The sequence below is a fragment of the Saimiri boliviensis genome, chromosome 1 (genome assembly GCF_048565385.1).
Source record: "Saimiri boliviensis isolate mSaiBol1 chromosome 1, mSaiBol1.pri, whole genome shotgun sequence".
Classification (NCBI taxonomy): Eukaryota; Metazoa; Chordata; class Mammalia; order Primates; family Cebidae; genus Saimiri; species Saimiri boliviensis.
This window is the reverse complement of record NC_133449.1, coordinates 23,505,279-23,979,173: the sequence shown is the minus strand read 5'-3', so window position 1 is coordinate 23,979,173 and position 473,895 is coordinate 23,505,279. Positions and strand designations below refer to the sequence as shown.

At 42.0% G+C, this 473,895-nt stretch overlaps 9 protein-coding genes, 1 long non-coding RNA gene, 3 other non-coding genes and 1 pseudogene across 23 annotated transcripts; 9 read left to right on the top strand and 5 right to left on the bottom strand.

Annotated features, from left to right (window-relative positions):
- The first annotated feature begins 126,400 nt into the window (after positions 1-126,400).
- Positions 126,401-293,978, top strand: ITSN2 (intersectin 2). 7 transcript variants are annotated; one of them, XM_074394697.1, is made up of 40 exons: positions 126,401-126,446; positions 161,778-161,841; positions 176,903-176,995; positions 179,059-179,122; positions 180,266-180,429; positions 182,231-182,434; positions 182,550-182,646; positions 184,136-184,275; positions 189,276-189,339; positions 190,724-190,861; positions 191,578-191,663; positions 192,665-192,927; positions 193,988-194,137; positions 196,088-196,228; positions 197,793-197,880; positions 205,773-205,912; positions 207,255-207,335; positions 222,918-223,054; positions 226,885-227,021; positions 228,019-228,116; positions 236,987-237,168; positions 237,482-237,626; positions 240,328-240,533; positions 243,475-243,539; positions 245,385-245,551; positions 248,565-248,610; positions 248,700-248,821; positions 250,572-250,668; positions 251,133-251,324; positions 276,084-276,205; positions 278,873-278,979; positions 280,174-280,357; positions 284,060-284,158; positions 285,852-286,019; positions 286,787-287,002; positions 287,585-287,706; positions 288,454-288,536; positions 291,234-291,317; positions 292,131-292,304; positions 293,067-293,978. In XM_074394697.1, the coding sequence occupies exons 2-40, from the start codon at positions 161,811-161,813 to the stop codon at positions 293,222-293,224; spliced, it is 5,055 nt and encodes a 1,684-aa protein (XP_074250798.1). In that variant the 5' UTR covers positions 126,401-126,446; positions 161,778-161,810; the 3' UTR covers positions 293,225-293,978. The 7 variants fall into 7 exon arrangements, with proteins under 7 accessions (XP_074250798.1, XP_074250788.1, XP_074250804.1 ...); XM_074394687.1 differs by lacking the exon at positions 126,401-126,446 and adding an exon at positions 126,690-126,928; XM_010345774.3 differs by lacking the exon at positions 126,401-126,446 and adding an exon at positions 127,218-127,392.
- Positions 224,987-225,106, top strand: LOC120362260 (small Cajal body-specific RNA 21). Its single transcript, XR_005578217.1, has one exon.
- A 2,135-nt stretch (positions 293,979-296,113) lies between the features above and the next one.
- Positions 296,114-321,420, bottom strand: FAM228A (family with sequence similarity 228 member A). Its single transcript, XM_074394742.1, has 6 exons — positions 321,087-321,420; positions 318,792-318,860; positions 313,306-313,393; positions 313,033-313,186; positions 306,056-306,197; positions 296,114-296,376 (listed from the first exon to the last, which is right to left on the bottom strand). Exons 1-6 carry the CDS (start codon positions 321,177-321,179, stop codon positions 296,212-296,214), a joined length of 711 nt encoding a protein of 236 aa, XP_074250843.1. The 5' UTR covers positions 321,180-321,420; the 3' UTR covers positions 296,114-296,211.
- Positions 321,421-322,104: 684 nt separating this feature from the next.
- FAM228B (family with sequence similarity 228 member B) lies at positions 322,105-371,400 on the bottom strand. 3 transcript variants are annotated; one of them, XM_074394723.1, is made up of 11 exons: positions 370,509-371,400; positions 360,972-361,040; positions 358,782-358,973; positions 357,747-357,827; positions 354,790-354,807; positions 350,973-351,060; positions 350,722-350,878; positions 335,113-335,220; positions 332,713-332,856; positions 329,480-329,536; positions 322,105-327,617 (listed from the first exon to the last, which is right to left on the bottom strand). In XM_074394723.1, exons 1-11 carry the CDS (start codon positions 370,605-370,607, stop codon positions 327,611-327,613), a joined length of 1,020 nt encoding a protein of 339 aa, XP_074250824.1. In that variant the 5' UTR covers positions 370,608-371,400; the 3' UTR covers positions 322,105-327,610. The 3 variants fall into 3 exon arrangements, with proteins under 3 accessions (XP_074250824.1, XP_074250833.1, XP_039330113.1); XM_074394732.1 differs by lacking the exon at positions 329,480-329,536 and having other exon boundaries at positions 370,509-371,383; XM_039474179.2 differs by lacking the exon at positions 354,790-354,807 and having other exon boundaries at positions 370,509-371,380.
- A 970-nt stretch (positions 371,401-372,370) lies between these two features.
- PFN4 (profilin family member 4) lies at positions 372,371-382,291 on the top strand. Its single transcript, XM_003935251.4, has 4 exons — positions 372,371-372,535; positions 374,326-374,463; positions 376,027-376,132; positions 380,573-382,291. Exons 1-4 carry the CDS (start codon positions 372,419-372,421, stop codon positions 380,599-380,601), a joined length of 390 nt encoding a protein of 129 aa, XP_003935300.1. The 5' UTR covers positions 372,371-372,418; the 3' UTR covers positions 380,602-382,291.
- LOC120366037 (uncharacterized) lies at positions 374,461-417,201 on the bottom strand. Its single transcript, XR_012516573.1, has 5 exons — positions 417,079-417,201; positions 412,636-412,715; positions 403,818-403,912; positions 384,357-384,490; positions 374,461-376,106 (listed from the first exon to the last, which is right to left on the bottom strand). It is a non-coding gene; the product is annotated as an uncharacterized LOC120366037 (long non-coding RNA).
- Positions 390,958-398,176, top strand: LOC101037079 (quinone oxidoreductase PIG3-like). The gene is made up of 6 exons (XM_003935250.4): positions 390,958-391,048; positions 391,460-391,602; positions 393,358-393,625; positions 394,606-394,818; positions 397,244-397,440; positions 397,931-398,176. Exons 1-6 carry the CDS (start codon positions 391,039-391,041, stop codon positions 398,108-398,110), a joined length of 1,011 nt encoding a protein of 336 aa, XP_003935299.2. The 5' UTR covers positions 390,958-391,038; the 3' UTR covers positions 398,111-398,176.
- Positions 402,625-403,075, top strand: LOC141583719 (large ribosomal subunit protein mL50 pseudogene; annotated as a pseudogene).
- Positions 408,820-416,522, top strand: TP53I3 (tumor protein p53 inducible protein 3). The gene is made up of 6 exons (XM_003935248.4): positions 408,820-409,103; positions 409,465-409,607; positions 410,695-410,962; positions 412,560-412,772; positions 413,973-414,169; positions 415,948-416,522. Exons 2-6 carry the CDS (start codon positions 409,470-409,472, stop codon positions 416,128-416,130), a joined length of 999 nt encoding a protein of 332 aa, XP_003935297.1. The 5' UTR covers positions 408,820-409,103; positions 409,465-409,469; the 3' UTR covers positions 416,131-416,522.
- A 52-nt stretch (positions 417,202-417,253) lies between the features above and the next one.
- On the top strand, positions 417,254-427,316 carry SF3B6 (splicing factor 3b subunit 6). The gene is made up of 4 exons (XM_003935247.4): positions 417,254-417,510; positions 419,480-419,598; positions 426,066-426,204; positions 426,373-427,316. The coding sequence occupies exons 1-4, from the start codon at positions 417,481-417,483 to the stop codon at positions 426,460-426,462; spliced, it is 378 nt and encodes a 125-aa protein (XP_003935296.1). The 5' UTR covers positions 417,254-417,480; the 3' UTR covers positions 426,463-427,316.
- A 2,870-nt stretch (positions 427,317-430,186) lies between these two features.
- On the bottom strand, positions 430,187-443,631 carry FKBP1B (FKBP prolyl isomerase 1B). Of its 2 annotated transcripts, none has more exons than XM_010345770.3 (4): positions 443,434-443,631; positions 439,660-439,707; positions 432,559-432,671; positions 430,187-430,839 (listed from the first exon to the last, which is right to left on the bottom strand). In XM_010345770.3, exons 1-4 carry the CDS (start codon positions 443,468-443,470, stop codon positions 430,795-430,797), a joined length of 243 nt encoding a protein of 80 aa, XP_010344072.1. In that variant the 5' UTR covers positions 443,471-443,631; the 3' UTR covers positions 430,187-430,794. The 2 variants fall into 2 exon arrangements, with proteins under 2 accessions (XP_010344072.1, XP_003935294.1); XM_003935245.4 differs by having other exon boundaries at positions 430,187-430,794.
- A 91-nt stretch (positions 443,632-443,722) lies between these two features.
- On the top strand, positions 443,723-464,640 carry WDCP (WD repeat and coiled coil containing). 2 transcript variants are annotated; one of them, XM_074394676.1, is made up of 4 exons: positions 443,723-443,764; positions 452,324-454,159; positions 460,937-461,054; positions 462,851-464,640. In XM_074394676.1, the coding sequence occupies exons 2-4, from the start codon at positions 452,342-452,344 to the stop codon at positions 463,078-463,080; spliced, it is 2,166 nt and encodes a 721-aa protein (XP_074250777.1). In that variant the 5' UTR covers positions 443,723-443,764; positions 452,324-452,341; the 3' UTR covers positions 463,081-464,640. The 2 variants fall into 2 exon arrangements, with proteins under 2 accessions (XP_074250777.1, XP_003935295.2); XM_003935246.4 differs by lacking the exon at positions 443,723-443,764 and adding an exon at positions 445,832-445,966.
- Positions 447,352-447,455, bottom strand: LOC120362171 (U6 spliceosomal RNA). Its single transcript, XR_005578148.1, has one exon. It is a non-coding gene; the product is annotated as a U6 spliceosomal RNA (small nuclear RNA).
- On the top strand, positions 461,948-462,056 carry LOC120362038 (U6 spliceosomal RNA). The gene has a single exon (XR_005578042.1). It is a non-coding gene; the product is annotated as a U6 spliceosomal RNA (small nuclear RNA).
- Positions 464,641-473,895: the final 9,255 nt, after the last annotated feature.

The window sequence follows — 473,895 nt, the reverse complement described above, 5'->3', positions numbered from 1 at the left end:
GAGAAACAGGATCTAGCAAGGCAGCTGCTACATGGGTGAGAGCTCATGGGGGTGCCCACTAGTGCCCTCTGAAGAGTCCCCAGGCAGGCCTTTCTAAAGGGATCCTTTCTGGGAAACCCTTGGACAGCTCCTGGAGGGCTGGCCATTGCCTGGTCAAACCTCTGCACTCCCATAACACCACCGAGCTGCAGACGGCACCAGGTTCAAGCCGGTGGTGGTGGAACCTTCTGGGTGGCTATGTGGTGAGACAGGCTCACTCTCTCGGCTTGGTAGGAGATGAGGGGACACACCCCTCTTTCCCTCTCACCTTCCAGGGGCTATCCAAATTCTGCCACTTAGGCAGAGGGAAGACATGAGAAACCAGAAAGGGGAAATTCCCAGCTACACTTCCTGAATCCCAAAGGCAAGCTGGCAAGCCTCAAGCTTTCAAATATAGGAATCAGAGATTCACTCAGGCAATCATTCAATAAACATTTATTAAAAGCCACTATGGGCCAAGCATTATTCTAAGCATTGGGGGTGCAGTGGAAAATTTCTGTCCTCAAAAGTTTACATTGCAGAAGAAAAAGATACATAACTAAACAAGTAAATAAATGAGGGCAGTTTTTATGTAAGTAGAACATATAAAGTACAAACACTAATGCCAAAATAATTCAATGTATTAATCACTCTGATTCATGCCCAGAATTTCTCTTCAGTACCCAGCTTAATAAAATCTAAGAATATTCTTCAGTTCAATTTAACAAACTGATGCCTACTTCCTACAGTGGGCTCAAAAACTCTAACGACAGAAAAGAGGCTCCCTGCTTTCCAGACACTCATCTTCTGATATGGAAGTTGAATGCATTCAACTAATCACCATAGTCAGTGGTTGTACTACATGTCTTCATTCAGGGAGGGGAGATGTATGTACTTCCATTCAGGGAGCCAGCATGAGCCAAGGATAAGCTCAGCACATCCTGGATCCACAAGCTCAGACCCTGCACCTAGCTTCTCATTCAATGCATATGTATAGCTATGATTCTAAGAAAGAGTTGATTTCACCCCTCATCTCTTCCACACTGCCTAACCTCTTCTTGCCTCCTTCTTCCCTAACTACTCTTCCTCCTGGAGCTGTAAGAGACTTTGCTATCTCCTTGTGTTCCTATCGTTCCTAGGGTCAGGAGACAGTGGTGACATTCTCTTGGTGCTTTCCTCATCTAATTGGACTGAGTTCCCCACATCTACAAACTCCTAAGGCTGGAAAGAATTCTCGCTACAACATACTCATGTTACAGATCAAATAGTTGAGGCCCAGAGAAATTAAGTGACTTACCCGAGGTCAAATGGTTAGTTAGTTGCTTCCTATAGGAGGCATTTTCCTGGAGTGAGTCTAGAGAAAGTTTTCAGGGACAGAGTTTCACAGATGCAAAGGATTTTGCTTGCCTGCTGCTCCCTGTTAGCATAGAAATGAAGAGGAACCCTCAGTTAACCAAATACAGGTAATGCACAGAGCACTAAGATCACCTGGCCACCTGGAGATGTAGGGGTAGGAGCAGGATTACTAGTGGTCAGGAAGTGAGTGGGCAGTGAGCAGTCAAGGCTGACTCCCTTGTGAAGTCTGTTGATGAGGAGAGAAGATGGTAATCCAGAACTTAAATGAAGAAAAGAGGATTCTTATTACAGAAATGCAAATCAGAACCACAATGAGATACTATCTCACACTAGTTAGAATGACTATTATTAAAAAGTCAAAAACAACAGATGCTAGAGAGGTTGCAGAGAAAAGGGAATGCTTCTACATCGTTGGTGGGAGTGAAAATTAGTTCAACCATTGTGGAAAGCAGTGTGGTGATTCCTCAAAGAGCTAAAAACAGAACTACCATTCAACCCAGCAATCCCATTACTGGGTATATTCCCAAAGGAATACTAATCCTTCTACCATAAAGACAGATGGACACATATGTTCGCCAAAGCACTATTCACAACAGCAAGGACATGGAATCAACCTAATTGCCCATTAATGGCAGAATGGATAAAGAATATGTAGTATGAATACACTGTGGAATACTATACAGCCATGAAAAGGAATAAGATCATATCCTTTGCAGGAACATGGATGGAGGTAGGCCCCATTATCCATAGCAAATTAATGCAGGAACAAGAAACCAAATACCACGTGTTCTCACTTAGAAGTGGGAACTAAGTGATGAGAATACGTGGACGCAAAGAGGGGAACGACACACACTGGGGTCTACTTGAGGGTAGAGGGTAGGGGGATGGAGAGGATCGGAAAAAATAACTATTGGTTGCTAGGCTTAGTACCTAAGTGATAAAATAATCTGTACAACAAACCCCCACGACACAAGTTGACCTATATAACAAACCTGCACATGTACCCTGAACCTAAGATAAAAGTTAGAAAAAAAAAGTAAAGAAGATTATCATTTCAGGAAAAAGGAGACAAACTTGTTGGTGGGTAGAGGGGAAAGATCATTTATTAGAAAATATTTGAAAAAAAAAAAAAAAGAAAAACAACAACAACAACAAAAAAGAAAATATTTGAAGTTGGCCAGGCACAATGGCTCACGCCTGTAATCCCAGCACTTTGGGAGGCTGAGATGGGCAGACTACCTGAGGTCAGGAGTTGGAAACCAATCTGACCAACATGACGAAACCCCATCTCTACTAAAAATAAAAAATTAGCTGGGCATGGTGGGGCACGCCTGTAATCCCAGCAACTCTGGAGGCTGAGGCAGGAGAATCACTTGAATCTGGGAGGCAGAGGTTGCGGTGAGCCGAGATTGCACCACTGCACTCCAGCCTGGGTAACAAGAGGAAAAGCACGTCTCAAAACAACAACAACAACAACAAGTTGAGAGACCAGGCGCGGTGATTCATACCTGTAATCCCAGCACTTTGGGAAGCCAAGGTGGGTGAATTACCTGAGGTCAGAGGTCAGGAGTTCAAGACCAGCCTGGCCAACATGGTGACACTTCATCTCTACTAAAAGTAAAAAAAATAGCCAGGCGTGGTGGCAGGTGCCTGTCATACCAGCTATTCAAGAGGCTGCTGCAAAAGAATCACTTGAACCTGGAAGGTGGAGGCTGCGGTCAGCTGAGATCCCACCACTGCACTCCAGCCTGGGCAACAGAATGAGACTCTGTTTCACAAAAAAAAGAAAAAAGAAAAAGAAAAGAAAGGAAAGGAAAAGATTGAAGTTGAAAGAGAGGAAAAAATGGACGAAACAAGGTGTAGGAGGTAAGATTAAAGCCACAAGCGGGGACATGACTTCTTGGGTTATTCTGCCGTTAACTATCGACTTGACACTAAACTCCAAGAGGACAAGGACCACATCAGGTTTTGCTCAGCGTGTGTCATCCAGTACTTGGCACATAGTAGGAACTCTTTTGGAAAAGTAAATAAATGAACAAATGATAAGGGAACCTTCCAGTGCCTTACTTATGCACTCAGCAAAATTTTAAGTCCAAATTAAAGAAGGGGAAAAGAAAGGCAAGAAGGAGATTGAAATATAAAACAGATGCCTGCTTTGGCCTCTCTGGCCGATATACTGGATGACATCCAAGAAACCAAGACAAATTGTCAGCAGTCACTGGCACAGAGAGAAACTGACAGTTCTGGTGACTTCAGTGCTGATGTTAATTGGAACTGTACACTACAGCATAAAGTTATTCATCATCCTGAGTTTTAAATGCCAAATGAAATGTATCATGTACATCTTTATGTGAATAGCAGAGTAGCTGGTGCCCTTGATAGAAATGTAACAAAACAAATAGAGAAATTATACATATATACGGAGGGGATATTCAAAATTTTTAACAATGGGTATGACTCAGAAGCCGACCAACAGACCAACCCTAAGCCACCAGCAAGGCTGCACCTGTCCATGCTGACTATCAGGACTGCACATGCTGTTGCTTATACTGATGCTCAGAAACCTACAGTGCTCAGTTTCTAAAAGGCTCTTTTGCTGAATGGAAGAGAGTGTTCAAAGCATTGTTGCATGCTACAGAAGCAAACTCTTCCTCACGAATTCTTAGCCTGATGCTTCTCTGTCCAGTAGAGCAAGGCCTTACTCACTGTTCCTTCAACTTTGTCCTCCAGACTTCAGCAAACCATCATACTGGCCGCTTGCCTTGATATCTGTCATCCTTGACTCATCTAGTTTGTGAACCGGCAGCACCTGTATGAGACCTGCCCTTCCTTAATTCATGTGCCAATTACCTCCACTAGCCTGCAACCATCCCCAATATTCTGCCACCCACTCTCGTCATGTCTCTAACAAGAGGTTCCCAACAAGACTTAATCATCGAAAATAGTCAAAGAAAATTTTATGACATTGAGGACTGATGGTAGAAAACTTCGCTTCCAGAAGTTGCAGACTGATAATTATACTAGGAGATAAGCATGTAATCCCTTGAGCACCGAGGGATCTGTGGGAGGATTTGCAGAGTGCTTCAAGAGCAGGTCTTAAAAGGTGGTGAGGATTCAGAAAAGAAGGGAAGAGGTAGGGGGCACTCCTAGAAGAGAGCACGGTGTAAACAAAAGCAGAGGGTTGGAGATGCTTCATTTTCTATGAACGAGAGAGTACATACTTGTTCTGGGTGGAGAGGCCTGTTCGTGTAAAGCAAGTGCCCTGCGTTTTGGAGGGGTTTGAATGCCAGCCTTAGGTCTCCGGACATGATCCATGTTGTAACTCCCGTACTCTTCCAGGCTGGATCTGGGAGCTGAGGCAGGATAAGAAGTCAGGAAAGATGGACACATGGGATCGCAAAGTGTAGGGTGGGGGAGATCAAGAGACAGCAAACTGGGGCATGACTAGAATCAAGATAAACTAATCAGAGAGGCAGAACTAGTTATGAGGTAACCAGACTGACTTGGAGGTACTGGGGCAGAGCAGGCTTTGAAACGGAAGTGGCGAGCAGCACTGGCAGCAACTCCCTAAGGCCCCAGAATGCAGCACAGAGCTTTCTAAAAGCCTTGTCTGGGACAGGGAGGGGGCCATCAAGAGAATGGAAGCATTTTGGACAATATTTAGATGGCACGGGGTCATCATTCTGAAGGTTGTTGACCAGAAGCCAACAGAATGGTATTTTAGAAAAATGAATTAAGTAGCACTGTAGGAACAAAGTTAGAAAGGATATCAAAACATGATTTGTTTTTTCTTTTTTTGAGCTGGAGTTTCACTCTTGTTGCCCAAGCCAGAGTGCAATGGTGCTATCTCAGCTCACGGCAACCCGGGTAACAAGAGGAAATCTATGTCTCAAAAAAAAAAAAAAAAAGATTGAAGTTGGGAGACTTGAACCTCTGTCTCCGAAGTTCAAGCGATTCTGCTGCCTCAGTCTCCCGAGTAGCTGGGATTACAGGCATGCACCACCATGCCCAGCTAATTTTTGTATTTTTAGTAGAAACGGGGTTTTACCATGTTAGCCAGGCTGGTCTCGAACTCCTGATCTCAGATGATCTGCCCACCTCGGCCTCCCAAAGTGCTGAGATTACAGGCATGAGCTACCGCACCCAGCGCCATGATTTTTAAAGTTACAAAAATCACTTCGAAAACACCAAGTTTGACTTTTCTTTGCTCACCAGAATACCTAACAGGCAGTTCATAGTTAATAAATGTTCAATGTGAAATGAATGCCCCCTGGAAAATAATTGCTTTTGTTCTTACATTAAGAATATCTCCTAGAATAAAGTAATACATTAATATTGTGGTTTATACATCAAATTTCTGTGACTTTGGCCAATATGAGTCACTTCTTTGCAACCTGATAATTCTTGGATGAACTAAAACTTAGCAGGTTGAAGATCTGATGCTGGATTATATTGGTTGAAAGCAATAAAAATAGGTTCTTGCAACACTGCAAAAATTAATTTATTGAAAGGCTATAGGACAGGTCAGAGAATAAAAAGATTTGTTGGATAATTTGGCCTCAAGAGGCCAGACCCAAAGAAGCTTCAAGGATCATAGCAGAGGGGACTTGTAACTGTCTTTCTATGGTACTGTTATCAGATAATGTAGCTTCATCACCTTCCATGTCGGTGTTTCAGCTGGTTTCAGCAACCAGCTTGAAATTTACATTCCCGGGGGAAAAACTGTTATCGGCCAAACAAAGATCAAACATCAACCTCTATGTTGGAAGTTGGAAGTAGACATAAGGGTTTGTTACTGACAAACTTGTCAAAACCACATATTGGGATGTCCAGGGGCAGCCCCCAAGGAAGGAATTCTAGGCAGACAAAAAATAATTGATATGCATTCTGGGCATTTTCATTTACGTATTTACCCTTGAAGAAGGATGAACAGGTGATTGGACAAGATGCTGCATAAGGGCCTTTCTACCTCTGAGAAGTCTACACATTAGAATTGACATTTATCATTCCAGAGACCAAATCCTGCAGATAAAGATGAATTCGTGGACTGTGGTGCTTATCTACACGGGTCTCATTTCCTAGAAGTTTTCAATATTTTTTCAATATGTCTGCATGATCTGGTGATATAAATTTTTCTAATTACAGCATAAAATAATATGGAATGTAGAATAGATACCAAAAAATACACAGATCATAAGTACTCACCTCAAAGAACTGTCACAAAGTAAAGGATATGTGTAATCAGAACCCAGATTGAGAAATAAAATCTAACCAGCAACCCAGAACATCTCCCTGATGCCCTCTCCCCCTCACTTCACCCAACAAAAGTAACTGCTAAACTAACTTCTGTCTCCATCAATGAGTTTTGCCTGGTTTGGGGTTTTATATAAATTGAATCATATATTTTGTGCTCTTTTGTGTCTGGTTTCTTTCATTCAACGTTATGTTTTATGAGATTCACCTGTGATACTACAAGTCATTTGTTCTTTCTCTTTCCTGTATGTGGTACTTCGTTTTATGAGTACACTGCTGTTTATCCACTGTTGATGAACATTCTTTCCTGTTTTTTGTTTGTTGGTTGGTTTTGTTTTGTTTTGTTTGTGATGGAGTTTCGCTCTTGGTACCCAGGCTGGAGTGTAATGGCGCGATCTCGGCTCACCACAACCTCCGTCTCCTGGGTTCAAGCAATTCTCTTGCCTCTGCCTCCCGAGTAGCTGGGACTACAGGCGTGCACCACCATGCCCAGCTAATTTTTGTATTTTTTTTTAGTAAAGACGGGGTTTCACCGTGTTGACCAGGATGGTCTCGATCTCTTGACCTTGTGATCCACCTGCCTCAGCCTCCCAAAGTGCTGGGATTATAGGCATGAGCCACCGCGCCCAGCCTCTTTCCTGTTTTTGACTATTACTAATAGTGCTGCTATGAACATTCTGATACATGTCTTTTTGTGAATATATCCACTAATTTCTGCTGGGTATATACCAAGGAGTGGAATTGCTAGTTCAAAGAGTATGTGTTATATAAGTTCAGAGTTAATAGGTAGTACAAACAATTATCCAAAGTAGTTGTACAGATTTATGTTTTTATTTATTTGTTTATTTAATTTTTTTGAGACAGAGGCATTCTCTGTCACCCAGGCTGGAGAGCAGTGGCATGATCTTGGCTTACTGCAATCTCTGCCTCCTGGGTTTAAGCCATTCTCCCGCCTCAGCTGCCTGAGTAGCTGGGAGTACAGGCGCATGCTACCACACCCAGCTAATTGTGTGTGTGTGTGTGTGTGTGTGTGTGTGTGTGTGTGTGTGTGTATTTTTAGTAGAGGCAGGGTTTTGCCGTGTTGGCCAGGCTGGTCTTGAACTCCTGACCTCAACTGATCCACCCACCTCAGCCTTCCAAAGTGCTGGGACTACAGGTGTGAGCCACCGCATCCGGCCCAGATTTATGTTTCTAATAGCAGTGTGTACAAGTTCCATTTACTCCACATCCTTACAATTCATTTTAACCAGTCTGGTAGGTGTGCAATCTCATCGTGACGTTAATTTAGATTCCTCAGATGACTCATGAAGTGGATCATCTTTTCATATGTTGATGGGCCATTTGAAATACTCCTTTTTTGAGTTGCCTGTCAAAATCTTTTGCCCATCTTCTGACTGTGTTGTCTCTTTTTATTATTGATCTATAGGGTTCTTTATATATTCTGGACACAAATCCTTTTTGGGATATATATATTACATATATCTTCTCCCACCATGTGGTTTTCACTCTCTTTTTTTTTTTTTTTCTCTTTTTGTTTGGTTTTCACTCTCTTAATCTTACCATTTGATGATCTTAAGTTCTTAATGTTTTTCATTTTGTCAGCTTTTCCTTTTTTCTTTTCTTTCTTTCTTTTTTTTTTTCTTTTCTTTTTTCTTTTTTGGCAGGATCTTGCTCTGTTGCCCAGGCTGGAGTACAGTGACATAATCATAGCTCCCTGCAGCCTCAAACTTCTTGGCTCAAGCTATCCTCCTGCTTCAGCCTCCCAAGTAGCTGGGACTATAGGCATGCACCACCACATCCAGCTAATTTTAAATTTTTTTGTAGAGATGGGGGTCTTACTATGTTGCCCAGCCTGGGCTCAAACAATCCTCCCACCTGAGCCTCCCAGTGTTCTGGGATTACAAGCATGAGCCATCACACCCAGCCCAGCTTTTCCTTTAGGCTTAGTGCTTTTAGTGCACTGTTTGAAAAATCTTTGACAGATAAATTGTAGTAATTGGAAAAATAATATAAGTTCATACAAAACTAAAATTAAATTAAGAACAAAAAACATGGCATTCATTAACTTCAAGAAAAAAAATCAAACTAGAAACAAGACATAATTTCAGTATACCACTCGGTTCAACTGTGAAAATTATTTACACAATTATCATAATACAATCCTTGACTACTGATTTATCCAAAAATTGTGATAACTTTTGAGGTCTCTGTGAGGGCCCAATCAGTAACAACAATCTTCCTAACCTGAGTTCTAAACAAATGGAGAAATAATGCAAAAGAGTGGCAGAGAGAGGTTAAATGTCACTTTTATTATAATGGATTGGAGGCCAAGTTGCAGAGTGTAGCATCAAGTGTTTTTGCAAAGTGGGATGGTTAAGGCAAGACCAGACGTGGATAGGATCAACCCCTCAGTCATGGGCCAGGCTGGATCAAGGTGGGCCTTCTCACATGGGTTCATCATGGTGCCCACGCAGTCAGCAGGAGCCCCTTTCAGACAGCAGATGATTGACATCCAACGAGATTTTCAAGGGAGTAGTTTAGTTTAAAAAGGAAGAAACTTTACGTATGATTCTGGTAAAATGAAAATCACTCTAGGCAGGTATTCATGTAGGAGTATTTCTTTGTTTCAGCTTTTATTTTAGATACAAGGGGTACATGCACAGGGTTGTTACATGGGTGTATTGCACTCAGATAGGAGCATAGTACCTGATAGGTAGTTTTGAACTCACACCCCACTCCCTCCCTTCCCCCTCTAGGTGCCTGCAGTGTTTATTCCTCCCATGTTCATGTCCATTTGTGCTCAATGTTAAGCTCCCACTCATAAGTGAGAACATGCAGTATTTGGTTTTTGATTCCTGCATTAATTTGCTTAGGATTATAGCCACCAGCTCCATCTATGCTGTTGCAAAGCACATAATCTCATTATTTTTTCTGACTGCATAGTATTCCACGGAGTATCTCTACCACGTTTTCTTTATCCAGCTCACCACTGATGGGCCCCTAGGTTGATCCCATGCCTTTACTATATATTAAATGTGGCAATGTACATATAAGTATGTGTCTTTTTGGTATACTGATCTATTTTAGGAGTATATTTTAATTAAGATGTAGCTAATGCTATGCAAAATAAACTAAGTTTACGATGCCTCAACCACAATATAAATTGAGTTATTGATCATGTAACAGGCCAAGTCATGTGTTCCTTATCAGTGGAGGCATCTCTGGCATTTTCCACACTTGACTTCCAAGGTTGCACTAGTCCTCTCAGCATACAGAAACATAGGAGGGAGTTTCTTATGGGCCAGGCCTAGAATTGCCACTCATTTCCTCTTACGTTTGATGGGCTAGCAACCTAACTGCAAGGGAAGTTGGGAAATGTAGTCTAGCCATGAGTCCAGGAAAAAGAGCGGACTACAAATTTTGGTGAACAGTTGTTGGTCTCTGCCACTGGATATAAGGCTCATGTGGGCAGCACCTTTTTTGTTCCTTGTTGCTTCTTGTGACTGACTCATAAATATTTGTGGAATAAATAATGTAGTGGAAGGAACATGAGCTTTGAAACCAAAAAGACCTGAATCCTAACCCAAGCTCTACCACTTTCTAATTGTATGAATTTAGACAAGTTACTTAAATTTCTCAAGCCTCCGTTTGCCATGTATAATGGAGATGAAAATATATTTGTGATCTGCTTCCCAGGGCATCCCAGCCTGGTGTGAGAATAGGTAGTGGTTCAGATTATGCCAACAAACATAATAATAGTGGCTGGCCCAGTGGTTCATGCCTGTAATCCCAGAAATTTGGGATTCCAAGGCAGGAGGATTGCTTGAGCCCGGGAGTTCAAGATCAGCCTGGGCAACACAGTGAGACCAGTCTCTACAAAAAATTTAAAAATTAGCTGGGCCTGGTGGCATGCATCTGTAGTCCCAGCTACTTGGGAGGCTGAGGCAGGAAGATTGCTTGAGTCCAGAAGTTCAAGACCAGCCTGGGGAACATAGCAAGTACCTGTCTCTATTATTTTTTTAATGTTTTTAAAAAGTTATCATTTCCCTGGTCCTGCTTCTTCCCCACTATTTGTGAAATAGGCCTTTGATTTCCTCCCAAATCATTCTGGGAGTGAGAAAGGGCATTTAACATGGAAATAGTAGTTGTCTCATGTGTACTCTGTCACCAGGCTGGAGTGCAGTGGCGTGATCTCAACTCACTGCAATCTCTCCCTCCCGGGTTCAAGTGATTCTCTTGCCTCAGCCTCCCAAGTAGCTGGCATTACAGGCACACACCACCACACCCAGCTAATTTTTTTTGTGTGTGTGTTTTTAGTAGAGACAGAGTTTCTGTTGGCCAGGATGGTCTTGATCTCCCGACTTTGTGATCCACCTGCCTCGGCTTCCCAAAGTGCTGGATTACAGGTGTGAGCCCCTGCACCTGGCCTCTTCTTTTTTTTAATGTATTCTTTTTTTTTTTTTTTTTTGACAGAGTCTTGCTTTGTTGCCAGGTGCCAAGCTGGAGTGCAGTGGTGTGATCTCAGCTCACTGTGACCTCCGCCTCCTGGGTTCAAGCAATTATCCTGCCTCAGCCTCCCAAGTAGTTGGGACTGGGACTATAGGCACGTGCCATCATGCCCAGCTAATGTTTTGTATTTTAGTAGAGATGGGGTTTCACCATGTTGGCCAGGATGGTCTCGATCTCTTGACCTTGTGATCCACCCACCTTGGCCTCCCAAAGTGCTGGGATTACAGGCATGAGCCACCTGGCCCAGCCCTGTTTAATGTATTCTTAAAGCACTATATTTGTCCAAGCAGCCAATAGAGTCTGTATTTCCCTCTGGCAGCCAATAGAGTCTGTATTTCCCTCTGTCTTCTGCCTCTGGCACCCTGGAGTGAAGTCTGTGGCCAGATGGTCAAGGCTTGGGCTGAGGCTGCGTGTTCCCAATGCCTTCATGCTCCCAGATCACTGCGTGCTCTCGGTACCTTCCAGAGCCCCATGGCTCTGCCACGTATGCTGCCCAGCAAGGGTGCTTCAGGTCATACTATCTCACCTTAATAGCTTTCAAGTGAAGTGGCTTTGTTTGTTTGCTTCTATTCTTTTATTCAATCTCACTAGACTAAGGCAGAAATCCCCAGAGCAGAGCCAGCATATAATGTTAGTGACAAGCAGCTTACATTATTCATGACATCCCTCCCTCTTTCACCCAAATTTGCCCCATTGTCCTTAGAATGAGCTCTCTCTCTGGACTCATTTCCTTTCCCTAAGAGAAAGCCATAGGTAATCACCCTTTGTAAAATGAGTTATTTTGCATATATGAAAAGAGAATCTGCTGTTTGAAGGAATCCCATGATAGTTCCTCATATAAAGTAAGAGTTCACTTCATGAAGTAGTCACTCCCATTTGTGAAATGGATGGATTGGTTGATTGCGCAATGTATCACTTGTGTAGACCTGTATTGTCATCTACCAGGACTCTGTACATTAAAATAGAGATGATGTTGAACCTGAAGTTCAACTAGAGATAATCCATTTTCTATCTTCTCTTCCAAGTACATCTTCTTGAATAAGTTCCCTGGAGATGTCACACATCACCTTCCAAAAGTAACCAAAAAATGAATGACTGAAGAAAGAGTGGGTCCCAGACTTAGGGCCATCTGGTGCGAAAAGGTGAGCTAAGCAAGTCACTTTCCTTCTCTCAGGGTTTAAAAAGACTAAGAAAAAAACAAAGCAGTGGTGGCTGAAATCGAAAGGATTCAAATTGCCAACCAAAGTTCAAGAGACAAGAAGCAATGATAATGCAGAGGAAGCTGCCAAGAGACAGAGGAAATGAATCTGTATAAAGAAGCAGAATACAGGAGCTGTGGGATCAGGATCTAGGAAAAAAGATGAGAGAGGAACTCTTAGAAAGGCTTTACTTTAAAAGCAGTTTAAGTGGAAGGCCGGCAACAGAAGCCAGTGGCAAAGTATGTTGATGGGTGGGTGGGTGGAGGTGACAAGAGAATATCACTGCTTGGGATTTCAAGATACTGAGGGGAATGTGAACCATCCTGTATGGGAGGATGAGGTCTCGAGTATGTAGAGAAAATACGACTTTGTTTCCCCGTGAGCCAGGTAAGCTAAGAACTGGAACCTGCATTTACAATGGGGTGTAAAATTGACCTGATAGAACTAAAAACCACATGATAAACTATTCATGAAACAAGCTTTTAATGAGTTGTTAGATTAATTTAGGTTTAAACAATGGAACTATGTACCTGCAATTTACCAACTTTGCTAAGATTTCCACATACTCTAGCAAACTGGCTTTGCAATCTCACTCATTGTCCATGTAAGTAGGAATAAAAGAAAGAAATACAGCAGAGACCCTAAAGAAAATAAAAAGCAAACTATGTCTGCACTCTTAAGGACACGGTCAACTCTTCTAAAAATGCTTGTTTTTTGATAATCTTAAAAATCTTACCCTCTCCCAAGATTCTGACATTATCACCTATCACCTCAGGGCAATTTTTTTCAAACTGTAGGTCATGACATCAATTTGGATGGTCATGACCAGCATTTTTTAAAAAGAACAGTATGTACTGTTTTTTAAAAAAAAGATGTTTTGGTTGTTTTAATCACACACACACACACACACACACACACACACACACACACACAATGTGTATTGAGTTAACATGTAAAATGTATTTCTTACTGTGGTTCACAATAAAAATGTTAGAAAAATATTTCCCTCTCTGTGGCCTCTCTATTGACATTATTTTATTTTCTGCATATGTCCAGTTTTACTTTTTTTTTTTTTTTTTTTTGAGGCAGAATCTTGCTCTGTCCCCCCAGGCTGGAGTGCAGTGTCACAGTCTTGGCTCACCGCAACCTCTGCCTCCCAGGTTTAAGCAATTCTCCTGCCTCAGCCTCCCGAGTAGCTGGGATTGCAGATACCTGCCACCATGCCTGGCTAATTTTTGTATTTTTAGTAGAGATGGGGTTTCGCCTTGTTGGCCAGGCTGGTCTCAAACTCCTGACCTTCAGGCGATCCTCCCGCCTCGGATCTCCACTCCCAAAGTGCTGAGATCACAAGCATGGGCCACTGTGCCCTGCCCTGACTAACTTTTTTGTTTCTAATTTTTTGCAGAGACAGAATCTCACTTTGTTGCCCAGGTTCAGTTTTACTTTATTTAGTTCACATGATGAAAACAAAATGCCTCATTTATTTTTCAAATATTAAAAAATATCTTCTAGTTCCAGCATGGTGGCTCATGCCTGTAATCCCAGCCCTTTGGGAGACTGAGCAGGCAGATGACCTGAGGTCAGGAGTTTGAGACCAGCCTTGGCCAAAATGGTGAAATTCTGTCTCTATTAAAAATGCAAAAATAGCTAGACATGGTGGTGGACGCCTGTAATCCCAGCTACTCAGGAGGCTGGGGCAGAAGAATCACTTGAACCCAAGAGGCAGAGGTTGCAGTGAACTGAGATCACACCACTGCACTCCAGCCTGGGCAACAGAGCGAGACTGTCTTAAAAAAAAAAAAGATCCATATATATACATATGTATTTTTTAAGATGGAGTTAAAAAACCAAATATAAATTATATATAATATAATGTACATATTATATATATATATATATATATATATATAAAATACTTTGAAAAAACATCTTAAGTCCTAGAATGCAAATTTTTTTTTTTTGAAATAGAGTTAAGCTCTTGTTGCCCAGGCTAGAGTGCAATGACACGATCTCAGCTCCCTGCAACCTTTGCCTCCTGGGTTCATGTGATTCTCCTGTCTCAGCCTCCCGAGTAGCTGGGATTACAGGCACCTGCCACTATATCCAGCTAATTTTTGTATTTTTATTAGAGATGGGGTTTTGTCGTGTTGGCCAGAGTGGTCTCGAGCTCCTGACCTGGTGATCCGCCCACCTTGGCTTCCCACATTGCTGAGATTACAGGCATGAGCCACTGCGCCTGGCCCTAGAATGTATATTCTATCCTCTCCCCTGCACCTGAGAATTCTTATATTTCCCCTAAGCGTCAAGCGTCCCCCTGGTTGAGAATCACTGGATGAAGGTATAGGGAACCCTTGTCTTTTGAATTACAGTAGCAGCATCAATTCTATAAACCTTCTGTTTTGAGTTTTTGCTGACCTTCTTTCTTCATATTATTTCCAGAAAGAATGTAGAGGTCAGTGGGCCCCCAAGAATCTTACAAACGGATATTTAGGTTCTGTGAATTCTCAGGCTGATTATTCAGGTTAAAAGGTTGCCATTATCTGTAAGCTACTATTGCAGAAATGTTAATATTTGAGGAGAGAATATTAAAAATTTTAAATAGTTGGTCAGCATGGCTACTGAACATTCCGAATGAATGCTGACCATCAACAACCAAAGATACCTTCTACCTGAAGGTCACTTAACAAGGGAAGAAAAGCGGAGGATTAAATTCCTAGTCCTCTCCCAAACAATGCTCATGAATTTTGATAAGACACCCCAGAGCAAGTTAGAATTGGCCAGTGTTAAATGGTAATGGTGGCTGGCTGTGGTGGCTCACACCTGTAATTCCAATACTTTGGGAGGCCAAGGCGGGTGGATCACTTGAGGCCAGGAGTTTAAGACCAGTCTGGCCAAAATGGTGAAACCCCATCTCTACTAAAAATATAAAAATTAGCCAGGCAAGGTGGTGCACGCCTGTGGTCTCAGCTACTCGGAAGGCTGAGGCACGAGAACTGTTTGAACCCAGGAAGCAGAGGCTGCAGTGAACAAAGACTGCACCTCTGCACTCCAGCCTGCGCAACAGAGTGAGACTCTGTTTCAAAAAAAAAAAAAAAGGGAACAATGAAGATTAAACTTTTTTTTTTTTAAATATTGAAGCTATTTTTTTTTTTTTTGAGACGGAGTTTCGCTCTTGTTACCCAGGCTGGAGTGCAATGGCGCGATCTCGGCTCACCGCAACCTCCGCCTCCTGGGTTCAGGCAATTCTCCTGCCTCAGCCTCCTGAGTAGCTGGGATTACAGGCACGCGCCACCATGCCCAGCTAATTTTTTGTATTTTTAGTAGAGACGGGGTTTCACCACGTTGACCAGGATGGTCTCGATCTCTTGACCTTGTGATCCACCTGCCTCGGCCTCCCAAAGTGCTGGGATTACAGGCTTGAGCCACCACGCCCGGCCTGAAGCTATTTTTTTTTTAAGTAACCAGGCATGGTGTGGAAGAAGCCATACCTAGGAGTGAAATGGGGAAAGGTCTTAAAAACAAACAAACAAAAAAACCCTGACTACAAGAAGAAGGAGGTAAAGTAGGTTTTTTGAAAAGGCATTAACGACTCTAGGGGAGAATGGAAGAGAAAAGCAAGAAAAGGCTCAGCAGAGACAAGAAAATGGAATGAAAATCATATTAGATTAGCTCAAGTCTGGAAAAATAAGGTAGGCATAAGAATACCCAGGATGCCTTCAATGGAAAGAACATATTGAAGGACTGAGCCAAGATAACTGCCTGAACTTTCCTCCTGGACAGGCAAGTACACAGGGAACCATACTTGCTTTAGGGATCTGAGAGCCAGGAGTAGTCTCAGAGATGAGGCACGACTGGCTCATGGGCTGTAATTGATGGAGCCAAGGGAAAGACAGCACCCACGGGCAAAGCCGGGCGCATGGCACGGAGTCCCACTGAAGTGTCAGGCCAAAGGATCTAGGAAAAGCAGCAGAAATAACCAGGTGCTGGGCAGTGGAGCAGGAACTGGAGCTCCCAGGACAGGACAAGCAATTTAGATGACAGGTGGGAGGCAGAGCCTCAGGGTTTCCCAGGGCACTGGAGTATCATCACAGAGGAATTTTATGGAGCTGTTTAGGGAGCTAAGCTGGTTTTATATAAATGCAATGGAGCCAATCCCTGAACCTCAGTGAGAAATAATAGCCATGGCGAGAATAACAACAGCAATAATAGTAGCTGCTCTATACTCACTGCAGCCCTTGGTTTAAATCTTGGTTCAATCATTCACTGGTGGGCCTATTTAGCAAGTTCTTTGACCTCCCCCAGCTTCAGTTTTCTCCCCTTTTAAAACACAGGTCATGAGAAGGACCGTCTTCCTGGATGATTACTTCCATTCCCATGGCGTTAAGAATCTATGTGTTGGCAACTCTCAAATTCGTTTCTCCAGTTCAAATCTCTCCTCTGAGTTTCAGACCTCTGCATCCAAACATGATTCCAATTTAACAACGGCAAAATGAAATTATTTAGATTCTCTGGACCCTGGCCTTCCTCTCCGTCAATTGCACTATCAGCTGCTCAATGTGGTGTCCTTGACCCCTCCTTCTCCTTGACTCCCAGTATCCAATTCAGTGAATCCTAAAATAAAATCCAAAATCATTTCCACGGCTATGGACAATTCTACTGAAGTCCATCCATTCTTGCCCCAAAATGAACCTGGGATGGCCGTAAAAATGCAGGAGACCCTCGTAATGAAGGCCTCTATCTCTTCTGCATTTCTCTGTTCACCACTTTCTCTTCTCTGCTCCCAACTGCTGCTTCCCGTCATTCTTTCCAGGTTTTTTTTTTTGCTTTTCTTTAAATTGTTCTTAGAGATGAGTTCTTACTCTGTCACTCAAGCTGGAGTGCAGAGGAGCACTCTGTCACGGCCATCGTGGTTCACTGCGGCCTCAGCCTCCAGGATTCAGGTGATGCTCCCACCTCAACCTCCCGAGCTGGGACTACAGGCACACACCACCACACCCAGCTACGTTTTTGTATTTTTAGTAGAGACAACATTTCACCATGTTGCCCAGGCTGGTCTTGAACTCCTGGGCTCAACCCATTTGCCCACCTCAGTTTCCCAAATTCCTAGAATTGCAGGCATGAGCCACCGCGCCCAGCCCTGTCCAGGTTTTCTAAGCCCTGTTTGGTTTTGGTTTTTTCTCAGTTCTCTAAAGACATCCTGGCATTTTGTATCTGTTTGGAATGTGCATCACTGGTTCCACCTCAGTCCTCCCCTTCAGAAAAGGTTCTTTCACGTTCCCACCAGCCCCAACACCCAACGACCTTGAGTAAGAAACTCTCAAATTCACTTAAGCTTTAGTAAAATGTAGTCGTGCACAGAACTGTGTAAGGTGAAACAGAGTCGGGAAGCAGAGAAAACCAAGCACTTTAGAGAGAGTGTGTGTTTTAGTAGAAACATCCAAACTGAAAGGCATGGCTTCGTATGGAAAAGTGTTCGCCTTCTGAGCTGTGGCAGGTTGGAAGGATTTGAGATCAAGCTGCAGATCTGGGATGAGGCTGCAGGCTGCGGATGAGCCGGGAACCAGGCGGGCTGGGGTTCTGTGTACTCACTCTGCTCCTCTCTCATGGCAGCTGCCTCACCCTGCTCTCTTCCCCTTCCTACTCAGAGTAAAACCACAATCCGCAGCCGAACAGTTGGGTTATCAGCCAGCAGTGCATTTCCATGGAGTAGAGCTGTCCCCATAAACAGTAGAATGATAAAGAATTCATCCTCAGGCATTTTTACCCTGATCCATCTAATTTGAGGTTCATATCTAAACCAAAAATATTCAGGAAGCTGAAAAGCATTGTATGTGATAAGGATGATCTGTATTGAGGAGAATAGGGAGTGGGGACAGATGCCTAAGATTGTTAGAGCAGGTTAAGAAAAACATGCTTTCCTTCCCTCCTGGAAGACGGAATAAGATATCAGTTTAGGAAGATGTCTTTCATGGAGGAAAATGGTTAAAGCCTCATTTCAAATGCAGCTTCCAGGGAGAAATCCTTGCACACCTGCTCTTTTTCTAAGCCCTCTAGGGTAGCTGGGACCTGTGCATTTTGCTCACCTTACTATCTCCACCAAATAACAGTGAAGGCACTTAGTAGACACTCATTAAATACTTGTATACATGTAACCTCTCTGGCACCCAATGCCCTAATTTCTTCCTGCCTTTTGCATTTTATAATTAAAAAAAAAAAAACAAAAGAAAACTATTTCAATCCTTAGAACTTGAGCTGCCCACTCAAAATAACCTGGGTAGCCTGGCAAGACAGGGGGACAGAGGTCTCAAATGAGGTGCACAGGATATCAAAACTAACTACACATAGAGTCTATCATTCTTCAAATTCAAGCGCCATTCCATGGCCACGCTATTAAAGGAAGAATGCTGAAGAAGGCATTGCTTTTCCATCCTATAGAGGAAACTGAGGCAGAAGGAGTAACTTGCTCAGATTCTCTCAGTTTGGAATATGAGGTCCAGAAGTCTGTCAGAGTTTTGGAAACAGCCTGAGCAGACTAGGGTTCTGCCACTTATCTGCCATTTAGAAATAACGTGGGCAATATTTGCAATCTCTGTGGGCCTACTTCTGTAACAAGGAATAATGATAGGATTATTCTATCCTGAGCACTGAATTAAAATAGGATGATACTTGGGCCAATCACGGTGGCTCACACCTGTAATCCCAGCACTTTGAGAGGCTGAAGTGGGTGGATCACTTGAGTCTAGGAGTTCAAAAACAACCTGGGCAATATGGTGAAACCCGTTTCTACAAAATACACAAAATATTAGGCCGGGAGCAGTGGCTCATGCCTGTAATCCCAGCACTTTGGGAGTCTGAGGCGGGTGGATCACCTGAGGTCAAGACCAGCCTGGCTAACATGACAAAACTTCATCTCTACTAAAAATACAAAAAAAATTAGCTGGATGTGGTGGCACATGCCTATAATCCCAGCTACTCCTGACGCTGAGGCAGGAGAATCGCTTGAACCCAGGAGGCGGAGGTTGCAGTGAGCCGACATTTCACCATTGCACTCCAGCATGAGTGACAGAGTGAGACTCTGTCTAAAAAAAATAAAAAAAAAATTAGCTGGGGATGGTGGCGTGCACCTGTAGTTCCAGCTTCTTGGAAGGCTGAGGTGGAAGGATCATTTGAGCCCAGGAGTTCAAGGCTGCAGTGAGCTATGGTTGCACCACTGCACTCCAGCCTGGACAAGAGAGTGAGACCCTGTCTCAAAAAAATTAAAAAATAATAAAAATAAAAAGGTGATACAGGAAAGTGTGTGCTAATTAGATAAACACAAACAACAGTTTCCTTCTGCTACCGCCAGAGAGTGGAAACAGCAGATACAATTTTGTGAAGATAATAAAACTTTGCTGATTATTTTTAAAAATCAATCTGAAAATAAAGATTCTATGCATAATAAACCAGTATTTCTAGAACTTTAATTAAAAAGGCGTTCTGACAATGTTAATTCTTGTGCCTGGCATATATATTATCTGATACACACATGCATGCGTGTGCACACACACACCTTTCCTTCCTCATTAACCAGTTTGAACAGTCAGCCTGCAGGCGGGAGCAGACAGGGACCCAGGAAGCCAGGGTGAAGAAGCTCCTAAATCAGATGGGTTCTGAGACAGTTTTCCCCTTCCCTCAGGCTGAGATATTCTGCCATCTGTTTTGATTAAACCTTTCAAAATTCAACTTGTGTTTTTCCTTCCATTCCTTTGAAATCTCCTTTAATTCAACAGTCTTTAGGCTTTCTTCTTTCCCTTAACCACCATCTGGTGCTTCTATTTAAAAAAAAGAAAGAAAGAAAGAAAAGAAAACACATACAACAAACACTTTGAGTTCCTTGGAAGAAAGGTATAATGATGAGGATAATTTATTCCCATAGTGAGGCCCATTACTATTTCCATGGCAACAGACTGTGATGTTCTGAACATGGGACTTTGTGATCATCACAAGAACAGAATGGCAAAAGGCCCTGTTCAGACTCTTTGTCCTTATGGATTCTTTGAGTAATCACCCTTGGTGGCTTCCAATTGCCTACAGAATTAAGTGCAAAGGCCTTAGGGTGGCATTCAAGGCCCTTCTAAATCTGGTCCAGTCATTCCGGGCTCACCGTCTGCCAATCCCGGGGCACATGGTACTCTGGCATTCTCTTACAACTTACTGTGTCCTGGACGAATCACAAGCTCTCACCCCTCCACTCCTTTGCCTCTCCTTACAATGCCCTTCCTCAACTTCCCTATTTGTTTTACTTTTTTTAACCTAATGAAAACCTTCTCATTCTAAAGATTTAGCATAAATGCCATTTTCTCTATGGACTCTTCCGTGGCTCACCCAGGCAACAGCAATAACTCTTTTCTGTGCTGCAGGCATTTTGCTCAAACAAGTATAATGACATGCAATGTCTGGTATCATAGTTATGCTCATATCTCCTTCATTTGAATTTGAATTATTTCTCTCAATATCCATGCCTGTTTCATTTTTGTCAAACATCTCGATTACTTCACATGATTTCTCAAAACATCCTGGGGGGATAGGTGGGCAGGTTTCTAATCTCCATGTTACTGTTACAACACCAAAGTCTAAAAATGTCAGAGATGGGGCCACGTGCGGTGGCTCACGTCTATAATCTCAACACTTTGGGAAGCTGAGGCTGGTGGATCACTTGAGGTCAGGAGACCAGCCTGGCCAACATGGTGAGACCCCAACTCTACCAAAAAATACAAAAATTAGCCAGGCATGGTGGTGCACACCTATAATCCCAGCTGCTCGGGAGGTTAAGGCAAGAGAATCGCTTGAGCCCAGGAGGTAGAGGTTGCAGTGAGCCGAGATCATGCCACTGCACTCCAGTCTGGGCAACAGAGGGAGACCCTGTCTCAAAAAAAAAAAAAAAAAAGTCAGAGATGGGCAGTAAGTGACAGAGCCAGAATTCTATGACAGAATGCGAAGAATGTGGACTTTAGAGTCAGGCATTTGGGGGCCCAACTTACGTTACCTCTCTAATCTTCCATTTTTTCACCTGTAAAATTAAGATTAAACAAAATCATAGGTGTAAACATGCTTGGCACTTCATAATATTCAAATAATACTAGTTTTCTTCTTTTCCCTCCAGGTCTACTTTCTAGCACCAACTAGAAACAAAAGACATTTTTCATTCCATTTTTGTTTTCCAAATTTTTATATGATGCCAAACTCAGATGAACAAGCAAATGAATGTCTTCTGCATGTTCCAGAGAAAAATTTTGTCTTAATTCCCTTATCTGTAATCAAGTTTAAAAGAGAAGCTACCCGGCAGAGTTGTAAAAATTAAAAGAAGCAACACGTGAATGAGTGGAGCTCTTAGCACAGTGTTTGGTACATAGGAAGCACTCAGGATGTTTGCAGTTACGTTACGATCATCATCATCTTCATCATCATGATCATGATTATGATCATTATTGTTTGTGTGACAGAACAACAGACCCAGTGAGAATTACAAAAATTACTGAGACAGTCTCACAACTCTGTCTTCAGGCTTCTTGTTCTACAGCTTGCCTCTGGGCTGCAGGCATCTATGTAGTCATTTACCTCGTCAAGATTATACACTTTAGACACGGCTTCTGAGCCTTATCTTGTCATTCTTTCTGTTGGGTGGACCTAAAACAAAACTTTGCAGAAGAGAAGCCTTCAGTAAAATTTGGTCAAAAGAATGCTGTCTATTTCTCCAAAAATGAGCACAAATACTGAAATAAGCCTCAAGAGCCTCTGGTTTCTTATCACCAAGACACTAATCTTCACCAGTGGCATATTGGCTAGGAGAATGATATTCATGAACACTGTGGATGTTCACGTATATGTTCAATAATCTACTGTCTGCAGATTATTGAACAGCACAGTGCTTTTGAATACTTGAGGTATTTCCATGTGTAGCTTGTTTGCATAAGCTTTCTCCATAGGACACAGACAATTCCAGATTAGGAAACAGACTCTGCTCCTGATCTCCAGGGTACAGGCAACAGGGTCTTAAGAGACCCACGGAAAACATGTCAACCAGGTGTCAAGCACAGCCTCAGATGGGTGATCTAGTGGTGGCATCACTTTGACATTTATTCAGCAAATATTTATGGAGTATCTCTTTCATGGGGGCACTGATTGTGACTCACTACACACTTTGAGAGTTGAGCTAAGTGAGACCATAAAATCTTGTTTAGCCACCTGAACGCCCCACCCCCATCAAACCAACCACCTAGTGAGAAAGGACATTCTTACTTTCAGATTAGGGATGTGTGTCTCAGAGTTTAAGATACTTGTTCCAGTAACACCCACTTAATAATAGAGGAAGGGTTTACATTTAAACCAAAGTCTCTAAGACACCAGAGCTCACATACTCTGGTGCATTCCCAGCACCCAAGATCACTTGCAGATTCCCCAAGATGCATCGCTGATGATGACACCCCAGTGACAGGTGCTGGCCCATCTGTCTCCTTTCTTGCTGTCCATCATGTTAGAGTTAGGGTGGAGGTTAGATTTGCTGGTTTCACCTCTGGCCATCACTTACATTATGGCCTCTTGTCTGTGCCTTTTTGGAACAGGCAAGGCCCACAACACTCAGGGTATAAAGGGTCACAGGGAGGGGGCTTGTGGTGTATCCTTTAGTATCTTCCTTTTTAGAAGCCCCCTCCCTTTTTTATTTTCCTTTTTATTTTTTTATTTTTTGTTGCAGCCGGGGGGTGGGGGCACTGATTGTGACTCACTACACACTTTGAGAGCTTCTGACTCATCCCAGCTTTGGTGTTCTTCCAGCTCTGCTCAGTACACCGGGGTGTCCTTCCCCAGCTGCCTGGGATCGGCCAGACCCGTTCAGATGTGCTTGGTTCAGCCCTAAATGACACCAAGGTTCATTAGTAAATTAGACACACACACAAGAATCAAAAACTCCCCAGCAACCAACAGGGCTCAGGCAAGTTTTGGACTGTGTTGAAGCCAAGATTAATGTGCAATACCATTAGAATTAATGAACTGCTCTGCATTCCAGCATGTAGTTTACATTTACATTGGTCATACTGATAGTTGACAGTTTATTTTTTCAGCTTAAAAACTTACAAAAGTTAACTATAAATATTAAGTATTGATAGTGGGAAGTTAAAAGTTAACCACAATTTTTAAAAAGCTAACTGTAACTTAAGACAAAAAAGTTTTCTTTAGCCAATATTTTAGACAGCTGTATAATAAAATATCCTTCTCTACTTTGAGAATTTGTAAGAGATCACATTTATCAAAAGCTAAGAAACAAGCTTGAATTTAGCTGCTTAAATAATTATCCTTTTGGCTGTTTCCATATAGTAAATTACAGGTATTTTTTCAAGTACATGACGGGCTCCAAGTTCATTTAATTGTTCCTGATTGTTATTTTTATCTCTATGCAATCATTCTATTTCAAAAAAGAATTTTGTATTTGGTAGAATTTTGGCATTATACTGTCCTCTCTCCCATGGTCCTGTTCTGCTTCAATCTCCAACAGAGCTCTCTCCCATTAATTTATTGTCAGGAGTGTTTTGTCCCATTCTCTGACAATTTGCTTACTCTAATTGTAAAACTTTTTCTTTTTCTTTTCTTTTTTTTGAGAGGAAGTTTTGCTCTGTCGCCCAGGCTGGAGTGCAGTGGTGCGATCCTTCCGGGTTCAAGCAATTCTCCTGCCTCAGCCTCCGGAGTAGCTGGGACTACAGGCGCACACCACCAGGCCCGTCTGTGTTTTTAGTAGAGATGGGGTTTCACCATGTTGGCCAGGATGGTGTCGATCTCTTGACCTTGTTCACTGCTCCTATGCAGGATACTCCCTACAGGATGAGAGGTTGGGATTTGTTGTTGTTGTTGTTGTTGTTGTTTTGAGACAAAATCTTGCTCTTGTAGCCCAGGCTGGAGTGCAGCGGCGCAATCTCAGCTCACTGCAACCTCCGCCTCCCGGGTTCAAGTGACTCTCATGCCTCAGCCTCCCAAGTAGCTGAAATTACAGGCGTGAGCCACCAACCCCAACCAAAACTTCCATTTCTAGCATTTATCATCTTCTAGGAGGCAGTCTTAATATAAGTATCAAAAATGCTCTCATCCTGGTGGGTGCGGTGGCTCACACCTGTAATCTCAGCACTTTGGGAGGCCAAGGTGGACGGATCACTTGAGTACAGGAGTTTGAGACCAGCCTGGCCAATATAGTGAAATCCCCATCTCCACTAAAAGTACAAATATTAGCTGGGCTGGGTTGCGTGCGCCTGTAAGCCCAGCTACTCGGGAGGCTGAGGCATGAGAGTCTCTTGAACTCAGGAGATGGAGGTTGCAGTGAGCCAAGATCATGCCACTGCATTCCAGCCTGGGTGACAGGAGCAAGATTCTGTCTCAAAAAAAAAAAAGCTCTCATCCTGTAGTGAGTATCCGGTAGAGCAGCAATGAACAACTTCCTTTCTGGGGAAAGTTGGCTTTCTCTCCATTTTTCAGAACAGATGTTTGTATGTTTTGATGAACCTTCATCCCAACTCCCCTCAGACTTCTTTTCTTTGGGTTTTGATACCATGCTTCTTGTTTTCTACCTGATCTGACACCTTAAACTTTGTCTTTTGTACCTTTGAAATGCTTATTTGCAAATACATGATTATAGGCTGGAACTAGGGTTTTTGTTACCTCCCTACTCCACATCTTTAAAATGTTTCCTAGTAATGTGTGTTCCGCAAGAAATAAAACTGAGCTATGGTTCTGCAGAAACTTGATAATGTTCTCCCTGGAGGGCTCCTCATTCCTCAGCCTTCTGGGGACCCGCCATGCGATCTTCCCTCACGAGGTGGGCCCTCAGCATGTACGTTTAAGATGTACTTGGAACCAGCGAGTTTGGTAGGACAAAGGATGTTTTAAGGATTTAAAGAGAAAAGGAGCCGCCTGCATTGAACTCAGTCTCGTGCCGAAATTCTTGCTGTCTCTGCTACTGACACCGCATGTGTTCTGGCTTTCGGCAGGATTGTTCTCCCTGGCTTTGCTCTGAAACGTAAAGCCCCATTGCCCATTGCAAGTTTTAATGAAAAGCAGCTCATAAGCAAGTTACGTAACCTAATTGTAATCCAGGGATCAGCTTGGTTATATTATTTAAAGAAATAGCATCCATTTTCCGTGACCTGATTTAGAAAAGAAACCCAGGGAAGGAAAAAAAAAATACCCAGTTCAGCATTTGGCGTCCTGTGCTCATTCTAATGAGAATGCTGGTAAATAATTCAAAAACAATGACTTTTAAGAACATTAAACCCAACTTAGCACAGGGTTCTATCTCTAAGCGCTAAAGCTGCTTAAAGCAAATTATAAATGATTATAAAATATGGAGCTTATTTTGGCAGAAAATTTGGTCATTTAAAAAGTTTATTTCCTCATCAATCAACACATATAGAATAATGACTAGATACAAGATGAGGAATGCTGAAATGCATGGTCTCTGCTTTTAGGAAGCCTGAAATCTGGCTCAGGTTAATAATAATGTCTCAACATTGGTTCATTATTCGGAACAAATGTGCTGTAGTAATGCAAGGTGTTAACAGTCGGGGAAGTGGTGGTGGTAGGGGGTGTTATAGGAACTCTGTCCTATCTTTGCCACTTTTCTGAAAATCTAAAAGTATTCTAAAATTAAAAGTTTATTTTTAAAAATCTGGTTAGGGATACACTTGGGTATACAAATAGAAACACATCCATCCTTGTTGCCTGGTTTATAGAAATAAAACCAGGCCTGCATAATAGGCAGCTTCCTAAATGGTATGATTGTTTTATGAACTTCGGAAGCACGAAACTGGATTAATCACAGTTCTGATTCATGTTAATAGTGTGTCATGAATCAAGGGCTATGACTGGCCCGTTGGTTTTTACATAAACCTCGTTTCATTTATTTACATTGTGTTATAATAATACAATAAACCACTCATAACCCCACCTCTTAACCCAAAAGCAAAAAACTCTCCATCACTTACATTGACCTACCTGTTCCACCCATACCAGTCCCCAACATTCTTCTCAGTAGTAACTATTCTCTTACATTTTGTTTTTATCATACTTTGCTCTTCTTTATATTTTATTACACGTGTGTGTAATATAAACAATATGCTAGTTTTGTTTTGAATGTATTAGATTATATGTCTTCTAGGACTTGTTATTTTGGCTCAATACTATATCACTGAGTTTAATCAATAATGCTGTAATCATACTCTATTCATTTTTACCATTGTGTAACATTGGCAGGAATGTACCACAATTTATTTAACCATTTTTATCAGTGGTTTAATAAATTGCTGCTATTACCAACAGATTGTGCCATGAACAATTTTTATGTGTGTTCTGGTAAACACATGCTAATGTTCTCATTGAACTAGAGATTTACAAGATTTAACAATCTTAAAACTGCATAAGAATTAAAGCGTGACAGTACACTTACAGAAATTATGTGAAGCATGTCCGGGGAAGATCATATAATACAAATTCTTCATGACTGAAGCAAAGGAAAATATGAATTATACACTAATTTCACATCAGTTAGGATTTGATTTATCTATAACATAAAACCCAAATTAATCATTCCTTAAACATATATGTTGCTCTCATGTAAAACATCTAGAGATGAAAAGTCTAAGTCCAGTTTGGCAAGGTCCACAGAATTGTCATGGATTCAGGCCTCCTGCAGCTTTTCAGTTTGCCATCCCTAGGGTGTGACTTTTATTCTTCTGGTCCAAAAGGGTTGCTCAACTTCAAGTCATTATATCTGGCTTCCCGTCAGCAAGAAGGAGAAAAGAAAGGAAGGAGAATGCATCTTGCATTCAAGGACGCTTTCCCCAAATTGCACATGACATTTCTAATTGCATCCTATTAACCAGAAGGTGAACACATGGTTCTTGCTAGTTTCGAGGGAGGCTGGAAAATGTAGTCTTTATTCTGATCATCTTGTATTCACCTAAAAATTAAGGGTCCTGCTACTAAAACAAATGAGAAAACAGACCTTGAAAACAGTTAATAGTCTCAGAGAATTATCATAGCTAAACTGAAAGCAGAAAAGAAACCAACCCATTAAGGTCTTATGGTGAGAAGTAGAAAGAAAAACTAAACACTGATCATATGACCACCCACTGATGACCAGTGTTAACTTGTTGAGATGTCTTTTTCGACTTTTTCATCCGTATAAAAAACTACATATGTCTCCAGTATAGCCATAATTTTACCTATATCTATATCAAAATATTCACACGTATTAGTCTGTTTTCAAGCTGATAATAAAGATATATGCAAGACTGGGTAATTTATACAGGAAAGAGTTTAATGGACTTACAGTTCTACATGGCTGGGGATGCCTCACAATTATGACTGAAGGCAAGGAGGAGCAAGTCATGCCTTAATGGATGGCAGCAGGCAAAGAGAGAGTCTGTGCAGAGAAACTCCCATTTTTAAATCCGTCAGATCTTGTGAGACTTATTCACTATCTGGGAACAGCAGGGAAAAGACTTGCCCCCATGATTCAATTACTTCCCACCACGGTTCCTCCCACAATATGTGGAAATTCAAGACGAGATTTGGGTGGGGACACAGCCAAACCATGTCACCAGGCATTATTTTTAAAGGGAAAATTTAAATTAGTGCCAGGAGCCAAAGAGAAAGATGGCGGGGTTGTTTTCCTCCCTCCTTAAATTCTTAACAAACTTCATGGGAAATGCAACATGGGAGCAACTAGAGAAAAGAGGAAAATGTGATCCATAATTGAATGCTGATATTCCTCAGGGGTGCCAAATTCAAAATATTAATAGCTTGAGCTGCATACAGGATGCTCTGGAATAAAGATTTAGAGGTGAATTTAAAAGAAAATAATTAGCCATCCCAGAAAACTACAGGCATGTCTTCAATGGGAATGGTAGAAAACTTTGTGGAAAAATTGTGGGCACAAGAACTTTGGAGAAAGCCGGACTAATGGGGTTTTCCAAATCATAGGCTAAAAAGCGTTCCAAGCGTCTATAACTATTTACACCTAAGCACGCCTTACCAAAAGAGCACATGCTAGGCTCTTTGTTCTCTGTTTAAAAGTCTCCTAGACAGTGAACCAACATGGCATATGACCTTTTGTTAAGCAGAAGGACTATGACACAGAGCTGCAAATTCACTCAACAAACACTTACTAGGACTGACTACAGGTCAGGTACTTGAGTGCAAAAAAGAACATGCCATGGTCCCCATCTTCATGGTACAGTAAGGCAGACAGGTTATCTGTAAAGATGAATTGCCCCATTACGGTGGCTCATGCCTGTAAATGTAGCACTTTGGGAGGCTGAAGTGGGTGGATCTCTTGAGCCCGGGAGTTGGAGACCAGCCTGCGCAACATGATGAAACCCCATCTCTTAAAAAAAAGCAAGAAGATGAATTGATGTTTACTATGTGCCAGACACTGTACTGAGCCCTTTACGTGCATTGTCTGATTTAGCATTTGTGACAATCTATTCTTACCCTCATTTGCCAGATAAAGAAAATGAAGCTTATAGGCCAGGTAATTTGATTGAGGTCACAGAGCTAGTAAGCGGCAGAGCTAAGAATCTATGTCATATCTGTCTGACTTCAGAGCCACTGCTCTGGTCCACTGAGCTAAACTCTCTTACAGCCCAAGTAGTCAGTGCTATAATAGAAGTTTGTACAAAATTCTGAAGGAACACAGACAAAGCATCAAATATCTGCCAGCGGAACACTTGTACAGTAGTGTCTTCGCCTGTTGAAGAGGCTATAACAAAATACTATACACTGAGTGACTTTATAAGTAACAGAAATGTATTGCTCACAATTCTGGAGGCTGGGAAGTCCAGGATCAAGGTGATAGCAGATTTTACATCTGACGAGAGCCCACCTTCTCACAGAAAGGCCATCTTCTCGGCTGGGCACAGTGGCTTATGCCTGTAATCCCAGCACTTTGGGAAGCCAAGGTGGGCAGATCACCTGAGGTCAGGAGTTTGAGAGCAGACTGACCAACATGGTGAAACCTGTTTCTACTAAAAATACAAAAATTAGTCAAGTGTGGTGGCACGCACCTGTAATCCCAGCTACTCAGGAGGCTGAAGCAGGAGAATCACTTGAACTCAGGAGGCGAAGGTTGCAATAAGCTGAGATTGCATCACTGCACTCCAGCCTGGGCAACAGAGCGAGACTTTGTCTCAAAAAACAAAACAAAACAAAACAAAAAACAAAGGCATCTTCTTGTTGTAACCTCACATGGCAGAAGGGGTGGGGATCTCTCTGGAGCCTTTTTCATAAGGGTATTAATTCCACTCATGAGCATTCTGCCCTCGTGACTTAAGGCCCTGCCTCCAAATACCCTCACATTGGGTATGAGGTTTCAAAATATGAATTCTGGAATGGGGGGGTGCACATAAACATTCAAACCACACAAAGTAGCATAAAAATAAGAAAATATGAAGTCTAAATATAATGTCAGTAAGTATTAAAATAAAGATCAATGCAAACATTGATAAATGAATAGAAAAGATAAGATTTCTTCCCCAGAGCCTATTAAGCATGGATTTTCTAAGTAGTCTTTCTTATTGTTTTTGGCTACACTGTTTGATTCTATATTACCTAATGCCTTTATCTCTGTTTTAGTAGTTATTCATCTATTATTGACACCTTCACTTTTTATCAAGCTGTTTTCTCTCTCCCTCCTTTATTTATTTATTTATTTATTTTTTGAGATGACATCTCATTATGTCACCCAAACTTGAGTGCAGTGGCACAATCTTGGCTCATTCCAGCCTTGACCTCATAGGCTTAAGTGATCCTCCTGCCTCAGCCTCCCAAGGAGCTGAGACTATAGGCGTGTTACCACACCAGCTAATTTTTTCTTTTTTGGTATTTTATGTAGAGACAGGGCTTTGCTATGTCACCTAAGCAGGTCTTGAACTCATGGGCTCAGGCAATCTGCTCACCATGGCCTCCCAAAGTGCTGGGATTACAGGCATGAGGCACGATGCCCAGTCTCAAGTTGTTTTCTCCATATGAGCTGCTTCTATATAATCATCAGCTAATAGAAAACAAAATGAACCATGTGTGATCCCTTTTAGAAAATCACTGACTAGGGTACATTCTAGCATACTTGGAACGTAGTACATGCTTGAGTTGAAGTGATATCCATTTATTTAAAATTGATTCAGAGTAGTACATATGGGAGATCAGCAGAGAATATCCAACATATGGAAAATTGGAGTTTACAAAGAATAAAAACAAAGCATTAAACCAGAACCAATATCTAAAATTATAATTATCTAATAAAAATGTCTAGAAATAAAAGAATACCTGAATGTACCCACTGAAAGGAAGACACAGAGTTGAGGATGAAGACTAGGCAAGGTCCAGATCATGCAAGTCCTTGTAGGCCACTGTGAGAAACTGAAACCTCAATCTAAATGCAATACAAATCCTTTAGAGGACTTCAATCAGAAGCACCAGCCTGGGCAATAAGGTGAGACCTCAATCTCTAAAAATTAAAAATAAAAAAAGTAGCCAGGCACAGTGGCTTGTCTTGAAGTCCCATTACTAGGGAAGATGAGGCAGGGGGATTGCTTGATCCCAGGAGTTCAAGGTGAGGCTGCCTGGGTGATAGAGATTTTATCTCTTAAAAAAAAAAAAAAAAAAAAAAAAAGGAAGCACCATTGTTTACACAAAATAGAGAAGTAGAAATGTGTGTGACTTGAAAAAAAAACTAAATATGCGAATGAAGAAATGGTTTTATTTCACAACACAAGGCCTTCCACTTCCACTTTAATTATGGTAATAGAGAATTGCCCACAGTCCTTCCATTTGTCAACATTCTCTCCATAAAGAGACTAACCTTATGCAAACTTTTTGGCATGAAATTGTTGGGGACTAAGAACAGCAAGCAATTTGAGGATTAAAGATATAAAATTAGCACTGGAATTGTTGAGATAAGCCTGGTTTATCCTGGCCAATGATAGGCATGGGAAATGGCTTGGTAATCAGAAACTAGTTGTCAAGTTAGAACAAGAGGTCTAAAATTATAACTCAGGATTGGGGATGAGAGGGTGTGAGGAGGAAAATTCAGAAAACAAAGCTCAGGAGAAGGCCAGAACACTTTACATTGAGCATATCCTGGGAAATCAAAGGGAAAAAGTCTATTAAGAGGAAGGGCAGTAGAAATGAGATCAGAGAAAAAAACAATCAGAAAGATCAAAGAAAATTTCGTGCTTTCTGTCCAAACCTGTACCTTAATGGATAGAGAAATATTAGGGGCTTCCCTGTCAAATATTTCATTTTAACTTCACTGTTTATCTTATCTGTCTCTATCTTTTTTTTAATTCTTAAGTTTTCATCCTCTGTGCTCAAATCATATGTAATTTTCTTCAAGATTAAAACATTTATATGGATCGTTTTGGTTTAGACAACATGGGATATTAAGCTAATGTGAACTAACTCTCACTATAAGTATACTAAAATGCTTTATAAAATAATATGAAACTTTAATTACATAGTCGAGATAGAGAGAAAGAAAGAAAAAAAGAAAAAAAATGGAAACCACAAATGCCAAAAACAAAGAGTGAACCAAATTAGTGCAGTAAATCCAATTATGTCATAGTAAACTGGAAAAGTAGATATTGGATCTTAGGGCTGGAAGTTGGTGATAAAACAGTCACACAGGGGCAAAAAACCACAGGGCTACAGACTTGACAAGGTGTTGGAACTGGGATTCTGCTTAAGTCTTGCTTAGCTCTTGTTAAGTCCATGATGAAAAAATTTAAAAAATTATCCCAATGGTCCACAAAAGTTACAAAGTAGCTCTGTACCTGATATGAAATGAATAACGTCTCCAACAGGGGAAAAACCCCAGACTGACCAAATGAGGAAGTTGGGTCCATATGTTTCATGCCTCTAAAGTATAGAAATCCCCAAACTGGTCCAGGATCTGTAAAATTTCTTAAGCCCTGGAAAGAGGAAACATTAAAACAGAGTGAAACTCACAGTTGGGGGCACTAAGATGAAGGAAAAAGAACATCTTTTTCAAAAGTTCATAAAATACAAAAGAGATGAATCAGTGAACCAGCATGAGGGAATGCTCATATGCACGACAATGGGAGGAATTCGTATCCTAAGAACTAGCCATAACAGCAAATCGGAAGGAGACTACTTACTAACTGAAATATCTATTTAGGTAACAATTATTAAGGAGTTGACATCAAACGAATAGCTCATAAAAGGAAAAATTGATAAATTGGATCCCATCAAAATTTAAAACTTCTAAAACTTCTGCTCTGTAACTTCTGTGAGGGTGATTAAAAGATAAGCCATAGACTGGAAGAAAATATTTGCAAACCATGTGTCCAACAAAGTATTTGTATCTAGAACATGCAGGAACTCTCCAAACGCAACAGTAAAAAAAAAAAAAAAAGAGAGAAAAAGAAAAAGAAATAAAATAAAAATCCAATTTTAAAATGGGCCAAAGATATGAACATGTATTTCATTTGAAAATAAATAGAGGGCTGGGTGCGGTGGCTCACGCCTATAATACCAGCACTTTGGGAGGCCAAGGCAGGCAGATCACTTGTGGTCAGAAGTTCAACACCAGCCTAGCTAAAATGGTGAAACTCCATCTCTACTAAAAATACAAATATTAGCTGGGCGTGTTGGTACATACCTGTAGTCCCAGCTAGTTGGGAGGCTAAGGTGGGAGAATAGCTTGAACCCAGGAGGCAGAGGTTGCAGTGGGCTGAGATGGTGCCACTGCACTCCAGCCTGGGCAACAGAGTGAGACTCTGTCTCTAAATATATAAATAAGTGGAGTAAATTATTGCTACATAGAACTTGAATGGATCTCTAGGGAATTATGCTGACTAAAAAAGCTAATCTCCATAGGTTATATGCTGTATTATTCCACTCACATAACATTCTTGAAATAATGGCTGGGCATGGTAGCTCACGCCTATAATCCCAGAACTCTGGGATGCTGAGGTGGGTGGATCACCTGAGGTCAGGAGTTCGAGACCAGCCTGGCCAACATGGAGAAACACTTTCTCTACTAAAAATGCAAAAAAAATTAACCGGGCATGGTGGCACCTGCCTATAATCCCAGTTCCTTAGGAGACTGAGGTAGGAGAATTGCTTAAACCTGGGAGGTAGAGGTTACAGTGAGCTGAGATTGCGCCATTGCACTCCAGCCTAGGCAACAAGAGTGAATCTCCATTTCAAAAAAAAAAAAAGAAAGTTACAAAAACAGAGAACAGATTAGTGATTGCCAAGGGTTGAGGATAAAGTGGAAGCATGAGGCAAGTGCTTAAGGATCCAAAGGGGAAGCATGTGGAGCCTTGTGGTGATAGAACAGTTCTGTATCTTGATTGTGGTGGTGGTTACACAAAGACATACGTGTGGCCGAGCACGGTGGCTCGCCTTTGGGAGGTAAAGGCGGGTCTTGAACCCAAGAGCCCAGGAGTTTGAGACTAGCCAGGGCAACATGGTGAAACCCTGTCTCTACAAAAAGCACAAAAAAATTAGCCAGGTGTGGTGGCATGCACCTGTAGTCCTGGCTACTCAGGAGGCTAAGGCAGGAGAATTGCTTGAACTGGGGAAGGTTGAGGCTACAGTGAACCGTGATCATGCCACAGCACTCCAGCCTAAGTGACAGAGTGAGACGTGTCTCAAAAAAAAGAAAAAAAAAAAACCAAAAAACTCCCAAAGGTATACATGCAATAAAATTTCTTAAAACTGCATGCACATGCACACACATAAACATGCTTATAAAACTGGTGAAGTATGAATTAAATAAATGATTAAAGAAATGTAAGGAAAAAAGAATCCATACTGAAAAAAACCTAGGCAGATTTTTAAAAATACATATATAATTTTAAGAAATAACAATGACAGTCACTGAAATGAAAAGTTTCAAACAACAAGTTAAGCAGCAGGTTAGACATAGCTGAAGAGAGAATTTCTTAACCAAAGAACAGATTTGAATAAATCACAGATAATCCAGTACAAAGGAATTAAAGGGAATGTTAATGTACGCGAAAAGTTATGAGAAATACAGGACATAATCAGAAAATACTGTTGACCTCTAATAGGAGTTCCTGAAGGAGAAGATAGAGAGCTAGGCAATGTTTAAAGAAATAATAGATCAAATTTCCATATTTGTAAAAAAGATCTAAGTCCTTACATTGAAGGAACAAGCTGAAAAACACACACAAATAATGGTAAAACTACAGAATATCGGAGATAAGGTCTCAAAAGCAACCAAAGACAAAAGACATATGACCACAAAATAATAACTATTAGACTGACAACAGATTTCTCAGCAGCAGCAATAGCATCTCAAAGACTTGATGATCTCTTCAAAGAACTAAGAGAATATAACTATTTAAGCTACAATCATATTCATAACTAAAGTATCTTTTAAAATAAGGCTCAAATGAGAATATTTTCAGGGAAATTAAAAATGTTTATTATTCACAGGGCATCACTGGAGATCTATGAAAATTAATGAAAATTGTTTCTTCCTGGAGTACCAGAAGAAAAATTTAAAACAAAAATGATGAAGTGAGATGCAAAAAAAAAAAAAAAAGTTAAGAGATAAATGGGTAAACATGTAAACTAAATCTGTACACATCTTAATTGTAAAAACAACGGTAATAATGTTGAAAAGCAATTTGGGGTTAGAAACAATGGAAATTATAGAAACATCAGAAATTATTGATTGGTAAGTAAAATACCAATCCAGAATAACATATCAAATGGGAAATAGGGGAGATCAAATTTAAAGAATATAAGGGCATAGTGGCTCATGCCTGTAATCCTGGCACTTTGAGAGGCTGAGGTGGGCAGATCACTTGAGGTCAGGAGTTTGAGAACAGCCTGACCAACCGGCTTGGTCTATCAAGAGGATAGAACTCTTGAGTAACTTTAAGCATTGTTAAGGCAAATGTACATGTTAAATATTAACAATAGCAAAAAAGCCTCTAAAAATATAGATATAGAATATGTAACTTCTGAGTCAACAAAGAAGAAAAGAGGACTTAAAAGAATCAAAACAAGCCGGGTGTGGTGGCTCACACGTGTAATCCCAGCACTTTGGGAGGCCAACGTGGGAGGATCACAAGGTCAGGAGTTCAAGACCAGACTGGCCAACATGGTGAAACCCCATTTCTACTAAAAAATACAAAAATTAGCTGGGCGTGGTGGCTTGTGCCTGTAATCTCAGCTACTTGGGAGGCTGAGGTAGGAGAATTGCTTGAACTGGGACCTGGGAGGTGGAGGTTGCAATGAGCCAAGATCGTGCCACTGCACTCCAGCCTGGGCTACAGAGCAAGGCTCCACCTCAAAAAAAAAAAAAAAAAAAAAAAAAAAAAGGAATTAAAACAATAGACAACAGGAAAAGAGAAAAAGAGAAGCAAACAATGAGTCTGGCAAACAGAAAATACAAAATAACTTGCTAAAATTAATACCAAGTATATCAGTGATCAAAGTAAAAGAAGAGAGATTATTTCTGCCTATTAAAAGTATACAGGCTGAGCAGGGTGGCTCATGCCTGTAATCACAGCACTTTGGGAGGCCAAGGTAGGAGTATTGTTTGAGCTCAGAATTTGAGGCCAGCATGTGTAACATAGTGAGATCCCATCTCTACAAAAAAATTTAGCCAGGTGTGGTGGCATATGCTTGTGGTCCTAACTACTCAGGAGACTGAGATGGGAGGATCACTGGAGCCCAGGAAGTCAAAGTTGCAGTGAGCTATGATTGCACCACTGCACTCCAGCCTGGGTAGCAAAGCGAGACTTTGTCTTGACAAAAACATAGTCTACAATAATCAGATTAAATTAAAAAAAATAATGCCCTGCCATTTAGTGATGATAGCAAAGCGATGAAAAAAATGAGGAAAATACATATCTCTTAAAAATCAGATATGCCAATATTATTATTAACAGAGAAAACATTAAAGAAAAGATATTACTTGTGGAAAGAGTATTATTACATAATAATAATATAAAGAAAGTGGCGGAGAATTGCTTGAGCCCAGGTGGTCAAGGCTATGGTGAGCCGTGACTGCTCCGGGGCACTCCAGCCTGTGTGACAGACTGAGACCCCATCTTAAAATAAAATAAAAAATAAATAAAAAAAAAAGGAACAGTGAAATTTTGGAAATGTTTTTAAATTCAGGGAAAAAAAGAGAAGTCTGCTATCCCGACTTCCATTTAACTTTGCACTGGAGATCAGCACAAGAATCAAACAAGATGGGTCAGATTAGAACCACAGAAATGAAACTATCATAGCACATTAATCATAACTGTTTTTAGATTCCCCGTCTGATAATTCCAACATCTCTGCCATATCCAAATTCTGGTTTCCATGCTTCCTCTCTTCAAACTGTGTTTTTGCATCTTAGCATGTCTTGTAATTTTTGTTGTAAACCAGACGTGATATTGATTAAAAGGAACTGAAGTGGACGGCCCTTTCATGCGAGGTTTCATGTTGATCTAGTTGGGAGTTAGGCTTTATTTTCTGTTTGCTGCAGCTGTAGGCGTCAGAGGCTAGCATTTCCTCTGGTGTCTTTGTTTCTCCCTCCCTTGTTGGCTTTAGGTTTTCCCTAGAGACTTTTTTTTTTTTTTTTTGAGACGGAGTTTCACTCTTGTTACCCAGGCTGGAGTGCAATGGCGCGATCTCGGCTCACCGCAACCTCCGCCTCCTGGGCTCAGGCAATTCTCCTGCCTCAGCCTCCTGAGTAGCTGGGATTACAGGCACGTGCCACCATGCCCAACTAATTTTTTGCACTTTTAGTAGAGACGGGGTTTCACCATGTTGACCAGGATGGTCTCGATCTCTCGACCTCGTGATCCACCCGCCTCGGCCTCCCAAAGTGCTGGGATTACAGGCTTGAGCCACCGCGCCCGGCGAGACTTCTTAAGTAGTGTCTAAGGCATGCCATTCGTTCAGCTGTATTCCCGTTACCTTACAGGAGCCTTGATGTATTGGGAAGGCGTTGGAAGAAGGGATAGGTTTTATAGACCTAGGATTAGGTCTCGGACTTTAAGTGAGTCTGTGCCCCGTGTCCTGACCCTCATAATTTCTTCTCAGCTTTGTTTTCTTTTAATTCCCTCGTTAAGTGACACAAGAAGGCTAGAGGGGCCAGAATTGAGGATTTCCCCTCCTTCAGGTTAGTCAGTCTCTGCTAAAACCCCAGTCAGCTAGGCTCTGCTAAAACATTTTCTCTTGAGGGCTGGCCTTGTGAAGGAGAATAGAATGTTCTAAGAATATTTCGAAAGGGTTACTTTGCTCCTCTCCCTGCCAGAAGCACAGGGGATTCATCTTCAGTGTTCACCATGAGACTGTGGAGGGCTCCTGGAAGTAAAGCTCACAAAAGCGTGGGACCCCACCAAGACTGAACCTTCCTGGAGTTTTCAACTCTCAAGTGTGTCCATGCTGAGCCTCCAACAACTCAGATGAAGCAGTAAAAATCACTGGTGAAACTTACTACATCTCAGCTCTTGAGTAGATGTTTTATTATTTTAAATTTTATTTTACTTATTGTTATTTAATGATAAACTATTATAATTTATTATCTTTATTATTTATAATTTATTATAAATAAATTAAATAGAGATGGGGTCTCAGTATGTTGACCAGGCTGGTTTCAAACTCCTGGCCTTAAGTGATCCTCCCATTTCAGCCTCGCAAATTGTTGGGATTACAGGCGTGAGCCACCGCGCCTGGCCTCTTGAGTACATGTCTTTTTAATATTTAATGTTCTGTGTAATGAAATGGGAAAGACACAGAAAGCACTTTTGCACACCAAGGACTGATGGTTTTTCTCGCAAAGAGAAGTGCTAGTGCATTGTTTCGGGCTATGAGCTGAACTAGCCACTTTTTCCCGGAACTCCATTTTTACTTGAAAGAAAGACTGACAAACTATAGTTATTCAGACTTGAGAATTTGGCAGGCATTTTTCTCAAAAAAATGAACAAAATGAGCCTGTCACTTCAAGGAAAGCGACTTGACTGCATCTGTTGCCAATGATAAATTTTGAGCTTTCAAGCAAAAATTAGATTTTTGGAAAACTTATGTCCACTACCATGAACTTGATGGTTTCCCAATTTTTAAAAACCTTTATGATTAAATCAGTGGTGCTTTAAGTAAATGTGGGTTTTTGATACTATAGAATAAAATCTGTCAACATTTGTAAGACATGTATAATTCAGTGAACCAATAGTTTCTAAATGACCAAGAAAGATCAATAGGTTTTAATATAATAGAGTATAAGAAATACGTTGATACAATTTCAGTTTCCAACATTGCAACTAATCTTTAAGAAACTATTATTTGCTAACTTTTGATTTAGTTTTTTTTTTTATAAAGAATATCCCAAATTATAGAGGCTATTCGAATACTATTCTTTCACAACTGCATATCTGTGTGAGGCCTGTGTTTCTTCATATACTTTAACCAGAAAACATGTTGCAACACATTGAAGGCAGAGGCAGATATGAGACTTTCAGCTGACTTCTATTAAGCCAGACATGAAAGAGATTTACAAAAACATAAAATAATGCCCCTCTTCACATTAATTTTCTTGGTTTGGCAAAATATAGTTATTTTTCATTAAAAAGCATGTTATTTGTGTTAAAATATGATGGGTTTATGATTTTTTAATGAAATAATAAATAAATATTTTCAAATTTCTCAGTTTTAACTTTGAACACTATAAATATCAATGGATATAATCCATGTCAACAGAAGCTACCTGGAGTCCTTAAGAATTTTAACAGCATAAAACGATCCCAAAAGCAAAACTTTTGAGAATGATTTCCATAGAGAAAAAAAATCTCCCACATCCTCCAAGAGAATCATGCAAAACTATTCATTGCAACAATGTTTGTGATTACCCCCCAAATTAAATTAATGTCTGTCAATAACAGTATGGATGAATACCTTTTGATATAGTCATATAACAAAATATATTTTTAAAGTTAAAAATGAATGTGCTAGGTTTACATGTATTGACTGGGAGCAGTGGCTCACACCTGTAATCCCAGCATGTTAGGCAGCGAAGGTGGGAGGATAACCTGAGGTCAGGAGTTCAAGACTAGCCTAGCCAACATGGCAAAACCTTGTCTCTACTAAAAATATAAAAATTAGCCAGGCATGGTGGCATGAGGCTGTAGTCCCAGCTACTCATGAGGCTGAGGCAGGAGAATTGCTTGAACCCAGGAGGCGGAGGTTGCAGTGAGCTGAGATTGTGTCACTGCACTCCAGCCTGAGCAACAGAGCATGACTCTTTCTCAAAAAAATAAATAAATAAATAAATTTTCAAAGATTTACATGTATTAATGAGGCTGATTCTGAAACATGGTGAGGGAAATAAAAACACTTTGCAAAAGAGAGGTACAAAATGATACCACTTATATTTCAAAAACTGAGAGGAAGAGACCATTGTTTACAGATGCATCAGTATGGAGTAAATATATAGGCCAGGTATGGTAGCTCACACCTGTAATCCCAGCACTTTGGGAGGCTGAGGTGGGCTGATCATGAGCTCAGGAGATCAAGACCATCCTGGCCAACACAGTGAAACCCCATCTCTACTAAAAATACAAAAATTAGCTGGGTGTGGTGGCACGCGCCTGTGGTCCCAACTACTCAGGAGGCTGAGGCAGGAGAATTGCTTGAACCCAGGAGGCGGAAGTTGCAGTGAGCCGAGATTGTGCTAGCCTGGTGACAGAGGGAGTCTTCATCTCGAAAAAAAAAAAAAAAAAAAAAGGAATATAAACCCCTGGTTGTGGTTTACATAGAAAAATACCTACTAACCTCAGGATGGGAATGGGGAGTGGGGCCAGGGGAAGGAAGGTAGGTTCTAATCTATACGCAAATTATTTAGAAAAAGTTGTGAAGTAAATGTGACACAAAGTTAACATTTGCTGATCTGGGGCCTTAGGTAAGGTTTCCGTTCATAGGAAATATTCCAGTATGAACATGTACTTATTTTTAAATGCCTCTGTGCATTTGCTCTCAGTGAGTAAAGAAAAGTTCAACTGGCTGTTTCCTGATGGAATCCATTTTCTCCACCCAGGGCTGGACCGCCAGCTGCCCTGCTTTTTGCCGGCTGCTTGCTGACCCTAATAGATGGCTTGGGATATTTGAAGGGTAATGTCTTTTCAGTCTGCAAAGCTCTTGATCCTGGGTTCTCAGTCATGGTTGCAAAGGAAATTCTCCCTCAGATTTCTTACAGAACTCCTGCAGCTGTCAGGCAGGGCAAGAAGCCAAAATACCCAGGGAACAACTTGAGCAGGCATCAGCATAGTTCCCGCTCAGAGCAGGAGTCCCAACACAAAGTATCCTGTTCCTGTTTCTTTTCCTTTTGAAGCCAGAGAGCGAGCCTTTGATTTGTGTGGTGATGATTATCATGTAGCCTGCTGGGTGTACTGGGCTCCGGGAGTGGAGCTGAGAGGCACCTAATTCCCCCAGCGCTCCCTGGAGCCTTTTGAGCCCTACTCAATAACTTCAGAGTCGAGCTGAGATTGTCTTTTTGCCTTTAAATTCATACGTTCAGCCCAGAGGCCACTCGGCTTCCCAGTATTTTCATTAAGAATCCCTTCAGCAGTCATTTTCAGACTTCATAGCCTCTGATAAGGAGGAAAGAGCTTGCCATGCTGGCTTTGTTTCTGTTTGAAGAGCGCATCCCCAAAGGAATTCTCTGTGTCCCAGATTCAACACAGCTGTTAATTAGAGCTGAGAACACTTGGTTGACCCCTGTGTGGCTAATTGCTAGAATTGAGAAGCGTCTCTAAGGGCCTCCCATGATAACAACTGAAAATTGTACTGAGCCTCACCTAACGCTTCTGGATCCAGTTCAGGACGGAAAGCAATAGGCTCCCTGCGGTTCCTGGCACGGGAGAGATGGCTCTGTGCTGAAGGAGCAGTATTAAGGATTCTCTTCAGTGATTAAAACACCCACATTTCACTTTGGATGTGCGACTTGAGGCGGTGAGCGCCGAAGGGCTGACGGGAGAGCTCCTCACCCAGCAGTGGCGCCGGCGCGGCCTACCTCGGAGGGCCGCAGCTGCTCCCCTGACGTCGAGGTCTGATGCCAGCCCTGCCACCACCTCACCCCCGCTTCAGTGGGCCGGAGAGTGAGCCAACTCCTGTCGGGAGACCCCAGACCAGCCTCTGAGGTGCGGCGTCAGGCAACCATTCTGTCACCTCGCCCTTAAAATGAGAAAAACGCCTAAAAATCACCCAGCTCCCTGCCCGGCCCACAAAGGTGGCACCACCTCCCTGTCCCGTTTGCTCTGTGGACAGAGAACAGTAGAAACAGGCAGAAACAGAAAGGGGGGCTGACAGAGAGGACCAGAGCTGGGTCTAGGCGGGAAAGGAGAGGGGGTGAAGAAGAAAGGCCTGAAAATGAACTCTAGAAGTCAGAAAGACTGCCAGAGGGACAGTAGTCAGCAGAAGAAAAAGGGGACCATGGCACAGAGAGAGGAGGAGGTGTGAAGGATGGGAGAGGACTGGATGAGGCCAGCCAAAGAGAGTGACAAGAGAAGCAGCTCTTCCTCGTTTCTCCCCAGGTCCTGGGGAGAGAGAAAATAGCAAAGCTGATGGTGAGTGTTTTGGCCTTCTCAGCCAAGAGGCCCAGATAGTTTAGTGCTCTGGCTGACTCCACCCCCTAGGCCTGGCCTACGGAAGGTGACCTGGAGCCAGCAGTGTAAGGAGAGACTTGTGATCCCTTTTCCAGGGGAGTTTCAAACTCTGGGTCCAATTCCAGGGAGGAATAGTAACAGAAAAGCAACCCAGAGTCAGTCTGGGCCAAGGCCAGGTTGGGGAAAGACCCAAAGGAAGCTGGAGGAAAAGGAATCAACTTCACTGTCTCCTAGACCGTAGACTGGCTATGGAGGGTACCTTGCTCCAAGGACAGTTGGGAACCTCACAGATCTTGAGTCTCTAACTGAACCTTTTAGACCCCCCTCCTTCTAACAGACACTTCTCACTCACAAACATACACAGAGGGTCCTGGGAGGGCTCAGCCTATGTTGAGCAAGGGTAGGGGGAAAACAGACACAGTGAGCATGGCTGCTGTCTGCAGGCAATGCCTTGGAGAAAAAAGTCAAATACAGGCTGGGCATAGTGGCTCACACCTGTAATCCCAATGATTTAGGAAGATCGCTTGAGCTCAGGAATTTGAGACCAGTCTGGGCAACATAGCCAGATCCCATCTGTACGAAATGCAAAATAAGAAAAAATTAGCCAGGCATGGTGGCATGCATTTGTAGTCCCAGCTCCTCGGGGGGCTGAGGCAGGAGGATCATTTGAGCCCAGGAGTTCGAGGCTGCAGGGAGCTAGGATCATGCCACTGCACTCCAGTCTGAGCGACAGAGCAAGACTCTGTCTCTTTAATAAAAGTTGAATACACAGGAAATCACAGTGTGCAACACAGAAGAGCATCAAATGATTAGCTACATGATGTAGTGCAGGCTCAAAGTCTGTAGGGACTGGAAGGTGGGCCGATGAGGACTGGAGTAGTCGGGGACTTTGTGGAGGAGGTGGGACTTGAGGATCAGCGAAAACTTCCAGGGTCTTCAAAGTGAGACGTGCTTTGCTTGGGTAAAATGATGCAGCTGATCTCACTTGGCTGGAAGGCTCGTGGTAGGAATGAGAAGTCATGGTCCTTTATTGCTGTAACTGTACATGCAGCTTTATATTTTGAGACTTTTATGTAAGTTTTCATAATTGCTCCTTAGAAGCCTTCTAAGAAAAAATTTTTACTTTCAGAATTAGAAAATCGCTTAGATTTTATACCATCCAGGCTCCCCACACTACATTTAATAAAATAAATCTCAAGGGTCAAGGGACTAACTCAAGGTTACACAGTTAGCAAGTGCCAGGACTGTGAGTCAGGTCTTATTATTCTACTCTAACAGACTTTCCAAAACTGGATAGATGCAGTTTTGTTTTCATTTATAGGGAATTGCTTTCTAAAATAGAGACCTACATGAAAAAGAGTAACTTTATATGTTTTTTGTTGTTGTTGTTGTTTGTTTGTTTGTTTTTGAGATGGAGTCTCACTCTGTTGCCCAAGCTGGAGTGCAGTGGCGCTATCTCAGCTCACTGCAACCTCTGCCTCCCGGATTCAAGTGATTCTTTTGCCTCAGCCTCCTGAGTAGCTGGGACTACAGGCATGGTACCACCACTCCCAGCTAATTTTTGTGTTTTTAGTAGACACTGGGTGTCACCATATTGGCCAGGATGGTCTCGAACTCCTGACCTCATGATCCACCTGCCTCGGCCTCCCAAAGTGCTGGGACTACAGATCTGAGCCACTGTGCCTGGCCTGTTTTGTTTCCTTACAATAAAAGAAATATATAATTCTCTTTTTTTTCCCCCTCTAACATGGATCTTAGGAAACAAGAAATAGATAATTCTCATAGAAAGCTTAGAAAACATAGATAAACCAAAAACTAAAATCATCCATTATCACCATAATCACAGCATTTAGTTCATACGCTTTTATATTAAATAAAGAGATGGGGTCTTGCTATGTTGCCCAGGCTGGATTCAAACTCCTGGGCTGTGCTCAGCTTCCTGAGTAGCTCGGACTACAGGCATACAACACTGCACCCAGCGCTAGGCTTTTAAAAAATCATTCAAAGTTTATATTATTTTCAGTTGACCCTTACATACAAGTAGCTTTATCAGGAGCAAATGTCTCTGGTACCTTTAAAGGAGAGGCATTTTAGGCAGGACAATGTGGTAGGAAGAACATAAGATCTGGAAGCCAAAGATCTAGGATCAAGTTCTGGTTCAATCATTACTAGCTGTGTGATCTTTCATCAGTCAGTGAACTTCCCTGGGTTTTGCTTCTTCATTTGCAAAATTCTGGGGGTTTAGTGATTCACTTAGCTGTCTGTTCTGTGTCTGGACTTCAAAAATCAAACATTGTAAACTTGGAACAATTAGGGCCGGGCATGGTGGCTCACGCCTGTAATCCTAGCACTTTGGGAGACAGAGGCGAGTGGATCACTTGAGGTCAGGAGTTCGAGACCAACCTGGCCAACATAGTGAAATCCAGTCTCTACTAAAAACACAGAAATTAGCCAGACGTGTTGACCCACACCTGTAATCCCAGCTACTCGGGAGGCTGAGGCAGAAGAATTGCTTGAACCCGGGGGGCTGAGGTTGCAATAAGCCAAGGTCACATTATTGCACTCCAGCCTGGGCAAGAGCAAGAGTCCGTCTCAAAAAAAAAAAGAAAAAAAACTTGGAACAGTTAATTAAAACAAAACAAAACAATATGTGATGTTTTTAAAGGAATGTAACAGCATGTTAAAATAGGGCTTTTCCTTTCTCAGTTTTGGCTGAGGCTCCAAAGCTGAGAACAATAGGTTTCAGCTCCCCCTCTGCATCTGAAGTGAGGTACAAGACTGTCTAGGCAGGACTTGCACAGAGAGTGGCCTCATGCCAGTTCTGCCATGAGTGGACCTTCACCAATCTCCAGGCTTTCTAAGAGAAGGGATGGAGAGGCTGCCTTCTGATATCACTGGAAAAAATTCTTCAGTAGAAGGCTGGTGGGTGGCAATAGAGCAAAGCCACGGGTCCCAGAAGGAACTTGCCACACTTGCAGAAACAGGGGAAGTTTGTACCAGGTGGACATGAGACAAAAAGCTGGGCTTGGGTCATCTTGCAGCCCCTATCTAAGAGGACCTTTTGGATGATTCCAACACAAGAAACACTATACAGGGCAGTCAACTGGTATTCAAGTCATAAAGGGGAGAATGGAAGAGCTTAGCTGGGCTGGGCACGGTGGCTCACGCCTGTAATCCCAGCATTTTGGGAGGCCAATGCAGGCAGATCACCTGAGGCTGGAAGTTCGAGACCAGCCTAGCCAACATGGAGAAACCCCATCTCTACTAAAAATACAAAATTAGCCAGGTGTGGTGGTGGGTGCCTGTAATCCCAGCTACTCGGAAGGCTAAGGCAGGAAAATCACTTGAACCCAGGAAGTGAAGGTTGTGGTGAGCCGAGATCATGCCGTTGCACTCCAGCCTGGGCAGTAAGACTGAAACTCCACCTCAAAAAAAAAAAAAAAAAAGAGCTTAGCTAAAATGGGCACTGTCCAAGCCAAGGGAATACTTAGTAGGAGGGCCAAAGGAGGAACAAATTCTCAAAAACACCTCACTAGAGACATACCCATTAGATCTGCTACTCACTGAGGGTGCTGTGATTACAGCTATAAGAGCTGCTCAGGGCCTGGCCTCTGTTTCTCTTCAATCCCCTCTCTCCTGGGCACAGCTAATGCCAGAGCAGGTAAAACAAAAAGAAGAAAATGACTGGAACTCCCTTCTTCCCTGTATGCTTGCAAGTCTAAGTTTGCTCACACTAGTGAAAGGGAGACCTTGCATTTGGGTAAGAAATTAACACTGTGATATTAGATTGGACTGAACTTTTCAATACCTGATGATAAACAGAAACCATGGGTAGGGGCTGGATGCAGTGGCTCTCACCTATAATCTCAGCACTTTGGGAGGCTGAGGTGGGCAGATCACTTGGGCCCAAGAGTTGGAGACCAGCCTGGGTAAAATGAGGAAACCCTGTCTTTACAAAAAAAAAAAAAAAAAGTACAAAAATTACTGGGTGTGGTGGTGCACACCTGTGGTCCCAGCTACTTGGGAGGTTGAGGTGGGAGGCTCACCTGAGCCCAGGAGGTCAAGGTTACAGTGAGCTGTGATTGTACCACTGCACTCCAGCCTGCATGACGGAGTGAGACCCTATATCAAAAGAAAAAACCATGGATGGGTAGGGAGGAAAGATTTGAGAGAGGGACAGTCTTTTTTGTGCTACTGTAACAGAATACCTGAAACTGAGTAATTAATAATGAGTAGATATTTATTTCTTACAGTTCTGGAGGCTAGGAAGTCCAAGGGGCCCACACTGATCAAATAACTGTCTTTCTTTCTTCTGGTTTTTTTTTTTTTTTTTTGAGACAGGGTCTTGCTCTGTTGCCCAGGCTGGAGTGCAGTGGTGCAATAACAGCTCACTGTAGCCTTGACCTCCTGGACTCAAGCAATTCTGCCACCTCAGCCTCCAGAGTAGCTTGGACTACAAGCACATGCCACCACACTCAGCTAAATTTGTTTTATTTTTTGTAGAGATGAGGTCTCACTATGTTGCCCAGGCTGCTCTCAAACTCCTGCACTGAGAGATCCTCCCATCTCATCCTTCCAAAGTGCTGGGATTACAGGTGTGAACCAACACATCCAGCCTAGCAGGGACCTTCTTGCTGCATCATCCCATGGCAAAAGGTGGACGGTAAGACAGTATGAACTCATGCATGCAAGAGAGGAAGAGAGGGAAGGAGGGAGATAGGAGAGGGCAGAGGGCTGCAATCATCCCTTTATCAGGGACCAACTCTGGCAGTAACAAACCTGCTCCCTCAGTAATGACCTTCATCCATCCATGAGAACAGAGCCCTCATGACCTAATCACTGCTTAAAGGTCCCATCTCTCAATACCATTGCATTGGGGATTACATTTCCAACATGTGAATTTCAGGGGACACATTCAAACCACAGCACTGTTATAAGATAGGACAAGTGCTTTCTGTTTGAGCCATCCCAAGTCCATTTTGCTTAATATACTGGTTACAGGGGAATAACTTTGGGGAGATGGGGAAGGATTGATTGCAAACAGGAGAGACTGGAGTCGATTGCAGATGGGAGAGACTGAAGTCTATTGTCTAGATATTAGACAATGAGGCACTGTGGGCTGAGGCTATTCCTGAGGTAAACCTGGCAGGAATTAATGACTGCTTAGATGTGGAATGGAAGAACGATGGATGACTCATTTGAGCTTTTAAAGTTTCTAGCTGGATAGTCTGAAAGATGGCGACTTGATGGATAGCAATGCCACATTCTACAGCTCAATATGTGTTCTATAGAGACAACACGCTTAGGTCAACGATGCTGCATTTTTTGAACTCTTCAACTGAGTTTCTTTGGAGCCAATGGCTTCTGAGCCAATTCATGAGTCATAGAAAAGAATCAATCTCATTACTTTTTATTTCTTCAGTTTTTCATTTAGTCTATCACTTAGCAAGCTTTTGTGAAATGTTCCCTATGCATTATGATGCACTGTGTTAGTCACTGCAGAGAAAAATCAGCAGGACACAGGGTCAGTCCTCAAGGAGCTCAGCCTACTCCAGTTAAATATTGGGGCAACCATGGTTTTTGTGGCCTTATCCCCCTTTAACTCTTTTATGTCACTGTTCTTCATGTAAAAAAGCAGAGTCTCTTGTACATTGGTATAGACCATCTTAAGTCCATGACCTTATCACATTTTGTCTGAGTTATTTTAGGTCCTGCAGAACTTAGGTTGTTATGACAACATGGCCCAGAAATTTGATCTCTGTCCAAATTTGTACTTTCTAAATGTAAGCAGACCCTCAAAATCAGTCTAAAAATCACTGGCACAAAATGTACCCAAACAGGCCCATACAAATGTGTTCTCTCTGCTTGTCTCTCACTATACCTCTAATGAGCGTGCACACACACACCCCCACTCTTAACACTTATACCAGTCAGATTCCATTCAATCTGATAACAATACATATCTAGTATTCAGAATATCAAAGTTTTATACTAAATCCTCTAGGGAATATGAAAAACTAAAAACATTGTTCTTTCCTTCCAGAGGCCCACAACTTTGTAGAAAAAATACATTTATATGTGATGCAAAGTAAGTAATGAAGTGATGTAATAAAAGAATAAGCCAATTAACAAGGAAGAAAATCTACAATAACCTCTTATACTTAAGTTGCTTATTTTTGAGGTCTCAGGGGCAGAGATCTGAGTTCATAATACTCTCGTGTGTTCAACAAACATTCTCATAGCACCTATTTTGTGGCAGGCACCTTACTTGGCCATAAGAATATGTGACTTTTTTTTTTTTTTTTTTTAAGAGACAGTGCTTCATTCTGTTACCCAACCTGGAGTACAATGGCCCGACCTTAGCTCACTGCAACCTCTGCGTCCTAGGTTAAAGCTATTCTACTGTCTCAGCCTCATGAGTAGCTGGGATTACAGGCATGTGCCATCTTGCCTGGGTAATTTTGTATTTTTTTTTTTTTAGTAGAGACGGGGTTTCACCATGTTGGCCAGGATGGTCTGGAACTCCTCATCTCAAGTCATCTACATGCCTCAGCCTCTCAAAGTGCTGGGATTACAGGCGTGAGCCACTGTGCCCTGTGAGAATATGTGACTTTTATTTAAATTGGGGATACAGTCATTAAACAAGCAAATATCTGATAGTGGTGACAGTGGAAAAATTTAAAACAGGATGGTGAGATAGCAAGTCCTTAGATGGTTCTTTGGTGTGGGTGGTCAGAGGAAAGTTCTCTAAGGATGTGACATTTAAGTAAGACCTATGCAACAGGAAGGAGCCCACTTTGAGAAGGAAGACCAGAAGGACGAGCATCTCAGACAAATGGAGCAGTACCCCCAGCAAGAATGCTCTGTGCACACTGGAGAAACTAAAAGAAGCCAGGAGTGCCTGGAACACTGCAGGCAAAATGGAGAGAGTAGGATGAGATGAGACTGGCTAGGTGGGCGGTGATCAGGTAATGTAAGGCTAGAAGGCTAGATTTGAAAATAATATAAAGTTTGACTGGTCCTTAAGCACATTATACACACACACACACACACACACACACACACACAATGTGGACATGCATGCATGTACACACACACACACACACACACACACACACACAGTTCCAAAAATGTTTCAAGCTTTGGCAGAACTGCTGGAATCTATGACTACTTTGGAAAAAATAACATTCATTTGGATCAAGCTTAAAAACTCATTACTTTATATCCACATCTAATACTTCATTTGACAAGGAAAATCTAAAGAACAAAAGGATATTTGCAAACTGTACATGAGCTCTAAGTTTTATCAATGGTATCACTCAACAGAGTGTAGGAAAAGTCATGGCCAGGGTCCCCAAAGAACAATTTAAAAACAAGAAACCCCATGATAGCAAGCAGAATGGGTGAAACAATTCCCACCCTGAGCGGGTGAGGAATGGCAGTTTTTGCTCTGCTTCTTGTTAGGCTGGAGGTGTTTGTTTGCTACATTCTCAACACTGGTTCTGGACAGGCTCCTCTCCTATTTTATATTGCCATTTTCCCAGACTCCACTGCTGTTGGCCTCCTCTCTAGCATGTTTGGAATATGTCCTCAGAGGCAGGTATTTATCTTTGATAGATATGTGGGTTATGTTCCACGAATCTGATTTTAATGATACTGTTCTATGATCTTGTTCTATGTCTTATTTATTCACTGCATACTATGATTTATAGTTCATCCATGTTGCTCTCTAGATCTATAATTCATCACTTCTAATTGCTACAGAGTGTTCTGTGATAAGGACGCTTCATATTTTAGTTATTCATTTTCCTAAAGATGGATACTAGCTTGACACTCACCGCACTCTTTTTCTTTTTTTTTTTTTTTGAGACAGAGTCTTGCTCTGTCACCCAGGCTGGAGAGTAGTGGTGCAATCTTGGCTCACTACAACTTTTGCCTCCCAGGTTCAAGCGATTCTCCTGCCTCAGCCTCCAGAATAGCTGGGACTACAGGTGTGCATCACTATGCCCACCTAGTTTTTATATTTTTAGTAGAGATGGGGTTTCACCATGTTAACCAAGCTGGTCTTGAACTCCTGGCCTCAAGTGACCCACCCGCTTTGGACTCCCAAAGTGCTGGTATTACAGGAGTGACCCACCATGCCCGGCCAATACACACTTTCTGTATGCAATGAACATCCTCATAAAGGTGAACTTTGGAGCCTGAGGTGAGCTTCTTTTGGGAGTTGCAGGGCCAACAAGACTCCTGTCACTCAGCTTCCCTGGGGGAAGGTTTGATTGCTGTCCCAAATGAATGCACTAGTCCATGTGCCCATTATATTTTCGCAAATGATTTCTACAGAATAAGTAGAAATTTGGTGGGACATTTGGTGGCAATATTCAAGGTCAAACATGTGCAAGGCTCAGAACCAAAATCCAAGTCTTCCCTTTTAGTTCTACAGCTTTTTCCATTGGGAAAATGCCTTTCTGAGGAAGCTGACATTTACCTACATGGATATTCATAAACACAGATGCAAAGTTTAGTTGAATTACTCTTTAAAGAGTATAATTGTCCTTCTCTGCCCTCATTCCATGATTATTGATTGAAATGCAGCTACAGGAAACACAAGATTTTTTTCTTCATGAGGTCAAGGTTTTATTTCCTTTCATCATTAAAGCACCTGTTCTTTTTTTTTTTTTTTTTTTTTTGAGACCAAGTTTTGCTCTTGTTGCCCAGGCTGGAGTGCAATGGGGCAATCTTGGCTCACCACAACTTCTGCCTCCCAGGTTCAAGGGATTCTTCTCCATCATCCTCCCAAGCAGCTGGGATTACAGGCATGCCCCACCATGCCTGGCTAATTTTGCTTTTTTTTTTTTTTTTTTTTTTTTTAGGAGAGACGGGGTTTCTGCATGTTGGCCAGGCTGGTCTCGAACTCCTGACCTCATGATCCACCTGCCCTGGCCTCTCAAAGTGCTGGGACTACAAGCGTGAGCCACCATGCCCAGCTTAAGAACCTGTTCTAAGCAAGTATGTGCTAAGAATAAGTTACTTCCTTTCCATGAAGGAACTTACCATCCAATTTCCTTTCATAGCACAGTCCACATTAATACAGATAGCAGATTTTGTAAAAATTCTTCTGTAGGTTCGTTTTCTTGTATCTGCATCCCATCACTTCAGAATCACTCAAAAGTGACAGCTATAGCTGGTTCCTATTCTCTGTTTCCAGAGACTACAAAAACCCTCAAACTTCAGGTCATTCAGGAAGACATTTTCAAGGCTGGTGGACAGCGCCCAATATGTATGTAGCGCAGTGAGTTTGTTGAGAGGACAGTGCTTTCTGAGCAGGTATGACAGAACCAAAAACTGAGTCCATTTTAGCTACAGTTGGTTGTGCCCTTGGGTCTGAAAATTACTTTCCTAGACATGTGGTTCCCAGATGAAAGCCATGCTGTGATTTGATTTTTTAATGCAAAAAAAAAAAATTCTCTAGCAGAAAATTCATCACCAACATGTTAAGGAATTTGATAACTAAAAATAATCTCTTCATACAGTGCATTAACGTGGTGTGCAGATTCAGGAAAAGGATGAACCCACTGGGGAGTCTGTATGAAAGGGAATGATGGCCAGGTGCAGTGGCTCACACCTGTAATCCCAGTGCTTTGGGAGGCCAAGGGATCATTAGGTCAGGAGTTCGAGATCAGCCTGGCCAACATGGTGAAACCCCATCTCTACTAAAAATATAAAAAATTGGTCAAATGTGGTGACGGGCACCTATAATCCTAGCTACTTGGGAGGCTAAGGCAGGAGAATCACTTAAACTCGGGAGGTGGAGGTTGCAGTGAGCCAAGATTGTACCACTGAACTCTAGCCTAGGCGACAGAGTGAGACTCTGTCTCAAAAAAAGAAAGAAAAAGAAAAAAGAAAGGGAAGGACATCAACAATGAAATAAGGCGGCTTTTGACTTGGTTGGCATCAAGAGGCTGTCCAAAATGACGAAACAGTATTTGAATTGATTAAATAACAGGTGATTACAAATATAGATACTAACCTTCGAATCAAATTAATTCCCTAAAGGCAAGTTACAAGTCAGGGAGAGCTCCACATCAGATATTCTCAGCATCTTTTGATTCTGTGTTGGAATCTGTACTTGACAGTCAACTTCATATACAATTAGATGGAGCCCTCTCTTCCTTCTCAGAAAATGGTTCCAGTTCCTGGAGAAAAAAAAAAAAAAAAAAAAAAAAAAAAACACGTTGTTGTTTCAAAAGTAGAAAAGCATTAAAGCCAGGAATTATCATGGGGCAGGCAGGTAGCATGAGTAATGTTGGGTAAAGGTTGAAAACACTGACGCATTTCAACACTGAGTCTCTAAGCCCAAGGCCATTCATTATTAAGGCTCTAGGGACTTGGGACCAAATTTAGTCTGCATTTACGTTTTTGCTTTTGTTCTTGTATTAGCTCTGATGTGTGGGCTTTTGGCTTTGGCTTTTCTGTGTCCTGGGAGAGGCATGAAGTCTCTAGTTAGCCCTAGTACCCCCACGCCCAGTTGTCTTATATCCCCACATGGTGGTTAATTTTATGTGCCAACTTGGGTGGGCCATGGTGCTCAGATATTTTGTCAAACATTCTTCTGGATGTTTTATGTGCAGATGTTTTTTGAATGAGATTAACATTTAAGTCCATGAACTTTGGCCAGCCATGATGGCTGATACCTGTAATCCCAGCACTATGGGAGGCCAAAGCAGGCAGATCACTTGAGGTCAGGAGTTCAAGACCAGCCTGGCCAACATGATGAAACCCCATCTGTACTAAAAGTACAAATATTGTCTGGGTGTGGTGACAGAAACCTGTAATCTCAGCCACCCAGGAGGGTGAGACAGGAGAATTGCTTGAACTTGAGTCAAGCAATTGCAGTGAGCCAAGATTGCACCACTGCACTTCAGCCTGGGAGACAGAGTTAGACTCCATCTCAAAAAAAAAAAAAAAAAAAAAAAAGAGAGAGAGAGAGAAAGAGAGAGAGAGCGCAGGAAAGGGCCAGAGAGAGGAAAAGAAGAGATGAAAAGGCTTCCATCCCATTGATCTTTCCCTTGATTGTCTAGCTTAGCACTGTCCAGTAGAAATAGAATGTAAGCCATATATATAATTTTTAATTCCCTAATATCACATTAAAAAGGCATAAACATAATAGAGAAAATTAATGTTAATAATGCATTTTATTAATCAGTTTTATTTAACCTAATATATTTAAAATATTTTCATTTCAAAACATGGCACCAGCCACATTTCAAGTGCCCAATAGCTACACCTAGGTAGTGAGTGGGCACCATACTGAACAGCACAAGTCAATATCCCAGAACCCATTTCCTAAAGCCCCCGGGCCTCCCAGCACCCTGCTCTCTGATCACAGCTTCCTATCACATTTCCCTCCACGATCCAGGGTTTTCCTGCCATACACACTCAACTCTCCAAACCACATAGGAGAAATCTCATTGGCCTTTTTCATCTTATTTTTTTCTCCGGCCCTAAACCAATATCTGACCTTCTGCAATGTACTTCATTTCACCTGCTCTGGTGACAGGCAGTGAGATCGTTTTTCCTCTTTCCCTGTTTCATCTTTTTATGTCTGGCATTGGGCATACAGCCTAGCACATGTAACTGCTTCACAGGTAGGTGGCTTTGGGGCACTTGAACAGGAGGAAGGTTCAGAAGACCCGGTGAGGGTAAAATCATGAAGATCAGGCTATCTATACCAGGTACTTTTATGAGCTACGTCTTCGCCTTTGGGATAAGGCTCAAAGCCTTCAGGCTTCCTCCCTTGAGCTGGCTTCCCATGGGCAATGGTCAGGCCAACTGCATGACACAGAGCTGCCCACACATCCAGACTCAACAACATCTGAGGAACCCAACTGGATTGACTTCAGGCAGAAGAGACTAGCCAACTGTGAGGCCTGAGCTGAGACTCAGGCAGGAATACCTACTGGGAATTGGCCCAGGGAGGGAGCCACACAGCTCTCTGAGTGAAGAGTGTTCTGTGCAGCAGGGGGATGCATTTCTGCAGCTGGAGGAGTAGCTTGTGGTTTAGAGGGAACATCATCCTGGATATGGCCATGGCAGCAGCCATCTTACCAGGCCAGTTCTACACTGTGGTTCTGAGAGTTGCTACTGGAAGTTCAGCCGAGAGCCTGTTCTTCCAGCCCTTCCAATGCTTATATAAGCTACTTAATTAATCCTTTTCTGCCCAAGCTAGTTAGTATAAACTTTATTGTTGAAACTAAGAATCTGACCCAATGTAATTGATTATAGTATCAGTCCTTAGGGTTTTCCTTTATGTTAAGTGCTTTTATATCTCTGTTATCTGAAGCAAGGCTCTGGGGAAATGGGCATGCTTACCAATGGGAATATAAATCGGTAAAATTTCTAGAAAGGCATGTTGGTCAAATATATTTAAATTATAAAGGCACTTACCCTTTTAACCAGTATTCCAGTATATGCAAGTTATATACTTGCATATATAGAAGCTGAGTTACGTACAATTGCAGCATTGTTTGTGAGAACAAAATAGTTTAAATCACCTGAAAGCAACAAGAAGAATAAGAAACCTTATCTTGATGCAATGACTAAGCTGCTTTTACCTGGAACCTGAATATATCTGAAGGAAGGCTGTCTTCTAGGATGATAATCCAATTAGGATAAGAAGGAGATCCAAACCAATAGCTAGAGATTGCATATCGCAGGCCGAGCTGGCAGGATTCAGACTGCTCCAACAAGTGGATACTCTGGAATGTAAAACCAAAATACCTGGCTTAGAACAAGCTTTTGTACAGGCCAGTTATTGCGGCTCCCTCGGACCCATTTGAGACCACGAAGGGGCAGGGGCAGCAGGGTGAAAAAAGAATCTTGGCACAGTGACACAGGGTGGAGGGACAGCTATCAGTCATAAGCAGCCCTGCAGACGCTAACCTTTCTCTGCAGAGGAGCAAAGGCTAGACCAGCTCACACAAGCACACATACGAATCCCTGCTGGGATCATGGGGGCTCGGGCAGAGGTTTGGCAAACTGCTCTGATGCCTTCCCACAGCAGAGGCTGTCCCACAGCAGGGGCTCTAGGAGACACTATTCATGTTGTATTCCACGTTAATGGCGCCCCCTGGAGAGAAGACAATTTGGATGTTGTCCATTGGAAATAGTGTGGGTCAACCCTGCAGGAACCTCATTCAAAGGTGAGAAGCAACTAAAAGAGAAACAATACACAAATCTTTAGGAAAATACAAGAAGGAGAAAGGAGGAAATCAATAGGGAAATAATTGGCAGGTAAAGAACACAGAAACATCTTGCCCCCAAACTGGTGAAAACCATGACTAAATACAGTAGTCCCCTGCCCTTTATCCACAGAGATACGTTCCAAGACCCCCAGTGAATGTCTAAAACCACATTTAGTACCAAACCTCATATGTACTATGGTTTTTTTTTCGTATGCATGCCTTTTTTTTTTTGAGACAGAGTCTCACTCTGTCACCCAGGCTGGAGTGCAGTGGCGTGATCTCGGCCCACTGCAGCCTCCACCTCCTGGGTTCAAGCGATTCTGCCTCAGTCTCCTGAGTAGCTGGAACTACAGGCACACACCACCATGCCTGGCTAATTTTTGCATTTTTAGTAGGGACGGGATTTCGCCATGTTGGCCAGGCTGGTCTCAAATACCTGGGCTCAAGTGATCTGCTCACCTCAGCCTCTCAAAGTGCTGGAATTACAGCTGTGAGCCACCGTGCCCAGCCCCCTATATGTGTATATCTATGATAAAGTTTAATTTCTAAATTAGGCACAGTAAGGCTGGGCTAGTGGCTCACACCTGTAATCCCAGCACTTTGGGAGGTCAAAGTGGGAGAATCACCAGAGCTCAGGAGTTCCAGACCAGCCTGGGCAACATAGTGAGACTTTGCCTCTACAAAAAGTAGTAATATTTGCCGACATTGTGTTGCATGCCTATAATTGTAGCTGCTTGGGAAGCTGAGGTGGGAGGAACACCTGAGCCTGGGAGGTTGAGGCCATAGTAAGCCATGATGGAGCCTCTGCACAAGACCCCATCTCAAAAAACAATTATCTTCATAAAAAATTAGGCACAGTAAGAAATTAATGACAATAACCAGTAATAAAACAGGACAATTTAAATAACATAATATAATAAAAGTTATGTGTGCTTGTGAAAATGCTGACAAAAAGAAAAAAGAAGTTATGTGAATATAATTTCTCTCTCTGTACTATACCTATTTTTGGACCTTGGTAACTGAAATAGAGAAAAGTAAAACCATGGATAAGGGAGACTACCATAAATCTCCATAAACTCTAGGAACTAAAGTAAAAATAATCTCTATATAACAAGAACTCAAAGCAGAGATACAAGAGTTCAAGGACAAAAATGACAAAGCAACTGAAGATGAAAAATGAGCTGACACTAATGTTTTCTTTGAAGTAGAATTACATAAAGTCTTAGATATATAGCCTGGTGGATTTTTTTTTAGATAACCTCACCTATGTAACTACCACTCTGCTACAGATATTAAACATTCTCCACACCCAAGAAGACTCCCTCCTGACCCCTCCCAGTCAAAAGTAATTGCTGTTTTGATCTCTATCATCCACCATAAATTAGTTTTGCCTACTGCTGAATGTTCTATAAATGAAAACATATAGTAGATACTCTTATATGTCTAGGTTCTTTCATTTTACATTATGCCTGTGAGAGTCATCTACTTAGTTGTGGATAGCAGTAGCTCATTCTTTTTCAGTATTATGTAGTATTCCATTATATGACTATGCCATGATATATTTACGCATGAATATTTGAGTTGTTTCCATTTTTAAGTGTTATGAATAAAGCTTCAATGAACATTCTTGTGCCTGTCTTTTGGTGAATATAAGCATTTTTTAAAATCAGGAATATACAAAGGAGTGGAATTTTTAGGTTATAGAGAATATGTATATTTCACTTTGGCACTATTAAAAAGTTTTCCAACATGGCTATACCAGTTTAAATCAGGAACGCATGCTCCATGTCTTTGCCTCCACTTGGTTTTCCTTTTAGTTTCAGCCATTCTGAGGACAGTGCCTCAGTGGCTTTTTCACTTACATTTCCTTGATGCTTTGAACCTTTTCATGTGTTTATTTATTGTGAGGTATGAGTTCAAGTCTTAGCCCAGTTTTTATTGGATTGTTTGTCTTGCTTACTGATGTGGAGTTCTTTATATATTCTGGATAGGAGTCCTTTGTCGGATATGTAAATACAAATATTTTCTTCCCATCTGTGTCTTGCCCTTCACTCAAATTATGTCTTTTGATGAAAAGAAGTTGTTCATTTTAATCAGGTCCAACTTATCAATAACTCTATTTTGTATTTGGTAATTTGTTCTCCCCATTTAAGAAGCTGTTGCTTACCTCAAAGTCATGAAAATATTCTCCCACTTTTACATTTAGTTTTATGATCCATATCAAATTAATGTCGATGTATGGAGGGATGCAGGAGTCAAGGTCCATTTTCTTTTCTATATGGGTAGCCAGTTAGCCTAGCACCACTGTTGGAAATCACATGTAAGCCAGGCATGGTAGTGTAGGTGTCCCAGCTACTTCAGAGGATGGGAGCCCAGAACTTTAGCGCCAGCTTGGGCAACACAGTAAAAACTTCCTTCCTTCTTTCTTTCTTTCTTTCTTCTTTCTTTCTTTTCTTTTTTCTTTCTCTTTCTTTCCTTCCTTCCTTCTTTCTTTCTTTCTTTCTCTTTGATGAAGTTTTGCTCTGTTGCCCAGTCTGGAGTGCAGTGGCACAATCTCAGCTCACTGCAACCTCTGCCTCCTGAGTTAAAGCAATTCTCATGTCTCCAGCTCCCAAGTAGCTGGCACTACAGGCGCATGCCACCATACCCAGCCAATTTTTGTATTTTTAGTAGAGATGGGGCTTTCACCATGTTGACCAGGCTGGCCTTGAACTCCTGACCTCAAGTGATCCACCTGCTTTGGCCTCCCAAAGTGCTGGGATTACAGGCATGAGCCCCATCTCTTTTTAAAAAAGAGAGAAAGAGAGAGAGACAAAAAGAAAATAATATCTTTTCCCACTGAATTGCATTGAAATCTTGTTATAAATCAGGAGTCTGTACCTGTGTATGTCCCTTTAGCCCAGAGAGTGGACCATCTCAGTTAAGTATTTTGTTGTCTTCCTACGTTTCCTCTCCTTCCTTCCATGTCCTTTCTGTCCTGGCTCCTGGCGAAAGTTCCTAAGAGACAGGATCTACCTGGGAGGGAGTCTGAGGAAGGAAGGGTGACAGTGAAAAAAAGAACAGCAGTTGACCCCTCCCATCTTTCCTGGATCACAGCCTCTCACCTGGATCAACAGCCCCCAGCTGAAGGAAGGGAGAAGGTTAATCACGAGTTTCAGTCTTGTATGTGACCTAAAAGGATTGTAAGGATTTTTATTACCAAAGAGTGACCAGAGATGTGATGGAAATGCTTGAGTTTTCATCCAGAAGGGAAGGCAAGGGCTTCCTTCATTGAACGGCTTTAAAGGGGAAGTAAGAGATAAAAATAAAGCTGCTTCTATAGTCACAAAGCACAAGTCCTGCCTGTTCAATGAGCCAGTTACACACAAAAAAATCAGTTAAGCCACAGTAAATTCCAAGACCCAAATTTAGTATGTGAATTTTTTCATTATTTTTCACTCTAATTATTGCTTATTATTAATGATTAGGACAATCTATTAATAGACATTACATGTAGAGACTGATCAAGGTGTGTGCAGACATCAAGAGAAGGAATAAAACGCTATAAATATGTATGACTTCTATCAATTATCCATGCTTGAAGTAAGTCATATATAATGAGAGAGTATAGGAAATGTTTAATATCAAGAATAGGCTCATTAAAAATCAAAGCCAGTGATCACTACTCACCTGGTTCAAGCTCATAAAGAATGACTTAATTATACCCTTACATCCATTATTCCACATGTAAGAAGGAGGCCTGAGTCACTCTTCTCTATTTCCACCCCAGCCCCAGCATCTCTCCTAGGTTTCAGTAACTTTATCCAAGTAAACCAACTAAAATTTTCTATATCCTGCTTTTTGGTTCACACGCTGTCTTCTGCTGTATTGGAGGCCAAATAACATTTTTTTTTTTAGATGGAGTTTCACTCTTGTTCCCAAGGCTGGAGTACAATAGCACTATCTCGGCTCATCACAACCTCCGCCTCCTGGATTCTAGCGATTCTCCTGCCTCAGCCTTGGGAGTAGCAGGGATTACAGGCATGTGCCAACACGGTCAGCTAATTTTGTATCTTTAGTAGAGATGAGGTTTCTCCATGTTGGTTAGGCTGGTCTCGAACTCCCAACCTCAGATCCACCTGCCTTGGCCTCCCAAAGTGCTGAGATTATAGGCGTGAGCCACCACGCCCGGCCCAAATAACGTATTTTTTTACTTCTCCATGTCATGTATAGAAAAGATAATGTTTTATTTTCTTAAGTCCCAACTCTTCTCCTTTGCATTCTAAGATGTAGATATCACTGCTGAAGATAGATCTGAAGATAGATCACCCAAACTGAGACCTTATTCTTTATTTTAATGTGATGTAATAATCTGGGAAAGTTATGGCAGGAAGGAAGCACAGAGAGATGACTTTTCAACTTTCCATGTGCCTGCAATGAACCAGGGGATGTTTAGACATTTTAATTAGAGAAACCCAATTGGTTCTATTACCTGTAATAAACTTGTAATAATAACATTCACTTGTAATCCTTAAAGGTTATCCAAAAACCACATCGTTGATTGCACAGATCCATTCCTTTGTTTCAGAACAGTAGTATACACTTGCTTTTTTTTTTTTTTTGCAAAGCATGACAACCATCTAAGCCAAATCTCATTTTGAAGTGGCACTTTGCATGTGCAGTGTTCTCCCAATGGTTGAAAGGTCTATGTATTTGTTGTGGAGGGAATACAATTCTTTGATGTTTCTATGAACATCAAGTTTCCCAGATTTTTACAATTCATATCACAGACAAGGGCAAATTTCCCAGTCTATTGAGAGTCCTTACAAATGAAGACCAATCCACAGTAGAAAACGGGCCAAAAAAAAAAAAAAGTATGGAGAGTTCCCAGAAAAGGAAATAAAGGAAATATAAGCAGCTCTTTTCTTTCTTTCTTTTCTTTTTCTTTCTTTTTTTTTTTTGATATGGCATTTCATTCTTGTTGCCCAGACCAGAGTGCAATGGCACAATCTCGGCTTACCGCAACCTTCCAGGTTCAAGTGATTCTCCTGCCTCAGCCTCCCAAATAGCTGGGACGACAGGCATCTGCTACCATGCCCGGTGAATATTTTGTATTTTTAGTAGAGATGGGGTTTCACCAGGTTGGTCAGGCTGGTCTCGAACTTCTGACCTCAGGTGATCCATCCCCGTTGGCCTCCCAAAGTGCTGGGGTTCCAGGCATGAGTCACCACACCCAGCCATAAGCAGATCTTATATGAATGAAAAGATGTACAGCTTCATCCTAAGAGAAATCAGATTGTAAATGATGCAATTCCACTTTACCTGCAGATTGGTAAGATCAAAAAGTTTGATGACACATCTAAATTGGCAAGACTGTAGAAAAGCAGGTATGCATGCATTGCTAGTGGGACTGAACACTGATACAACTTCTCAAGAGAGCAATTCGCAACATCCGTCAAAATTACAATAGAATATATCCATGCCAGGCTAGGATCACAAGTAATCCTAGCACTTTGGGAGGCCAAGGTGGGTGGATCACTTGAGGTCAGGAGTTTCAGACCAGCCTGGCCAATATAGTGAAACCCGTCTCTACTAAAAATACAAAAATTAGCCAGGCATGGTGGCGCATGCCTATAATCTGAGCTACTCAGGAGGCTGAGGCAGGAGAATCACTTAAATCTGGGAGGCAGAGGTTGCAATGAGCAAAGATTGCACCACTGCACTCCAGCCTGGGTGACAGAGGGAGACTCTATCTCAAAAAAAAAAAAAAAAAAAAATTACAAATAGAATATATATGTTTGTTAAAGGTTACAGAATTGTACAGTAAAAAAGGATAAATACTGTGTAAATTATACTCAATTTTTTAGTGACAAAATTAATTAGTGTCTTCAAAATAAATTCCATATTGACTTTAAAGATAATGAGAGGAAAGGATGAAGTTGATCTATACTAACTGGTATCCAATAAACTCTAAGATATATTAATTAAAAACTCAAAGTGCAGAATAGTATGTGTAACATATACCTTTTAAGCAAAGGCAAATGATGACATATACTTATTCATATATATATATATGTTTATATATGCATATCTCTAGAAGTACACATATAAACAGTGGTTACCTCCAGGGAGGGAGCCTGTAAGCTGAAGAGTAAGAGGACTTTTTACTGTATGTGTGTATGTATGTGTGTGTGAGTGTGTGTGTGTATATATATACACATATATACACACTCACACACACTTCTGTTTGGATTTTTTTCCCATGATAGGCATTATTTTTTTGAGTTTAATAAAACCTAGGCCAGGCGTGGTGGCTCACACCTGTAATCTCAGCACTTCAGGAGGCCAAGGCTGGTGGATTGCCTGAAGTCAGGAGTTCAAGACCAGCCTGGACCACAAGTTAAAACCCGGTCTCTACTAAAATACAAAATTAGTTGGGTGTGGTGGTGCATGCCTGTAATCCCAGCTACTTGGGAGGCAGAGGCAGGAGAATCACTTGAACCCGGAAGACAGAGGTTGCAGTGAGCCGAGATCAGGCCACTGCACTCCAGCCTGGGTAACAGTAACAGAGCGAGACTCTGTCTTAAAACAAAAACAAAAACAAACAAACAAAAACAGCCTGGTGCTATGGCTCTTGCCTGTAATCCCAGCACTTTGGGAGGGCTGAGGGTGGACAGATCACAGGGTCAGGAGATTGAGACCATTCTGGTCAACATGGTGAAACCCTATCTGTACTAAAACACAAAAAAAATTAGCTTGGCATCGTGGCGCACACCTGTAGTCCCAGCTACTTGGGAGGCTGAGGCAGGGGAATCGCTTGAACCTGGGAGGCAGAGGTTGCAGTGAGCCAAGATCCTGCCACTGTACTCTGACCTGGGCAGCAGAGCTAGACTCTGTCTCAAAAAAAAAAAAACAAAAAAAATTAGCCAAGTGCATGGTACACACCTGTAGTCTCAGCTACTTGAGAGACAGAGGCAGGAGAATTGTTCGAGCCCAGGAGTTAGAGGCTGCAATGAGCTATAATTGTGCTACGGCATTCCAGCCTGGGTGACAGAATGAGATCCTGTCTCTTAAATAAGTAAATAAATACATCAACTGACCATCAGGTTTCCCTGATGTAGTAGTGCTGTGATACAACACGGAGGTGCTCACTTAGGATGACAGTCTTTTTTTTTTTTTTTTTTGAGACAGAGACTCGCTTGTCCCCCAGGCCAGAGTGCAGTGGCATGATCTTGGCTCACCATAAACTCTGTCTCCCAGGTTCAAGCAATTCTTCTGCCTCAGCTTCCCAAATAGCTGGGATTACAGGCGCATACCAGCATACACGGCTAATTTTAGAAAGAAAGATAGGCTGGGCACAGTGGCTCACGCCTGTAATCCCAGCATTTTGGGAGGCCAACATGGACAGATCATGAGATCAGCAGTTCGAGACCAGCCAGACTTACTTTTTACTGCATATATATTTTTACTGCATACACACACACACACGCACACACACACATACTTTTATTCTGTTTGGATTTTTTCCCCATGATAGGCATGAGGGCCACTTCGCCCAGCCAATAATCTTTCTTTAGCATAATCAACATGCCCTTTACCACCGTAAAGAAGCAGAGTTTGACTTACAGTCTCAATTGTGCATGAAAATAAATGGCCTGTTTTTAGGGATAAGCAGGTGTATAGACTGGCTGGCCACCTGTCTTACAATGGCATCATCATAGCCAATCACAAAAGATTTCTCACCCTTTGACAAGGATGTGGCCACCTGAGGTGGAGTGTGGCAAAGGTCACCACGGAGAAGGCTGGAGGCACTGACTTAGGAACAAAGCCTTTCTGAAATGGACAATGTCTTCACAGTATTCTCTAATTCCAGGCACAAATGGCCCTCAGCCAAACCCAGAGATTGCAGTCACATAGCCAGGTCAGTCTACCGTAACTGTTTCCCAGGAGGATGCCCATCTTAGTCCATGTTGTGCTGCTATAAGGGAATACCAGAGACTAGGCAACTTATAAAGAAAAGAAATTTATGATTCCCAGTTCTGAAGGCTGGGGAGTCCGATACCAAGGTGTCGGCGTCTTGCAGGGGCCTTCTTGCTGTGTCAGCCCATGACAGAAGGCGAGAGGGGGAGAGAGAGATGCTTAAACAAAACGGGAAATTTACTTGATTATGTAACCGAAAACTTCAGAAATAGGGCTTGCTGCTATCTTGGCTTAAAGACTGAAACGTATCACAAGGGTCTGCTTCTCTCTCTTTCTCTTTCTGCCTGTCTCTCTGTCTCTCTCTCTCAGCTCTGTTCTCAGGCTGGTTCCCACTCAAGATGTCAAGGTGGCTGTGGCAACTCTGTGGAAGCCTCATTCATGGCCAATAAAAAGAAATGATACTTTTGCTAGGAATGCAAGCTTTGGATTGATTTAGATCAGAAGCTCTGTGCCTGAGCCAAGGGTGAAGCCCCAGCCAAAGCAGCCCCACTAGGGAGGCAGAGATAGGGATTTCCACAGAAGGATGGCTGCCTGGTGGGCAGTGGAGAGAACAGCTGTCAGTAAACAGCTGTAGCCTAAGATAATTGGCGTGCAACAGATATCCAGTAGGAATGAGGATCTGCCAAGAACAAAAAGTACACTGAAAGAAAGAGGGTAGAATATAGATGTTTATACCCATCACTTGACATTAATATTTTAAATTAAAGAAGTCAATATTTCTGAACTTGATATACAATTTCAAAAAGAAAGAATAATTAATGTTTCTGGATGATATGCAATTTCAAAAAGAAAGAATAATTGCTTTATTCTTTGAAACTTAAAAAAAAACCTTCATAAAATTGGCTGTAAAAAGAAAATTTTATCCTGGGAATTACTGCAGAGATGATTTCTCTCATCTAAAAGCACGAAGAAATAAAAGACAATGATGGAAATCAGCTACTGACAGTTCGAGATGGAATGTCTAATTTGAAAATGATTTCTTCTTTTCCATGTAAGGCTCTTCTGTAATATGTAAATTGGAGGTGATTCGTACAACTCATGTCGTGGTAAAATAACAGCTAGAGTAAGAAGTTTGGGTTAGAAGCAGAGTGACTTTTTAAAAATAGTTTTACTGTCAGTTTCTATACTCATCAAACTTTTAATGGCAAGACATTTAGTACAAGAATTCTTCTAAATCACTGCAGAGAATTAATCATTACCATGAGGAAAAAAAAAAACCAGTTTCTGAAGAGGTGACGTCCTGCCCTTAGACAAAGGGCCTGGTGGATTTTGCATATAATGTCTCCTGAGCATCTCCGGCAGGTGCTATTGGCAGCCTACCCGATGGCTATTCTTCACTTCTTTCTCACCTAAAAAATTAAACACATGAATAAAAGCCCTATTTTGATCAGGCAACCGTGTGCCCAGCTTCAGGTTCTACGTAAATCGTGGTTCTAATTTTTCTTTTGTCAGTCTAGCGATGAACATGTGATTACGTTCTGAGGGAAGAAGTCTCCTGGGAGCCCCAATTTCAATTCTTGCTTAGGGGGACTTAGAGAAAGCCTTTTTGCTCCAGTCTCCTTCCCGACTGCTTAAACGTGGCCCTTTGAGGATGTAATGTTTAGAGCAGCTGCTCCATCTTGTGGTCAGAAAAGGAAAGCCATGGGGCCCTCAAATCTGTGCCCAGCCCATCTATCCCAGGGATTGCAGACATTTTGCTAAGTGCCATATTATGGGTCACATGGGTTGAGCCACTTTGAGTTGGATATTCTGTTGCTTTCACCCAAGTCATTCCTACATGATATAGCTCCTCCTCAAATTTCTGATCTGTGGTTGCCCTACTAAATACCATATCCTGGCTGGGCATGGTGGCTCACGCCTGTAATCCACTTTGGGGGGCTGATGCGGGCAGATCACTTGAGGTCAGGAGTTCAAGACCAGCCTGGCCAACATGGTGAAACCCCATCTCTACTAAAAATACAAAAATAGCTGAGGCAAGAGAATCGCTTGAACCCGAGAGATGGAGGTTGCCGTGAGCCGAGATTGTGCCACTGCACTCAGGCCTGGGCGACAGAGTGAAACTCCATCTGAAAAAGTAAAAATAATACCACAGACTAACTTTGGAGGTTATATATTTGCCTTGCAAAGGCTAAAACAAAAATCCATCCTTAAAGAACAACTATTTCTTAAACTATCCTATTCATTTAAATTTGAGCTAGTGGGTTTTTTTTTTTTTTTTTAACAAAAGTATCAAGCCAGATTCTTTTAATCCTTTCCGTCAGAAAGCCATTAAATAAATGTATTAGTAAGATAACATCCCCGCACAGCTGACACCTGTCCTCCTGCTTCAACTATGACAATCGGTGAAATCTGAGGAGGAAAGTGTTGAGCTCATGATAAAGAACTTTGGCGGGAAGTCATGCAAAGACACAGCAGGCTGCTCCTGAGGGCAGAGGGTGGCCTTTCCACGAGAGGCGTCCACTCGAGAACAGCCCGGCAGGGCTTTGTGAAGGAAGTTTAAATATCACAGAAAATCCAACCAGGCCATCTTTAAGGTTTCCCTCAACTCTAAGATTTAAGGATTGCATGTTTTTGTATCTCAATTCTTCAAACTGGAAAACAAACATCTTTTGTGCTTAATTTTACAAAACCGTTTTTTGTGTTTTAGGAGTTTCTTGTTTTGTTGTTTTGTTGTTGTTGTTGTTGTTTTGAGACTGAGTCTTGCTCCGTCACCCAGGCTGGATCCAGTGCTGTGGTGCAATCCTGCCTCACTGCAACCTCCACTTCCTGGGTTCAAGCAATTCTTGTGCCTCAGCCTCCCAAGTGGCTGGGATTACAGGTGTGCGTCACCACATCTGGCTAATTTTTGTTTGTTTGTTTTTTTTAATAGAGATGAGATTTCACCATGTTGGCCAGGCTGGTGTTGAATTCCTGACCTCAAGTGATCTGCCTGCCTCGGCCTTCCAAAGTTATGGGATTACACGCATGAGCCACTGCACCCAGCCTGCAAAACTGTTTTCAATGCCATCTACTCTCCTCAAATATTTGATACATACAACATGTTTTTTTTCCTTCTAACTCAGAGGTCCCTAACCCCCAGGTCATGGACCGGTAAATGGCATATTATGGAACATATGGGTTGAGCCACTTTTAGTTGGATATTCTGTCGCTTTTAACCAAAGTCATTCCTACATGACATAGCTTCTCTTCAAATGTCTGATCTGTGGTTGCCATAAAAAATACCACACACTAACTTTGGAAGCTATATGTTTGCCTAGCAAAGCCTAAAACAAAGGATCAACTTTCAAAAATCCATCCTTGGAGATGGATTTGCCATCTCTGCCTCCTGTCAGATCAGTGGTGGCATTAGATTCTCACAGGAGCACAAACCCTGATTGTGATCTGCACAAGCAAGGGAGCTAGCTAGGTTGCGGCCTCCTTATGAGAATCTAATGCCTGATGGTCTGAGGTGGATCAGTTTCACCTCGAAACTATCCCCTACCCTCCCACCCCCGATCCATGGAAAAATCGTGTTCCAAAAACTGGCCTTGGGTGCTAAAAAGGTTTGGGACCACTGTTCTAACTGCCTACTCCCCATCCTTAATATCATGTAACCCAAATTCTATACCCATTTTCGTACTAAAAGTATTCTTAGTTTATTAATGACTTTGAAAATTCAAGCCAACTCCAACACATTTTTCATAATTTATCCTCCTTGAACTCTCTGCTACATCTAAGACTATTTTCCAACTCCTGCTTGAAACTCTATCCTTCCTTCCATGACATTCTAGACACTTGTTTTGTTTTGATTGTTTATCTTAGTCTTTATCAAAATATAACTGAAGCTGAATGAAGTGGCTTATGCCTGTAATCCCAGCACTTTGGGAGAATGAAGTGGAAAGATCCCTTGAGCCCAGGAGTTTGAGACTAGCCCAGGAAACATAGTGAGACTCCATCTATCTATCTATCTATCTATCTATCTATCTATCTATCTATGTGTGTGTATATATATATATATATATATATGTATATATACATATATACATATATATATATATTTTTTTTTTAATTAGCTGGGCCTGCTGGTACACACCTGTGGTTCCAGCTTCTTGGGAGGCTGAGGTGGGAGGATCTCTTGAGCCCATGAGGTTGAGGCAGCAGTGAGCCATGATCACACCACTGCACTCTAGCCTGGGCTACAGAGCAAGACCCTGTCTCAAAAAATAATAATAATGATTAAATTAAAATAAAACATATAACTGAATCATCTGGGGAACATTTAAAAATTACACACGTCTGACCGGGCATGGTGGCTCACGCCTGGAATCCCAGCACTTTGGGAGGCTGAAGTGGGAGAATCACCTGAGGTCAGGAGTTAGGAGACCAGCCTGACCAGCATGGTAAACCCCATCTCTATTAAAAATACAAAAATTAGCCAGATGTGGTGGTGCATGCCTGTAATCCCAGCTACTAGGAAGGCTGAGGTAGGAGAATCACTTGAACCAGGAGGCAGAGATTGCGGTGAGCCAAGACAGTGCCACTGCACTCCAGCTTGGGTGACAGACTGAGGCCCTGTCTCAAAAAAAAAAAAAAATTACATACATCTAAACTCCAATCCAAGAATTCTGATTCAGTGCGTCAAGTGTGGGGTGCCTTTGGCCAAACACCCTATGTTTTTAGGGTATACATTCCTCCTAATCCCTTCTTTCATCAATTCTGCTTGTGAACAGGGAAAAAGTGGGTCATAGCTGTTGGTTAGGCTGCCAAGATCTGTTCAATATTAAACAATTAAATTTGGATTTGAAACTAATGAGGAAGAAAGACTCATGTGTTATTAAAGAATGACCAGAGGGACTTGCTTCTCAAGTAGGAAAAAAATCCACTAACCATAAAGGATTACATTAAAATTAATAACTTCTATCCATCACAAAACATCATGAAGAAGGTAAGAAGGTAAGCCACAGAATGGGAAATTATATTTATATCAAATTTTTTTTTTTCGAGATGGAGTTTTGCTCCTGTTGTCCAGACTGGAGTGTAATGGCGTGATCTTGGCTCACTGCAACCTCTGCGTCCTGGGTTCAAGCGATTCTCCTGTTTCAGCCTCCCGTGTAACTGGGATTACAGGCACCTGCCGCCACACCCAGCTAATTTTTGTATTTTTAGTAGAGATGGGGTTTCACCACTTTGGCAGTGATCCACCTGCCCCAGCCTCCTAAAGTGCTGGGATTACAGGCATGAGCCACCGCACCTGGCCATAAGTAGATTTATGAATGAAAAGATGCTCAGCTTCATCCTAAGAGAAATGAAATTGTAGATGACGCAATTTCCCCTTTTACTTGCAGATTGCTAAGATCAACAAGTGTGTGCCACCACGCTTGCCTAATTTTCGTATCTTTTTGTAGAGATGGGGTTTCACCATGTTGCCTAGGCTGGTCTCAGACTCTTGGGCCCAAGTGTTCTGCCTCCCTCGGCCTCCCAAAGTGCTGGATGACAGGCATGAGTCACCATGCCTGGCCTATTCCGTAACTTTTCGAGGAAGCATAGACACAATGGACACAATGAGAGCTGGATTTCAGTGTTGCCTTTTTTGTTAATCTGTTGCATGGTTTAGGGCTAACTCCCTCAATTTTGACTCTCCATTTTGTGAAAATAAGTTACAATTAACCCCTCCCCCCAGTCTCTCTCTCTCTTCTTTTCTGAGGCAGGGTCTTGTGTCTCACCCAGGCAGGAGTGCAGTGGCACCATCATGGTTCATTGTAACCTCCATCTCCTGGGCTCTAGCCATCCTCTTGCCTCATTTTAAAATTTTCTGTAGAGGTGGGGTCTCACTGTGTTGTGCAAGCTGGTCATGAACTCCTGGGCTCAAGTGATCTTCCTGTCTCGGCCTCCCAAAATGCTGCGATTACAGCTGTGAGTCACCGTACCAGGATCCCCTTTTTTTTTAAAGGAAATTAATTGACTAAAGGAAAATATTAAGGCTGGGCACGGTGGCTCACACCTGTAATCCCAGCACTTTGGGAGGCCGAGGTGGGCAGATCACGAGATCAGGGGTTTGAAACCAGCCTGATCAACATGGTGAAACCCTCGTCTCTATTAAAATAAATAAATTAATTAAATAAAAAGAAAATATTAAAGGAAAAAACATAAATCACTTAGTCCTGAAAGAACTGTGCTATCCTCCAAAATGTCAGTCTGTGCTGAAAAAGATAAAAGTATAACCTAATAACAAAAATAATTTTGGTCAGATGAAGTCAAGATCTCAACTAAAAATAAATTTAACAATGTCTTGTATCAGTCATAGGTGACTTATTTTTCTTTGAGCTCTCTTGTTATTTATTTATTTATTTACTTTTAAGACAGAGTCTCACTGTGTCGTCCAGGCTGGAGTGCAGTGATGCAATCTTGGCTCACTGCAACCTCTGCCTCCCGGGTTCAAGTGATTCTCCTGCCTCAGCCTCCTGAGTAGCTGGGATTACAGGTGCCTGCCACCATGGCCAGCTAATTTGTGTATTTTTAGTAGAGACAGAGTTTCACCATGTTGGTCAGGCTGGTCTTGAACTCCTTGATGATCTGCCTCCTCAAGATCATCTTGAACTCGATGATCTGCCTGCCTCAGTCTCCCAAAGTGCTGAGATTACAGCCATGAGCCACCACGTCTGGCCTCTTTGAGCTCTCTTTTTACTCAAGATGAAAAAGTGTCCTGGCATGGAGGTTCATGTGGGTAATGCCAAGACTTTGGGAGGCTAAAGCAGGCAGATCACTTGAGGCCAGGAGTTTGAGACCAGCCTAGCCAACATGGCGAAAACCCATCTTTGCCAAAAATACAAAAATGAGCCAGATGTGATGTCATGCCCCTGTAGTCCCAGCTACTCCAGAGGCTGAGGCAGGAGAATCACATGAATCCAGGAGGTGAAGGTTACAGTGAGCCAAGATGGTTCCACCGCACTCCAGCCTGGGCAACAGAGTGAGACTCTGTCTCAAAAAAAAAAAAGAAAAGAAAAAATAATGACTCCGCTGGGCATGGTGGAATGCACCTATAGTCCCAGCTATTGAGGAGGCTGAAGCAGGAGAATCATTTGAACCCAGGAGTCCAAGTCCAGCCTGGGCAACAGAGTGAGACCCTGTCTCTAAAAAAAAAAAAGTAAATAATAATTCCCTTGCCATCAAAAATTTTTAACAAGAGATGTTTTCCCCGTGTGAATACTAAACTTTTAAATTTGTATGAATGCCAGAGATTATAAACCATGTTTTAGGTAAGTGTGGGAAGTTTAAAACAGGGTTACTGTAAGAGACGGCATTGTTAATACGTTAACTAGGGAGACAGCATTGTTAATGCATTAACCAGGACTAGACTACGTTATGTTGCAGTGACAATCTCCCATATTGGTTTAACCTGTTTCAGTTTATTTTTCACTCACACAAAGTTGGTTGCAGGTACTGTGGCCCTCCCAGACAGCTCCCTTCCAAGTAGGAGTCATCCAGGCCAGGTCATTTCCTCTTCTGGTTATGCCAGCTCTGCATTTGTCCTCCGCTGTCACTGCTGCAGGAAAAGAGAAAGGCATCAAGAACGAACCTGCTCTTCTCTTTGTGCTTTGTCCCAGAAGTGACACATGTCACTTCCACTCACGGCTCATTTGTCAAAACGAGTCGCATAGGCCCTCCTAACTGCATGGGAACTGGGGAGTGTGGGGAGCACATGGATATTCAACGACTAATAAATTACAATAAATTATATCGCTCCAGCTGTAACTGAACTTAAAATGAACTCCTTGAAGTTTTCCAACTAAAAGTTATTTCCAAAACAATATAAAACCATGGTGTGATCACCAATATTGGAAGAAGCAGACCTTATGCCATCTCCCTGCTACAGTGGTTAATTTTTTAAGAGGTTCTGATAGCTTCAAAACATAAAACACAGCATGGAACATCTCTTCTTCTTCGACAGCTTCCTTACATTTAAAAGGAAGGAATTAGATTGAATGATTTCTAATGTCACTTAAGAGCCCTTGAAGTTATTGTTTAACTACCAAAAACATTTTTTTAAATAGAAATTTTTTTTCAGGATTCTGGGTTTTTAAATCCAAACTGTATTTATGCACTAGAAGTTTCAGTCTCTTGAAAAAAGCATTTGATACGTGAGCTGGGGATGTGGGCAAATTTTATGCACCTACTTTATATCACAAGAATTTCTCAAACTCCTGGCCTCAAACGATCCTCACGCTTCAGCCTTCCAAAGAATTACAGGCATGGGTCACCACACCCAGCCCCATCGCATAGGATTTCTATCCAAGGATCTTTTATGTTTTAGGCAATGTAAGTTAAAGAATGGAAGCACTATTCCTTGGGTAAAATGGCAGGGTGTAAGCTCAGTTTATTTAAAAATTAACATGTGCTTCCCTCATTAAAGCTTTGCTCTAAACTTCTAACTTTGTGTGAGTTTTAGTGAGAGAGAATTTTAGTAAATTGGTTAGTAATGTTTCCTGTGTTCTGTGTTCAATCTCTGGTAAAAGACTGAGAAACAAGTGGTAATAATCTCTAATCTTGTGGTTGCAGAATTATATCCTACAGGGTCTAACTGGGTAACATAAATAATGTGGGAGTTGTGGAGATCATCAAGAATAGGAAAAGCTGGCCGGATGCAGTGGCTCACACCTGTAATCCCAGCACTTTAAGAGAGGCCAAGGTGGGAGGATCACTGGAGGTCAGGAGTTTGAGACCACCCTGGACAACATGACGAAACCCCATCTCTACCAAAAATACAAAAATTAGCGAGGTGTGGTGTTGCCTGTAGTCCCAAGTGCTGGGAGGCTGAGGCAGGAGGATTGCTTGAACCCGGGAGGTGGAGGTTGCAGTGAGCCAACACCGTGCCACTGCACTACATCCTGGGAGGCAGAGCGAGACTCTGTCTCAGAAAAACAGAAACAAATCACTGTGAAGTCCAAAGGATACAGACTTGGTGGGTCCCTGTCTGTAATCTCTGCTCCACATTTTCTTTTTTTCCCTTTTTTTTTCCATTTTTGAGACGTTGTCTTGCTGTGTCGCCCAGGCTGGAGTGCAGCAGCGTGAACTTGGCTCACTGTAACCTCTGCCTCCTGAGTTCAAGCAATTCTCCTGCCTCAGCAATTTTTGTATTTTTAGTAGAGATAGGGGTTTTGCCATGTTGGCCAGGCTGGTCTTGAATTCCTGACCTCAAGTGATCTTCCTGTTCGGCCTCCCGAAGTGCTGGGATTACAGGCATGAGCCTGGTCTGCTATACATTTTCTTTTCTTTCTTTTCTTTTTTTTTTTTTTTTTTTGAGAAAGAAAAAAAGAATAATAAGAAAAAGAATAAAGAAAAGGAAGAAAGAGGAAGAGGGAGAGAGAATGGGGGTATTGCTTTATTGCCCGGGCTAGAATGCAGCCTAAATATGGGTATGCCTATAATTGTGCTTAATAATGGAGACATGAAAGAAAATGAGGGAAGAGAATAACAAACGAGGAGCCAACCAACATTTCGTTTAAACTTCTAAGTTGATATGATGTGGTACTGCCAAGAGTGTATATTTTGTGTATTTAAAGTGGAGAGTTCTATAAATGTTAATTACATTTACTTGTTCCAGATCTGAGTTCAAGTCCTGGATATCGTTAATTTTCTGTCTCATTGATCTGTCTAATATTAATGTTGAAGTCTCCCACTATTATTGTGTGGGAGTCTAAGTCTCTTAATTAGTCTTGTATGTCTGCGTATTCCTGTATTGGGTGTGTATATATTTAGGATCTTTAACTCTTCTTGTTGTTGCATTGATCCTTTTATCATTATTTAATGTCCTTCTTTGCTTCTTTTGATTTTGTTGCTTTAACGACTATTTTATCAGAGGCAAAAATTGTAACTTCTGCTTTTTATTTATTTATTTTAGCTCTCTGTTTGGTTGGTAAATCTTTCTCCATCCCTTGTTTTGAGTCTTTGTGTATCCTTGAATGTGCGATGGGTCTGGATGCAGCATACTGATGGGTTTTAGTTTTTTAATCCAAATTGCTTGTCTGTCTTTGGATTGGGGGATTTAGTCAATTTAAATTTAGAATTAATAATGATATATGTGAGTTTAATACTGCCATTTAATATTAGCTGGCTATTTTGCCCATTAGTTGATGTAAATTCTTCATTATATTGATGCTGTTTACTTTTTGGTATTTTTTAGAAAGGCTGATACTGTTTGTTCCTTTCTATGTGTAGTGGTTCTTTCAGAAGCTCTTGTAAAGCAGGCCTGGTGGTGATGAAATCTCTGAGTGCTTGCTTATTCACAAAAAACTTTATTTTTCCTTCACTTACGAAGCTTAGTTTGGCTGGATGTGAAATTCTGGGTTGAAAGTTCTTTTTTTTAAGGATGTTGAATATTGGTCCCCACTCTCTTCTGGCTTGTAGGGTTTCTGCTGAGAGATCTGCTGTAAGTCTGATAGGCTTCCCTTTGTGGGTAACCTGACCTTTCTCTCTGGCTGCCCTTAGTATTTTCTCCTTCATTTCAACCCTGGTGAATCTGACGATTATGTGCCTTAGGGTTGCTCTACTTGAGGAATATCTTTGTGGTGTTCTCTGTATTACCTGGAGTTGAATATTATCCTGCCTTACTAGGTTGGGAAAATTTTCCTGAATAATGTCCTGAAGCGCATTTTCCAGCTTGGATTCATTCTCTTCATCACATTCAGGTACACCTATCAAGCGTAGATTAGGTCTTTTCACATAGTCCCATATTTCTTGGAGACTTTGCTCGTTCCTTTTTATCCTTTTTTCTCTAATCTTGTCTTCTCGTTTTATTTCATTGAGTTTGTCTTCGACCTCTGATATCCTTTCTTCTGCTTGATCAATTCGGCTGTTAAAACTTGTGCATACTGCATAGCCAAGTCAATTCTAAGCAAAAAGAACAAAGCAGGAGGCATCACACTACCGGACTTCAAACTATATTACAAGGCTACAGTAATCAAAACAGCATGGTACTGGTACCAAAACAGAGATATAGACCAATGGAACAGAACAGAGGCTTCACAGGAAATACAACATACCCACAACCACCTGATCTTCGACAAACCTGACAAAAACAAGCAATGGGGAAAGGACTCCCTGTTTAATAAATGGTGTTGGGAAAACTGGCTAGCCATGTGCAGAAAGCAGAAACTGGACCCCTTCCTGACACCTTACACCAAAATTAACTCCAGATGGATTAAAGACTTAAACATCAGACCTAACACCATAAAAACCCTAGAAGAAAATCTAGGCAAAACCATTCAGGACATAGGTGTAGGCAAGGACTTCATGACCAAAACGCCAAAAGCAATGGCAACAAAAGCCAAAATAGACAAATGGGACCTAATCAAACTCCACAGCTTCTGCACGGCAAAAGAAACAGTCAGTAGAGTGAATCGGCAACCAACAGAATGGGAAAAAATTTTTGCAGTCTACCCATCTGACAAGGGGCTGATATCCAGAATTTACAAAGAACTAAAGCAGATCTACAAGAAAAAAACAAACAAGCCCATTCAAAAATGGGCGAAGGATATGAACAGATACTTTACAAAAGAAGACATACAGGAGGCCAACAAACATATGAAAAAATGCTCATCATCACTGGTCATCAGAGAAATGCAAATCAAAACCACATTGAGATACCATCTCACACCAGTTAGAATGGCGATCATTAAAAAATCTGGAAACAACAGATGCTGGAGAGGATGTGGAGAAATAGGAACACTTTTACACTGTTGGTGGGAATGTAAATTAATTCAACCATTGTGGAAGACAGTGTGGCGATTCCTCAAGGACCTAAAAATAGAAATCCCATTTGACCCAGCAATCCCATTACTGGGTATATATCCAAAGGATTATAAATCATTCTACTACAAGGACACGTGCACACGAATGTTCATTGCAGCACTGTTTACAATAGCAAAGACCTGGAACCAACCCAAATGCCCAACGTTGATAGACTGGATAGGGAAAATGTGGTACATATACACCATGGAATATTACGCAGCCATCAAAAACGATGAGTTCACGTCCTTTGTAGGGACATGGATGAACCTGGAAACCATCATTCTCAGCAAACTGACACAAGAGCAGAAAATCAAACACCGTATATTCTCACTCATAGGTGGGTGTTGAACAATGAGAACACATGGACACAGGGAGGGGAACACTACACACTGGGGTCCGTTGGGGGGAAATGGGGGAGGGACAGGGGGTGGGGAGGTGGGAAGAGATAGCATGGGGAGAAATGACAGATACAGGTGAGGGGACGGAAGACAGCAAACCACACTGCCATGTGTGTACCTATGCAACAATCTTGCATGTTCTTCACATGTACCCCAAAACCTAAAATGCAATTTAAAAAAAAAAAAAAAAAAACTTGTGCATACTTCACGTAGTTCCCGTGTTGTGTTTTTCAGCTTCATCAATTCACTTATTTTCCTCTCTAAATTGTGTATTCTTGTTAACATTTCGTCAAACCTTTTTTCAAAGTTCTTAGTTTCTTTGTATTGGGTTAAAACAAGTTCTTTTAATTCACAGAAGTTTCTTATTATCCACATTTTGAAGCCTGCTTCTGTAATTGGAACACACTCGTTCTCCATCAAGCCTTGTTCCGTTGCTGATGAGGAACTGTGATCCCCTGCTGAGGGAGAGGCGTTCTGATCTTGGGTATTCTCAGCCTTTTTTGGCTGTTTTCTTCCCTTCATTGTAGATTTATCCATCTGTGGTCTTTATAATTACCGTCTTTGTAATTGGGTTTCTGAGTGGACGTCCGACTTACTGATTCTCAGCGCTGAAATCTGAGCAACCCACTGCGGCGACTAAATCAGCAGCGTTAAGATTGATGGTGCTTTTCTGACTCTGCACCAAGAACCGACGCTCCGAGGCGCCGACAAAACCACCTCGCTGGTCACAAGAGTCGCGCTGGCGACCCGTGGGCCTCCTCCACTGGGAATCTCCTGGTGCATGAGCAACAAGAATTCATGTGAAGGTGTGGCGTCCTCTCGTTCTTTGCGCTTTCACTGGGAGCTACAATCCCGAGCTGCTAGTGATGAGCCATCTTGGATCTCTCTCTGCTATACATTTTCTAAGGCATTTTGCAAAACACATTTCCGGTAAGTGTTGCTAGGGCAGCTTTGGAAAAGAAACTGGTGGCACAGAGCTCCTAGAAAAGAACCCATAGGGAATGGGGAGTTGAGAAGTGAGGAGATGATGAGAGAAAAGGTAGGAGAATTACTGGGTATATGCCCAAAGAAAGGTAAATTGTTCCTCCGTAAAGATACATGCACATGTATATTCATTGTAGCACTATGCACAATTGTTTAGACATGGAATGCCATTGAACCTAAGTGCCCAACAACAGTAGACTGCATATATATACCATGGAATACTACACAGCCATTAAAAAGAATGAGATCAGGTGGAGCGTGGTGGTTCATACCTGTAATCCCAGCACTTTAGGAGGACAAGGCAGGGAGATCACCTGAGGTCAGGAGTTCAAGAACAGCCTGGCCAACATAGCGAAACCCCCCCATCTCTACAAAAATACAAAAAAAAAATTAGCTGGGCATGATGGTGGGTGCCTGTACTCCCAGCTACTTGGGAGGCTGAGGCAGAATTGCTTGAACCCGGGAGGCAGAGGTTGCAATGAGTCAAGATTGTGCCACTGTACTCCAGCCTGGGTGACAGAGCAAGACTCCATCGGAAAAAAAAAAAAAAGGAGTGAGATCATGTTCTTTGCAGCAACATGGATGAAGCTGGAGGCCATAAGCAAAGGAATGCGAAACAGAAAATCAAGTACCACGTGTTCTCACTCAGAAATGGGAGCAAAACACTGAGTACACACGGACACATAGAGAGGAACAACTGACACTGGGGCCTGCTTGAGGGTGGAGGGTGGGAGGAGGATGAGGATCGAAAAACTACCTACCAGGTATTAGGCGTATTACCTGGGTGACATAATCGATACACCAAACCCCCACCCCGTGACATGAAATTTACCTATATAACAAACCTGCAAATGAACGCCTGAACCTAAAATAAAAGATTTTTTAATGAAAAGAAAAGGTAGGAGAGAGGGAAAGGGTGGTTAAGAATAAGGGAGCGAAGAAGGGAAGGGGGGTGATAGCTGAGAATGGAAGCGACAAGGGTGTGCTGGGGGAGGTGGAAGCCTCTGGCTTTCCTCCTACTCTTTCCTTCCCACTTTCAGCCAAGTAAGTTCTTCCTTATGCTCAATGAGAGAGAGAAACTAGGAAAGCGAAGGCTGCTGGCTAGATGAAAGTGAAAATTAAAACAGCAACGAGGCTCTCTGAGAAGTCAAGGACTGAAAATAAAAGGGGCAAAGATGAAAAACAATAGTAACAGCTAGTATCTAGGAGCACTGAGCACATACCAGGCAATGTTCTAAGAGTTTTCCACATATCTGTACTCGTTTCAACTTCACAACCACTGTTTAGTCAGGAATTTGACCTCCAAAGTGAGGTCTGGCCTTTCGTCCTAGTTCAAGGAGGTCATTTCTAGACCCTTGAGTCATTTTGTTTTGTTTTGTTTTTTGTTTTTTTGAGACTGGCTGTCACTCTGTTGCCCAGGCTGGAATGCAGTAGTGTGACCTCAGCTCACTGCAACCTCCACCTCTCAGATACTAATGATCCTCCACCTCACCTTCCTGAGTAGCTGGGACTACAGGCTCATGCCACCATGCTCAGCTAATGTTGTTACTTTTTGTACAAATGGGGTTTCACTGTGTCACCCAGGCTGATCTCAAACTCCTGGACTCAAGATCTGCCTGCCTTGGCCTCCCAAAGTGCTGGGATTACAGGCATGAGCCACTGCACTTGGCCAACTCTTGAGATTTTCCAGGTACGAGAATGAATAACAAATCATTTTTCAGGTATGAGAATGGTTTGTTATTCATTCTCGTACCTGGAAAATCTCAAGTACCTTGGACCACACCTGATGGTTATCAGTTAACAAGGCCGTTCATAGTGACCTTACAAGATAGTTTATGTTAACCAGATGATTCAAGGCGGGAATGGCCATGACAGAAGACTAAGTAATTAGAAGACTGTGGCTTTGGGCCACGTCACATCAGCCTGACTTCCCGGGAGGGGAGGGAGACTGGGAGTTGCGTTTGACAATTAAATCAATTGTGCCTGTGTTATGAAGCCCTAATAAAAATTCTAAACACAAGAGCTGGGTGAGTTTCCTTCTCAGTATGGCGCCCTTCATTGTTGGGAGGGGAACACAGCCTGAGGATGACAGCGGTTCTGAATTTGGAGCCCTGCCAGACCTCGTCATATGCATTTTCTTCCTCTTGCTGGTCCTAATTTGTATCTGTTACCTGTAATAAATGCGACAGTGAGTATAATTGCTCTCTGAGTGCGGTTAGTCTTTTTAGCAAATTATCAAACCTGAGGGTAGTCACCGGAACCTCTAGATTTGTAGCCCGTTGGTGTGTACTGAGGGTAGTGTTGGGGCCTTTCAAACTTGCAGCTGGTGTTTGAAGAGCAGTCTTTGAGGGACTGTGCCCTCTGACTGTGCAGTTTGCTCAACTCCTCTGCAAGCATTATAAGAGATTTTTATGAGGAGGGAATAGATGCAAATAGGTTAGGTAATTTGCCTGAAGTCATACAGCTCGTCAGTGGAAAAGCCAGGATTCAGACACAGGCATTTGCAACCATCACATGATTAAAGCGGCTACATTATCTGGATAAATACCCAGGGTTCATCATCTCATGCCAAGAAAAGTTAGGTCACAAATGCACATAAGGAGTTTAGGAGCAGCGGTTTAAAAGGTAAAAGAAAGAGAAAACAGTTCTCTCTTTAGTGAGAGGGGACTTCAGAGAAGAAAAGGCTGGCAGTGGATGTGCCAGATTTTATAGTCAGGCTTGAGGAGGCGGTGTCTGATTTACATAGGGCTCACAGATTGGTTTGATCAGGTATGACATTTACATAGCGCTAGGGGAAGGCTGGCAGCCCCACCCTAATCCTGCTATGCAAATAAACGTTCCCCGTGGCCAGTGCCATCTTGTCTGCTCCTTACCGTGCATGTGGCTATCAGAGACGGGAAGATGGAGCTGCCATCTTGAACATGATTGGCATAACTGCCAGCATCTGTGTCTGCAGCTCAGTTTTACAGGCTGCTCTTTGTTAGAAAGGAAAATGATTTGGGACTGCTTTTCATTAAAAGGAAACCCTTACCAAGGACTTCTGTACCCTCACTATCTGCCTAAGTAATTTCTTCTTAACTCCTGTATCAATATTACTGCTTGATCAACTTATGCAGTAAGGAAAAATACCTAACTTAGCTATTCCACAATGTATACACATATCAAAACATCATGGTGTACATTATACATATGTATAATTATTACTTGTCAATTAAACATGTTTTAAAAGAATACCTAATAAAAGTTCAGGTTTGTTTAGAACTGTTTTTCAAATATCCTGTGGCTTACAGTATGAAATCCTGTGTTTTACATGACCACTCATTATACATAACCCCTCCCCCCCACACACCCCTGAAATAAAAATATGATACATACTGATATTTTCTATTCCCAATTACTTGTATTTTCAAAATGCTAGAAAACTACCAAATTTATTTCCTATCCACTTAAGAATTTTGCACAACAATGTGGTGTACAGTAAACCACATTTAGAAATGCTGGTTTAGAAAGTTGCTTTAAAATGGTACTTTCCAATTATGCCTTTAAGTAGGAATAATCTGGGGAATTTTTCAAGAAAATATCCAAAGCCCAAGTTCTACCAACAGAGATTTTGACTCATTTAATCTAGGATGGGAGTTGGGCAACAACATTTTATGTTTTTAAAGTCTCTGAGTGACTCTAATGGGCAGCCAGGAGCAAAGAGCCACTATTTAACAATATTATCTGCTTCGATATGTCAAGCAGATGTTTTAAAGAATACAGACATTCTTTTGTTTAAAAGTGAAAGCACATGAAGAAAATACATGGCCGAAACTAGTGCCTGGAATCTCTTGCAGCTCATCTTCACTGGCTGTGTTATCTGTAGTATCATTTTGCCCAAACTGCAAGGGCAATTTTTTGAGCAGTCAAAAATAAACGTGAGAACTAACTTTGTAACGTTAAAGACATCTAGTAACATTTCAGTGACTTTTCTTTTCACTTGAAAGTAATTTCATTAATTAAGCAGATAAATACTACGTATATAAAATATAAAATATAATATACATTCCAGACAAGGGGATTAAAAAGCATAGATACCTGTGTATGTATCACTCAGTTAAGAAAATAAAGTTATGACCTGACATTCATATGACTAAAAAAAAAAAAAAAGAAAAGGAATATTATCATCTGTGTGGCACTCTTTGTTCTAATTTCCTTTGTTTATTAGAAATAAACCCAAGGCCCGGGGTGGTGGCTCACGCCTGTAATTCCAGCACTTTGGGAGGCAGACACAGGCAGATTGTCTGAGCTTAGGAGTTCAAGACCAGCCTGGACAACATGGTGAAAACCTGTCTCTACAAAAAAATACAAAAATTACCCAGCATGGTGGTGCACACCTGTAGTCCTGAAACATTAGCGGCAAGAAGCAAACGTCTCGAACACCAAATGGAGGAAGTGGCTTTTCATTCTGCCGGGAACTGCGGTGAGGGGGCTCAGCCTCATTCACCGAGCTCTCCCAGAAGCAGCTTCTTTCCCCTTTTATAGGCTTGCAACGTAAAGGGGAAACTGAAGTGAAACTATGTTCATTGGCTGGACGTCCGACCTTACAATCTTTTGGCTTCATTGATTTGCTAGTTCATATGCAGTGCAAGCAGGACAGGCAGAGAGGGGGCTTACAGAGCCAAGACAAAGGTAGCAGTAAATTATTAGTTGGCAGAGGTGTTTCCAGGAGGGAGCCTGAGCGGTGTAGACGTGGGGGCGTGACTCAGTGCCAGGCTTCAGCCCTGTAGGGATAACATTCATTTGCAACTCTTTCAAGGCTTACAGATAGCAGAGATGCTGGGAACCAGGAACCGGAAAAGGAGTCATTTTCCCAGTCTTTGGTATTTTGTTTCTTTTCTTTACCCTCCTTCCCATCCGAGGGGAGTACAAGGAGGTGGAGGCTGCGAAGCAAGAGGAGGGGAGGGGGTTTCCCCTCTCGTCCCAGCTACTCAGGAAGCTGAGAGGTTGGAGGATCGCTGGAGCCTGGGAGGTGGAGGTTGCAGTGAGCTGAGATCCTGCCAGTGCACTCCAGCCCGGGTAAAGAAATAAACCCTATCCTAAATTTTGTGTTATCTTGCAATTCTTAGAGGTTTAACAAGTTTATATACTTACATTGTTCAGTTTTGCATCTTTTAGATTTTAATTTAATGGAATCATATTCCATGTATTGTGTGACTTGCAGTTTCTTCATTCAAAAAATTCAAAATTATATTCCTGAGATTCATCCATGTTGTTGTAACGGCTTTATTTTCACTGTTGTATATGACTCCATTCTGTGGATCTGCTGCAATCTATCCATTCCATTGCTGATGGGCATTTGTGCTGCTTTTAATGTGATGCTATCATAAATTGTACAGCTCTGATCGGATTGGTCCATGTTCCCTCATGCACGTGTTTGAGGGTTTCTTTAGGACTCATACCTAGAAGTAGGAACATTCGGTTATATGACACACACCTCTTCAACTTTACTAGCCAATGTCAAATTATTTTTCAAAGTTATTGTGTCACTCACCAGCAGAGAATTAGGATTTTCATTGTTCCACATTGCCAACACTCAATGTTACCAGATTTTATTTTTGCCAGCCTGGCGAGTGTAAAATTGTATCTCAAGGTATCATTTCCTAGTGGTTACTGAGGTCGAGTATCTTTCCCTGTATTTATTGTCTCATTGGGTTTTCTCTTCTGTAAAGTGCCTATTCTAGTCTTTGCCCTTTTGTCTCTTGGGTTTTCATTTTCATAACTACTTATATATCAACCTATCACATTCTTGTAAAGCAAAATATGCCACAGTAAGATGATCCTCAAATATAAGTCCTCCCCCCAAAGTAATTCATATGGAATTCCATAAATTTTTTTTTTTTTAGACAGAGTTTTGCTCTTGTTACCCAGGCTGGAGTGCAATGGCGTGATCTTGGCTCACCGCAACCTCTGCCTCCTGGGTTCAAGCAACTCTTCTGCCTCAGCCTCCCGAGTAGCTGGGACTACAGGCATGTGCCTCCATGCCCGGCTAATTTTTGTATTATTAGTAGAGACGGGGTTTCACCAAATTGACCAGGCTGCTCTGGAACTCCTGACTTCGTGATCCACCTGCCTCAGCCTCCCAAAGTGCTGGGATTATAGGCATGAGCCACCGCCCCTGGCCTAAAAGGCAGTTTTTTCCCTAAAGCTAATAACTTTTATTATCTATTTATTCAATTATTTATAATACATTGCTCCCCCTTGTTCCAAAATAAAAGAATTTGAGTCACCCTATCAAAATAAATACAGTATCAAATGAATGGAATAAAAGACAAGTGAAAACCTAAGGGTAAAACAAAGGAAGTCTAAAATTCACTTACAGCATAGACAATACTGGGCACAATGGCTCACACCTGTCATCCCAGCACTTTGGGAGGCTGAGGCAGGAAGATCACTTGAGCCCAGGAGTTTGAGACCAGCCTGGACAACATAGTGAGACCCCCATCTCTATCAAAATAATGTTTTTTTTTAATTAGCTGGGTGTGGTGGTGCATTCCTGTAGTCCCAGCTACTTGGGGGGGCTCAGGCAGGAGGATCACTTGAGCCTGAGAGGTTGAGGCTGCAGTGACCCCTGATCACACCACTGCACTCCAGCCTGGGTGACAGAGCAAGACTGTGTCTCAATTAAAAACAAAACACACACGAACTATCCAAACATACATACAAACTGTAAGATCCTCTCTACCCTCTGGAAATACAGTGCAAATTTGGCAGCCAGCTCAAAGAAAGAAGCCAAGTTGGTTGCGTGTCCACAGCATTCATAAAAAACAGAAGTGTAGGAGAAAATATTTTCTGATTCTGTGAATTGAGAAAAATTTCTTCCAGTGTAAAAAAGCACACCCATTGTGGGTACAGGGAGAGTGTGAAATGTCAACAGCGTTGGAGCCAGCAGCTTCAGCTGTGACAAGAAATAGCATCCATCCGGCAGCGTGTGGTGGCTCACACTGTAATCCCAGCACTTTGGGAGGTCAAGGCAGGAGTATTGCTTGAGGGCAGGAGTTCAAGACCAGCCTGGCTAACCTGGCAAAACCCTGTCTCTACTAGAAATACAAAAAAAATATTAGCCAAGCATTTTTGTGTGTGTGTGTATTTTTAGTAAAAAAAAAAAAAAAAAAAAAAAAAATGCACTCCTATAGTCTCAGCTACTCAAGAGGCTGAGACAGGAGAATTGCTTGAACCTGGGAGGTGGAGATTGCAGTGAACCCAGACGGTGCCGCTGCACTCCAGTCTGGGCAACAGAGCAAGACGCCGTCTCCAAAGAAATAAAAAAAAAGAAAGAAAAGAAAAAGGAAGTAGCATCGCTAGCACAAACATCAACAATTTGGCCCCAAGTACCCACAGCCTTCAGACAAATCAGCGAGAACCAACAGCAGACAGGGATGTGGCCTTCAACTGGCCTCTCAAGAAAGAAGAACAAGATCAGAAACTTCAAGGCTGTCAAAAGACGAAAGTCACACAACATTGGTGAGTTACTGCTTATGTTGCTGGAACACCAGGGGTGCGGTCTAGGTCCTGCTGCTCGTGGCACAGAAAGCCAATCACTGAGATGCCGAGTACTGCCAAGGATGCAGGCTTTAACCTGGTACTGCAGCAAAGGAGAAGGCAGCGCAATCTCAAATCCATCTCCCTGACAGACTAAAACTAGGGGTTTATATAGGAGGGAAGAAATGCAACCATGTGCAAGAAAACTGGAAGTAGGGAGGAGCAGGGGAGCAATCATGATGAATGAGGGGTCCAGCATCTCATTGTCAGGATGTGGTGATCGGGTGAGTTTCAGTTCTTTGGTACTTTTTTTTTTTTTTTTTTTTTTTTTTGACAGGCCTGAAGGTTCTTTCCTGAGGAAGGAACTCAGATAAAATACACCTGTAATCCCAGCACTTTGGGAGGCCAAGGCGGGCTGATCTCCTGAGCTCAGCAGTTTGAGACCAGCCTGGGCAACAACAGCGAAAACCCATCTCTACCAAAAAAAAAAAAAAAAAAAAAAGTACAAAAACTAGCCAGGAGTTTCGGCATGCGCCTATAGTCCTTCCCAGCTACTTGGGAGGCTGAAGTGGGATGACGGCTTGAGCCCAGGAGGCAGAGGTTGTAGTGAGCTGAGATCATGCCACTGCACTCCAGCCTGGCAGCCTGGGTGACAGAACCAGGCCCTGTCTCAAACAACAACAACAACAACAACAACAACAAATGCCCAGAAAATACATAGAATTCTACCCCTGTGATCCTTATCCCTAAATTTCCAAACTTCTTAAACTTTAAACTTCCTTAGAACTTGAAAAAGAACTTTAAACTTTTAAAAACTGTTTTCGGCTACGTCTTCTTGTTTTACTTCCATGCATCTAAATGATGTGTGTACATGGCCATTTCCTTTCCTTATTTTTATTTACTTATTTATTTTAGTTTTAGCTATTACCTGTTGACCTGCCGTTATGCTAAATGAAGATCTGGCTTTCTTAAATCACCTTCCTTCAATATACTCACTCACATAACACTTCCTCATTCCCGTCTTCCCAAATTAGTTACACTGGTTTTTTAAACTTATTATTATTATTATTTTTTTTTGAGACGGAGTCTCACTCTGTCCTCCAGGCTGGAGTGCAGTGGCGCAATCTCGGCTCACTGTAACCTCTGCCTGCCGGGTTCAAGCGATTCTCCTGCCTCATCCTCCCAAGTAGCTGGGACTGCGAGAGACACCATGCCAGGCTGATTTTTCTACTTTTAGTAGAGAGGTGTTCTTGCCCTGCTGGCCAAGCTGGTCTCAAACTCCTGACCTCATGATCCCCCCACCTCAGCCTCCCAAAGTGCTGGGATTACAGGTGTGAGCCACCACGCCCAGCCAACTCTGGCATTTTTTGAAAACAAACATTTATTATTTCTTTCTTTCTTTCTTTCTTTCTTTCTTTTTTTTTTGAGACAGAGTCTTGCTCTGTTGCCAGGCACCAGGCTGGAGTGCAGTGGCGCGATCTTGGTTCACTGCAACCTCTGCCTCCCAGGTTCAAGCAATTCTCCTGCTTCAGCCTCCCTAGTAGCTGGGACTACAGGCAGGCACCACCACGCCCAGCTAATTTTTGTATTTTTTAGTAGAGAAGGGGTTTCACTATTTTGGCCAGGATGGTCTCGATCTCTTGACCTCGTGATCTACCCACCTCGGTATCCCAGAGTGTTGGGATTACAGGCATGAGCCACCGCACCCAGCCCATTTATTATTTCTGTCCTGATAATTAACCCCTATTATTCTCAGCTGTGATCATGTGTACTGGAACATTTCTTTCTCAAATAACTTTGTTTTCTTTCTAGTATTGTTAATTGCCTTGTTTTGTGTGTTGCTTCCTTGCTTAATTTTCTATGTCAAAATCACTAATTCATCCCCAAACTATTCAATAGTACTAAACATCTTTTCTGAAAATATTCAAATACATGGGCTATTTGGTAAGCTTTGTTTTCTCCCTGGAACCATCATCCCTCTTGGAGCCCTTTGCTTCCGTTCCCTTCTCTATAGCGGTCGCTCACCAGACCTGCTACTCAGCTGTCATTCTGAGACTCCTCACCAACATCCTGGGAATTCTGTTCTCCTTGGTTAAGTAGTGGATATTCTGCTTCTTGGATCCAGTGTTTCTCTCTTTGTTGGCTTCTTCCTCTTTTTCACAGAACACATCATTTAGTGCTCCCTGAGAAAAGCATCATTATGCTACCTATACTTGCCTAGGTATAGAATTTGAGATTAAAAGTAGTTTTTACGGCCGGGCGCAGTGGCTCACGCCTGTAATCCCAGCACTTTGGGAGGTGGAGGTGGGCAGATCACCTGAGGTCGGGAGTTGGAGACCAGCCTGACCAACATGGAGAAGCCCCATCTCTACTAAAATTACAAAACTAGTTGGGTGTGGTGGCGAATGCCTGTAATCCCAGCTACTTGGGAGGCTGAGGCAGGAGAATTGCTTGAACCCAGGAGGCAGAGGTTGCAGTGAGTTGAGATTGTACCATTGCACTCTAGCCTGGGCAACAAGAGCAAAACTACGTCTCAAAAATAAATAAATAAATAAATAAATAAAGTCATTTTTTTCAAGGCACTGCTCCATTTTTCAAAAATGCTCACTACTCCACTGTTTTGTTTTCTTGTCTGTTTTGCTTCTCCTTCCTTCGAGTTCTTGTTACAGTTTGTATATTAGGTATTGGTTGTCTTAAGGCTTTTACTTTTTTCTATTTTTTTGAGATGGAGTCTCACTCTGTTGCCCAGGCAGGAATGCATAATTGGATCTCGGCTCACTGCAACCTCCGCCCCGTAGGTTCAAGTGATTCTCCTGCCTCCACCTCCTGAGTAGCTGGGATTATAGGTGTGTGACACCATGCCCAGCTAATTTTTGTATTTTTAGTAGAGATGGGGTTTCACCTTGTTGGCCAGGCTGCTCTCAAACTCCTGACCCCAAGTGATCCACCTGCTTTGGCCTCCCAAAGTTCTGGGATTACAGGCATGAGTCGCCAGGCCCAGCCTTTATTTTATTTATGATATTATTTTTGAGATGGGATCTTACTCTATGGCACAGGCTGGAGTGCAGTGGTGTGATCTTGGCTCACTGCAGCCTTCACTTCCCAGGCTCAAGAAATCCTCCACCTCAGCCTCCCAAGTAGCTGGGACTACAAGTGAGGGCGCCACACCAGGCTAATTTTCTTTCCTTTTTTTTTTTTTTTTTTTTTTTGTAGAAATGAGGTGTCCCTATGTTGCCCAGGCTGGTCACTCCTGGGCTTAAGGAGGTCGATCTGCCTGCCCACTTCAACCTCCCAAAGTGCTGAGATTACAGGCGTGCACCACCATGCCGGGCCCAGGACTTTTTCAAATATCCAGTGGTCTTTTATTGTCTATTTAATATTTTTAAATAAAGCGCTAACATATTGATCATAAGATTTAAATATATGTGCTGGACTTTTGATTGGTGAGCGTCATTATAGACTAAGATTGAAATCACGTGTTTAGATTTTCTGTTGGGCTATCACTTTCTCCAGAGACAAAACTTTAAGTCTTCTGGTAGGTGAGTGGGTGGAGGTAGAACCATCAGCATTCTGGCTTTCAGCTTTCTTGGAATTAAGAAACCCAAGAGAGTGGGTGCAGGGTTACCACTTACTCTATGGCAGGCGTCCCCAAACTACGGCCTGCGGGCCGCATGTGGCCCCCTGAGGCCATTTATCCGGCTCCCCGCCGCACTTCAGGAAGGGGCACCTCTTTCATTGGTGGTCAGTGAGAGGAGCACAGTATGTGGCGGCCCTCCAACGGTCTGAGGGACAGTGAACTGGCCCCTTGTGTAAAAAGTCTGGGGACGCCTGCTCTATGGACTTGATCTTACTCTCACTCTATGCTTTGGTGCTTCTGTTACACCTTTCACTGTGCTTGTGCCCCAGCTGGGAGCAATCTTTTCAATTTCTTCATAGACTAAACCTCCAGTCTCCTGCTTTGGGCATGGGGGAGAAATTAGTATATTACATCAAAGAAAGTAGAGTCAGCTGGGCACGGTGGCTCACACTTGTAATCCCAGCACTTTGGGAGGCAGAGGTGGGCAGATCACCTGAGGTCAGGAGTTTGAGACCAGCCTGGCCAACATGGTGAAACCTCTTCTCTACTAAAGATACAAAAATTAGCCAGGAAGGGTGGCACGTGCCTGTAATCCCAGCTACTCCAAAGGCTGAGGCAGGAGAATTGCTTGAACCCAGGAGGCAGAGTTTGCAGTGAGCAGAGATCGTGCCCCTGCACTCCAGCCTGGGCACAGAACCAGACTCTGTCTCAAAAATGAAAAAAAGAAAAAAAAAAAGTAGAGTCAAATACCTCTGCAAAGATAGTGGAGAAAAGGATATTCAATAATTAAACACGTCAAATTGAGCATATGACACTTATTTCTGTTGCTTCCAGAAACTCTGCTAAAATGAGAATAAAATTTTTGCAATGAATAAACATAGCAAAGGGGGAACGTGAACAGCAACATAGCAGTTAGAGTTCTGGCAGGAAACAGATTGGCATGCTCAAAGCAGAAGTGAAGAAAATTTAATGAGGAAACTATTTCCAGAGGTGTGGGCAGGATTAAGAGAACAAGAAGAGACGCTAAAGCACCCAGGCACTTGCAACATTGGGAAGCTGTCACCATCCCTAGGCCTGAAGGGGCAGGTGGAAAGAATAATTACTACAACCTGGCAAGAACTCTAGGCAGAGGAGAAAGTCACCCTATGGGAGCCATGGAGTTAGAAGTTTTCTGCCACAACCAAAACTGCGGCCTTCCAGGGAGGAAGCGTGTAGAAGGGGGCGTGGCAATGGGAATAAACACTCTTCCATCTACAATTCTATCCCCTCCCACTCTGCAGTCTTCTTCCAGTAACTCCAATTAGCTGACTCTAACTGGATGCCAAAAATCAAGGGAGTCCACGTCCATAGGTGTTATCTTCTCAGGATACGGAGTGGGGCAGAAGAATATGGAGAATGGATATGGAGGGACAAAACAGAACGAACACAGGCACAGATAAGAGATGTCAACAGATTTCTGGAAGATAGAAATTGGATGAACATGTTACTCGAATTATGAAAGCTTAAAACCTAAAGAATATGCTAATGAGAAGAAAGCTGATATCGCCAGAGAATCCTGGAAATGCTCAGAATTTGGAGGCACCAGGTACATCTAAAGGCAGAAATTCATGTTACAGATGAAAAGAGACGGATTCATTGAAAAACATTACATGGCTCACTTGGACCCCTAGAACTCCATTTTTCTTTTCTTCTATTTTTCTTTTTTGAGACAGAGTCTCACTCTGTTACCCAGGATAGAGTGAGGTGGCACAATCTCGGCTCATTGCAACCTCTGCCTCCTGGGTTCAAGCGATTCTCCTGCCTCAGCCTCCTGCATAGCTGGGATTACAGGCATGCACCATCACACCCGGATAATTTTTTTATATTTTTGGTAAAGAGGGATTTCGCCATGTTCCCCAGGCTGGTCTCACACTCCTGACCTCAGGAGATCCACCTGCCTCAGCCTCTCAAAGTGCTGGGATTACAGGTGTGAGTCACAAGGCCTGGCCAGAGCTCCTTTTTCAAAGACAGATGGACCCTCTTTTCCACTCCAACAGAAGACTGGGTGTTAAGAAACTTACAGCACCTGGACACAGGGATACCAGGCCCAGCTGAAGGCAATAGAAATTATCAGTATTCAGAAGGGTATCACCATTATATTGGTAAGTTTAAGGTTGAACTAGTAGTTACTACACAGAAAACTACTAAAACAACCCACAGGGCAATTATATTAATTCTAATATGAATAAAAATTTATCTTATCAGTATTATATTACTTGGCTCAACATTGAGCAAGTGTTATACATGAGATAATATGAACAGTGTAAATATTGATATAAACAAAAATGTACCACAGATATATTGGGAGTATGAAGAGAGGGAAGGAGGTTTTAAGTGTGCTAAATTTGGTGACTCCATAATAGAACATCAATAGATAACATATAAATAAAAATATGAGAGGTCAAACATGGTAGTTCATGCCTGTAATCCCAGCACTTTGGGAGGCCGATGCAGGAGGATCACTTGAGCCCAGGAGTTAGAAACCAGCCTGTTCAACATAGTGAGACCCTGTCTTTACAAAAGAAAACTTAAAAATTAGCCAGGCGTAGTGGTGCACACCTGCAGTCCCAGCTACTCAGGAGGCCGAGGTGGGAAGCAAGGCTGCAGTGAACTCTGACTAGGCCACTGCCCTCCAGCCTGTGCAACAGAGAGAGATCTTGTCTCAAACAAAAAAAAAAGTGTGTGTGGATATATTTGAATATACATATATATACGTACATATGAAAAGTATGTGTGTATATCTGTATATATGAATATTTTTAGAAATTTATATTTTTTTTTGAGGAAGAGTCTTGCTCTTTCACCCAGGCTGGAATGCAGTGGTGCAATCTCGGCCTGCTGCAACCTCCACCTCCTGGGTTCAAGCAATTCCCCTGCCTCAGCCTCCCGAGTAGCTGGGATTACAGGTGCATGCCACCATGCCCAGCTTTTTGTATTTTTGTAGAGACAGGGTTTCACCATGTTGGCCAGGATGGTCTTGATCTCTCGACCTGGAGATCCACCCGCCTTGGCCTCCCAAAGTGCTGGGATTACAGGCATGAGCCACCGCGCCCAACCTAGAAATATTTTTAGAAATGTAGATGTAAACAGAAGAAACGGCTGCAAGAATTAGAAATTGTTCTTCTTGGGGGGCAGGTTTCAGGATGGAAGTGGTGATATAGTGTTCCACTATTGTCATTACAAGCCTTTTCATTGTGTTAGACTTTTTCAAATTTTATATATATATATATATATATATATATATATATATATACATATATATACATATACATATATATATCACTTTGACAAAAATTATTATTATTATTATCATTATTTAGAGACAGGGTCTGGCCTAGGTGCAATGGCATGATCATGGCTCACTGCAGCCTCGACCTCCTAGGCTCAAGGGATCCTCCTCCCTGAGCCTCCCAAGTAGCTGCAATCACAGGTGCATGTCACCATATCCAGCTAATTTATTATTTTTTTGTAGAGATTATGTCTCTCTACATTGCCCAGGCTGGTCTCAAACCCCTGGGCCCAAGAGATTTTCCTGCCTCACTTCTCAAAGTGCTGGGATTATAGGCATGAACCACTGCACCCAAAAGGCAAAACTAAAATTAACATTTAAACAAAACAAGAAAGGGATATATGTTTTGCCTACTTAAAACAACAAACAAACAAACCCTTTTGGAGAAATAGAACAGAATCCAAAGCTTCTACAACATGTCTTTTACAAAAGCCAAGGTACAATCTGAACTTACTAGACATAAAAACGAAATGTGACCCCCATGCTTAAGAGGTTGACACTGAGATGCCTCAAATGTTGAATTATAACAAAAACTTTAAAGCAGCTGTTAAAATTGTGCCAAACAGAGTACATATATAGGGAAACACTGCTCATAATTATTGAAAGAAAGAAAGTGATCAAGATGTGATCAAGAAAGTGATCAAGAAAGTGATCAAGATGGCTGATCACTAACAGCTCGGGATTGTAGCCCCCACTGAAAGCGCAAAGAATGAGAGGACGCCACACCTTCACATGAATTCTTGTTGCTCACGCACCAGGAGATTCCCAGCGGAGGAGCCCCACGGGTCGCCAGCGCGACTCTTGTGACCGGCGAGGCAGTTTTGCCGGCGCCTTGGAGCGACAGTTCTTGGTGCAGAGTCGGAAAAGCACCATCAATCTTAACGCCGCTGATTTGGTCGGTGCAGTGGGTTGCTCAGATTTCGGCGCTGAGAATCAGTAAGTCGGACGTCCACTCAGAAACCTAATTACAAAGACGGTGAATTCAAAGACCACAGATGGATAAATTTATAACGAAGGGAGGAAAACGGCCAAAAAAGGCTGAGAATACCCAAGATCAGAACGCCTCTCCCTCAGCAGGGGATCACAGTTCCTCATCAGCAACGGAACAAGGCTTGATGGAGAACGAGTGTGTTCCAATTACAGAAGCAGGCTTCAAAATGTGGATAATGAGAAACTTCTGTGAATTAAAAGAACTTGTTTTAACCCAATACAAAGAAACTAAGAACTTTGAAAAAAGGTTTGACGAAATGTTAACAAGAATACACAATTTAGAGAGGAATATAAGTGAATTGACGGAGCTGAAAAACACAATAGGAGAACTTCGTGAAGTATGCACAAGTTTTAACAGCCGAATTGATCAAGCAGAAGAAAGGATATCAGAGGTCGAAGACAAACTCAATGAAATAAAACAAGAAGACAAGATTAGAGAAAAAAGGATAAGAAGGAACAAGCAAAGTCTCCAAGAAATATGGGACTATGTGAAAAGACCTAATCTACGCTTGATAGGTGTACCTGAATGTGACGAAGAGAATGAATCCAAGCTGGAAAATGCGCTTCAGGACATTATTCAGGAAAATTTTCCCAGCCTAGTAAGGCAGGATAATATTCAACTCCAGGTAATACAGAGAACACCACAGAGATATTCCTCAAGAAGAGCAACTCCAAGGCACATAATCGTCAGATTCACCAGGGTTGAAATGAAGGAGAAAATACTAAGGGCAGCCAGAGAGAAAGGTCAGGTTACCCACAAAGGGAAGCCTATCAGACTTACAGCAGATCTCTCAGCAGAAACCCTACAAGCCAGAAGAGAGTGGGGGCCAATATTCAACATCCTTAGAGAAAAGAACTTTCAACCCAGAATTTCACATCTAGCCAAACTAAGCTTCACAAGTGAAGGAAAAATAAAGTTTTTTGTGAATAAGCAAGCACTCAGAGATTTCATCACCACCAGGCCTGCTTTACAAGAGCTTCTGAAAGAACCACTACACATATGAAAGGAACAAACAGTATCAGCCTTTCTAAAAAAATTATCAAAAAGAGCATCAATATAATGAAGAATTTACATCAACTAATGGACAAAATAGCCAGCTAATGGCAGTATTAAACTCACATATATTATTATTAATTCTAAATTTAAATTGACTAAATCCCCCAATCCAAAGACAGGCAATTTGAATAAAAAACTAAAACCCATCAGTATGCTGCATCCAGATCCATCTCACATTCAAGGATACACAAAGACTCCAAACAAGGGATGGAGAAAGATTTACCAACCAAACAGAGAGCTAAAATAAATAAATAAAAAGCAGAAGTTACAATTAAGCAACAAAGATCAAAAGAAGCAAAGAAGGACATTATATAATGATAAAAGGATCAATGCAACAACAAGAAGAGCTAAAGATCCTAAATATATACGCACCCAATACAGGAATACGCAGACATACAAGACTTATAAAGAGACTTAGACTCCCACATAATAATAGTGGGAGACTTCAACATTAATATTAGATAGATCAATGAGACAGAAAATTAACAACGATATTCAGGACTTGAACTCAGATCTGGAACAAGTAAATGTAATTAACATTTATAGAACTCTCCATTTTAAATATACAAAATATACACTCTTATCAGTACCACATCATATCAACTTAGAAGTTTAAAAGAAATCTTGGTTGGCTCCTCGTTTGTTATTCTCTTCCCTCATTTTCTTTCATGTCTCCATTATTAAGGACAATTATAGGCATACCCATATTTAGACTGCATTCTAGCCCGGGCAATAAAGCAATACCCCCATCCTCTCTCCCTCTTCCTCTTTCTCTTTCTTCCTCTGCTTTAAAAAAAAAAAAAAAAAAAAAGACACATGCACGTGAATGTTCACTATAGCACTATTCCTAATAGCAAAGACATGGACTCGACCTAAATGCCCATCAGTGATAGACTGGATTTAAAAATATATATAGTATTATATACCATGAACACTATGCAGCCATGAAAAGAACAAGATCATGTCCTTTGCAGGGATGTGGATGGAGCTGGAGGCCATTATCCTTAGCAAACTAACGCAGGAACAGAAAACCAAATGCCACATGTTCTCACTTGTAAGTGGGAGCTAAATGATGAGAACACATGGACACAAAGAGGGGAGCAACACACACTGAGGCTTTTTGGAGGGTGGAGGGTGGGAGGAGGGAGAGGATTAGGAAAAATAACTAATGGGTACTAAGCGTAATATCTGGATAATGAAATAATCTGGACAACAAAAAAAAAAAAAAAAAAAGAAAACCTCTCAGTTAAATAATTCCTGTGGGGAGGGCCGAATGATTCACCCAGGGATTGAGTTGATAGATCTCGGCGTCTAGAAAACCAAGGCACTGAAAAAAAAAAAAAAAAGAAGAAGAAAATACAAGCAGAGAAATAAAAACTATAAGAACCAAATGTAAATTATCGAATCGAAAAGTTTAATATCTGAAATTTAAAGATTTACTGGACAGGCTTAGGAACAGACTGAAGATGACAGGGGAAAGAAGAAAACTTGATGAGAAATCAATAAAATTACTCAATCTAAGTAACAGAGAGAAAATGGATGGGAGAGGGCAAGAATGAATAGACTCTAAGGGAAACTGAGGGGAAATAGCAGAAGATCTAAAATATGTGTAATTAGAGTCTCAGAAGCAAAGAAGAGAAAATGGGACAGAAAATATTTTTGAAGAAATAGAAGTTGAAATTTTCCAAATAGGTTGAAAGATAAATTTATGAAGATGCTAAGCAACCCTCTCCCCACCAAAAAAAAAAAAAAAGAAAAAAAGAAAAGAAAGAAAGAAAATGAAGAAAACCATACCTGCATATGGTATAGTCAAAATGCTGAAAACCAAAGATAAAGAGAAAATCTTGAAAGCCAGAGAAAGCACCTCACTACATTCAGGGAATGATGATACAAATGAATGCTGTTTCTCCTTATAAATAACAGACATCAGAAGACAGTGAAACAATATCTTTAAGTATAGGAAGAAAAAAAAGTTAATCCAGAATTCTACAGCTCAAAACATCCTTTAAGAATGTAGGCAGCTGGGTGCGGTGGCTCACGCCTATAATCCCAGCACTTTGGGAGGCTGAGGCAGTTGGATCACCTGAGGTCAGGAATTTGAGACCAGCCTGGCCAACATAGTGAAACCTCATCTCTATTAAAAATATAAACATTAGTGGGGGTGGTGAGCACCTATAATCCCAGATACTAGGGAGGCTGAGACAGGAGAATCACTTGAACCCAGGAGGCAGAGATTTCAGTGAGCTGAGATAGTATCACTGCACTCCAGCCTGGGCGACAGAGCGAGACTACATCTCAAAAAAAAAAAAAGAATGAAGGCAAAATGAAAAGGTGACTAACATCACTAATCATTAGGGGATTTCAAATCAAAACTGCAGTGAGATACCACTTCACACCATTAGGATGGCTTCTATAAACAAAACAAAAACTCCAGGGCTGGACACAGTGGCTCATGCCTGTGATACTAGCACTTTGGGAGACTGTAGCAGGCAGATCCCTTGAGCTCAGAAGTTCAAGACCAGCTTGAACAACATGGCTGAACTCCGTCTCATTTTTAAAATTATATAAATAAATAAATAAACTCCAGAAAATAGCAAGTATTGTCAAGAATGTGGAGAAATTGAATCCTTGTGTGCTGTTGGTGGGAATGTGAAATGGTGAAGCAGCTACAGAAAACAGTATGGTGGTTCCTCAAATATTAAAAATGGGCCCAGGCATAATGGCTCATGCCTGTAATGCCAACACTTTGGGAGGCCGAGGTGGGCCGATCACTTGAGGTCAGGAATTCAAGTACAGCCTGGCCAATGTGACAAAACTCCATTTCTACCAAAAATATAAAAATTAGCTGGGCACATGCCTGTAGTCCCAGCTACTTGGGAGGCTGAGGCACAAAAATTGCTAGAACCCAGGAGGTGGAGGTTACAGTGAGCCAAGATCATGCCACTGCACTCCAGCCTTGGCTGTAGCTCTAGACTCCATCTAAAAAAAATAAAAAAATAAAAAAATAAATTAGGCTGGACACGCTGGCTCACTCCTGTAATCCCAGCACTTTGGGAGGCTGAGGCAGGTGGATCACAAGGTCAGGAGTTCAAGACCGGCCTAGCCAAGATGGTGAAACCCCTTCTCTACTAAAAATACAAAAATTAGCTGCCGTGGTGGCACATACCTGTAATCCCAGCTACTCAGGAGGCTGAAGCAGAGAACTGTTTAAACCCAGGAGGTGGAGGCTGCAGTGAGCTGAGATCTCATCACTGCACTGCAGCCTGGGTGACAGAGCGAGACTCCAACTCAAAAAATAATAATAATAATTTGCACATGATTCATCAATTTCACTTTTGGGTATATTCTCAAAAGAATTAAAGTAGAGTCTTGAAGAGATATTTTTACACCCATGTTTGTGGCAGCATTATTCACAATAGCTCAAAGGTGGAAGCAACCCAAGTATTCAGTAATAGGTAAATGGATAAGGAAAATGCTACGTATACATCAAATGGAATATTATTCAGCCTTTAAAAAGAAGGAAATTCTGACACATGCTACCACACAGGTTAAGTCTGAAGACATTGTGCCAAGTAAATTAAGCCAGTCACAAAAAGACAAATACCATCTGCTTCCATTCGTATGAGGTACGTAGCATAGCCAAATTCTTAGAAAGTAGAATCATGGTTGCCAGGAGCTGGTGGGAAGAGAAATGAGTTATTGTTTAATGGATATAGAGTTTTTGCAAGACGAAAAGAGTTCTGGGGATGGATGGTGGTAATAGTGAAACTGCCTTTGCAAAATTACGGTAGTATGAGAAATCCAACATGGCTGACTCCATTTTGCTTTTAGCCTCACAGGCTGGCTGTCTTTGCTTATTCCTGGGTGTAGAATTGTAGGCCAAGCTAACTTTGGGAGATATTTAGTTTATAGCTTAAATGATAGTAGCCCTTCCTCCAACCAAACTAAACCTCCCTTTTAAAACTAATGATAGCCCACCAAGTTAGAAGGATAAGAGGGGCCTGAATTCTGCTAAGATGTGTACGTAGTTAAATGATTACCAGCTATTACTCCAAGGTCATGAGATGAGCAACATCCTCAATTACTCCTGTAAATGTCATCACTATTGTAGAACTTAAGATTGGCCTTTTGAGATATCTTTTCAGGCTTTTGCATTTCTTTTTTCTTTTTCTTTTCTTTGAGACAGAGTAGCACTCTGTCACCCAGGCTGGAGTGTAGTGGTGCAATCTCGGCTCACTGCAACCTCCACCTCCTGGGCTCAAGTGATTCTTTGTGTCTCAGCCTCCTGAGTAGTTGGGATTACAGGCATGCATCACTGTGCCCAGCTAATTTTTGTATTTTTAGTAGAGATGGGGTTTTTGCCATGTTGGGCTGGTCTTGAACTCCTGACCACAAGTGCTCCTTCTGCCTTGGACTCCCAAAGTGCGGGAATTACAGGTGTGAGCCACCCCACCTGACCAGGCTTTTGCATTTCTGACTACTGGATGGCCCCACCCAGACCAGCGATGCCTCTGGTGGTCCTCCTCGAGAAGCCGACTCATCACACCAGGACTGTACTGTTGTCCACACCATATGATTGCATCCCCAACCAATCAGCATGCCCCTTCCCTAGCTCCCTGCTCACCAAACTGTTCTTGAAAAACCCTGGCCTCTGAGACTTCTGGGAGATTTATTTGACTAATAACTCCGTCTCCCTCACGGCATGGCTAGCCTTGCATCAATTAAGTGCTTTCTTTACTGCAATGCCATGGTCTCAGTGGATTAATTTTGTCTGTGCAGCAGGCAGGAAGAACCCATTGGGTGATTATAGTGTTTGCCCAGTAGTCAGAATGTCCTTAATGCTACTAAAAATACAGAAATTAGCTGGTTGTGGTGGTGGGTGCCTGTAATCCCAGCTACTTGGGAGGCTGAGACAGGAGAATCACTTGAACCTTGGAGGGAGAGTTTGTAGCAAGCTGAGATCACACCCCTGCACTCCAGCCTGGACAGTGGAGTGAGATGCCATCTCAAAAACCAAAACAAAAACCTACTGAAGTGCATACTTTAAAACGGTTAAGATAATAAATTTTATGTTTGTGTATTTTACCAAAATAAAAACACTGAGGAAAAGAATAAAGGGAAATTAAGACATTTCCAGATGAACCAAAGCTAAGAGAATTCATCACCAGCAGACCTACATAGGAATAGAAATGGAAGTAGTAATGAACAGAGTTTTGAGGGATTTATAGATAAATAATTAATAGAGATATAGAAAAAAGATCAGGCTGGGCATGGTGGCCCACTCCTGTAATTCCAGCACTTTGGGAGGTGGAGGCAGGCAGATCAGTTGAGGCTGGGGGTTCAAGACTGTGGCCCAGGCTGCAGCCTTGACCTCCTGGGCTTAGATGATCCTTCTGCCTCAGCTAGCCAAGCAGCTGGGACCACAGGCACGTGCCACCATGCCCAGCTAATCTTTGTATTTAATTTTTATATTTTTTATAGAGATGGGATTTTGCCATGTTGCCCAGGCTGGTCTTGAACTCCTACAAGCAATCCATCCACCTCAGCCCCCAAAGTGCTGGGGTTGCAGGTGTGAGCCACTCTGCTCGGCCCTAAGACACATTCTAAGGCCCAGTTTGAGCTGATCCGAAAAGAGCAGCAAACGTCTTCCATGAACAACAGTGCTAAATAAAACTTCTAGCCAGGTACAGTGAGCTTAAGAGCCCTTGGGCCTTAAGGGAATATCAGCAATAGCTCGGCATACTCCCCGTGGGCCTGCAGTAGTAGTGGCCGCTGGGTGAGCCTCCTCTGTCTGTGGAAAGGGCAGGGAAGAGATAGCAAGACGGTGTCTCATGGTTTGACAGCCAGCTCAGCTGCAGTGCAACAGAACACCAGGTAGGCTTCTAAGGATTTTTATTCCAGGTCCTGGCTCTTGGATGACACCGCTGGAGCTGTCCAGGGCCTGGGGGAACTCGCTTTCCTGGAGGGGAGGACATAGGCCTGGACTTGTCACCTGGTGATTGTAGAACTCAAGGGCCTTGAGCGAACACAGGCGGCAGCCAAGTCGTAGTTACAGTGGGTCTTGGGTGAGACCCAGTTCTGTGCTGGCTTCAGGACCGACCCAGCGTAGTCCTAGTGGTGGTGGCCACAGGGGTGCTTGTGTCACCCCATCCTCAGCTCCAGGTGGCTCAGAGCAGAGAGAGAAAGAGAGACCTCCTGGGCTTAAGTGATCCTCCCACCTTAGCCTCCCAAGTAGCTGGGACTATAGGCACACGACACCAAATCCAGCTAATTGTGTTTTTTTTTTTTTTTTGTAGGGACAAGGTCTCACTACGTTGCCTAGGCTGGTCTGGAGCTCCGGGGCTCAAGAGATCCTTCTGCCTTGGTCTCCCAAACTGCAAGGATTATAGGCATGAAACACTGCACCCAGCCCCAAAATAATTTCATTGTACATTTAAAAATAACTAAAAGAGGCAGGGCATGGTGGCTCATGCCTGTAATCCCAGCACTTTGGGAGGCCAAGTCAGGAAGATGGCTTGAGGTCAGGAGTTTGAGACCAGCCTGGCCAATGTGGCAAAACCCCATCTTTACTAAAAATACAAAAGTTAGTCGGGTGTGGTGCCGCATGCCAGTGATCCCAGCTACTCGAGAGACTGAGGCATGAGAATCACCTGAACCCAGGAGGCAGAGGTTGCAGAGAGCTGAGGAATGTGCCACACTGCACTTCAGCCTGGGCGGCACAGTGGGACTCCATCTCAAAAAATAAAAAATAAAAACTAAAAAACTATAATTGGATCATTTGTAACACAAAGGATAAATGCTTGAGGTGATTAATACTTCATTTACCCTGATGTGATTATTTTGCATTGCATGCCTGTATCATAACATCTCTTGTAGGCCGGGCTCAGTGGCTCATGCCTATAATCCCAGCACTTTGGGAGGCCGAGGTGGGCGGATCACTTGAGGCCAGTCTGGCCAACATGGCAAAACCCTGTCTCTACTAAAAATACAAAAATTAGCCAGTGTCGTGGCGCCGCCTGTAGTCCCAGCTGCTTGGGAGGCAGAGGTTGCAGTAAGCCAAGATCAGGCCACTGCACTCCAGCCTGGGCAACAGAGTGAGGCTCTGTCTTAAAAAAAAGAAAAAGAAAATCTCATGTAACCCATAAATATATACACCTACTTTGTACCCTTCTCAAGTAGGCTATAGCAGTGGTTCTCAAACTTTAATGTGCGTAAGAATTGCCTCACCTCCAGGAATTCCAATTCAGAAGGTTGTGGGGTGGGGCCCAGATTTCTTCATTTTAAGCAAACTCTTCAGGATATTTTTATGCAGGTGGTCCACTTGGAAAAATACTTGGGTTGTACTGGATAGAATGTCCTGACCTAGTTCTCCAGCTCCCTGGGTATTACATCAAAGGAACACTTGTAAAGGGACAGAGCTACCGATTTCGTGAGTCCCAAGTGGAGAACAAGCAGAGACTGAAAAATCAACTGTATGAAGGTGCAGACAAGACATTTCTGGTACCCTGCAAAGCTCCCTGGAGAGAGAATGCAAAACCCTTGCTTTCCTGACTTTAATGGTAAAACAACAGCGACAACCATCCCCCCACGCCGCAACCCCCACCCTCCCCGTCTTCCCGGCCCCATCAACTCACTTTGCCAGGAAGTGCAGATGCACCCTATAACCTCTAGGGGGAGCACAAGGATTTCCTCACACAAATGCCTTTGCAGTGCGGGAGAGGGGTGGGAATATATACACGACACCCGTCAAGGAGACAGACTTTGGGACTTAATCATCGCTAAGACTGAAGTTTAGCAAGAATAGAAGGAGCTAAGAGATTGGAAGCATTTGCTCACGCATGGAATGTCGTTTCTTGCTGTTTCCTATTTAAATCTTTGGATTTGGCCAGACGCGGTGGCTCACGCTTGAAATGCCAGCACCTTGGGAGGCTGAGGCCCGCAGATCACTTAAGGTCAGGAGTTCAAGACCAGCTTGGCCAAAATGGCAAAACCCCGCCTGTACCAAAAATACAAAAATTAGCGGGGCATGGCAGCACCTGCCTGTAATCCCAGCTACTCGGGAGGCTGAGGCAGGAGGATGACTTGAACCCAGGAAGTGGAGGTTGCAGTGAGCCCAGATCACACCACTGCACTCCAGCCTGGGCAACAAAAAGAGACTCTGTCTCTAAATACATAAATAAGATTAAATAAATCTTTGGATTTTAAAAAGTGGTTCTCCAGCCGAACGCAGTGGTTGACGCCTGTAATCCCAGCACTTTGGGAGGCAGAGGCAGTCAGATCACCTGAGGTCAGGAGTTCAAGACCAGCCTGGCCTACATGGTGAAACCGTCTCTACAAAAGTACAAAAATTCACTGGATGTGGTGGCGTGTGCCTGTAATCCCAGCTACTCAGGAGGCTGTGGTGGGAGAATCGCTTGAACCCAGGAGGCGGAGGTTACAGTTAGCTGAGATCGTGCTATTGCACTCCAGCCTGCTGACACAGCGAGACTCTGCCTAAAATAAAAATAAAAATAAAAATAAAAATAAAGTGGTTCTGTGAGGTAGCTTGGGATTTTGTCAGAGCTGTTAAAGAAAAAATTATTCTGACATGTGGGGTTTTTTTGTTTTGTTTTTTTTGTTTGAGACAGAGTCTTGCTCTGTCACCAGGTGCCAGGCTGGAGTGCAGTGATGCCGTATCTCAACTCATCACAACCTCTGCCTCCCGGGTTCAAGTGATTCTCCTGCCTCAGCCTCCCAAGTTGCTGGGACTACAGGCGCCCGCCACCATGCCCAGCTAATTTTTGTATTTTTAGTAGAGACAGAGTTTCACCATGTTGGCCAGGATGGTCTCAATCTCTTGACCTCGTGATCTGCCTCCTACCGCCTTCCAAAGTGCTAGGATTACAGGCATGAGCCACCACGCCCGGCCTCAGACATGTGTTAAAGGACGGTAAGACCGACTTTATTCTGGGGAACTGCTACACTGGATTCTTGCAGTCGTGGAGAGAGATTGGGTTCAACCCCTAATCCAACAAGCACAAGTGGGAATTTTAGCCAAGGAACACAGTGAGGGGGTCAGTGGATGAAAAATTACTGAGAGGAGATAGGAGGATTCTTGCTAAACCGACTTAATAGGATTCTTGCTAAAGGCAAGCCAAAGACTTAGACACTGTGGGTGGAGGATGAAGAATCCAGCTATCAGGGGTGTGAGGGTCTCTCTACACTGACTGAGCAGGATTCTTGCTGAAACTGGGCTATGCAGGCCCAGCAAAGGGAGGGGCAAGGCCGAGGCTGAGCCTAGTGCAGAGGAGCATCAGGGGAGTCCGGCTAAAGTTTAGCCAAGGAGAAACTCTTAGTCAGGGTTTGTGGATAAAGGGCTCTTTTTCTCTTGGTTTCCCTTTCCATTCTTTTTGTCACCCTTCCTAGGGTAAAATCAAAGTGTGACCCTGAGGGCAAAGTACCTGGGAGGTCTACTTTTTACCCAGGCCTTGATCTTGAAGTCCTGCCTGGCTTAGCAGAGGATCAGAGAGGCAATGGGGCCATTTCCAGCCTGCAAAACAGTAACTAATCTTCTTCTTCTCCCTTTATATATATTTTCTCAAAGATCTAGTGGGTCGACCACCTAGGTGGCTGTTGGAGTATTTGGGGATCCAGGATCGAAAGTTCCTCTTTCACACACACAACTAACTTTGATGATACAGCATTTGACTGAAATAGTAAACACAGACACACACATACAAGTACACACACACAAGTGCACACACACATACGCATTATGATTTAGAAAGTATCTAAATATTAAAGAGCCTTTGCTTTTCTAGATGTAGAAAATAGATTAAATATTAGGTCTACATTTTTTTTTTTTTTTTTTTTTTTGAGTCAGAGTCTCGCTCTGTTGCCCAGGCTGGAGTGCAGTGGCACGATCTTGGCTCACTGCAACCTCCGGGGTTCAAGCAGTTCTCCTGCCTCAGCCTCCCAAGTAGCTGGGATTCCAGACATATGCCACCATGCCCTGATAATTTTTGTGTTTTTAGTAGAGATGAGGTTTTACCATGTTGGCCAGGGTAGTCTCGAACCCCTGTCCTCAGGTGATCCACCTGCCTTGGCCTCCCAAAGTGCTGGGATTAAAGGCATGAGCCACCATGCCCAGCTAATAATATGCCTAAATTTAATCTAAGACTCCCTAGAATGTGTCACAAAAAGGCAAAAATTGAATAATCTACAGAACAATCCAAGCATTAAGACGGCCCTGTCCTTTTTCTACCCAGGGTACAAGCAGAGAAGGCCTGGGATGTGCCAGGCACTATGCCTGGTAGCTCCTCACTTGAAATAAACTTACAAAAGAGATCGTATGCCCCCTTTAAAGATGAGGAAAAGGCTTAGAAAAGCTAAATTGTCCAACGTAAAACTGCTGGAGAGGCAGAATCAGGAGTTTAACTAGGATCTGGCCATAGAATCTTGTTAAAAGTATTTCTAAAGCCAGGTGCAGTGGCTCACACTTGTAATCCCAGCACTTTCGGAGGCCAAGGCAGGTGGATCATCTGAGGTTGGGAGTTCAAGACCAGCCTGACCAACATGGAGAAACCCCATCACAAAAAAAAAAAAATTATTTCAATCATTTTAAAGTAATATAGTTTAAACTGAAATGGTATCATAATACATGCTTTGTAACCTAGTGTTTCCAAATAATATGCCATGAACAATCTCATAACCTTCAAAGTCATCTTTTTAAAATAATGATTTTTAGGCCTGGTGCGGTGGCTCACGCCTGTAATCCCAGCACTTTGGGAGGCTGAGGCAGGTGGATCATCTGAGGTTGGGAGTTCAAGACCAGCCTGACCAACATGGAGAAACTCCATCACTTAAAAAAAAAAAATTATTTCTATCATTTTAAAGTAATATACTTTAAACTGAAATGGCATCATAATACATGCTTTGTAACCTAGTGTTTCCAAATAATATGTCATGAACAATCTCATTACCTTCAAAGTCATCTTTTTAAAATAATGATTTTTAGACCTTTTTTAGGCCTGATGCGGTGGCTTACACCTGTAATCCCAGCACTTCGGGAGGCCAAGACAGACAGACCACCTGAAGTCATGAGTTCGAGACCAGCCTGACCAACATGGAGAATCCCAGTCTCTACTAAAAATGCAAAATTAGGCTGGGCGCGGTGGCTCAAGCCTGTAATCCCAGCACTTTGGGAGGCCGAGGCGGGTGGATCACGAGGTCGAGAGATCGAGACCAACCTGGTCAACATGGTGAAACCCCGTCTCTACTAAAAATACAAAAAATTAGCTGGGCATGGTGGCGCATGCCTATAATCCCAGCTACTCAGGAGGCTGAGGCAGGAGAATTGCCTGAATCCAGGAGGCGGAGGTTGCAGTGAGCCGAGATCGCGCCATTGCACTCCAGCCTGGGTAACAAGAGCGAAACTCCGTCTCAAAAAAAATAAAAAAATAAAAAAATAAAAATAAAAATAAAAATGCAAAATTAGCCGGGTGTGGTGGCACATGCCTGTATCTCAGTTACTTGGGAGGCTGAGGCAGGAGACTTGCTTGAACACAGGAGGTGGAGGTTTTGATGAGCCAAGATCATGCCATTGCTCTCCAGCCTAGGAACAAGAGTAAAACTCCATCTCAAATAAATAAATAAAATAATGATTTTTATACTTCTAGGAAAAGATAACAGCTTAAGAAGACATGGTTGGGGCCAGTCACAGTGGCTCACACCTGTAATCCCAGCACTCTGGGAGACCGAGGGAGGCAGAACATGAGGTCAAGAGATTGAGACTATCCTGGCCAACATAGTGAAATCCCATCTCTACCAAAATACAAAAATTAGCTGGGCATGGTGGTGTGTGCCTGTAGTCCCAGCTGCTCGGGAGACTTAGGCAGGAGAATTGTTTGAACCCGGGAGGCAGAGGTTGCAGCGAGCTGAGATCAGGCCACTGCACTCCAGCCTGGTGCCTGTCGACAGAGCAAGACTCTTGTCTCAAAAAAAAAAAAAAAAGAAAAGAAAAAAGAAGAAGACATGGTTGATTCCTCTCCCTACCAATTCCAAAAAAATGAAAAGACTAAAGATGAAAAGTAAGAAAAACTTTTCATCAACACTGAACATAGAGAAGTATACAAATATCAGACACTTTGAGGAATTTTGCCACACTTAGGGCAGATGGTATCCAATTAAAGAATACACAGGTGGGCCAGGCCTGGTGGCTCACGCCTGTAATCCCCACACTTTGGGAGGCTGAGGCAAGTGAATCACCTGAGGACAGGAGTTTAAGATCAGCCTGACAACATGGTGTAACCCTGACTCTACTGGAAAAAAAAAAAAAAAATAGCGTGCATGGTGGCCTGGGCTCGAGGCTGAGGCAGAAGAATCGCTTGAACCGGGAGGCGGAGGTTACAGTGAGCTGAGATTGCACCATTTTGCAGCCTGGGCAACAAGAGCAAAACTCTGTCTTGAAAAAAAAAAAAGAAGAATACACAGATAGAATTGTCAGATTTAGCAAATAAAAATATAGAACATCCAGTTACACTTGAATTCAGATCATTTTTATACTAAAAATTATTTATTCTATTGTCCCATGCAATATTTGTTGTTGATCTAAAACCGAAATTAAACTGGGCACTTTACTCCAGAGCCATTCATGGCTTTCCTGAAGGAACTGCAAGACCTGGAAGGAATGAGAGAAGGAAGAAAGGAAGGAAGGAAAAGAGGAGGGAGGGAGATGCTGAAGTTCAGGTTTGGAGGGATGAGGCTGGACTTGGAGAAGGAAAGGGAGGCTGACTACAAAGCTGAATCTGGAGTTAGAATTAGTTTCTGAGGATCCTATGGGTTGTAGTGGCCCTGAGCTCCAGGGATGTAAAGTGATACTGTTTTTGTTGTTGTTGTTTTTGGGACAGAGTCTTGCTCTGTTGCCCAGGGTGGAGTGCAGTGACATGATCTCGGCTCACTGCAACCTCTGCTTCCCAGGTTCAAGTGATTCTCTGCCTCAGCCTCTTGAGTATCTGGGACTACAGGCGTACATCACCATGCCTGGCTACATTTTTTTTTTTTTTTTTTTTGTACTTTTAGTAGAGATGGGGTTTTGCCATGTTGGCCAGGCTGGTCCTGAACTCCTGACCTCAAGTGATCTGCCCACCTCGGCCTCCCAAAAAGCTGGGATTATAGGCGTGAGCCACTGCATCCAGCCAATGTCAGGTGATAGTAAGTTGCAGGCAGTCTAGAGTGGAAAAATGGGCCCTCTTGAACACAATTTGGCTATATATCAAAATATATAAAATATGCACAAACTTTGACCTAGCAAGATCTTGTTTAGGAATTTATTCTACAGAACTAATAAATGTGTTATTTAAAGTGTTGTGTATAATAACAAAAAATGGATACAATTTAATGATTAACAAGAAAAGAATGTTTAAGTTATGGTACATCCATATTGAGGAATACTATGCAGTCATTAAAAATTATTTTGACCAGGTGCAGTGGCTCATGCCTGTAATCCCAGAACTTTGGAAGGCTGAGGTGGGCGAATCATGAGGTCAAGAGATCGAGACCATCCTGGCCAACATAATGAAACCCCTTCTCTACTAAAAATACAAAAATTAGCTAGGCATGGTGGTGCCCGCCTATAGTCCCAGCTACTAGGAAGGATGAGGCAGGAGAACCACTTGAACCCAGGAGGTGGAGGTTGCAGTGAGCCAAGATCATGCCATTGCACTCCAGCCTGGCAACAGAGCGAGATTGTGTCTTAAAAAAAAAAAAAAAAAAAAAAATGTCAGGAGGCTGAGGTGGGTAGATCACTTGAGCTCAGGAGTTCAAGATCAACCTGGCCAACATGTGAAACCCTATCTCTACTAAAATTATAAAAAATGATCCTGGCATGGTGGCAGACTGCTGTAATCCCAGCTTCTCAGGAGGCTAAGGCACAAGAATTGCTTGAACCTGAGAGGCAGAGGTTGCAGTGAGCCAAGGTCAAGCCACTACACTCAGACTTGGGTGATGGAGTGAGACTCTGTCTCAAAAAAAAATTATATATTATTTTTATTGACATAGAAAAATTTTCAATGTATATGTAAGTAAAAAAAGGGCAAGCTACAAAACTGCATTATGGTAAAATTCTGTTTGAGTAAGAATATATGTATATTCAAATACATACGCATTTGTACACATATAAAAATATCTGAAAGGGTATATATCAAAATGTTAACAATGGTTTTCTCTAATAAAATTATGTATGGCTATGTTTTCTTTTTACTTATAATTTTTCTTAAAAATATGTATTACGTGAGTAAAATTTTTTTTTGAGACAGTCTCATTCCATCAGCTAGGCTGGAGTTTGCAGTGGCGTGATCTTGGCTGACTGCAATCTCTGCCTCCCAGGTTCAAGTGATTCTCCTGCCTCAGCCTCCTGAGTAGCTGGAACCTACAGGCACACGCCACCATGCCCGACTAGTTTTTGTATTTGTGTGTGTGTGTGTGTGTGTGTGTGTGTGTGTGTGTGTGTGTGTGTGTTTTAAGATAGGGTTTCACCCTCTTGATCAGGCTGGTCTTGAACTTCTGACCTTGTGAGCCACCCGCCTCTGCTTCCCAAAGTTCTGGGATTATAGGCATGAGCCACTGCACCCGGCCAATTTTTATATTTTTAGTAGAGACAGAGTTTCCCCATGTTGGCCAGGCTGGGCTCAAACTCCTGGGCTCAAGTGATCCACCCTCCCCAGCCTCTCAAAGTGCTGGAATTACAGACGTGAGCCACTGTGCCCGGCTTCCCTGAGTAAATTTTTTTAGGTTAAAAAAAAATCTCTGAGGCCGGGTGCGGTGGCTCAAGACTGTAATCCCAGCACTTTGGGAGGCCGAGGCGGGTGGATCACGAGGTCGAGAGATCGAGACCGTCCTGGTCAACATGGTGAAACCCCGTCTCTACTAAAAATACAAAAAATTAGCTGGGCATGGTGGCACGTGCCTGTAATCCCAACTACTCAGGAGGCTGAGGCAGGAGAATTGCTTGAACCCAGGAGGCGGAGGTTGCGGTGAGCCGAGATCGCACCATTGCACTCCAGCCTGGGTAACAAGAGTGAAACTCCGTCTCAAAAAAAAAAAAAAAAAAAAAAATCTCTGGTGATCCTATGCTTTTGATTAGTTATAAAATAAGATTGCAATTATAAAATGGGCTTTACTTTTAAGGATGTCTAGTTCAGATAAATGAACACTGAGCTTCTACTGGGAACAGGCCATGTGCTGCAAGCTGGGGAGAGATGACTTGCACACACACCCTGCCCTCCCAAGAGTCTAAAGGCCACATTGCTTGCTGATGTTCCTTGGCTCTCTGCCTTGCTGGCTTCAAAACCCCATTTTGTCAGCCCACTTGAGATCATCTCTCATGTTAACCAAACTCACAGGGCCTGGGGAACAAACAGGGACAATGTGTTAATTGGTACTAAGAATTATCATAGTCACACAGGCCAGAGTAGTCCTCTTAGCATGACCAGCATATGTTTTCCCTATGAGGTGACCTACACAGAGAACCAACCTATAATTAGGATGTTGCTTGCTCAGCCTGGAATCATACCAGTGGCAGGTAGTCACTTAAAAGTTTGATGGAACCCCGCTAAAATAAACAGGTAGTATCCCCTCAATAAACATAGTCTTGCCAATGGAACCATAAATACCACAGTTTGAGATTTTCGCTTTCCAGGAAAGTGGTTGGATGGCATAAGGATATAGAAAAAAAATAATGTTGGGTGCAGTGGCTCATAGCTGTAATCTCAGCACTTTGGCAGGCCAATCACCTGAGGTCAAGAGTTCAAGACGAGTCTGGTCAACTTGGCGAAACCTGTCTCTACTAAAAAATACAAAAATTAGTTGGGTGCGGTGGTAGGTTCCTGTAATCCCAGCTACTTCAGAGACTGAGGCTGAGAATCACTTGAACCCAGGAGGCAGAGACTGCAGTGAGCCGAGATCATGCCACTGCACTTCAGCCTGGGTGACACAGCGATACCTTGTCTAAAAAAAAAAAAAAAAAAGGATATAGAAAAAAATCAAATTTGGTTTTTCCTACTCCAATAACACGGAATACTTCTGTGACCCCAGATGTATGAGGAGTTTTCCCATGCACACCAAGCAATTAATTCTACAGCTCGTTCTCCTGCAGATACCAGCTGTGTTTTTTCTAATTCAATTCAATTCTGACACTATCTATCTGGAGACAGAATCAGATCCCACAGGCTGAGGGCTCAGTCTTGTAAGACTTCCTCCCACTCAGATGCCAGTCACAGATTCAGACCTCTGGAACATCTGAACAACTGGCCATAACGGAGTTCTCATGACCTCTTCTTGGATTCAAATAATTTGCTAGAGCAGCTCACAGAACTCAGGGAAACCCTTTACTTAGGTTTACCCATTTATTATAAAGGATATTACAAAGGATACAGATGGCAGCCCGATAGAAGAGATGCAAAGGGCATAGGGGGCACAGAGCTTCCATGCCCTCTCTGGACGTGCTGCTCTCCAGGAACCTGTTCAGCTATCTGGAAGCTCCCCAAACTCAGTCCCTTTGGGTTTTTATGGAGGCTTCATTACATAGGCGTAATTGATTCAATCATTGGCCATTGGTGATCAGCTCAATCTTTAGCCCCTGCTGATGTTCTCTGACACTAGGGGATGGGGCCTGAAGTCCCCTTCCTCTAATCATGGCTTGGTCTTTTAGGTGACCAGGGCCCAACCTGAAGCTACCTACCTAATGACTGTCAGTCACCAGTCATCGCATTAGCATACAACAGACACTCTTATCACTCCAGAGATTCCAAGGGTTTTAGGAACTTCATGTCAGAAAACTGGGACAAAGACCAAAATGTATATTTCACCATAACACAAATGTACACTGCCAAAATTTATTACTTTTTGATTTTGTAAGGACAAGATCTCACTCTGCAGCCCAGGCTGGAGTGCAGCAGTAGAATACAGCTCCCTGTAAACTTGAACTCAAACTCTTGGGCTCAAGCAATTCTCCCACCTCAGCCTCCCAGGTAGCTGGGACTACAGGTGCATGCCACCATGCCCACATATTTATTTATTTATTTATTTATTTTCATAGACATGGTGTCTCACTGTGTTGCCATGGCTGGTCTAGAACTCCTGGATTCAAGGGATCTTTCCACTTCAGTCTCCCAAAGTGCTGGGAAGATCTTAGTGATTCTACTTTTATAACTGCCCAGGCTAACAAACTTGTTTCCTTCAGAGTGCACTTTTAATAAAGTCACAGTTTGCTCTGATCTGGAGCTGGAGTCATTCTGTTTCTTTTTTTTCTTTTGAGATGGAATCTCACTCTGTCGCTCAGGCTGGAGTGCCATGGCGTGATCTTAGCTCACTGCAACCTCTGCCTCCTGGGTTCAAGCAATTCTCCTGCCTCAGCTTTCCGAGTAGCTGGGATTAGAGGCACCCACTACCATGCCCGGCTAATTTTTGTATTTTTAGTAGAGATGAAGTTTCACTATGTTGGCCAGGCTGGTTTCAAATTCCTGACCTCAGGTGATCCGTCTACCTTGGCCTCCCAAAGTGCTGGGATTACAGGTGTGAGCCACCACACCTGGCCCATTCTGATTCTTTAAAGCAATTTTTGTCTATTTTTCTCTGCAATTTTTTTATTCAGGTAGTTTAACACTGAACATGATCTTATTTTCTTAATTTCCCATTCTAAAAGGGATTTTTTTTTTTTTTTTTTTTGTGACACTTGAATACAGTGGTGACATCTCAGCTCTCTGCAACCTCTGCCTCTCAGGCTGAAGCTATCCTCCTTTCTCAGCCTTCCGAGTATCTGGGACTACAGAAATGTGCCATCATGCCAGGCTAATTTTTGTATTGTTTGCAGAGACAGGGTTTTGCCATGTTGCCTGAGCTAATCTTGAACTTCTGAGCTCAAGCAATCTGTTTATCTTGGCTTCCCAAAGTGCTGGGTTACAAGGTGTGAGCCACCATACTCAGTACAACAAACATATATTAAATGCAGTTTTTAAAAATTAGGAAAAAAATTCCAAATCAGGAAGAGGAGGTGGGATAATAAAATTCAGTGGCAGTAGACGGGCACGGTGGCTCATGCCTGTAATCCCAGCACTTTGAGAGGCTGAGGCGGGTGGATCAAGAGATCAAGAACATCCTGGTCAACATGGTGAAACCCCGTCTCTACCAAAAATACAAAAATTAGCTGGGCATGATGGTGCATGCTTGTAGTCCCAGCTACTTGGGAGGCTAAGGCAGGAGAATTGCTTGAACCCAGGAGGCGGAGGTTGTGGTGAGCCAAGATCTCACCATTGCACTCCAGCCTGGGTAACAAGAGTGAACCCCTCCCCCCCAAAAAAAAATTTGGTGGCAGTTTGGTGAAGAAGTTGGGAACAACCACGTAAGGTCTTCTACAACTGCTTACTTGCTCCGAAGTCAGGATCAAACTTGGGCAAAATTCTCATGCACAAATATAAAACTAAGCCCCTTTCATGCAAATTGGAAGATAACTGCACAGCTCTCTCCCTTGAGGTGGTCACAACGTGGTTGAGCCTTGGATGTAGCTTCCCCGGTTGCCACTTTACCTGCCTAGAATTTTCATGGTAGGAACCTAAGTCTGCACAGTCTACTCAACATTCTGGGTTCTGAAGAACACCCAAAAAGGGGTGTTGCAGAAGGTACACCCAAAAAGGAAAGTAAGCACATTCTCCTGGGCCTGGCCAACCAAGGGCAGGCCTTGAACGTACCTGTCTGCACATGTGCATACACACACACATACACAATTATTTAGATACAATTTCACATTTTTCTAAAAAATGTATTGAAATAGTTATCAAGCAATTTTTTAATTTTTGTTTTTGGGGTTTGAGACCAAGTCTTGTTCTGTGGCCCAAGCTGGAATGCAGTGGCATGATCATGACCCACTGCAACCTTGAATTTCTGGGCTCATGCCAACCTCCTGCCTCAGCCTCCCAAGTAGCTGAGACTACAGGCACATACCACCACACCTGGGTAAGTTATTTCATGTTTTGCTTTTTATTTAATTTCATACATGGGTGCTTTAGTGTTCAGGGGTTCTAGACACTTAATCCAATCTTAGTGATACTACTTCCAGTATTTTTACAACTTGTTTTTTTGTTTTTGAAACAGGGTTTTGCTCTGTCATTCAGGCTAGAGTACAGTAGTGTGATCACTGCTCACTGCAACCTCCGCCTCCTGGGCTCAAACCATCCTCCTACCTCAGCCTCCCAGGTAGCTGGGACTACAGGTACATGCCACCATGTCCAGCTAATATTTTTGCTTTTTGTAGTGATTTTTGCTTTTTGTAGTGTAGGGGTTTTACCATGTTGTCCAGGCTGGCCTTGAACTCCTGGGCTCAAGTGATCCACCTGCCTCGGCCTCCCAAAGTGCTGGGGATTATAGGTGTGAACCACTGTGCATAACCAGCCTTTTACAGTTTTTCTTTTTTCTTTTCTTTTCTTTTTTTTTTTGTTTGAGACAGAGTCTTGCTCTGTCACCCAAGCTATAGTGCAAAGGCTCGATCTCCACTCACTGCAAGCTCCACCTCCGGGATTCAAGTGATTCTCCTGCCTCAGCCTCTCATGTAGCTGGGACTTGAGGCATGTACCACCAAGCCCAGCTAATTTTTGTATTTTTAGTAGAGACTGGATTTCACCGTGTTAGCCAAAATGCTCTCAAACTCCTGACCTCATGCTCTGCCTGCCTCGGCCACCCTAAGTGCTAGGACATTACAGATGTGAGCCACCGTGCCCGGCCTAGCTTTTCAATTAGAATCACATGATGTTCATGTTCATCAGACATTTTATATTTGTGTATTCTAAATTTCAACATGTCTCAGCCATGGAATACATTCCTGACTCATTCTAAGAAGCTATGAAAAGCTTTCATCAGACACCAAAATAGCTCTTAGAGTTAATTATACTTAGAGACGGGGTTTTGTGCCAAACACTGAATACCCAACCATTAATTATTATTTTCTAAATATTGAGAGTGTAGTATAAGCTGATAAGTACATGTCAAAACCTGGTCCCTGCCCCAAGGCTTAATGTATAAACGACAAAACCTAATCCATTTAGACTACACACTACATCAAATTAAAAGTAAGGCTAACTTGAAAGGCACAAAGTTCAAGGTCCTTTCTTTTTCTTTTTCTTTTCTTTCTTTCTTTTTTTTTTTTTTTTTTGAGATGGAGCCTCGTTCTATCCCCAGGCTGGAGTGCAGTATCTCAATCTCTGCTCACTGCAACCTCAGTCTCCCAGGTTCAAGAAATTCGCCTGCCTTAGCCTTCCAAGTAGCTGGAATTAAAGGCAGGTGCCACCACGCCCAGCTAATTTTTGTATTTTTTTTAGTAGAGACGGGGTTTCATCATGTTGGCCAAGCTGGTCTTGAACTTCTGACCTCATTATCCACCCATCTTGGCCTCCCAGAGTTCTGGGATTACAGGCGTGAGCCACCGTGCCTGGCCAATTTTTGTTTTTTTTCGTAGAGACAGGGTTTCGCCATTTGACCAGGCTGATCTTGAACTCCTGAGCTCAAGCAATCCACCTGCCTCTGCCCCACAAAGCGCTGGGATTGCAGGCATAAGCCACCACACTGATGAAATTAAAAGCAAGGGCAAAGATACTACTCTGTATCATATAGAATAGTTTTGCTGCCTTAAAAGTTATCTGCCAGGCTGGCCGGCTGGAATGGCTTACGCCTGTAATCCTAGCACTTTGGGAGGCAGAGGCGGGTGGATCACCTGAGGTCAAAAGTTGGAGATCAGCCTGGCCAACATGGTGAAACCCCTGTCTCTACTAAAAATACAAAAATTAGCCAAGTGTGGTGGCAGATGCCTGTAATCTCAGATATTTGAGAGCCTGAGGTGAGAGGATCACTTGAACACCAGAGGCGGAGGTTGCAGTAAGCCAAGATCATGCCACCTCACTCCAGCCTTTGTGACAGAGCAATACTCCATCTCAAAAAAAAAAAGAGGGGGACCGGGCGCGGTGGCTCACGCCTGTAATCCCAGCACTTTGGGAGGCCGAGGCAGGCGGATCACGAGGTCGGGAGTTCAAGACCAGCCTGTCCAATATGGTGAAACCCCATCTCTACTAAAAATGCAAAAATTAGCTGGGCATGGTGGCAGGCACCGATAATCCCAGCTACTTGGGAGGCTGAGTCAGAAGAATCACTTGAACCAGGGAGGTAGAGGTTACAGTCAGCAGAGATGGGGCCACTGCACTCTAGTCTGGGTGACAGAGTGAGACTCCGTGTCAAAAAAAAAAAAAAAAAAAAAAAAAAGTGGTCTGCCAGGCTCGATGGCTCATGCCTGTAATCCTAGCACTTTGGGAGGCTGGCAGTAGGTTTGCTAGAGTGTAGGAGTTTTAGACCAACCTGGGCAACACAGGTAGACTCCTGTCTCTACAGAAAAAAAAAAAAAAAAAAAAATGTTAGCCAGGCATGGTGTCACTCACCTGCAGTCCCAGCTACTTGGGAGGCTGAGGTGAGGGAGAAGCACTTGAATGTGGGAGGTTGAGGCTGCAGTGAGCACGATCTCATCACTGTGCTTGACGCTGGGTGACAGAATGAGATGCTGTCTCAAAAAAAAATTATCTGTGCTCCACTATACATCCCACCCTCTCTCTACTGAGAAAACGAAGCACAAGTGCAGAGGTGAGAGACAGAGGGTCCCTGGACAGTGTTCAGTCCCTAATTCCATTTTGCCTGGCCCCACTCCTGTCCTTGGTGACACTGGCACACTCCTCTTACTTTGTATATAATTAATCCTTTTTTTGCTTAAGCCCTTTGAGTTGATCCCTGTTATTTGCATCTTAACTGGTACAAATGCCTGGTTATTTACATACAAAATTAGGAGTTTTATGTTTCCCTACACAAAGACATAAAAAAAAGCACCTACTCAAATTATTGAAATGGGAAGTGAGGTTTATTCCTTTTTGAAACACATGAAAAAAAATCTCACCACAGTGAGCCTTTGGCTTAAGGAAGCTTTGTTCAGTAGATTTCACTGAAGGAGCTGTTCTTTGCAAGGCTTTGATCACTATCTTTGCCCAGAATAACTTTATTTTGAATGTATCAAAAGCCTTAGAAAACATTGAACTGAAAATCATAAAAATAGAGATTTTTATTATATTTGAAGAGTTCTATTGCCTAGAACATTCTATTACACAACGAAAATAAACTGGGCCTCTCCCAGAATACCACCACTAGCTTTTGTTTAAACAGGTCATACGAAGTAGTAATAGATAACTTTTACAGAGAAGTGCTATTAGTGCTTGTATCTTAGAAAAAAAAGAAACTAGACAGAACTTGGAAAAGAACCTCCTGACTATTCTCATCTTGTAAGAGAATCTTAAAAATCTCTTCAAGGACTCCAGAGAATTAACCTTGCTGAAATGTAGATGGCATTATCTTATGTCATAATATTTATTTTTTTTTCAGCATCCAATGACATTTAGTGAACATTTAATGGAGCCACGCACCATGCTGCTATCTTGTTTACTGCTATATCCTCTTTGCTCAGCATAATCTTCGGCATATGAAAGGCACACAATAAATATTTTTGACAGATAAATGAATAACAAAAGATAAATAAGACTCAACCCATGTTTTCTGGTAAGCAAATAACAAAACAACTTGTGCGATGAGACAATAAGTAAATGATTTTAAAACAACCGTCTTTTGAATATCTTATATAAAAAATTTATATGAATTGATAAAATAAGAAAACCATAAAACATAAATGGACAGTGTCTTGATCTGTTCAGGCTGATATAACAGAATGCCATAAATTGCATAGCTTATAAACAACAGAAATTTTTTTCTCACAGTTTTGGAGCCTGGGAAGTCCAAGATCATGGCACAAGCAAATTCAGTGTCTGCTGCTGGCCTACTTTCTGTTTCACAGTTGGTGCCTTCTAGCTGTGTCTTCACATGGTGGCTGGGGAAGGTAGTCTCTTTTAAAGGCCACCCATCCTATTTGTGATTAGGTGACCTAATTACCTCTCAAGGCCCTCACCTCCTAATATTATCACCTAGAAGGTTAGGATTTCAACATATGAATTTTGGGGGAACACAATATTGACATCATATAAGATGGAGAATGTGAATAGTTCACAGAAGAAAATAATTTTATCAAGAAAATTATTGATCAGATGCAGTGGCTCATGTCTGACATTCCAGCACTTTGGGGGGCTGAGGCAGCCCGATCACATGAGCCCCAGGATTTGGAGACCAGCCTGGGCAACATGGCAAACCCTATCTCTACAAAAAACACACACACAAAAATTAGCCAAGCATGGTGGTACACACCTTTTGTCCCAGCTACTTGGGAGGCAGAGGTGGTAGGATCGCCTGAGCGTGGGGAGGTCGGGGCTGCAGTGAGCTGTGATTGCACCACTGCACTCTAGCCTGGGTGACAATGAGACCTTGTTCCCTCCAAAAAAGTAAATTTATGGCCAGGTACAGTATCACATGGCTGCAATCCCAGCACTTTGGGAGGCCAAGCCAGGTGGATCACAAGGTCAGGAATTTAAGACCAGCCTGGTTAGCATAGTGAAACCCCGTCTTCACTAAAAATGTAAAAAAATTAGCCAGGCATGGTGGCATGTGCCTGTAATCCAGCTACTCGGACGGCTGAGGCAGGAGAATTGCTTGAATCCCGGAGGTGGAGGTTACAGTGAGCTGAAATGGCACCACTGCACTCCAGTCTGGGGCAACAGAGAGACTGTCTCAAAAAAAAAAGTAATTTTATCACTTATTAATTAATAAAAGAAATAAAAATGTTCACCATCAGTAATGATCAAAGAAAAATAAATTAAATTGAAAAGTCATTTTGTCTAGTAATTTAAATTTTACATGGAGATGAAATGTAGTTTTGAGGCCTGTGTAGTGGAACTTGGAAGCTCTTACACTATTATGGCAGATTAAATTAATATATATTTATAGAAACTATCAATAAAATTAATATATATTTATAGAAACTATCAATAATCATTTTCATATACTAATTAAGTTTCCGAGAATTAATCCTAAGGATAGACACCAAAAAAAGAAAAAACAATCCATATGAAAATGTTTATTGTGAAATGTTTATTATTTATGTATGTTTGATGTGTAGAAATGAAATGTTTGTTACTTATAACAAAAAATTAGAGTCAGCCAATATTAGGAGACTCATGAAGTGAATTATGGTACTCTATTCGATGCATAGTATGCAGGTTTATAAGAATATGGAAATATAGGCGGGGCACGGTGGCTAAAGCCTGTAATCCCAGCACTTTGGTAGGCCCAGATGGGAGGATCGCTTGAGCTCAGGAGTTTCAGACCACACTAGGCAACACAGCCAGACTCATCTTTACAAAAAATACAAAAATTAGCTGGGCATGGTGGCACATGCCTGTAGTCCCAGTTTCTTGGGAGGGTGAGATGGGAGGACAGCTTGAGCCTGGGAGGTCAAGGATGTAGTGAATCATGATTGTGCCACCGCACTCTAGCCTGGGTACAAAGCAAGATCCTGTCTCAAAAAAAAAAAAAAAAAAAAAGAAAAAGAAAAAGAAAGAAAGAAAGAAGGAAAAAGAAAGAAAGAAAAGAAACTCTCAAGAATCAAAATACAAAGAATTTAGAAAAATATACTATTATGGAAAATGCTTATGACATCATGTTAAATGAAAAAAAGCTGGAAACAAAATTACATTACACTATGATAACAGTAAAATAATGTGTATCTGTATAAACAAGTCCCAGAAGAAAAATAAAAGAAGTTTGGTTGTAATGGTGTGACTGCATTATTTAGAATCTAGATGTAATTTTAAACTTCTTTAGAATTATTGATGTAATGTTTTCTGGGTAATAAAAGGAAAAATAAAAACAATCTCAACAACTTTTAAAAATACCAAAACTTATTAAGTACATATATCAGGATGAAAATAAACAAATAAAACAGATGTATGACATTGACACAGAAGTTTTTTTTTTTTTGAGACGGAGTCTTGCTCTGTCACCAGGCTGGAGTGCAGTGGCCCAATCTCGGCTCACTGCAACCTCTGCCTCCTGTGTTCAAGTGATTCTTCCACCTCAGCCTCCTGAGTACTGGGACTATAGGCGCATGCCACCATGCCCGGCTAATTTTTTTCGTATTTTTAGTAGAGACGGGGTTTCACCGTGTTGGCCAGGATGGTCTTGATCTCTTGAGCTCGTGATCCACCCGCCTCGGCCTCCCAAAGTGCTGGGATTACAGGCGTGAGCCACCGCACCTGGCTGACACAAAAGTATTAGTTAAATGCTTTTTGAGTAAAACGAGATAATAAACAACCTCATTTATGTCTGAGGTTGCAAATTTTTTAATTTGAAAAATCAGACCGGCCGGGCACAGTGGCTCACACCTGTAGTCCTAGCACTTTAGGAGGCTGAGGTGGGTGGATCACCTGAGGTCAGGAGTTCAAGAAAAATCAGACCTTGGCAATGACTTGCACAATAGACTGTAAGTAACTCCCACATGCTTAGCGTTCTAATATTGGAACACTAGGCATAAATGGGTTTTCATAGACAATTTCTTTTTTCCTTTCAAAAATTAATAATTATGGGTACACAATAGTTGTATATATTTATGGGATGCCCCTCCCGACTACCCTCCCCAGCCTCTAGTAACCATCATTCTACTCTCTATCTACAAGAGTTCAATTGCTGAATTTTTAGCTCTCATATATGAATGAGAACATGTGAGATTAGATAATCTCTTAAATACGATTTAGTCTGAAATTTAAAAACATTTCTCCTCCTACAAATGAGTAAATTTTAGGAAGACTATTTCAAAGTACAGTGAAAATTCTGTCATTTCAAAAAGGACTTTATGCAATATTGCACAAAAGAAGCCAGATATAAATAGGTATACAGTTGGTTCTCCATATCCATGGGTTCTGCATGTATGGATTCGACCAACGGTGGATTGAAAAAAATGTGGACTGAGGAAAAAAAAGTGTCTGAACTGAACATGTAGAACACATACAGACTTTTTCCCCTCATCGTTATTCCCTAAATAATAAAGCATAACAACTATTTACATAGTATTTACCTTGTACTAGATATTATAAGTAATCTAGACATAATTTAAAGTATACAAGAGGGGCCAGGCACGGTGGCTCACGCCTGTAATCCCAGAACTTTGGGAGGCCAAGGCGGGTTGATCATGAGGTCAAGCAATCGAGACTGTTCTGGCCAACATGGTGAAACCCTGTCTCTACTAAAAATACAAAAATTAGCTGGGCGTGGTGGTGTGCTCCTATAGTCCCAGGTACTGGGGAGGCTTGGGCAGGAGAATCGCTTGAACCCATTGTGGGGGGGTGGAGGTTGCAGTGAGCCTAGATCTTGCCACTGCACCCCAGCTTGGCAACAGAGTGAGACTCCATCTCAAAAAAAGTATACAAGAGGATGTGGGTTATATGTAAATACTACACCATTTTAAACAAGGGACTTGAGCATCCATGGATTTTGGCATCCACAGTGAATCTTGGAACCAATCCCCTGGGGATACCAAGAGTTGACCGTATACTCTATGATTTTACTTATATAAAAATCCAGGAACTGGCAAACTTATGATGTGTGCACTTTACCAACTGCAAATTATATCTTAATAAAGAAGAAAAAATGGTCTGTAATCAGACATAATTATTTTGCAGAATTGAAAATCAGACATTAAGAAAATGTTATTTTTCTTAAACTGCTTATTTGGAATGTAATGAAGCTTTTCTAAGTATGCCAAATAATCTGACCTTACTTTGGGTCAATGTGGGTGGTCATGAATGGCAAGATGCTCATTTAATGAGTTATTAAGTCTCACATTGGTTAGACTGAGTGTATATTTTTAAGGCCACTGCTGCCCATTCCTCTTCTAATGACCAGGTGAATTACTTTTTCTTAAGAGTGATGTTATTTATATGACTGATTCTTAAAGGAATTTAAGAAAAAAAAAGACCATATAAGTCACACCCTGGAAATCTATGGCCAACATAGAGAATTCAGGGTCCTATTTACCTTTGGAGAAACTACAAATTCCAGGAGCATCACACAGTGTGTTTGAGTGTAAGTTGGTACTTGATCTAATATTTGTATCTTCATATTTTTGGTAACTGTTCTGCTAAGATGAAATTTTGAAAGTTCTCACTCATGTACATTTATTTAATACAAAAATTATTCACCAGCGGTAGTACATTGAGTGGAAGTATTATAGAGAAGAAAGAGCATGTACTTTATAGCCATAAAAATCAGGAATCAGATTCTAGCTCTTCCACTTCCTAAATATGTGACTCCGGAAACATTATTCAATTTCTCTAAATTTTAGTTTCTTTGCCCATTAAATGAAGGTGAATAATACCTGCCATAAAGTGTTATCATAAGGATTGAAGATAATACATGAGTGAGTGCTTGGCACATTCAGCAAACAATAGTGATGGTGATTAAATGTAAGAACTGGATGCTAGCCATTTTTGATACTTACGGCTGAATGGCTTTGTTCAAGTAACACAATCTCTCCAATAAGCAGGTTTCTCTATTTATAAAAATAGCCAGTTGGGAGTGGCAACTCATGCCTATAATCCCAGCACTGAGAGTCTAAGAAAGGAGGATCACTTGAGCCCAGGAGTTTGAGACCAGCCTGGGTAACAAATTGCCACCCCTGTCTCTACAAAAAATAAAAAATTCACTGGGTGTGTTGGTACACACCTATAGTCCCAGCTATTAGGGAGTCTAAGGCAGGAGGATCACTTGAGCCTGGAAGATTCCGGCTGCAGTCAGCTGTAACTGTGCTGCTGTACTCCAGCCTGGGCCAAAGAGTGAGACCCTACCTCAAAACAAATAAATAAATAGACTGGGCATGGCTGGCTTACGCCTGTAATCCCAGCACCTTGGGACACCCAAGCGGGAGGATCACAAGGTCAGGAGATCCAGACCTTCCTGGCTAACACAGTGAAATCCCATCTCTACTAAAAATACAAAAATTTAGCTGGGTGTGGTGACATGCACTTGTAGTCCCAGCTACTAGGGAGGCTGAGGCAGGAGAATCACTTGAACCCGGGAAGTGCAGGTTGCAGTGAGCCGAGATTGTGCCACCGTAGTCGAGCCTGGGTAACAGAGGGAGACTCCATCTCAATAAATAAATAAATATAAAATAAATAAACAAATCCATCTCAATAAATAAATAAATAAGTCCAGGCACAGTGGCTCATGCTTGTAAATCCAGCACTTTGGGAGGCCCAGACGGGTGAATCACCTGAGGTCAGGAGTTTAAGACCAGCCTGGCCAATATGGTGAAACCTCCTCTCTACTAAAAAATACAAAAATAAATATAAATAAATAGATAAATAAATGCCAAAACTATCCTGTTGAGTAATGACTTCTGAGGTTAATTTCCAAGAGCTTACTTTCTGTTCTTTTTTTTTTTTTTTAAGACGGGGTTTCACCATTTTGGTCAGGCTGGTCTTGAACTCCCGACCTCAGGTGATCTGCCTGCCTTGGCCTCCAAAGTGCTTGGATTACAGGTGTGAGCCACCACGCCCGGCCACTTTTTGTTCTTTCTTGCTCTCCTTCATGGTTCTACTGAATTAAACACCCTTAAACTATAGGCACAAGAAAAGGAAAAAAACATATCCACTCTATACATGCCACAAAAGAAGCAAAAACAGAAATGGAAATAGCACCAAGCACCCAAATCCTAATCTCCATCTGAGCCCCAAGGCAGAAAACTCTCCTGATCTGGCCATTCCTCCCTAGGGCAGACGAGGATGTTAACCAGCTTGAGGATGCAGGGCCCCACTTTGGGTAGGGTTTTCATAGCTCAAAGTCTTAGATGTTCATCTTGCTTTCATGAGGGAAGTTTAAGACAGGGCAAGTGTCATGCATATCATTTAAACAATCAAAATGTGGCCTCACATTTGCCTGTGGTTTACCCTTGTAGATTGTTCTGCCCCTGGCATTAGACTAAGGGTAGCTATTCCATTTCTATCTCCCTAGGGCCGGGGTAGGGGCAGTTAAGCAGTTACCTTTCTTCAATTTCGTTGGCTCAAGGGCTGGGCATAGTGGCTCACCTCTGTAACCCCTGCACTTTGGGAGGCCACAGTGGAACATTTCATTGGCTCAAGACATTCTCTTACTCAAGGAGAAGAAAATGTCAATACTAGAAAAAAATAAAAGAGCCTGGCCAGACTGGACCAAGCAGTACAAAATGATCTGATCCACTGTATATTTTAAATTCAAACACTGTTGCTATCTAAACCCAGAAGAGCATGGCCTGTGTTTCTCTGAAGAAGGAAAAGAAAATCACAACTAGGCCTGGGAAAAAGTCTCCAAACACAAAGCAAAAGTCTGATTTTACCTCTCTTTCTTCATAACAACCAAAGTGAGACAATCACAAATAGCACTTTACCCTAATTCCCAGGATTGTTATAAGGATTAAATGAAATAACGAAAGTATTCTGCCAAGTGCAAAATGCTACATTAATATTAGTTAGGTTATTATAAGAAGAGAACTGGTATCACTCCAGGTTTGTGTGCAGACAGCAACAATGAAATAAGCAGACAGCTGGGCATATCTGCCAGACAGGAAGCATTTCTGATTCTTGAACACAGACTGGATTCCCTTTCGCTGAGCTACACCTGCCAGACTGGAAGCCCCTGGTGCTTTGGTAATGAATGAACACGTCCTGTCCAGGGCCTTTAGGGCCTCGCCCAGTCTGGCCTCTGACTCCACCCTGCAGTGCTGGCCTAAGGCCAAGTCTGGGCTAATTTCCCCCTTCAGTTTGCTTGGTACTGCCTTTCCGGTACTATCAGGCCTCAAGCCAGAGTCTCAAGTTATGCACAACACAAGTGGCCCAATAATGAGAGCACCCCTTCCTTCCATGCCAGGGCTGGGAATTTCCCTTCCCTCCTTTTTCCCCTGAAGTCACTCCTATTTCCACTTCTCTGCTTTTCTTCTGCCCTGGACTCCAGACCCTTCTGGAGTTGTGGGGGTCTGTGAGGTCAAGAAGCTAAGAAAAGATCCAAGGACCAAATTTGTCCCATTGACCATTCCTGTGAATTGAGTCTCCATTGATTCTCACCAGTGCTAATTCCTTGCTAAGTCCTTGTTTCTAGTCACTGGAACATGGCAGGGTCTTTAAAAAATTATTAATTAATTTAAAAATACATAACTCATATCTACTGCTGTTCACATGGAACTCTTCTCCACTTTGGTCTTCAAAGTTCCTGTCTGAATATTTGCTACCACCGCCAAGATCTGCCCCTGCAGTGGTTCCACCCGGGGCCCATGCCCCAGGTGGCAAAGCTCAGGACCAAGTGTCTGCGGGGCTGGGAGCTGGGGTTTGGGAGAAAATGGGGAATGACAAGATCTGCTCAATTTCTTTCCTCCCCCTCCCTCTGCTTCTCCGGTGTCACCCATTTTCAAGGTTAGTTTGTTTGGCAGGTGGGAAATGCTATCATAGGGAAACTCTGATCCTCAGGAAAGAATGAAAAGCATAGAAATGATAAATATCTTGATAAATCAAGACTATTTTTGTTGCCTGTATCTTATTAATTTCTTTATAAATTATTTAAAACCAAAGTTACAGCATTGTCTTGGAGGTAAAAGTATAACATAAAATATGAGCTCCAGGTTCTCACAGTTTTCCTACTCTATATGATAATGTATTTATCTTATGGGATGCTTGGAATCTGGAACTGCGCTTCTCCCTATTCCAGGCTCTTCTTACACTGCAGGCTTGTTTTGAGGGTAAACATGGTAGAAATGGGGTAAAGAATGGAATCTTTGAAAACCAACATGAGCGAGATTGATAGAGCATAAGATATATATGGTTGAGGAGAAGGATCAATAATACGTGGAAAAGGAAACAGATCACAACTAAATGCTCCCAGGGTAAAAGCTAGGTTACCAGGAACAAGTCTAAGAATCTTGCCCAGACTGTGGCAGAACTAGGGGAAGAGCAATGTAACATGGTAAGACTTAGTTCCTCTAGGTATTTGATTTCCAGCTGGTGTCAGAGGTAAACAAAAGGTGGTGGGATTTGGGGAATACTAAGCAGGAAATGTACAGATACACTTCCAAGGTCACCCTATGAGAAGAGGAAGTCAAGGAACTGGGATGGTGATTGCATCACCTAAGTGAATCATGAATACTAAAGACACTAAGGATGATGAAGGCCCTGGGTGGAGAGTACTGGCTGCTTTACGCACAGAAATTCTTGATGAATATATTGAGTGCCCTGGAAGATGGTAAATGAAGAGGATTGAGGATGGGTGTAATTAGTGTTATAAGCCTCACAGGCCAAGAGGCTTTTGCATGTGAGTGGAAAACCAGGATCTAGAAGCAGTTTGAGGAATAAGGAAAATATTTCTTCAGCCACTTCCAAGGTCTGTGCTTCCCTCCTGTATTCCATTCTTTATGTTGTTGAATAGAACTACCATTATATTACCCCAAAACCCGAGAACCCTTTACTCTTTCTTCTCTCTCATTACTTATATCCAATCACCAAATGCTTAATATTGCCCAAATTTATCCCTGGATTACACAGGGTGGGAGGTATGTGTGACAGAGAGGATAGATAACTGGCGGTGCTTATATTTTGGGCTATGGTAGAGTAGGACAAGATGGACAAACTGGCCTCAAAGCTCTGAAGGAACCCTGGGATAGTTGTTTTAGTGCTTGGGATACTGTAGTCATGTATTCAGAACCCTGAAAGCTAACCACCAGAGGTGGTTAGCTTTTTGGTTTATTTTAGAGGGGCTTGAAAATTTTTTAAATTTATTATTCCTTTATAAGCATCTCTTTCTACAAATTCCATTTGTGTCCTGTCGAGATTTGGCACCTCCTTTAGAAGGAAAGAGGACTCAGGGTGAATTGCACCTGGTTTAGAACCCCAAAACACAAATGACATTGGTCAAAGGATGGGAGAAAAATGAAGACTGGCTATTTGCCTAACAGGAATAAAAAATAGGTTTTACCTCTCAGGCCAACTCTCTGGAGCACTATGTTGAAAAGGATTCTGGGGCCTTGACTCTCAAATATGGGCCCCCAAAGGGGGTATCAGTTAACTTGTGAGGTCTGCAATGGGAATGAGGCCATGTGCTGAAGATTGCTATCCTTGGCCTGGGTGGTTTGTTTGCAGATGAGGACAGATTGGTTGGACCCCAGCAAGTGAGGGGCCTCCTAGACTGATACAAGGATCAGGCCTCTCTGTGTCACTGAAGCTCAGGACCTGTCTGTCAGGTCTCAGTCAGGTTTTAATCAAAGAGTTAGGAAAAACACTGAGTGTGAGGGCGGGAAAAGCCTGTTTATCATCATCGATGTTTGCTAAATTCCTCGTGAGCTGGCTGACCAGTTCAGATAGGCCTGGGTTTGCAGCCATCTCACCTTCACCTGCCTCAACAGGTAAGGAACGAGAAGATGCCATGGAGCCATTTGATCTGGCTCAAGAAATTATCTTACTCAAGGAGAAAATGTCAATACTAGAAAGAAATAAAAAAGCCTGGCCAGACTGGACCAAGCAATACAAAACGATCTGATCCACTGTATATTTTAAAATTCAGACACTGTTGCTATCTAAACCCAGAAGAGCATGGCCTGTGTTTCTCTAACAAAGAAGATCAAATCATGGGGATATGAGTTTTGGATGCTGGACCAGCCCTCACCCTGCTTCTAAAAGCCAAAGAAATCTTGGGTCTTGGCTAGGTGTGGTGGCTCACGCCTGTAATCCCAGCACTTTGGGAGGCTGAGGCAGGCAGATCACAAGGTCATAAGATCGAGACCAGCCTGGCCAACATGGTGAAACACCGTCTCTACTAGAAATCCAAAAATTAGCCAGGGGTGGTGGCGCGTGCCTGTAATCCCAGCTACTTGGAAGGCTGAGGCAGAGAGAATTGCTTGAACTCAGGAGGCAGAGGTTGCTCCAGGGAAGGAAGGAGGGAAGGAGGGAGGGAGGGAGGAGGAAGAAAGGAAGGATGGCAACTTGGATCTTACATTCCAGAATCTTGAGTCTTACATTTGGTTACGATGCATTTAGTTGTGATCTGTTTTCTTTTCCACGTATTAGGAAACACTAACTCCTCCCTCACCCCAATCAAAAGAAAGCCTTTCCCTTAAAGGAGAGCCTGGTGAAGGGCAAGACCAGGACTGGGAGGGGAGAAAGAAAGAGACAAATTCTGAGTTTGAGCTAAAACCGTTCCTTGGCTATGGGGTGGGGAGGAAAGTTGAGCTTTGGTGCGCTGTGCTCTCTGGGGACAGTCTTCCTGCTGCTCGTGGGAGTGTGAATAGGATACAGGGTGCTCGGGGAGGAGGGCGAGGGTTAGTAAATGGATGACCCTCAGATATGGGGAAGTCCTCCAGGTCCCTGAGAAGGGTTCAAGAGGTAACAGACATCAACCTCCTTCCCACTTTCCACCCCCCAATTCCCAGAGAATTCGTGCCCCCAGATCAGTGGAGCAGATTTCGGCGAGTGGGAAGGTTCCAGGGAGAGCCCCCTGTGGGGTGCTACAGGGATGTGCCAGGCACTGCTTGGCACTTTCCAAAACCCCGGGGTCCGTCGTGGCAGGAAAAGCACCACCCAAGCTCGGCATGTCACCTCGGGGAGGAGGAGCCAGGTGGGTCTCCGCAGCCCCAGGAAGGGCTGCCAGGGCTGGGGCTTCGGGGCTTCCCCGAGGGCAGGGAGCAGCACTTTCGACCCTAGCGATTCGGCGCCGATCTTCAAGGTTCAGTGCTCTAGAACTCTGGGGACGAGAAGCCACGCCCGGGCGGTTTCGGGCTCCCAAGGGTGGGGAGTCGGTGCCCGGCAGCGGGCGGGCCGTCTGCTGCCCGGCCCGGCGCCTACCTCCCCGCCCCCCGGCTTCCTGCGGAGGCCGCGGCCGCCATGTTGTTGTGGGGCTGAGGCGGCGCCCGCGGAGCCCAAGCGGCCGTGACAGGCTACGCAACAGGTTCGCTGGCGGCGGCCTGACGACCAAGCCGGCGGCAGCGGCGGCGACGGCGGCAGAGCAGGGTCTCCCGGCGCCTGCCTGCTCCCAGGCTGCTGGTGCTGAGGAGCGCGGAGCCGCGCTGTGACGTGCGGGAGGCGCGGCGAGGGCGCCAGGTGGGTGAAGCCGTTCGCGGGGCTGCCGCAAGGCGCAGGGCAGGTGCGGGCGCTGCGCCCGCCGCCCCGAGGCTCCGCGGATTGGGCTGAGGCGGCTGCGCGCTCCGCACGACGGGGACGGGTCCTCGGGAGCACGAGCGGCCCCCGAGCTAGGCCCCTGGCGGGCTCGGCCGCGCCGGGCGGAAGCCTCCGGCCCCGGGTTCCTTCCCTGGCCGCCGGGCCGGGGCGGACGCCGAGGGGGCCTGGGCTGGGCTTCCCCTTCCTTGCGGCCGAACCCCGGCCCCCGGTCGCGGCCTCATCTGGCAGGTGGCGGACGCCTGCGAGGGTCGGGGGCGGCGTGGCCCCTCGCTTTCGGGGTGCGAGCGGGAGAGAGCTCTGGGGGCACCCGCATGCCTCCTCGGGGACCCATTTCATTTCCGCGGAGTTGGTTTCCCTTGCTGGCAAGGGTTGGTGCGGAATGTCAGGTGAGCCGCATCCCGGTGCGTCAAAGTAGCCCGAGTCACGAGAGGCCGGTGGGCGGATGCTTGGCGTCCACCGCTCGCGTTCCGCCGGAGTTGGAAATGTTAAAATGGACCTTCAGCGACATTGACTTCCAGGGTATACAGGAAGCACCGAGAGATAGAATTTCTCAGGACAGATAAAGTTTACCGCTTTTTTGTTTGTTTGTTTTAAAGACGTCTGCATGTGCATAGTGAATGGGTAAACCGAGGCTGAAACTGCAGATGGCTTTGCATTCTGTAGAAAGATAAACCATTGGGATTTATTAATTATGCGTTTTGTCGCTCCAGAATTACCAATGGCAAGTGTGCTTTATTTGAAACTTGTGTTAATAATGAAATAGGAATATTTTTTGATAGAGCCAGCCCCTTTATTATAGGAATTAGGGTTAGCACAGAAATGACTTGCTTTGCTTCATGCTTGTAGTTTGTTTCACTGGTGTTTGCTTGCTTACTCAGAAATAGGCAAGGTGTGACTTGAAATTTTGTGTTGTTAGTCAGCTCAGTTCAGGTAGCATAAGCTCTTGGAGGTTAAAGCTTCTTAAGCGTTTCGAAAAATTAATTGCCTCTCTCCCTGTGCTAGTTTGCTATATTGTTAATCAGTGATAAAACCCAAAACCTACCTAGAAACATCAGATAAAACATTTACATGAATTAATAATGACATCCCTCAAAATTTAAAGATACTGACAACTCTGATGTGTTCACCTTTAGGTTTTTTGGGCTGTGCCTGTGACGCTCTTGTAATTTAAAAAGTAAAGTGGATGTATTTTATGTTTTTGAAACGTGGAAAAATGTGCATTGCTGTTGTTTTGATGTCGTATTAATAAGCAGTTGAAAAGCTTGCATTTTTTCACCCTTCCATGCATTGATAACTATTCCCTGTGCTCACCTTTATAATAATGAAAGGTAAACTCGTCGGAGAAAACTTGACCTGTACACTACTATTGAGCAGGGAGGTACCACTGTTCAGTACATCTCAAGGCTAAAATCTTGATCTCTCCTGAATATGAGGGGGAGTGTTAGACATGTTCTGGGGATTGGATTAATAGTGTTACAAAATTTGTATTTTCACAAAAATAGCATGTACCCCAAGCATCACCCAAACTCAGTAGCTTTCAGTAAGCTTTTCTTTTTTCTTTCTTATTTTAATTATTTCACCTTATATAGTCAGTATAGCTTTTTTTAAAAGTAGAAAATTCCTTATGTAACCTTAGGATTTTTAGTTTTAATGTATTGTAGAGTTTCACAAATTTCCATCTTTAATAAGGCAAGAGGATCACATATTGGCCGTATCCTTTAACTATACTTTCTTCAGTATTAAAATACGTTTACCATGGTTGTCATTTATCAAGAATGTAACTGCATGTTAGACTCTGTGCTGAGTGTTTTACATAATCATTTAAAGCTTACTAAGACCCTAGGAGTAATTATTATTCTCTCATCAAAAAGGTAAGTGAAATGTAACCCGAAGTTTAACTGACAACTCTAGGTCTCTGAGCTAGTAAGTACAATAGCCAGGTTTCAAGCCAAGATCCTTTTAACTTCAGCACCTGTGCCTTATCTGGTATAGTCATCTTGGTTCATAACTTTTAAAAATAGTTATATGGGCCTGGTGCAGTGGCTCATACCTGTAATCCCAGCGCTTTGGGAGGCCAACGTGAGTGGATCACAAGGTCAGGAGTTCGAGACCAGCCTGGCCAATATGGTGAAACCCCCGTCTCTACTTAAAAAAAAAAAAAAAATTGCAAAAAATTAGCTGGGCATGGTGGCGCACCCCTGTAGTCCCAGCTATTCAGAAGGCTAAGGCGGGAGAATCACTTGAACCCTGAAGGTAGAGGTAGCAATGAGCTGAGATCATACCACTGCACCCCAGCCTGGGCAACAGAGTGAGTGAGACTCTGTCTCAAAAAAGAAAAATAAAAGTTACATGGTTCAGTAAAAAATACGCATTAGTAAATGAGTGAGAGTACATATTAGTACTCCATTAAGTAGCATTTTTATGTATTAAATTTACTTGTAAAACGTTTATATTAACAAGTTCCAGAAATGATTCAGAATAAATGAATTACATTACCAAAAATGTGATATATTTATTACCATCTCACAGTGCATTTTCTTTTTCTTTTTTTGGATTCTAGTTTTTTTAGTTTCCTTATTTATGGAAAAAAATTTTTGGAAAAACGATTTTTGAAGAAAGGTAGACTTGGGTGCTGATTTTATTTTATTTCTTCTAAAAAAAATATAGGGGCTACATGTACAGAACGTGCAGGTTTGTTACATAGGTGTATGTGTGCCATGGTGGTTTGCTGCACCTATTGACCCATCCTCTAAGTTCCCACCCTGAGACAGGCCCTGGTGTGTGTTGTTCCTCCCCTCACTTCCTACCCTGAAACAGGTCTTGGTGTGTGTTGTTCCCCTCTCTGTGTTCATGTGTTCTCAATGTTCAACTCCCACTTATGAATGAGAACATGAGGTGTTTGGTTTTCTGTTCACGTGTTAGTTTGTTGAGGATAATGGCTTCCAGCTTCATACATGTCCCTGCAAAGGACATGATTGTATTCCTTTTTTATGGCTGCCTAGTATTCCATGGTGTATATGTATCACATGTTCTTCATCCAGTTTATCATTGATGGGCATTTGGGTTAGTTTCATGTGTTTGCTATTGTAAACAGTCCTGCAATAAACCTACGTGTGAATTGTGTCTTTATAGTAGAATGACTTATATTCCTTTGGATATATACTTAGTAATGAGATTGTTGGGTCAAATGGTATTTCTGGTTCTAGATCCTTGAAGAATCACCATACTGTCTTCCACAATGGTTGAACCAATTTACATTCCCACCAACAGTGTTACAATGTTCTATTTTGCCACAGCCTCACCAGCAGCTATTGTTGCTTGACTTTTTAATAATCACCATTCTGACTGGTGTGAGATGGTTATCTCTCATTGTGGTTTTGATTTGCATTTCTGTGATGATCGGTGATGTTGAGCTTTTTTTCATATGTTTGTTGGCCGTGAAAATGTCTTCTTTTGAGAAGTGTCTGTTTATATCCTTTGCCCACTTTTTGGTGGGGTTTTTTTTTTCTTGTAATATGTTTAAGTTCCTTGTGAATTCTGGATATTAGACCTTTGTCAGATGGGTAGATAGAAAAATTTTTCTCCTGTTCTGTAGGTTGCCTGTTCACTCTGATGATAGTTTCTTTTGCTGCGCAGAAGCTTTTTAGTTTAATTAGGTCCCATTTGTCAATTTTGGCTTTTGCTGCAATTGCTTTTGGTGTTTTTGTCGTGATGTCTTTGCCCATGCCTGTGTCCTGAATGGTACTGCCTATGTTTTCTTCTAGGGTTTTATGGTTTTGGATTTTACATTTAAGTTTTTAATTCATCTCGAATTAATTTTTCTATAGTGTGTAAGGAAGGGGTCCAGTTTCAGTTTTCTGCATGTGGCTATTCTGTTTTCCCAACACCATTTACAGAATAGGAGATCCTTTCCCCGTTGTTTTTTTTGTCAGGTTTGTCGAAGATCAGATGGTTGTAGAGGTGTGATGTTATTTCTGAGGTCTCTGTTCTGTTCCATAGGTCCATTGGCCTATATGTCTGTTTTGGTTACTGTGTGCTGATTGTTAAAGACAGGATTCCAAGTATGAAGTAGAAAAATAAGAATGTTTATAATTAATTCTGTGAGTGGATAGATCTAAAGTTGAAGGTACATCAGAAATACTGTATTTTTTACTTGAGTTCATTTTTTTTGATTTTGCAACATCTTACAACTGTAGAGCACAGACACTAATGTTAGAGTTCTCTTGGGTAAAGTGTGAATATAAGCATTCTTGAGGAGGAGAAACTAAACTGGTCTTAAAGGATATGAGAGCAAAGAGGAAGTGGGAGAAGAAGGGAGGAAACGGAACAGAAATAGGACAGTTAATAGATCAAGAATTATGTATTTTCACAGCTCCAAGAGAGCAGCATATTTCATTTGCAGAATGTATAGTATTGTTTCGAGAGGTTCACTCAAAATATAATTTCATAGCTACATCAGGACATTAAATGATTTATTTACTTGTGGAGCCAGCAGAGGATTATGATAGACATTTAGTGGATTGGGGGACTATTACCAGATGCTGAACACTCGTTTTATTTAACCAACTGTTTCATGTTCTTTGGATCATTTTCTTCATGAATGCATATTCATTTTAGATAAATTTTATATGGTTGTAATAAAAATTTCATTTATTTTTATCATAACTATAGAGGATAAGAGTATAGCCTCTGAAGTTAGACCTCTTGCTACCAGCTCTGACACCAAATAACTATATGATCTTGGGTAAGTTACTTAATTCTCTTCAGCTTCTGTTTCCTCATCTGTAAAATGAGGATATTACCTAGCTCCTACTATTGTTATATGTAACATACAAAAGTGCTTAGCACAGTGACTTCTGCTTAGTGTAAGCGCCTAATGTTACCCGTTATTTTAATTTGCTTCAGTGAGAAATTTGAAACTAACCTACCATAGTCCTTATTTTGGTCTTTGTTTTACCCAGTGACTGGAAAGTAAATTAGCCTTTTTGCCCTTAATTTTGAATCTTACTATGAGAATAATCTATGTAAGAAGGCTGGAAAGTAGGGTAGAACAGACCCACAATCCCATTGGGTTCAATTTCCAAATTTGTTTTTAACGTTCCCAAGGGGCCTATGAAGCTGTTTAGTGAGGCCTCCTTTAAAGTGTGATTTATCTTGGGCGAGCCCTACAGTTGGTGATAGCCCTGGGCCTGAGACCCTTCCAGGATGGGGGTGGTGATGGTATCAGTGATAACAAGGTAACCATGATAACTTGTAATGATTTGTAGTGTACTGCCTGGCACTTAGTAAATATTGATGATTGATGGCTGCTGTTTAAATTTTCATAATGATAAGTATGCACATTTATATAAAAATGTAAGTTTTAAGTTGTAAGAACATAAGCAGTTTCCATGTTATTACGTGATCTCACTGAACTTGATCACAAAATAGCTTTATTGAGATTTAATTCACGTATCATATGAATTTGATTTTAAGTGGAAGCATGATACTTAGCATATTCCTTTATTTTTGGACATTCGTTTTGTAGTTTTTTTTCAATAATTACTAATGCTGCCAATCTTTGTAATTAAAGCATTTCCCACATTTACTATTATTTTCTTATGACAGATTCTCAGAAGTGAAATTATTGATTTATAGGATAGGAATGTTGGTAGGAGTCTTGATATATGTTTTCAGAGTGCCTTCTGAAGAGTTATAACAGTATGCACTCCCATGAACTATGCCTGCAAGCACCCAGTTTCGTTCACCTTTGCTAGCCCTGGGTATTGACCAGTGTTTTGTTTTTGAGAGGCTCTGTTGCCCAGGCTGGAGTGCAGTGGCAGGATCTCAGTTTATTGCCATCTCTGCTCATTGAAGCCTCCTTCTCCTGGGCTCAAGCCATCCTCCTACCTGAGCCTCCCATTGGGACCAACTAATTTTTTTGTAGTTTTTATTGAGACCATGTTTCCCAGGCTGGTCTCCACCTCCTGAACTCAAACGATTCACCCCACCTCAGCCTCCCAGAGTGCTGGGATTACAGGCGTGAACCACTGTGCCTAGCCTCGTTTTCTTAATTATTAATGATGTTAACATTTATTAGCTACTTTTATTTCTTCTTTCATAGATTATTAGAGGTCTTAGTGTTTTCGTTATCTATTTTAATAGCCCTGTGTACTTTAAAACTATTAACTGCTGATCATGTTATGATTTTTCCTCATTTGTTTACCTTTTAAGTTTATTTTCAAAGAAGTTTTAAATATTTATTATATAGATTATATAGAATTTGTTTATTCTTTTCTTGTATGGCTTCAAAACTTAAAAGTTGTCTTTGTTTCAAAGAGGTGGTATTTTACTTGAAAGTGAAGTGTCTATCTGAAATTTTTTTCCTCTGTACTTTTAATTCATGTCAAGTAAATAGTTTTGCTGTAATATTTAGTCTTGATATGAGACAGATGACTATGGGCTAAATAGTTAGCTCCCCTCAGCACCTCTTATATGAATACAGGCTGAGTCACAAGCTATTCTTAGGTGTTTTTATTTCCCTTTGTGTGGGTGAATTGTTTTGTTCAGAGTTGTTGACTATTCTTTGAAAATTGGTTTAATTTAAATTTTCAATAGAATTTGAGTACTAACCACTTCAGTATTAGTTTACTATTCCTGTTCTTTTATGCCTCCTGGCTTATTGATTGATTCTTTGAAGGCTAACCTCAACATTTATAAAAATCCGAGCTTATAATTTGGGCTTAAAAATCTAAAGAAGCCGAGCATGGTAGCTCATGCCTGTAATCCTAGCACTTTGGGAGGCTGAGGTGGATGGATCACCTGAGGTCAGGAGTTCAAGACCAGCCTGGCCAACATGTCAAAAGCCTGTCTCTACTAAAAACACAAAAATTAGCCTGGAATGGCAGTGGGAGCCTGTAAATCCCAGCTACTCGGGAGGCTGAGGCAGGAGAATTGCTTGAACCTAGGAGGCGGAGGTTGCAGTGAGCTGAGATCACACCATTGTACTCTAGCCTGGGCAACAAGAATGAAACTCCAGCTTAAAAAAAAAAAAATCTAAACTGAAGTTGCTAAACTGCAGAACTAGAATTAAGAACTAAGTTTGTATAGAGAAATTATCTTTGAGGCTTTTAGGTCTTAATGCTTTGTATATTTGGGACCTAAGCCTCTAGAAATTATAGTAACTTTTTTCTCAAAAAAGTTAAAGTGAGAAAAACATGTCCTTTTATTAATAATTGGAACAACACTAATTTGTTTCAGTAAAACAAATTAATGATTCTAATGAAAATAATGTTGAAATAATTGTAATCATCGTCATTTACGGGCATCTTCTATGTGCCAGATGTTTTCTAGACGTGATATCTAAGCCTTAAAATAACCTGGCATTTAGGTACAATTACAGTAGTACTTGCTTAGCTGCCAGGAATACATTCCAAAACCTCTAGGGGAGGCCTGAAACCGTGGATAATACAGAACCCTATATACACTAACACTGTTTTTTCCTGTGTATACACACTTATGATAAAGTTTAATTTATAAATTAGGCACAGTACGAGATTAATAATAACTAATAATAAAATTGAACAATTATAATAATATACTGTTAACAATTTCAGAGAGAGGAGACTTGTTCTTACGGTAGGCCTTAGCAACCTCAGCATACAAATTTTTCCTTTCCGTATTAAGTTGAGAACTTTTCGCCTTTTCACTTAAAGGAAGTGGCCTCTCCTTGGCATATCCGAATTACCAGCATCACTACCCTTGCACTTTGGGGTCATTATTAAGAAAATAAGGGTTACTTGAACACAAGCACTGTGATACTGTGACAGTTGATCTGATAACTGAGACAGCTGCTACATGACTGATGGGCAGGCAGCATAGACACAGTGGATAACCTGCACAAAGGTATCCCTGGACAAAGGGAAGACTTTTGTCCTGGTTGGGACGGAGGAGGGCAATACAAGATTTTACCATGCTACTCAGGATGGTGCACAATTAAAAATTTATGAGTTTTTTATTTCTGGAATTTTCCATTTTATATTTTGAGACCACAGGTAACTGAAACTTCAGAAAGTGAAACTGCAGATAAGGGGGTCTACTGTATCCACATTACTAGGTTAGGAAATTGAAGCTATGTCATGTGGAAGTCCACAAAGATAGGAAGTACTCGCATTGGGATTCAAACTCAAGTTGTTGGGTGTGTTTGTCTTCTGTGCAGTTGAAAGAATGCTAACCCATGCTTATTTTATTATTATTATTTTTTTTAGACAAAGTCTTGCTCTGTCACCCAGACAGGAGTGGAGTGGCATGGGTCACTGCATTCTTTGCCTCCCAGGTTCAAGCGATTCTCCTGCCTCAGCTCCTGGAGTAGCTGGGATTACAGGTGTCCACCACCATGCCCAGCTAAGTTTTATATTTTTAGTAGAGATGAGGTTTCACTATGTTGGCCAAGCTGATCTTGAACTCCGGACCTCGTGATCCACCCACATCAGCCTCCCAAAGTGCTGAGTTTACAGGCGTGAGCCACCACTCCCAGCCTAACCTGTGCTTATTAAGTAATATTTTAGTACCTACCATACGGCTTACTGCTGGGCACTAGGTATATGAAGTTGAAGAGCCATTCAGAGGAGCTCATGGTCTAATAGAAGTAGGGCAGGCATGGAAACAAAAGTAACAATGCTAGCTGGTATGTAGTTTCATGAGATAATACAAGACAAAATGGGATGGTGGCAAAGGAAGCTATCATTAGTGGAAGTGTCACTCAGAAGGTAGGTAGTTCCACAGGTGTAGAGAGAGGGGGCATGGGAATAAAATCAAATGGAGGTGCAGGTGGGGAGATATTTCAGCTCTGGAAAGGTAGGTAGAAGAGAGAGCCTAAAACACCTTATATGCCATGTGAATGGATTTTTAAAAACCAGCTCTGTTGTGACATATATTATAAAATTCACCCTTTTGAAGTTTATAGTTCAGTGTTTTTAGTATATTCACAGACTTGTGCAACCAGTTTCACTATCTAATTTTAGAACATTTTCATCATTCTTAAAATAACCTCCTATACCCAATGGCAGTCACTTTCCATTTCCCTCAGCACCCCTAGCTCTAGGTAGCTACTAGTTTACTTTCTGTGTCTATAAAATTGCCTATACTAGACATTTCATGTAAATGGAATTATACAATATATGGTCTTTTGTGACTCACTTCTTTTACTTACCATAATGTTTTCAGGATTCATCAATGTTATAGTATGGATCAGTACTTTATTCCTTTTTATGTCAGTTATACCACATTTTGTTTATTCTTTCATCTGTAGTTGATGGACATTTGTTTCCACTTGGTTGCTTCCACTTTTTGGCTGTTATGAATAATGCTGCTGTGAGAATTTGTGTACAGGTTTTGGGACATATGTTTTCATTTATCTTGGACTCATACTTAGGGGTAGAATTGCTGACTTACATGGTAACCTATGTGTAACATTTTGAGGAACTTCTGAATTGTTTTTCAAAGCAGTTGATCTATTTTATATTCCCACCAGCAATGTATGTGAGTTCCAGTTTAGGAGGTTAATTTTATACTGTTGGTGAGCCATTACTCAGAGTCACAGTGGAAACATTGTTGAAAATGATTAGCTTAAGCTGGGCGCAGTGGCTCACACCTGTAATCCCAGCACATTAGGAGGCTGAGGCGGGTGGATCTCCTGAGGTCAGGAGTTTGAGATCAGCCTGGTCAACATGGTGAAACCTCATCTCTACCAAAAATACAAGAAATTAGTTGAGCATGATGGTGGGCACCTGTAATCCCAGCTACTTGTGAGGCTGAGGCAGGAGAATTGCTTGAACCTGGGATGTGGAGGTTGCAGTGAGCTGAGATTGTGCCGTTGCACTCCAGCCTGGGCAACCAGAGTGAAACTACATCTCAAAAAAAAAAAAAGAAAGAAAAAGAAAATTACTGGCTTAGATTAATGCTTCCTCAATATGGTCTAAGACACACACTAGATCAGAAGCTTTTCCTAAGGGATAATGAACCAGAAGTACAAAATGTCTCCTCATTTCTCAGGGGCTATTATTATTCCATTCCCATAACCTCTGATACATATTAGAATGGGCTACCTACTAATAATCTGAGTTAATAATTGCTGAAACTTAGTATTCACAAACTAAAATTAGTGAGTTTCTAGAGCTTACTGAGGGCTCTAATTTAGTTTTCTTCTAAGAAATCTGTCAGCTATACCATGCTTTGGCAGCACTAGAAAATTAGTACGATGCATGCTCACATTCAGATAGATACTGTTTTCACTGCATCAGTGGTGTTGTCTCAAATTGGCTGTGGCTCCAATTGCTGTTATTCTTGGATTAATCTAACTGTAGAATTAATGTTACATTTACGTTTTTGTGGACGATTTTGGTCTTCTGTACTTGTACATTGCTATAGTTCTTCATTAGAGAGTTATTTGTGTACTAGAAAATGGGAGGAGGTGAGTAGGTTGGATCTCTTGTCCTACTTAGGTGGGCGATGGTTAGATTGGTTTGGGAATGAGACTGCTCTCTGTCTATGGAGTAGCCATTCTTTTATTCCTTTAAAAAAATAGTTTGGGAATGAATGGATTACATAATTGGAAGGGTCTTTCCCACTTCATTATCTTAAAACATTTTTTTAAGAATGAGGATTTGTGTATGTTATCATTAAACATTTAAGCTGTGGGATATATGAATCCTCTGAAAGTCTACAGTTGGCTTTGAAGGTGTGAAACCTTTGGAATTACGTGCCAGATTCTGTGCCTTTGTGTTTTTCCAGGGAGAACAACCATGGGTTTTATCAGATTAAAAAAAAGAAGTCATGACCACCCAAATTAAAGAATTCAGGTTGATGAAAAGAATTTGTAAATTTGTGGTTTGGAATATTTGGGGGAAGTGAGACCTTGCTTTGGTTAGGTGTTGCTGTCAGTGAAGGATGTTTTCTGGGTATGCTATTGGTTTTAGTGTAACAAATTCCATGTTAGAATATCTCTTTTTTATTTTTTGCTGGTAATTTTTTTTCCTGTTAGATTTTGGAATTTGCTTTAAAAAAAAAAATCCTTGTTGCATATTGATGATGGTGATTGTTGTTGTAGAGACGGAGTCTCACTATGTTGCTTAGGCTGGTCTCAAACTCCTGAGCTCAAGTGATCATCCTGCCTTGGCCTCCCAAAGTGCTGGGATTACAGGTGTGAGCCACTGCAACAAGCCCAAATTTATTATTATTTTATGTTTGCTTTCTTGGATGACTCTTTTGATGTGATATTAAAAAGTGCTGTTTTTGCGCAGTGATAGTATGCTTTATTTGTAGTAATGGAAGTATATTGTTAATTAAAAAAAAAAACACTTCAAATTGGCTTGATAGTGTAGAAAAATGGACGAATGCTTTTCTGCCCATTAGCTGCTACTTTGAATTTCTTTACTCTCCTGTTAGTGTTTTGGTTGAGATCTGAAACTACCAATCACAGATAGAAGTTATTCACATGCAGGCCCTTATGGGGTATGGCATCAGTTTCGAAGCCAGGCTCTTTCTGCCTCTGCAGTAGGGTGTGTTCATAGGAGTGTACTTTTCGTCTGTAGTTTTTAGCACTGGATGTAGCATGGCTGGATATGAGATGAAATGGTAATTTCAGTTAAATGCTTTTAGTAAAAGAGACATGTTACTCATTATCATTTATAATAGACTAAAAAATAGACAAGGCTGGCCGGGTACAGTGGCTCACATCTGTAATCCTAGCACTTTGGGAGGCTGAGGCGGGCAGATCACTTGAGGTCAGGAGTTCGAGACCAGTCTGGCCAGCATGGTGAAATGTCATCTCTACTAAAAATGCAAAAAATTAGTCGAGCATGGTGGCGGGTACCTGTAATCCCAGCTACTTGTGAGGCTGAGGCAGCAGAATCGCTTGAACTTGGGAGGCGGAGGTTGCTGTGAGCTGAGATCGTGCCACTGCACTCCAGCCTGGGCAACACAGTAAGACTCCATCTCAAAACAAAACAAAAAACAAAAACAAAGGCAAGGCTCTAAGTGCTTGGCTGTTGGGTTATAAAATGACACTGCTGATACAGATATGAATTGAAATTGATAGTATTAGGTCAGGTGCAGTGGCTCACGCCTGTAATCCTAGAACTTTGGGAGGCTGAGGCAAGTGAATCACCTGAGGTCAGGAGTTCGAGACCAGCCTGGCCAACATGGTGAAACTAAAAATACAAAAATTAGCCAGGTGTGGTGGCAGGTGTCCATAAAGCCATCTACCTGGAAGACTGAGGCAGGAGAATCGCTTGATCCTGGGAGGCTGAGGTTGCAGTGAGCCAAGATCATGCCACTGCACTCCAGCCAGGGTAACAGTGAGACTCTGTCTCAAAAAAAAAAAAAAAAAAGAAAACAAAAGAAAAGAAATTCATAGTATTTGAAAAACTAGTTGTAAGTTTAACACAGACTTCTCTTTACTGAAGAGTAGTATTTGTTTTTTACTTTTACTTTTTATTTATTTTTATAGATATAAGGTCTCACTGTTATCCAGCTGGAGTTCAATTGCATGTTTATAGCTCACCGTAACTTTGAACTCTTGGGCTCAAGTGATCCTCCTACCTCAGTCTCCTGAGTAGCTAGGACTGCAGATGCACACCAACCATCACACCCAGCTAATTTTAAAATTATTTGTAGAGATGGGGTCTCACTGTGTTCCCAGGCTGGTCTTGGACTCCCAGCTTCAAACAATTCTCCTGCATTGGCCTCCCAAAACACTAGGATTGCAAGCATTAGCCACCATGTTTAGCCTTAATTGTTTTTAATTGCTTAACATTTTGGTGTATGGTTCATATAAGATTAAAAAAAGAAAAATCCAAATTTGCATTCATAGTCTGTACAGTTTGTATTTTAGTTTAGTTTAGTTTTCGAGATGGAGTTTTTGCTCTTGTTGCGAAGGGTAGAGTGCAATGGTGTGATCTCAGGTCACGGAAACCTCTGCCTCCTGGGTTCAAGTGATTCTCCTGCCTCAGCCTCCTGAATAGCTGGGATTACAGGCATGTGCCACCATGCCTGGCTAGTTTTGTATTTTTAGAGAGACGGGGGTTTCTCCATATTGGTCAGGCTGGTCTTGAACTCCCAGCCTCAGGTGATCTGCCCGCCTTGGCCTCCCAGAGTGCTAGGATTACAGGTATGAGCCACCATGCCTGGCCTTCAATTGTATTTTTTTAAAATTTATGTTATATAATAAACATTTTAAATTTCTTATAGATTTGAAATTGTTTAAAGGTAAATATTCTGAGTGAATATAACTTAAATTTTTGCTTCTTTCTTTATTTTTAGATAAATTAGCTTATTTATATTTTTTCTAATATTGATAAAATTGTACTATGCATCCTTGCAATCTATTTTCCTTCTTTAGATTATTTTCTCAAGATAAATTTCTGTATGGGTCAAGTGGATATTTTGTTCTTAATGAATGTGGCCAAAATTAGAGGCACATGTTTACTCTACCTGTCCTCCTCTACTTCTGGAGGTATTTGCCTTTTATAAAATTGATAGACTTTATTATTTTTTGAACAGTTTTAAATTTACAGGAAAATGGAGCAGATAGAATGAGTTCCCGTATATCCCTTTATGCACCCCATATAGTTTCCCCTATTATTAATATCTTATATCAGTATGGTACATTTGTTAGAAATAATGAACCAATATTGATTTATTATTAACTGAAGTCTGTGCATTATTTCAGTTTCCTCAGTGTTTACTTAACGTCCTTGTTCTGTTCCAAGTTGCCACATTTCATTTAGCTGTCATGACTCCTTAGACTCCTCTTGGTTGTGACAGTTCCTTAGACTTTCCTTGTTTTTGATGACTTTTTTTTGACAGTTTTGAGACGTTACTGGACAGATACTGTAGGAGAGATATAAATATATTGTAGGTGTATTGGAATTTGATGATTTGTCATGCTTGGACCAAGTTAATGAATTTTTAGGAGGACAATCACAAAGGCAAAATGCTACTTTCATTTTATCAAGAGCACATACTGTCTGTATGCTTATGACTGTTGATGTTGACCTTAATCACCTGGCTGAGGTAGGATTTGTCAAGTTTTTTTCTCTCTGTAGTTAATCCCTCGCCCTCCTTTTCGTGCTGTACTTGACCTTTTTTTTTTTTTTTTTTTTTTTTTTTTTTTAGACAGAGTCGTCCTCTGTCGCTGGCACCAGGCTGGAGTGCAGTGGCGCGATCTTGGCTCACTGAAACCTCAGCCTCCTGGGTTCAAGCAATTCTCCTGCCTCAGCCTCCCAAGTAGCTGGGACTAACAGGTGCACACCACCATGCCCAGCTAAATTTTGTATTGTTTTTTTTTTTCAGTAGAGTCGGGGTTTCACCATGTTGGCCAGGATGGTCTTGATCTGTTGACCTTGTGATCTGCCCGCCTCAGCTTCCCAAAGTGCTGGGATTACAGGCGTGAGCCACTGCGCCCGGCCTGTTCTCTATCCTTCTGCTTTTCCATCTTTATAGGCTGGGATACAGTCTTAGGGATCATAGAGATAAGTAGGTAGACACTGCTAGATATTGCAAGTGGTGATGGTAAAAGGGTAGAGCAAACACTCTGGACTCATTTCTTCACTCCAAGGTAAAATCCACGTAGATCAAATATCTACATAAAACCCCTAAATCATAGAGCTACTAGAATAAAGTATAGGACAATTTTCTGGTATAAGACTCTGTATGACACAAGCCTTTCTTTGTATGACAAGACACTCACTAATCATATAGGAAAGATTGATAAATTTAAATTGGTATAATAAAAGATAACCTAAAATTAAAAGGCAAACAAGCTAGATTAAAAGCATTTATAGGATATGTTATAGGTAAAAGCTTACTATCTATTACTATATCTATTATTATAATGCATAGAAAAAGATCTGTGGTTACAGGTCATGTTGTTAACGTTGGGTATTTTAAGAGACTGATCGGGAAGGATGGTCAAAGGAAATTTGCTTTATTTGTATGTTTTAAGTTTTTTATAATGAGAATATAAATATATTACATGTATATTAAAAAATAAATTTTGACCTATCTATCCTGTTGAATGTTATGTAGAATTAAAAAGAATATAGTATTTCTGATGGGTATTATCTTAGAAGAAGGTTAGGACACTGTAAAATACATATGGGTATATATACATTTATACAATATGTAAAAATAGGCTGTGAGAATGTATGTCATGGCTAATACGGTTATCTCGGAAATGGTACTGTGGGTGGGGTAATAAAGAGTGACTGTCATGTTTTGTTCTTCATAATTGTACATTATTTGAAGCCTTTGCTTTTGAATTATTTGTACAATAAAAATTGTAGGGAAACAAAAGGCTGAAATGGGGGAAATATGCATTCTCACATATAAAGATGCTATAGAACTATCCCATACAGTACGCTTTAGCAACATGTAGTTAATCAGCACTTGAAATGCGGCTAGTTCGATATTGAGAAGTACTCTAAGTGTGTAATAAGTGTAAAATCTGGAGTTTGAAGACTTAGTACAAAAATGTAAAATGTTTTAAGAATTTTTATACTGATCATATATTGAGATAATATTTAGATATAAGCTAAATAAAATATATTAACAAGGATTTTACCTGTTTGTTTTTACTTTTTATTTTTTTATTTTTGAGATGGAGTCTGTTATCCAGGTTAGAGTGCACTGGTGTGATCTGGGCTCACTGCAACCTCTGCTGCCTCCCAGGTTTAAGCAATTCTCCTGCCTTAGCCTCCCAAGTAGCTGGGATTACAGGTACCGGCCACCACACCCAGCTAATTTTTATATTTTTAGTAGAGATGGGGTTTTACCATGTTGGCTAGGCTGGTCTTGAACTCCTGACCTCAAGTGATCCACTCACCTCGAAGCCTCCCAAAATGTTGGGATTATAGGCATGAGCCACTGCACCTGGCATATTTTTACTTTTTAAAATGTGGCTACTAGAACATTTAAAATTATAAATGTAGTTTGTGTTGTATTTCCATTGAACAGCATGCTATAGAAAATGGGCAAAATAGGCTATGCCTGTAATCTCAGCACTTTGGGAGACCAAGGCGGGTGGATCATTGGAGGCCAGGAGTTCTAGACCAGCCTGACCAACATGGTGAAACCTTATCTCTACTAAAAATACAAAATTGGCCAGGTGTGGTTGTGCATGCCTGTATCCCAGCTGCTTGGGAGGCTGAGGCAGGAGAATTGCTTGAACCCGGGAGGTGGAGGTTGTGGTGAGCCTAAACTGCGCCACTGCACTACCGCCTGGGCGACAGAGTGAAACTCCATCTCCAAAAAAAAAAAAAAAAAAAAAAAGAGGCAAAATAATGAATAGGTAATTCATAGGAGAAATATACATGATAGATATATGAAAGATGGTGAGTTACCTAATCAGATAAATGAAATTTTTAAAAAATTGCCATTCAAGTTGGCAAAGTATAAAATAATTGTTTATACCAGATATTGGCAAGATTATACAGAAACAAGTATGTTTATACCCCAATGGGAATATAAAATGATACTATTAATAAATTTTTGGAAAGCAACTTGATACCCAGTAATTCTCCTTCTGGAAGTATTGTCCTACCTAAATACTCAGTATATACATGACGATGTTCAAAGTAGTATGATTTGTTAAGCAAAAAACTGGAAACCATCTTAATGTCCACCAATGGAAGATAGCTAAAATTCTGGTACATCCATATAATAAAATGCTGCACACCTATTTAAAAGGATATGATTGATGTACTATATATTGCTATTGAAGGATATCTATAATATGTATAATAAAAAATATACTGTTAATTGACTAGCATAATTTTATTTGGGTTTGAAAAATAACATGTTTGTTTATAATGCATGAAATAAATCTGGAAAAACAAATACCAAACTGTTAACTGTGGTGGTCAGGACTGGGTCTTCAGGTTCCCACTCCTCCCCTGTCTGTACTGCCTGCTCAGATTTTTTGTTTTTGAGATTTTTGTGGAGCATGTGCTTACAAATAACATTTGTTTGGAGAGGAAAGCTTAATTAAGGGAAATAATGTTTGTGCAAAATTGCTTAAAGGAAATGGAGTATATTACTGGTATAAGTACTCTAAAATGTCTTTCTGAATTAAGTCAGAGTTACAGGGTTGTGTCTGTAACCCCCATCTTATTGGTATTATGCTATCAGCCTGTATTGAGAGACATTATAGGTAAAGTCCAGTTTAGGCTCTTTGGTAAAATCTACTAAAATTACAATGTTCATATGCTGTAATATGCTACTTCCACTTCTAGAATTTATTTTTGGAAGCACATATCTGTCCACAGACCTATATTTACATACATGTATGAAGAATGTTTATTGTAGCATTGTGGTTATGAAAAGTTGGTAACATGAAAAAAGCAGAACAATGAAGTATATTTCATTTTTGTAAAAGTGGGATTTGTTAATGTATAAATAGGAAATATCTGGAGCAATCTATTCAAAATGGCTAATGATTATTTTCTTGGTAATCAACTTTCACTTTCTGTTATACTTTTTTAAACGTTTAATTTTTCCGGTTGTTTCAAGGATCTTGTGCTAATTGACATTTGTATCAGCTAGGCGTTAACATAGTACTTATTTTTTTTTTTATCTGTTGTATGATTCCTTGCATTGTTATTAGCCTTTTTTTTTTTTTTTTTTTTTTTTTTTTTGAGATGGGGTCTCACTCAGTCACCCAGGCTGGAGTACAGTGGCACAATCTTGACTTACTGCAGCCTCCACCTCACAGCCTCAAGCAATCCTCCTTTCACAACCTTCTGAGTAGTTAGAACCACAGGCTCATGCCACCATTGCTGGCTAATTTTTTTGTATTTTTGGTAGAGACAGGGTTTTGCCATGTTGCCCAGGCTTGTCTCGAACTTCTGAGCTGAAGGTGATCCACCTGCCTTGGCCTCCCAAGGGCTAGGATTACAGGCATGAGCCACTGTGCCAGGCCAGCTGTTCACTGTTTCATGTGAATAAGTATCCTATTTTTCCAGTCCACTAGTTACTCTGCTTTTGCTTGCACTGTAACCTCGGCTTAGAATGTTTTCCTTCACATTCATTCATTTTAACAAATGTTTTGATGTGTAGAGCCTAAGCTAATTTGAATGCAAGTTGAAATGCACATATCTGGTTGAGTTATGGGAACTGATTTGCATGTGTCTTTCTCTTTTTTGGCTTAAAGAGGAGAGAAATTTTTGCTTAGACGCTTGAGGGCCCAGGAGATCAAGTAGTCCATCTGTAACTCTGCCCTTTGGACTGTTGTCTGAGCCTAAAGAAGAGAGACAAAGAAAGCTTGCCTTGGGAGGCTGAAGTGGGAGGATCACTTGAGCTCAGGAGTTCGAGACCAGCCTGGGCAACACAGGGAGATCGCACCTCTATACAAAATTTTAAAAAATCAGCTGGGTTTGGCAGTATGCTCCTGTGGTCCCAGCCACTTGAAAAGCTGAGGTAGGAGAATCACTTGAGCCTGGGAGGATGAGGCTGCAGTGAGCCATGATTATGCCACCGCATTCCAGCCTGGACAACATTAACTATCTCAAAAAGGTATATATCTAAAAAAGAAAAGAAAAATTGTAAAAAAAAAATCTGTACTTTCTCAATTGCTCTTTCTTTTGCATCTAAATTTATATATGCTTTCGTTCATTCTTATTGCCCTTCCTGAATTTTTTTATTCTCAGAGCCAGAAATATCTGTCCCAGGTTCCAGCTTCGTGTTCTAGAGCTGTCTACTACTTCTTTTTCTGGCCCTAACTTGGGTTAGGTAACTTCTCTTCCATCTCCTTTTTGTAAGTTAAATCTTTCTTTCTTTTTTTTTGTATAAAAATAGTTTTGTTCTTTCACCTAAGAAGTAAAGCCTTATCATAAGTCTGCCTTCCTTTCCTTAATCATATCTTTTCTCCTATTTATTTATTTATTTATTTTGAGATGGAGTTTCACTCTCGTTGCCCAGGCTGGAGTGCAGTGTGCAATTGGCTCACCGCATCCTCCGCCTCCCAGGTTCAAGCAACTCTCCTGCCTCAGCCTCCTGAGTAGCTAGGATTACAGGCATGTGCCACCGCACCTGGCTAATTTTATATTTTTTAGTACAGACAGGTTTCTCCATTTTGATCAGGCTGGTCTCAAAACTTCTGACCTCAGGTGATCTGCCCACTTTGGCCTCCCAGAGTGCTGGGATTACAGGTGTGAGCCACCCCACCCAGCCTCTCCTATTTATTTTTTGGGAGGAAATCTTGCTCTGTTGTCTGGAGGACAGTGTGACTATTCTTGTTTCTTTCCTTATACATTATTTCCCTGGATAGTGTCATTCACTATCTTGACAAGTGCTATCTTGGCTCCCTGTAACCTCCACTTCCCAGGTTCAAGCTATTATTCTCCTGCCTCACAGGCGCTACCCACCATGCCTGACTAATTTTTGTACTTTTAATAGAGATAGGGTTTCACCATGTTGACCAGACTGGTCTCCTGACTTCAAGCGATCTGCCTGCCCTGGCCTTGCAAAGTGCTGGGATTATAGGCATGTGCCACCACGCCCTGGCTCTTACCCTTACTTTAACACATTTATTGTCTAATCTACTTCAATTTGGATTTTATACCATAACTGTACTAGAACTGCACTTACTCCAGATTGCTAACACTAATAGCTGAGTCTTAACTTCTGTGATATAACCATTTTCTCCTTGAAACTCTTAACTCTGTATCCTGATTCTTTTGTTTCTGAACCTCTGTTTCTCACTTTTTTTTTTTTTTTTTTTTTTTTTTTTGAGGTGGAGTCTTACTTTGTCACCCAGGCTGGAGTGCAGTGCATGATTTCGGCTCACCGCAACCTCCAGCTCCCAAATTCAAGCCATTCTTCTGCCTCAGCCTCCCTAGTAGCTGCAATTACAGGCACACGCCACCATGCCCAGCTAATTTTTGTATTTTTAGTAGAGATGGGGTTTCACCGTGTTGGCCAGGCTGGTCTTGAACTCTTGACCTTGTGATCCATCTGTGTCGGCCTCCCAAAGTGCTGGGATTACAGGTGTGAGCCACCAGGCCCAGTGTGACTATTCTTGTTTCTTTTCTTATATATTGTTTCCCTGGATAGTGTCATTCACCCACGTGATAACAATTATTCCCAATCCCTAATGACTACCAAATCTGGGTTTCTAAATAGAGTTTTTTACTATCTCTTAGACACTTCCATCTAGATGTCTTTGTGGTTATATCAGATTAGATATGCTCAAAATTGAACATTTTGTTCATCCCCCAAATCTGACATCTAGATTCCTACTTTCTTAGAGCTTCTGTCTTGATTAATATTACTGCTCTATAGTACCCAAGATAGAAACTCATCTGTGATCCTTGTCTTTCATCTTCCACATTTAGCTGATCAGAAAATCCTGTCTATTCTACCTTTGAAGTACCTCTTCTCCATTGCTCGAGTTCAAATTCTCACTGCCTGGACGATGACAGTCACTTCCTGATTGGTGTGTTTGTCTCAAGACTCAAAAATCCAGTTTGTTCCTATACTGCTTGTCAAAATTGTCTTCCTCTCCTATTAAAAGACCGGTCTTCTTACATATTTTTTTTACTGTGCTTTCCCTGGATAATGTAATTCACTGACATTACAAATATTCCCAATCTCTGATAACTACCAAATCTGGGTCTCTAACTAGAATGTATTCTGTGTGTGTGTGTGTGCGTGTGTGTGTGTGTGTGTGTGCGCGTGTGTGTGTGTGTGTATGTTTTCTTTTTTGAGAACACAGGATCTATAATGACACAACTTATACACCAAATGCTGAACAAAAGAGACACAATGGGCTACATAATTCCATTCATATGAAGTTCCTTAACAGACAGGACTTATCTATGGTGTTAGAAGTTGGGATCATGTTTCCCAACTCCCTTCCAGCTTCTGGTGCGACAGAGGCTGGAAGGGAGCATGGGGGGACTTTGGAGAACTGTGATGATTTTGACTTTTTGATTTCTTTCATCTTGGTGCTGGGTAAACAAGTACATTCAACTTTTTTTTTTTTTTTGACGGAGTTCAGTTTTGTTGCTCAGACTGGAGTGTAGTGGCGTGATCTCGGCTCACTGCAATCTCCACCTCCTGGGTTTAAGCCATTCTCCTGCCTCAGCTTCCCGAGTAGCTGGGACTAAAAGCGCATGCCACCATGCCTGGCTAATTTTTGTATTTTTACTAGAGATGGGGTTCCAACATGTTAGCCTAGCTGGTCTCAAACTCCTGACCTCAGGTAATCCGCCTGCCTCAGCCTCCCAAAATGCTGGGATTATAGGCATGAGCCACTGTGCCCTGCCAAGTACATTCAACTTAATACTGTGTTTTCAATACTGGCTCTCCATGACTTACACAGTGATGTCCAAGATCAATAGCATGACTTACTGTTTTTCTTAAATTGTGTGATCTTGGTTACTTACTTTATCTCTTTGGCTTCTATTTGTTATTTTACATTATTTGTTTTAGAGACACTGTCTCACTTTGTCACCCAAGCTGGAGTGCAGTGGTGCAATTATAGCTCATTGTAACCTTGACCCCTGTGCTCAAATGATCCTTTCGTCTCAGCCTCCTGAGTAGCTAGAACTACAGGTTTGTGCCACCATGCCCACCTAATTTTTTAATTTTTTGTAGAGAAAGAGTTTCCCTGTGTTGTCCAGGCTAGTCTTGAGCTCCTGGGCTCAAGTCATCCTCCCACTTTGGCCTCCTGAAGTGCCAGGATTGCAGGCCTGAGCCATGAACCACAACTGACCTATTTAGTTGTTTCTGAAATGAAGAGTATGGAATTCAATATGTTGTAATTTATCTCTTAAAAAATCATATGAAATCTTAATGGAGACGTCTCAATATATAACACAGAAGCAGAGCTACTCTCTTTGAAGTTGGTATCCCTTTTAACCTTCGCCCTTTCCTCCCTACGCCACCTTTGTTGTACCTCTTTTAAACTTTTAGAACTCCAAAGAGCATAATTTGAAGACTCCTGGGTTTCTAAAGGTCTCTTTTAATTCTTTCTTTTGAGACAAAGTCTCACTCTGTTGTCCAGGCTGGAGTGCAGTGGCACAATCTCAGGTCACTGCAACCTTTGCCTCCCAATTTCAAGCAATCTTCCCACCTCAGCCTCCTAAGTAGCTGGGACTACAGGTATGGACCACCACACCTAGCTAATTTTTGTATTTTTTTGTAGAGATGGGGTTTTGTTGTGTTGCCCAGGACTCAAACAATCTACCTGCCTTGGCCTCCTAAAGTGCTGGGATTATGGTTATGAGCCATCACACTTGGCCTCTTGTATCTCTTGAGATGAAGTGACTTCTTTGAAATTATATCACTCTCAAATCACACAGTTTTTGAATAGGAGTGGTTTTGTAGTTATATTGGCTCTTGTGCTTTCCTTCTTTTAACTAGTCCTTCTCTCAGGTTCAGAAACTTCCTTTCTTTATAACAGAGCCTGTCTGCACACTGTACAATGTCATTCACTCCAAGGACACTTGGAGTTCACTCAGTTTGCCACTGATCTCATTTTAGATAATTCTTACACAAATATTACCTCCTTGATTACATGTACCTTACTTTGATTTACCTCTTAAGTAGTGTTTGTTTTGTTTTCTGAGTTCTTATGATATTCCCCAAATCCCTTTATTATTATTTTTGTAAAGATGGGGATCTTGCCATGTTGTCTGGGCTGGTTTTGAACTCCTGGCCTCATCAATCCTCCTTCCAACAACTTGGTCTCTTGAGTTATTGGAATTATAGCTGTGAGCCACTGCACCTGGCCAAATCCCTTTATTATAATAACCATTCATGTTTGATGAATAAATGAATGGTAGAATGAAAGAATGAATGCTTAGGTGGGGAATATATGTATTCTGTAAATTTCATCTTACTGCAGAAACTATAAAGTAGTAGGTAATTTTGCTCCAGTCCTTCTCGTGTTGATGAAAAGGACCAAACCCTCTAAAATATTTGAAGAGATTTATTCCGAACCAAATATGAGTGACAAGACCTGTGATACAACCTTCAGGAGGTCCTGAGAACATGTGCCTAAGGTGGTTGGGGTACAGCTTGTTTTTATTCATTTTAGGGAGACGAGAGACTTCAATCAAATACATTTAAGAAATACATTGGTTCTGTCCAGGAAGGTGGGACAATTTGAAGAGGGAGTGGGCTTCCAGTTTATAGGTAGATTTAAAAATTTTCTGGTTGACAATTGGTTGAGTTTATCTGAAGACCTGGGATCAATAGAAAGCAAAAAAACTGGGTTACAGTCATAAGAAGTTATAAAGACCAAAGTGTTTTTTTTTTTCTTTTCTTTTTTTTTGTTTTTTGAGATGGAGTCTCACTTTGTTGCCCAGTCTGGAGTGCAGTGGCATGATCTTGGCTCACTGCAACCTCTGCCCCCCGAGTTCAAGCAATTATCCTGTCTCAGCCTCCCGAGTAGCTGGGACTACAGGTACATGCCACCACGCCTGGCTAATTTTTTTGTATTTTTAGTAGGACGGGGTTTCACTCTGTTAACCAGGATGGTCTTAATCTCCTGAGCTTGTGATTCACCCGCCTTGGCCTCCCAAAGTGCTGGGATTACAGGCGTGAGATGAAGCCTCTGAGTAGCAGGCTTGTGAGAGGATAGATTGTAAATGCTTCTTATCAGACTAAGTTTGTGTTGATGTTAATGCCAAGAGAGGTTTAATGAGGCATGTTTGATCCCCACTTCCCATCATGGCCTGAACCAGCCTCAGATTAAACTTTTAACAGTGCCCTGGACAAGAAGGAAGTCCATCAGATGGTTGGGGGGCCTTAGAATTTTATCTTTGGTTTATATTCATATGGAAGAACTGACCTTGGTCTCCTTGGGAACTAAATGAGGCAGGAACATTTCTCTCAACTAATCAGTAAGTATAGTTTGAAAGTTGGCTGTGTGCACCTAGTACATGCTGGGAGTGGCAGAGGCACTCGAGAAAGTTTTATAAAATATGCCTGAAGGAAGCTGGCCGCAGTGGTGCGCACCTGTAGTCCCAGCTACTCGGGAGGCTGAGGTGGCAGGAGGATCTCTTGAGCTCAGGAGTTTGAGTCCAGGCTGGGTAATGTAGTAAGACCATGTCTCTTAAAAGAAAAAAATAAAAATAAAAAAAAAGGCCAGGTGTGGTGGCTCACGCCTATAATCTGAGCACTTTGGGAGACTGAGGTAGGCAGATCACAAGGTCAGGAATTTGAGACCAGCCTGGCATGGTTAAACCCTGTCTGTACTAAAAATACAAAAAATTAGCTGGGCATGGTGATGTGCACCTGTAATCCCAGCTACTCGGGAGGCTGAGGCAGGAGAATCACTTGAACCCAGGAGGCGGAGGTTGCAGTGAGCCGAGATCATGCCACTGCACTCCAGCCTGGGCTATAGATCGAGACTGTGTCCCCCCAACCCCACCTCCAAACAGACACACACACACACATACACACAGCACACACACACACACACACACACACACTGCAGGAAATTGATGATTGTGCTTTTGAATGTCAGACTATTAGTCAAATTTATTTAATAAAAATGATTCAAAATATTGAATCATGAAGTAATGACAAAAACCGAGCTGCCTTCCTCACTCTCAATAAAAAATATTCAGAATTCAATGGAAAATAAATCTTTCCTTAAAAGTATATTCAAAAGAAAGAAAAGCTAAGTTGCAGGAGAGCCATGTTACACAACTCTGATTTCTGCAGGGTTTAATGGAAGTAGGTTGGAGCCTGTTCTGCTTCCTGTTGGTTTCTTTTCTGTATATTCATTTCATCATTGCTTCTTCCTGCTTGCCTTATTCACTTCTTTTTTTGGTGTCTCAACCATATTATTTACCCAATTCATTTGTTCAGCAAGTATTTATCAAGTGTTTTCTCTGGAAGATCTGGTTTAGAAACGAGGCAATAAAAATGGTCTCTGCCCAGGACATGTGAAATAGGCAATGGTGAAATTGAAATACAGTGTGATAAGTGAGTTTATTGTGGTGTAAACAAGTGCGTGGACACATAGGAGATAGTGACTAACTGTCTGGGAGGATAGAAGTCTTTCAAAGAAAAGATAACATTTGAATTGGGAATTGAAGAATGAGAAGAAAGTATGATGACCATGACAAAGGGAGCAACTCTTTGTGAAGGAGTAGAGGAGAGAAAAAAAGTCACTGTTCTAAAACAGGTTGGTATACTTAGGACTTATGAAAATGGAAGGTGCTTAGAAAATGTGATAAAGTATGAGCTACTGAAGAGGGTCATATTTCATATTAAGAAGTTTGGACTTGTAATCATTGGAAGATTTTCTAAGCAGGAAAGGGACATTAATGAGTGCTTTACAAAAAAACTAGTAGCTCTGTGGAAGGGTCTGAGGCAAGAATATTTATTTAGCTTGTATTCATACTGTACAATTAGTAAATATCCCAGGTGATATGAGTGGGCAAGTTGGAAAACTTTTAAAAACAGAGCACTGGGCCAGGCTCAGTGGCTCATGCCTGTAATCCCAGCACTTTGGGAGGCTGAGGTGGGTGGATCACCTGAGGTCAGGAGTTCCGAGACCAGCCTGGGCAATGTGGAGAAACCCCATCTCTGCTAAAAATACAAAAATTAGCTGGGCATAGTGGCAGACCCTGTAATCCCAGCTACTCGGGAGGCTGAGGCATGAGAATCACTTGAACTCGAGAGGCGGAAGTTGCAGTGAGCCAAGATCACACTACTGCAGTCCAGCCTGGGGAATAGAGCAAGACTCTGTCTCAGGGGGGAAAAAAAGGAAAAAAAAAAAAGCACTAGAAGTCTGGGCACAGTGGCTTGTAATCCCAGCACTTTGGGAGGCCAAGGTGGGGAGGTGCACTTGAGCCCAGGAGTTGGAGACCAGTCTGGGAAATGTAGTGAGGTCTCATCTCTACAAAAAAAATTAAAAAATTAGCCTACCATGGTTAAAAAAATTAAAAAATTAGCCTAGCCTAGTAGTTCCAGCTACGCAGGAGGCTGAGGTGGGCAGATCACTTGAGCCCAGGTGGTAGAGATTTCAGTAAGCCGAGATAGCGCCGCTGCATTCCAGCGTGCATGGCAGAGTGATACCCTGTCTTAAAGCAACCAGAGCACTGGACATGTACATCAGAGATGTGGTTTCTGAGACCTTTGCTACTAACTTGTGATCTTTTATGAGTCTCTAGTTTTCCCATCTTGAAAATTGAGGGTTTTAGACTAAATAGTAACTGTAATTCTTTTTTTTTTTTTTTGAGACAGAGTTTTGCTCTTGTTGCCTAGGCTGCTGGAGTGCAGTGGCGCAATCTCAGCTCACCGCAACCTCTTCCTCCTGGGTTCAAGTGATTCTCTTGCCTCAGCCTCCCAAGTAGTTGGTATTACAGGCATGTGCCACCACGCCTGGCTAATTTTAGTATTTTTAGTAGAGGCAGGGTTTCTCCATGTTGGTCAGGCTGGTCTTGAACTGCTGACCTCAGGTGATCCGCCCACCTTAGCCACCCAAAGTACTGGGATTACAGGCGTGAGCCACCTCTTCTGGCCATGTAATTCTTTCTGTAACTGTGCTTCTTAACAAACAAAAACCTCAACCTTGGTCATGCAGGGTGGCTCACGCCTGTAATCCCAGCACTTTGGGAAGTTGAGATGAGCAGATCACCTGAGGTCAGGAGTTGGAGACCAGCCTGGCCAACATGGCGAAACCCCATCTCTACTAAAAATAAAAAAAGTAGCCAGGTGTGGTGGTGTGCGCTTGTAGTCCCAGCTACTTGGGAGGCTGAGGCAGGAGAATTGCTTGAACCCAGGAGGTGAAGATTGCAATGAGCCGAGATTGTGCCATTTCACTCCAGGCTGGGCGACAGAACAAGACTTTGTCTCAAAAACAAAACAGAACCCTCAAGCTTAATTAAGTGACTTTTCACTTACAGTGGCTATGACTTTTTTTTTTTTTTTCTGAGTCTTACTGACCCTTTGTAAAAGAAGGATTTCCTGCTTTTGTTCTAGCATTTCTACTTTTTTCTGTCTTAGTGTGAATATGTTTTCTACATTGTCTGAAGTACGTTTGGCAGTTACTGCAAATTGCATCTGAATCATATTAAATTGGAGCAGTGTTCTTTGCCTTATGCCTGCTATTTACTCAATATATTTTCTTGGTTTCTACAAAGGTAACAATGCTAGTTCTCCGTTAATTTTTAATGAGCAGGAAAATCGTATGAATATTCTAAAAACCATATATAATTAGCAGTGTTCCAAATATATGATGACTGCAAATTTGCCGAAATTGCCTGTCACTACATGTCATCATCCCCTGTGGAGTAGAAAGGGGCGTGTTTGTTGGATGCTGACTTCAGTTGCACTTACCTGAAACAGGCACCAGTCATATACCTGGGAGATGCTAGTTACCCTTTTTTTCCTTTCAGAGAGTTATACCAAGAGATAAGACACAATTTTCACTCCCTAATTAATGTATGTGATTGATGCTGTCCCATGTGTTGGGAGTCATCTCTGGCTTTTCTGCTACTGGGCAAATGTGCTAACATTAAGTTGTCCTGCTGTTTGCAGCAACCTGTGACACATTATCTCTATTTAAGAGAGGAAGAGGCAGATAAAGCCCATGGGAAGTTCGTAGGCTTTAGAATTAGATAGGCTTGGGATTGCATTCTGGCTTCATGACATACTGATTCTGGGCAAGTAATTTAACCTCTTCAGTTTCTTCTGTGAAATGAGTACAGTATCATCTGCCTTGCAGGGATATTGTGAGAGAAGTATCAGTATTATCAAAGATGCCTAGGAGTACCTGACACCTGGTAGATAAGTCTACAAGCTTCTCAGTGTCTGAAGCTTCTTGTGAAGAACCTGAAACATACTAGATTTGCAGTGAATAGCATGACACAGTACATCTACTGTGATAAACAGAAGTGAATTAATGATAAACAATACATGTTAACTTATTAATTGGTTTTTGAAAAATGTAAAAGTTTTTGGTATCTGTTGCATTTTCAGAATTTCAATTATAATTATTATTCAAATACTACTCTGCAAATAGACCAGTAGAATTGTTAAGCATTAGGTAATTATTCCACAATGGGGCAGAGACAATATAAATGTAACAGTTTTTTTTTGTGTGTGGGAAACGGAGTTTTGCTCTTGTTGCCCAGGCTGGAGTGCAATGGTGCGATCTTGCCTCGCTGCAACCTCCACCTTCTGGGTTCAAGTGATTCTCCTGCCTCAGCCTCCGAAGTAGCTGGGATAACAGGCATGTGCCACCACGACCACCTAATTTTGTATTTTTAGTAAAAACAGGGTTTCTCCATGTTGGTCAGGCAGGTCTCGAACTCCTGACCTCAGGTGATCTGCCCGCCTCAGCCTTCTAAAGTGCTCGGATTACAGGCATGGGATTTCAGGTATGTTATTTAAAACATAACCAAAATGATATGTTTTAAAAGGTTATTGGTGCCAACAAAATATAGTACCGTATTTAGATATTACCACAGTTAATCAGCTGTTACATACAACATAAATGTTACATATATTATGGTACCTATATGCATGGGTGGCTAAATTCCACATACCAGATTATAAACATTTTGTAATACTAGTACCTTCAGCTTTATCCAAGGGATTTGTCCTTATTGCCAGTAATATTATTAATATTTGGTTCATTCTCAGGCTTTATTTCAGAATTATGCCTGTGATTATTGAGCATCTACTATTTGACATTCTTTTTTGTTTCTTTCCAAGCTAAACTATATTCAGCTTTATTAAAGATAATTTCCATAAACATGACATTTCAGGCAGGACATGGGCAGATAATCATTAACAGTATACAACTAACTTTCTTTCTTTCTCTCTCTCTCCTTCTTCCTTCCTTTCTTTTCTTTCTTTGTTTCCCTTCCCATCTCTTCCTCTTCCCTTCCTCTTCTCTTCCCTTCCCTTCTCTTCCTCTTCCCTTCCTCTTCCTCTTCCCTTCCTCTTTGCTTCGCTTCTCGTTTCTCGCTTCTCTCTTCTCTCTCCTCTTTTTTTTTTTGTTTTTGAGACGGAGTTTCGCTCTTGTTACCCAGGCTGGAGTGCAATGGCGCGATCTCGGCTCACCGCAACCTCCGCCTCCTGGGTTCAGGCAATTCTCCTGCCTCAGCCTCCTGAGTAGCTGGGATTATAGGCACGTGCCACCATGCCCAGCTAATTTTTTGTATTTTTAGTAGAGACGGGGTTTCACCATGTTGACCAGGATGGTCTCGATCTCTCGACCTCGTGATCCACCCGCCTCGGCCTCCCAAAGTGCTGGGATTACAGGCTTGAGCCACCGCGCCCGGCCTCTCTTCTCTTTTGAAATGGAGTTTTTGCTCTTGTTACCCAGTCTGGAGTGCAATAGCGCGATGTTGTCTCACTCTAGTCTTCACCTCCTGGGTTCAAGTGATTTTTCTCCCTCAGCCTCTCGAGTAGCTGGGAGCCACCATGCCCAGCTAATTTTGTATTTTTAGTAGAGACAGGGTTTTACCATGTTGGCCAGGCTGGTCTCCAACTCCTGACCTCAGGTGATCTGCCAGCCTCGGCCTCACAGAGTGCTGGGATTACAGGTGTGAGCCACCGCACCTGGCCGCAGCAACTTTCAAACTTGCTTCTTCAGTAGACTACCAAAAATCAGAAAGCCACTCTAAAATCCAATGATGCTCTGAACAGGGAACATTTAGAGTGAGGATTGACATTTCACATTTAGCATATTGTTTAACTAACACCTTTTCACCAGCCGACCCTGACTTTCAGGAAGTGAAATGAAAATGGCAGAATTTATCTGAATACCCACAATCTAGGAATGGAACCATCGCTCTTTTGATAGGTGCCATCTCAGTGGCATCACTGGAAAGTCCAGACTGCTCGACACACTGGTGATTGGGGGTCAGGTTCCAACAGATGTCTGAGTTTAAGGGTGTTAAGTCTATGGTGAAAGATGGAAAGGGAAGAGAGGACATAAAGACGAATTTGTTTTTCCATACCCTAAGGCTTTTGTGCCAAGGTGGTCATGTGTGTCAAAGTCAGGGAATCCCTCCTCCTGGGAGCCAAGAGGAAGGAAGTCTCTCAAAACTAGAAGGGAAAGGTGTTTTCCCAACATTAGTCCAGCTTTGGACTAATTCTTTTAGTGACATATGGCCCTTCCCCCAAAATCAACAATGAAATGTTCTTTCTGTATGCTAACAACATAGCTTAAAAAAAAAAAAAAAGGAGGCCAGGTGCAGTGGCCCACATCTGTAATCCCAGCACTTTGGGAGGCCAAGACAGGCGGATTACCTGAGGTCAGGAGTTGGAGACCAGCCTGGCTAACATGGTGAAACCCCATTTCTACTAAAAATACAAAAAAATTAGCTGGGTGTGATGGCACGTGCCTGTAATTCCCAGCTACTTGGGAGGCTGAGACAGGAGAATTGCTTGAAGCCAGGAGGCGGAGGTTGTGGTGAGCCAAGATCCTGCCATTGCACTCCAGCTTGGGCAAGAAGAGTGAAACTAAGTCTTAGGGGAAAAAAAGGAAAATATTCTGCATTTTTATAAAACCTGATTTAAAAATACTATTTCAAATTGTACAGTCATCAGAAGTACACAGTTATAAAAAGTGTATACACTACACTTGGCATCTCCAGCATTTTCAGCTTTCTGTGCCTGGTCTGTTTTGGCATCTCCATTTTCTGCAGGGTTATTCCCCTCCTTGCCAGCATCAGCTTTTTCCTTTTTCCCTTTGGTACCTTTCTCCCTTCTTTACAGGAGCCATTATAGGCTTGGGCTCTGGCTTTGGAGGAGCAGGTTTAGCAGACAACCTCATGGATCTTCCCTGTGGTTCATCCTTCACCTTGGCATTATCTCCTTTAGCATCCCCTCCAGCCTTTCTCTTGGGTGTGGTGGTGGCCAGGGGCTGGGCTCAGGATGTAGCAGCGTGCAGGCTTTGGTCAGTCTGGGTTTGTTCTCACCTCTTCTTAAATGGGTATCTGTTTGGCATTCCTTTGTATTCACAGAATACGTGATGACCCACAAATGGTTCTAGACCAATAGATGATTTGTAAGTTTTAGACCTAGATCTAACTGATTAGGCCTTGTGTCTGTGGGATCCTGTTCCTCATTGGTCTTTCTGTTGTTAGAGTCATCTTTAGTAATTCACATGCTATTATGCAGTTATAAAATGCATTATTTGCAGTGGTGAATTTTCTCCCACGTTTTAAAATGGTCTCAGCCACAGAAAACTAATAAACAAGGGCCCTTGCTACTACATATCTGGTAAGTAGATAGTTTGCTTTCAGGCATATAGCTTATTTTGTTTTAACATTACTTATGATTTAAAATTGAGGAAGTAAAAATATTATATTTGTTTGCAGTATTTCTGTATTTGAGGAAGTTGTAGTCATAACTTGATTTATGGGACTTCCTTCTATGTTCATTTTTAAAGCTAGCTATATCACAGTTCACCAGCTCTCACAAACTATAATTCTGGGAGTCATTTCTGATTACTTTTGTTCCATAATCCCTCATATTCAAAGAGTCACAGAGTTCTGCTTGTTTTGAGCCCTTTACTGCTTTTCCAGTTTGTTCCATCTTCTCTGTCCCTGCTGCCACGGTCCTAGATCAGGTGCCAGCTGTTGTTCTCATCTCTGTCCTGGTTGATCTTCCTGCTTTAGTCTTGTCCTTATTCTTTACAATTCTTTGTCTGTCTAAAGTGAAATCTATTGGTGTCACTCTTTAAAACCTTTCAAAATTCCTGTCAGCTCCAGTTTCAAGTCCAAGGTTCTTAACATTATAATTATAACTAATTCTTACTCATCTTTTAAGACTCAACACAGTACCTCCTTTTGGAGTTCCTGACCATCCCACCATGGTTTTGGCATTTTTCTGTATAGTAAGCAACTTCAATACCTAGAGCTTACCTTCTGAGAAAGGAATGAAGAAACCCCACTTGGACAAGGATGAAATTTCCTCCTTCCCAGGAAGAGTAGAGTGACAGCTGAAATCTAAGTGTGATAACAGTTTTAAAGCTTCATTGCAGTAAAGCTTATTAATATCTAAAGAAATAATGTTCACTCTGAGAGAGAGGATGGTATATAGTAGCAACATATAGCAAGAAGCAGAAAAGCTGGGAGTCCAGAGTAAAACCGACGGTGGCATTCAAAGCACTGTTGGAGGTTTACCCCTCCCTATCGCCCAGGCCTGGCTTATCTTTGTGTAGGCACATGTATCAGACTGTCGGTGCTCGATGCCATTTACCATCCTAATCACAATTAGCTGCCTTTGCTCACTACATAATGATCGGGTTAAAACTTCATAGATTGGCCGGGCGCGGTGGCTCAAGCCTGTAATCCCAGCACTTTGGGAGGCCGAGGCGGGTGGATCACGAGGTCAAGAGATCAAGACCATCCTGGTCAGCAAGGTGAAACCTCGTCTCTACTAAAAATACAAAAAGTTAGCTGGGCATGGTGGTGCGTGCCTGTAATCCCAGCTACTCAGGAGGCTGAGACAGGAGAATTGCCTGAACCCAGGAGGCGGAGGTTGCGGTGAGCCGAGATCGCGCCATTGCACTCCAGCCTGGGTAACAAGAGCGAAACTCCGCCTCAAAAAAAAAAAAAAAACTTCATAGATTAAATAGTTTGCTCTATAGGAAGAAAATCTCGTCATTTCTCATAAATAAATGAATTGGATTTATATGCCGGTTTTTTGTGAGGTACTTTTGGTGGTTATACTGATTGTCATATTTCTGAGTCATCAAGGCTGGGGACTAGATCCTTGAGCACACTAAATTCACTAAGATAATGGTATCCAGTAACAGTTCTTGGCAGCTTGTTAGCCAGCTTCTCTGGTGAGAAACTTTGACCACATGTGTATACCACTTCATGCCTTCTTTGTTTAAATGGCTGTGCAAATATTTTTCTTAGGCTTCCAGAAATACTAATATTTAAATGATTTGGATAAATAGATGACATGTAGTGTGATCTTTTAATATACTAGTGTTTTCCTGCAATAGTATAATCCATGGCTTTAATTACTAAGTGCATTGCTATACATTTGATAGGCCTTCACTTCCTAACTGATCCTACTCTCGTGGAACAGGCTGGGCATGGTGGCTCACGCCTGTAATCCCGGCACTTTGGGGAGCTGAGGCGAGTAGATCATTTGAGCTCAGGAGTTAGCCTGGCTAACATGGTGAAACCGTGTTTCTACTAAAACAAACAAACAAAAATTAGCCGGGCATGGTGACGTGTGCCTGTAGACCCAGCTTTTCAGGAGGCTGAGGCAGGACAATTGCTTGAACCTGGGAGGTGAGGTTGCAGTGAGCAGAGATCGTGCCACTGCACTTCAGCTTGGGCGACAGAGGGAGAGTCCGTCTCCAGGAAAAATTAAAACATTACAAAAGAGCTGCAAAAAGATTCATGGAACAAATTTTGAATTTATTGACAGCTGAATAATGAATTCAGGGTTCAAAATGATTCTGTACTCTCCTTTTCTGGATGTTTGCAAAATAGTAGCCATTTGTTGAATACCCTATGTAGCAGGTGGTTTGGTTTACTGGATTATGTTTAAAATTATTTCTGCAGAGTATTTTTATAGATGAGTAATCTCAGTCTCAAAACAGGTTAAATAACTTTTCAATGGTCAGTCTCAAAACAGGTTAAATAACTTTTCCATGGTTACAGCTGGGAGAATAGCAGAGCTGGGTTTGAACCCAGAGCTGTGAATTTCCAAAGTCCCTTCTCTTACTAGTATAGAGTGCTTGCCTAGCCCCTTTAGTTATGTTATATGTCTATTTTAATAATTATGTGTGTGTTTTTATTTTGAATATTTTTCTTGTTTGGGAGTTTTTAAAAAATAATAGTGTGGGCTGGGTACAGTGGCTCATGCCTGTAATGTGAGTACTTTGGGAGGCTGAGGCAGGTGGGTCACTTGAGGCCAGGAGTTCAAGACTGTTCTGGTCAACATGGCAAAACTCCATCTCTACTAAAAACACAAAAATTGGCCAGGCATGGTAGAGCATTCCTGTAGTCCCAGCTACTCAAGTGGCTAAGGCATGAGAATTGCTTGAACCCAGGAGACAGAGGTTGCAGTGAGCTGAGATTGCACCACTGCACTCCAGTCTGGGTGACAGAGTGAGACTCTGTCTCAAGAAAAGAAAAAAAAAAGTATGGATTTTCATGTTGTTATTATTATTTTTTTTTTTGAGATGTAGTCTTGCACTGCTGCCCAGGTGGTAGTGCAGTGGCGCCATCTCAGCTCACTGTAATCTCTGCCTCCTGGGTTCAAGCAATTCTCCTGCCTCAGCCTCCTGAGTAGCTAGGACTGTAGGCTGTGCCACCACGCTCAGCTAATTTTTTTGAATTTTTAGTAGAGGTGGGGTTTCACCATGTTGGCTAGGGTGATCTCGATTTCCTGACCTTGTGGTCCACCTGCCTTGGCCTCCCAAAGTGCTGGGATTACAGGCGTGAGCCATCATGCCTGGCCTCATGTTGTTCTTATATACTTAATTTATACAGTTGATTTATTTTCTTCTTTCCCAAATTAATTTCTACAAGAGTTGGTTCATGCCAAGGGTTTCTTTATTCAGTATCTGCTAGTAAATATGTGACTGTTTTTTAAATTAAGACAGCATGATTACCCTACAAAATCTCTTACCCTTCCTCAAATGTAAATTCTGCCTGCAGAAGCTCTGCACTGTTTTCTGTTGGAAGTGTGAGCTGAAGGGGACAGACATTCCTACTGCTTAGTGAGTGCAGTAAGCTGTGATCTGCCCTTGTTGTATTACCAACGGCATAATGTTTTTATGTTGCAGATGGCTGAGAGCTAGCAAGGAAAACTCAGGACCATGATGGCTCAGTTTCCCACAGCTATGAATGGTAAGCAGCTTTGTACTTGTGGCAAGATGAGATTATGGAATTTTTGTTTTGGTAGAGGTATAAAATATTCATGTAGATAATTTTCCTTAAGCTTATAAATACAAAACTTGAAGTATTCTTGTTGGAAATATTTTGAAACACTGTGTATATCTTCTTTAAGAATATTATGTCGTAAATCCCATGGCTATAATCTGGAATGTGTGTTTGCCATTGAGCAGTTAGGAATAACTGAAAGGTATATTGTGTTTTATGCATAAAACTGAGTCCAGGCCATACCACTCTGAACATGCCTTGTTTTCATCTGATCAAGCTAAGCAGGGTCGGTCATGGTTTGTACTTGGATGGGAGACAGCCTGGGAAAAGGTGGTGGAGGCTTTTGAAAAAAGAAAAAAAAAAACTGGATGACAAAAAGCAGAGTGCTATAAGGTGAATATTAAAGGTATTTTGCTAGCGTAAGATGATTGTAAACTCATGAAGCCAATAATTTAGTAATATTTAAGATTACATTTTTCCTTTAGATAAGATAATGTATGCTTGCATTCATAATTGTTTAATACGAAACATTTTAAAAGGAAGTGCTGGCTGGGTGCAATGGCTCATGCCTATAATTCCAGCACTTTGTGAGGCTGAGGGAGGCAGATCACTTGAGGGTCAGGAGTTGGAGACCAGCCTGGTCAACATGGTGAAAACCCTTCTCTACTAAAAATACAAAAATTTGCTGAGTGTGGTGGCAGGCACCTCTAATCCCAGCTACTTGGAAAGCTGAGGCAGGAGAATCACTTGAACTCAGAGGCAGAGGTTGCACTGAGCCAAGACAGTGCCACTACATTACAACCTGGGAAACAAAGTGAGATTCCATCTCAAAAGAAAAAGAAAAAAGAAAATGCTTAGATAATTTCAATAATGAAAAATTTTTAAAGTTTTGTTCTTACTGTAGTTTTAATTCTTTTCCCAAATACGAATTAACTACCCTTAATTGTTATTTACTGTGTTTGCCATTTATAATTAATTGAAAAAAAAATGCATTGTATTTTTAAATTGCTAAAGAAATCTAGATACTGAGTTCTTAATTTGTGGTAAATTGTATTAGCTAATTGTAGATAAATATCAGGAAATAGAGAATAAACAATAATTCTTTATCATTTAAATTGAAAACAGTAATATTAAAGAGCATTAAAAAAAGAAGAAGGCAACATGGTGAAACCCCGTCTCTACTAAAAATACAAAAAATTAGCTGGGCATGGTGGCACGTGCCTGTAATCCCAGCTACTCAGGAGGCTGAGGCAGGAGACTTGCCTGAACCCAGGAGGCGGAGGTTGCGGTGAGCCTAGATCGCGCCATTGCACTCCAGCCTGGGCAACAAGAGCGAAACTCCGTCTCAAAAAAAAAAAAAAAAGAAGGAGGGTTGGGAGGCTGAGGCAGGCAGATCATGAGGTCAGGAGTTCAAGACCAGCCTGACCAACATGGTGAAACCTCTTCTCTACTAAAAATACACAAAATATTAGCTAGGTGTGGTGGTGTGCACCTATAATCCCAGCTACTCAGGAGGCTGAGGCAGGAGAATCACTTGAACCCAGGAGGCGGACGTTGCAGTGAGCCAAGATGAAGCCTTTGTACTCTAACATGGGTGACAGGCAAGACTCCATCTTAAAAAAATAAAAATAAAGAAAGGGAGGGAAGAAACACCATCTGCACAAAGCAATTCTGTTTTGATATTACCATGTGGTGTTAATCAGTTTTCTTAAAACTTGTTTTCAGACATAGGGCCAAATTATTACATTGTTAATAAAGAAAATACATGTTGTATATCTAAAGTTTTAGAAAAGTCTTAGAGAAGTGAATTATTTGTATAAAAAGTAGAATCAAATTCTAATATGTGGTAAGATCCTGTGGGTCATTTATGGATAGACTTGAGGTAAAGATTTTGTTGTTTCACATTTTACCTTTTCAGAATCTTATTATTTAAGGATTAATGTGAGTATTGCTCCTATTGGGAAAATGATGTGGGATTATAAAGATTGATGCCACAGATAATTTTTAATAATTTAATAATTTTTCTGTAATGAGTGATACCTGTAAGTTTAAAATTAGGGCAATAATTGTAGTAGTAACATGATCTACTCAAGTTTGAGGATTTTTATGCCCCATACAAAGGAATTTGCTTTGAACAGTTGAATTGTAAACTTCAACCAACATGTTAATCAGGTTTATAAGCAAAATTAACATAAAACAGTACAGTCCCAGTCCTTCTTTATTCTGCTTCTTCCATTCCATAAACATTTGTTTATCTACTTTGCAGCTCATTGCATTATATATAAGAGATGACATTGAGAACAAATGAAATATTCAACAACAGAAGAATGATTATGTGAATAAACATCCAAAATTTTGGAAAATTCATTTAGAAGTGGTTTACAGGCATAGAGATAGTAATTTTTTTAAACTTCTGGAGAATTAATTGCAAATGTAGACTGTGGTATACCTTCCTACTTAGAAGATTGAAGGTAACTTAGACATATCTAATTGAAGTTCAGTTCAAGGTTTAAGATGTTACTGAAAGCAGCATTCATGTATAGTATGCTACTTTGTAATATAGTATAGTAGTTTACAAAACTTTGTTCCTCATGGATTGTTAAATTTTTTTGATGGCCATTGCTATTGGGACTTGTCTATAAGTATGCCTGTGTGTGAATGTGTGTGTATATATATGTGTGTGCATATATATATGTATATATATATATGTGCATATATATATATGTGTGTATATATATGTAAAAACAGAAATGACACTACTTACTGGATGAGCCCTAGCCTATAGTAAATATTCTGTAAATGTAAAATGTTTCTTCTTCATTGACTATGAGAGCTTGTTTGAAAGAGCTGGCAGGTAAGATGAGAATAAGCAACAGAAATGTTGATGAGAATCCCATATTTTCAATATCAGTAATGAGTTGGGGGAAGCAGATAGAATTTTAATATTTTCTAACATTACTATTAGACATTGTAAAACGTTGTTACCTTTTTAGGGAAATATTAGACCTCAACCCCCAAACTTAGATTTTTCTGCCTCTTTGGTAAGGCTTACAGATAAATATAAACAGGATTGGGAGGTTTTTATTGAAGTTCAAAGTAACAAACTTTTGCCTCTTCAAGGGGTTCTGTTAGTTGATATATTCTAAATAAGAAAGCCAGGGTTGAATTAACTATTTTAAAATTGGCTTTGAATTACATGTATTGGCCAGTTTTCTAATTTCAGTGTTTTGTTTGTTTGTTTTGAGACAGAGTCTCCACTCTGCTGCCCAAGTTGGACTGTAGTGGTACGAACACAGCTCACTGTGGGCTTGACTTCCTAGATTCAAGCAATCCTCCTGCCTCTGCCTTCTGAGTAGCTGGGACCACAGGCATGAGCTACCACACCCAGCTAATTTTTACATTTTTGTAGAGATGGAGTCTCACTATGTTGCCCAGGCTGATTTTGAATTCCTGGGCTCAAGTAGTCCTCCCACCATAGCCTCCCAAAGTGCTTAGGTTGTAGCCATGAACCACCATGCCTGATTAGTGTTATCTTTTTGTTCCTAGAAAATTCTTAGTACGTTAATAATTTATGTTTTAATCTGATTAATTTTTTTTTTTTTTTTTTTTTTTGAGACGGAGTCTTGCTCTATTGCCCAGGGTGGATTGCAGTGACACGATCTCCGCTCACTGCAACCTCTGCCTCCCGGGTTCAAGTAATTGTTCTGCCTCAGACCAAGTAGCTGGGAGTACAGGCGCACGCCAGTACTCTCAGCTAATTTTTGTATTTTTAGTAGAGATGGGGTTTCATCATATTAGCCAGGCTGGTCTCGAACTCCTGACCTCGTGATCTGCCCATCTTGGCCTCCCAAAGTGCTGGGATTACAGCTGTGAGCCACCAGGCCTGGCCTAATCTGATTAACTTTTTAAAAGGTTTTTTGAATGCTACTTAAAAATTATTATAATGCTTTAGAGAACATTTTTATTCTCTAGGTTAACACTAATCCTAATAATATATAATCATGATTGTTGTGTGTGATTTTCTTGGCTGGTGGAGTCTCTTAAATATTAGTCTGTGAATTCCTTAAAATTTTTTTTTTTTTTTGAGACAGGGTCTTGCTCTGTCACCCAGGCTGGAGTGCAGTGGCATGAAGGTTGCTCACTGCAGTCTCAACCTCCCAGGCTCAAGAAATTCCTTTTGCGTCAGCCTCCAGAGTAACTGGGACTACAAACATGTGCCACCATGACTAACTACTTAAAACAATTTTTGTTTTTAGAGATGGGGTTCTCACTATGTTGCGCAGGCTGGTCTCAGACTCCTGGGCTCAGGTTCTCCTCCCGCTTCAGCCTCCCAAGTGGTTCATTTTATTCATCTTTTTACTCCATAAATGCTTATTGAATGAATGAATATGAAGGTGTCAAGATTACTGGTTGGAGACATGAGGAACTAAGCAGTAAACATAAACAGGTTGAGTTAGCCCCTGTGAAAACATGTAGCCAAGGAAATGTGAGGAGGTATTAATATATATAAGAAAGCATCATACTGTGATGAGCATTGGTGCAGCGATTTTGATGCAGCAGAACTCTCTTTTGTCTTAGGCTAACAGTAGTCTGTCACTGCCTGGGGTTATATACTCATGTATGGTAGAGCAGCTTTTAAGCCTTCCTAATCAAACTCTTCAGACTTAAAATAGTCTTAAGGTTTCTAACTAAAGAGCCTAGTTTTAGGCTATTACCTGAGAAATATTTGAATGCTCTGACTTTTTAAAAATTAATATTGTTCCCTGGGATTGGATTGAGTAAGGAAACTAATTTACTGAGCACTCTTCATATGGCAGGCATGAATTAGATGCTTTATATTTTTGTTTTTAGTTTATTTTAAAATTGGGCTTATTGGGGGTATAATTCACTCTTTTAAAGACAGTTTGATGAGTTTCTAAAACTATGTATAGTCATATAAATTGGGATATAAAACATATGCATCACCTAAAAAGTTCCCTGTACCCCTATACCTCCACCCTTAGCCACGTATTATTGGCATCCACTAATCAAATTTCTGTCCTTATAGTTCTGCCTTTTCCAGAATGTCAAATAAATGGAATATACAATATGTAGCCTTTGGTGTCTGGCTTCTGTCACTTAGCAAAATACTTTTGTGATTCATTCATAACGTTGCATGCATTTCTCCTGTTTACCACTGAGTGGTAATCCATTGTATAAATGTGTACCACAATTTCTTTATCTGTTCAGGTGCAGAACATTTGGGTTATTTACAGGTTTTAGTGATTATGACGAAATCTGCTATAACCATCAGAGAACAGGTTTTTATGTGAAAATAGGTCTTCATTTCTCTTGGGTATTTACCCGGCAGTCTTTTGTTAATACTCAAGAGTCTGTTGTTGGGTCATGTGAAAATGTATATTTAACTTCATAAGAAATTGCCTGTTTTCCAAAGTGACTATCACATTTGCTTTCCCACCAGCATATATGAATTGCAGTTATTTGACATCCTTATCAGTACTCGGTAGTGTTAGTTGTTTTTGTTTGTTTGTTTTAATCTTCAGACACGCTAATAGGCATATAGTGATACTTTTTGTGGTTTTAATTTACATTTCCCTGATGATCAGTGATATTGAGCATCTTGTCACATGTTTATTCGCCATCTGAATATCTTTGATGTGTCCGTTCAAATCTTTTGTTCCTTTCTTTGTGGTGAAGGGGGGGATTATTTTCTAATTATTGAGTTGAATAGTTCTGTATATATACTGACTTATATTTATTGGATATGTTTTGCAAATATTTTCTCTCAGTCTGTAGTTTGTCTTTGCCTTTTCTTTTTTCTTTTTTTTTTTTTTTGAGTTGGAGTTTCACTCTTGTTACCCAGGCTGGAGTGCAATGGCACGATCTCGGCTCAGCACAACCTCTGCCTCCTGGGTTCAGGCAATTCTCCTGCCTCAGTCTCCTGATTAGCTGGGATTACAGGCACGCACCACCGTGCCCAGCTACTTTTTTGTATTTTTAGTAGAGACGGGGTTTTACCATGTTGACCAGGATGGTCTTGATCTCTTGACCTCGTGATCCACCCGCCTCGGCCTCCCAAAGTGCTGGGATTACAGGCATGAGCCACCGTGCCCGGCCCTGTCTTTTCCTTTCTTGAGTGTCTTAAGAGAGTGGAAATTTTAGATAAAAGTTCAGTTTGTCAGAACATTTGAATAATTTTTGCCTTTTGTGTTCTAAAAAGTCACTGCATAATCCAAAGTCACAGGCATTTTCTTCTATGTTTTCTTCAAGAAGTTTTATCATATCTAGTTCTGTGATTCATTTAGAGTTAATTTGTGTGTATAGTACAAGGTTGAGGTTCTTCTGTTGTTTTTTTTTTTATATGGATGTCCAGTTCTTTCAGCACCACTTGATGAAAGGACTGTTTTCCACATTTAATTATCTTCACATCTTGTTGGAAATCGATGGAAAATATATTTGTGAGTGTATTTGTTTTTAATTACCAGCAAGGCGAATAGTTTAAGACTCTTAATTAAGCCTGAGTAGATTCCTGTCTTACCTTCAACACTTAACCAATTTTGTTACCTCGGGAAAATTATTTAATATCTCTGTACCACTGTTTCCTTCTCTGAAAAACAGTAATAGCAGTAGTTACCTCATGGGACTCTTGTGAGACTTACTTGAAGCAATGCATGTAAAGCTCTTAGAAAAGTACAGGACACATGGTGAGTTTCATTAAGTGTTAGCTATAATGGAGGGTTGTTACATGTAATCTTTACAACAGGCCTGTGGAGTTAGATAATATTTCTAGTTTATAGAGGTGGCATCTGAAGTACAGAGAACATGAGTATCTTACCCATGTATATTGGGACATAGTATGGTGCAGAGTTCAGCATGCAGGCTCTGGAGTCAGGCTACCCAGGTTCTAATCTCAGCTCTGTCACTTACTGTATGACCTTGAGCAAGTTACTTTACCATCATGGGTATTCGGTTTCCTTAACCTATAAAATGAGAATAATAATAGTACTTTAATTTATAGGTTAATGCTGGGGGCTCAGTGAGTTACTGCATATAAAGTCACTGACATATAGTCTGGGTACAATAAAGGTGAGCTGCTTCCATCATTGTCATCTTTTGTTGTTGTCATTTTTGTTGCTTTTAAAATCAGCACCATTTTTCTGAAGTCATATAGTAGAAAATCAGTTCTTTGGCTATACTGCTTGCCTTCCTAGTCACAGGAATCCTGACAGGTTTATTTATTTATTTTCTGATAAACAGATAAACTAAGTAGGATTTTTACTACATATGTGGTATTTCTTTATTTAGAAAGTGTGTAGGTTTAGCTATTTTAGGTTCTTAGTTCTTCAGTACATCTGTTTCTTTATTTTTAACTATCATAAAACTCCTCTTTAAGAGAGGATATTTATAGATTTTTTTAAAACCCAGTCATTTAGGACTAAGAATAATTCGTTGAAGTCATATTAGTGTGAAAGATTATAGTGAGCTCCTACTTATCAGTGATATACGTTCCTCGAAAAATTGTCTTTGTAAAGCAGATTTTTATACAATACAAACAGGAATTATGTATGAGTTTATATACCTGAACATATTTGGTTCCTTATTGGCAGAAATGGAATAAACTGAAAAGATAGTCAGAAGTATAGATGGTTATTAGTCATGTTGAATGTGTAGAGCTTTACAAAAACCTCCTCAGAGAGCTGGTATAATCACATGGGAAGAGTGGAGAACAAAAAGCTAATCCCAAGCTCAGGAAGAAACCCCTGTATTTGCAATGCAGACATCCTCAAAGAGTTTGGAACAAAAGATATCAATCCTTTTCTTTAGAAGATGTACAGAAACATGAGAAACTCATGGAGAATTGTCTCCCAAGAGTTTTTCTCCCTTGTTTCTTCATAGTCTTGACTTCTAGAAAATTTTTTCATGAGTATACATACCACTAAGTTGGCTACTCTGATTGATCTGACAAAACGGGCTGGGACTAAGTCTGTTTGATTTATTTTATGCAGCATTTAGTTAAGGCTAATCAACTCCAAGTAGCTGGTTGGTCTCAGCAACTGCAGTGTTCTCAGGTGTGCTCTGCAGGGTCCCAGCTAAACAAATTCCATAAATCATCAGTGTCGCCTTTAGAAAGCCAGATGGCTTTCTCCTTAATAAACAGTGGTTGTGTGTGTGTTTTTTTTTTTTTGAGACAGGGTCTTGTTCTGTCACTGAGACAATGGTGCAATCACTGCTCACTGCAGGATTGATCTCCTGGGCTCAAGCAATCCTTCCACTTCAGCCTCCTGAGTAGCTGTGATTATAGGTGTGAGCCACTACCCCTGGCTAATTTTTTAAGTGTTTTGTAGAGATGGGGTCTCACTAGGTTGCCACGGCTGACTCCTGAACTCGAGATCCTCCTGCCTCAGACTCCCAAAGTACTAGGATTACAAGCGTGCACCACTGTGTCCGGCCTCTCCTTAAGTTTTATTTTAACTTTTCTACCTGGCCTGAATCAGTAATCTGGGTACAGCAGGTTGTATTCATAATTGCACTCACTTTACCTTGGCCTGCAAAAAATAAAATATAGACTAAATCTCTTAACAACCCTGGCCAGAGTCAAGGCTGACCTGAATACCTTCCAGGGCTGAGGAAGTGTTTTTTTAAACACTTGAAAATCTCATCATGTACATTACTGTGTTTTGGAGGGAGGCAAGTTAACGGATGGTTTCCAGAGAAGAAGTAGAATATCAATGGTGCACATGGGTTATGCTTGGAAAGAAAATGTTTATAGTTATCCACCCCCCACAACCCTGCCGTGGGATCTACATCAGAAGAAGATCACAGGCTGATAGTGCCTCTAACATAGCCTCCTGGATGACTGGCAAGTCTGAGGGTTTCCTGTGGAGTTTGAGTAATTGAGTCTAGTCCTTGTTTTTGGAGGGATTGCCTGAATTAGTCCCACTTGTTCTGTTTGTCCTTACCACCAGCTGTGTGGAATTCATTCATTACTGAGGTTGAGGGTGGGGAAGACCTCTGGAAGTGTGTGGACAGGAGATGCATTTGCTGGGGTCATTCCTGATGTTCCTGATAAACTCTTGATAAGGCTCCTGATGGGTGATGGCAGACTCACAAGGTGCTTCCAACAGTTTAGGAGAGCCTACACCAAGGCATTTTTCTTGGAGAAGAAGGCCACTGGGGCAGTTCTACAAGAGAAAAGATCGTTAATCCCTCTCAATGTCGTACCTCAATGTCTTGGGATCTAAGGCTTTTCTTCCTCAGCTGCCTACTTGTTTCTCTCTACTGCCATTAAACCTGGGTGTCTCATTTCAGTAGCCATAACTTTACCATTTCTTAGTGACCCGGAAGAGTTAGATGTAAGAGGGACATTTTCATAAACTTTAACCAGAATTAACTTTGAATCCTCTAGATCCATGGTCCCCAACCTTTTTGGCACCAGCAACCAGTTTCATGAAAGACAATTTTTCTGCAGATTTGGGGTAGGTTGGTGGGGGTGGGTGGTTTTAGGATGAAATTGTTACACCTCAGATCATCAGGCGTTAGATTCTCATAAGGAGCATGCAACCCAGATCCCTCACACGCACAGCTCACAATAGGGTTTGTGCTTCTGTGAGAATCTAATGCTGCCACTGATCTGACAGGAGGCGCTGCTCAGGTGGTAATGCTTGCTTGCCCACTGCTCACCTCCTTCTGTGCTGCCAGGTTCCCAACAGGCCACAGACCAGTACCAGTCTGCAGCCCAGGGGTTGGGGATTCCTGCTGTAGATCCTCTGTTACCTGAGTGGCCCAGTTGGAGGGTTTATGAACCAAGCCTCCCTGTTGTTGCTGTTAGGTGATAGAAAGATGCATCATATCCGGGAGTGGTCAGAGTAGAATCCTGAATTTTCACAATAGGTCTGTGTATCTCCTGTGATCTCCCACCCCTTAGCCCTGATCTTTAGCCAGGAAGCAGTGAATAGGCAATGAATCCCTTCTGGGGACAGCTATAGTCAGTGACCACACTATCTTACTTTAAAATATGTGGACCAGGAAGAGGTGATGGAAGTAGAATCACACTCTCAGTGCATTGTTGAATGGCTTTATGATAAAAATGTGTCCATGTCAGAATGCATGTGGTCCAGAGAGCCAGAAACATGGCACAGATTATGGAAGGTCAAAGCAGGAGGCTCACTTGAGCCCAGAAGTTTGAGACCAGCCTTGGCAACATAGTGAGATCCCCATCTCTATAAAATATGCAAACATTAGACCATGCTGCCTCTCGCTAGCCAAGCTCCAGCCAAAGGAAAAAGGGAGTAAGTAAGAAGGTCTCTATACTATGGTTCGTACAAAACCAACTGCTCGTAAATTGACTGGTGATAAAGCACGTGGGAAGCAACTGGCTATAAAAGCCACTCCCAAGAGTGCACCCTCTCCTGGAGGGGTGAAGAAACCTCATTTTTACAGGCCTGGTACTGTGGCACTCTGTGAAATTAGACATTATCAGAAGTCCACTGAACTTCTGATTCACTAACTTCCCTTCCAGGGTCTGGTGTGAGAAATTGCTCAGGACTTTAAAACAGATCTGTGCTTTCAGAGCGCAGCTATCGGTGCTTTGCAGGAGGCAAGTGAGGCCTATCTGGTTGGCCTTTTTGAAGATACCAACCTATGTGCTCTACACCTGCCAGACATGTAACAGTTATGCGAGAAAACATCCAGCTAGCATGCTGCATATGTGGAGAACATGGTTAAGAATCCACAATGATGGGAAACATTTCATTCTAAAAAAAAAAAAAAGTTCTTTTTTCTTCTTCCTGTTATTGGTAGTTCCGAATGTTAGATTTTTTTTCCCATTGGGTCAAAAGGTACCTAAGTATGATCGTAAGTGGAAAAATAAGGGACAGAAATCAGGTATTGGCAGTTTTTCCATTTTTATTTGTGTGTCAATTTTTAATAAAATGTGGAGACGTTTTAAAGCATGAATGCAAGTTAAAATGTTTCAGTGACAAGTTTCAGCGGTTCAGCTTTGTGATAATTATAAATAAACTTGTTAAATTTTTCTGGACAATGCCAACATTTGGATTTTTTATTAAACAAGTAAATTTCTCATTGATGGCAACTAAATGGTGTTTGTAGCACGTTTATCATATAGTAGATTCCATCCATTCACAGTACTTTTCTGAGTTGTCCTACATGTTTTTAATATTGTCTGTCTTCTGTGCTGTTCCTGTAAATTTGCTGTTAAAATACATTAAACTAAAAAAAAAAATTACACAAATTAGCCAGGTGTGGTGACACATGCCTGTAGTCCCAGCTACTCAGGAGGCTGAGGTGGGAAAATCACGTGAGCCTGGGATGTCAAGCCTGCAGTAAGCCAAGGGTCACTGCACTCCAGCCTGGGCAACAGAGCAAGACCCTGTCTCAAAATTAAATTAAAAAAAAACAACAAAGGAAACATGACACAGATTAGTTTCAAGGGTCATAACAGTGTGGGCAACGTGGGCTGATTGGTAACCTAAAAAAGTATCAACGGGAATGTTTTAATGGGAGGGACTATGCATAGGTGGGCGGAAGGTATAGGAGAAATGTTTGTACCTCCTGCTCAATCTTGCTGTGAACCTAAAACTGCTCTAAAAAGTCTATGTAAAAAACAAACAAAAATTGTCAATAGTTTCAGGCACCATTGATAGCTTGAGAAAGAGGGAACAAAGGTCCAATATAGCCAATCTGTCAAGAGCCAAAAGGAACAATGCCACCTGCAATGAGACCTCCCCCATCCCCAAGTCACAAGTTTGGCATGCAGTGGTATCCTCTATATTAGTCATGCGTGATTTCAGTATAAATCAGAGGCTGGGCCTTTACTGTAGGTGTCTACATAGGTGACCCAGACAATTCAGTTAGCAGCTGCAATTTGTTTTCAATTTGTAGCCCCAGGAGGGTGTCTTTAATCTGTCAGTTTGTAATTTTCCAAGTGGCAAAGCAAACAGCTGGGTCATTGGCAGCAGCCCAAGAATACAGGTTCTGCCCATGTCTTTTAGTTAAGCATAACTACCTGAGGCTGAACAGCCACTGCAGGCCAGTGAACACCAGCAACTTGCAGCTTCTCTGATCTGAGGCTTCACTGATCCAGTAGCTTTACTGTAGGCAGTGGAGTGTGCATAAAGGTTTTCCTCAGAGGGATAGCTGCCACTTTTTTTTTTTTTTTTTGGAGACCAAGTTTTGCTCTTGTCGCCCAGGCTGGTGTGCAATGGCATGAACTTGGCTCACTGCAACCTCCGCCTCCCGGGTTCAAGCGATTATCCTACCTCAACCTCCTGAGTTGCTGGCGCTTGCCACCATACTCATCTAATTTTTTTTTTTTTTTGTATTTTTAGTAGAGATGGGGTTTCACCATGTTGGCCAGGCTAGTCTCAAATTCCTGACCTAAGGTGATCTGCCCACCTCAGCCTCCCAAAGTACTGGGATTACAGGCGGGAGCCACTGCACCCTGCCGCTGCCACTTTTTAATGTAAAGCCAAAATGCTGTTGGGGCCAGCTCTACTCTTTCTGTCACTCAAATATTAAATACTGTCATAAAATGTATCTGTATCTTCTTGGATATACCATTTCTAGTTCACAAGCAAGGCTTTTCAGGTTATTCCCACCTTGCTGTGGAATTCAAGTTGACCCTTCCCAAAATGGGACTCTCAGGCCAGAGAATCACTAGGCCTCCATGGGTCAAGCCTTCTGATCCCAAAGAGTATCTCTATGTGGAGGCTACTTCCTTTTGCCAGAGGCTCTGATTGGTACAATCGTCAGTCACAGAGCCTTGTGCTGTCTTCACTACCCAGGGTTTAATTCTGTTGGAGTTTACCAGCCATCCCTGCTGGTAGAAGTGTTAATTTAGCCAGTAGTTATATACCAAAGTTAATGTCTCTGTTTTGACAAATGTACTATGATTGTGTAAGCTATTAACAGTAGAAATTGGGTGAAGGGTATATAGGAGCCGTGTACTATCTTTACAAATTTTCTGTAAATCTGTAATTATTCCAGATTAAAAGCTTATTTAAAAACTACCAAATGGGCCGGGTGCGGTGGCTCACGCCTGTAATCCCAGCACTTTGGGAGGCCAAGGCGGGCGGATCATGAGGTCAAGAGATCGAGACCATCCTGGCCAAGATGATGAAACCCCGTCTCTACTAAAAAATACAAAAATTAGCTGGGTGTGGTGGCACGCGCCTGTAGTCCCAGCTACTTGGGAGGCTGAGGCAGGAGAACTGCTTGAACCTGTGAGGCAGAGGTTTCAGTGAGCCAGGATCGCGCCACAGCACTCCAGCCTGGCACCTGGTGACAGAGTGAGACTCTTGTCTCCAAAAACAAACAAACAAAAACTACCAAATGGCTCTCTATAACTTCCAGGGTCAGACTCTCGAGGATGGCATTTAAGACCTTTTTACAGTTAATCCCACCCTACCTGTTTACTATTATTACTAATAATAACTCTGGTTATTAATCTACTCAGTGTACTTACAGCAGCTCACACATGCCTTGACTTCTCATGCTGCCCTTATTTTGTGACATTTTCTTATCCCTCCTCTTCACGTGGTAAAATTCAAAGCAAGCTTCAAGGCTCTGCCTCAGTGTTACCTTTCCTGTCATCTCATCCTTGGTGCTTCTAACTCAGAATTGGCATAGCTTTTTTGGTATCTGTATGAGTCTGTTTTCACGCTGCTGGGAAGAACTGCCTGAGACTGGGTAATTTATAAAGAAAAGGGTTTGCTCTTTTTTTTTTTGTTTGTTTGTTTGTTTGTTTGTTTGTGAGGCGGAGTTTCGCTCGTTACCCAGGCTGGAGTGCAATGGAGCGATCTCGGCTCACCGCAACCTCTGCCTCCCGGGTTCAGGCAATTCTCCTACCTCAGCCTCCTGAGCAGCCGGGATCACAGGCACGCGCCACCATGCCCAGCTAATTTTTTGTATTTTTAGTGGAGACGGGGTTTCACCTCGTTGACCAGGATGGTCTCGATCTCTTGACCTCGTGATCCACCTGCCTCGGCCTCCCAAAGTGCTGGGATTACAGGCTTGAGCCACCATGCCCGGCCAAGAAAAGGGTTTGACTGACTCACAGTTCCACATGGCTGGAGGAGCCTCAGGAAACTTAATCAAGGTGGAAGGTGAAGAGGAAGCAACAGTGTCTTACATGGCAGCAGGAGGGAGAGAAGAAGCAAGGGGGGGAAGTGCCACACTTTAAAACCATCAGCTATTGTGAGAACTCACTCACTATCACAAGAACAGCAAAAGAAAAACCCACCCCCATGATTCAGTTATCTTCCACCAGTCCTCTCCTCTGACATGGGGGGATTACAATTCATGATGAAGTTCTGGTGGGGACACACAGTTAAACCATGTCAGTATATGTTTCTGCTTAGGATTCTTCACAGGTTAATACTATAAGTGCTGTTAGTTGTTTTCTAGAGCATGAATTCCTTGAGGATAGAAATATTTTCTTCATATTTTTATTGGCAGTATTTAGCTTGATGCCCATTTCCAGTGAGTGTTACACAGCACGTGTTCAGTAGACGTTAATTGAGTGAATGAATGAAAAGCCTTAGGGCTGTGCTGTGGTTATGATAGAGCTCTATTCTTTGTGTCACTCAAATATTAAATACTGTCATAAGATGGACACTTATGGGCCGGGCGCGGTGGCTCACGCCTATAATCCCAGCACTTTGGGAGGCCGAGGCCGGTGGATCACGAGGTTAAGAGATCGAGACCATCCTGGCCAACATGGTGAAACCCCGTCTCTACTAAAAATACAAAAAATTAGCTGGGCATGGTGGCATGTGCCTGTAATCCCAGCTACTCAGGAGGCTGAGGCAGGAGAATCACCTGAACCCAGGAGGCGGAGGTTGCGGTGAGCCGAGATCGCGCCATTGCACTCCAGCCTGGGTAACGAGAGTGAAACTCCATCTCAAAAAAAAAAAAAAAGACACTTGTGATTTGCATTTACATTTTAGAATTGTATTTTGAGCATTCTCATGTATACACCATAGTTCTTTGTCTTCCACTTATGTTTCAGGAGGGCCAAACATGTGGGCTATTACCTCTGAAGAACGTACTAAGCATGACAGGCAGTTTGATAACCTCAAACCTTCAGGAGGTTACATAACAGGTTTGTGTTTATGATTTGTTTTATTTTATTTGTGAATTATGCTCCTTATGTGATATCTAAGAATTAGTTTTAATTTGACTGCCATCAAATTTGTGTTAATAAATGATAAAATTCCAATGAGGATTCTAGAAATTAAAGAAATGCTAACTTTCTTATTTTTCCTGGAACTGTCTTAATTTGTTGTTTAGAATTTGGCATATGGAAGATTTTTCCTGAATCCTAAATGATAGTCAAGAATTTCTGTGCAATTGTCTAGTTTCACATTTTAACATTGTATCTAGAAAGTTTTCAGTTCATTAATTCAAGATTCATTTCATGGAAAATAATCTAGAGTTTTTTTCTGGATTCTGTTTTCCTAATGCTGGCTCTCTGTGTTTGAGACTATATCAAGCACTGATTGTTGATGCTAGCTCTTGTTTTGCAGAAAGACCATGAGAGCCAAAATGGGATTAATTTAGGTGTGCCTTTCAAATTTTTTTTCTATTAAACTTTTCTGTGTCAGAGAGTAGCTTAGTGTTTTACATACAATAATAGTAACTATGAGAACAATGATATTTATTGAATTTTTTCTATATACCAGATGCTAAGTGCGTTGTTTTATTTAACCTTCACAGCAACCCTATAAAGTAGGTACTGTTGTTGTCTATGTTTACAGATAGTGAAACTGAGACTTAAGAGATGTTATGTAACTGCCTAAGGTTACAAAGATGGTTAGTGTTAATCTGGGCTTTGAAACCATTCAAGCCTGACTTTAGAATCCATCTACTTAACCATGTTATTTGTACTGCTATGATAGTAATTACCTTACCTGGTATCAGGATTTGATTACCCTGCTTTCAAGCTAATAACTTTGTCTGCTACTGGTGGGAGACCCAAGATTCCTGAGGCAGAGACAAAGAACCTTATGACCAACCAACAAAATGAGCATTGGCATCTTTCTGTTTCCTTTAGTGTTTCTAAGTCCCACAGAGACAATGTAGAGAGCCCAGAAGAATGCTGCACATGCTATGGTTGTGTTATAGGAGAGGAACACTGAATTTAGGGAACCCACCCTTTTGTAGCAAACAATAAAGCAAGTTTGTCCCTTGTCTCAGTGAGAGACATTACCTAATTCCATAAGATTGCTCAATACGGCGGGGCATGGTGGCTCACACCTGTAATCCCAGCACTTTGGGAGGCCGAAGCGGGTGGATCACGAGGTCAGGAGATCGAGACCATCCTGGCTAACACAGTGAAACCCCATCTCTACTAAAAATACAAACAATTAGCCGAGCATGGTGGCATGTGTCTGTAGTCCTAGCTACTCGGAAGGCTAAGGCAGGGGAATTGCTTGAACCCTGGAGGTGGAGGTTGCAGTGAGCCAAGATCACACCACTGCACTCCAGCCTGGGCTATAGAGCGAGACTCCGTCTCAAAAAAAAAAAAGCACAAAAACAAACAAAAAAGATTGCTTATCACAAACCCAGCTCTGAGAAATGACCCAGGCAGGGAGCAGTTAGGGTCTTACATTATTGGCATACACAGCGGGACACATAGGAGTGTGAAGAAACTCATGGAGGACTGTCTCTCCTAACACCTGGTACTTTTTACATTGAACTCTTTTAGGGATTAGTGTTTTTAAATATAAATTTTACTAAGTGCAAATATTTTTAAGGAAGACCCCAATTGTGAAAAAACTAAGGTGAATAATGTAATCTTTTGTCACTGATTAATATACAGTAAAAGTGCAGATGTGATTTGTTTTAAAATTATCTGTCTTGCTGGGTGCGATGGCTCACGTCTGTAATCCTAGCACTTTGGGAGGCCGAGGTGGGTGGATCACCTGAGGTCAGGAGTTCAAGACCAGCCTGGCTATTATGGAGAAACCCCATCTTTAAAAAAAAAAAAAATTATGTCTTATTAAAGTAATGTAAGTAATTTTATATTTGCATTTCTCTTTCATTTAGTGATTGGTATTAAAATTATAATAAATCATTAACATATACCCATTATTCTTATTCAGAAGCATTGGAATAATTTCATTTACTAATGCGCTGCTTGGGTTTTGTTTTTATTACTTTCAGGTGATCAAGCACGTAATTTTTTCTTGCAATCAGGTCTGCCGGCCGCTGTTTTAGCTGAAATATGGTAAAGTGTTTTCTTTTGTAGATGAACCTAGTTTTCTGATAATATGTTGTTTTTTATAATGAAGTGTTAACGTAAAATTGTTTTGAGTTGCATTCTATTGGTTATTAAGACTATTTCTGCCAGGTACGATGGCTCACTATAATCCCAGCACTTTGGAAGTCTGAGGCAGGAGGATTTCTTGAGGCCAGGAGTTTGAGACTAGCCTGAGCAACATAGTAAGAACCCTGTCTCTACAGAAAATTGAAAAAAAATTAGCCAGCTATGGTGGCCCACACCCCTAGCCCCAGCTACTAAGGTACGCCGTGGTGGAAGGATCACTTGAGCCCAGGAATTCAGTGCTGCAGTGAACTATGATTGTGTCACTGCACCCCAGCCTAGATGACAGAATGAGACTCTGTCTCTTAAAGAAAAGTATTTCTTTAGTTTTTTGGAAAATAAATTTTATTGAACAAATGAGTGAAAATAATTTGGGTTTAGTTCTCTAGGACAAATTTCTGATTTCATTAGAATTTCTAAGGAAAGATATTTACATTATCACTGAGAAAAATTTCCTTATAATTTGGCAGAATCTAAAAATCCTCTTTCTGTTATTTTGTGGTTTCATTTATTTCATAATCTGTAAAGCTCAAATCACTCCTCCCTTTCCCTGCTCCTTCTTTAAAGAAACTATTCTCTATAATATTTGTTTTTTTAAAAAACATTTACAGTACGTAACAACCCTGACCCCATCTTTCCACTTGGAATATTCTCCTGCCTGACAGAGTATGAGCACATAGCAAGTATTCAATAAATATTTGGACAAATGAATAAATTAAATTTATAAGTATTATACTCTTGAATTTTTTTCTACCTAAACTGGTGGAATTCAGTCCAAAGTTCTCTAGATTCTATATAGATAGGCAGTGTTTTATTAGTTGTTATCTCTGGTCAGTATTTCTTAATGTGTAGGTTTTATCTTTTTGTTATTAGACATATTTTACATATTACATGTTATATGTATTTTATATATATATATGTTTTAAATTTAGTGATGATGTACACATGAATGCTGTATCATTGTTTTTACTTTGTCAACCCCCAAAATAACATTAGTTTTCCCACCACTACCCCACATACCAATTTACCTACCTCATGCCGCTTTAGGGCTTTATCAGACCTAAACAAGGATGGGAAGATGGATCAGCAAGAGTTCTCCATAGCTATGAAACTCATCAAACTGAAGCTTCAAGGCCAACAGTTGCCTGTGGTTCTCCCTCCTATTATGAAGCAACCCCCTTTGTTTTCTCCATTAATTTCTGCTCGTTTTGGTATGTATATATTAACTTAAATACCAGTATTTGCTACTTAAATTTTATCCCTAGGCATATTTGAGTATTAGAAAAAGATTTGTTAGCACAAAATGACAATCCTGAGATTTCAAGTTAATTTTCATGTTAGAAATAATAAATATCAAATTCACTGTAACAGGTAGGGTGTCCATGTGTTCGGGTTTTCTAGGGACACTTCTGGTTTATTATGCCTTTTTTCCTGGCATCTGATCCAGTTAATGTCTCCTTTTACAACTCATAGTTGGGTGATAAATTATATGGTCTCCCTAGTTATAGCCAATACCAAATACTATTCTTGGTTTCCTCTTTCTCTATATATGAGTAATATAGAAAAAAATTTGAGCAGTTTTAAACTCAAATGAAATGGTTTGATTTGGGAGGTAATTTAAAATTTTATGTAAGTTGAAATTTTCTTTTTTTTTTTTTGAGACAGTGTCTTGCTGTGTTACCCAGGCTGGAGTGCAGTGGCATGAGCTTGGTTCACTGCAACCTCTGCCTCCCAGGTTCAAGCAATTCTCCTGGCTCAGCCTCCAGAGGGGCTGGGACTACAGGCGCGCACTATCATGCCCAGCTAATTTTTGTATTGTTTTGTAGAGACAGGATTTCACCATGTTGACCAGAATGGTCTCGATCTCTTGACCTCGTGATCTGCCCGCCTCAGCCTCCCAAAGTGCTGGGATTGTAGGTGTGAGCCACTGCACCTGGCCGAATTTTTTAAAAATGTTTTATTAGCCAGCTAAATTTAGGGCCAAAAGTTGCAGACTTTGGGCTAATACGTTTACATATTCATCAGTAATAACCAGTTCGTGTGTTTTCTGTTAATTTTAATTAGACAGTTTCTTATATGTGAGAAGCACTCATTTTGAATGGAACGTTCAATTAGGTATGTCTGTATATCTAAAACATGTTCCTTCACTACAGATCTTAGAACACAGAATTCTAGAGCTGGTTATGGGTGTGTGTGCTTGTAGTTCTGGCCTCTTGGGAGGCTATGCGTAGGATTGCTTGAATCCAGGAGTTTGAGGTTGTAGTGTGCTCTGATCACACCTGTGAATAGCCACTTCATTCTAGTCTGGGCGACATAGTGAGACCCCCATCTCAAACAACAAACTCCACAAAATTATTTCACTGTTGTAATGAACTCTTGATATAAATATCAAATCATTGTGTGACCATATTTATATGTTAGTATTCTGCAGTTAATACATGAATAAAAGTCATCACTTTGTTCCTTTTTAAAGATTTGTCCTTGAATTCATAGCAATGTTGCAAGAAAAGTCAAATATGTTTCACACTTTTTTGCAAATAATGCATGTGCACACATGAATCTCAGAAAGTATCTACTGCTTAGAACCTTTTTGTTTGGGGGGAGTGTGTGTATGTGTGTGTGTGTGTGTGTATTAGTCAAGTAACTTAGTAGCACTGTGTTTATTATCCCTTTACAAAAAACCTCATTCGATCTGGTAATATATTCTTTCCTTGAGGATACTCATATTCCATTGGAAAAGGCTGCTTAGTTTTATTCATGATGAGAGAGAATATTTAACTTTTAATAGGTATTTTCTAAGTTCATACAGATCAGAATATTAATATTAAGAGCAGCAGTTTATCTCCCTCACTGCTGGGCCAAAGCAGTGAATTTTTAAAGGATAATTTCTCTGTGGTGTTTCCGTAAACATAAGAGTTTGCCCACTGTACTGTAAACTGTTTGTTTTTGTTTTTGCATGTGTTTTATAATTGATTTCCTAACACTGGAAGAAATGTTTTCTTTTGACATTAGGAATGGGAAGCATGCCCAATCTGTCCATTCCTCAGCCATTGCCTCCAGCCGCACCTATACCATCATTGTCTTCTGCGACTTCAGGGACCAGCCTTCCTCCCTTAATGATGCCCACTCCCCTAGTGCCTTCTGTTAGCACATCTTCATTACCAAATGGAACCGCCAGTCTCATTCAGCCTTTATCCATTCCTTTTTCTTCTTCAAGTGAGTACTTTGTTTCTAATGAGTCATTATTTCATGTAAAGAAAGAAACTATTATATTTATGTTTGAACAGATAAAAATTTCTTTCATACTTTTCCTTCTTTTTTTCTTTTTTAGCATTGCCTCATGGGTCATCTTACAGTCTGATGATGGGAGGATTTGGAGGTGCTAGTATACAGAAAGCCCAGTCTCTGATTGATTTAGGATCTAGTAGGTATGAATACCTAACTTTGATAACTTGTTACGCTTTCAATAAGAAGTCTTTATTTAACAAATGATTTTTTTTTTTTTTTGAAATGGAGTCTTGTTCTGTCCCCCAGGCTGGAGTGCAGTGGCATAATCTTGGCTCACTGCAACCTCCGCCTCCCGGGTTCAAACGATTCTTCTGCCTCCACCTCTGGAGAAGCTGAGATTACAGGCATCTGCCACAACACCCAGCTATATTTTTGTATTTTTAGTAGAGATGGGGTTTCACCGTCTTGGCCAGGCTGGTCTTGAACTCCTGACTTCGTAATCCACCTGCCTTGGCTTCCCAAAGTGCTGGGATTACAGGTGTGAGCCACCATACGCAGCCAACAAATCATTTTTTTTAAAAAGCTTTGAGCTTATCTAAGTTTTGCTTTATAATACCAAAGTACAAATACTTAAGGTAAATTTACTATTTACAACTCACATAAAATAAAGAATTATTGTCTGTGACATTTTATTTCTGAAAAAATATTTCATATAAACTAAAAATATTCTGCTATATTTTAATTAGCCAATTTTTTTTGCCCAAAGCTGTGTACTTTTCCTTTAAAAAATCTATACATTTCCCAAGATGTCTCACACTCATTGTACATTGTTGATTTCTTTCTTGAGCAGGTTCTACTAATTGGATATCTTTTAAATTTTACAAAGCACAAATGCATCAGTGTTCCTTACATTAATCATCCTTCATATAAATCACTATTATACTCTTCAGGGCAGTGTCGGGAGAGTGTTACATTTGACCCGGAAGAACAACATTCATATCCCAGCTTGAACACTCACTGATTCTGTGACCTTGTTTTTTTTTAACATCAGTGAGCCATAGTTTACCAGTCTAAAAGATGGAGACGGTAATATATTTTAAGTTTGTTGGGAGGAATATTTGTAAAGGTCTTAGTACATTATAAGGCCTGGGACATAGTAGGTTCTTTATATGTAGTAGTTTCGTGGAGTTCTATGCTTCTTGTGGTATTTGCGTGATAATTGCTTAAAATTTAAAAGAAATGTAAAATGCAAAAGCAGTCACCATTATAGTATAAAACAGCAGTCTTCAACCTTTTTGGCTCCAGAGACTGGTTTTATGGAAGACAGTTTTTTCACAGACTTGAAGGGGCAGATGGTTTTAGGATGAAACTATTACATCTCAGATCATCAGGCATTAGATTCTCAAAGGCAGCATGCAGCCTAGGTCCCTCGCATGTGCTGTTCACAATAGGGTTCACACTCCAGTGAGGATCTAATGCTACTGCTCATCAGACAGGAGCTAGAGCTCAGGTGGTAGTGCTCACTCACCTGCCACTCACCCACTCCTGTCCAGCCCGGTTCTTAACAGGTCTGTGGCTTGGGAGTTCGGGACCCCTGGTATATAAGATTCCTAATGCCTTGGTCTGACAAAGTTTAATTAAATCTATTTTATTTAGTAACATAAAAATTTTAAATAAATTTTTTTATAGCTCAACTTCCTCGACTGCTTCACTCTCAGGGAACTCACCCAAGACTGGGACCTCAGAGTGGGCAGTTCCTCAGCCTTCAAGATTAAAATATCGGCAAAAATTCAATAGTCTTGACAAAAGCATGAGTGGATATCTCTCAGGTAAGCAGCATACAGTGCCGAAGAGCATGATAAGGAGCCTTTTACATGGACTTCCATTAAAGAACTCTTCATTTGAATTTATATTGTGTAGCTCATCTGACATTTTAACATCCAAAAATTTAGCCGGCATTTGATAAATACAAATACCTTAAGTTGTATAAGGATTTAAAGATCGATTCAACTTGATTACTTTCTTCAAAGTTTTTACTCAAGTCAGGCACTCAGATAAACCCCCAACTTTTTGGCAAAAGACCTGTTCCTTAAGAAGATCAAACCTCATCCTGTACGGTTTGCAGTGAATGGAGAGCCCTGGGTCACAAGGGAGAATGTGTAGAACTTAGCCTGAGCTCGCTTTTCCTGAGAATCCTCCTCTGCATTCGGCTTTTTCTCTGCTTGCCCTTACTATTATAAAACCTCAGGTGAGCACTGCTCACCGTTTTAACGCTTTAACCCAAATGTGACTGTAAAACTTGGCTTTAGTTTGCTATAAAACATTTGAGTCCAGGCTAGAACATCATTCCAAACTACTAATTGAGAACCGTGAAGAAGACATAAATAGAGGGTAATAGGCAAGTAGAGTTCCTACCTTCTAACTTTCCCACTCCTTCACTCAGCAAGAAATTATGATTTAGGACCGAGTAAAATAAGTGTTCAAAAATAATAGACCTTTTAGTGCTAAGGAGCATAGAGTGGGAGATATTAAAGATGAAGAGTTCAGATGAGGTATCTTACAGGAAGGGAGCATTTAAGCTCCATAAAAATGTTAGGATTTGGACAGATTGAATGTGAGGGCATTTGATGGTGACAAGAAATTAAGAGGGAAAAGTACATGGCCTATTTGGAGAATGAAAGTATGAAATAGGAGTCTAGGGTCTGTAGTTGTGCAGAGAGGCAAGGGAAAGGAAGTAAGACTTTTGGAATTGATTGGACAAGCAAAAATATACAGTATTTTATTTAAAGATACATACCTATGTGATAACTATTTTTTAAAGCAAGAGAATTATACATACAAAATTCAGGGTAGTGGTTACCTCTTGTAGAGGCATGGGGATAAAGTTAAGGAACACAGATCAATTCAAGGCATTTAGTAGTAATCTAGTTCTTAAGATGGGTGGTAGGTTCATAGGTGACTTATACTTCTTAGCTTATATATACACTTTATATTTTTACATGTATTTCATGTTACATAACTAAGATTTTCTGTAATTTTATCAAATTACATGAAACAAAGTGCTTTTTTGACACACTTTTTTTTTTTACATTTTAATGTCTCTAAAATTAGAATGTGTGCTACAATTAGTGATGTCTTAGCACCATGTCATAGTTTTATTAGCTTTTTTTACATAAAATGATAGTATGTCTTATAGCCAGTGGAATCTTAGATTCTGTGAAATATGGTATTAAACTATACTAGAGATTAATGTAAAGTCATAATTGCTATTCTTTGAAAAAATGAACTTCTTTGTATCCTACATTTTGCATTTTAAAAGTTTCTTTTGGCCAGGTGTGGTGGCTCACAACTATAATCCCGGCATTTTAGGCGGCTGAGGCAGGCAGATCATGAGGTCAGGAGATAGAGACCATCCTGGCCAACATGGTGAAACCCCATCTGTACTAAAAATACAAAAATTAGCTGGGCTTGGTGGCGCGTGCCTGTAACTTCCAGCTACTTGGGAGGCTGAGGCAGGAGAATCACTTGAACCCAGGAGGCGGCGGTTATAGTTAGCCAAGATTGCATAACTGCACTCCAGCCTGGCAACAGAGCTAGACTCTGTCTCAGAAAAAAAGTTTCTTTTTGCTAAGCACAGTGACATGTACCTGTAGTCTCAGCTACTTGGGAGGCTGTGGCAGGAGGATTGCTTGCGCCCAGGAGATCAGCCTGGGCAACACAGTGAGACCCACATCTGTATAATAAAAAGAAGTTACTTGTTTTCAACTGAAACAAAGTTGACGAAAAAGACATGTACCAAAACATTCACATCCTAAATGTTGCATCAACAGGAGAATAGATAAATGATGGTATATCTACGTAATGGAATACTTTAAAGAATAAAACCAAATGAACTGCTCATACATGCAACAACATAAGTGAACTTCACAGATATTGTATTGAATGAAAGCAGCCCCAAAGGATCATACTATTTAACCTATTTATATGAGACTGAAGAACAGGAAACTTAATTGATGATAGAAATCAGAATTATGTGGTTACTATATGGGGAAGAGGCCATGTACAAACCTTCTGAGGAGCTGGAAACATTCTGCATCTTGATATGGGTGGTGAGTGTATGTGTATATACCTGTTTAAAAATTCATTAGGCAGGCCAGGTGCAGTGGCTCATACCTGTAATTCCAACACTTTGGGAGGCCGAGGTGGGCGGATCATTTGAAGTCAGGAGTTTGAGACCAGCCTGGTCACCATGGTGAAACCCCGTCTCTACTAAAAATACAAAAATTAGCCAGGCATGGTGGTGGTCACCTGTAAACCCAGCTACTTGGGAGGCTGAGGAGGAGAATTGTTTGAGCCTGGGAGGCAGAGGTTGCAGTGAGCTGAGATCATGCCACTTCATTCCAGCCTGGGTGACAGAGCAAGATTCAGTCTAAAAAAAAAAAAAAAAATTCATTAGGCAGCACACTCAAGATTAGTGCACTTTATATAACTACTGTAAATGTAACAGTATAAACAGGGTGATTTTGCATTTGGATATGATGGGCAGTGAATGGGGAGCCAACTGTAGGGAAATGATCCCTAATGTAACTTAATTAGTATATGCCACATTGTACAAATGTTGTGTATTGTAGTGTTTTTAGAGAAAAGAATGTCATCATTATTCTGAGACCTACAAGAATAAAGCTATATATCTGCAGGTAAATACAAGGTTTTCTGTAAAAAGAATAGTTTCTGCTGGTGTCCTGAAGCTGAGCATAAGCCCCAGAAATATGAGGATGAGGCTAACCTGGGCTTACATGTTTGTTTTGTTCAGTGAATATAGCAGTTAGTGGTCTCTTTTTGTTTGTTTGTTTTTTATTTTTGAGATGGAGTCTTGCTCTGTCACCCAGGCTGGAGTGCAGTGGCGCGATCTTGGCTCACTGCAGCCTCTGCCTCCTGGGTTCCAGTGATTCTGCTGCTTCAGACTCCTGTGTAGCTGGGATTACAGGTGCACACCACCACGCCTGGATACTTTTTGTATTTTTTTAGTAGAGATGGGGTTTCGCCGTGTTGGCCAGGCCAGTCTCGAATTCCTGACCTCAGGCGATCTGCCCACCTCGGTCTCTCAAAGTGCTGGAATTACAGGCATGAGCCACTGTGCCCGGCTGGTGGTATGTGTTTTTCTTTTTTCCTCCTCTTCCCGCTAAATACAGCTTTTTTTAAAAAAACAATTTTTTTTGAGACAGAGTCTCACTCTGTCTCCAGGTGCCAGGCTGGAGTGCAGTGGTGCGACCTTGGCTCACTGCAACATCTGCCTCCTGGGTTCAAGCAATTCTCCTGCCTCAGCCTCCCAAATAGCTGGGACTACAGTCACGTGCCACCATACCCAGCTAATTTTTGTATTTTAGTAGAGATGGGGTTTTACTATGTTGTCCAGGATGGTCTTGATCTCTTGACCTTGTGATCTGGCCACCTCAGCCTCCCAAAGTGCTGGGATTACGGGTGTGAGCCACCCCACCTGGCCCCTAAACATAGTTTTAAAAAATTTATTTAAATTAAATTATTGATTTAACTGTTTCCTGAATCACATCCTTTCTGAGCACTCTCTTAGGCACAGGAATAAAGAGAGGAGGAAGACATGATTCATACCTTTGAAGAGCCCATAGTATATAGTTCATGTAATCAAGATGTTTGGTTGCTTGTTTAAAAGTGCTGTGATTAATATAGATGAGAAAGTGACTAAACTCCAAGGATATAAGAGTGAATGTTTCATAGAAGAGAAGACATTTCAGCCAGATCTTAGAGGATAGACTATACAGTAAAGAATGGAGGGTATGGTATTCTAAGCAGAGGATATAGGATATCCAGAGGTTTAGCAGACTAAAAGCATACATGTTCAAATGAGCTTTCCTTAGTGAGAAAGGTACTCTGCTGGCTCTCGATGGCCCTTTGTATTACTCAGACTTTGCCTCACACATATAAAGCCCTCCACGAGTATGATTTTCAACCATTTACATTCCTTCCCCTTCTCTTTCCTATTTGCTCTATTGCCTGATGCTAAGGGATCTAAGTATCTAAGGGAAATAGTCTTCCATCTCTCTTATTTAGAAGGATCTTCCTTTTAACACAAAGACCTCCTCAAACCGAAATCTGAGGATTAATTAGTAGGGCAAGGCTGCATGTGCTAGTATTTTTATGTGATTTCTATTAAATGGCCAGATTAAAAGAATAGAATGGAAATGTTTTAAAAGTTATATAATATAAACATTCAGCTGCATATTACAATACATGGTTGCTTTGATTATCAGCGCCTATGTTGAAAGCCTAGTGGGACAATAAATCTAGCTGCATTTGGCTGGCTTTTGTTGTAGTTGGAGCTGTTGCTGAGGAAACGTTGGCAGATGTAATCTCTTATGTGAGAGTTGTTTTGGACAGGCCTTGACTCTGGCTGAACCCAGAATAGCACCTGACTCTTCTGGTACTCACGACTCAGTCACTTAGGAGTGGGAAGTGCTGCACCTGCTGGGAGTACAAGAGGGCCCAGATCTTGGCCTCTAATACTCTGTGTGCCTGATGTCTTGTTCTTTCACATCAGCCACTGGTGTGTATTATTATCTTGCTGAAAAGACATGGGAGAGCACTTGATTTCACTAATTCTAGATTTAAAATTCCTTAGGGCAGTGACTGATTACTACTGAATGCTTAGTACCTAGCACATGGTGAAAATATTTTGATGTTAAAAGTTCCCAGGATACCCTAGTAGCATTGTTATTTTACAAATACAGCTATTTCAGTTTGCATAATTTTGAAAAGGCTAAAGAATTATTTTATGGTTTTCTCACTTAATCAGGTTTTCAAGCTAGAAATGCCCTTCTTCAGTCAAATCTTTCTCAAACTCAGCTAGCTACCATTTGGTAAGTTTGTCCCTTAATTAGATTTACTTAATTTAACTATGCATTAATGAAACTGTATCTCCCCTATTATAAGAAAGATACATTTCATTTCTGTGAAAGTGTTTGACTCAAAGACACTCTCTAAAAGCAGTCATTTGAAAGTTAATGTTAAGCTTGGACACAAATGCAGTTGTGCAAGAAGTTATTGTACACTTAAGCTACACCAAATTTATAAAAAATGCTTTCTTCAACAATAGATTAATCTTAGCATACTATAACTTTTAACTTTGTAATCCTTGTAATTTAAAAAAAATTTTTGACTCTTGTAATAACACTTAGCTTAAAACACAAATACATTGTACAGAAAGATATTCTATTCTTTAAGCTCTTTTATTTTTAAAATTTATTTATTTTTACTTTTTAAACTTTTTATTAAAAATGGAGACACAAACACACCCATTAGCTTAGGCCTACACAGGGTCAAGATCATCAATATCACTGTCTTCTAGCTCTACATCTTGTTTCACTGGAAGGTGTTCAGGGGTAAGAACACGCATGGAGCCATTGTTTCCTATGACAACAATGCCTTCTTCTGGAATTTCTCCTGACAGACCTGCTTGAGGCTGCCTTACAGTTAACTTTTTTCTACTAAATAGAAGGAGTGTACTCTAAAGTAACAATAAAAAGTATAGTATAGTAAATAATCCAGTAACATATTAATAGATTTATTGTTGTTGTATTGTTTATTGTTATTGAGTGTTACGTACTGTACATAATCGTATATCGTGTGCTTTTCTACAGCTGGCAGTGTAGTATGTTTGTTCACACTAGCATCACCACAAATACATAGGTAATGCATTGCATTATGCCAGCTACAGTGTCCTTAGGTGAGAGGAATTTTTCAGCTCCATTATAATCTTGTGGGACCACCATTATAAATGCAGTCCATTGTTGACTGATACGTCATTATGCAGTCCATGGCTATATTTTACAAGAAAAAACTACTGTTTTCTTTTATGTAATCCCTTCTATGGAGAATCAGAGAATATCTCGTTTTTAGTATGTAGGTAATTGTGATTTGGTAGGTGAATTAACCGTGGAGTAAGATACTTTCTCAGAAGGAATAGTTAGTTCCCTTTCTTTTCAAAGTTTCTTTCCTCTCTTATGTCATGAAAATTAAGGGTAAAAATTAACTCACTGTTGAATGTACATAATTACATATGTACGTATTTACTATGTACATTCAATAGTGAGTTATGTAAATGTACATATTTACATTTGACTAAAATGAGTGTACCCAGCAGTTTTACTATCATTATTTTAAAAATAAAAAATTGAACTTTTGTGGCAGTATTTTACTCCAAATAGACTATTTCTAAGTTGTGAATTTTAACGTTTACTTTAGGACTCTAGCTGACATTGATGGTGATGGACAGCTAAAAGCAGAAGAGTTTATCCTTGCAATGCACCTCACTGACATGGCCAAAGCTGGACAGCCGTTACCACTGACTTTACCTCCTGAGCTTGTCCCTCCGTCTTTCAGGCGAGTGTTCCTGGAGGTGGGGTGCTATAGTTTTTGATAACTTGGCAGATGTGATTTAGAAGAGAGTTAAATATTTGCACTGCTATTGATTTTAGTATTCAATGAGTTAAACTGGAAAGGAGTACGTAATAGTAGGTGTGGGCCAGGCATGGCAGCTTACACCTGTAATCATAACACTTTGGGAGGCCGAAGTGGGAGGATGACATGAGGCCAGGAGTTCAGGACCATCCTGGACAACATAGTGAGACCCTGTCTCAACAAAAATAAAAATAACCAGATGTGGTGGTGTGTGCCTGTAGTCCTAGCTACTTGGGAAGCTGGAACAGGAGGATCACTAGACCATAGGAGTTTGAGGCTGCAGTGAGTTGTGATTATGCCACAGTATTCTATCCTGGGGAGCAGAGCAATATTCTGCTTCAAAAAAAATAAAGGAGGGGGGGGGGGTGTTTTCATCATGTTATGCTAAAGGAAGCTATTGACTAAAGAGATAAAGAAACACTTGCCCAAGAACAAAAATTAGCTGAACCATGATTCGAATCCAGATTTCTCTGTCTTGACTATCCATATCCTGCTATATATTGTAACAACAAACCAAACTGTTTTAAATATCTTTATATTTTCAGTATCAAATTGCTTTAATCACTGGTAGTCTATATAATCTAGTCTGAAAATGTCCAGACTACATGATGCTAACTTTGTTGTTTGCTTTTTTTTAGAGGAGGAAAGCAAATTGATTCCATTAATGGAACTCTGCCATCATATCAGAAAATGAAAGAAGAGGAACCTCAGAAGAAATTACCAGGTGTCATTGAGTGTCAAAGTTGTATATTTATACTGAGTTCTTAAATTCTACCTCTAAATGTAACTGATATTTAGAATTTTTATGTTTTTAATATTTTATGTGCTATATGAGAAAATATTTGATAGATGGGATGGATTTTAATATTGATAAAATTAAGATGGTCAAAATGAGAAGAGTTTGAAGGAAGAAAAGACAATATATGTATTTGACAGGGTTGTAGACATCTGAGTTTAAAGTATTTCTCCCACTGTAGGCTGAGTTATTAGAGCAAACTTTGTAATGAAATCTTTACCTTTAAAAAAAGTTTAAATACTGGTTGAAAGAATACATTTGTAGTTGTTCTAATATATTAGAAAGTTAATGACATCAAACCCAATGTATAACTACACAACTTTGATCATCCTTGAAGAAAACTGAGGAAAAAAGTTGAAAAAGTTTTTTCTTTTTCTTTGTTTTTTGAGAGAGAGTTTCGCTCTCATTACCTAGGCTGGAGTGCAATGGTGCGATCTCAGCTCACTGCAACCTGTCCCTCCTGGGTTCAAGTGACTCTCTTATCTCAGCCTCCTGAGTAGCTGGAATTACAGGTGCCCACCACTACACCTGGCTAATTTTTGATATTTTTAGCAGAGATGGGGTTTCACCATGTTGGCCAGGCTAGTCTTGAGCTTCTGACCTTGTGATCTGCCTGCCTTGGCCTCTCGAAGTGCTGGGATTACAGGCGTGAGCCACCGTTCCTGACCGAAAAGATATTTTTATTGGCAAGTTTATGAAAATAGTTCTCCTGAATGGATTCAAACCTAAAAATTTGTTTTTCTAAAAATGAATGTCCTTGAAGAATGTAGATATTTTTCCATTTATTATTTGAGTTAAAATTATCCTTAGGAGAAGTATTCAAATACTAATAGCACTCAAACAATCAGAAGGCATGAGTATGTTGAAACCAGAGTACAGGTTCTGTAGGCTCTTAATGTGTGCAGATGCTGATGGCATACCTTGTTCAGTTACTTTTGAGGACAAACGGAAAGCCAACTATGAACGAGGGAACATGGAGCTGGAGAAGCGACGCCAAGCTTTGATGGAGCAGCAGCAGAGGGAGGCAGAACGTAAAGCCCAGAAAGAAAAGGAAGAGTGGGAACGGAAACAGAGAGAATTACAAGAACAAGAATGGAAGAAACAACTTGAATTAGAAAAACGCTTGGAGAAGCAGCGGGAATTGGAGAGACAACGAGAGGAAGAAAGGAGAAAAGAGATAGAAAGACGAGAGGTTATTTTTAAGTATTTTTACTTCTTAAGAAAATCATTACATTTAATCAGTGACTGTATTTCATTTGATAAAAAAATCTTTTTGAATTTTTTTAGCCTTTTGCTCTGCATCATTTCATTCTTATCCTATACAAATCTGATTCTTCCTTCCCTTGAGGAGGGAAAGAGAGTTTTTGCACATAAGGAGTTTTTAGAACTGGTAAGTGGTAAAGAAAACATCCTCAGCAGATGAGATCTCAATCAAAGGAGGATTGACTGCAGAGCTAAGTTGAGTGAGGAGGTAAGGTTAGTTAGCCAGCTGAGCAAGTCGTTAGATGAAAGCAAGTTTAGGATCCAGATTAAGAGTCCAGGGAATTGGAGAGACAGAAAGATGAGAGTGGGGCGTTGAAAGTCTCTCTAGAGTGGAATCAAGAGGATGGGCTTGTACAGGTCTTTGGGATAGTGTTGCTGGAGAAGAAGGGTCCCTAGGAGGACTAGCTGTGTTTTAAAGGGCCAGGGATGGAGCACAGTAAGTTATTGTGCACTGAAATAATGTAAATAGATATTTTTCCCCCGATATCAGAATAGAGGGGTAATTATTCGTGTTAATATTTATGAAGTCATCCTTTAACTTATTAAGAAAAAAATGGCTCTAACAAAAGGGTGGTCTTCCAACCTGGATAACATGAAGAATCCCCGTCTCTACAAAAAAATACAAAAATTAGCCAGGTGTTGTGGCTTGTGCCTGTAATCCCAACTACTTGGGGAGCTGAGGCAGGAGAATCACTTGAGCCCAGGTGGCAGAGGTTGCAGTGAGCCAAGATGGTGCCACTGCACTACAGTCTGGGTGAAAGAGTGAGACGCTGTCTAGAAAAAAAAAGGTATGATCAGAAAAATCCAATAGATGAAGCCACATTTTTGAAAATCTTTAGGCCCATTAATAAAACTGGATTTGCCTAGCTATCCTTAGGCACTATAGCCACTAAGTGCTAATCTCTGCCTAACTTTTATTTTTGTCTTCCCAGTTTTTGAATCATGCAAAATTTTTAGTTTAAAAGTTAACTTCGATTCCTTTTTTTCAGGCAGCAAAACAGGAACTTGAACGACAGCGTCGCTTAGAATGGGAGAGAATTCGACGACAGGAGCTTCTCAATCAAAAGAATAGAGAACAAGAAGAAATTGTCAGGTTAAACTCTAAAAAGAAGAGTCTTCATCTTGAGTTGGAAGCACTGGTACGGCTAAAGTTTTAAGTGAAGTTTCTCTGAATGATGCTAGGGCTACCTGTTGAGAAATGTAATTATGGGCTGGGTGTGGTGGCTCACACCTGTAATCCTAGCACTTCAGGAGGCCAAGGCAGGCAGATCAACTGAGGTCAGGAGTTTGAAATCAGCCTGGTCAACATGGTGAAACCCTGCCTCTACTAAAAAAAAAAATGCAAAAAAAGTATCCAGCCATGGTGGGTAGTGGCAGGTACCTGTAATTGTAGCTGCTTGGGAGGCTGAGGCAGGAGAATCACTTGAACCCAGGAGGTGGAGGTTGCAGTGAGCCAAGATCATGCCACTGCACTCCAGGCTGAGTGACAGAGGAGACTCCATCTCAAAAAAAAGAAAAAGAAAAATGTAATTGTGTTTTAAAATCTCTCATGAATTAGTTATGTCTTAATGTGATGAAATAGTCACATTTTCATAGAAAACAGCCTATACAATATAGTTTACTGAAAAAAGGATAATGACTTAAAATGCTGAGGATTATGTTGTAGCATCAGTTCAGATGCTGATGAACTGTGTACCCTTGGGCAAGACATTTCTCTTCTCTGTGCCTCACTTTTCCCTTGTATGAAATAAAGAGTTGTGTTAGTTCAGTGATTCTGTTTTCAGATTGGTCTCTGGAAGATGGTCTGAGGAGGACTAAGCAGAGGCAAGAGAGGGAAAGCTCAGGCAGCAGAGCAGTGATCTTCTCTCCCCAACTCTTGCCACACTTCACAACAGAGAGGCTTGACATTTATGTGCTTTATTTTTCTTGGGGTTTCACTCAAGATTTGCTTGGGAAAAAAAGGATTCTACTATTAAAAAGACAACTGATTTAAAACTGCTGACCTAAATAATCTCTTAGAATTCTAGCTCTGAGGATTATAGTTCTTAGCTAGTACTGGCCACTAAGCAGTTTTTACACATCAGATGTTAGAGGGTCAAGTTGTTAAAAGACTTTGTTTGAAATACATGGTGAGAAGATATAAAAGATCTGGCACTATTCTGCCACAACCCTAGAATCCCATGAGCCTAACCTGATCATATACTAGGGTTTTGCAAAAATGCCTGCCTAGTCCTGTAGTAGAGCCAGATTTATATCTTATGTGATTACAGTATAACATTTTATTTGGTTGATGACTTACTTTAAAAATATGTTTAAGACCTTAGACTGAGTGCATTTATCTCTGATGCCTTTTGTGTTCAGATTTTCACGTCTTATAAGGACACCAGTTAGATTGGATTAGGGTCCACCCATATGACTTTGTTTAACCTTAATCATCTCTTTAAAGATCCTGTCTCCAAATATCACATTCTGAGGTACTGGGGCTTAGGACTTTAATGTATGAATTTTGGGGGACATAGTTTAGCCCATAAGCCCCCATGTCACCCTTCTTCTTAGGCCCCATTGAGAATCTCTGCTTTTTGGTTTGATTTCTTTGCAGAAGAGGAAAAAAGGAGAATAATATTATATAGAACAGAACTGTTTCCAAAACATTCCTCCTGGGCACTGTTTAATTAGAGGAAATTAGATGGCAATATTTAGGTTAGAAATAGAAGTTCAGAGAAGGTAATACTAGGTATCACATGCAAATATTTATTCCTCCTCATTATTCTTTGAGAGTGTCTCTGATATTGTTAATTAATATTGTCTAATTAATGCTGAATTCAGAAAAAAATTCAATGTGGTATGTTTCTGCTTTCCCATGCTAACATATGGGCTCTTGCACTCTGAGAATGCTGTGTTTCCTGCTAATAACTTGAGTTAACAGACACAACTCTGAAACACATTCCACCTGGTTTTAGGCATTTATTTGAGACTGAATATGAATAGTAACTAAGATTTTAAAATTTAGCTAAAAATATTATTCTCCTAATAGAAACATTTCCTATTAGCATTTTATGTTACTGTATATTTATATGATCTTCCTATAGAATGGCAAACATCAGCAGATCTCAGGCAAACTTCAGGATGTCCGACTCAAAAAGCAAACTCAAAAGACAGAGCTGGAAGTTCTGGATAAGCAGTGTGACCTGGAAATTACGGAAATCAAGCAACTTCTACAGGAACTTCAGGTAAGTCCTTCACTGCTAAATTCTTCTTAAACATGTGCAATTAACAGTTCTTCTAACAGAGTTTTGTTTTGGGGGTCAGGAACCGTTGAGTCTGTGATAGACTTGTGATATAAATACACACAATCATGTATCAACATCAGTAAAGTCCATAGACCTGCTAAAACTCTGCTATACATCAGGTTAAGTTTTGCTTAATATATATGTGTATGTAGACATTTATTACTCTGAGTTTTAACTCTTTTAACAATGTTTATGCATTTCTTAGTTCATTACTTCTGCTATAACAAAAGACCTTAGACTGAGTAATTTACAAACAGAAATTTATTACTCATAGTTCTAGAGACTGAGAAGTCCAAGATCAAGATGCTAGCAGTTTCAGTGTCTGATGAGGGCTTGCTGTCTACTTTAAAACTAGTGCCTTCTTACTGCGTCTTTACATGCAGAAAGGGTAAGGCAGTCCCTTCAACTTCTTTTCTAAGGACAGCCTTCCCATTCATCAGTGTGGAGCCTCCGAAAGCCCCGCTTCTTAATAGTATTGCATTGAGAGTTAGGTTCCAACATATGAATGTTGGAGAGATACCAACATCAGACCATAACATACATTAAAATAAGGTTATTGTTACTTCTTTTAGGAAATTTTGACTTAAAATTATTCTTTTTAAAATTATGATGAGAACTTGAATATGTCCCTTGGGGTCCTGGTAATTCTCTTCTTTACTTGTATGGTAGGATCTGCTTCAATAATAATTATTTGCAGAACAGGGCTGGGGAAGCATTCTGCATCTCTAGAGTTCTCTTACCCAGTTTCTCTTACTGCACTGACTGGCAATTAATCAGTCATTTTGCATTGTTACAGCAGAGATAAACAGAAGCCAAAAATATTTTCTATTTGATTCAAACTTGCTTTTCTAGTTTTTAGTCCCTCTTTTTTTTTCTCTGTCACCCAGGCTTGAGTGCAGTGGCATGCTCTTGGTTCATTGCAACTTCTGCCTCCCAGGCTCAAGTGATTCTCCTGCCTCACTCTCCTGAGTAGCTGGGATTACAGGCACCCACCACCACGCCTGGCTAATTTTTTGCATTTTCAGTCACCATGTTGACGGCTGGTCTCGAACTTCTGGCCTCAAGTGATCCACCCACCTCGGCCTCCCAAAGTGCTGAGATTACAGGCATGAGCCACTGCACCCAGCTTTTAGTCCCTCTTTGATATACGCATATTGATCCTGGAGTGTCATGGCATGCTTACACACACCATCTAGTGCAGGTCTGCTGTCATTCATCAGTAAGCTGAAAATTGTAAGCTTCTAGACACACTCCATTTACAAAGGCCTTCTTCCCTACCTTTTAATTTCAGCCAGTCACTCAAAATTGATTTTGGCTCAGATATTTCTTTTTAAAATCATGCATAATTCCATCCTAGTCGATTCTAAGTTGTAAGCAGTTTATAGCTATGTATTATTTCTATAATAAGTTTCAAAGATGAGTAAATCCTGTTTTGAAGTTTTCAAAAAAATTCTTGGACAATATTATAACATTTTAATCAGGTACTGTTTTTTCTTTTTATAAGGAATATCAGAATAAGCTTATCTATCTGGTACCTGAGAAGCAATTATTAAATGAAAGAATTAAAAACATGCAGTTCAGTAACACACCTGGTAAGTCTCTAAGGTTTGTCTGATTACTTTTATTCTTCTCTGAATGACTGTATCAGTCACATTGTTACATTTTTAAAGTTAAAAAAAGTATTCCGTTATAAATAACACCTTTTGCCTGTAAGTTTAAAATTTCAAAATAATGTGAAAAATACCATCCCATATGTTAGAGCATTGTTTTTGTTTTTTGGTTTTTTTTTGAGATAGAGTTTGCTCTTGTTGCCCAGGCTGGAATGCAGTGGTGTGATCTTGGCTCACCACAACCTTGGCCTTCCAGGTTCAAGCAATTCTCCTGCCTCAGCCTCCAGAGCAGCTGGGATTATAGGGATGTGCCACCATGCCCAGCTAATTTTGTATTTTTAGTAGAGAAGGGGTTTCTCCATGTTGGTCAGGCTGGTACTCCCAACCTCAGGTGATCCATGCACCGCAGCTTCCCAAAGTGCTTAGATTACAGGCATGAGTCCCCATGCTTGACTGGATGTTAGAGCATTGTTTAGGAATAAGAAGTAGATGATAATATTTTTATTTATATAACTGAAATATCAATCAAATAAAATGTTAAACTATAAGGTCTAAATTTGGCTCTAACGCAGGACTACGTGTATATTTTGAAAAGTCCTGCACTGATTTTAAAGAACTGTTCAGGAGGAGGCTTTATACTCTGGGGCTGCACCTGGGATTCTAGGGTGTTAGCATGCAGCAATCATAGGCTTTAATAGGATGGTGTGCCCTACCCAGACCTTTGCATTCTGTAACTCTGCTTCATACAAAGAATTTTACCATCTTGGCCCTCTGACATCTGTGGAGCAAAACATTCTAAGATAATTTGTGGGATTGTAACTTTTTTTTTTTTTTTTGGCTCAGGTCTCAAAGAGAAAAAAAATTCTCTATATTGGATATCATGCCAATAAAAGCATATCAGAAACAAGATTTATTTAAAGAAAAGTAAATCTGCAGATGTGTTACAGCTGACTAAAGTATCCTGAATTTCACTCATTGAGTCTGTCATGTCAGTTATTCCATTGTATGTCTCGTTATTATACTTTTGGCTGTTTAGGAGGTTCAATAAATAGTATCCCTTTCTTTGCCCAAGTTCTGAACAAATTAAGAAATAAGGCAAAGGAGCAAGACATATGAGAGACCAAATCACCGCCTTATTATTGATGAAGCTGATTTTAGACAGCATGGTCTTATCTGTGGGTGGTATAGTTGTACCTATAAAACATAAAACATTGGATGCATGAACAAAGTAGAATGGAGGTTTCCTGTGGGCAGTTTAGTCTCTAGAGCACAAGGGCTAGGTGGAGTCTGGGTTGTATATTCCTATGTCCTTATCTTGAGCTCACCAGTTAGTGAAAGGAAGGAAAGAAGCTGGGATTGTTGGGCTAATGCGGGGCCCTTCATGTGGAGGAAATATCAGAAATAAAGTTCACTCTTGTGAACTATTTTTATTGTGTCTCCTCCCTTCCACTGATGTGGTCTGTCCATTTCTCTGCTCAGTGTTCCTTACACTTGATTCTTTTCTGTTCAAAGTATATTAGCCCCGACCTCATGCCTACACAGGCATTCCAGAGGCAGGGTGAGCCAACCCACCTGATCTGTGCAGTGGCAGAAATATATCTTCAGTATTGTTGTTATTGTTGTCATTATTCCTATTTGAATTGTGAATAAAATGTAGAAAATGTCTTATTGAGGAGCTGATGGGACTGTTCTTTCTCTGTGGAGTGTAATCCAGTTCAGCTTTTATTTATTTAGCCATAGTCCAAGTCAAAATAGGAAGCTTTTATGTAGGATTTGAAAAGTACCTTGTATCCCTTAGATTCCTCTCACCATTGCCATTTAAGATTACCAACCATGTGCCAAGCACTGAGTCAGTTTTGATACATTCTTTCCTTTAATCTTTACAATAACCCCGTGGTGTAGTTATTATTCCCATTGTGCAGCTCAGGAAAACTGAGGTTCAGAGAGATTAAGTAGTTACCCAGGATGGTATAGTCGTAGTACTCAAATTTATATCTGACTGTAAAGCCCACTATACTACCATGTTGTCTCTTTGTCTTATCTTCCAGTTACGCAACATAGTGCTCATGTATATATCTTCAAATTTGGTATTAAGACAATGCATTATTAGTGATATACACTGTTTTGAATAAAGAAGAAATATGCAGCTATAACACTTTGCTGATAGACATGAAAGATTCCTGAATAGGCTGGGCACAGTGGCTCTTGCCTGTAATCCCAGGACTTTAGGATGCTGAGGTGGGCAGATCACTTGAAGTTAGGAGTTTGAGACCAGCTTGGCTAACATGGTGAAAACCCATCACTACTAAAAATACAAAGTAGCTATGGTCCCAGCTACTTGAGAGGGCTAAAGGCATGAGAATCACTTGAACATGGGAGGCAGAGGTTGGAGTGAGCCTAGATGGTGCCACTGCACTTCGGCCTGGGCAATAGAGTGAGACTGTCTCAAAAACAAACAAACAAAAAGATTCCTGAATAACTAGAGACATTTATGTTCCTAAATGAACTAGCTTAATATTATACTTTACTATATACATCAATACTGTATCAGGTCTCTTCTAATTCATATATTCAGTTCTTTTTGGGTTTTTTTAAAATGAAACACTGCAAGATAACTGACAAATTCACCTAGAAAGTAAATTGTTCAAGATTAGGCAAAACTGAGAAAAACTTTGGTAGAGGGGAGGAGACTAATGCTATCAGGTATCAAAACATAAGATATGAAAGAGTGCCTAAAATAGTATGTTATTGATCAGAAATAGAAAAATAGAACAATGGAATAGAATAAGAGTCTAGAAAATAGCCCATGCATATATGTCAACTTAGGATAAGATCAAATTGGCCCTTAACGTCAGTGGGGAAAGGATGGGCTTTCAGTAAGTGATTTGGGAGACAGTTGATTATCTGAAAAGTTGCAGGGGAGCTTTTTACCACTCTCTATGTACAGAACTAAATTCTAGGTAAATTAGGAGGCTAAACATAACAACTTAAGAAAAAATATTTTGAAACAGGAAAATATTTTTATAATCTTGGTGTGAGGGAAGTCTCTTTAAACAATGGCCGGGCGTGGTGGCTCAAGCCTGTAATCCCAGCACTTTGGGAGGCCGAGGCGGGTGGATCACAAGGTCAAGAGATCGAGACCATCCTGGTCAACATGGTGAAACCCCGTCTCTACTAAAAAATACAAAAAAAATTAGCTGGGCATGGTGGTGCGTGCCTATAATCCCAGCTACTCAGGAGGCTGAGGCAGGAGAATTGCCTGAACCCAGGAGGCGGAGGTTGCGGTGAGCCGAGATCGCGCCATTGCACTCCAGCCTGGGTAACAAGAGCGAAACTCCGTCTCAAAAAAAAAAAACAAAAAACAATATATGAGTCATAAAGAAAAATATTTACAGATTTGATGTTTTAAAAATGAAAATGCCGTAATGAAAGACAGCATAAACACTAAAAATTTTGAGATACATGTAATACGAGAATTTAGAACTTCAGGCGGGGTGCAGTGGCTCATGCCTGTTATCCCAGCACTTTGAGAGGCCAAGAGGGGAGATCACAAGGTAAAGAGATTGATACCATCCTGGCCAACATGGTGAAACCCCGTCTCTACTAAAAATAGAAAAATTAGCTGGGAGTGGTGGCATGCACATGTAGTCCCAGCTGCTCGGGATGCAGGAGTTTGAACTCCTGCCTTGAACCCAGAAGGCAGAGAGTGCAGTGAGCTGAGACTGCAGTGAGCTGAGATCGCACCACTGTACTTCATCCTGAAGACAGAGCAATACTCCATCTCAAAAAAAAAAAAAAAATGACGAATTTAGAGCTTCTGCAAATCAAAAAATTAAGGCAACCAAATAGAAAAATAAAGGCAAAGGATTAGACTTGACAGTTCAAGACTATGGCCAGAAACATAAATAAATGTTTCTTTGACTTCACTGGTTATCAAGAAAATACAAATTAAAATAACAATTAGGTTTCTTTTTTGCCATTTAGCGAAAATGAAAAAAGATTGATAATATCCAGTGTAGATGAGAGTTTACAGAAACAGGTACTGTTGATTTCGTAAGTTGGTGCAGCTTTTTGGAATAATAGTTTGGTGATTTCTATCAAAATTTAAAGTGTACCTTAACAGAATTAAAGATAAAAATCTAAGAACCACATGATCATCTCAGTAAATAACAGAATGAGTATTGGACAAAGTTTAACATCCTATCATGCTAAAAACTCTCAAAAAATAGATATAGAAGGAAATTTCTTCAACATAATAAAGGCAGTTTGTGAAAAGCTCACAGCTATCATAATCAATGGGAAACTGAAGGCTTTTCATCTAACACAGAGTGTCCAATCTTTTGGCTTCCCTGTGTCACATTGGAAGAAGAGTTGGCTTGGGCCACACATAAAATTCACTAACACTGATGATAGCTGATGAGTGCTTTAAAAAAAAAACAAAAAACAACAACAAAAAAACTCTCCTAATGTTTTTAAAAAGTTTATGAATTTGTGTTGGGCTACATTGAAAGCCATCCTGGGCTGCATGCGGCCTGTGGCCTGTAGGTTGGATAAGCTTTTATCTAAGATCTGGTACGAGGTAGGGATATGCTCTTTCACCACTTCTGTTCAACATAATACTGGAAGTACTAACAAGACTACTCAGACAAGAAAAAGAAATAAAAGACATTCAAATTGTAAAAGAAGTAGTATAATTATCCCTGTTTGCAGATGACAGGATCCTACGTGTTGAAAACTCTAGACTCCACAGTGAAACTTAGAACTAATAAATGAATTAAGTTGTAGGATACAAAATCGACATACAAAAATCAGTTGCATTCTTTTACACCAATAACAATCTATTCAACAAAGAAGTAAAAAATACAATATCATTCATGACAGCATCAAAAATAATTAAATACTTAGGAATAAATTTGACCAAGGAGGGGAAAGATCTGTAACTGAAAACTGTAGAACATTGATGGAAGAAATTGAAAAAGAGATAAACAAATGGAAAGATAATCCATGTTCATGTATTGGAAGAATTAATATTTTAAAAATATCTGTACTATCCAAAGCAGTATACAGATTCAACACAATCCCTATCAAAATTCCAATAGCGTTTTCATAGAAGTAGAAAAAGCAATTCTAAAATGTATATGGAATTACACAAGACTCCAAATAGGTAATGCAATCTTGAGAAAGAAAAACAAAGTTGGATGCATCACACTGCCTGTTTGCAAATACTATAAAGCCATAGTAATCAGAACAGTATGTTACTGGCATAAAAAAGACATAGGGACAACATGGATGAACCTGCAGGATATTACGTTAAGTGAAATAAGCCAGGCATAGAAAGACAAATACAGCATGATTTGATTTATTTGTAGAGTGTATATATTCATAAAAGTAGAGAGTAGGTGGCTACTAGAGCTGGTGGAGGAGAAAGGGATTGCTGAGGTGTTGCTCAAAGGATACAGCATTTCAGTTAGATAGGACGAATAAGTTCAAGAAATCTATTGTGCAACCTGGTGACTGTAGTTAGTAACAGTGCATTATATTCTTGAAAGTTGCTAAGAGAATAGATTTTTAAGTGTTCTCACCACAAAAATGGCACAAAAAAGGGAATACATACAGTATGTGAGGAAATGCATATGTTGATTAGCTTTTACAATATATACATGTTTCAAAACAACATGCATGCTATATATACAGTTTTTTTGTCGATTCGAAAAGACATATAGACTTACGGAATAGAATAGAGAGCCCAGATGACATAATGCATATATGAAATATATACATTTCATAATGTATACATATTTCAGAACAACATGCTTCTAATATATATACAATTTTTTATCAATTACAAGACATATAGACTTATGAAATAGAATAGAGAGCCCAGAAATAAGCCCAAGTATATATGGTCAATTAATTTTTGACAAGGGCACCAAGAAGACACAATGGGGAAAGGATAGCCACTTCAGTAAGTGGTATTGGGGAAATTGGATACCCACCTGCAAAAGAATGAAATTGGACTCTTATACCATACTCAAAAATCAGCTCTGAACTCCTAGAAGAAAACATAGAAGCTCCTTGACATTGGCCTTGGCAATGATTTTTTTGGATATTACACCAAAAGCTCAGGAAACAAAAATAAACAGGTGGACTACATCAAACTAAAAAGCTTCTGCACAGTAAAGGAGACAATCAGCAAGATGAAAAGGCAGTCAATGGAATGGGAGAAAATATTTGTGAGCCATATATGATAAGGGTTAATATCCAAAATATAAGGAATATATATAACTCAGTACCGAAAAACAAGAAGCCCAGTTTCAAAATGGGCAAAGGACCTGAGTAGACATTTCTCCAAAGAAGACATAACAATGTTACATAAGTATTTTAAAGGGTACTCAACATTATTAATCATCAGGGAGATGCAAGTCTGAACCACATTGAAATATTATATTACCTCACACCTGTTAGGATGGCTGTTATCAAAAAGATCAGAGATAGTGAGTGGTAGTGAGGATATGGGGACAAGGGAACCTGTGTACACTGTTGGAGGAATGTAAATTGTTATAGCTGTTATGGAAAACAGTAGGAAGGTTTCTAAAAAAATTAAGATAGAACTCTTGTATTATCCAGCAGTCTCACTTCTGGATATATATTCAAAGGAAACAAAATTATTAACTCAAAGAGATATTTGCACTCCCTTATGCTAAATGCAGTAAGTCAGTTACAGAAAGACAAATATTACATGATCTCAACATATAAAATCTAAAAGGTTGAATTACTGTGCAGAAACTGAGAATAGGAGACTGGTTACCAGTGGTCATGGGGAGGGAAAAATGGGTAGATGTTGGTCAGTGGGTAGACCAACATCTAACCATGCCAATCAGAAAGGTAGTAATATAAATTATGCAGTAGCCAGAATGTAGACTACCGTGGAGCAGTTTAAAAGAATGAACTAGATCTGTTTGTCCTGATTGATACCTTATTAAATTAAAAAAACAAGTTGCACAGCAATGTAGACAATATGATTCTATTAAAACCCGTGATGAGGGCTTGCAGGATGTAAAAAAGAAAAAAAGAAAGAAAACCCATGGAAATAGAAGTTGAATACGTATGCATCTAAATGAAAATGCCTAAAAGGGGAATGAACTTGAAGTTGAGATGGAGGTCTTTTAATTTTTTACTCTATATGTTTCATTTTATTTAAATTTTATACTTCTTTTAAAAATATTACAAAGTTAAACATAGACATTTAAACAGATAATATTGCTATTTTAATTTATTGTAATGTATTCTGCATTATATATTTCCATCTGGTTTCTCTGTCCCTGCATGAATATGTAAAAAAAGATAATATAAAATGAAACCTTCTGTTCTTACCTCCTAAAATAATGTTACTAAATAATCCAGTTAGTAATATTTATTGAATCTTTGCTGTGACTATTTTTCTGTTGTTAGGAGCACTAAGAATAAATGGAAAGCTACTTTATAACTTCTATTAATTATTAACTGTGGGCCAGAGTATGCAATGACTTTATATTCATCACCTCATTTAATGTAGTATAATGCTCACTGAATAGATGAAAAGACTGAGGATTCAATTGGTGAAGCATCTTTCTTAAAGTGGAATTTCACTTCAGGTCCTAGTCCTTTTGAATGCGGAACCAAGGCTTATGGCTGTTTCCTCTGACACTCTTTCCAGCAAATAATCTGGAAAGTGGAAATAATAACTGAATGTTTTCTTTTCTACTGGTTTACATTGTGTGTATACATCCTTTGTATTGATCTAGTTGCACCAATTTGACCAAACAGTAAATGGCATGCTGGTAATGGCATGTGAACTTCTATGAAATGTAAACTGTCTGATATTTGTTTTTCAGATTCAGGGATCAGTTTACTTCATAAAAAATCATTAGAAAAGGAAGAATTATGCCAAAGACTTAAAGAACAATTAGATGCTCTTGAGAAAGAAACTGCATCTAAGCTATCAGAAATGGATTCTTTTAACAATCAACTAAAGGTATTTATTTTTGATACTATTTATTTTTAGGTAACTGCCTTCTTACCTTCATTATTTTGATTTAATAGAATAAATAACCAAAGCTATTATTATATGTATTACATTTTTATAATTTATAATTTCAACTGTATCAGAATTTTTTTCATACTTTATCACAGTTTCCAGTTTTTGACAACTATGTGCTGTTTGTATTGGCATCTATACATTTCCAGAACAATTGCCTTTGTCAGTACTACAGAACTGATCTCAGCCAACGTGATCCTTGGCAATTTCCAAAAATGGGAAAAATGGAAAATAGTTCAGATGGTAGAGGCTCTTATAACACACTTTTTTTCTTGTTATAGTGTAATTTAATTAATCTTTGTTAAATAATGCAATAATTATTGAAATCTAGAACAGAATCTGGCACTATAAACTTTACATGAAAAGCAGGTTCATGATTCATTGTTTGCTGCTGTGACAGAGAAGATGTCTAAAACATAGACTGTCTGCTTATCATTCACCCCAGTATTCATTGTATACTGAAGCCATACCTATGAAAGAAACTAAAAACCAGATTAATGGCGTAGAACGTAAATTTGGGAATAGTCTCAGTTTTTCCTTTGCTAACAATATAAAGTTCCCAGAGCATAAAGTATTTTCTGTAAGAAATAAAGCTTTTCATAAAGCTTTTCTGTAAGAAACCTGTCTCTTTATATGACTTTTATCATGCTGACTTATTTAGAATAACATTAACACTAAATGTAGAGTAAACAGCATGCCAAAGAAAGGACAACATGGTGGCTTCAGGTAAGGAAGGGGAATTTGAGGTGAACAGTGTTAATAATACGCTTTACACAAGCATATATTCAGTAGAAAAAACTTGATAGAAAACCAAAAATTTGTCATAGCTGGTTAGACAAGCCAGCCAACTTATCTTCCCTATATTATTTCTTTTTTTTAAAAAAAAAAAAAAAAAAAAAAAAAAAAAAAAAAAACCTGTACATAGCTGGGTGCGGTGGCTCACACCTGTAATCCCAGCACTTTGGGAGACCAAGGCGGGCAGATCACAAGGTCAAGAGATCGAGACCATCCTGACCAACATGGTGAAACCCCATCTCCACTAAAAATATAAAAATTAACTGAGCATGGTGGCACGTGCCAGTAGTCCCAGCTACTTGGGAGACTGAGGCAGGAGAATCGCTTGAACCCAGGAGGTGGAGGTTGCCGTGAGCCGAGATTGCGCCACTACACTCCAGCCTGGCAACAGAGCGAATCTCCGTCTCAAAAAAAAAAGAAAAAGAAAAAGAAAGAAAAAATCTGTACATAGTTTAATTGGCTTTTTATCTGCCTTATCTTACAGTGTGGGAATATGGATGACTCTGTTCTTCAGTGCCTTTTGTCTCTGCTAAGCTGTCTCAACAACCTCTTCCTCTTACTTAAGGTTATTTTCTAATATCTAGCTTCTTTTCTTTGAGTTACTTTACTGTTTTATTTTTTTAAAACTATACTATTCTTTGCCTTTATCTGAGTATCTTTGTTTGAAGTAACATATACAATATAAACCTTTCTCTTTCTGCTTGCTTGAATATCCTTCTGCTATCTAACTGCCTGAGTCTAATGCCAGAAATTAGTAAAATTGCCCACAGTGACCTTTCTCAAAAGACGCCCAAGATACTTAGAAATATAGCCTGGTTCCTTAGAAATATAGCGTGGTTCCTTTACAACATCCCTGTGAGTGAGTTGACTGATGAGCTGATTACTAAGTTAATTCAAAGGAAAATGTGAAATTAAATAACTTACCCATATACTGAAAATCATTGTTTAAAATAAAAATAATTTCTGAAATCTAGGACAAGTTTATGTCATATATGTACCAGGCTGCTTCCTAATAGTGTTATAAAGAAAATTTTAAAGAACTAATAATTCAGGGCCAACTTTAGTCAGGCCTAGTTACCAGGCCTCATATTTAAACATGCTTGCACATCAGATAAAAACGTTTAAATTATTTATATAAATAACTAGTTTCCTTTGCCATGTATAACATACAGATTATTTACTATAGTCAATACATTTGTATTTTAATAGACCTTAAAGAAATGTGCTTTATATTTACTGCTTGCTGATCGTAGTAGATTTTGACTACACATTCTACTTAGTACTAAAGTGGATGGTGGCAATAGGGCAGTTGCCTGTATGCATATATATTCCACAGTGAAGACAGAAACATGATAAGTAGAGCTCATTTGTTACCCAAGCAAAGGTAGGGCAAATTGGAAAGATGGTAGCAGCAGAGGAGCCATATTTTAGTCTTTATGGTTATGGCATGAATGACCAGATTATATGATTTTTGGAACTTTTGCTATGGATTGCATAGAAAATAAACTTAAGTTTCTTCGTCTGTAAAATGAAGTTTAATGATGATTTGTGGACTGTTCTCATTTATATGGTCTGATTCTTTCAGTTAGCATTTGATTCTCCACAGGCCAGCACTTATTCTTGTCCCTTGTTTTACTTTCTTCCTTCTGCTTCCTGCCTTCCAGACTTACACTGCTTATTGATACTTTCATCAGAGCAATTTAGGAAACTAAAAGGATAGGAAATCTATATGGTCAGAGGAGTCAGGAGACTGTGTTGTCACAGAAAGCAAGAAAAGAGGTCTTCTGTGGTCACTGGAAAATGATACAGAGTTAATTAGTTAACATAGTACTGGAAAACATCAGTTGGGCACAGTGACTCGGGCCTGTAATCCCAGCACTTTGGGAGGTGAGGTGGGTAGATCACTTGATGTCAGGAGTTCGAGATCAGTCTGACTGACATGGTGAAACCCTGTCTCTACTAAAAGTACCAAAAATTAGCCGAGTGTAGTAGCAGGTGCCTGTAATCCCAGCTACTCAGGAGGCTGAGACAGGAGAATCGTTTGAACTCGGGAGGCGGAGGTTGCAGTGAGCTGAGATCTAGCCATTGCACTCTGGCCTGGTGAACAAGAATGCAGCTCTGTCTTAAAACAAAGAAAGAAACATATCCATTAAATTTGTCAACAAGGAGACTTTTGAAGACCTTGCTAAAAGTGCCATTTCACTTGAGTGATAAGCAGAAGCTGGATTGCGGTGGATCAGGACTGAGTGGGAGTTAAGGAAGGGTTGAGTAGCAACAACTCTTAGAATGAAAAGAGCGTGGGGGTCAAAGGAAAACTTTTTTTTTTTTTTTTTTTTTTTTTTTTTGGTTTAAGAAAGACTTGAAGGAAATAGTAAAGAGAAAAGAAAGGAGGAGGCAGGGGAGAAAAGAGAGAGATTGAGTTTGAATCTAAAGTGGAGGTAATTGATGAAGCAAAGTCCCTGAAGAAGCAGATTAAGACAGAATGGAGAGCACAGATAAAAGGATTATATAAAAAGAATACTTTCAGTGTAACATATGGGGAAAAGATGGATATTAATGTAGTTAAATTTGTTAGTAGAGAGTAGAAAGTTGACAGTGAAATGGGAAAGGTTCCCTTGTCCCCATTGCAGGGCATGTGATGGGGGTGTGGCTCACTTCTTCAGTGCCCTGAGGCTCAAACCTCTAGGGCAGCATACAGATGGGCAGGCTGTGGCACTCTGACCCCACAGCAGTGTCTGAGGGTGAATGAATGTTTACAGCTGAAGCCCCAGTGGGAGTGTGTCACAGGGTCTTCTTTTAGTTTGCCATCTATAGGTGGTTTGTGTTACTCAGCTCAATTAGACCCCCTTCCTTATCATAAGGACAGAGGAATTTCTGTATTCTGGGGTTTCTTGGCTTGGTATACTAGAATAATTGGATCACACATGGGCTTGGAGAATGAGTGCAAGGTTTTATTGAGTAGAAGTAGCTCTCAGCAGATGGAGGAGCCAGAGGGAGATGGTTTTGTCCTGGAGTCGGCCCACAACTTGACACTTCTTTTGACTCTCTGGCCAAAATGGCCTGCTTGCCTTGCCTGCGCCTGTTGACATGCTCTTCCACCAGCGTGCTCTTCCACCAGCGTGCTCTTGACGACCAGCTGCTTGTGTCTTCCGCCGATGTGTTCCTCACAACATTCAGCAGCTTGTGTCTCTGCCTTGCTAGGGTCTTAGGTTTTTATAGGCTCAGGATGGGGGTGTGGCAGGCCAGGGTGGTCTTGGAAGATGCAGCAATTAGGTGTGAAGGCAGGAGTGCCTGTTCTCACCTAGGTCTGTGGGTACAGGCCTGAGGGTGAAGCCCTAGCCAGGGACCCACCTTTCTCTACCCAGTACATCCTGGCCCCCTCCCGTATTGACAGCTTCAAGACTTAAAATCAGAAGTAAGTTGGACCATAAGAAAGAATCTTCCCAGGTAGTGGAGGACATAACATAACTTAGGCCAGAAGAAGAGAGGTGGAGATGCAGGACGTTTCATTGATTTTTTTTTTTTTTTTTTTTTGGAGATGGAAAGATGAGAGAGCTGGAGTCTGACGACTTAATGAGGCAAGGTTTATAACTGGTAGTGAGGAGAATGAATGGAAGATGGGGAAGTTTCAGGAGAAAAGTAGGCATGAAATAGACATCTCAGTGTAGGTATGCAAGTTAAGTAAAGGAAAACCTAAGTGTGATGAGCAATGTTGAATGCCTATTTGAAGTTGGAGGTGATATATTTAAATTGAAAGCAGTATGCCTAGTGGTATGATTTTTCTTCATCAGTGTTTAGCTGTTTAGGTGTAAGCACAGAGAAAGCGGATGAAATAGGTTCATGGGTTCATACAGGTTTGGAGTTTTAATAGACATGCACCCAGAGAGAGGGACAAAAGAGTTACAGATCTTGACAAAAAGCATTGTGAGAACTCTGAAATATGAACTAAACATGAAGGATGTGAAGAGAGGAAGTGATGTTAATAAAGAAAGAGAATGATTGGAGTCAACAGAATGGTCTCAGTGAGGTTGAAAACCTATTGATGGTCGGGCGCGATGGCCCACACCTGTAATCCCTGCACTTTGGGAGGCTGAAGCCGGTCGATCACCTGAGGTCAGGAGTTTGAGATCAGCCTGGCCAACATGATGAAACCCCGTCTCTACTAAAAATACAAAAATTAGCTGTAATCCCAGCTACTCAGGAGGCTGAGTCAGGAGAATCGCTTGAACCCAGGAGGCAGAGGTTGCAGTGAGCCGAGATCATGCCATTGCACTCCAGCCTGGGCAACAAGAGCAAAACTGCATCTCAAACAAAACAAGACAAAACAAAAACCATATTGATATAGATGTACCGGGTATAAAAAACGTTCAGAGGGTAAGAACTTATGCTTAAAGAATAGGATATTTGGTCAATGATAGTTCTGTTTCTGATTATAGTAAGACTCAGGGTGTAATAATAGAAATTATGGATTAAGTAGAGTTAAATAGGTCATTGGTGAAGAGATCAGCCTCAGAGGTGAAGTTTTGATTACATCATCTATGTGGATGTCAAAAACTTAGAGAATAGTGAGGTGAGTGAATGACTAGGTGACTAATAAGATGACAATAAAAAGGAAGGAGAGAATGATATTGCTGGGTGGTAGGAGCCCCAGAAAAGCATGGAGTTGGTAAGAATGAGGGGGAAATAACCAGCTGGAAGTGGCAGTGAAGAATGAAGAAAATACTATAGTTGTCCTCTGACCCTGATGTAAATGGAGTATATGATAATAAACTGAGAGGACTAGTAGGAAAAGTAGTATCCTGAGGGATCAGCCAAGAAAGCAAAGAGGTAAGAAGATTTGTAGCTATGTGAGAGTTTCCTGATCACGTAGAGGAAGTTACAGGAGAGTGAAGAGTTTTGAAGAGAGAATGAGTAGAGGATTGGGTCAGATTAAGGGATAAATAGCACGGTCGAGATAAGAATTCAAGGGATAAGGAATGAGAAGAAAGGCTAGGTCTTTTCAGTAGATGAGATGGAACTGGTCCTGATGGTCTTGGAGGCGGACAGACAGTTCTAATGCTGTGGTCATTTGTGACAGTAGGGCACCTGGGGTGATCGCTCCTGTAGGCTGCTTGTAGTGACAACAAAAAGTAAAATATTTAAAATTATTTATCTTAGAATGTTGTGTTTTACTGGTACCTGCAATATGCATGTACAGAATCAATAATAATTTTTCCTTTTTTGGTCAAGTTACACCAAGACAAAAAAGGCCAGTGGATTCAAAAGTGAGACATTGACAGGCCATTAAGGAAATTCCCGGGCCAGGCGCGGTGGCTCATGCCTGTAATCCCAGCACTTTGGGAGGCTGAGGCGGGTGGATCACGAGGTCAAGAGATCAAGACCATCCTGGTCAACATGGTGAAACCCCGTCTCTACCAAAAATTCAAAAAATTAGCTGGGCATGGTGGCGCATGCCTGTAATCCCAGCTACTCAGGAGGCTGAGGCAGGAGAATTGCCTGAACCCAGGAGGCGGAGGTTGTGGTGAGTCGCAATTGTGCCATTGCACTCCAGCCTGGGTAACGAGAGCGAAACTCCGTCTCAAAAAAAAAGAAAATTCACACATCTGGTTGGGCACAGTGGCTCACACCTATAATCCCAGCACTTTGGGAGGCCAAGGTGGGTGGATCACATGAGGTTAGGAGTTTGAGACCAGCCTGGCCAACACAGTGAAACCTCGTCTCTACTAAAAATACAAAAAATTAGCCAGGCATGATGGTGGGTACCTGTAGTGCCAGCTGCTTGGGAGGCTGAGGCAGGAGAATAGCTTGAATCTGGGAGGCAGAGGTTGCAGTGAGCCAACATTGCACCACTGCACTCCAGCCTGGGTGACAAAGCGAGACTTCGTCTCAAAAAAAAAAAAAAAAAAAAAAAAAAATTCACACATTTTTTAACAGTGAAGTACAATGAAAAATGTACTGGCTTAGGAATCTTAAAAAGTGAGGTCTGGTCTTATGCATGCCACTTGCCAGTTATGTAACTGTTTGTCATTTACCCTCCAAACTTTGTTTTCTTCCTTTTCAAAACAAGCTGACATAACTGCCTGTCTTCTTTGCCCAGAGTCTTACAATTAAATGAGATGGCATATAGATGGAAATGCTTTGTAAACTCTTAGATGTTAGACAAATGTTTTTGTTATTCTTCTTAAGAAAGGGGTTGTCAGAATCTCCAAAATACCTTAATGTGTTGTAAAGTCACCACTGTTGTCTTGAGATAATGATTGGGGAAATGCTTGTCCATAGTGGGAAAGTAGAATCTGTTAATGGTAGAATTGTGATTTCCTTCAAGGAGTTAGGTCTTAACCCTATGCTTCCAAGGATCTGGGGTAATCTACATTAGTAATACTCCTCCAGGTGGCAGGGTGAGGTTTTGATTTATTCAGAGGACAATAAGGCTACTAAATTGGGGAGAAGGAACTGCTAGTGTTTTGGATTACAAATAAAAACTTGAATGGGCAATGTATTAGATGTTAGAGAAAACATTTCCCAAATCTATAATATTATAAAGATTGAGGAAGTATTTCTTTCCTTCTTTCAGAGAATTTCAGGACCGCCTTTTTCTCCAAGGTAGGATATAATAATATAAGGTGTGGCCTTAAGAGCTCCCTGGAGGGATGGGATACAAATATTGGTATCTAAAACAGAGCCTCCTAACCATTTTTATGCCACGGACTTGTCAACAATTTGATGAAGTCCCTGGACCTGTTCTCAAAATAATATTTAAAATTCATAAAATGAAATTTATAGGATAATTTTAAAAATCAATTGAGAGTCATTAAATTTTTTTTTTTTTGAGACGGAGTTTCACTCTTGTTACCCAGGCTGGAGTGCAATGGCGCGATCTCGGCTCACCGCAACCTCCGCCTCCTGGGTTCAGGCAATTCTCCTGACTCAGCCTCCTGAGTAGCTGAGATTACAGGCACGCACCACCATGCCCAGCTAATTTTTTGTATTTTTAGTAGAGACGGAGTTTCACCACTTTGACCAGGATGGTCTCGATCTCTTGACCTTGTGATCCACCCGCCTCGGCCTCCCAAAGTGCTGGGATTACAGGCTTGAGCCACCGCGCCCGGCGCAAGAGTCATTAAATATTTTTAAAAAGAAATTCGTGATATAGTAATACATGTTCTTCTATATTAATGAAATAATAAGATGTAGTATCAGATATAATAATACCATCATTTTGAAGTCAAAATGTATGTGATGTACATACATAATGAGTTATCTAATATACCAAGAAATATCTGATTTCTGTTGGTAAAAAAATATCACAAGTGTAGCTAATAGGACTGGTTTGTTGCTTAGATTTGGAATTGAAGAAAATGCTGTATTTCAGATAGAAGATAGAAGTTAATGAAAGTAAAGATTAATTTTGTTTCTGTCCAAGTTCATGGACCTCTGAATTCTATTAAAAAAATAATAATAAAAACCTTGGAAGTTCTCTGGCCCTCAGAATAAGACATGCTGCTCTCTAGAGTGAAGGCAAGATGATTGGATTTGCTGGTTTTCTTGTCTGTTTCTATCAATTATGGAGATTGATATGATTAAATCTTCTACTTTGATCATGGATTTGTCTTTGCTTCTTTTCATTTCATTATTTTTTTTTCTTTATAGATTTTGAAGCTGTATTACTAAGTGCATACACATTTAGAATTGTTAATAGCTTCCTGGTGGGTGGACCCTTTATCATATGTTCCTCTAGAAATGTATCTTGCCTTAAAGCCTACTTTTTCTTATATTAGTTTACACCAGATTTATTTTTGGTAGCATAGCATGGTATATTTTTTTCCATCCTCTTAAAACCTGTTTGTGTCTTTTCATCCAAATTGTATTTTTTAAATAACATACAGTTGGATCTTTAAAATGAAGTCTATCTTTGTGTTTCTTTTTTTTTTTTTTTTTTTTTGAGACGGAGTTTCGCTCTTGTTACCCAGGCTGGAGTGCAATGGCGCAATCTCGGCTCCCCGCAACCTCCGCCTCCTGGGTTCAGGCAATTCTCCTGCCTCAGCCTCCTGAGTAGCTGGGATTACAGGCACGTGCCACCATGCCCAGCTAATTTTTTGTATTTTTAGTAGACACGGGGTTTCACCGTGTTGACCAGGATGGTCTCGATCTCCTGACCTCATGATCCACCCGCCTTGGCCTCCCAAAGTGCTGGGATTACAGGCTTGAGCCACCGCGCCCGGCCTATCTTTGTGTTTCAAATTGGAATATTTAGTCTGTTTATCTTTAGTGTAATTACAGACATTTGAAATTTAATCTACCAATTTTTCTTTTTTTCTTTTTTTTTTTTTTTGAGATGGAATCTTGCTCTGTTGCCAGCCTGGAGTGCAGTGGTGCATTCTCGGCTTACTTCAACTTCCGTATCCTGGGTTTAAGTGATTCTCCTGCCTCAGCCTCCTGAGTAGCTGGGACTACAGACACGCACCACCATGCCCAGCTAATTTTTGTATTTTTAGTAGAGATGGGGTTTCACCATGTTGGCCAGGATGGTCTTGATCTCTTGACCTAGTGATCCACCCACCTTGGCCTCCCAAAGTGCTGAGCCAGTTTGGGAGGCATGAGCCACCACACCCAGCCTAATCTACCATTTTTCTCTGTTATCTGTCTCACCTGTTTTATGTTCCTTTCTCTTTCCTTTCTTGTCACTTTTTGATTTTTTTTTTTAAATGGAGTCTCACTCTGCACCCGGGCTGGAGTTCACTGGTGCTCTTTCAGCTAGGTTCAAGTGATTCTCCTGTCCCAGCCTGCCAAGTAGCTGGGACTACAGGCACGAGCCACAACACCCTGCTAATTTTTTGAGTTTTTAGTAGAGAGGGGTTTCCCCATGTTGGCCAGGCTGATCTTGAACTCCTGACTTTAGGTGATTCACCCACCTCGGCCTCCCAAAGTGCTGGGATTACAGGCATGAGCCACTATGCCTGGCCCATGTATTTTGTTTGTTCGTTTGTCTTTGTTTTGTTTTTAAGATGGAATCTTGCTCTTGTCACCCAGGCTGGAGTACAATGGTGCGATCTTGACTCACTGCAACCTCTGCTTCCCAGGTTTAAGTGATTCTCCTGCCTCAGCCTCCCAAGTAGCTGGGATTACAGGTGCCTGACACCACACCCAGATAATTTTTGTATTTTTTGTAGAGGTGGGGTTTCACCATGTTCACCAGGCTGGTCTCGAACTCCAGACCTCAGGTGATCCACCCACCTCCACCTCCCGAAGTGCAGGGATTTCAGGCATGAGCCACTGTGGCTGGCCTGATCGTGTATGTTTTTTTAAACTCAATTTTTTTTCTTCTTTGTTGGCTTCTTATACCTTCTTTTACTTTTCTGTTGGTGGGCATGCTAGAAATTACGATATGCAGCCTTGGTTTATTTAAGTCTAATATAGATTAGTAATTTTACTACTTACCAAATACTGCAGAGACGTTGGATACTTTAACTCCATGTATTGCCATATGCCTCTTACATTTGTGCTATTCATGTCATATATTTTAAACTCTGTAATCCATTATTAACGTTTCATTCTGTCAGTGTTCATTTAGATGTACCCATGTATTTATTTATCAAGATTTCCATTGATCCTTATTCCTTCCTGTATGTCCATGCTTCATCTGGGAGTTTTTCCATCTGCCTGAAGAATGTCCGTTAGTGTTTAGTGTATTTCCTTTAAAGCCGGTATTAGTGATGAGTTCTTCCTATTTTTGTTTTTCTGAAAATGTCTTTATTGCACTTTTATTTTTGAAGAGTATTTTCAGTGGTTATAGAATTATAGAATGATTTCCTCTCTGTACTTTGAACATGTCATTGCATTGTTTTTTGACTTTCATGTTTTCATATTATGAAATCAGCTGTCATCTTTAAGGTAATTTAACCTTTTTTTCCTCTGGCTGCTTTTGAGCATCTTTTTATCTCTTTCAGTAGTTTTACTATGATGTGCCAAGGGCTCTTCTTGGCTCTACTTGAATCTGTAACTTGATGTTACTGGTTACTTGGTAAAGTTCTTGGCTGATATCTATTCAAACATTGCTTCTCGGCATTTGTTTTTCTCCTCTCCTTCTGGGACTCAGTACAGATATGTCAGACCTTTTCACTCTGTTTGGTGTACACCTTGTGTTCTGTTCTGTGTTTTCTGTCCTTTTGTATCTCTGTGCTTCAGTCTAGATATTTTCACTTTGAGTTCAATATTTCTCCCTTTAGTTATGACTAGTCTGCTTTTAAACTCATCTCTTGAGTTCTTAATTTCTGTTCTGTTTTTTAGTTCTTGAGTTTTCATTTTATTCCTTTTTATAGCTTCTAGCTCTTTGCTAAAATTCTCTATCTTGTTATCTGATATCTTGAACATTTTGATCACTTTTGTTTTAAAGTTCTTATCTGGTAATTATTATCTGTACAACCGTTTCTAGTGTATGTTTTTTCTCTTACTTATTGATCATATGGTTTTGACTTCTGGCATACTCAGTAATTTTTTTATTATAGACTTTTTGCATGAAAAATTAAAGAGATATTTTGACACTCCAAATGAGATTTTTCTCTAGAGAGAATTTCCTTTTGCTTCTGGCAAGCAGTGTGGGGCAGACTGCTCTATTTCTTGTTCACCCCTAATCCTTGTGGCCTTAGGTCTAAAAACCTAGAGTGTTACCAGGACCCTTCTTCCTGAATTCCAGCCTCTTAACACAGCTGGAAACTCTGCTCTGCTTCTTATGCCCTCAGCCATGATTTACCAGTGGGCAAATGCATACAAGGAGATGTGGTACTGAATGTCACTATTACCTCTCTTGAACTTCCCTTCTCTCCAGCCTCTTGACTTTCCTAGGCCTCACTGCCTTGATAGCACTCCAATACCTATAAACAAGGGGTTTTCACATTTTTTCAGCTTTTGTAATTCTTGGCAGGAGGGCTGTTCTAAGAAATTAGTTTACCGTCACTAGGGCGGAGATTCCAGTTACTAGATTTTTTCTGTTCTGTATCTGCCCAAGGAGGAAGCCCCATTTCAAAGATTCAAGGCTTCAAATCAAACCTCCTTAGAAGATTACTGAAAATAGGAGTTATGGTTTGAATTCTTGCTCAGCAAGGGATTCTGTAGCATTCTATCCTCATTATCTTAGCATATATATTTTTTGTTTTTTCTGTAACTGAACATGGGGAAATAATCCCATGGAGAATCATCAGTCCTATATCTTTTCATTGGGATTTCATCATTCTGGCCTTACTTTCTAGTTCTCAGTTACTCTGAACATTTCTTATAAAACTGAGTTTTAAGATGGCTCGTTGAATTCAGGAGCCATATGGAGGGAGGTGATCTCTCTTGTTTTTTGGTTTTGTTTTCTTTTTTTTTTAGCAGGCTCTGAGAGAATGGTCACACTGAGGTTACTGGTTAGTCTTCTCACTGAGACTAATGTTGCCTGCTGTTTGCTTATTTAAAATGCTGCTTTATCCTTCTTGCCTGTTAGTCACCTCCTATTAGAGTAGAAATGAAATACTATTTGTTTTAAATTCATTTGAATCACTTAATTTTTTTTCTAGCTAATAAAGATATTTTAATAATTTAGTTATTTAATCTGATTTAAGTGAAAGTTAACAGATTTGTAGAATCCGTGGTATAGGATTGAACGGCATCATGGAGATAGTTCAAAACTGCATGACTTCAGGCAAGTCACTTAATCTTCTGAGCCTCAGTAATAGTCATAATATCTATTTTACAGGATTGTTGTAAAGGTCAAATGTAGGCGTTCTATGTAAAAATACTTTAGAGTGCTACAAAGATGTTCAATTTGAAGTTAAGTAACTTGCCCAAGATCACTCAAGCTAGTAAGTAGAAGAGCTGAAATTCAACCCAAGTAGTGAGGGTAATAACCTTAAATGGTTATATTAGGGGAAAAAAGGATGAAAATATATAAGCTAGCCGGGCGCGGTGGCTCAAGCCTGTAATCCCAGCACTTTGGGAGGCCGAGGCGGGTGGATCACGAGGTCGAGAGATCGAGACCATCCTGGTCAACATGGTGAAACCCCGTCTCTACTAAAAATACAAAAAATTAGCTGGGCGTGGTGGTGCGTGCCTGTAATCCCAGCTACTCAGGAGACTGAGGCAGGAGAATTGCCTGAACCCAGGAGGCGGAGGTTGCGGTGAGCTGAGATCGCGCCATTGCACTCCAGCCTGGGTAACAAGAGCGAAACTCCGTCTCAAAAAAAAAAAAAAAAAAAAGAAGAAAATGTATAAGCTAAATGTTCAACTTAAGATAGGAAAAAGATAGCATATTAAACCAAAGAAAGTGAGGGAAATTAGTGAAACAGACATTTAATACGGAGTATCAAGAAAGCCAACGTTTGATTCTTTTAAAGATTAATAAAATTAACAAACCTTTGGCAAAACTGATTTTAAAAAGAAAGCACAAATAAGAACTAGTGTAAAGGCGATATAACTATTTTACAAATGTTAAAAGATGATAATTTGACAAAATTTTGCACACAAATATAAAAACTTAAATGAACAAGTTAGTTTTCCAAACTGACTAAAAAATGTCTAGATAGTTCTGTTGTCATTAAGCATTTTAATGCTGTAGTTTAAAATCTTCCCTAAAAGAGAATCCAAACCCAGAGTTTTTACTGAAGCAGCAAGTAATTCCACTGTTAGACAACTGTTTCAAAATACAGAAAAAGAGGGAATACTTCCTGCTTATTATGTGAAGCTATCATGAGCATTTCAAAACCTGATAAGAACAGTATCAGAAAGGATAATTATAGGCCAATTTAACAAAGAGGCAAAAAAATCGAAGCAATACTAAAAAGCTGAATGCAGAAATGTATGCACACACACACACATACATATACACACACACACATGTATGTGTATATACACACACACGTGTAAAAACATAACGCATCATGACCAACTTGGATTTGCCTCAACCATACAAAGGTGATTTAATATACAGAAAAGTGTAATGTAATTTACTATATAAACAGACTAAAGGACAAAAATATTATGCTTTTATTAGATACGGGAAAGGTATCTGATAAAATTTAATATCCATTCATGAATTTAAAAGTAAAACTTATTGGCAAACTAGTAATAGAAGTTCCTTAACGTGAAAGAGATAATCTGTCATTCTATTAAGATTGCAAACAACTTGGTCGGGTGCAGTGGCTCCCTCTTTGGGAGGCTGTTTGCCTGAGCTCAGGAGTTCACGACCAGCCTGAGGCAGGAGAATTGCTTGAATCCAGGAGGCAGAGGTTACAGGGAGCTGAGATCATCCCATTGCACTCCAGCCTGGATGACAGAGGGAGACTCCATATTTAAAAAAAAAAAAAAAAAAAAAAAATTGAGAACAATTCTTAATGAATTCTGATTGGTTTATTTTTTTCTCGCTTAACTATTATGTGTAACAAGGACCTCCTGGAAGTAGTGACTTAACCCAGAATAGGTCTAAGGTTAGGAATTTTTAGATCACTGTAATCAGAGAGAAGAAATACTTGGCAAGCTTTGTGGTGCTCTTCAAATCTTACTAATTTGCATAGACTGTTGTTTATGCATTTTTCACTTGTCCAATAAATACTTATTAAATATCCATATTGTACTAGGCTCTCTGTTGGCTGGAGATACCTTGATGAAAGACAGTCCTATTGTCAAGAAACTCACTGTAGTGGAGGAGGCAGTCATAACAGTTGGAAGACACTATGATAGAGGAATATACAGATGGCACGAGGAAGCTCATTAACTCTGACACTGGAGGGAATGTGGTTAGTAAGGAATTAGAGCACTGTCTTAAAGGACAAGTTGGAGGGCTGAGCCGGCAGCCTTGTTGAGATCAGACATTAATTTGGTTCCTTTTTACTCTCCTTTTAAAACTTAGTACTCTACTCATTTATGTCTTTATCCAATAATAATAGCTAATGTCTATTGAGAACCTATGTGCTCTGCACTATAATAAGCACATTATATGTATTAACTCATCCTCACAGCAACTCTGTGAGGCATGTATCATAACAAGCTTGCCCAACCCACAGCCCGCAGGCCACATGTGGCCCAGGACAGCTTTGAATGCAGCCCCACACAAATTTGTGAACTTGCTTAAAACATTATGAGATTTTTTTTGCAATTTTATGTATGTATGTATGTATGTATGTATGTATGTATGTATAGCTCATCAGCTATTGTTAGTGTATTTTACATGTGGCACAAGGCAATTCTTTACATATGGGTCAGGGAAGCCAAAAGATTGGGCACTCTTACACTGTGATTAACCTCATTTTACTGATGAGGAAACTATAAAATAACTTTCCTAAGGTTATACAGCTAGTATACAGAGCTTGAGTCAAGCCTTGTTAGTCTTATTTCAATCCCATGCTCTTTATCACTAAACCACCTTGCTTCTCCATAGATTGTAACCACTCTATTCTTCTGCTTTTCAACAGAATTTAGAGAAAGGTACAACAAATAAAACCCTAGAAGCTGAGAGCTGTGGAAGATTTGCTATAAAAGCAGTATTTGCATTATTATTTGCATTATTAAGTTGTAAATGTTTTGCTTAGGCATGTTGGACATAGTCTCTGGACACCATGCTGTACTCAGATTGAATCTACCATTTTAATCAAGTGAAAGGTTTACCTATAAAATAGTTATCTCTGAAAAGAAATGGAGTTTGGAGTTTTGTTATTGTGTATAGGTTGATACCAAAAAAACATTTTTTACCAGAACATTCTGCCCAAATATTGTCTAGCTCCTGCTTTTGCCAGGAAGTTTCTTTTGATTATTCTAAGTTTCTCACCCCCATTTTTTTCCTCCAGCCTCCTTTTTCTACTCTCTTATTCAGGATTCTGTAGATTCCAAATGAAAGAAATCTAGTTAAAAATGGTTAAGCTAATGAGTGGTTATTAGAAGAATCCTAAGACTACCAGCTGAATCCATGGAAGGGCTGCTGGACAGGGGCAGTTCCTAGGTCTCCAAGCCATGATATTGAACATTCAGTTTCTGTAGTGTAGGTTCTGTCCACGTCAGTCTCTAATCTTTACTTCCTTTTTTTCCTGAGTTGATTTTATTCCTATCTCCAGGTCTTATTTGATTGTGAGGCAGCTCCAGTTTTACTTTATCCCAGTTTAATGAGCTCAAGAAAGAAAGGTTTCTTTCTCCCCACTTCAGTGTATCTGAATCCCAGGAAAGTGTTCTGGGCTGGCCTGGATGATGCTTATGTCCTTTGAACCAGTCATTTCTGAGCAGGGAAGTAGGGTGCTGTAATTGTTTAGGTCAGGAATAAACAGCCTGAGTGGGAGTAAGAGGAGCTCTGAGTTTGGCAGACCTTTTAAAACCACGTAAGATGTTGAGGGGAAGGCAGAAAGATCAGTTTCCCAGAGGAAGGCAGGGTGCTGTTAGAAGAAAAAGAAAAGAGAAAAGAAAATGCTAAGCAGATAATCACAAGTTTCTACCAAGGAATTTACCTCTGCCCTGCATGTTGGCACTTGCCTCTACATTGAGATTATGAATTCTTTAAAGGCAAAGTCTGTAGAGTTGGGGGTCAGCCTTGTATTGGATCCCCTTGGAATCCTTTGTAGCACTTAGCATAGAACTAGGTGCTCAATAAGCAGTTGTTTACTTCAATTCCTGTTTGGAATACTTTTTATTATTTTGGCTCATTGTAGTCATGATTTTAGGCAGATATCTTTTCCATTTTTAGTTTTGAACTGAATTATTTAATAATTTGGTGATTAGTTCAAGATCATATTGGATAAAAATAACTTGGTTAAACTACATATGTCAGAAACATGGCCGAACAAAATTTTTCTTCACATGTTATAACAAGCAAATTATTCCCCCATATTTTTAATGGATTGCTTTTTTTAATTGAAAATGGTGTACCAAATCAAAGCATTGGCTTGTTAAAGATTCTGTGTTCCGTAGAAATGAACTGATGCAAAACTAGATTATTTTAATGTGCTTATCTCAGGAGCTATATGATTTAAATACTTATTCAGAGTTTTTAAAATCTAGTTATTTTGTAAAACTTTAAATCTTTTAAATTTAGTGTAACTTGCTTTAGGATTTTTATCTTTTAATGCAAATGCCGTATTAATGCATATGACAAACAAATCATTCACATATTGACTTATTTTCTTTTTCTCCTTAGGAACTGAGAGAAACCTATAACACACAGCAGTTAGCCCTTGAACAACTTTTTAAGATCAAACGTGACAAGTTGAAGGAAATTGAAAGAAAGAGATTAGAGCTAATACAGAAAAAGAAACTAGAAGATGAGTCTGCAAGGTAATTAAGCTGATATATTAATTCTACTATATTGCCACTAGAATTGTAATTTTGTTGCTCATATCTTTATGAAAATTTAAGGGAAATAAAAGAATTATCCTAATCAGATTCTAGATTTCATAAGTTCAGTTCTTTTAGGGGCCAAGTTTGCAGTAACTGATTTTATGTTCCACTAGTGAAAAATAGCAGACTTTGGAGTCAAACCTGTATTAGAATTCTTGCTCTGCCACTTACTACCTGGGTGACCTTGGTTATTTTATCTTTCTGAACCTCAGTTACTCCATCTGAAAAAAGAGACAGTAATGCATGTCTCATAGATAATTGTGAGTATTAAATAAAATAATGTAGCTGGAACTAGGCCTGGTGACATGTACCTGTAGTCCCAAGCTATGTGGGAGGCTGAGGCGGGAGAATCACTTGAGCCCAAGAGTTTGAGGTCAGCCTAGGCAACACAGCAAGACCTTGCCTCTAAGTTCAAAAATAAAATAATGTAGCTAAAGAGCTAAATATAATTTCTTGGACACAGTAAACACTCATTAATTCCACCTTTCCTTAGTAAATCTATTAGTTTCCCAAAAGATTATAAAAACAGAATATTTAATTGTATATAGTAATACTGAATGTAGAATGCCACATTGATGCATTTCTCTTTTTATCACTGAGATATATTAATTACCTTCATTTATAATAAGAAGACATTTATTGTATCTGAAGCCTAGAATTATTCATTTAGAGACTTTGCATGATATTTTTCTACCATTAAGATTCTTTTTCTAATACATTCCTCTCTTTCTTCTAAGTTCTCTAGTGTCAGAAATTAGTACAGTTAACAAACATGGATGAACCAGTATTTCTTTGCATTGGTAAAGATTAGATGAGTAATTTTTATGAAAAGGCAAGAAAGACATACTACCATTTAGTAGGCCTCTATTCTTAATGGTTTCAAAGTAGCCACCTCCAACACATTTTTTTGAGTGGATATTGTTGGCTGTGATGCTTATAGACCTTTGATTACCCCTTGCCCCTGAGTTTCTCATAATTCTAATAGAGGATTCAGACAGTTAAATAACTATAGTATTGTTTACTCCTAGACCCCTGTTTGTTTATTTTGAGGCAGGGCCCACACACTGTCACCCAGGCTGGAATGCAGTGGCATGATCAGGGATCATTGCAGCCTCAACCTCCTGGGCTTAAGCAATCCTCCCGCCTAAGCCCCCGCCTAGTAGCTAGGAATATATGCATGTACCACCACTCCTAAGTAAATTTTTAAAAAATTTTAATAGAGATGAGATCTTGCTGTGTTGCCCAGGGAGTTTCAAACTCCTGGGCTCAAGTGATCTGCCCGCCTAGGTCTTCCAAAGTGCTGGAATTATAGGCGTGAACCACTGTCTGGCAATCTAGACCCCTATTTTTGTGGCCTTTTAACGAGATAGTAGAATAATATGAAAGTAGAGGAAGTAAAGTTCACATGAAGTAGGCTCTTATTTACTGCTTAACTTGTGCCACTTAATTACATAAGGGAACTGTGCAGTGGTTACACAGCTAATCCTTATGTCCGAACTTTCTATTGACATACGCACTTACCTTAACCCTTCTTCATCATGTTCACAATTCCTTTCAGGCCAAAAATTATACTAATTACACACATTTAATTTCATTCCTCATCCTCACATATTATATTAGGTAGTAGAGAAGATAAAGAGAGCAAAAGTACATGTAGGACCTACTCAGTCTGAAGCTGGGTCTTAGTACCACATCTTGATTTGATTGGCTATTTGCCCGGGTATGTTCCCTTCTTTTCCCCAAGCTATTGGTAATAGGTTTTCGCAGTGTAGGTGTGGCCTCTTTGCTGTCTGCCCGGCTTCTGTGGCATCTTGTGGCACTGGACAAGTTTCTCATTTACTCGTTCTTGCATAAAGTTTACCAGAATTCTGGCATGGTTTCCTGCAGGGCGAGCTCAGCCTACTCTACCAAGCCTAGAGTAGAAGGGCCTGGCATCCTTTCCTTAAATTAAGCAAGGAGCCTTACCCAGGTTGTCCTAGTCTCATATTTACATGACCACGATAACCTGGCAGGAGGAGTTGGTGGAAAGAAGGAAGAGCTTAAAAAATATATAGAAAAGTTTAATTTAATGAGCCCTCTGCTTTTTTTGTTGTGCTGAATATGTGCTAAGTACTCTGATAGTGATATTTATAATGCTATGAAAATTCAAATGAAAGCTAACTGGGTATTACTTACGAGGCTTGGAAAAGTGTCAGGGAAAGTCACAGAGGAACTGAGAAAGGGGGTATTAGTTGACATTAAGTGAGGACTGCAAGAGAAGCATTTTCCTCAAAGGAGAACCAGAAGTCAGTCATGAAAGTTGCTGGATGAAGCAGTCTATGACATGATAGAGGATGAAGGAGGTCTGGATAGTGTTGGAAGGAATCTAGTAATGGGCTCCTGAACCAACAGTAACAGTTGGGGGAGAAGGTAAAAGCATTGATGACTAAGGGGCTACAATATTTTGAATTATTCAGGATTTTCAGATTCCTTCAGGAATTAAGGAATAGAGATGCGGAATTATGCCAGGGTTCCCACTTTGGTCGGGTATATATGCTGACAGATCTTAAGAATGTGTCTTGCCATACTCTTCACTGCCCTGATAGTGATGAGGCTTGGAGATGGTGCTAAATTTAATGGTGGCACCTCAGTAATCTCTGTACTTTGGGAGGCTTAGGCAAGCAGGTTACTTGAGGTCAGGAGTTTGAGACCAGCCTGGCCAACATGGTAAAACCTCATGTCTACAAAAAATTAAAAAAAAAAAAAAAAAATGAGCTGGGTGTAGGGGCACACACAATAGATTTGCCTCTGAGTGAGGTCATGAAAATACATCCAAGGGAGAACTATAAGATGCATTAGTTCTAATACTAAAATAATTGATCACAGATCATCTTGACTGGCTAGAAACCAAACTATAGCTGTGTTAGATTTCATTGAAATATTTACCAAAGCATGTGGACCTAGAGAGGAGAAATGCTGTATTGTCTAAGCAAATGAAAAAGACTTTTTGAAGTAATAATATAAAAAGTAGAATGGGTGCAGTGGCTCATCCCTGTAATCCCAGCACTTTGGAGGCCAACACGGAAAGATTACTTGAGGCCAGGAGTTCCAGACCAGACTGGGCAACACAGTGAGACCCTGTCTCTATAAAAAAAGAAATTAAAAAAATTGGCTAGGTATAGTGGCGTGTGCCTGTAGTGCTAGCTACTTTGGAGGCTGAGGCAGGAGGATCACTTGAGCCCAGGAGATCGAGGCTGCAGTGATGCCTGGGCAATAGAGAAAGACCCTCTCTTGTTTAAAAAAAAAAAAAAAAAAAAGTAGGTTGTCTTTCCAGAAGCATTTCCTATTTCCATGCAACAATGACTAAACCCCTAAAACAGAGATTAGATAGTACAGTGGGAATAAAAGCTGGAAGGTTCTTGTGAAGTATCTGGAGAGAAAGGAAGGAAACTTAGATATGATTTTTAGATTTATTTGCTGAATGGTTCCATTTCAACCTTTTCTTTTTCTCTTGAGTTTGGAGGTTGGTTAGCAGGAGGGAATATGAGGATGTGAGAAGTTATCAGTCATACACCCGAGTACATCTACTAATCAATCCAAATCTTCCAAAGCTTTTCTTGATTGATTGGTTTTCTTTCACCTATGATCTCAACTGTTTCTCCCCACCCCTATACTAATACTTCATTGCTAGTTCTTCAGCTTGACAGGCACCAGATCTTATAGTATGATTTTATTTAGTGTAAAAAATTTCTAGGATGTTATGCAAACTCTTTTTCTTTTATGTAAAGGAAAGCAAAGCAAGGAAAAGAAAACTTATGGAAAGAAAGTCTTAGAAAGGAGGAAGAAGAAAAACAGAAGCGACTCCAGGAAGAAAAAACGCAAGAAAAAATTCAAGAAGAGGAACGAAAAGCTGAGGAGAAACAACGTAAGGGCAAGGATAAAAACAATAGATTTGAGACAGTAGAACAAAAGCAACTAGAAAAAAAATGACCCGATGAGAGACAAAAAAAGGGAAGAAAATGAAAACAAAGATACTAATTGTAGAGTCAGAAAAAACCTTTTTATAAATTAAACTTGGATGAAAAGCATGTAGGCTTATTAAGACAGACTGAGGGTAGATATCTTAACACAGGAGAAAAGAAGATAGTTACTGCTGACTGTGAAAAGACCCTAACATAGTTTTCATAATTGAAGTAAAATAATTTTAAATATTGTATTCAACTCTAAGTTACTTATTTTAATGAAACAACAGTAAAATTTTGATACACCTCAGTCCATGTCTATAATACTTTTAGTATTATTGTATATCTTTTAGGTATATAAACCCTTGAATCCATATTAATGGCACAATGTGTTGAAATTTTACAGATTAAAGCATTTATTCTAAAGATGAACCAAGTAAAAAATTTTAATCTTATCCAATTCAGTATATTTGTGACCTCCTCTACTGTTTTCCTGTTAGAACCGTACTCGTAGATCTGTAGATTTTTCTCCAGCCATCCCGGTTTACTTGCTGATCTTCTCTTTTGAGAACCCCTTTTTGTCCTTTTCTTCCCTGCTATGTTCTGACCTCCACAGGTCTAACCAAGCCTCTCTTTGCTTGGTCTCCTACTTTGTGCCCCTCAGCCTGGCTCCCACTCCTGCACTTCCCTGTGTATCGCTATGTGTGTACTTCATCCTGCAAGTCATCTCTTTGTTTTGCTGCCTCCTACCTTACTTAAGATGATCATCCTTGTTTGTTTTTTTATTAGATGACTAGTCAAGATACTGAAATCCTATCAAGTCTGTATCAAGTGGATTTTCATTGTACTATTTGGTGCTCAATTTCTTCTTTTAGATTTTAGGAGCTCTTTATTGAGTCATAACAAAGATATGTATGTACACATGTAAGTAGCAAATAATTACAACTGTCTTCTCTTTAGGTGAGACAGCTAGTGTTTTGGTGAATTATAGAGCATTATACCCCTTTGAAGCAAGGAACCATGATGAGATGAGTTTTAATTCTGGGGATATAATTCAGGTAGGAAATGAAGTCTTTTTTTAATCATGAATAAGCTGAATACATTGTAATATATTAGTTTCTATAGTAATGTTGACTATAATTTCATGTATTTACCTTTGTAAAATACTTCTTAAATATTACCTCATTTGGCCCTTGCAACATACATCAGAGCTGCATAGGACAGTTACTATTACTACCAAGTTCTAGCCAAGGAAGCTTAAACTCTCACAAGTTGTAACTGTCAGCGTTGCGACAGTTACCAGAATGGGATACAGGTGTTTGTTTTTTGTTGTCCAAATTCATTGTCCTTTCTACTATGGCACATGGCAACTGTTAAAAGAATTGAAGGAGTTAGATTCCACAGCCCTAACTGGACACAGGTAATTTGTTTCTTGGGACAGAAGTTTTTATTATATTATCATAATCCATATAAAATAGATGAATGAGAGAAGATCCCAGGAATAGTGTTTGATAGAGCCAGTATGACATAATGGAAAGAGTACAGGCTTTAGAAGCACACAAACTTGGATTTTAGTCTCTGCTTCTGTTTTCTTCTAGTTAAAGTAATATTAACCAGGGTAGCCAGCACCTGTTTTCCCCTCTCCCCCTGCACTGTCACTAGTTGGTGTATTTTATCAGTTAAGTGGCAAATGTTTAATGATACTGGGGAAGAAAATTTACCAAAACTCTAGCACTCAAGATAATCCCCAAACACACATTCCGCATTCCTGCTGTTGCCATTGCCACTATTAGTACCGGAGCTGTACCTGAGCTGCAGTAGAAGCTCATTCTAAACCAGCCCAAGTCCATTGTCTGCTGTCCCTACCATTCCTCCTCTCCTTGCTGTGGATGATGAGATAATGTCTGTGGATAAAGAGATATAGACTATCTCTGGACATGTTTGGTCAAGAGTTCACTTCTATTTTTGTTTTTTTTTTCTTATTTATTTCTTCAAATATTTTTTGAGGGCTATGTTAGTCTAGGGATTTAGTGAATAAGACATTGTCTCTGCTCTTAACAAGCTTGTAGTTAATGAAAAAGTATGACAACTTAAAGCAGTAGAAAAAGGAAGGTAAAGGCAAAGGTTGCAGACTGCTACCAGCTTTAGCACAGACCTCTCCCATGGTCAGAGAGCCATTGTGGTGGCAGTGACAACAGGAACGTAAAGTTAGCTGTGTGTCTTGGGTGCTTGTGTACTCTGACATAAAGAATTAGTCATGAGTTACTACTATCAGTCATGAGTTGCCAGATTGAAAAAATTGGTTGATGATGGTATCATTTCCTAAGAGAGGAAAAAACACAGAGGGAAAATAAAATGTAAGTGGGAATTATGAGTTTAGGTTTATATGAGTTTCAGATGTCCAGGCAGTAATAGTTGGATCTCCAGAGGTACCTGGAGAGATGTCAGGCAGCAGTCTGGGCTGAGGATGTAAATCTGGATATCGTCAGTATAATATGATGGTAATGGAACACAGGAGAGAAGTGGAGGTCATCCCGGGAGTAGTAACGTGAGAGAGAAGAGGATTGGAGAAACATGTACACCGAAGGAATTATTAGAGGAAGTGGAACCTTAAAAGAAGTGACTAGAGGTAGGGAAAAAACCAGGAGTTTAGTGTCAGGGAACTTTGAGAAGAGTGATCTGCAACTGAAATAAGACAAGGACTAAAAAAATAAGACATTATTAGATTAGCAATAGCACAGGTATTGTTAACCTTAAGGACAGCAGTGTCAGATAAATGGACCAATAGAGCAAGAAGCCAGATTTCATGAGTTGGAATAAATTGGAAGAGAGGAAGAGGAGACAGTGAATTTATAAACTCTTTGGAAGAGCTTGGCTTTGAAAGGGAGAAGGAGAGAAGGTAGTAAATAATGAGGAATGTGGGTTGAGGGAAGTTCTTTTTTTTTTTAAGTTGGCTGAAGTCTGAGCAAGTTTAAATAATGATAGGAAGGATTTGCAGAAGAAACAAGCTAATGATAATGGAAAGAGAATAAATAACAGAGAGAGATTGTTTTTCTCATTAAAGTATAATTCACATATAGCAAAGTATACAACCATAAGTGTACAGCTCAAATAATTTGTACACATCTATGTATCTGTGAAGCCCCACTCAAATCAGTGTATAGGACACACAGCATCAGGAAGGCACTTCATGTTCCTTGTCAGACCTCCCTGTTCTGACTAATATTTGGAAATCAGGAAGATTCTTGAAAAGGCTAGAAGGGCTGGAATCTGGAGCACTGAAAGAGTGGTAGACGGGTTGGATACCTTTTCCTTTGTGATTAGAGAGGGCAGGAGGAAAGGATGGGAGGGATTATAAATAAATTTTTCTGAAGTAGAAGATGAGGTCAGGTCTGAGGGTGTCCATATTCCTCGTAAGATGAGAGGCAAGTTCTGATCAACTTAATGGATGAGGGTAGTAAAGGAGATTTCCCTGAAAGTGAAAACGATCAGAAATTCCACTGAGTGTTGGCCACATTTTGATAACAAACTGAAATGTTTTTCTAGCCTTCCAATCTGTTAATGCTATTTTGCTAGCATTAATTAATAAGTAATTAAGAAGAAGTAATAAGTAGTTTTGCTAGGCCTGTGAGAATATATGTAAAATGTTCAGTTTAACTGAGTATATAAGTTGACAACTAAAAATTAATTACGACTATAAATGACAGGTGCGAAATATATTAAAATTGACCTCTTAAAAACAACTTGATCTAACTCTAAAGAATAAATGAATGGATTTTTCTTCTTGATTAGGTTGAAACCACTAGAAAAAAGTATTATAGAATTTAATACTTGTAAAAGTTTGTGGCCAGGTGCAGATGCACACCTGTAATCCCAGCGCTTTGAGAGGCCAAGTCAGGAGTAACACGTAAGCACAGGAGTTGGAGACCAGTATGGACAACATAGGAAGACCCTGTTTCTATAAAAAGTAAAAAAAAAAAAAAAAAAAAAAAAAAAGCAGGTTTGGTGGTATGCACCTGTAGTCCCACCTGCTCGGGAGACTGAGGTGTCAGGATCACTTCAGCCCAGGAGGTCAAGGCTACAGTGACCTGTGATCATGCCACTGTACTCTAGACTGGGTGACAGAGTAAGACTCTGTCTCAAAAGTCAGCTAGCCAGCCAAGTCAGTCAGTGAAGGAAGGGAGGTAGAAAGGAAAGTAGGAAGGGCATGTAAGTAAATGTGGTAAATGTGTGTGTGTGTGTGTGTGTGTGTGTGTGTGTGTGTGTGTGTGTGTCTGTACATATGTGTATATATATGTGTGTGTGTATACATATATGTACATATTTAGCCAATACCCATAGCTTACAGTGATTCCTTACCTTGAGACCATACATTTTATACACACACACATACACACACACACACACACACACACACACAGTTCTGGGATACATGGGCAGAATGTGCAGGTTTGTTACATAGTTATACACGTGTGATGGTAGTTTGCTGTACCCATCATCTCGTCATCTCCATTTGGTATTTCTCCTAATGCTATTCCTCCCTTAACCCCCCACTCCCCAACAGGCCTTGGTGTGTGTTGTTCTCTTCCCTGTGTCCATGTGTTCTCATTGTTCAGCTCCCACTTAGGAGTGAGAACATGTGGTGTTTGGTTTTCCGTTTCTGTGTGTGTTTGCTGAGAATGATGGTTTCCAGCTTCATCCATGTCCAAGACCATACATTTAAATCAGGTGTAGTGCTGAACATTCTGTAGCACTGAAATACTTTAGTTTGTGTAATTCCTCAGGTTTTATTTTATTCTTGTCTGCATTGGTTTTTTTCTTTTTTTCTGAGACGGAATTTTGCTCTTGTTGCCCAGGCTGGAGTGCAATGGCGTGATCTCAGCTCGCTGCCTCTGCCTCCCAGATTCAAGCAATTTTCCTGTCTCAGCTCCTGAGTAGCTGGGTTTACAGATGCCTGCCACTACACCCAGCTAATTTTTTGTATTTTTAGTAGAGACGGGGTTTCACCGTGTTGGCCAGGCTGGTCTTGAACTCCTGACCTTAGGTGATCCACCTGTCTTGGCCTCCCAAAGTGCTGGGATTACAGGCTTGAGCCACTGCGCCCAGCCTCTTGTCTGTATTTTTATTGCTCTGGCTTATCTATCTGTCTATCTGTCTATCTGTCTATTTATTTATTTTTGAGACTGAGGCTCGATCTGTTACTCAGACTGGAGTGCAGTGACGTGATCATGGCTCACTGCAGCCTCGACCACCTGAGCTCACGCTGTCCTCCTCCCACCTCAACCTCTTGAGTAGTGGAGACTACAAGCACACACCGCCATACCGGGCTAATTTTTCTTTTTTTTAAGAGATGGAGTCTCACTACGTTGCGTAGGCTTGTTTCAAACTCCTGACCAAGTGCTGTGATTACAGGCATGAACCACCATGCCTGGCAGGCTTAGCTATTTTAAAGTACTCTTAAACTAGATTTACAGAATAATATTTCATATGTGTTTCCTTTCATTCTAACTACATTAGAAACACCATTTTATGGTAGTTACATTACTGTGACACTGTATTGTGTAACCATAGCAGCTCTGGTTTAGGAATATTCTAAATATTTCATTCATAATATAAACAGCCAGACATACAACATTAAAATGGGAATTATTTGCCATAAACATAAATGAAGTTGCCCTAATAATAAATCCATTTATTATTAATTAAGCTTTAAGTGTGTTGTTAATCAAATTTAGAATAGTCCATTCAAGTTAACATTTATTGAGTTTCTAACCCTGTGCCTCTGTTGACATACAAAAATGAGCAAGGAGACCATAGTCTAGGAAAAGACAGAAATGTACATTACTATACAAAATATAACATAAATGTCCATACTAATTTAAATAAATAAAGTACTTTGGGAACCCAGAAAATGAAGGAAAAACAACCAAATAAAATTGGAACATTTTTCCCAAGAGCAGGATGGAGCAAGGCCTTAAAGGATTATGCCTTATATTTGCTTAGTGCTTTACAGTTTCCAAAGAGCTTTCATAAATATGCTCGATTTATTTCTGAAAGATGCCCTAGTGGAGGGTATTTCCCCCAAAATTTGTAGATGACCAAACATGTTAGATAGCATTCATTATCTTAATGAAGGATAACCAGGTAGCATGGCTAAGACTGAAATGTGGTTCTTTTAACTCTCAGGTCTATAGTATTTCCTCTAAACCATGTAACATTCTGGGCAGAAGGGAATACCTTAAATAAAAACATTGAGGCTTGCATGTACCAGGTGTTTCTAAAGGATGTCATATAAGCATTTGCCTAGAATATCGAACAAGTGGTAGGAGATGAAGCTAGAAAGGTAAGTAGAAACCAGAAACTGTAATTTCAGAGTATTCTAATTCTGCGCTAAGAAGTTTGAACTTTTAAAAGCTTTAAACTAGAGAGACAACATCTGCAAGGATAAGAAACCTAATGGGTCTGAAGTGGCTTAGCATAGATTAAAAAAAATCAAGATTGGAAAAGGAAAAAACAGACTGTATTTATTTGCAGAAGATAAGATAATCTATACAGAAAGTCTCATAGAATCTATTTTTAACAACTACTAGAACTATTTAAATGAGTTTAGCAAGGTTGCAGAATACAAGATCAATATAACAAAATCAGTTGTATTTCTGTGTAGAAATCATGACTATTCAGAAATTGAAATTAAAAATACCATTTACAATTGCATAAAAATATGAAATACAGATAAAACTGATAAAAGATTTGCAAGACCTATTTATTGAAAATTACAAAGTTTTATTGAGAAAAATTAAAGTCCTAAATAAATGGAGAGATATATAGTGCTCATGGATTGGAAGACTCAGTATTGATAAGAAGTCAGTTCTTCTCTTAAGTCCTATATAAACAAAACAAATTTTTTAGAAAAAGATAAGATGTCAGTTCTTCTCAAATTCTTACACAGACTCAAAGAAATTTTAATTAAAACTTTAGCCGGCAGCCAGGTGCTGTGACACACACCTGTAATCCTAGCACTTTGGGATACTAAAGTGAGAGGATTTCTTGAGGCCAGGAGTTCAAAACCAACCTGGGAAACAAAGCAAGACCTCATCTCTATGACAACAACAACGAAAATTTCAGCAGGTTTTTTTTGTAGCAAATGACGAGCTGATTCAAAACCAAACAACTTTGAAAATGAACAAAGTTGGAGGTCTTTTAGTACCTGAATTTAAGGCTTATTATAAAAGTTACAGCAGTCAAAACAGTTGTGATATTAGCATCTAGATAGGAAAATAGATCAATGGAACAGAATAGGTAAGTAGATTCATGCTACATGTATAGCAAATGGTACTGGTGGAACAAGGGATATTCATATGCAAAAAAATGAATTTCAGTTTGTTCCCTGCAACATTACACAGAAATAACTCAAAATAGATAAAATGTGGACCTAAAACTAGAACTTTTAGAAGAAAACAGAAAATCTTTACAACTTTGGGTTACTCAAAGATTTTTTAGTTTCTTAGGTATGACAAAGAATCTAAGAAATAGTGTTTCTTTTTGAGGAAAAAGATTCTGTAATTTATTGTGGTAATGATCCCATAACTCTCTGAATATATTAAAATCCATTTAATTGTCTACTTTAATGGAGGGATTATATGGACTGTGAATTTTATCTCCATAAGCCGTTGTTAAAAAAGTTAAAACATGTACCTACCATGTGACTCAGTCATTCCACTCTTAGGTATTTACACCAGAACTGAAAACATATGTCCATATGAAGACAAATATTCATAGCAGCTTTATTTTTAATAACCAAAAACTAGAAAAAACTTAAATGTTTACCAACATTTGAAAGGAACAAACCTTTCATACTATATGGATGCCTTGAGTGGAAAAAGACAAAAAGGATGCATATAGTATGATTTTATTTATATAAAATTTTTAAAAATGCAAACCAATATATAGGACAGAAAACATGCCAGTGTTTTCCTAGAGATGGTGGGGAAGGTCATGGGGAGGGATGAGCTGGAGGACTTAGAGTGGAACAAAAGGAAACTTTTGTGGGTGATGGAAATGTTTGCTATCTTGATTATGGTGATTTTTCACAGGTGTATGCATATGTCAAAACATCAAATTTAACACCTTAAACATGAAATTTATCTTAATGATATCTCAAAAAGCAGTTTTAAAAAATCTTAATGGATTTGACATGATGTTAATAGATGTAACACTGTTAAGTCTGTGTTTTAGAAAGTTATGGAAGGTAGATTGGAGAACAGAGACACCGCTACCATATTCATTTATTCAGGGAGTTAAGTGATTTCTATGATGCTAGACAGTAGGAGTCAATAAAAAAACTCACAGACAAATGGAAGAGATATATGTAAATAAGTTATTTACATATTAATAATTTATCTGTAATAAGTACATATGCTTATGTATTAGCTACATAATTAAATGTAATAACATATATAATGTATGTAATGCTAATTATGACAGTTATATATGAGATAATTCTGGCTTGGGTTGGGGACAGTTAGAATCTTGAAGGATCAGTAAAAATCATAATAATCTTAAGTGTGAAACGAAAAAAAGCCTGAAGTAGGGCAGTGAGGGTGGATTGACACATTTTGTCTTTAGTTGAGGGTGGGGAGTTGGGGAGAGGTAGCATGGGGAGAAATGCCAGATATAGGTGAAGGGGAGGAAGGCAGCAAATTACGCTGCCATGTGTGTACCTATGTAACAGTCTTGCATGTTCTTCACATGTATCCCAAAACCTAAAATGCAATTTAAAAAAAAAAAAGTCTTTAGTGACAGACTCAGTAGTTTGGATGTGGAAGTGTAAAAAGAGGTAAGAGCCAAAGATACTTTATTTAGAATGGCTAAATTTTTGGTGGTGCAAATTTGACTTGGAAGTTCCCGTGTGACATCCACTTGAAGATGTCTTGCAAATAGTTGAAAGTATAGGCATGTTGCTTTGGGAAGAAGTCATTACTGAGATCACAGCTTTTGGATTTATTATTGCACAGAGGACTGATCAAACTATAGGAGTAAGTGGACCTTTTGAGTAAGGGTATATAGCATGAGGCAAAAAAGCCAGTGATAAAGTTGAGGCTGTCCTCAGTGTTTAAGGAATAAGGACCAAGAAGCAGAGGGAGAGACACTGTGAGGTTGGAGGATGTCACACTGTAGGAGAAAAATGTCTGGGACAAGAAATGAAATTGGTAAGTCACCTGACATATTTACCAATGGAAAATAGTATTCAGAGAAGGTTTTATTATTCTGTTAGAGAGTTCAAAAAGACTATCTTCCAAGAACAGCCTAGGCAACAAGAGCAAAAATCTGTCTTTAAAAAAAAAAAAAAAAAAAAGGAAATTTAATCAGCAGCATGCTACATGACTCAAACAGATGAAATATTTAAACATAGTCATAATAGTATAAACATTAAATATAATTTAAATAAAAATTAAGATACAACAGTATTGGTAGACTAAGAGGCTGCAGTGAAAGAGTGGTAAATCTTCATTTTCCATAGCCAAAAGCTGATCGATAATGTCTAAAATTAAAAAAAATTCAAGAAATAGCAGTATAAATATGTTATTTAGAAATATAAATGGTGATACAGAAGAAACCAGGAGGAATGGCAGGTTAGGAGTGAAAATCAGGGCATAGGAGCCATGAGATAGGGGAAGATTGTTTTCTTTCATTAGCCATATATAATGCTATTTCTCTTTAAAATATTTTCATATAAATTGGATAAAATTAAAGACAGCTTGCCAATGACTAGAAATAGTAGCCTGTTAATTTGTAGAAAATGCCTTAGCTATTTAGTTAGATGGGCTTAATTCTGAAAATAAGAATACTATACAACCATCTCTGTTGTCTTTCCATTGTAAATGTGCGAATTTCTAAGCACTGTTAATCCTTCTTTTTATTTCCATAGGTTGATGAAAAAACCATAGGAGAACCTGGTTGGCTTTATGGTAGTTTTCAAGGACATTTTGGCTGGTTTCCATGCAATTACGTAGAAAAAATGCCATCAAATGAAAATGAAAAAGCTGTGTCTCCAAAGAAGGCCTTACTTCCTCCTACAGTTTCTTTGTCTGCTACCTCAACTTCCACTGAGTACGTTTTTAGCTAACAGTAAAGTTTATATGGTTCTGCAAATGTATAAATACCTAATACATAGTTGTATCAGCCTACTACTTCATCATAGTGTAATCTGGGTTGTACTCTTCAAGAGTACCTTTTGTTCCAGATTTAATACTGAAATTCAGTAAGTGAAAACATGAGTCAGTAGTTTGTTAATGAATTCGTTATTCCCACAAATTGTGTGTAAGCAAGCACAGTGTATATAATATACAGGTTGATAAATTAGTAGTACTTTTTTAAGCTCTAAACAATTAAGTATACTTATATTAAAGTGTTATATTTGCAGACCGCTTTCTTCAAATCAACCAGCATCAGTGACTGATTATCAAAATGTACCTTTTTCAAACCTAACTGTAAATACGTCATGGCAGAAAAAATCAGCCTTCACTCGAACTGTGTCCCCTGGATCTGTTTCACCTATTCATGGACAGGTATGTTGTCTGTTATTTTTGTGGACTTCATTCTTTGAATTTGCTCCTGATTCATATAAAATAGAATGAAAATTATGTACAAAGGGACCATTCACTCATTTAACCAGAATTTATAGCATTCTGTTTCTTTCTTATGATTCATCTGTGATGTGAAACTGAAGAAATGATTGTTACTTAGATGTTTATCAACAATTCTTATTCGTAATATCAAGTTGTTAGCAGCTAAGTTTTCTAGGTTTAAAATGTTATTTTATAAATCTCATGATATGTTGTACTTGATTTGTAGTTATAAAAAGATAAGAGACTTGGGCCTAAGGGTTTTTGTTATTGTTTTTTTTTCTCAAGTTATTTTTCTGGGAATGTTGGAACTTTTTAACATATTTAGCCTCTGACTTAAATGTAACCATTGCAATATTGTTATATTAACATTATTTTTTAAAATTGCAGACTTCATCAGAGTAAAGTTCTCCAGATTTCACCTTCACTCAAAAAATGCCATGACATAGGTTCTAGACATTTTATTATGTGCTAGCAATTTAAGGAAAAAAATTTAAAAATACCTGACATTGACACCAGGCACAATGGCTCAATGCCTATGCTCCCAGCTCTTTGGGAGGCCAAGATGGGAGGATTGCTTGAGGCCAGGAGTTCAAGATCAGCGTGGGCAACATAGCAAGACCCCATCTCTACAAAAATTTAAAAATTAGCTGGGCATAGCGGCATGTGCCTGTAGTTCTAGCTACTTGGGAGGCTGAGGTGGGAGGATCACTCAAGCCCAGGAGTTTGAGGCTGCAACAAATTATGATCATACCACTGTACTCCATCCAGCCTGAGCGACAGAATGAGCCCCTGCTCTAAAAAAATTTTTAACCTGAAACTCATCATTAAGTAGATCATAATCTAATGAACATGACAGACATAAACTGTAAAGCATGAGAAATGCTGTAATAAAGATATCTACAAAGTCTTTGGGGGGTATACAGAGAAGAGAGTATCTTATTCAATTGGCGAGAATTAGAGCAGCCTTCACAAAGCACAAGGTGTTTGAATAGGGCCTTCAAAGATAAGATTTCACCAGAGAAGGAGGATTATTACCACGAAAGAACAATTTAGGGAAAGCTACCGAGGCAAGTTAACAAAAGATATTTGCAGGAAACAAGAATTGTTAATGATGTGGCTAGAGTACAGGATTCATGGAGAAAGGGTTAAGCGAAGTTGGAGAGAGAAGTTGGGGTTTATTTAGGAAGCATTTTTAGTACCATGCTAGGCAACTTGGGAGTGGAAAGTCCCTGAAGATTTTGAAGAGTAGAGTTGTGTATGTTTTAGAAAGATAACTCTGTCCCTAACATAGAGGCTGGATTAGCAGAAGAAAACCAATTAGAGAAGGATATTACAACAGCTAAATTACAAGAGATGATGGTTTGAACAAGTGCTGTGGTAATTAGGATGTAGGAAAGAGGAGATATATTTAGAAGATTATTAGGAATTGATATAAAATAGATAATCCATTGAATGTGGAGAATGAGGAATAGGAGTTAAAGATCATTTTTTAGAGTCTTTAGCTTGAGGAACCGAAAGGATAGTAGTATCATTGTCTTTGGTAAACAGTACAGGAGGAATGGGTTTGGTAGGTTCTAAAAATGATTATGTTTCAGACATGCTAAGTTTAAGGTATGTGTATTAGGGACAACTTGGTAGAAACACCCACTAGGCAGTTTGATATACAAGTCTGGTGCTCAGGAGATAAAATTACACTGAGAATATAGGTTTGAAAAGTCATAGACATAATTAAGATTATTTTGGGAAGTAAGTTATATGAACAGTAAGAGAAAAGGGTTGGACAAAATAGGATCCATCAATCACCAGAGATCTTCAGGAACTACAAGGATTTTGGTGTTAGCTGTTTAGAGATCAAGAGGAATAGGGGTTTGGAAGAAGCTTTTGGCTTTGATACTATTAATAACCTTGTTTGGAAGAGGTTCAGTAGTGTGATGAGTACTGAACCTAAATTAGAAGGGATTGAGGAGTGAAATTGGAAAATAAGTTTAAGATTATTCTTTAAGGAATTCAGAAGTAGAAGCAAGTGGTGAAATGGATTGAAGATTGAAGAAAGGGACCTAATATTATAAAATGTTTTTAGAAAATGAAAGGGTATAATAGAAGACTTGGAGAATAAGTGAAGAGTTTAGCCTTATTAAAAGAACAAAACCCTCCTTACTTTGAGAGAGGAGAGAAAGAAAGAAGAATGAATAGAATAAAAGGAAGTTAAGAGAAAAGCAGAAAAACAGAGGGAGCCAAGCATTAGAATCATCTTTCCTAGTGGAGTAAATGGAATTATCTGTAGTTACATTGGAAACTGGAAGAGAAAAAAGATTTACATTAACACTCTTTTTCGATTTGTTGCATGATATATATTTCACGGATATATGAATACATTTCTTGAGAACCCATTATTTACTTTCTCTACTAGTGATGTGATGAGGTTTCTTTGAGTGGTGGGTTTTCAGTCTGTCTTAACAAAAAGCTAGTCACATAGTTGTCTGCTGTTTATAATTTAAAGTCAATTAGTAGACTAAGGTTATCTTAAGTCACCACCACACCAAACTAGTCTCTGTTTGAACAGTAAATATGTTGTATACACAGAAACAGAAATCATGATTGCCATTGTCTTTTTAAAAATTTTGTGGTTTTGTATTCATAGGGACAAGTGGTAGAAAACCTGAAAGCACAGGCCCTTTGTTCCTGGACTGCAAAGAAAGATAACCACTTGAACTTCTCAAAACATGACATTATTACTGTCTTGGAGCAGCAAGAAAATTGGTGGTTTGGGGAGGTGCATGGAAGAAGAGGATGGTTTCCAAAATCCTATGTCAAGATCATTCCTGGGAGTGAAGTAAAACGGGAAGAGTAAGGATCTTTATGTGTTTTTATGAGATGTGGTTGTTGGTATTTTCACTAATGAGTAAGCTATGGTCTGATTGAGTGTGTAATAAGATAAAAATATTATACTTGAGTTTGAATATCAGAAGTTAATTCTGGCAAGCCCTGGTGGCTCACACCTGTAATCCCAGCACTTTAGGAAGCCAAAGCAGGTGGATTGCTTGAGCGCAGGAGTTTAAGACCAGCCTGGGCGATGTGGTGAAACCCTGTGTCTACAAAAATTAGCTGGGCATGGTGGCACATGCCTGTAGTTCCAGCTACTTGGGAGGCTAAGAATTACTTGAGACCAGGAGGCAGAGGTTGCAGTGAGTCAAGATGGTGCCATTGCACTCCAGCCTGGGTGACAGAGTGATGCCCTATCTCAAAAAAAATAAAATAAAAAGAAAAAAAAGAAAGGTAATTCTTAGGATAAAAAAACCATATTTTAGCTATTTCAGTTTAGAATATCTTCCATTCTAGTTCTTTCAGATTCATAAAATTTTCAAGCTACTCAGATTTTAGATCTATTGCTTTTTTATTTGTCTTTGAGACAGGGTCTCACTCTTTTGCCCAGGCTAGTATGATCACGGCTCACTACAACCTTGACCACCCAGTCTTAAGTAATCGTCCCACCTCAGCTTCTGGAGTAGCTGGGATCACAGGTGCACACTACCACGCTCAGCTAATTTTTAAATTATTTGTAGGGATGGGGTTTTGCTGTGTTATCCCAGGCTAGTCTCAAACTCCTGGGCTTTGAAGCGATCTTCCCACCTTCAGCTCCCAAAATGCTGGAATTACAGGTATGAGCCACCTCACCTGGCTATTTCTTTGTGCCATAGATCAGTTAGAAAAGTTACTTTTCATTTTCTTTCAAGCATTTTTCCCTTGTTTACTGTAAATTGACAGTATTTAAATAACTCTTCACTGAGGGCCTCCTCTTTGCCAAATTGGGGCATTCCCATTTCTTAGTCTCCAGGATTCCTTGAATATAACTTCTCTTATTGTTTATAGCACTCTGCATTAAAGTTACTGATTTTTTTAAAAACCAGTATCCCTTATTAGATCATAAGCTCCATGAGGTTGGGATGCATGTCTTTTTTTATTTGTTCATTCTTCAGTTACTTCATGCCTGTACTAATCCTAATGCGTAGTAGCTTCGCAATCATATTAGCTGAATGAATGAGGAGAAGCATGAGTAAATGAGCAATTGAATGCAATTTTCAAATGAACAAAAACTAAAAACTAGATAGTTTAGGTCTCTGGCCTTTATTTCCTACTCTGTAGGGAGTCAAGTTGTCAAATATAATACATGGAAATAAGTACTATAACATAGCTATGGGTAACTGTCTCATGTTTTATATGGAAGCTGGTAGAAAAACAGTCTGATTTGATGAAAAGATGCTGGTCTTTAGCAATCAAGAGGCTTGAGTTTTGGCTCTGCTATTTTTGCCAGGCTGTAGGAGTAACCTACTTAGTCTTCAGTTATCTAATTGATTGAATGAAAAGCTTAAGCCAAATAAGGTTTAAAAGTCCTTTCACTGCTGTTTCTATGTTTCTGAAAGATAGTGCTCAGTTTCTAAAAATTTGCTTTTCAGCCTGACATGGAATTTTGGATTTATTTATTTATTTAATTTGTTTTCTGAGATGGAGTCTCACTCTTTTGCCCAGGCTGGAGAGCAATGGCACAATCACTGCTCACTGCAGTCTCTGCCTTCTAGGTTCAAGCACTTCTCCTGCCCAGCCTCCCAAGTAGCTGGGATCACAGGTGCTGGCCACTGCACCCAGTTAATTTTTGTATAGTAGAGATGGGGCTTCACCATGTTGGCCAGGCTGGTCTCAAAACTCCTGACCTAGTACTAAAATACTAATTTTTATATTTTAGTAGAGATGGGGTTTTGCCATGTTGGCCAGGCTGGTCTCAAACTCTTGGCCTCAGGTGATCCGCCCTCCTCCGCCTCCCTGAGTGCTGGGATTACAGGCATGAGCCACTGGACCTAGCTGAATTTTGGATTTAGAAGAATGTAGTAACAGGAACAACTATATATAGCTGGCATTTGTATGCATGCACTGTGCTAGGCCCTTTATAGACAATTCCTTTATGGAATTGTCTTATTTTGTGGTCATAACATTTACAGAAAAGAAACTTAAGCAAAAAGAGATTAAGTTTCAGTGTTTTAGAGGACATTTCTTCTAATTTTTCATTCAGTTACCAGTGTTTTCTAACAGATAAGGCATGCAACTTGAAAACCTGCAATAATAGAGAATTTAGCATTAAACAAGACAGTCCTTTTAGTTCCAGTAGTTGTAATAAAGTTATCCTTCTGTTTATTTGAAAAGTACCTCACTATGTAATTTATTCATAGGTCGTGGGGAGCCCTGATACATCCCACAGGTGTCTAGTTCTTAAACAGGACAGTCGTCCAGATTTTTGAAAACAGATTCCTGAGTTAAAATGAAAATTAATGTTATAGCTCTTCTAGATAATAAAAAACAAAGTTTTATGATTTTTATTTTTTAATGTAGTGCATTGTAAACAAATAATAAAACGTATATATGGCTCTTGTTTTTTTTCTACACTGAACTAAGCCCCACATGTACTTTACCGAAAGACTACCTACTTACCAATTTGTGGGTGTTTTTTAAGTTTCTTTAAAAAGGCAAAATATCACACATTTGAAAAACTATTTATGAATCATATTGAGATTTTTGAAATATATTTTAAAATGTGGAAGTTTATAATTAGGCAGTTCTTAATCCTACACGTTGTTGTGTATAAGTCTTCCCAGTCTGTGTACTGAGACTATATTTAGATTAGTTTGAGAAAGCCCTAAAAAATGCACTGCTAAAACCTGCTGTGCATCAAATCACCTTTCTTGTTTTTTGCTAGTATTTGTTTCCTTTATTTTTTTTTTGTTTATGTATTTGACAGACCAGAAACTTTGTATGCAGCTGTAAATAAGAAACCTACCTCGGCATCCTGTTCAGGTGGAGAAGGTAAGCTTTTGGCAATTTGTAAATTATTTAGTAAGTAATCAATTTAGCTCTTGACTAACTACCTGACTTCACATTGTTTCTGTTCTCCCAATTTCTGTGTCTTCACTGTTAAAGTGAGATTAGAAAAACCTGCCCCTATCTATTTGCTGTGAATATTGAGAATATAGAAAAAATATGGATGAAAATACCTGGCACTTTAGAAAGGCAGTCCTATGAAAATTCAGCATAAACTGGTTTGATAACATTATAAATAAAAAGTGTTGCAGTGATAGATGTTTAGGAGGTAAGGGAATTTCAATTCATTTAGTTGCTTATAAATTTTAATTATAGTGTACCATATGAATCATTAAGGAGGACCAAGTTATGCTTTATCATAAATATTGCAAAGAATTTTTTTCTATATCCCTTTGGGTTATTTATTAGTAAATTATTTTAATTTTGTTAATGTAATGAAAAGTGAAAGACTACCCTAATTTCAGATGATAGTCTTATTTAATAGTTATATAAATTTATAAATAAAATGTATGCCTATTATAAAGTTAGTTGAATAGTTGAAGTACATTTTATGTTTTGCTGAAAATATCAGTTTAATGTTACATTAAACAATTCAGTATCTATTATGTTGAAGATTTTATGCTAGAGCCTGAAAAGTACAATGATGAATAAAAGTTTCCAAAATGCTCACAACAGAATGGAGCATACAATTGTGATAAATTATTTAATGAGTGAACAAAACCAATTTAGAGTTGGACATATGAGCCCACAGAGGTGGCAGTGTTGCATCATTCTAAACAATGAGTAGGAGCTAGCATAGTGACAAAGGCGGAGAATGCACTTCTAGACAGAGGTAATGTCATGAGCCAAGGAATGAGGGCAAAAGTTTAGGAAACCTCATGTCATCAGTGAGGCTGGAATCATAGATGTACTATGGAATGAGTGCTTTGAGGTGAGCGTCGGAAAGTAGTGAGGAGCATGTTGGAAAAGACCCTACTTTTATTGCGGTGTACCTAAACCTTGTAATTACTTTGAATTTTGTTAAATTAATTAAGTGATACTGAGAATGCAAATAGTAAATAGGTTGTGGATGGTGTTTCAGATCATCTCCAGTTTATGATATTAAGATCAAATTTCATGTTGGCAATATAAATAAAACTAGACAGAAAGACAAAGTCTTATAAAACCAGGTCACCAACTATTTCTTCTAAGTAGTGGCAATCACAGAAACAAAAATCAAAAGCAATATAAAAATTTAGATACTTCCCTCAAGGTCATTTATTAAGAAATATTTATTGAGCATCTACTCTTAAGTCAGGCTCTGTGCTAGGAGCTGGGTCATCATGATAGAACTTGGCTTCTAGTGCTGCTGTCTTCTGGATATTGGGTGTTTCTATAACTGTCTACTTAAAAAAATTAAAGAGAAAATAACGTAGCGGATTAAAATGTTTCTGGTATAAAAAGTTAAAAAACATATTTTCTTATCTTGACTTCATTATCTAAATAACTGAGTGACTTAATTTCACTGAGCCTCAGTGTCTTTGTAGAGATACTAATAACTGTTTGTAGTTTTGGGTAATTCTTTGTGATAAAAAAAATAATAAAACAATTGGGGATAAAAGAAACCATAAGCTAAAGTTTTACGTTAAGGCAAATAACTTTTTTCTAAGGAATTATTAAATAATTGCTTCATTACTTTTTCTACCTTTAGATCATTTTATATTAGGTTTCCTGAAGGCATAAGGTCTTTTACAGCAAACTTATACAATGTCTTAGAGAATAACTTAATTTCTTTTTCACTTCTGTAAACTTACAACCAGAATTTGCTTCTTCTTGCTTTATTTCCTACAGAATATATTGCACTTTATCCATATTCAAGTGTGGAACCTGGAGATTTGACTTTCACAGAAGGTGAAGAAATATTGGTGACCCAGAAAGATGGAGAGTGGTGGACAGGAAGTATTGGAAATAGAAATGGAATTTTTCCATCAAACTATGTCAAACCAAAGGATCAAGAGGTATTTTGGTATTAAAAATAAAATCAACCCATTCTTACTGATCAAGATATATACTTAAAACAGAGATCATGTTTATGGTTTTAATCAGGTTGCTTTGGTTACAAGGAAACTGCTCACAGTAGCTCCAGTAAAATAGGATTTATTATATGGCTCCAGTTAGAGAGAAAGGGGGCAAGATTTCATGAAATTCTAAGAGTAAAAGCTGTATGGTAGGGTTGAGCTTCATGATAACTGAGCTAGCGAGTAGATCTGGATTCAGAGAAACACAGAAAGGATCACCTTGAAGTAGTCACCAATTTTCACTTTATGGCTCTAACATTAATGTGACTCAGCCTACATGAGCTGCTGCCTCAGTTCATCCCACCACCAGTATGATATAGTGCAGAAGTTCTTAATCTTTTTGGTTTCAGTAACTTTACAGTCTTAAAAACTATTGAGGACGCCCATAGGGATTTTTAAAATATGTGAATTATAGCTAATGATATTTACCATATCAGAAATTAAAACAGTGAAATTATACATTTATTCACTTTAAAATATTAATTAAATCGGTTACATGGTAACATAAATAACGTACTTTTATGAAAAACAACTATATCATGAAAACAAAGTTTAGCAAGACACACATATATACGTGTATATATATGTACATATGTACGTGTGTGTGTTTATATATTTTTTTATTATTTTTATTTTATTTTATTTTATTTTATTTGAGATGCAGTCTAGCTCTGTTGCCCAAGCTGGAGTGCAGTGGTGTGATCTCGGGTCACTAAAGCCTCTGCCTCCCAGGTTCAAGTGATTCTCGTGCCTTAGCCTCCTGAGTAGCTGGGATTACAGGCACTTGCTACCATGCTTGGCTAATTTTTGTGTTTTTAGCAGAGGCAGGGTTTCACCATATTGTCCAGGCCGGTCTTGAACTTCTAACCTTCAGTGATCCACCTGCCTTGGCCTCCCAAAGTGCTGAGATTACAAGCTCTTTGTATATTTTTGCAAATCTCTTTAGTCTGGCTTAACTGAAGTCAGCTAGTTTCTCATGTCTGTTTCTGTATTCAATCAGTGACAATATTTTTTTCGGTCGAAGTATAAAAAACTTCAGCCTCACACATACATGGGAGAAAATGAAGAAGTATTTTAATAGCATTTGCAGATATCTACAAATGTTCTTTTTGATTCTGCCACACTAAAACTTGACAAATGCTTATAGGTTAGTTGCAACATGGAATCTGAAGCCTTATCAGTAAACACTTCTTACTGTTACATTAAAATTCACTAGTCTGTTTTGCACATTGAAAGGATCTTTTACCCGTGCGTGATGGGATAACATTACTCATTGTTTATGTGGAAAATATTGAATCACTGAGTTATGCAGATATTCCCTGTGTAGACACATTTCATTATACAGTATCCAAAAAATTATACGTTAATACCACCACTCATCAGAAAAGTTTTTAAATACTAGAAAACTGTCAGAATCACAATGGTAGGTACAAACTTTCTAAAATTTTAATTTTCCCTTGAAATCTTGAATTTTTTCATTGTCAAAAAATCCTGTCAGCTGTATCCTTGAAGGGACGGGCTTACTTCATTTTTAAGAAAAGGTTTGCTAAATCCCAAGTCTAAATAGTTTTTTTTTTTTATTAGTTCTTTGAAGTAAAAATGTTGTTTCATGAAAAACCTAGTTGAGTGCACAATTTGTCACACAAATGCTTTCCTTACGAAAACCATCATACTTTAGTATACAGCAGAAATGTTTTAGGCACACTTCCGTTTCGTTACACAGAATTTTTAAAAGGTATGGATTGAGAATTAAGATTTAATAAACTTTTGGCTGCTTCATTAAAGGCATTGTTAAGTGAAACGGGCTTTGTTTTACTGTGAATGCGTGACAGTGAAGAACACTGACTACTGCAATGTCATTCAGTGCCACTGCCATGATTCACGCCAACGCACCAGTGATTTTATTCACCATTGTAAATGCCAACACAATGAAAAAGACAAATAATGTCTTAGTATATTTATGAAAACAGTTTTTATCCCATGGACCCCTGAAAGAGTCTCAAGGACTATTTCCAGGTTCTACAAACCACATGCTGAGGACCATTGGTGTGGTAGAATCAGACTATCTGAGTTGACTCAGCTGTACCACTTAGAGGCTTGGTGGTACTTGGACAAGTTACTGTACCTTTCTGTGCCTCAGTTTTCTTCTCTGTAAAATGGAGATAATCATAATTACTTAATAGCATTATTGTGAAAGTTAAATAGCAGAATATATGGAACCTCTTAGAGCAGTGTCTGTTACACAGTACTCAGAAAATGTTAGCTTTTAATTACCATCCACTCTGCTTAATACTTGTACAGTAGCTATGTTCACTAACAGAACAAAATTCTTTTTAATCCCATCCCTTTTGTTGTTCAAATTCCTATAAAGAAAAATGTGGTTGGGCCAGTTTATCCTTTAAAGTGAAACAGAAGTATTGGCTGCTACACAGGATGTGGATTTTTTGTTCCTAAGTCAGATTCAGTCAGTTTGCGGGGAGCATGGTTAAATAAATAAATAAAAATAAAAACATTGTCTCCTATTCATCAAGATGCATAGATAATTCAGGGTCCCTTGGAGAAAGCAGGAGCAAAATAACATATGCATTGACATATCCAGGACACATACGTTGTGCATAATGGGCATTGGTGCTAACGCCATTGATGAATGGGGTGCATTGGCCTGGAGGGTCATGTTTAATATTTAAGGTTGAGAAAATGAGCTCTTCCTGTTGAGTCAGTGGTTGACATCAGCCACTCATTTATAATGTATTACATTAGCGGACCAGATCTCCTCATAAATGTTGGATTTTTCACTTATTTGTTAACACTGCATGGAGTTCATTGTCATTTTCATCTTTCTTTAAAGAAAAAGGAATCCTGGGAATTTGAAATCTCTAATTCCCATTAACCTTTGTACTTTTACATCTGGGTCATGGAAATAATAAAACAACATGATATATTTTCTTTATAGAATTTTGGGAGTGCTAGCAAGTCTGGAGCATCAAATAAAAAACCTGGTATGTATGGTAGTGATCTTAAAAAATTACTAAAGTGTTTGCTCTTTTGCAATCTTGAAATCATAGTTTCTTGTTTGCCTTCTTTTCAGAGATTGCTCAGGTAACCTCAGCATATGTTGCTTCTGGTTCTGAACAACTTAGCCTTGCACCAGGACAGTTAATATTAATTCTAAAGAAAAATACAAGTGGGTGGTGGCAAGGAGAGTTACAGGTAATATTCTTTACACAGCATCTGTAAATTTTATTATAAAAGTATCACATGCTCCATAAAAAAGATAAAATTAATAAAAATGTTTCGATCACCCATAATCATGCCACTTAGAGGTAATGAGTATCAATATTTTACTGTATTTTATTTCCTTTAGTCTTTTGCATGTACATTTTTAGCATGAGTTGATGTTATAAGTAACAATTTAAGGAATAATTTTCTCTAAAGACATAGTTGTTTTCCGATAATGCATTCCTTTATAACTCACAGATGACTTTCTTAAAGGAAAGCACAGCATCATCTTTCCCTGGGGTGGTCCCAGGCTTGCAGTATAGCCTCTAGGAGAAAGACATGATCTAGGTGGTGTGCTGAGAAAATACTACTAATTGGGCTCTCCCTAGTGGTCTTAGGTTTTTGAAACAGCATTGCAAGGAAAGACAATACAGACATAGATGAATCTGATTTTTTCCTAAAATGTTAATAGAAGGTTGTTGCATATGTTTTGATACAGGGAAAGGATTCTTCTCTCACTTCTAAAATTTTCTTACTAGTTAAAGCTTAAAAAGCATTTTAGGAATTAAAAGATGACAAGAGATATAATAGCTATATTTTTATGTAAGTGATATATAGTTATAATATGGAGGATAAACATAGCTTCATTCTTGAAAATCAGGAGTCTTGGATTCCTAAAGAAAAATGGGGGTTCAAATTTAATACCTTCTTGAATAACCCTCTGAAATTGCACCTTCTGATTTACTTTGAAGATGGGCTCAACTAAGTAGGAAACATGACGCTTTACAAATTTTACTTATGACCTCCTGATTAATTATTAACAAAGCTCCAAGAAGTATTTGTAATGGGCTGCACCATTTTAAGGGTTGACTTGAACTTGAGAACTCTAGATACGTTTTTTTAATAATATAAATAGTTTTGTGAGATATTCAGAGAACTCTGAGCCTGAAAGACCTCCGAATAGACTTCTGCAGATGCTGTTTTCAGCAGCAGTTGGAGATGCATATTTTAGTGTATCTTCCAGTTGTTTAATGTTGACTTGAAAGGCTAATGTTGAGTTTGAGGCCCCCAAGACCATGCTCATATTTGAAGCCAACTGCAAGTTTGGAGGTCTTCAAGACTACTCTCAAGTTCTGTAATTCACTAAAAGGACTTTACAGAACTCACTGCAGCTGTTACACTCATGTTACAGTTTATTGCAATGAAAGGATACAGATTAAAATCAGCCAAGGGAAGAGACCCATGGGGCAGAGTGCAGCAGAGTTCCAAAAACAGAGCTTCCAGTTGTCCTCTCCTGCCGGAGTCATGAACATTATTAACTCCTCCTGGCAATGATGTGTGACAGTGCACGCAAAGTATTGTCAATCAGCAAAGACTGTGTCCAGAGTTTTGACTGGGGTTCCTCGTGGATATAGTTCATTGCCCATTTGGCTGAACTCAGTCTCCATCCCCTACCAAGGTGGAGCTGATATTGCATGACCCAGAGCACCCCAGCATACATCGCATTGTTAGATGTGGCATGACCCAGCACTCACAGGTAAACTAACACACACTTACCAGTCAGGATATTCCAAGGATTTAGAGATTACTTCCCAGGAGCTGAGAGCAAAGACCAGACCTCTCTTTAGGCAAGAGTAAATATTTACTACACATTCATGGTTTTTCTAATTTTTAAGTTATGTCTCAATGATTGTTTTTAATCTCATCTTTCAATTGTATATTTCTTTTGCTAATTTTATAGGCCAGAGGAAAAAAGCGACAGAAGGGATGGTTTCCTGCCAGCCATGTTAAACTTTTGGGTCCAAGTAGTGAAAGAGCCACACCTGCCTTTCATCCTGGTATGGAAGTGGGTTAACTTGTATTTCATTTTAGAGGAGTTTGTTAAAACTCAGCAACTTCTTAGATTAGCTCAGTCTTTGAAAAACATTAAAAATGTATTCTTTCCTTATGTCTGCTTAAAAGTAACATGCCACTGAGAATTTCCTTTCTGAAAAAAAGTTCAGTGTAGACAGTCACTGATACTTGAAACACTTCAACTCCTTGAAATCTTTCAATGTGAAATGGTTACACCATCATACTTAAAGTGAAGTGCTTCACATGGATTGTTAACTGTAGTTGGGAAATTCTCGTTTTTGTAAAACTAGGAATAGGGGAAGGCCGGTGGGAAAGAGAGTAGCTCAAGGGAAATTTTAGCCTTATTTTCATATTTAATATTAATTTAAGTCCTAGGGAGCTTTCAAATGATTGACCCTTGCAGGAATAACTAATTAGTTTAATGTGTTCTTTGTTATTCTTGTGATAGTGTGTCAGGTGATTGCTATGTATGACTATGCAGCGAATAATGAAGATGAGCTCAGTTTCTCCAAGGGACAACTCATTAATGTTATGAACAAAGATGATCCTGATTGGTGGCAAGGAGAAATCAACGGGGTGACTGGTCTCTTTCCTTCAAACTATGTTAAGATGACGACAGACTCAGATCCAAGTCAACAGTGTGAGTAATATTAAATTATTTACCTCTCACCTAGTGCGAAACTTTAATATACAGCACTGCATTTATTCCTTTTCTGGATTAGATCTTAAACTCAGCATTCACAGCAAATGTAGATATAGTGTTAAAGGGAGAAGAAACAAAAGGAAACTTTACAAGATCAGAAGTTATACAGCTTTATTTTAAATACTTGCTAGCTCCAGAGCTTAGTATTAGACTTAATCTGAAAGAGCATATAATTTTTCCTATGAGTTCTTTGGTATGACTGCCATCTATACTACAGCTTCTTTTCACTATCATACTCTTTTTCAGTGTCCCATGTTCTTTTTTTGGTTTAATAAAAAGTAGCTAGTGGCCGGGCTCAGTGGCTCATCCCCATAATCCCAGCAGTTTAGGAGGCCAAGGCACGCAAGATCCCTTAAGCCTAAGAGTTGGAGACTAGCCTGGGCAACGTGGCGAAACCCCATCTCTACAAAAAAATACCAGAATTAGTTAGATGTGGTGGCATGTGCCTATAGTCCCAGCTACTTGGGAGGCTGAGGTGGAAGGATCTCTTGAACCTGGAGGTCAAGAGTGCAGTAAGTCATAATCACACCACTGCACTCCAGCCTAGGCAACAGAGTCAGACCTTGTCTCAAAAAAAATAATAAATAAATAAATTTTTTAAAAAAGTAGCTAGCAATTACCCTATTCACCTATTCAAAATCACTCCTTTAATGTACAGAAGCCATTAAATTTCCAACCTTATCATTTATTTCTCACTTGTTTACATATCCATGTTGGAAGAAAATTAAAAATTAAATATTTATGACTGTTATAAAATTCTTGTCAAGTGATTCTTTAGATAGGCACCTTTTTCCACAAGGGATGTATGAATCAAGGTCTATTTCATTATTTTCAGAACAAGGGTCTAGATCTTGAAGTGTTAAGTTTGGTATTACATAAAATTATCTCTTAGTATTTACCTTGCTGTTTGTTTGGTTGACAATAAATACAGCATTGGTAGTAAATTATGGAATAAATAGTACTTGGAAATAACTTTTTACCTCTATGAAATGATTGTCACTTTTTTCCACTCCTCTGATTTTTAGTTTTATTTTTAAAATACCTCATGATATATGTCTTGTGAAATGTAAAATACTTAGCCTTTCATTTAAATTCAGTTGCTGAGAATATATAAATGGTAATCCAATCAAAACTGAGATACACTTAGGATTCAGTAAAAGGATTATGAATTTATACCATATCTGTAGTTTTGTGCATTATTTTCACTTTAGAGCTTATAAAAATAGTTCTGACCCTGGGAGAAGCCTTCCCTTTAGATAAAGCAATTACGTTTCCTAACTTGGAGATGGGAGGAGTCCAGTATTACCAAAAATATTACAGGGTTTCAGAAGTGATCGAGAAAATTGTAACGGGTTGCCTAAGAAATGACCATTTTTAAGCTCTACTGATGGTTTGGCAGTTCACAATGATTAATTAGAAACCAGTTTATCTAATTAGCTAGATATACCTGTGGCATCTTTCTTGGTGCTGAGAATGGAAAATACTTTTCAGACCTACTGGGTTTAGAAGATCTTTGGCTAATGATCCCTGAAGACATGCTAGTGTGTCCATACATTTGGCTTTTATAGCATCTATGATCTAAAGTGATGGTTTTTCAATATTTTGTTGTGGTTTGAAACACTTTTTCCAATCAAGTCTCACATAATAGGGAATATAAAGAACAGATAAAAGCCGTTAGAAAGGAAGGATAGGACCGTGCCCCCAGGTCTTACACCTTTCCCCTGCCTATTTTATGAAGGTCTTTTCAGTTTCCCCTCTGCAGATCATTTAACAATCACTCCAGAGAAATCTGCTTCAACGCAGTGACAACCTCCTAGGAAAGTAACTTTCCCAGAGAGTTGAGTGACAGCTTTTTATTCCAAAAAGAAGCAGCATAGTTTCTGGTTGTCAATAAATGTTTAATACATGAATGATATAGGAAATAGATTGACGTGATCTGTTATTAGTTATTCAAGGACACATTTGTCATGGAAATTATTTTTGCCCAGAGAAGGCTTTGTCTGCTATTTTAGTATCGGTAGAACTGGCAGAACCTTAATTACCTGTAGGTGAGAGAGATACCCAATCTAAACAACACTATCCAATAGAATTTTATGCAATACAGAAAATAGTCTATATCGCCACTCTCCAATACAATGGCCACTAGTCACTTTTGATTATTTGGAGTGTGGCTAATGTGACTGAGAAACTTAATTTTTAATTTAATTTAACTTCAATTTTAAGCTAAATAGCCACTTGTGGCCTGTGGCTACTGTATTAGACAGCACACCTCTAGAAGACAACCAATTGTAATGCAAGCCCTCCCTGAAATAAAACATGGAAATAGCAGGACTGGGCACAGTGGCTCACATCTGTAATCCCAATACTTTGGGAGGTCAAGGCAGGGAGATCATTTGGTTGTCAATATAGGGAGACCTTATCTCTACGGAAAAATTTTTAAAAATTAGCTGAGAGTGGTGACATATGCTCATAATCCCAGTAGCCTGGGAGGCTAAGGTGCAAGGCTGCAGTGAGCTGTGGTCATGCCACTGTACTCTAGCCTGGGTAACAGAGTGCTACCCTATCTCAAAATGAACAAGAAAATACTGAAACATTAAAATAAGAAGAAAAAGAATAATTGTTTTTTGGTTATTATTGACCTACACAAGGATTTTATAGCTCCTAGGTACTTCAGATTTTACTGTTTTATATGGTTTTTGGATTTTATGTTAACATTCTTCCCACTGTTCAATTAAGAAATTCATCATTTGATATTATTTGAGTGTCTGTATTGACTAGGAGTACTGGGAATACAAACAAGAAAAGACAATCCATTCTCAAGTAGCCTTAGAGGTTAATGGGGATCAATGTTCAGATAAATATAACAATTGCTGTAATGAACATTTACACAAATATGTTTTAGAAAAAGACCCCCTAAATCTTTGTGGGGAAAGAAGGCATGTTGTGAAAAATATAACAGGATATTTGAGCTGGTACATGACGTACTAATGGTTTGCTAGAATGGCAGATGTTGGGGATGCAAGGAGGAACCAAATATTTTCTTGATTGTTTTACGTCAAGAGAGCTGGGGAAGAGAGCTGGGAAAACAAAATGTTCAAGAGGTTATTTAAAAATAAAAGTAGTTTCAGATTTCTCTTTGTTATAAGCTTATTACCAGTAACTTACCTATTACCTTGTTTTTGGCTGATGTATGTGGGTTTTTTTAGTTTGATCAGATCTAAAAACTAAATACTTTATTGTTTCTCCTAAATGAATGGCTAAAGGCTTGTCATCCATCCTGGAATAGAAGGGCTCTCAATTCTGTAATTCTAAGGATAATTCCCAAAGAGATTCCTCTGAAACGGTTAATTGCTTCTATAAAACAACTGTTTAAATTATCTAGGAAAGTGAGAAGTACCGATTTTGTTTACTTGACGTAATTATTTATCGGAAATTGAAGAGACAATTGCTTTTTCAAAGAAGATGAAGAGAGTCATGTTAATTGTGTTGGTAGCAATGAAGTTCACTCACATTGTTTATATAAACCTATTAATTTTAATTAAACATGGTTCAGAAAATGCTTAATCCTTAAAGTCAGGAATAGATATGAGATCTTTGTTGTACCTACCTAGATTTTTAGAAATGAATCATCTGTTTGTTGTCCTTGTAATGGTCAATGAAAGCTGGTTAAATTATAGATTACCACTTGTGTTTCTTTGGCCTTTGTAAGTATTATTTTTTATTTTATTATGAATTAGAACTTTTTAAAAGGTAATTTTAATAGTTGAAATTTGTTTAGTTGATGTTGCATGTTGTTACTAGTCAGATTTTATCTCACCCATCTAATTTGCATTATGTTCATTTTATTCCTCATTTTCTTTTTTTAGGACCCAATGTTGTCTTCCAGTTGTGAAAGCACCCCAGAGACCCACTATCCAAGTTTCACTCTAGCGTGGAGGCAGGGCAGGCAGCCCTGATCAAATATCTCCTACACAATTCGTTTACTTCGTTTGAATGTTAGAGCCACTTGTATTATTTCTTTGTGTTTCTAATTTATAGTTTAAATTTATTTGTAAAAAGTTAAAGGATAGTGGGTCTTTGTGTGGCTTTCCCTGCTGTTCACTCTGGCATCTTTAGCATTTTTCTTCTTTTTAATTTGATAATTGTAGGTCATTAGCATGCATATTGAGGTTTGCCCTTACATGGTGGGAGTTCAAACACACAAAGACCCACTATTTGCACAAACTATTCTTACTGGTTTGGAATAGGCTGCCTTGCTTTTTTAATGTTATTGCAACATGTATATTCATTACAGAATTCAGATAAAATTTGCTTTTGTTCTGCTTTTATGTTTGATCTGATCCTAATCACAGTGAGCTCTTAATTAGCTCAATAGGTGGTTTGCCCTCAAGTGCGCACTGTTTATTACTTTGTAACATGCCATCATGAATACTGACATTTAGATTTGTTTAATGGCCAAGAACTGGAAACAGCCATGCCCTGTTTTCTGTGTACTTGGGATGGGAGCAATAACATTTTGGGGAAGCTTTTAAAATCTCAATAGAAGGGGAAAGTGGCCTGCTCTGGCAGATATGTGCAGAATACACTGTTTCATTTGTTCCAGTGCCAAGAATGAGCGCTGTGCTATGGTAGTTCCCTTAGGATCTTTATGTGCTCTGGGCTAATGAAGATATTGCATCATGTGCTGCAGCGTTTGTACACTTTTTTGATGACCTAAAAAGGGATTATTTTTGAGGAATGAAAGGCTCCCATCATTGACTGTGTGATGTGAAAAACCTTTCCTACCTTAGAGCATTTGTATCTATAATACGTTTTAAAGTCAGAGTTCATTGCTACCTGTTTTAATCAGGTGACTACATGTATCAGTATACGAAAGGGCACTGGTTGGCATTCTTCTTAATGTATTCAGTAAAGATAGTGAGAAGTCCTTTTAGAGTTTAAATGTCCCTGAAACAGACATGCAGACTCTAGTCAAGAATGAATTCGAGTAAAGGAAAGATGTGTGACATCTGACATTTCTCTGTGTTCATGGAGCTTCTTTGAGGCCAGAAGATTTATTTTACCATCCAGACTTCTCTGGCTAATACGTATTCTTCAACTACATTGGCTACTTTGACATAGGAATTTACTTCTTTTCCTTGAATGGAGAACACTTTTAAAAATAATGACAAAAATTCTTATAAACTAATATATGTGAGAGTACTTAGTAGAAACAAAAAGGAGTTTTAGTAGACAGTATTATGCTATATTTGAAAATCAAGGAGAAGTTTATGCAACTTAAAATGTTTACAGACTGCAGTGCAATCTACTGTTTGTGAATGTCCAAGTATCAGGAAAAGTGTATATACAATCACAGAGTCATATTTCCTCACAAAGTTATTTATGAAGAGTGAAATATGTTTTTATACCTCTCAGTTTCAGTTAGAGGCATATTTTGTGCAATATTTATGTTAATGTGCCTATACATTATGAATGAATTATTTCAGTCATACATTGCCTAAATCAGAACTTTATGATGCTTGGGAAAGAATCAACAGTTAAGTTAAAACTTCATGAAGTTCTAATGTCTGTGTTCCAAAATATGTCACGTTATTAGGATGTAGGGAGATATATGTGTGCTTCCTAGGGTGGCAATTTCTGTTAATAGACCACTTCCATTTTTAGCATTTGGCATCCTCATGATACTTTTATAAATATGACATTAATAGGAAAGCAATAATACCATTTTACAGATGGAGTAACAGATTTGCCTGCGTTCACTGAAAGAGTACAAAGATTGGGTTCTTGTGAATTCAACTGACTCTTCCAAATTGTATGAATTACCTGTTCTTGCCTTTGATTTTCTGAACTTGTTGCTTTTGCATTTTTTAAGTTCAGTTTAAAGACAGTTACTTTAAATTCACTTTTAAACCCTCAGGCTAGAAATCATACCACTGTTAATTAGCCACATTATTTGGTCTGACGTTTTTTCTTTGTAATTCTGAAACTGAGTTTATCTAATACATTGATGAATTATTTCAAGGTATTTTTATAGTTCAAATCACTTCACTTTTACCCTGGTAAATATAAATTACTAGGAATGACCTTCAGATAGCATTTAGCGTCTGTAACCAATATGAAAATAATATGTTCATCAGGTATCCTATGGATTAAATCACATACTGGCATATTTAAGCTGAATGTCAGTCTGGAAAATAAATTTACTATATTAACTGAAATACCACTCTTTGTATAGGTATTTTGTCATATATTTAAGAAAAAGCTAAAAAGAATGGAAATCATATGACATAATAACTTAATTCTTTCTTAAAAGTGCATGCAGTCTTTTGCAATACCTCATGCAGCCAAGTATTTGTTCTCTTCCTCATTCAGTATAAGGCAGCTTTCAATTTGCTTAGAAGGCAACATTAGAAGGTTAGAGTTCATCAGTAACATGGAATTTTAAAATGTGAGTTCAACCTGAATAGATTTGAATTTCTGTAGGAGGTAAAGAATCAAAATACCTGTTTATTTAAAGATTGCAATATATGATAATCATTTTTAAATTATTTGATTAAACCTTTTAGGTTTTCCAAAAATGAAAAAAATCAGTTCTAAAACGAATGCTGATTTTTAGAAAGTTTGAAAATGTAAATCAGCCCTATCCATGATATAGTTTCTCTAAGACTTTATCTTAAAGAATCATTTTAAAGTAGTACAGCTATTAAAAAGGTAACTGCTATTTTAATGTTTTGAAATAAAAAATTTTTAAATATGAATACTATAGTTTAAAAGAGGAAAGAAACTGGGAGAAGGAAAAGTAGAGAAAGAAATGCCAATTCCAGTCCAAAGCTTTATTTGCCAAGTTTTCTTAGAATGACATTTACCAATTTATGAATCCTTGTAAACAGAATCTGTAATGGAAATACTGAAAGACTTTTGCCTAAAGTGGCATTATTGAATGCTGCTGTGATGCTACTGTAATGTAATAAATTATTAAATTGTTGCAAAGTGCTGTTTTTTGCCTTAAAATTTTATTTTGTGTGTCTTGAAAACTATAGTATTAAAGGTATTGAGATTGTGCAAATGCTGGGCACGCTTGGCATGAGATAATCTGTTTTTATTTTTACAGAATTGTAATATAACTATGCAAGTGTGTTTATTAAAAGAACACAAACTATATTAGTTGTACTGTGTATTTCTTTTGAAACATACTTTTAAAACTTATTTTTAATTGTTTATATTTAGTCACGATTAAATGTCTTTGGAATGTCTCTTTTTCCTTAATGTAGTCTCATGAGTACAGGCCAGCCAATTGTTTTATATCATAGGGGGCAAAAGAAATGTTTAAGTGGTTAAGATGAAGATAATTTAATTGGAGATAATCATATGTATCTCAAAAGTGAAATAAATTTTGATTTTAATATGGTGTTGCTCACTAAAGTAAGGAAAACATAATGTAGAGTAATAATAGGCTATCATGTTTTTATAACTTTTACTGCATCTTTTTTCTAAAAAGATTGGATGGAACTTACAAATTAATACTCATTGCAAATGTAGAGTAAGACTTTTAGTGCAAAATAAGAGTTTATGTAAAAGAAACAACAGTGAATGCTTGGAGATGTCAGAATTAAGCAGTGTTCAATTTAATCATGTTGATGGTTGTATAAGCCCTTGGGTGGAAAGAAAGATATGGATCTAAATGCGTCAACATTTAACACAAACAACCTCTTTTCAAAAAGCCTTTCCTCATCTCTGTAAAGTTACTCAACTAACATGTATTAAGTGTTTACATAAGGCCAAGCAGGTGCTGGAATACAAAGCTGAGTGTCAGGTGGCCATAGTCAGGTGGTACATAGGTCTTTGAGGGGATCAGGCCCATATGCAGATAATTATAAAACAGCATATTCAGCACAGTGAGAGATATTTATCAGGCATTGAAGGACTGCAGAGAAGGAATACCAAATTCAACCATATATGGTGAACGAGAGAAGACTTCCTGGAGGAAGCAACTGCCAGGTCCATAAGATAAGTAGGAATAAGCCAGATTCTGTGGGTAGGATGGTGGAGTGTATGATAAAGATACGAAACAGCGTGGTAGGAGGTGTAATTATCAGCATTTAAGTATTGTTAGAGTGGAAATACAGAGCCAGGAACTGTGAAAGTTGAAGCTTGAGAGGCAGGCCAAGGGCTAAATCAGAAATTCTCTAGCTCAGCTGTATGTTAGAATCATTTGGGAAACTTTAAAAATCTCTAAGTGCCTGGGTCCTAATTTAAATGGATTGAAGTTTGGCCTGATCATGGGCATCTTTCAGAGCCTGATGATTCTGCTGTGAAGCCAAGGTGGACAGAAAAATGACGAAACAGAGTTCTGAGGGAAAATTGGCAGGAATTGAAGATTGATGGAATATGAGTGTAGGTGGAAAAGTCAGTTAGTTCCAGGTTTGTGTCTTGAGGGACAAGGTGAGATAATGGTGCTACCAACTGCAGTGAAGAATTAGAGTTGGGGGAAGATGAGTTTGGAGCACCTATGGGATGTCCAAATAGAATTGTTGAGCAGGTAGATAAGATATACAACATCAGATGTACACCACCTTGGTGGAATGACATGCATACTGGTAGGTGTTGAACCAGTGAAAGCAGCTGAGATTACTTGGGAAGAAGATCAGACCGCTTAGAAGATCCACAGTTAAGGGTTGGATAGTGAAAGGAACTCATAAAGACAGGGAACAGAGAGGTTATATGAGAATAAAGAGGTGGTTGTGCTATTTTCACGATTTTTAGAAAATAATGAAATTCTGGCTCTGTAACCATCTCTGTCACCAGTAAAGAGGAAAAGTGCTCTTTTTGAGGACTTCTTAGTCTAGATACTTTTATAAGGTCCTTGAATGTATTACTTCATTTTTTTTTTAAGATAAAGAAATTAAAACATAACTTGTCCAAGGTTACATGCTAGTAAGTGGTAGAGGTGGCTCCCAAGTCCACACTGTTAGCCCCTACACTAATGTGCTGATATTACCACCATCCCATAATAAGGGACTTTGGCAGTACAATCTTTACTCATACCAGTGAAAAGAAGACAGGATGATGGCTCATGCCTGTAATTTCAACACTTGGAGAGTCCAAGGTGGGTGATTACCTGAGCCTAGGAGCTTGAGGCCAGCCTGAGCAATGTAGTGAAACCTGTCTCTACAAAATAATAATAATAATAATAAAATTAGCTGGGAGTGGTGCTGCTGCACTCCTGTGGTCCCAGATACTCAGGAAGCTGAGGCAGTCAGGTCAGTTGAGCCCAGGAGATCGAGGCTGCAGTGAGCTGAGATCACACCACTGCACTCCAGCCTGAGTGACAGAACAAGACCCTTTGTCAAAAAAAAAAAAAAAAAAAAAAAAGGAAAAATAGAGATTGCACAGGGTTTTCTCTATGTAAAAAGGACACACAGAGAAGAGTCAAGGAGTCAAAGACTGAACGTAATAAACAAGGACAAGACTCTATGACAATAGTATCCAGAAGGATAAAGCCGAATGTAATTACTTCTTTTGGTAACAGCTTCATCGAGCTATAATTCACTTACCATGCAGTTGGTGGTTTGTAGTATATTCAAAAAGTTGTCCAGCCATTTCCACAATCACTTATAAAAGATTTTTATCACCTCAAAATGAAACTCTGTACAGTTTGGCTATCACCCCCATTTCCCTAAGCCCCCCTCCAGCCTCCATCCCTAAGCAGGCACTAATCTACTTTCTGTCTCCATGTTTGTCTATTCTGAACATTTCGTATGTATGGAATCATAAAATGTGTAGCATTTTATGATTGGCATATTTCACTTAACATGTTTTCAAGGTTCATACATGTTGTAGCATGTATCTGCACATCATTCCTTTTTATGGCCAAATTAATATCCCATTGTATAGATATACCATGTTTTGTTTATCCATTGATTAGTTAATGGACATTTGGTGGTTTCACCTGTTTGGCTATTGTGAATAATGCTGCTGTGAACATTTGTGTACAAGTTTTTGTGTGAACATATGTCCATGTTTCTTTTGGATATGTATCTAGGAGTAGAATTCCCAGGTCAAATGGTAAATCTATGTTTAATTTGTTGAGGAATTGCCTCACTGGCTGCACCATTTTCTCTTTCCACCAGCAGTGTATAGGGCTTTCTGTTAGTCCACATCCTCACCAGTACTTGTTACTATCTGGCTTTTATTATAGCCATCCTATGGGTGTAAAGTGACATCTCATTTGGTTTTGATTCACATTTCCATGAGGACTAATGAAATTGGTTATCTTTTCATGTGCTTGCTAGCCATTTGTATACCTTCTTTGGAGATATGTCTATTCAGATCCTTTGCTCATTTAAAAGTTGTCTTCATAATCACTTTTTAAAAAGACTTTTAAACTACTTTTTTAAGAGTAGTTTTAGGTTCACAGCAAAATTGAGAGGAAGGCACAGAGACATCCCATATGTCCCCCACCCTGACACATGCATAGCCTCCCCCACTAACACCCCCCACCAGAGCAGTACATTTGTTACAACTGATGCACCTACATCATGTCGTTATCAAAGTAGTTTACATTAGGGTTCAGTGCTGTGCATTCTGTGGGATTGGACAGGTGTGTAATGACATGTAGCTACCATCATAGTATCATACAGAGTATTTTTACTACCTTAGAAATCCTCTGTGCTCTACCTGTTTGGCTCTCCCTCCCTCCATCTGGCAACCACTGATCTTTTTACTGTCTCCATAGTTTTGCCCTTCTCAGAATATCATATGATTGGAATCATACAGTACATAGCCTTTTCAGATTGCCTTCTTTCACTTAGTAATAGGCATGTAAGTGTCCTCCATATATTTTCATGGCTTGATCCTTTATTTTTAGTGCTAAATAATATTCCATTGTCTGGGTGTACCACAGTTTATCCACTCACCGAAAGATACTGTGATTCCTTCCAAGTTTTGGCAGTTCTGAATGAAGCTGCTATAAATATCTGTATGCAGGATTTTGTGTGGACCTACGTTTTCATTTTCTTTGGGTCAATACAAAGGCATGTGATAGCTGCTGGATCATATGGTTTAAGAGTATGTTTAGTTTTATAAATGACAAACTGTTTTCCAAAGTACTGTACCATTTTGCATTCCCACCAGCAATGAATGAAAGTTCCTGTTGTTCCTCATCCTTGCCAGCATTTGATGGTGTCAGTATTATGGATTCTGGCCATCCTAACAGGTGTGTAGTGGTATCTCATTGTTTTAATTTGTGTTTCCCCAGGGACATACGATGTGGAGCATCTTTTTATGTGCTTATTTGCCATCTGCATATCTTTTTCCATGAGGCATCTGTTAAGGTCTTTGCCCCCCCCCCCACCTTTTTTTTTTTTTTTTTTTTTTTTTGAGGTAGAGTTTCCCTCTTGTTGCCCAGTCTAATGGCACGATATCGGCTCACCACAACCTCCGCCTCTCAGGTTCAAGCTATTCTCCTGTCTCAGCCTCCCGAGTAGCTGGGATTACAGGCATGTGCCACCATGCCCGGCTAATTTTGCATTTTTAGTAAAGACAGGGTTTCTCTACATTGGTCAGGCTGGTCTTGAACTCCTGACCTCAGGTGATCCACCCAGCTCGGCCTCCCAAAGCGGTAGGATTATAGGCATAAGCCATCGTGCCCGGCCTTTGGCCCATTTTTTATTCATTTTCTTATTGTTGAGTTTTATGAGTTCTTTCCATATTTTGAATAATAGTTCTTTATCAGATATGTCTTTACCAAATGTTTTTTGAGTCAGTGCCTTGTCTTCTCATTCTCTTGACCACATCTTTACAGAACGAAAGTTTTTACATTTAATGAAGTCCAGCTTATCAACTGTTTCTTTCATGGACTTTGTCTTTGGTGTCATATATAAAGAGTCATCACTAAAGCCGTGGTCATCTGGATTTTCTCTTAGGTTATTTTCTAGGAGCTTTATAGTTTTGTGTTTCAAATTTAGGTTTGCGATGCATTTTGAGTTAATTTTTATGAAGAGTAGAGGCCTGTGTCTACATTTCATTTTAAAGAATTTTTCCTTTTTTGGCATTTGGATGCCCAGTTGTTCCAGCATCATTTGTTGAAAAGACTCTCTTTGCCCCATTGTATTGCCTTTGCTCCTTTGTCAAAGGTCAGTTGACTTTATTTATATGGGTCTATTTCTAGGTTCTATTCTGTTTCATTGATCTATTTGTGTATTCTTTTGCCAGTACCACACTGTCTTGATTACTACAGCTTTATAGTAAGTCTTGAGGTCAGGTAGTGTCAGTTCTTCAATTTTATTCTTCTCCTTTAATTTTGTGTTGGCTCTTCTGAGTCTTTTGCCTCTCCATATAAACTTTTAGAATCAGTTTTAGAATAACTTTTTAAACTCTGCTTTAAAGAACAAATTATGAAGGACATTCTTAAAAGAGATGTTTTAATGCTCATCAAAAGACAGAAATCACTTATTCTTTCAAAAAGAATGATAAATGAGTGTAGTGGGAAGTATAGTGGGAGGGTTGCTTTGCTTCCTGTCTCAGCCAGCTCACCCCTCCGAGTATTAGCCTGACTATGTAAGCGAGGTAATACCCACATTGCAGATGAAGCTTAAGGGGCTTGTAAAGCACTAGTCTAATGTCTCACACATAACAGATACTAAAAATAACAGCTAACATTTAGTAAATATTTGCTGTGTACCAGTGATGAGCTAATCATTTGGGTTGTCTGAGTAAGTAGTAGAGTTGGAACTCGAGTCTAGATCTGACTTCAGAGCTCATTCTCTTAGCCGCTCCCATATGCTGCATTCCGTTAACCGGGAGCTGCTTTTATTCCCACCCACAAAAGCAGAACAGTCATCAGTTAATTGCAAAATAGAGGGTGAAGAAAATTAACTGCTTTAAATGAATCCGGGCTGGTCAAGTTACTTTCCAAGGTACCAAAGAACCTGCCACTGGGATCCCTGTGTCACCAGTGGTCACCCATGAGCCACCTAAAATCAGAGTCAGACAGTGCTATAGAATTTGTGTGTCCTAAACTCAGCAATTTGGAGCAAGGTCTCCAATTACGTATGTAGTCATAAACGTGGAAAATATGAGCCATGTGAATATACCATTGGGGAAGATTAATGGTATAATAAGCTGTTCAATAATACTAAGAAAAAATATACATGTGCATATTTAACCCCTGTTGCCCAAGGATAGAACTATAGTAATCAGTTTACTGATACAAAATGCTGCAGTACATGGAATAGTCTATTGGGAACTGGCTGTTAGATACAAGGTTCTAATTGTGTATGTGACAGAGAAGGGTATGTGAGTGAACAGTTGTATCACTTAGACATAAAAAGAGTTAAAGGAGAGTAAGGGCCTGGTTTGCTTTTTCATTGCTTTGGGCTATTTGGCATTCAGAATATTTATTCTAAACCTTTTTTGCCTTTAGAATTCAGTTCAGCAAGCGTAGGACCTGGTCAGTTTATACATGCACTGTCCAGGGATTGTAATGTAAGCACCATTTTAAATGTCCTGCCATTACAAAGTATAGGACTCGAATCAAGATACCTAGATTTAATGTGTAGTAGCTCTGATTTGTCTGGTAAGTCACTTTACCACCAAGCTTCAGAGTCTCTGTTTACTTATAGAGCAGGGGTCTGAGTTATCAGTTATTCAACGAATTGATCAGCGGTTGTAAATCCTCATACACATATTGGTACAGTTATTTTTATTGTTAGACTTGAAAGTTCTAACATGATGAAACTACTTTTTCATGATATCTCTTTATAATAGTCTGTATCCTTCGTCTCACATTAATTTTCTCAGCTGAGTCACCGTACAAGTCTGGCAGGTTAGAAGGTAATGCAGATTTTAGCCTGAACTAACCGCTCTGTGAGGCCAAGGTCTGCCCTTTTGTCTGTCATTAGGAGATCATTGCTGTCTAAGCTTATGACCTTTTACAGTAGATTCAGAAGTAAAAACAAAGTCAATAAAATTTTTCTTTATCTGCTTGCACTTGTCAATATAGTTGCTTTTGGAAATTCTAGAATATGACTATTTTCTGATAGCCAAATAGTTTGCTTTCTGATGGTCTGCAACATTAGAATGTGATTTGAGCAGGGTGTGGTGGCTCATGCCTGTAATCCCAGCACTTTGGGAGGGTGAGGCAGGCAGATCACTTGGGGTCCAGTGGTTGAGACTAGCCTGACCAACATGGAGAAACCCTGTATCTAATAAAAATACAAAATTAGCCAGGCGTGGTGGTACATGCCTGTAATCCCAGCTACTCAGGAGGCTGAGGCAGAAGAATTACTTGAACCCAGGAGGCTGTGGTGAGCTGAGGTGAGCTGAGATCGCACCATTGCACTCCAGCCTGGGCAACAAGAGCAAAACTCCATCTCAAAAAAAAAAAAAAAGAATACGATTTGAACTTCTTTCCTTTTTGTGCTTACATGAGCAACATAGCTCCTAATGGAGTAGAACTTGACAGGCCTCAAAAAGACATGAATTTAAAAATTTGTCCAATAATTATTTAAATTTCCAAAAGTAAAAACAAATGTCTTTGTGGTGGAAGCATGCTACCTGGTACTCAATATTAATATTTGCCAAGTGGATGAAAAGCTGTTCTTTTAAAAAATAAAATACCTAGTAATTTTCTTTTTTTTTTTTTTTTTTTTTTTTTTGAGATGGAGTTTCGCTCTTGTTGCCCAGGCTGGAGTGCAATGGCATGATCTCGGCTCACTGCAACCTCCGCCTCCTGGGTTCAGGCAATTCTCCTGCCTCAGCCTCCTGAGTAGCTGGGATTACAGGCACACGCCACCATGCCCAGCTAATTTTTAGTATTTTTAGTAGAGACGGGGTTTCACCATGTTGACCAGGATGGTCTCGATCTCTTGACCTCGTGATCCACCCACCTCGGCCTCCCAAAGTGCTGGGATTACAGGCTTGAGCCACCGCGCCCGGCCTTTTTTTTTTTTTTTTTTTTGAGACGATACCTAGTAATTTTCTAGTGTCCCGATAAAACTTCAATAAAAAGGCAGCCTTCAGAAAATGCAGCTTATTCATCTAGATTTACTGTTAAAATCTCATCTTTTCACTTAGCTTAACTACACTATAACTGGAAACCATTATGTGATACTCTTGCTACGTAATTGGGCACACAGAGAATAGCATTGTTCACTGGTGCTGCTCTCCTCCAAATGGGCAAGGACTTCTCTGGGACTTGTGACATAATCTCAACAAGCATTCTCTGTGTTTGTCATTACAGATTGTCTTTTGTCCCTTACCTCCTGGAATCTGCCCAGATTTTTCCCCTCTCCTTTCCTAGGCATCTCTTGTTTTTGTCTTATTCTTGCTTGCACTGTAACTTGGAACAGTGGTTCCCGGCTATGGTGAGACACACCTGTGATTCATAACTTGTCTCTCAGTCTCCACATCCTCCCACAGCGTGGGGGTGGGTCTTGTGGCCCAACCCACTACTAATTATTCCTCTGGGAACATCAACCTGATAGTAGCCATGATCTCTCATCCTTCTTCTTTGCCCACTCTTCCTGTCTACCAGAAAGGACCTGCCAGGAAGTTTTCATCAGTTTCTCTGACTGCCTATAGTTAACACTGCTGTACTGTCTCCTGAAGCTCAGAGTTCATCTTCATATCACATTCGCCATAAATGCTTATTGAAGACCTCCTGTGTGTCAGGCACTGGGGATGTGGCAAATTATACAACAAAAACTTCTGCCGTCTTGGAGCTGGTGTTTGAGTAGGCTAAAACAAAAAATGAACAAAATAAGTAAGCAAAGTGTGTAGCGTCTTAGAAAAATGAAGCAGGGAAGGGGAACAGGAGTTCTGCAGGGAGGTGGATCCAGAGGCATTTTATTTTGAACAAAATAAAATACCCAGATAAAGCCTCTCTGAGATGGTGACGGGGGGCAGAGACTGGAGGGGTGTGAGGATATCTGGAGGGAGCCATGTGGATATCTGGAAGATCATTCTGGGCAGAGCGGGTAGCACACGCAAAATCTCTGAAGCAGGAGCAGCCTGTGGTGCCTGAGGAATAGCTCGGGGGCCTGTGAGGTGGGAGAGCAGGAAAGAGGAGGAAGCGAGGGTCTGGGTGTGACCTAGGAAGGGAGGGAGATTGTTTACGTTCTTGTGGGCTATTTATAAGAACTTTGGCTTTTGCTTGGAGTGAGAAGAACCCATTGGAGAGTTCTAATTAAAGGAGTGACATGATCTGATGTGTTTTGACAGTATCACTCTGGCTTGCCAGATTAAAGAGGGGGAAGGGATCAGAAGCCAGGAGATCCATCAGGAAGCTAGTTCAGTAATCCAAGCGCAAGATGATGATGACTTGGATCGGGACAGCAGTGGGGAACGTGTGAGAAGTGATCTGAATGTACCGTGCAGATGGAGCCTACAGGTGGATTGAATGTGAAGTGTGAGACGTATCAGCTGGCCTGAGCAACTAGAGAGATGATACTGGCATCCACTAAGGTGGAAAATCATAGAAGAGGAGCAGGTTTGGTGATGCTTAGGAATTTGATTATGGATATTACTTTGATGTGCCTTTAGACATCTGAAGGGGGATACCGAGTATGCAGTAGAACCTGTGAAGATGTTCAGAAAAGATGTTCAGGCTGGAGTGCAAATGTGGGCATCTATCAGTACATGAATAAGCCATGAGAGTGAACCAGGCCACCCAGACTCTGAGGATGTAGAGGAGAGTCCAAAGGCTGAACCGTAGGGCCCTGCGACATTAGAAGTCTGGAGAGTTGAGGAGGAGCGAGCAAAGGAGCATGGAAGGGCAGACCAGGGAGGTGGGAGGATATGAGGAGAGCAGAGGCAGTGACCTGGAAGACAAGTGAAAAAGGATTTCACGAGGAGAGAGTAATCAGCAATCACAGATGCTAGTGATAGGTCGAGTAAAATAAGAGAGGAGGTTACCTGGGGAGATTCAGAAGTTCCTTTTCTTTAAAGTGAAACTTCTGAAAATAATGTTAAAAGTACAGTTTTCCAGCTACATTTAGTAAACATTTTTCTACAGTGATACAGATTCCTTGGTATTTCTCGAAATTGGTTCTACAGGTTATTTTTGTTGTTGTTGAGACACAGTCTCACTCTGTCACCCAGGCTGGAGTGCAGTGGCACTATCTTGGCTCACTACAACCTCCGCCTCTTGGGTTCAAGCAATTCTCATACCTCAGCCTCCTGAGTAGCTAGGATTCAGGCACCCACTGCCACACCCAGCTAATTTTTGTATTTTTCGTAGAGATGAGGTTTTGCCATGTTGGCCAGGGTGGTCTTGAACTCCTGACTTCAACTGATCTGCCCACCTCAGCCTCCCAAAGTGCTGGGATTACATCCTGAGCCAGCCCACCCGGCCTGGTTCTGTGGGTTCTTGAAAAGAATGGATAGTCTCTTGTATGTGTGTCCATATGCTAATTTTGTTAATAGTGTTTGTATCTTTCACATTCTCATTAATTTTCATTAAGATAACTATATTAAACTTTACTACTATGATTATAGATAAGTCGGTTTTTTTCTTTTTCTTTTTTTTGGAGGGAGATGGGGTATGTCTCTTAGTTTTTTATTTTACACTTTGAGACTTTCCTGTTAGTTGCAAATAAGATGAGAATTATTCTTGTTCCTGGTGAATTGTTTCTCCCGTCTTATACAGGTCCTTAAAGCCTCACTTGTCTGTTGTAATAAAACCTCCCCAGTTGCTTTTAGAATTTTTATTTGGATAACTTTTTCTAGCCTGCTACTTCCAACATTTTTATGACCTGATTTTTAATCCAGAGCCTCTTTTCACTGACAGATTTAAGCCATTTACATTGATTAAAACAATTGATACTTTTATTTGTATCTCTTTTTTTATGTATGTTCTGTTTATCAGGCATTTTCTTTGCCTTTTTGTTCTGCTGACATAGGGGCTTCTGTCCCATTGATCAAGTGTCTTCGTTTCTTTTATTGCCCTCTACTGGTTGGGAAATTATGTATTCTGTCTGTTCTTTGAGTGGTTACCTTTCTGTTTTAACATACATGTTTGCCTTTGATCAATATCTCTACCTTCTCCTGATCAATGCAAGAAGGATGATTTATCTCTAATGATAATCTTCTGTCTTTCATGTTACTACATTTTTGTGTTTTAACTTCACCTTGTATTTATACCTACCAGCTTACTCATTATTATCGTTTTGTATAGTCAATGATTATTTTGATTTTTTACGCATTTACTAGTATTTTGGTTCACCACTTCTTGTATCTCTTTTTTTCCTTCTTATTTAATTTTCTTCTTCCTGAAATGCATCTTTTAACAGTTTCTCCATTCATGTCTACTAGTGGTAAATGCTCTCAGACTTTGTATCAAAATGCCTTTATTTCTCTGTCATCTGTGAATGGTAGTATTAGATTTCTGGCTGGACAGTTATTTTTCTCTGTGTTGTGTGTTGAGTTTTGTGCAGTCTGTCTAATTGCTCTTCATGTGGTTATTCTGGTTTTTCTTTTTGTTTAATAATTTCCCCCCCTCCTTGGTGTTTTGGTATGGATTTTTTTTTTTTTTTTTTTTTTTCCTAATCAGAAGCCATTGTTCTGAACTTGGAGCATTGTATCATTCATCAATTCTAGAAAAGTCTCAGACATTATAATCTCAGTATTACCTCTCTCAGTTCTTTCCGTTCCCTTCTCCTAGACTACTGTCAGATGTATGTTGGGTCTTGCCATTCTGTCATCTGTGTCTCTTAAGCTCCATTTCATGTTTTCCATCTCCATTTCTTTTTTTTTTTTTTTAGACAGAGTCTCGCTCTGTGAAACCCCATCTCTACTAAAAATACAAAAATTATACAGGCCTGGTGGTAGGTACCTGTAATCCCAGCTACTCAGGAGGCTGAGGCAGAGGATTGCTTGAACCAGGGAGGTGGAGGTTGCAATGAGCCAAGATTGCACCACTGCCCTCTAGCCTGGGCGACAGAGCGAGGCTCCATCTCAAAAATATATATATATATATATATATACACACACACACACACACACACACTGTATGTTTAACATAACTGAAGACACATAATGAAGGGCTTAAAGCCATAGGTAGTCTATTAAAACAAGGAATAAGCATAGTTGAAAAAGAATAAAAATGGCAAATATTATCATGGAAATGATAAATTAATAGATTGTGTAAGATGCAAGCCAGCATTTCCATTCATTACTTTACAGACAAAAATCTTTTTAATAGTCTTCTGGTGAGAGAATATTTCCTGCTCCACCCTGTAATCTTCAGTCTCCTGCCAGTTTTCTCTTATTGGCCAAACCCAGGCAGAAGCCAATGGAAACAGAAGCTCAGAATAAACAGTATGCAGGTTGGCCTTTTTGCAGCACAGAGCGGAACAGGGCAAGGGTGAGAAACGGACCTGGGCACAAACTGGCCCAGGACCCACACAGCATCCTTCCCCTAACAAATAGTCCCTGACTGCCGGCAGCCAAAATGCTGTGCTCAGTTTGCTATTACAGAAATGTGTTAGACACAGTCCCTAATCTGCAGTGAGAGCCACAGACAAACTAATGACACACATCAGCAACAGACAAGTTAGATGGTGTGAAATGTTAAAACACAGACATAAACCAGTACCATGGAAACACAAAGGAGAGGCAGGTCTGGGCGAGTGGGACAGAGGGACAGGAAGGTTTTCCCGAAGAAGGGTCCCTTGGGCTGCACCTCGAGGGATGAGTAAGATGGTTCTTTGTGGAGAACAAGGTGTGGACAGAGCCGTGGAAAGTGCGTGCAGCCTGCGAGGCGGCGCCAGGAAAGGCGGGCAGCATCGTCAAAGCTGAGGCAGGAAAGGTGGGCTGAGGCTGGCTTCTGGAGACTCCGGAGCCCCTGCCACCAAATTAAGACTTCATTCTGCAAATAATGGAAGCCGTTGACCGTTTGTGAGGGAAGGAGCACAAACAATGTCAAGGGGGGCTTGAGCTGTTCAATAGAAAGCAAGTGTGAGTCCCACATGCAGCCCCATATGGAACTGAAAATTTTACAGTAGTCACCTTAAAAAAGTCAAAAGAAACAGATGAAATTAATATTTTTCTTCATTCAGTGTATCCAAAATACCTTTTCAGTATGTAATCAATAGATTATGAATGCAACATTTCCCATTTCTGTTTTTCTGCGGTCGGTCTTCCCAGTCGAGTGTGTATTTGACACTTAGAGCACGTCTGCATCTGGCCCAGCCACACTGCGGGTGCTCATAGTCACGGGCTGCTAAGGGCTACTCTGTTGACAATGCAGGTATTAGGGAGTGGAAGAGGGGTGTATGCTGTCCATAAAACCCGAATTGCTCAGCTCATCAGGACTTTTCTCAGGGCAAAAAAGATTTTACTCTCTCTCCCCTCAAAAAAAGAGGATTCTGTGGTCAAATACATGTTGGGAACTCTGAGCTCATCACACTTTTTTTTAGCACAGAGTTTCTCACTGCCTAAGAGGCTAATGTGCATTGGGGCCCTGTGAGCGAGATGCACAGTCTGCAGCAGTGTGGATTCACCTGACCGCACAGGACAGGAGCGTCAGGAGCCTCTTCTGGCGTCTGCTGGACTGGGGGCAGCAGAGAACCGGGCAGCAGGCAGAGGCAGAAGACAGAAGGAAACACAAGAGGAGAGGTGCAAGGGCTGAGATAGGCAGACTCGAGCCTCCAGAGCAGCCTGCCATCCAGGGTGCCCGTACTGTGGGCTGGCAGAGGAGGGTGCAAGTTCAGAAAGGGTCACTGAACTTGGCCATGCCAAGGCCATCGTTACCTTCCTGAGAGCAGTGTCGGGCAATGGGGCAGAAACCAGAATCCCCTGAGTGGAGATGTGACAGGGAGAGCTGGCGAGAGTTGGCCATGGGTATAAACCCCTCCAGTGACATTTGGCAGTGAGACCAAAGAAAGGGGGTGCTGAGGAGGGAGCAGGGTTGGAGGAAGGGAGCTTGTTGGCTGGTTTCGAACAGTGGGATAGGAGGGACACTTAGCAATGTTTATAGGCTAAGAAGGAAATGGCGAAGAGTGAACATAGAAGCGTGAAGGAAAGGGAGGGCCCTGGAGGAGAGGCTGATTACAGACAGTGGCTTTAGAAAGAAACAGGACCCATCCTTCCCTGACTCAGGAGGGATACACAGAGGCAAGTGGGCAGACAGAAGGGGAGGAAGAGGAACCTCGTGTCTTTATTTTTTCCCTGACATCAGCGGTAAGAACATCTGAAAGTGAGGGTAGGAATCGGGTTGGAAACTTAAACAGAGGGTAAAAATTTAAGGTGACTCATGCCTGAAATCTCAGCACTTTGGGAGGCTGAGGTGGGCAAAGCACTTGAGGCCAGGAGTTCGAGACCAGCCTGGCCTACATGGCGAAACCCTGTCTCTACTAAAAGTACAACAATTAGATGGGTGTGGTGGCATGCACCAGTAGTCCCAGCTACTTGAAGGCTGAGGCAGGAAAATCGCTTGAACCTGGGAGGTGGAGGTTGTAGTGAGCCGAGATTGTGCCAATGCACTCCAGTCTAGGCAACACAGGTGTCTCAAAGAAAAAGTTTAAAAGCCGTCATGATGAAATGCAAAAGGGTCAGCTAGGCGTGACATGCCAGGGGTGTCCCCATATTATCCTGCTAAAGCTAAGGCAATGTATAGTCCAGCTTTAGAAATAATAAAATATCTGAGACTCTTCCTGTTATTCCAAGGTGTTATTCCAGATAGAGGGGACAATATTTTAATATAAATCATTGTTTTCCAAAGTGTGGTAGTTTTATCCTCATGGTACGCAACTCAGTGACACACAAAATGGACCTATTTTGTTCGAATGATTATGTATTTACTTTAATGACTATTAGAAGAAACATAATGAGCACATTTAACTTCAAACATGAGTACGTATAGAGAAAAATATCAAGTAAATAATAACAGAGATGGAATGTGGCTGTGGCAGAAGTCCTGAAAGCAGAACATGAAGTTTGTAAGACACTGGTAGGAGGGGTGGGGCAACCTTGGACCCTGGCCTGAGTTCCGTCCATCAGTCACCTGGCCACACTGAGCAGCACCTCTGGATCCTATCAGGATGAGTTCCATCTCGCCAGGTGGCTGGCCTCCAAGCCTCTCCTCCTTGCTCCACAACAGCCTCGTCAAGCACACGTTCGGATCAGCCCCAGTGATTTTTCAACGCTCTCTGCAGTTCCCCCAGCAGAAGATAATAAAGTACTGTCGCCCGAAAAGCTTAACAATTTTGAACATGACAGTGGCATTATGATTTCTTTCTTTCTTTTTCTTTCTTTCTTCTTCCTTTTTTCTTTCTTTTCTCTTTCCCTCCCTCCCTTCCTTCTTTCTTCCCTCCCTTTCCCTCCCTCCCTTCTCCCTTTCCTTCCCCGCTTTCCCCTTCCCTTCCCTTTTCCCTTCCCTTCACTCTTTCCTTCCTTTCCCCAGTTCCTTTCTTTTACTTTTTTTTTTTGAGCCAGGGTCTCCAGCCAGGCTGGAGTACAGTGGTGCAGTCAGAGCTCACTACAGCCTTGAATTCTCAGACTCAAGCAGTCCTCCCAGCCTTAGCCTCCCAAGTAAATGGGACTACTGGCACATGCCACCACGCCTGGCTAATGTTTTTTTGGTTTGTTTGTTGGTTGGTTTTTTTTTGTTTTTTTGGTAAAGATGGGAGTCTCACTTTGTTGCCTAGGCTGGTCTTGAACCCCAAGGGACAAGAGATCCTCCTGCCTCAGCCTCCCACAGTGCTGGAATTACAGGCACCACATCCAGTCTTTGATTTCCTTTTAGAAACACCAAACATAACCTGCCTTATTCATTTTTGTTGTTGTTGTTCTCTGTAGGAATAATTTCTTTAAAGCTGTTGACAACATCTGTAGAATAGAGAGAAGCTTTCTTTTTTAGAACTGTCTGTAAGCCCAGATCTGTACAAAATACATAAAAATGCAAAGGAAATTAGAAAGAGCATCAGGCCCTGCTTGATGGAAGGGGAGTGTCCTGGCAGGTGCAGGGGTGCACCTCCTCTCTGCTGCCCTTCCTGGGTGCCTCAGCTACAGAAGGTCTTCCCTATTTCATTCGTCTCTTTCCCGGTTTTCTGACACAAGCCACTTATTGCCTCACGTTGTAGCTTGCTGGTTACCTACATGCTGTCAATCTAAATAACAGAGAGACTCTAAAAGAAACTGATCTTTATTTGAGAATAGTTATTGCACTGGGCACCGTGGCTCACACTTGTAATCTCAGCACTTTGGGAGGCTGAAGCAGGTGGATCATGAGGTCAAGAGTTTGAGACCAGCCTGGCCAATATGGTGAAACCCCGTCTCTACTAAAAATACAAAAATTTGCCTGGCTTGGTGGCACACATCTATAGTCCCAGCTACTCGGGAGGCTGAGGCAGAAGAATCGCTTGAACCTGGGAGGTGGAGGTTACAGTGAGCCGAGGTCGTGCCATTTCACTCCAGCCTCACAACAGAGCGAGACTCTGTCTCAAAAAAAAAAGAATAGTTATTGCAATGGGAATACGCATGCCAACAGGTGCATATTCAGAGAGGTAAAGCAGGAAAAAGTTTTTAAAGAAAAAATGAAGAGGATCACATAATTTATTTTTTTGTAATTATCCTTGGCTGCAAGAATCAATAACAAGGGTGGTGCCAGTCCAAGGTTGGACAGGCAGTTGCTGGGCAGATCTCCTTGCAGAATATCCGTGGCCTTTATGCAAGTTTGTGGTTTTGCAGAGTCTTCTGTGGTAGTTCCAGTTATCAAGCATTCGTGGATGAGAACTCTCTCTTCATGGCTTTCCCTGGCCCTTTGTCAGGATTTTTAACACAAGTGACTCCATTCTGGTTCTTTTGCTGCTTTTGCTTTTTTTCTAAGAAGGGTTTCCCGAGGCATTTTGCCGTCACTGTGTATATGCAATCCCTCAGCTACTCGTTGAGTGACTCTGGAATTATGTCACTTCATAGTCTGACATCTAGTTTAACTCTGATGTGCCTGTAAATTGCTCCCAAATGAATGCAGCACCTCTCATCCTGATGCGAGGCTGCTTGTGACTTTCCCGTCATTTGTGACTGGATATCTGTAGTGTACCAGGAGTTATCTGTTCTAGTGAGATGAGGCAGTGGTTGGTCTTTTGGGAATTGCTGGGATCTGGGAATTTCAGGTTTGATAACATTAGAACTTTCCTTTGAGAAATCTAGAGACATGTTTCTCAAACTTTTTTTAACAGTAACTCACAGAAATATATTTTACATTTTCAAATACATGTATAATGAAACATTTTGCAATATTTACCAAAGCTGTATGCACGGTAATTTCTATTTATTTATTTTTTAATGCTGGGCCTGACCAGCATTTTAAAAACCAAAATGATATAATGACCCACTAATGGCTTATGACCTGCAATTTGGAAAACAGTGGTCTGAAGCCAGCTGATTCATTTAATCATTTCAGTAACTTCAAAACATGTCTGGAGATGGTGAGATTCTTCACCCGCTCTGCACAGTTCTGAAAAGAAATTAGGAGCACATTGAAATGTTTCAAACATTGCTAATTTGCCACTTTGGAGCTCTGAGTGCCGGCTCATTAATGCCAACTCTCGGCATATGTGTGCAGTTAGCAGCGCTCTTTTTAAGGCTGTTTCGTTCTTTCAAAGCAGCATTTGTAAACCCAGCACGTCTGCTGACAAATGTCTATTTTCTATGAAGCCAACTAAAGTAATTAAGCTACGCTTTTTCCCCCTACAGGGTGTGCTGATCTGCAAGCTCTGGACACAATGCAGCCAATTGAGAGGAAAAGACAGGGCTATATTCACGAGCTGATTCAGACTGAAGAGCGGTACATGGGTGACCTTCAGCTTGTCGTCGAGGTGAGGAGGCCGCTGCTGGTGGCTCTCGGGGGATCTGCTGTCTCCCACAAGAGATGGTGGGTATCAGTCTCAGGGCTGCTTCCACGCGGATGCAGAGCAAGGCATCACTTTTGATGTGTGAATTCACAAATAGTGACGGCAGCTCTCACACCCTCCAAATGCTGTCTCTGCCCACCGGATAATGCTTTAGATTGAAACTTTGTAATCAGCGCTTTCCCCCATGTGAGGTTACTCAGAGTGAAGCGAGAGAACAAGAGGGCAGTCACGTGCCTTCACTGGGTGTGGCAGGAGCCCCATCAAGGAAGGACTGGGATAAAATGGATGGGAAGGTCCTGCTACAGACTGTAGCTTCCTCAGATATTTGCCTAACTATATTTACATTGCTGTTTTAATACCTGACATTTTCATAAACTGCCATCTCCAGAGGAACTGTGAAACAGTGAAAGTGGTCACCTCATGTTTCTATCAGTTTGGAAAACCCAGTGGGAGCATATTATCAAATATTTCCCAAATATCATATAGCTGCTGTTTGTACCAGCGACCTCTAACTGATGACAGCTGTCCTTAGTCAAGTAGGACTTTAAAATGATCTGTGCTTGAGTGAACAAAAGACTTTCTAGTTCTACTATCCTTCGTTTCCACGGCTTTCCACTGTTCCCGGTGTATAAGACTCTTAGGTTGGAAGATCAGTTAACAAACCACCCAAAGAGAACAGGCACCCCCCACCCCCACACACGGGACAGGTGCAGCGTATATCTGCCCTGCCTTTCATCGCAGAACGGAGCAGAGGCTGTGACCTTCTTCATCTGTTCCCCTGCAGCCCTGCGCTAGGTTCACTCTCCACCTTAAACGCAGGCCTCCTGCCTGGGATATCCAGATGTGGAATACTTGTTCCCTCCCGTGCAAACTCCCATCATTTTTATTAACCCCCTACAAGGATTAGCCCTGCTGCTGGCCAGAGCCCAATCATAAGGGACTGTCAGTAGGTGCAGAAATCTCCCTCACACTAGGACAGAGGTGAGCAGGCACCAGGTTGCTTGCCCCATACTCTGAGGAGTGAAGCATCAGGTCTGGGTCCAGGGTTCAAGGTGAAAAGCCCCATTTACAGGTAAGCTTCTTATAATATCCTCATGGAGGTTCCCAGAGGTCAGACCATCTTATTCCCATCTGTTTCCCTCATCAAGCCCGGCACCAAGCAGCTTCATGAACAGCTACAGGGGCATAACCGAATCAGCGAATAAATAGCTGGACAGCCAGATGCCCCCCATCCCCCAGCCGCAGCCTCCAAGCAGGCCAGCGTCTTTCCGGGGCTGCTGTCACGGGAGTGGCCTCTGACTTGGAACCATAAAACTCTCTTTAGAGCGTGTTCAGCACTTTTACCTGAATTCTGTGAATTCACGTTCACCTCAACTCAGTAAACATTAATTGCAAACCACGATGTGCAAAGTGCTTTGCTAGAGAGCAGAGATGAAAGAAAGTTCTTGTCCCTGAGGAGTGCAGAGTCCTATTGGACAGAGAGAGGCACAGGAGGTCAGTGAGGCTAAAACCGGCGGGGAGGGGTGGGGGTGGCGACCTACCCAGCCAGGAAGGACTTTCCCCGTTTCGACAAGGGTAAGTTTGCTCCTCCAGGAGGAGGAGACAGAAGTGGGACGGCACACACGGAGGGAGTTACTGGAGTGGGAAGCAGCTGAGGGCCGGGCTGGCGAGGTCGGCAGGGGCAGGTCTCAGAGGCCCTGGAACCTCCAGCGGGAGTCTGCATCTTATCACACGGACAGCGGAGAGCTTTGAGCGATTCTGATAGAGAGCAGCATGTCATGGGTATTTGGGAAAGATGACATATAAAAAGAGTGTCTCGTATAACTTCTCTGTTTCCTTAAGGTGTTGAAAGTCGTTCCCTAGGAGTCTGTTATGCAGTAGAAACTTGGATTTAGAATCGAAGACGGTTGGATTGTAGTCCCAGGGCTTTCATATTCCGTCTTGTCCTTGGGCAAGTCTCCCTCTAAGCCTTTGTTTCTTCATGGGTCAATTGGGAATAATAATACCTGACTCAGCTTCACCTCCATCACCCATGAAGCTCATTCGAACCCTGAAAACACACAGGCGTATACACACAATTTACAAAGCACTGATGTGTCCAAATATGCATATCATACATATCAGTGCTTTGTAAATCCTTAAGTACCATGTAATACAGATGTACAGTATTATTACTTCTTCCTCAGCAGCCCACATCTGCTTGGAGTTAGTCTTAGGGGGTGGCATAAATTGTTACTCTGGTTCTCTGGTTGGATGTCTCACAAATTGTTGTCTAGAACTCTGAGATGCTCCACCTAACGACAGCCTGCTTCCCCAGTGCTGCAAGCTCGTACAGTGTGCAGATGCTTTATACCCATGGCTTTAACCTTCATAACATCCCTAAGGGAGAAATCTGAGATTCTCCTCTTAACAAGGAGATTACTAGATTCAGTCCTTGGAATCAGCCTTGATAGGAGCTGCAGTGGCAAAAAGTAAGAACGTTATGCAATATAAAATTTGTCCTAAGTATGCTTATTTGGAATTGTCATGATCTGATTAGTTTCAGTTTATGAAGACATTATTTGATTTAGACCACATGTAGGCTGTGTATCCACACTTAAGCTAACTTGTTTTTTTATGTTGTGACTTTAGGTTTTTCAGAAGCGCATGGCAGAGTCAGGCTTTCTTACTGAAGGAGAGATGGCCCTGATCTTTGTTAACTGGAAAGAGCTCATCATGTCTAATACAAAGCTGCTGAAGTGAGTCCTGAGCATCACCTGTCATTGCCACTGGCCCCAAAGTCCCCACACCGAGACTCACACAAAAGCCTCTGCAGGGGCTTCGAAGCAAAGCAGCTTCAACTGCTTCTGCTCCCTCAGGCTTGTTACTTTATTATTATTTTATGAAATGTTCTGTGACTGTAAAATACATAATTATTAAGGAAAGTAAAGAAATATAACAAAGTATTTTGATTAAACAAAGAAAAAATTAAATCATTAAACAATATGTCAATCTATGATTCCAAGATATAAGATGTCCTTGACTCTGGTAGGGCAGTTACGAGTCAGAGGAGAGCTGCGGCTCATGGCACAGATGAAACTGCCCAGTTTGGTGGCCTCCTGGGTCCCCATCCCAGTGTGAAGTTCTGTTCTTGGGGTGATTTTCCATCCGTCATGTCTGTGAGGACAGGCTCCCAGGGGAAGGGTCAGCAGTCCCTGCTCCCTCGCAGATAGTGCCCCTCTGCCTCCACACCTGGCCTCTGCGGCTCCTGCTCCCTTTTTTCTCTTACAGACTGAAAATTTCCCTCTTGGTTCAACTGGGAAGAAGTTAGAATCTTTCAAAAGAAACTTTGCCAAGAAGCTACAAAACAAAAACAATTCTAAAGGCCTTGAAATACCCAAGTGTTTATTTTATTTATTTATTTGTATTTGTATTATTTTTAGAAGCAGGGTCTCACTCTGTCACCCAGGCTGCAGTGCAGTGGTGTGATCATAACTCATTGTACCCTTGAACTTCTGGGCTCAAGTGATCTTCCCACCTCAGCCTTCTGCATAGCTGGAACTATAGCCATGCGCCACCATGCCCAGCTAATTTTTCATTTTTTGTAGAGACAGGGTCTCACTATGTTGCCCAGGCTGGTCTCAAACTCCTGGACTCAAGCAATCCTTGGCCTCTCAAAATGCTGGGATTAGAGGCATAGCCACCATGCCCAGCCCACCCAAGTGTATGGACTTTATTTACTTTTTTTTCTTTGCTAACATCACACCCAGGTTGGCTTGACCAGCAGAGCTTTTGGCCCAAGGTATCTCCTCCTCCTGAGTTTTTCCTTTCTAGTACCAGAGGTTCTTAGGTAACTCGCTGGTTATCATCACCATGGGTCTACCATGGGATTCGTCCTTCAGTTACCTAAGACATTCATATAGAAACACAAAATGAGACTGTGCTATTTGCAGGGCTTTGCGGGTACGGAAGAAGACCGGGGGTGAGAAGATGCCAGTGCAGATGATTGGGGACATCCTGGCAGCTGAGCTGTCCCACATGCAGGCTTACATCAGGTTCTGCAGCTGCCAGCTTAATGGAGCAGCTCTGTTACAGCAGAAGACAGATGAAGACACAGATTTCAAAGAATTTTTAAAGGTAACTCCATTCTGAGCCTTGCAGGCCAGGCTCCTTCTGAGGCTGGAGGCAACAGCACACAATAGCCCAATAGGGAATCCCACAATGGAGAAGGGCATCCCCATCAGTTTCCAAAGGAAATACTAATATGGCAGAGAATTTCCAGATTGCGTTTGTGTTGCCTTTATGTAGACCTGATTATTTCCTGGCACTGGGACCATAATTTTTTCCCTAAGAGCGGAGTATTTTTTTAAGCATACTTACTTATCAGCTACTTTATAATCAACAAAACAACTAGAATGTCACTTGCATTCATTTAATACCTGTCTTATTCCAGAAATAATATATAATAGCTTACTTTTTTTTTGAGACAGAATCACACTCTGTTTTCCAGGCTGGGGTGCAGTGGTGTAATATTGGCTCATTGCAACCTCTGCCTCCTGGGTTCGAGATTCTCCTATCTCAGCCTCCGGAGTAGGTGGGATTGCAGGCACGCGCCACCAGGCCTGGCTAATTTTTGTATTTTTAGTAGAGACGGGGTTTCACCATGTTGGCCAGGTTGGTTTCGAACTCCTGACCTCAGGTCATCTGCCTACCTTGGCCTCCCAAAGTGCTGGGATTACAGGCATGAGCCACCATGCTCGGCCCTAAAATAGCTTACTCAGACGTATAAAATGCAACAAGATAAAATTTAAAATAACTAGATGAATAAACTGGGACAAAAGGAACTGAGAGTAGGAAACAAAGATGATGCCAGGAATTAGGATAATACATAAAAAGTGCATCTGTGATCCTGGACATATACCAGAAGTGTGCACCGATGTCATCAAAGCTTCCAGAAACAGATGAGCAGAAGAAGAAAGGATCGGTTCCATGCTGCCAGGTCACAAGTTAAACACGAGAAGTGAAGCCAGAGCTGTGCTCAGGGAGAACACTGTGGAAAACGTAACAAACCAACAACATCCTTCCTACAGGTTCTTATAACAGAAAGTCACATTTTGAGAAGCCATTTTCATTGATGTTGTTCAGTAGTAGAAACTATTACTATACCTGTTAAAATGGTGAGGGAGTTGAACGTAAAATCTGTTTTCTTTTTTTTCACATTTCTTGTTGGGTTTTTTTGCTCATGTGATACTGCATATTGGGATCTATTAAACAGCCAAAGCAGTGCTTAAGGGAGAGTACATAATGTCAATATTTTCATTATCAGAAAAGAATAGAAAATAAGAATAAAATAGGAAGATGTTTAGGTAAAGAATATAAATTCTAAAAGGAAAATGGGGGAATTATAAAGATAAAAAGCACAAATTATATCAGTGTATCCAATAACTGGTATACTGAAGAGAACTGATAAAATATAACTCTGATGAATCTAATGGAGAAAGAGGAAGAAACACAAGTCACAGTAAGAGTGTGGGTATAGGGAGGGCTCTTAAATTACAAAGCATGTAATTCCAAAATACATGCTAACAAATGTGAAAACATTAACAAAATTTGTAATTTTCCATTAAAATTTGAAAGCTGGCTCCGTAAGAATAGAAAATCTTTTTAAAAATAGAAAATCTTACTATTAAGATACTATTAACCAAGGAGAAAAATTGAGAAAAGTAACCCAAAAAGGAGCTGGGTTCACTTGACGGATTTAACGGTGAATTCGTTCCATCTCTAAAGGAATAGATTATTCCCTATTATACAAACTGTTACAGATCATAGGAAAAGTAGAAAGGTCACCTAATTCATTCTACAAGGCAAAGTGGCCATGATTCCAAGACCTGTTTAAATTATAACCCAGTATCTTTTACAAATACAGCTGTTAAACTCTTAAAGTAACAGTTCATAAAATTAAGCATTCCATGAAAATAATCTAGGATTATCTCAGGAGGCTGTAGCATACCATGTGTAGAACAAGACAGGCTTCAGAATCCCAGCCCCATCACTGTCTTATTGTGTGACCTGAGGCAGGTTATTTAACAGATGGGTGGCCTTCAGTCCCCTCATCTGTAAAAGGAGATTATCAGGCCAGGCGCGGTGGCTCACGCCTGTAATCCCAGCACTTTGGGAGGTCAAGGTGGGTGGATCACCTGAGGTCAGAAGTTTGAGACCATCCTGACTAATATGGAGAAACCCCATCTCTACTAAAAATACAAAAAATTAGCCAGGCATGGTGGCACATGCCTGTAATCCCAGCTACTCGGGAGGCTGAGGCAGGACAATCGCTTGAACCTGGGAGGCGGAGGTTGTGGTGAGCCAAGATTGCACCACTGCACTCCAGCCTGGGCAACAAGAGCTAAACTGTCTCAAAAAAAAAAAGATTATCAGACAATACTTTTAGAGGACTTTAACTGAGATACCAACACATTAGTATTCAATAAATGATTACCGAAATTTTCCTTATAATGATCTCAGGGAGGCAAAATGATTGAATGTAAGGCACTGAGGACACTGAAACGCGATGCTTCACCCTGTATCACCTGGTGCACATGTGGTAGATACTAAAGGTGGCCAGGGAGGGTCATGGAAAGGAGAGAAGGTGTCCCAGGGGAGAGCCTGGACAAGGGGAAGCAGGACCGGAGTCTTCAGGGTCGAGTGTGAATCAGCCCCGAGAAGACAGGTTGGGGCAGTCCCCGCACAGGCTCACACATTCGTTCCCTGGCACACAGCTGTGCTCTGTGAATGGCAGCGACTGCTACTGATCGAGCAGGGATGACGGGCAGGCAGAGTTGGGGAATCGAGCTGTGTCGGAGCCAGAGTGGGAGTGGATGTGCTCCTAGGTGTGCGTGCTAGAAGGCGCCACCAACTCAAACAGGAAAGGGGGCAGGAAAGATGGCTTTTGCAAGGGAAGATGAGGACTGTGTTTGGGATATGTTGAGACTGAGGTGGCTTTGGGACAGCCAGGTCAGGAGTGCAACACAGCAAGCGTGGAGGTCCAGGGAGCCTCCAGGTTACAGATACCAGGACTCCGCTGTGGGGAGTCCTGCGCAGTCACTCAGTGAGAGTGGGTGGAGGAGAGGAGGACTGTGGAGAGGACTGAGAAGGCTAGTGGGCTGGGAAAAAGTGGTTCTAGAAGCAGGGGAAGGAGTGATCACACAGGCTTTGAACAGCGTGTGAGAAAGAGCTGAGGAGCATCCTCTGGGCTTGGCACATGAGGTGAGATAGTCCTACTGTGAACCCAAGTTGAAAGGCCGGGCGCGGTGGCTGAAGCCTGTAATCCCAGCACTTTGGGAGGCTGAGGCGGGTGGATCACGAGGTCAAGAGATCGAGACCATCCTGGTCAACATGGTGAAACCCCGTCTCTACTAAAAATACAAAACATTAGCTGGGCATGGTGGCACGTGCCTGTAATCCCAGCTACTCAGGAGGCTGAGGCAGGAGAATTGCCTGAACCCAGGAGGCGGAGGTTGCGGTGAGCCAAGATAGCGCCATTGCACTCCAGCCTGGGTAACAAGAGTGAAACTCCGTCTCAAAAAAAAAAAAAAAAAAAAAGTTGAAGACCCTGACTTTGCTACAGTGCAACATATCAGTGTAGCAAAATTACGCTTGTGTGTCATGAATATATACAAATTTTTAAAAATACAACATGCACTTAAAAAAAAAATCCTAAAACAGTAAGACAAGGAGAAACAAATAAATAAAAGAAATGTGAAATCTAAAAGGCAGTCAAAGACCCATGCTTCCTTTGACTGGAGCTGTAATTTCCTCACAAGCCTTGCCACTATTTTGCAGAAGCTGGCATCTGACCCGCGGTGTAAAGGAATGCCCCTCTCCAGCTTCCTGCTGAAACCCATGCAGAGGATCACCCGCTACCCGCTGCTCATCAGAAGTGTGAGTACGCAGGCTGGGGCGGTGGGGTCTGAGTTAGGAGCAGGACGTGCTGAGGTCCATAGAGGCCAGGTCCTCAAGGAGCCTCTGAGCATGCCACCCCACCTGCCTACGGTGTGACGCCACGCAAGCGATCCCACTGTCCCAGGGACCAGACGCCTTTGTGTGCTGTGTGTGTGCGCACAGGAACACGCTCAATCTCTGAAGTGGGTGAATCAGAGAGGAATCCAGTGTTACTTGGGTAACCTGTCATTTGCCTTTCAAGAAACTCCCCGGCATCTCAAAGGCATAAGTGTGCTCCTCTAGGCAGAGAAAGGCCCCTCTTGAACCCAGAGAAAGCCCAGAGCAACCTCTGACTCCAGTCTTTCCTCTGAGATCTGCCTCCATCCACCCACTGAACACCTTCATCTGGGTGTCCCAGGAGGCTCCACTCGGCACGTCCTAAACAGAGTTCATTTGTGTCCCTCACTGTATTCGGCTTCGACATTCCTTCTAAAATTCCTTCCAGCTTTCTTTTTCATAAGCAATATGGCCCTCTTGAGCCCATAAGCCTTCTAAGGAAAAGGCAGACTTTACAAAAGATTATCCTACTATTCATTGATTACAGTAACTTACAATGGAAAACAGGAATATGATAAGTCTTTTAGTTCTATTGACTATTGATTATTCCTTGACTTTTGGTCTGTTAGCTCTGTGAACTCAGCATAGACTTCACGTGATAGATACCTGGACTAAACTGACCCAGTAATGCAGGTTCACAGGCCCTTAACTGAAATACGTGAGGCCAGATACGTTTCAGATTTCGGAATGTAGTTCAAATACCATATAATATATGACTCCCCACCTAAGCCTTAGGGCAGCACTTATAACCAGCCACACTAATATTCCTACAGTGAAACATAAGAACAGTCACTGTAAGTAGAATAAATAAATATATCTCTTCTGTTTAGGTCAGATTTTGCCACCAAATGGGTACTGAATAAAAACTTGAGGCCTTCAGGCTTTTCTGCATTTTAGAATTGTAAATGAAGGACCGTGGACTCATCCAACTAGAGGGAGAGTCCACACAGGAGTCGTCTGGTGATGGCACTAATTTCTGGAGGGACCACGCGTTTATTCTGGCCTCTGTTTTCACAGTTGTAGCATGAGTCGTTTGAAATTGCTTCAGAATGAACAGAATGCATTTCTTCCACATGCTGACAGTGTGATTTTATTGTATTTTTTCCTGTGGCAAGGGAGTCATTGTTTTCATCAGATTTTTGAAAAGGATCAGTGACCCCAAAAATGTTCTGAACCATTGCTATTCAGCAAGTTCGCACTCACCACGCTTGCAGCCAGTTTGCATTGGAGGGCCCGCCCTAAAGGTACATGACTTAAATTTTGCGGGGAGTAGGGAGGCTCCCGCCTATTGGCAGGAGCCAGTCGGAGAGCAACCAGGGACCTACACACTTCAGAGCAGTTGATCCATTTAGCGCTGTCACCTTGTCACAGTGGCGTTACCTGTCCCTGTATCTCCAAGAACTTGTGAGACTATGAGTTTCTCAAGGGCAGAAAGTGTCATCTTGTTCACTGTCTGGTGTAGCACTGAGCACGTAAAAGCAGTCCATAACATGGGGTCGAGGGAGCCATCAAGTGAAGGTCCCGGTGGGTGAGAGACGCAGCTCTTCCCACGTTGACACTGCCCACTCTTTTCCAGATTCTGGAGAACACCCCGGAGAGCCACACGGACCATTCCTCCCTGAAGCTGGCCCTTGAGCGGGCAGAGGAGCTGTGCTCTCAAGTGAATGAGGGAGTTCGGGAGAAGGAAAACTCTGACCGACTAGAGTGGATCCAGGCGCATGTGCAGTGCGAAGGCCTCGCGGAGGTCAGGCCTGTGAGGTTAAGCCTTGCGCCTCCAGGAAGGCTCTGGGTGGGGACCAGCTCCAAGCCATCCCTCACATGGACAGTCTCCACATTAGCGCAGCCTGTGCGGACGCAACACCCTGCCTGCCCTTGCAAAGACATTCCTTCTTTTTTATTTTTTTTTCTTTTTCTTTTTTTTAGAAGGAGTCTCGCTCTGTCGCCCAGGCTGGAGTGCAGTGGCGAGATCATCTCAGCTCACTGCAACCTCTGCCTCCAAGGCTCGAGTGATTCTCTCACCTCAGCCTCATTGAGTAGCTGGGATTACAAGTGCCCACCACCACGCCCAGCTGATTTTTGTATTTCTAGTAGAGCTGGGGGTTTTACCACGTTGGCCGTGCTGGTCTTGAACTCCTGGCCTCAAGTGATCCTCCTACCTCGGCCTCCCACAGTGCTGGGATTACAGGCTTGAAGGACTTTCCTTCTTGGATTGTCATCTTCCTTTCCTCCTAAGGAGGGAAGACTGGGTTTTGCTTTGTTTTGTTTTGAGTTCTTTGAATTCAGCTGGTAGAATCAGTGTTCTGTGGCTAGAAGTAATGATTTTCACTGGGCCAGTTTGAACTCTGAGCAGTAATACATTTAAGGATCTCTCATGCAAGGTGAATGATTCTAGCCACATTCCCACCTAGAAAACTCCACGACAGTATCCTCAGGCCCAGGGCACTGGCCTCTCAGGGGCTCTGGAATGGTTTGCGCCGGGATTTAAGAAGTGAAATTTTCTTTCTTTTTAAGCAACTTATTTTCAACTCTCTCACCAACTGCCTGGGGCCCCGGAAGCTCTTGCATAGTGGGAAATTATACAAGACCAAGAGCAACAAGGAGCTGCACGGGTTCCTCTTCAATGACTTCCTGCTGCTTACCTACATGGTCAAGCAGTTTGCTGTTTCCTCTGGCTCTGAGAAACTTTTCAGCTCTAAGTCCAATGCTCAATTCAAAATGTATAAAACGGTGAGTAGCGAGTATCTGGCAGTAGCATCAGGGGCCTAATGAGGTGTTACCTCTATCTTAAGGACCTTCCTGGCTGACCCTGAGCCGTCCTTATGGGACCCTCTTCAGCTCTTTCCAGAGGGCTCATGCTTCTTTTGCCACTTCCCACGGGAAGAGCCCCATGTGGCTGGGCTCTCCCCACCCACTGCTGGCTGTCAGCCAGACTCCAGCTGCGATTCTGGCTTTCACCTGGCCAGCTGGCCGCATGACACCTGGGCTCACCGCTGTCCGTGTTCAGCACTGGGTCTCTGTAAGCTGAGCCCAAGCGCAGCGCAGTGCTGGTGGCAGTAGAGAGAGCCTTTTGCACCGGTAGTTGTGGGCACTCGGAGCTCCTGTCCCCAGTACCGACACCTGACCCAACTCAACGGTTACTTTCACAGAAATGGAGGCTTCATTTGTTCCATGTGGAAGACCTTAGGCCCTAGACCCTTTTTCTCCTCCTCAACAAGGCTCTTCAGAACAAACAGAGCTCTCTCTGGACATAAGGCGGGTGGAGTGTTCTGGCCCATCTCACAGCCTGTGTTTTGGCCCTAATTCTTTCAGCCCATTTTCCTGAATGAAGTCTTGGTGAAACTGCCCACAGACCCTTCCAGCGATGAGCCCGTCTTCCACATTTCCCACATTGATCGGGTCTACACCCTCCGAACAGACAACATTAACGAGAGGTCAGTCCTGACCATGTGTGGCCTGCCTTGAACCCCGGGAGAAGGCCTGGACATCTCCCTCTGCCATAAATCCATCTCCAGCCGTGCTCAAGCCCCACTACTCTGTATCCTGAACCTCTCTTAACACATCCCCTCCGCTCCAGTCCCATGGTAGGCCTTGGTCACCGCAGCCGCCTCCTAACACATTTCCCTGCTTCTAGTCTCTCCTCACACCACTCGGCAGTCTTCGCAAATGGCAAGTCAGCACCTCAGGCCCTGCAGGGGCTGCCCACAGGCCACAGTCCATTGTGCTTTGCTGGTGTCCGAGGCTGCAGCCCCACATCCCTCCACCCGCAGACCTCTGCCCCCAGGCGCTCTTAGGTGGGTGCGCCCCCGCCGTTCCCAGCTTCCTTCAGGCTGCAGCTCCAACAGCACCTCCGCGATGCCAACCCAGGAGGTGCTGCCGCTCCTCTGTGTGTGCTAGAACCCCTAGTGCCAAGGGTCATCCGTGGGGCCAGTGCATTGTGTGTCTCCGGGTCCCAGCGCCTTGCGAGTGCCTGGGGTTTTGTGGTCAGTCAAGAAGGGTCATTGGCAGTTCTCAGCTGGATAGGCATAAGCATCTTTCAGTTGACTCATATCACATCTTTGATAAGAAACTTGTGAAGGTCGAGGTTAGCAAAAGACTGAAGAACGTGTGCAGAGCTCTGGGGCTCGGGCTGAGCTATGCGGGTGGGAAGCGGCCAACAGCTAACCCTGCTTCTCCCACAGGACCGCCTGGGTGCAGAAGATCAAGGCAGCGTCTGAGCAGTACATTGACACTGAGAAGAAGAAGCGTGAGAAGGCTTACCAAGGTATGAGGGTGCCCAGAGGGTGGGATGTAGCCCCCAGGGGCCCTAGGGACTTCCTCCTGCAGTCAGGCTGATGAAATGGGGACAGGCCTGAAAGATCAGACCTGCTGCAGGATCAGACCACAGAGCCCTCCCCTCTCAAAGCTACTATTGCAAACCCTTTTGGGCCCCTGCCCACACCAACATGGGCTGGCAGTGCTGGCTCTGCCCCTCCCCCTCCCCCGTGCCTTCTCCAGTCCTTTCTCTCCACAACTCACCACACCTCACCTCTGCTTGGGCCATCGCAGGCCACACCTGTGGATTGCCTCACTTTAGCTCCCCTGCAGCCCCTGCTCCTCCTCGCCCTTCTACCATCCATCCTCTCCCTTGGCAGCCAGGGGCTTGCACCCTAAGTCTGCCCTCTTCTCCTCCTCCTGCCCCTGCCTCCTCCCCCTTCTCATCTCACCAGATTTCAGTCCACGTCCTGTCCCATCAGCAAAACCAGTGGCCTAGTTAGCGGCTCGGCTCACTTGCGCTGCCCAGCTTCCTGCACTGATGGCAGTCACCGAGGCTCCACCTTCTTTCTGGACCCTGTGGTCCAGCTGGCCACACTCCCCGAAACCCAGACCTCTGAACAGTACCCTTCAGAGCCACCTGCCCCACTGCTCCCGCATCACACATTGGCCTTTCTCGGGGGACAACCAGCCTCCTTCCAGCAGCGGCTCCTCCTCCCGGGACCCTATGTGGATGGTAGTGTGGTCCCCAGCCACCTAGGCCCCTCCCTGACTCCTCACACCTGGTCAGCTGCAGGTCCTGCAGCCCTCCTCCATCGCCACTCTCCCATCACCCTGCTCTCCTGCCCCCACGTCACAGGCCCCCAGTCTCCCACCCGGGCTGCAGCACAAGGCTCTCTTTCCTCTCTGCCGCCCATCCTCTTCATTTCTGGAGTATTCTTTCCAGAGCTGCTCTTACCTCTTCCTGCTGAAGTATCTTCCCTGTTGCCTCCCAAATTCAGGACACGTTTCCTGCCCCACAGAGGGCCCATCCCCACTATTGCGTGCCACCCAGTCCCATTTCCAGCTCTCTCCTGTGTCCAGCCATCCACCTGCCTAGTTGAGCAGCCCATCGTTGCCCTGCCCGTCCTTCCCATGCACACTCCCCCTCCAGCAGAAGTGCTCTGCCCCCACCTTAAATTCTTCCCATTCAGGGCTCACATCAAGGTGTCCTCCATGACACCTTCCCTCATGCCTTGACCAGCATGACTTCTATCTGGAGCCCCCGCTGCCTTGAGGCTGTGATCATTCTCTCTCTGAATTCTCATCCTCTGTTGTCTCTGCTTGCGCCCTGAGCCCCTGCTTTTCTCATGTAATGGCCATAAGCTCCCCAAAGGCAACCCCTCCCCCGCCAGGCCCAGCATGTAACTTATGCCGGTGGGGCTCCAGCTTTCTTACATTCGTAGTGTCCTCTCTGTTCATGGCACAGCTTACTCACCTGCTCAGTGGAGCTGCCATGGTCTTCGCAAAGCACCCCCCACCGCCCCTCTGCCATGGCCCTCAGACCAGAACTCCCACATTCTTCTCCAGCCTCCCTGCTGTATGTCCAGCTGTGCCAGGCCTGCCTGTGACCTCCAGCTCATGGGAGGCTTGTGCTCTGAGCCAGCCGCACCTCCACCCTTCCTCCCCACCCGGTCCCCGTGCAGCCTGCCCTCCTGCCCAGGCCTCCTGCCAGCTTCCTGGCTGCTATACTTGCAGCTCTTTATGTGTTTTTTCATTCAGGTTTCCCCTATTTTGTTATATACTCCTGCAAGGTATGTTTAAAACAGCTTTTGCTAATTTAATGTTATTTTAATGGTACTTTAAAAGCTTGCTGTTGAAAAATCAATGATTGATCATTTCATAATGCATATAATGATTTCTTAATTGGCCAAAGATGTCAATCAGATTTTTCTGAGTTTTGCTTCCCATCATCATCTGTGTATGTTGTTGTACATCGTCTGTGCATTCAGTTCTTCCCACACTTGTCGATTGCTTTGTGCCAGGCTCTGTACTAGGCTTAACTGGGCCTGGACTTTGGTATCTGATGTTTAAATTTTGACCCTGCCATTTAGCAGCTCTGAGTGGAGCACACTACAGTCCTAAGTCTCAGCATTTCTCATCAGTAAAATGGGGAGCCTTCCTTCTCAGGTAATTATGCAGTTGAAATAATATAATTTATATAAGTCTAGCACATGCCTAACACAAAGTAAGTATTCAGTAAATGTTAGCTGCTATTAAGTGCTGCACAAATATCCTGTATTATTTTATTACTATTTGCTAGGCAATTGAGGGGCTAATGGAAGGATGATGGAAACAGTCCATGCTCTACCCTGGCTCCACACAATTTCAGACCCAGCAAGCTGCAGGCTGCTCATAAGCCGGGGGTACTGGATGCACAGAGGAGGGAAGGGGTCTGGGAGGTACATGTAGGATTGGACCTGAATCTTGAAGGATGAGTAGGATGCTGACGGGCAGAGAAAGCAGGCAAAGCAGAAATAGCAAGCAGGGCATTCCTAGCAGGTGACATAGCCTGGAGAAAGGCACAGGGCAGCCAGATGCTGGGCTGTTGGGCCCAGGGCAGTGGCAGATGGGGACAGAAGGCTTGTAGTATTGTGGTCGGTTTGAAAGACAGTGAGGGTCTGCATCCTTGGAGAAGAGATTAATGACACCCATCTTCCTTTTGTAGCCCGCTCCCAAAAGACTTCGGGCATCGGGCGCCTGATGGTGCATGTCATTGAAGCCACAGAATTAAAAGCCTGCAAACCAAATGGTAAATGCTGCTTTCATTCATTCAACAGATATGGTAACTGCCCCACCCCAGTCTTTGCTGATGACTTTTTTTTTTTTTTTTTTTTTTTTTTTGAGACGGAGTCTTACTCTGTTGCCCAGGCTGGAGTGCAGTGGCACGATCTTGGCTCACTACAACCTCTGCCTCCTGGGTTCAAGTGATTCTCGTGCCTCAGCCTCCCAAGTAGCTAGGATTACAGGCACACACCACCACGCCTGGCAAACTTTTGTATTTTTAGTAGAGGCAGGGTTTCACCGTGTTGGCCAGGCTGGTCTCGAACTCCTGACCTCAAGTGATTGGCCTGCCTTGGCCTCCCAAAGTGCTGGGATTACAGGTGTGAGCCATTGCACTCCACCACTGATGACTCTTCTGAACACTGAATGATGGGATGCTTTTTTAATAGTCAGTGTGTCCAGTGCCACTAAAATGCCCGTATTGGACCAATATTCTTATCACTGTTTCCCCCACTAAGTACCAGTGCCTGCCTTCCCAAGTGTGTCTGTGCTGAGGAAGCATGCGGCAGGTTGCAATTATACTCACCCAGGCTTGCTCCGTGGGCAGTGCTGCTACGTGCTGGCAGTGGAGCTCTCGGCCACTCCCCAGGTATATGCTGCTGTCACTACTGGGAACTCAAAGACCCTGTCACTAGACCACAGGGGTATGGTACTCCAGGCATTGGCTCCTGCTGCCGTGGTCTAGAGTGATGCATTATGTGGGATCCTGCTTCTGCTCAGGAGGGCACTGTCAATCACTCGTTTTACCTGCATGCACCACATGTCTGTGCTTTTTGTTCAGGAAAGAGCAACCCATACTGCGAAATCAGCATGGGCTCCCAGAGCTACACCACCAGGACCATCCAAGACACACTCAATCCCAAGTGGAATTTTAACTGCCAGTTCTTTATTAAGGATCTCTACCAAGATGTGCTGTGTCTCACCCTGTTTGACAGAGACCAGTTTTCACCAGATGGTAAGTGTTGCTCAGTCAGGGGCTTTCCCAGTTTCCTAGATTCTGGAGTCCAGATCCAGGGGCCTCAGCTGTGTGCAGACCCCATGCCACTTCGGGGAAGTGACACAGGCCTGTGTCATCTCACTTTGGCAGCAGGTGGGTGGGTGCCTTTTCTCAGGGGAGGGGGTGGCCTCAGATGTGTTTCAGGTCTTTGACCTATCACTCCCTACATGCATGATGTAAACACTGCTCCTGGAGCATTCCTAGAATGGAGATTTGAGCCGGGTACAGTGGCTCACAGCTTTAACCCCAGCACTCTGTGAGGCCAAGGATCACGAGGTCAGGAGTTCGAGACCAGCCTGACCAAAATGGTGAAACCCCATCTCTACTAATAAAGTACAAAAATTAGCCAGGCGTGGTGGCGTGTGCCTGTAATCCTAGCTACTTTAGGAGGCTGGGGCAGGAGAATCACTTGAACGCAGGAGGTGGAAGTTGCAGTGAGCTGAGATTGTGCCACTGCACTCTAGCCTGGGCAACAGCGACACTCTGTCTCAAAAAAAACTAAAGAATGGCGATTTGAATTCCACATGGGCAGCTTCTCTCATACAAACCTGCTATCATCCCTCATGCACCCATTCACAGTATTAAACACCCATGAACCAAAAGAAGTTCCTTGTTTCAGATTTCAAGCTTCTATGAATCCTATTTCAGACACTTTTCCGGATGTGCTCCTTAATGATTTTATAAAGAAGAAAGACTTCTGACTCTATGTTTATTCACTAGATTTCCTGGGTCGTACTGAAGTTCCAGTGGCAAAAATTCGCACAGAACAGGAAAGCAAAGGCCCCACGACCCGCCGACTGCTGCTGCACGAGGTCCCCACGGGGGAGGTCTGGGTCCGCTTTGACCTTCAGCTTTTTGAGCAAAAAACTCTCCTGTAGGGGGTTCGAAAGGACAGCACCAACGGGTCTGCCCACAGGCTGCAGAATGAGAGACTGCGCTCTCTTGGGGCTGAGGGAGCACCATGCAGCTTCACCCCTCACAAAGCCACGCACGCTGGGAGCTCTGTTTTCCTGCACACTAAACCGCTAGCAATCTATGCAAACACCCTTCCTAGAAAGAAACCAAACCCCTTAGCACAGTGCCTTGTCCCAGTGTTCACATGTTCAGCTGTGTTTAGATGCCAAGGTTTCCATTTTCAGGGCTATAAAAGTATTACATGGAAATGAGGCATCAGACCACCAGACGTTACTGCTTGGTTGCATGTGTCCACTGTGGAGTGGGTTGGTGACGCTGTAACCATTCCACGCCAGTGACCTCTGCTGGGTCACAGCCACTCAGGAGGGGAGGGGTCGGGATGAGATGCTGCAGCCTTGGCACTTGCGCGGCCTGATACTGAAATAGCGTCTACTTGTGCACTGAATAAAAACAGAAACTTGACCATTTTACTCCTGATTAGATTTTATCATTCTCTGCTAAGACAATATAGTCCGAAATTTAAGTGGGAAAGCTTGATTTAAATACTGTGAACTCTAATAATGTGGAAAATATTTTTCAGCTTTAATTTTCTGAAGTATAAATTATTTATGTAAATTCACTGTTGTTGCATATTTCATAGGACATGCATCTTTAAGCTTTATCATTGCCAATATGTACAGACAGAGAATAAAGACATACATTTATGGATGGAACTTCTTTCAAAGCCTGACTCATTTACTTTCTACATGAAAGGGTTTTTTTTCTTCTTTTTAATTTTCTCAGCCAGATGAAAGGCTCTTAAAAGGTAACTTCAGAAGCTGCCTATAATGAAACCAAATTTCCTTCCTGGTACGTGGGAAAACCCCAGGACAGGGTGGGGATGAGGTCAGGAGACCCAGGGCCTCATCTTGACTCTGCCGCTAACTTGCTCTGTGACTTCGGTGAATCCACCCCGTGATTCTAGGGCTGGGTTTCTTTAGTGGGTGAAATGGATAATCTCTGTGGGAGCTACCGACGCTCTGTGTCCTTTAGTTTGCCTCATCGAGTGATAACCTCAGGGTAACTTACAGCAGAGAAATGCGTAAAGGTCTTACACACCAAAGATTAATGAGTAAAAACAGAGAAAAGATCTGTTCTCTTGTTTTTGTTTGAGACGGAGTCTCGCTCTGTCACCCAGACTGGAGTGCAGTGGTGTGATCTCAGCTCACTGCAACTTCTGCCTCCATGGTTCAAGCAATTCTTCTGCCTTAGCCTCCCAAGGAGCTGGGACTACAAGCATGTGCCACTATACCTGGCTAATTTTTGTATTTTTAGTAGAGACAGGGGTTTCACCATGTTGGCCAGGCTGGTCTCAAACTCCTGATCTCAAGTGATCCGCCTGCCTCAGTCTCCCAAAGTGCTGGGATTACAGGCATGAGCCACTGTGCCCGGCCAGATATGTCCTTTTGAAGGAATCACTTGAGTTGCCAGGGCCCTGATTTCTTTTTTTTTTTTGAGACGGAGTTTCGCTCTTGTTACCCAGGCTGGAGTGCAATGGCGCGATCTCGGCTCACCACAACCTCCGCCTCCTGGGTTCAAGCAATTCTCCTGCCCCAGCCTCCTGAGTAGCTGGGATTACAGGCATGCACCACCATGCCCAGCTAATTTTTTGTATTTTTAGTAGAGATGGGGTTTCACCATGTTGACCAGGATGGTCTCGATCTCTCGACCTTGTGATCCACCCGCCTCGGCCTCCCAAAGTGCTGGGATTACAGGCTTGAGCCACCGCGCCTGGCCCCAGGGCCCTGATTTCTAAGGGAGCAGGTCTCCAGGCAGCTGGAGGAACCAGGAAGGATTCAAATGTCCCAAGGGCTTGGGCCTCCACCATAGCCCCTGCTTCTCTTTAAACATAATTGCTGGGCAAAGGGCTGGAAAACAGAACCAGCACATTCAGATTTAAAAATCCATCACTCAGTTATAAATCCTGGGCACTGTGATTGGTTAACATAGACACAGAAAAGATAAGATGCCACTGGACATATGAAACCAGAACAACTGAACGTACTGCTTGCTTGTGGGAAACTCTGGCTAGTCAGGCCCAGTCTCACTGAGCAGAGTGAACTGCTGGCTGTCTCTAGGGTTGGGGCTTGTTGGTTACAAGGCCAGCCTGTCTGATGTCAGCAGTAAGGCTGCCCCTGATGACTTAAACCCAGCTCTACGCTTACTTGGAACGAGAGCTACGGAACTGTCCTGTGTTCCCAGGGCTGTGGGGACTGTAATCCTCACTGGGACAAACTGTGGCAAGTGCCATTTCTCCACTACTAGGTATGACAGGACTCTTTGGTCAGATTTAAGACAGAGGACCCTCAGGACCAGGGTCAGACATCCTCTATGAAACCACAGACAAAACGGAGCATTGTCACACCGGGCCACTCCAGCTGTCCCCTTCCACCTAGGAACGCGCACCTGCCCCTTGAGAGGCACTTTTGGGAGGATGTGGGGTGTGCCTGAGTCTCCGTACCTCCACCCCAGCAGGACCTGGCATATGTGCCTCATGTGCCTGGACATCTCCCCTCTGTTGAGGAACCCCCTCCCGCCAGCAGGTCCTTCCAGTGCTCTTCAGGAGCAAGTGCCATGGTGGGGGAGGGGCACTCGACTCCTACTCCCCCAGGGAAGGAGATAAACACGTGCTGTGTGGCACCTGAGGGACTGGCCTGAGAGAACACTGCCACCTCTAAGCAGCTCACCAAGCCTCAGAGCACTGTGGTTGGGAGAGGATAGTAGTATATTGCTGTGAAAACTTTTCAATGAACAAAGTACCTCACAGGGATCCTGATTCACAACAGGAGCTCAATAAATACGAACTACTCTGATTCGAATATTCCTTGCCATTTATTTCCACTTCTGGAGAAAGTGTGTTTAGAGTATTTTAACTGTGGTACGGACACTGCCAAGTCAAGTCCACTTAGCTTCAGTACCAAGGGTGGCCCGACCTGGCCGCCTTCTGCAGGGAGGCCAGGTGCTGCCCCAGGACTTCAGCTGTCATCACTCTTCTTCCCACAGGCTGGGGACCCCTGTGCTGTTGGCTGTCCCCAGCAGCCCAGGAGTGGGGTCTCTGCTGTCTGGTTCCTAAAACCTAGCGACAGAAGAGAAGGGCTGAGTGTAGTGCAGGGATGCGGGGCTTACATGTGCAGGGAGGACCCCCGCTGACTCTGCCCCACACTCGGCCCTCCTGCTAGAGCTGAGACCCCGGATTCGAGCAGGCTTCTGGCCAGCCCTCTTGCTTTACCCACCCCCACCCACACACACTGTCTGGTTCCTGCAACTCTCAGATGAGGCTGTCTATATCTTTGAATTCCACAAAGAACTAACACTCTTGTGGTAAGTACAGCAGAAATGACCAGCTGGCCACAAAATGCTCCCTCCTCTGCCACTGTGGCCAGATCAAAAATGGAACACTTTTTCCCTGCACCCCTGTATCCTACAGTTAGGGACAAACATGGGACTGGGCCCTAGCCCAGGGAATATCAGAGGAAATGACATGCCACCTCCAGCCTGGCCCACTTACACCGGACTCCCAGGAAGAACTCATCCATAATCTCTCCCCTTTTCAGGTTGACAGGAACTCATTCCTGGGGCAACCTCAGAAGCCAGGTGCTGAAGATGACAAAGGTCCATGAGATAGGGCCCCAAAAGACTGCAGGGGGGGACAGCCTGCTGACCTGCTGGGACAGTGCCAGGACAACAGCGAAACTCAACTGCTACTGCATTTAACTTCAGAACACTTGGGTCTACTAGTGTAGTTCCCCCTACCTTTAAGGGTAGAACTGACCACAGTCACATTAAGATCTGATATAAACAGGTGGCACTATATCAAACTAAAAAGCTTCTGCACAGCAAAGGAAAGAAAACGAAAAGGCAACCTACAGAAAAGGAGAAAATATTTCCAAACCATGTGTCAAATAAGGGGTGAATATCCAAAACAGATAAGAAACTCATTCACCCCAATAGCAAAAAACAACCCAATTTAAAAATGAGACAGAGATTTTTCTAAAGCCTCTCTCCTGCCCCCTCAAAAAATGTACAGATGGTCAAGAGGTATACAAAAAGGTGCTCAACATCACTAATCATCACTGAAATGCAAATCAAAACCACAATAAGTTGTCACTCACACCTGTTAGGTTGGCTGTTATGAAAAAGTCAAAAGATAACAAGCGTCCCTTGTGTGGGAACCTTCGTGTGGGTAACCCCCCATGTAGGCACCGAGGAATGAGAGCTAAGCAGAACCCTGGCATAGTTAGGGCTTGAGGAATATCTCACCTTATAGTGTTACTACTCAGCTATTTCCTTTTATATAATCCTTTAAATAATCATATATTTGTTTATAGAAATAGGGCTTGAAGGCTCTCTTTATATAATCCTCTATATGTAATCATATATTAGTTGATAGTATGAGTGCCTAAAGAATATTTCCCTACATATATACCTATAATTATATCTTACTTCATAATCGGAGGAATGCCTAGAGCAAACACAGTGCAGAGCATGATTTAAGGGACAAACAATTATACCAGGACAAGAATCCATGGCCAAGCGGCAGCGTTCAGTATTGTAAAGGTACCCGCTGTATGGCAGGCTTGGGGTGAGAGTCACTCCTCCTGATAGGTTGTAGGACCTTGCTCCAGTTCTTCTGGAAGGCTGCCCTCAGACTGGCAATCCACCTTGGTGACTGTGAACTTTATCAGCTCTTGCTACTGTGCTGTTTGAAAAGCATCTTCCCATAGAACCCATTGGAAGCTACCAGAAGGTGGCGGTAACCTTGACAGCTCTGTCACTGCTATGTGACTTAAAGCATCCTCCTATAAATCTTCTTAGAGGCCGGGCGCGGTGGCTCAAGCCTTTTATCCCAGCACTTTGGGAGGCCGAGGCGGGTGGATCACGAGGTCGAGAGATCGAGACCATCCTGGTCAACATAGTGAAACCCCATCTCTACTAAAAATACAAAAAATTAGCTGGGCATGGTGGCACATGCCTGTAATCCCAGCTACTCAGGAGGCTGAGGCAGGAGAATTGCCTGAACCCAGGAGGTGGAGGTTGCGGTGAGCCGAGATCGCGCCATTGCACTCCAGCCTGGGTAACAAGAGCGAAACTCCGCCTCAAAAAAAAAAAAAAAAAAAAAAAAAAAAAATCTTCTCAGAAGTAGTTTGCCCATAGATAGAAGTATTGCACACTGCACCCTCTTCACTGCGCACAGCCCACCTTCAAGCCTCGGTGACCTAGTGGGGGTGGACCCCTTACTCCACACAGCCCTTGCCTTCATGGGAATAGGCCCCTTGCTGTGCACCGTCCACCTCCTGGCCTAGGTGACCTAATGGAGGTGGAACCCATGTTTTATTGCTCATGACTCTATCACTATCCTTAAGATGATTTCACTCACTGCCCTGCTCCCTAACCTATACACAATAAATATTCATATTTCTGGACATTCGGGGCCTCGCCTGACTCCGCTTATAGGTGGCATGGCCCCCTAAGCCCAGCTGCGTTTGCCCTGTACTTCTGTGTCCTGTCTCTTTATTTCTCGGATCCTGTGCCTCAGCACAGCATAAGGCTCACCCAACGACCCTGTGAGGCCTTCAGCCCTACACCTTCGTACACTGTCAGTGGAATGTAGATTACTACCGCCATTACGGAAAACAGCATGGGGGCTTCCCAATAAATTAAAAATAGAATTACCAGACAATTCAGCAATCCCACTTCTGGTTGTATATACATATATTCACCGGAAATAAAATCACTATCTTGAAGAGAGATCCAGTCCCATGTTTGCTGCAGCATTATTCACAATAGCCAAGAAATGGAAACAACTAAGCGTCCGCTGACACGAACAGGTAAAGAAAACATATACGATAAAGGGGAGACCACCACAGATTCCACAGAAATACAAACCACCGTCAGAGAGCACCACAAACAGCTCTATGCACATAAACCAGTAAACCCAGAAGAAATGGATAAATTCCTGGACACTCACACTCTCCCAAGCCTAAACCAGGAAGAAGTCGAAACCCTGAATAGACCAATAACAAGGGCTGAAGTTGAGGCAGCAAATAAGAGCCTATCAACCAAAAAAAGCCCAGGTCCAGATGGCTTCACAGCCGAATTCTACCAGACATATGAAGAGGAGCTGGTACCATTCCTTCTGAAACTATTCTAAACAATACAAAAAGAGGGAATCCTTCCCAAATCATTCTATGAGTACAACATCATCCTGCTACCAAAACCCAGCAGAGACTCAACAAGAAAAGAAACCTTCAGGCCAATATCCATGATGTACACAGATGCAAAAATTTTCAATAAAATACTGGCAAACCGATTGCAACAGCACATCAAAAAGCTTATCCATCATGATCAAGTAGGCTTCATCCCAGGGATGCAAGTCTGGTTCATCATACACAAGTCTATAAACGTAATTCACCACAAACAGAACCAAAGACAACAACCACATGATTATCTCAATAGATGCAGAGAAAGCCTTATTCAACAGCCCTTTATGCTAAAAACTCTCAATAAACTAGGTACTGATGGAATGTATCTCAAAATAATAAAAGCTATTTATGACAAACCCACAGCCAGTATCATATTGATTGGGCAAAACCTGGAAGCATTCCCTTTGAAATCTGGCACTAGACAAGGATGCCCTCTCACCACTCCTATTCAATATAGTATTGGAAGTGCTAGCCAGAGCTATCAGACAAGAAAAAGAAATAAAGGGTGTTCAATTCTGGTATTTGCATCTAGCAATACAGAAGAAAAAGCAGCAAGGAGAAAATGTCAAGTCTATAGGACATAAAACGTTTTGGCAGCCCTAGAATTCCCAGTATGAGTCTTTTTCATCAGGAAAATCACATTCTGGCTCAGTCCAGGGTAACACTGGAGGCAATGATATCGATGGCTTGTTATAAGCAGGAGGCAACAGTGAAAGTATTGAATCCTGGCTTTCTTTTCTTAGGAAAGGAGGAAGTCAAATTGTCTCTATTTGCAGATGACATGATTGTATATTTAGAAGGCCCCATCATCTCAGCTCAAAATCTCCTGAAACTGATAAGCAACTTCAGCAAAGTCTCAGGATACAAAATCAATGTGCAAAAATCACAAGCATTCCTATACACCAATAACAGACTTAAAGAGAGCCAAATCAAGAATGAACTGCCATTCACAATTGCTACAAAGGGAATAAAATACCTAGGATACAACTAACAAAGGATGTAAAAGACCTCTTCAAGGAGAACTACAAAGCACTGCTCAACAAAATAAGAGAGGACACAAACAGATGGAAAAACATTCCATGTTCATGGTTAGGAAGAATCAACATCGTGAAAATGGCCATACTGCCCAAAGTAATTTATAGATTCCATGCTATCCCCATCAAGCTATCAATGACCTTCTTCACAGATCTGGAAAAAACCACCTTAAACTTCATATGGAACCAAAAGAGAGCCCACAGAGCCAAGTCAATTCAAAGCAAAAAGAACAAAGCAGGAGGCATCATGCTGCCTGACTTCAAACTATACTACAAGTCTTCAGTAATCAAAACAGCATGGTACTGGTACCAAAACAGAGATATAGACCAATGGAACAGAACAGAGGCCTCTGAGGTAAGGCCACACATCTATAACCATCTGATCTTTGACAAACCTCACAAAAACAAGCAATGGGGAAAGGATTCCCTGTTTAATAAATGGTGTTGGGAAAACTGGCTAGCCATGTGCAGAAAGCAGAAACTGGACCCTTTCCTGACACCTTACACTAAAATTAACTCCAGATGGATTAATGACTTAAACCTAAGACCTAACAGCATAAAAACCCTAGAAGAAAACCTAGGCAAAACCATTCAGGACATAGGCATTGGCAAGGACTTCATGACTAAAACACCAAAAGCATTGGCAACAAAAGCCAAAATAGACAAACGGGATCTAAGAGCTTCTGCACAGCAAAAGAAACAATCAGAGTAAACTGGCAACCAACAGAATGGGAAAAAAGTTTTGCAATCTACTCATCTGACAAAGGGCTAATATCCAGAATCTACAAAGAACTAAAACAGATTTACAGGAAAAAAACAAACCCATTCAAAAGTGGGTGAAGGATATGAACAGACACTTTTCAAAAGAAGACATATATGAGGACAACAAACATGAAAAAATGCTCATCAACACTGGTCATTAGAGAAATGCAAATCAAAACTACATTGAGATACCATCTCATGCCAGTTAGAATGTCAATCATTAAAAAATCTGGAGACAACAGATGTTGGAGAGAATGTGGAGAAATAGAAACACTTTTACACTGTTGGTGGTAGTGTAAATTAGTTCAACCATTGTGGAAGACAGTGTTGCTATTCCTCAAGGACCTAGAAATAGAAATTCCATTTGACCCAGCAATCCCATTACTGGGTATATATATCCAAAGGATTATAAATTGTTCTATTATAAGGACACATGCACATGAATGTTCACTGCAGCACCATTTAAAATAGCAAAGACTTGTAACCAATCCAAATGCCCATTGATGATAGCTTGGACAGGGAAAATGTGGCACATATACACCATGGAATACTATGCAGCCATAAATAACAATGAGTTCATGTCCTTTGTCAGGACATGGATGAACCTGGAAACCATCATTCTCAGCAAACTGACACAAGAACAGAAAATCAAACACCACATGTTCTCACTCATAGGCAGGTACTGAACAATGCGAACAAATGGACACAAGCGGGGGAGCATCACACACTGAGGTCTGTGGAGGGGGAACTAGGGGAGAGACAGTGGGAGGTGGGGAGTTGGGGAGGGATAACATGGGGAGAAATGCCAGACATAGGTGATGGGGAGGAAGGCAGCAAACCACATTGCCATGTATGTACCTATGCAGCAATCCTGCATGTTCTTCACATATACCCCAAAACATGTACCCTAAAACACAAAAAATGTAAAAAAAAAAAAAAAAAGAAAACATATATGGTACACATCCACGGACCATGAACCCACCTGAGAAAAGAAGGAAGTCCTGCCATTTGCAACAACATAGGTGAACGTGGAGGACGTTATGTCAAGTGAAAGAAGCCAGGCACAGAAAGACAAATACTGACTGATCTTATATCATCAGAGGTGTGTGAACCAGAGCAACTCTATCTTAAATAGGAGCTGGGTAAAATGAGACTGAAGCCTACTGGGCTGCATTCCCAGATGGTTATAAGGCATTCTAAGTCACAGGGTGAGATAGGAGGTTGGCCCGAGATACAGGTCATAAAGATCTTGCTAATAAAACGGGCTGCAGTAAAGGAGTTGGCCGAAACCCACAAAAACCAAAATGGTGACCAGAGTGACCTCTGGTCATCCTCACTGCTACACTCCTATTAAAAACGTGTGCTTTGAATGAAGAGATCCCCCAAATAGGCTTTGTGTGAGCAACATGGCTGTTTATCACCTGGGTACACACGGGCTAAGGCTGAAAAGGGCATTAGCAAAGGGCAGTGGGATAGGTGTTGGTTTTATAGGTTTGGGGTGGGCAGTGGAAAATTAAGAGTAAGATCAGTCACAGTGGTGGGGGTAGGGGCAAGGACTACACATTACCATATGTTAGTTACAATGGTGAGTGGGATAAGAGTATTATCCTAACAACAGTTAAGATGGCAGGGTGGGGTGAGGGGCTTGTCCTAAAGCGCTGGGTGATTAGGGACAATTAATCAGCTGAGGCAAGCAGGACTTCAGACTTTCAAGCTCCAGGCTTGCATATGGAGACCTGACAACTCCCACCAGCACCATGACAGTTTACGAATGCCATGGCAACGTCAGGAAGTTACCCTTGATGGTCTAAAAGGGGAAGCCCAAATAATCCACCCCTTGTTTAGCATATTGTCAAGAAATAACCATAAAAATGGGCAACCAGTGGCCCTCTGGGCTGCTCTGTCTATGGAGTAGCCATTCTTTTATTCCTTTACTTTCTTAATAAGCTGCTTTCACTTTGTACTGTGGACTCGCCTTGAATTCTTTCTTGCACAAGATCCAAGAAACCTCTCTTGGAGTCTGGATCTGGACCCCTTTCCTGTAACAATATGTGGAATCTAAAGACATTGAACACATCCAAACAGAGTAGCAGGGTGGTTACCAGAGACAGGGGGCGGGGTGGGGGCAGGGTGGGCACAGTGAGGTGACAGGTGTTGGTCAAAGGGTAGAAACTTTCCATGATAAGACTGAGACAGGAGAACAGGGTCTAGAGACAGGGAACTTAGGGCCAATGTGTAGAAACTTCCTAAAAGAGAAAACACCAAGGTCTGGCTGCAGGAAATCCAAGGCCAATCCAGGTGCCTTCCCACAGCTGGATCACAAGGAAAACACCTGGGTCTCAGGGCAGGAACCTGAGGCCAATTAACATGCACTTCCTAAAGCAGAACCAAAAGGAAAACCCCATGTCCCCAAGCTGAGCAGTGAAGGATTAAAGGCTACTCTCCCTACACCACCTCAGATGGAAAGGGAGAGGGCCTTGGATTAGCTGCGGCAACGCAGGGACCATCCCTTCATCTGCATAGGGCACAAATTCACCTTAGCATTCAATTAGCCAGCGACCAAATCCTTCATCCGGATGAGGGATAGCAGATAAGAACCTCAAACAGGAAACTTAACACCCTTGAGCCCTCGCTGGGCCCACCTGCTCCCACCCTGTGGAGCGCCTTCTCTCTTTCATAAATCCCTGCTTTGGCTGCTTTGCTCCCACATGCCATTCCTCTGCTACTCTGTGAGTTTTGGTCAATTATTTGTTTAAAATGCCAAGGACCTGGATAACTCATACTCAAGACCAGGGGTCCCCAAACTACAGCCCGTGGGCCGCATGCAGCCCCCTGAGGCCATTTATCCAGCCCCTGCTGCACTTCAGGAAGGGGCACCTCTTTCACTGGTGGTCAGTGAGAGGAGCACAGGATGCATTCACATCCTGTGCTCCTGGAGTACTGTATGTGGCGGCGCCGCAAAGCGCGGCATCGCTCACGTACAGCACTACTTCCGGTGACGCGGGACGCACGCGTCACGGCTCCAGAAGCGCGTAGGAAGAAAGGCAAAGCACTATAACCATTACTACACAGTACAATGGCCCCCATACTCCCCCAAATGTACAACAACATTATGGCCCCTATAACCTCCCTTTGCCCAAGTCTCCCCCCACGTTACTATACACCATGTTTCCCCTATTATAAGACCCTGTCTTATATTAATTTTACCCCCACAAGACGGGGGCTGTCTTATTTTTAGGAGGTGTCTCATAATAGGGGAAACATGCAGCAGTGGGCTTCCCACAGAAGAGGCCCACCGCTGCTGCAGATGTCCAGGACGCTGTATACACAGTGTCACAGGCTGATCACCACCATCCCTGTATACAGCACTGGAGGCGGTGCTGGGCCTGTGACACTGTATACTGCTGTCTGGGATAGTGGAGGCAGCAGCGCTGGCTGTGAAGGGTGCCACACCTTGCATAGTCCGGCCCTCCAATGGTCTGAGGGACAGTGAACTGGCCCCCTGTGTAAAAAGTTTGGGGACCCCTGCTCAAGACCCTCCACGGCTAACAGTACATTCTAGAGGCCTGATGGACAACATGATACTATAGTTACTAACAACGTGTACTTGCAATTTGCTCAGAGTAGATTGTGAGTATTCTCACTGCACACACAAGAAAACAGTAACTGAGTTGGTGGATATGTCAACGAGCTTGACGGTGGCAAACATTTCACATTGAGTATCTATAGCAAATCACCACGTTGTACATCTTGAATATTTGAAAGGAATGAGCAGCTCCTGTGCTCTCAGATAAATTATGCTCAGAGGAAACAGCTTAAGAGTCACAGGTAACTTAGCACAGACGGAGAATCCTTTACTCCCTGGAGAGCCTGGGGACAGCAATGAAGCAGAGCAGGAGCTGGTCACAAAATCCCTAACCAGGGTCACAGGCTGGAGAGCAACTGAGTCCCGCCCTCTGTGCGTGGTGGTGAGGGGTGAGCCGAGCCTAGGCCTTCCCGGGAGGATCCTGCGCTCCAGGCCTCAGGGTACAGGGAGTGACAGAGAGAACGGAAGGAGAAAACTGTGTCGAATCAACCATGAGCTCTGGGTAAGAAAGCTGTACTCAGAAAATTCCTACATATAAAATACCTTTTAAATATTAAAAAAAACTTATCTTGCCCTAATTTTTTGGTATAAATTTCATTTCAAAAACTTCCCACCTGTTGTGTGTGGACCAAGGAGAACACCATTTTTGGTGCGGTTTGGATGGACTAAGTGGAAAATGGCGGGAAAATGGCAGAAGGGCAAAGGCCTGGGTGAAGGCGCTGAAGAAATCTCAGAGAGAAAAGCCCCTTTGGCCAGGCTGGCCCTCACCTTGGAAGGACAGGATCTGTCCCCAGAAAGTGGAGTCCAGGTCCCACATTTACCACTTATCTGAGTTTCTTCCTGCAAGGCTTCCCCACCCAAGGGTCCCCGTCAGAGCTGCGGCACTGAGCCTGAGGCCACCCGCCATTTCTTCCTCCTCCTTTTCAGACCCTTCTTCTTGGGTCATCCCTCCTCTGCCCTCGAGTGCTCGTCTGACAGGTAGGGCTGTGGCGCTGGCTCATTCTAGAACCAGTGCGTGCTGCTCATGGGGGCTGCAAAGCCTTGCTTCCCAGCCACAAAACCTTGCTTCCCAGCCCCACCTCACAAAATACCTAACCAGGTTCACAGGCTGGAGAGCAGCTGCAGGCCCATCCTCTGGGTGTGGTGGGGAGGTGGGGAGTGTCTGCTCACCAGGCCCTTCCTTTCATCCACTTTGTTCTTCTGGCTGAGCTTTGAGGAAAGGAACTGCTTTTCAAACGCAGCCTGACTTAGGTCGGTTGTCTTTTTCTCTGTTCTTTTGTGTTTCTTTTCTGTACAGATGAGCTTTTCAGGACTGTGAAGAAAAGCAGAAAAACTTATCTTGATTCAGCACTAATGGAACTGTACCATCAAATAATTTTGAAGATTAATGTAATGAACTCAATAGTCACTTTTAAGAAGGAACGACTGAGCAGCCATCACTGGTAGCTGTGCCTCAATCTGCCTGCCCTGCCCGTATCTCTGCTGGCCCAATCCCTAGGGAGGCGGTGACTCAGGGATGCTTCCCCAGCCATGGCTGAGGAACCAGGTCCAGAGCCTCAATCCCTATGGCTGCAGTTGGGACAAAGGGGCTTCCAGGCAACCTCTGAATGATCAAACCAGAAAGTCAGACGGGATGGTGCTTCCACTTTCCAGCATACTCACAGGAAAGCAGAAAAAGCCTGTGTGCAGAGAGAAACGAAGCAGGTTCACGAAGAGAAGTGATGGTGAGTGCCACATAGCCACAAAGAGGCAGGGACTGGCCTCCCAGTCAGTCTCCCGAGCTGGCTGGCTCCCTTCCTGGTTTGGCTTCCATGACATACCAGTGTTAACATATCTAGCCCCTCTCCCTGCCTTTCATTTGAGAAGGATTCTGGCTTTTGTAATCAAACTGTCTCTGCCTCACCTCAACACCTTGCTCTCAAGTCCTTTACTTACTTCATCAAACAGCCATGTGAGACATCCTCTGGGTGTGTCCTACCGGAGGGATTTCACCAGGGCTGCCACCATTTCTGCCCCAGGAAGCCTAGCCCTATCGAGGGAAATAAGCCTTCTCTTTTCTTCCTCCATTAATTCATTCAACAACCACTTATTCATCATCTACTATGTTCCAGCTAAGTGCTGGGAACACCAAGATTAATACATAGTCCCTGCCCTCAAGGGGCTTGCTGATGGAGGAAAGAGCTGGTAAGGGGCTGCAGAGTTCTACATCTCTGTGATAACTGCCCTCTTGCCTGCACTAGAATGGCCAGTGACAGACAGAGCAAAGGCAGGCAACACCCTGGCAGGTCAGGGAGTTATGAACATGCTGACTTGACCCAGAGGTTTCTGTGGTTAATTATTCTTTCTTTTCTTTAGGCCGATGGGACTTTTGAGATGAAGCCGGAAGGGTGGCAGGGCCCAGATGGTGCCTCATGTGCCATGTTGAGGGCCTGGGCTTTGTTGTAAGGGGAAGGGCACTGAAGGGTTTCCAGTGGAGGAGTGCTGATCCCTTCAAAAAGACCACTCCGGCTGCTGAGCAGACAACGGACTGGAGGAGACCAGCCTGAAGGAGGAACACCAGCGGAGGAGCCAGACGGGAGATGAAGCCACCAAAGCAACATGAAGCCTTTGTCTTGTGGGGATGGGGGTTATGTAATGACTGGTGTTTAAATAAAAATGTTTGTTAAAAAGATAAAGAAACCATAAAACCAGAAATAATACATAAAACTTCCAAATCACTAGGGGAAGCAGAAACAAAGTAGTACTGTTTATTCCAACAAAACTCGGGATGGGGAATGGAAACTAAATACCCAGAGAGTGTAATAGACTTCCACTTTTGTGTAGACTATAGAAGTCTGCACAGGCTAAAAGTCCTGCTGAAATAAATAGAAAAAAAAAAAAAAAAGGAAATTTACCACCAAAATCAAGAATTTTAAAATCACTGGACAGCTTTAAAACCAATTCCAGAGAGGGGAGAGCCTTCAGGAATGAGCTGACAATCTCCAACTCTTGCCTTCCTCTGTGGGGGCATTTCAAGCCCAGGTCACCAATATTAAGTACCAGGGTAGAAACTGATTTCTCTGTAATTCTAGCATCTTTTGTGGTTTTTTTTCTTCTTGGGTCTGGCTGATGTCCTGGCAGGTGGGCATTTAACCTTGTTCTTAACATCTCCCTCCCCTGATAGACAAGTCAAGCAATGCACTTGGCTTTATCGATGGAGGACAGAAACTCTCCAGGCCCCAGGTACAGAAAGCATTCACCAAAACCTACTTGAAGAAGAATCAAGGAGGGTTGGAGTAGGGGAAGGGAGAGCATTAGGACAAATAGCTAATACATGCTGGGCTTAATACTTAGGTGATGGGTTGATCACCTAGGCACACATTTACCTGTGTAACAAACCTGCACATCCTGCACATGTACCCCAGCACTAAAAATTTTTTTAAAAGAATCAAATAGTAATCCTAGGTCTATAAAATAAAATAACTGAAAATAATAGTGGATGGGTTTAACAACAAACAGACATAACAGAAGAAACAATAAAATATCTGGAACCAAACATGGGAAGACAAAAAGGATGGAAAATACACAAAAATGATAAGAGACAGACAGAGGATCAGTAAGAAAATCTAAAGTATATTTAACTTGAGTACCCAAAACAGTGGAGAGAATATGGCAGAGGTAACAAAGAGAAAATAACTGAAAACTTTCTAGAACTAACGAAAGACCTACAAATACAAGATGACCCATGAATTCCAAGTAGGATACATGAAAAGAAAGCCACATCTAGAAACATCATGCAATACTACAAAAAACAAAGACAATGAGAAAATCATAAAAAGCATCCAGGCCAAAAGACAGATTACCTTCAAAGGAACAACAGTAAGACTAGCAGGTGACTTCCCAATTGAAAGAGTAAAAGACAACAAGATATCTGTTGAAAGAAAATAACTGCCAATCTAACATTCTTAATCCTGTGAAAATATCCTTTAAGAACAAAGGTGAAATCTGAAAATGCTAAGTGTTGTATGATTCCAATGTTGTATGACATTCTGTAAAAGGCAAAACAATGAATATAGTTAAAAAAAAAAATCAGTGGTTACCAGGGGTTAGTGGGGAGGAGAGATGAATGGGGCAGAGATGATTTTTAGGACAATGAATATTCTGTGTGACATTAGAGCAGAATAATAGATACATGTCATTGTACATTTGTCAAAATGCATAGAATGTACAACAGAATGGAAACTATGAACTTTGGTTGATAATGTCAATGTAGTTCGTGCCACTGTGGTGCAGGATGTCAACAGTGAGGAAAGTTGTGTTTATCGGGGGACAGGAGGTGTATGAGAACTCTCTAGGTACTTTCCACTCAAGTCTGCTGTGAACATAAAATTTGTTATGAGAAATAAGATTTATAAAGTTGAAAAAAGAAGGCAAAATAAAGATGTTTTAAAGCAAACAGAAACTGGGAGATTCTTCATAGCAGATGCACATTTATTGAAACTGTAAACTGTATTTCTGTGTTGCTTATTTGTTGTGAGGTACATAGTAGAGTCTTTATAAATGACAGGACATGAGACCTTGAATTTTCCAACAAAAGTGTGAGCACAAAAGGGAGAGTGGGGTAAAGCAAGAGAGAGAGACCAAGTATGGAAAAATGTGGATGGTTGCTGAACCTGGGTGATAGGTTCATAGGAATGTGTTGCACTCTCTACATTCAGTGCATTTAGAAATGTTTGAAATAAAATATTTTAAAAACGAGTCAGTCTAATTTTCCACAGGCTGGGTACAGAGGCTAACAGCTGTAATCCCAGCACTCTGGGAAGCCAAGGCAGGTGGATCACTTGAGGTCAGGAGTTTAAGACCAGCCTGACCAATGTGAAACCCCGTCTCTACTAAAAATATAAAAATTAGCCAGGTATAGTGGTGTGCACCTGTAATCTCAGCTACTCAGAAGGCTGAGGCAGGAGAATAACTTGAACCTGAGAGGTGGAGGTTGCAGTGAGCTTGTGCCATTGTACTCCAGCCTGGGTGACAGAGCAAGACTCCATCTCAAAAAATAAAATAAAAATTTCCATGTTAACAGAACAAAGGAGAAAAAAATTATAATACCAATAAATGCATAAAAAGGAATATATATTTTAAAATCTAGCAAACTAAGAAAACTTAATTTGCTAATGGAAATCTAAAAATAATGTAAAGCACAAAAAAGACCAAAAACTTTCCCATTTGAGTTTGAGAATAATACAAGAAAGCTGATTTTCACTACTTTGACTTTGTGCCAGAAATCTTAACTGGTATTATAAGGTAAGAAAAAGAAATAAAAGGTATAAGGAATGGAAAACAAGAAATAAAATTCTCTGTATTAGAAGACAATATTGTGGGCCAGGGGCAGTGGCTTAGACCTGTAATCCCAGTACTTTAAGAGGCTAAGGTGGGTGGATCACCTGAGGTCAGGAGTTTGAGACCAGCCTGGCCAACATGGTGAAACTCCATCTCTACTAAAAATACACAAATTAGCCAGGTTTGGTGGTGCACACCTGTAATCCCAGCTACTCAGGAGGTTGAGGCAGGAGAATCACTTGAACCCGGGAGGCAGAGGTTGCAGTCAACTGAGATCATGCCACTGCACTCCATCCTGGGTTGACAGAAGGAGATTCCATCTCAAAAAAAAAATAAGACGATATTATTGTGTATATAGAAAATCTGAAACTCTATAGATGAAATGTCAGAATTCATAATAAAGTTTAGCAAGGTTGCCAAATACAAATTCAATATACAAAATCATTTTTATTTCTATACAATAACTACAATTAGATAGAAAATAAAATTATGTATAACAAAATAGGAATAAGTAGGAATAAATCTAAGCAAAGATCTACAAGACCTTTAGACATGGTTTCTCATTCATAGTACTTACTGACATTTGGGGCTAAGTAATTCTTTGTTGTAGGATATTTGGCAGCATCCCTGCCCTCTGTCCACTAGATGCTTATGGAACCCCACTCCCCTGACAACCAGAAATGTCTCCAAACATTGCCAGCTACTTAACCAGTTTGATTAAGAACCACTCCTTTACATGAAATAAGACTCAAGTTAATGGAGAGAGAAATATGTACCATGTTCATGGATTAGAGGACTCAAAATTGTAAAGATGTATATTCTCCCCAAATTGATCTACAGATTCAATGCAATCCCAATCGAAATCCTAAATATTAGGTTGGTGCAAAAGCAACTGCAGTTTTTGTGATTACTTTTTTGTTTGAGGATTTGTTTGAATGTGCATATGTTTCCACATGAAACTTGAGCTAATTATAAAATTTATTGGTATATTTGTTCTATCAAGCATCAAAACTCATTAAAGAGCTATAGTAAACAAATAAGCTAGAATAGAGAACCCGGAAATTAGGTCTATGTAACAGCACTGGATTTGTATAAAAGGCCACACTGCAGAGCAGTAGGGAAATTATTGTATTTTCAATAAATGGTACTGAGAAAAATGGGTTTCAATAGAGGGAAAAAATTAAATTGGGCCCCACATAAAACATATACAAAAACCAATTCTAACTGGATCATAAGCCTATATTTGAAAAGCAAAACTATAAAAGCTATATAGCTTTTGGAAAAGACATTTTTAAATAATGTTAAAAAGCACTAGTTGTAAAGGAAAAGAAAAACAAATTTGACTATATCAAAATTATGACCATTTAAAAATACCATTAGGAAGAATAAAAACGCAATCCACAAAATAGGAAAACATGCTTGCAATACATATAACTGAAAAGGGGTTTATAGCCAGAATATATAAGGAAAATCAATAAGACAGACCAAACATCCCAGAGGGAAAAAAAAAAAAAAAAAAAAGGCAAAAGTCTTGAACAGATGCTTCTCAAATGAGGAAATCCAACAGCTGATACAGACATGAAAAGTACTTGGTTTCACTGATAATACGGAAAATGCTATTATATAGCAGTCAACTTTATTCAAATGATAATATTATACACCAAGGGTGAAGGAGAATGAGAAGCAACAGTAATTTCTCCTCCATGCTGATGGGGGTGTAAAGTGAAACAGCCTCTTTGCAAAACAGTTTAATGTTATCCCACGACTCGGCAAATTCTACTCTTGGGTATATATACTAAGAAATGTGGATTGTGGGAACCAAAATACCAAACTGGATTGTTCATAATAGCCAAAATGTGAAACAGCCCAAATCCACTAATAGTGGATTGCTTAAATGATGGCATAGTCAAATACAATGGAATACTATAGAAAACAGAAGTTAATACACTAGAGCTATATGCAACAACAGGAAGGAATCTGAAAAGCATAATGGTGAGCAAAGGAAGTCAGTCACACAATGAACTGTACATGTACAAATCTCCAACAGATGAATTTTATGGTATATAAGCTATATCTATCTTTGTTGTGTTTTGTTGTTTTTATGGAGTCTCACTCTGTCGCCCAGGTTGGAATGCAGTGGTGCGATCTTGACTCACTGCAACCTCCACCTCTCGAGTTCAAGTGATTCTCCTGCCTCAGTCTCCTGAGTAGCTAGAACAACAGGCATCTGCCACAATGCCCAGCTAATTTTTGTATTTTTAGTAGAGACAGGGTTTTATCATGTTGGCCAGGCTGGTCTCGCACTCCTGACCTCAGGTGATCCACCCGCCTTGGCCTCCCAAAGTGCTAAAGGTGTGAGCCACTGCCCCCCAACCTGTAAACTATATCTTAATAAAGATTTTTTTTAAAGGATTCAGTCATAAAAGAATAAATGCTTTCAGGCTCTGTTTGTATGAAATTCAAAAATAGTCAAGATAAACTAGATTATTTAAGGATATGAAGTTAGCTGATAACACCATAGGGAGAACAAGGAAGTGAACACTTACAAAGTGAAGAGAACTCTGGGAAGAGGCTGTCTTAGGAGAGGACAGGTTCCCTTTCTTGACATGGCTGGTGATTCCACAGAACTGACTCGGGGACTTGTTAAGCTGTTTATGTTTCATTCTGTCCTCTACATATATTTTATAATATAAAGGTGATAATAATAGTAGTAATAGTAAAACTATAAACTACTAAAAGACAAAAGTGTGACTAGTTACAAAACCTTCAGCAGGAAATAAAGTAAGTTGCAAGTTAAACAAATATTTGTTTGTTCTACTCATCTGTACCTGCATTTACCACAAGTTTTACTCCTGACTCTTGCAGAGGCTTTCTGCCGCTCCTTCAGAATTACACTGTGTGAAGTGAAAGTGAAGCGGAGCGGGCTGGCACGTGGCCTGGCCTTCTCTATTTCTTTAAGTTCTTTTATGGAATGGTCTTTTCCTATAGGAAGATAAAAAATCAAAATCAACACTCTGAAAGAACTCTCGTTGCTCTTGGAGTGAGAAATCACTTGACAATTAGCGGTCTCAAAAAGATGAGGTCCAGTGGCGACAAAGCACCTGTCTCACACTGAAGACCAGTTCTCTTCTCTTCGTCCACCTCTTGCTGTCTTTGAAACAGAGGATCAAAAAATGGCGGGACTGCAACCTACAAGAAAAATGAGACTCTTTGAGGACCAGAGTGCAGTCTGCATGAAGCTTTTAAAATGTGTCCTACATAAGGATGAGAACGCTAGACCCTGAGGACTACAAGAGCGAGAAGGGCAGAAGGGGGCAAGGGTTGAAAAACTGCCTATTGGGGACTATGCTTACTACCAGGGTGACAGGTTCAATCGCACCCCAAGCCTCAGCAGCACACAATATACGCATGTAAAAAACTTATATATCTACCCATGAATCTAAAAGTTGAAATTTAAATAAATAAAATCTGAACTAAGCCTTCAAGTATGCCATTACTATACACCAAGGCCCAGGAATGTACCAATCCAACCACAGCAGTGGAAGGGTATTGCCTCAGAGGAGGATGTCGCAGAGCCTTAAATGACTAAACCGAGGGAGGGAGGGCGGACCGCCCAGATAGAAGAGACGCACTTCTGTTCAGCATTCTACTGTGCCACTGTATCAGCCAGTAAATATCTGTGTTGCCACTGTGTGCCACACCCAGGCTAGATCCTGTCCTCAAGGATCTCTCAGTCTAGAACAGCCTTGTCATCCACAGTGAAAATCTAGTCCTGAGAGGCGCCAGCTCAGGAGCCTGCAGGAGCAGGGCCACTGCTCCTAACCCAGCCTGGGAGGACCCATGCCTCCTGAGGAAACCGACAAGTGGTCTATAAGGGCCTGTGAGAACAGGGGGTGACCAGAGCTGTGGGTTTATGTCAAGGGGTAGGGACATAAAGAGGTATTTTTTCTCCCTGTTCCTGATCATAAGCCTTAGAAGGGTGATTTTTCCCCTTCATTTCCCCCACAGCACTCATCCCAGTGCTGGACCTGAAGTGCTAGGTAAACAATTACTGAATAAACCAGACAGCGTAACAGCTACTGCCTCCAGCACCCTAGATGATGAAATCCTATCCAGAACCAAAAGAATGTTAGTCTTCATATGGCTGCCCTGGCTTGTTTGTCTGGGAGAAGCAAAAGAAACTACTTCCATCTTCAGAACCATACATATATTTTTTTTAATTAATAGTCATATTAGGTGGCTACTTGTACCGCATAGGAGCAAAACACTGAAACCTACATTTCTCAATTTTAACTCCTGTATTGGCAGTTTTAAAATCTGAAGACTCATTACAACCTCAAGTATTAGCTCTCCTGGACAGCCTTTGCTGACATCCCTCCCATAATCCCTGCGCTGACTTCCGTGACACACTGGCCACACTTCACTGCACAAGCTGTCCACATCTCTCTCCTTCCTGTGCTTCAAGTTTGATGAATGTGAGGTAAATGAACGCACCAATGAACAAATGATCACGTGTATGCATGCCTTGTGCACAGTTTAAATTCTACAGGAGTCTAAATTACTTTGAGTTCCTATTCTAAAACTCAAAGGAAATGCTTTTGTACTTTTTTTTTAATGAATAGAGAGTAACTACAAAACTTCCAAAATGACTAGGTTTTCCCCCACTCCATAGCTCCTAAGAATAAAAAACCCAAGAAACCTGCTCTACCTTTCCTTAATTTGGTTTCTTTTTCTTCATATAAAAGGGAATGTAGGCTGGGCACAGTGGCTTACAGCTGTGATCCCAGCACATTGGGAGGCCAAGACAGGAGCACAAAACCATCCTGACCAACATGTCTCTACTAAAATACAAAAAATTAACCGGGCATGGTGGCATATGCCTATAATCCCAACTACTTGAGAGGCTGAGAAAGAACTGCTTGAACCGGGAGGTGAAAGTTGCAGTGAGCCAAGATCGCACCATTGCACTCCAGCCTGGGCAACAAGAGTGAAACTGTGTGTCAAAAAAAATTTTTTAATTAAAAAAAAAGGGATTGTATACTTCAGGATCATAATGGTCTTCACATATAATTTCCTTCAGATATAAAATACACTTAAGGGAAAATCATTATGCACAAACTGTTTTACAAGATTCACATTATAAAAGCCAAATACTGTATTTCATTTTTATATAAAAGCATAGCTTCAAAGCGTTGGAAGAAACTGCAGAAATAAATTTAGATTGCAATGAGACTCCACCACGTTCTGGGAGAAGTAATCATCTAGCTTTAGTCTGAAGCCATCCATGGGCCTTCGAGAACTTTCTGCTCCGTGAGGCAGGTACTTTTTTTTTCGGTAATTTTGACCTCAACAAAGTCTGTCCTTAGGCTGAGCTGAAGTCTGCCTAGTAACTGCAGTTGCAGATACTAGTTCTGTACATCGAATCCATCAGCTAATGTCTGCCTTTAAAATACTTAAAAGTTTCATTCCCCCTCGTACCCTCTTTTCCTTGGGCCAAATACCCCACTTCTTTCCAGTTTTCTTTCCTATAAAGTGGCGTCAAGACTCAACTCTTTTCTAAGGGTTCTGCAACTGATGAGTGTCCCTTCAACAGTGTGACATCAGGAACGACAGGATAAGGACAGGATGGGCCAAGACTCTGATGCTTCCCACTCTAAGCACAGCCTCTTAATACGGCCTGAGAGCTGTATGTTTTCTTGAAACTCAGCTCATATGGTTGATTCACAATGACTTTACTGACATTTAAAATCACTTGGACTTCAGCACATGCCATTTCTAAGATCCTCCCCCTCCTATACTTGTGGAATCACATTTCTGGACACAAATATAAGACTTTGCACTTTAGAGATCTGAATTCAGTTTTGAGCTCTGCCCCTTCGAGTGTGTAGGAAAAAGGATTTAAGGTAAATATTCAGAAATTATGCTCAGTAAATATACTTAAATGTTCTAATATTCCAGTTAAACTACTCTAGGGTCTCACTCTATCACTCAGGCTGGAGTGCAGTGACGCTATCATGGCTCACTGCAACCTCTGCCTCCCAGGCTCGAGTGATCATCCCACCTCAACCTCCCAAGTAGCTGGAACTACAAGTGCACAATACCACACCCAGCTTTTTTTTTTGTGCAGAGGGGGTTTTGCCATGTTGCCCAGGCTGGTCTCGAACTCCTGGACTCAAGCAATCCATCCACCTCAACTTCCCAAAAGTGCTGAGATTACAGAGATGACCCACTGCATTCAGCCACTACTCTAGTTATCTACTATGTATGTGGGGGGAAAGAAAAAAGATCCAGTAGTACACACTTAAAGCCAACAGATTTATATTTGGTACTACAAATAGACAGACCTAAATTCTGAGAGTCCTGACCTCAAAATCAAAAGAATCTTCAAATTAAAAAACCAAATTTGTTTTGCAAAGCCAAACTGTAGAACAAAGTACAGAAACTGTTAGTCCTAATACCTACTGGTTGGCTAACTTAGTCACACAATACCATTCTCCTTTGTCCACTTCCTACTAGAGAGAGAAGAATGCCACAGTGGCTTTGCAGGGCCTGCTTATGGCTAGGACTTGCCTCATGACTCAGTCCTGACCAATGAGACTTAAGGGAAAGTCGGCTAGGGGCCTCTGGGGACTCTTTCTGCTTCCTGCAAAGGAGCAGAGTAAAAGAAGAAGCCCCTGGCACCATTTCTTACCCCTTCTTCCTGCCTTGAATGAAGACCCGATGTCTGGAGCTGTAAGCAACCATGAGGCAAATGTGAGAATAATGAGGATAAACTGAAAATACTAAGGATAGCAGAATAGAATAGAATAGAATAGAAAAAACCTTACATTGTTATGCTGTCAGAACCCACTATGAAACCACGTACCTCTCAATTTCTTGTAAAGTAAATTATAAATGCCTTTATGGTTTAAGCCACAGTAAGTAACTCCATTAATGTCTACATAAACTAATTCCTGATAAATCTAGTTCCAAATCAACAATTCTATCCCCTCCAACCTAAGGCTTAAGAACGCAGTACGTGTATTACAACTCAATGAATTTATCTTAAATACAAAACTAAGCTGCAGATTACTTGTATAACCAGTGAAACTGTTGGACCAATGCTTCAAATAAAGCATAATTTGAAAAAAAAAAACAAAAACAAAACTCAGTACCATTTTATGTCTGTGCTGCAAATAATATTCAACATTCTTTTGTTTCATTTTCTCCAGCCCTTTATATGAAATTACTTTTTCCATAATTCTCTGCTGAAGAGGCTCTGCAACATTTTCAACCCATTTTTTATGCAACATCTCTTTTCTTCTTTCCTTAGAAGTATCCAGATGCTGAAAATATGTATTCAATCTCTAGTGAAGTGATACAAACAAGGAAAATAAATTATAAACAACTGTTTCACTTATCATCATTTGAGTAAGGAGGAAAAAACCACTTGATCCCACTGCTAAGCTCCCAGCCACATTCAGATTGCAAAGTCCCAGTAGAAAATAACTGAACCACAGAATCAAGTGCAGGAAGAGAAGCTGAGAACACAGAGCAGAAGAACTCATATAAAGTTCTAAACCACAACTGTACCTTCAGATTAAACCACATCCAACTCATGAATCAGATTAAGCTACTGCTAACTCATTAAACTCTTGTTTCTTTTTCAGGATTTCCAAAAATTCCCTGATCACCCATTCTGTGTCTAGCCTTCACCATCAGGAAAGTCTGTTACAAAATTGGTAGAGTAAAAGAGCACTAGACATTCTTTGATACCTCTCTCTGGCCTGTAAAAGACAGGTAATCCCACCTACCTCTCTGGATGCTTACATGGGAATTTATGTGCACTTTCTTTATAATTGTAAATTACAATTCAAATGTCAAAGTTTTTTTCTTTTTTCATTTAAAAGACAGGGTCTCACTCTGTCACCCAGGCTGCAGTATTGTGGTATGATCACAGTTCACTACAGCCTCAACCTCCTGGGCTCAAGCCATCCTCTTGCCTCTCAGCCTCCTGAGTAGCTGGGATTACAGATGTGTGCCACCATGCCTGGCTTGTCAAATTTTCTGTAGTGACAGGGCCTCACTATGTTGCCCAGGCTGGTCTCAAACTCTCAAACTCCTGGTTTCAAGCAATGCTCTTGCTTCAGCCTCCCAAAGTATTATTATAACTCTGTCTCTCTCGTTGAAATTAAATACCTCTTAAGCTAATTTCACAGTGACTATCAGTTATTGATTGGTCATAACCCTTAAAAGCTTAATTTGTTTCTAGTAGTTTTATATATGCCCACTGCAATGTGGAAACATAAAGAAGCAAGTGTGGGTAGGAAGGAATTTCTATTCAGTCCCAGGACGAAGAGAAGGAGCAATCAGAACAATTTCTCAGATCCCTTCAGGACAGATCCAAGTGGGATTAGGGACCTCTTAGTGATTCTGCAAGAAGGGGGAAAAACCTCAGATCCATGTAGTACAAACAATTCGAGGATCCTCATTCTCCCTGCAAAATGAGTCTCTTGGATCACAGTAACATAAACTCTTGGCCATGTTGTTCTGCACATTCTTGCTCCCCTACAACACTCTTAGAATGCAGTGTGGAGCCAACTCTTACCTTCACAACAGAATTTTCTCTAAATAATATTGCATGTACTGCTTCATCAATGTCTTCTCTAGCTAATACCTAAAATTACAGAATTGAACATTAGGATGTAAATCCTGAAGAAACAAACTATAATGACAAACTACTCAGTGTACTTTACTCAATAGTTTTGGTATAAATCTTGAGCCTTATTCTGTAACATAAAAATATTGAAAATTTCTAAACCCATTCTCCATGAACCCATCAACCAGGCTCAAGAGTGCTTAACTCAGAGTCAATCATGTTTCATTCAGTAAATCCCTACTCATTTTCAGCACCGCCCCCCCCCCACTATTTTAAAACAAATCCCTGATAGTTTATCATTAAATTATGTTTTAAAGCACTAAGCAGCTTATTAAAAGCATCCTCTATAAAGTGAATCCTCTTTTCAGGCATTCAGTAGGTGTTTTTTGTTTGTTTCTTGAGGCAAAGTCTGGCTCTGTCACCCAGGCTGGAGAGCAGTGGGAAGATCTCAACTCACTGGAATCTCCCCACCCCCAGGGTTCAAGTGATTCTCCAGCCTCCCAAGTAGCTGGAATTACAGGCATGTGACATCACACCTGGCTAATTTTTGTACTTTTAGTAGACACGGGGTTTCACCATGTTGGCCAGGCTGCTGTCGAACTCCTGACCTCAAGTGATCCACCCACCTAGGCCTCCCAAAGTGTTGAGATTATAGGCATGAGCCACTGTACCCAGCCAGTAGGTGTGTTTTGAAGGGCCCTTGAAGTCTCCTGCCTTTTGCTAGATCTCTTCATAAGTCAAAAACCACAGAAAGTTTGATTTAGTTCAACTGGTCCAGTCTCAGAGCTAATTAGTGGGAGCTCATGGCCTCCAACCAATACCGTCGACATCTAGGGACCTGCTGTTTCCATTATGAGTGTGGGTAAAGCTGATGCATTTTAATCCCCACTTTAGGGCTTTTTCAATTGGATCATTATGAACTGATCTCTAGTTTTTATTCTTATAGGACTAAGTATGAACAAATGAAAAGGCAAGAAAAATCCAGTATTTGGAAGAGATAATACTATTACAAAAATTATTGCTGATGAAAAATGATACAGGTTCTTAGAACTGTTATTCAACCTGATTCTTTCTGTTGTCACACTGAATGTATCAAAACAAACTAAACCCCAAACTCAAATATCAAATCTGTGACTAAGAGAAATCTCAAAAAGGAAAAGTTGTTCTTTTTACCAATATATTTAATAGCTTCACATGAGATCTAAAAATGACATTCCAACAGCTACCCAGGTCTTCTCTGAAATAAAGCTATCTTTGTAACATAAACAGGATCTTGCTTTAAAGCCGTCTCAGACTTATTTTAAGATGACAGTCCAGGCAGGGTAGCTCATGCGCTCATGCCTGTAATCTTAAGTGCTTTGAAGGTCAAGGCAGGATTCCTTGAGCCCAGGAGTTTGAGGTTACAGTGAGCTATGACTGGGTCACTGCACTCCAGCCTGGACAACAGCAAGAAGCTATCTCTAAAATAATTTTAATTAAAAAGATGGCAACTAAAAAAGTATGCAAAACAATTAAACATGTACCCTGACACTACAATATACATTTACAATCAATCAGTTATTTGGAGAAGTAGAAACATGTTGACAAGCATCTTGGGAAGTCAACTTTTTAAAGAACATCCTAGTAAGACTGTTAGCAAATGTTATGTACACTCTCAAGTCAGATTCTCAAATCATCTTTTTTTTTGTTTGTTTAAAGAAATTAAACAGTTTTTGTCTTTGATGGCTCTTCTTTGTGATTTTGCCAGAAAATATAAGGAAAAGGTCATGATTTGCGGCAGCACTTCCGAAATCCACGGCCTTCTGTGCACACACAAAAATTAAGCGTCTCACTACTCTGACCGCCACTAGGGCAAAAGGGGAAAAATTAAGGATACTTCCAAGAGTTTTTCACAGTGAGGTAAATCACAGAATGATACAAAATAATGAAACTTTATGAGAAAATCACTGCCAGATCCCGAAGTATGCGGAATTGACTGGCAAGCCCAGACGTGGCTTCTCCTGCAGGGGAGCCGGGGTTGCTGCCTTCAACCACCCGCCCGCCCAGTTGATGCACCGGCCCCTAGGCTGGCACTTGGGAACACACTTGGCCACCCTCTCGGCCCAATCTGAGCCCGGAACATTTCCCTTTAACTCCAGGCACCGTCCCAGTCCTGAGAACAGAAGCGCGATTAAGATCAACCGGTTCCCAAACTCGAGGGGTCCCACCGCCAAAACCACGTCTCAAAACGCCACGTTAGTTCACCTCCATTAAAGAAACAGACTCAGGCTCTGGCCATTCTCTTAATTTTTCTGGCCTGAAATGTTCATCATAACTCGAAGTTTTGGTGGCAGCCATGGACAGAATCCCTGAGGGGAGAAAAGGTAAACTGAGGCTGGGGAAGCCAGTTACCGTTGAGAACCAGGCCTGGGGGCTCGGGAGGGTTCGAATCCCGCTCGGCCCCTTTCTAGCTGGGCCGTCACCCAACAAACCGGGATCCTCGGCGCCCCGAGCACTTCAACAAGGCCGGCTACCCGCACCCGTGTAGTCCCCGGGCCTCCCTGGGCGCCACGGCTCCCGGCCCGGAGGCCTCCCCCGGCCCCACCTCAGGCCAGCTCCGGGGGTCGCCGCAGACCCCGCGGCCCCGTCCGGGTGCGGCTCCCTAGCGGCCGCGTCCTGGAGCTGCTGCGAAGGAAGGAGCCTCTGGGCCCGCGCGTCTGGGGCGCATGCGCCACACAGGCCCCGTCTGGGTGCGGCTCCCTAGCGGCCGCGTCCCGGAGCTGCTGTGAAGGAAGGAGCCCCTGGGCCCGCGCGTCGGGAGCGCATGCGCCGCATAGGCCCCGCGTTGCGGCCCCGAAGCCAGCTGGACCGCGACGCGGACGTCGGGGGAAAGGGAAGGCGCCATTTGAGTTCACAGCAAACGGAAACGCGGTGGTGAAGCCCAGAGCCCGGCCCTCGCCCTCCCTCCACCGCTGTCTCGGGGGGCCCTCCCTCCACCGCTGTCTCGGGGGGCCCTCCCTCCACCGCTGTCTCGGGGGGCCCTCCCTCCACCGCTGTCTCGGGGGGCCCTCCCTCCACCGCTGTCTCGGGGGGCCCTCCCCTCGCGGCCCCGGCGGGCAGACGGGCCTTCAACCGCCAAGGCCCCCGCCGCCATTCTGGACTTTGATCGAGGCAGGTGCATGAATAGCAAAGAGAATTTACCATTTACCTGTAAGATTGAGGGCGACAACGTCAGAGAGGAATGGTTTTTAGCTACGCGTCTGGCGTCGTACAGGCTCCCGCTGAAGGGGGAAGGTGCCGCAGGTGGACCTCGTTTGGATTCTGATGTGACGAAACCGACTTCAAACCATGTGGGCCCATCAGGAAAATACGAAACACTACGTATTTAGTGTCATCTAGGAATTACCGTTAATAGTTTAAGGTACATTATCACAACCAAGATTGACATTGCTGCCATCAAGATACAGGATATTAACACCACTACAAGGATTACTCTGTGTTCAGCCAATGTTTTTTCAGGCTTTTTTTTTTTTTTTAAAGTCCTGCCTGTTTCTCTCGTCCTTCAGGGATTCTGATGACATGAATATTATTACAGCCTGTAAGCTTCTGTTCTTCTCCCCCGCCTCCTGCCCTCAGTCTATTTTCTCATTTTTTTCAGATTGGGTCATTTCTATTGTTCTATCTTCCAGCTCATTGATTATTTCCTCCATCTACTCCATTCTACCGTTGAGCTTATCTGCTGAGCTTTTTATTTTAGTTATTGTAATTTTCAGGTCTACAATTTTCGTTTGGTTCTTTTTTGTATCTCCTGTTTGCTCAGGGTTAATTTTTCACTTGCTTCAAGTGTATTCATATTTGCTCATTGAAACATTTTTCTTATAGCAACTTTAAAACTCTTTGTGGGCTTATTCTAACATCTTTGTCATCTCAGTGTTGGTCTCTACTGATTGTCTTTTTCATTCAATTCAAGATCTTCCTGGTTCCTGATATGATTATCTTTTATTGAAGTCTGAATATTTTCAGTTTATATTATGAGATTCTGAACCTTACTTAAGCTTTCTGTTTTAGCTGGCTTTATCCAACACCAATCTAACATGGTGAATGAGGTTACCACAACATTACAGCCAGGTGGAGATAGGAATCCCGGTACCCCAGTTGGCCTTCATTGACACTTGAGGGGCCAGAGTTCCTTATAACTGCTGTGTAGACCATGATTTAGAGATTCTATTCAGGCTAACTGCGGGCCCATTCAGCAAATTAGTTCTTTATATGGAATAATCTTCTCAAGAAAAGGAGCTGAATCTATCTCACCTTTACATGTTTCTCATAACATGGGACCATCCATGACTGGCCCAAATAGCAGGCAAACAGAAAATTGCTGTTGAGTGGACCACGCAGAAAGGTGTAATACACTGATGGCTTAAACTACATTAAGTATAAGCAAAAGGCGATTCAAAATAGGATTTATAATTTCTACCTAGCTGTTTCCCTACTTAATTTGAAAACAAAAGTTTCCCTGATTTACTGAATCAAATTATTTCAATCTCATATGATCTAAAAGTTTATCTGAGCATTTGTTTGTTTACTTGATGTTCCCTGGCAATGTCTTTTTTACATGGTGGAAATAACTTAAAGATTCTCCTTTCAATAGGTAGTGCTTCACTGAGTCTTCACCCAGGCTCTTGTTGCAGGCCCTGAGTCTCTTTCTATATACTACAACTAAGTCAGTTAATCACACAGTATTAAAATCTTTGGTTTACTATCTGTTTCTCCCACTAACTTTAGGGCAGAGGGCCTATGTCTACTCATCTTTATATCCCCAGAAGCTAGCAGAGCATCTGGTAAAAATAGGCACTTAAATACTTACTAAGTGAATGATGAATAAATAAATGAATGAGACATAATCCCGACATCTACACGAAATGAAATTTCAATGTCAACATATTAAAAAAAACATTTAAAACACTGAACACTCGTCTACCAAGAGAGCATCAAACCTTTTGAAGCTTTGCAGTAGGCCCCTGGTTGCCATTTTGGTCTGGCTAAGTATTTCTGGTCATTTATAACTGTAACAGAGAAAAGCATTTCTATCCAAAAAGTCTCTTTAAATAAAAAAGCCTATGCCAGTCATGGTGGCTCATGCGTGTTAATCCCAGCAGTTTTCGAGGCCAAGATGGGAGGATCGCTTGAGGTCAGGTGTTCAAGACCAGCCTTGGCAACACAATGGGACCTAGTCTCTACAAAAAGTTTAAAAATTTGCTGGGCATGGTGGCATGCACCTGTAGTCCCAGCTACTCAGGCAGCTGAGGCAGGAGGATCACTTGAGCCCAGGAGGTTGAGGCTGAAGTGAGCTGTGCTTGCATTACTGCACTCCAGCTGGGAGAGAGAACACCTTGTCTCAGAAAACAAAAATCCCAGTGTTTGTGAAGTGTACATATTAACCTTAACCCTAAGAACAAACTTGCACCTAGTTGTTTTGGGTATTTTGGGATGGAGTCTCGCTCTGTCACCAGGCTGGTGTGCAGTGGCATGATCTTGGCTCACTGCAACCTCCACCTCCTGGGTTCAAGCAGTTCTCCTGCTTCAGCCTTCTAAGTAGCTCGAAGTACAGGTGCATGCCACCACGCCCAGCTAATTTTTGTATTTTTAGTAGAGACGGGGTGTCTTCATCTTGGCCAGGCTGGTCTCTGTCTCTTGACCTCATGATCCATCCGCCTTGGCCTCCCAAAGTGCTGGGATTATAGGCGTGAGCCACGGTGCCCAGCCCTGGATTTTTAAAGCGTGAAATAGATTTCAGCTGCCTTTCATAAAGAAAACTTTGGAAATTTCTAAACTTACCTGAACAGAGGAATGGCTATGGAAAAGGCATTAATGACTGACTGATTCATGGAACAGAACTGATTTACCAAAACTTTTCTCCTTCTAGATAAAGTCAAGGTGCAGTAACAATATCCCTGTAATGCTGATGTGATTTCTAGAAGTCTGTTTTAACTGATGAGGTAATATAAAAGGGAAAAAATGCCAGAACTAGAGTATTATAAAATCCTTCAGGGTCTCCCCATAAATTCCAGACCCCTTACCATGACTAAGATTCCTGCCTGGCTTTTCAGGCTCAGCTTTCTTCAGTGATTCCTGCCCTCCTTGCTCCACGTGGTGGATTAGTGATGCCTGCATGTCCCATCTCTCTGGCAAATCCCTGACTCACAGAGGTAGACTCTTTTTTTTTTTTTTTAATGGAATCTCACTCTATTGCCCAGGCTGGCGTGCAGTGGTGTCAGCTCACTGCAACCTCCACCTCCCAGGTTCAAGTGATTCTCCTGCCCCAGCCTCCAGAGTGGCTGGGATTATAGGCACCCACCACAACACCTGGCTAAAATTTTTGTATTTTCAGTAGAGATGGGGTTTTCCCATGTTGGCCAGGCTGGTCTTGAACTCCTAACCTCAGGTGATCCACCCGCCTCAGCCTCCCAAAGTGCTCGGATTACATGGGTGAGCCACCACGCCCAGCCAGAGGTGGACTCGATGGCAGCGCCTCCCTACATGACCCTGTTCTTGGCTGTGGCTAATTGATCAAGGAATACACAGCTGACCCAACTTTACGATCAGATTCTCCTAGCTTTCTTCTAGGATTAGACTTCTAACCAAAACGGACACTCGGAAAGGTGTGAATCACGTTCATGACAGCAGCCCTGAAGGGTCTGAGATGTACGCTGCTCAGGGGGCAGTGCTATCAAGGTTCCTGCCCTTCCTGTGGAATTCAGTTTTTTCTCAGGGTTCTGTAAGATGCTTTAGCACTCTTCCAATGGATTCTTTTTTTTTTTTTTTTTTTTTTTTTTCAATCCCAACCACTAGACCACCAGGGACCGATGGATTCCATTTGTGCTTATGTTAGCTCTGGTTAGCTTGTTACTTACAACACAAAGGATCTTAAATATAGAGATAGTACAAGGCTTCAGAGGAAATGTGAGGTATTTGGAATTGGTATTCATCTCAAAATGCAAGGAAAGGAAAGGCATCTACTCTTCATCATGTGGAATGGGCAACTATATTTGTGATACAATATCTGGGATTTGCTTCAAAGTCATCCAGTTAGGGTCAAGAAGCAGATATGCATATACACAAAGCAAGACTGGCCATGAGGTAATCAGTATTGAAGCTGGATGTCAGATAAGTAAGGATTCATTATATAATTATTACTATTTTTCTATACTTCTCTGAAATTGTTCATAGTATAAAGTTTTTAATCTAGTTTTCAGCCAGGTGCAATGGCTCACGCTTGTAATCCTAGCATTTGGGAGGCTGAGGCAGGTGGACCACTTGAGCCCAGGAGTTTGAGATCAGCCTGGGCAACATGGTGAAATCCTATCTCTACAAAAATTAACTAGGCACGATGGTGTGCACCTATAGTCCTAGCTGCTCAGGAGGCTGAACGGCAGAGAATTGCCTGAGCCTGGGAGGTCCAGGCTGCAGTGAGCTGTGATCATGCCACTACACTCCACCCTGGGCAACAGAACGAGCCCATTTCAAAAAAAAAAAAAAAATCTAGTTTCACTTAGAACCATATGTTGATTGGGGGTGAGACATTGGGAGACTGGATAACTGTCATGGTAGAAGAATTTAAGGAGGATGAGAAATATGAAATAAGAGAAAAATGGATAATTCAAGACAATATAAAGCTCGGATGTCAGAATGTACAAGGCATTAAAATATAGGGCCACCATTTTTAATAAATCTTACTCTGTCTGTGGCCCTCAAGTCATAAATTGATCCTGTTGGTTGCTGAATTGCAACTCCAGTTGGATTAACATTGCATCCAGTCTTTTATACAAAATCTAGGGCATTGACTAGGAAAGAGGGAGATCTTGGGGAACAGACAGAACTGAAGAAGTCAGACTCCCACAAGTCCTCTTAAGAATGTTACCATGGTGTCCCTTTGCCTAAAGAAAACAGAATTCCACTCTCCTGTGCTCTGTGTCCTACCATGTCTTCCTGTGACCACGATTCAAACTCAACATAAGCCAGAGGGCAATGTTTAGAATCAGAATCAGCAAGTGAGTCTCTTTATACCCCAAATGCTTTTTTTTTTGTTTTTGAGATGAAGTCTTGCTCTGCCACCCAGGCTGGAGTGCAGTGGTGCAATCTCAGCTCACTACAGCCTCCACCTCCCGGGTTCAAGCAATTCTCATGCCTCAGCCTCCCAAGTAGCTGGGATTACAGGTATGCACCATCACACCTGGCTAATTTTTCTATTTTTTAGTAGAAACAGGGTTTTGCCACGTTGGCCAGGTTTGTCTCAAACTCCTGAACTCGACTGATCCACCTGCCTCGTCCTCCCCAAAGTGCTGGGATTACAGGCGTGAGCCACCTCACCTGGCCAACCCCAAGTGAATTTTTAAATTTTCTATAAAGAATGTTAGAAAACCCCAGGAAGGATATGTGGATGTGGCCATGAAGGGTGCATGACCAAAGGGAGCATACCTTAGTTTAGGAACAAACCAAATAAATGAAGATGGACACTTAGTAAGGTAGCTATAATTAATTTTATTGGTTCATTCGGCAATATTTCTTAACTTCTGGGGAAAATACATGGTATTGCCATTTCTTAATTATCACAGACACTGAACTTAATAATTGAAGTTTGTTGCAGATGGTTTTTTTTAGAGACACAATTCTTGAGTGCCTTCCTTGGCCTTCACCCTGATTCCCGCAAGCAAACAACTTCCTCTGAAGCAGCCTTATTTTGTGTATCCTTTCACCAATCAAGGATCAGGATGTGTGCTCCTTGGTTGCTAAAACCTTTTGAAGATGACAAAAGGGAAGAGTTGAGTGTGGTATGGGGATGAGGGGCTTGCAAGAGCAGAAAGAGTTCCCCAGCTAAGCTAAGCTGATCCCCCTGGAAGCCTGTCCTTCCAGAGCCAGCTGACTCATTTCACAGGCAGGGTGTCCCCCAAGCCTCTTGCCTCAGCCTTTCCTTGCACTGTTTGTATTCAGAAGCACTTAGAGATTAAGGGATATGGCCAAATAGATGGAGTGGATCACTGATGTGTGATATGATTTGAGGGAACCCCTGTGGTCCCAGCTTTCAGATGGCAACATGTTTGGAGTACTAATTTCCACTAGGATTGTTGTGATTTAGAAAATAGTAGGTTCCTTTCTTCCCTTTTCTCTTCAACCTCTAAATCTCTATTCTGTGTCTCACTAACAGCTGATGATCTCACTTCATTGAGAAAATTAGTAAACAGAAGGAAATATCTTCCTTTGCAAAATCCACTGAGCCAGTTTGATGTACATCCATGTACGAGCCTTCCCTCTTCATACGATGGATAGTGTCCTGTCCACCTGAGTCCAGGGTGCTGCCTCCTCACCTGCGGAAGGATTCTGCCCTTCTATTATGCCCCTCTCTCTCCAGCATCATCAGATCTCCCTCTCTACAGGAGCATTCCCATCAGGAAACATACATGTTATAATATCCATATCGCTGATAAAAATGTTCTCCTGCCTTACCCTCTCCAGACACTTTATAGCAAAACCCCACAAAAGCATTGCTTATTCCAGGCGTCCCCAAACTTTTTACACAGGGAGCCAGTTCACTGTCCCTCAGACCGTTGGAGGGCCACCACATACTGTGCTCCTCTCACTGACCACCAATGAAAGAGGTGTCCCTTCCTGAAGGGCGGCAGGGTGGCCAGATAAATGGCCTCAGGGGGCCACATGCGGCCTGCAGGCTGTAGTTTGGGGACACCTGGATTCTGTCTCCACAGCCTCACCCCATCACTCCTGAACCCACTCTAATCAAGCTTTCCTTCCAGCTGCTCCACTTAACCTCTCTGATGAAAATCAGTGGTTATGCATACATCTCCCCAGTCATCATTTTACCTCCCTCTCAGCAGCATTGCCACGTGGCTGAGAGTGCCCTCTTTTCTGAAATCCCTCTTCTACTGGGCCTCTGCAGCAGCACACACTTCTACTTTTCTTCCTTCTGTACCAGCCTCTCACTCCCTGCATGTTCCTTCACCAGCTCTGCCTCCTTGCCCCAACCTCTAAATCTTGGCATTCCACAGGACTAGCCTTCGGCCCTATTCTCATTAACACCCCCAGGTGATCACATGATTTCAAGCAGCATTTATTCGAGGATGACCCTCAAACACCTATCTCCACCCCCAGTCTCCCATGAATTCCAGACCTGTACATCCACCTGCCTACTGCGTATCTCCTCTTGGGTATGGGATGGGCATATACAAAGATACTGAAATTGATCTAATTTTAGTCTCAGTATCTCTTGAGGTGATAGAGGCTATGTTCCTAAGAATGAAGTAGTGGCAGTTCCATCAGATGCTTAGAGCCAGAGACAGTCCTAAGCAAACAGCTGGAAAAGAAATCATCCAGTGAGAAATTCTGAGCAATAGGAATTTTCTCTGAAGATCACTTGGAAGTGCCCCATGAGAGAAACCATTAGCTTCAAACCCCTGCCAATCCCAGAGACTGCCTTACACTAAAACAGATGAACATAAAATTAATAGGTAAGAACTTTCCTGCCCATCCATTTCTTCTCTTTCCTCCCTCCCACTGTGAACTCTAAATTAGAGATCAGAAATCACAGTGGCAAGAAACAGGGGTGAGGAATAGGACAGTAACAAGGGAAAAGAGAAGACATTTACCTCCCTTTTCTTTCTTGTAGCTCCAGCCTCAGTAGCCCCAACCCGGAGGAAGGGGACCTTAAATGAAGATTGAAGCGTTGGTCATTATATCAGCCTGACCATGTTACTGAACAGACTGTCTTCATAACCAGAGGCTTTTTATTATCTGAGAATACCCAGGGCAGGGGAAGAACTAACCCCAACAGAACAGGCTTAAATGGACAGTGAGGGGAAGAGTTCAGTTGCTGGAAAATCACACCCTATGAATCCTCCTCCTGTGTTGTAATGGTTGCAATGGAATCAGCCCCAAACACGATTATTCTTCACTTCTGCACTTCTCTCCCTGCAAACCTGCTTTCCTCCCAGACCTCCCTATGTCAGTGACTAGGACCACAATCCATCCTGGCCCTCCCGCACTGATTTCTCGCATTCACCCACTTCCACACTGATGAACGAGCTCTGCCAGCTCCTCTCCACCTGCGCTGGAGTCTGGAGCCCTTGCTGTCACCTGGCCTGGAACCCTCACTGCCTGACGGCCCTGCCTCAGCTCCAGCATCCGCAGTGTCTGTGCAGCAGCCATGTTCCTCTTTGTACAATGTAGATTAGATATTATTTCTCCCCTACCCCAAACCTCCACCTGGCTTCCCCTTACACTTTGGATTTTATTCTAACTCCCTCTCCAGACCTGTAACCCCCACCCGCCTGGCTTCTGCCTCTGCTCTAGCCTCACCTCCCACCCTGTCTCGGCACTCACCATCTTCAGCCTCCTACTTTTTCTTGCTGTTTCCCGAACACACCAGCCTCACTCCCATCTCAGGTTTTTGCCTGGGCCCATCCATTTGCACAACACTCTTCCCCCAGGTCTCTGCATGTCTCACTCCCTGGGAGCCTCAGGCTGCTGCACAAACATCATCTCAGCGGGGAAGTCTCCTCTGACTTCTCCATCTAAAACAGTGCCCCTCATCCGTCCTCACCCCCTCTGCCTGCTCTGTTTTCCTCAGTGCACTTATTACTAACTCACGCTATGTTATGTGATTATGTGGTTGACTATGGTCTATTTCCTGGTCAAAATGTAAGCTCCAGGAAATTGGAGCCATCTCCGTTTTGTTTCCCAACGTGTCTCCAGCCCCTCAAACACTGCCTGGCTTAAAGTTGGTGCGTGGTAAAATTCTGAGAAAGCAAGCAAATAGGCACATGGGGGGATACCAAAACATGGCAGTAAATGGAGCTAAAAACACAAAAGAAAAGGTTAATACATTTTCATGGGTAAAAAAGTAGCGCCCTTATCCTTTAGAGATAGGAGTGGGAAAATGGAGAGACAGTCAGAAAGGAAGATGGCAAGATTGAAGGATTCTCAGAAGACAGGACATTCACATGCTGTTTTCTAACTGGGAGTTGGGAGGAAGGCTGTGACTCTGGAATACACGCCTAAAAGGCTGACTCTGGATGGGAGAACTGGAGGGAGATCCACATAGACCCAGGAAGGGTAGGCTGGGCTAGTTCAGTCAAATGGCCACCAAGTTTAACTATCATTACCTTAGGATGAGAAATCTGTGCTCTGTAAACACCTACATTTCTTTTTTCTTTCTTTCTTTCTTTCTTTCTTTTTTTTTTTTTTTTTTTTGATACAGAGTTTTGCTCTTGTTGCCCAGACTGAGGTGCAATGGTGCGATCTTGGCTCACCGCAACCTCTGCTTCCCGGGTTCAAGTGATTCTCCTGCCTCAGCCTCCCAAGTAGCTGAGGTTACAGGCATGTGCCACCACACCAGGCTAACTTTGTATTTTTGGTAGAGATGGGGTTTCTCCATGTTGGTCAGGCTGGTCTTGACCTCAGGTGATTCGCCTGCCTCAGCCTCCCAAAGTTCTGGGATTACAGGCACAAGCCATGGCACCTGGCCCAATACCTATATTTCTATAAACTTTACATTTTAAATGTTGGGGCTTTTTTTCTTCATTTACTGCACATTTTATTTTCATTGTGTTGGGCTGGCAGAGGAAGGAGTCATGCACCAGGGTATACAGTTGTCCACTTGCATGGTCATTCAGACAGAACCAAGAATCCAGGTTCTAAATGTCTTTAGGTTCAGAATCTAGATCAGGGTCAGAAGAGGTTGATGGCTGCTGCTAGGGGCTGGGGGCTGCACAGACAACGGCAGACAATAGGCACAGAGCTTACTGTGGAGGGCTCTTGTCTGACACCCGAGAATCCTTCTTGGAGATCACATTGGGGACCAATAGCAGAGCCTCAGAGCAGACAGGGGCTGATAAGAGTTGGGGGGATGATCACGTCTGCACAGAGAGGACCTGAAAAGGCATCATCCTTTTATCTGTATCCCAGAAAGCTGTGTAGGGCCTCTTTGTAAGGATAGGGCCAGGGTTGCTCCTTGACCTTGAGTTGGCCTCATTAGGAGTCCAGTATAAGCCCTGCAAACTTGTCAGCTGGAGACATCGGTGCCAGCTCTTCTTTATGCCCCTGAATAATTCATGATTATTCTTCTCAGCTCTTCAAATGCAAGAAATTCCCATTCATTTAGGAAACTCTGGATCTCCTGGTTACTCGAGGTTTTAATTAACTGGTCTGGGAGTTTTCTGGTTCTCCAGTTTGATTTTCCTCCTTTACTTCCAAGGCTTTCTAGTAATTTTGGTCTCAATCTCACTTTTTCCAATCTTATTCCTGAGTTTTCTCCCGGATTCTTTCCACTAGTCACAGGGCCTAATCCAGGGTCCACAGAGAACAAGCCCTCGCTCAGCCCTAATGCAATCAGGAGTCAGAAGGTGCCGAGTGAGGGAAGTGCAGGTGCTCCTCTCTGCTGCTGGCAATCTCTCCATATGGGGCTTTCACTTGTTAAATTTTACTACTTTCATTTAGTATTGGTCCTTTTGAAAATGTTCTACCTAACTTGACTGCCTTAAAGGGAACAAAATGTGGGGCCTGGCTTGGCTATACCAAGTGTTAAATGGTAGAGACAGGGTGGAGATGGCGGAACAAGAGAAGAGCTGGGGAAATCCTGGACAGCATGCCCCGCCCCCCACCAGGGGCACTCCCATCACGTGGCTCCACCAGGGGGCCCGAGCACCTCTCTCTGTTCCCTCTGAATAAAGGGCACCTGCCCCTCAGCTGCTTCTAACCTATCGCCAACTGCCTCCTCTCTTCTTGGAAGCCTGCCATACAGAGAGAGTTCCCAGGTGCTCAGGTTTTGGTGTCAGTGATTGCCGCCTTATGTATTACGAAATGGGACAGCCCCAGCTCTTACCCATCCTGGTCTTCCTCCTGTTCCACCTCCTGGCTGAGGCTCAAGGACGAAAAATGCCCTTCAGAGGTGGCCTCTTTGGCACTTGGATTCTTCGCCTTTTGATAACACAACGGTTCTTTTTCTAGACAGGATGACCCTTTGTTTCTGCAAGAAGGAACCAGAAAGGAAGGAATTCTCTTAACTCTCAACTCAATTGTAGCACTTATTTTTATTTAAATTTGAAGTTGATGAGTTCTATGTGAATTTATATACTTTTGTGAAAATAAACGTATTTACTTTTTTTTGTGAAAATAAACCCAAGTAAATAGTATTGCCTTGCTCTAGTCATAGTTTCATCTGTAACCTCTGTGTGCTGCTGAATCAAGCAGCTTTGGGTCCTTTGGAGTGAATGACCCCCTCATAGTGTTGTCCAGTTTGTCTTCCCTGAGAAGATCTAACTCTGTCAAAGACAAATATGCCTTTTCCACCCCTGCTGCCAGAATTGGGATGCTTCCCTTATTCACAGAAGAGAATCCAGTCTTCCTCCTTCTTCCAGAGGGAGTCTAGACTTAAGCCTCTAGTCTAAAACATAAGCCCCCATTACTCAGACAATGCAATATTCTCCTTCACATGTGGGTCTTGCTCTGCTAGAAGATGTATTTGAGAACAAAATCTCTCCTTTTATATCATTTATCAAAATTAAATAGAATTAAGATGCTAATTATCCTAAAATCTTACCCAAGCAGGTCTATTTGAGACTCTGGCAATTAGGGATTGCAAAGGAACTTACTCCTTTAGAGCCTAATATGTAAGAATGATTCTCAGTTCTATTTTTTCAATCAATCATTCTATCTTTTAAGGCCTTCAGCTACCAAAGGAATAGGGCTTAGTTTGGACACTTCCATTTCTCCCTCAATTGTGGCTCCTATTCAAGAGACACCCCAGCACCCAGCAGATGATTAAACTACACCTCAAGGACAGTAAGCCCATGTTGGCCAGTGCCCACCCCAGCCATCACCCAGCTCCCAGGTCCTTGAGAGACAATTAGTCATTCTCTCTGCTGGTCATACCAGCATCTCCAAAAGCCCTCCAGCTTCTGCCACACTGTATTTATTCAAAAAATTCCAAGCTGTTCAGTAAAAGGAAACTACTGCAGCTTACTTTGGGCACTTTTTAGAAACAGAGAATTGAAGGCTGATCTCCTAGAAAGAGTCACATAAGCTCACTTTTCTTCCACCTTCCTAGGTTCTTTTTTTTATTGTTATCAACAGTTTTAATAAGGTATAATTTATATGCCATAAAATTCACTCGTTTTGAGTATACCAGTCAATGGTTTTCAGTATATTTACTGAGTTATGCAACCACCACCACAATCTTATTTTAAAATATTTTCATCAACCCCAAGGCCCCATGCTCATTAAGTCACTCTCCACTCCCATCCCCAGCCCTAGGCAACTACTATCTACCTTCTCTCTTTGGATTTGCCTTTTCTGAACATTCTCCATTAAAAAAAAAAAAAAAATACCATAGGCTTTTGTTATTGGCTTCCCTTCACTGTGTACAACAGTTTTGAAGTTCATCTATGCTGCAGCATGTAACAGCATTTCTTTCTTGTAATTGCTAAGTAATATTCCATTGTATGGATATACCACATCTTGTTTATCCATTCATCAGTTGATAGACATTTGGGTTGTTTCTGCTTTTTTGGTTGTTCTGAATAATTATGCTGTGAACATCCATGTCCTAGCCTCTATGTGGATATATGTTTTCATTACTCCTGAGTAGAAACCCAGGAGTGGAATTACTGGGTCACATAATAATGTAATGTTTAACATCTTGAGAGACTGCCATGCTGTTTTCCAGAGTTGCTGCACCATTTTACTTTCCCTCCAGCAATATCTGAGGGACAGCACTACTTTTAACCAGATAGTTACAAGTTACATAATTATGTAGAGACATCTCTTACTTTTAATTCTATAACTAGTTAGCTGAGATGATTCCCCACATTACATGCTTAGTATTTGATAGTATGTACCAATTCTCTGTTTACAGCATCTTTTCACTCTGGGAACAATATTGTAACAGCTACTACCCACCAAAACCAGTCCCAAACTCCATTTATACTACTCCAATTCAATTTTAAATCTCCTGCCCTTTTAGCTTTAGCACAAGTTAACAATTTTTTTCCCATTTCTGCACTTGTTATTTCTGTGTTAGCTACTTGTTCTTTCAGACCAGAAAGGCCTGGGGAGTGTTGCAACCTCACCAGACACAGTGGTGGGAGATGCCTGGTGTCCTGCTGCTGTGCAGCCTGGTGTGTGCCTCAGCACTGTCTCAGCAACATGAAAGGATGGCAGGGGATGGCAGCACAGCCTAGCATCTTAGCGAAAGACGAGCAAAGCTATGGAAGAGCAGACTTACTTGTAAATAACTGCTTTTCTTTCTTCCTGGGATTCCAGAAGAGAAGGAGTTCTTGCCAAGGGTTTCAGATCAAAACTACAGTTGTTAAAATTCACTTTCACCTTTAACCTTTAACAAGATAACAAGTGTGAGAAGGTTTTTTGTTCTTTTTTGCTGTTGTTTTTTTGAGATAGGATCTCTGTTGCTCAGGTTGCAGTGCAGTGGTTGTGATCACAGCTCCCTGCAGCCTCAATCTCCTGGGCTTAAGAGATCCCTCCCACTTCAGCCGCCTTCTCAAGTAGCTGGGACTACAGACATGCACCACCATGCCACGGGATTTATTTTTATTTTCTGTAGAGATGGGGTCCTGACATGTTGCCCAGGCTGGTCTCAAACTCCTGGCCTCAAGTGATCCTCCTGCCTTGGCCTCCCAAAGTGCTGAGATTATAGGCATGAGCCACGCACCTTGTGTTATGAGAATGTTTTGAAAACAATACTAACTCACATTTATATAGGAATTATTATTATATGTTGACTGCTAAATATAGAGACCAAAACATCATTCTCCAAACTGGTATACATTCTTGGATGAAATTAGTTGTTTTAGAGTTTCTGAAACCATGATGTAGATTGATTTACTATTTACTGAGAAGCAAGGATCAGCTATAAGCAAAGTTTAAAGTAATCCCTATCCACAAGAGCTTAAACTCTAAAGTAAAAAGAAGCCACAGAGATTGTGTTGTTTATAAGCATTATGTAAAATGCTTTTCTCCAGAGAAAATCCAAACATTCTACTTCCCGGTCCCTTGCCATGGGGTGGCAGACAGGTACCTTAGAGTCCTCCAATCTTGCACCCATGCAAGGATTGACTGGAAGGGTGATACTGGCCCTGTGTAGAACATACATTTTGCTGGCACAAAGAAAACATAGAATGTAGTATAGCAATGTGTGAAATGCTTGAGGAAGAAAAGGATCCAATCACCAAGATATGAAAGCACTAAGGACCTATTGGGAATGAACAAGCATAATGGGGGGAAAAAGGAAATTTAAGAAATTAAAATCTTAATATTAAACACAGTGAAGAAAGAATTAGCAAACTGGAAAATATATACAAAGAAATTACCAAAGGAAATGGAAAATTTGAAGAATATTAAAAAAGATATTAAGATAATAAGAAGGCCTAATATATCTCATCTGAGCCCAGAAGCAGAATGCAAAGAATGAAGAAAAAGCTATGTTTAAAATGATAATTGCTCTATATTTTCCTGAAGTGATGATAAACATGATTACAGAGATCTAGGAAGCACAACATATATAGCAGTAGGTTAAATAAAAAGAAATCCAGCCAGATGCAGTGACTCATATTTGTAATTCCAGGACTTTGGGAGACTGAGGTGGGCAGATTGCTTGAGTCCAGGAGTTCAAGACCAGCCTGGACAACATGGTGAAACCTCATCTCTACTGAAAATACAAAAATTAGCTGGTTGTGGTGGTGCATGCCTGTAGTTTCATCTACTTGGGGAGGTGAGAAGTGGTGATCGCTTGAGCCCAGGAGGTAGAGGCTGCAGTGAGTCAAGATCGCACCACCGCACTCCAGTCCGAGTGACAAATCAAAACAACAACAACAAAAACCAAAAACCAAAACCGATACCCAGACACCAGCAGTGAGAATGCAGGACACCTAAAGACAAAGAGAAGATCTTAACAGCAGCCACAGAAAAAGGACAAAAAATCAGAATGACAGCAGACTTCTCAAAAACAATAGAGGCCAAAAAACAAGAGAATTATGTCTTTAAAACATTAAGAGAAATAAATGTCAACCTAGAATTGTGTGCTCATCAACTTATCTTTAAAGGTAAACAAAAATTGAATTTTAAGGGCTGAACTTCAGAAAAAAAGAAAATGATCCCAGAAATTTGGTATAAAATGGAAGGAGGGACAGGATACATATTAAATTCTTTCCTGTTTGTAGCTGTCTTCCATATCTATATCTGCTACATAACTGTACAGAACTCCTATTGGTAACTTCAGATGGGATGTTTCCCTTTAGATGTACCCACACTAGAGATCATTTATTAAATTAATAAAACTATAAAACAAAGCATTGAGTGATTTAAATCCCAAGAAACTGTTGTTGTTGTTCCTCCTCATTTTTCTATTTTTATCCAAGGTTCTACCTTTGTCTGCTTTCTGTTAGGCTAGCTGACTCTTCTTTGTGTGTCCATAATAATATGTGCATATCAGCATTATTGTGTTTACCACATTGTTATAGAATGATCTGTTTAAATATCTGTCTTCTCTATTAGATTGTGAACTCTTTAACGGCAATTAAAACTCAATACATGATTCTTTGATGGATGAATTAATGTAATGTTAGAGGATGAACTGTGTGCACCGAGAAAAATATCTTCCAATCCTAATCCCTGGCATCTACAAATGTGACCTTATTTGGAAATAGGATCTTTGTAGGTATTATCAGGTTAAAATGAGGTAATACTGAATTAGGGTGGTAAACCCTATCCCACTGACAGGTGTCCTTATCAGAAGAGGGGAATTTGGACACAGACACAGAGAAAAGACAATGTGAAGATGGAGACAGAGACTGCCGAGATAAGGCTATAAACCAAGGAACACCAAGGATTGCTGCAACCACCAGTAGCTAGGAAAGAGACAGGAAGCCTTCAGAGACAGGGGCCCTGCTAATACCTTGATGTTAGCCTTCCAGCCTCCAGGACTGTGGAGAATAGATTCCTATTGTTTTCAAGGTGCTCAGTTTGTAGTACTTTGTTATGGCAAGCCCAGTAAACTATTACATACAATAACAATTCTCAAAACTTCGAACTCCTTCCTGACTCTCAGTTCTCCCTGGCCTTCCAAATGTAGTCACCAAAATCTAGAATTCCCTTGTGTCATCATATCAATTCCTTTGTTTCATTCCTCTTGCCACCATCCTGACTAAGACTCTTATTGCCACAAATGTGGATTCTTATTTTTTTTTAACTCTTCAGTGATCTCCAGCCTCCAGTCCTATCCTATATCCAAACTGTCATATACCTCACAGGTCAGATTAAAGTTTGTAAAAACATCATCTCCAGCATCTCACTCCCTCCTCAGCTATCCTGACTCCCCATTCCCTACATGATAAACTCCCAACTCGTTAGCTAGTAGTGAAGATTCTTTGCAAAATGGCTACAACCTAGATTCACAGACTTAATCAATGACTGGTCTTTCATTCATTCATTACACAAACAAGTAAACAGGTGAAAACTGTGTGATCCATGAAAAAGTACATGGTGGGACAAAAGAGAGACTACTCTGTGCAGCCTAGTATAAGGAGGTGGTTTGGAACGACTTCAGAGAGGAATTTTTAAAGTGGCATTTTAAGAGAGTCTTGGAAACAACGTTTTCCCCCCCAAAAAAGGAAGGTCAGAGAGAAAGCCCAGATTGTACAAAGGCACAGATGTGTGAAGAATACCATTTATTTAGGTAGTTGTGGAAGACCTGGTATTGTTGGAGTAAAGAGTAGAAGGTAGAGAAAAATCAGCCCAATCTTATATGTCATACTAAAGAGATCACATTTAACAGAGGGACACAGGAATCACTAAAGACATTAAATTGGGCAGTAACATGACATGCCACATTTCACCCCAGTAGCACCATGCAACATAAGGGAAAGTATGGAACTGTGTTTCAGAATGTAGACTATGGAGTCAGAGACCTGAGTTCAGTTTCTGAGTCTACCACATTATGGCTATAAATAAGTCATTTCAACCTGGTGTGTATTGGAATCATCTGAGGATCTTTAAAAAAGACTCATTTCTAGGTCCCACCCTCAGAGATTCTGACTTCATTTGTCTAGGGTATGGCTTGGCTATCTGAGTTTTATTGATTGATTGATTTAGAGACAGAGTCTCATTCTGTTGCCCAGGCTAGAGTGGCATGATCTTGGCTCACTGCATCTCCACTTCCCAAGTTCAAGTGATTTTCCTGCCCCAGCCTCCTGAGTAGCTGGGATTACAGGTGTGCACCACCATGCCCAGCTAATTTTTGTATTTTTAGTAGAGACAGGCTTTCACCATGTTTGCCAGGCTGGTCTCAAACTCCTGACCTCAGATAATCCACCCATCTTGGCCTCCCAAAGTGCTGGGATTACAGGCATGAGCCACCATGCCTGGCCAGAATTTTTTTCTTAACGTTCCAGGATATTCCGATATAAAGCCAAAGCTAAAAAACACTGCTCTGAAATTGACAAGGTACTTAAGTCATCTGTGTAATAGTACCTATCAAATAAAGTTTCTATAAAGATAAAACAAAATTAGTACATGTTAAGAAGTGTATAACTCATTCTGTTGATCAGCACATAAAATGTTCTCCAAGATAAACCACATAATAGGCCACAAAACAAGTGTCAGTAAATTTAAGAAAATCAAAATTATATCAAGTACTCTCTCAGACCACAGTGGAATAAAATTGGAAATCAACTCCAAAAGGAACCCTCAAAACCATGCAAATACATGGAAATTAAATAATCTGCTCCTGAATCATCACTGGGTCAACAATGAAATCAAGATGAAAATTTTAAAATTCTTTGGACTGAAGGATAATAGTGACACAACCTATCGTAACCCTTGGGATTCAGCAAAAGTGGTGTGTAGGGAATCCATGAGCCCTACACGTTGGGTGCCAGAATGTAGGGAGCCAGCCCTATATCACCCATGGGTACCCCGAGTTCAGTGGCGACAAAGGAATGAGAAAAAGACAGATTAAGAGAGATAGTGGGACCAGGGGACCATCACTCATTACTTTGGAGGAGGCAGTGAAGGCCCCGAGCTCTGAGCATCCACACTGTTTATTGATTACAATCACTTTGATCTATAGGGTAGGGGCGGAGTGATGGTGGGGAGACGGTGACGGTGACGGTGGAGTGAATCAGTGAACCGGAACTGGTGTGTCATTCTAAGGACTGATAACAGTGGCAGTTTGGGAGTTTCACAAAACAAGAACATGTGGTTATCTTTAGCCTATTATCTATGTGGAACACAGGCCTTACAAAGAACCTACAAGTCTGGCTACTTTATAGTGCTACAAAAGGGTTTTACATCCTTGAGCGCAATGTTTATAGTAGCAGAGCCTAGGACACCCTGCACCAGAACATGAGGTGTGGAGAGGCCCTCCTCCTCAGAGGCCTCCTGCAGCCTTCTGCAGTTTGTTGTTCCTTGTTTATGTGTTACTCATAACCAATCTATGTAGGCATTCTGTAAGTCCTTTCTCCTTTGCTGCTTTTCCCAACAGTGGTGCTTAAAGGAAAGCCTACATCACAAAGTCTGAAAGAGCACAATTAGACAATCTAAGGCCACACCTCACAGAACTGGAGAAACAAGGACAATTTAAACCCAAACCCAGCAGAAGAGAAATAACAAAGATCAGAGCAGAACTAAATGAAATTGAAACAAAAAAATATACAAAAGATGAATAAAACAAAAAGCTAGGAGCAAGAAGAAGTATATAACAGTGTCTGGTACATAGGAGCTCAATAAATAATAAATGTTATAGATTGGATGTAAAAATGGGAATTTGGTTTATGGGAATGTTTAGGAAGGGGAAATTTATTATTATTATTTTTCGAGATAGAGTTTTACTCTTGTTGCCCAGGCTGGAGTGCAATGGCCCAACCTCAGCTCGCTGCAACCTCTGCCTCCCAGGTTCAAGCAATTCTCCAGCCTCAGCCTCCAGAGTGGCTGGGATTACAGGTACATGCCATCATGCCCTGACTAATTTTTTGTAATTTTAGTAGAGAGAGAATTTCACCATGTTGGCTAGTTTGGTCTTGAACTCCTGACCTCAGGTGATCCACCCACCTCAGACTCCCAAAGTGCTGGGATTACAGGTGTGAGCCACCACACCTGGCCATAAGGGGCAAATTAGAAAACGATTTAGGAATAGATAGGACAGAGCCCAGTGCTGGATTAAGTAAAGGGATAATGAGAGATAGAAGAATCCTGATATTTCTTACAACCAGGAACACAAAAAAAGCAAGTTATATGCATAAGATTACAAGCATGACTCGCTTGCTTTTGGGTAGGTTGAGTTTGACTTATGTGTGGAAAATAGACAGCTGAATATTTGTGACTGGAACACAGAAGCCACATTCATCCTGCTCCAGTCTCCTCTGTCTCATGAAGACATTCCAGAACTATCGTAGTGGTTAAGCACTTGAGCTTCCTCCCACTCTCAGGCTCCTGGTCCCATCAGCACCTTCTGCTTAACAGTATGGGATATGGACCCCAAGTGTTCAGGATGGAGACTGAAAAGCAGCATCACAATTATCTTCAAAATTTGAAAAACATGTTGGAGAGAAACTGTTCCTCCATAGGGTTAAAAATATCAGCATGGTCTTCAATGACTTCTGGTACACACCTGCTTAGTGTGTAAAGACTAAGATTCAGTAACAGGGCTCGTATAAAAAGCCAGTCACCCCCAAACATGCCAGCCCCATCAGGCTAGAGAAGTATGAGGTCACAGAAGAGAATCTGACAATCATCTAAAGAGGATATTTTCCTTAGCTTTTCCTTACATTAGTCACCACCAGCACCTTAGTAAGAGTGTAAACAAACAGCGTGACTGGAATTCACTGTATGCCCATTAATTGCTCACTATAAATCAATATTCTAAATATCATCATCTTAATACATTATCAGAGTTCAATCTATTATAAATAGACTCCTGGTTTGAGTGGACCCTATTTAATGATTAGAGCTAGGATTATGACGCTCAAAGTAGACAAAGAAATAAAGTAACAGCCATTCTTTCAGAATTCTGTCTTAAGGTTTACTTCTGTCTTATGTAACATTCACAATGCCATTTGTGGCCATTTTAAAAAAAAATAACAAACAGAATTATTTTAGTTCTGCTTCCACTTAGGATTAGAAAGCATCCTAAAATAGAAATAATGATGCTCTAGAAATAATGGTGCTCTAACCCCATGGGCAAAAAAAGGTCAGATGATCTACAAAAACACAACTTTTATTGAGCCCATCAGGTCTCAAGGCAAAGAAGTAAACATAATTCCAAACAAAGACAAGTCCCTCCCACGAGAGGCAGGACACAAAAACTATTTTGCCTTTGGTAGAACATGAGAGGAAAAGGCGGCTTCCTCTCTTTCTCCTCTGGTGCTCTCATGCTCAGATAAAAAAAAAAAGAAACAAAAATGATGATTAGCTGGACTTCATTAAAATTTAAAATGTGTGCTCTGCAAAAGACAATGTTATGAGAATAAAAAGACAAGCCCATAGACTGGGATTAAATTATTTGCAAAATATATACCTGGTAAGAGACTTATATCCAAAATATACAAAAAACTCTTACAACACTCAACAATAAGAGAACAAACAACCCATTTTCAAAATGATCAAATCATCTGAACAACAGACACCTCACCAAAGAAGATATACAGATGGCAAACAGACACATTAAAATAGCATATAGCAGAGAAGCATAAGAAAAGATGCTAGGGGTAGAGCAAGATGGCAGAATAGAAGCCCATACCCTTTATTCTCCCTGCTAAAACAACAAATTTGAATATCTTTCTGCACACGGAAACGCACCACCACAAGATCGAAAAATCAGGTAAGCAATCACAGTACCTCGTTTTAACTTAGTATCACTAAAAGAGGCATTGAGGAGGGCAGGAAGGACAGCCTTGAATCACTGATGCCACCCCTCTCCTATTCCCCAGTCATGGCCATGTGTTACAGAGAATCTTGCATTTGGGGAGGGTGAGCCCAGTGACTAGCGGACTTACATTGAATTTGGTTCTGCTCTGTCACAACAAAGAATAAAGCCATGCTGGGCTCAGCCAGTACCCATGCAGGAAGCAAACATTTGGACCAGCCTTAGCCAGAGAGCAAGTGCCCATCCCAGTGACTGGAACTTGAGTTTCCCCACAAGCCTCACCATTGTGGGCTGAAGTACCCTGGGCTCCTAGGTAAACTTGAAAGACAGTCTAGGAACAGGGACTGTAATTCCTAGGCAACACCCGGTACTGGGCTGAGCTGAGCCAGAAAACTGGTTTGGCATATGATCTAGGGAGACACCAGCTGGCATGGCTGAGGGAATGCTTGTGCCATCCCTCCCACAACCTCAGGCAGTGCAGCTTGCAGCAACTCCAAAGGTGACACCTTCCTTCTGCTTAAAGGGAGGAGAGTGAAGAGTAAAGAGGACTTTTTCCTGCATCTTGGATACCAGCTCAGCCACAGTAGGACAGGATAGCAGGTAGAGTTTTGGGTCCCCATTCCAGGCCCTACCTCTGGGATGACATCTCTAGACACATCCCTGGTCAAAAGAGTATCTGCTGCCTTGAAGGGAAGGACCCAACCCTGGCAGGATTCATCATCTGCTGACTAAAGAGCCCTTGGGCCTTGAATAACAAGCAGCAGCGATACGCAGGGAGTACACCATGGGCCCTGGGCTCTGAGATGTGCTGGCTTTAGTAGTGACCCAGCACATTCCCAGCTGTGGTGGCTATGGTGAAAGACTCCTTTTGTTCGAGAAAAACAAAGGAAAGAGAAAAGGGAACTTTGTTTTGTACCTTAGGTACCAGCTCAGTCATAGTAGGATAGAGCAACAAGCAGGCTTTTTAGGTCCTTGAGTCTGGGCCTGGGCTCTCGGAAAGCATTTCTGGACCTGCCCTAGACCAAATGGGAGCCCAGAGCCCCGAAGGGTGAGTCCCAGGCCTGGTAGCATTCACAAGCTGAAGGAAGAGCTCTTGGGCTTTAAGTAAACATCAGTGGTGACCTGGCAGAATCCCCATAGACCAGTGGTGGTGGTGGCCACAGGGAGAGGATCCTCTGCCTGTGGAAAGGAGAGGCAAGAGTGGAAACGGTTTTGTATTTTGGTAGGAATGCCAGCTTAGCTGGCGTAGGAAAGAACATCAGGTAAACTAAGGTATTTTCACTTCAAGCCTTGGCTCCCAGACAGCATCTCTGCCCAGGACGTGGGGGAACTCACCCCCCTGAAGGGAAGGGCCTTGTGCAAGACCTAGTGCTGTACTGTCTTCAGGTCTGACCCAATGCAGCACCAGTGATGGTGGTCACAGGGGTGCTTGCATCATGACACCCCCAGCTCCAGGTGGCTCAGCACAGAGAAAGAGACTCTGCTTGTTTAGGAGAAGGTTGGGGGAAACGTCAGGAGTCTCTGCCTAGGAACCATATAACTCTTCTGGATCTTATCAAAGTCTACCAAGGCAATACCTCTGTGAGTCTGCAAAAACCGCAGTACTATTGGGTTTGGGGCCCAAATCCCCTCAAATATCTGAAAAGCCTTCCCAAGAAGGACAAGCCCAGACTGTGAAGACTACATTACCTAACTCTTCAATGCTCAGACACTGACAAATATCTGTAAGCATCAACACCATCCAGGAAAATATAGACATATCAAATGAACTGAACAAGGCCCCAGGGACCAATCCTGGATAAACAGAGATACATGACCCCTCAAACAGAGAATTCAAAATAGCTACTCTGAAGAAACTCAGAAATTCATGATAACACAGAGAAGGAATTTCAAATTCTATCACATAAATTTAACAAAGAAATTAAAATAATTACAAATAATTGGCTGGGCACGGTGGCTCATGCCTGTAATCCCAGCACTTTGGGAAGCCAAGGCAGGTGGATCGCATGAGGTTAGGAGTTCAAGACCGGCCTGGCCAACATGGTGAAACCCCATCTCCACTAAAAATGCAAAAGTTAGCCTGCCACTGTGGCACATGCCTGTAATCCCAACTATTCAGGAGGCTGAGGCAGGAGAATTGCTTGAGCCCAGGAGACAAAGATTTCAGTGAGCTGAGATCATGCCACTGCACTCCAGCCTGGCTGACAGATGCCACTGCACTCCAGCCTGGCTGACAGAGTGAGACTCTGTCTCAAAAAAAAACAAAAAACAAAAAAAACAAACAAATACAAAAATTAGCCAGGCGTGATGGTGCATGACTGTAATCCTGTAATCCCAGCTAACTCAGGCGGGGGTGTGGGGGTGCTGAGTCAGGAGAATCTCTCAAACCTGGGAGGCAGAAGTTGCAGTGAGCTGAGATAGTGCCACTGCACACCAGCCTGGGAGATAGAGCAAGACTCTGCCTCAAAAAAAAAAAAAAAAAAAAAAAAAAAAAAAAATGTCTTGGGCCACAAAGAAACACATAAAATACACTACCACTAATGATAGCTAATGAGCTAAAAAAAAAAAAAAAAAAATCACAGCTGGACACTGTGGCTGACGCCTGTAATCCCAGCACTTTGGATGGCCAAGGTAGGCGGATCATGAGGTGAGGAGATCGAGACCACCTTGGCCAACATGGTGAAACCCCGTCTCTATTAAAATATAAAAAATTAGCTGGGCATGATGGTGCACACCTGTAAGTCCCAGCTACTCGGGAAGCTGAGGCAGGGAATGCTTGAACCCAGGAGGCAGAGATTGCAATGAGCCAAGATTGCACCACTGCATTCCAGCCTGGTGACAGAGTGAGACTTTGTCAAAAAAAAAAAAAAATCGCAAAAAAATTTCATAATGAGGCTGGACGCAGTGGCTCATGCTTGTAATCCCAGAACTTTGGAAGACCAAGGCAGGTGGATCACCTGATGTCAAGAGTTCAAGACCAAGCTGGCCAACATGGTGAAACCCCATCTTTACTAAAAATAGAAAAAATTAGCCAGGTGTGGTGGCGGGTGCCTGTAATTCCAGCTACTTGGGAGGCTGAGGGATGAGAATCACTTGAACCCAAGAGTCAGGGGTTGCAGTGAGTTGAGATCACACCAATGCACTCCAGCCTAGGCAACAGAGCAAGACTCTGTCTCAAAAAAAAAAAGAATCAAACAGAAATACTAGAGTTGAAAAATGCAACTGACATGCTGAAGAATATATCAGAGTCTTTTAATAGCAGAATTGATCAAACAGAAAAAAGTATTAGTGAGGTTGAAGACAGGCTATTTGAAAATAGACACTCAGAGGAGACAAAAGAAAAAAGAATAAAAAACAATGAAACACATCTAGAAGACCAGAAAATAGTCTCAAAAGTACAAATCTAAGAGTTATTGGCCTTACAGAGGAGATGGAGATAGAAGTAGACAGTTTATTCAAAGAGATAATAACAGAGAACTTCCCAACCCTAGAGAAAGATATCTATATTCCAGTAGAAGAAAGTTACAGAACATCAAGCAGATTTAACCCAAAGAAGACAACCTCTAGGCATTTAATAATCAAACTCCTAAAGATCAAGAATAAAGAAAGGATCCTAAAAGCAGCAAGAGGAAGAAACAAATAAACATACAATGGAGTTCCAATATGTCTTGTGGCAGACTTTTCAGCGAAAATCTTGCAGGCCAGGAGAGAGTGACATGACATATTTAAAGTGCTGATATGGCCAGATACGGTGGCTAATCCCTGTAATCCCAGCATTTTGGGATGTTGAAGCAGGTGGATCACTTGAGGTCAGGGGATCAAGACCAGCCTGGCCAACATGAAGAAACCCCATCTCTATTAAAAATACAAAAATTAGCTGGGTATAGTGGTACAAAGCTATAATCCCAGCATTTTGGGAGGCTGAAGCAGGTGGATCACTTGAGGTCAGGGGATCAAGACCAGCCTAGCCAACATGAAGAAACCCCATCTCTATTAAAAATACAAAAATTAGCTGGGTATTGTGGTGCACAGCTATAATCCCAGCAACTGAGGAGGCTGACGCACAAGAATCGCTGGGACCTGGGAGGCAGATCTTGCAGTGAGTTGAGATTATGCCACTGCACTCCAGCCTGGGTGACAGAGTGAGACTCTGTCTCAAAAAAAATTTATAAAATAAAGAAATAGAGTGCTGACAGAAAAAAACTTTTACCCTCGAATAGTGTTATCCAAAAAAAATATCCTTCAAGCACAAAGGAGAAATAAAGACCTTCCCAGACAAACAAAAGCTAAGGGATTTCATCAACACCAAACTTGTCCTATATGAAATGCTAAAGGGAGTTCTTTAATCTGAAAGAAAGGGATGTTAATAAGCAAGAAGAAATCATCTCTAGATACAAAACTGACTGGTAATAGTAAGCACACAGAAAAGTACAGAATAATATAACACTGCAAAGGTGGTGTGTAAACTACTCTTAAATAGAAAGACTAAATGATGAACCAATCAAAAATAGTTACAATAACTTTTGAAGAAATAGTACAATAAGACACAAAGGGAAACAAGTTAAAAAGTAGGGGGACAAAGTTAAAGTATAGTGTTTTCACCAGTTTTCTTTTTGCGTGTTTGTATATGCAGTCAGTTTTAAGTTGCCGTCAGTTAAAAATAATGGGTTATGGCCCGGCGTGGTGGATCACGCCTGTAATCGCAGCACTTTGGGAGGCCGAGACAGGTGAATCACCTAAGGTCAGGAGTTCAAGACTAGCCTGGCCAACATGGCGAAACCCTGTCTTTTAAAAATAAATAAATAAATAAAAATAATGGGTTATAAGATAGCATTTGCAAGCCTCATGATAACCACAAATCAAAAAACCAACAACGGATTTACAAAAAATAAAAAGAAAGAAAGTAGGCTGGGTGTGGTGGCTCATGCTGGCTGATACACACAGAAGCCAATACTATGGCATCAAATTTTTGAGAGAAGGAAAGCCTTATTACAGATTAACCACAAGCCAGGCATGGTGGCTCACATCTGCACTTTGAGAGGCCAAGGCAGGTGGATCACCTGAGGTTAGGAGTTCGAGACCAGCCTGACCAATATAGTGAAAACCCATCTCTACTAAAAATACAAAAATTAGCTGGGCATGGTGGTGTGTACCTCTAGTCCCAGCTACTTGGGAGACTGAGAAAGGAGAATTGCTTGAACCCAGGAGGCAGAGGCCACTGCACTACAGCTTGGGTGACAGAGTGAGACTCCATCTCAAAAAAAAAAAAAAAAAAGAAAAAGAAAAAACTTCAATGAGATATCATCTCACTCCAGTTAAAATGGCTTATATCTAAAGGTCAGGTAAGAACAAATGCTGGCAAGGATGTAGAGAAAAGAGAAATCTTGTACACTGTTGGTGTGAATGTAAATGAGTACAACTACTACAGAGAACAGTTTGGAGGAGCCTCGAAAAACTACAAATAGACCTATCACATGATCCAGCAATCCCACTGTTGTGTACATACTCAAAAGAAAGAAAATTAGTATGTTGAAGAAAAACCTGCACTCCCATGTTTGCTGCAGCACTGTTCACATTAGCCAAGATCTGGAAGGAAACTAAGTGTCCATCAACAGAAAAATGGATTAAAAACTGTAGTTACACACAATGGAGTAATATTCAGCCATAAAAAAGAATGCGATTCTGTTATTAGCAACAATATGGATGGAACTGGAGGTTATTGTGCTCTGTGAAATAAACCATGCACAGAAAGACAAATATCACATTATCACTTATTTGTAGGATCTAAAAATCAAAACAATTGAACTCATGGAGATAGAGAGCAGAAGGATGGTTACCAGAGGCTGGGAAGTGTATTGAGAGGGTGAAGGGTGAGTAGGGATGGGGTTAATGGGGACAAAAAAATAGAAAGAACGAATAAGATCTAGCATATCATAGCACAACAAAGGGACTACAGTCAATAACACTTTAAATGCACATTTTAAAATAATGGAAAGGGCGTAATTGGATTCTTTGTAACACAAAGAATAAATCATTGAGGGGATAGATACGTCATTTTACTTACATGATTATTATCAATTGCATGCCTGTATCAAAACATTTCATGTACCTCATAAATATATACAACCACTACGTATCCACAAAACTTAAAATTAAAAATTAAAAAAAAAAGATATCAAGACTATTCCTACACTAAATAGAAATCTGCTGTCATTGGAAGACAGACTGGAAACTGCCATCCAAGAACAAGCATAGATACAAGGTCAAGTCTGGCTGCCACGAGGCTAAGAAGAAGGAACCTCAGGAAAGCCCTGCTCTTGAGGCTTTAGCACATAGGGCTTGCCTAAGACTGAAGCCCAATGAGAAAAACATAAGATATTTCTCTGCTTCCACTAGGAGCCTTGCAATAAGCAACATGCAACAGCGGTATACTCCAATGGGATAGGCAAGAGCATGGAGAGAACACCCTTCCACTTCTATGATGCCAGCCTGCATGGATAGCTGAAAACTGAGGTAGGAGCAGAAACACTTGAGAAAATCCTTCTGGTACCCCACCTCCACCCTAAGCACAAGACAAAGCAGCCAAACCACTAGAGGTATTTGAAGCCTGTGGTGCACTAAAGGTAACAATAGCAATAACAATACCCAAAGCCAATTCAACTCCAACTAGATAAGCCTAACACAACTGCTTGACAGAAGAAAAGGCAAGTCCATTTCTACACATAAATACTCTGTGTACACTGTTCTTCTACAACAAATATCTGGCACTCAATAAAAAATTACAAGACATGCAAAAAAAAAAAAAAAAAAAAAAAAAGCAAGGCAAAACAAGCCATTATCAAGAGACAAAGCAACCAAGAGAACCAGATTTATAAATGACCCTAATATTGGAAATTCCAGATAGGGAATTTTAAATAATTAATATGGTAAAGAATCTAGTGGAAAGGTGGACAACATGCATGAGCAGATGAAGAATTTCAGAATAAATTAAAAACTATATAAAAGAATCAAGTGGTAATGTTAGAAATTTAAAACTCATATCAAAGATGAAGAATTCCTTTGATGGGGTCTTCAGTAGACGGCACACAGCTAAGGAAGGACAGTGAACTTAAAAACAAGTCAGAAGTCATCCAACTGAAATACAAATAAGGAAAAAAAGAGTGGAAAAACAGAACAGACTAAGAGCTATGGCACTGTGGGACATGATCAAGTGGTCTAATATACATATAATTGGAGTCTTAGAAGGAAGATAAAAAGCAGAGAGAATAGGGAATAAGAAGTATTTGAAGTGGTAATAATGGTCTAGAATTTCCCCAAAATAATAAAAGACATAAAACCACACATGCAAGAACTTCAGAGAACATTCAGATAGGAAGAAAAAAAACAAATACAGACAGATCAGAGTCTAGCTAATGAAAACCAAAGAGAGCGCCGGGCGCGGTGGCTCAAGCCTGTAATCCCAGCACTTTGGGAGGCCGAGGCGGGTGGATCACGAGGTCGAGAGATCGAGACCATCCTGGTCAACATGGTGAAACCCCATCTCTACTAAAAGTGCAAAAAATTAGCTGGGCATGGTGGCACGTGCCTGTAATCCCAGCTACTCAGGAGGCTGAGGCAGGAGAATTGCCTGACCCCAGGAGGCGGAGGTTGTGGTGAGCCGAGATCGCACCATTGCACTCCAGCCTGGGTAACAAGAGCGAAACTCCATCTCAAAAAAAAAAAAAAGAAAACCAAAGAGAAAGAGAAAATCCCAAAAGTATCCAAGAAAAAAGAAACATCACATACAGAGAAACAAAGATAAGAATTACAGATTTTTCACTGAAAAATGAAATTTTCAGAATGAGACCATCTCAAAAAGAAAAATGAAAATTAAAAAAAAAACTATGAAAAATTTTATATCAGTCTCAAGAATTTTCAAAGTCCAAAAGATTCTATAATTTCTAGTATATTAACCATTACCTTCTCCTTTTACAAAATTCACTTTCTATGTATCCTGTAGGCAGTTTTAACCACTCATTTGGAGTCATAAAGTTCCTTGAATTAGAAATTTGTGGGAATCTGGAATGCAGCTGAGCCTTCTCAACTTCTTTGAATTCTTTTATTGTATACATTTTGCCTGCAGGAGGAATAAAAATTTAAATTAACATTCTTAGAGGCAACTGCCATTGCTCTTGGGCTATGAAATCACAAAACAATTAGGAACTAAGTACCAGTCTCACACTGAAGAAGAGTTCTTTTTTCATTATCCTTGTCATATTGTGCTTTTTTCAAAGGGTCACGAAATGGTGGGATGGTAACCTACAAGAGAGGCACTTGTTTGAGGACTGAGTCACAGATCTGAGTAGTAAACATTTTCAGTTTATTCTAAGCATCCAAATATGGATGGCTCTTATGCCAGAGAGTAAAGTAAATAATATAGTATTTACAAAAAGGCTTACCATCATGTATATTTAATAATTTACAAAGAGATGGGGGCATATCAATACCTCTCTTAACAAGGCCCTCCAGTCAAAGAGACAAGGTTAGCTCTTGTTTCAAAGTGTGGGTTCATTCTTCAAAAATTATTATTTTTGTTATTATATGTTCCCAAATTTTAAAAAATTGCTTTCCCATGCACAAAAGAAAAAATATATCCATATATCCATCTTAATGCCTAACATTGATAATCAACAACATAACTAACATTACTTAAAACTTAACCAAGTTATTCAAAATATAGATCATTTGTGAGCCAAGGTATGGAAGCACTAAATCTATGTTAAAGGCCAATATTATCAGTACCAAAATAACAGTCTACGTAAGAAAAAACAGGATTCACGAATAGCCATTCACCACGTAGGCCTAGTCAATGAAATTCTACCACAATCTTAAAAGGTCACTTATTTATCTTTCTAATCCTCATCAGGCTAGTTTTTCAGGGGTAATTATAATACACATCACTACTGTAAGGTCTTTTAGGTTGACTGACGGTGCCATGGACACCATGTCAACCTCTGTGACCTTCATGGACACTCCAGATGAGTTCCTGGAAGACCGAGAAATGATCAACCCCTGCTGCACCTACTTAACTTTGAGATAATCTCTATTGTTCCTTATTCCCCCTCTAATTGATAAGGTCATTGGACTTCGTAACCGACCGTGGTCAACCTTGTGACTCCACACCCTACAACCCCCTCCCAGCTCGCAAAAAACTGCCCTAAATTATAACTTTCCACTACCCACCCCAAATCTGTAAAACCAACTCTATCCCGCTGCTCTTGGCTGACGCCCTTTTTGGCCTCAGCCCGTCTGCACCCAGGTGAATAAACAGCCATGTTGCTCACACAAAGCCTGTTTGTGGGGGGGGCGGTCTGTTAATTCAGTGCGTGCGTTTTACAATGACTATTAGAGTTGAAATAAACAGTGATCAGACTGCCCAGTATAATTTTGCTTTTACAGAAGTTATGAAGAGTGCTACTTACAAAATATTAAGAAAATATTAATTCACTATAAAAAGGAACAAAGAAAAGTACTATCATTTTCAGGTATTTATATGTGACCTATTCATATATGAATAGCAGATCAAATTTTCAATGGCACTGGACTCTGCTGCTGGAGAGCTGTACTCCTTGGAGATGTCAGAGCCTTGCTTTTTCATGTTTCTTGTATTCTTACATGACATCTGTGCATCCAGGGTAATGGATGCTTTTTTCCTGTTTTTTGATTTGCTTTCTATGGTGTTGGATGGGTAAGACACTTTGGCTTTGATCCTGATGTGTGCAGCAGTGTAGTCTCCATATGATTTCTCTGGCTGCAAACAGTGTCAGTGATGTCTGTGTTTTCCTCGGTGGCTTAGGGTACAGTTGTTGAAGGCTGTGGTGAGGTTTTGCTGGGAATGGGGACACTGGGCGGGCCAGTCCTCAGCCTCAGTGGAAGCAGTGACAGGCTAAGTATACCTGGCCTTGGTCCTCAGAGCAGCATACACTGGAACTGGTGCTGCAGGTTCAGGTGGGCCAGTTCTTGGGTCTCCAGGTAGCTTGCTAGGGTGCAGGCAGTGGCCATAGTGGGTTAGATGGATGGGCAGATTCTTGAATGCCTGGGCAGTGGACATGGCATAGGCAATGGCAGTAACAGTGACAAGACACTCTCCCAAGTGGCCCACATGGGTGCTGGCAGCGGCTACAACAGACTGAGTGAGCCAGTCTCCAGACCCACAGTTGGCGCGTGCAGAAGGGTGCCAGCTGTGACGGTAGCAGCAGGCTGGTGGGCTCTCGCCAACAATTGTGGATGGGGCAGGGCAATCCCCAGCTCCCTGCAGTGTACTCTGGTAGGGGAGCTGGCGGCTGTGCTGTGTCCCTGCTGCTGGGGAGGGTGGGGTTGCTTTCAGTGGCGACAGGCATAGGCAGGCAGCTAGGGAGTGTATGTTTCAGCCTAGGTGATGCTACAGGTGGGGCCTGTCTTCCGGATGCAAGAAAGTGAGCCGTGGCGCCCGTGCTGAGGTCAGCAAGGTTGCTGCCAGCCACTCACGCCTTGGCCCTCTGCGTCTCGAGGAAGTGCCCGTGTTAGTCTCAGGCAGGCTGCCTCACCTCCCTCTCCTTCCTGACCTTAAAGGATGTTTCCTTGTCACTTCTCTGGAATTCCAGTGTTCTCTCTTAGATGATGTGTTTCAAGTACAATCATCTACTCGCTATTTTGGTTCTTCTGTTGAGGAGGTGAGTGTCAGATGTTGTAAGCCAGTCATCTTGAAGTTCTCCAATAGAGTCTTGCTCTGTTGCCCTGCCTGGAGTGCAGTGGCTCACAGCAGCTTTGACCTCCTGGGTTCAGGCCATCCTCCCACCTTCACCTCCCAAGTAGCTAGGACCACAGGTGTGCGCCATCATATCCAGCTAATTTTTTAATTTTTTTGTAGAGACAGGGTCTCCCTATGTTGCCCAGGCTGGTCTCAAACTGCTGGCTTCAAGCCATCCTCCCACCTCAGCCTCCAAAGTGGTAGGATTATAGGTGTGAGCCACCACACCTGGACCAAATTTTAAACTTAAAATTGAAGATAGAAACAAACAAGAATCTAAAGTTTTAACAACAATTGTAAGTCCTGAGACTCTCCTATTTCTACTGACAAGCACTTGTATATCATAAATGGAGGTATTATAACACAGTGGTTCTGAAACTATTTTATTTCAAAACATTGCTGTTGTTGTTTTTGTTGTTGCTGTTGTTGTTATTTCCAAATAACTTTTGTGTATATGGCTTAGATCTATTGATCTAAGAAATTAAAACAGAAAATTTTAAATTGCTTTTTAATTTTAAAATAATATGCCTATTATGTTTAACATATCCTTCTATGAAAAATAACTATATTTCCAGAAACAAAAAATGAGAAGAGTAACATTGCTTTACATTTTTGTAAACTTTTTTATGTCTTGCTTAATAGAAGACAGATGGATTCTCATATCTGCTTCTGCAGGCAATCTGTTGAAATTTCTTGTTTTAGTTGTCATTATGAAGAAAATCCAGATAGAGATATGTAGTTGAAAAAGGTAGGGGTATTTTAACAGCCTTTTTAGATCATTGTGGATATTCATTTTTGCTACTATATCCAAACTCAATAAGAGGTAGTTTGTTAAAGGTTAGTTACGATGTGGAATCTGAAACCATATCCATGAATTTTTCACACTCTTCTAATAAATCTATTAGTCTATCTTGCACTTTGAATGAATCTTTTTCCCATCCATGATTTTGTAACATTTGGGAGAAAACTGGATCATGAAGTTATGCAAGATCTTCCAAATGTTTGTACATTTCATTATTTAATATCAAAGAATCACATTCATTAATATCATTACCAATTTCACCAGTAATATCTTTTGAGTATTGGGACACTGTCACACTTCTGAAGGTGAATATGAGTTTTCCAAAATTCCAAATGTTTTGCTTGAAAGCTCACATTTTATCACAGGCAACAAATATCGTCAGTAGTTTTTCTTGAAGTAATAAGCTGATTTCATTCATTTTCTAGAAAATACCGCCAAATACCCAGGACTTACTAACCATAGTTTGTAAGGCATTCTTTCAAGTAAAAACGGTATTTCATGGAAGAAAAAAGAAAACAGCCAGTTCAGCTCACAATTCAAGCAATCATCTGTGTATCAGTAGCAGCAGAAGTGCTCTTCGCATACTTCCATTTCATCACAAAGAATATCTAAAAGATGTATACTGAAGGAGGAAGACTTAATAACGTTAATTTTAAAGTAAAGCTACACAAAGCACATTCAAAGAAATGCTGAAGATCCATCTGAAGGAAGGAATCAAGGCTCTGTGTTCCTAAAGTCAGATCTGTCCACTCCCAGGAAAGGAAGACAGACAGGGTCATTTGGTCTGGTCTGAAACCAGATGCTCTGGATCATCTCAAGCCCTACAGTTGAAAGAAGGGGCATGATGAACCTTTCCTGTACTGAGGAAATTAAAAGGGGAAAGGAGTTAACATTGGATATCTCCACTGGAAAATCCAGAATTGAGAATAAGGACAAGTTTACAGACTCTGCAGCAGCTTCGGAGCAGGGTCTGGGAGGTGCCAGGTCTATAAAGAGTACAGAGCAGATCACCAGGAGCCCAGCCTCTGGAGTCTACCTGAGACACTCTCAGGTGGAGTCTCTGCCAGACATGGGCAAGGACCTGGATCTGAAGACATGAAACAGCAATGCTGGGTCTACAAATGGGGCCAGCACCTAAGCCACAGCATGTGATCATAAGGAATAACAACCATGGTACAACCTGGGCCTGGGACCAGAGATGTGTCCCACCAAGATTTGGGAGGCTGTGGGACCATTTTGTGGGATGACACAAGCCCACAGCATGACTGTACAACTTACGGTTGGAGACCTCCAAAAACAATTAATATTGGACTTCTCAATGATTTGGACACATGAGGGCCAATACTAGTTCTAATAAAACCTCTCTAAAAAGGATAAAAAGTATTCCCTAAATACCATTTAAAAATTGTATCTTTTTAAATGTTCAAGAAACCTTATTAACAATAATTTGTGTCACTAAATTCACTTGAATACAATACAATTATATTTTTTTCAGCCACAACATTTTTCTTTTTCTTTTCTTTTTTTTTGAGACGGAGCCTGACTCTGTCACCCAGGCTGGAGTGCAGTGGTGCTTCATTTCGGCTCACTGCAACCTCCACCTCTCGGGTTCATGTGATTCTCCTATCTCAGCTTCCTGAGCAGTTGGGACTACAGGCACATGCCACCATGTCTGGCTAATTTTTGTATTTTTAGTAGAGATGGAATTTCACCATGTTGGCCAGGCTGGTCTTGAACTCCTGACCTCACATGATCCACATGCCTCAGCCTACCAAAGTGCTGAGATTACAGGCATGAGCCACCTCACTCGGCTGCCATAAAATTTTTCTAGAGATCTATTGTACAACATGATGGCTATAGTTAATAATAATGTATTGTATTCTTGAAAATTGCAAAGGGAGTAGATTTTATGTGTTCTCACTTAGAAAAAACTGGTGTTTGCACCGGGCGTGGTGGCTCAAGCCTGTAATCCCAGCACTTTGGGAGGCCGAGGCGGGTGGATCACGAGGTCGAGAGATCGAGACCATCCTAGTCAACATGGTGAAACCCCGTCTCTACTAAAAGTGCAAAAAATTAGCTGGGCATGGTGGCACGTGCCTGTAATCCCAGCTACTCAGGAGGCTGAGGCAGGAGAATTGCCTGACCCCAAGAGGCGGAGGTTGCGGTGAGCCGCGATCGCGCCATTGCACTCCAGCCTGGGTAACAAGGGCGAAACTCCGTCTCAAAAAAAAAAAAAAAAAAAAAAGAAAAAGAAAAAGAAAAAACTGGTGTTTGTGAGGCAATGTATATGTTAATTAGCTTGATTTAGTCATTCCACAATGTATACATATTTCAAAACAACATTTTATACAAGATAAGGCCAGGAGCAGAGGCTCAAGCCTGTAATCCCAGCCCTTTGGGATGCCAAAGCTGGCAAATCGCTTGAGGTCAGGAGTTTGAGACTAGCCTGGCCAACATGGTGAAACGCTGTCTCTACTAAAAATACAAAAATTAGCCAGGCATGGTGGCACATGCCTGTAATCCCAGCTACTCGGGAGGCTGAGGTAGGAGAATCTCTTTTTTGGGGGGAATGGGGGGAGACCTTCTTGAACCCAGGAGGCGGAGATTGCATCACTGTACTCCAGCCTAGGCAACAGAGTGAGACTCCATCTCAGAAAAACAAAACAAAACAAAACAAAAAAAACACATCTGTGCTCTGCGATTGACAGCTGGGTGACTTTGACAAGTGGCCTGAGCTTCACTTGTCTCATCTGTGACTTACCTCACACAGTAGCAGCAAAGGTGAAATAAAATGGGAAAAAAACCCTAAGACTTGGTTAATCCTTCAGTACAAGGTTAATTAATTCTGCTATTAATAACAGAATGCCATGCAATGAAGACAATTATATGTTTATATTTTTTAACAAAGAAGTAAATAATAAACTATCAAGGGAAGGAAAGCCCATTATAAAACCAAATGTAACTCCATTCTTATAAAATAAAAATATTTTATATGTTATATATACACACATATAGAAAGAAGTCTAGATAGATATACAGAAAAATGTTAATGAGTTAACATTATAATGAGTTAATTCCAGGTAATGGAATTTTGGTTTTTTATTTTCTTAATTTGAAAATTAATTTTCACATTTATCTACCATGAAAATGTGTTACTTTTGTAACTAATGTAAAAGTCTATGGAATTTTTAAACATTACCTATTACCCAATTATTATCCAGTATTTTCCATTTTTACAGAGATTTAATTTACTTTGGCCTTTGGCTATTTGTTCCTTTTTAAGATCAGGTGATGGGAAACTATGCTTTAAATGTTACTGCACTTTTAGGGAATCACTTAAAGACAGCTCAGATATTAAGGCTGCTCAAAACAACCAAACACATAATACCAAAGTTAAAAAGAAATCTACCCTACCTTCAGAAAATTGGGGTCCTTATTGCTCATATAAAAGGGATCATACTCCTTTGGATCGTAATGTTCTATAAATGCACTTCCCTATAGCAAGGAAATAAAACCACACATAAGAACAAGAGGTGCACAGTTAATTTTGAGCATATCAGGACTTGAGAGTCAAACATACAGTATCATTCTTATGCTTGAAAGTGGCATCAGTGACAAATGCAAAAGGAAAGAGAAGGCTACATTTGAAATTTAATTTATTCAAGCAATAAAGTATAGCGAAGGAAGGAATCTACTTAAAATTTGTAAGATTTTAAAAAAGAATGCTGGAACACTAAAATATTTGGAAATTTGTTCTTAAATGCTTACTAGTCAAACATTTTTTTAAAATGCTAGAACAGCTATATTTTAGAGCTTTGCAAATAATCAAGTTCCAGAATAAAAGAAAAATATGTCCTGAACCTAGATTCCAAATTATTTTGTTTATTTTTTTATTTATGAGACGGAGTCTTGCTCCATCACCTAGGCTAGAGTGCAGTGGTGTGATCTCGGCTTACTGCAATCTCTACCTCCCAGGTTCAAGCAATTATCCTGCCTCAGCCTCCTGAGTAGCTGGGATTATAGGTGCCCGCCACCATGCTAGGCTGATTTTGCATTTTTAGTAGAGACGGGGCTTCACCATGTCAGCCAGGCTGGTGTCAAACTCCTGACCTCAGGTAATCCACCCACCTCAACCTCCCAAACTGCTGAGATTACAGGTGTGGGCCACATACCCAGCCCAAATTTCTTAACTTGATAATTAAAATTAATAATTACATGGGGAAAACAGAAAAATGGTTCTAATGTACACAATTAAATCCAAATCTAATCTTCCCTTTCTGTCCTTTCCAAATGCCCTGAATTTAAGAATACTTATGCTATTCTATAACGGGGTATAGATTATACATACGTAGAGAGGAAAGGGACAGACTGACTGAATAATTATAAATGAACAAAGATGACATTAGGTTTTAAATCAACTGAAAAAAGCATCAAATGATCTCTTAGTACCTTTTTATTTACATATTTTATAAAGCTGTCTGATTCCTCTTGTCTCCTTTTTTTAATCTTCTTATGTGAGCAAACTTTTTCTATAATTTTCTTCTGAAGAGGATGTGCCACGTGGTCAACCCATCTTTTATATAACATCTCCTTTCTTCTTGCATTTAAGAAGGCTTGATGTTGTAAATACTTATCTAGTTCCTAGTAGACAGTGATAGAAAAGACAAATATATTATCCTAAAGCTTTCTTGTTCTAAAACTTTCCAAATTTAATTTACGTTTTAAGTTTTCAAAAACTTAAAACTTAACTTCCTAAGTTTAAATTACTCCTAAGAATAACCCACAAAGACATTCATTAATTCAATCATTTCTTTGGCTTTAACTTCTACAATGTGACATACACTCTGCTGCAAACAAGGAAAACACAGATAGTTGAGGCAACATGCCTGCTCTCCCTGGGGAGAAAGACTAAAGAACAAATCAAAAGCAAGGTGAGGTGGTGCCTACCTATATTTCTAGCTACCTAGGAGGCTGAAGCTAGAGGATCACTTGAGCCCAGGAGTTCAAGACTGCAGTTCACTATGATCAGGCCACTGTACTCTAACCTGGGCAACATAGTAAAAACCCATCCCTAAGAAACAAATCCACAAACAGTGGGAGGAGGAATATAGCAAGATGTATATTTATATATGATGCATATATATATATGGCATACTATATATAAAATAACTGAAGTCAAAGGAGAGAAAAACCATTTCCTAGATTCTTAAAAGAGTCCCAGTTTAGTGGGCCTCAGAAATTTAAACAGACCTACCATAAGACCCAACAATTCCACTTCTAGGTATATACCCAAATGAATGAAAATCCAGGACTCAAACAGATACTCCTACACCAATGTTCATTGCAGTATTATTCAAAATAGCCCAAAGGCGGAAATGGTCCAAGTATCCATCAACAGATGAACAGATAAACAAAATGTGGTATCTACAAACCACATTTATTTATATTTGTAATGTGGAATATTATTCAGCCATAAAATGAAGTTCTAATATATGCTACAACGTGGATGAATCTTGAAAACAATATGCCAAAGTGAAATAAGCCAGACACAAATGGACAAATAGTATAGGATTCTACATATATGAAAAATCTAGAATAGGCAAAATTTATAGAGACAGAAGGTAGATTCAAGGTTACCAAGTGCCTGGGGGAGGGAGAAATTAGGAGTCATTGCTTATTGAATACAAAGTTTCAGTTTGGAGTAATGAAAAATTTTGGAAATAGTGGTGATGACTGCACAACATTATTAATGTAATTAATGACACTGAATAGTATACTAAAAATGGTTGAAATGAGAAACAAAAATTTTAAAAATTAAAAATTAAAAAATGTTTAAAATGGGAAATTTTATATTGTGTATATTTACTTTTATATTGCATACATTGAAAGAAATGATTTTTTTTTTCAAAGCCAAAATTCCCAAAGTGGGAGACATTTGGGCTGGGCCTTTAAGTATGAGGATTTAGGATAGGTGTGGTGGCTTACACCGATAATCCTAGTATTCTGGGAGGCCAAGGCAGGAGGATCACATGAGCCCAGGAGTTCAAGACCAGCCTGGGCAAAATAGTCGGACTTCGTCTCTACAGAAAAATTAAAACTTGGCCAGGAGCGGTGGCTCACGCCTGTAATCCCAGCACTTTGGGAGGCCGAGGTGGGTGGATCACTTGAGGTCAGGAGTTTGAGACCAGCCTGGCTAACATTGTGAAACCCCATCGCTACTGAAAATACAAAAATTAGCCAGGCGTGGTGGCATGTGCCTGTAATCCTAGCTACTGAGAAGGCTGGGGCAGGAGAATCGCTTGAACCCAGGAGGTGGAGGCTGCAGTGAGCTGAGATCATGCCACTGCACTCCAGCCTGGGCAACAGAGCAAGACTTCGTCTCAAAACAAACAAACAAAAACAAGTGAGTAGAGGGAAATTCTTGCGCCTCTTTGTGAAGGAATTCCCACAAAGTATAGGAAGAGAGGAAATCCACTGAAGCAATCTCAGAGATCCCTTAAGGTTAATTCCAGGTGCGAGGGAGTGGTCTTAATTCTATTTTCCATATTTTCTAAATAGTTTTTATAGAATATGCTACATATAAAAAGGAAAAACTACATTCAGTTTTTAACTGAGATGCATTTCGTAGCCAATTCTTACCTTAGTTATATAATTTTCTCTGTATAATATTGATTGAATAGCTGTATCAGTATCTTCTTTAGCTAAGACCTGAAAGGACAGAATTAAACTTTGAAAAGAAAATCTTTAAAAATTATTAGTGCTATCTGGAATCATTATATTTTGCAATGACAGACATATCCCTGGAACATTCTCTATGCATGCAGTTTGTCTACTCCAAATCATATCATCAAGTACTTTTTTTTTTTTTTGAGACAGAATCTTGCTATATCACTGTCGCTTAGGCTACTGGAGTGCAGCAGCGCCATCTTGGCTCACTGCAACCTCCACTTCCAGGGTTCAAGTGATTCCCATGCATCAGCCTCCCAAGTAGCTAGGATTACAGGCATGCAACACATGCTTGGCTAATTTTTGTATTTTCAGTAGAGAGGGGTTTTGCCATGTTGGCTAGGCCGGTCTTGAACTCCTGGCCTCAAGTGATCTGCCTGCCTCAGCCTCCCAAAGTGCGGGAATTACAGACTTGAGCCACTGTGCCCAACCCACCAAGTGCTTTTTAAAGACTATCTTAATCTGTCTGCTCTTGGCTACAGCAAAATGTAACTCAGCTCATAGGCATTTGGAATCTCAAAATGGTCAAATGACTTTCCCAGAGTCGGAGAGTCAGAATCCACTTTTTTTCCCACATCTTATAAAATGCTTTTACTTTTGTAAAAATAGATTAAATTAGGCCTGTATTGGAGGCTTTTTGACTACATAAGACGTACTGATCATCCACAAAAAACCTTCAAAAAAAATCAGTGAATCCACGAGCTGGTTTTTTGAAAAACTTAACAGAATAGATAGACCGCTAGCTAGACTAATAATGTAGAAAAGAGAGAAAAATCAAATAGACACATTAAAAAATGATAAAAGGGATATTTTCGCCACTGACTCACAGAAATACAAACTACCATCAGAGAATACTATAAACACGTCTATGCAAATAAACTAGAAAATCTAGAAATGAAAAAATTCCTAGACACACCCTCAGAAGACTAAACGAGGAAGAATTTGAATCCCTGAAAAGACTAATAATAAGTTCTGAAATTGAGTCAGTAATTAATTGCCTACCAACCAAATAGCCTTCTGCCGTCTCTTCTCTCCCTCAGTAACTCTTTTTTTTTTGAGACAGGATCTCATTCTGTTGCCCAGGCTGGAGTGCAGTGGCATAATCACAGCACACTGTGACCTTGGCCTCCTAGGCTAGTAATTAATAGCCTACCAACAACAACAAAAAAAATCCCAGGACCGAGGGATTCATAACTGAATTCTACTAGAGATACAAAGAGGAGCTGGTACCATTCCTTCTGAAACGATTTCAAGCAACTGAAAAGGAGGGACTCCTCCCTAACTCATTTTATGAGGCCAGCATTATCCTGATACCAAAACCTGGCAGAGACACAACAAAAAAAGTAAACTTCAGGCCAATATCCCTGTTCAACTACGATGCAAAAATCCTCAATAAAATACTGGTAAACCGAATCCAGCAGCATTTCAAAAAGCTTATTCACCACGGTCAAGTTGGCTTCACCCCTGGGATGCAAGGCTGGTTCAATATATGCAAATCAATAAACATAAACAACCACATAAACAGAACCAATGACAAAAACCACATGATCATCTCAATAGATGAAGAAAAAAACCTTCAATAAAATTCAACATCCCTTCATGTTAAAAACTTTCAATAAACTAGGTATTGATGGAACATATCTCAAAATAATAAGAGCTATTTATGACAAACCCACAGCCAATATCATACTGAATGCGCAAAAGCTGGAAGCATTTCCTTTGAAAACCAGTACCAGACAAGGATGCCCTCTCTCACCATTCCTATTCAACATAGCACTGGAAGTTCTGGCCAGGGCAATCAGACAACAGAAAGAAATAAAGTGTATTAAAATAGGAAGAGAGGAAGTCAAACTGTCTCTTTCTGCAGATGACATGATGCTATATATAGAAAACCCCATTGTATTAGCTCAAAAACTCCTGAAGCTGATAAGCAACTTCCAGAAAGTCTCAGAATACAAAATCAATGTGGAAAAATCACAAGCATTCCTATACACAAATAGACAAGTAGAGAGCCAATTCATGAATGAACTCCCATTCACAATTGCTACAAAGAGAATAAAATACCTAGGAATACAGCTTAACAAGGGATGTGAAGAACCTCTTTCAGGAGAACTACAAACCACTGTTTCAGGAAATAAGACAGGATGCAAACAAATGGAAAAACATTCCATCTTCATGGATAGGAAGAATCAATATCATGAAAATGGCCAAATTACCCAAAGTAATTTATAGATCAATGCTATTCCCAACAATCTACCATTGACATTCTTCACAGAATTAGAAAAAACTACCTTAAATTTCATGTGAAACCAAAAAAGAGCCCATATAATGCAGACAATCCTAAGCAAAAAGAACAAAGCTGGAGGCATCATGCTACCTGACTTAAAACTATACTACAAGGCTATAGTAACCAAAACAGCACGGTGCTGGTACTAAAACAGACATATAGACAAATGGAACAGAATGAAGACCTCAGAAATAACACCACACATCTACAACCATCTGATCTTCGACAAACCAGACAAACAGCAATGGGGAAAGTATTCCCTATTTAATAAATGGTGCTGGGAAAACTGACTAGCCATATGCAGAAAACTGAAACTGGACCACTTCCTTACACGTTATACAAAAATTAACTCAAGATGTATTAAAGACTTGAATGTAAAACCCAAAACCATAAACACCCAGAAGAAAACCTACACAATAACATTCAGGGCATAGGCACAGCCAAAGACTTCATGACAAAAACAGCAAAAGCAACCGCAACAAAAGCCAAAATTGACAAATGGAATCTAATTAAACTAAAGGGCTTCTATACAGCAAAAAAAAAAAAAAACTATCATCAGAGTGAACAGGCAACCTACAGAATGGGAGAAAATTTTTGCAATCTACCCATCTGACAAAGGTCAGAATCTACAAAAACAAACAAGTTTATAAGAAAAAAAAAAAAACATCAAAAAGTGGGCAAAGGATATGTGCAGACACTTCTCAAAAGAAGACATTTACATGGCCAAGAAACATATGAAAAAAAGCTCAACATCACTGATCATTAGAGAAATGCAAATCAAAACCATAAAGACATACCATCTCACGCCAGTCAGAATGGCAATTATTAAAAAATCAAGAAACAAGAGATGCTGGCGAGGCTGTGTAGGAATAGGAATGCTTTTACACTGTTGGCAGGAATGTAAATTAATTCAGCCATTATGGATGATAGTGTGGCGATTCCTCAAGGATATTAGAACCAGAAATATCATTTGACCCAGCAATCCCATTTCTGAGTATATACCCAAAGGAACATAAATCATTCTACTATAAAGACACATGCACATGTATGTTTATTGCAGCACTATTTACAATAGCAAAGATACGTAACCAACCCAAATGCCTATCGATGATAGACTAAAGAAAATATGGTACATAAACACTACGGAATACTATGCAGCCATAAAAATGAATGAGATCATGTCCTTTGCAGAGACATAAATGAAGCTGGAAGCCATCATCCTCAGCAAACCAAAACAGGAACCAGAAAACCAAATACCACATGTTCTCACTCATTAGTGGGAGTTGAAAAATGAGAACACATGGACCCAGGGAGGGGAACAATACACATCAGGGCCATTCGGGGGGTGGAGGGCAAGGGAAGAGACAGCATTAGGACAAATAACTAATGCATGCAGGGCTTAAAATATACATGAGGGGTTGATAGGTGCAGCAAACCAACATGGCACACGTATACCTATGTAATAAACCTACACTTCCTGTACTTGTGTCCTGGAACTTAAAGTAAAATAAGAAAAACAAAGAAAGAAAATTATCTTAGATATGAAAATCTGAAATAAAAAAACAAGACAAGGATTTTAGAACAGTTATGATAGCTATGCTTAAAATATGCTGATAATTAATGGATAGAAAATCTTAGCACAGAACAGAAATTGTAAAAAAAAAACCAAGTGGAAAACACAGTTCTTAAATTTGAAAAATAAACAAACTTCAATGGATTAGCAGCAGATTAGAGATAACATAAAAATAGTCAATGAACCTGAAGACAGATCATTAGAAATTACCCAGTCTGAAAAATAAAGGAAGAGGAAAGATTAGAAAATAATGAACAAAGTCATAGTGACCTATTAGAGAATACCAAAAAACTCCATGAATGGATAATTAGAGTTGCAGAAGTGAGGAGTAAAAGAATGGAGCAGAAAACAACTGTTTGAAAAAAAAAATCACTTTTGGACAAGACAGTGTAACAGGGAACAGACTTACTCTCCCACCTGAAACAATTAAAAGAAAATAGATGAAACAAGTTTCCAAGATATTGAACATCAGGCAAAGGACAGTGGCGCCTGAGAAACAGAAAACAAACAGCCCAGCTGTCTCCCTGAATTGAGGAGGGGAGACGGGCGTTCATAGGTTGGAGAGCAGTTGGAGTTCAGAGGTTAGAGTACTAGAGGGGAGAAAGCTGCAAGATAGATGAAGCTCTGGAGAGCGGCAAAGGGTCAAGTCCGCAGATGTCCCCTTGAGTCTTCAGCTGATGGTAAACACTGTATGCCTGTGAGAAAACTACCCAAAGGAACAATGGTAAAAGAAATACCTGAAATAACTAGGGAATCAATCCCTAGAGGTCATACGGTCCTAGGAGTGTTCGTTCCATTTAGCATCAGCCAGTGGGGGAAAAAATCCCATAGTTTGAAGAGCATAGAATTGAGTATTTGGAGAGGTTTTGTATCAGTACTGAAACAAAACTGGCCCTACAGTAGATGCTGCTGTGGTCCTGTAGAGGCAAGAACTGAAAGGATCCAGCTGTGTTCAAGTAACTTAACTAAATCCCAGGAAAAAAAATGAGGAATATTTTTGGGAAATCTGTGCAGCTGTATTTTTTAAAAAAGAATATTTATGGCAAATCAAAACTATCTAGCACTCAACATAGTTAAAATTCACAGTCTTGCATTCAATCAAAAATCACCAGACATACAAAGAAATAGGAAAATTTAACCAGTAATCACCAGGTATGCAAAGAAATAGGAAAATTTAACCAATAATCATAAGGAAAGTTAACCAAAACTGCCCCCAAAATGACCAAGACACTATAATTATTAAACCAGGATATTAAAATAGTTATTATTCCTGCAGTTCATAAGTTAAGGAAGCTAGAGGAAAGAGTAGACATGTTGAGACTGAAGAAAATGTTTGAAAAATAACTAAGGCCCAGGCATGATGGCTCACACCTGTAATCCCAGTGCTTTGAGAGGCCAAAGTAGGAGGATCACTTGAGGCTAGGAGTTCAAGATCAGCCTGAGCTACATAGTGAGATCCTGTCTCAACAACAACAACAGCAACAAACAAACAAAAAACAGCAACAAAAAGATCCAGATAAAATTCTAGGGATGAAAAGTACAATGCATGAGATGAAAAATATACTAGATAGGTTTATCAGCAGATAAGACATTACAGAAAGTTAGTGAACTTAAAGGCATACCAATAGTTTTCCAAAAATGAAATGCATGGGGGGAAAACTGAAGAAAATGATCAGAGTATCAGTGAGCTACAGGGCAACTTCAAGCAGGTTATTGTACATATAGTTGTATTTCCCAAAAGATGGAGAGAATAGAAAAAGTACTTTAAGAAATAGGCTGGGCTCGGTGGATCATGCCCATAATTCCAGCACTTTGGGAGGACAAGGCAGATGGATCACTTGAGGTCAGGCACTCAAGATCAGCCTGGCCAACATGGTGAAACCCCATATCTACTAAAAATACAAAAATTGGGCCGGGCACGGTGGCTCAAGCCTGTAATCCCAGCACTTTGGGAGGCCGAGGCGGGTGGATCATGAAGTCAAGAGATCGAGACCATCCTGGTCAACATGGTGAAACCCCGTCTCTACTAAAAATGCAAAAAGTTAGCTGGGCATGGTGGTGCGTGCCTGTAATCCGAGCTACTCAGGAGGCTGAGGCAGGAGAATTGCCTGAACCAAGGAGGCGGAGGTTGCGGTGGGCCGAGATCACGCCATTGCACTCCAGCCTGGGTAACAAGAGCGAAACTCCGTCTCAAAAAAAAAAATTAGGCATGGTGGTGCACACCTGTAATGCCAGCTACTTGGGAGGCTGAGGCTTAAGAATCACTTGAACCTGGGAGGCAGAAGTTGCAGTGAGCTGATATCACTCTACTGCACTCTAGCCTGGGTGACAGAGTGAGACTCAGTTGGACAAAAAAAAAGAAAAAATGGATAAAAATTTTCCAGATTTGTCAGAAACTGTAAGCCCACAGATACAAGAAGTTCAATGAACTCTGAGCAGTGGAGAAATTGTAACCTTCATACATTGCTATGAAAATTTAAAATGGTATCGCTGCTGTGGGCAAGTTTGGCAGTTCCTCAAAAAGTTAAACATAGGGCCGGGCACGGTGGCTCAAGCCTGTAATCCCAGCACTTTGGGAGGCTGAGGCGGGTGGATCACGAGGTCAAGAGATTGAGACCATCCTGGTCAACATGGTCAAACACCGTCTCTACTAAAAATACAAAAAAATCAGCTGGGCATGGTGGTGCGTGCCTGTAATCCCAGCTACTTAGGAGGCTGAGGCAGGAGAATTGCCTGAACCCAGGAGGCGGAGGTTGCGGTAAGCCAAGATCCATTGCACTCTAGCCTGGGTAACAAGAGCAAAACTCTATCTCAAAAAAAAAAAAAAAAAGTTAAACATAGAGTTACCATATGACCCAACAATTCCACTACTAGGTTACAAACCCAAAGGAACTGAAATCATATGCTACCTAAAAAGTTGCACACAAATGTTCTTAGTAGCATTATTCATAATAACAAAGAACTACAAACAACCCAAATGTCCATCCACTGATGAAGGGATAAACAAAATGTGGTACTGAGACAATGGAATATTATTTGGCCACCAACAGAAATAAAGTAATGATTATGCTATGACATGGAAGAATCTTGAAAACATTATAGTAAGTGAAAGCAGTCACTAAGGACCACATATTGTATGATTCCACTTGTATAAAATGTCCAGAGGAGACAAATCTGTTTAGACAGGAAGTAGATTAGTGTTGCCAAAGCCAGAGAGAGAGGGGAATGGGAAGTGACTGCTGAAAGGTGTGAGGTTTCTTTTTTAGGGGTGATGAATGGTCTGAAATTAGATAGTGATGACAGTTGCACAACTTTGTGAATATACTAAAAAACACTGAAAACAAAAATTCAGAATTTTTTAAAAATAAAAAACACTTAATTGTACACTTTAAAGTAGTGAATCTTAAGGCATATAAAGTATATCTCAATAATAAGAGCCCAACAATAAGAATACAAATAACCCAACTGAAAATTACCAATTTTAAAGCGGGCGAAAGATCTGAACAAACACTTCACCGAAGATAAATAAATGGCAAGTAAAAGTTGAAAAGGTGCTCATCATTAATCATTAGGGAACTACAAATTAAAACCACAATGAGATGTCACTATACATCTTTTAGAATGTCTTGAGTTAAAAAGGACACACAACAAAGTAAGTAGAACTATTCCAAATATTGGCTTGATTATGAAACAACTGGAACTCACACTGCTAGTGGGAATGTAAAATAATTCAAACTAGTTTGACTTTGGAAACTAGTTTGGCAGCTTCATAAAAAGTTAAAATTCATTTACCATACGACCCAGCCATTCCACAACTAAGTATCTACCCAAGAGAAATGAAAGCATATGTCCATACAAAGACACACACATGAATGTTCATAACAGCTTTATTTGTAATAGTGCCCCAAACTGTAAACAACCCAAATGTCCATAAACAGGATGAACAAATTGGGTCCATATAACAAAACAGCATTTAACAAAAAAAGGAATGAAGTATTGATACAGACAATATGGTTGAGCTGCAAAGTAATTACGATGAGTGAAAGAAGCCAAACAGAAAGAAAAGAAATATACACTGTTAAGATTCCATTTGTATACAATTTTTTAAATGCATAAACTAGAGTGCCAGAAAGCAAAGGAGGCTGGGCACAGTGGCTCATGTCTGTAATCTCAGTACTTTGGGAGGCAAAGGTGGGCAGATCACTTGAGGTCAGGAGTTTGAGACCAGCCTGGCCAATATGGTAAACTCCGTCTCTACAAAAAATCCAAAAAAATTAGCCAGGTGTGGTGGCACAGGCCTGTAATCCTAACTACTCAGGAGGCTGAGGTGGGAGGATCGCTTGAACCCAGGAGATGGAAGTTGCATTGAGCTGAGATCATGCCAGTGCACTACCGGCTGAGTGACAGAGCGAGACTCTAAAGAAAAATAGAAAGTAAAAGAGAGAAAGTAAGAGAGAAGGAAAAAGAGAAAGAAAGAAAATCAGTGGTGAGGGGATGTGAGGGAGGGAGGGATTCTAAAGGGACAGGATATTAAGGCAGCTTTGGGAGTACTGAATATCTTCACCATCTTGATTGTGGTGATGGTTTTGTACGTATACATGTCAAAACTTACAAAGTTTGTACACTTATTTATTTGAGACAGAGTCTTATTCTGTCACCCAGGTAAGGATACAGTGGTGCAATCACAGCTCACTGCAACCTCAACCTCCTGAGGTCAAGTGATCCTCCTGCCTCAGCCTCTCAAACAGCTGGGACTATAGGTGTATGCTACCACATCTGGCTATTTTTGTTTGTCCATTTGTGGAGACAGGGACTCAGTACATTGCCCTGCCTGGTCTGGAACTCCTGGGCTCAAGCGCTTCGCACTTCAGCCTCCCAGTGTGCAGGGATTACAGGCATAAGCCACAGTGCCAGGCAGTACACTTTAAATATATGCAGTTTACTGTATATCAATTACATCTTAATAAAGCTGTTTAGAAAAAAGAAACTACAACCTAAAAACAATATAACTGGCTGAGTGCAAGAGATCACAGCCATAATCCCAGCATTCTGGAAGGCCAAGGGTGGGGGATTGCTTGAGCTGAGGAGTTGGAGACCAGCCTAGGAAACACAGTGAGATCCCATTTCTACAGAAAATACAAAAATTAGCCAAGCATGGTGGCCTCGCCTGTAGTTCTAGCTACTAGGGAGTGGAAGGATGGCTTGATTCTAGGAGGCGAAGTTTGCAGTGAGTCATGATCATGCCACTGCACTCCCGCTTAGGCAACATAGCAAGACCCTGTCTCAATAATAAATACAAATAAATACATACATCATATCAAAATTTGGGTGATACAGCTAAGGCAGTAGTACTTCAAGAGAAACTTATAGCTATGTTACATTTAAAAAGGTATATAATCAATGACCTATGATTCCACCTTAAGATTTTAGAAAAAGAAACAGCAAAGTGAATATGCAAAGTTAGTAAAGGGAATAAACAGAATAAAATAAAAACAAAAAACAGAAAAAAACAACATGCTTAGCACAAGCCACTTCCCACTGCAACGACCCAAGTAAAAAACATCTCCAAATCCCACACTATTTGTTATACCTCCATAAAACAAAGGGGCTTGGGCTCCAGCCATTTTTTTGAGCTCTTGAGCTTGGGAAATGTGCCAGTTACCAGATCATCACTGTCTACATTTTTCATTGCGGTCACAAATAACAGTGCCCCTAGAAAAACTAAAAATCAGCTTATTTAGTATTAAAAATTTCAGTCATTGAATGTTCTCTTCTGTTTAATAACACCTGTGTCTTTGCACAGACGCGAAATGGATTCTGAACACAAACCATCCAGTTTCCCTAACGAGAGGGCTTCAGCACAGGCTCTAGATGACGGCTTCAGAGCCTGCCTCCTCCGTACGCTGGCGAGATGCTCTCAGATCTCCCTGCTCCTTGGAATGAATTCCCAGGTCCCCCTCCAAGGTAGCCCACTCCAGCCAGTGTGGCAGCTTCAGCCCGGCCTCTGGGAGCCCATTTGAAGGGCTTTTCTGACTTTTTGGTGGCCTTGAGTGGGGAGAACTGCAATTTTCTGGCTACAGAACACAAGCTGCTTGGAGAAGCAAAGGAGGGGTTTTCGGTCAAAATTGGCGAGTCTTCGGGCTCTCCGAGGCCCGAAGTCCTCCCCGAGGCCAGAGCGCGACGGGGAGGTCGTCGGGGTCCGCACCCGCTCCTGCCCACCGCGCCCACTCCCGGCCCTTCCTCCCAACCGCTCGGTCGGACGGGCGCCTGCGGCCTCCACGCCAGGCCCTGGCCGGGGGCCTCCCGCTCGGGCACGTCTTACGCGGGGACCGCCCGGCCTGGCGGGGAGGTCGCCGGCCGCGACAGGCACCTCTCTGCCCTCCCAAGGCCGGCAGGCCCGCGGCCGTCCTGCGCCACACCCGGGCCCGGCCCGACGGCCCAGGACTCGTGCGGCTGAGGTCGGAAGAGGCCGCCCGCCTGTGCGGAACGCGCGAATGTCGGCGCCCACCGTCTCCCGGACGCAGCGCCGCGCGGCCCCTCCGCCCCTTCCGCCGCGGGTTCCACAGCGAGTGCGAGCGGGCGGCGCCGGGGCGGCGGAGGAAGACTTCAGCCGAAAGGGATTGGGCGGCGGCTCTAGCTGGCGGGTCTTGGTTTGCGGAAGGGGCTGAAGTCCCTGCTCCTCCGTGACCTGCGCGCGGCCTGGCCAATCCCGCCGCCGCCACCACCCATCCCCCCAACCGCGGTCCGTTGACCGGCGTGTCCATGGTCGCTGGCCCCTTGCCGAGCACCAGAGAGCGGGGTGGCGTCCGCTCCTCCGAGTCCTCGGTGTCGGGGAAGTCACCGCTCACCATCCCCTGCCCCGCCTTCGGTCCTGCTCCGGGGACCAAACCACGGAAAGGCAGTGGCGGGAAAGGGGATCCTCTGCCGGAGGTCCTAATAAGGGGGTCCAAGGCCTGGGGACTTGTGCGGGAAATGTGGGTTTAAGTGCCTTCAAGGCGTCCATTGGGATGTTGATCAGCGTTCATAGTTGGCGCTGACGCAGGTCACCGGGAAGGGAATGTGTGGGTTCATGACCACGCATATCGCTTCTAGTCCTGTTACTTAGCTGGGTAGCTCTCCATCCTTCGCTGGGTTTTGTTTTTCGTTTATTTTTTATTTTACAGGGTTTTTCTCAGTGTACAATGTTTGTTTTTAAATCCCGGATGATCCTAATGTAAACCATTGACATGGCCAGAAAATCATGAGGCTATGGTTTTCCAAACTCAGCTTCATAACCTACTCTGTGTGAGCTGTGATTTTTCTATGATTCTGTTTTCCTCTTTGGCTATTGGCGGGCCCTGAATGATGAACCACCGTTTTCACTCTGTATCTTTTCAAAGTACGCTTGCTGACCTTAAGACTGTCTAAAGTGGCTTAGAGACATTTGTATTCACATGCCTTTTAAAAGCTAGCCAGAGTTAATAGCTTCAAATGCAGTTTCCCTTTCAGAGTTGAGGGAACATGAGCCATTTGCAAAGCTTATTGTTAGACACCCTCTTGGGAACCAAGCATGTGGACAGTGCAGCCCTCATCAAAATCCAGGAGCAGAGCCTGTTTGTGGCATCACCAGGTTTTAATGTAAGAAAAAACAAGTTTGGACATAAGACTTTTGATTTACTATTTGTGTTCTTACAAAACATGAAGAAGACATGACTTTTTTTTTTTTTTTTTTTTTTTTTTTGAGACGGAGTTTCACTCATTGCTTAGTCTGCAGTGCAGTGCAATGGCACGATCTCAGCTCACTGCAACCTCTGCCTCGGGTTCAAGCAATTCTCATGCCTCAGCCTCCTGAGTAGCTGGGATTACAGGCATATGCCACCAAGCCTGGCTAATTTTTGTATTTTTAGTAGAGATGGTGTTTCACCATGTTCGTCAGGCTAGTCTTGAACTCCTGACCTCAGGTGATCTACCCGCCTCGGCCTCCCAAAGCACTGGGATTACAGGCATGAGCCACCGCGCCTGGTCCAGACATGCCTTTTTTTTCTTTTCTTTTCTTTTTTTTTTTTTTCTATAAGATGGAGTTTTGCTCTTGTTGCCCAGGCTGGAGTGCAATGGCACGATCTTGACTCACCCCAACCTCTGCCTCCCGGGTTCAAGCGATTCTCCTGCCTCGGCCTCCTGAGTAGCTGGGATTACAGGCACGTGCCACCACGCCTGGCTAATTTTGTATTTTTAGTAAATACAGGATTCTCCATGTTGGTCAGACTGGTCTCAAACTCCTGACCTCAGGTGATCCACCCACCTTGGCCTCCCAAAGTGCTGGGATTACAGGCGTGAGCCACCGGCCCCAGACATGAATGTTAAATGAACTTTTTCTGGCCAGGCGCGGTGGCTCACGCCTGTAATCCCAACACTGGGAGGCTAAGGAAAGTAGATCACTTGAGGTCAGGAGTTTGAGACCAGCCTGGCCAACGTGGTGAAACCCCATCTCTACTAAAAATACAAAAATTAGCCAGGCATGGTGGCACACACCTGTAGTCTCAGCTACTTGGGAGGCTGAGGCATCAGACTCGCTTGAACCCAAGTGGTGGAGGTTGCAGTGAGCTGAGATCACACTACTGCATTCCAGCCTGGGTGACAGAGTGAGACTCGGTCAAAACAACAACAAAAAAAGAACTTATTCTGTAAAGAGCCACATAAATATTTTAGATTTCTAAGCATCTTAGTCGGTTTAGTATTGCTGTAAAGGAATACCTGAAGCTGGGTAATTTATAAAGAGGTTTGTTTGGCTCATGGTTCTACTGGCTGGAAGACTGGTCATTTGTGAAAGCCTTAGGCTGCTTCCACTCATGGCAGAGGTGAAGGGGAGCCAGCATGTGCAGAGATCACACGGGGAGAGAAGAAGCAAGAGAGAGCAAGTGGAGAGGTGCCAGCCTCTTTTTAAACAGCCAGCTCTCCTGGAATGAATACAGTGAAAACTCCCTCACAGCTTCTCCCACCCCACAGGGAGGGCATTAATCTATTCATGAGGGATCTACCCCCATGATCCAAACACCTCCCATTAGTCCCCCACTGCAAACGTTGGGATCAGATTTCAACATGAGATTCAAACTATAGCACAGGGCCATAGAGTCTCTGTCACAACCACTCAACTCTGCAGTTGTAAAGGAAAAACAGCCACACATAAAAGAATGACTGTGACTGTGTTCCAGTAAAATTTTATATTTATGGATACTGAAGTTTGAATTTCATATAATTTTTAAGTGTCACAAAGTGTTATGCTTCTTTTGATTTTTTTTCCCCCGACCATTTAAAAATGTGAAAACCATTCTTAGCTTACAGGCCATAAAAAACAGGCAGTGGGCTAAATTTGGCTGGCCACCAGCCATAGTTGGCTGACTCCTGTTCTAACCATGTATCCTCTCCAGGTAATGCCCAGTGATGTCCGAACACTGGTGAATGGATTTGCCAAGAACCCTTTGCAAGCCCGAAGAGAAGGATTGTATTTCAAGGAAAAGGATTACAAATGTGTCCGGGCAGATGACTATTCTCTTTATGCCAAAAATGTGAGTGCTCAAGATTTGAAGACAGCTGAGTAAAAGAAAAGAGCCTGAACCCAGGAGGCGGAGGTTGCGGTGAGCCGAGATCGTGCCATTGCACTCCAGGCTGGGTAACAAGAGCGAAACTCTGTCTCAAAAAAAAAAAAAAAAAAAAAAAGAATTTGCCTCCAATTTTCTTTGCCCTGCCTGATCCTCTCTGTAAAACAGATTAAACCCATTAATGTCTTGAGGCACTGTCTGAGATAGCAGTCTAGTGCCAGGAAGACATATGTGAAAGAAAGTCCTATCAGAGAGCCTGGTTTTGAGAAATGTTCATTGCAGAATCTATTAACTGAGCCTGGCCTGAACTCTTTCCACTATAGTCCAGCCTTCATACTCTACATCCTCCTTTAAAAAAAAGGATAGATAGGTAGATAGATAGATAGATAGATAGATAGATAGATAGATAGATAGAGATAGAGATATATAACTTCCACACTTAAAATATCTCTTAGTGGCCGGGCACGGTGGCTCACGCCTATAATCCCAGGACTTGGGAGGCTAAGGTGGGCATATCACCTGAGGACAGGCTGGCTAACATGGTGAAACCCTGTTTCTATTAAAAATACAAAAAATTAGCCGGGTGTGGTGGCTGAGGCAGGAGAATTGCTTGAACCTGAGAGGCAGAGGTTGCAGTGAGCCGAGATGGTGCTATTGTATTCCAGCTTGAGCAACAAGAGTGAAACTTTTTTATCTCAAAACAACAACAACAACAAACTCTCAACTCTCTGTTGCTTATGAGGAATGAAGGAGATGAAAATCATTCATTGAATGTCCTATATTATGAGTTAGATATGCTTCATCCACATTATAAACTAAATAACCTTATTTTACAGATGAGGAAACTGAAGCTTAACACAGTTAAATAACCCTTATTCATGCAACAGAAAAGGGAGGCACTAGAATTCAAGCCTGGAGCTGTCCAATTCCAAAATGTACTACCTTTCCATTATATCAGTTGTTCTTTCTTTTTTTTTTTTTTTTTTTGAGATGGAGTTTCACTCTTGTTGCCCAGGCTAGAGTGCAATGGTGCAATCTTGGATCACTGCAACCTCTACCTCCTGGGATCAAGCGATTCTCCTGCCTTAGCTTCCCGAGGAGCTGGGGTTACAGGCACCTGCCACCATGCCTGGCTAATTTTTGTATTTTTAGTAGATACAGGGTTTCACCATGTTTGCCAGACTGGTCTCAAACTCCCGACCTCAGGCGATCTGCCCGCCTCAGCCTCCGAAAGTGCTGGAATTGATTACAGTCATGAGCCACTGCACTTGGCCTACATCAGTTGTTCTAATTGGGATAGGAGTATATGATAATCAGTTGCGGAACTTTTTCAAAATCCATCTGCCATTAAGATAATAGTTTAAAACTTGTTGAGGAAAGGCAACTAAATTGATGGAAAAGAGTGGACAGTCCAAAACAGATATATAAGTATATGGAAATCAGGAAATGGTGAAAAACATAGCTGAAGCATGACCGCTGGTCCTGTGATTAGAACCAAGAGCAGCATATTCTCTTTTATTCTTTATCCAGGAGAACACTGGCGTGGTTGTTGTGAAGACTCATCTGTATCTTCTGGTGGCAACTTACACTGAGAGCATGTATCCTAGTGTCTGTGTGGAAGCCACAGAGAAGCTGGGTAAGTCGGCATCCCAGTTCGTGTCTTCATTCCCTTTGTTAGTTGGGTTTTCCAACTACGAGTCACAGAGATTCAACTCAAACCAGCAAGGGCAGAAAGGAGGAATTTATTGGAAGGATGCTAAGGTTATTTACATAACCACTGGAAGGACAGGGTGCAGCTGAGCCATGGGGACAGTAGATTCCAGGGACTGGAACACTGCTAGGACTCTGTCTCTCTATCTTGATTCTAAATGAGTCAGCTTTGTTCTGTCTCATAGAAAACTGTTTCCTTTCCTGGCTGATGTCATGGCTGAGCCTCCCATAATACCACTTAATTTCTCTTAGGACCCTGATTTGGCAAGTTTCAGGTCATATGGTTTACCCCTGTATCAGTCAGCTATGTAGGTAGGGCAGGATAGGGGAGGAGGGAGACAGCAGGGTAAAAAGGCAGAGATGTGGCTGCTGGGGGTCTACCCTATGTAAGGAGACATTTTACAGGAAAAGAAATTACTGTGAGCCAGGCAGTCACTTTGTTGGTGTATACTGAATTCCCCCTTCGTGTCCATACATTTTTGAATAAAGATCTCATAGAGAACTAGCTTGGGTATTATATCTGTGAGAATTGATCTTAATAAATGGTAAATTGTATTTGTGTTTAGATTTTTTAAATTTAAATTTATACAACCCCAGTAAATTTAAATTTTAAAAAATTTACTGGAGTTGCATAAATACTCCTTTGAAGTAATTGGCCAGGCACGGTGGCTCACACCTGTAATCCCAGCACTTTGGGAGGCCAAAGTGGGCGGATCACCTGAGGTCGGGAGTTCAAGACCAGTCTGACCAACATGGAGAAACCCCATCTCAACTAAAAATGCAAAATTAGCCAAGTGTGGTGGCACATCACTGTAATCCCAGCTACTCAGGAGGTTGAGGCAGGAGAATCACTTGAACTGAGGAGGTGGAGGTTGCAGTGAGCCAAGATCGTGCCATTGCATTCTAGCCTAGACAACAAGAGTGAAACGCCACCATGTACCGCAAAACCTAAAATGCAATTAAAAAAAAGTAAAAAAAAGAAAGAAAGAAAGAAAAATAGAGAGAGAGAGGGAGGGAGGGAGGAAGGGAGGAAGGGAAGAAGGAAGGAAGGAAGGAAGGGTAGAAGCCTCTAATAACAAAAGCAGCCATTCATTCATTCATTCAACAAATATTCAGAGGTGATCACCATGTGCCCTGCATTACCCTAGGTAAATTAGGGAAACAGAGCTGGTTAAGATATAGCCTTTGCCTTCCATGCCTCTATACATGCTGTCCTATCTGCCTAAAATATTTTCCAGTTCCCTTCCTGTCCCTCACGTTTATTCAGCAAATTCCTAATCCTCATTAAAGACCCAAGTCAGATCTTGGCTTCTGTCCACTTTGGTATGGATTTTATGCATACCTTTATAATTATCCCCATTATAGTTCTTTGTTTATCTAGATTGTAAACTCCTGGAAGGCAAGAATTTTGTCTTAATCATTCTCCTTCTCCATTACCTAACACAGTATCTGATGTTGGGCAGGCAATTAGTACATGTCTAATGAACAAATAAATGAATTGTTTCAGCCTAGCAGAGTCAGGGAAGGCTCTGGAGAGCTGAATCTTAAAGGGCCAATTGAGAAATTAAGCACCATCACAGAAACTACATACCTCTATACAGATATGCCTCATTTTATCACATTTTGCATTATTGAACCCTTCCTGAGCAGGTGTCAGGATTTGAAGGAGGCTTTATTTCAGAATGGTAGGGCAGGAGCAGAGAGCAGAACAGAGACATAGAGATCCAGATTAATTATCTAATTAAAATAACCAGAATATGAGATTAGAAAGATGGGGAATTCTGCTGTCAGGAAGCTGACCTCTATCCTGTCAGCTAGAGCTCAGGGCTAATTCCGCAGATGATACCAGAGAAATTGCGCAACTACTGTAATGTAGATTATGTGGCTGGCACTAAAAAGGTTGATATTCTTGCTTAGGGCCATGAAAAACTCCACAGACTCCAAAGAATATGCCCTGGTTAGAAGTGCACGCATGGCATCATGCCATTAATATCCCACTGCTCTGGAAAGGGACACACTATCCTGGAAATGGTTGGATGCTCAGGAAGGATGGACAAGGCTGATATACACTCAGAAGCCAGTTCTCTTATGACTGACTTTTGTTTCCTCACTCCTTTTTAAAAAAATATTTTTCTCTATCTAAAAAATTATATGTGATCATTGTAGAAAATTTGGGAAGTAAAGAATTATGGGCTGGGTGCGGTGGCTCATGCCTGTAATCTCAGCACTTTGGGAGGCCAAAGCAGGCGGATCACTTGAGGTCAGGAGTTCAAGACCAGCCTGGCCAATATGGTGAAACCCCATCTCTACTAAAATTACAAAAATTAGCCAGCTGTGGTAACAAGTGCCTGTAATCTCAGCTACTTGGGAGGCTGAGGCAGGAGAATTGCTTGAACCTAGGAGGCGGAGGTTGCAGTGAGCCAAGATCGCGCCAGTACACTCCATCCTAGGTGACACAGCGAGACTGTGTCTCAAAACAAACAAACAAAAAAGAAAATCAGGTTTGTTTTTAAAATAAATATATTAGAGAGTCACATTCGTAACACTGGCAAAATGTTAACATCTTTAATTCTAGGTCCTCAAGTTATTTTTGTTTGTTCCTTTTGTGTTTTTCTTTTTTTTTCTGAGACACAGTTTCACTCTATTGCCCAGGTTGGAGTGTGGTGGCTCAATCCTGGCTCACTGCAACCTCCACCCCAGGGTTCAAGCGATTCTCCTGCCTCAGCCTCCAGAGTATCTGGGACTACAGGTGCCCACCAGCACGCCTGACTAAATTTTGTATTTCTAGTAAAAATGGGGTTTCACCATGTTGGCCAGGTTGGTCTTGAACTCCTGACTTCAAGTGATCTGCCTGCGTCAGCCTCCCAAAGTGCTGGGATTACAGGCATGAGCCACCACACCCAGCCAAGTCCTCAGTTTAAAAAAAAGAATCTTAAGCATATATTGTGACTTATTTATAGCATTATTATTGAATTATTAATTTTTTTTTTCTTAAATGTCTTGTGACCTCTCTATAAATTTAAGTTGAGAAGTTTCAGGTTGGGACATAGACTTTTTGGAAATCAACCAGGTTTCCTAGTTTCTTCATTTAAGCCCTGCCTCACTCTGTAACTGAATCTATATGCTAAAGAACTGGGTTCTGTGTTTTGATAGATTATTGATATGGCTAGAAATAGATGATTCATGGTTTTGATATTCTGTTTATTCTCATGAGAATTCACCTGGGATTTATTGTCAAATTTCTAACATAGATGAGTGGGAAAATATGATTCATTTTACAGAATTTGCCTTGAAGTTAACTTTTCAGGAGTCAACTTCTTTTGTCACTTAATATCCCACTGCTCTAGGAAGGGATATTCTTTCTCCATACTCTTCTATCAGTTGCATCTTTCATGATTGCAGTAGAGGAAGGCCAGTTAAGTAATATTCAGCATTCAATGTAAGAAGAAGAATGGAATTTTTGAGAATGAAGCAGCAGCTTTCAATGTTTCTTTATTAATAGCTTGTTAAAAAATGAAGTACTGGCCAGGCACAGTGGTTCACGCCTGTAATCCCAGCATTTTGGGAGGCCAAGGCAGGTTGATCAATCCCAGCTTGGCCAACATGATGAAACCTCATTTCTATTAAAAATAAAAAAAATTAGCTGGGTGTGGTGGTGGGTGCCTGCAATCCAAGGTACTCAGGAGGCTGAGGCAGGAGAATTGCTTGAACCCAGGAGGCGGAGGTTGCAGTGAGCTGAGATCACACCACTGCATTCCAGCCTGGGTGAAAGAGCAAGACTCCATGTCAAAAAAAGAAGTGCTACCCAGCATGGTGGAGTATACCTGTAGCCCCAGCTACTCAAGAGGCTGAGGCAGGAGGATCGATTGAGCCCAGGAGTTTGAGTCCAGTGTGGGCAACATAGTGAGACCCCGTCTTTAAAAAGTAAATACATCAAGTGCTGTAATCAGTTTTAAGTCTAGGTCATAGAATACATATAGAAGAGGAGGGCAGCAGGTTCTTTTATGCTCTTGATCCCTCTCTCATCCTGCTCCCTTTGCCCACTTATATGCATTATTCATCCTTTTTCTGCATGGAAAACCAATTCACACTCCAGGACAGCTCAAATATCTCTACTGTGGCACTTATTACCATGAAATAGAATTGACGTTTATGTGTACCTATCTCCCCTACTAGACAGTGGACTCCATGAGGGCAGGAACTGTGTTTTAACTATCCAGTCACCCTTGTATCTCCAGTACCTAGCACAGCGCCTAGCACATGGTAGTTATCTGGCAATGTTTGTAGAATAATAAATGGATAAATCAATCATTTGTAGTGATAATTTGCTGCTCATAAATAATAACCATGCTATGTTTGCTTTCAGGAGACTACCTAAGAAAAAAAGGAAATTAAGTCATCAGAGGCTCGTGAAAGACACTTCTATTATTATAGAAGAAAACTGGAGAGCCTAAAGAAAAAATAATATTTTATGGTTGAAAAACACTAAATGGAAGGTACTAAAAAAGAAGAATGAATTCAGAGAGCAATTTTTATTACTTCAAGAGATCCTCTTCTTTCATTGGAATTACTTCATCAACTGTTTTTTTTTTATCAGTGTTGGTCATTGGCATGGAACATGAGAGCACTGATCATTTCATGGAGCATATCTATTGGGAGTCTCCTTTCCTTGAGGCTATTTTACACAGATGTGTACTTTACACACCTTGCTAAGTATGCCAAGAATGCAAGGCTTTCACCACTCTTTATCCAGGACATTTCTCAGGGTTATGTTGCAGCAAGCAACCTTGAAAAATGAGGGGATGTCTCCCTTGAGGACAAAGAGCAGGCTTGCTTACTGTTTGCTATAAAAGCAGTGGAGTCCCTGAGCTCAGTGTTCCCCTCCTGTAATGCAACTCCCTGCATGTGTGACATCTGTCTGGCCCACATCACCCCTGTGAGACTTAGGAGAAGGGATTGCAAAGGCCATTCAACAAGGGACCACTAGTCAAGGTATAAGGGTGGAGAGCTATAGAACCTATTTTGAAAATTAAAGATTCTAGCCTATTACTAGACATTAGCATCTTTTTTTTCCTAACAGCAACCTCAGGCCAGCCTGATCAGTATACCCTTCAGATGTCCCTGGGGAGATAACACCTTAGAGTACTTGCCAAAGGACAGCCTAGGAAATTCAAATTTAATTCTGGTTCAGCCAGATTGAACTAACATGGTCCTATATCACGACAATAATGACTGCTTAGTTATGTACACTGTTCTCTAGGTCCCAGCACTTTGGGAGGCTGAGGCGGTTGGATCACCCAAGGTCAGGAGTTCGAGACCAGCCTGGCCAACATGTTGAAACCCTGTTTCTACTAAAAATACAAAATTTACTCAGGTGTGGTGATGGGCACCTGCAGTCTCAGCAACTTGGGAGGCTGAAGCAGGAGAATCACTTGAACCCTGGAGGCAGAGGTTGCAGTGAGCCAAGATTGCACCACCACACTCCAACCTGGGCGATACAGTGAAACTGTGTCTCAAAAAAAAAAAAAAAAAGAAAGAAAGAAAGAAAATAAGCAGTATGTGGGAGACAGTGATCATTGAAAATGGGAAGATGGATAGAGCCAAAATAGAAAAGGCTACTTTCCTTAGAGTCACTCAAAAGACATCAAGCGGGGCTGTGGGCTAGAGAGTATTTTTAGAAAACTATTAAATTCTGAGTACAAAAGTAATATATGCTCACTTTTAAAACTTGGGAAAATAAGTTAATCATAATTTAACTTTAATGAAAACTTCTGGGCCAACCACAGTGACTCACACCCATATTCCCAGCACTTTGGGAGGCCGAGGTAGGCAGATCACCTGAGATCAGGAGTTCAAATCCAGCATGGCCAACATGGTGAAACCCATCTCTACTAAAAAATACAAAAATTAGCCGGGCATGGTAGTGGGCATCTGTAATCCCAGGTACTTGGGAGGCTGAGGCACAAGAATCACTTGAACCCAGGAGGTGGATATTGCAGTGAGCTGAGATTGCACCACTGCATTCCAGCCTGAGCAACAAGAGCAAAACTCTGTCTTAATAAGTAAGTAAGTGAATGAATGAATGAATGAATGGAAATTTCTGTTGATGGTTTTGAGATTTTCTTCAGGCCTTTTTTGATGCATGTAATATATATGTTTTAACCTTATCTAGATCCTTAATGCATAGAGTTGACATTCTACCATGTCCGTTTAGCATGATGCTATGAGACCTTGAATGTCTTTAAATTGCTTCAGAAACATTTTAAATCATTGCATATCATACAATTTAAACATAATATTGTTCTTTGTTAGATATTTAGATTATTTCTACTTTTCACTTCATAAATAATATTACTATTTATAACTTTTACATAATTCTTTGTATCTGATTATTTCCTTAGGTCTGGAAGTAGAATTTCAGAGTCAGAATTTGAGCAACTTTATGGCTCTCTGGAGTTTTTGTTTTGTCTTTTACAAGAAAGGAATTTTACACCATAGCTTATAATATGCAGTTGAGAGGTTTTTTTGGCAGGTAGGAGTTGCATATAATTCAGCTTTCATTTATCAGCCCCCTCTGCTTGTGGGTTGGATCTGAAACAGTCTTGGTGTCTCAGTGAGTGAGAATGAGAGAAAATACTGCAGACATTTGAACTAGCTGAATCAGACACTGGAGAAGCAGGTTACTCTTTAAATTCCAGATAGTATGAAATCATGGTGATGCTGGACAGTCACACCTCTGCAGTCCAGAGATGTACAATATAAAGATATTTGTAAGGTTTGTACGACAAGCTCGGAAGCATTTGAGGACTTCTAGTCACAACTCCAAAAGAGGCAGGGATGCCAAGGCCCAAAGATAAACAAAGACTGAGCTATCAATATGTCAGGCTAAAGTTAAGCTGTGTCATCAAAACAGAATGGACAGGAGCAGACACATGCAAAGAATGGCTCTCAAGCCTGCAAGACTTGAACATGTGAACATATTGATATGTGTGTAGAAGGAATGTGTAACCACAAAAAATGGAAGTGGGGCTGGGTGCGGTGGCTCATGCCTATAATCCCAGCTTTTTGGGAGGCCAAGGCAGGAGGATTGCCTGAGCCCAGGAGTTTATAATCAGCCTGGGCAACATAGCAAGATCTTATCTCTACAAAAAATGCAAAAATGGCTGGGCATGGTGGCCCACACCTGTAGTCCCAACTACTCAGGAGGTTGAGGCAGAAGGGTTGCTTAAGCCCAAGAGTTTGAGGTTATAGTGAGCTATGATCATGCCACTGTATTCCAGGCTGGGTGACAGAGCGAGAACCTGACTCAAAAAAAAAAAAAAAAAAAAAAAAGATCAGCCAGGAAGCTCAGATAAGAGCAACTGGAGTAACATTGGTTGGGCCTATTCAAAGTGGAAAGGCCTTTGAACAAACCCTTTAAGTAACTTGGTAGTTTCCCACAATAATTATTTTGAACAAGGGTCCTACGATTCAATTTGACACTAGCTAACTGGAGTTAATGCAGACCCCACAGGTTAAGGGGCTCAGTTCCCACAAGCCTGTCCCCGCTACAGATGCCAAACACAAGTCCCAGGTCCCCAGGCTACCCACACTACCCACACTTCTGTCTGACATGGCTACAGATTTGAGGGGAGTGCCAAGGCAGGGGTGTTTGGTAATTTGCTGGAATGACTGCAGAACTCATGGAAGGGCTATACTGCACTTATGATTGCAGTTTTCTTATAAAGGATGCAAGTCAGGAATAGCCAAATGGAGATGTATAGGGCAGGGACACAGAACTTCCACACCTCTCTAGACACATGCCCCTCCCAGCACAGGAATGTGTTCACCAGCCTGGAAGTTCTCTGCTGGGCCAGAAGCTGGTGTTGAGGCCTGCCCAGCATGGGTGGGTGGAGCAACCTTACTGCTCCCAGGCCTGGTAACTGCAGCCTCTACTGGGGCTATGGTGCTGGCTGGTCTGCTCTGGGGCCTAAGGCTTATAGAGGTCCCTTTGGACTCGAGAGGTGACCCCATAAAACGTCTAAGTGGCTCTCTGCCTCAGTCTAGAAGCACAATGGGTGGGTGTGGGGCCTAGAGGATTCTCCTGTTCCCAGTCTTGCACAGATCCCTGTGGAGAGCATGAGTCCCCCAGGGGGCTCTCACTCACTCACCCTGTCCTGTGTTGAAGAGGTTCTCCTGGCTCCATGCTGAGCCCATACAGCTGGTGCCTGGCTTCACTTCTCTCTGCTCTCCGTGTTCTTCTGCTGCCCTTATGGATCCCAGCGTGGTTGCTCAGATGATCAGCCTGTAGGTCAGTGTTTACTAGTCCTTTTGTTTCTTCTCCATGACAGCAGCACACATGAGCTGTCTCCAGTCCACCATCTTGGCCCCACCCCCAATTCATCTCAATCATCCCATCTTGTCCTGAGTCCTAGCTTATCATTTGACATTCCACATAGATTTGCCTATAGATTTTGGGGTTCAGTCCCCATGCCAATAATTTCTCCTTATAAATTAGCACACTGACATCTGGATTTGAGAACTCAGTTCTGTGAGCTGTAGATCGTGCTAGACGTGCTGTGGGCAGGGAGTCTGACCTAGACTACAGCAAGTCTCTGAAGTTCTGCAGGCCTGGTGAAGTCTCTTGGCAGCTCACCTGGCTGGCTAGCCTTTCCTAAACACACCTGCTGCACTGCTGGGTGCCTAGTGAGAGCCTTTTTCATAAACCTCCTCAAGGCAATAACTGTCTGGAGCCTCCTCTGTAGGGCATTTCAGCTGCCTCCTGTAATTCTCATTACAAACTTCCAACTGGGTCCCGCTACTCAGAGAGAACCACACGAGACACTTTGGTGATAGCTATACAGCACCTGTGGAGGTGCCCAGGGAGCAGGCGATCTTTTGAAACAAGGGTCTCAAAACTAGAGAACTTTGTATCTTGGTGGTTCACAAAGCCATTAGAAGAGGCACACTGGCATGAATGGATTTAAGGGGTTCGTTTTTCCCAAGTTCTCAACTTCCATATGTACTTTCCTAAAAAGGATCTGCTGTAGTTGAAGATTCATGTCAAGGTTACTTTCTGGCCTCCCCTCCTCAGCCTCCCTTCACCAAGTATACAAAAGAGCTCACTCGCACAGCCCTTTGAGCCTTTGAGCCTGGCTTGGAGCATAAGAGCTGTGAGGTACCAAAGGAAGGGAATATTCTCAATATTTTAAAATTGAATGATCTCTTTCATGCTCTATTGTTCAAAAATGCATCATATATGAAGGAGAGTCCCATAAGAGTAAAGCAAAAAAAAATCAGTGAGAAACAGTGAACACTCTTATATCATAATTCATCCATGAAAGGAAGTCTGCATGCCTTGTCCATCTATATTTGTTAAGATTCAGAAGCGAAATGATTGTTAGAAGGCACATACTAACATGATTAATTTAAAAATGAGAAGACTTTTCTGATAGAAAGTAATTTGATTTGGCTGATTAGTTTAACAGTGAGGACTGCCTTTGCCAATAACAATGTCACAGATGTTTTCCATAAATGAGTTAAGTCTGCAGCTCCAACATGTTAATGAAAATATTTTGTTTGTTTGTTTGTTTTGAGACAGAGTCTCTATTGCCCAGGCTGGACTGCAGTGGCACGATCTCGGCTCACTGCAACCTCCACCTCCTGGGTTGAAGCGATTCTCCTGCCTCAGCCTACAGGTGCCTGCCACCACACCCGACCAATTTTTGTATTTCTTTTCTTTCTTTTTTTTTTTTTGAGACAGAGTCTTGCACTGTTGCCCAGGCTGGTCCCAGGCTGGAGTGCAATGGCATGCTCTCGGCTCAGCACAACCTCTGCCTCCCGGGTTCAAGCAGTTCTCCTGCCTCAGCCTCCCAGGTAGCTGAGATTACAGGTGTGCACCACCACACCTGGCTAATTTTTGTATTTTTAAGTAGAGATGGGGTTTCACCATGTTGGTCAGGCTGGTCTCGAACCCCTGACCTCGTGATCCACCTGCCTCAGCCTCCCAAAGTGCTGGGATTACAGGAGTGAGCCACCATGCCCACCTCCTAATTTTTGTACTTCTAGTAGAGACAATGTTTTGCCATTTTGGTCAGGCTGGTCTTAAACTCCTGGGATTATAGGTGTGAGCCACCATAACTGGCCTGAAACTACATTTAAAGCATGTGATAAGCTAAAAGGATTTCATCCCAAAAATTTAGCAAAAATGTATTGAAATTAACATTTTTACTTCCTGAATCTTTCCTGAGTATATCAATGTAAACAAGGTACCTCTAAGTGAAAAAATAGCAGATGTAATTAATAAACATTTGATATGTCTTCAGAAAGCTTTGTTGGTATAATTCCAGAAACTGAGAACTTGGATGACATTTGTGACTGAATAACAGATTGGATGATTTCCAAGTATTTACTTTCAGTAAAACTGAAGCAAGATCTAATTAAGTTGTCAGCTAACAGAGCATTGAAAATAACTTTTGATGACAAATCATTATATGGTTTTTACTACGTAATTCAGATGTATTCAAAGAATCGGCTAGCATTCCTACAATGAAATTTCTTTCCCACCTAATTTATGCAAACTAAATTTCTCAGAGCTTGTCTATAAAAATAAAAAATGGGAAGAGAACTAATTTCAAACTCAGTCCGATTCTAGCAATAAGTAATATTCATCCACATATATAATAACTATTGGGAAAAATTCAACCCTACCAAGTGTCATTAAAAATGTCTTTCCAAAAAAATTTTACATTTTATATTTCATAATTATTAAAGTAATACATATTGTTTTGCTCAATTGTGGACTAATAATATTGTAATAATAATAAATCCAAACAAAATTTAACACGTATAGTAGCCCTGTGGTCACAGAAAATAACTTTTTAATTAATATCAATTTATATACATATTTTGGTTGCAGATAAGAATGATCAGTAAAACATAAAATGTAGCAGAATATGATTCAATGAAAAAAATGGAATGAAAACATGAGTAGTAGAAGAAAAATAAGGTTGTAAAACTTTTAACTGTTAAAGAAGAGTTTAGGTCTTGTTTAGTGGATGATTATATTAATATCAAATTGCTCTAATATCATGCTGGAGTGCCGTGTTGTGATCTCGGCTCACTGCAACCTTTGCCTCCCAGGTTCAAGTGATTCTCCTGCCTCACCTTTGAAAGTAGCTGGGACAACAGGTATGAGCCACCATGTCAAGCTATTTTTTGTGTGTGTATTTTTACTAGAGACGGGTTTCACCGTGTTGGTTGGGATGGTCTCCAACTCCTGACCTCAAGTGATCTGTGTACCTCTGCCTCCCAAAGTGCTGGCATTACATGCGTGAGCCACCACACCCAGCCCAATTGATATATTTAAAAGCCTGATGCAGGCTGGGCAAAGTGGCTCATGCCTATAAACCCAGCTCTTTGAGAGGCCAAGGCAGGAGGATCCCTTGAGGCCAAGAGTTCAAGACCAGCTGAGGCAACATAGTAAGACTGTCTCTACGAAAAATAGAAAATTTAGCCAGGCATGGTGTCATGTGCCTGTAGTCCTAGCTTCTAGGATGGCTGAGGTGAGAGGATTCCTTGAGCTCAGGAGTTTGAGGTTACAGTGAGTTATGATCACACCATTGTACTCCAGCCTGGGCAAGAGAATGAGACTCTGTCTCTTGCGGGGCGGAGGGAGGAAAGCCTGTTGTAAGAGTTTAAAATGTTAGTATTAAAAGAAATAAGAAATCCTTATCTTTTGAACTATTTATATTTCAGATGAAAAATTTTAGAGATCAACTTAAAAACGTGAGAGGAGGCTAGGCATAGTGGCTCACACCTGTAATTCCAGCACTTTGGTAAGTGAGGCAGGAAGATCACTTAAGCCCAGGAGTTGAAGACCAGCCTGAGCAACATGACAAGACCTTGTCTCTACCAAAACTTTAAAAAGTAGCCAGGTGTGGTGGCATGTGCCTGCAGTCTGAGGCACATGAGACTACTTGAGAGGCCAAGGCCCACTTATTCAGGAGCCTGAGGCAGGAGGATCACTTGAATCCAAGAGGTCAAGGCTGCAATAAGCTATGATGGTGCCAGTGCACTCCAGCCCTGGTGACAGAGCAAGACCTTGTCTTTAAAAAAAAAAAAATGTGGCGATTCCTCAAGGATCTAGAACCAGAAATACCATTTGACCCAGCAATCCCATTGCTGCGTATATACCCAAAGGTTTATCAATCATTCTACTATAAAGACACATGCAGCCAGGCATGATGGCTCACACTGTAATCCCAGCACTTTGGGAGGCTGAGGCAGGCGGATCATGAGGTCAGGAGTTCAAGCCTGACCAATATAGTGAAACCTCTATATTGACCAGCCTGGCCAATATAGTGAAACCTCTACTAAAAATACAAAAAAAACTTAGCCAGGTGTGGTGGCGGGCATCTGTAGTCCCAGCTACTTGGGAAGCTGAAGCAGGAGAATTGCTTGAACTCTGGAGGCAGAGGTTGCAGTGAGCCGAGATTGTACCACTGCACTCCAGCCTGGGTGACACAGCAAGACTCTGTCTCAAAAAAAAAAGAGACACATGCATACCTATGTTTATTGCAGCACTATTTATAATAGGAAAGACTCGGAACCAACCAAAATGCGTATCAATGATAGACTGGATAAAGAAAATGTGATACATATGCACCATGGAATATTATGTAGCCATAAAAAAGAATCAGTTCATGTCCTTTTCGGGGATATGGATGAAGCTGGAAACCATCATCCTCAGCAAACTAACAGAGGAACTGAAAACCAAACACAAAATGTTCTCACTTATAAGTGGGAGTTGAACAATGAGAACACATGGACACAGGGAGGAGAACATCACACATCAGGGCCTTTTGGGGGATGGGGGCAAGGAGAGAGAGAGCATTAGGACAAATACTTAATGTATGAGGGGCTTAAAACCTAGATGACGGGCTAATAGGTGTAGCAAACCACCATGGCACATGTATACCTATTAACAAACCTGGATGTTCAACACATGTATCCTCAAAGTAAAATTAAAAGAAATGAAAAGTGAGAGGGAACACATAGTTTTGGAACATGCTTTTTGCCTATTTCAGAATTTAAAAATGTGCAGACTACCACCTGGAGTAAGGAGAAATGCCTTGGGCCCTGAGCCATGGTGGGTGGTGGCCAGGAAGATGGCAGAGGCAGGTAGCCAAGCAGACAGCCCCAGAAGACACCAGGGGTGAATAGGGGTCCTGTTGGGCAGATTCCAAGCCCTTCTCTCTCCCAGAGCCTTCCTAAATCTTTACTCCCAGGATTTGCCCACCAGCCTCAGGGTGGAGTGTCCACAGAGGGAGGGGAGGAGGAACCCAGAAAAAGTCCTGCAGGCACAGAAGCTGGCACCGTACCCAGAGCTGAACTGCTCCAGTTCCTTCAGTGGGAAAAGTATCAACCTTTATCCTGCTCCAGACCATGAGTCACCTCCAAGCTTGGGCTTAGAATTAGAGAAGCTGCTGCCTCAAGGTGACTCAGCAGAACTTCACAGAACCCTTTGGAGGAGCTGAGAGCCCACTGGACAAGAGATTATCCCCCCAAACCCATTTAACTACCAAGATGAACAGCAGCAACTGTACCCTAGGACCAGCTGGGTTTCTGGACACAGACCTCCACCCATGCTTAACACAGATATTGTTTGTTCTGCTAAAACATAATCCTTTGGGAAGACTCAAAGCTGGGGGACTGTGGAAACAGACACTGCAAATTACCACCCAACCCAAAAATTTGGATCTTGACAGAAAGGGGGTTAGAGCAGAGGTGATGCTTTGTTTCAAGAAAAGCAAACTTTTTTGTGGGGTTTCCAACAGACCTATTGCTGCCCCTTTTGGGGGATCAGGCACTCGGAGATGATCTTTGCAGCACCCAGGGAAACCTCCTAAGCTCCATACCACATATAGAAATCCCTCCTTTCCCCATCTGCTGTGAGGGGCAGCCACTTCCGAGGTGCTCTTCCTTCTCTCCACTTGGCCTTTTCAGCATTCAGGTGGGAGGGGGTGATGAGGCAGCCTCTCCTGCAGACTCTAACCCAGGAGTCCTGGGTTCTGGCGGCTGCTTTTCTGTGGATGAGCTCTGTGATCCTAGATGAGGCCCTTACCTCTCTGTTTTCCCACCTGAAAATGGAGCTCATCACCTGCCTGACTCTTTGGGGATGTTGTGAGGCTCAGGTAGGCACCACATCATCCAAGCACCTTTCCCCAGCCTGAGGCACCTTCCCCTCTCAAACACCCACAGCCTTCAGGGGTCCCTTGAGCACCTATCCCTTTATTTCTTCACCCTCCTTTAACAGCTGCACTGCACCTTCTCTGCCCACCACACAGCTGGCACAGAGCTAGATACAGCCCTTCACCCCAAATATGAGTTATCTGCCCCTAAGGGAAAGCAGCACTCAGCCACCCTCCTGCCCTGGGACAGAAGCAGCATCTAGAGATACCCAAGTCAGGAAGACAGCCTGTCACAACCCGTGCAGGGAGGGACCAGCCACCACAGCCTCAGCCTGAGGGATGCCAGGAGGAACTTGGGCCACCACAGCCTCAGGTTGAGGGGTACAGGGAGGAGTGCAGCCACCACAGCCTTAGGTTGAGGGGTGCAGGGCAGGTTGTGTCCCCTGAGGATCAAACTTGTGTAACATGATGAGATCATTTTGATAATTACATTTCTAAAATGAACAAACAGGGCACACCCACATGCCAGGCAATGGGCCTGCCGATCCCTCTGCCCAGAACATAAATAGTCCCTCCCTGAGCTGGGCCTGCAGCAGCAGCCACACTGAGGCAGGAGGCACAGGCAACCCAGTGCTGACGGAAGGAGGGAGACCCCAGCAAGATGGCTCCAGGTGAGGCTCCCCTCCTCCTGGGCTGTGCTCTCAGGGCCACCAGCCCCAGAAAGGCAGGCTAACTCCCCGGGAGAGGGACTGTCTGCAGAGCCCTGCTCTGCCTGGGCCCGGGACAGTGCGTTATGTAATAATATCTTAGTCCCATTCTTGCCCAAGACTTGAATCTCAATTTCTTTCATTCCACAGCCGCTGCATGAATCCCTCTTCACAGCCAGAGAAGATGCAGGAAGCAGCAGTGGCTAGGGATGTAGTTAGGGAAGCCAGACAGGCAGTGACGGTGAGGGGCAGCAGTCAGAGATGAGAGGTGGAGACAGGCAATCTCTGGAGATCCTAATTTGGGGAAGGGGGTTCCTTTCAAATCTGTCCCAGTTTCCATGCCTTTCTTCCATCCCTCCACTCCTGTGTCCTCAGATAAAATGTTGGCCGTGCATTTTGACAAGCCAGGAGGACCGGAAAACCTCTACGTGAAGGAGGTAGCCAAGCCAAGCCCAGGGGAAGGTGAAGTCCTCCTAAAGGTGGCAGCCAGTGCCCTGAACCGGGCAGACTTACTGCAGGTACCCAATTACCATGGGGTGGGGCACTGGAGACCAGCGCCTGCTCCTGGATCAGAGCTGCTTGGGTCAGGACCTGACCATTAGCCAGTTTTGAAGGGAGCTGGGCCCAGCATGGCTAGATGGGTGGCTTAGGTTCTTGGCATCTGTGTCAGATTCAGGAGCAGGACTGCAGCACCCACCATTGTGCCCTCAGAGCCAGCCAGGGACACTGCCTTACCTAGCCCCACAGCTGGGCCAGGCCGGGAGAGTCCGCGCAGACATTAGCCAGGAGAAGAGCTGAGGTTCGTTGAGTGCTCACTCTGTGCCAGGCACCTGCTCAGTGGATATTTTAATTTAAGCCTCACAAGCACCCAAGGAGATGGGGCCTTGTGTCTCCATTTCAGTAATGAGGAAAGTGAGAACGATGCCCAGGAAACTACGTAAGCCAGAAGCTTGGGGTTGATGCCCTGTCTCTCTGCTCCTCATCTGCTTCATCAGCCTGGGCCTCTGAGCCTCCCTCATCAGCAGATGTCCAGTCAGCCCCCTTCTCCCTGCTGCTCTATCCAGGGCCACGCCAGTTCCACTTTACCCGGGCACTGGCAGCACCTCCTCCAGCCCCCTCTCCACTTGGCAGCCGGAGCAACCCACAGAGAGATGGCCACACACTTAGGACAAAATGGAAACTCCTCACCCACTGTGGGGCCCTGCTGGTCAGGCCACTGACATCTCATCCCCCTAAGCAGAAGTCCTTGTCCCTTGCCCAGCACCCTCCCACTGCACTCCATGCTCCTTCCTGCTCTGAGCTTACCTTTCTCTCTCCCTGAGATGCTCTTCAACCATTCTTTGTATGTCTGGCTTCTCTAATGGCAGACCGCTAGTTTCCACAGATCTGGCTCGTTTGCGTGTGTGTGTGTGTGTGTGTGTGCGCGTGTGTGTGTGTGTATACTTCTTTAAAGTCTGTCTTCCCCCACTAGACTATAAGTTCCACCAGAACAGAGTAATCTACTTTGCCTAGTACAGGGCCTGACACATAGTAAGCATGTGTAGCATGTGTTATATGACTGAATAAATGGCAGAGACAGAATTTGAATCCAGATCATTTGGCTCCAAAGTCCAGAGAGCTGCCTCTCGGGAAGGAGGGGATTCGTGTATACATAGGAAGTTTGAGAACTGAGGGTCCCAGGCCCCTTTGTTTGGAGCCTATTCTGATCCAACTCCCAAGTTGTGTCAGGCAGCAATGAATGCAACCCCTTGCAAGCCATGATCTCAGTCCCTGTGCCCCAGAGCCAAGCCAGCACCCTTCCTGCCTCCCCTTCCTCCAGGCTGGAGACTCAGAGAACCAGTTTGCATGACATCCCCTCTGCAGATCCAGTTTCTAGCTGGTAAAGATGGCATAATCGCTCACCTTCTTGTGGAAGCTGAGTTCAGAGCAGGAGAAACAAGGGCTGAGATGGCAGGATGTCCCCTGGCCATCCTCTCAGGGTCACAGACCTTAGCAAGCTGCATTCCACGCCTTCTCCCAGCTCCCTCAGCCCCCTGACTCACAATACTGTCTGCCAGGCTGAGGTAGAGACAGGGAAGACCTCTCAGGCTGTCTCTGGGATGAAGCTGTTTCTGGAATGACTCTTATTTGGAGACTATCTGAATTTTCTCCCACCCTAGAAAACCGAAAGTAGATTCTAAGCCAAAAATCCACCTTCTCTCTCCAGCAACAAAGAGGACTGACATTTAACTCCCCTTATCAGACCCACTTACTGTGCTGCCCTCCCTTTGCAGAGACAAGGCCAGTATTCCCCGCCCCCAGGAGCCAGCAACATTTTGGGACTCGAGGCATCTGGACACGTGGCAGAGTTGGGGCCTGGCTGCCAGGGACACTGGAAGATCGGGGATGCAGCCATGGCTCTGCTGCCTGGTGGGGGCCAGGCTCAGTACGTCACTGTCCCCGAGGGGCTCCTCATGCCTATCCCAGAGGGACTGACCCTGCCCCAGGCTGCAGCCATCCCAGAGGCCTGGCTCACCGCCTTCCAGCTGCTGCATTGTGTGGGTGAGAAGGATCCCTACCCCATAGAGATCCCCTCCCACTAGCCCTACCCTGTCACCTGAGGCCAACTGCTGACCCCAACCCAGGCATCTGCTGGCCCTGAAAATGTAAGCCCTTCACCCACACCCTGACACGCCCTAGCCTCTAATCCCAGAGCCAGCCCAGACATGTACCCCATGGAGACAACTACAGGCAGTTTTTTGGTTTGTTTCATTTTGTTTTTGAGACACGGTTTCACTCCATGGCCCAGGCTGGAGTGCAGTCGCTTGATCGTGGCTCTCTGTAGCCTTGACCTCCTGTGTTCAAGTGATCCTCCCACTTCAGCCTCCCAAGTAGCTGGGACTGCAGACATAGACTACCATGCTCAGCCAATTTTTTTAATTTTGTAGAGATGAGGGTCTTACTATATTGCCCAGGCTGGTCTTGAACTCCTGGTCTCAAGCAATCCTTTCTCCTTGGCTCCCAAAGTGCTGGGATTACAGGTGTGAACCACCACATACAGCCCATGGGCAGTTTTTATGACCAATATGAGGCAAAAGCAAGGTTCTCAGAGCAGTTCCAGCTGCCTGTCCCTATTTCCAGAGGAGAAGAAACTGTCCTTAAGTCTGTCTGCCCAGGTCCCTCAGGCAGTGGTTCATTTCTCACACAAAAAGGGATCAGAGTAGCCCAGACATGTGGCCTGGGGACCTCCCTCTCCCAGGAGCTCTAGACAGTTCTAAGCCTGGCTCAGGAGCCGCCTTCAGGGATTAATCCTTCACTGGATTAATCCTGCTCAAGCCCAGCCCTGGTCCAGGCCCCCGCTGCTGTAAAACCTCTGATGGCTCCTTGTGCTTAGTGCTCTTTGTGACCCAGGGCCCATGACCTTCAGCCTGGTCTCTCCTCACACCCTCAGGGCACAGAGGGTTTATGTTTCCAAACCAATCCTACACTCTCCCACCCCCACGCCCTCACTAGCTCAGGATGCTCTGGTATTGTTGCCACAGGAGGAGTTCGAGAGGCAGAGACCGTGCTTATTCACGCCGGCACAGGAGGTGTGGGTACCGCTGCCATCCAGCTGACCAGGCTGTTCAACGCCATCCCCCTGGTGACCACGAGCTCCAAGGAGAACATCCAACTGGCAGAAGGGCTGGGTGCTGCAGCTGGGTTCGATTATAAGAAGGAGGACTTCTCTGAGGGGGCTCTGAAGGCCACACAGGGTGGGTGTGCATGTGTGTGTGTGTGTGTGTGTGTGTGTAGAGAGAGAGAGAGAGAGAGAGTGTATGTGTGTGCAGACTGTGTGTTTGGAGGGTGTGTGGGGGGTGTGTGTTTGGAGTATGTGTGTGTGCATGTGTGTGCCTGTGTGTTTGGAGGGTGTGTGTGTGTGTGTGTGTGCGCGTCTCTGCAGGCCTGTGTGTTTGGAGGGTGTGTGTGTATGTGCCTGTGTGTTTGGTGTGTGTGTGTGTGTGTGTGTGTGTGTAGGCCTGTGTATTTGGAGGGTGTGTGTATGTGCATGTGCACTGGCCTGTGTGTTTGGAGGGTGTGTGTGTATGTGCAGGCCTGTGTGTTTGAAGTGTGTGTATTGGGGGGGCCTATTTGTTTGGAGGGTGTGTGTGTGCGTGTGCAGGCCTGTGTGTTTAGAGGGTGTGTGTGGGCAGGCCTGTGTGTTAGTAGTGTGTGTGTGTGTGTGTGTGTGTTTGTGTGTACTCATGCTTGTGTGTTTGAAGGGTGTGTGTGTATGTGCCTGTGTGTTTGGTGTGTGTGTCGGGGGGAGGGGTGCCTGTGTGTTTGGAGGGTGTGTGTGTGCATGTGCACTGGCCTGTGTGTTTGAAGGAGATCAGCTAGCTGATCCCTGGCTTAACCCCTCTTCTCTTATCCTGTCCCCTCCCCTTTCATAACCTTACCTCCTCCTTCCTCTCCTTTATTAGTAGCTATCTATTGCTGCATAACAAATTACCCAAAACTTAGTGGCTTAAAACAATGCATATTATTATCTCCCCATTTCTGTGGTTCAGGAATCTGGGAGCAATTTAGCTGGGTCCTTCAGCTCCAGGTCTCTCCCAAGGCGTCAGCCAGGGCTGTGGTCATCGCCAGGCTCACCTGGGGTGCAATTGGCCTGCAAGTTCAGTCTCATGGCTTTCATAGGCTTCAGGTTCTTGGCAGCTATTAGCCAGAGACATCAGTTCTTTGATATATGAGCCTCTCCATAGGGTAGTGTGAAACATGGCCAGTTGCTTCCTTCAGAGAGAGCAAGCAAGAATGAAAGTGTCCCATGTCCCATAGGGAAGCCACCACCTTTTGGTGACCTAGTCTTGGAATTGACATCCCATCACTTCTGTCATGTCCTTCTTGTTAGAAGAAAGTCTGTAAATCCAATCCATGCTCAAAGGAAGGGACTGGAAGGTGTAAATACTAGAAGGGAGGGGTCATCAGGGGACCATCCTGGAGGCTGCCTGCCACATCTCCCTTTTCCTCCTCTGGACTCGCAACCCTCTCTTCTTTCTCTATCGCAATCCTCACTCTCTACTGTATTTTCACAAAGCCTGAAGATGGTCTAACCACTCAGGATGGAAAAAAAATTAATTAGAACTAGAAAATATGTACCAAGGAAAGCAGAAAAAAACATGTTAATCATAAAGATTAGAACAATAACTGTGAGCAAGTATTATGCAAGAGTCTGAGCTTCCTGGCTGCCCAGTGAAGGAGGAGGAGGAAGAGAGAAAAAGGGGAAGGAGAGGAAGAAGAAAGAAGAGGAAAAGAAAGAGGAGATGGAGGAGAAAGAAGAAAAGGGACGAACAGGAGGAGAGAAGGAGAAGGGAAGAAGAAGAAGGAAAATGAGGAGGAGGAAGAGAAAAAGAAGAATGATTGGGATTCCCATATTTGTAAACATTTGAGGGATCTCAACCATGGTGGGGATGGATTGAAAAAAAAAGATTTGGGTGGCTGGGCACAGTAGCTCACACCAGTAATCCCAGCACTTTGGGAGGCTGAAGTAGGTGGATTACCTGAGGTTGAGAGCTTGAAACCAGCCTGGCCAACAAGGTGAAACCCTGTCTCTACTAAAAATACAAAAATTAGCCAGATGTAGTGGCGCACACCTGTAATCCCAGCTACTCAGGAGGCTGAAGCATAAGAATTGCTTGAACCCAGAAGGCAGAGCTTGCAATGAGCTGAGATCACACCACTGTACTCCATCCTGGGCCACAAAGTGAGACTCTATCTCAAAAAATAAATAAATAAATAAATAAACGATTTGGGGAGTTCCTCAAAGCTCCAGAGGGTCCAGTACCCAAGGGGATTACGTAACTTTAATTACCAAAAAAGGAGGTAATTAAGGAGGAAGTCTACTGACTTTTCAGAAGAGAACAATGCTCTCCAGTGCAAGTACTCAAGGCTGGGTTAGTCTGTGTTTAGAACTATGATGAGACATACCTCCTTAGCCTAAGGTCGTCTGAAAGCTGCATGCTTAGCACTTCTCCCCCAGCTCTCTAGGAGGACTAAGTGCACCTTCCCTCCCAGATAGTGCTTTTTCTTCCCACTTTGTTTCCTGACACACAGGATAATGTGCAAAACTAGATCCAGAGGGGAGGAGTTTGGGCATCTGCCTTCCCACGATATCTAAGCCATTTCTACCTACTATCCAAGGTGTGGGTGTCAATGTGATCCTCGACTGCATTGGTGGCTCCTACTGGGAGAAGAACCTCCACTGTTTGGCTGCAGATGGCCGATGGGTTCTGTATGGTCTCATGGGGGGAGCAGAAGTCAACGGACCCCTGCTTTCCAAGCTGTTGTGTAAGCGCGGAAGTCTGCGGGCCAGTCTGCTGAGGTCCAGGGATCGGAAGGTAGGTGACAGACAAAGCTGAGCAGGTTCTGGGCACTGCCCTTGAGTTATAATCACCTGACTCCGATCTGCCTTGGCTTATAGAATTCCTGCTCATGAAGCTTTGCTGACGTTGCCAACTCTCCTTCCTCTGGATGGGAACCTAAGGGTTAGCCTGACCCTTCCTCCCTCAGAAGTCTCATTTCCACCACCTACTTCCTAATATAACTTGGACTTACTCCTCCTCTCTTCCAAGTCCAGGATTCATATTGAGACTCCCATACTTTAGGAGATTCGGGGGTGGTAGGGTCCCTTGATATTCCAGGGGTTCCATTGTCCAAGGGAATTTAGATTGATAAATGATCTTTCCTCCTCCATGGTTTGGTCTGACCTCCTTGAGTCAAGGCTAGTACTAGGGCCAACCAGGCATGGCCTGATATTCCCCATGAAGTTGTATGAGGCCAAGGAGACCTCATCCTTATCCTGTTAATGTGCTGTTCTCTCTGCCTCAGTACAAGGAAACATTGGTGAAGACCTTCACAGAGCAAGTCCTGGCCCACTTCTCCCCCGGTAGTGCTGTGCAGCTGCAGCCTGTTGTGGATAAAGTCTTCACTATGGCTGAGATTCAGAAGGCCCACGCTCGCATGGAGGCCAACCAGAACGTGGGGAAAATTATCCTGGAGATGCCCTAACTTGAACACGGTGTGGCTGATGAGGGACACCGGGCCAAGGAGAACTGTCAGGGATAGAGCCGGGGATGTGGGAGTGTGGGGAGCCCCTGGGCTGGGCTGAGTTGGGCCAGGGGATGGTCTAAAGAAAACTGGGGCCAGGCTACCTCACAACATTGTTGAGAACATTAAACTGAGACCACAGAAATAAGATCACTTCGTTAGCTGTAAAATACATTGCAGTGGGCAAGGTAAGAACTTTGTAGATTATATGTAAGCTGCAAAGTGTTCATATATTATAAATATATTATGACAAATTTTTTGGGGGTGGGAGCTTTTTTTTTCCAATGGCTATACCCCAGGTCTGTTTGACTATTCCCATAGCCAAAATTCCCATATTTGGGGGAATAAACTACATCCAGTCTGCTCCCTGATTCAGAATAGTCCTTTGATCTTCAGAAATGGCCTAGGGATTCAGATCAGTTCTGAAGATCAAAGGACTAGCCTGAATTAACACAGAGCCCTGGCCCCAACCCCTTCTCTGAGTTCCAGATGCATATATCAAACTGACAACTTGACACTTAGATATCTCAAAGGTACTTCTACTTTAACATGTTCAAAGTTTAACACATAATCATCACCTAATATTACTCACTTCCCAGGCTTTCCTGTCTCCATAAACGCAAACCGCGAATCCAGGTGCCAAATCCAGAAACCTAGAAGTCATCCTTGATACCCTTTCTCTCTCTAATCTTCAGATCCAATGGATCGCCAAGTAGCCAACTTTCTTTTCTAAATCTCTTTTGTCTTTTCCTTTCTCTCCATTTCACCATCTCTCCTAATCCAAGCTACTGTCCATCTTTTACCTGGGCTATTGCAATGGTTTTCTAATTTATCTTCATCTTTTTTTTTTTTTTTTTTTTTTTTTTTTTTGAGATAGAGTCTTGCTCTGTTGCCAGGCTGGAGTTCAGTGGCACAATTTCAGCTCTCTGCAATCTCTGCCTCCCAGGTTCGAGTGATTCTCTTGCCTCAGCCTCTCAAGTAGCTGGGACTACAGGTGTGCACCACCACATTCAGTTAGTCTTTGTATTTTTAGTAGAGATGGGATTTCACCATGTTGGCCAGGATGATCTCGATCTCTTGACTTCGTGATCCACCTGCCTTGGCCTCCAAAGTGCTGGGATTACAGGTGTGAGCCACTGCACCCAGCCTCTAGTTTATCTTCTTATACCCACTCTTTTCTCTTGTAATCCATATCCTGCACTGTAGTAAAAGTGATCTCTTCAAAAGGCAAATTTAATCATGTCACAGCCTTGCTCAATACACTTCCATAGCCTTCCATACCTAGTAGAGCAGTGATAAGACCCTTAAAGGGCCACAAGTCTTTGTATAGACTGCCCCATGCCTGTCTCTGCAGCCTCGTTTTCTACCATGGCTCTCCTTCCAACTACAGGACCTTCAAACATATTTGTTTTATCTCAGATCTCTCTACCATGATCCAAATATCTATCAAGAGGGAGCTTAGTGGATAAACTATGATATCATATGATAGAGTACTATATAGCTGTATAAAGAAAGGTAAACTGCTATAATCTCCAGAATATGTTGTTAAGAGAAAAAATGAGGTAAACAATAATGAATATGGCCTTAGAAAAGGGGAATATATGAACATAAATGTGTATGTATATATGCACACATATTTTCTTATATTTTCTAACAGGAGAATAAAAAATGGAGATGTTTCAGCCAAATTCAAGGACAGTAAAAAAAAAAAAAAAATTTAAGGGAAAAAAAAGGCCAGGTGCAAGGCCTCATGCCTGTAATGGCCTCAAGCCTGTAACCCCAACATTTTGGGAGGCTGAGGCAGGAGTTTTAGCCTAGGGCAACATAGAGAGATCCCATCTTTACCAAAAAAAAAAAAAAAAAAAGAAAGAAAGAAAGAAAAAATCAAAACTAGCCAGGTGTGGTACCACATGCCTGCAGTCCCAGCTACTTGAGAAGGTGAGGTGGGAGCAGCATTTGAGCTCAGGAGGCAGAGGCAGTGAGCTGTGATTATACTCCAGCCTAGGCAACAGAGTGAGATTCTGTCTCAATCAATCAATCAATAAACGCTAAGGGAAACCAGTGTTCACCTTTCACCTTCATAAAGAGGAGGAGACAGAATGGAAGGGATGGGTGTAGGAGCTAGACTCCTCTGAATTACTGTGTTTTGAAGATTTTATTTTGGTATCATGTAAATGTTCCACATAAATATGAAACAAAATTAAAAATGTAAAAAATGAATCCCTAAAATCAAAGAAATATACTGAATTTTATTTTTAGTTCATAGATTAGCCACAGAGAAAGGAATAATTTCTTTTTTTTTTTTTTTTCAAGATGGGTTTCACCATGATGGCCAGGCTGATCTTGAACTCCTGACCTCAGGTGATCCACCCACCTCGGCCTCCCAAAGTGCTAGAATTACAGGCGTGAGCTACCGCTTCCGGCCAAGAAAGGAATAATTTCAACTGATGTGAAATTAAGAACACAATAACTTGCTGGGCATGGTGGCTCATGCCTGTAATTCCAGCACTTTGGGAGGCTGAGGTAGGCAGATCATCTGAGGTCAGGAGTTTGAGACCAGCCTGTCCAAGATGGTGAAACCCTGTCTCTACTAAAAATACAGAAATTAGCTGGGCATGGTTGTGCACACCTGTAATTCCAGCTACTTGGGAGGCCGAGGCAAGAGAATCTCTTGAACCCAGAAAGCAGAGATTGCAATGAGCTGAGGTCATGCTATTGCACTCTAGCCTGGGCAATGGAGTAAGACTCTGTCTCAAAAATAATAATAATAATAAATAGAACGCAGTAACTTGACTGTATGTCCTTATTTAGGGATATGGCCTATGAACAAAAAGATACCAAGAAAATTATAAACTTTCAATAATCATGTTACTATAAATAACTATAATGGAGGGGGGGTGCAATGGCTCCTGCTTGTAATCCTAGCACTTTGGGAGGGTGAGGCAGGAGGATTGCTCGAGCTCAAGAGTTTGAGACTAACTTGGGCAACACAGCAAGATCTCATCTCTACCAAAAAAAAAAAAAAAAGCCAGGTGTGGTGGCATGCACCTGTATTCTGAGCTACTCAGGAGGCTGAGGCAGGAAGGTCACTTGAGCCCAGAACATAAAGGCTGCAGTGAACTATGATTGTCACTGCACTCCAGCTTGGGTGAGAGAGCAAAACCCTATCTCAACAACAACAAAAGTAAATATACCTATATCCTTAGAAGCCATGAGTTTCAGGAGAAAAAAACTCTAGGAAGTTTAGTTAGGCCAAGCTCAGTGGCTCACACCTGTAATCTCAGCACGTTGCAAGACCGAGGCAGGGGAATTACTTGAGGTCAGGAGCTGGAGACCAGCCTGGACAACATGGTGAAACCCATTTATACTACAAATACAAAAATTGGCCAGGCATGGTGGTGCAGGACTATAATCCCAGCTACTCAGGAGGCTGAGGGCACAAGAATCACTTAAACCAAGGAGACAGAGTTTGTAGTGAGTCAAGATGATGCCACTGCACTCCAGCCTGGACAACAGAGTAAGACTCTGTCTAAAAAAAGAAAACAAAAAAGAAGAAGAAGTTAAGTTAAAGCCCTATAGCCCTCAGAGTAAACTGAAACTATCAGAATTCTTCATGCATTTTCTCTTAAAAAATAAAAGGATATTTTCTAGCTCTATCCATTGAAAAGGACTAGAAACCTCTTGTTATTTCTCAATGGATCGAGCTAGGAAATATCTATCTCATAGCAATGAGCACCTCTTAAATACATACTGTGGTCTCTAAATATCATTTTCCAATCATAGGAACCCAGGCTCTGTTGAGAAATGATTGATTCCAGATTTGAGGCAGGAAATGTATAAGATGAGCCTGAAACATCTTGTCTAACCAGAAAGCAGGGCCCCACTAGCCAAATATGAGACAATTTGAGCCTTAAAAAGAATAACTTGAATGGCTTGAAACACATAAGTTATAGTTAAGTTTCTGAGCACATAACTGATTTTTTAAAAATTCATTGATCACCTTTGGAAGATTATTATTTTGAAAGCTAGCAAATAGCATATATCATGTCTTTCTTGTATATTCAAGCTATACCTCAGAATAACCAAATAATTGATGAAAGAATAGAAAGCTCTAATGAAATAATCTAGGCCCTTGCTTGTTAGAAATGCAAATTTTTGGCCAGGTGTGGTGGCTCATGCCTGTAATTCCAGCACTTTGGGAGATCACTTAAAGTCAGGAGTTTGAGACCAGCCTGGGCAACATGACGAAACCCCATCTCTACTAAAAATACAAAAATTAGCTAGGTATGGTGGTGGTGCATGCCTGTAGTCTTAGCTACTTTCGAGACTGAGGCAGGAGAATGCCTTGAACCCAGGAGGCAGAGGTTGTAGTGAGCCGAGATTGTGCCATTGCACTCCAGCCTGGGTAACAGAGTGAGACTCTATCTTAAAAAAAAAAAAAAAAAAAAAAAAAAAGCTCATGGATCTCATTGAAGATGCTGGTGCGATCTGTATCCGGCATTCCCAGAAGAGTCTTTATGTGAATAGCCTCAGGCACCACATAGAGAATTTTGTCTTGATCCAGAAAAGAAAAAGACCCAGTGGTTGCTGAGACAGTAGAAGTGAAAAAGGAAACTATCCCAATGTGTCCACCCTTACGAAGTTGAGCATACACACCACCTGAAGATCCAGAGTCATTTGGAATCTTATCTTAAAGAAGTTTTTGGTTCATCTCTGCCTAGAGATGATTGGCAAGACATCTCCCTGGAAGATCATCATCTGAAGTTGAATCTCTTGGCACACTTAGCTGATGACTTGGGTCATGTAGTCCCTAACTCCAGACTCCACCAGATGTGCAGGGTTAGAAATGCTCTTGATTTCTATAATGTCCCTATTCAAGGGAGATCTAAATTTGATGAACTCAGTGCCAGTAATCAGCCCCCATAGTTTGAACATCGCTTGGAGTTACTAAGCAATTTGAAAGAGAAACACATTGAAATCATTTTTATTCCTGAGCAAGGGGGCTGCTTATTAGACTTTTTGATACTTTACCATGTTAAATACTACCAGAACTGTTCTCTAAACCCACTTTTTCTATAGAGGAATGTATCATCTCTTTTTTTCCCTCATATTATGAATGAACAAATAACAGGACTTTCTATTTTCATATTTGCTGAATCCATTTTTAAAATGAAATTAGGTCAATAATTTATGAAAAATTTTGAGAGGACGCTGTCATTAACTTAGGCTTACGACAGGAGAACATTGCAAGTTCACACCCTTCATAGGCATAAAGTAGTATTGCAAGAAAATATTTCCATCCTGTTAGGACTCATATCTAACATAGGATTAGTATATATTGCACAAATACAAATGAACTTGTATTACGTAGACACCTATAAAAGAAACATAAAAGCATGTTGTATATTACCAACTATTCTATATTAAATTCTTTTGAAATGGAAGTAGATTTGTTAAAAAAAAAGGAATGCAAAATATATTATTTTGCATTGTTGAAGAAAAAAAAGAAATGCAAAGTATCATGCACCATTCCAGACCTACTGAATCAGAACATACACTTTAACAAGACCCCCAGGTGATACCTATTTTATTAATCCATTCTTGCATTGCTATAAAGAACTACCTGAGATTGGGTAATTTATAAAGAATAGAAGTTTAATTGACTCACAGTTCCACAGGCTGTACAGGAAGCATGGCTGGGGAGGCCTCAGGAAACTTGCAATCATGCGGAAGGCAAAGGGGAAGCAGGTACATCTTACATGGCTGGAGAAGGAGAAAGAGAGAGAAGGGGGAAGTACTACACACTTTTATAAACAACCAGATCTCCTGAGAACTCACTGCTATGAAAACACCAATCCCCCCAATCTGATCACCTCCCACCACACTCCTCTTCCAACATGAGATTTGGGAGGGGAACCAGACCCAAACCATACCATAAAGTCCGAGAGGCACCAATCTAGACAATGATTATCAATAGCTAATGAAACAATTAGGCAAGAAAGCTAATGGGGGAACTTCATACTGAAGTAAGCCAATTGACAATACCTGAACCCAATAATGTCTTTTTCTTTCTTTCTTTTCTTTTTTTGAGACAGAGTCTTGCTGTGTTGCCCAGGCTGGAGTGCAGTGGTGCCATCTTGGCTCACTGCAACCTCTGCCTCCTGCATTCAAGCAATTCTCCTGCCTCAGCCTCCTGAGTACCTGGGATTACAGGTTCGGGCCACCATGACTGGCTAATTTTTGTATTTCTAGTAGAGATGGGGTTTTACCATGTTGGCCAGGTTGGTCTCAAATTCTTTTTTTTTTTTTTTTTTTTTTTTTTGAGACGGAGTTTCACTCTTGTTACCCAGGCTGGAGTGCAATGGCGTGATCTCGGCTCACTGCAACCTCCGCCTCCTGGGTTCAGGCAATTCTCCTGCCTCAGCCTCCTGAGTAGCTGGGATTACAGGCACGCGCCACCACACCCAGCTAGTTTTTTGTATTTTTAGTAGAGACGGGGTTTCACCACGTTGACCAGGATGGTCTCGATCTCTCGACTTCGTGATCCACCCGCCTCGGCCTCCCAAAGTGCTGGGATTACAGGCTTGAGCCACCGCGCCCGGCCTGGTCTCAAATTCTTGACCTCAAGTGATCTGCCCACCTCAGCCTTCCAAAGTTCTGGGATTACAGGCATAAGCCACCACATCTAGCCAATGTCTTAACATCAAAAGTGAGATTCAATTAGACATTATGTGTCTCCTGTTGTGAAGCACTAAGTAGACTGGCCAGGTATTGATAATTGTTGAAGTTGCATTATGAGTATATAGGGGCTCATTATACTATTCTCTTTACTCCTATATGGATTTTGTTTACATTTTCTTATTTATTTATTCTTAAGTGTAGGAAAATATACATAACCTAAAGCTTCCCATCTTAACCATTTTAAGTTCAGTGGTATTAAGTACATTCATGTTATTGTACAACCATCACAACCATCCAACTCCAGAACATTTTTCATCTTGCAAAACTGAAACTCTGTACCCATTAACCAATGAGTCCTCATTTCCCTTCCTCCCAGATAATTTTTTAAAGACATTTTTATCTTTATTAACCAGCCTTTGCTGCAAAAATAAACTACCCCCAAATCTTAACAGCTTACAATGACAAATGTCTATTTTTTCCTCGATTGTGACTGTGCTGGGCTGGTCCCAAGACAACAGGTTGGATTCAGGGCTACCCTGAGTGTTTCTCACTAGGGGACAAGGTGAAATAGCAGCTACCTGTGGGTGGCAGGAGGGCAAAGGGACTGATGGAAACTGACCATGGCTTCCTCACTCATCATTGACAAAAGTAAGAGCGCCAAACCTAACATCAACAGAATGAGGAGAAAATACTCCACCCATTGGGTAGAAAGAAGTAATTTGGCTAGAAAATCTTCCATTTTTTCTAGATTTTATAATTTGTTGCTGTAGAGTTTCAAGTAATTTGATTTACTCTTCTTTTAATCACTCCTATGTCTGTGGTTATATCTCCCTCCTCATTCCCAGTCTTTAAGACTTTGGCTATCTCTTGTTTCCCAGCTCTAACTCACAATACATTTCATTCATGTTACTGGTTTTTATAAAGAACAAGCTGGGACTATAGCCACCCACCACGACACCCAGCTTATTTTTGCATTTTTAGTAGAGATGGGGTTTCGCCATGTTGGCCAGGCTGGTCTTGAACTGACTTCAACTGATTCACCCGCCTTGGCCTCCCAAAGTGCTGGGATTACAGGTGTGAGCCACCATGCCCAGCCCATTTCCCAACTTTCATAATTGGATACATTTCTACTAAATATATTTTCCTATATCAGGGAAACCACACAGTTTCTACACACTCACACAGAACACTTCGTTTCTGACGCTAGATATGCAGGTTTTATCCCACATCAACCAATTCTCTGACACAGGCTGGGTGTTCCACAATTCAATTCTGACTTTCTCTACCTGCTGTTAGTGTCAGATCCCACAGATTAAGGGCTCAGTCCAGCAATGTTACCCCCATTAAAGATGCCAACTGCAAATCCAAGCCTCCTATGCTTCTGACCAACTGAATGTATAAATCGGGGATTTCTATGACTCCCTCCTTGGGTTTGATAATTTGCTAGAATGGTTCACAAAACCCAGGGAAACATTTATGTTTACCAGTTTATTATAAAGAATATCATACCCTGGGTGCAGTGGCTCATGCCTGTAATCCCAACACCTTGGAAGGTCGAAGTAGGTGCATCACTTGAGGCCAAGAGTTCAAGACCAGCCTGGCCAGCATGGCAAAATGCTGTTTCTACTAAAAATGTAAAAATTGGCTGGGCTTGGTGGCACACATCTGTAATCTCAGCTACTTGGAAGGCCGAGGCAGGAGAATCACTTGAACCCAGGAAACAAGAGGTTGCAGTGACCCAAGATTGCATCACTGCATTTCAGCCTGAGCAACAGAGCCAGACTCTGCTTAAAATTATATGGGGATGAACAGCCAGGTGAAGAGGTATGTAGAATGAGGTCCAGAAGGGTCCCAAGTGCAGGAGCCTCTGTCCCCACAGAGTTGGAGTATACCACATCACCTTCCCACGGTGGATGTGTTCACCAGCTAGGAAACTCACCAAATTTCATTGTTCAAGAGTTTTTAGGACCAGGTGGGGTGGCTCACACCTTTAATCCCAGCTCTTTGGGAGGCCAAGGCAGGTGGATCACCTGAGGTCAGGAGTTCGAGACAGGCTTGGCCAAGATGGTGAAACCCCATCTCTACTAAAAACACAAAAATTAGCCTGGTGTGGTGGCTCATGCCTGTAGTCCCAGCTACTCAGGAGGCTGAGGCAGGAGAATTGCTTGAACCCAGGAGGCAGAGGTTGCAGTGAGCTGAGATCAAGCCACTGCACTCCATCCTGGGCAACAGAGTGAGACTCAGTCTCAACAACAACAAAAAAGAGTTTTTATAGCACGTAATCTCCTCTGCTTCCCTTTCCCAGGGTCTTTCTGGTGACCAGCTCATTCTGAAGCTATCTAGGGCCCCCACCTTAAGTCACTTTATTAACATAAACCCCAGTGTGCTCATAAGGGCTTGTTATGAATATAAAAAGTCACTTCTATCACATAAGAAATTCCAAGGGTTTTAGGAGCTCTGTACAAGAACACTTTATTAGAATAAAAGACACTTATTGGCCAGGCACAGTGGCTCATGCCTATAATTCCAGTACTTTAGGCTGAGGTGGGAGAATTGCCTGAGTCCAGTTCATGACCAGCCTAGGCAACATACCAAGACCCTATATCTAGTTAAAATAAAAGAAAATTAAAAAGAAAGAGATGCTTATTCAGAAAATAACAAAGGTTTTAAGAGTGCTATTGCAGGAACTCAGGACAAAGACCAAAAATATATATTTCTTATTACACACTATAAGATTACAATAAGATTACATTGACCAAGGGGCTCAGTAAGCTAAAAATCTTTTTTCGAGATGAAGTCTTGCTCTGTTGCTATGTTAGCCAGGATGGTCTCAATCTCCTGACTTCGTGACCTGTCCACCTCAGTCTCCCAAAGTGCTCAGATTACAGGCTTGAGCCATCGTGCCGGCCCTCACGAAGATAAAATCTTAAGCACTTTCAATTCCTAGTTTTCTTGGGGTACTTTAGTATACTTAGTGGTTGGTATTATTAGAATTATTTGTTTAACTATTGAATCTTCTTCATCCATTCCTCTTCCGCCTTCTAAAATTCCTATTATTCTCATAGCAGGATCTCCTGAATGTTTCCTTAAGTCCCATCATTTTAAGATTTCCATCTCTATACCCTTTTGCTCTGTTGTGTTACAGAAATAATTATCCAATCATACTTGTTAAAGCACATTAAGGAAGACTTTATTCAGCACCATCACTACAGGTACAGGGACCACTGCAACGGGGTCTTGCAGTGGAGGAGACAGGTCGGGATCAACTCTGAATACATCATAGACAAGTGGGAATGAATAGCCAAGGAGCAGCGTAGGGGTCAATGGATGGAAAATGAGTAAGAAGAGGCATCAGGGGTAAGGGGGATTCTATTTAAACTTACTTAACAGGATTCTTACTGAAGACAGGCCACAGTGGTCAGCTATCACTTGGGGGATGGTGGAGAATGAGGAACTTGATCAGATATTGAGGGTGATCAGATGTCAAGGATGGGAGGTTCCTACTAAAACAGGAATTTACAAGGGGTGCTATGGATATGTACTGGGAGGAGGTCAGGGATGATGCTAAACATCCTACAATGCACAGGACAATCTCCTACAACAACGAATTATCTAGTCCAAAATGTCAATAGTGCCAAAGTTGAGAAACCTTGATGTAGCTTACGGATACAGCTTTTACTCAGGTAAAATCGCCAGCATCCTTCTCCTGAAGCTGAACCTCTCCCCCAGGACTGTCAGGAGGAGGGGGCGTGATAAGGGATCCCAGGACTGCGTTTTGCCTTCCTTCCCCATCCCCCCAACTGCTCCTCTCTCTTCTCTTAGCAGCACCCCATTTGCCCACTCATACTCAAGATGGGCAGGATGCCAGTCTGTTACATTAAATGTGCCAAAAGCCTGGCCTTGCCTGGAAAATGGACCAATCCGCCTGCCAAGAGGTTGGGTCTTGTTCCCTAGAGAGAGGGAAGTTTCCTTTCCCTTGCAGTGAGAGCTAGAATCGCATTTTCTCCCAAGCTGAAAGACTCTTTTTCTACAGGCAAAAGGACAAGAAAATCTGATTTGCTTGCTTCTAACTTTGCGTTTTAAAGGGGGAAGGAGGAAAGGGAAAAGAGGGAGGGTAGTTCTGCTCAGCCCCACCCCTCCGGCTGCCCAGAGTCCAGCCGTCCATTCCGGTGGTGGTAGAGGCAGTCCTGGGGCTCTGGGGCTCCGGCTCTGCTACTGGGACTCGCAGGAGCCAGAACCACTCAGCGCCGCCACGAAAGGAGCCCGGCCAGGAGTAAGTAACTCACAAGGGCGCCGGGGAACCGGGTCGGGCTGCGGGCTTCCATCTCAGAGGGAGTGTGATTTCCCTGACGCTCTTCGTCGTTGCTCTTCTCTGCCGCTTCCAGTCCGGCACCGCCATCCCACCTCCCGCCGTTCCAATCTGTGTTCCAGGTGGGGTTGGTCTGGAGGCGGCCGGGGAACTGCCAGGCAGGAGCGCGGGGCTGGGGCTGGGGCCGGGGCCGGGGCCGCGGGAGACCAGCGCAGCAAGGCGCAGGGCGGCAGGGGGCGCCATGGTGCCGGCCTGAAGCTGGGCTGCTCCGCTAGGACACAGCGGCCCCTGCCCTGCCCTTTCCTGTCCTGCCCTGTGTCCTCAGAGAACATGTTAGCCGTGCACTTTGACAAGCCGGGTGGACCAGAAAACCTTTACGTGAAGGAGGTGGACAAGCCGAGCCCGGGGGAGGGTGAAATCCTCCTGAAAGTGGCGGCCAGCGCCTTGAACCGGGCGGACTTAATGCAGGTACTTCGGGCTCAGCCCTGCTGGGGCGGGCGGGACTCCAGAGCCTGCCTCTCAACAGCACTCAGTGAACATTGACCAGATGTGAAGGCGCGCACCGCCCCACACTCGCCCCACACTCGGCAGACAGGTGCACTGGGGCTTCCCAGACCTAAACCCAGAAAGCGGCCTTGGTTCACACAAAACAAGTGCGGGTATTTGCAAAGCATAATCCACCCCCTACTAATCTCAGCAGCTCAGTTCTCCTGATAAGGAGGGCGGAACTAACATTGTTGTGGGGTGTGGGCACATTTACTCCCCGGGCTACCCAGTTCACCCTCTTCATTCTACAGATAAGAAACTGAAGCGAGGTTAAGCAGAAAACCCAAGGCCATAACACTAGCAATCAGAAGAGCTGGGATTCAAGCTGAGGTCTTTGTGGCTCCAAAGACCTCTTAGCTCTTTCCACTCTGAGAGTCCCACAGCTGACAGCAGGCAGTACTCTGAGAATTTTCTTCTGTCTGCTACTGATTCACTGACCTGGGCCAGCTGCATTGGTTGGGGTCATTCAGAAATGTGCATCAGAATTCGCTGGGGTACAAGAGAAACGTGATGGGGGCTGAGGCAAGCGTACTTTGGAAATACTCCTCTGGTGGTTCTGGCACACACTCCTAGTTAAGTCCCTCTGCTCTACAGCTTCTGAAGACTGGGGTGAGTGAGCACAGAGAACCTAGTGCTTGATGCATGGGAATCATCATCAAGGAGTCCACAGTTTTGTTCCTAATCCCAGTACTAATTTTTCCCTGCCTGGGACTCAGTTTCTCCATTTGTAAAGCAAGAGGTTCAGACAAGGTAAATAGCTAAGGACGCTGCCAGTTATAACACTGATCATGTGACCTCTACCAGTTATACCACTGATCATGTGACTCCAGTTTATTTGCATAAAACCAGTGGCCTCTCCTTTCTCTTCTCCTGACTTACAAAAACCTGATTTCATCCTGAAATTTCTTTCTGAAAATGAAAAAAGCAGGGATATTGGAAGAGGGGCTAAGGGTGGTGACACACAGATTGCTGATCATGCTCACTGCTTAGTGCACTTCTTTCTCTGCAGAGACAAGGCCAATATGACCCACCTCCAGGAGCCAGCAATATTTTGGGACTCGAGGCATCTGGACATGTGGCAGAGCTGGGGCCCGGCTGCCAGGGACACTGGAAGATCGGGGATGCAGCCATGGCTCTACTGCCTGGTGGAGGCCAGGCTCAGTATGTCACTGTCCCTGAGGGGCTCCTCATGCCTATCCCAGAGGGACTGACCCTGCTCCAGGCTGCAGCCATCCCAGAGGCCTGGCTCACTGCCTTCCAGCTGTTACATTTTGTGGGTGAGGAGGCCTCTATGCTCACTCCACACAGGGTGGCTCAACACCTTCATAAATCAGCCACTTTGAATCCCAGCAATCCTCCAGGGCACTCCCAGGCCCTGCTGTATCACCTGTAGTGTCAGGTCCTCAAACCATGTTAGAAGGATTTGATGTTGAGGCTGAGAATCATGGTTAGCAGATAGAAGGCCTGGATAACACTGGATAGGAGGCCTATGTACATCTTAACACCGGAGGCCCAGCAGCAGTCCCAGCTGCTGAAAATCATGCTGAGCTTCTCTCTGGGGTTCACAGTGCAACAGAAGGGACCAATCGACTCATTTATTCCTCCTCAATCCCACTGAGGCCAGTCAAGAACTCACATAAGGGAGTCTAAGAAGACTGGGTCCTTGCCTTTAAAGAACACAGGGAAGTAACTGAGAAGAGAGTAACTGGGAAGGCAACATGTGCATAAGATCAGATAACCATAGAGCTTGGAAGGAGAGCCCTATCTCTAACTACAATAGAAGCTAGAGATGGGAAAAGTTGGTGTGGAGAAAGGTAGTCAGAAAGCTTTTTGGAAGAGAAGGCTTTGAAGGGTGGGTAGACTTGTGAAGGACATAAGGCATGCTAAGGTGGCCTAAGAAAGAGTATGGGTAGGGCTAGATGGCTCACACCTATAATTGTAGCACTTTGAAAGGCAGATCACTTGAGCCCAAGAGTTCAAAACCAGCCTGGGCAACATGGCAAAACGCTGTTTCTATAAAAAATACAAAAATTAGCCAGGTATGATGACGCATGCCTGTAGTCTCAGTTACTCAGGAGGTTGAGGTGGGAGGATCACCTGAGCCCAGGAAGGTCAAGGATGTAATGAGCTGTGATCATGCCACTGCACTCCAGCCTGGGCGGTTGAGTGAGACTCTGTCTCAAAGAAAAAGAAAGAGTATCAAGGTGAGACCAGCCACTGTACTCAGTAGTGAAGGATGACTATTGTCACTTGTAAAAAATGAGGCTGGGGCCAGATCATGGTGTCCTTGAATATCAAGCTGTCTGGACTCAATGCAAAAGCCAATGGAGAAGGAGTTTACATTGTGAGAAGGAAGTAACATAATGAAAGTGCCATCTTAGGAAGAGGAGCCTGGTGGCTGTGTGTTGCCCGGATCAGGAAGACTAGCTGGTAGTCAGTTTCAGACTCTAGAAGGACTGGCTTCGGGTGATGACCATGGGAATGACAGTTGTTCTCACTTATTCAGGTGTAAGTCAGAGATGTGCATTTTGGTGTTATATCATAAGTAAAATATAGATTATGGATGTGGGCTGCTTATAGCCCTGTTTCAAAAGCCTGTTTTCCACTTTAGCCAGAGGCAATAAGACAAAAAGGGACTGTCAACATGCTTTTTTTCTTTCTCCAAAGAACAAGCTCTCTAAAGAAGCAAGACAGTTTGTATTTGAGTCACAGCATCCTACCCCTACCAGCTCCCCCACCCCCCCAATAAAAAAGGAAAAGCAAAAGATTGATTTGGCATTTGGTGCAACAGCCAGGTGATCTTGATAGAATATGTCTGTGTGGGGATTGTGCAGCAGTTGCAAAGTAAAGAGAACTCTATACTTTCTGTCACAGGAAACGTTCAGGCTGGACACCATGTGCTAATCCATGCAGGACTGAGTGGTGTGGGCACAGCTGCGATCCAACTCACCCGGATGGCTGGAGCCATTCCTCTGGTCACAGCTGGCTCCCAGCAGAAGCTTCAAATGGCAGAAAAGCTCGGAGCAGCTGCTGGATTCAATTACAAAGAAGAGGATTTCTCTGACGCAACGCTGAAATTCACCAAAGGTAAACAACTGCTTCTACAGTTCAGCAGGAATATAAGAGATGATTAAATAAAATCCCCACCAGTCCCAAAGTTGCCAATGCTATGGTTCAGTGTTGCCTCTACCAAGTGCACAACAACTACCCTGACCAAATTCTAGTACTATGGTATTTGACCACTAGAGACAGGTAGTCATATCTAGATCTAAGATGGTTTCCATATGTATTCTTGCAAGAGATATGATTCATCCACACTTTAGAAACTGGATAATCACGCAGAGTTGGTCTAGAATTATCCAGCACCTTTTCTTCCCAACTGGCCATTCCACACTTAGGTAACAGGAGGCTTGGGGAAGAGACCAGTTTAGAGTTGGCCATGGTAGGGCTGAGTGGTAGCACCCTAAATGGGTGAGTAGATGTGCACATCTCTGTATTTCAAAGCCAGATCTGTCTATTTTTAGCTTATCCCTTTCCGTTTTTCTTTTTTTCTTTCCTTTTTTTTTTTTGTGACAGAGTCTCACTTTGTCACTGAGGCTGGAGTGCAATGGGATGATCTCAGCTCACTGCAACCTCCGCCACCCACGTTCATGCAATTCTCCAGCCTCAGCCTCCCAAGTAGCTGGGATCACAGGCATATACCATGCCCAGCTAATTTTTGTATTTTTAGTAGAGACAGGGTTTCACTATGTTGGCCAGGCTGGACTCAAACTCCTGACCTCAGGTGATCTGCCCCCCTCTGCTTCCCAAAGTACTGGGATCACAGATGTCAGCCACTGAGCCCAACCTCCATTTTTCATATGGGTAGAAAAGGAGAGATGAAAGCAAAGCCAGCAAGCTATAATTCCAGTAACCCAGTGCAGACACTTTCTAACTTCAATGTGAACAACTAGCCTAAGTTGGACCTCCTGTATTCTGTTCTCAGTCATGTCTGGGTGTCAGTGGGACTGTACTTATTTTGGCATGAGAGGGGATTCTAGGTCATGGTGTTGCCTCATTTCCTTCTTGCTGTAGCTAGTCATCATAAAGGGTGAACACAGGCTATGACAGTTCTGCTATCTAAACTCCATTTACAATGGTTTTTCAAGCAGTGTTTTTAATTCCAACCTATAGATTTACCATTTGTATCTGTATTTATTTACATCCATAATCTACAAATATATCATGGTATCTTATTTTGCACCAAGCTTTCTATATCAAACATCACAAATCTGTTTCCTATGGAAGGTGCTGGAGTTAATCTTATTCTAGACTGCATAGGCGGATCCTACTGGGAGAAGAATGTCAACTGCCTGGCTCTTGATGGTCGCTGGGTTCTCTATGGTCTGATAGGAGGAGCTGACATCAATGGGCCCCTGTTATCAAAGCTACTTTTTAAGCGAGGAAGTCTGATCACCAGTTTGCTGAGATCTAGGGACAATAAGGTGAGTGATGAATGAAAAGAAAACGTGATTTAACCCAGAAAAATTATGGTTCATTTACATTATCCCAAGAAAGGAAGCTCTATCTTAGGTTAGGGAGGTTAGTTTCTGTGAAGAAACCTGCCCTTATGAAGATAAATTGGGAACCTGGTTTCAGAGAACTGATTCAGATTGGTTGATAGAGGCTTCAGTATCATGAAGAGTGTAGCTGATACTTCACATATTATCTGAACATTCTAATAGAATGAACAAAGCACAGACCATATTGGGAAGTACTTCTAGTAGTTCTAAGAATTTGTTTTCAAAGGCCGAATTCATCTCAATGTGCTAAGAAAGACTCTTAGGTGAGTAAAAACTAAGTAAGCCTTGGCCTTCAACAGATTATAGGTTCCATGCCCGGCACAGTGGCACTAGCTTGCAGTCCCAGCTTGGGGACTTGGAAGGCTGAAGGGGAGGATTGCTTGAGCCCAGGAGTTTCGAGGCTGCAGTGAGCTATGATTGCACCTGTGCATAGCTGCTGCACCCTAGCCTGGGCAACATAGCAAAACCCCATTTAAAAAAAATAAATAAAAAGATTATATGCTCCTGAAATCTTCTGTCAGTCTAGTGGGTACCAACTTTGCGAATGTTTCCACCATAGGGTTTCATACCTCCTAAGGGACAGGAGAGCTTAAGCATCCCTTTTGCATTGAGCCTATGAGTCCTATCTGTGGCTGCCTCCTGGGTGAAGCCTTTATTTAAAAACAATTCTTAGGCTTTCAGTGAAACTAACATTTTACTTCAGGCTTCAGTCTTTATCCGGTACAGAACAGAAGTCACACATTTGGAGGTACAGGGGAGCCAGAGATCACCTGTAACCCCTCTTTAGCTCCTATGTGGTTTCTTCAGCTGGATCTAGAAACCAAATTGATAAGCATGTACTTTTTTTTTCTTTTTCTTTTTTTTGAGACAGGGTCTTACTCTGTCACCCAGGCTGGAGTGCAGTGGCACAATGAGCCTCCTGGGTAGCTAAGAGTAAAGGCATACCACCATGCCCAGCTTGTATTTTTTACAGAGACATGGTTTCACCATGTTGCCCAGGCTGATCTCAAACTCCTAGGCTCAAGTGATCCACCCACCTTGGCCTCCTAAAGTGCTGAGATTACAGGTGTGACCCACTGTGCCCGACCAGATTTTATTCATTTTATATGTATATAGGGATCTTCACAAGAGAGTGAAGTCTAAAGAAGTGGCCAAAGTAAAATGCTTTTGTAATTTTTAGACAAAGAACAATAAATTTGAGAAGAAATAACAACACAAAGTCTGGCTAGGGATGGTAAATTTCTAGGGAAGTCACTAGGAGATATATGGGGCAGGGAGGGGAGCGTAAAACTCGTGGAAGATTAGGGTTACTTCCTTAAGCATATTTATTCAGATCCATTGTAGCCCCGTTTCCAGTCTTTGGTGATAAGGGCTATTTTTTTGCCCTAGTATGAGGTCCCAAAAGAATCTTTATGATTTGCTACATGCAAGAAGAGGCAGGTCAGCTAGCCTTTTCTGAAACTACAATTTCTTCAATGTTTTCATCTCAAAATGAACAATATAACTATCAGACATATTCTGAGATGGCACATCACTCCTTCAGGGGGGTATTGCACACGCATGCTGGGAAGCGAGGGGTTAAGTGTCCCTGTGTGCTTTTTCAGACATGTGATTTCAGAAAGAGCAGAAAAGCTGAGGAGGATGTGGAGCGCAGGGTGAGGCTCTCTTCCAGGCTGATGATCTCCTTTCCCTTGTCTCAGTACAAGCAAATGCTAGTGAATGCTTTCACGGAGCAAATTCTGCCCCACTTCTCCACGGAGGACCCCCAACGTCTACTGCCGGTTCTGGACAGGATCTACCCAGTGACTGAAATCCAGGAAGCCCATAAGTACATGGAGACCAACAAGAACATTGGCAAGATCGTCCTGGAACTGCCCCAGTGAAGGAGAAGGGGGCAGGACAGGATTCGGCCACCCCAGCCCTTTCCAGAGCAAACCTGGAGTAGATTTACAATAGGCAGGCAAGAAACCGGGTGCTTCCCCCAGAGTCGTGTAAAGCTGGTCTAAGGAAATAAAGAGTGGACTGGTAGGGCAGCAAGAGGACTCGGGCCGCCAAGGTTGGGTGAGGTGGAAGTCCGGCGGGCGTCACAGTGGGGATTACAAAGGCCGGATCAGCTGAGGCTCAACCTGAAGGCCCCTCCAGGGTCGGAGATTCGGGGTATAGTTACAGCGTCAGCCGTGACACAAGCTGCCAGAATCCTGGAGACTCCGCCTTGCGCACGGCTAGAGGCCCAGGCCCAACCTCGCGTCTTCCACACCTGCCCACGAACCCCGCAACCAAGGGGCACCACAGCAGGCCCTGCCCCCGCCCGCTACTCACCTGGGCCCCAGCCCACCTCTCGCCGCTCTCCTCGGGCCCCACCACCTCGCGCTAAACACCTCCGCCACCCTCCTCAGGTCCCGCCCCCTCCCGCTACTCACCTAGGTCCTGCCCGAGCTCACCGCCCTCAGGCCCCGGCCCCTCCCCGATACTCACCTGGGTCCCGCCCCAGCTCACCGCCCTCAGGCCCCGACCCCTCCCCGATACTCAGCTGGGCCCCACCCCAACTCACCGCCCTCAGGCCCCGACCCCACCCTGATACTCACCTGGGCCCCACCCCATTTCTCACCACCCTCCTCAGGCCCTGTGTCCCCGCCCGGTTACTCACCTGGGTCCCACCCTAGCTCAGCACCTCCTCAGGCCCCGACCCCTTCCGTATCACCTGGGCCCCGCCCCAGCTCTCAGCACCCTCCTCAGGCCCCGCCCTCTCCCGCTACTTACCTAGGTCTCGCCCCACCTGTCAAACCCAGCTCAGGCCCCGCCTCCCCGCCCCCGCCCCCACAGCTACTCACCTGGGCTCCACCCCAGCTCACCGTCCTCCTCAGGCCCCGCCCCCTCCGCCCAGGTCCCTCTGCCCAGGGCCTCCCCTACCCGAACATCTCGCCTCTGGGAGGCTACGCCCCGCCCTTTACGCTACGGAGCCCGGAAGCGTCTTGGTCGCTCGCCTATTCATCTTCCGGCCTTGCTTCTTGCTCAGGCTCGGTTTTACCCCGGAGTCTATTCGAAGGGGGACGCTACGTCAGCGCCTCTCGGCGTGAGACGGCGCTATTCTGGGGGTGCTCTAAGAGCTTCCGGCGGATCCTGGTTGTTGAAGTCCTGCATCTAACGCGGTGTAGCGCCCGAAGCCGAGCGAGCTCCGGAGGTGTCCCGAGGAATTTCAGTATTTGCTACGGTAACCTCATCAGCCCGCCAAGATGGCGATGCAAGCTGCCAAGAGGGCGAACGTGAGTATCGGGTGTTCTGTGGAGGGTGAGAGAACTTCCGGTTTCACTTTCTCAGCGGCGTGAATCGAAGCATTCCTGCCCCTCCTCCGTCCCCAGAGCGGAGAACCCCAGAATTCCTATCCTGTCAACGAAGACACTATCCTGGTCCCATCCTCAGAGACATGCTCCTTGAGCGACATTTCTGCATTCACCCCTTTTGAGAGTTCCTCAGTCTCTTCCCTAGTGTCAGTGATAGTGTTACCCCAGTGATAGTGTTACCCCTGTAGCCTCTTTGCTTGACCTGCACTTAAGGACCTGGCGTTAGGGTTATCTCCTCGGCTAAAAGTCGATAGCGCAGACGAGTCCTCAATAACTAACTAAATGGTTCACCAAAAACTAGCGCCTGGGAGCTTTTTTGATCCTTCATTAATATATTAATTGAAACAGTATTTTTTTTAGCACCTACTATCTTACCATATGGAAAATAATTGATCAGTTATATCTACTGAACAGCTACTATGTGCCAGACTAGTCTTATGTATTGGGAATATAGCAGTGAATAAAACAAGTCCTCTGCTTACATTCTAGTGTTCGAGAGTGCAGTGCTACAGAGGCTTAAAAAAAAGAACTCAAAAAAGACTTTAGTGAACTGTAAAACGCTTAGAGGTATAAGATGAAGTCAGGCCAGGCAATGTGGCTCACGCCCGTAATCACTGCACTTTGGCAGGCTAAGGTGGGAGGATTGCTTGAGCCCAGGAGTTCAAGGCTGCCTTGAGGCGTGATTGTGCCTCTGCACAGCACTTCAGCCTGGACGACAGAGCATGACCCCGACTCAAAAAAAAAAAAAAAAAAAAAAAAAAAGGAAAGGGAAGATAGACAATTTACTACTGGCTATGGCTATGTAAATGGAGACTTCTGGTGGCCTTGATGATAGGAATCATTTCAGTGGATAAAACTTGATTGCTGTGGGTTGAAAAGATGGTGGAAGTTGAGAAACTGGAAACAGCAAAGACACTCTACCCATGAGTTCTCCTGTGAATAGGAAGTAGGGAAATTGGATGATAGCTGACTTTTTTTTTTTTTTTTTTTTTTTTTGAGATGGATTCCGACTGTATCGCCCAGGCTGGAGTGCACGGGTGCAATCTTGGCTCACTGCAACCTCTGTCTCCTGGGTTCAAGCAATTCTCCTGCCTCAGCCTTCTCCTGAGTAGCTGGGATTACAGGTGCCCACCACCATGATCGACTAACTTTTGGTACTTTTAGTAGAGATGGGGTTTTACCATGTTGGCCAGGCTGGTCTCGAACTCCTGACCTCAAGTGATCCACCTGCCTTGGCCTCCCAAAATGCTAGGATTATAGGCATGAGCCACCACGCACGGCCAGATAGTTGACTTTTTAAAAGATGTTTGATATAGGTGTATTTTTATGCCAATGGAAGCAATCCAGCAGATTGATATGGAAGAAAGATAGGTTAAGTTGAGAAGTGAAGGTTTTGAGTAGATGAAGGTTGGCATAGTAATAGAGGGAAAGTAGGTAGATATAGATGAAAAGTATTTATCAATTGGTCATGTCTATTTTCTCTAAGAAACAAGAATCAGGATCATTTCCTGGGATGGACAGGGAAGAGGGTACAGGCCAACTCAAGTGTTAGCAGGAGTGATGGCAGTAAAGCTTGAGGAGGCCTACAGGTACCTACCACCATGCCTGGCTGGGTTTTAAAATTTTTTTAGAGATGGGGGTCTCACTATGTTGTCCAGGCTAGCCTCAAACTCCTGGGCTCAAGTGATCCTCCCATTTTGGCCTCCCAAAGTGCTGGGATTATAGGCATAAGCCACCGCACCCAGCCTCTGTTGCTTTTTCAAAGATCTTGGCATTTTTCAGAAACATCAAATTATACCTCTTATTTACAGCTTTTTATTATTATGTATCATTAAGAATTTTTTTAAATGGTAGCACTTCTAATTATAACAATACACATTTCTCCTTTTAGATTCGACTTCCACCTGAAGTAAATCGGATATTGTATATAAGAAATTTGCCATACAAAATCACAGCTGAAGAAATGTATGATATATTTGGGAAATATGGACCTATTCGTCAAATCAGAGTGTGAGTCTTACTGGGTCATTTAAAGAAAATGATAGCATAATCTGTAATCTCAGAATTATAGCTGATGGCAAGGCCACCCTGTGCAGTGTATAGTGCAGCAACCCTTACCAAGAGCCTAGAGACTAACAGATTGAGATCAGAGAGATGAGATCTTTTTGAAGGGGGAAAAACCTACTGAGACCCTAATGATCCAGCTCAATGAGAGCCAACAAGAGGATTTGAGTTTCAATGAATGCTTTGAGGACACTGGTTGAGAAGGGAAATAACTAACATTTATTGCATACCTACTATTTGTAAAGCCAGGTGTTACACTGTTTTTTGTATGCAGTAGCTCTGTAATTTTCTCAACAATCATCACTGTCTCTTTAAATAACCCCAGAATCTGAATAAACTAAGTAAAAGAGTATAAAAGTAACAGAAAAAAAAATGATATTTTCAACTACAGCTCTTCAATTGAAGATTTAAAAGTGTAGGGGAAAACATCTAATTACAAGCTTTCATGTTTTAATTTAATATAAAGATTGAAGTTCATACCTGCAAGTGATATTTGCTGGACATCTACTGAATATCATTAACCATAATAAGTGCTTTTATTTGCATCAACGAAACTATAGCCCCAAGAGTAAAAGTACCTTTCTAGTCTCACAGTGCTTAGTGGTAAAATCTTGTGACTCTAAATTGAACCTCCACATTACAAAGTACCATAGCTTCTGACACCCTAACTCGTGTGAAAGGGCTAGTGGCTTGAGTCCATCTGAAAGGAGTTCTAAAGTTTTTATTTTAAAAAAATTATAATTGGCTGGGCACAGTGGCTCATATCTATAACCACAGCACTTTGGGAGGCCAAGGTGGGTGGATCACCTGAGGTCAGGCATTTGAGACCAGCCTGACCAACATTGAGAAACCCAATCTCTACTAAAAATGCAAAAATAGCCTGGTGTGGTGGCACACGCCTGTGATCCCAGCTACTCAGAAGGCTGAGGCAGGAGTATCACTTGAACCCGGGAGGCAGAGGTTGTGGTAGCTGAAAGCCAAGATCGTGCCATTGCACTCCAGCCTGGGTGACAGAGCGAGACTCTCTCAAAAAAAAAAAAAAAAAAAAATTATTATTTTACCACCGAAATGACTACGTATAAAGTTTTTATTTTTAGTCGGAATTCTGTCTTGTATGACCTGAGAGCTCCTTCCAGGCTTTAGGACTGTGAGGTGTTGAGGGCCCTCCTTTTTAATGACAGTGTCCTCTAGGGAGTAAACCAAGAGCTGGAAATACATGATCATTGGTACTCAGATGGGATGAAAGTGAAAGTGTCCAGCTATCCTTTTTAGGAGGTCTCAGTCCTCTTTGGGCATCTGATAAAAGTTTTGGACCCTCTCCGCAGAAGAACACACACATGTTGCTTATATTTCAGGGGATACATGGACTCTAGGTTAAGAAACCCTGCTCTAGATATGTAAAGAATGGTGTACGAGGCCAGAAGTTCAAGGCCGGGCATGGTGGCTCCTGCCTGTAATCCCAGCAGGTTAGGAGGCTGAGGTGGGCGGATCACCAGAGATCAGGAGTTTAAGACCAACCTGGCCAACATGGTGAAACCCCATTTCTACTAAAGAAACAAAAACCTAAGGCCGGGCGCGGTGGCTCAAGCCTGTAATCCCAGCACTTTGGGAGGCCGAGGCAGGTGGATCACGAGGTCAAGAGATCAAGACCATCCTGGTCAACATGGTGAAACCCTGTCTCTACTAAAAATACAAAAAAATTAGCTGGGCATGGTGGCACGTGCCTGTAATCCCAGCTACTCAGGAGGCTGAGGCAGGAGAATTGCCTGAACCCAGGAAGGCGGAGGTTGCGGTGAGCCGAGATCACGCCATTGCACTCCAGCCTGGGTAACAAGAGCGAAACTCTGTCTCAAAAAAAGAAAAGAAAAAAAAAACTAGCCCTGCATGGTGGCACATGCATGTAATCCCAGCTACTTGGGAGGCTGAGGCAAGAGAATCACTTGAACCCAGGAGGCGGAGGTTACAGTGAGCCGAGATCATGCTATTTCACTCCAACCTGGGCAATGGGGTGAGACTCTGTCTTTCTCTCTCTCTCTCTCTCTCTCTCTCTCACACACACACATACACACACACACACACACACACACACACACACATTCACTCCAGCCTGGGCAATGGGGTGAGACTCTGTCTCCTCTCTCCCTCTCTCTCTCCCCAAGCAGGCTGAGTTCTTCCAGGGCTGGTACCATATATTCTTTTTGTTTCTGTGTTGATAGCACTTGTGTGATACTTGGTAAGCACCCAATGTATGCTAAATGAGTAATACAGAAAATTGAATAGGCCAGATGCAGTGGCTCACACCTATAATCCCAGCAATTTGGGAGGCCGAGACAGGCAGATCACCAGAGGTCAGGAGTTCGAGACCAGCCTGGCCAACATGATGAAATGCCATCTCTACCAAAAAATACAAAAAAATAGCTGGGCATGGTTGCATGTGCTTGTAATCCCAGTTACTTGGGAGGCTCAAGTGGGAGAATCGCTTCAACCTGGGAGGTGGAGGCTGCAGTGAGTGAGTCATGATCGCGCCACTGCACTCCAGTCTGGGCAACAGAGTGAGACCCTGTTTCAAAAAACAAAAACAGGCTGGGTGCGGTGGCTCAAGCCTGTAATCCCAGCACTTTGGGAGGCCGAGGCGGGTGGATCACGAGGTCAAGAGATCAAGACCATCCTGGTCAACGTGGTGAAACCCCGTCTCTACTCAAAATACAAAAAATTAGCTGGGCATGGTGGCACGTGCCTGTAATCCCACCTACTCAGGAGGCTGAGGCAGGAGAATTGCCTGAACCCGGGAGGCGGAGGTTGCGGTGAGCCGAGATTGCGCCATTGCACTCCAGCCTGGGTAACATGAGCGAAATTCTGTCTCAAAAAAAAAAAAAAAGAAAAGAAAAGAAAAGAAAAGTGGTTACGATTGTTTTATGAAGGCATTATAAAGTTTATTGATAGCATTCAATTAAGGGATGCTTAATTCAATAAAGTTAGAGAATGTTTCAGAAAGCCAAAATAAAAGGACAAGGAATAAAGCAGGGGCACCTTGAGAAGAGCGCAGGGCAGCTCAGAAACTTTGTGCGTCTAGTTCTTGTATCTGGATTGGTTTTCACCAGCTTATCTCATGCCTGGCTCCTTCTCATTCTTCAGGTTTCAGCTTCAAAGTCACCTTTTCAGACAGCTTTTCCCTGATCACTCCTAGCTGAAGTAGCTCCTTGTTTCCCACTAATCTGCTACAGCTTTCTACTTCCTTTAGGAAACTTTTTTTTTGAGACAGAGTTTCACTTTTGTCACCTAGGCTGGAGTGCAATGGCACAATCTCGGCTCACTGCAACCTCCGCCTCCCAGGTTCAAGTGATTCTCCAGCCTCAGCCTCCTGAGTATCTGGGATTACAGGCGCCCACCACCACGCCCAGCTAATTTTTGTATTTTTACTAGAGATGGGGTTTCACCATGTTCGCCAGGCTGGTCTTGAACTCCTGACCTCAGGTGATCCTCCCGCCCCAGCTTCCCAAAGTGCTGGGATTACAGGCATGAGCCACCATGCCGGGCTGAAACATTTCTTAAGATTTATAATTATTTCATATTTATTAAGTATCTCTCTGCTGCCTGAATATAAGCTTGGAGGAAGGGATGATGCTTGTCTTTTTCACTATTGTATTTCTAGTGCCTGTCACAGAAAGAACACAGTGTTAACACAGAATTTTAGGGTATAGGAGCTTAGGTCTAAATTATAGATTGAGAAACAGCTGTTTTTCTGTTCCACAACTATGGTCATTCTTTATTGTATACCTGGCACCTGGCACTAGGGTGACCAACCTTCCCAGTTTGTCTAGTACGCAGAGATTTTCTGGGAGACTGGACTTTCATACTAAAACCTGTATGGTCCCAGTCAAACCAGGATGATTTGGTTTGACCCTGGCTGGCATGTAGCAGACACTTGGTACTTTGTACTTTTTAAAACTCTTTCATACTTGTTACTTCTTTTGATTATCATGTAAACCCATGGAAGGTAGGGCACATGATAGAGCCTGATGGCACTGGACATGTGAGGCAGCGAAGCTCAGAGAGGCTAAGTTACATGATCAGGTGTTATTCCTACTCGAAACTTTTAATGCCAATCAAGAAAATAATATTATGGCCAGGCACAGTGGCTCACAACTATAATCCCAGCACTTTGGGAGGCTGAGGGGAGTGGATCACTTGGGGCCAGGAGTTGGGGACCTGCCTGGCCAACATGGCAAAACCCCATCTCTGCTAAAAATACAAAAATTAGCCAGGCATGGTGGCACACACTTGCATGAGAATTGCTTGACACGATCTCAAAAAAATAAGAAAATAATGTTAGCTCAGTGCCCTTTACATGGTAGATAAAAATACATGCTTTTAAAAGTTCAAATTGGCCAGGCACGGTGGCTCATGCCTGTAATCCCAGCATGTTAGGAAGCCAAGGCAGGCAGATCATGAGGTCAGGAGTTTGAGCCCAGCCTGGCCAACATGCTGAAACCCTGTATCTGCTAAAGATAAAACAAATTAGCCAGGCATGGCGTCTGGTGCCTGTAATCCCAGCTACTCAGGAGGCCGAGGCAAGAGAATCACTTGAACCCAAGAGATGGAGGTTGCAGTGAGCCGAGATAGTGCCATTGCACTCCAGCCTGGGCGACAGAGCAAGACTTCATCTCAAAAAAAAAAAAGGACATATATATATTATATGTCTTATATATATAATACATATAATATATACACACATATATATACACACACACACACATATGTTCAGATTATAATACAGCTCTCAAGATGTGAGGTTGATAATTTATTAAGACTGAGACACTTGAGATGGAGAGTCTCTAAAGTGGGGTTGGTGTCTAACCCTATGCTAGTTCCTAAGATGTAAGGGGAGGAAAGAGAGTTGCTTTGTTTTGTTTTGAGCTTCCTGGAGAAAGTATGTGTGAGAGAATTGATAGGAGAAAGTAGATCTCCACCTTTCAAAGGCATATTAGCATCTGCCTTATGGGTGGCACTATAGGAGTAAATGAAGTAGGCATAAGATCACCTTTGCTCTTAAGGAACTGAAAATCTTGTTAAGTTTTTAAAAGTCAAAAGTCTGAAAGTTGTTAAGACTTCCCAGAGCCCAAAGCACATTCTAAAACCCATGATCAGGCCCACGTAACCTGACAGAGTGAGCGTATTCATTGACACTGGCACCCTCCAATCACCCCCAGCACCCTGTACCTTTTCAATTTTATAGGAAGCAGAAGCTTGAACAGGGCCCGGACTGTAGTCTTGTCCTAGATCAAGGCTAGGCATGCACCTCCACTTCCCATGGCTCTACTGCTTTTATTCAACCCTATGTAGGGAATGTAGCAGATGGAAAGTCAGCCCACAATCTTAAACCTCATTCCACAGTTGCACTGGGTGGTCAGAACACAGATGGAGGCAAGGGGGCCATCTTGTCATCCAGAGCATGAACTGAGTGGGAACTCTACTCATTGTCCCCACTGACAATCACATGGCCATCTGCTGCTTGCAATTTAGCATTCTGTTGCTCCTCACACTTCTCTACCTCTCTCAGAGGAAGCTGGTGAAGCGAAGGAAGGAAGTGGCCAGGAATACCTAGGCTCACAGCAGCCCCATATCTATGAGTAAGGTCTAGTTTCCACTTCCAGTCACCTTCCAGCATTCTGCCCTTGCTCACAGATAACCCTATCTATAAGCACACGTCCACTCCCATCTTTGCAGAAGCCTAGCCCTTCTACCCAGCCACACAGCTGTATCATGCATTAGAGTTTGAGTTGTATTAAAAATGAACGTAGACCAGGTTTGGTGACTCATGCCTGTAATCTCAACATCTTGGGAGGCTGAGGCAGCTCGATCACTTGAGGTCAGGAGTTCGAGACCAGCCCAGGGAACATGGCAAAACCCTATCTCTACTAAAAATACAAAAAATTAGCTGGGCACGGTGGCACATGCCTGTAGTCCCAGCTACTTGGGAGGCATGAGAATCACTTGAACTTGAGAGGCAGAGGTTGCAATGAGCTGGGATCGTGCCACTGCACTCCAGCCTAGGCAAGAGTGAGATTCCATCTCAAAAAAAAAAAAAAAAAAAAGTAATGTAGAGCCAGACAGGGTGGTGAGAAGCTGAGTTCTGTGTAGTAGCTGTGTTCCTGGTATTCCTGATATAACAGTAAGCTTGACCTATAGATGTTTTACTTAAGATAAAAACTAAAAAACAAAATTACCTAATTCAAGAAATTACAGGCTTATCTAGTTTATCCGTGTTTATTTCCTCTGATGGTTTCAAAATACTTAAATGAAAAACATATTTCAGTTTACTGTCTTTAAAAGACAGTTACCAGTTTAAAAGACAGTTCAACTCAATGCTCAGGTAAATGTATATCTTAATTAAGTTTGATTTAACTCTCCAGGGGGAACACACCTGAAACTAGAGGAACAGCTTATGTGGTCTATGAGGACATCTTTGATGCCAAGAATGCATGTGATCACCTATCGGGATTCAATGTTTGTAACAGATACCTTGTGGTTTTGTACTATAATGCCAACAGGGTAAGTATAGCCAAGTTCTCATTGTATGGTGATCTCATTTGAAAATTAGTGTAGAACTGTACTGTGATGATATATGTCTACTGTGACTATTTTTTTGGCTAATGCTATTGGTGAAATTCATTTGGCTGTAGATTGGTAATTCAACTTTGGTGCTTACCACATTTCCAGGCATTTCAGAAGATGGACACAAAGAAGAAGGAGGAACAGTTGAAGCTTCTCAAGGAGAAGTATGGCATCAACACAGATCCACCGAAATAAATGTTTTCTACATTTCCATTTTGGACTGAAACCCATGAATGACAACTACCACCTCTTCCTTTTTTTTTTTCCTTTTTAATTAATACTAAATATTGTGATTTCTTATTTGAGGTTCAAAATGACCTTGAAACTTTAATACATATCAGAATACATGATATTAATAAACTTGTTGCTTTTTGTGAAACACGTCTGTCTTTTCTCTTGAACTTTCCCACCCTGTTTGATACCAGGAAAAAAACAGTTGAAGCTTATCAGGAATTGTAGGTGCTCCTAGGGATTCCGAGTTTCTTGAGAACAGGACCTCTTTATATTCTTAATGCCTCCGGGGTCCAGTGCAGTGCTTAGCCATCAAAGGAACTTGCTGTTTATTGAATGTCTGTTAATAATGGAATCTTTATAACAACTCAGTGAAGATAGATATTTGCATTTTGCAGGTGAGGAAACCAAAGCTCATGATGTTGGGTAAATGAATAAAATGCTAACCTACAAAGCTGGTGTAATAGCAACTAGTTATTAACCAAGCCTTTACATTTGAATAATGCTTGCTTTATAGTTAACAAAACACCTTTGTCAGTATGGGTACTGACAGAGGTCTATTCTAGAAATGGTCATTTAGATGATAGTACACTGTTAGAAACTAGATTTGCCTCTAAATTTTTTTAAAAATTATTATGGGCATATAATGGTTGTCACATTGGTAGAAGTTTGAGAGCAAGCTGCTTGGATAGTGGTGTTGGTTGTTATATGTCTAAGATTGTATTTATGTCCTTTTCCTTTAGTTATTAAGCATCTGTATGTATTTTGGACCTTAGCTCATAAAATATCTTTGCCATAAATAAAATACTTAATGCTCATTCTTATTATCATGAGTTCTCATGACATGGAGATAGTATGGTTATTACCCCATTTGTCATCATGGCAGCTTGGGAGAATATAGTCATAATTTTCTTTTTATCACTTAGGCATGGACCAAATGGAAAAATACGGACTAATTGTTTTGTGTGTAATTGGAACCTAAAATCAATTTGAAGGGTACATACACTGAATCAATTCAGTGGACAAAGAGCATCAATTCTGCTTTTAATTATATCTTGAGTGTTTTTTGAAAGCCCTGTAAGAGAGTAAAAGAGTCATTTCTAAGGTTGGCAGATAAGAAAGGAGCCACAGCTATAATTTTCTTTTGAATGCTTTTATGCATGTATTATTAGGTTTTGTAATGCATGGTGTGCCTTTAGGTAACGTAAAAAGAATTTTCTAAAAGACTTGCTTATAAGAGAAAAACTGAAATTAGAATTGAAAACTTAGAGTGTGACTTGTCTGAATGGCAGGCTAGCTTGCCTCTGGTGTAGTTGTTTTAATAACAAGGAAAAATTCCTTCTATTAGCAATCATGACCAGTCCATCATTTGGATTAATATATCTGTTAGCTAAATTTCATGACCTAAAGTTAAGACTTTTAAAATTTCCCTCCAATTGTTTGGAAATTCTGTGTCCTGCCCCAATTAAGTTACAAGAACTTGCACTCAGTGTACAAACACTGAGCCCCGCTTTGCACACAGTACTGTACCAAGATGCTGAGGATATTATGATAAATCCTCTGCATAAGGCATCCAAAGCTCAATTTTTCAAACTGCTTTTAAGAGTGCAACAGATGACTGTGTGTTTATATGTGCACACATGTGCCAGAGCTGCTTTACTTTCATCTAGGTTAAGTTTAGGGGTTTCTAAGAAAAAATTAGTATGAATAGATAATTCATTGACTGAAAGTTTGAAAACAACTGATGTGATCTTGATCTTACTGCTACTCTGTTTAACAACTTTAGTGGCTCTAACAGGACAAACTCAGTATACTGCATTATAATTTTCTGCATCATCTTTTAAGAGCTCCAATAAAAAGGTTCATTTCCCAGATTACCTGCAGAGCTTAGCCTGTCCTCTCTAGGTGCTAGTCAGTATGTATTTGCACTTTGGGGGAGTTCTTTTAGTGGGTGTCTCCTTTGACCCACCTCAGCTATAAATACTCTAGACCAAGATCTTTTCTATGCCCCATAGTGGGCACCTGAAATAGTCTTGATGCCATCTTTAGTTATCTTATTTGTGTCACAGCAGAAAATATGCCCGTCTTTTATACAGGCTGACTTCTAAGAAATTATAGGCATTTGGGTCATCAAAGAAAGCCAGGAACCAAGACATTCTGAAGGAAACACCCTCTGGCTGGTCTAGTACCACAATAGAGGTGAACACAGGGACTTTGGGTGACCAAAATGCAAAGCGGTTCTTTTCCCTCATCATTCTCCATCCTAAAGAACTGCCTCTTTATGAACTCCTCCACCCTCAGCAAAGGAATATAGTCAGGATTTCTTGGAGACAAAAAAGGTAGATAATTTAGCCAAGATGACATGGCCCCATAGTGTATGTATGACACGTGGCATGTATTAGTGGGTTTATGAAGAACACTAACAGTACCTGTTAGCCCCTCCCTCCTCAATCTTGAAACAATTTCAAGTCATCACTGATAGAAAACTCTATCATCTGAGCGCAGTGATTTAAACCCATAATCCCAACACTTTGGGAGGCTGAGGAGAGAAGATAACTTGAGGCCAGGAGTTTGAGACCAGCCTGGGCCACATAGTGAGATCCCCCATCTCCATTTTTTAAAATAAATGATTTTTTTAAAAAAACCCCGACTATGGCAGTTCTTCTCATCCTGCACCAACTGAAAGAAAAATGCTTGAGCACATTGCCTCAGGCTCCTCTGGCCTATGCATGATCTACACATAACCTACACCAATAAGTGGGCTGATTTTAAAACCTAACTGGTGTTTTTAGTCAGTTACAATAAATGTTGATGAAATAAGCACAATATGTGGAAACAAGTTCAGAATCATACATTCTTCTCAAAAGTAATTCCTCAGTATATCAGAACAAGTCTAGGTGAAACTAAGCAATGTGTGTGAAAACAAGTCAGAATCACACATTGTTTTCACAAGGAACTTTCCAATGTGCATGTATGACTTCCATAACATATCTTCATCTGTTCAGATGCACAAAGTGCAAAGTATTCTGTTTCCATCTGGGTGAATGGAGCTCAACCGTCTTGCTATAGTCCAAACAAAGATTGCAAGAGCACATCGGTGCTCAAATCCCACATTTGATTGCTAGGCTGTAAGATTTGGACCCTGTATTTCTTTAGTTATGCAGAGGAGGATTCTGAACCTGAGATGGGTGGCAGGTAATATGTACTTTGCAGGATTGCTTAGAGGATTAATGGTTATAATTTAAAAGTATATACAGTCAGGCACAGTGGCTCACACCTGTAATCCAATCACTTTGAGAGGCTGAGGCAGGCGGATCACTTGAGGTCAGGAGTTCAAGACTAGTCTGGCCAATATGACAAAACCCCGTCTGTACTAAAAATACAAAAATTAGCCAGGCATGGTGGTGAGCACAAGAATCGCTTGAACCCAGAAGGCAGAGGTTGCAGTGAGCCAAGATTGTGCCACTGCACTCCAGCCTGTGACAGAGCGAGACTGCATCTCAAAAAAAAAAAAAAAAAAAAAAACTAGTATATAGAACAAGGCCCAGCATGTAAAATGCTCACATTGTAGCTATTATGTTTATCACTCACCTAGCCACCTGGAACCCTCCTTTCCACTCTTCCCCAAGGGCAACTGGCTTGTGTGGTCCTTAGAGCACTTCCTACCTACAATAAGGATGGACAGGAATTTGTCAAGCACAGAGCCTTTATTTTACATATTTCCAAAGAGGACATTGTGAGCAGCCAACAGAATTTATAAGAGAGAAAGTGACAGCAAAGGTAACTGGCTCAAGTCCCTCTGTGTACGCCATGTACATTTCATGTCTGAGCACCTTGTGTGTGTGGCTTAAGTGAAGGTAAGGCAGTATAGATTGTGCGAACAAGAGATCTATGTTCCATCATCAGGAAAGGCTACTACATGCATCACACAAAATGCACAACCTGAAATGCTTCAATCTGCAACCGAAGTTTCCTCAAGCAAGAATTCGCATGAACACTGACGAACACATACAGAGCAACTTGGGCAGAGAGAACAGATGATGCCATGGGGCAGTGAGGTCAGCACACTGATCAAGAGCCCCAAACAGGAGGAGCCGTCCCAGTGGCAGAGCAGGCTAGGAGGGAGAGCAGCAGCCATCTCCAGCCACCTCGAGTTCCTTCCTGCCTTCACTCTAAGTTGAGCAGCTCCACGTCAAAGATGAGGGTGGCATTGGGAGGGATGACACCAGGGTGGCCCGTGGCTCCATATGCCACATCAGGGGTGCAGGTCAGCTTCGCCCTCTGCCCCAAGCTCATCTAGCAGGGATGGGGGCAGATGGGGAGAGGAGAAAGAGGACCCAGCTTGATTTAAAAGAAAAAAGTTAGATGACTATGGCATTTTCCCAAACCATCCTCAATGTTAACTCTGAAGATCTGAGATGAATCTTACATGTGATACATAGAAATTGTGCTAAGAGCTGTAACAAATGCAGATTCTGCCTCAGCAGAGATGTGACCGTGGGGCAGTAACCCTCACAAAGTGGTCGCAAATTTATACATCTGACAAACATTACTGGTTACTCAATTTCTGTATGACTGAAACATTTCCATTTGTGCATAGTTATTCCTCACTCTCTTTCAAAGAATAGGCCTCTTTAGGAAAGAGGGTGTATGAATAGCACAGGTACATACTTAAGTAGGTGACAGGAGCAGTTCATTAAAGTGGTTTAGAGACTAGAGACACCAGCAAGGTGGCAAGGGCCTCTGAATAGACCTATTGTGACAGGCCGCGTTGGCTCACATCTATAATCCCAGCACTGGGAGGCCAAGGTGGGCAGATCTCTTGAGTCCGGGAATTCAAGACCAGCCTAGCCAATATGGCAAAACGCAGTTTCTACTAAAAAATACAAAAAAAGTAGCTGGGCACGGATGTAGGTGCCTGTAATCCCAGCTACTTGGGTGGCTGAGGCAGGAGAACCGCTTGAACCCAGGAGGTAGAGGTTGCAGTGAGCTGAGATTGTGCCGCTGCACTCTAGCCTCAGTGACAGAGTGAGACTCTGTCTGAAAAAAAAACACCAAAAACAAGAACTTTTGTAAGGGAGCATCACAGGACTTCACAGAGAGACCAAGGAAGGAGAGCTTGAACCAGGGTGCAGCACAGCAGTTGTTGAGAACCCGCTCAGCGTTAGTGGGACAAGTGGTGAAATTTTTAATTAAATTCTAATTCTATTTAATTAGAAGTTAAATTACATTCTAATCCAATAAATTCTGTTTTTGAATTTTGAATAATCAAAAATTTAATAAGTAATATTATATCGATGTGAATGTCCTGGTTTTGATCATTGTACTATAGCTATGCAAGAAGGGGAAGCTGGATAGAGTACAGAAGAACTCTGTACTATTTCTGTAATATTTTTGTTTAAGTCTGAAATTCTTTCCAAAAAAGCAAAAACAAAAAACAAAAAATCTTCTTAGCCTACTGCACCCCAAGTCTTCTGCAACCTCAGTTTCAGACAACTGGTAGACCTCAGCTAGTTTGTTTTTTGTTTTGTTTTTTAAGACAGAGTCTTACTCCCTCACCCAGGCTGGAATGCAGTGGCACAATCTCTGCTCACTGCAACCTTTACCTCCTGGGTTCAAGTGATTCTCCTGTCTCAGCCTCCCAAGTAGCTGGGATTACAGGCATGCACCATTGTGCCTGTATTTTTAGTAGGGATGGGGTTACCCCATGTTGGTGAGGTTGATCTTGAACTCCTGGCTTCAAGTGATCCACCCCATTCGGCCTCCCAAAGTGCTGGGATTACAGGCTTGAACCACTGGGCCTGGCCCTCAGCTTGTTCTGAGCAAGCCTACAGGAATGTGCTTGGGATGAGAGCCCCCAGGGACACAAAAGAGGCATGCTGGCAAGGAGAGGGGTGGAGACGCAAAGCCAGGAGGGGACAACAGATGGCGTTGCCATGGCCCGGCAGTAGAGTCAAACCTGTAGTGGTCTGTGAGCGGGTGAAGGTGGAGGTGGAGGCAGAGTGCTGAGCCCAGATCCCCAACTCCCCAGATCCCCTTTAATGCGAATCCTCATCCTACCTGGGCTGCGCCCTCTTCAAAACCTTTGATGACTTCCTGTTTGCCAATTCTGAACTTGAAAGGTTTGTTTCTGTCTCTGGATGAATCAAATTTCTTCCCATTTTGGAGCATTCCTGTCAAAGCATGAATAGGGTGCAATAGAGCTGTGGTCATGAGTTAACTCCCGATTCAGATTCCACATGTCTAAAATGGAAGGCCTTTTCTGCACACACCTGCTCATCTTCCAATCCTCCCATCCATCCTGTTGCCCAAGCAGGAAATCTGGACACTTCCCTCAGCCTTACCCCCACATACTGCCTATCACCAAGTCCTCCATATCTTTGGACTCCACCTATTTTCTTCATTTCTTTTATTTATTTATTTAGAGACGGAATCTCATTATGTCACCCAGGCTGGAGTGCAGTGGCACAATCTCAGCTCACTGCAACCTCTGCCTCCTGGGTTCAAGCAATTCTCCTGCCTCAGCCTCTCAAGTAGCTGGCATTACAGGCGCCTGCCACCACATCCAGATGATTTTTGTATCTTTAGTAGAAACGGGGTTTCACCAAGTTAGCCAGGTTGTTCTTAAATTCCTGACCACAGGTGATCCACCCGCCTCAGCCTCCCAAAGTGCTGGGATTACAGGCGTGAGCCACCACGCCCGGCCTTTTCTTCATTTCTATTACCACCATCAAGTCACCAGCTTATTTCACCTGTGCACAGGAACAACCTCCAAACTGGGCTTTTTGATCCTCTTTTACCCCCCTCGATTTCATTGTCCACTTGGCATCCAGACTGACTTTTTTTTTCTTTAAACACAAATCTGATTCTATTACTCCCCTGCTTGAAATACTTCAATAGCTTGTCAGGGCAGAATCCAAATGCCTACCTTGCATACAGGTACTTCACGATCCGGCTCTTGCCTGCTTATAACCCTCTCTGTTCTCCCTTCCCTACCCTTCTCTCTGTGTCCTATTCAGATCACGCTTTTATCAAATTCCTCTGCACTTTTCAACTTTTTTTTCTTTTTTGAGATGGAGTCTCACTCTGTTGCCCAGGCTGTAGTGCAGTGGTACGATCTCGGCTCACTGCAACTTCTACCTCCCATGTTCAAGCGATTCTCCTGCTTCAGCTTCCCAAGTAGCTGGGACTGCAGGCACCTGCCACCACGCCTGGCTAATTTTTTTGTATTTTTAGTGGAGAAGGGGCTTCGCCATGTTGGCCAGGCTGGTCTCGAACTCCTGACCTCAGGTGATCCGCCCACCTCGGCCTCCCAAAGTGCTGGAATTACAGGTGTGAGCCACTGCGCCCAGCCAGACATTTCAACTTTTTTATGCCACTTCCTCCACCTAAAGGTCTGTTTTCCTAGCTATTCCAACCTCAGGTTGAGTACTCACATAAGGTTCCTAAGGCTTCCTGATTTTCCCCCAAAAGACAAAACTCAAAGGTTATATCATCCCCTACTTCAGGGAACAGTGTAAGGTGACTTAGCTGGTCAGAGGTGGCCTTCTGACTCCATACTAATAGGGCCGTTTGAAACCAGAACCCCCAGGTGCTGGTCCAGCAGTTCCGGGTCGCCCAGCCTCTGCTTCAGATGCCTGTCATCCGATGTCCACATGTCATCTCAGTCCAGCAGCCCAAGGCCCAGCAGCTATTCTCAATTCTTATTGGTGATTCTGACTCAAAGATCAGACCTTCTACAAATGATGCAGTTCCACGACTGCTCCCAGCAGTCCCTGGACCACCACAGAAGGCCATTTGGAAGTAGAGAAAGATCTTGCTTGTAAGTCCAGAGACTGGGTTTTGACTTCACTCTGGAACTAACTCATTGTGTGACACTGGGCAGATCGCTTCCTCTCCCAGGGCCTCAGCTTTGCCGTGCTTAACATAGGAAGTAGGGCCAGCTTAGTGTTCAAGAATCCATGATGCCGCTTCCTAATTCCTATAACTAAAATGTATATTAGAGAAACTGTCTTATGTAACTACTTTCTGAGTAGAATACATTAGGCTTTTACCCTGGGTACTAAATGAGGCAAAGGTGAAAACTCTTCTGGCTACACAGAGGCACATGCAGACGGATGCTAACAAGATCAAATACAGACTCATGCATTTGCGCCGGGTGCAGTGGCTCACATCTGTAATCCCAACACTTTGGAAGGCCGAGGCAGGTGGATCACAAGGTCAGGAGATCAAGGCCATCCTGGCCAACATGGTGAAACCCTGTCTCTACTAAAAATACAAAAATAAAACTAGCCAGGCATGGTGGCATGCACCTGTAGACCCAGCTACTCGGGAGGCTGAGGCAGGAGAATTGCTGGAACCCAGGAGGCGGAGGCTGCAGTGAGCTGAGATTGAGCCACTGCACTCCAGCCAGGGTGACAGAGCAAGTCTCCGTCTCAACATAATACATACATACATACATACATACATACATAAAACTCGTGCATTTGCTAAGGTTGCTAAGATATTCAAATATACAAAGATACTTATGCATGCTCACATGCACTTACGCACTCACACTCAGGAGAAAACCCTGGTGGCCAAACAGATGCTAAGACAATGTTTAGATACACAGATACATACTTATACAAATATGCACACAGATATGCACACATTCACACACTCCATTTATAGACCAACTTCCCTTTCTCATTCCTTAGTTTCTTCAGGTTTCCTGTGACTTAACCTACTTTGGATAAATAACTTCAGTTATCTATTGCTACAAGTTCAGCCACAACCATGTGGTCTAGAACCAGACCCACCTGTATGGTGATTTGATTAGACAAAGATGCCACTGCAATGCAGCAAATAAAGGATGATTTTTTTTGCATTAAGTTTGCTGGGTCAACAGTATATTCATGTGGGGGGAAAAATGAACCCTAACCCTACTAAATCCACACAAAAAATCAATTTCAAATGAATCATAAACCTAAATACGAAAGATAGAAAAATAAAGCTTTTACAAGATGATAAATAGAAGGATATCTTCATGACCTGGAGACAGACAAAGGTTTCTTTCTTTCGTTTTTTTTTTTTTTTGAGATGGAGTCTTGTCTCTGTCACCCAGGCTGGATTGCTCTGGCTCGATGTCGGCTCACTGCAACCTCCGCCTCCTGGGTTCAAGAGATTCTCCTGTCTCAGCCTTCCGAGTAGCTGGGATTACAAGCATGTGCCACCATGCCTGGCTAATTTTTGTATTTTCTGTAGAGACAGGGTTTCACCATGTTGCCCAGGCTGGTCTCAGACTTCTGACCTCAGGTAATCAACCCGCCTCAGCCTCCCAAAGTGCTGGGATTACAGGTGTGAGCCACTGTAGCAGGCCTGACAAAGATTTCTTAAAATGAACACAGAAAGTTCTAACCATAAAAGAAGAGACTGATAAGTCAGACTTCATCAAAATTAGGAACTTCTGTCAGTCTGGGTATAGTGGCTCACACCTGTAATACCAGCACTTTGGGAGGCTAAAGCAGGAGGATCACTTGAGCCCAGGAGTTTGAGACCAGCCTGGGAAACATAGGGAGACCCCCACTCTCTACAGAAAAATTTAAAATTAGTCATAATGGCATGTTCCTGTAGTCCCAGCTACTTGGGAGGCTGACATGGGAGGATTCCTTGAACCCAGGAGATCAAGGCTGCAGTGAGCATGATCCCTAAAGCCTGGAGCTACTGAACTCCAGCCTGGGTAACAGAGTGAGATCCTATCTCAAAAAGAAAAAAGAAAAACATTTTGAAAAGAAAGAAAAGAAAAAAGAAATAATAAAAAAAAAAAGAACTTCTGTTCAAAGGATACTATTAAGAGAGTAAAAAGGCAAGCCACAGTGTGGGAGATGTTTGGAATAGATGTAACGAACAAAAGACTCATATCCAAAATACATACCAAACTCCTCTAAATCAATAAGAAAAAGACAACCTAATTTTTAAAAATGGAAAAAATTAGAGCAGTCTAAAGAGGATATCCAAATGGCCAGCAGGCACATGAAAAGGTGCTCAACTTCATTCATCATCAGGGAAACACAAATCAAAACCATAGCGACCAGCATGGCCAACATGGCGAAACCCCATCTCTACAAAAAAATACAAAAATTAGCTGGGCGTGGTGACATGTGCCTGTAGTCCCAGCTAGTTAGGAGTCTGAGACAAGAGAATCACTTGAACCCGGGGGGTGGAGGTTGTAGTAGGCCAAGATTGCACCACTGTACTCCAGCCTTGGCAGCAGAGCAAGACCTTGTCTTAAGAAAAAAACAAAACAAAACAACACAATGAGATACTACTAGGCACTCGCCAGAGCAGGCCAAAACCAAAACAAGGCCTGGTATGGTGGCTCATACCTGATTCCAGCACTTTGGGAGGCCGAGGCGGGTGGATCACCTGAGGTCAGGCATTCGAGATGAGCCTGGCCAACATGGTGAAACCCCATCTTTACTAGAAATACAAATATTAGCTGGGCATGGTGACATATGCCTATAATCCTAGCTACTCAGGAGGTTGAGGCAGGAGAATCACTTGGACCTGGGAGGCTGAGCCAATATCGTGCCATTGCACTCCAGATTGAACAACAGAGACTCTGTCTCAAAAAAAAAAAAAAATACCTGACAACATCAAGTGTTGGGGAGAACATAGGGTAACTGGCACTCTCCTACATAGCTGCCGAGAGTGGAAATTGGCACAACGACTTTGGAGAGCTGTTGGATAGTACTGCTAATGCTGAGCCCAGGTATAACCCTGTACCCCACTTCTGGGTATGTACCCAACCGAAACATGCACATATGTCTGTACACATGTATGCTAAGAGATGCCTGCAAGACTGATCAAAGTGACACTATCTGTAATAATCAAAAACTATGAACAACCCAATGTTCATCAGCAGTATAGATGATACATAAATTGTAATATACTCATATGTTAAAATGCTGTAGAGGAATAAACCACTCTGGATATATCTCACAGACATGATATTGAGTGAAAGGAGCCTAACATAAAAGAGTATATACTCTATGGTTCCATTTATTTGAAGTTCAAAAATAGGCAAAATCAATCCATGTAGATAAAAATCAGAGTAATAGTTGTCGGCCAGGTGCAGTGGCTCACATCTGCAATTCCAGCACTAGGAGGCCAAGGTGAGAGGAGGGCTTGCATATAGAAGTTCAAGAACAGCCTCGGCAACATAATGAGATCCCCATCTCTACAAAAAATGAAAAATTAGCCAGGCACGGTGGCTTGTGCCTGTGGGCCCAGCTAATCAGGAGACTGAAGCAGGAGGATCACTTGAGCCCGAGAGGTCGAGGCTGCAGTAACTGTGATCACTACTGCACTCGGCCTGAGTGACAGAGTGAGACTCTGTCTCAAAACAGCAACAACAATAAACAAAAACAAAAACAATGATAGCTACCTCTAGAGAGGTGGAATGACCGGGAGAGGACACTGGGGAGACTTTGGGGGATGCTGGTAATGGTCTACGCTTATCTGGGTGGTGGTTACGTAAGTGTGACCACTCTGAAAAAATGCATTGAGCTGGACATCTTACATTATGTTCTCTACTGTATTTATATTTAACTTAAAAGTTTACCAAAAGGGCCGGGCGCTATGGCTGACGCCTGTAATCCAAGCACTTTGGGAGGCCAGGAGGGCAGATCATGAGGTCAGGAGATAGAGACCATCCTGGCTAACACGGTGAAACCCTATCCCTACTAAAAATACAAAGAATTAGCTGGGCATGGTGGCAAGCACCTGTAGTCCCAGCTACTTTGGAGGCTGAGGCAGGAGAATAAATTGAACCCAGGAGACAGGAGGTTGCAGTAAACAGAGATCGAGCCACTGCACTCCAGCCCCGGGCAACAGAGTAAGACTCTATCTCAAAAAATAAAAAAGAGAGAGAGAGATAGAGACCATCCTGGCCAACATGGAGAAACCCCATTTCTACAAAAAATACAAAAATTAGCTGTGCATGGTGGTGTGCAGCTGTAGTCCCAGCTACTCGGGTGGCTGAGGCAGGAGAATTGCTTGAACCCAGGAGGCAGAGGTTTCAGTGAGCCGAATCACTGCACTCCAGGCTGGGCGACAGAGCGAGACTCTGTCTCAAAAAAAAAAAAAAAGTTTACCAGAAGTCCCACAATCTCCTGCTGTGTTTGATAAAAGACAGTCTCTCCCAAGACCAGAGCCACTGCCCTATGTATGTATTATGAAAGGACTTTGCAAAAGGATGTTGTGGTTTCAGTAACTTGATAAATACTGGTCTGTCTACAACATGTAAAATTGATAAATCAATTACACGAGTCAGAGGCCCCAGAGGACCCATGGTAATTAGGCCATATCACCAGGAGATAAAACACGGTCCAGCCCACTGACGTCAGCGACCAGCAACACAACTGCTGAAAACATCCACACCGTCTGCCTAGAATTAACCTTGTGCTTCACACTGGCCCACAGAATTGCTAAAAATGGCCCCATCTGAATATGTCCTAGGAATTAACCAGGTCTTGCTGTCTGCTAAGTGGCTGTCATTGAGTTTGCTACTTCAGGAAGCAGGTCACAAGGCAGGGTGCTCACCCCCCTGGGAACAAACACCTGCTCATGTTCTTCCTGCCAGCAGTCCTGAAGAACCCAGCCCACCTCACCTGCAGATAAAGAGCATCTAACAGGGATCAGCCCCGTTCCAGGCTCCCCCACCTAGAGACAAGCACGGCTCCTCAAACAGCATCGAAGCCTCTGCATGACTTGTCTGTCCTCTCCCTTCCTCCTCTTCTTAATGATACTGCAGGATGGAGAGCAAGTCTGCCAGGACCTCTAAGATGGATTTCCAAATATCAGGCAGATGGAGCAGGGACAGGGGCTCCACCATGACTGCAGCAGAAGGAAGGGGACTGAAGTTGCTTGACTCACCTAGAAGCTGGCACCATGGATGGCCCTTGCTGGTAGAAGAGGGGAAGAGCTGGCCTCCAAGCCTCCTTTATCATTCCCACCAGACCGGCTGGGGGGAGTAGGGGAATGGCTGGTCACATGGAGACCCTGCTGCCTTGGGCTTTAGGCCTGATCCAGAGACAGGCACCTCTGGAGAGAAGCTCGGAGGACAGTTCTGCCTTGGGAGGGGCAGGACTGGGTGGGGGCCAAGGGGGTGAGACTTACCCGTGTAGTGCACCACACACGTCTGGCCCTTCTTGGGGAATGTCCTTCCTGCAGGGAGACATGAGAGCAGATGAAGGAGTAGTGTATTGGAAAAACACCTGGGACATTAAGTATGATCCGACCAAGAGTTCCAGCCTGCATTCACCTCCACACCATGGAGACACCTGGGGCCCTAGTTCTGGCTCTGGGTCCTGTATGACCCAGAACGAGTCATATCACCTCTCTGGCCTGGATTTACTTTACCCCCTTGGTTTTCTCCACTCTGCTGTCTCCTGGGCTTTCCCACCACCTCACCCCCATTTTCTTTGATTGCTCCTTTTACTTCACTTCATCCATTCCACAGACGTTTACAGTTGGCCTTCTGTGTGTCAGGACTGGACCAGACTTTAGACATGCAGAGCAACGTATGAACTCAAGAGTAAGGTACGGAAATAGACACACAAATACCAGATTATAATGCAGATTCTACTCCAATGATTATGAATAAACATAATCATTTACAAATATTTGCTGAGAGGCCAAGTGCAGTGGCTCACATCTGTAATCCCAGCACTTTGGGAGGCTGAAGTGGGAGGATCATTTGAGCCTAGGAGTTCTAGACCACCCTGGGCAACATAGGGAGACCCCCATCTCTAAAAAAAAAGAAAATTCTTTTCAATTAGCTGGGTGTGGTGGTGCACACCTATAGTCCCAGCTACTCGAGAGGCTGAAGTGGGAGGATTGCTTGAGCCCAGGAGGTCAAGGCTGCAGTGAGCTGTGTTCACGCTACTGCACCGTAGCCTGGGTGACAGAGCAAGACCCTGTCTTAATAAATAAGCAAACAAAACAAAACAAAACCACACATATTTACTGAGTACCTACGATGTGCCAGTCCTGTGCCTGATCACAGGGATACAGCAGTGAACACTACAGACAAGACCTCAATTCCTGTTCTTTTAGAGTTTACTTTTTTTTTTAAGAGTAGGGGTCTCAGTGTGTCACCCAGGCTGAAGCACAGTAGCATGATCTTCGCTCAGTGTAGCCTTGACCTCCTGGGCTCAAGCAATCTTCCTGCCTCAGCCTTCTGAGTAGCTGGGACTGCAGATGCTTGTGGCCGCACCAAGCTAATTAAAAAAAAAAAAATTTTTTTTTTTTTTTTTTTTTTAGAGACAGGGTCTTGACATGTTGTCCAGGCTGGCCTGGAACTCCTGGGCTCAAGAGATCCTCCCATCTCAACCTCCCGAAATGCTGAGATTATAGGCATGAGCCACTGCACCTGCCCTGGAGTTCATATTCTAATGGACAGAGACAATACCTAAATACACAAAATGATTATGGTTCATGATGAGTACTGTAAACAAAATATACACAATGATGTATTAAAGGGGGATGCAGTGGGACAGGCCATTTCAGAAAGAGTGGTCCAGGATGGCCTCTTTGAGAAGGTGCCGCTGGAGCTGGGACTTGAAGGATGAGCAAAATACTGGGACAGCGCACTTGGGGAAGGAGTAGCAAGTGCACAGAGACAGTACATTTGCAGCCATCAAGGAAGCCAGGTGCTGGAAGGAAGGGAGGGAGGAGCGAGATGGGAAGGAGATGGGTTATGCAGGCCTTGCAGAGCGGGATTTAATGCTAAGTGCAATAGGAAACCACCGGAGGGTTTTAAGCCAGAGAATGACATAATCCGAATTAAGATTTTATAAGATCACTCTGGCTGCTGTGTGTAGGATGGACGGTTAGGCGTCTGTTGCAATAATCCAGACAAGAAATCAATGATAGCTTGATTTAAGGTGGTGGCAGCAGAGAAGAGAGTGAAATAGACTGGAGACATATTTTGGAAGCGGAGCTGACAGGGCGTGCAATCGGATTGGAAATGGGGTCCAGGATGACGACAAAGGAGACAACAAGAACGATGCTTGGGTTTTCTGTTTGGGCAACTGGACGAAGAGTGGAACTATTTCTTAAGATAGGGAAGACTGGGGAGGAACAGATTTGTGCGGGTGGCAATTTTGAGATGCCTATTAGACATCTGCGTTTATATTGCAAGTAGGCAGATGAAGAGTCTGCACTGGAGGTATAAATTTGGCTAGAATTTAAAGCTATGGGGCTGGATAACAAAGCCTAGGGAAGGCTAACCACAGAGCCAACATTTAGAGGACTCTATGGGAGCCTGGAGGAGGGAGCAGCTAACTGACCGCAGAAGTCAAGGAAAACATCATAGAGGAAAGAAGAATGAAGCTAGGTCTTGAAAGACAAGGAAGACTTTGCCAGAGGAAGTTAAAAAACACCATCTGGGAAGAGGGAACAACATGTATTTTCAAAGGCCTGGAGTCCAGCAATAGCGGGACCCCTGTCTGTTTCAACGCTGTCACGCTAGAGCCTAGCACGCACGTTCAACAAATATTTGCTGACACGAGTGGTGTGTTTCACAACTTGCAGGCAGCTTGGGAAAGCTGGAGAAAAAGTTGGTGGTGGGCTTAGGGACAGGCAGTCAGAGAGGACGCTCTGGTGTGGAAGGTGAAAAAAGACCACAGCACCAAAGGCCCCTCTGCCTGAGGAAGAGAGAAAAATCATTAAAATATTTTCTGCCTGAGGGAAGGGCATGATCAAATATGCATTTTAAGAGAAGTCCTCAGACTATGGTGTAGAAAGGGAGCGAATATGAGATTGGGGATGAGATTGAAGGCAGGGAGGAGAGACTGAAGATGGGGAAACCACTTTAGGGGCTGCTGGGGGATGACAAGCCGTCAGGGAGATGCTTTCTGAGACCCAGCACCAAGGTTTCCTGCGTGGGCAAAAAAGCCTGTACCCCAGGGGAGATCCAAGGTAATGGCTGGGATTGGACAAGGAAGATGGCCTGGAGCCAAGAAGTCCCCCAATTTCCTGGGGAGGGGAGCTGTTCATATTAATAATATCTGATAAGATGTTTGCCCATCAAACCCTGCAGACAATGGGAGCTTTGGTATGAATTAAATTTCAAGAAATAAAGAAATGGCTATTCCTTGCACACCCAGGCCCAATAATACAAGGGCTTGGGAAAGTGAGACACAGAACGTGGGTAAGAAGGATCACTCAGGGGAGAAGATGGGAAGCGTGAGTTCTGTTTTGAACTTGCTGACGAGGGCACACCCTGGGACGTCCAGGGAGAGGTCTGGCAGGTTGGAGGGCTGGGCTTCTTCAATGTGGAGGCCATGGAAGTGGACAGGGTGGCCAGGGAGTCTGAATGCGGCGGGAGGATAAAGCGAGATGCGGAAGCGAGCAAGGGAACGCTTTCCCCTTCCCCAGCCTGGGTCTGTCCCCACAGCCGCTCACAGCCGGCCCGCAGGGGCCCGACGGGAGGCCAGGCGGGGGACGCGCTAGGAGGAAGTCCCGAACAGCGGAGACCGGAGAGCAGGTCTTCCCTGGTTTCCAGAGCTCGCTGAGCAGGGAAAGCGAAGCAGAAACCCAGCCTCGGGTGTCTGCAGCAGCGGAAAACCGAGCGGTTGCAGCCGTGACAGCAGCAGCCCCGGGCGGTGCTGGGCCGCAGACCCCCGCCTCCGAGCTATAGACCCCCGCCTCCGGGCCGCAGACCCCACCTCCGGGCTGCCGCCTACATTCCCAAAGGTGAGCGCGGAAGAGGATGGTGGACGGTCTCTTAGACCCCCAAGAATCCCGGCCGGGGTCTCCGCCAGCCTTCCCCACCCAGCCACCCCCAACCCTTCAGCACCCTCCGCGCCACCTCCGAATCAGACCCCCGCCCGCCGGGCTCCGCCCCGGGACCACTCCCCTCCCCTAGCTCCGGAGGGAGCCCGGTACCGTCTCCCGGGGAGATGGTCTCGATCTCCACGCCCATAGCGGTCCCACAGGCCCCGCCTCCGGGGGGTCCCCGCTGCTGCCCGACCCCGGCTCGGCTCCGGCCCCGGCCCAGCAGTCGCTCCCGCTCGCCTCCCTGCCGCCACTGCAGAGCCGGAGGAGGTGCGGCTGGAGTCGGGACCTGCGCGGGGAGGGGCCACTGGGAAGGGGGCGGCGGGCGGAGCCGCACGGAAAGGTGGGGTCGGCCGGGGCGGGGCCCGGGGGAAGGGACCCCGCCCGGCTGTTTGCTAGCCTAGCCCGGCTGACGACAATAACCCACTGACCGGGGAGCGTGGTGAGCACCCCCTCATCCTCCCTCCATCCGTTCATTAGCCCATCCATCCAATACGCATTTATTTAGCATCGAATCTGTGCTAAGCTCTGGGGAGTTAACCCGGTCCTACAGACTTGTGGGGGGTGGGGGAGAGGAGAGGCAAAGGCAGACAATTAAACCATCACTTTATTTTTATTTTTATTTAGAGGGAGGATCTTGCTCTGTAGCCCAGGCTGGAGTGCAGTGGCGCGATCATTAGCTCACAGCAACCTCGAATTTGACGCTCAAGCGATCCTTCTGCGTCAACCTCCCAAGTAGCTGGGACTACAGGGGCGAGCAACCACGCCCAGCTAATTTTTATTTTTTATTTTTATTATTTGTAGACGCAGGGTCTCGCTGTGTTACTATCTAATGAAACCATCACTTTAAGTAGACGCGCTCAGTGCCCTGCGGCTCAGAGCGTTGCGGAAGCACCGGAGAGGTTCCTACTACCCTCGCTAGGCGTCCTGGATCTGTAGGAGCAGACCTGGGAGAGGGAGGGAGGACATCAGTCCTTGCTGACTCTCCCCCCACACCCCTAAACCCCTGTTCCCCATTTCGCGTAGTTCTGCTCCACGCACATTTATTGGGTACTCAATTTTCAAGGCAAAGAAATGCGCCCTGGGGATACCAATTGTATTAAGACAGGATGGCTGTCTTCCAGGTACTAAGTCTGAGAGGGACGGGGATACACAGTAACCGCATGGAGTGATTAGAACTGCGGAGTGAATGAATGAATATGTAAATTAATTCTACTTGGAGTTCCTCCTCCACCTAAAAAGACATTCAGGAATGTAGAAAAATATTTTCTGGAGGAGGTAACGTTTGTTTGAAGGGTAATTAGGACTTTTAAAAACTCCCACCACCCCCGCATTATTGTCTGCATTGTTCCAAAAATTGAAGTGACGCCGCGCATATCAATTTTTGGAACAATGGCTCACACCTGTAATCTCAACACTGGGAGACCGAGACAGGAGGATTGCTTGAGCCCAGGAGTTCGAGACCAGTCTGGGCAACATAGAGAGATCCCGCCTCTATTTTTTTTTTTTTTTTTTTTTGAGACAGAATCTCACTCTGTCGCCAGGCTGGAGTGCAGTGGCACAGTCTCGGCTCACTGCAACCTCTGCCTCTCGTCTCGTGTCTCAGCCTCCCAAGTAGCTGGAATTACAGGCATGAGCCACCATATCTGGCTAATTGTTGTATTTTTAGTAGAGACAGGGTTTCACCATGTTGGCCAGGCTGGTCTTGAACTCCTGAACTCAGGTTATCCACCCGCCTCAGCCTCCCAAAGCCCTGGGATTATAGGCATGCCGTCTTTATTTTTTAAAAAAGAAAAGAAAAGAAAAACATAAACAAAATCTGATGTGAAGGTATGATTTTGCTAAGTGGTACTGGAAGATAGGCATGGGGAGAAAAGCCTGGCAAATGGGCCCAGCATGAGCCCCAAGGTTGTTCTTCCTTCATTTCCCCACCCCCACTCTCCTGTATGTTTAGGTCCCAGATGAGGTTGTCTGCATCCCTGAAGGAGGACAGGCTGTGTTGTTCAAGAAAGATGATGGTTAATTGTACTGTGAAGGTCAGGACCCGGAATTTCTCATGAGCTGCTCCAAGATGTGGCCCAGAGTCTTCCAAGCGTGCAGCTGGTCTACCGAAGCCTCAGGAATGCACTAAGCCTAAGGGATACACCAGAGCAGGCACGCTTAGGGTCGGTGTAGGACAGGGATTTGTGGCTGGGACAGGCCCATGAAGCAGCTTCAGTTAAATGCACAATATTTTATGTACAGATAAGAACATTTTCCTGGAGAGATTTTATCGGAGTTTAAAGAAGGTTAAGAAACCGTATTGATCCTAGGGCTCCTGAACTCCTTAGACAAGAGAACCGAAGAGAAATGGGGAAACGAGCTCTAGTGCTTTAGGGAGGAAAACTGTGGCGGGCTTGCGGTCGGTGCTTTTATGGAAACTACGACTCCCAGCGATCCGTGCGGCAGAGCCAGAGCTTATTGGCCAGTGCACATTCAAAAGCCAATCGACGGGGCCATCGCGGAGCGTGCTCGGCCACCGCTCACCTATCGGAGGGCTGAGGGCCGGTGCTTCCGGTGGCTGCCCAGAGCCTCTGATCTCCTGCGGCGTGATGTTGGGCTGCTTCAGGGAAACTGGTGTTTTTGTGAGGCGGTGAGGCCTAAGGTATTCTGTCTCCACTGCTGCCGGGCCTGGCGGATGTGGGGAGGCTGTAGGGGCTCAGGAGGAAAGTGGACCGGGCGCGGGGCGTGGGGAGGGATGGGGGATGGGGATGGGGGATGGGGGCCGGGAGGGAGGGAGGAGATTCAGGAGTGCAGAGGGCATGAGGAGAATGGGGCGGGCCGCGTGTGAGGGGTCGCGGGATGAGGACCCAGCTAGCTGGGTGTGGGTGTAAACGAGCGAATATGACTGTGACTCGTGAATATCCTGGGAATGTGTTCCAGGGAGGTCATCCAGTCAGGAAATGCTTTAAGCATTAAGACCTCGGTCACAGCGTTATTTGTAGCGGAGTAAAGTTGGGTACAGCCAGGAGCTGTTCAGTACGTTATGTCACTTCACTGAGTGTATGTGAAGTGGCCTCTAAAACTACTTTATAAAACTTTTAAATAACATGGGGAAATGCTCATTATATAATGTTAAGTGAAAACCGTGATACAAAGTTGCACAGCATGACGGAAAAAAGTTTTGACAGCCAAACTATGCGTAGAAGAGTCTAGAGGGATGTAGTCGTAATTTTCCTTGCATGAATGTTTTTCGTTAACTCTTCTTCATTTTTACCTTTCTTATGTGTGATTTTTTTTTTCACATAACGGTAAAGAATTTGAAATCATTTTATAGTGGAAACACAATAAACTTGGAAAACAAGTTGGGAAAGGGATGTACTTTTGCTTAAACCTTTTGGAAATGCTCGAGTTCATCTGAATCCCTTCTTATCATGAGTTGTCTTTAAAGATGAAAAGCAGAATTAAATGGTCATATACTGAGCACCAGCTCTTGATTTTCTGCCACCCCTCTCCTGAACTAATATGGTGGTCTTTTCCCTCCTGAAACACGCAGGGTTCTTGATTTTATGTTCTCCAGAAAACTTAACACTTTGGAGATTGTGAAACAATAGGTATACAATTAGTTTCGGGCAAAATCAGTAGCGTTGGGGAATGCCTGAAGATCATTTAAACCTTGGTCCTCCTGGCTCTCTTGTCTTTTACAGTGAGGTTCTCTACTGCCTTGACTTTAATTATTAACCCTGTGTCAGTGATTTCCAAATCTTTACCTCTGCCTGCCTAATGTACATTGGTACCATGTAGACATTTTGCATGAAGCACATGTTAATACCAAATACATCACATACTACACACCTTCCTCCTCCCCTACTGCACCCACCTCACACAGGTCTCACTCTGTCACCCAGGCTGGAGTGCAGTGGTATGATCATAGCTTACTGTAACCTGGAACTCCTGAGCTCAAGTGATCCCCTTAGCCTCCTGATTAACTAGGATTACATGTGTGTGATGCTGCACCCAGCTGATTTTTATTTTCTTTTCTTCTTTTCCTTTTTTATGGAACACTTCACAAATTTGCAACTCATCCTTGTGCAAAGGCCATGCTACTTTGTGTATCATTCCAGTTTTAGTATATGGGCTGCCAAAGCGAGCACCCAGCTCATTTAAAAAAATTTTTTTCTGGGCCTGGCGCGGTGGTTCACGCCTGTAATCCCAGCACTTTGGGAGGCCGAGGCAGGTGGATCACGAGGTCAAGAGATCGAGACCATCCTGGTCAACACGGTGAAACCCCGTCTCTACTAAAAATACAAAAAATTAGCTGGGCATGGTGGCGCGTGCCTGTAATCCCAGCTACTCAGGAGGCTGAGGCAGGAGAATTGCCTGAACCCAGGAGGCGGAGGTTGTGGTGAGCCGAGATTGCGCCATTGCACTCCAGCCTGGGTAACAAGAGCGAAACTCTGTCTCAAAAAAAAAAAAAAAAAGAAAAGAAATTCTTCTTTAGAAAGACAGAAAAAAGAAAAAAAGAAAAAAAAAGAAAAACAGAAAAGGAAAAAGAAGAAAGGTTTTTTTTTAAATAATAAAAAAAAAAATTCTTCTGTGGAGTTGGGGTCTCCCTGTGTTGCTAAAGCGGGTCTTGAATTCCTGGCCTCAAGCAATCCTCCCACCTTGGCCTCCCAAAGTGCTGAGATTACAGATGTTAGCCATGATGCTCTGTCTGCCTTTCTTCCCTTCCTCCCTTCCTCCCTCCCTCCCTTCCTTCCTTCCATCTCTCTCTCTTTTTCTTTTCTTTTCTTTTTTTCTTTTTCTTTTTTTTTTTTTTTGAGACAGAATCTTGCTCTGTCACCGAGGTGCAGTGGTGCAATCTCGGCTTATTGCAACTTCCCCCTCCTGGGTTCAAGCGATTCTCCTGCTGCAGCCTCCCAAGTAGCTGGAACTACAGGTGCATGCCACCACGCCCAGCTAATTTTGTATTTCTAGTAGACACAGGGTTTCACCATGTTGGCCAGCCTAGTCTCGAACTGGTAACCTCAGGTGTCTGCCTGCCTCAGCCTCCCAAAAGTGCTGGGATTATAGGCATGAGCCACTACACCAAGCCTGCTCTGCCTTTCTTGCCTTTGAAACATCCTCTGGTTAATGGTTTAGCAATTTCTCAAGCTTAAAATGTGGGTATTATCCTTAATTCTTTTTTATTCCTCACTACTTATATCCTATCTGTTATCACTGTCTATTCCCTCTGCTTTAGAAACACATCTCTTGAATCTGGCCTTTTTTCTCTACTGAAATAGTTACAAACTTGCTTCACTTTCACTTTGTGGCATTCAAATTACTCATCAACTTTCTTCTTTCTCAGGTCCGTTGTGCATATTGTCATTCGAATATATGCTGGTTCCCCCCAGATTCCAAATTCTTCACCATGCCCTTTATGATTAGAGAAAAGTTAGAAAGATATATCAGTATCTGATAATGTAAGGCCTTAACTGCCTTGTTAAGACATTTTGAGGCTTTTTTATATGTACTGTAGATGTGGGGATTCATCAAAGGTATTTATGCAGTAAGGCAAAATGACCAGAGCTATGCTTTTTTTAAAAAGATAATTCTACACAACAGCACGTAGTATGCAAGCTCATTTGGAAAGCAGAGACTGGTATCAAGGGGACTTCTTGTTCTACCATAATAAAAAGGGAGAAGCCAGAACCTGGGCTAACAGGAGTAGAAAGGAATGGAGCAGACTTTTGTAATCATTGGGTTTTTTGAGAAAAATGTGCCACATTTCTTCTTGTTAATGAAGATGACAGTATTAAAATTCATTCTTCTAAAAACCTCAGTAAACTGGCCCAGCATGGTGGCTTAATCCCACCACTTTGGAAGGCCAAGGCAGGAGGATCACTTGAGGTCAGGCTTTCAATACCAGCCTGGCCAACATAGTAAAATCTCGTCTTTACTAAAAATACGTAAGTTAGCTGGGCGTGGTGGCGGGTGCCTATTCCAGCTACTCGGGAAGCTAAGGCACGAGAATCCCCTCAACCCAGGAAGTGGAGATTACAGCCTAGATCACACCACTGCACTCCAGTCTGGGTAATGGAGCATGACTGTCCCCCTCCCAAAAAATAACCTCAGTAAACTTATTCTCATGTTTGTTTTTCTCTTATTCTCTTTTTTTTTTAATTTTTTTATTTTGAGACGGAGTTTCGCTCTTGTTACCCAGGCTGGAGTGCAATGGCGCGATCTCGGCTCACTGCAACCTCCGCCTCCTGGGTTCAGGCAATTCTCCTGCCTCAGCCTCCTGTGTTTTTCTCTTATTCTCAAATCCTTATCTTGTGCTACTCTGGTCACATACACCCTCATTGACATTAGACTGAATTTAGTATCCTAAAATAGATAAATCGACTTAGATGTAATTGGCCCATTAGGAATTTTCTCTGCCCATAAAAGTGTATCATGCATTATTTATCAATAAAAGTCTTTTTAAAGTACATAAGTAGATATTGGGGGAAAACATCTATTATCTTTCATAAGACCAGTGGGATAGAGATCATGGTTTTCTTCATTAGTAATAACAGGGGACTTCTTTCTCCATTTAGCAAGCCACTGCAGAACCACTTAATCTGACATCATATATAGAAAAGCATAATAGACCTTTTATTTTCTTTAAGTAAAAGATCCTAAGAGCAAGGACAAAGCAAGGAGACATGAGAAATAATTTACAGATAAACAAACCACCAGGTTGGTAGAGAATACATTTCTTTGGATTTAGAGTCTGAAGACAACTTCTCAAGTTCTTTCTCTGACACTGAGTAAAACAAAGCTGAAAAATGTCATTTAGATTCAGCAACAGGGATGACACCAGTAGCCTGGTAAGAGATGTTTTGGAGAAGAGATTGGAATGGAGTTTGTTTGAAGTATATTAAAAAGAGAACAAGTGGTGAAAATGAGTCCTGGTAGTTTACACAATTCTTTGATAACTAGTAAACATCACTTTATATATGTTTGTAGATTGTTGTTTTGTTTTTAAGCGGAGACAACGTCTTGCTGTGTTTCCCAGGCTGTTCTCTGGTCTCGAACTCCTGGGCTCAAGTAATCCTTCTGCCTTGGCCTCCTAAAGTGTTGAGGTTACAGGCATGAGTCACTGTGTCTAGCCAATAGTTGTTTTGTTTAGTTTTGTTTTTGAGACAGTCTCACTCTGTTGCCATGCTGGAGTGCAGTGGTGCCATCTCGGCTCACTGCAACATCCGCCTCCTGGGTTCAAGCAATTCTTGTGTCTCAGCCTCCTTAGTAGCTGGGATTACAGGAGTGTGCCGTCACTCCTGGCTAATTTTTGTATTTTTAGTAGAAACAAGGTTTTGCCTTGTTGGCCAGGCTGGCTTCAAACTCCTGGCCTCAGGTGATCCATGTGCTGTGGCTTCCCAAAGTGCTGAGATTAAAGGCATGAGCTACTGCATCTGGTCCAGCAATTGTTTTTATACTAAAATTAGTCTTTCTCAGTCTGTGTTTATTATTGCAACATTTTGTTCCTTTTTTTTTTTTGAGTCAGTATTGCTCTGTCACCAGGTTGGAGTGCAGTGGCATGATCTCGGCTCACCATAACCTCCACCTCCCAGGTTCGAAAGATTCTCCTGCCTCAGCCTCCCCAGTAGCTGGGACTACAGGCACATGCCACCATACCCAGCTAATTTTTGTATTTTTAGTAGAGATGGGGTTTCACCATGTTGGCCAGGATGGTCTCGAACTCTTGACCTGTGATCCACCCGCCTCGGCCTCCCAAAGTGCTGGGATTACAGGCGTGAGCCACTGCACCCAGCCAACAGTTTTGCTTTAGACACTTCGGGTTTGTTTGTGTTTTACTGCAGTGAGCATATACTTTTGTTTGTTTTCTGAGACCGTGTTTTGCTGTGTTGCTCAGGCTGGGGTGCAGTGGTATCATCTCGGTTCACTGCAGCCTCCACCTTCCAGGTTTAAGGGATCCTGTCTCAGCCTTCCCAGTAGCTGGGATTACAGGTGTGCACCACCATGGCTAATTTTTGTATTTTTAGTAGAGATGGGGTTTCATCATGTTGGCCAGGCTGGTTTTGAACTCCTGGCCTCAAGTGGTCCACCCACCTTAGCCTCCAAAAGTGCTTGCATTACAAGCGTCAGCCACCATACCCGGCCTAAGCATATACTTCTTTAGTGATTCAAGTGCCTGGGGAAAAAACATTCAGGGTGAAAAAATGAAGATAATACCTGCCTAACCTACTTCACCTTTTTGTAAGATTGTTGTAAGATAAAATGCAATAGGGAATGTGAAAATGTTCTGAAAATTAAGTGCTGTTGAATATGATGAAGTTGAAGTAGAAACAGTGATTTTTGAGTGTCATTTCAGTAGAGAGATAAAAGCCACTTTGGAAGGATTTGAAATAAGTGCTAATAAAGTCAGAGATGTACATATCAGTTATTCATTGATTTGAGAGTAAAAGGATGAATAGAAATTAGATGATGGAGGAGACTTTTCTCAAATTTTTAATTGGAAAATTTTCTAACTTAAAAGATGAAAGTACCATAAATACTCACATAGCCACAATCTAGATTCAACAATTATTAACATTTTGCTGCATTTGTTTTCTCTCTGTGTGTGTCAATAGAAAATCTGGATTTTTCTTTTTGGCAAACCATTTGAAAGCACGTTGTAGGCATCATGACATTTTACCCCAAGTAGTAAATTTGGGGTAAATTTAATCGTTCTGTATAATCACAATACCATGTTCACACTTAAGAAAATTAATAACTCCACGATGTTTTCTGATATCCATTCCATACTCAGATTGCCCCAGTTCTAAAAATCTTCATTTGGTAGATTTTATTTCTTTAATTCAAGATCCAAAGTCTATACAATGCATTTGCCTGTTATAGCTCAGTAGTCTCTGTCATTTTGTTTCTCCACATTATTAACCTGGAAAGGGTCTAAGCCAGTTGTCTTATAAAATGTTCTACATTCGAGATTTGTCTAGATTTCTCATGATGTAACTTTCCTTCTTAATCATTTCAGGTAACCTTTATCAGAAGGATGGAGTTGGGAAAAGGAAGACTACTCAGGACTGGGCTGAATGCGTTGCATCAAGCAGTGCACCCGATCCATGGCCTTGCCTGGACTGATGGGAATCAAGTTGTCCTAACTGATTTACAGCTTCACCATGGAGAGGTCAAGTTTGGGGACTCCAAAGTCATTGGACAATTCGAATGTGTCTGTGGATTGTCCTGGGCCCCACCTGTTGCAGCTGACACAGCTGTTCTGCTCGCTGTCCAGCATGAGAGGCATGTCACTGTGTGGCAGCTGTGTCCCAGCCCTATGGAGACAAACAAATGGGTGACGTCTCAGACTTGTGAGATTAGAGGGTCATTGCCTATCCTTCCCCAGGGCTGTGTGTGGCACCCAAAATATGCTATTCTGACTGTGTTGACTGCACAGGATGTCTCCATTTTCCCTAATGTGCACTCTGACAATTCCCAGGTAAGGGCAGACATCAACACCCAGGGCCGCATTCACTGTGCATGTTGGACTCAGGATGGCCTGAGGCTGGTGGTCGCAATAGGTAGCAGCCTGCTTTCTTATATTTGGGACAGTGCTCAGAAGACTCTTCACAGGTGCTCCTCCTGCCTGGTGTTTGATGTGGACAGCCACATCTGCTCCATCACAGCAACTGTGGACTCACAGGTTGCTATAGCCACTGAGCTTCCACTGGATAAGATCTGTGGCTTAAATGCATCTGAAACGTTTAATGTCCCACCTAACAGTAAAGACACGACTCTGTACACTTTACCAGTTATTGGTGAAGTACCCTCTGTGGATAAAGAGGCAGCTGATTCTGAAACAAATTCTGAAATATCAGTTTCTTCTTCCTATTTAGAACCTCTGGATCTAACTCACATACGTTTCAATCATTGTAAGTCTGAGGATAATTCTCTTATTTGTCTAAGAAAAAAGGACTACTTGACAGGAACTGGCCAAGATTCTTCACATTTGGTCCTGGTGACCTTTAAGAAAGCAGTTACCATGACAAGAAAAGTCACTATTCCAGGCATTCTGGTTCCTGATCTGATAGCATTTAATCTTAAAGCACAGGTAGTGGCAGTGGCTTCCAACACTTGGAATATAATTTTGATCTACTCTGTCATTCCATCTTCAGTGCCAAACATCCAGCAAATTCAATTAGAGAACACTGAAAGACCAAAAGGGATATGTTTCTTGACAGACCAACTATTACTAATTTTGGTAGGAAAACAAAAACTCACTGATACAACATTTCTTCCTTCTTCAAAGTCTGATCAGTATGTCCTTAGCTTGACTGTTAGAGAAGTAATGTTGGAAGAAGAACCTTCAATAACATCAAGTGAAAGCCAGACTACCTACTCTACTTTCAGTGCTCTGTTAAATAAAGGAAATAGAAAAAAGTTAATTGAAAGTCTTTCCCCAGAGTTTTGTCACCAGAACAAAGGGCTGTTGCTGGCAGCTAATGCCAGTAGTCAGAATGGAAGGCCTGGAAGAACACTTATTAAAGAAATCCAGAGTCCTCTGTCTAGTATCTGTGATGGCTCCATAGCCCTAGATGCTGAGCCTGTTATCCAGCCAGCAACACTGCCTAGAGACAGCAGCACACCAGACCACACTAGCCCACTGGAGCCTCCTCATTTGCCTCAAGGAAAGAACTTACAAAGTGAAAAGGAAACTTACGAGCTGTCTAAGGAAGTGGAAATTTTATCTAAGAACCTGGTTGAAATGCAACGGTGTCTTTCTGAACTCAAAAGCTGTCTGCATAATGGGAGGAAATCCTCTTCAGTGTATCCACTCTCTCAAGATCTTCCATATGTTCACATCATTTGCCAGGTAAATTCTCCTTTGAGGAACTACCACTATACATAAAAGCTCCTGCAGTGGGTGAGTACTGCAAGAAACATGCTGATGAGGAAGATGGTGCTGTAACTGAACTTCACTAAGCTGGGCATGTTATATTACGGGCAAGTTGGTACACCTTTGCAGGTTGGTTGGTTCTTAGCCTGCCAACCAGATAGGCAGGCTGTTAGTCCACATCATGATTTTATCAGGTGCGTGGTGTGGAAAAATAAATGACTGCACTAATTCTGGCAATTTACATTTAGAAGAAAAATTTAATCATGTTATTTGATTGAGACAACCTTTTCCTTATATAATAGAGATACTCCTCCAGTTACAAAAAAGGTTATGCTGTGGGGCGCCGTGGTTCACGCCTGTAACCCCAACACTTTGGGAGGCCGAGACGGGTGGATCACCTGAGGTCAGGAGTTCGAGGTCAGCAGTTCGAGGTCAGCCTGGCCAACATAGTGAAACTCTATCTCTAATAAAGATACAAAAATTAGTCAGGCCTGGTGGCGTATGCCCGTAATCCCAGCTGCTCAGGAGGCTGAGGCAGGAGAATCACTTGAGCCCAGGAGGCTGAGGTTTCCGTGAGCCAAGACTGCCACTGCACTCCAGCCTGGGCAATAGAGCAAGACTCTGTCTCAGAAGAAAAAAGTTATGTTCATTTAAAATGTTTTGATGTATTTCTTTATGCATGCATATGCAAAAATATATACATGGGATCATATTATCATACATTTTTTTTATCATGGATACTTTCCTTCTATATAAAATACGGCCTTGCTCCATCTTCCCCTTAACCCGCTGTAACCAGCAGCTTAACATGGATCCTTTTGTAACTTTCTCCATGCTCATATGATCTAACACAGGTCTTTGTGTACATAGATATATAGGTATGTGGGGGTGGTTTGTCATTGTTTTTACAAAAATGAGGTGATACGGTACAATCTTTTATTTATTTATATATTTTTTGAGATGGAGTCTCTATTGCCTAGGCTGGAGTGAAGTGGTGCCATCTCGGCTCACTGCAACCTCCATCTCCTGGGTTCATGTAATTCTCCTCCCTCAGCCTCCCAAGTAGCTGGGGCTACAGGCGCATGCCACCACGCCCAGCTAATTTTTTTGTATTTTTAGTAGAGACAGGGTTTCACCATGTTAGTCAGGATGGTCTCGATCTCCTCACCTTGTGATCCACCCACCTTGGCCTCCCAAAGTGCTAGGATTGTAGGTGTGAGCTGCCGCGTCCGGCTGGTGCACTCTTTACTTCATACTGAGGTATGCTCTTTATTTAGCCATTCCCTTTTGATTGACATTCACTTTGTTTTCAGTTTTTAGCTACTCCAAATAGTGCTGCAGTAGTACTCTTATATGTCTTCATTCGTATTAGTACCTTTATTTCTTTTGGATTGGTTCCCAGAAGTAGAAAATGCAAATTTGAAGAGTATATGTTTCCACTTTTAATAGATGCCAGATTGCTTCTCAAAGATTTTTTCTTAACAATGCATCATCACACACCCACAAGTTATATATAAGGCTGTCCTTTTCCTCACATCTTACGAATCTGATCCTCCTGCTTCAGCCTCCTGAGCAGCTGAGACTACAGGTATGTGCCACCATATTCAGCTAATTTTCTTTTTAAAAATTTTTTAGCAGAGACAGGATCTTTCTATCTTGTCTAGGCTAATTGTGACCTCCTGGGCTCAAGTGATCTTGCCTCAGCCTCCCAAAGTGCTGGGATTACAGGTATGCACCACTGCATGTGGCCCTAACCCTAGATTTTTTTTTAAGAGGATTTTTGCCACATTAACTACATGAAGTTTTCAGTAGTAGAGTTTTAATTTTTTTAACTTTTTTTTTCTTTAACTATAGAGACAGGGTCTTGCTATGTTGCCCAGGCTGGTTTGGAACTCCTGGGCTCAAGCAGGCCCCCTGCCTCAGCCTCCCAAAGTGCTGGGAATACAGGTGTGAGCCACCAGACCCAGTCATAGTTTTGATTTTTTAAATTATTTTATTTATAAACATGATAACTAGTTTTTATTTCTTTCCTACTATGACTTTTTGAAGAATTTTTTTATGTTTGTTTTTAATTTAAATTTTATTATTTTATTTATTTATTTATTTATTTTGAGATGGAGTTTTGCTCTTGTTGCCCAGGGTAGAGTGCAATGGCACGATCTTAGCTGACTGCAACCTCCACCTCCTGAGTTCAAGCGATTCTCCTGTCTTAGCCTCCTGAGTAGCTGGGATTACAGGCGCATGCCACCACGCCCGGCTAATTTTTGTATTTTTAGTAGAGACAGGGTTTCATCATATTGGTCAGGCTGGTCTCAAACTCCTGACCTGAGGTGATCCACCTGTCTCAGCCTCCCAAGGTGCTGGGATTACAGGTGTGCGCCACCGCACCTGGGCTTTTTAAATCTTTTTAAATAGGTAATTCATTTACTTGGTTTAAACAGCAAAACAGTATTTTAATAAAAACTATATACCAAGAACTCTTACTCCTACTTCATGTTTCTTCAGCCTGTTCTCCTTTCCTCCTTTAGGTAACCATTTTTATTTTTATGTCTTTATGTAGATTCTAGCAGACTTTAGTATGTATTTTTATTTCCCCTTTTGTTACACAAAAGTTAAGGTGATGTATACGCTTCATTTTCCATTTAATAGTATGTCCTGGAGAGCTCTTCATTTCAGCACACAGAGCTCTGTTTTCATCTTTTTTCCACAGCTGCATAGTATTTTTTTCCCTAATTACAAAAGTAATATATATACCTATGGAGGAACAAAATTTAACCATTACAGAAATATTTAATGTTGAAAGTAAAAATTTTCCATAATCTACCCTTTAGAGAAAATATATAGTTATATATTTAGATGTTTTTATTTTTTATTAGATGTTAGACGTAAATATTTCCATATTTTTTCTGTACATTTATCCAAAAAACATATCTAATTGTTTAAATTTATTTTAAAAATATATTATTTTAAAATTTATTTTCTTTAGGCTATTTTACTTGTAAACAACAACGTATCTTTCTATTTTTAAAACATTCCTAAATGTAAAATTTTATATTTTTTAAAACTAAGGTTAAAATTACCATGTTTGACCAGGCACAGTGGCTTAAACCTATAACCCCAGAACTTTGGGAGACCGAAATGGATAGATCGCTTGAGCCCAGGAGTTCAAGACCAGTCTGGACAACATGACAAAACCTTGTCTCTGCCAAAAAAAATACAATAATTAGCCAACCTTGGTGGCACCATCTGTAGTCCCAGCTGCTTGGGAGGCTGAGGTGTGAGGATCACTTGAGCCAAAGAGTTTGAGGCTGCAGTGAGCCATGATCGTGCCACTGTACTTCAGCCTGGGAAAGAGAGTGAGACTGTCTCAAAAAAAAGAAAAAAAGAAATGTTCTGTTGCCCTTTCAATTCCTCAGTTTTTTAGTTTATCATGATATAATCCATCCAAGCTGTTGTCAGTAGTTATCTCTGGAGGATAGAATTTTGAGGACTTTATTCTCTGCATTATATATTTCTGTTATACTTTTATTTATTTATTTTTTTGTTTATTTTTAGATACAGGCTCACTCTGTCACCCAGGCTGGCGTGCAGTGGCACAGTCTTGGCTCACTGCAACCACTGCCTTAAGTGATTCTCCTGCCTCAGCCACCCAAGTAGCTGGGATTACAGGTGTGAACCACTACGCCCAGCTAGTTTCTGTATTTTTAGTAGAGATGGGGTTTCACCATGTTGTCCAGGCTGGTCTCGAACTCCTGACCTCAAGCAATCCACCTGCTTCGGCCTCCCAAAGTGCTGGGATTACAAGTGTGAGCCACTGCGCCGAGCCCTGTTATACTTTTAAAAAATTGATCATGTATTCCTTTTGTAATGGGAAAAAATAAAAGTTAAAAAAAAAATCAAAAGCAATAAATAGTTTCCCCTATAATTTCAGAAGTTACATTTCATAATTTCATAAGGGTTGAAATAAATGATTAGTTGTTTTTGACTTTTACAGTTTATTCCTGTGACTTCATTTAAAAATATTAAAATATTAGTGGACATATTCTTTTTTTTTTTTTTTTTTTTGAGACAGTTTCAAAAAAACTGTTGTTTCAACAACTCTGTTATTGCCCAAGCTGGAGTGCAATGGCGCTATCTGGGCTCACCACAACCTCTGCCTCTCGGGTCCAAGTGATTCTTCTGCCCCAGCCTACTGAGTAGCTGAGATTACAGGCATGTACCACCACACTTGGCTAATTTTGTATTTTTAGTAGAGATGGGGTTTCTCCATGTTGGTCAGGCTCGTCTCGAACTCCCAATCTCAGGTGACCCACCCACCTCAGCCTCCCAAGGGATTACAGGTGTGAGCCACCATGCTTAGCCTTAAGTAGACATATTCTTTGAGTGGTTCATCTTACCACAATCATGTATAATTTTATTTTCTTTTTACAAGATGGGGGTCTTGCCATGTTGCCCAAGCTGATCTCCAAAGTGCTTAACAACAAAATAAGTTACACCTATAATTTATAAAACTGTCCTTTATTTTTATTGTTTTCTCGTTTGAGATGGAGTCTGGCTCTCTCACCCAGCCTGGAGTGCAGTGGCACCATCTCAGCTTACTGCAACCTCCCCTCCCGGGTTCAGGTGATTCTCCTGCCTCAGCCTCCCGAGTAGCTGGGACTACAGGCATGCACCACTACGCTTGTCTAAGTTTTGTATTTTTAGTAGAGATTGGGTTTCACTATATTGGCCAGGTCAGTCTCAAACTTCTGACCTTAGGTGATCCACCGGCCTTGGCCTCCCAAAGCACTGGGATTACAGGCGTGAGCCACTGCACCTGGCCAAAACTGTTCTTTAAATGCTTATATGAAGATCTTGTTTCACATAATATATAATTAGAAATAATATTTCTTTTTTTTTATTATTTTTTTATTTTTTTTTTGAGACGGAGTTTCGCTGTTGTTACCCAGGCTGGAGTGCAATGGCGCGATCTCGGCTTACTGCAACCTCCGCCTCCTGGGTTCAGGCAATTCTCCTGCCTCAGCCTCCTGAGTAGCTGGGATTACAGGCAAGCGCCACCATGCCCAGCTGATTTTTTGTATTTTTAGTAGAGACGGGGTTTCACCATGTTGATCAGGATGGTCTCGATCTTTTGACCTCGTGATCCACCTGCCTCGGCCTCCCAAGTGCTGGGATTACAGGCTTGAGCCACCGCGCCCGGCCTTTTTAATTTTTTGAGATGGAGTCTTTGCTCTGTTGCCAGGCTGGAGTACAGTGGCAGAATCTCAGCTCGCTGCAACCTCTGACTCCCTGGTTTAAGCAATTCTCTTGCCTCAGCCTCCCAAGTAGCTGGAATTACAGGCAAGTACCACCACACCTGGCTAATTTTTGTACATTTAGCAGAGACAGGGTTTTACCATGTTGACCAGGGTGGTCTCTATCTCCTGACCTCATGATCTGACCGCCTCAGCCTCCCAAAGTGCTGGGATTACAGGTGTGAGCCACCACACCTGGCAGCATTATTTTTATTCTACATTCTATGATTATACTTTTGGGCTTTGTCTTAAATTAGAGCTATATGTTTCAATATTTTTTTTCTCTAGGTATATTTGAAACCATTCTAAAGATGACTTATTTTTAATGACTTTATTTATTTATTATTATTACTTTTGAGACAGGGTCTAACTGTTTCCCAGGCTTGAGTGTAGTGGCTTGATCTTGGCTAACTGCAGTCTTGACCTCCCAGGCTCAAGTGATCCTCACATTTCAGCCTCCTGAGTAGCTGGGACTATAGGTACGCATCACCATGCCTGGCTTTTTTATTGATGTAAAGACAGGGGTTTGCTATGTTGCCCAGGCTGATCTTGAACTCCTGGGCTCACGTGATCTGCCCATCTTAGCCTCCCAAACTTTTGGGACTAAGGGGTGAGCCACTATGCCCAGCCAATTTTTAATGACTTTAAAATTTACAAATCATTTCTTTTTATTTGTGCTTTTTCTAAGCTGTGTGAATTTTGACCACAGTTTGTTTATTTTACTTATGCAAATCCTCTTCTACTCTACCACTTAGGACACTCTTTCTTGGCATTTTTTTTCTAATGAAGCATGAAGTGTCTTAGCTGTATCCCAAACAGCCAGGCAGCTGTTCTCACCATCAGATTGTGTCTCTCAGGCTGCTGTCCATCATCCTTTTAGTGTTACTAGTTGTATTCTAGGAGAGCTAATTCCTAGTGATGAAGAACCCTGAGGAAAGAGTAGAACAACAGGAAAAATAAATTTAGGCTGTTTTGTTCCGAATTTTTAGTTGTGTTAAATAAAGCGACAAAGAGGTCCTTAAAACTGAAGTCGGCCAGGCGTGGTGGCTCACAGCTCTAATCCCAGCACTTCAGGTAGCCGAGGTGGGATGTTCACATCACAATGTCAGGAGTTTGAGACCAGCCTTACCCACATGGTGAAACCACATCTCTACTAAAAATACAAAAATTAGCCGGAAGTCGTGGTGTGCGCCTGTAATCCCAGCTACTCATAAGGTTGAGGCAGGAGAATCTCTTGAAGCTGGGAGGTGGAGGTTGCAGTCAGCAAAGATCGCGCCATTGCACTTCAGCCTGAGTGACAGAGCAAGATTCCGTCTCAAAAAAAAAAAAAAACTGAAGTCCAGGTGATTAGTGGTAATAGGTAAGAATTTAAAAAAAAAATTTACACATTTGCTTCTTAAGAAATATTAACTTAATTACTTATGCAATCAGTTTAACAACTTTTATTTTTTATTTGCAGAAACCTTATTATCTAGGTCCTGTTGTTGAAAAAAGAGCGGTGCTTCTCTGCAATGGTAAACTAAGGCTCAGTACAGTCGAGCAGACTTTTGGCCTTTCTCTCATTGAAATGCTGCATGGTAGGTCATGTTCAGAAATTGACCCTATCCAACATCCTTGCCTCCTCCACCATCTATTTTAACTTACATCAGTAATGAAAATGAGGGGTACCAACCATTCAGTAATTCACTAGATAGTTAACAAGTAATTTATTATTATTATTATTATTATTATTATTGTTGAGACAGGGTCTTGTTGCCCAGGCTAGAGTGCCATGGTGTAATCATAGCTTACTACAGCCTTGAATTCCTGGCCTCAAGCAATCCTCCCGTCTCAGACTCCCGACTAGCAAGAACTATAGGTGCTTACCACCATGCCCAGCCAATTAAAAAAAAAATTATAGCGAATGGGGTCTCACTGTGTTGCCCAGGCTGGTCTTGAACTCCTGACTTCAAGTGATCCTCCCACTTTGGCCTCCCAAAGTGCTATGATTACAGGCATGAGCCACCACACTCAGCCTTAACAAATATTGTTAATTGCCACCGGGCACAGTGGCTCATGCTTGTAATCCCAGCACTTTCGGAGGCTGAGGTGGGCGGATCACGAGGTCAGGAGATCGAGTCCATCCTGGCTAGCATGGTGAAATCCCATCTCTACTAAAAATACAAAAAATTAACCAGGCGTTGTGGCTCACAGCTGTAGTCCCAGCTGCTCAAGAGACTGAGGCAGGAAAATCGCTTGAACCCGGGAGGTGGAGGTTGCAGTGAGCCGAGATCATGTCACTGCACTCCAGCCTGGGCAACAGAGTGAGACTCCGTCTCAAAAAAAAAAAATTATTAATTGCCTACTGTATACCCAGGCCTAATATAGGTGCCAAAACATGGAAAATATGCACCCTGCCCTTAGGGAACTTACAGCCTAACTGGAAAAGTTAGATGTACATATGAAAAAATTGGAAAAGAGTTAGAAAGCAGTGCTCACTTTGGCAGTACATATACCAAAATTTTGGAACGGTACAGAGAAGATGAGCATGGCCCCTGCACAAGGATGACATGCAAATTCGTAAAGCATTCCATATTTTTAAAAAATTTATTATAAAGCCGGGCGCAGTGGCTCACGCCTGTAATCCCAGCACTTTGGGAGGCCGAGGCAGGTGGATCACGAGGTCAAGAGATCGAGACCATCCTGGTCAACGTGGTGAAACCCCATCTCTACTAAAAATACAAAAAATAAGCTGGGCATGGTGGCACGTGCCTGTTATCCTAGCTACTCAGGAGGCTGAGGCAGGAGAATTGCCTGAACCCAGGAGGCGGAGGTTGCGGTGAGCCAAGATCGCGCCATTGCACTCCAGCCTGGGTGACAAGAGCAAAACTCCATCTCAAAAAAAAAAAAAAATATATATATATATATATATAAAGTTAGCAGTATATAACAACTGCAAGGAAGTAACAGAAAGCCTCATATATTTCTATTGCACTAAAATGTAAAGATCATAGCAGCATTGCAGTATACTTCTTTAAGGAGCTGCCATTCTAATATGAAGCAAAGCTGGACATACAAAGGATACTAAGTGGCAGGGGACTGAGTCATGCCAGTTTCATCAGATGTGGAGCATGGTTGTTTTCTTACACCTCATTCTTGTAACAGTACCACCACATTGAACATCAAATATCATTTCATTTTTTTCCCCTTTTTCCCCACCTGACCCTAAGTGATACCCAGTCTTCCCAATTCCCCATTCTCTGTAAAATCCTGTAAGAATCAAGTTGAATATTATCAACTACTGTATTCCTTCACTCACACAAAAAAAAATGTAGTCATATGTTTCATCATAAGAATTATACATAGTAATTTGCGTATGTATTTTTGTTTGCAGATTCCCACTGGATTCTTCTCTCTGCTGACAGTGAGGGCTTTATCCCATTAACCTTCACAGCCACACAGGAAATAATCATAAGAGATGGCAGCCTGTCCAGGTCTGATGTCTTCACAGACTCTTTTTCTCACAGTCTGGATTCTGCTTCTTCTCTTAAAGTCTTTACAGGCCTCACTGCCCACAATTTAGATATCTCTGGCTCTTCTAACCATGTAGATGGCATGGCCTGATATCTGCAGTGTCCTTGCTGTGTAGCTCTTCAGATGAGACCATTACAAACAAGGCCTGCTTGCCACTGTGGACGCTCACCAGTAAGACTTAGGCGAAGCACTTGCCGTGGTCGGCTCTCCTGTTCTCCCCCCGTTTTCTCTGGGCTGAGGCTCGAGTCTTTGTTAGATGGCTCCAAAAGTGGTGTTTATGTATTCATGACTGTGTGGTTTTGACTAAGGGCAGAATTCCCAGAATAAATTAATATTATGGTGCCATAGGGATTGCATTGTATGGTTTCTCTGAGGTTCTGTGTCCCTTGTCCAAAGCTGCGTTGAAGCTGTCTTAGGAGCACTTAAAAGGCACCTCGGCATTGTTAAACGTCTTTTTCTTGGCTGTAAGAGAAGGATGAAGAGTGCTGCTGGGGGGCATGTGCTCTAGCATATTAGCCTCAAACTAGCAAGAATTAGAGCTCAAAGGAGGACCAGAAACTCACTGGCTTCTGCTCCCAGGAACAGGAAATGGCTCTGATGTTGCCTGGACCTCCCAGAATTTAAACCTAACCCTCTTGCTTCCTTAATAAATTCTGGCCGACAAAGGTCCAGACACTCTTAAAAACTGGTCCTGGGAAAATCTTGAATGAAATTTCAAGTGAATTTGTCTTCTCTGGGCATCACTTGAGGTTGTGCCGATGCTGCTGTCGAGGCCAGGCGAGTCCTACTGTGGAATTTTGTGCTGTGGCCACTCATGAGTGTCCCTGAAATACGTTTTTTGTTTGTTTGTTTTTTCCCATCCAGTTTTGGGATCATACAACTTTCCTATTTTTCTCCCAATAGTCCGCTGCCTTAATTAACTTGTCACTTTAATTTGATATTTTTATTTTCTCTCAAGTCTTAGAGACCAGCATAGAATCTGTCAGAGAAAATATTTCAGTAAGTTGGAAATTTAACTGAATCTGAGGTAGTTCTAAACAGTGCCATTTTGTTTCACTTATGGGCTAAAGTACCAGCTTAGTCAGGTAAGAGCCCTGACCCCCTTCAGATGGACACACCACTTCTCACTGCCTTCAGATGAATCACAAATTTTCAGTTACTGCAGAACAAATTGATCAGTGTGTGGCTAGGCATCTGCAGATAAACTGTTTCAGCCACAGAAGCTCCATTAGCACATATGCTTCCTTTTCCCCCCTTCCTTTAAGATCATCTGGAAAGAAACTGTTTTGTGCCCTTGGGGACTCCTGTCTGTCTGTTACAGTTTACCAAGATGGAGCTGGGTTAGGAAAGAAGTGAGGGCCTATTTTGTAGTTCAAGTGCACTAGACAGCTGCTGGGATAATGGAAGCAGAGGCAGTGTCTGTAATCAGATGTGGGAGAGCAGTGACTGAGAACAGTCTTGAGGCCTGGCTCCACTTCCAAAGGAAGTATCTGGGGTGCGTTGAAATCACAATTATCTTAAAGCCTAAAGAGAGGACTGCAGGACTGTTAAATCAATGTGGGCGCCTAAAGGGGTATGTTACAATTACCATTTCTCGGGTCAAAATACTGTGAATAAGTCTTCAATAAAATCACTGATGGTTATTGTGGCTGTTTGGATGTTCGGTAGCATTTTCTTTGTGATTATTGCTGGTATAGAGGAACCAGCGATAATCTTGATGTTATATATGCATATGTTGTCTTTGTATTCCTTCTGCTGGCGGACAGTCCAGAATAGAAATGATTCTTTACAACAAATCTGATTCCATGACAACTCTCATGCAAGAGATGTTTCCTTGGCCTCTGCTATTCTTACGGTCATTGGAACAATAGAAAATAATCCCATATTTGCTGGCTTTGGAGGCAGGCAGAGAAGAGCTAAATTCTTCAAAGTATTGTTTAATGTTCTGAAAATATTTTACATAAAAATATTTTTACAAATCCCATTTTGCAGTCAAGTTTTTCTAAATTCTGAATGGGTATTATGTGATACGTATTACATATATATGTATATAAGGTATAGGAAGGCTTAATAATAAAATGAACCACCCATGGCCTAACTTAAGAATCGGAACATTACCAGAAACCACTGAAGCTCCTGTGTGTCCCTCCTTGTTCCTGTCCCCATAGCTGTGACCCAGAGGTAACTATCTTGATTGTTGTAATAATCATTTCTTCATTCCTTTTCTTTCTTTATAAAAAGGAGTTTATATACACATTGGCTGAAAGAATATGTTTATTTTTGCTTGTTTTTGAGGTTTATACAAATGGTACATATTGTCTGTAGTCTTTGGTGTCTTGCTTTTTATTTACTCAGCATTGGTACTAAGATTCATCCTTGTTTTGTGCATGTTATATTATTTTCACTGTTTTGAATTGCCACAATTTATCCATTTTCCTACCATGGACATTTGGATTGTTCCTTGGATTTATTTTTGAAGTTATAAACAATATTGCTTTGAATACTCTTGTCAATGCCTCTTTATCCAAGTGTTTGAAAAGTCTCTTTAGGGTCTTTTACCTGCAAATGAAATTGCTGGATCCCAGGGTATTCACCTTGATGAAATAATATACCAAATTATTTCCTAGATGGTTACATCACTTTTATTCCCAACAGCAAAGTATCAGAGCTCCTATTCTACAGTCTTCATTTGGGACAGTCTAGGAGTTTTAAATGCTGTCTCACTGTGATCCTTATTTTTATTTATTTTATTTATTTATTTATTTTGAGACTCAGTCTCGCTCTGTTGCCCAGGCTGGAGTGCAGTGGCATGATATCAGCTCACTGCAACCTCCACCTCCAGGGTTCAAGCAATTCTGTCTCAGCCTCCCGAGTAGCTGGGATTACAGGCACCCACCCCCACGTGGGCCTGGCTAATTTTTGTATTTTTAGTAGACATAGGGTTTCACCATATTGGCCAGGCTGGTCTCGAACTCCTGACTTCAAATGATCCACCTGTCTCAGGCTCCCAAAGCACTGGGATTACAGGCATGAGCCACCATGCCCTACCCCTTATTTTTACTTACAGACTAGCAGTGAGCTTTAGCATCATTCAGATGTTTATTGGCCATTAAAGTTTTCTTTTACAAAATTCTTGATTATATCATTGTCTCAATTTTCATTCTGGTAATGTTCCAGAATTCTTTAAATATCTAGATGTTGCTAGTATCTTCATCCACTTTGTGGACTCCTTTTTGTCTTTTCCTCTGTCTCTGTCTTTTTTTTTTTTTTTTTGTAGAGAACAGAGCAGGGTCTTTGTTGCTCAGGCTGTTCTTGAACTCCCAGGCTCAAGCCATCATCTCCTGCCTCAGCGTTTCAAAGTGCTTGGATTACAGGCATGAGCCACAGCACCTGGCCTTTTCTCTTTTTTTTTTTTTTTTCCTGAGACCTACTCTAACTCTGTCACTTGGGCTGAAGTGCAGTGGCATGATCACTGCTCACTGCAACCTCTGTCTCCTGGGTTCAAGAAATTCTCCCACTTCAGCCTCCTGAGTAGCTGAGGTAGTGTGCACCACCTCGCATGGCTAATTTTTGTATATTTAGTAGAGACAGGGTTTCACCATGCTGGCCAGGGTAGTCTCGAACTACTGCCAGCCTCTTTCTTTATACCTTGTATGTTGGACAAATATCTTAATATTAAGGAAGCCACACATTTATCTATCTTTTATGGAAGTTTTGTCTTCACATTTATGTCTTTAATCAGTATTCTGCTGGATAATTTTATTTGTTTGGGGTGGTAGTGTTGTTTTGAGACAGAGTCTTGCTCTGTCACCCAGGATGGAGTTCATTGGTACAATCTCGGCCCACTGCAACCTCCACCTCCCAGGTTCAAACCATTGTCCTGCCTCAGCCTCCTGAGTAGTTGGGATTACAGGCACCTGCCACCACACCCGGCTAATTTTTGTATTTTTAGTAGAGTTGGGGTTTCACCATATTGGCCAGGCTGATCTCAAGTGATCTGCCTGCCTTGGCTTGCCGATTGCTGGGATTGCAGGTGTGAGCCACTGAGCCCAGCCTCTGCTGATAATTGAGGGGCCTCTCTGCAGAGCTCCTGAGTTCATGCTCTGCATTGCTCTGTGTGGTACGTTTCATTTGATAGGTTTTTCTAATGTTAAACTTTGCATTCTTGGAATAAACCCAGTATGTTCATGGTGTATTTCGTTTTTATACATTGCTAGACTCATTTTGCTATTATTTTGTTTAAGATTCTTCCTTTCCTTGTTAATAGGTTAGATTAACCTATAAATTTCCCCTTTTTTTATTTTTATTTTTTTAAGACCGAGTCTTGCTGTATTGCCCAGGCTAGAGTACAATGGCACGATCTCAGCTCACTGCACTCTCCACCTCCCAGGTTCAAGCCATTCTCCTGCCTCAGCCTCCTGAGTAGCTGGGATTACAGGCTCATGCCACTATGCCTGGCTCGTTTTTGTATTTTTAGTAGAGACGGTGTTTCACTATGTTGGTCAGGCTGGTTTCAAACTCCTGACCTCATGCCTCCCAAAGTGCTGGGATTACAGGCGTGAGCAACTGCGCCCAGCCCTTTATTTTTATTTTTGAGACGGGCTTGCTCTGTTGCCTAGGCTGGAGTGAGTGACACTATCAAAGCTCACTGCAGCCTCAACCTCCTGCTCTCAAGAAGTCCTCCCACCTCAGCCTCCCAATTAGCTGGGACTACAGATGCATGCCACCACACACAGCTAATCTTTTAAATAAAATTTTTTGTGGAGATGGGTTTCCCTTTGTTGCCCAGGCTTTTCTTGAACTCCTGTGCTCAAATGACCCTCCCACCTTGGTGTCCCAAAGTCCTGGGAGTACAGGTGTGAGCCATGACACCTGGCCTCTTTCCTTTTTAATGTGCTTGGCTGGTTTTGGTAAGAAGCTTACTCTGGGCTGATAGAATGAGTAGCAGAGGATGCCTTCTTTTTCTGCTCTGCGGAGGAGTTTGTGTGAGGTAGAAATGATCCTTGATTGAAAGTTTGCTAGAACTTAGAAAAATTTGGGTCTGGTGTTTTCTTTGTTATGAAACTAAAAGGAGAAACTTTTTTTTTTTTCTATAACTACAGAACATTTCTGACATCAAATGTGCAGGTTTTCCACACCAAGCAATTCTTCAATTCTCTGGGTGCCCTACAATTTCTTTTTTTTTTTCATTTCCCGCCCGTGCCACTACAATTTCATTCAATTCTGACACTTCCCAGATTTAGTGCAGACCCAATAGGTTAAGGGCTCAGTCCAAGAGGACTGGTCCCTACTTCTGATACCAGTTGCAAGTAGTGGGTCTCCAGGTGATGCACACTTCTCTCCAGCTTGGCTGCAAATAGGGGATTCCTAAGAATCCCTCCTCAGATTTGATAATTTCCTATAATGGTTCATAGAACACAGAGAAACACTTTATTTAACATTTATTGGCTTATTATGAAATGAACAGCCAGGTGAAGAGGTATATAGCATGAAGTCCAGAAGGGTCCCATACACAAGAGTTTCTGTCCCCTTGGCGTCGGGTAGACCTCCTGGCACATGGATGTGTTCACCAACCTAGAAGCTCTCTGAACCCCTTCATTTGGAAGTGGAGGCTCCATTACATGGGCACAATTGATAAAATCATTGGTGATGAGTTCAGTCTTCAGCCCGTCCCCACCCCTTAGGGAGATAAGGCTGAAAGTTTCAACCTTCTGATCACAAGGTTGGTTTCTCTGGCAACCAGCCTCCATCCTCTGCTAGTCACATCATTAGCATAAACTCAGATCTGTTTGAAAAGGGCTTATTATGTATAACAAAAGATGTTCCCCTCACCCTTACCACTTAGGAAATAACCCGAATTTTAGAAGCTCTGTGCCAGGAACCTGGGGCAGAGACCACATATGTGTTTCTTATGTCACAGGGACCATTTAGGACAGGCATCCCCAAACTTTTTACACAGGGGACCAGTTCACTGTCCCTCAGACTGTTGTAGGGCCGCCACATACTGTGCTCCTCTCACTGACCACCAATGAAAGAGGTGCCCCTTCCTGAAGTGTGGTGGGGGGCCGGAAAAATGGCCTGAGGGGGCTGCATGCAGCCCACTGGCCGTAGTTTGGGGACGCCTGATTTAGGATTTCTATATATACATACACATATATATTAATTCCTTTAATATTTATGAAACTAAAAGGAGAAACTATTTTTTTGTTTCTGTTAATTATGCTTGTTTTGAAAACCCAAACTTACTCCAAAATGGCTGTGATATTAGAGAATGAATACAGCGTAATGTGAATTTCCTGTTACTTATACAACAGTTTTTTCCTTAAGACACTAGAGCTGGGAACAGGGATTTGTGTCTAATCCCAACTACTCAGGAGGCTGAGGTAGTAGGATCACGTGAGGCCAGGAGTTTAAGACCAGCCTGAGCAACAAAGTGAGAGATCCTGTCTCTATAGAACACACAGACACACACACACACACGCACACATGATAACAGAAAACTACCCAGCTGAACTGAGTCCCATAGACTACAGAAATGCATATACCTCACCAGGCGCGGTGGCTCAAGCTTGTAATCCCAGCACTTGGGAGGTCGAGGCGGGTGGATCACAAGGTCAAGAGATCGAGACCATCCTGGTCAACATGGTGAAACCCCGTCTCTACTGAAAATACAAAAATTAGCTGGGCATGGTGGTGTGTGCCTGTAATCCCAGCTACTCAGGAGGCTGAGGCAGGAGAATTGCCTGAACCCAGGAGGTGGAGGCTGCAGTGAGCCGAGATCGTGCCATTGCACTCCAGCCTGGGTAACAAGAGTGAAACTCCTCCTCAAAAAAAAAAAAAAAAAAAAAAAAAAGAAATGCATATACCTCAAACATAGCAGCCAACTATGTCAGTTCACCATGTGTTATAAGCCACATCCATCCATATGTGATGTTACAACTTTCTGTCCAGTTTCAAGTAACTTTCACCATTTGATAATCTATAATGTATAACCCTTGTTTTCCTCCCATCCAAGTACTAACCAGGCCCAACCCTGCTTAGCTTCCAAGATCAGACGAGACAGGCACGTTCAGGGTGCTATGGCTGAAGACTACCCTTGTCTTCCTTTGCTCAATCCACACTCAGTACATACCGGGGATGAGACAGTGGGGTCTGTTAGAGCTAATCAAGCAGAAAGGAACCTAAGAAGATACTAAGTCTTTGGTTTTGGGCAACTGGATAGATAATGATGAAATTGCACCCCAGAGGATTAAAGAAATAGCGACCAGCAGGAATTCTTTTTTTTTTTCTTTCCTTTTTTTTTTTTTTTTTTTTGAGACGGAGTTTCGCTCTTGTTACCCAGGCTGGAGTGCAATGGCTCAATCTCGGCTCACCGCAACCTCCGCCTCCTGGGTTCAGGCAATTCTCCTGCCTCAGCCTCCTGAGTAGCTGGGATTACAGGCATGAGCCACCATGCCCAGCTAATTTTTTTGTTATTTTAGTAGAGACGGGGTTTCACCATGTTGACCAGGATGGTCTCGATCTCTCGACCTCGTGATCCACCCGCCTCGGCCTCCCAAAGTGCTGGGATTACAGGCGTGAGCCACCGCGCCCGGCCTCTTTTTCTTTTTTTTGAGATGAACTCTCTCACTCTGTTGCCCAGGCTGCAGTACAATAGCGCAATGTCAGCTCATTGCAACCTCCACCTCCTGGGTTCAAGCGATTCTCCTGCCTCAGCCTCCAGAGTAGCTGGGATTACAGGTGCACACCACCATGCCCGGCTAATTTTTGTATTTTTAGTAGAGGTGGGATTTCACCGTGTTGGCCAGAATGGTCTTGAACTCCTGACCGCAGGTGATCCGCCCGCCTCAGCCTCCCAAAGTGCAGAGATCACTGGCGTGAGCCACTGCACCTAGCCTTCAAAATAATTCTTGAGCATATAGGATGGCAGATACAAAACGAAACAGCGGGACAGAGTGGCTCACACGTGTAATGCCAGCATTTTGGGAGGCCAAGGTGGAAAGACCACTTGAAGTCAGGAGTTTGAGACCAGCCTGGCTGACATTGTGTGAAACCCCATCTCTACTAAAAGCACAAACATTATCTGGGGGCCGGGCGCAGTGGCTCACACCTGTAATCCCAGCACTTTGGGAGGGCAAGGTGGGCAGATCATGAGGACAGGCATTCGAGACCAGCCTGACCAACATGGTTGAAACCCTGTCTCTACTAAAAATACAAAAAATAGTTGGGTGTGGTGGCATGCTCCTGCAATCCTAGCTACTCAGGAGGCTGAGGCAGGAGAGTCGCTTGAACTTGGGAGGCAGAAGTTGCTGTGAGCCGAGATCACGCCACTGGACTCTGGCCTGGGCAACAGAGTGAAATGCCGTCTCAAAACAAAAAAAATTAGCTGGGCATGGTGGCGCATGCCTGTAATCCCAGCTACTTGGGCAACAGAGGTAGGAGAATTGCTTGAAACTGGGAGGCAGAGGTTACAGTGAACAGATCATGCCACTGCATTCCAGCCTGGGTGACAGAGTGAAACCCTATCTCAAAAAAGAAACAGCTTGCTGAAACTTTCTCCACTTGTAAGATAACAAAACTGGCTGAAATCAGTTGGCTGATTAGAGTGTGCATAGAACACCCTTACTGATGTCACAGCCCGAATTTCCACCACGTTTCATACTAACTTCCCCTGAAGTTTGCACATGTGACCCATGAAGAGACAAGTGTGCATGCCCGGAGATGTTTCAGAGCTCCCCTTTCCTTCCACCAGTCACCTGCTAATTCCAGAACCCACCCTAAACCTTGTATCATAAAAGGACCGCCTTAACACCAGCACAGGAAGAACAGATTTGAACTGGACTTCCATCTCCTTGTTGGTTGATTTGTTTGTTTTTTATTTGAGATGGCGTCTCACCCTGTTGCCCAGGCCAGAGTGCAGTGGCAGGATCTCAGCTCACTGCAACCTCTGCCTCCCAGGTTCAAGTGCTTCTCCTGCCTCAGCCTCCTGAGTAGCTGGGATTACAGGCATGAGCCACTATGCCTGGCTAATTTTTGTATTTTAGTAGAGATGATGTTTCAACATGTTGGTCAGGCTGGTCTCGAACTCCTGACCTCATGATTTGCCCGCCTCGGCCTCCCAAAGTGTTGGGATTACAGGTGTAAGCCACTGCACCCTGCTTGTTGGTTGATTTGTAATAAGGTTTTTCTGCTCTCAAAGATCTGATGCCATAGTAATGGCTTCTCTGTGCATCGGGCAGCAAGCTGTTTTGCTCATTAACACTGAAGTAATTTATTGAAAATGCAGGAGGCAGAACAAGTGTGGAGAGGTGACGAGTTCCATTTTGGATGTATGATGTTTTAACTGCCTGAAGAACACTCAGCTAGGTAGCTGGATCTGGGACTCTGGATCTCTGCAGAGAACTCTGGGTTAACAGGCGTCTACAGTAGTGGATAGGTGGTGATAGTGGGTGGGATAACGTGGCCCTGGGAAGCCCATGATGGCTAAGAAACATCAAAGGAGAAAGAGGCAAAGGAAAAGACAAAATGAATGGTCAGAGATGGCACAGAAGAACCAGGAGGGCGGTGTCATGCAGTCCAGGGGAAGACAGAGGTTTTTTTGTTTTCTTTCTTTTTCTTTTTTTTTTTTTTGAGACAGGGTCTGGCTCCATTGCCCAGGCTGGAGTGCAGTGGTGCAATCTCAGCTCACTATAACCTCTGCCTTCCTGGTTTAAGTGATTCTCCTGCCTCAGCCTCCCGAATAGCAGGGATGACAGGTGCCCACCATTATGCCCAACTAATTTTTGTATTTTTGGTAGAGATATAGCGTTTTACCATATTGGCCAGACTGGTCTCAAACTTCTGACCTCATATGATCCACCCACCTTGGCCTCCCAAAGTGCTTGGATTACAGGGGTGAGCCACTGCGCCTGGCCCGAGATAGAGTTTTGAAAAGGAGTGGTCAGCATTAATTGACTGTTAACTGAGGATTTCCTTGGTCTGGTACTTGGTCAAGTCTTATCTCATAGCCATCCTGAGGTTATGTAATAGTGTACACATTTGTTCAAAAGAAGAAACTGGCTGGGCACAGTGGCTCACGCCTGTAATCCTAGCACTTTGGGAGGCCAAGATGGGCAGATCACCTGAGGTCAGGTGTTCAAGACCAGCCTGGCCAACATGGTGAAACCCTGTCTCTACTAAAAGTACAAAAAACTAGTCAGGTGTGGTGCTGTGTGCCTGTAATCCCAGCTACTCTAGACGTTGAGGCAGGAGAATCACTTGAACCTGGGAGGGGGAGGTTGCAGTAAGCCAAGATTGTGCCACTGCACTCCAACCTAAAAGATGGTGCAAGTCTCCATCTCAAAAAAAAATGGAGGCTCAGATTTGTTGAGTAAGTCAACCAATCATGCATGGTAAAAGAGGGAAGCAACATACAGATTCTTATCTGCTGTCCTTTGATACTAGGGGTCACCCTCTCAGGCTGCACTGTCTCCTCAGTGTTGGAGGCCAAGGCCAGGTTTAACTGGTTAAGGAGTGAATAGCAGGTGAGGAAAAGGAGACAAGAATGGGAGGGGTGAGAGGAGAACAGTAGAGCAGATTTTTGGAGAGGAGAAAGCAACCTGCCCTTCGAGCCACTCTAGAACAAGTAAAAGGTGGTGGTGTTTGTTTTAGGATGAAGGGAATAGGAACATTTGCTCATTCATTCAGCAGATATTCATATTGAACACTTACTTCTGGGCACTAAGGATCTGTAGCAGTAAATAGGCCAGGCGCAGTGGCTCATGCCTGTAATCCCAGCATTTTGGGAGGCTGAGGAAGGCGGATCACCTAAGGTCAGATCAGTTCCAGATTAGCCTGGCCAATATAGTGAAATCCCATCTCTACCAAAAATACAAGTATGACATAAAACGATAACATGGTGGAAAC

Bases quoted from the DNA above. Each gene is read 5' to 3' on its own strand.
- FAM228A (XM_074394742.1), bottom strand. From the start codon at position 321,179: ATGGCTGCCACCAAAACTTCGAGTTATGATGAACATTTCAGGCCAGAA. The intron at 318,861-321,086 runs GTGAACTAACGT...CTGTAATTTTAG, and splicing joins AGTCTGTTTCTTTAATGGAG to GTATTAGCTAGAGAAGACAT. The intron at 313,394-318,791 runs GTAAGAGTTGGC...TTTTTCTTGTAG, and splicing joins GAGAAAATTCTGTTGTGAAG to GTTGCAGTCCCGCCATTTTT.
- WDCP (XM_074394676.1), top strand. From the start codon at position 452,342: ATGGAGTTGGGAAAAGGAAGACTACTCAGGACTGGGCTGAATGCGTTG. The intron at 454,160-460,936 runs GTAAATTCTCCT...TTTTATTTGCAG, and splicing joins ATGTTCACATCATTTGCCAG to AAACCTTATTATCTAGGTCC. The intron at 461,055-462,850 runs GTAGGTCATGTT...TTTTGTTTGCAG, and splicing joins TCTCATTGAAATGCTGCATG to ATTCCCACTGGATTCTTCTC.
- TP53I3 (XM_003935248.4), top strand. From the start codon at position 409,470: ATGTTAGCCGTGCACTTTGACAAGCCGGGTGGACCAGAAAACCTTTAC. The intron at 410,963-412,559 runs GTGAGGAGGCCT...TTTCTGTCACAG, and splicing joins CCAGCTGTTACATTTTGTGG to GAAACGTTCAGGCTGGACAC. The intron at 412,773-413,972 runs GTAAACAACTGC...TTCCTATGGAAG, and splicing joins AACGCTGAAATTCACCAAAG to GTGCTGGAGTTAATCTTATT.
- FKBP1B (XM_003935245.4), bottom strand. From the start codon at position 443,470: ATGGGCGTGGAGATCGAGACCATCTCCCCGGGAGACG. The intron at 439,708-443,433 runs GTACCGGGCTCC...GTCTCCCTGCAG, and splicing joins GACCATCTCCCCGGGAGACG to GAAGGACATTCCCCAAGAAG. The intron at 430,795-432,558 runs GTAGGATGAGGA...CATCCCTGCTAG, and splicing joins TTGAAGAGGGCGCAGCCCAG to ATGAGCTTGGGGCAGAGGGC.
- FAM228B (XM_074394723.1), bottom strand. From the start codon at position 370,607: ATGAAAAATGTAGACAGTGATGATCTGGTAACTGGCACATTTCCCAAG. The intron at 358,974-360,971 runs GTAAGAATTGGC...ACTGTCTACTAG, and splicing joins GAGAAAATTATATAACTAAG to GAACTAGATAAGTATTTACA. The intron at 332,857-335,112 runs GTAAGTCTGCTC...TCCTTCTTGCAG, and splicing joins AGAAAAGCAGTTATTTACAA to AAACAAAGGGTCATCCTGTC.
- PFN4 (XM_003935251.4), top strand. From the start codon at position 372,419: ATGAGCCATTTGCAAAGCTTATTGTTAGACACCCTCTTGGGAACCAAG. The intron at 372,536-374,325 runs GTAAGAAAAAAC...TATCCTCTCCAG, and splicing joins TGGCATCACCAGGTTTTAAT to GTAATGCCCAGTGATGTCCG. The intron at 376,133-380,572 runs GTAAGTCGGCAT...GTTTGCTTTCAG, and splicing joins GGAAGCCACAGAGAAGCTGG to GAGACTACCTAAGAAAAAAA.
- SF3B6 (XM_003935247.4), top strand. From the start codon at position 417,481: ATGGCGATGCAAGCTGCCAAGAGGGCGAAC. The intron at 417,511-419,479 runs GTGAGTATCGGG...TTCTCCTTTTAG, and splicing joins AAGCTGCCAAGAGGGCGAAC to ATTCGACTTCCACCTGAAGT. The intron at 426,205-426,372 runs GTAAGTATAGCC...CCACATTTCCAG, and splicing joins TGTACTATAATGCCAACAGG to GCATTTCAGAAGATGGACAC.
- ITSN2 (XM_074394697.1), top strand. From the start codon at position 161,811: ATGATGGCTCAGTTTCCCACAGCTATGAATG. The intron at 278,980-280,173 runs GTGAGTCCTGAG...TGCTATTTGCAG, and splicing joins TCTAATACAAAGCTGCTGAA to GGCTTTGCGGGTACGGAAGA. The intron at 284,159-285,851 runs GTGAGTACGCAG...ACTCTTTTCCAG, and splicing joins ACCCGCTGCTCATCAGAAGT to ATTCTGGAGAACACCCCGGA.
- LOC101037079 (XM_003935250.4), top strand. The intron at 393,626-394,605 runs GTGAGAAGGATC...TTGTTGCCACAG, and splicing joins CCAGCTGCTGCATTGTGTGG to GAGGAGTTCGAGAGGCAGAG. The intron at 397,441-397,930 runs GTAGGTGACAGA...TCTCTGCCTCAG, and splicing joins TGAGGTCCAGGGATCGGAAG to TACAAGGAAACATTGGTGAA.